Source organism: Neolamprologus multifasciatus, chromosome 6 (assembly GCF_963576455.1).
Source record: "Neolamprologus multifasciatus chromosome 6, fNeoMul1.2, whole genome shotgun sequence".
NCBI lineage: Eukaryota > Metazoa > Chordata > Actinopteri > Cichliformes > Cichlidae > Neolamprologus > Neolamprologus multifasciatus.
The window spans coordinates 14,587,487-15,137,477 of NC_140444.1; the positions used below are offsets into that span (position 1 = coordinate 14,587,487).

The following is a 549,991-nucleotide window of genomic DNA, read 5'->3' on the forward strand; positions in this document are numbered from 1 at the left end:
ACCATACTAAATGTAAAATGCAGTTTTTAAATGCTGATTTGATTTTTTTTAAGACAAAGTTTATCCTTTGTGGAAAAAGTTAATTAATATTGTAACTGTGATTAACCACATCTCTTTGTGGCTGAGTTCAGTTTCACTGGCCATTCCCAGGCCGGATTACTGCCAGGCCTGTTTAATCACAAAATAAAAATCTGTCTGACAAAGTGAAGCAGGCTAAAATATCTCAAAAATGAACAGATCATGTCATGATCCACAGAAATATCTATTGTCTATCATTCTGAAAAGGGTCACAAAGACATTTTTAAGGCTTTGGGACACCAGTAAACCAAAGTGAGAGCCATTATCCACAAATGGAGACAACTTGGAACAGTGGTGAATGTTCACAGGAGATCAACGACTGATCCAGGAGGTCAGAACCCAGAACAACGTCTAAGGAACTCTGTTCCTTGTCTTGGTTAAGGTCAGAGTTCATGATTCAACAGTAAAAATGAGACTGGGCAAAAACAGCATCCATGGGAGATCCAAGGAGAAAACCACTGCTGACCAAAAAGAACACCAAGACTCGTCTCGCATTTGGCAAGAGAGAAAAATAAGAACATCTTGACAATCTTGATGATCCTCAAGACTTTTCAGAAAATATTCAGTGGACTGATGAGACAAAGGATGAACTTTTGAGTGTTGTTACACGTGTTATAAATTAACACAGTATTTCATTTTAAAAAAACAAAGACCAACAGTCAAACATGGTGGTGGTAATGTAATGGTCTGGGGTTGCTTTGCTGCTTCAGGATGACTTACTGTAACTGATGGAAACATCAATTCTCTCTACCAGAAAGACCTGAAGGAGGACTCTCCATCAGCTCATGCCCTGAAGTTCAAGCTCAGTCAGGTTATGTGCCAGAACAATGATCCGAAACACACCAGTAAGTCAACCTCTGAATGTCTTTTTTATACTTATGGACAATTTTAATTATATTAAAAATACATAGAAACAGTAATCAACAGAAAATCCTTCTGTAAAAGGATACACATGTGTATCCTCCGTTATCGCTCTTCTAGCGAAGCCGCCGCTCCGCTCCGCCCTGCAGATGTATTTTTAGGAGCTAAGACACGTCTAACAACATGGTATACTGAGATTGATTTCCAGGTCACACACAGGAGGAGGCACAAATTAGTGAAACAGGACAACCGACGTAAATACGAAACACAACCATCAGTCTTTATAACCTCTCCGATGTCAGCGTGCTGGGTCGTTGACTCAGCATTTTGAGTGTATTTTGTATTTTTGATCCCTTTTTGCTATTTTGGGGAAATGTTTAACTTACAGTGTTTACAGTTTGCATAGAGTTTAGACCTGGTTAGGTTGTAAGTTTAATTAGAATTATGATCCATGTTTTCTTGTTGATGTGTATGTATATGTTCGTTAAGTTATGTCTGTGTCTCCCTCCGTGTCTCCACTCGCTTTTCTGTTCCCATGTTTCATGCCATGTCTCCCCAGCCCTTCATCTCCCTCTCATTCTTTATCCCTTGCTTGCTCTCTCACTCCCTTCCTCCCCTCCGTGTCCCTTGCTCCCCGAGTTCCAGTCATGTCTTGTGTTTCATCTCCCTCTGTTTCCATGTTCTCCTGTTCTTTCCCGGTCCCAGTGTCAAGTCTGTGTGTCTTAGTCTGCGCGGTTCCTGTTTTATTTTGATGATCTCTTATCTCGTGTTCAGTTTTGCTTCTTCTTGTGTCATTAGGCCTATTCATCCCAGCTGCGTTCCTCGTGTGTTTCCACTTCCCTCGTCACCCTCATGTGCATTTATTGTGTGAGTTTCCCTGTGTTCATCATCAGGTTATCTGCGCACCTCTCCTTGTGTGTCCAGGTTTCATAGTTTCTTAGGTTCTTAGTAATTTTCCCAGTTTATGTTACAAGTTTGGGTTACATTCTGTTTTTTTTTCGTTATTTTGTGTCTCTGTGTAAAACCTAAATAAAAGGCTCACAAATTTAAGTTTGTTTCCACACCTCGTTTTGTCTGCGTTTGGGTCCTCACCTCAAACTCCAAGAGTCTGCAGCAGCAGGCTGTAACATCCCGTTTCAAAATCAGCTAAAACATTAACACTTAAAACAGTGCAGAACGACTCTGAACAGGTCTGATTGTTTAAATGCTCGGTGTCCTTAACATGCACGACTATCATCAGCATCTCTTGATTCCTCTCCTGCTTTTGCAGCAGCGTCTGAGTTTGGAGCGAGCAGGAAAAACAGGTTTGAGTCTCCATGTGTACCTTTCTTCCAGCTTCTCTCTCAGGCAATTATGAACCATGGCTCTTTCCCCTTCATTAGATTAACTCCCATGGTCTACCAGAGTGTTCAGGAAGACCATAGTCATTACCCAAGCTACTCCACGCTACTGGCAGCACAAAAGCCCCGCTTTCACCTAGTAATTTGAGTCAGACAGACTCATCAGGGCAGGAGACAACAGTGAGATATGGAAGTACTACTGCCACTATCTGCAGATATCTATGTCCTGCACCGCCTTGATTACACAGGAGGATTTAGAGTGCACACTTGGCAGAGGCGACGTTCCTGGGGACATATTAGGCTCATTAGTTCCCCGGGCTTCTGCCAGTGGAGTACTTCAGCCGGAGGGATTTGTTGTACACAGTTGTCAGAGTGACAAACAGGGATATTCACAATAATAGAGTTCTTAATAGAGTAGATGCATAACAGTCGGCCATATTCCCGCCACAGAGGCTGTTTTGGTCCCTTTTCGAAAATAACTTAGCGGTCTGTCGCTCCCACTGGAACGTATCATTAAACGCACACTGGTATCTCTGGTGCAGCGCACAACCTTAATATCAATAAGGATCCAATCACTTATGTAATCAGGCAGGAAATAACAAGATCTCATTTGTTGGCAAGGGAAATGATGCAGCCCATAAAAAGATGAAAAACAGTATTAAATGCTAAGATCCTGTGCATAGGGGGCCCATTGTCACGCTATATGATTTAGTCGTAATTCGACATGTTTGTGAATCCACGTGCAGAGCAAAAGGCTCAATTATAGAAACGAATAAGCCAGGGAGCTTTAATTTTTTTGTGCTACTGGGAGTGTGGGTGTGGATTTCCCTTCAAATAAAGATGCAGCAGGCCATGCGTGTACATCACAGAAAACACTTGTTTATTTCTGGTCTGGCAGCTCGGTAATGACAGAAAGTTTTTCAGTCATTCCAGAGACCGTCAGGTTTTCATCGCTTATGAGTTGAGTAATGATACAACTGGGTGTGAAATTGCTTTCCTCCCTGTAATGTCAAACAACTACTTAAGGAGAGATTATTGCACAAGGGATTTTAGCAAGCCAAAAAAACCCCTCCAACAAAGCTGCCAATCACATCAGGTTTGGTGCTCGTGGCACAGAGCGTACACTTCTGTGGGCTCTTTGTCGCTGGAATAAAGGAAAACCGGCAACAAGAGGTGCTCAAAGTCTGTCTACTCCAAGTGACTGTTTGGGGCAAAAATATGGGATTCGTTTTGCTGTCAGAAAGTTGAAAAGCATCTAAAGTTGACTTTACGGATCAGCTTGTTGACTGGAGCGAGACCTGCTGTGGCTTAAAGGAGATGGAGGACCCACTGGGCTGTTTCCACATTTCGACTGAGGACATTTCTCCAGAAGAGAATTCTGAGGAAAAAAAGAAGAAACTTTAGTTTGATGCTTCACTGCCAACATTAGGGTATACATTTGAAAAAACAAAACAAAACACATCTAAAAATACACAGTCGTTACTTCTGCTGAGGAGACTGTTTGACTGGTTCAGTTTGTTAGCAGGTTACTCAAAGTTTTGAAAAATTTATCAGAGCTGAAGGTTTGTCCAACTTCAGAGTGATAAAGTCAACCGGAATCTGGATCCAAATATTGGCTGTGATTCAGGAGGTAGAGCAGGTCATCTTGGTGATTTAATCCATGAGTCTACATGCCAAAGTACCCTTGGGCAAGAACCCTGAGTTTCTCGTCATTTATTGGAGTGTAAATGTTAAACATACCCTACATCCGGTAAGGTAGAACAGCGCTACATAAGATCAAGTTCTATTATCACTGATCCATCCTTTTTCTCACAAGATATATGGTAATATTAGGGGTTTGGGATACATTCAGCAGTTCATCAGCTGCTAACATCCATACCAAAGGCCAACTTGGAATAAAGTAGCTAACCTAAGAAACACATCCTTGGACATGTATTTGGAGTCTCCATCTATCTGACCAGGAGGTTCAAAACAAGTAGTGATGGGATTTCCGGCTCTTTTTAGAGAACCGTCTCTTTTGGCTCAAGACACTAAAAAGAGCCGGCTCTTTTCGGCTCTGAACCGGCTCTTCAGGTTGTTTTGTTGCTTTTTTTGGGAAAAAAACCCCCACGGCTCGCGATAAGGAGCCAGCTCGCGTCGTTCACGTCAAAGATCCGGCTCCAAGAGCCATTTCATTCGCGGCCGACACATCACTAAAAGCAAGAACCATCTTGCTGTGACATTCTGACCCCTTTCACAAAGACATGTGAAACTGAATTTGTAATGTTGGGAGATGTTGTCTTGAAGTTTTCAAGAAAATATCACAAGTAAATCCAGATCTAAATATCCAATTCGATTCACAGATTCAGTCCATTTACGGTGTAATGCAGCGGTCCCCAACCTTTTTTGCGCCACGGACCGGTTTATGCCCGACATTATTTTCACGGACCGGCCTTTAAGGTGTTGCGGATAAATACAACAAAATAAAACTAGTACCGGTACCAAAAAAAAGAAGATTTATTCATAACTCACGTGAAAAGACCAAGGAAAACCGAGTTAACGATAAAACGATAACAAAATAACGCTAAAAACCGCTAAAAACCCTGAAAACCATACATTTCACACCTGAGCCTCAACTCTCGCGGCCCGGTACCGGTCCGAGGCCTGGGGGTTGGGGACCGCTGGTGTACTAAAGGACATTTTCAGGCTTGGTTTCGCTCAGACTGCTTCTCTTATGCATCCGTGACCGCGACTGGCACTGCAGCCTCGATGGATGTGCTGTGGGAATACAAATAGGCTCTGCAGTTGGAATAGATTGGTCATTAAATGGCCTCTAACCTGCGTGATGCCTGAATGCACACTCGATGCAAATAATCCACACACTGTAGTGAGAGGCAGCAATCAGAATATAACTGATGTAAACTGCCTCCTGCTGCAGGGCAGTTTCTCCTGACCCAATTCCACCTACATTTTCTGGAGTTTATTACCATCCATTCACAATTATATCCACACCTACCAACAGTTTAGAAACACCAGTTTAGCTAACAAACAAACACAAAACTTCACACGGAGAGGTTTGAACCAAAAGTGAGAAAAGCATGCAAGAAAGGAAAACTTCAGATGATGCCCTAAATTAAAATTTTTTAGGAGTTTAACAGCTTACCATTTTGATTTAGATTTATTATATATTAATATCTATTAACGTTTATTAAAACAGACTTGGGTCAACTTACCAGCTGTCTTTCCATGGACCTGAGCACAGCTTCCACATCTAAAACCCAGTTCTGTGTGGAGGTGGGTGCGGGTTGTCAAAGGGGACACAGGGAAAGCAACAAAATGAAGTATTTCATCATTTAAAGAAAGATGTTGCAAACGAAATTGGTTCATGTGCCTTTTGATCACAGCAGACACAGATCTGAGCATACAGAGAGGTTTCACATTTTGGTTGATAAAATATTAAAAGAGGCTCCGGGAGGCAGCCAACCTTACTGCACCTCTAATGCACACAGGTGGTCTGCTTCAGTTTAGATGGAAAGGGCAGCCTTCAGTGTAACCAATTTAAACAACATACCTCACTTTACAGGACATATTTTCTGTTTGAAGATGCTCTACATTTGTCTCAAGGTCATGTTAAGTGTGTAAGGAGGTCCAGCATGAGCACAGTTTTTCAGCAAATACAAATGTTTTCTGGTTTTTGTCTCTTTTGTCATTGATTTGGAGTAAACCTTTACAACAAGGGACTCAGTTACTCAGTTGTTATTTTTTTTAAGTAATTGTTGTTTTAGTTAGTCATCAGGAAGAAAGTCTGATTTATGCATCATTACTATTCTTTTATACAGTCAGTGTTGGGGAGTAACGGAATACATGTACCGCCGTTACGTATTTAAAATACAAAATATGAGTAACTGTATTCCGTTACAGTTACCGTTTAAAAAGGTGGTATTTAGAATACAGTTACTGTGTTGAAATAAATGGATTACACGGCGGTACTTTCCTGTTTCATATTGTGGCGGGTCAGGACTGTTCGGGTTCTGTTGTTCCAGGCGGCAGCGTTACGGTTGCCATGGTTACAGGGTGACGCTCTCTCTCCGCGTGTTTCCTGGGTGAGAGAGTTGTTGTTGTGCTAAGCTAATAGGCAGAATGCTACCGGTATAGCTCTAAAGAATGTAGCATCATAGGCAGTGTAGTCCGTGCTGCAGGGAGAATGGACTGCCATACCCGTTATGTGTCTGTGAGCGAGGGAGGGAGAAAAAGGAAAAGCACGAGCTGTCATCGAGCAAAAACGGGAGCTGGAAGCATGTAAATATAATAATAACCACTGCAGCCAAGAAGAGAGCCTGACGAGCCCAGCTGTAAGTACGCTATTAAGACTCGACTGTACACCGTGTTCGTGTTTTCCTCCAAAAACAATAAGTTCCGTTGGAGCAGCCTTTCAACGCCTCTCTCTATCTCTCGCTAGCAAAGTTGACCCAGACAACAAAGTAAAGCTAGTTTTCAGCTACGAGCCCGACACAGAACCCACCGTATTAGCCAGAGGTCCCTTTACTACGGTTCGGAGTCGCGGACCTTCAGTAACAGTAATAAATCACAGCAATAGTACATTCATGTAGTTGTAAACAGCATGATAATATATTAAGTAATCCAAAGTATTCAGAATACGTTACTCTCATTGAGTAACGTAACGGAATACGTTACAGAATACATTTCGGGGCATGTATTCTGTAATCTGTAATGGAATACATTTTAAAAGTAACCTTCCCAACACTGTATACAGTATATATAACACCAGACTGGACCCAGTTTTGTTTCCTTCAGAGGGGTGTTAGTGTTAATTCTTTGTAACACAGAGTCAACAAGATGCTGGAAATATTCAGAGTTTTTGGTCCATGTTGACGTGACAACATCACACAATCATTGCAGATTTGTTGGCTGCACATCCATGATGTGAAACTCCTGTTTCACCACATCCCAAAGGTGCTGTGCTGAACTCAGATCTGGTGGCCGTGGAGACAATTGGAGTGCAGTCAGCTCATTGTGATGTTCAAGAAACCAGTTTGAGAGGATTTGAGCTTCGTGATTTGATACGTTGTCCTGCTGGAAGCAGCCATGAGTAGATGGTACACTGTACACAGTACACTGTGGTCATAAAGAGATGGACCTGGTCATCAACAACACTCAGATAGGATTACTTATGTAAGATAACTTATGTCCAGTTGGTGCAAAGAGGCCCAAAGTGTGCCACAAAACATTACACCACCAGCCTAAACTTTTGACACAGGGCAGGATGGATCCCTGCTTTCATGCTGTTGAAGGCAAATTCCGACCCCACGATTTGAGTGTTGCAGCAGAAATCGAGTCTCATTAGACCAGCCAACATTTTAACAGTGTTCCAGTTTTAGTGAGGCTGTGCAAGTTCACAGATGCTCTTCTGCAAACTGTGATTCTAATGAGTTACTGTTGTCTTTAGCTCTAAGCAGTCTGGTTATTCTCCTTTGACTTCTGGCATCAAAGTATTTTCACCCTGAGAATTGAAAAGTTTCTAATTTCAGATCAATCTCTGCAAACTCCAGACAAGGATATGTGCAAAAAACCCAGCAGAAATACTCAGACCGGACATGACCAGTGACTTTTATAAATAAAAAGGATAAATTAGAGTCTGTAATACCAATGTGTCAGCACTGCAGCTGTACTCAATTCATTGTAGTAGTTTAGTGAATGAGTCGCCCATGGCAACTTTGGGAAAAATGGTGCTTTTATAATTGACACAGCCTCCCGGGTGGAAGGGGTTAAGGTATTTAATTTCCACTTAAATTAAAAGTTCATACACAGCTGGAGACAGATCTGTGCCGATGGGCTGATTTGTCCTCGTCTCTCTTAATATTTGCTGTGAGCACAGCATGGTGCAGTTCTGCTTCATGGTCACTGTGAGGTAATTTACTTGTGTTCACAGCTTCATTAACCAAACTAATTAATACTTTAATTGGTACATATGACATTTTTTAATATCAGCTCAGTCAAAAAACACAAAAAATGTAGGTGGGGTTTAAGAACTTGCCTGATTGTTAACCAGAATTATAAGATCTTTAAGTTATGACAGAGCCAGATTTTTCAAGATTTAAAATAAAATTAAAATTGTAGATTTAACAGGTAGTAAATGAAGAGAAGCCTCTATAGAAGAAATATGCTCTTTCTTTCCAGTCCTTGTCAGTACTCTTGTCAAGGCATTTTGGATCTGCTGAAAGCTTTTTAAGGAACTTTTAGAACAACATGACAAAAATTAATTACAATAATCCGGGAAGTAATAAATGCATGAACTAGCATTTTAGCATTAGTCTGAGACAGGATGTTTCCCATTTTAACAGTACAGAGCAGATGAATGAAGGCAGTTCTCCGTATTTGTTTAATGTGCACATTGAGGGACATATCCTGATCACAAATGACTACGAGATTCCTCACCGGAGGCCATGGTAATGTCATATAACATAAGCATCTGGTTATAAACAAGTTTCTATAAACTGCGTACCTAAATTTTAACTAAATTTAGAAATTAGAAGTCATTCAGGCCTTTATTTCTTTAAGACATTCCTCTAGGTTAACTAGTTGATTTTTGTCATTGGGCTTAATAGATAGATAACACTGGGTAAAATCTGCATAGCAATAAAAATTTATACAGTGTTTTCTAATAATATTGCCTAAGGAAAGCATGTATAATGTAAAAAGTATCGGTAATGTAAAAAATATTAGTAAAACTAACCTGTCTCGTGATGGTTTGTAATAGACAGCTTAGTCAGTTCAATCTGACAAACACTAACAAGCTCAGTGCATTAGTACTTGTGATGATGAGCCTTAAATTCATTAACTGCTGTGTCCTTGAAAGAAGCAGCACGAGAAAAGTCATATGCAAATTATTCATATAATTTGCAGACATAATAAAGGAGCAGTGACATTGATCTTCTGATCGATAATCAGTGTGTTATTGAATTGACCAAAATAGATAGCATGCCGTCTAAATTACTTAGTATTGACTGTGCTGGCAGTAGTCAGCAATGTGCAGATGCTCTCAGTTTGTTCTGTACCTAGAAAACAAGCCTACATGTTCAGAACGGCTTGTGGAAAAACAGTCTTACTCTGTGGCTTTGTCTCTTCTCTATGCTCCACTCTCTCAGATCCCTCCAGTGCCCTGGCAACAATGCATCGGCTGCCCTGCTGTCTCCTCTCTTATCCATGATGTCGCCTCCACGCAGTGTGCTGGATCACAGCACTGACCACAACCAGCTCCTCAAAGGGCCAACACAGTTTTCACAAAGTGTAACACGAGTCTGGAAACTGATCCCTGTTAACACAGAGCCAAACTGTCGGTGGTAGTCATTGTTTTTGGACGTTATAAGGTCGCAGTATAGACAGTGCTGCCTTGTTACAGTCCCATTATCAGTCCAACAAAAGCTGAGAGAATGCACATCTTTTAATGATAGATTGCCTTTCAGTGCAGCGTTTTCTAAATAATGGAAGCTGCTTCAGCTGGCTTTGGGCTGTGATCATTAGAGGAGGCTGGGGTGCATATGAGGGTTTTGCAGAATAATGCAGGTCTCACCTTTCCAGCATGCTCCTATTGAGTCTGAACATTCAAACTATTCATGCTGGAAGCTATGGACAAATAAAACACATTTAAACAAACAGGGGTTTGGCCTTCACTGAATATAGGAGCTGGATGTTCCTCAAAATATTGTTGACGGGAATATGAATATGAACTGGTGGCTGAAATAAAGACTTGGTTCTCAACCAGGTTGAGAGGCTAACACAGAGGGAAAGGCAACCATTCTCAGATATAACCAATTTAGAATCACCATTCAAGCCTTAACTCACTAATTAGATGTCTGCCCAGGAACAATATCAAAAGTAGTAAAAACTACATGAGCAAACTAAGACTACTGGTGCAGGTGAATCGGAGAGAAAAACAAAACAAAACAGGAAAACAGCACTTTCTGAAAAGAAATTGTGCTTCTTACATCAAAAAGATGTTTTACAAAAGGGTTCACCGATAAATGCCACAACAGAAGCTTTTATCTGTAATTATTTAATGGAAATGATCTGTGGCACCAAAATCCATTAATGCTTACCTGAGTTGGATGTCCATTAAGTGAGTGTCACTTGTCAGTGTCTTTGCTCTCCACCGATGGTGACTCCTTCTCCCGCGAGCCTTTTGGAAAGCTGTGAAGGAGGAGGGAGTGGAGGACAGGGGGGTCAGAGAGAGGATACGGCAATGAAAAAAAGTACTTGTGAAGGTGATAAGTGATGAGATAATGGAGGTATAAGATCAGCATTCTGGGAAGAAGAAAAAAAAAAGTTCTGTTGCTGGTCAGCTTGCACTTGTTTGTTTTCTTATAATGAGAAGGATCTTTTATGATGCGAACCTAAATGGGAAGTGAAATGTTCCCGCTTTGATGTAATTTTCTCTGCACAATAAGTTTCTGGAACAACAACCATTATTTTGCTGCAGTTTTTTAAAGACGCGTTGTTAACTGAAGGAATTGCTCAGAGACCACGCAGAAAACACGCTCAACACCCTAATGATGACTGTTCAATCCCTACGAGGACAAAATCAGTGCATTACACTTGGAAAACAGTTATTAGGGTCTTCATAGAAAATTTTCACGACTAACTTTGGATTGTTTTAGAAAACATAGATTGACTTTTTTTTCTTTTCTCACACAGCGGGAAACAGGCTGCTTCAGATGTGCTCGCACCACCAAAACATTGTATATGGTTTGGGTGATGATGTTGCTGGATTGACCGGGTAAGGAGCAGCAGGAGCAGGAGCTATTGATATGAACGGCACAGAGAATATATTATGCTGATATAACATAACCCATCATAATATGGCTTATATGCCATACAAAGGATGTTTTACAGGCTAACCAGTATCAAATTCTCACATATCAGGTCTACAGTGCCAAAAAACCCCAACCCCAGATGAAAATGGTCCCCAAAAAGCCTAATATGGTTAAATACAACAATGAATTATACTGCAAAACTATACTTCTTAGGGTTAGAGTAAGATGGCTTTACACTTTGGCAGACCTCAAATTCCAACATGAACTTCTATGAGAAACAATCTCAGGCTGAGGCTCACAACCCTTTGATTCAATCTTCTTTGCAGATCATTGGGTAGAAACAGCTGATCAAAGTGAACATATTATGCTTTTGTTTATTTTCTGTGACATAATAGTAACTATGGTGGATGAAAGTACAAATATTCTCTGTGAGCTAAAAGCTCTGGCTTCAGATTGCTCTAAATAAAATGTTTTTGACCAACTGAATATCACAGTAAATGTGCATTAGACATGGCGGTCCACTGTTTCTGTCAGGGCTCTGTGTGCGGGCAGGCGGAGACAAAGATCCAAACACAGGATTCGGAGACTGAATTGCAACTGAAAAACCTCAGCTTTATTGCTAGCGATGAACAAAACATGAACTGAACAATGACACTGAGCACAGAAACACACAGGCAACTCTGAAGGTACGACGAGACACTGACACAAAGAAACACAGGGCTTAAATACACTGAGGAAGTCATCAAGGAATTGGGAAAAAGGAGAGAGACACAGCTGGGAGAGATTAGGGCTAACGAGCCAGGGGGAGCAAAGCTAGACACGCTGACATGAGACAAACCTTCACAATAAAACAGGAAACAAGAAACGGAGAGGCAGACTTGACACTGAACTAAACCTATACTAAACACGAGACAACCTAAGAACTAATACCTCACCATGATTGATTGATTTATAATAATAATAATAATAATAATAATCAACAAAGCATCAGAGAATCAGAAAATAATCCATAATGCAAAAATAAACCAAAACATAAGAAACTCAAAATGCTGGGTCAAAATGACCCAGAACCGTGACAGTTTCCATTTCAAGCTTTGCTTCTCCAAGACATGAAACGGACATGAATGCAGAAGTTGCATTACCAGCAGGGGCAGATAATATATTTAAAGGCACAAAAATGTATGAAGTACATTCCAGGGTCCATAATCGCTGGAAACTATTAAGGTCTAAAAACAAGTAACTGTATTTGTAATGTTTTTTTAAACACTTTCCTGGGATTTTTGCTTGAAATAAAGTATCTCTCTCTCTGCTGTTACAGCAACTTCTGCATGTGTGTCTATTTCATGTTTTGGAGAGGCAAAGCGTAAAATGCGAACATGCTTTGCCATGATATTGGGTCATTCTGACAGCAGTTTTCCACTCTTGTGTTTGTATGATGTCAGCAAGAGTGGAGTATACTTAAGTTTGTTAAAAAGCTTCTGCTTGCATGGTGCAGCCAATCAGAAGAAAGTTGGCTTATGATAAGGGAGCAGGGGAATAACAGCCTGTTTAAGACACTTGATGAACTAAGGAAGTGTACCACCTTGAAACAAGATATAGATCATTTTGAACTGCAACTATTGCAAATGTTTTCTAGTAAAGAAGAACAAAAAATATACTGTTGAAAATTAGCATAATGGGTTCAATTAAAAGTTTGTGAAAATGTATAAATCAAACAAAGACTCTACAAAAGGGAGTTTGGTACTGGCATGATGTGAAATGTGCATAAACTCTGGATATAGGTATGTTTGTGTGAAAATGGATCGATACACGTCTCAGTGGCAGTATGTTTAATATTGTGTCATAGGATTTTTTTTAGCTTGTGTGAATTTGTTTCATATAATTAACAATTCATTTAAAAATCAGCTCTCAAAACTTGGAAAACCTTCTCCATTAACCCACATTCAATTTAACCTCACAGGAAATAGAGTACGGTGTAATTGGGGTGTCTGTTCTGCATTTATTTAACGCCAGAACAAAAGGATGCGTATTATTGGACGTGCTAGCATTACTGAGAAAACTGACAATTTAAATCCGAGGCAATTACTGAGCAAAATAGTGCTCCTGAGAAAAAGGCCTAAATCCATCACAGGATATATTAACAGGCTCATATTATACTCCTATTCAGATATCATACTTGAGATAATATCTGCGTTATTATGAGAGTGTATTTAGAACTCTGACTGGTGTTAATAGTCAGGAGGCCACATTTCAGATCAGTTTTAATATATGTAGCACCAGTCCTCAACAAAAGGGAGCTCAAGGTACTTTTAAAAAAATGTATCTTATAGAGAGATACCCAGCAATCCCATATGAGCAAGCACATGACAGCAGTGGGGAGAAAAAACTCATTTCTAACAGGAAGAGATGTTAAGCAGAACCAGGCTCAGGAAGTGCGAAGCAATCTGACGTGACTGAGGGTGATGGGAAGCACAGTAGTAACCCTCTTAAACTAGAACACAGTGATTAAAGCGGGCCTGAACAACCCCAAATGACATTCAGGTACTTCCAGTTAACAGAACTTGAATCTGATTGGCATGCCTGGTAATGTTAAATGAGGTGATTTTTCATGTGCTACAGCCTGGCATTGATTATAGTGGTGACATGGAGATGCTGTCTCAATAAGAAGAGAATAATGACATCCCACTCAACACGTCCTTCTTCCTTCCTATTACTGTGATGTGTTCATGGTGCAAATGTCAATAAAGTTGTGGTTGGAGGTAGCTAGCCTATGATAGCGGAGTTAGCAGAAACAGATTTTTATTTATTTTCCAATTTTCATTGGCAGTAATTTCAAATGCTTGAACCAAGATCTCCAAATACGCAAATTCTGCTCAGTAAAATTAGATAAACTTGAAAGTCTAGATAAATATAGATACAGACGAATAAATATATGGATCTAGATACATTAATATAGAGTTTAAAAAAAAACTGAATCTATACATAATGTGTTACTGAATTATGGATGAATTAAAGAACATCAAACATTTAAAGCCAACTATGAGGGAGAGGAGACAAAAAGATAAATATGTAATAACTGGGAAGGAAATCTGCCACATCATAACAAAGTGTTTATTTTGGCATTTACAGAACACTGTTCTTTGAAAGATTATCTTTGCAATTGTAGTCTTTTGGTTAGTAGTCTTTTAGCAGCTCTCACCATAATTTTGGTATTTCCAGTCAGCTTTTACTTCTTTCTAGCTAAAAATAGCATCCAGTTCTCAGAAATTCCCTTCAGTGAAAGAAGCCACTATGAAGCTGACTAATGGTGAAAGTCAACAACATTTCACAGTAATCATTGCTGGTTTTCCAGCACACAGTCACCTCTGAACAAGTCCTAAATTGAACTGTTGTTCACACTAAATAATTGCTATGTTCATCTGTAAGTGATGAACATCATTATGAGGTAAAGATACAGAGACAGACCAAGCCCAGGGGCTGCACATTTGAAGGCAAGAAGAACTCATGTTGCTGTCCGTGCTTTCTCATACTCTGGCAGTAGGCATAAATCTTCAAGGTGTCGCACCACATTATACATAACAGTGTGGACAAATCAGTATGTGCCAACCTGAGAATGAGCACATCTGAAGCAATGAATCCTAAAAAAAAGACCCCTTCTCATCAAGGGCAGATGATGAAAGCAAAATATATTCCATTGCTTTTTAAAAAGTTACCTGATTCTCAAAGATTCTGAGACATGGGATCACATAGAAGTCGCATGATGCTTATGATTGTATTGTTGAGCAAGGTCAGAGAGTAAAGACATTTTGTGCTTTTTTCCCCCCATTAGATCACTACTTAGAAGGGGTGGTTTCCTAGAGAGTGCTGAAAATAAACCAGAAGTCAGGATTTCTATTAGATTAAACCAAGAAGCATGTTAGTGACAGCAAATGCGCACTTACAGTCATTAAAACCGCATCACAAATATGTGTGTGTATGTGGTATAAACAGGTCCACTTAAATTCAGTGATATTAAGCTCCACAAGTAGAAAAAAAAATTGTTAAATTGAAAAAAATTAAATTAAATGAATCCTAAAACACAGAGTTTGATTGCCAAAATACTTCTTCAGTCACCTGTTGCACCTTCAAGAATTAATTTTTCAGTATTCAAACCAAAGTCAAATCTCCAGTGCAGGTAAACGTGAGTTTAAGATGTAACGGATTTATTATACCAAAATTAACGTACTTGTACTGCATGACTGCTGCTCCAAACAAAGACAAAAACCATCAACTCAGATGAACAAAAAATTTATAACTTACGTCTTACTTCGGCTGAAGAAATGCTGGCGCAGTACAAAAGCCAAAGTAGAGAGAAACATGATGGTGGTGCACATGATCCCAAGAGTCCACCACCACCACCGCCACCCTGCATTCACAGAGAAAGCAGGCTCAAAATATTCCACCCATTCTGTAAACCTTAAGCACAGCTGAGAAAACCATTTCCCAGTTACCAGGTGTTTGTCTCTCCCCTTGCCTGGATCAGGAACACAGGAGGATTAGTCAATCCCAGATTAGAAAAGATGATATGCTGCAGAATTGAAGAACAGCCCTGCACTGCACATATAAGCTACAGTGTATGTGCGCACTTGTTGTGCATGATTCATGTTTCTGCACTGCTTGATTTTCCATGAAATGCAACTGGATTTTTTTTTTTTTCAGTTATTCTTCAACTTTTCTGCAGCATGTAATATCAGCTGCTGTAACATCTATTATCCAACAACCCGCCCTGCCCGGCCAGCCTGCCTGCCTAAGTTTTCCCCAGTCACCTCATTATCAGCTGCCTGCACACCTGCCTCTCATTTCCCCAATTATCTCCTGGTTCATCTTCAGGACCGACAATGCACTTCAGCCTCATTTGTTATCATTAAAGCCACTTTCAGTTTCTCTGTCTGGATTTCTTCATCCAAACTGTGCAATTAAACCAAGTGGAAACCCCCAGGGCTGAAAGAAATTAAACCAGGGCCAAACTGAAGTTCCTTAAATGGCCACTTGAGGCTGACTCAAAACATGAGTCAATCTCCATAAACTCCTATTTTAACCCTTTCACACATAGTGGTCACTACAGTGGACAGCTATTTAAAGGCTGTTTTTTTGTATTTGTGTCAGTGTTGATGGTATACCTGCACATAAACCACTATATTGGACACTGATGTGTCACTCCATACACAGCAGTTGTCCATCTAAGTGGATATGTTAAAAAAAAAAAAAAAAAAAAAAACACTTTAATGAGAGATCATTTGGAAGAAGTGAATGTGATTTATAGAGACAGAAAAATTTTGAAAACAAATAATGATATACTTGGATTTTAGACTCCAATAAACCATCATGGAGGCACAGAATCCCAGCGGTGATCAGATTTAGGACAGAACCCCTGGAGACGTGGTGGTGATGAAGATGAAGAGCAAGACTTGGATAAAGCTCAGACTTGGGTGAGGTGGAGATGGGGAGGAAATGGGTTGCATGAATGAGAAAGAGAGAATGACAGAGAGCACGGATTTAAACCACAAGGCTGAAGGCTGATTGGCTCAAAGATGACTGAGAGAGAAGATGAATTCACAAGATTGGAGTAATGACATTACTGAAATTGACCAACGTTTCTCCTGCCTGCCTGATCTTTTTTTTTTTTTTTATAACTGTAATGACAATAACCACCCGAACATGGTATTACCAAATTTCTGTGGACAATTTCTCACTTCACAGAGATAGCAAGATAGATGGTGAGCGAGAGATGGGTTTAACATGCACAGTGTCAGCACCTTTACAGAAATCACTTTGTGCATTTGTTATTTTAGTCAATATTTGACTTATTTACTGACAAAATGGAGGCTTCTTAAGTTTTCCAGCTTGGTCTTTTTTTCCTTACATCAGTTATAATAAACTGATGGTAACAAAACTGGAGGCATCGTATTCGATTTGGTTTCATTCCATCCTGTACAATAGTATAACATCTTCAACAGAGGTCTGTGTATTTTATATGACAATTATCTGCAGTTCTGAACATCAGTAAATTTAATCCACTTTACAATTTGTATCCCATTCAGGTTGTATAATGACTGTTGTCAAGTGGAACAAAATAACCTGGCAACATAAGTCAAGAATGGTCAAAGACAAGACTGTTTGAAACATCTTAAAGGTCTCAACTGTCTGTGTCACTAGACTGTAGTTATATTTCTCCCAGACAGCAGGACAGGGATATTCTTAACCACTGATGACATTCCCCACCACCTGAATCTGTGACTCTGCTGTCGTGAAACCTCTGGTGCATGGACGCCAGACTGATGGAAGTTCACACAAGTGGCTGTGAGGAATGTCAAGTTACAGCGATGTGGCTGTGCATCTCATCTCCAGCTCTGAGACATGCTCGTGCCTCCTAATTGGAAAATTCTTCAGGGGTCCTCTTGTGCTTTATGTCGATGGAGAGCTGCACAGACTCACCAGTGCCTCAAAATCAGAGGATTTAAGTGTCACAGAGCTGTAATTTGTGTTGACCTGTATATGCTTGGCCTGCCTTTTTTGAGTGTTACATTTTTGTTGGGGCAAAGTTAAGAGGATTTTATGCATTTAGGACCAATGTCTAAATTACAGGAGGTGCATGAAGGAAAAGAAGGGCTCTTTAAATTTAAAAGTGATCGTCATCTGGATAAAGCAAGAACAGTGACACGAAGCAAAGGTCTACCAGGCCCGCTGCTGAAATGCAGGGGAAAAGCATTTCTGTTTTTGTGCACCAACCAACAGAATATTTTACCCTGTAATGAGAGAGATGAGTTTACCTTTTGGGCTCTCTGCTTAAAATAGCTTTCTATTCTTTTACAAAAGGAAGCTGTTTTGAGTTGTAGTTGTACTTGTGTTTGTGTATTGTGAAGTAAATACCCAAATGCAGGACAAAAAAAGAAAAAGGGCCTAAACAGGAAGCCAAGCCTTTAGGGAGATGTGCACACAGACACCACAACAAAGAGCAAAAGCGAAGGACTGGACTATTTATACATATGGGGTAATCAGGGAAGTGGAAACAGCTGGAGGAATGAGACACAAGTGTGGGTAATCAAGACAATTACAAAGGAACGCAAAATTCAAAGCTAGGCACAAAAGAGAACTATCTACCAAAGTAAAACAGGAAACAACCCAAAAGATGACAACTAAGTGTACAAGACAAATGAACAAAATGATACTGAACTGTATATGACGGGAAACAATGAGAAAGCTGAAACACAGGCACCAAACTCCATAGACATAGCAAAACTACAATAAAACCAAACAGAAATACTAATTAAGGCTAATAAATAACTAAGGCTAATTCAACACTACCAAGAACTGAATGTCAGATCAGGACAGTAAAGCAACAAAACTACTTAGTAAGATTTACTACTTTGAATTTTCTAAAATGTTAACCCCGCCTTAGCCATGAGCAGAATGGTACAGATGTTTGCTATCAAGACAACACAGCTCTGTCATGTTTTACCTTTTGGACTCCTGCAGTAGGAATAAAATCCCTGATATATATTTGTTTTAGGGGCCTGTATACCATACTATAGTTGATCAAACATCTGATCAGTTTGAATACAGGTGAACTCACAGAATATGCATTATCCTGACATTACAAGCAGTCTCCAAACACCAGACATAACAATGGACAAAACGCTTATGTGAAATTTAGTGGGTGAATACTTATTACTATGTAAACACTAGGGGTGCAACAATACTCGTATCGATATTGGACCGTTCGATACAGTGCTTTCGGTTCGGTATGCATATGTATCGAACAATACAAAAATTTTTAAATTTATTTTATCAACTTTTCTTCTGACAATGCTGTCTGTGTTGAGCGCTCAGTGGATCTACGTTCGACTACTCCGCCTAGGCTGCACTGTCGAGTACAGATCCACTGAGCGCAGCGCAAGCTAGCAAGACAGAAGCTAAGCTCGTTGCAACATGACAACTGCCTCAACCTACTCAAAATTGAACCTCCCCCACTCTCATTCAGATCTGGCGTTTGGAACTATTTTGGTCTTCATGTGACGTATGACCCTGAAGGTAAGCGCCTCATGGACAAAAGTAAAACTGTATGTCGGACGTGCCACACTCAATTGGTGGGAACTAGTGCGTTAGCGCAGTTAGCTCGTTAATGTGTTGACGCTGTCCAGACCCACGCACGGGACGATCCGCAGTAACTCGTTAGCGGAGATTTGCCGCGTTATGGCGTTAATGTCATTTTAACTAGATTAACACTGACAGCACTAGTGGGAACACAACGAATATGACTGCACATTTATGCCGACATCATCCTAGTGCAAAGACAATTGGAAGCAGACAAAAACAACAAGCACGCATGCTACAAACTTTACCCGAGTCATTTAGACAGCCTAAAGGCTAGCACAAGATTCTCCTTATGGGGACCTGATATATTTAATATGCTGCTGAGAATATAGCCCAGAAGAAGCGTATAGTATAGCTTTTATTTTGGAAAGAGCCATTTCTCTGTAATAAACTCTCTTTTCCAAAGATGAGTGATTTCTCGATCAGATAGATTTATTATTTTATCCCTTTGTTGTTTCAGCAACATTAAATTTAAAAACTGTACGTTTGAGTTAAGATATATATTTATAATTTTAATAAATGACAAATTAAAAAGGCATGAACATTTTTTTGTATCAAAAAAATATCGAACCGTGACACCAAAGTACCGAACCGAACCCTGAATTTTGTATATTGTTGCACCCCTAGTAAACACTTTTCCAGATTATCCTAGAAAGTTAATTCAGTCTTTTATGTTTTTTGCCCCGATCTCATCAGAATATCCTCAGAAAGCCTGGGATCCCTTTTTCCAGTTAGTAATACCAAGATCACCTCACCCAGGAAGCATCTTTGACAGATGAATGAATGAATCGTCACATTTGGCTCATTTTTATGCATAGGAACAGCAGCTTTGCTCTGACCATAGCATGCTAATCATATCAGAATAAATTGTTTCTGGTCACATAATGAATCTATGTCCACTGCTTTCTCTCCTTTAAGTTCTTGCTTTCCACCACCTCCAAAAACCTGGAGGTTGTCTGGCTCTTAAGCTGTCGAATACTGCTCTTTGTTCACTAATCACTAGCTTTGTAATTCTGTGCCGAACAGCTGTGGGTTTATCAGAGCCTGTTCAGCTGTTGAAGATGCTGATAAGGACAACAACAGTGAAGCTGCTCCAAAAAAAGACATTATTAACAGAAACCATTAACACTGAGGGGCAAATGTAGAATCAGATAAAAGTTCTCTTTGGTTTTCATTAAAATAAGGTTACAACACAAATATCAATTGGTGCACTTCGAAAATAACAAAAGGCAAAAAGATGAAACTCACTAATCAGCTTCATTACAGCTGAACTGCATGCAGCGAGCCTAAGCAGAGCGCATACTGGTGCAACCTTCCTCGCCGATAAAGCAGCTTGAGATACACAGAGGGGATTTCTTAACGAGCTCCACTCATTTGTGTCAGTTTGTGTTCTGAACACCTGATGAATTCTAATAAGTCAACGCCTCCTGACAGAGACGGATGAGCACGAGCGTATCGGTGTGAAATCCTGATTTAATCATGGAACAGAAGAAGGAGCTGAGATCAGGGTATCAGCCGAGATATAAATCCCTGGCATTATATTTTTGGCTTTTGTGTGTTTTCCGCGTGGTGTCAAAGTGGAGTTTGTCCAGGTGTGTTTGCCCCCGGGATGTGATAAGCCCACATTACTGGCGCTCTCTGAAAATGACAATATGTGGCAGTGAAAAAAATGTGTAGCCATGGTGACAAGTCAGTGTCCTGTCGACCATGGTTGAGCACAACGGATGCACTCGTGGGAGACTGACTATTTTCTGATTCTCATGATTTTGTTTACCTTTTTCACCTGTTCCTATTACACTCAAGCCAGGCAGCAAGAGAGTAACGTTGATTTTTCTGAATATTATATCTATTCCTATGAGGCTGCAAGCACATTTTCAGTTCAAACACTGTACAGAAACCTAGAAGTATAACCTGAGCAGATCCTTTTATAAAACTAATTTTCTCTGTGTTTAAAGAGCAGCTATAAGAAGTCTTCGTCAACACTTTATAATCAAATGTATGGCTTGAATAAATTATCTATGGATTTGAAAAATGAAAATCTTCCTCCCTGCATGAACCTCCCATTGGAGCCTTATAGAGTCGAGAGAGCCGCGCCTGAGGCGTCAAGCAGGGAGCAGGCAACCATTAATCATTGATTAGGAGCATTTACATCTAATTCCATTTAATCATCTCTGGTTCACAAAACAGTGAGATTGCCAAGCAGAGTCTCTATGCCAACTTGCAGACAGAATATTTAGAAGATTTTAGGAAGCTTCTGATAGCTATATTTAACAGCTTTTATCTTTAATCTTAGAGTGATCATGCAGTTATCTACAACAACATTTTGATTTATTGTTAAAAAAAAGGCTTTGTGCTTCCGATAATATAGGCAAATATTATAGGCAGGTAACAAAAAAGCAGTTGAGGGTGGAGGTAAAAATATCCAGGTTAAAAATAAAATTACAACAAACAGTGCACGTTGCCACATTTACATTTAGAGCCAAATTAATGTGTAAGCAGCTTTTTCCAACTGCCTTTCTAAGTGTATACAAACAAAAAAAAACATTTTTTTTTCCATGCAATAGTCTTTATTTATTCTTGCATTCTTGTTTATTTCAGCTGCTTCTAAGTGTGGTTGTATTTCAGTAGGGATGCATCCATAGATCTTCACACATTTCTCATTTAGCCATGTGTGACAATTTCATCAATTGTGACATGTACACTGTGTCACTTCATGCCATGTTTTACCTCGTGTGAAACTGAAGAACAATTTTAACCAAAGAAAGACAAAGACTGCATTTCCCACCATAATCTGACACTTCATTGTTTTGTGGTAGTTTCCACCATATCCACCAAAGTCTGCAAAACTTCTTTCTCTGTTGGGCCCAGCATTCGCCAGGCCTCCATGCATTGGGTGAAAGTCAGACTTTCATAATCACAGTGCGGGACATTGTCTCAACATGTGGGACAAAGGGAGAGAGGAATTAAAATAGTCCCACATAAAGAGGGACATCTGGACAAGCTGCGTGTGGTGGAGGGAAACACCTTTGGTTCATCTGACTTTGCTGTTTCATTAAAACAATTTTAAATTTAAAAACACTCGCTAATGTGTACTTATGCACTATATACACAAAACAAAAGGTCATAAAGTAATCCACTTAAACCATGTCACAGTTACAATCATATAAATGTGCAGGAATGTTTATGAGACCTAAAAAAAAATTTCACTCTGAAAGTTGAACTTCTATCATCATGTTTGCTGTTGTTTAATAGTTTAAGACTCTTCAAATTTCACACTATAACGTTTTAGAGACGTGGCTGCATTCATCACTCACAACAAAACAGCCTGAAGATGAATGCTAGCCGGATGTAATTAATCACTACAGGAGTCTGTCATGGTGGTCCTCAAACAGTAGAAACTATTTCACACATTCACACATATCAAAATCTAAAATAATCACCACAACAACAGTAAGAACAACACACCTAAAGTCACAATAATGAACCACTGCACTAATGCAAGACCTCATTCTGCTGCTACTAAGCAACTAGAAATATCTGACTGTATCATTTGTATTACACATACATGTTCTTTCTGCATATTTGGTTGATGTTCTGTTAAAATGAAACTACTACCATAACATTAGAGACTGTTCATTTCTTTGCAAGTGCTTTTCAAAGCAAAAACAAAACAAAACACCCAGTCCTGTGCCTCCCCACTGACGAGATATTTTGCCTGTAAATGATTCATGTTAAACCATAAAAGGTATAATACTGGACCAAATTCTGTACAGCAGTACATCAGTGTAAGTGTATGTGCTGCACTATGTTATCTGGATCACGTTCAACCTTTGGCTGAGGAAAAAAAAAACTTAATAACATCTATGCTGCCGGGTTTCTGCTGCTGTACTCGTCTCATAATGAAGTGGAACACATCGCACCAGCTCGCCGATCTGCGCTCCACATGTGGCCGAGAATTGATTTCGCGTTTCATTCATAGATCACCGAACGGCCTCGGCACAGAATTACATTTTTGATCGGCTGATATGTTATGAACCAGCCAAACCTCCTACTGAGAAGCAGCATTCGTCCCGTGAGCTCCACATTTATGAAACTCTAACACATTTCAATCGGGGCTTGAAATTTTTGCTCTCTTTAGTTATATATTTATTTAAATCTCTGCCTTTCCTTTAATGTCTTACTGAGCTGTTTTACATTTAGTTGTTTCTTCTTCTCCTTAAGAACTTCCAGTCGTATCCTAACAAGACTTTTGTTGGAGGGTATGCTCAAATCATGAAGTTAGAGCCCCAGAGACCCCCACATGTGTGGGCTCCCTCCACAGCTTGTTTTTATGATATGGCTCCAGTGAATGATTTAAAGTAGGGGTGTCAAACATAGTGCCCGGGGGCCACAAAGACACAGTGCAACTCCTGGCCTCCTCTACACTTCTCCAGTCACTCTCTCAAAGCTTCATCAGGTCAGACTAATCACAAATAAATAGGATCTATTAGAAACTATACAGGAGCTTGGATCTTAGGAGGTGACCAGTTTTTCAAAACAAGCTTTTTGTGATTACTTCACACTTAGTTAAAGAGAATGATCCAGATGCTGGTAAAACACAGAACTGTGTTTAAAAATCCACGTTTGACTCAAGCAGTGAGTCAAACGCTCGAACCGTCTCATTACCGTCAGATGATCTTCACTTCTGCTGGAAGTTTGTTGGGTCTTCCAGCGGCCAGAATGAAGACAAGGAAAATTTTCTCTTTCAGACAGGAAAAAAAACCTTTAACGTATATGAACAGTGTAGGGGAGTAACGGAATACATGTACCGCAGTTACGTATTTAAAATACAAAATATGAGTAACTGTATTCCGTTACAGTTACCGTTTAAAAAGGTGGTATTTAGAATACAGTTACTTTGTTGAAATAAATGGATTACACAGCGGTATTTTCCTGTTTCATATTGTCACGGGTCAGGATTTTTTGGGTTTTGTTTGATAGCTATGTTCTGTTGTTCCAGGCGGCAGCGTTACGGTTGCCATGGTTACAGGGTGACGTGCTCTCTCTGTGACCGTGTGTTTCCTGGGTGACAGAGCGCCTTTTTGTTGTTGTGCTAAGCTAATAGGCAGAATGCTACAGGCATAGCCCTAACAGTGTTGCCAACTTAGCGACTTTGTCGCTATATTTAGCGAGTTTTCAGACCCCCTAGCGACTTTTTTTCTAAAAAAAAAGTCGCTAAAAAAGACGTGAAAGACATTACAAAAAACAATAATTGTTAAAAGAAATTTAATTTGTAGTTCTAAATAAATTCTAAATGCATTTAGGACGTTTTTTGCTCACTTTATGTCTCGTCCACGATGTTATTTCTCTCTCCAGCAGCATAGGTTACAATTACATTAGCATGACCAATTATGCAAATTAGGTGATGATGTCATTTAGCGACTTCTAGCGACTTTTAGGACAACCAATAGCGATTTTCCTTACTGAGGAGTTGGCAACACTGAGCCCTAAAGAATGTAGCGTCATAGGCAGTGTAGTCCGTGCTGCAGGGAGAATGGACTGCCATACCCGTTATGTGTCTATGAGCGCGAGGAGGGAGGAAAAGGAAAAGTACAAGTTGTCATCGAGCAGAAACGGGAGCTGGAAGCATGTAAATATAATAATAACCACTGCAGCCAAGAAGAGTGCCTGACGAGCCCAGTTGTAAGTATGCCATTAAGACTAGACTGTACACCGTGTTCGTGTTTTCCTCCGAAACCATAAGTTCAGTTGGAGCAGCCTTTCAACGCCTCTCTCTGTCTCTCGCTAGCAAACTTGACGTAGACAACAAAGTAAAGCTACATCGGAACCGACGTATTAGCCAGAGGTCCCTTTACTATGGTTCGGAGCCGCGGACCTTCAGTAATAGTAATAAATCACATTCAAGTAGTTGTAAACAGCATGATAATATATTAAGTAATCCAAAGTATTCAGAATATGTTACTCTCATTGAGTAACGTAACGGAATACGTTACAAAATACATTTTGGGGCATGTATTCTGTAATCTGTAGGGGAATACATTTTAAAAGTAACCTTCCCAACACTGTATATGAAGCACTCATGTACTGCACTGTACTGCACACAGGTGATGTAACCTGGATGTAATGTTGTGTCGCGCAGACGCAGGGAACAATCAATTACCTGAACAGGCATGATTATGTAACATGCAGGAAACTGATAATTTCACCATTTCAGTTTCACTTCGACCTGGCACATCTTGAACCTCTTGGTTGTTTGTAGTTAAAAACAGGTAAAACCAGAGGCTTGGTTCCCATTTTGATCCAAATCATCAGTGTGTACACAGTAATCTTTAAAAAACACAAAGACAGACAAATTTACAAGTAGAGTTTATTGATGGTCATGATTGATTTTCACCAGGTCTGCGAAGGTACAAGTCTGTGCAAACATGCTCAAAAACACTACAAAGCCACTGAATTCGCTCCCAGCAACAGTGTACAGTTACATATGCATATACAGTACTGAAATACACAGAACCTTCCTCAGAGATATATTTAGAAAAATATAAAGTCCTAACTTTCCAACTCATAGACAGGAACATTTCACAACAAAAACGCACAAGTCCACATGTGCTGTGATGCCCTTATTAGCTGAAAGGGAATGAACATGAACATATGATATGGATTGAATGAGCCAAAAAATTTACATTTTTAGATTAAAATAAGTGAATTATGTTGCAATAGATGCGGCAGTAGTAAACTTTGCATGTGAGAACATGCCCAACCGTGTGCGTGTGGAAAGCAATGCAGCGATGTGTTTAACTAGGATGTGTCTACACATAATGCTGTGTGTTTATATTGTGGTGAGGTTCGTGCTGCACACAGATGGCGAGGTGCAGAGAGCCTGCAGCTTTGAAAAGGACCGCAGTGCATTTTTAAACCAGATCATTCAAGACCAGCAGCAGGTTTACTGCCTCCAAAGCGATTTGAGCCCAAGTGGAAACAGTTTTCTTGACATTTGTTTGACTCCTGCGTGTATTTTTATCCACCTGTCTGAGTCATTGCTGTGAGAGATTAGCTCGCGGCTCAGCTTGGAAGGGGAGCTTTCAGTAAACATTTGCAGGAGTCGAGAGTCGTTAAAGCAGCAATTAGTGTTTTCATTTCATTATCAAAAGATCACAAAGTGACATTTTCTTATCGCGGGCTAATCAGTGAAACTGAGCCGCTACGTGAATGTAATACCTTGGGATGTAAACTAGGTATTTGTGAGATAAGGAAGTTTGTTCTCCGCTTCTGTGTGCATGTGGGACATTTCAAAGGAGATCCTTGGAGATATTTACCATACCCCCCCGTGAAGACCGCTTCGTCTGTTTAAATAAATCGTTATCAAAAAGAGTTTCTGTTCAAAAACAGAGCAAAAGAAAAATTAAATTGCTTTTTTATCAACTTCTGGTGTGCGAATGTTGGGAGATGACCACATAAGGACTTTCTTTATCACACCTTTTTTTTTTTAAATCAACAGCAGCTACAACCACTTTTACAGTTTATTAAAGTTTTTGCTATAATTAAACTCTTTTTTTTTAAATCATCAACTGAAAATCTGCAATAATTAGAGGATTAACCCTGCAACACCAGGTGCGTCATATTTGACACTTTCTGAGACATCTACATCCGTTTGATTTTTGTTAACCCTAACCCCATTAAATCCTTTTCTTATGTGCAAAATGATATAAAATAAAACTCGTATGAAAACTCATATGTAATTATTTTTCTTACTTTGTCAGACGGTTCAAACAAACAATTTGAAATTTCTGGCTATTTTTGTGGTTCAGGCTTACAGGGTTAACTGTTTGGTACAAACACAAGTAGACAAATTTAAAAACCTTATCAGTCTTTGAATTTGAGCCAATACTAAAACTAATTTCCTCGACGCATCGAGGCCCACTCGAGAGACAATTTTTCTCAAATTGTTCAGAAACAAATATAATTTATCAAGTAAAAGCAAGAGTTGAATCCAAATTATGAAGCAATTCTTGGCCTTGTTTCACTGTCAGTGAAGCACAAGGTGGTTGATGTAGCAGCTCATAAGGTACACAATCCATCGCCATTCACAGATTACTGTCACGTCATCACAGTCTGGGCCGTTTAGTCTCACTTCTGAATTTTGGACATTTTTAATGCAATGTTTCGTTTTGTGGTTCCCTTATGTGTTCATTTCTGTTTCCCAGCTTTTGTTAATAGCTGCTCTTGGTCTGCTTCAAGTGTCGTCTCATTTGTTTACCGTTTTATTCTGAAGTCTAGCTTTCTTACATCAGTTTTGCTTCCTGCCTGTGCTTTTCTCCTGATTGTTTGCACCGCTGTTTGCCTCTCCTGATTGGCCTCCTGTGTGTATAAATTGCCCGATCTTCCTTCTCTTAGAGCTCAAAGTGGTTGTTAATACTCCCTTGTATTCTGCTTTCACATGTGCCTGGAGTTTCTTTTGTTTGTCTCTTTGAAGGATTTTGTACTCCTTTGTCCTCAACCTGAATAAAGGTTAGTTTTGAATCCTACACTGATTCAGCTCTGTCTGGGAGAGGGGCATCTGCTAGTATATATTATTATTATTATTATTATTCATTTAACTTCTTTAACAAAAGAATTTCAACCAATATGACCTCGCCCTCCGCTACCACGCCCCCTCTCCTCATCGTGACCACGCCCTCCATCATGACCAAGTAGTATGCAACATGTGTGCAAAAGCAATATTTGAAGTCATCACATCCTTTGATATTTCACAAAGTTATTATTATTTATTTTGTAGCGCATGCAACAATGTTTTATCCTTTTATGTCAATGATTTTGCTAAATGGACTGAATCGAATGCTGTTCAGTACATCAGGTGCGAGTGAGTTGTAAGTATGCTTAAAGTTTGTAAAGTGAAAGCGATAAAGGGCCCATAAAAGAACACATTTAACATTAACCTTGAGCATCTTTTGGGTGAAGTGATAAGTGTGCAAGCTTCACTAAAATCAGACCAGTACTGTAGGCCTACGACACCTGAGCTTCACCAAGGTGTCAGTCTTTCAGTCAGATGAGCTAAAAACAAGCACTGCGTGTTTTCTTCACTTGGGCTCTTTGGTAAAAATTCAATCACACATCAGGGGGCTGTTTTTCTAAAGGATATCATGACAGAATAATATTTAAACCCACTGGTGCAAGACAAAAACAAAACACTTAGTACTTTATAGAACGCTTTTACCAAAAACACTGGGACGCTGTATAACATATAAACAAAACAGAATGCAAGAATGTGCAAATCTCAAACCCATATTTTATTTATAGAAATGATCAAGCAGAGACATTTTAGAATTTCAGGAAAAACCTCTCATTTTTAGTTCGATGGCAGCAACACGTCTTAAAAAAAGTTGAAACAGAGTCACTAACATGCAAAAAAAAACCATCTACAAATGGAATAACCCAGAATAATGCTGTTCAACATAAACAGACATGATTCTGTCATGGAAATCACTGCACGGGCTTCCAGAAAACATCGTCTGAACACAGATCACAATGACAGCCACTAAAAGTTCTCTCTAGCCAAGAAGAAGCCACATGTGAACACAATCCAGACACAGTGCCTCCTTCTCTGAGCCAAAGCTCTTTTAAAATGGACTGAGTCAAAGTAGAAACTGTTCTCTACTCAAATCATTCAAGATGTGAACTGACCCGCCTGCAGTCCCGACCTTTCAACAAAATGAAAAACACAACAAAAGAAGACCCGGAACCTTTAAGCAGCTAAAATCCTCTATCAGACAAAATGGCACAGAAGTCCAGCAGCTGTTCTCCTCTGTTCCCAGATGTTTACAGACTGTTGTTAAAACAAAAAGGATGCTACAGAGCGGTTATCACTGACTTGTCCCAACTTTTGAGATGTTTTGCTGCCATCAATTCAAAATGAGTTTCTTAAAAATTGTACATTTTCTCATTTTAATGGTTTGATTTGTTTTGTATGTTCTATTATAAATAAAATAAGAGTTAATGAAATTTCAACTTATTGCATTTCTGTATTTATTTACATTTTTCACAGCATCCCAGTTTTTTTCCTTTGATTGTGTTGTGTGTTTGTAATCGAGAATCTGAATCTGCTTTCAGTCAATGAAAGACGTGTATGCACGTCTATAGCGCTGTTGTGAATGACCGTGGTGGGTTTAATGCCATCTGTCCACTCGTAATTGTTTTCCTTCTCAGTGACGCGCTCCGAGCAGAGGCAATGGGAAGTTACAGTAGATGAATGGCCAAACGAGGAGGAGAGGAGACTCATTACCTCCTCATTAATGCCAGATGCTGATGCCGACGGGGGTCAGATGGGAGTAACAAGACGTCACTGCAGCAGACGCAAACTGCAGATTGGATCAAGTGTCCACCCTAAACAGATTTGCTGTGTGTGTTTGAGAAGATGGGGACTGCCAGCAGGAGCACATGAACTTCAAAGAAGGTGAGGTCAGGTAAGGTAACGAGAAGGCAGCACAGGCCACATTCTGTAATACTTGGATTTTTTTTTTTGCTTTTGACTGGTTAGAGATCTAAAGAAACCGACTGATGGCACTTCTGAAACAGATGTGTTTTCCACAGACCTCCAGTGTGGGTTTCTAAAGCCCTTAATGGAGACTTCAAAGCAGCATGACTCTCTGATCGGGTTTTAAAGATGTAAACTAAGCGACCGTCCTGTAAATATTCACATGAGAGATGTCTTATGGCATGCCTGTGCGTGAAAGTGTAAGCGTGCACCTGCTGATATTTTCCATCTCACTTTCACATTGTTAGTGTGTGTGCAATGAGATGAAATGAGGGGGAAAAAAGCAAAGCCAGCCCTGTTTTACGCATCCACAGGTCGTGTCCTTGAGTTGTAAACGAAGGTAGAAGAGTGTGCACATTTAGTCACTGTACACTTATACAAACAACACCTCAGTAAAGTTAAACAAGACATTAAATAGAGAGAAAAGGGGCCGCACGTCCCCTGAACATGAGGATATACTGAAGCAGGACACAAAGAGGATCTATTAACAGTCAGCAGCTCCATGGTCCCGTAGCCGGGGCTTCAACAACTAACTGCCCCCTCTAATAGCTAAAAGTCATTCTGTGTCTAAGCATTTCTTCCATCTTTCAAAGTATTGTGAAGTGTATTCATGTGCGTTGCCTTGAAACTGCAGGTTTCCACAGAAATGAACTCTGTTAAGTATAATCCGCATTTATTTTCAGAAATAAATGTCTTTTCTTGCTCCAGATGGATAAAATACATGTTCGTAAGAGCGGGCCTGTCAAGCTTTGTGTTTCTGGATGTGGTGGGGTGGGATTTTTTTTTTTTTTTTACAGTATTCTGATAAAACACATTAGACCTTTTGCTGCGTTTGGGTAGAATTTGACACATTTTAAATTACAGTTTTTATGGATGTCTATTTTTCATTCAAACAAGGCTTCAAAGTAGCTGTGCAGTCACACAATCCCATTTTATTTATCTTTGAGAGAGTTCATCCTAAAGCTAACCCCTGTAACAAGTTCCAAGAGGTTCCTATTATGTACCATAAACGTCTGGGGGACAAAGACTGAACATACCAAGCAAACATTCTCAACGATCCTGGACCTACTTTTCTACCAAGAGATCCACGTTCAACAACCGATTAGATCATTAGAACAAGCATATGTATTTAAAACCCATTCAAACATAGGTGATATAATCAAATATAATACAATTAAATTTCACCTTTTACTGTTTAATATGAAAAAAATGTAAGAATAAGCTAAAATTCTCTCATTCGTTGTTGTTGTACTCTAAACTGTTTTAAGCTGCAGTGATTTTGAAAAGATAAATGTCTGAAATTGTTTATTTATTTATTTTAAAAACAATCATCAGTAGTTTGCATAAATGGAGAAGAACTATGAATGTCCATTAACAGTTTTGTAGTAAATCAATTAGCTGTCAGTCAATTATCTTTGTTTTAAAAGGAACAAGGACACATGCATTTAATTTGTCCATTTAGCTGGATCTCTATTTTACATGGAAACAACGTCCCCATCGGCCCATCTCTAGTTATTGTTAGCTGACAAAAGGTGATCTTTTTCAGTCATTTTTGTCTGGGAAAAAAATGCTGTGTTTGCCGGGTATTAAAGACTCCATAAGATACCTTCATACAAGGAAAAATAAAAAATAAAGATAACATAATAATAATAAAGGTCAAATAAAATATGACCATCAAGTGGACCAGTGTAGCAAAAGCCATAATGATCTGCTTGGGAAAATAATTCTGATTGCTACAGTGCCGGCCGGGTAGGACATCCAAAAAAGAAGTCTTCCACATTTTTCACACGTATCCTTTCGTCTTTTACGGTATTTGCAGGCTGCTGTTGCACTTCATATTTACAACTCTAGAAATATATTAACTTGCACAGCTAATGTCGATTAGCAAATTCTGCTTTTATCCTCATCTGCCTCTAATTAAAGTGCATCTGCCACTGTTACAATTTTTGAACCCTTTGCAAGAATGCAAAGCTTGACAGGCTTACAAACAGAAGGATTGGTCAACTTTTAACTGATTCTAGAAGTTCATTAACACTTTTGGAGCAGTCTTATCTCAGCAGGTGTATAAAAAGGAAGATTTTATGCTACACAGAAAGTGACTGGTTGTGTGCCTCTGGCAGCAACAGCAGTGTGTGCGGATGTCGAACTGATAGTTAGCCTTAGCAGTGATAACACAGCAGAGTGCCACTGATGTAAGTGGAAATCTAACAGCAGTTAAATAAAATGATGTTTGGCTACATTACTTGGTGTCCAACTGATCTGATCTCCGAGACGTGCAAAGCTTAGCACCAAAATGCATCCAAAAGAAGTTGAATAAAGAAACAAAATTGCACGGATTACCATGTTAATCTGATCCATGTCTGTGAAACCATCGTCGCAAAATCTCCATCAACATTTTAAACACATTATTTTGCCTCTCTTTAAACTTCATTGAGTCCACTGAAAACTTCTTTACCACCTCTTCTTCCCGACTCTTCACACTGCCGAGCTGGAGACCTGGAGCCAGCCCACCTCTGTGTAGGCCCCCGTCACATGCCAGTACACCGCCCCCATCAGTTTGGTCCACACCATCTGCACCTCTGCCGTGAAGAATTCTGGGAAATCTTCAGAAAACACCTCCAGCATCACACTGCTCAGGATCTGAGAGGAAGGGGTGACAAACAAATTTCATTAAGCGAGCCACAGAGAGATGGAGAGCGAGGGGAAATGTGGCTATTGAGATAATAAGGGTGGGGGTGCGAGTAATGCAGAAAAATTGTGTTCTGTGGGTAAAGCGGGAACAGAGTGATGGAGAAATAGGAATTCATTTCAGCGTTACAGAGAAGTGGGCGAGACAGGTGAGAATTGAAAATGATAACTGTAAAACATGAAAGCAGTGGGTGGGCAGGCGAAACAAAGGGACAGAAATGACAAAGTTGAGAGAAAGAGCAGCAGAGGTGGCTAAAGCAAAAGCACAGACAGAGAAAGCTCAGTGTAAGTGTGGCAGCCCGCCATAAAGTCAGCTGACCTGGGCAGAACTGGGGCAATAAAACCAAACGGCTGATGCTGATTTAACAAAAGCTTCTCAACACGAGGTTATGAGGGGGGAGGTTCTATTAAAGCTTTGAGTCATATTTGACATGTTATGTGACACCAAACAAAAGGATTTCTATCGGCTGTGCAGCTGCATGAATGTGATATGGATGAAAGTTACTGTGCTGGCAAAATCGAAACTATAGCCGTCTTTGTGTGGTTTTACCTGGAGACATCAAGTAATTTGTTACAGATTTCAGTTTTGAACATTTTCATCTATTCGCATTTCTGTACGATGCAACAAAGAGGGGATATCCCGAACATGGTCACCTCAGACACATAGCTCCGGCTGTGAGCACAGAAACCCCGCCTACCATCTATTCAAGCCTTCTGTTTGCAAGGAGCTACAACAGCTCGTTTTAGAACAGAGGCTGAAGCGAGGCTTAGCTTCTCATAAAACGTGGACTAAAATAGTGTGTTTAAGGTGTGTTATGAACAGGTAAAAATATGTTATGTAAAAGCTGTTCCAGTAGAGTCCAAGACTACATCCTATATGGAGCTGAACACACGACGTCTCCATAGGAGGAAGCACAAAACATTCTGGGAACGTGCTGAAGAGGTTGAAGCTTTTAGGACATAACTGTATCTTTGTTTGTTTTGTTTTGGGTTTTTTTTGGTTGGTTGGTTGGTTGGTGGTGGTGGTGGTGGTGGTGGGGGGGTTATTGCTAAACTGTCAAAGCATATGAGGCTTTGTTTTCTTCTAAACAGTCTTCAATGGCAGTAGAGGATATCCACTTTGTCTCTCTCTTTTAAAAAAATCCTTTACATGAACACATGGCCTTCAGTTTACTTGGGTGAGAGAACATATTGTACAGAGTAAAAGACCTAATCTTCCCATTCGTAAGACCACTGATTAGAAATGATCTAATCAACTTGAAGGTGAGGCTAACTGTCACTCAAATGTGCCGACAGTTGGAGTTAAGAATTATCAAATAACCCAACGTGCAAGTCTTTGGACTGTGGGAGGCACAGGGAGAGCATCAAGCTCCACACTGGGGTGTCTCCAGCTGGTTAGTGGACTCAAACACAGGACCGTCTTGCTGTGAGGCAACAGTGTTAACTGCGGCACCACTATGCCACAAACCCTTTATCTTATTAAACTAAATGAATAAAGGTAGTTGATGATGATCTGGTAGGATTTCTGGTAGCGTTTGGACATTCAGGAAGCAACTTGGTGCTTCCTTGAGTCACTGCGGTTTTGTTTTATATTTATCAAACATAAATGTTGCAGTATACAGTCCTCAGAGGTGATTATCAGGTCATTGTGTTTGTTTGGTACCTAATTCGCTTGGACAAACATCTGGATGTTCTCCTTCAGTCGTTGTTGCTTGTTTCTTGTTCCCATATCTCCCCACTGTTCCTTGTACAGAGTTTCTTAGTTTTTTCTCACTTATATGTGCAGCACCTTCAGTTTTACCACCTGGCTGTCAGTTTCAGTTGTGTCTCAGCCATTAAGTCAACCTTAAAAAACACACACACACACACACACACACACACACACACACACACACACACACACACACACACACAAAAAAAAACAAAACCCTTTAGGCCATAATGTGACACATTATGAAAAAAAAACAGGAAGTATGAAATGTATGACTGGCCTAAAAAAAAAGTCAGGCCTTGAACACGTGAGGTTGAAAATTCAAGGAATATACAGTGGGACTAATTTTTTTAATGACCTATTCACAGAGTGATCAATGCAGGTCCAAATGGTGGTAGTTTTCTCTCGTTACTGTTGCGTTTATGAACCAACACAACATTCAGAAGACTTGAAGAGAAATAATCTACTTCCCCCGTCAGATGGAGCAGGAGGAACACTGAATGTAACACAAGTGTCATGTAAAAACATGAGCTGTATACAAAAATGAGTTTAAGACATTTTTAATTGGTTCTGATTCTGTCTACGCTTCTCTAAAAGCAAACTTTTCAATGTGCTCCAGGTCTGTGGAAAACTGTATTTACTTGTGAAGCACCTTACACATAAGGTTTTACAGAAACCTATAAGCAAAGTAAAGACTGATGTTGTTGCTGTTTTTTTTGTTTGTTTGTTTGTTTTTTAATTGTGCATAAAACTTTTTTTAATTTAAAAAGGTAGCAAGAGAGAAGGGGAATGTTCACATGATGCTAGTGTGGATAGTGGAAATATTGGAGAAAGGATGTTGAATATTGAGCTGCTAGTCAGGAGGAAAAGATTCAGAGAAGATTCATAGATGTAGTGAAGGAAGAAATGCAGAGAGTTGGTGTGACAGAGGAGGATATTTGGGATGGTGTGAGAGAGAGATCAACTCCTGTGGCATGTAGTTGTTTCTTAAGTGGCTTATTTTACTGTTGTGGGTTTTTCTATATAATGTATTTGTTGCATTTTTTTTTGTTCCAGTGGTTGATATGTTATGGGACCAAAAAGCTGCCACCTGGCATTTCTCTCACTTGTAAAGGAGATTTGATCTTAATAGGACTTATTGGTGTCACAGCTCTCCGCATACATATATATATATATATATATATATATATATATATATATATATATATATATATATATATGTGTGTGTGTGTGTGTGTGTGTGTGTGTTTTCAGGAATTTGGACTGTTCGTCCACATATAAATCACTGAAAACTAATTTTCTGAAAAACTCCAGGGTGTAGATTTTCAAAAGAATTGTTCCCCTGCTAAATAAAGGACTGAATCTTATATCAGACGAGAATAGGACATCCCTCTCCCAAAAGTCCAGCAGTTGGTCTTCTCAGTTGCCAGATGTTTATGGACTATTTTTAAAAGATTAGGGAATGCTCAATATTCCACGATTCTTTGTTGTCTTAGTGTTTAGATGTTTCATGTATTTCCCCCTTAATTGCCTCAGTTTAATAGTGGGAGTTTAATTCTTCCCAAAGTGCTCTATCGTCTTCTGTCAAGTCTCCTGTAGTAAATCCCTGTATGCATTTTCCCACTTCCTGTTTTATGTTGTGAATTAGTGTTCCTTGTGCTTTGCTTCCAGCGTGCTTCCCTTGTCTCGTCTTGTGTCTCGTCTGTGATCTAGTTCACCTGTTTCATTTTCCTCATCTCTCTCCACTTCCTCAATCCAGGCACTGTTGGATCCTTCTCCATGTGTTTTCAAGCTTTTGTTTCTTTTGAATTATTTCAACCAGCTTGCTTTAAGATCAGTCTTCCTTCGTCTGTGTTCCTGCGTCTGTGTTAGGGTTAGGATTAGTAATGTAAACATCATGATCAGAATGTCTTGCAGGCAGAGAGTGGACCCAGAGTCCAGGACTCAACAGATGGAAGCAAACTTAAAATCACAGCTTTATCTATGCTAGCAAAAGCAGCACAGAGTTGAAAAGGAACAAGCTTGAGGCTAAACAGATGGACAGAGGCACACACACCATGAGAGAAAAGAAGGAGACACAGATAATATGTACACAAGAGGAGATTAGGGCAGAGTGGAGACACCTGGGAGCACAGCTGAACAGAATGTGGCAAAACAAAGCAAAAAGAGGAAGCACATGAGCAAGGGACTATCAAAATAAAACAGGAAGTAACACATGCTGAGACCAGGACTAAGACGTACAAGCTTGGCAGAACAAACAATGGAACGGGACACAAGAAGAGACCGAAAGGGTAACAAAATATGGAGATACAATTGATGACAAGACACAGAGATGAGACTAGGATAGAATGAACAGGAAAGGCAACTAACTGCTTCTTTCACAAATTTCCCAGGTGGTGTTAGGGCAGCTTTGGATTTCATTATTATAAGATGGTTTGGATTGAGAGGTTCAGTTGCCTTTGGGTAACTGATACCATCAACAGTCAAGAGGTGACTATTTACAATAGACTTGGCATTGACTTGAGTTCAAAGAGAGCCATCATCCTCCTGCACACTGAGCAGTACTGACGTTCAGCATGTTATGAATGGTCCTAATGTGGCGTTCCCAGACGCCACCTGCATGACTTGCAGAAGGAGCATTGAAAATGAACCCATCCCACTATCTGTCTACCAGGAAAGCTTCCAGTGCCTGTATGTCACATTGCTTGAGAGCTTCTCTGAATTCATTTTTAGCTCCTTCGAAGTTTGTGCCCTGGTTACAGTGAGTTGGCAAACAGCTCCTCTCAGGCTAATGAAGCATCTAAGTGCATTTATCGATGCATCTGTTGATAAGTCTTCTTCAATCTTCAATGATTATGGGAGTATCTCAGGTTCCAGTAAAATTTGTTGTGACCGAATGTCTGCTGCTCAAAGACCACTCGAGGCGTGGTCAGCTGGGACTGAGCTAAATTGAGCACATGGAAGCATGTAGCATAACTATAGAAAGAGAGAGAATTTACAGACATCTAAAAATGTAACTAATGTTGTACCAAAGACTTTTATGCAGCTTATTCTTGTTAAGCGCAAGACAAGCTGATCTATACAGGTTACACGTCTGAATGTCTCTGTCATTCACGCTACTGCGCACAGAGCTCCAACAACTCCAGTAACGGCAATTTTATGGAACAGACCAGCGGTTTATTACATAAAGTAATAAAACAAGAAGCAAGAACTAGAAATATAAATAACTACAAGGCTCTAGGAAATACTAAATTCAAGGCAAATATAGAGCTAGAACATAAATATTCCTTAAATCCAAAAGAACAAATCATAAATCCAAAAATAAAACTCAACACAGGGTTAAAGATCTGGGACTAAATTAATGAATTCATTATTATTGGTTTTTATGCCCATGCATGTTTTTACATTATACAGAACAATGATTACAAGATAAACTTGAAAACTTGATGCTCCATAAAATTCTTCCATAATTTGTTTGTATGTGTCTAAGTAAAGGTTGAAGCCTTCAGCTTCACAAAAGCTTGAAGTATTTCTATTAAAAACACACACAAAGCAAAACACTGCAGCTACATTTGAGAAATAAAACAGAAAAACAAGTAAAACAGGAATTCTGTCCTGAGTAAAGTGGCAAAAGTGAAATATCCCCCATGATATTAGACTGGTAATGAGAAAATTATTTGGGCTGCTTTGATAATTGAAGGGGCTGCTGAAGCAAGAAAATACCTTTATTAAACTGCTAGTTATTCAGGATAGACAACCCCTGACAATAATCTTCCCTGCTTTGTTTCATGGCTGCACTGATGAAGTGCAGCCTTGCAGACAACATGTTTAAAAGTGTTTAAAACAAAGTCTGAAAAAAAAAGCCCAAAAAAACGGGTCATTTTCTAAAGTTACCTTAAAGTAAACGGGTTCCACTTTGTGTTTGATAGCATGGGCTTTTCCCACCAGGGCCAGCACCGACGACACCTTCTCAGGGTCGTGGAGGTTTTCCACCACACTGTTGATGGCATTCATCACCCTGCAGGCATGCTGCCGGAGTTGGCTGCTCCGTGCCATCTCCTCAGGATCCTCCAGGTGCTGAAACTGGCTAAAATACTGTTTGGCCGATGGGAAGTTGACAAAAAACCTAAAGAGGTGAATAAAATTCATCATTAAAATATGAAAGCAAAATAGCTTCTTTTTTTTTTTTTTTTAACATCCAGGTTGATGTGTGTTAATGAATACGTCAGTGTTTTTACATTTTGGACCAATACTGTCCACAGAGGATGAAGTCTGCTGATCAATTCCTGATTTTTACTTGGGAACCACAAACAGAGTAAAACTGCTGATAATAATATATGCAGCACCCCTTTCTAAAACTACCATTTCTAAAGTAGCAAAAGTCAGTTATTGTTTAAAGTTTTTGTTATTTTTCTACACAGACTTAAAAAATCAGATGAGAGAAAGATTCAGAATAAAATACGGCTTATCGTCCCGAACCCCTCATTCATCAAAAGCTTGTACTCAAACATATGACTGTAAGTTAAAATTAATAGTTGAGATTGAACTGTATTTCCATTTCTATCAAAATTCAGGAGCTCCATAGTTCAATTTGATTTTAATTGGTCGCCTTAAGGTGGTTTATATTGTAAGGTAAAATATTAGAAAGAAACACACAGGCCCCTATAAATAAGCACTCGGTGATGGTAGGAAGAAAAAACTCGATTTGAACAGGAAGAAATGTCCTGCAAAACCAGGCTCAGGGAGGCATTTGTGGAAAGGGAAAGAGTAAAGAGCAAAAAGAGGCATGAGTTCATTAAGATATGACGTGGTAGGATTATTTGAGATGTGAGGAAAAACATGTTTGTAAGCAAAATTCAATTCTGACTTTAACAGGGAGCAAAAAAAGAAAAGCTAATATGGGAAACATATGGTTCCCCTTCCCAGTTCCAGTTAGTATTTTCGCTGCAGTGTTCTGGATCTCCTGAAGGTGTTAATAACAAGACAATGATGGTGTGAGTCAAATGGAACAAAAGTCCGCTCCTGTATTGATGAAGTAAACGGCTGCCAACATGCCAACCACACGTGGAGAGAAAATGTGATTTTAAAGTCTTTGAAACAGAGAAACAAGAAAAAAAAAAACTTTTACAAAGTGGAATGAAGTAATCAGTGATCTTCTCTGCTCACCGACAGTAAGTGTATTAACAGCATTTCTTTGAAATGGAAAATATATACTGCACTTCCAGAGGATTTTCACAGAGAATGAGGAAAAGAAGATTTAAAACCCCAAAACCATATATTACAAGGAACAAAAGAATTAGGAAAACAGGAGCAACAAAACATCTTCATGCTGTTGTTTACGTTTGAATATCTGTTACAGCTAAAACATCTAGCAAGGCTTTATTGGCACAAATCCCATTAGACAACGGCAATAACAGCAGCGGCAATATATCATAATGAGAAGCACACATGCGTCTTAGCATTTGAAGGATGTGTCGACTTTGGCTTTATCCAAATTTACACATGAAATGAATGACCCAAAGCCATTTAGCCACTAAAACTATCATCCCAATGATACCCCAAAGCTTTTAAACTCTCTAAATGCCATAAATTTTAATCAACCAGTCTCTCTCTCCCTTTCTCTCTTTTTGACGTTTTTGACAAAAAGTGCAGTTCCTTTCTGTAAAGTGTTTAATTCGCCTTGGCACCATCCGTGCGGCAGGAAGTTCCCAGCAGAAACCTTTACATTACAGAAGCACTGATGAGACACTGCAGTCAAGACTGATCAGGCTCTTTGAGTGTAATTGGATGCAGGTGGGCTGAAGAGTGCCGTTTAATTTTCAAGCGCTGTGTATCAGTGTAGCACGCTGAAAGACACCTACAGAGGTTGTAATATTAGAGATACATATTAAAGCATGTGTGTTGTTTAGCTTCAGCAATGTCCCAGTTATGTATGTATGCTGAGATTTAACTGAAAGGTAAAAGATAATTGTTTGCCTTCTCAAATAAATATTATCAAGTAAAGCTTTAACTGGTGGCATGGCCGGTTTGAATGAACTATATGCGATTGATGTGTTTTTTGGCATGTTAGGCCGATTGGGAACCAACCAAGCAATCCTCTGGATGATTCCACAACTGGTTCGAGAGTAACTGCTCAAGGTTTTTGGTTTCCCTTTAGTAAAATCTTTGGCAAACAGTGCCCTGCAACAAAAACCTCATTGTGATTGCTTTGGTTGCCACAGTTGCATGGAAGATGCTGACTTGTCTGCAAGCACTCAACTACCCCCAAACAGCAACGATGCTTGACACAAACAAGATCCAGTTGCCTTCTAGGTAAAAGCTGTTTTACCACTAAAAGAACAACTTTTACTTTGAAGGTGAACCGTCTGTTTCCTGTTTGTGCTGCATTTGTCACAGTTTCTCAACAGTCATAGTAGCACTGTATGCTACTTGGTAACCACTGAAATTGGTCACAATGGGATCACAGGCCAATCACTGGACCAATGTAAACAGGGCTTAGCGGTTCATTTTAGAATGAATGCCACAACCACGCGCAGCAGACTGGGAACTACTTATTTTCTAAAATTAAAAAAATAATTTTAAAATTTTAAAAAATCCTAAAAGTGAAGCAAACTCAGAAGTTGCAAAAACTGAATTCCTCTTAAGGCCACTGATTCCAAAGCAAGTGAATCCTCAGACTGCCATGGTCTAATGTCTACGTTTACAGCATTAAACAACATTTACAGCCTGGTGGAAAAACTGATTTGGTCTTTGATATTTTCCCTCTTCATACGAACTCTGAGATGAATGGCTCTCTTCATTAAGTTGGACCTCTTTGCTGTGTTTGTGCCTTTTTTATTCATATCACAGAGGTAAAAATACAAAATATTAAAGATTGAAAAATGCAGACACAGTGTGTTAGATCAATTTTTATGATGTCTATGAAAATGACAAACTTTCCATCAGAATTATGATGAAAATAAATTGTGATTTATTTTTAATATGAATTCTTCTAAGGCTCAAAGGTGCGTTCCCTTTGATCGTAAGCAGGTAGCTTCCTGCTTGGCTTCTTGTCAGTGTAATGCAGTTTTCTGTTGTCTAAAAAAGAATATGGCTCACTGTGCTTGTTTGCTTGTCCTCCAATGTTTAATTCTAATATTGAATTTATAGCACTAATTTGCGAGAATTTGTCTTGATCTCGATCCGATGCAGATCTCCTTCTTTAAATGGGACTACACAACATTTTTATTATTATTCCACCCTCTTAACAAAAACAAAAAATAAACAAAAAGAAAGAACTCATGCTGAACTAAATTAAAGCTTCCAATCCTGACTTCACCATCCACTGGGTGATGTCACGTTGACCATCTTTTGTGTACAGTTATTTACAGCTATGTTACGTCTGAAAAATGTTTAGTTTTATCACTCAATATATTGGCTATTTGCAGGAGGGAATAATTTGAACATACAGCAATATGATTCAACTGATTGGTAACAACTGACTTAAAATTTCAGCCTCAAAAAGATGAGCATCTTGGACCACTTTGAGCATTATGGAGCCACATTTTGTTGTAGCATGATGTTAAAGTAACATTTTAACCAAGCGATCTCAATAAGGCATCTGTAAGAAACTGCTGTATCTTAAAGCCTTTAAAGTCCATTTATTTAAAACATAAATGAAACACTTTAAACATTATACCATGTTATTAAATGGAGATATTTAGAGATGCATATTTTTTAGCACTGCTGTAGAAGATACGTTTGCCTTGACCTCCTTCCTTGTTGAATTCATGTGAGTTGTTTGTGAAGCAGTACATAATGACTTTTAATGTGAGAGTCCACAGAAAACATTTAAAGTACCTATAATTTGGTCACAACACACCAAAAAATATTTTGAGGAACATCCAGCTCGTACATTCAATGTTGGCGAAGCCCCATTTGTTGAAATCACAAATGTGTTTTATTTGTCCACAGCTTCCAGCATGAATGGTGTGAATGATCGGACTCAATAGGAGCGTGTTGGAAAGGTGAGACCTGCATTATTCTGCCAAACCTTCACATTGCACCCTGACATCCTCTAATGTTCACGCACAATGCCAGCTGAAACATTTTCCATTATTCAGAAATCCTGCGTTAAATGTGAGGACGGAGATAATTTCTGATCTGATGTTTTCGCTTTAAAATTCAATTCAATTCAATTCAATTTTATTTATATAGCGCCAAATCACAACAAATGTCGCCTCAAGGCGCTTCATAGATACAGAGAAAAGCCCAACAATCATATGACCCCCTATGAGCAAGCACTTTGGCGACAGTGGGAAGGAAAAACTCCCTTTTAACAGGAAGAAACCTCCGGCAGAACCAGGCTCAGGGAGGGGCGGCCATCTGCTGCGACCGGTTGGGGTGAGAGAAGGAAGACAGGATAAAGACATGCTGTGGAAGAGAGACAGAGATTAATAACAGATACGATTCAATACAGAGAGGTCTGTTAATACATAGTGAGTGAGAAAGGTGACTGGAAAGGAAAAACTCAATGCATCATGGGAATCCCCCGGCAGCCTACATCTATTGCAGCATAACTAAGGGAGGATTCAGGGTCACCTGGTCCAGCCCTAACTATATGCTTTAGCAAAAAGGAAGGTTTTAAGCCTAATCTTAAAAGTAGAGATAGTGTCTGTCTCCTGAATCCAAACTGGAAGCTGGTTCCACAGAAGAGGGGCCTGAAAACTGAAGGCTCTCCCTCCCATTCTACTTTTAAATACTCTAGGAACAACAAGTAGGCCTGCAGAGCGAGAGCGAAGTGCTCTAATAGGGTGATATGGTACTACAAGGTCATTAAGATAAGATGGGGCCTGATTATTTAAGACCTTGTATGTGAGGAGCAGGATTTTGAATTCAATTCTGGATTTAACAGGAAGCCAATGAAGGGAAGCCAAAACAGGAGAAATATGCTCTCTCTTTCTAGTCCCTGTCAGTACTCTTGCTGCAGCATTTTGGATTAACTGAAGGCTTTTCAGTGAGTTTTTTGGACATCCTGATAATAATGAATTGCAGTAGTCTAGCCTGGAAGTAATAAATGCATGAACTAGTTTTTCAGCGTCACTCTGAGACAGGATATTTCTAATTTTAGAGATGTTGCGCAAATGGAAGAACGCAGTCTTACATATTTGTTTAATATGTGCGTTGAAGGACATATCCTGGTCAAAAATGACTCCAAGGTTCCTCACAGTGTTACTGGAGGCCAAGGTAATGCCATCCAGAGTAAGAATCTGGTTAGATACCATATTTCTAAGCTTTTCAGCGCCGAGTACAATGACCTCAGTTTTATCTGAGTTAAGAAGCAGAAAGTTAGTGGCCATCCAAGTCTTTATGTCTTTAAGACATTCCTGCAGTTTAACTAATTGGTGTGTGTTATCTGGCTTCATGGACAGATAGAGCTGGGTGTCATCTGCATAGCAGTGAAAATGTATGCTATGTCTTCTAATGATGCTGCCTAGGGGAAGCATGTATAATGTAAACAGAATTGGTCCTAGCACCGAACCCTGTGGAACTCCATAATTAACCTCAGTGTGTGAAGAGGACTCTCCATTTACATGCACAAATTGGAGTCTATTAGATAGATATGATACAAACCACTGCAGTGCAATACCTGTAATATCTACAGCATGTTCTAATCGCTCTAATAGAATATTATGGTCAACAGTATCGAATGCTGCACTAAGGTCAAGAAGGACAAGCACAGAGATGAGTCCACTGTCAGAGGCCATAAGAAGATCATTTGTAACCTTCAATAAAGCTGTTTCTGTGCTGTGATGAACTCTGAAACCTGACTGAAACTCTTCAAATAAACCATTCCTCTGCAGATGATCTGTTAGCTGTTTGACAACTACTCTTTCAAGGATTTTTGATATGAAAGGAAGGTTGGAGATTGGCCTATAATTAGCTAAGACTGCTGGGTCTAGAGATGGCTTTTTGAGTAAAGGTTTAACTGCAGCCACCTTGAAGGCCTGTGGTACATAGCCGATTATTAGAGATAGGTTGATCATATATAAGATCAAAGAATTAATCAATGGCAGGACTTCTTTGAGCAGTTTTGTAGGAATGGGGTCTAAAAGACACGTTGATGGTTTGGAGGAAGTAATTATTGAAGTTAATTCAGAAAGATCGATTGGAAAAAAAGAGTCTAACTTAACATCAATGGAACTAAGAGTAGCTGTAGATAATATTACATCTGTGGGATGATTATTGGTAATTTTTTCTCTAATGATAAAAATTTTATTTGTGAAGAAGTTCATGAAGTCATCACTAGTTAACGTTAAAGGGATGGTTGGCTCAAAAGAGCTCTGACTTTTTGTCAGCCTGGCTACAGTGCTGAAGAGAAACCTGGGGTTGTTCTTATTTTCTTCAATCAGTGATGAGTAGTAAGCTGTTCTGGCTTTGCGGAGGGCTTTCTTATAAAGCAACAAACTATTTTTCCAGGCTAAATGATGATCCTCTAAATTTGTGACACGCCATTTCCTCTCCAGATTACGAGTCATCTGCTTTAGGGTACGTGTTTGAGAATTATACCACGGGGTCAGGTACTTCTGATTAGAGACCTTAGTTTTCACTGGAGCTACAGTATCCAGAGTCGTACATAGTGAGGAGGTGAAATTATTAACAAGATAATCGACCTCTGTTGGGGTAGCGTTCAGATAGCTGCTCTGCTCTGTGTTGGTACAGGGCATTGACGATGATAACAGTGGCTGGATTATATTCTTAAACTTAGTTACAGCGCTTTCAGAAAGACATCTACTTTGATAAAGTCCACTCTCCACTGCTGCGTAATCAATTATTGTAAAAGTAAATGTTATCAAGAAATGATCAGACAGGAGAGGGTTTTCAGGAAACACTGTTAAATGTTCAGTTTCTATGCCATATGTTAAAACAAGATCTAGAGTGTGATTAAAGTGGTGGGTGGGTTCTTTTACATTTTGAGAGAAACCAATTGAGTCTAACAACAGATTAAATGCCATGTTGAGGCTGTCATTTTTAGCATCTACATGGATGTTAAAATCACCCACAATAATTATTTTATCTGAGCTCAGAACTAAATTAGATATAAAGTCTGAGAAATCAGACAGAAACTCTGTGTAAGGCCCAGGTGGACGATAGATGATAACAAGTAAGACTGGTTTCTGAGTTTCACAGCTGGGGTGGACAATGTTAAGCATCAGGCTTTCAAATGAATTAAAAGTCTGTCTTGGTCTTTCATTAATTAATAGACTGGTGTGAAAAATTGCTGCCACACCGCCCCCTCGACCTGTGCTTCGAGATTTCTGGTAGTTAGAATGACTCGGGGGTGTTGATTCATTTAAACTAACATAATCATCCTGCTGCAACCAGGTTTCTGTAAGGCAGAGTAAATCAATTTGTTGATCAATTATTACGTCATGTACTAACAGAGACTTGGAGGAGAGAGACCTAATATTTAATAATCCACATTTCACTGTTTTACTCTTTGGTTCAGATGTGGATACTGTATTGTTCTTTCTTTGTGATTGTTTAAGTTGTTTGTTGCTGGTTTTTAGTTTGTTTTTTGTCTTTTTGGAAGCAGACACAGTCTCTATGGAGATGGGTTTTTGGGGGGGTAGCAGGAGGAGAGAAGCTGCAGAGAGGCGTGTAAGACTGCAACTCTGCTTCCTGGTCCCAACTCTGGATAGTCATGTTTTGAGGGGTTTAATAAATTTGTCGATATTTCTAGAAATGAGAGCTGCTCCATCCAAAGTGGGATGGATGCCATCTCTCCTAACAAGACCAGGTTTCCTCCAGAAGGTTTGCCAATTATCTATGAAGCCCACATCGTTTCTGGGACACCACTCAGACAGCCAGCAATTTAAGGAGAACATGCGGCTAAACATGTCACTCCTGGTCTGATTGGGGAGGGGACCAGAGAAAACTACAGAGTCCCTAAAACAGACAAGACAGTTTTATTTTTAATGTCATCCCTATTCCTGTTAAAACTCTAAATCTATTTTTTTCACCTGTACTTTAATTTCACTTGCTGACTCCAAATCTGAAAACAGTTTTTGTCTAGTACGTCCCTTTTTTTTAGTTATGATGTCCCAAGTAGTAGACAATTACAATGACTGGACATAAAGAGCAATGGCGTTCAGAAGTTAAAAAATAAGTTTGATCTCCAGACAAGTGAAGCCAAAATATTAAAGAAGCCCTTTTTGCTGATCCTGTGAACTGATGCTTGACTGAATCAGCAGCACAGGGAGCATTAGTGCAGGTTGTCCAAAATTTTCCTGGCAGTCACAGAGCACACAGTTATGCTGAGCTTTAGCATGCTGAAGACATATCAGCTAATGAGTGCCAGAATTTCACTTTTTACATTCTGCACTCAGCTTTTTTTCCACCAGATCTGTCAGATTCATGTCAGCGATGAGCATGGGAAAAGAACAAGATATAAAAGGGATGGAAAAATTATATGTAATCCAAGCATGATGGGTGACTACTGTTGAGTCTTACAAAGAGAGACAGATGCAAAGTGCTAGTGCCTCAAACATTTTTAAGCATGCTGTTTTATTTTGAGCTAAATTAAAAGAAATGCACTTCAACGAGTTTCTGGCATCGTTTTGTGGTTTGTTTTCAGAATTCCAGGCATTTTAACAATATTCAAAAATGTTAAAACTCCACGAATATGTACCTAAAACAAAACATAATATATATGCATATGTAACATTATAAAACCCTAGCTTTAGACTTAATGTTAGAAATGTCATAGATTTGCGCGTAGACTCATTGCACTCTTTGTTCGGTAGTGCTAGATTTTTCCTTCAGAAGTCGCTTAATTTTTCATGGCAAGGTTTCAACAAGATGCTCTAAACATGCCTTAAAGATTTTGGTCTATGATGACATCATAGCATCACACTGTTGCTTCAGATTTGTTGGCTGCACGTCCGTGATGTGGATTTCTCGTTCTAACATATCCAAAGACCAAAGCTGCTCTGTGGGATTCAGAGCTGGTGACTGTGGAGGCCGTTGGAGTACAATTAACTCATTTTCATGTTGTCATATTGCAAAGTGGGAAGCAGATTTATCAGTCAGCTTAGACCAAAACGTCTGGTCTCAGATTTGCTTAAAAACCTTTAAATTGATTAAAAATCCCAGTCTGCAATTAATACAATACAAAATACTACATAGAGTGCACTATACAGGTCATCAAATGTTCAAGATGGGCTTTACATCCGCCAACAACTGCTCACACTGTCAAGGCAATACACCAGACAATTACATCCACGCTCTTTTGTTCTGTCCACCAGTGCAGAAGTTTTGGCACAAGATATGTGAAGACTTATCAAAGTGTCTGAAATATAAAATTCCAACCCCCCCTTTAGTATGCTTGTTGGGAAATTTGGATGATGTCACTACAGAAACTAATACGGTCCACATGGTTTTTACTGCCCTATGCATCGCCAAGAAAACGGTCCTCATGAACTGGAAAAATAAAAATAATCTTAATTCTAGCCAATATAGAAACTATCTAATAGATCACATTAGTCTCGATATAGCCTCTGCCACCACATTAGATCAATCCCTCTGGGCTCCTGTAATCGGCTCCATCACCTAGCGGGGGTAGGGGGTCGTGGTTTGGTCCCGCCTTGGCTATTGTGGTTGATGTGGAGGTTGGGACGGGCTTAGGGCACCTGGAGGACCCCTAGAGACGTTATCCCTGGAGGGCTTAACCCGGGAATTGTGTTCATAACCTGGTTAGTGGCTCTGGTCGCTCTTAGAGGTTGTTCTCCTCGTGGCTGCGTGCAGCGGGGCTGGAGGATGGTCTGTGCTGGCGGACGTAGGTTACTGGCCTGGTGGCCTGGCTGCCCCTGAGTGGATCCGGGGCAGGCGTGGGGGTTTGGGGTTCGGGGGTGCTTCGCCTCCGTACTGGGGCTCTGGCTGGGCCTTGGGGGCTTCGGTCCTCGTCGTTGTGTCGCCGAGGTTGTGGGCGGGTGGGTGCACAGGGGCTCAGCCCTGGCGCAGGGGGCCTCTTGTGCATCGGCCTAACCGGGGGGCTCTTCAACTGGCAGGGAGGTTGTTCCATCCTTGCAGGAGTCCACTCTGCAGGTGGGGGAGAGACATAGGAGAGGTGGAGAATAAACTTAACCTGGGTGTCTGTTGTCTTGTGTAGTCTGGGAGATGATTGAATGTTGGGGTGGGTACAGTTTCCTCTGCGGTGGGGTAGGGTGGGCTGCCCCGGGTCCTGTGGGGCTTGGCGGTGCTGCTGCCGTAGGCCCCGGTCTGGATGGGCCTGGGCTCCCTTGCCCTGGTGGATACCAGAGGACGGGGGTGCCTACTGGGGTCAGCGGGGGAGCTGGCCCTAGGGAGGGGCATCCTCCCCTCCCTTCTTTTCCTCCCCATCCCCGGCTACCTCCCTCTTCCCGCTCCACCACACCCACCCACACAGGTAGGGCCTTGGAGTGCGGGTGTGTCACCAGGGTGCAGGGGAGACATTCCCCCCCTCTGTCCTCTTCTGGCCACCTGTGCCTCAATTTTATCTCACAACTTAGACATCCACATTACTTACACTCTCATAACACACACATATATATATAGGGCCTTGAAGGTGGGCACGTTAACGGCGTCCAGTAGACGGTCTGTGTATTCAAACCTACCTCTGGCGCCGGTGCCCACCTCTCAATTTTAAATCCATGTAGACATTGAGGGTTCTCGGGAGGGGCCGTGCTAACACCTGCTGCTCTCTGGCAGCAGCACCATGCTCTCCCTTGTTTTAAATGCACTTTAGAGCAACACGCAGCAACACTACACTTGAGCGGGAGGAAGGAGGTATGGGGTCTTAACACACCCCCATTCTCTGCTAGCCATTGGGGCGGGGGGGCTGTTAAGAGATGCTGGCTGTCCGATTGGCCTCCCTGCTGCTGCGGAGCCTGGGGCGGTCTGCTTGCCTCCACCCCAGAGGGAAGGGTAACATCTCTTGGGTCTGGGTGCCGTTTCCCCCTCTGGGGGCGAGGATACCTGGACCCGGGGTATAGAGTATGTTTGAGGAGTGTGATTGTGTGTACATGTCCATTTACGTTTATTCCTACGTTGGGTGAGTGCTGAGTGTTTGTATATGTGTGCATGAGGGTGGGAATGCATGTCTGTGTCTGTGTGTGCCTGTTTGTCTGTGTCTATATGTCAGGTCAGGTCTTAGACTCTACCTCTCTGGGAACTCCCAGGCCCTCCAAGTGTGGAGGCCTATCTCCGCTCACCACACTCCCTGCCGGTGACTGATGTCCTCAGGGGTCGGTGCATTGTTGGTTCTTGGTGTCCGGGGCTGGGCGCTCAGGTATGTACCAGCTCACTCCCGGTGGCTACTTGGCGGGGCCTGGCGCCTGTTGCTCGGTCAGGCCTCTTCCGGGGCGCGGAGGGCCCTCGGGCCTCCGGCCTCTGTGCCTGCGGCTCGGTTCACTCTGGCACAGCTGGCAGCTGGCGGAGCCGGCGGGCACGCCGGTGCAGCCCCCTCTAGCTTCTGCCCGGTGGCTACTGGGTGACCCCTCGTCTGGGGATCCTCAGCCCTTCCCATGAAGGTGGCACGGATGCCCCTCCGGTGGTCCTCCTTGGGCTCTTGCACTCTGGGGCCTCTGGATGTCTGGGGCCTGGATCTCCTCCATGCCTGCTTCATGCCCTGGGGGACAGGGCTATGGCTCTCTACATCCTCTTGCAGACCATTACATGGGGAAACCATTTGAATACAAGCGCGCCGATCCACACAGGTGTGCACACGGGTGTTCACTGTTCGTAGACTTAAATCACACCTTTCTTGGCTGCTACTTCAAAGTACATTGTGCGCTGTCTGGCCTGCGTGCTGCACAACAACATTCAATATTTAGTATTTACTGCTGTTTACACTTAGCTAGATTAATGCGATGGTGTTGTTTAGTATGTTGCTTTGTTTTGTTTTTTTTGCTTGTTTTCTATTCTTTTTCTCTCAACAGGTGATCCCGGAGATATTTTTCCCCCCCCTTTCTCACTGTCCCTCTCCCCTTCTGTTTTTCTTAACTTCCTCTTTCTTTCTCCCTTTCCTTTCCCTCACTCATGTCTGTCCCGTCTGTAACAACTGAAAATAAAATAAAATAAATAATAAAAACAAAGGTCGATCAAATGGACCAATACGGCAATGCCATGATGATCCATTTGGCAAAATAAATCCATTGGGTATCCTTGTTGGTCTTCAGACAACAATTCTGATGGCTAAAGAACCAAATGGGACAGGCAAAAAAAAAAAAAAACAACCAAAACTCATTTTCATGTTCAACATACTTGTTGAGAGAATTTGAAGTCTGTGGAGAGCATTATCCTGCTCGATTCAATTCAATTTTATTGATATAGTGCGAAATCACAATAGCTGTCTCATGGCGCTTGATAATGTAAGGTAAACACCCTACAATAATACAATGAAACCCCAACAAGCAGATGATCCCCTATGAGCAAGCACTTTGGTGACATTGGGAAGGAAAAAGTTTTCTCTTTTTTTTTTCTTTTCTGTTTTTTTGTAAACAGAAGGAAACTTCTGGCAGAACTAGGCTCAGGGTCCAAAGTGTGCTGAGAAAAGATCCCTCACAGCATTACCACCCTCAGCTTGAACATTTGTTTGGCTAATTAGATATTTACATTAACAGGCAGGTGAAGAGGAGTGCCCAATGAAGTGCCTGGTGAATGCATTTGATTACACACAAAGGTTCTAGTTAAATTATGTCCTCATAATCATCAGTTTTACTCGTGACCGTAAATACAGAGGTTCATAGCACTGGACATTTCAGTCCCGTCCAAAAGTGGCAAACCAACCAACCAACAGATGAATCTGACAGGGAAGCAGAACGTTGTTCTCAAACAGAGAAGGAAGCAAGTATTTTCAAAGCTTTGCCTCAAAGCTCTACTACAGAACAAAATTATTTATCTCTGATGTCCCTGTAGTGGGTTTGAGTTCTGACCAGTACCTAAAATCAGAGTTATTTTAGGTGAAGTAAATTCCATTCTTCAACCACCATGGTAGACTTAAGTATGGAGATAAACAAAGAGAAACTAAAACATCTTGTGGGATTCTAGTCACAAAGATTTGTTTTGACAAAGGGTTTGACAGTTTTCATCGCAGCAGCCTGTGGCCTCGCAGCAGCTCGGTGTGCGTGTGTGAGAGCGTTTCCACAAGCCTGGCTGCAGGAGGATGGCACAGATTAAGTACTGCTGGTTTTCACAGACAATGCAAAGCGTAGCTGTTAACACAACACTTTTGAAATTTACATACAATGAGTGCAGTGACTGAAACAGATGGATTTAAATGCGCATGCACACACACTTCTGCTCTGGCCCAGTTTAATTCTTCTCATTGCTTGAGCTAACTAAATTCCTCGTACCGTTATTTCCCCCGCTGAGTTTTGCCCTCAGCAGCTCTGCGACAATGCATCCACATCCCCCAGATCCTGTGTCATGCTAGCCTTACAAACACTTGTGTCGCATGCAGAGCCTCTAGCTTGGCTCTACCAGCTGTCACGATACGTAAACAGTCTTTATAATTCAGACGCTCTCTGCTCTGCTTAGACAAACATGAAAGTTAACTGTAGCACTTAGAGAAAACAAGACTTCTCTCTGATGTTTTCTCTGTAGAAAAAAATTGTTTCTGTGCCAATCCTCTTGTGTTGGAATGATAAATGTTCAATTCTCTGTAGCCAAGCCATGGTTGTATAGTACATTACAAGAAACATGGCAGGAATACAAGGGGAACATCACTTTGCACAGAAAAAACCTTGTTCTGATCTGAAATCTCAGCGAGCAAAAGGCTCTGTCACAGTTTCAAAAACAGACTCTAAAGATTTGAATGATTCAACTGTTTCTTTTTCTTTCTTTTTTTTTAATTTCAGGCACATTTGTTTTGGCCTAAGCATTATTCAGCCCTGTATCTCAGGAATTTTGTTTTTATTGAATGATTCACAAGACACAGGGGGAAAAGTGTGACTGTTATGTAACAAGATGGAGGATAGTTAAATATATTAAACCGGCTGAACCATATCACTATTTAATAAAAGTCTACAGCAGTCCTTTAATTCACTTTATATGTATATAATAGCTGTAAATCTTTCAGTGTGACGAGAAAAATGATCAGTTGTCAGCACACACATATTTTTATGGTTGAAGTGTCTGCTTTACCCTCCCCAGGCCTGGCTATCATGACCCTGAGTCTGACTTTCTTTAACTTTTGAGGGGTTTAATAATTTTATTTATTGATCTTCATTTCTTCTTGAGCATTTTTGGAACCTTTAGTTTATCATATAATTTAGTCTCAACTTTACAGTTTTTATTTGTTTACTTAGTGTCTTCTGTCTCACCCCCCGGTGTCAATTTCTCTTTAACTTTATTCTTGAGTCTATTTTTCCCTGCGTATGTAATCTCACTTTCTCTTCTGTTTTGGCAGTTACTTGCCTCTGTTGTCTTGTGTTTGGCTTTACTTCACCTCCTGTCTTGATTGTTTGCACCTGTGTCTTGTTTTCCCCAGCAGTGTCCACTTTCATTGATTTTCCCTTCTTGCTGTATCTTTCCCTGAGTCTCTAAATCCACATTTATTGGTAACATGAACAAAATTCTGTTCCACATACAAATTTTGATGACCGTTAAGTTGAACATGACACATGAAACAAATGCAAACAGAGAACGTGACATCACATTTTCATCCAAAGAATTCGGATTTATAATAAACCTTTTTAGAAAACAGATCTCAATAATCACAGTAAGTGTGACAATGTGCATGCAAAGTTTTTTTCAGATTACCCCACCTGTTAAGGCAGGGATACATTACATAGGTATACATACATATGCCACAATAATTACAATACACATTTTCTGTAATTGCAGAGCATGAAATAAATAAATAAATTCTGAAGCCAGTATACAACCTGTCTATTAATGTTCTTACTTAGGACATGACAGTAAATACATACATACACACACACACACACACACACACACACATATACATATATATATATATATAGTGAAGAAATCTGTCTTGCTTCAATTGAACCTTTCATATTTAACTGGTTGTAACATTATCTTAAACAACTGGAAGAGTTTGTTTTGTTTTTCTATCATTGTACAAATGCACAAGGCATAATAAATCTTTCCTATTCTGTCACCCTCCTGAACACGGCCATTGCATTACATTTAAAATGAAGTATCTCAAAGTTTTTGCACCCAGCATAATTAAAGAGGCTTGAGGGACTTTACAGAGAGGTGTACAAACGGAGGAGAACGCGATGGACCACAGTGACTATCTGATAAGTTTCAGTGCATGTTTAGCACTTTGGAGAGCTCTGAACACATTCCTGCACCTGTCTCTGCATTTAAATGAAGTCATCAAAGATAAGCAGCACCATTAGCGACGGTTGTTAATCGCACTTTGATTACACTGGAAGGGTTCGTCTAATTCTTTGAAGCACTGCGAACAACCTTGAGCCTCACTGCTGGAATTTCAAGGACATCTTTTTTTCACAAGACAAACTCTTCAACAACACGCCGCCGGCTTAATTACCGACTAATTAAAGGAACCCATGTAGTCCAGATTTTAGAAGCTCTACAGTCAGATAGCTGCAGGAAGTAAAAAAAAAAAAAAGTAAATGACTAATTAACTAAGTTATTATTATTTATCTGTAATATCCACAACTCCTGAACGGACTGCCATGAAACCTTATAAAGACATTAATGAGCTTCAATCTGGGACAGGAGTTAACCAAATTATTTGTGGGGTACCCCCTTTTTTAAAATATTGATTATATACTTTAGCCCACACTTTAACTATATATGTAGTTAAAGTATTTTGCTCAAATGTGTCAGACATGTTTTGTATGTCACTGAAAATTACTTGAAATTCCCCAAAAGTTCTTTAAAACAAAGAAGCTTTTTGTTCAAACACAAAATATGTTACGTTAAAATTTAATTAATTCATGCAGCAAAACTTTGAGGTGTGGCTAATTATGTATTAACACAGAAAAAGGAACGACATGCTAATTGTTTAAAGAAAAAACTTGCTAGTGATTCTGTTTGAAACAAGAGCCGTGCACGTATTGGATCACTCACTCATACTTTCCTAACGTTTCTTACAGTGTGGAACTGTCTTGCCTCGACCTTTAAAACAATTAATTTAATTATTTTATCACAAAAACACAGATTACTAGTAATCATTCCGGCTGAGGGGTGCGCTATGAAGATTAATGAGATACTGAGCTGTGTTGAGCTTGAAGAGTTTTCTGTGCCATGTCTACATAACCATGGTAACTTATGCCGACCGTGTGACCTAGGGCCCAGGTTGGAAGTGCCACGTTTTCACTGATTCTTTTATTTCCAGTGTGTTTTAAGTGCGATACATATTCTCTACTATATTTGTTACATGTTCAGCCAATCCTCAGTAACACCAACTGTACAATCGGCGAAAATGTATGAATGTCTTCTGCTTACTCCTAATGGTGCTAAAAGTCTCTCTTACACTGCTGGAGCTGAAGCTCAGAAAAAAAATCTATTTTGAAAATCCATCAGTGGCATTTGTAAGGAATTTATTGCCAACAATATTCCAAACTAAAGTCTTATCCCCGTCTCCTTTCCTAGGCTACAGGAAACTTACGAATCCGAACATGCGGAGTAACACTGGATGTTTTAATGTGCAGCTATGATGTTAGGAATAAATAGCACTGAGTAGTAAAACATAACAGGAGATTGTAGTTATTTTTCTACTCGGCTTGTGATGGTTATGAATTCACAAGTTTAATGATCTTCTCTCTCGTTTTATTTGCAGCCCCAGTGTTGCATTAGTTTCTTTATCACTAGTTCCTCTGATAATGCCTCTGATTTGAGTAGATGGTGCTCAGTTGATTAATTTGTGCAGAAGAGAAGTCAAGGGATGCATCAAGCACCTCCTTTTCCTTTTTATGTGAGTGACACAGAGCCTGAAGCAGAAAGACTGGGTTAAGAAAGAAAGTTGATAACCAATAATATGACACCTACCATCCCTGACTGGGGTTTTAGTGAAGAAAGCCTGGCTCTGTAGTACACCTTTCAGATACACTGTTTAACCGCCACTTGATAAAATATATATATTCTCCTCCACCAAGGAGGTTGTTTTTGGTAGTATTTGTATGTGTGTCATCATTATGTTATGTAAATGCAGCAATGGAAAACGTTTTCAATGAATTCTGACAAAACTTTGCAGGAGTGTAGAGTGAGGTCATGTTAACAATCCATTAAACCAGAATCTATTATTATTACAAGTACGGTGTATATTGACAACATATAGAACGTACCATATAAAGATTTCACATTACTTTAAACTCTTCTTCAAGATCATAAGGTCAAACTCTCATAAAATGCCTTTTATCTTGACAGCTATGCTTTAAATATGCCTTTGTTTGTATTGGCAACATTTTGGAAATGATACTGGTGTACAGTGATTTTAAATACTGCATTATAGCAGTATTATATCTAAACATAATGTCAAATTTGACCTCTGATCTCATGTTTACATTTCATATCTGTTTTTCGTTCAAGTTGACCCCAAAACACCTTATATATATATATACATGCCATTTCTGCTCCTTGTATCCTTCTTTCGATCACCACCCACAGCTCGTGACCATAGGTGAGGGTAGGGACATAGATCAACCGGTAAATTGGGAGCTTTGCTTTTACACTCAACTCTCTCTTCATCATCATGGACCGTCTGTCAATCGTCTGTCGATCTCCCGCTCCCGTCTCCTGTCACTCGTGAACAAGACCCTGAGATACTTAAACACCTCCATTTGGGGCAGGAACTCATCCCTGCTCTGGAGTGGGCACTCCACCCTTTTCCAGCTGAGGACCAGGGCCTCAGATTTGGAGGTGCTGATTGTCATTCCCACCGCTTCACATTCGGCTGCGAACCATTCCAGTCCGAGCTGGAGGCCATCACCTGATGAAGCCAACAGAACTACATCATCTGCAAAAGCAGCAATGAGATTCTGAGACAATCCAAGTGAAAGCCTTCCACCACCTGGCTACACCTAGTAATTCTGTCCATTAAATGAATGATGAATGACTGATGACAATTATGAACAGTATCGTGACAAAGGGCAGCCATTACCCACCAGAAACGAGTCTGACTTATTGCCAGCAATGCAGACCAAGGATGAAGAGCTGGTCCAGTGCTCCATGACCAGGACAAAAACCGCATTGTTCTGAGGTTCAACTAACAGACGGACTCTCTTTTCCAGTACCCTGGTATAGACTTTCCCAAGGAGGCTGAAGAGTGTGATCCCCCTATAGTTGGAACACACCCTCTGGTCCCCCTTTCTTAAAGATGGGAACCACCACTTTGATCTGCCAAATCAAAGGTACCACCCCTGATCTCCATGCAATGTTGTAGAGGCATGTCAACCAAGACAGTCCTACAACATCTACAGCCTTCAGGAACTCAGAGTGAACCTCATCCACCCCAGGGGCCCTGCCACCAAGAAGTTGTTTAACTGCCTCAGTGACCTCACCCCCGCAGATTGACGAGTTGATTAAGGAGGTCCTCGAAGTACTCCTTCCACCTTCGGCAATGGAGGTGCTGAACATGGTCCATTCTGACTTAATGTCCCTAGTCTCCCTCAGAATGCCATTGAAGCTCTGTCGGAGGTGTGAGTTAAGGATCTTGTGAACTAGGGCCTCTGCTAGGCGTTCCCAGCACACCCTCACAATATGTTTAGGTGCACCACGTCTGTCCAGCATCCTCCCCTGCCACCTGATCCAACTCACTACCAGGTGGTGATCAGTTGACAGCTCAGCCCCTCTCTTCGCCCAAGTGTCCAGAACATATGGCCGCAGGTCTGATGACACAATTACAAAATCGATCATTGACCTACAGCCTAGGGTGTCCTGGCATCACGTACACTTATTGAAACCCCTATGTTCAAACATGGTGTTCATTATGGACAAACTGTGGTTTGCACAGAAGTCCAGTAACAAAACACAGCTCGGGTTCACATCCAGGAGGCCGTTCCTCCCAATCACATACATCCAGGTCTCACTGCCGTTGCCCACATTTGTTGAGTGTTGAAGTCTCCCAGTAGGACAACATGAGTCCCCAGGTGGTGCACCCTCAAGCAGCCCGCCCAGGGACTCCAAGAAGGCCAGGTACTCTGAACTGTCATTTGGTGCATAAGCACAGACGACAGTCAGGACTCGTTCCCCAACCCGAAGGCGTAGAGAACAAACCCTTTCATCCACCAGTAGAAACCGCAACTTACAGGCAACAAGCTGAGGGATACTAGGATACCCACCCCAGCACACCGCCTCTATTAATGTTATTTACAAATCAGTAGCTATTATCTATCACCTACTCTAATATAATGTTTGTGTAATCAAAGTAAACATCTGTCATGCTACCCTTATGTGATTTTTACTGCACTACGAACTTTCTTTAAGTAATTTTAAAAGAACAAAGAAAACAAATTAAATATATACAAAACACAATACTATTCCCTTAAAAGTAAATAATATTCAAAGCGAGCTGCTTTGGCAGAGGTGTGCTTCTGGTGTGCTTTTTGTTTTTTGTTTTTTTTTTTTATTTACACAAATAATGTTTATATCTAAACAAAAGTTATTTCCAGACTGTGACTAAAAGTTATTTCTCAAATCCAGGAGATCAAATTACAAAGAGGTAATTTCACAGTGCAAAAAGGTTTTAAAAAGCAAAAGAGGGGTTTTAGAAGATTTATGGCTTTATTGCTGGTCTTTTTGTTTTCCAAAAGAATATTAATATTTTAAAGTGTGATTTTGGGTGTCATGGTTATTTCTTTTTCTTTTTCCTTTTTTTCAGGGGGGGGGGGGGTAGATGACCTTTAATTATAGAAATTAAGGCCAGATATATACAAGACCTACTTGTAAGCCTGTTGAGTCAGATACACAGTCTGTGGACTTTATACTTTTTACTGCTTGCACAGTCTGCGTAATGTGTAAATAAATAAACTAAACCAAGAAAATGATAGCAAGGCTGAGCTTTTTCCTTTTCTCTTCATTAGTTATTGTAGTTAAAAACTACAACCACTTCCTAAAATACAGCAGAGCAATCACCTACAAATTTAGTATACATACAAAAAAATTTGTGCAGTTAATCAAATGATACCATCTTCTTCTTAAGAATGAAAATGTCATTGATTCCTCCCATCAGCACCATACCTACAACAATGCTAGGCGAGTCAACGCACTCTGAGTCTAATTGTGTTCACAAAGCTGCCATATGCACTGCTCTGACAATGCCTGGGGCGCTCTCACTTTTTGGTGCAATTGCATTTGTACGCACTGGTGAGATCAGCTGAGGCTTTTGTCGCTGTCTGTTCACTCAATGCAGCCGGGCAGATGGATCGACATGAAAACATTAAGTCTGTGTTCTCGTGGCAGATGTTGTGCACTGCTCACAACAAGACGATTTCAACCGCCCCAAGTGTTTGACCCAAGCCGCAGACTGCATGCCAGCTATTGACGATTTCACTCTTTTCTGTCAGGGAAGTTTGAAACTTGAAAGTGTCTCTCATCTTATGGACTGCTAATAAGACCACTCCCTTGGAAGAAGAAAGGAGTTCCTAGTGTTAAACTAAACTCAAAGAAAAGGGACATGAGAGATCTACTAGTCACTGAAGCTTCATCAGCAATAGTCTCAGTGGAAGAGTGGATATCAAGATACAAAGAACAAGGAGAAACAAGAAGAAAAAGGTGAGCTACATTACACAATACATGGACTAAAAAAACAGTAACAGGTCTTATGAAGGAATCCAAATTTAAGTCAGGAGCAAGGTACAACACTAAGAGTTTGCAGCAATCTGTGAAAAACTGTGGAGGCTCTGTCGGGGGTTGGGGAGCTTGTTAAAATGGATCCAATCATGAACCCCGTAAGTGCCATTAAATTTTTATCCACCATATAATACCATCTGGAAAGCATTGACTGACAATCCGGTCGTTAAGTTTGACGTCACTAGCCGTGTCTGGGCCTAAACTCAGCTGCAGGTCCATATATCAAACGATCACTATGGCATTACTGAGAGTTGAAAAACTGTCTAAAGTCTTTCATCTTTAATAAAATGATCAGCATTCTGCTCTACCAGGTGTAACAATTGAGGTTACCATCCAGGCATCCATGAAAACGGAATTTATGACATTTAACGGACTTAGAAGTTAGCGGGAAGTTAGCTCGCTAGCTTCTATCTAAATACAATATAGCATGTCCTGACTGCGGGGTTTTGGAAACAAATGAAAACGTACAGCTCTGTTATCACTTCCAACATAAATGAAGACAGAAAACTAAACAGCAGTAACGTTTGTAGGGTTACTGAAGTTTGGCTAGCTGGTATATAATGATGTGCTACGTGACCGCTAGCGACACAGCTATGTTAGCATAATATAAACAAGCTAACTTTTTTTCCACTCGATAAAAGTTAACGTGAGTGTTCTCTGTGGTCAGGAACATGGCAGGATGCTGTAAAAGGACCAAACTTCAGCCAGGAGAACAACTGAGTTAATCCATCCACAATACAAGGTTAGTCATTCATATACTGCTGCATGGGCTGGGCTGTAGTTACATCCTTAAAAACTGAGCTTAAATAAATGATTAGCGGTAATAAAAGCCGAGGGAGGTCAACAGTGATCACTGACTGTTTTAGGAGCTTTTTGAGATTAAATAGAAGAAAGTACAAAACATTAAACATGTTAACAACACAAAAGCCATATTAAACGCAGACTACTTTAGGCCCGGAAGTAGGATTCATCACGTCATCACTTAACGACCGGATGGCTTCATTTTTCAACATGACACTCTACCAATGCAGTAAATGCATACCTGGATAGAAAAAAGACAGACAATGGAGCACCATCAGTCATGGACTGGCCTCCCCAGAGGCCAGACTTCAACATTATTGAAGCAGTGTCGGATCATCTTGACAGAGAACGGAACAAAAGGACATCCAACATGCAAAGAAGAGCTTTGAATGTCCTTCATGAAGCCTGGAGAACTGTTACTGAAGACTACTTAAAGAAATTACAATAAAACTGAATAACAGTTACGGCTGTGTTGTCAAATGTAGATGGTCATACCAAAATGACTTTGAAGCTCATTAAAACTGTACAAACTCCGGTTTTGTCTCTTATACTGTATTTCTATGGATGTTTGTACAGTAAATTTAACTTCACATGTTCCTGTTAAAGTATGAAAAGAAATGAAAGGTAGCTCAAGAGTCACAGTACTGTATATCTGTGCAGGTCTGCTTTTTGTTTCTTCTCTTAGGTTGTTTTCACTTCTTGATTACTTTCATCTGTGTCTTGCTCTCCTGTGTCTCATCATTAACTATAGAGTTTATCCATTCCTGTCCCCTGTCTCTGTTTCTTTGTGTGTGTTAGCTTGTCATGTTACATTACTTATGTAATGTGTTTATGCTGTGTTTTTTTTCCTGTGGATATTTTTGGACAATATGTGGCTATTTTTGATTCTACTTCAGTCTGATTAATTAGACTGAATCTGTATCCTGCATTCGGGGTCCTCTCTACTCATTACTGTAAGTTTACATGTTAATTAGTCCTCAGGTCATTCTGTAGGTTTGTGTGGATGTGAGAGTGAAAATTTCATCTCTATGGAAGAAAAATAGAAAAATATTTGCATAAAATAATTTTTGATAAAAACTGTTTTTACATGCAAGTTGAGTATATTCTGATCCTGTTTATATGGCAGTAAATTAACACTTTATGTGGGCTCTGCTGTTTCTAAGCTACAAGAAACGCTAAATTGTCAGTATATTAAAAAAAAAAGAAAAGAATTTGTGGACAGGTGATGTGCCTGGCAGCTTTGACTTAACGGATTTAATGGTCATTATGGTTTAGCTGAGATTTCAAAGGAATACCCATGTCACCTTTTAGAGGGGGAAAAAGTAATAAGAAATGAAAGGAGCGACGTCGAGGAGAAGAGCTCTGCAGAAGCACGGAACGAGGCATTCAAGCGCCAAAGCCTGTTGCTGTCATCCACAGATAAGAGCACACGAAACACACACACACACACACAAGATGCTCTCTGCCCCATCTGCTCCCCCTCGGGGGATTATCGTCACCTCCAACCGAAAATCAGTTTGTCGCAGTCACATCAGTCTCCTTGGCTACGACTCGCTGTCCATTTTAACAAGCCCTTAAGGTCTCAGTGACACTGAGACCGTTTAGCTGAGGATTTAAATAAATTAAGCCTCTCTTCTTTGATATATATATATTTTTTATTTTATTTTTTTAAATGGAAAAAGGGGAAGCGCCGTTAGATCCTGTTGGTCTGCAGCTCTGTAGAGTGAAGCATGACAGAAGATTGTTCGATCCTGGAAAAATGTTTAATTTTCACATGACTTAAAAAGACAGCAGCAGTGAAAGAGAGAAATGTGAAATAAAATATAAACAAGGTGAGTACAGGTAAAATTTAAGGTGCCCTTTTCACAGTTTTCACTTTACTTGTGAGAAGATGTGGTGTATGGAGCCGTCTCAGCATCTTAATGAGTGAGGAACTTGATGTTCCCTCCTTTCCTGCACTTGTCACAGTTCAGTTATTGTTGAGAGGCTGAAGGATTTGGTGCAGAACATGGTGTGGGTGTGCCTGTTGTGGTGAAATAAATCTGTTTGTGCCGTCACTTTGGGAGCTGCCTTCCTTCTGGGGAAAACCAAGTTCTTATGGCATAGCTCATTACATTTGGAGAGCAAACTGCAGGCTCATAGTTAGAGTTAAGCGTCTGGGAAAGATGAATACATGTGTGCTTCTGTTACTGTCTAATACAAAAAACAACATGAAAGCATTAACACAAAGTATTAATTCAGTACTTTGTGTTAACTGAGACACAATAGAGATTAAACAGAAGTTTTTGTGCATCATATCAAAGAGACCTGAAAAACACTCTGCATATCAGAGCGATACGTGGTGCGATGCCTGGTGCGTCACCACGTGCGCTGCAGGCTGAATAATGCTTCAAGCTAAATATCGAAGAGATGCTACAACAGGCTGCTGCAGATCATCGAAATGATGACATTGGTATCTGCTACCATACAGACGCGAGCCTATTTAGTCCGTTGTGATGGCAGGCCAACACAGGGATGGCAAGGTTTACCCCTTCCGGTCTGCTTCCAAGTTTGTTGTGCCTGGAAAAATTCCAGAAGGATTTATCCAGGAGTCATACTACTCACAAGCCTGAGAATGAAACAGCAGCTCTGGATACACTGTCTTTACACTTATATGAATTTGAGTGTAATCCCATTCTCAATACGTAGGGTTTAATTTTAACCCATGCTTGGCAGCTATAACAGCTTCACCTGTTCTGGGAAGGTTTTCTACAAGGTTTAGGAGTGTTTATGGGAATTTGGCTCATTTGTGAGGTCAGACACTGATGTTGGAGAACATCACAACAACAACAAGAAGGTCTGGCTCACGGTCTACTTCATTTCAGAGTTGTGCTAACCCAGATTTGTCCATCGGATTGGCAGGTGGAAAAGTGTTATTCATCACTCCTGAGAGTGTAGTTCTGATGTGCTTTACACTGATGTATCCGACGCTTTTTCGTGATGTAATGCTGGGATGCAGCTGCTCGGACATGAAAACCCATTCTATGAAGTTCTCTACACACTTTTCTTAAGCTATTCTGAAGGCATCATGACTGACCTCACTCTGTGATTTTTACGTGGCCTACCACTTTGTGGATGAGTTGCTGTCATTCCCAATCATTTCCACTTGGTTATAATGGCACTAACAGTTGACTATGGAATCTTTAGTACCGAGGAGATATTCCAACTGGACTTGTTGCACGCGCTAGTTCACTGGTCCCATCAACAGGCTCTCAAAATACTTGATCACACTTGCTTCACGCTAACCCACAAAGAGCAGTGCACCATACCTTACACCTTACACCATACTTGAGAGTGTTAGCCACCTAACACTGAGGGTTACATTCCAGGGACGCCAATGGAGCCAAAACAGAGTGAATCTCATCCCTACCCGTCCTTTTTCACTGCAGATCTTTTTGTCTACTTCACCAGCTTCTGTCAGGAGATGAGGTGAGGCCACCCCTACGTCTTCAAACTGCCTTCGAGACTGAGGACGTGCTCATCCGGTTCAGGAGCTCCTCAAAGAGCTCTTTCCACAATATTCCAGTAAGGCTCAGCAGTTCTCGTCTCTGACCAAAAACTGGCCTGAGGCTGAGCCAAGTCTGCTTTTCTTATTTCCTGCTCCTGATTCACCAGACAGTTTGCTAGGAGCCATCTGAAAGTCCTTCTCACTGAACTCTTCCCAGGCTTGAGATTTTGGTTCTGCCACAGCAGACGCGACAGCCCTTCTGACCTTTTTTTGGTACCCAACGGCCCTTTAATAGTTATCTATTCCAGCTGACCATTAGGTGTTGATCAGCTGACAGCTCTGTTCCTCTCTTCAAGAGTGAAGAGTGTCTTGGCAAATGCATCAACAACACAGATCAGTGACCTTTTGGTTAAGGTTCTCCTGGATCAAGTAAATTAATGCGTGACATTAATTTGTGTCTTTTCTTTCCCTTCCAGTCGACACTGTTCAGATTTCTCCAGTCTCTGGATAGGACACCTTCCAGGATCCCACCCAGAGACTGCAACAAGTACGGGTATTCTGAACTGCTGTTTGGTGGATAAGCACAGATGTGATCCTCTAGCTTGGCCAGGAGCTTGTTAGTGTTGTTTCTGGTCCAAAAGGTACATCCAGCCTTTATACACAGTCAGTATTCAAACCCGTGAGAAGAGCAAAGAAAAAATTGATTAAAACTTCAGATTATTAATGGAAAGCTTTTTGGTGGAAATATTTTTAGCTTATGTAATATCCTGCTGCTTGCAGTAATCGGATGATTTAGGATTGTTTCCAGCACCTCACGATAAAAAATGTTGGTAATTCTTAAAATCTGTACCCACTAACAGCCAGTACTGTAACCTCTAGTTTACTGAGACCAGAATTATTGACCTTTACTCATTATATATGCATGAATAATGTTAAATCTCTGTTTGATATTTCCTTTTTTAGGTGAATTTTATGGTGCAAAGCTATTAAAGATTTGCCCAGATGTTTCCACCTTTTGAAAAATATCTTTACTTTGTGTGTTTTTCATTGTGATTACAAAATAAAAGAATGACAAGAGCAGAAAGCAAATGAGATCTTAGCAAGAGCATCTAAATTGTACCATGTGTTCTTTTTTTTGGTCATGTCTCAGATGATTTGACAGTTAATTAGAAGAACAACAATCAGACAAACTTGCTAGCCTGCTGTGCACCCCGCTTTAGTCTCTGATCAGCTAACCTAGCGGAGCAGAGCATCTCGGGGCTTTACTCGTTTCTCTGTAAATCTGAGTGAGCCATGTTGAAGAAGACTGAAGTGGCGAACAGCTGGATTATACAAACAATGGGGAGAGGAGGGCTCATTAAACCGCAAGTCATTTATACTTGTGGTTTTGGTTATTTAAGATGATCCAACTTTCTGCCTTTCACTGCTGCCTGCATGTGTGAGATTAAATTAAGGTCTAATGTCTCGTCACATTGCACCATGTTGTGATTTTAATTAAAAGTCCTCCTATTAAATATAAAAAATGTCCTGATTGCTGTTAAACTGCAGATCATCAAATACAGCAGCAGTTGGGCTATAACAAAACAATTTATGATGCTATTTTGTGAAATGTCATATTTTGCTTTAAAATGAGGCTCCGAGGCGAGGGTGTCTCATTTGGTTAAACGTCTGTTGCCTCGACTCCTCTCTTCTCGTGTCCCTCCCTCACCTCCTGGTCACCTCACCTCCTCCTGACATGTCTGGCGGGAGGGGCTAAGAAAGGGGAGGAGAGGAGCTGAGGATATGTGGTGTGGGAGAACTGAGAAAGGAAAGCCACTTTCAGGGCTGTGAGAGTGAAATCAAAATATTTAATACATCTGATAAACCATAATCACGGTTAATGATTATGGTTTGTTAAATTAAACTATAACTCAGTGTGGGAAATTGTTTTAACTGAAACATACATAAGCTAGTTGTTTTTTTTTTAAATTGAAATAATATCGTGCATAAAAAAAATATACAGGAAAACATTTTTAGTTTGTCAGGCTGGTGTTGTTATGAGTTCCAGGGATGATTAGGGTTTTTCCAGTTTTCATTATTTTTGCACTATAGTTTTGCATTGTGTATTCATGATATTTGATTTTGTTGTTGCTTTCTGTTATTTCTTAGTGTTTACCTGTCTTGGTCTTTCCTTTAACAGATTCAAGTTCGTGTTAGGGTATTTCATGCCTTCAATTCGGTGCTCCTGCTCCCAGGGGCGTAATTTCGGGGGGGCTAGGGTGGTTATGCCCCCCCCCCCAAATAATCAGACCCAACCAATATAACCCCCCCCCCAATAAAATTATGAATTATCTTGCATAAATAGGCTGTTAATTTTCTATACTCATTTCAGTTATTACCAGCAAAATAGTTGCATGTTTAATCATCTGGGAATTTACTCAGATTTATTTATTCATTTAGACAGAGATCTTGACGCCCCCAATGTTCAGCACAGAGTTACGCCAATGCCTGCTCCGAACATCTTTAAGTTTGTTCTGGATTTATGTTCAGGCTTCTTAGCCTTGTGTTTTTGGTGTCACGGTTACATTCTTGTTATCTGTGCCTTTAGTTCCCTGACTGATTTAATTGATGACAGGCTGTTCCCATGCTGTCCCTCCCATCTTATCTGTGTTTTTTTTATCCTCTCTCTCTGAGTCAAGTTCATATGTCTTAGTCCTGTTGTAGTGTTAGCCATTTCCTGTCTTATTTTGATAGTATCTCAAAATTTCTGCATCCCCTTCTCATTATCTGTAATTGGTTTTCGCTGTCCGCCTACCAGTGTCCTAGTCGCTGGTTATCTTGTGTGTATTTATTGGCTCAATCTTCCCTGGTCCTTTGTCATGTTCTCCCTCATGGCTGTTTTATACCTAGAAGAGTCTTAGTTGTGCATTAACAGCTCCTGGCCTGTTTAGTTTTGTATTTAGTATGAGTTCAGCAATAAAGCTTTTTTAAAGTATTCCTCGTCTTCTGCGTCCTGCATTTTGGGTCCAACTCTTGCCTGCCAAACAGCTGGTCCCTAATACCTGGTTAGATTTGTAAGCGCACTCAGTTTGAGTTGCAAATGTTTACTGAAACTGTGAGTCCTAACCCTCTGTGTTACGGCTAAAAGCTGAAATGAACATCGAAATAATAAAAGTTCAATGTTTAAATATGATTGCAGACTATAAGCAGTGGACTGACTGTTAAATGGTGATTAGCTGGGCAAGTGCACCTACACGGATGCACGTAACACAGTACTTAATAACCGAGATAAGCAATATTATTACTGACTTATTTTTATCTTACACAGAGTAAAGAAGCGGTGGGGTATCAAGTGTGACTGTGCAGCAAATGTTTTCTATCAGTGGTCATCAACAGAGCGGGATGTTGCTCAGGGGAGCAGGAAGATTTGCATGTTCGAGCTCAAGCAGCAGCAAAACTGAGCAGTGTTACATCAAAATACATGAATCAACCTTTGGATCTTTAAGCGTGGAGACTTTCTAAGTTTACTCGCATTGACGGAAAACACACCTTATGAGAACAGACACCCCCACGTCCTCACAGTTCTTGTAGACGTGCCCCCACGTGTCCTGGACGATCTCCCTCTCGGTGTCGGACAGCGGCTCTGCGCGCTCCGGACGGTCCTCGCACTCCACCTCTCCTCTCTGCACTCCCAGCAGCTGCGGAGGTGGCGAGGGTGGCGGCGGAGACTCCCGGCGCGACATCCTCCTGCGGCGCAGCAGCCCGGAGGCTCCCAGCAGCGCCCGGGGGAGGTAGGGAGCAAGGGAGGGGGGGAGGGAGACGGAGAGCTGAGACCCCACGGCGGGAGCTTGGAGGAGAGACGGGATGAGAAGAGAAGTAGAGAAGAAGAGGAGGAGAGCGGGAGGAGAGAGGAGGCAGACGGCACTCAGAGCCAAGAAAAGGAAAGGGAAAATGAAGCTCCGCTGCCACCCACCGAGCTCTCTCACTCCAAACTCTCACTCGCTTGTACTCCCTCTAACTAAAAACTTCTTTCTCACACTGTTCTGCTCTCTCTCCCCTCCTCCTCCTTCCCCTTTTTCCCTCCCTCTCTCTCCCTCTCCCGGTGAGGGAGATGCTTGTCGGTGATGCTGATGTTGTTTTCCCGTCACTTCTCCTTTGCTTCTCTCTGATCCACTCGCTCTGGGTGGAGGAGATGAGGCGTGCTGAGGCTGTGTTGTGAGGACCTGATGGAATGAGAGCAGGGTGGGGAGACGACAGGAGAAAGAAACAGAGGGGTGGAGAGACCAGGAGAAAGGAGGGGGATAAAAGAGGAGGCGAGAGAGAGTGGAGCACATATCTTAGTGCATATGTGGACACATGCAAAGAGTGAGGACTCATTTATATCTACATCAAAACATGTAAATATGTGATTATTAGTGCAACGTTAGCGCAGCAGAGAAACCTTTGCTCTGCATGAGTCTGTGTGAGACTAACAGGATCCCAGTGTCTCAGCATCTCTCAATGATTTAAAGCCAACAACTTTATTCTTTTTTCACTCTTTGCGCGGTGCTGTCTTTTAGAGAATAAACAGTGCTAATGAATGAACACAATCTCCTCAGCAACAAACAGAAAAGCCACTTTATTAGATACAACTTGCTAGTACTGGGGTGGACCCCTTTTGCCTTGAGAGCCACTGCTTCATGGCTGAAGCTGCTTCATTCATCAAAGTGCTGGAAGCATTCCTCAGACATTTTTGGTCCGTGTTCACGTGATAGCGTCATAGATTTATCAGCTGCATGGTGTGAATCTTAAAACAATGTTCAGGTAGGCTGTGGTATTTTAATAATGCTGAACTGTCACCTAGTGTTGTCTTCTGCTGCTGCATCTTACCTGATTCGATGTGTTGTGTCTTTAGAGATGCTCCTCCCGTGACTTGATTGTAAAGAGTGGTTATTTCCTGAGTTACTTTTACCTCTGGATCTGCTCAAAGCAAATCTATCCATGCTCCTCTGACCTCTGATGTCAACAAGGTGCTTTTACCAGCTCACTGGATATTTTTTCTTTGTCTGAAAGTTCTTTGTAATCCCTAGAGATGGTTGTGCAGGAAAATCCCAGCAGATCTGTGAAGTACCAAGACTAGGCCATCTGACACAAACACACACATCGTGTTCAAAGTCACTCAAATCCCCTTTCTTCACCATTCGACTGCTTCAGGTTAAATGCATTGAGTTGATGCCATATGACTGACTGATTACACATTTGTGTAATCAACACCTATTCAATGAGTAGTTGAATAGGTGTACCAGTGCAAGTTTTTCACTTGGGAGCTGGTGGAAAAACCAAAACCAGAGAAAAAGAGAGCGATGTTGGGAATTCTCAATTGTTGCTAAATGTCTGATGCTTGTATATAAAACTGTTCACTGATGCTCTGTCATTTTAATGCCTGGTAATTCATCCACTTGGGGCCTTTTTAACCTGGAGCTGGTAGAAAAAATATGAGCAAAAGACATTTCCATTCTGAAACCAGTTAATTAATAACAGTCTTAAAAACCCAGACAGCCTGGCGTTCATATCACATCACACCTAAATAACCAGTCTGTCAGCATGCAGGGTGGGGTTAACTTGCCAGATCTGACAGGTTTCTAGTCATTATAGATTTATCTTTTACATTTTTAACATGGAGCTGTGCTAAAAGCACCATGAGCGTGCAGGGTTGTGCAGTGAGCATGTGCAATCCTGCACAGCTTCCTTGTATAAAGCTTGATTTTGCCCATGTGAGAATAAGACAAATAACAGTGCTGTGTCTTTTTCCTGCCCACTCTATGCAGAAAGCTCCCCTGACCTAAACCAAGTGATGTCTTTCCAATGAGGATGCATTTGAAGCGACTTCAAAAAATGTCAGTCTGATTCTCCCAACATTATCTAGAGGTCATGTGTGAAAATGGCATTAGAGCAGTTTTACGAGCTCCAGCAAAGAGGCAGGAATTAATTTGCATACCTAGAGATCCAAGCATGGAAAGAAGCTAGCAGCGTGAAAGGCGTTACATCAAGGCCATTTAAGACTTTAATGGATTATAGTCATAGTCAAAAATAGTTCTATAAATGTATTTTGATAAACTGAGCTTAGCTTTTAAGGGTTCATTGGTGCCAAGTCAGGAAGTTTAAGCTGACCTTGCTAACACAGTTTTTCATAGTTTTCTTTTAGAAAACTATGTTGAACAATCTCAGTAAAATTAAACTGTGAATCTGATAGCCATGAACGTAAAACAATAAAATATTCTGTAGAGTCACTGCTGTCGATCCAAGATTAATAAAGGAACAGAGCCCTTTCACATTTAATCTGTTTTTCCAGAAATAATAACATATCCTCGTTTACTTCAAGCTTTGAAATCAATCTTTGTTCTATTTTCCTCAAAGTGGATTAGGAAAAACTGCACATTCAAGTTCCCTCAACAATCAGAAAATGTTACTTGAAAATAAAAGCAAGGTTATTAAACAGATCCAGAGAGGTGGATGATGATGTGCTTTCTACTTATGTGACCACAAATTGCTCACATCATCTAAATATGTAAGATTTAAAACAAAAAAAGACAGAGAGAGAGAGAGATCTGACACTTCTTCTCACCCTAAAATATCAAAAAGCTGCTGCCTCCACTTTTAGCCTGCCAGGTTTAATTTACCATGCTTTCATCACTGGAGATAATTACACTTACCACTGCTTTCTATACTGTAAAGCTGGTTGACCATCCCTATCTGAAAAATCTAATAACCACCAGTACTCATACAATGGGATAGAAAATTGCCATCTTATATCTCATCTTTGCTACTGCTGGGACTGCGACACATATTTAAACCGTTTCACTGACTGGTTTAATGTATCAGGAGCCCTGAACCAGAACCGATGTAGGAAAGCCTATCTTTGCAGTTTGAGCAGCAGTCTCATGGATCATATCCCCTCTCTGTACCTCAACAAGCCAACAGCAACCTCCACCTGCCTGCAATTCCTTTACAAGTTTGTTTAGTGGAATATGTCTGCTCTTATTGCTTTTGTAAATGATGGCAATTTAATTCAATTCTGTTTTACAGCACCAAATCACAACAAACAATCAAAACACTTTTCATAGTAAGGTAACAAAAGAAATCCCACAATCACATGACTTAACAATAGTGGGAAAGAAAAACTCAATTTTCACAGGAAGAACTCCCAGAAGAGCCTAGTTCTGCTAGAATGTTCACCTAACAACTTGTCACCTCACATAAAAACAAAACAAAAAATCACATTTTAGAAAAATTCAAAAATTCCCATTTTTATACCCAAATTTGAGTATAAAAGATTACATTTAAATATTTCTGGATAACAACAATAATTATATTTTATATGATTATTTGCCATTTAAAAATATCATTTTAATTAAAGAGCTTGCACCTGCTGGTGGATTAACCAGTACAAGGACGTAAAAAATGATTTTGGTTGTTTCCAATACTGTTAATTTAGGGCATAAATCTTAGATTGGGTGGTTAGTTAAGCATTGGAAATAATGATAATAATGAATATGGTCAAAACTGAGTCCTGTTTCAGAGCTTTGTCTTGAGCATTTTGGCTGCATCACAGGTCACTCGGCCTTAGAGAACTCCTTTCTCTATATTTATGAATTAAATTTAAAGCAATGACAGATATGTTGTAGCCAATAGAACTTGAAACTTGCAGCTGAGGCTATAATATCATCAGGAAAGTGTTTTAATGAGGTTATATGTGAAGATACCCAGGTACTGTTTTCCTATAGACTTCAATATATCTGACCTTTTAAAAAAAAAAAAAAAAAAAAAAAAAAAAAACACCAGAAGAGTCGCCCCCTGCTGGCTTTTAAGAAGACTGCAGATTAAAGGTGCTGCACATTCAGTCTATGTCTATCATATTTATACAATCACCATGGCAGCCTGTGGCTACATAATGACAGGATATGATGTGATAGGAGTTTCCTGTATGTTAATTTTGTTATCATAGTTATTTTCTTATTATTATTATAACACTGTGAACATTGTATCCTCAAGTAGCCAGTTAACAGTTTTATCTTTAAACTGTCAGAACTTAGTGATAGATTTAATTCGGTTCTATTTAAGCAGAGGCAACTCACTCATAAAGCGCCACATTTTAAAGCAAACGGCTCATAATATTCCCCAGAGCCCAGGGTGAGAGATGAATTCAGATTCTGATGTTTTACACATCAAACAATCATATTTACCATTTCTACAAGAGCAAATGTCTGAAGTTTTGCTTGTAAAATTAGTGAAACTGTGACAATACTGTTTTTTAATTAAAAACAGCTACTGTTTAAAGATCTCCAGACTGACGTAAATGATCGTCTATTTTCTTATATAACCATTTTGTATTTTGCTTGCTCACGTATTGAAAATAGCAGGGGCTATTGTCAGAGGGCACCAGCATAGAAATGAGTCATAATGTAAAGATGGCATTGAGACAAAGAAAACAGTACATGCTTTAAAACTTAAGGAGAAGGTTCTGCTTATACACAAACTCTCTCTGGACATTGCAGTAGACAGTTGAGCAGGTCCGGAGGAAGCCGAGAACAACATGGCCCTAGAAAGGAAAGAGACCAGACCAGAATGTCATTAAAGTTAATGCAGGCTCCTGCATAATCACCATTTCTTTCTCAGTCCTTCAAATAATATTCGAGCTACTCTGAGTGCAGCTCCATCGTTTTCTAAGATGTGTGCCACCTGCATTTTATCGTACAGCCTTCACTAAGGGCTGTCGGTACAGTCAGGTCTTTTAAGAGGGCCTTCCAGATCATGACCTCAGCGTCCTGGAAGGTGGTTGTTTTCAGGAGAAGCTTTGTGTTTGTGAGTGGTAAGAACTGCTGCAAAAATGGGACTGAATAAAATAAAGAGACTCGACTATAAAAATATTTCAGACTCATTTGCGTGTGCTTTTTTTTTTAACTATTTAAAAAACTGTTTTGATCCGGTGAAGAAAATTTGATTTTCAGAACTCGGTGATAGAGAAAATTGCTTATTAAGATGTAGATTTTTGCAATGAGCAAGCGCCAGGAGAGCACATCAATCTATATTTGTGCAGAAGACTGAAGACTGTGCCCGAGGAGGAGGTCAAACATTTATCTCAATCCAATCTGCCATGGTGGTATTGAAAACGCCACATTTGGCATTCCTTATTTAAAAAAGAAAAAACTACTAAACTGCTGTCTAGACAAAAGCAGCAGAGGGGTGGTGGAGGACGATGCTGCTGACAGGTCTATTATGCCACAGAGGCGACTGGAGAAGCCGACAATCGAGAGATGGAGCTGTCACAGCATTTTTCAAAATGGCAGATTTCACTGCAACACCAAAGGGTGTCACTCTGTCACTCGTCAATGCACGATGCAATAACTGCCTCAGACGTCTTGCATCTGTCACAGCTATGCTGGTGCTCACTATGTAGCATGAAATATTGAAAAAGAAGAAAACTGCTATGTGTACTGTGTTGTGAGTGCCAAAGCTGTGTGCGTTGCACGACTGGGACATTTATGAAGGAGGACAAATGGATAGAAAACACAATCAGAAGCCTGACAAACTCCCCTGAGCATAAAAATCACCATGAAGTGTAGTTTTGACAATACATAAAGTATATAATCATGTATTTGTTAAGCACTACACGACTTAAAGAGTATGTGAGTAACAAAGGCTTTAGCTTCTGACTTCAACTGGACCCATGAAGCTCAAAGTCAGCAAAGTTTTAGTTTATGCAGCTGCTGCCCTCTACTGTCTGCTGCACCCATAGTAACATGAGGCAAGTGTACCAAAGACTTTGAAAGAGAAAATGAGCTGAAACCTTTGACTTCTTTCCAAAAGACTGGAGGTCCACAGTGAGCTGGTCTGGTCTCTCTTTATTTTAAAAGTCCCTTGATGAAGTTGGAAAAAAAATCAACAACACTACAAAATTTACAATATTATATATTTTTTTAAATTGCAGATAGATAGTACTTACAAACACTGTAAAAATAAAACTCAAATTTAAAGAGTAGACTATATCATTTTGATCCACTGTCAAATAACTTTAGTATTTTTTAATTTATTTATTTTTTACAGTAAGACGGTATAAATGTTAATAACTTCAGTAAATACCTAAAGATTTTATTTATTTTTCATTCATTTTATTTATTAGTATTGAGATTATTGTTGAGAAGTATAATTACATTTATGATATGACCTTAAAAATGGTTATAAAAAAATATTAATAAAAGCATGAAATTTTACTCTGAATCCTCATGTAGCTAACATGTTAGCAAGATGCTACATGAATAAGATACAACTTTTACTGCTTTACTTGTATGTCAGTGCATAGCTGAGTTAGATATTAGGCTGTTTTGGGCATTTCTAGTTGGTGTTCTGGTAGATAGTTTGTGTTTACTGCTGTGCTACGGAAAATAATCTGGTTTGGCGCTGTTTTATTTATTTATTTGATGCTAGGTTTAGCCTTAATAATGTTTAATCAGGAAGCACCAGCTGAGGCGTGATTAGCTTTGAATACCTCACTAAATTACCTGCTCTACTTGGCTGACTCAAACTCTTCATATATCACTACAAACTCTTAATTCTGTCATTTCCAGACCCGGTCTGGGAAACTTTGGGACATTTTGTAAAGTAATTTTTATCAGCATCTCTGATGAATTTCTCAGGGTAATCACCGACTTTCTGACTCCATCTTGTGGTCAGTTGGCGTTAATATAGAATGAATAAACCAGGCTCTTCACCAGCTGAAAGTACTGAACAGATGCAGAGAGGCGCAGTTCCTACAAGACAAACATGCACAATCGTATAGGTCGTTTTTCTATTTTACCACTTAGTAATTTATTATAACAAACTTTAAGAATCTGTCTGTGGAGCAAAGAGATTACAGAAGAAGTGAAGAGGCACATACAATTTATTTACACTTAAGTATTTTTTTTTTTAAAACTAAATACCTTGATTTTGTTTCACTGATTTATTCAAATATTTGTATGTGAAGTAAGTGTTTACTAAGACAATGTGGACTTTTATTTTAATTTACTCTTGCTTTTCTTAACAGAGGTACTCAGTTACTTGTGGTTGTTACGTTTTTCTTTTCTTTTTTCTTCTTTTTTTTAAATACTGGAAGTGTCCACAGTCAGCCCACCAACTTAAAGTTAAAATCTGCACTCTTTCAGGATTGTACCTGTGGCAAAACATCAGTTAATTCCACCTTTAGTTATTTCTATTATTAATTAATATAATATTAATTAAAGTATTACTCTTATTTATTTAAAAAAAAATTTAGTTTAGTTTTTTTTTAACTTCTCCAGATACAAAAGGAACAACAGATATATTTTTAAACCATTTGGTTCGACAGATGTTCATGAAGGAATAGTACAGGTGTATTTGGGATAATACTGGAGAATATACCTGAGGGAAAAGCAAAATTGAAAACAATTTCTACTAATAAAATCCTCAAGAATTAGCTAAATTCTGTGCGGGTGTTGATGCTGTTAGTGCTGTGAATAACATTGCCATATTAATTTTGCACACATACATTCAAGGAGTTCATAGTCAGATTGTTCTGATTAGTTGTTTTGACTGAGGCATTTCCCGAATCTTTCTAATGTATAAAGTGTATATATATAAGAATTTTGTTTGATATACCTAAAGGAGGTCTGATCGACTGTACTTTAATAAATATACCAGCAGTAACTTGGACAGCGGGCGGGAGTTCTGTTTAACTGTTTTTATGAGATTTTTCTGTGTGGGCTCATGTGTATTTGTCAGGATGGAGCTGAGCCTAAAAATAAAACATTGAGGTGGATGCCAACAGTGTAAGTTTATCCTGCTGCTAGACTACAGGAAACAGCAGGAGGAGAAATGAAAAGCAAAGTGTGAATTATGAATTTCAGCTTGTATTAGGAACATAACTCCTGTGGTGGTACGTAAAAAAAACAAACAGAATAGAAACATAGCTACAAGTTTAGAAAAAAAGAAAAAGGCTATCCCACAAGGCCTGTCCATATAGGTAAGTACATTTATTTATATTGATTATTTCAAGATACAAATCATTGGGTGCTTCACAAATAAAATCATAGCACTTTAACAATTTTTTAGGGGTTTTTGGGTTTTGTTTTGTTTTGTTAGCTTTCTCCCCTCATTATTGTGTTATCTTATTTTCATCTATAGATTACGGTTTATTCATTATTGTGCATTTTTATTTACATTGACTATATTTTATATTACATTTTATAGCTAGCCTTACTTTATATTATTTTACTTACATATTTTACTTCATTTTTTGTTCATTTTCCCATTGTTTTTCATTTATGTACCCTTACTGATGACATTTTTTCTTATTTTATGTTGCTTATTAAAAATAACTGGTTTTGCTTCATTCTTTTTCTGTCTTACTATCTGCTTGTCAGTCACCTGCAAAGCTGAAAGATGGTACAGAAAGTCTGATTGATTGAAAGTTTGATTTCCATGTAAACAGCAGCTCCAGTGGCTCTACACGAGAATCTGACTGAGGCCAGTTCAGAACTGGTTAAAACCAGCAGGTAGACACATGGACATCAAATAATATATGACTGGGATTTATGTGATTGTTATGACCGATCACATGAATCACATGTGGGCAGTATACAGCTGGCTATACATGCAACTTTCTGTGCTATATAGATATCTATAAAATGTCATGGTCATTTAATGGGCTTAATGTGTAATATGAAAAGCAAAATATTGTGTATAGCTACATTTCAATGTAGGTGAAAGTGTGCACAAAGCATGAACTCTATGAAAAGCTGAAGCAACAAAAACTATGCAGATAATGTCATAGATCAACTGTGTGGACGTCAAATTTAGTTCACAAATAAAGAAAACAGAGACACACTGCTATGAACTGCAACATGACAAAAGGCAATGGGATAATGAGGCTATGAATGCACTAACTACAGTAAGTGGACACACATACGGAAAAAACATGGGTTAAAAAAAAATCAGGAAGACAGAACCAGACACAAGACACAGGAGATACGTATTACCAAAAAAAACCAAACAAGTAACTTGAATACAAATACACCTGCACACAGCAACTTTAAGCTATGGGAAATGTGGGCGAAGACTGGGAAACGTGAACAAGAAGCTCAAAGAAATTCATGCATCAGAAAAGCACCAAGTATTCACAAACTCTTTCTTAGTAATAAACAAAACCATAGGTGGTTACCATAATGACTGCAAATAAAACTAATAAGCAAATAATTCATGCAAGATACACTTAATTTTAAAAGTTACCCTACGTTAGAGCCAGAATAGAGCCAGTAAAAGTTAATGAATAAAATTATGAGCCAGTAAAAGTTTGAAGTAAAAAACTAAACATTGTTGTTCTTATTTCCCTCCTAATAGTAAAAACGTTAATTATATAAATCGGGAAATATCAATTTTCTGTCTTTTGCTAGTCATCAAAAAAAGAAAAGAGCAGCGACATGAAGACAGGACAAAAAAGCATCTATGTACATAAGGTGGTCAAGCGACGAATGATACACCCTGTAGTAGTAGTAGTTTTTGTTTTCCTCTGACATCGTCCAAGCAATGGCACTATCTTTTTAATGCAACAGGGGGCGCAGTAAACACAGCGAATTGTTCCACCACTCTGAACAGATAAGACAGAGCTCACAGAATAAATCTAGCTATAGTAGAATAACAAGCTTACTCGATTTGACTTGGTTATCAGTTTAAGTGTTTGATTATTTAACAAACAACAATAAAACATGCCATAAAAAGAAACAAGAATGACACACATGTAGGCAGAAGGTTCTGTAGATACTGGCAAGCTAAACGTTATGATATTACTAAAATTTAATGCAAACAGGATTTTAAAAGGGCAAAGTAAAACACAGGAGGAAAAAAAACACATATCCAAGAAAGATTTTCATAATTTCTGCATAATAAACACTAACATGGTTTATTCTGTGTATGTAGTAGCACAATTGTATAATAGCATCTGAATAAACAAAAGAAAATACCATTATACAATAATAAAAATTTTATTTAATCAAAACCTAATATTGTTGCTTAAAACACTGCAACACTGATATAAAAAAAAAGTAAATGAATATATATATATATATATATATATATATATATATATATATATATATATATATATATGAATACACATAGGAATTGCTTTGTCACAGCGATAGAGTGTAAACAGATTAAAGGTGTTGTAGCTCGGTAAAAACCAAATACATAGTGTATTTAATAAAGATTTTTTTGTCTTTAATAATTTGATATGGTTCTACTACGTCCCACCGGAGCAGCATCCAACGGTCTGCAGGTGTTCATTTATTGGCCACAGACAAATGGCATTTGGGCGGCAGTTGTCGACTAACTAAGCTAAAGTTTCGGCATGGGGAATTGTTTTTTCACCAATCGCATAGAGGCATCAGACTTTGAAAGCCAATCATATTCCTAGTAGGCGTTGCCTTAGTGCGGCGGCGGCGGTCGTGCTGTGCATCTTCTCGGGCCCGGTAGAGTTCGGTTGAGCGGGTGCTGGATGGTGGGGGAGTACCACTGATGAGAGAGAGCGGGCCGGAGAAGGGACTGTTTAGCACGTTTCGGGGGACTATTGCTATCATCTGCTGGACACTGATAAACACTCGGGTCGGGTTTCTTCGTCTATTGCGGGAGGTAAGCAGAGCAGAGAAGCCGGGGACGGGAGTTTTAGTGGGGATGTGGTGGTTAGCAACAGTAACCGTTAGCTAGCGGATTATTGTGGCATGACTTTCTAATGATGGAGGACCATCAGCTTGGCTAATGCTAGCCGCTGTCCCGGCGCCCCGGACCCAACATACTGTTTTTGCTCACATATAGATGAATGTGTTGAAAATTTTCCGTTTTCAAGTTTAATCTTCAAGGGTTTAGTCTGAAACAGCGTGGTCATTGTCCGCCTGCTTTATCCCCACCCAGACGTCTTTGAGCCACCCACACCCATGATGGGATTGTGCCTCAGGAAGCTGCACAGTTCATCCCTAAAACTCCCATTTGCGCAGACTATTTAGGAATCTCTCTTGCCTCATCGTCTTAAAGTTATAAGAGCAGCGGTTCAAACCCATTCAATTGTGTACAGTTGGCTAAACAGAGCAATGAGTCCTTGTAGGTATCTTTTTTTCCCCAGTGGGTGGGAGGTGAAGCACAGCACGCCAACTTTGAGCTAATGTTAGCGAGCTAATTTAGCCAATGCAGCTGTTTGGCTTGGCCCGGTACATTTTTGCTGCCCTTTACGAGGGGGTTTCACGGCTACTTGCAATTTCACAGCCCTTTATCTTACCGGACATGATGAGGACAGAATATTGCCAAGCTGAATGAGAGTGACTGAGGGGATGGAGCAACAAGGCAGCCGCACTGATCCCGCTCCATCCCGTGACCTGACCCAGATTTGGCTGCAACAGCGCCTGATTTAAGCATGGGACTAGATTGTTGTGTAAATATCTTTAGAAATACATAATTTCCTCGGGGATTAATAAAGCATTCTAATTTAGCTGAGGTTGAACTAGATTAATAAAATGCATCCAGACTTCTCTCCGCGTCAGCTGTTGAAAGCATCCAGTGCCAAGGTTTACAGTTATCCCGCTCGCTTTCATTTCTATCTTGATGTTATTTTGTGCCCACAAGATAATTGGGCGCACTTCTGAAAGATTTTTTTAAATTATAAAAATATAATGAAGTTGAGTTAAAAATGTAAAAGATATAAGATCATTATAGACTGTTGCAGGCATGTTTATGTGTTGAACTGCAGCTGATGATTATTGTAATTATCTAATTGTCAGGTGATTGTTGAGTGTATAAAATTATAGTTTTTTTTGCAATGATATCTGCCCGATATTGATATGGACTGATATTTACCTTGCTGACTGATATCAGTGGGTAGTAGTTTACTGGCACAGCCTACATGGTCAAAAAATGTGAAAAGAGCAAAAAATATTTTTATGTCAAGCTACTTTTATTCATATAAAACATTTAAATTAAAAACAACAGGATCTGACCCAAAGTCCTGTCCAGTTGTGTCAGATGTATTAAGATTTCAAATCTCTAAAAACAAATCACAACACCCACATTAACGACATTGTTAAAATATAATGAGTAATAATAAAAATGTTATAGGTTAATGTAATGTTAAGTAAAAAATTCTTTCTTTTTTTTTTAAATGTAAATAGTTGAGTCTCTAGAGCTATACTGGACAGGTCCTTATGTGGGATAGCAGACTGTTTTAGAGGCTGAAGGTAACAACGGAGAAAGCCTGGTCATCTTTGGTGTTTCAGTGAGAGATGCCCTCAGTGACCTTGAGGCAAAATGTGGAGTTAATAGATCAATAATATGTTTTGGAGCTGACCCAAAGAGAGGTTTACAAAATAAACATTTAGGGGCAGATTTACTGACTTGCAGCAGCACAAACTGGGTAGAGTTGGTATCTAGAAAGAGAGTGCAGTGACAAGATTGTGTGTCAGGTATGACTCAAAATGTTGCATATGCATTTCTGCGACTTCGTTTCTCGAGGCAGAAAATATAGGGAGGAGAATATTTAAATAAAATGCTCAAACTGATTTACAACATGCAGCAAATAGCTAATTGTGCCAGTATTTAATGCCAAAAAGCATGTTTTTGAATTTGAAATTGAAATGAACTGAAAAACTAAGCATAACTATTAGCGCTATTTGGGGATTACACTCACTTGATATTTTGCACCGTTTAATATATTTAACCCTTAAAATCAGTTTTATGTTTCACAGTTAGGCAGTGAAATGTAGCTAAAACAGTCTGGGTATTTTTGTTTTTGTTGACTTAAACGTTGATTTCCTAACTTGGTAAATAAGATTAAACAAATGCTTTCATAAATAATCGAAATTAAAAAAACAACATGGAAGAAAATATCAATAATCATGATAACATTTTAAATTGTGATTTAATAAACAAATATTCAATATAAATATAAATATTCATTAAATTTAAAAAAAGACAAAACGAATTACTTTTTTCTCAGTTACCAAATCAGTTAACAGGCAAATTTTTTTGCTCTGATTATATGGTAAAGGTATTAAATTATTTCATTTACTTAATTTTTTTATCAGACAGAATAGTCAGGGTTTCTCCTTTGCTTTTGAAGCGCCGCAGATGGTGATGTTACTCTACATGTGGGCTGGTTATGCTCAGGTAGGAGGCTTGACACTCACACACAATCTGTCTGAGCCTCCTGCAAATGATTCGGAAAGCCCTAAATTCATGTGAAGTAACTTAAACAAATTAAATGGCAGAATACAGATAATTCCGCATTATAGGTTCGTATAGTTTACAATTCTCTCATTAGAGTAAGTATTAGACGCTCCCTATCATGTTTTAACTGTATCTTTTTATAGGTGTAGATGAATCACCCCTCTATATGTAAATTGCTCTGCACTAGTATTTAAAATCCATTTTGTTTTCTTTATTGTCGACAAACTGTACAAATCTAAGTGTTTTCTGATAGGTTATACATAATAATAATAAGGTTGGCAATCATAATTCACAGCAAACCTATGACAGACAAGAAGCAACATAGACATTAACAGATAATGTGTTTTTTATATTTTAATTCTCTGATTGTTTAAACTGATTGATCAGTGTTTCCAGTAGAGGTCAATCATTTTAGCTTTTCCCGAACCAGTACACACGTAGTGATCAAGGAGACCGATATCTTGATATAAAAATTCATAATAAAACTAACCTTTGCCTAAGTTTTTAAATTTTGGATATTAAAAAATTGTTATATCGGTAAATCTGTCATTCAATGGTTATTGAATATGCTTATTCATTTCTAATTATTTATAAATATCTTAATATGTGCATGCTAATATAGTCTTTTCTACTGTCCATGAACTTTCGTATGCTTAATTTATCACAGGTTTTTTTGGTTTTTTTTGGGGGGGGGGGTTTTGGTGGGGGGGGGAGTTTTTTGACATATGACATATAGTTTGCATATGTTTTGTTGTTATTCTACTACTATTTGGTGATCAAGTGCTTGTGTGCATTTCCTTTTTTTCCCTTTTTTTTAACAATACATGCCTCTGTTAGGGGCTATAAATTAGTCTGTATTGCTAAGTCTGGCACTTGACAGACCTGAGTGTTTGTATTACATCATGTGCACTGCCCCACCTTATATAAAAGATAGCATCACATTGTCACATGTTTTTTTATATCTGCTCCTCTTGCGTTCTTATTCCTTGTTCCCATTCTGTCGCTTTTATTGCTCACTAAAAAAAAACATCTTAAAATATAACCTGTTAGGGTTTTTCAGCAACCTTTTACGTGTAGTGTTATTTGGCTTTTAGGCTTTCTTGTTGGTGTAGTCTTATGGCCTGTTTATTCCCGCTGTTTTCAAGCAATTGTGGCGTCACTGTTGACGTGGAGCACACTTTGGTGTAGTTTCATCGTGTGGTGCACCTGTAGATTTTTGTGACCGGCCATGTACACCCAGTGTACGAGTACACTACTGTCATTTCACTGTAGGAGCTCAGAAATCTCTAGTTTATTGAGTGGGAGGTGCTGCAACAGCTTGAAAAGATACAAATTGCCTTGCTTCCTGTTTCTACCACTTGTGTTCCTATATTAGCACTAATGGTATAGGATAACAGGTATCAACTTGGAGAATACTGTAGCACAGGGGTGTCCAGGCCTCGAGGGCCGGTGTCCTGCAGGTTTTAGATCTCACCCTGGGTCAACACACCTGAATCAAATGATTATTTCATTACCAGCCTCTGGAGAACTTTAAGACATGTTGAGGAGGCCATTTAGCCATTTTAATCAGCTGTGTTGGTTCAAGGACACATCTAAAACCTGCAGGACACCAGCCCTCGAGGCCTGGAATTCGACACCTGTGCTGTAGCACGTCAGACAATGGTTATGGGGCTGTGATCACATCACGGTTGGCATGTGCAACAACCAATGCAGTGACTATAAACAGAGCTTTAGTCACTGTGATCCGCTTTCCTTATTAGAGCTCATGGATTGAGCTTGTTGTCCAGTTTTTGTAAGACGGGTGTGTCTGCTACAGACCTGCAAGTCAGTTAACACAGCCTGACAACAAGCCTGTTAACAGTAGCTTTGCTCAGACTTTACTGTTTGCCACAAATTATTGTGGTATTTGAGCTAATTGATGTAACTGCACAATCATCCATATTGTCCTGACTGAAGTGTTGATTGCAAGATTGTGTGGTTGTAGCTTTAGCAGGGAGGATTGATATGTTTACTGGGTCTTCTACTAGCTTATCTTTGAACCAAAAGTATTCCAGCTAAGCTGTAGATATGATATACTGTGTGTACTCATTACTGATTGACCTTTACTCATGACTTAACCAGTCAGGTAGTTATCTAGCCAAGTCCTTTCTCTAGCACACCAGATTTGATAGCTGTCATCAAACCACATTGGCGTTCCCTATCCTGTCCAACTTTGCCCATAACCTATTCAGTAAATCAAAATTGACAACAAAATAATGTTGTCATTTTATGAAACAATAATGTAAGTTAATGTTAAAAATGTAACTAACTGCTTGTTTATAGAGTATTTAGCTTCACATTGGCACAACCAATCATAACCACAAACCAAAACTGTAAAATGTATTACCCCAGTAAAAGCTATTGTTACAAATCAGAAACAATGACATAAATTATTAAGAACACGGCTTTGTTTTGAAGAAGCTGATAGCTGTTGTTTTCAAAAGGATTCCAGTCATTACCATCTGAGCTTGCTAAGAGCCAACATTTAGCAGCCATTACAAAAGCTGCATCATCCGAGAAACATTTAACCACCGCCAGCACTCAACTATCTGAGTTACATCTTGATGGAATCATGTCATAACTGAAATTGTTAAAATTGAATGTTGATGTGACGTTATATCAACCATCTCACAGAGATGCTAGAGTTTTAGTCATGCTAAGTTAGTGTAAACTGGCTTTACTCACATACAGCTGAATTGTAAATGTTTATGACTCATATCACAAGTGAAGACCCATCATTATGCACAGCAATCCATAACACCACTGACTCTAAACCTAATAAATGCTCTCATAGCCTCATTATAGAAACTGCTAGAAATGGAAACTATTTGCCTTACTGCCTTACTTGTTTTGTTAAATTTAATTGCTAAAGTAATAGATTACTCTGTGAGTTTTATGTCATCCATAGTTATAACTCTTCTGCTAACAGGGAGTCAGCATTTATGCTGCATTTTAGTTTTATGGGAAAATCTAATATTTGGCTTAAAAAGTAGCTTTTCCTACTAAATTAAATTATCTGCCTGAAAAATGGCCTTGGTGTTTGAACTTCTCACACATCTTTAAGTAAGGGTACTACTCACAATTGAGTGGTAAAATTGGTTACATTTTGATGAACTTCGTGCTTTGCTTGCTCTCTACAGGTGGCCTAGAGTGCTCTGCTTCTGGTTTCCAGCAGCAATGACACAGAGGAGTGGACAGGAGGACCCGGAGCGGTACCTCTTTGTGGACCGCGCTGTGGTATACAACCCGGCAGCACAGGCCGACTGGACTGCCAAAAGGTTGGTATGGATTCCATCAGAACGCAACGGCTTCGAGGCTGCAAGTATTCAACAGGAGCGTGGAGATGAGGTGGTGGTGGAGCTAGCAGAAAACGGGAAGAAGGCGGTGATCAACAAGGATGACATCCAGAAAATGAACCCGCCCAAGTTCACCAAGGTGGAGGATATGGCTGAACTGACCTGCTTGAACGAGGCATCCGTGCTTCACAACCTCAAAGACCGCTACTACTCCGGCCTTATTTATGTAAGTATTTGTACGTTATAAAGAAGTACAACAATTCATAAGAAATGTCTTTTTCAGCAGTTCAGTTGTCATCATTTGACATGACATGATTTACTTTACTGTGACTTGTCAGTATAGGTTTGGTTAGGTTGGTTAATGTGATTGATGCATGTAAGTAAGAGAATAACTATAGTCAATTATTTTTTGTGATTATGATCAGGTGCTTCCCACTTAGCAAAGAGTCATATCTATTCTGTGTCACTGACATGTGAATCTCAGGTGATAGTTTTGCTAGCCAAAACCACTGGCGTTTAACAGTGAGAGAGAGGGTCAACTGGAATACCTAGTTCCATTCATTTTACAGGGCTTTAAACAGAAATGGTGGATTCCTGGTAAAAACTTTCATGGAGAAACATCACTATTCCCCCCCTCCCCCGAAAAAAAAGCTTGGTATACAATAACTTTGCTAATTTAATGTCTTAGAAGTTGTTTTACTGGGTCCATTATATAGTAAAAACAAAGATTATTAAACATGTATTTCATTTTAACCAAAACAAAGATAAACTATACTTCCTCTATTTCACACTTGATTTTCTTAATTCAAGAGTCTAAAAAACACATTTCCTTCAATGAGCAAGCCTTCGTGTCCTATATTATCTGCTGATTTCCCCTGTGATTATTACCCACTTAATGATACGCATTCCTGGAATAGCACAAATGCAGAGGTTGTGGGCCACCTGAGACCCAGGAAGGAGGTACAGTTCGGCTGCCATGTTCACACTTGAATGCATGGTTAGAAATTAGAGGTATTGTACTTAGAGCAGAATGTGAGGCTTGTGCAATTGTTTTTTTTCTTTTTTCTTTTAGTTCATAATATTTTATATTTTAGCTTGAAATGATTTGGTTGAAAATTATTTCAGATTGTTTGCCTTGTTTTGAAAAGTGTAAGCGTAACTGAAACTGCTTTCGGCTCAGCAATTTGTCCCGTGTATTTTTTGGGCTCTGATATGTTGCAGGAGTGACATCACATGGTCATGATCACTTTCTTTCTCTAAATCTGATGTGCTCTGCTACTGAAATTTGGCACCCATTAATTGAATATAAATCTGGAATTGGCAAAGCCAATTTATTTGGTCACTAGCCCCAAGAGTACAGAGGTCTACCTAGCCCTGCTAAGTAAAAAATCAATCAATCAATAGTTAACTGAATTGGATATTTTTTTCTTCAGCTATTTTGATGTATTTTAGCAGAATATTTAACTACTAAGTGTAAATATTTTAAACATTACTATAGACACTAAAAACCAAAGTACAGAAGTGGCACTTTGTTCTGACAACATGATGGCATAATAATAAACTATAGTTTATTGAAATAAAATATGTTACTGTAATTAAGTAACTTGTTGGCAATAAATGGCCTTGACATTAGTGTATGCTGGGAAGGATTTAGGATTGTGAGTTTTGCCATGTGTTTGGACAACATCAGACCTTATGAGAAAAATCAAAGGACATTTTCTAATGCAGATCATATGTAATCTCTTTGTAGATCACTGAAAAAAAATGAGTAATCTGTTCCAGATTTTCACTCTGTATGTGCTGTAAAAACAACTCAGTGTAAAGTGTGACCTAAAAGGGTAAAGTGTAAAAAAAAAAAAAAAAAAAAAAAGCAGAAAACTCCAAATGCTCTTCTAAAAAATGTGTTTGTATATTTTAAAGAAGGCTTATGAGATTCAAAGAAATTACCCAGGCCTCATGTCTTTGCTCAGGGATGATCATTGCTGAGTCACACTGTATCCAAACTGCCTTAACAGAGCTCTTTCTGTTTACTGATAAGCAACATCTGTGCGTTCAAATAACTGAATTTTTTTCTCTTTTACTGTGAGAAAAGTGACTTTTAATTAACAGCCGAGGTGCGTAAGCTTTTTGCTGTTATTGCTTGTTCTGGAGGCCCATAGAAATGCCTTTCTGTTAATCTCTGTGGTACAATTTGTGTTGCTAAGTTATCATTAATTTTTGATTTTTCTACAAGACCAGTGTTCTCCAGTGTGAAATTAATAAACAAAGGGTTTGAAGAAATTTGAGTTGGATGCATGGGGCATTGTGTTTGTCAGCTGCTTTAGCATTCCTGACTCTGCATGTTTTCCCGTCCTGCTTTTGAGGATTGTATGACCTTTTAAGTCAGGCCAGCATAGCATAGCGCTGACATAAACCTCTTTGCAGAATGTAAATGAGATAATTCTGTGTCAAACATGCTGCCATGGGGCAATGTGGAAAGAGCTCAAGAGTGTGTGGACTGAAGGAAGCTTGCACGCTGGAGATGGCATGCTAACATCACATACGTGTTTCAGTTACTCAAATTCTGATAAACGACCTGCTCTGCCACCTGAACCACAGCCACTGCTCACCCTAACAGATTCATATTCACATCACTACAGAAGTGTAAATTAATGGTAGCTTTGCCTGGATTCCCATTTTAGCCAGTTGTTTGGGTTTTCTCCGTTAGTCGACCCAGTGCCTTCCATAGGTCTGCATGTGGATGTTTAATTAGATATTTGTGGTTGTTGCCTCTTACCTCCTTAAGACTTATTGTCTTCTGTGTCACAAGGTGACTTCAGCTATTATTCCTCACATTTTTATTTTGGGGGGGGGGGGGGGGGGTTTCTCAGCTATCACTGTTGCTTGAATGTAAGTTAGCCCACATATTCCTATATTTTTTAATCAAGCTGCTGAATGAGATTAGGAGCACCTAAAGATTTAGAGCACACTTAAATCTTCTATCCAGACACGAATGGTTATAATTAAAACATGCAAATGCATTTGCTATTTTTTGTGTGAAGTCAGCAAAGACTAGAGTCCAGTTTGCCCCGCTATGTCAGAGTGGAAAGCTGAGACGCCAGAAATCTTCTCCCTTTTTCCCACCAAGTCAGATCCTGTTGCTAAGCACTGCATAGTTCACAGAAATTCATCTGGATGTTTCTGAAGAGCCAGAAAGCCCTTCAGACTGTGTTAAAGCTTTCTCTGTTTCTCTCAGGGTACTGGGCACAGTTTATGAACACTACAATCTGAGATGCATTAGTTATGGTTACCCGATTCTATACAGGGTTGTTTAAGTGATTGAATTTTATTTTCATTTGTACTTTTAGCTTCTTTTAGCCCTTCCATAAAAGCCCAGATCCACTCTTAGCTAAACTGTGGTGGATTTGGTTTATTTTGATAGTTTATTTATTCATTGAAGTGTTAATTAAAGTTAAAGACAATCCACTTAATTAAAAAAACAAGTGTCTTCTTTTTATATTTTTAATAAATCCAGATTTTTTTCAAGTTTGAATTTTTTAAAACAAGTATTGATCAAAATATGACTTTTGTCACAGGAGTGCTTTGGTATCTTTCCTATAGGGAGATTTACTTAGTCAAAAGTCATTTGATACTGAAATGAACCACAGCGCTCTGGTGTGGTGTTATGGCTGATGCTTGCTGGCTCGTATCGTGCTTTGCCTGGTTGTGTAGGCAGCCAACCCTTTTGCCCCTGAGCCCCACTAATCTTGCATATACCCCCTGAGGTCCACCATGAAGGACAGCCAGCTGAGTCATCCCTCTCCCCACTGCCTGTGGACCACGCTGGTCAGGATCACTGATCTGTCTGCTTGGCGCTGTGCCCACTATAGGGGGTCTGCGAAGTGGATATAATGACTGTTTCCCTCAAATACATCCTGTAAGCTCAAGTTACCTTTTATAGTTGATGGCATTTAGCAAAGTATATAAGTGTTAGGTGGAGGATTGTCAGTGCCAATACTGTATAGTAATGTTGGTGTTCAAATACTGCTAATGTTGCCAGAGAAACAAATCTCTCGTTGGCCAGATTGTAGCAGAGCTGTGTCTACAGCATCTGTGCACATAGAGTGGGTGGGGAGGACGGGTTGTTGGCCATCTGGTGATGTTACTCCACCCTCCAGTCACATGGGCTTCAGTGATACTGTGTGTAAGTCTCAGGAGTGTATGCATTTCTGGGCAGGTTTTAGTTTTAACTCTGTTTTAGCAACTTTAGCAACTCCATTACCAGCAGTGTTTGAATTTAGTGTGCTAAGTTGTGCGAGGATCTTAGGTTCAGTGGCTATTTGGGCAATATGGATCAGATCTTAAATCATCATAATCTTTGGTATTCATATGCATGACTTTGGTTTATGAGCATTTCCAGTGTACTGTACAAAATAATACTTTAAAGAAGTACACTTGTTTTAACTGATAATAGGTTGTTGAATCAGACCAGGGCTGATTCATTATGGCAAAAATCCTAATCAGAGTCATTCTGGCCAGTGTTGACATCATTATTATCCAACATGATCACTTACAGGCTTACTGTAAATTTATTGAATTTCAAAAACAAGAAGTGGATCTCGATTAACTTGAACTCCAAATAACTTCAGAAAAAAAATTAAGTAAATGTGAACACTGTCGGTTTTGCATTTACATGAATGTGTGGTGTGAAACTCCGGCCGAGGGAAAGGCTTTCTCTCTCTCACTGACTTGCATGTACAGTCCAGTCTGCACCCAAAACATGCTTTCCTTTCATCAGCGTTGTTCCACTTCAACAACTGGGTTAGCGGGGCCACAGGCTGCTGCAGACAACATCATTTAAAGAGTGTGGCTTCTCAGCCCAGCCAAGCGCATACATTAGAAAGGTAAAAGAGACTCAAAGTACAGAGAAAAAGGAGTAAAAGCTTAAAAAGGGTTGTGAGGAGGAGAGAAGAGAATAAAGTGTCAGGCAGGAACAAAGCCGTATTGTTACTATCTTTGCATCTTAATTTTAGGCTTGATCAGGACTGATAGATAATTAATCTGCTTTCATGTGCTCTTCACTCTGTACCCCACACAGTTTTTAGTTAATGTTCTAGCAGCAGACATGTCAGGGATTAACCCTGCCCTGGCCTGTCTGCATTTTTTAGCTAAAAGGCAGATATTCTGTTGTGGATTAAAATCACCTCCCGCTGCCGCTGCTTTTGTTGTTAGTTAAAGGATTTCTGGGTAAACCTGCCACCAGTTTAATGCAGAGAAAAACATTATTTCTGCATATTAGAAAGAAAACTGAGAATTCTCCAGTTGTATACAGTTTTTAATATATGCACCACAGTGGGACTTTCAGGACATTTTGTATGTTTGTTCTTAAGTAAAATTGATTTTTAGAGGATTTGTAGTATTCACAAATTGTCTGATAGGAAACATTGGACTAAATCAGACTTGTATGTTCCCATTTACAAAAAAACCTGCCTGTTAATACAGGGAAAGTTATTTAAAGAATCACATCTTTCTCTGAATAAATTGTGTGTTTTTATCTTTCTGCAAAATAAAAATTCACCATATTGAGCAATGTAGGATTATGTTAGCAAGCATTATGGCTTGATAACCTACTGCTGGTTACATTTCTATTGTAATAAAAAGAATTCCATGCAAGATAGAATTTCAGTTCTATATCTCTATATAGACCCTACAATAATTCAAAGAAAACAGAGAAAATAAACATATCTGAATTCATTCCATGCATCTTGAGAGTACTGTACTGCTACTGTACAGTACTAATGGAAGTATTGCACATTACAAGAAATAGAAAAAATAGAAGTCTGTTGATCTCTATGTTAAACTGTTAATTCGAACCCTTAGCTCAAAATTAAGCTAACTTTGGTTATGCTCATCATCACAAACAAGAAAAGCACATCGCCTCATGAACAGGTGGAGCTCATGAGCGTAAAAGGAATGAATTATGAATATGCTGTTCAGACAAACAGATTTTGCTGCTCAGACTAAAGAACCAAGTTATTCATTAAAAATACGTAGCTTCATTAAGGTTAGGCATTAAAGTCTACTAGGCTAGATTCAGAAAAAGATCATGGTTTGGGTTAAAATGCAACTATTTCAATTTAAAGGTCTGTTTTCTTAGTTGGCATAGTGACGTGTTCCTGCTTAAGTGATGCGGACGACACATGTACTGCAGACACAAAATATACTTCTTGTTGAAGCACTTTACTTACAAATTTGTCCTTACATCCAAATCCTTGCCCATTTACTGCCCACTGTAATCAATACATTTAAGGTAATATAATATATTAATCATGTCATAAATGTTGCATTAGGGCTGCTGAGGAATTAACACTGGACCATGTTTTCTTTTCTTTGTAGACGTACTCTGGTCTCTTCTGCGTGGTCATAAATCCCTACAAAAACCTGCCCATCTACTCCGAAAACATCATTGAGATGTACAGGGGCAAAAAGAGGCACGAAATGCCCCCTCACATATACGCCATCTCAGAGTCTGCATACAGATGCATGCTCCAAGGTAAGTCTTCTTATCTACAATCCACAACCCTTACAGAAAATACCACTTTACTGCACTTTAAAATGTCATTGAATGTCAGAGTGTTACTTCTAAGGATGTCTGTATGGTTGGAGCTTTTTTTTTTCTTTTTTTGTTAGTGCATTGAAAGGTCACATCTCCTCACAATATGTTCAGTGTCAAATTAGAGATGGGATTATCAGTATTATCACTTGCAATTTTTAAACTTTTACCATCCTTCACAAACACAGGAGCTTACTATAGCCACAAAATGGCAATTAAGTTTGTATTATGTGAAATAAAATCACAACAAACACTAAGCAAAAAGCTTGAGGTTATGTCTTGAGACAAGACAATAACACTACTAGAAAGGTTTCTCCATAAACACATCTATCAGATTTTATTTTTGTCCTTGACATAGTTGACAGTTTAAATCGTAGGATCTTGTGAGTGAAGGCTGTCCAGGCTCTACGTTGTCTTAGAAGATCCTTGTAGCTGGAAAGCGTCCAGGCTCTATGAGCAGTGACTGACTAGGATCAGACCAGCGAGAACAGAGAGGGTGACCCCATTGTGCTCGACAATAGATCCTTTGTGTGATTGCGAGGGCTGACCGGTGGGGGTGGTGACAGACTGGACAGTCCCGTCGGTCCTTTTAGGCTTTGCTGTGTCTCCATGTTGGTACACAGAAAGCGTCAACAAGCAGCTCTGCCCTCTTTGAATAAAAAACATGGGAACATCATCATGCTGATGTGATTAGTGACAAAGACATTTTTTCTTTAAACCCCAGATGTTTTTATGTTTTATGGGGGGGGGGTTAAATGACATAAAGGCTATGGGATATTTTCAGTCACTTCTGCAACAATCTGTCATTGAGCCCAGCGAGTTTCTTGTGATTGAAGCCTTTTCTTCACACCCTCTGTTTCCTAAAAACTGTGTTTCTGCTTGAGTGGGCGTGGACGCATGGCGGTATTTCCCCCTAGATTGACTGCTTTTGGAGGGGAGGGTGCAGTGGGGGGGAGTAAAGGGGTGTTTATTTCACTGTGGGCTTGCATCTTGGGGGGGTTACAGCTAGGGCTGGGCTATATCATACCGTTCACTGTAATACCGGTGTAATTTTGGGCAACGATAGGAAAATGAAGTATCGCGATAGAATATGGGTAAAACGCACATGCGCAGTGCCTTTGTTTACATACGCACATGCCGGCGACGCAGAATGAGAAGAGCGAAAGTGGATCGTTAAATGAAACGGATGAACCAGAATTAGTTTGTAAAAATGCTGCAACTTCAGTGGTGTGGAACTGGTTTAGCTTTCGTCCGTCAGACACACAACAAAGCGCTATTTTTGGTAGCGCATGCTAGCGGGCCGTTGTTATTACCGTGTTGTTTGGAAATTACTGCACACTTCAAATCAATCCTTTGATTTTTCTGAAAATTGACTGTGCCCCTTATAATCCCGTGTGCCTTATGTATCAATTCTGGTTGTGTTTACTGACCTGGAAACGATTTTATGTGGTACACGGCGCCTCGCGGAGTGATACGTACTGTGCTTCAACATAATATTACCGTATTTTGTGTGTATAACCTCTTTTTAAGTTTTGTGGATATTATACATGGTTATGCTGAGGATATGTCGGCCAATTTCCACTGGAAATGCCTTTTGGTTAAACTGTCAGCAAGGAATTTGCATTTGCACTGTTAAATTTTTATATAACTTTAATGCACATAAAAAACAGCTGCTTGTTTAAGTGAAAATACATTGATGGGTTTTTTGCACTAATAAAGTTGTGGAGTTGTAAAGCATTTTGTCTAGTGTCAATTATATCGTTATCGCAAATTTTCAAATGTATATCGTGATAAATTTTTTTGGTCATATCGCCCTGCTGTAGTTACAGCTTTACAAACATTATCAGCACAAGAGCCGCTAGTACAGATATTTTGGGCTGACTTTGAGACGGTTGCGGTTGACTCAAGATATTTCCACATTTGTTTTCAGACAGTTTAACATTTGTTGGTTTTTGTTGTATTTAGAGAGCGAGCAGAAAAACTAGTGTGATAGTGAACTGTAGTAAAAACTGTCAATGAAGTGAAACAGGTGCACATAAATTAGATAATTAATATGAAATATATTTATTCATTGATTTGTAGAAGGAGAGGGCCCAGTAACACCCTAGGGCAGTGGTTGGGGATGGGTTACAAGACAAGTCAATTAGTAAAGCTTTGATTCTGTCATATTTTTGTGGGTTAAATGAGGCAGTTGCCCCGCTAGCATTCTTGCCTGCCTTTACTGTCTGTGTCTAAAGCTCACAGATGGGGCCTGCAATTTTTAATGCTAGTCCAACCCATTTGTGTTCATATCAGAATAAACAGTTGTGATTGAAAAGGAGGTTTGTAGGTTAAAGATTAGTGAAAGCCAGCTGCTGTTCAACCTTGGCCCTGAGCATTTCGGCAGCCTGGTTAATAAAAGAGAATTTCCAGCTGTATACACTAGATTAGGATGGGTGTTTTTCTTCTTTCTCTCTTCTCCAAGCTGGCAGGAAACTGTAAAGTGGTTTATATTATCAGATTTCCTGGTAGGAGCAGGCAATATGCATGAAATTCCCAACAGGGTGTTTATAATTTTTAAAATCTGAATATAGACATATTGTGAAAAAAATATTGCTGAAAGTCTTCCTTTTTTTTCTTTTTTTTCTTTTTTTTAGAAAAAAAATATTTAATTCATCAAATAACAGGAATGTCTGTTTTGGTTCTTTTATGGCTATGATGCAAAAATCATAATCCAATATTGCTGACATTGAGTACAGAGATCAGATGAGGACATTTAAAGCTTTTTCTCTTGAATTGAATCCCCAGTGGTTAATTAAGTCTGGGCACAATGAGGGAAAAATATCTTGCCATAATATATAGTGTTCTCATGTCAGTTGATATCAATATATATAACATAACATGACATGAATCAAGTGACATGCCAGGATCAGTGATCAGTTTTGGCTTAAATATTTTTCTGGTAAATGTGAATGTAAGTTGAATTTGAGAAGTGTACTATAGATTTCTGTATAACATATAACACATATACTTAATGATGATTTGTTAACTGTAAAAACACGTTTTAGACATTAAGTCTGGCTTTAAAAGTAGATATAAGTAATGAAACTATTCTGTGAAAGGGAACCAGTTTCTGCACTTAGCTGTAATTTGTTTGAATAAAAATGTCAGGTGCTGTGGTCGGTCTAGATGCCACCAGTGGGCAAAAATATCTTTAGAAATACAATCAGAAGAAGAGCTGACAATGTTTCAAATGACTGAAGCTATTTTATGCAGATATGAAAACAGCTGTGTCAAGAAACATATATTAGCAAATTGGTATTAGATGTCACTTCCAGCCTCTGTTATGTCAAATTGATTTATTAAAATTTCACTGATTTACACCCAACCTTTCACTTTTAATAATTATGCTTTGCAGTGGCAGAACAAGAGACAGGTGAGAAATCATTTGTTGGGTGTATTTTATGACCTTTGGAGCAGAGCTTAGTGCCATATTAATGACCCACGGTTGTCTGAAGCCTGTCATTGCTCAAATGGGAGTTTAAATGAAGTGTTATCTAACAAAGTCGGTGCGTGCAAGCTGACCTCTGAAACTCACTGCACATCTGTCATTGATTACAGGTCCAGATATTTTACATAACTGTCCTCTTTTTCACTCTTGATGTTGACTCACTGATGTTCGAGAAGCTAATTTTATTATTTATTTATGTATAAATGTGTTGTGAGGAAATCATTGAGAAAAAAAACACATTAAAGAAAGAAAAAGCTGTCTTCAATTTCGACAGTCTCCATGCAACAACACCACTTTAAGTGTCCCAGGTGGGGTTATGAAACAGGAGGTCTTTGTTTCAGTGGAAATGAAGAAAGACCCCGTTCTTCAGTCCCTCCCTGGTGTTTAATCAGGGCATTAGGTCAGCTCTAGCTAGATCCATCTTGGCTTATTGGCTTATTTTTCCCAAAGCGCAGCTCTTTGTTACTCTTGAACACAGGTCAGTTTTATAAATCAATCATCATCAAAGTCCTTATTATAAACCACAATGTCAAAAATGTGTGATAAAACCAGCTCAGTAAAGTTTATAGTGCTGCAACATACAGTCTAAATGAATGTAGTTCCACCTGACATTGATCAGATCTGTAGTTGTAATAGCTTTGGTGACTTTGTGACCTGAGGCTTGATGCTTGATTCTTTCAACCTTAAACTCCTTTCTGTACATATCAGTCCATTTAAAGAAAGTGGGAAGTATTTGCTCATTATTTTTAATCAGTGGTCCAAAACATCTACTAAAGATGCTCTTTTTAAAATCACAAAAATTGCACTTTTATCTCACAAACAAATGTGTTTGTGAGCACTGAAACATCTAAGTCAGGTTTTATCCTAAAGGGTATTTTCACAACTGCATCTATAACTATCACTGCTGTTCCGTCGATGGTTGCTCTAAATGTTCGTGTTCACCCTTTTCAGCAGAAACTAGAAAATCACTTATTGCACTTTGCTAGCTTATTGCTCTTTTGTTGCATAGTTGTAGGTCCACTGTACAATATCATTTTGGCATTGTCAGCAATGTGAGTTACCTAATTGTCCACTATTATTATGAATCTAGTATAATGAGTTAAAAGAGAACTGATTTGTGCTGGCTTTTTTTCCTCCTTTTTTCCATCCTTTAGTATGTCTTATTTTCCCTTTTACTCTCACTGATTTCTTGCTGTTTTCTTTGCTTTCTTTTTATTTCTCTTTGGCTGCCACTCTAGCTGTCTCCACTGATTTATTTTGCACCTGATGTGCAGACTACCTGAATGATTTCCATTACTTTAATTTGTATGAATAATTTGAATAAAAATCTAAATCTTCTTGTCAGTTTTTCCCAAACACAGTAAATCTTCCTTTCGGATTTCATTACAAACTTCCCTTTTCAGAAATGCTCCACGAAACCAGACTCTCAAAGACTCAGTCGATTTGTTTCCATGCGTAAGTCCTTGGCTGAATCATCAGCCCCAGTTCTGCCCACAACAGAGTCCTTTGCCATAATAGCCCTAAAATGGTTTGAAATGATTGATTGCTTGGATGTTTTGGGTTTAAAAAAAATTACTGTCAGATACCTCTGTGCTAAGGGATACCCTGGTGCCTTTCACCAGTAGTAAATGGTTACCTCATATTTACAGGGTGTACTCATGATGATGGACAACATTTGGTGCAGGGCACTGAAAGCAGGGCTCAAACTTTTTAACGGTCTGTAAAAGTCCCTTTGGCGCCTCGTCATAATTATAACTGCTCAGAGGCATTGAACTAATAAACAATGAAAAGCCCCTTCTGTGTTATGAAATAGCTTCCCATGCCAAACGCTGCAGTGTTCTTCAGAATCAGCAATAATTCAGATGTCTATTCTGTAGTTATAGCTCAGATTCATCGCAACACATGGCGCCATCCAAGTCAGTATCATCCAAAAAGCAGATCCTATAGTTTCCACACGGGATGCAACCCAACTACCTGAGTTTAACTGGAAAAGTAAATATGTAATAGTGAATATATAGTCGTCATATTGTTTTGGAAAGGTTTTTCTGTCTGGTACTGATTATTACAGACCTAAACCACTGCATTAGATGATGACAGAAACACTGCATTTTAAGGAGCTGGGTTAATTTGGAGCAGTGGTAGAAAAAAAGGTTAGAGAGTAGAGGTGGGAATCACCATACATCCCACGATACGATATTATCACAATACTTAACGCACGATACGATATTATTGCAATTTTTAAAAATATTTTGCATTATTCAGATTCTGTACATAAAGGTAAACTTTATCAATATTCATTTTATCTAATATCAAAGTCTCACACTCAGTCTCTCATTTCAGTCAGTTTTATTGTTGACAAACTGAACGGTTTGTATTACAGTCTAGTCCAACTTAACTGAATGCAACCATCTGGTACAATTATAGCTATTCTGAACTATGCAATTTATGAAAACTATGCAGCCCATTCAGCAACTGAAGAATTTGAAAGTAAATTAAAACAAAATATAATTTTACATTAAATAAAAAAGTTTTAAACTTAATTAAAATAAAACATGTCTTAAATTAAAATAAGTAAACTGTCATGTTTATTGCTGCCAAAAAAAAAGTTAAACACATTTGGACAGTGAAGGAATGTCAGGATTCTTGCTCAGAAAAAGGATCAACATGCTCTGAAGTCAGAGCATGTTCCAGTCCACAAAAACTTTTTTTGTAACAAAATATCGATTTCTGCTGTCCCTGTATCAATACATTATTAGAAAACAAAATATCATGATACTACACAGTATCGATTTTTTTCCCCCACCCCTATTAGAGAGGCAGAAATGTGCCTAAAAGGATGGCTGCTTTATCCATTTTCATCCTGCTGGTCTGTGCATTTAGCAGAAGCAGTTGGATGGAGGTGTTGTAAGGTCAGACCACATATGTTATTATTACAGGTGTTACTCTTCCTGCGGTTTCAATTCTTCATAGACTGCAATTTTTCAAAGTTAGGAATTCACTGGCTGTTAAGTTCCAATACAGTCTTTCATTTTCGATAGGTAATATTTGACTTCTCTTCTGGTCCGTGTCGGTTTGAGCCAGTTGTGAGTGGCATTTTCCTGACGCTTCTGATGGTCTTGAGGTCTGTCGTCTGGTCGTCATGGGCAATGGACAGAACCTTTTAATTGTTCTAATAACCATTTGAGGTACAACCCGGTACTAGAGAGCAGTGTAGTTCATAGAACTCAGATTTTTAAGGTCATTTTAATGCCTACTATGGAGAAAGCTCTCAGCATAGGAGAACATTTGAATGATGTAGATGGACTGTGATTGGTCCACAGATAAGTGTTGTTGATTGCCCCAGCAGTATTCTTTTTTTTTTTTTTTTTTTTTTTAACAAGTGTAAACAACGGTTAAATAGCCATGTAACCTAATATACCTAAACCTAAAATAATGAAAAGTGATCTGACAGTGAGGTTCAGGCTTTGTTTTGCTTAAATGCAGCGAGGAAATACAGTGAGATATTGACTTCAGCCAGTCCTGTGTAACTCACAGTTATAGTGGAGTTGGAGTCTAAAGAGTTCAGCCTAAAAGATGGACCGAACAAACTGTGATGTCACCCACTGGTTAGTGAAGCCTTGAGATGAGGGTTTGTGCCATCGACATCTTGGTGTTTTATAAATGGATGTGATGAATGAAGAGCAGAGGTGACTGAAACCACATGCTGATTGGCTAACAACTTTTTAATCATAAGTCACAACCTATCTTCTGTAGCGCTTCACTGTGATGACAACCTGTAATTCGGTAACTCAAATGTATAATTAATGTGTTTAAACCTCAGTTTTCAATATCAATATTCACTTATACTGGTACATGACAGTATATATACATGTATATATATACCAATAAGGTACATGATAGTCAGCTAATTTACTGAAATTTGTTTTTACTGGTAGATAATGTCTACTTATCTACTCTGTGAACCTAATATATTATAACATTATAGCTTTCTTTTTCTTCACAGACAGTATAGAGACATTAAGCATTCACTTCCTTCTGCTAATGAGACAGCTTTTTAGGTTTGCCTTTATTACCTTGACCATTCAGCTAATGCGTTTCCCTCCTTATACCACTGTGATTTATTCCCACTGTGACACTTCAGGAATGGCTTGATTCCGTTTGCAACCCTGGTCTCTGAAGTGAGTTTATTGCCACTCCTAAATACAGGCATTAGTCCTCAGTGATGGTCGCTAGCCCAGGCCCAGCATGCCACAGCATCACAATGAGCTCACTGTCGGGAGCTAAGATCACCTCCCGTTCTTCCCCTCTCTCACTACAGAGTGAAACGCCACATGCAGAGTTTCTGTTTTTGTGTCAATGCTACAAGACATCGCCAGATTTTTCACTGTCAACAGTTTGTAACAGAATCAATGCCGACCTTTTCAGGCGTCTAATTGTATCATCGTCAGTGTAGTTTATTGTGCTTACGTAATATCTTAAAATCTTTGGATTGAAAACACTCTGGCTTTTCTTTTTTTGTAATCTGATCAATTTCCCCTTCAGAATATCTAAATCAAGCATTCAGAATTATTTTCAAACTGCTTTACTTAAGCTAATAATATTATATGTCCTGCGGGAAATCTCCACTGCCTTTCATCAGCATGGAGTCATGTGAAGCTGGCAAGGGCATCAGTAATCATGCGAAACCCACAAAACAGTTCTTATGACCAATAAGTAATGTCACTGAAATAACAGCCGCTGGTAGGGGAGGTCTTATCTGATCAGACACAAGTCCTGTGGAGCCTTTTGATGTGGAGAAGTAGCAACTCTAATCTGACTCCCTACTAGATGATTGAACTTATTTTGTCACCAAGGAAGAGCCTAGACACCCTTTGGAAGAAGCTAATTTCTTCTATATGTATCCATCGTCTTATTGTTTGGTCACTACTCAGGACAAGTGTGAGAGTAGGGTTCGACCAGTAAATTGAGCTTTCATGCTCAACACTCTTTTTTACCACAACATGCTGATACAATGTCTGCATGACTGCAGATGCAGCACAAATCCATCTGTCAACCTCATGCTCCACTCTTCCTTCACTTGTAAACAGGATCCAGAGATACTTAGGTTCCTCCACTAGCTGCTATAGGGCAAGAAGCAAGGAACACAATGGACAGGTCAGTAGTATGTTGTCAGGCTAAAACACCTCTGATTAACCTAACCCCACTAATTGTATGTTCTTTGGACTGTGGGAAGAAGCCAGAGTACCTGGAGAGAACCCAGGCAGCTGCGAATTCCACACTGAAAATCCGCTGCCAGATGATGGATTTGAACCCAAAGCCTTCTTGCTGTAAGGCAACAGTGCTAACCGCCATGTCACTGTCACTTATAAAATTAGATTGCTTACATTTTTGATGTATTTCAGCTCTCCATATGTCTCTGGCAGTAATCAGCAGTTCACAGTTTGTGAAGGTTTGCAGATCACAGCCCAGCTGTTAACTCAATGAATGTAAGCAGGCAGCCTCACGGTGGATCATATCTTTCCTCTGTGTCTGCAGCCAGTCTGATAAAGGAGACACCCCTGCTTTCTGGGGGTGTTCTCTTTGTGTCTAGGTCAGATAGGGATGTGAATGTAAAGAGAGATGTGTGATAAAGGTAGGCGCTAACAAGGGATTGTGTTTGCATGTGTTGATCCATGTATCATTGCAGTTAACATGAACACATGAGAGATCCAAAAGGATCAGTGTAGCTTTAGTCCATGTGCACATGGCCTGTTATCCTTGTTGGAGTCTATTACTGCAGGAAGTTTCTGGTCAAAGCCAGGAAACCCAGGTTGTCCTTGATGAGCCATCCAGCTGTGTCCTCGGTCAGATAACCTTCCACCATTGTACCCCAAAGGAACGCAGTCAGCACTTTAGGAAACCTTCACCTCTGGCACAACAGTCCAGCCCAGGACACAACATGGACAAAATGAGTCGGGATATTAACTTTCATGGATAGTGTAAATTAGAGTTCTAGAAGTCTTAAGCCAAAGAAAAGCATCTACAGTTCCATAATTGTATCCCTGGATTTGGGTATACTTTTCACTTTTTTATAATTAACTCCCCAGCCCTGAAAGGCTGATGAGGTGTTATCGTCAGCTCACCAAGCGGGCAAGCAGCGTGGACACCCAGTTTGTGAATACGATAGGTCAAGAACGAAGCGAGTTTAAAATTGATACCAAAGGTGCATCTACTAAAAATCTTTTACAAGTTTGAGTGTCGGTGGCTTTGACTTTAAGGTCAGACGTCGAGTTTTCTGAACATTTTTTGAATGGCAAACCTTGAACAAAATGATGTAGGAGTTTCAAAATAATAATAATATTTTTCTGAAAATCTTGTAAATGCGATAACTTGAGAACAAGGCAACGTAGGATTTTGAAATTGATACCATAGATGTATCTACTAGGAGACTAGGGTTAACACTGGTTACCACCATTATTTATTTATGTTAATATTCTCGAAAGTTATGTACAAAATATGCAATAAAGAGCAGAGAGCCATCATATGAACCATGTGTTAATAAATTAGGCCATCATAGTGGACTGTTAAGTAAAAAATGTGCTCATTGTTGTTGCCCTCGTGTATATATGAGAGCAACACATCTCGGTCTTTTGCTATCACAAAGCATTTGTTTCCACTCACAAGGGGAGTGTGGGTGGGAGGACTGTAACATATGACTGCTGTCCTGTACACGGATGTCCACTAAAAGTCATTAAGAGGCAAAGAATTAAAGTGAACAGTCTATCTTTAAAATTTCTAAATGCTTTGTTGGAGCATGGATAGTACATTTAAAAAATGTCAAAAAGTAACATGAATCAGTGTTTTCATCTAGTTTCACAGACAGTGTTGCTAAAATAACAAATTTAGAGAGTGGGATCTATGGTGTAAATTATTCTTAGTGCATGTAGTTTCCATTTTAAAGTCATTACTGCTGATGTTCTTTGTGGTAGGGTGTGGTTTTGGTTGATTGCACAATTTCTACTTGCGTGAGCGGTCTTGCTGGCCTATGTACACAATGGACAAGCTGTAGACACTTGTCTGTGACTAGATCGATATCCACAGCCATCTCTAAAGTATGCATAAAGATTTCCAGATGGCACGTCAAATTTCTTCAACAGTTGGAAAAGAAGGACAAAGGAAAAAACTTATAATTTGTCTTTTGCTTTTTCAGGGGTGTAAATTGTTTCTCTTAGCAGCAACTCCTGTCCTTATGAAAGTGCTACAAAAAGAACAAAAGGTTATAATTGACGTCACATTTCTCTTTTGCAGTGTTGGATTTTTCCAAACATTGGTTTTAGTATTCAGTGTATTTATGTACGAGAAATTATACTTTAATATTGTGTTTTCCTGCAATGTGCTTAGAGCAGTCACATTATGCTGCTGAATTATTTCAGAGAAAATCTTTCTTTGGATAAGCCAGGGTCAGCTCATTCAGTTAGCTGTGGTTTAACTAAAAAAAGATTAGTCTTTCCCTGAGTTATTGATGGCTTTCTTCACCCAGCTCAATCTCCTAATGGATCAGCTGCCAATCATCAGTCAGTCTTAAGTCCTTCATTTAACAAACGTGCAGACTTTGCACTTCAGTCACAGAATTAACTACCTCAGAGATTGGACCCTTTAATGAACAAGTTATTGCTTATCAAGAGATACAAGAACGTACCTTAGTGAGAATGAAAGAAGATAGAACAGTCTTCTTCAAACTTTCAAACCAGTCAGCTGATAATGTTTTTTCTGCGCATGTTTAATAAGGTGAGATGTAGTTTGTAGCCTTATAGTTTTCGTACCATGTTGTGATTACATCATTAAAACTTCTGGATTATTCTCTTGTTACATAACTTGGATTAGTCTTATTTTGTTGGGATAAGCATTCCAAGCAAAAATATTCAAAGAGTGCTCCGAAAGCCCAAATGACTGGATAGTTATGTTAGAGTTATGATGTGTAATGGATCATCTGCTTGCCTCAGGGAACTAAACCAGAATCTCGAAATCAAATTTTTAATAGTAAATTAAAATTAGAAATAGTGTTTGTCAAATTAAATTTGTTCCAATATAATACATCTGTTTGCCAAGGTTAATAAATAATCTTTATCCTGCTATTTTCTTCATTTTTGCATAACAACCTTTGGTGATTGTGATGTCAGTGACGCAGATTTTCTGGGTTTTAGTTTAAGTTATGCAGAAACAACACACCATGTCTGAGTCTAGTGACTCAAATCTAAGCCTTGGACTTTAAGCTAATCAGACAACAGTGTAACTGGAGAGGAGACTGTTTCCCTAAGGAGGCACTGATGGGAGGACAAAGTAGTATTTTCCCATGACATCATTATCATCATTAATTTTTCCTCTATTGCCTGAAGCTGTCTCACTCATGCGACGCTATAAACTCGCACAACCCCGAAGGTGTCATTTTATTTTACTGCCACACGACCAAAATTGCAGTCTGACCTCAGCACCATGCAAATGAATGCAAGCACATTAATTGAGGCTTAGGTTTGGACTTTTCAGGTTTTCTTAATGTGATTCAAATCCAGCTGCAAGTTTAGCCACGAAGCACATTCATCTGCAAAATGTCAGTGATCTTATTGGTGTAGATTAGAAATGAGCTGCATCGGTTTGACTTTGTGTAATGGGGCTTTATGCAGTCAGTCCCAACAGGCCCTGCTTTTTGTGGTCACTTTGCTCATAAATAGCACCTTAATTGAGATTTGAGTACAAATATGACAAGTAGTTTTTCTAACCATATACACTATTTCATTATAATATGGTTTGTCTGAACGTCTTTATTACCTGTGGTTACTGGGACACAGTTGAAAAGGAGACATTTAAACTCAGTGAGGGTTGCCGGGTTGAAATCAGAAAAAATGTCAGTTTCAGCTCTTGTGTTAGACTTGTGATTTTTATGATTTTCAGCTGGCACAGTTTTATAAAATAACGCAGTTACAAGTTTGCTGTTGGGTTCACCTGGTAGGTAGTCTGCTTCCAACTCCCTAAAGTTTCACATTTATCTATTTTTATTGTTTAAATGTGGTGAACAGACAGTTTGCAAGGACTTTGAATTTTGGAAACTCATGTCTGTCCCAGAGTAAAATATATTATATATTTAATGATAATAATAATAAATACTATGCAATAATAAATGATTGCATAATATTTTACCTAGCATTCATTTATGTGTCACTTCCCCCTTTTTCCCCCTTTGTCTCCACAGATCGAGAGGACCAGTCGATTCTCTGCACGTGAGTAAACAGACCATTTAAGACCATTTGGCTGGTCTTATTTCAACATAACAGAGCTACTGTTTTTAAAATCATCTGACGTACACCGGCACGACACATTCTTCTGCAAGGCAGACTGAACCACCTGGACCGAATTAATGTCTCCTTTCCATTAGGAGACATGGAAACCGTCTTGCAGTGTATTTCTCTGTTGCTTCTTTTGCCTGAATTAAATGAAACGGACAATAATGCATTTACTTGCAATTACATGAGTTGAAAAGGGCAGTAAAAGTGAGTGAGTTGCTTCAGGGTCTGGACACTTTTTACGTTTCTCACAAGAAGCAATAGTCTGCTCAGTGTCACTGAGAAGCTTGCTTTAAAAGAAGTGTGGGTCTGAGAAATGCCTGACATTTCTGCCTCACAATCCTCTGGCGTCATTTCACTGACAAGTGCCTGCTGATGACAGGAATGAAGCCAAAGAAAATGCCAGAGAAGGTATCAAGATATAAGCCATGCAACAAGGGTTTACAAAACTGAATTGAACTAAAAGAACTGTAATTTACAAAGGCTCTCTGCAACCTTAATTACAATACAGTATCACCTCGCATGGTTTGGTGTCATAATTGTTCATTCAGCTGCTGCACAACTTACTATTTTCTACATTTTGCTTTAGTGAAGAGAGCAATTCTATAAAAGATAAGCCAAGTCTGAAGTTGCCACCCTGTCAATCACTTCATTTTTTATGTACAATAATTTTACTTTTGCTCTTTACTTTATAAGATAAAGAATCAAAAGTGATGCAGGGAATAACTGTGTGATCCACAGACTATAAACGGGCAACAGTGTGGAGAAAAAAGCTTCCTCTTAACAGAGGGAAGCATCTGGCTGTACTGGGATTTTGGAGGGCAACCGTCTGCTGCCAAAGAATAACCTGAAACAACGATATAGTCTGTGTTATATCAGCACATTCCTGAAAATAATCATCCATCTAACTGACTCCCCTCAATGAAGTCAAAGACAGTTGATCTACCTCAAGTTTTAATGAAAGGCATTTTGTATATTTGTGCAATTCAACAATGATTTTTATTTTTTGGAGTTTGCTTGGAGACAGACATTAAAATGTGCCACAAATTGTAGACAGTGGTAAAGGTTTTGACACTTGTATGCATAATAAAAAACATGAAAATCTCATAAGCTACGGTTAGGTCAGCAGTGGGGGGGTTTTATTGTGGAGGAGCTGAGAAATATCACACCCAGCGGTCCAAGGCCAACAACAAGCACACTGATGCAATCTCCCCACGATTACTGTCTGTTCACAGTACCTAACAAGACCCACTGCTCTCTCCCAGCCACATCACGCTCGCCAAGTCTGAAAGGAAAACTATAGTTTTGTGCATACTTGGTTTTTGCAGATTTGCACTTACTGTAAAACCTCTGGTATGCTCTAAATCTAAACTGCTCCCCAAAGTTTTTGCAGCAGCTTTTTTTCTTTCTTTTTTCCTCCTCGTTCCATGGTAGCTGTGTGATAGAGCAGTGAAAGGCCTGCCAGCAACCACAGCTGCTGAAGTGGACTGATGCTTAAAAATATAGTTTAAAGATAAACAGGAGTACTTATGTAGCAGTGTTTAGTTTAGTCCGAGATTATATTTGTGCTGCTGTAGTGAAAAAGAGTTCTTGTCTAACCTATTAACCACGAACACTCAGCTGTGCACAAAACGGTGTAAAGTGCACAATTTTTATTTTTGTAGCGCTTATCAAAGGTTTTACAAACACACAATATCCAGACAAAACTAATTAAAACAATTAAAAAAAAGAATAGAAACCAAAATTTCAAACTGTTAGCATAAATTATAAAAGTATTGAGCAATCATCTGTTTTCTGCTTCTTATCTGGATTGTGAGAGCAGGAGAGATGCCCAGTCCTCCTTCCCCCAGCCACCTCCTCCAGTTCCTCTGGTGTGTCTCTCCTCCCAGTTAGACATGCCTGACACACCTCACCTAGGAGGCACCCAGAAGGCATCTTAATCAAATACTTGAACCACCTCAAATGGCTCCTTTTGATGTGGAGCACTCTTATCTGCTCCCAACTGACCGAGTTCCTCACCCGAACTCTAAGAGAGAGCCCAGACAGGAAGCTCATTTCTTATTCTTTTGGTGATTACTTAGAGCTCCTGGGTATAGATAAGGCCGTGCACATAGATTAACCAGTAAAATGGCATCTTCGCATTAACACTCAACACACTTGCTGCTCCAATCATGTGCAAAAAGCAGATAATGTTATGAAAACACAAAAAGAATCTGTAGCAGCTCTAGCGGAGTCCAGCACCCAACCCAACAAGTCAGATATATCGCTGGTAATGTGAACCAAGCTCTCGCTATGATTGTAGAAGGGACCGAATTGTTTGAGGGCCTGAAACATGATACCGAAGCGCGCCACACAGACACCCTAAGGAATGTGGTCAAATGCCTTGTCCAGATCCACTGACCCTTAAATACAACAATATTAACAATTCCCATGTCAATTTAAATTTCAGTGAGTTCATGGAGAGTTCATGGTAGACTAAGTATTAACCCTCTGAGGTCTAAATCTTCAGTGACCCTGATAAGTGCCCCTAACGCTAACCCTATGCAAGTAAAATATGTATTTTAAGTTATTTAAAAAGAAAGAAAGCATGTGGCCTTGACCCGATTTTAGGTACCAAAAGATCTATAAGAAAGCCTACAATGTAAAAGTACATCTAACAGTTATTTAAAAGAAGAAACAGACAAAGCAAGCCAGAGTTCAGCTGTCTTGCTTTGTTAGCTGAGTCCTCACACAGCAAACATTTGGTTGCCTTTTGTCTTTTATAATCATCAAATGACCGCACCGTGAAAGTTTTAGTTTTTCTGGTTCCTCTTTTATTTGTATCGTCTTGTTGCTTTGCTTTGCAGAGGTGAGTCGGGAGCCGGTAAGACAGAAAACACAAAAAAGGTCATTCAGTACCTGGCACATGTTGCCTCCTCGCACAAAGGAAGAAAAGATCACAACATTTCCGTGAGTATTAACAAGTCTCACCAGTTTTGTAATTCTTCTCATGCTTCTTTTTAGTCCTTAATTAAATGAAAACCTGATGTAATACCAGTTTAAATCAGGGGTATCAAACTCATCTCAAAAATTATACTCTTTTTTTATTGGTCAAATGACAAACTGAGTTCACATTTTTACACCCAAATTTGAGCCGGCACACTAGACCTCTCTGAGAGTTTGCACATACAGGTGGATTAACATAACAGATGACTTGTTGTTACCAGTAGTGTTAATTTAGAGAAGCTGTGGCATAAACCTTACATCAGTAATTTGTTAATCACTGAAGATTATAGAAGAAAAATTTCACATGTAGTTTTGCAACTTTTTTTGGTTCAAGCAACTTATTTAGATCCAGAAATGCTTTTAGGTTTTGACACGTTTTCTCTCCTGGAATCGCAGCAAAAGTCCTTTAGTGCAGTTTTCATATAAAGCCATCTAGTGTGCCGAATGGAACACATTGGTGCATGTTTGAAACCCCTTTTTTAGATTCTGCTCATAAAGTGGATTTTGATTATTATTATTTTTTTAATTAACCTACAAGGGGGAGGGAGGGTTCATTCCACTGCTATCCTACTAATAGAGTGCTAGAAAAATGCTGTGATTGAGGTAAAGATGTTTTTTAAAAAGTGGGATTGTTGTTGAGGTGCTTGTGATTGTAAAGCTTTTGTGCACACAGTCTAACAGTTTACATTTGTTTATCTGTAACAAACAGCCAGAATCACCTAAACCAGTGAAACTACAGGCAAGTTTTTATGCTTTCTTACACTCCATGTTCACATGCATGCCACACTAACCTTTAAGACAGTATTCACTTATCTAAAGCGTGAGCTAATAAAATATCTGAGTTCATCAAATGGTGTCAGCGATTTTTACTTTTCACACTTATGTAAGCTGCCTGGTGTTAACACTGAAGATATCTTATTTAGCAGATATTTTGTCTCTCTCTGTCAGGCACAAAATGCAGTTGTAAGTAAACTTTAAAAGTGGCATGATTATTCAGACTTCTTTAAATGTGTTTGTTTTTTTGTGCTTTGTTTTACTGTGATTGACACTGGTTGAAACATTGTCACGTGTATGTGGTGTTTATTTGTTGTTGTAGCCAAATAATAAGCCTTGAATGTCATCTTGTCATATTTAAACATTGTATTTCAGTTGTATTCATATGTTTACATAGTTAAAAAATATATGTCTGTGTCTGCTTTTTTAAGAAAGAGCTGGAGACCATAAGAGCTTTTGATTAGCACATTTACCAAAATTACTTGATTCTCTGACCTGGTCATCATGACCCAGACAGCCTGCAGATTGTTCATGTCCTCGTGTCTTTTGTGACTTTGTTCCAAAATGCCAGACGTTCAGGTCACAGCTGCGTCATTCCATGTAAAATTAACCAGGAAAAATGTTCTCATCTGAGCTGCTCAGAATCAGCTGATTTACTTAATTATTGTGTACTGTGTGTGTGTGTATTGTGTACTTATCCCAGCACTTTTTAGCTCTCCTAACTTTATGGGTAAAGGAGATGACGTTTTCAGGGCTAATAAAAGAACAAAAAACATAGTTAAGGTAAATTAAACTGAACCCACATCAATTTTACCACCACAACAAGTGGGACAGTCGAAAGCTTAAGTGTTTTTGTTTTGTTCAGCACGATTTCATCTATAGCCAAATCTGCACCAGTTTAACATCTTTGACATGGAGCGACAGAAACGAGCTCTGGTTCTTTTATTTGTTTTCTTATATTCAGTGTAGAGAAGATCATTAAGTGCATTTTGGGTAAATTTTCAGAATAAGTTATAAACAGGTTATATCTTATAAACACGAGCCTCCTTTTTTATCTACATTTTGATACCAAGTTTGTCTTCTTCTTCCTTCGTTGTCAAAGCGATTTTCTAATATAGTCAAATTTAACATTCGCAATTTTGGAACCTTCAGTGCGTTTTTTAAAAATCTTTTAAATATGACTCACTGGATTCATATAAATATCATATACTAAATATAATACTTGGCTAAAACTCAGACACTACTCCTAGGATAAAGGTACATTTTTGAATGTCTTCTTGCTATCATAATACAGTAATCAGCTGGTTCTGAGGGGGTCAGATGGTCATAAATTTACTGAAATTAAATCTTTTGAACATCAGCAGTACTCTGGGTCTTGAGGGCCAGGATAAGCTATCATGATCTGTGCTGCAGCTTTCATCCATAGACTGCAGTAGGTTGTGCATAGATGTGCCTATAACATTAATAAAATGTGTTATTTTTTTAAAATAAATATCATTAATATAACTACTGAATTTCCCCATATCCTACAGAGTGGACCCCTGTTTTATGTGAGTAGTATGTAGTTTCTCACCTATTTTACCTCACTTACAAAATAAAAGGGGTGCTTTTCCCACTCTGTTTCCACTGGCTAGATAAACCCACTACTAACTAAATATTCCCTGAGGCTGTGCAGTAGATTCTTTCCATTAAACCTTCACTGAGCTGCTATATTTGGTTACTTTTAACCTTCGCATTGCATGAGCTCAACTGTTTGTTCTTACTAATTTAGCAGCTTCTGTTTATTGTAACACACATGTAACATTTACAGTGCTGACACTGTGAGGACATTTGAAGTGGTTCACTGGCTTTCAAGTCATCTCGTCTTATCACTGAACTAGCGGCTAGCACAGAACCTCTTCTGACCTCTTTTCAGCCTAAGAATCTGGTCCAAATACATTCCCCACATGTACGGTGTTCTCGTTGTTGGTGAGAACAGGAACTTGCAATATTTGTCTGGCCCTGTGACCTCCAAAGCAGATGCTGAGCTGTGGAAACGTAGCCACAACTGGCCTCTGCCCCAGAAGATTTACTGGGACAGTTGCGACTGATCCTTTCTGAGTCCACTAAATCTCCGAAGTACTGAGCCAAAGCACACACAGTGAACTTTTTTATTTTTAAAAAATATCTCTTATTTTTTGAGTGCTGGCTGATAATGGGTGACTCATTTTATCAAAATTATGCAGTAAATGGTCATTTAAAGTGGAGGAGCCAGCTCCATTGGCTGTCAGATATCACATGTGCTCACTTTACAACAAGAATGTGGGTCAGCTCATAATGCTGCTGCTGGACCCCCACTGATGTTTGTAATCTGCTCTTTGTTTGTGTGTGCAGACCACACAGATGTAAAGGCTGCCAGTGAACAATTTTAACTACCAAGTTGCACCACACGCTTGTGTTTATATAGAAACAAAGGCTTTCGGTTTGAACCCTGTGCCGTCTGTGGGCTGCAACGCCGCTGATGGACAGAGACCAGGTTTATCCAGTTCAGCCCTGCTTCATTCCAGCTGCTCAAAAACTCAATTAAAAGCAGCACATTTAACTCTCGGGCCAAAGATCACATTACATGTCTCACATTCTGAGCTGTGCTGATTCCTCAATTCTGTTCAGTGGAAAATGGCCTCAGACACACTCAAACCTTCAGCGCACGCAGCTATTTCTGTCGTAATGGGAAAATATTCCTCTGAGCCACAAGAAGAGAAATAACGTTGCAGAAGAAACTGTCTTTGGCTCCTTTAGACACGACAAAGCCAACAATATGGTTTGGATGGAAACACAGTGGAAACACCTGTCTAAACATCTGCATAAGTCACTTATTTATTTATTCAGCTTCCTGAAGTGTCCAGCTTGACAAAAAAGAAAAGAGAAGCAAACCGTGTCTGCTGTGCGTTGTGGACACATTCTTCCTGATTTGATAAAATGGCTTTCTGGCTTTCGTCAAAGCAAAAAGATAAAACGTCACTTTCGAAAACTACAGACACATCAGTCATCTTCAGTTCCATTATTTGCAGTTCAAACTTACTTTTTATCTGCCTAAGGCTGTGCAAAAAGTCCAAAAGCCTGAGTGTGACCTCATAACAAAGTGGTTAGGCTGCATACCACATGTCAGCAAAGACTCTGTTGTTTGTTTTAAACTATTAAAGGTTTTAAATGCGACAAAATAAAAGGACTTTAAAGGTGGAAGTATTTGAAAGTAGCTTCATTAAGACTGGATTATTTAAACCATTGTTTAATCTATAAAATATCACAGCTGATGTTTAAACTGGTGCTTTGATCCAGAGCTTCAAAAATGTGCATTTATAGAGTAATAAACCAAAAAAACTGTTTAATTAGAACTTTTTAACCAATATCAAAGAATATTTAATCTGAAACATTAGAGCTGGTTTATTGACTGAGAACTGGTATGAAAGCTGTTTTTGCCATAAAATTACTAAATGGATAAAGTGATTTAGACTTTCTGTCACGTATGATTTTATGTTTTCATGTGGTGGTCGCATTGTGTCTTTGTGATAAAAAGGGATGAAATGTGACCTAAATTCACCTGCAGTTTGAAACTTTTGGAAACTTGTATGGCTCCGTGTCACCGGGCTCATTTAGTGCTGTGGACAACAAAATAAATACAATTAAACAACCTTTTAATTCAAAATGATAACAGTTTTTTACTTGATTCACTTTAATTTTCTTTCCTTTCTTTTATTTTTAACCCACCACTACATTACTTTTATTTTTTTTAAAGTCTAAGAGGCAAAAAAATTACCAGACACACGAATAATCATCTGTAGACATGTTTCTTTTGTCCAACCGTGACACTTGTCATCTTTTCTGTGGCTTTTGTTTGTTCAGTTTAACTCTATGGCGGTAACGTGACGTTTTTCTGTATAAACCAAGTCTTCGGACATCCTCTGCCTTTGTCTGCATGTCTATGTTTGACTTTTCATCGTCAGTGGAAAACTTCTCATAAGTTTATAAGTTTTGTGTGTTGACCTTGATGTGGTGACAAAAGATTCCTTTTTCTATGATAGGGTGAACTGGAACGGCAGCTTTTACAAGCCAATCCCATCCTTGAATCTTTTGGGAATGCAAAGACTGTGAAAAATGACAACTCATCACGTTTTGTAAGTACAGAAAAATGATCAGCTAAACTGAATTTTTTTCGCCTCAGGACAACTTTTACTGATCCTGCGTTGGCACCTAGATGAGTTTTAGCAAATAGGTTTATGTCTTGTAACGGTAATTTATCTGGATACTGTTGCCTGCTAATCATTTAGGAGACCTTTGTTATACCGGACCTGCTGGGACTTAAGGCAGCTCTTATTCAGTTATAGAGACAAAAAGGATCAGTTGTCTCATGTGTTTCTATAGCAAATTATTTTCTCAAATTGTTTTTTTTCCTATAATTAAAATGTAATTATATATTATTAGAGAAATATCTGTGACGGCCTGCATTGCTTTCTACTGGATAAAATGCAATAATCAGCCTCTCAGTGTAAGCATTACTCATGCTTTTGAAGGATTCACGCTGAGTCCTGGTACATTATTCTGCTACCATCAGTGCAGATTCTCACAGCCTCACTGTGTGTTATAAAAGAGCCATTATGTAATCGATTGAATGCCGCTCGTGTTGTTTTGTGCACTTCCTGAAAGTTATCTTGTGTTAATCTCGACAGGGGAAATTCATCCGGATCAACTTTGATGTCACTGGATACATCGTTGGGGCCAACATTGAAACCTGTATCCTGTTTTAAAACAGAAGTATTCATGTAATAGGGAATTTTAAATTCAGTTTTTTTGGAAGTAAGAATACTTTTGTTCTGTGATCTCAGTCTGGACCATAGAAAAAGAACTGTATAAAATGTTTAACTTTTCCATTAGTTTAGTGTGTGTTTATTTATCTCAGCGACTCCTTTTGTCAACCTTGGACACCAGATAATCCCAAAGCCTGATATGTGGCATACTGACCCACCAAACAGATCTGGTTTTCTTGACTTTCTGTGCCAGACTTACTGGAAAAATCCAGAGCTATTCGTCAAGCCAAAGATGAGCGTACCTTCCACGTTTTTTATCAGCTGCTGGCTGGAGCCGGGGAGCACCTCAAATGTGAGCAGTCCGAGTTTCAATAACTCTAAACCGTGCCTTGTTTTTGGATTGTATTTTTATGTAACGCAACCATAGTTTATGCTATTTTACAGTACATACAGCATTAAAATTAGACACCTTATTACGCCTTATTGTTCCAAATGTTATCAGTAGCTCTGTCGTGGCCTAATTTTGTGTGAAGTCCATGTGAATCATTTTGGGGGTAAAATTTGTTTTGTTTTCCTGTCTTGTGACTACAGCGGACCTGCTTTTGGAAGGATTCAACAACTACCGCTTCCTGTCCAATGGTAACATCCCAATCCCAGGCCAGCAGGACAAAGACAACTTCCATGAGACCATGGAGGCCATGCACATCATGAGCTTTGGCCATGAGGAGATTCTGGGTATATTATTAGTAATCCAATAAAATAAACATGCAATAAAACTAGTTAGTTTGCCTTTGCTTGATTGGTAAAGCGATAGTTTAGTTCATGGTTTAAGTTACAGTGAAACAGCAGTTCTCTTCAGTTCTGCGACGTGAGGGTTCAGCAAATTAAAACAGTTAAAACCTGGTTACTGCAGATTAAGCTGCACATGATTTTCCCCTCTCTTAGAAATAATCAGGAAAGAAAACATATTTTGGCCTAGAACCACTGGAAATGTTCATGTTTGCTAACATAATAAACATGTGGCTCCTTCTGTGGTATTGTACTTTTAGCTAATAGAAAAACCTTTAATTGGATTAAATGACGTATTCCTTCACATCAAATAATAACTGACTTTAAGGTTAGTATTAATGTAATAATTCTATATAAAAAAGACAAATAAGAGGTATTTTTATGTTAAAAAATATTCATGCTGTATATTATAGCAGATACTGTATTTAACTCAAATTTGGACAGCACAATAAATTGATGAAAGTAAGTTGCCTGGTATAACAGTGAAGTGTTGGGTGTAGCGGTGCTAAGTGTTCAACCTGTATTCCACTGTTTAGGAATAACAGTCATTTTTCTGCTGTTTGGGTGTTATTCATTACTAGTTTTGTAGGTTATCTGAGTCTTCTTGCCCTTTTTTTTTGTTAACTTTCTAAATATAGTTAATGAAGTAAAATGATGTCATACTCAAGTAATTTTGTTTTCTCTGGATTCTGATATTTGTAGCCATGTTGAAAGTGGTGTCCTCAGTCCTTCAGTTTGGCAACATCGTCTTTAAGAAGGAGAGGAACAGTGACCAAGCTTCTATGCCTGATAATACCGGTAAGTATCCCAGAATTGTATACACACACACACACACACACACACGTCTGCTCTATAACCTCAGGGGTCAGGTCACCCTCCTCCTCCTGCTGCTTTTCCTCTTCTCATATATATTTCAGCTCTTCTCCTTCACTGTGCACCTCCCTTGCGCTGTGTGCCTCGTCCACAGCTCAGAGGGGCCTGTGATTTATGTCTGTTCGCTCCCTGCGCCTTGTCAGCTTGCCATTAAACCACATCATTGAGAGGATTTACTCCTGAAGGAAATGGGGCACAGCCTCCCAGTTCCTCCACATGTGGCACTGCATATTTGGCACTTAACAGAGCGATACGGGGGGAGAGGATGAGTCCGATGCCAACGATCCAGCTCAGTTAGATATTTCCAAATTCAACAGCAGAAATCAGGACTAGAACGGATTCTGCTTTTTCTACTTTTCCACAAGCTCCAGCCACATAAAATATAACACTGTTCCAGAAACATTTCTCATGAAAACTGTATATATTAATATTAGTCATTAAAAGAAAACAGCAAAGCTCACCTATGTTTTTTTCACAGATTATATATTCTGTTTATATATCAGTTAGATGATCTAATACTCAGACAGTGCTGCTAAAGTTGTTTTGGGGAAAAACCGTGTCTCATTCGAGTAACTTTTGAAAACCAAACTTTTTTTCCTCTACGCATTTAATAATTTCTGCTTCATGTTTGATTTCTATTAGGTACGAGCCACAGTTACACAAATTAAAATACTGTGGGAAATATAGGTTGTGTATGAAAGCTTTGCGTTGGGAATTGTGGCTGCCGACTTCATGAGAAAGAGAGCGGGGAGCATATTTGGGTGAATGGATGAATGAAGTACTCTGTTATGAACTAATGCTCTCAAGCTTGGTGAGCAAGTTGCATCCACTCAGGGGGTGCCTGCTAATTAGTAAGTAGCAGTAAAATAACATAAAAAAGCAGTGCTACAGTGTCACATACTATTATAGATAGCTGCACAGCTAGCCAGATTACTTTTCATCTAATTAGAGAAAAAGGCTGTAAAAGTCACTGACACCACAAACACGGCGCACAGGTTCAGCTGGTGACAACTTAGCAGAGTCACTCACATTAGTCATGATCCTAATGACCTGAAACTTTTAGCCTTTAATACAGTTTCACCAGGTTATCTATAAAAACAATATCATTCATTAGCAACAGAGAACAAAACTGCAGTTTCCTGAATCACCCATTTGAGCGTTGCCTTAGCAAGTCCATCCACACAGATCAGATATCCTGTCAGTGAAAATGCTCGAATTTACAGCAGAAAGAAACACGTTTAGATGGCAAACAGTCTGAGTTGCACCTTTCTACTAAGTGTGTTTTCTACCATGATTCTGATTCACCCAATCACACGTTCATAAAGTGCTTTTTATCAATAGCCAAGCACTTTACTTAACATTCACACAGTTAAACTCCACTGAACTTCTGATTGGCAGATGACCCACTTTTAAGACCTGAGTCACAGCAGAGAAGCTAAAGCCTGATACTATAAATGGTTCCTACACATTGAGTAATTTCTGCTTTCTGTTTTATATCGTGAACTGTAGGTGCATGCAGGTTGAAATCCACTGTAGGACTGATTTTCTTCTGATGTAAATGAAGTTGTTTTGCTCTCCAGCTGCTCAGAAGCTCTGCCATCTGCTGGGGATGAATGTAATGGAGTTTACCAGAGCCATCCTGACTCCCAGGATCAAAGTGGGGAGAGACTACGTCCAGAAAGCTCAGACTAAAGAGCAGGTCAGTTTGCTTTGTTTTGGGTTTTTTTCTATTGACTAATGTAATGTGTTTCCTCTTTTGTTCTTGAACTCTTTGGTAACAGATTAACAGCTGTATATTGATTGTTTAACTAAAAAATGCATTTGTGCTTTTTCTGCTAGATAGCTGGATAATACAGCTGTCTTGTTAGATGAGTTAAGGACATCCAGAGCTCATGCGGTTAAAATTCTGCTTCAGGTCGTGTGTGCAAAGTGTTAGATGAACTGTACCTGGGCCTTTTCCAAATCACTGTTACAACAGCTTCCACAGTCTGTGTGGGTCCTCGTCCTAACCCCTTGTAAAGCATAATTTCAGGCTGCTTCTGCATACTAAAAGTTGTAAAACTTGTAACTTATGTTCCTTATGCGCAACCCCAGGGCTCTCTCGCTGTGAGGCATTGGTGCAAGCACTAAGCCAGGGAAGTCAAAATAACGAAAGCTTATAGTCAAAACCGTTTTTAAAAAAATTAAAGCATAAAGAATGTTATTTTGAACTTTTCTACATTCATTTGTTAAATGAAGCTTTGGATTTAAAGTGCAGTAGTCCTGCAGACAGATCCAGCTGTCATCCGAGCATTTCGGATAAAAAGTCTCAGAAAGAAAACGTGAGTGCAACTAGAAGTGTATTTGTAGAATTCATTTAGTTTCAGCCCTCACACACGTATGTCTTTTTTGTTGTTGTTGTTGTTCCCGTGCCACATTCAGCTCTTTTCTCTGTTCATTGTTTTGTCACGGTCTTCTTTACTCACGCTTTCTCTCTGCAGGCGGACTTTGCTGTTGAGGCCCTGGCTAAAGCTACGTATGAGCGTCTGTTCCGCTGGCTTGTCCATCGCATTAATAAAGCCCTGGACCGAACCAAACGGCAGGGTGCCTCCTTCATCGGTATCCTGGACATTGCTGGTTTTGAGATCTTCCAGGTCTGAATTGAAATCTTTTAGTTCTTTAATGACAAAGTTTATCTATTTATTTTTATTTGCCGCGTGGTTAGTGGTTGTCAGTTTGTGTCATTGGTAATTATTTCCAGTGATGATGATGTTCTTGTTTGTGTCAATCTTCTTGTCGTTCAGCTGAACTCGTTTGAGCAGCTCTGCATCAACTACACCAACGAGAAGCTGCAGCAGCTCTTCAACCACACCATGTTCATCCTGGAGCAGGAGGAGTACCAGAGGGAGGGCATCGAGTGGAGCTTCATCGACTTCGGCCTCGACCTGCAGCCCTGCATCGACCTCATCGAGAGACCGGTCGGTTCCATTATTAGCTTTTGTCAATTAGATTCATTCTCCTTAGAACTGAAGTTGGAGAATGTTTTAACTTGAATCTTTCTTTACTTATTTAGCAACTAAATTATAATAGTTAATATTTCCTTTTAGTCATGCACTGCTTTATTCTATTTAACAAATGTCCTTTTTATTCCTGTTAATGCCTAATAAAGAAATAAAGCTTGAAGTCTAAGTCAGAAGAATAGTAGTTTTTTTTCTGGACAAAAAATATATATATATTTTGGGGGGTTGCTTTCAGGATTAAGGAGTTTTTTTTTCTGCCACAAACCACAAATTTCAAAACATAACAAAAGCCAAAAATCACATCTTCTGACAGCGTGTGTGTGTGGGGGGGGGGTGGAATAATAATTCACGTAGTTGTCCTGGTGTGATATCATGAAGATATCATGAAGAATATCACACCAGGAAAAAAATGGCTCAGAGTTCAAGCAGTGCGAGACACGTGTTTCTGTTAAAGGCAAATATGCCGGAGAAACTATTTTGAAAACGAAATGAGATCCGTTGTCTTTGTGTGTCGATGCTATATTCCTGTCCAGCCTCTCTGCAGTCTTAACGTCCTGTCCTGTGTTATGACTCCGCCAGGCGAACCCTCCAGGCGTGTTGGCTCTGCTGGATGAGGAGTGCTGGTTCCCTAAAGCCACAGACAAGACATTTGTAGACAAGCTGATCCAGGAGCAGGGCACGCACACCAAGTTTCAGAAGCCCCGGCAGCTCAAAGATAAGGCCGACTTCTGCATCATCCACTACGCCGGCAGGGTATGCTTGTGTTTTTTGTGGGGTTTTTGTGTTTTTTTATCTCTATAAAAAGCCAGTTCCTGTTGCTGCCTCCCTGACTGTTCAGGATGTTTGATGCTGGTTTTTAGGCCATGATAAGCGAGCTCTTTTAAAAAGAATCCCTCAGTTCAGACACACAGGTGAAAGTAATCAGAGTCACAGTCACAGCTGCTACAGCTGATATCGTCACACTTATGCTTCAGTTTACCATAATCCTCTTTTCTGAATCCCTCTTTCATCCCTGAAAAGTCGCTGACTGTCAGAGGTCACATAAAATGCTGACACATACTTCTCCTGTGGGGGGATTTCAGGGAAACACTGAAACAGCTTGATTTATATTTCATCGTGAGGGAGTGGGTTTGGATAGTCCGTGGTGTTACGCAACAGAGCGCAGCATTTGTCTCATAGGGAGACCCACAGAGTAGCACATCTGCTTATCATTGTGTGGACTGTGTTGTTTCACGCCTCAATATTTCAAAAACTGAAAGATTCCAGCTGTAGGAACATCTGCCGTGGAGAAAAATCTGCAGCACGACGAAGCCAAACACTGCAAATGTTGTTAACACAGGTGTGCACAGAGAAAAATGATCTCATTCAGAGCAGTGTGGAAATGTTTCTTGATTTTTACACTTCTACAATCAGAAAAGATGAAAAGACTTGTATGTGTTTGGTTTTTAGGGAACATGTGATTCAAGCAGTGACAGATGATGCATAAACTATGAAATGGAGAATTTTTTCCTAACATCAGACATGATGTTAGGTTGTGTTGCTCTTTATTGAACGGCATCTTTGTTAGCTTCAATTCTTTCCACCAAAATCCTCCAAACTACACAGATGGGAAATTAACATTTTTATAGTTTTTGCTTTCAAACATGAAATATTCTGACTTACAGGTCTTTAAAAGTGAATGGATCCTAAATAAATGGGGAGTTTATTATACAAATAATGACCAGCAAACATTTTCATGTTGAATTACCATCTTGACATCTAGTCTGGGTTGTAATATATCTCCGAAATAAAAGTTGTGCCGACCTTGGAGACATAACGAAACAATATTGTTGCTTGTTGAGCGTCACTTGGATGTTCAAGTTGGATTTTCCAGCTACGAAAAAGCTCGTGTTGGAAGAAAAACCTCTGTACTGAAGAATAGTAGTAGTTGTCTTTTATCGACTACAACAATACAACATAAAATATTCTCAAGAGAAGAGTAAGAAAGTTAAAGAAAAAGTACCATGAAAGGTAAACTTGAACTGTTCACCTCTTGCTCTGGAGTCCGATTCTCATCCAACTGCGCTAAATGATCCTGATACAGAGTTTATAAAGCTGCAGGAGGTAGAGAGGCCTGTCCCATGAAGTCCGTGCTTCTCCAGTCTAAATGTTTGGGCAAGATACTATCACTGCGTGCATGAAAGCACCTACATAGCTCTTTAAGTTGGTAAAATAAAGCACTGTGAATGTGGCGTGTAAGTTTTTAGAATAAAAAACACCTTATAGGTCATAGTGACAGTTAAATTCACCATGAAGTTCACAATGATTGAGACAGAATTTACACATAGATATACGTTAATGGGCTTCCAAATGTTAAAAATGTAATAGATTACATTTTGGTTAACCATATCATTTATGTATACCTGTCAGTGATGATCATTCAGAAATGATCAAATCTTTTCTGTTCGAAAGATACAAATAAATAAGATAAAGTTAACAAAATAAACTTTATTTATCCCAAAGGTGGGGAATTAGTGTCTGAGCAGCCAAATATTTTAAACTTTGAAATAAAGTCGTTTTTCTTCATTATAAATTTGTTTATTTTTGGGTGGCTTTTTGTTATTTTTTAATTATAATATAAAAAAGAAATGAAGCAGAATGTCAATAAAGCAAGACAAACGGACAGTATCAGAAAGATGGAACGATACTGTGCGAATGAGCGCACTTACATAAACAATAGAAAAAACTTAATTGAGTAACACCTAACAAATAACTGCAGGTATTGTGATACAATAGAGGAAAGATTTCCTGGATCTGTGACTCTGCACAGACACTCGATCAGTCCACGCTCACCTGTCTCATCCTTAATCAGCTCACTGAGCTCGTCCATATTGTGCAAACACCGGCCGTTCCCCGTGATAACCAGCTGTGAAACTCTGTCACTTCCACCGTGGTTTCATTGGCATCAATATGTTTTGTAAAACAAAACAGCCATTTCACATCAGGATAAAGCTAGGAACATGAGAACATGAGAGCTTTTGCAACAGGTCACCACTCATCATATGGCCTGGAAAAAGTGATATTTTTATTTTATTTTTTTTCTTTCTGTTTTTAATATGAATTAATGTTAAAAACCCAAAATGTCTTATAGATAATAGTGCGTTTATCTGAGCTATACCTCTATTTGCTCTTACAGGTGGACTACAAAGCAGATGAGTGGCTAATGAAGAACATGGACCCTCTGAATGACAACGTGGCGACACTTCTCCATCAGTCAACTGACAAGTTTGTGGCTGAACTGTGGAAGGATGGTAACGTACCAGCTACTTATCTCTGAACGCTTAAGTCAGCTGTAACAACTACAACCAAATGGTTCTATTAATACTTCCTGTAGTTCATTATGTTTGTACCTGTTTGCTTTTCTACATCTACATGTCTGTCATGGAAGCCTACTAACAGCAGCAGCTGTCTGCCTCGTTTACTCTTTTCTAAGAGCGCCCCATCCTTGTCTCTCTCTCTCTGTGTTGTAGAGATTCAGACCATTCAAAGGGCCTCATTCTATGACAGTGTCACTAGTCTGGATGAGCCGGCAGGTGAATGACTGGGTCGTGCTGGGCCAGAATCATAGTTGAAAGTGACCTGTTGGTACATTTCCGCCCAGATCTGGCTCTGTGCTTCATGCTTCAGCCAATGCTGTCCGTCATAGCTGCAGTGGCTCCCATCTGCTTCCAGGCTGCATGGCTCCCTTGTCTCAGCCAAAAGCAGTAGTGTCCAGTTCCTAAATAAGCTAGAGTAGAATATAGTCATTGTCTCTCTTTAGTCGACCCAGTGTGCTTTAATTTGTTTCGGTGTGTTAGTGGGCTGATCTTTGTATGTCCAGCTGCCCTGAAGCAAGCAACAGGAATCTAGTGCAGCTGTGTCTGAGTCTGATTGCTGTTTATTCTTCCCTTTGTCCCCCATCAGTGATGTGAAACATCCACGAGCAAATGAAGGATTTAAAACTCTACTGAAGAATATTTAATAACATTATTTTCCCGCCTTCCTCCTGTCCCTAGACACAGTGGCAGAGAATTAAAACCAGATGTGGAATTTTGCTTTGGCTCTGAGCTCACATATCACTGTGGAGGGTCCAGAAAGCAGGTCGTGTATCACCTCGGTTAAACTCAGGAGTCTGTGATTGTAATTATGATTTAACTGCGGGGGCATTAATAAATAGTGATGGGGGGAAAATATCAATCACAGCATATTGTATCCCTCCCTCTTCGAGTGTGATTATTAAAACTTACAGGCACTCTAAACTTCCCCCTCCAGCCTGACTTATTTACTGAATAAACTGAAATGAGACATTACTGAATAATATTACTGAATAATAATGATAGACAAAGGTATCTGTATAGAATAAGTAATACTTGCTTTTTGTTACTTTTCCAGTTTTTAAGATATAATTTATTATAAATGTGTTTCTTCTTGTTACATTTTGTAATGAAGTATGGTGAGCTACTTATGACACACCCCTTTTTATAAGTGACATATGGGTCAGTCCACTTGCTCCCACCCTCTGATAGGCTTTTCCAGTACTGTACCAAACAAATCAGCTGACTCTAAGGAGGTCACCTGTTATATGAGATGACCCAAAGTCTGTGTTTAGTCAGGTTTAGTTTAGTCAAGACTTACAGGTTTTAGGTTTTGTCAGTGAAGCTTGTGTAAAGTTGTCTGTTGGAATTACTGTTGATCACATCCTGAGGTCCATCGTAACAGGCAGAGGCAGGGATGTCTCACTGCTAACCTGAGTCTGAGTCTGTTTAACAGATGGTTTCAGGTTTAGTTCAAAGCAGTATTTCCTGTTATACTGGAGGTTTTTTAAGCACAGCAGGCCGTTAAATGATAATATACAAGAGGATACTGATGATAAAGGGTTTAGTTTGTTTTTGTTTGTTTGTTTCTTGAGGTCATTCAAAAGCAGAATGTGATGGTCAAAATACATCATGTTCGAGTTGTGGGTCTTAAATGAAGTTCAGACTCACAATAACGTCTCATAAAGTTACCTCAGCTGCTCAAACCCACAAGCAAGTAGATCTCACAAGTACAGGTCGTCCCGCTGCCGTGGCCCTAACCTCCGAAAAGTTATTGTTTTTTCTTCAAACCTTGATTTTTTTCCACAATCAAAAGTGCTTCATCTTAAGAAAAAGTCACTCAAAAGTGCTGATGTTGATACTTAGGTATGTTCCTTCACAAGAGCAACTCACACTGTAGTTTATTTTAAGAACGCATACACCATCCTGCTCTCAGAAATACCTAATAGAGCACCAAATCCACCACAAAATACACAGAAAACTGAAAACTATATTAATCCAGCTGTTTTGGATCTAGCTGTTCCCTCTGTTTCCCACACATATATTTTACTGAGGCAGGCCACTCTAATATATTTTCCCATCCGACTATAAAAAGAGACAAATTTTAGCATTTTTTTGTTTCTATTTCTTCATCACCTAAGAAAATAACACCATCCATGATCAGTTTACTGACTAACAACCCCCTTGCTCTTAGTTAGAAGGTTAAGTCACTGCTAACCAGCTACCCATGGCGTTTCCCATCTCGTGTTTCCCATAACGACTCGCTTGTTGGCAAAGTTGTTGTTGTTTATGTTGTTGTTGGTGTCTTCAAAATCATTTTGGCAAGAGGATCTCTTAAAGAGGCAGCTGATTATTACTGTTCAGTTATTTATTAATGTAACAGGTGTAGTTCTCTCTTATTTTGCTATCATGGTCATGGTTAACCCTGAGTTAACACTGAGTGATGCTTTTTAAAATAAGTTATCAAAAAGTATATGCACTGTTTGCTGTCTTATAGTTACAAAACTTTCTTATTATAACTTTAATGTTATTATCTTAGCAGTATGAAAGTGCAGGGGTTTTTTTTTTATCAAAGGCACTGAAATATTGAAAAGCATGAATTTAGCCTCCATCGAACACCCACAGAAAGGTTCCTCTCACCATGGAGTCGTGTGTATACAGTGTTTAAACTGAGAAACAGTTTGGCTAAATGTTTCATCTCCACCTGCAGAAAGAAGCGATACAAGACTCTTGACTGCTGCTTTGGTAGACTGCCTTCATTTGATAGTTTTCATTCATCTGCACTCAGTCATGTAGCCACATTATGCCACCGTGCTGCTACCACTTGTTCCTGCGGTGACCATCTCAGAAATACACAGACTCACAATAATATGTCCCCGTCACCCCTCCAGTCGACCGCATCGTGGGCCTGGACCAGGTGGCAGGAATGAACGAGACGGCGTTTGGTGCCACCTACAAAACGAAAAAGGGCATGTTTCGTACAGTGGGACAGCTCTACAAAGAGTCACTCACTAAGCTTATGGCCACACTGAGGAACACCAACCCCAACTTTGTCCGCTGCATCATCCCCAACCACGAAAAAAGAGTAAATACTTTTACTATCTAACTTAACTAAAGTCTGGGACTCATTTAAAAAAATAAAATGTGGTAAAGTTTCTGTTTCTGTATTTAAGAGTGTATCATTTCCTCCTTCAGGCTGGTAAACTTGAGCCTCACCTGGTTCTGGACCAGCTCAGGTGTAACGGAGTCTTGGAGGGGATTCGTATCTGCAGACAGGGCTTCCCCAACCGCATCGTCTTCCAGGAGTTTAGACAGCGGTGAGAAACATCACCACTTTTTTTAACTCCCAAAAGGTTGATTCTGTTCAACTGGACGTAGCGTTTTCATTTGGAGAAACGTTTCATCACTCATCCAAGTGACTTCTTCAGCCTCAGCTAACTGCAGGTTTTCCCCAGTCTGCACAATGACTGAAACTAGTCCACTGAATGAACAATGGGCTGTGAGGTCAGCATTATTATGCAAATTGTCATGACCATTGATCAACAACCACTGATCAACAACCATTGATCAATCAACCAATGGCCCTGAGAACCATTCACAGAGAGATGGGGAACGGCTGCAATCACAGCACAAAAAACGCTACACCCAGATGAACAGAATCAACCTTTTGTGATTTACTTACCTGGATAATTGAGCATCCAAGTAAACAAAATTTTAACTCTTTCTTTTTTCTTTTCAAGAAGAAAACTCACTTATTCACACTTTGTTCTCTTTGCACACAGATATGAAATCCTTACACCCAACGCTATCCCCAAGGGTTTCATGGATGGGAAACAAGCCTGTGAGAGAATGGTAATGCTATCTTTCCTGATCCTGTGATGGTTGTTGGATATATACACCACTGCTGATAGGAGAACACTTCTGACACATCCAAAAACAAAGTGAAACAGACTTCAAGGCTCAGTCCACACTGATTCAAGGAAACTTTACATTTAACTCATAAACAGAAGCAAAAACATTTACAGGTTTGAATATGCCCAGGACGAGCACTGACTGGACAGTCAACCTGGAGGGGCTGTTATGGGGTGTCAAAATGTTAATTTGTCTTTTTAAATGTTTTCTAAACTTGACTAGACAAGAGTTCTCATTAATACAACAGCTTTAAGTCTTAAACAAAAGAAATCAAGCCACATACCTTAAACCAAGAGTGAAAATTCCCTCCACACCACATATGAATAGAGTTCTTGGGTCCAGAACGATTTCTGGATCTGAAAATTTGTAACATTTTCTTGGAAGTCATCGAACTACCAGTTTTCATTTTACCCCTCAGCCATAAAAGGCTGAAACTAAAAGTTAAAAGTTTGTAACTTTTTCTTTGATCCTGCTAAAAAAAAAAAAAAGAGTCTGAACAAATCTATTAATCTCTGTGGTAGAGGTTGTTTAAGCCCATGCAGTTTATTCATCTTCAACTTATTGTGTTCCTTTTATAGATCCAAGCCCTGGAGCTGGACCCCAACCTGTTCCGGATTGGTCAAAGTAAGATCTTCTTCAGAACTGGTGTTCTGGCTCATCTGGAGGAGGAGCGAGACCTGAAGATCACTGACATAATCATCTACTTCCAGTCCGTGTGCCGTGGATACTTAGCCCGCAAGTGAGTCTTAATATCGCTGTATGTGCTGCTACATATGGGTTATTCCCATATAATAGTTTACATCCTACAGTCTACAATACTCGGTAGTTTGCACCCCCCTTCCTTTCCTGTACTCTCTGGCTGACCTCCTTGTAGTATTGCTAGTAAGTCACCTGTCACATGCTTAATCAATCAGAGCCTCTAGCGGCTTCTTGTACCCCAGTGTATTAGTTTTTACGACTCCCTGGAGAGCCTATATTTTTGAGTTTCTGTGGTGAGAACAAGTGTAAAGGTTTGATACCCAGAATGCACTTTGGGATAGAGATCCAGCTGCTCAAACCAGCCCCCATGGTGGTCTGAGGCAACTGGTTCAGCAAGTGTAAATGTATCTGTGGTGTTTGTTTGCATGTTTATCTTAATGCTTCAAAATATTCTGTCATGTTTTATTAAGCCCGGGGTATTCAACATATTAAGAAAATCAAATAGAAGTGATGTGCAGGTCATCATTTTTATTGCTGCGCAAAAGAAGGAGCGTCACTATTATTATTCTGTTATTATTCATGTCTAAAATACAATGATGAAATGCGCAGCTGGAAAATGAGACCATTTTAATTAGGTAACTCTTGGTAATAGATCTGGAAAGCTTTTCCGCTTTAAGGAGCGTTACAGCGAGTAAATGCTCCGAAATAAGGAAGGGAGAATGGGAGCTCACCGGGAATGGAAGAACTGTGAAAAAATCAAAAACTTCAAAGATCGGAAGATACAACATGAGAGGCACACACAGTGGCTGCAGTGGACACTGTTCACTGTTCTTAACATTTCGCTCTTCTCCGCGGCTGGCTGACGGCCCAACAACAGCACAAACACGAGTAGCCCACAGGCCAGTTGTAACACATACTTTGTAGACTCCCTCTCTGCAGATGGGACATCCCCGAAGTGCCAGTGGAGAGCAAACATACCACCATTGCTGAAACATAACATTCTGCTTTAGGCTGCAGGAGGCTCCAAAAACGCACCATGCACTGCTCAGCACAAAGTTGCACTCTTAACCACATACCTGTACTTACAGTCTTGTTTTTTTAACCGGAAAGGTGGTGATATGTCAGTGCACCCTAACATACAAATTATTATTTTAAAAAAGTGGTCAATTGATGTCGCTGGCTACAGTGCAACAAAAGCAAAAAAGCTCAGATATTGATCTCTCATTTTGTTCTCTTAGAGCCTTCGCTAAGAAGCAGCAGCAGCTGAGTGCCCTGAAGGTCCTGCAGAGGAACTGTGCTGCTTATTTGAAGCTGCGACACTGGCAGTGGTGGAGACTCTTCACCAAGGTGAGAACCACGACACCAACCTCTGACAGCAAAAGATGGCTCTTATATCACTCGTATCACCCCTCCAACTCTGCTAAAGCCCTAAGGCCCTACTTTTTCACAAATCAGTGTTCAGATTTCTCTGGCAGAATTTCTTAATCCAAACAGTCTGTCAGTCTGTTTGATATAACTCGTCTTGGTCCTAATCATGTTAATCCATTAATTACATTAGAGGGAATAATTACATATGGCAGGAAAGTGCTGATAATAAGAAAAATGCTACTTGCTATAGTAAAACTACTGGCTTTCTACCATTAACCGGCCAGTATGACCGTGAAAAACATTTTTGTGTCTAATTTTGTTCCTCTCTCACTCAGGTGAAGCCGCTGCTGCAGGTCACCAGGCAGGAGGAGGAGCTGCAAGCCAAAGACGAGGAGCTGGTAAAAGTGAAGGAGAGGCAACTTAAAGTGGAAAATGAGCTGGTGGAGATGGAGAGGAAACACCAGCAGGTAAACATATCTCAACTTATAAGTAAATCTTTCTCCTGAATTATAATTTATTAAAATCTATTGATAACGGCTTCAGGGAAATTGCACGTTCATAGTTTTTGGAAGGACTTGTAGCCGTGAAGGTGGTACACATTTTCTGAACTGTTTCTTCTCTCCAGCTCCTCGAGGAGAAGAATATTTTAGCAGAGCAGCTCCACGCGGAGACGGAGCTGTTTGCTGAGGCTGAAGAGATGAGAGTTCGTCTCCTCTCCAGGAAGCAAGAGCTGGAGGAGATCCTTCACGACCTGGAGTCCAGGGTGGAGGAGGAGGAGGAGAGGAACCAGAGCCTGCAGAATGAGAAGAAGAAGATGCAGTCGCACATCCAGGTTTACGTCATCTCCTCTTTATACAGTTTGAAACACAACCTTCTCTCATTTTTCTATTTGATGCTTCAACATCCAGCTAAGCGTTTACACTGTAACAATGGTCGATGCTCATTAAGTTTCAAATACTGAAGTCGGCATACCCATCATCTGTTTGTGAAAGATGATTTTTTTTTTTTTTTTGAATATTAAATGATCCTAAAGACACTTTCCCTTGTTTTATTTTTTAACCTTTGATTATTTTAAATGAGATATCTCTTATGTTTGTGTTGTTCAGTTTGTATATTGGATGAAACCCAGAGAAGCCGATGAAGCAGATTAACTCTAAAGTGACTTGAAGCATTAAAAATGAGGATGTTTTTTTCCTATTTTCCTTCGAGATCACTTGGTCATAAATATTTAATCTGTACAGATATGGTTGTGATTTTGGGCTTTAAAGAAATGAGTGTGTTAAACTTCCATCTGTATGGAAACGGCAGATTTTGCCATCTTCATGTTACAAATGTTTGTGTGCCGTGTTCTTCCTACAGGACCTGGAGGAGCAGCTGGATGAAGAGGAAGCGGCAAGACAAAAACTGCAGCTGGACAAAGTGACCGCTGAGTCAAAGATCAAGAAAATGGAGGAAGACATTTTGCTGCTGGAGGACCAAAACTCCAAGTTTCTCAAGGTGAGGCAATTTTATCTGAAAATGAAGGTTCAAACAAAACCCAGAAAGTAGAGGAAGCTCTTTAAGGTGGAATCATTAAAGGCTTATCGGTAAATACAGTTTTACTTCTCTGCAGTCATGTCACAGAGTTAAATACACAAACAGGCTGTAAGGAAGACGGAAGGCTTCCTTTCAAATACCATGAAGGTTGTTTGACAACATTCAAGTCAGTTATTAAAGCTGAATTAGGGATGTCTGTGCCTCAGGAGGTAGAACATGTGGTCTACTAATCAGAAGACTGGTTGCGCTGGCTGTTCTAGCCTGCATGCTAAAGCATGCTTGGCCAAGATGTTGAACCCGTTCATCAGAGTGTAAGTGTTAGATAGAAAGATGGATAGAATGCTGCTAGTGTGAATGAGTGAACAAGACATGTTGTATAAAACCTCATGTTAATTCAGTGAACATCAGAGACAGCAGTAAATTACACTGTATGCTGTTCTTTAAACATCTGAGCGAAACATTTAGAAACTGAAGTCTGTTTTTACAGACTTCTTAATAAGTGAACACGGGACCGATGCTGGACACAAACAAGTACAAACTCAGACTGAGGAAGGCCTTAAAACTGATTAGCGTCGGCTGCAGCTCTTCCTCTGCCTGACGGTGACACGTCGCCTGCTACCTTCAATAGCAGCCTGTGCAATGAAGGGTGCTGCTGTCTACCATCTGCTTTCTAATCTCATCACAAAGCTAAATAGAGGAAATGGTTAGCTGTGTGGCACAGTTAATAAATGGTGTTGGTTATAGTCCCACCAGTTAATAAGACTTTGAAGTTCATGACTGTTCTTCCTCAAAGTAAAGTGTAATGATGCAACTCAGATAAAGTAGAAGGTCCTTCAATTTTTCAGTCAGTGATTACAGTTTATTATACTAGATTCTGGTAATTGGAATGTTATTCTGCAGGTATAAATGTGTGTGGAGAGCTGTTTACTTACGTTTCAATCAATTTGGTCTGTAACCAAACTTGTAAATGTGTGCAGAGAGAGAAGTCTGTAACTCAAAGGTTTAGTTTCCAGTGTCAGGCCTCTAAATACCACCACAGGGAACCTGTATATATGATCACAGTGGTGGATGCTCATGTTAAACACGGCCAAAGTTTCAAAGAATGAGCTGAAAGATAAAACACTCAGTTTCAGATATTTGTTTCTACTTTTGGGTTTGAATTATGTCACTGAGAGAGAGCCACTACCATCTCATCATTATCTCAGCCACACAGCTCCAGGCATCACTCGCCGGCCTCTTAATCCTTTCTCTGTCTTTTTTTGAGAGGGGCAGACAATCAGAAGAAAGTTTGTTTGAAACATCGGGTTAGCTAAGAGGGCAGAATCTGAGGCCCAGTAAAAGATAAGTGAGATTAAAAATAATGATGGGAAAACAGCCTGCAAAACAGTATTAAAGTAAAACTAATGAGTTTTTCCTTCCCACTGTCGCCAAATTCTTGCTCACAGGTGGTCGCCTGATTGTTGTTTTTCCTCTGTATTATTGTAGAGGCCTTGAGGCAACTGCTGTATTATTTGATTGACTTAATTGTGGGGATTTGTTTGGAGGCTCTCAGTATTTCAGTAGTATCCATGGACTGACCCCCTGGCAATAAAGTACTGAGACCTTTTCGTGTTTATACAGCAGTTGCAGGTCTTGAGTCTTGATGTTTTTGGTTTTTTTAACCCAACAGGAGAAGAAGCTGCTGGAGGACAGGATCGCCGAGATGACCTCCCAGCTGACTGAGGAGGAGGAAAAAGCAAAGAATCTCGGCAAGGTCAAGAACAAGCAGGAGATGATGATGGTTGACCTGGAGGGTAAGAGGCTGTTACCGGCTCCGTGTGGGGTCCAAAAATAGAAAATGTCTACCAGGACACACACAAAACAGGGCTGTGTGTAAAGGGTAGACGGGGGTGTTGGAGTTTAAATAAGCCAGCAAGTTCAAAACTTAATAAAAATAGAACAGCACAGAGGTCATTTGGGACACGCAGTATGACTGTTAATGATTTAGTGTTTACAACTGTACAGCGAGTTAATTGGCAGCTAATATGATTAAATGTTTGTGTTTTCCCACTTTCTAAATAGCCTTTTCCTTGTGACAGGGGATTTCTAAAAATCACCCCACAGTTCTTCAGCTGAGACACCTGAGTTAGAAAACAAACACTGCAGTTGTCTTTTACTCGCGAGGACGGTCATAGAGCGCTCTTCCTCGCAGGAGGCACTCATGGACTCGCGCTGTATCACCGTCTGCGTTCTTTATTTATACAAGCTTGTGTCTGTGTGTGTGTGTGTGTGTACAAAGATAACAGAGTTATTCTAAGAACTCAGAGCTGAAGTCTGCATGTTCTTACAGAAAGAGGAAGCTGTTAGTTGTTTATCACACAAGAGTTCATGTCAAAAGTCACGTAGACATTTGCTTCGTGATCAATAAAAAACACATTTCATGAAGCTGATCACACTATATAAATTTTCTCCTGACATTCACTCCTGAAGATCAGAAAATGAAATGTACATGTTATCAGTAAGTAACTACTTGTCTTTCGCATTTTCAGTTACTACATCATTAGTTGCTCTTCATCTTCATCTATCAAATAGGAAAAGAACTCTTCATAATCTTCATCGGTTTGTGGTACATCTGCATATGCTGTGAGTGATAAACTTATCATCTGTGAAATTACAGCTTTTAAACAAGGAATAACACAAGTAAAGAAAAGCTAAATAAAACCAGGGAAACTCCAACGCCGATCAACAGTCTCCTTATAATCTGAAGCCATGTTTAAAGAACGTACATTATCTGGTATGTAAGTGCAGCATGTGGTGTTGAATAAGACGCACAATCCTCCTTTCTCAGCCAGGATCATGTCCAGTGCTACACGATGTTGCATATGCATATATGGCTGCTGCACAACTTGTGAGCTTACTCAGTGATGAAACAAAAAAGTTTAACTCCAAACAGAAAGTTTGTTATGATCAGTGACCACGTTTGTATTTGTGTTTGTGAAACGTGCTGATATTCCATGTGGTTGTGCTTCCCTTTAGAGCGTTTAAAGAAAGAAGAGAAAACACGTCAGGAGCTGGAGAAAGCCAAACGAAAGCTGGACGCCGAGACGACCGACCTGCAGGACCAGATTGCGGAGCTTCAGGCACAGATAGAGGAGCTGAAGATCCAGCTGGCCAAAAAGGAGGAGGAGCTACAGGCTGCTCTGGCCAGGTCAGTGGCAAACATTAAAATGAGTGTGTCACACAACCTCCACGAAACGTAAACACTGTCCCAGCACAAAACCGCCTCTTAAAAAATATTTTTAAAAAACCAATATGAAGATTTACTGAGAGGTGCAGCTCAGCAGCAGTGAGTCAGATTGTGAACAAAGCTCGCAATTTTGTTTTTTTGCCACATTAAAAAAAAAAAAAAAGCAACTTTTTGCTGAAGTATTTTTATAGCTGCTCTCTGCAAACCTACGCTTGTGTGGTAATGTGTAACTGCTAGTGCTGCTCATTTCAGGAACATAAATCCTCACGCGCAACTATACTGCACTGCTTCCCGTTTCCATGACAACAGCACTCCATCGTTAGACTGAAATAGCCATTCAATAACAGACACACGTGCAACTGTGAAATTAAAGCAGCGAACGTGCTTCAGCACTCAGGCACTCTGAGGCGTTTCCTCAAGCGACGGCGGCTCGGTCCTTTCGTCTCGGGGCAGCCGCGTCTGATTACAGGCACACTGATGTTGATTGATGCGCTGCGTGCACAAGGAGTCAAGAGCAAAAACGGGCTGCCATCATGTTTTAACAACTCTTAAAGCACATGATACCACACAAGACAAAACGGAGTTTGTTTATCACACAGGCAGATGGATATATTCTGTTAATATTACTCCAGAGTTTCTGTCTTCTCTTAAGATGGATCACGAGTCATATGGAGTGAATATTAGCTTCTCATACTTTAGATGTTGCATCTCCTCCACCTGGTACTGTTTGCATCTAACCTCCAGCTAAATATTTTCTTTATGTATTTATTTTCCACAGCGGTTAAATGTCCACATTTGCTTTTATGTTTGATTTGTTTTCCATATTTATCCTTCATAAAACTGCTAATGAGGTAAACAGCTGTGGAGGCGTTTTCCTCTGAAGGTCAGCTCTGATCACTTTAATGGGACTTCTCAGTGCTCCCCTCCGTTCAGCAGACACGGGGTTTGATGATAAACATCTGCCCGACCAATTCCACACACAGAAATCATCGGTTTAGTCACAGCCGCACATAATTAGGCTTTCATTAAAGCTGATGTGCTTCATTTTGAGTTCAGCAGCTATTCTGAGAACAATCCTGTCATCTTTGACAGATTGGAAAACGGAGCATTGCAATTATATGGGAGTCATTAGTGCTTTTAATCAAAGCGGTCTCACTGTGTTAATTATAAAACTGAATCATTTTGACTTTCGGTGTGTTTAATCAGCAGATTTGTACATTAGTGAGGAATGTCGCAGGAACGCTCCAGCCAGCACGAGGTTTACTTGGACGCACACCCAGCTGCAAACAAATCAGCAGTCCCATCACATTTTCCTCTTCTGATGAGGAACACACACACACATACTCACACACAGCTTCAGCTGTAAACAGTTTGCCACACTGCCACCATGTGTGCACAGGTGGCTATCTCAGCCTTGAAAGGACAGCAGGGACTTACCTTTCATTGAATTCACTTCATGTTTTTTTTTCCTCAATCAAACTCTGCACACAGTCATATTTGGTCATATTTGTTGCTCTCAGTGGACTTTCCAGCTCATCAGTTGGTGCAAAACAGCAAACCACTGACAAGAAAAATTATTGCTTTCACTCAGTACTTCACACATTACATTAACCAGTGGATTTTGCTGCGATGAGCTGCTGCGTCACTGTCGTTGTTTGACGTCTGCATACATGTCGGTTCATTGTAGTGTTGTGTCTGCACCAACAGGAAAAATAACATCCACCTGGACCCTCAAACTCATCCTGTGATGATAAAATTTACTGAACTCAAACCCAAAAAGGGGCCTTGCACACTTACGAGCATGAAAACATTAAATGCTAAGGATCTAAATTGCGTGAAGTGTAAAGAGCAGTGAAGGATGTTCGAGTGAGGAAGTCTGTTTTTATGTCTTCTGAATAATGTCTGAATTGAAGATACAGAAGTGATATAGAGAGAAAAAAGGAAATGTAGAAATGCAGATCATCAGTTGAAGGTTTGAGGAAATGTTTGAATTTGATTTAATTCTCTGATTAAGACCTTCTTGGAAAAACTGACATGTGTTTGTGGGTCTCCAACTAGGTGTGATGAGGAGTCTGTGCAAAAGAACAACGCTTTGAAGCAGATTCGGGAGCTGCAGGCGCAAATAGCGGAGCTTCAGGAGGATCTGGAGTCTGAGAAGATGTGTCGAAGTAAAGCTGAGAAACTCAAGAGAGACCTGAGTGAGGAGCTGGAAGCTCTGAAGACTGAGCTGGAGGACACACTAGATACCACGGCCGCCCAGCAGGAACTCAGGTGCTCATTAATGCTCATTTATCAATGATGATAAAGTGAACCTCACAGTTGTTATACGTCAGGTAGCACTATCTGTTCTATAGACTTCAGTCTGCATCCATCTTTATATGCAGTCCTGTGTTTTTAACTGTTTCCCACGTGGATGATCTCCAGGAGCAAGCGAGAGCTGGAGGTGGCAGAGCTGAAGAAGGCCATTGACGAGGAGACCAAAAACCACGAGGCTCAGATCCAGGACATGAGGCAGAGGCACGCCACAACACTCGAGGAACTGTCCGAACAGTTGGAGCAGGCCAAGAGGGTGAGCCGCTCAAACCTTTATAACCTTTAAGGTCTTCAGTTTACCTTCATACATGTCACTAAAAGCTTTTTTATTTTTATTTGATCTGTGCAGTTCAAAGCCAACCTGGAGAAGAACAAGCAGTGCCTGGAGAATGACAACAAAGAGCTGGTCTGTGAAGTGAAAGCTCTGCAGCAGGCAAAGACTGAGTCGGAGCACAAGAGGAAGAAGCTGGAGGCTCAGCTGCAGGAGTCATTGGCCAGGGCCACCGAGGTGGAGAGAGCCAAGGGAGAGCTGGCCGAGCGCTCCCACAAGCTCCAGGTAAATGCCAACTCGTTGTTGGGACTGATTTTCCTTTTTCTTTTTTAAGGGAAAGTTTTGTTTAATGTGTTTCCATTTGTTTGTCAGACGGAGCTGGACAACGTGTCTACTTTGCTGGAGGAGGCAGAGAAGAAGGGTGTTAAACTGGCTAAAGAAGTTGAAAACCTGAACAGCAAACTGCAAGACTCTGAGGTACGAAAGACCATCAGCGTCGACGTTTCTGCCTGAATGATTTCAGAGCTGCAGGAGACATGTTCAGAAATCATCATTTTACCTGATAAATCCTCTGTGGAGCAAGATTATTATGGTTAATTAAAACTAAGCAGAAATAAAACCACAAAAACATTTAAGACAAGTAAATTGTTTACATACCTGTTATCAAAAAATGACAAATACGTCCATATTACAGTTTTGAAAAGTAAAACAGATACTGAAGCTAAATAAACCTGAACTGACTTGAGAAAGAAATAAAAACTAATTTCAAAAAAACTTTAAAGTATAATAATAGTTTAATACTTTTGGGTGCTGGTGATGTGTTGTGACATTAAGCTTTCTAGTGAAGCCAATCAGCTTTTGCCTCTGTATTTCTCACACATATCCAACGAGGACAGCCTCTGCTAAAGTATCAGCGTATTAAGACTAAAACAGGTGTAACTGCTTTTCGTTTGTCTTTTGACCATCGTTTCTGATCATGGTTTTTGCGCGTAGGAGTTGCGGCAGGAGGAGACGCGGCAGAAGCTGAACCTGAGCGGCCAAATCCGCCAGCTGGAGGCGGATAAGAACAACTTGCTGGAGCAGCAGGAAGAGGATGAGGAGGCACGACGCAGCCTTGAGAAACAACTGCAGAGCGTGCAGGCTCAGGTACATATTCGCAGTAGGGCACATCTGACGCACACAAACCAGTCAGGCAGAAACACCTTCGAGGTACCGCTGAAGCCCGGCAACCGTTTCCAGCTGTTTACCTGCTGTGAGCACATGTCGCTAAGGTGCAGCACAGCGTGTAGACAGCTGTAACTCAGTGAGGCTTCACAGATAAATGAAGAGAAAATCTGAGTCACTTCAAAACATGTGGTTTGGATTAATAATTAATAAAACTATTATTAGCATCTTCAGCATCTGCAGGTATACCTCAGCTGATTATCTCTCCAGCACACACTGATGGGGCACCAAAGGTCACGTCACAAATATTTCTAAAATGTCTTTGTAGCTGTTTGAGACAAAGAAGAAGTTGGAGGAGGATGTGGGAGCAATGGAGGGTCTGGAGGAGGTGAAGAGGAAACTCCAGAAGGACATGGAGCTCACCAACCAGCGTCTGGAGGAGAAGACAATGTCTTTGGACAAGATGGAGAAGACTAAAAACCGACTGCAGCAGGAGCTGGATGACCAGATGGTGGAACTGGACCTCCAGAGACAGATCGTGTCCAATCTGGAAAAGAAGCAAAAGAAGTTTGACCAGGTACCGGAGATCAAACAGAGATGAGATATTGAAGGTCTCTTATGGTTTGTTCAGTGTAATGAAGGCTCTGTTATCTATGTTAGATGTTGGCTGAGGAGAAGACCATCTCTGCTCGTTACGCTGAGGAGCGCGATCGCGCTGAGGCCGAGGCCAGAGAGAAGGAGACCAAGGCTCTGTCGATGGCCAGAGCTCTGGAGGAGGCCTTGGAGGCCAAAGAAGAACTGGAGCGGTTTAACAAACAACTTCGTGCTGAAATGGAGGACTTGATGAGCTCCAAGGATGATGTGGGGAAGAATGTGAGTGACCTTTTGACCTCTCCGGTGACACTGCTGATTAAGATATGTTCACATGTCAGAAATACCTGAAAGTTTATTGTGCAGCTGTGTCACATTTTTGTCACTCCTCTGGCTGCTCACAGGTCCATGAGCTGGAGAAGTCCAAGCGTACGTTGGAGCAGCAGGTGGAGGAGATGAGAACACAGCTGGAGGAGCTGGAGGATGAGCTGCAGGCCACAGAAGATGCCAAACTCCGTCTGGAAGTCAACATGCAAGCCATGAAAGCTCAGTTTGACCGAGACCTGCAGGCCAGAGACGAGCAGGGCGAGGAGAAGAAAAGAGCGCTGGTCAAACAGGTACAAAGTGGCCGATGATCCTGAAGGACTGACGCCACATTTTTAATGTGCAGTGTATCTTCATTTACATCATCAGAATGACAAGTTGTTTTTTTCTTGCAGGTACGTGAGATGGAGGCGGAGCTGGAGGACGAGAGGAAGCAGAGATCTGTGGCTGTGGCAGCCAAGAAGAAGCTGGAGATGGACCTGAACGAGCTGGAGGGTCAGATCGAAGCTGCCAACAAAGGCAGGGACGAGGCCATCAAACAGCTCCGGAAACTACAGGTACGCAAATGTTTGCTTAGTGTCTGTCCTGATTTTCAATTATCTCAGTCTCTAAGCTGGTCCGTATCACGTTGCTGCTCCTGCAGGCTCAGATGAAAGACTACCAGAGGGAGCTGGAGGAGGCCCGAGCCTCCCGGGACGAGATCTTCGCGCAGTCCAAGGAGAACGAGAAGAAACTCAAGAGTCTGGAAGCTGAAATCTTGCAGCTTCAGGAGGTGAAGTTCTGACTTTCGCCTTTTGTGGTGATAATCAGAGTTATTTGTGTGTAACGTCTGAAATGCTAAATGATCTTGTGTGTGTGTCTGTGCAGGACCATGCAGCTTCAGAGAGGGCCCGTCGACATGCTGAACAGGAGAGGGATGAGCTGGCTGACGAGATCTCCAGCAGTGCTTCTGGAAAGTCAGTATGAACATGTAGTTTTTCCAAACTTCATATTAATAATTAGCCAGGTTTTATGTGCCCCTCAGGGATTAAATGGTTTGTTTTATAGTCTTACAATCGCTGTAAATCAGTAGAAATTTAATAGAAACTCTGCGTCAGGTCGTCACTGCTGGAGGAGAAGCGGAGGCTGGAGGCTCGCATCACCCAGCTGGAGGAGGAGCTTGAGGAGGAGCAGGGCAACATGGAGCTGCTCAACGACCGCTTCAGAAAGGCCAACCTGCAGGTAGGCACACTAAATAATCAGCTGTGTCACAAACTTTATCTGGATGTGATTCAGCTACTGGTTGCTAGGAAAAAATTTATATTTCCTAACTGGTTGTCAAGTGTTTCCTGGAGGTTGGTGGGTGAAGCGAGTGACACAGAGAACGATGTACCAAAAACCTCTTGATTGATGAGAAAGGATGAGACAAACTTGTGGCGTGCAAATGTTTTTTTTAAATACTAAACACAGTAAAATTAAAACACCCATCAACGTGTTTGTCTGCTCTCTCTTTTTCCCACAATCCCTCTCACCTGCCTGCCGCGCTCTCTCTCTCTCTCTCTCAGGTCGACACCCTGAATACTGAATTGGCAGCAGAGCGCAACACTGCGCAGAAGAGTGAGAACGCCCGCCAGCAGCTGGAGCGACAAAACAAGGTCTCGTAGACTTGAAGCTTATTACGGTGTTTATCTTTCTCATTTCCCTTCTGTTTACACCCTCCTGTACTACAAGCTGTTCTCTTTTTCATTCCCACACATCATCTCATGTTTTTATTTCTTTGTTTTTAAGCATTTCACTTCTCTTTAGTACATGTGAGCCCAGCCCGGGAGCTGCCACCAGTCTCCTCTGATTCCTAAACCACAGCCTAAACTCTATTCTTCCACCATCTGCCATTATCTACTAGAAATCCTGTCAAAACATCTGAATGTAGATTCATTCCTTCACATTTCTAAAGCTGTCCGTTGTGCTGGATTGGAGTCTTTGCCAGGACGATTCTGGCCCCCGGGCCTTATGTTTGACACCCCTGATCTATACTAGAGGCAGCAGATCAGGACACGGGCATTTCGTTTTTGGGGGTTCAGTAGCACAATGTGATCCCCCAGATTCAGTTTCTCTGACCCGCAGCTCTGCTGTAAGAGTGTACGTTACAGATGCACCAGTGGGATCAAGAGATACGCGAGAACATGATCCTTCAGGTGCATGAACAGGACCTCCCGATCACAACTCTAAACTAACAAACTGAATATTTGCTTTGTTGCCATGAACACAGGAACTGAAGGCCAAGCTGGCAGAGCTGGAGGGGGCTGTCAAGTCAAAGTTTAAGGCGTCCATCACTGCTCTGGAAGCCAAAATCCTGCAGCTGGAAGAGCAGCTGGAGCAGGAAGCCAAGTAATCCAGATGTTAAAGAGCAGATTTTAGATCCTTTTGAGTAGACTACGATAATTTGGTCATGTTTACCTTTTCTGCTATTAAACCTCCAGGGAGAGAGCGGCAGCCAACAAAATCGTCCGACGTACAGAGAAGAAACTGAAGGAGGTGATGATGCAGGTGGAGGACGAGCGTCGTCATGCCGACCAGTACAAGGAGCAGGTACGGACACATAGGAAATGATTAGGCTTTGCTCCGTCTGCATTCACACTGCCGGTTCTCTACAACTTCTCACCCTCCATCTGTGCGTCAGATGGAGAAGGCGAACTCTCGCATGAAGCAGCTGAAGCGTCAATTGGAGGAGGCGGAGGAGGAGGCCACTAGATCAAATGCCGCTCGCAGGAAGCTGCAGAGGGAGCTGGACGATGCCACCGAGGCCAGCGAGGGTCTCACCCGAGAGGTCACCTCACTGAAGAACCGCCTCAGGTACAAAGAGGACGGCGATTAACCGGTTTTAAAAATAACCCAGAACCTGAACTAGATACCGAAACAGGGCAGAGATAAAAAACACAGAGTGGAAACAGCCTGACCCAGTAATAATTGTGATCATTATTACTGGGTCAGGCTGTTTGCCAAAGTTTTGATCATTTAACTTATTATTCATTTTAAGAATCTGCTAAAGTCACTTCACCAATCCTCCCAGCACACCCTCATCTTGTTGACAGCTCTCATTCCTGCAATAGTCATTCCTCCAATATGGTGATGGAGCCGGGAGGCGATTGAGTAAATGGATTGGTACTTATAGATCACATTTCTACTCTATTTTAGCACTCTCTGCCACAAGTCTAATTCAACCTTCTTCCAACCATCCACACTGATGGACGCTTCAGGGGAAACTCGGGTCCAGGGTCTTGCCCGAGGATACCTCATCACACAGACTGGAGGAGCCAGGGAGGCTCCTGTCTGACTAAACTGTAGTCAGACAACTGTGTGATCTCATTTAGTTAATATTACTGCAGCTCTTTCACTTTGTTCAGGTACACAGTGCCAGTGATTCTGGTACTATTACCAGACTGGTCAGTCTTAAGGTTTTGAAGCTGTGGCTGTCATTGCAGTGTGTTTACAGTCTGCTCCATGCTCCATCATAATGAATGAAAATGCAGTTAAATGTGATGATGTGATGTAAGCTCCTGAGAACCGCATATGTCTTTCAAAATAACAGTTTTCCTGCGTTTAAGCCAATCACATCACCTCCCGGCTCTTCTTCCACCACAGTGGTATCTCGTCATCCCACAATCTATGTTTTCTGAAATGTTGGAGGTTTAAAGCTTTCTTCCGTTTGTTCTGCCCAGGCGTGGCGGTCCAGTCAGCAGCTTCTCCTCTGGCCGCTCCGGCCGGCGCAACCTCAACTTGGACGGCGCATCCGTCGACATGTCAGATGACGACGCAGACAGCCGCTCCGGCGACTTTAACGAGACGCCAAACACCAACGCCGAGTAACCGCAGCAGCGACCGCCTCTTTCCTCACCGCACCCTTTTCCCCAACTGTGTCTCCCCCACCCCCAAAGTCCACATGGACTCATCTCAAACCACTCAGAAGATCAGAGCGATGAGAGGTTTCTATTCAAGCTGGGCGGAGCATGCCTGGCAGCCCTTTTTTTCCATCCGTCACATCTGCAGGGAAAATCCACCACCCTCCTCAAGGAACGCCTCCGATCTGGAGTGCCACGGGACAAACGGACACTTCTGCCTTACTCCGTTCTCCTCTGACAAGCTGCTAGTCCTGGCTCGTCCGTCAGCATCATAACCCTTACACCTGTCCCGTCCCATCAGAAATCATCCGCTCTGCTTTTTAGGTACAAAGTGCTTTTTATACAAACAAAACTCTGCGTGTAGGCAAAGGTTGTGAGGTGTGCGCACATCACGTCCGTCATGTGACCGCAACTCATACTGAAAATGCAGGACTACAAGGAAAAGTGTCTGACTCTGGTGTTTTAAGTGTTCTGCTCACTCGTCATGCAAAAGCCATCTCTCACCTGACACGCTCCCTCCATCCAGTGTTCTGAATGACTAAAACCTAAAAGTCCACACAAACCAAGGTCACTGTGGCCTCCGGACGGCAGCGCCGGCTGCTTTTGTTGCATGAGTCTCTTTCTGACGAGGTTTCTTTTTCGGCTTTTACACTGCAGCACTTATGGGAACAACTAACATCTCGGGACATGCAATAGAAAAACACAGACTCTCAAGTGAAAGTATATTACTGTGAAAACAAACAAAAAAAGAGGTATTATATTTTCTCTGTGGCTTCATCTCAACATGTAATAAAAGAATGTCTCGCTGGGTTTTAACTGGTTATCTAAAGCTAACGACCTGTCCTGTGGATTGGCCCGAGCCGCGAATGATGCACCAATGCTGGAACATGCACAGAACTGCACAGAGAATTCAAACTTAAAGCCAACAAAGAGGAAAGAAGCTCAAACCGGAAGCACTAAAGCTGCACTCAGTACGACACTAAATGGTTGTAACCACGTGCTCCGATTAGACGTGAAGATTAAAACTAGTCACCTTATCACCACATTTACAGTGTTTGTGCTCAGCCTTGCTTTGTATTACCTTTAAATTGACTTTATGCTATGATTTGGTAAAACATATACTGTAAATAAAACTGAAAAATTCAAGATCGCAGACATCAACATTCAGCAAGCATTAGCTTTTCTCTGACCTTTAAGAAGCAAAGGTGTGATTTAACAACACTCAACTGCTGTTACTGAAACACTCACTGTCAGCTGGATGGAGAAATATTAACATTTTTAAGCCAGCACGGACAAAAAGTCTCAAGTGCCTGAGACAGATGTTCGTCTGCCTGGGCCAACCCAAAAACCTCATCTCTCTATAGCGTCACGGGTCAGTCCTGGGGTCTCCTCCAGGAGGACACGCCCAGAACACCTCAGCTGGCTTCTTTATACGTGGAGGAGGAGAGAGCTCATTACTGTCACTTCCTCCAGAGGCCGTCTGAGAATCTAATACAGGCCAAATGTGGGCAAAAGTCCCATAAAGATGGCAGCAGGAAGCTTGGTTGACATGTAACCCTGAGTATTAATGTCGCCTGTATTAAATATGTGAATGAAACAGGCATTACAGGCTGCTTTCAGCTCAAGACAAGTTCAAAAGTGTAGATGGAGTTGGAACAGAGTCTGACTCTGTAGTCTACACTCCTCTCTGTTTTGCTATGGTTAGGTTGCATTGTGGGTAATGTAGGCACCATGAGGAGTAATGGTGGTTTTAGTGCATCAGTTTTGGGTCCATTTATTTTAAAGACATCAGTCGAGTTCCCCTTAAATACTTCTTATCTGCACTGGTTTGTAATTTCAAATAAAAACAGATCTCAAAAGTTTAAAGAAAATATTTTCTTTCTTCAGCAAAATGATTAACAGAGTGTGCTGAAAAAAACCCCAGAACAGCAGTGAAACACAAATCAGCAGATACAAACTATATTTTGCGACTTTAATCCCAAATCTTCAGACCTCTGACAGATCCGATCAAGCACTTCATCGTTCATTACAGGTTGTCTGAATTCAAGAGTTTTTTTTCCTTAGTTCTGCTTTATCTCCAGCAGCCTCCACAGTGTGAAAACCACACGCCAGGGCTCCCATATCCACCACCTGTGCCCATTAATGGCAGACTCCTGTGCCCCCTCCCTCCTCAAACGTCAACACTAAACAGTATGTTTCTTTAAAAGTGCCTTAGACACTAAATAAGAACATAAGCGGGCAAAGCTTCCTCACAGAGGTAACAGGTACATCAAGAAGAAGATACTCAACACTTCATTTTGCTTTCTTTTCTTTTGTATTGTCGCCGTGCTTCGTATCATCATATCCACCGTGTACCTCTGCGTTTGTAATATCAGCCTAGCTAGAGCGTGTGGGTCAGAGTCAGTATTACAGTATTATGATTAAACTAACACGAGAAGCGGAGCCCTCTGCGGCCTCATTTCCCCACGTTACTCTCATGCTAAGCTCGTTTCTCCCCCTCAGGCGAAGGCTTAGCACATTACTGTGGGAACTGATGCGCTGCACAGGATGCAATTTGGTTGGAAGCTTTAACATTCACTAGTAGTCAACTGTTTTCTTTTATTATTATTATTATTATTATTATTATTACCACCACCCAGCTGGCTGTTGACAACCAGGCGTTCAACTGCAAATACTCTCATCATTGTTATTTCTTGTATACCTGTATTTCTAGACGGTGATTTTTTTCTGTTTTTGTAAAAGGAAAATAAAGCATATTCATTGTAACTGTTACTCTGCTCTTGTATTTTCTGTCTCCTTTTTAACAAACTGGTTATTTCTAGGCTTGTGTCATTAACCCTTTAGCGTTCCGGTCAACCAATTGGTAGAGCACATTTTCAGGCCCTATATCTAACTGAGGCTTTCACTGAAATTGACCTACCTTGTTGAGTCTTTTCTACCAATTGGTTTTTCAGCTGTAATGCCAAAGAAATTCACCAGAAGGCACTGTGAACGGAAACTGTTGGCTCTTCTAATACCTCTCCCAACCAGGAAGTCAGAAACAAAAAACCATCCAACATATTTTGAGTGTTTTTGATGAAACTAAGGTAGGAAGATATAATTGTTTGATATATGTGTTAGAGGACTTACTAAACAGATGTATGTCACTTGACAGCATTAAAAAAGTGAAATTCAATGTTTAATTTTTTTTTTTTTAAAGTGGTCAACCAAACGGTTGATTTGGCTCTTTATGGTGCTAATGCTAACATAACCTAAATGTTATTAAAATTGATTATTTGCCATAAAATCAGACCATTAGACCCATTTTGTTTATCCATTGCTATTGATAAATAACATTAAGTGTTAGCACAGCAAGATTATGCTGAAATAGTAGTAAGTCATTTTTGTAACATTCTGAGTTAATATTAGTAAATATTGTAAAAAATCAAGAATAACGTGGGAATCACAAATATCACAGCTGATTACCTTTTAACCAAATTACAGTAGCTGGTAAATTAATATTACTAAGTTTTCAAAATTATAATTTTCATGTTGAACAAGTACTATATGGACGCTAAACAATTATATGGCTAAAAATCACATGGTCCCGTGGCATGATACTCATGATAGCATCCACCTTCAACCACAGTGTGTTTGAGGTCATGGTTTCATATGAAACCACAAGGGCTGGCAGTCTCCACCAGTATATTGCCAACAAACCAGATGAGTGGGGCTTTAAATTGTTCTGCGAAGCAAGTTCATCTGGCATCATCCACGAATTGCTGCTGTATCAAGGGGGGTCTACATTCTTCAATGCTCCCCTGAGTGAAACGGAACAGAAGCTACCTCTCAGGGGCCAAAGTTGTAAGGTTCATGCTTCTTTCATGGGTCAAACGGTGGAGCAAAGAGTCCAATGCAAAGATCACCATTCCATGCCCATCACTCATCCCTGTATATAATTAGCATATGGGAGAAATTAAACTTTCTGATATGCTACTACACCTGTATAAGACAAGTTACAAGTTGAGGAGATGGCATATTCCACTTTTCGGATACATCCTTGACTTGAATACCTGGTCTACAAGAGGGACTGTGCCCTACTGGACCAGAAGCTATCTGAACGCTACCCCAACAGAGGTCGATTATCTTGTTAATAATTTCACCTCCTCACTACGTACGACTCTGGATACTGTAGCTCCAGTGAAAACTAAGGTCTCTAATCAGAAGTACCTGACCCCGTGGTATAATTCTCAAACACGTACCCTAAAGCAGATGACTCGTAATCTGGAGAGGAAATGGCGTGTCACAAATTTAGAGGATCATCATTTAGCCTGGAGAAATAGTTTGTTGCTTTATAAGAAAGCCCTCCGCAAAGCCAGAACAGCTTACTACTCATCACTGATTGAAGAAAATAAGAACAACCCCAGGTTTCTCTTCAGCACTGTAGCCAGGCTGACAAAAAGTCAGAGCTCTTTTGAGCCAACCATCCCTTTAACGTTAACTAGTGATGACTTCATGAACTTCTTCACAAATAAAATTTTTATCATTAGAGAAAAAATTACCAATAATCATCCCACAGATGTAATATTATCTACAGCTACTCTTAGTACCATTGATGTTAAGTTAGACTCTTTTTCTCCAATCGATCTTTCTGAGTTAACTTCAATAATTACTTCCTCCAAACCATCAACGTGTCTTTTAGACCCCATTCCTACAAAACTGCTCAAAGAAGTCCTGCCATTGATTAATTCTTCGATCTTATATATGATCAACCTATCTCTAATAATCGGCTATGTACCACAGGCCTTCAAGGTGGCTGCAGTTAAACCTTTACTCAAAAAGCCATCTCTAGACCCAGCAGTCTTAGCTAATTATAGGCCAATCTCCAACCTTCCTTTCATATCAAAAATCCTTGAAAGAGTAGTTGTCAAACAGCTAACAGATCATCTGCAGAGGAATGGTTTATTTGAAGAGTTTCAGTCAGGTTTCAGAGTTCATCACAGCACAGAAACAGCTTTAGTGAAGGTTACAAATGATCTTCTTATGGCCTCTGACAGTGGACTCATCTCTGTGCTTGTCCTTCTTGACCTTAGTGCAGCATTCGATACTGTTGACCATAATATCCTATTAGAGCGATTAGAACATGCTGTAGGTATTACAGGTATTGCACTGCAGTGGTTTGTATCATATCTATCTAATAGACTCCAATTTGTGCATGTAAATGGAGAGTCCTCTTCACACACTGAGGTTAATTATGGAGTTCCACAGGGTTCAGTGCTAGGACCAATTCTGTTTACATTATACATGCTTCCCCTAGGCAGCATCATTAGAAGACATAGCATACATTTTCACTGCTATGCAGATGACACCCAGCTCTATCTGTCCATGAAGCCAGATAACACACACCAATTAGTTAAACTGCAGGAATGTCTTAAAGACATAAAGACTTGGATGGCCACTAACTTTCTGCTTCTTAACTCAGATAAAACTGAGGTCATTGTACTCGGCACTGAAAAGCTTAGAAATATGGTATCTAACCAGATTCTTACTCTGGATGGCATTACCTTGGCCTCCAGTAACACTGTGAGGAACCTTGGAGTCATTTTTGACCAGGATATGTCCTTCAACGCACATATTAAACAAATATGTAAGACTGCGTTCTTCCATTTGCGCAACATCTCTAAAATTAGAAATATCCTGTCTCAGAGTGACGCTGAAAAACTAGTTCATGCATTTATTACTTCCAGGCTGGACTACTGCAATTCATTATTATCAGGATGTCCAAAAACTCACTGAAAAGCCTTCAGTTAATCCAAAATGCTGCAGCAAGAGTACTGACAGGGACTAGAAAGAGAGAGCATATTTCTCCTGTTTTGGCTTCCCTTCATTGGCTTCCTGTTAAATCCAGAATTGAATTCAAAATCCTGCTCCTCACATACAAGGTCTTAAATAATCAGGCCCCATCTTATCTTAATGACCTTGTAGTACCATATTACCCTATTAGAGCACTTCGCTCCCGCTCTGCAGGCCTACTTGTTGTTCCTAGAGTATTTAAAAGTAGAATGGGAGGGAGAGCCTTCAGTTTTCAGGCCCCTCTTCTGTGGAACCAGCTTCCAGTTTGGATTCGGGAGACAGACACTATCTCTACTTTTAAGATTAGGCTTAAAACTTTCCTTTTTGCTAAAGCATATAGTTAGGGCTGGACCAGGTGACCCTGAATCCTCCCTTAGTTATGCTGCAATAGATGTAGGCTGCCGGGGGATACCCATGATGCATTGAGTTTTCCTTTCCAGTCACCTTTCTCACTCACTATGTGTTAATAGACCTCTCTGTATTGAATCATACCTGTTATTAATCTCTGTCTCGCTTCCACAGCATGTCTTTTATCCTGTCTTCCTTCTCTCACCCCAACCGGTCGCAGCAGATGGCCGCCCCTCCCTGAGCCTGGTTCTGCCGGAGGTTTCTTCCTGTTAAAAGGGAGTTTTTCCTTCCCACTGTCGCCAAAGTGCTTGCTCATAGGGGGTCATATGATTGTTGGGCTTTTCTCTGTATCTATGAAGCGCCTTGAGGCGACATTTGTTGTGATTTGGCGCTATATAAATAAAATTGAATTGAATTGAATTGAAAACCGATGGCTCTCAAAAGGTTTCCACCTGGCTGTGTCTGAACCAACTTAGCAAGCCAGCATCTAGAGTTGGACAACCATGATTCAGCTCTCCAAGACCACAGACTAAATGCTACAGACCCCAAAGACCAAAACAGCAATGTTCACTGGCATGCTACTAGAAATAAACTGTATCCAATGCCCTGGATAGTTTTTGTTATTAATTTAATTATAATTTGGCCCTTTATTTGATTTTTTTCAACTGTATTATCTAATGCAGCGGTCCCCAACCTTTTTTGCGCCACGGACCGGTTTATGCCCGACAATATTTTCACGGACCGGCCTTTAAGGTGTCGCAGATAAATACAACAAAATAAAACTAGTACCGGTACCAAAAAAAAGAAGATTTATTCATAACACATGTGAAAAGACCCAGGAAAACCGAGTTAACGATAAAAACGGTAACAAAATAACGCTAAAAACCCTGAAAACCATACATTTCACACCTGAGCCTCAACTCTCGCGGCCCGGTACCAAACAACTCATGGACCAGTACCGGTCCGAGGCCCAGGGGTTGGGGACCGCTGATCTAATGTACCTGTATTTGCATTACATTTCATACTTTTACCATAAAGGGACATCTCAACCGTTTGGTAGAGATCAATATTTTAAAAACTACAGGGTCTATTGAAAAAAACAATTATTGATTGTGGTTATTACTCACCCAAATCAATAAGAAATGCAAACAAAAAAATTCCATTGCTTTTTTCTTGGGTTAAAAGTATTACATTGTTTGCTTGTAATTTTAGTAATGATACAAAGGCAACTCTAAAGGGTTCCTGTCTCTGTGTTTTTATATTTTTGATTTAAGCAGTTAAAACTGATTGCACTCTACTTAGAATTAGTGATAATCTGCAAGCATCATAAATACTATCAAAAACACAGGTTTTTAATATTGAACCTTATATCATCCTTATTCATCTTAATCTTGGCTTTGTCCAGCCACTCAGTTTATCCGCTTTTTATGCTTATCTCAGTTTTGATTAGCTGCCCATCACAAGCAAAAAGTTTCAACAGCAGGTGGGAGAGGTCTGATATTGGACAGAGATCACTTTTCTATGACATGACAAAATAAAATTTAACACCTTTACAGGGCTGCTCTCTGATCCGCAGGTATCAGGCGTACCTGCTGTTCCTGAAAAGTACATGAATTAAGGTGTAGAGGTACTCAATGTTGCTCTAGAACAAAGGTGTCAAACATAAGGCCCGGGGTCCAGAATTGGCCCAGCAGAGGCACCTATCCAGGTCATTGGACGGCTTTGAAATTTCCAAAGGTCAGCATGAATGTTTTTTTGGAGTTTTTCCTACTGTTAAAGGCCTCACTCGCAGCCACTAGCAATGACAGAATAGTCGTTTTTTTCACAATCAAAATTTGTTTCCTACAATGAGTCAATATTTGAAGACTAAAACTGTAATTTTACAAATTTTCTCACAATTTAATCTGAAAGAGTTGGGCCAGGTCTTTTTCTTTGCTCCAGCAGCATTTATGATGTAGAAAAACTGAGCCACTGTTGAAATGTACTTTTTCTCATATTAAGATGCTGCAAGATATTAAATGCGTAGTTATTCCTCCTTACTGTGACAGAAAGGAAAGTTTCACTGGTTCATCAAAGTTTTACAGCCCATGAAATAAAAACGGTTTGACAGAGCTGACACAGCAAAAACCTTGGAGGAAGACAGGAAGTGGGTGGGGGAAAAAAAATCTGGACACAACATTAAAACCACCTGTTTTAATTTCATAATGGACACAAAAATAATCTACAAAAAGACCAACTCAGATAACCGGATAACCACGAAATATAATTTTTACCCCCCTCATTTAAAATTAAATAAATGTCACCCAATGCTCCAGTCACATGACTTCACAACGACACGCATGGGTTTACATGTCGGGGAAATAACCTCACACATACACACACTGACCAGCAGCACCCCATCAGGAGGAGCTACACAACAATCTTTGGCGTCGTTCTCGGTGCAGCCGGTCAGCCAGACACAAGTGGAGGAGGGCAGGGAGCCGGTGGGTGGAGGAGAGACTCAGGAAGAACGGTTTCGTTAACGGAGGTATTCAGCTGAGGGGAGGTTTCACTAGCAGCGTTCAGACAGGGCGAAGCTCGTTTTAGTCTCGGGGTGTCAGCCAACTTTTCACTGTTAGCCTGCTGCCAGTTAGCCTGCTGCCAGTTAGCCTGCTGCCAGTTAGCCTGCTGCCAGTTAGCCTGCTGCCAGTTAGCCTGCTGCCAGTTAGCCTGCTGCCAGTTAGCCTGCTGCCAGTTAGCCTGCTGCCAGTTAGCCTGCTGCCAGTTAGCCTGCTGCCAGTTAGCTGGTTAGCACTGGAAGCGATTTGTGTTCAGCAGCACATCAAAACGGTTCAAAAACAGTGGTATTTGTTTGCTATTTGCATCTATTGAGCTTTTACATTTTCACTTATGTACTTTAGTTAAATTAGAGTTGTCATCCACAGCGCTTATAAAAGCTTTATCATCCATATTGCTGCATTCACATAATGGCGGCAGAGTCATTGCAGACTGATGGATTTAAGCAGGTTTAAGCTAGCAGCTCCTCAGCTACTGAAAACCAAAAGTTCATAAATCAGCTGTAGTAGTTTTAGTATTTTAATTTAGATCAAATATAAAACAATCCTAATGCTTAATCTAAATTTTAATGATGTACGCAGCTGTGTGTAATAATATTGTACATTTAGCTTTTTGAGGCTAAAGCCATTTATTTAAGTGTAGAGCATCCATGAAAGAGTTTTTATATACACATAGTTATTATTAATATTTTTTTTTAATCTGCATACAAAACTGTTAGTGACAAACAGTTATTGGGATTCCTCCAGGGGCGGGGTTGAAACACTGGTAATGATAATTAAAAATACACAACTCACCAGTTTTTACTAAACCATAAAACACATTTGATATCAAATGTACAGAAATAACAGACTTCTATTAGAGTAACAGAGTCATTGCCATAACTATACACGCACACCGAGGACAAACCCTGAGATACTGTAAAGGGGAAATGCCATTGTAGTATTTCATAAACTGTTGTCCAGCTTATTTTAATGACACCACCTGACCAATGCTACTCTGCTACATGTACTGCAGACAGTGCTGCGTGTATTGCAAATAGTGGACAAACTGTATGATGATAACATTTTAAAATATATAAATATATCTATGAGAGGCCAACACTGGTCTGTGTATTGCTTGGCTGTGTAAAAATAAACTGCAGCTAATTCAGACTGGAGTGTTTGCTCTGGAGGGGGTTGTAGTACACCAGTATTGTTGCCAGATGTGATATTTAAAAAAAAAAAAAAAAAGTGATATCATGTTAATATAACACACATTTGCTAATATTTTCAAGAATTACCACCAGTAACTGTCTGGTTAACCTTCCAGTAGCATTGCACTTTAATGTTGGTTGCTAACAGTCATAAATCAGAAAAAGAGCAATAATAACTAGCCAGCTACATGGGAAAAAAAGTGTATAATGGAGACTTTATGTACCTTTTCATTAGTATATTTATAATTTATATCATAAATCTGACATTAGCAAAAATATAAATAAATGTATTGGAGTAAATGTTGTGCCCTTGTTAAGATTGCATGTGGATGAACTGCAGTATGCAGACAGCTTTCATTTTAGCGTCTTGTTAAATCGGCTTTTCAATCAGTTGTCACTGTAAAACCGTGGTGAACAGGAGCAGCTAAAAGGTTCTTTTGTTAATTCTTCAACTATGTGTACAGGTGATTTAATGAAGGGGGAGTTCAATTAGAATTTCATGTGAAAATGCTGACTGAAGGGAAAACAAAAAGAAAACACTCTTTAGACCAGGGGTGTCAAACATAAGGCCCAGGAGCCAGAATTGGCCTGGCAAAGACTCTGCTCTGGCTCACTGGACACATTTAGAAAATGTGGAGAAGGAAGGAAATCTTTTAACAAGATTTTTAAGTTTTACAGCATTTCCTACCAATAAAGACCTCACCCACGGCCATTCATAACATCCCAAAGTAATTAAGTGATCATTTTGTTTGTTTTTTTGAGTTGTTTACAATTACAGAAATATTTCTGTAAATTTTTAAAAAAAAATCTACAGAAAGTTCTGTAAAATTACACTTTTCTTTTTTTAAACAGAAAAAATTTCTGTAAAATTACTGAAAAACTACAGATTTTTTTTCTGTTTACAGAAAGAAAAAAAAATCTTACAATTTGAGCCCAAGAGTCGCACCGAGAGATTTCTCTCTGCTATAGCAGCATTTCTTAATCACATAGAAAAACTGAGGCATATTGTTCAAATTGCCCTTCTTTTTCATATATTAAGATATCTTAGGCATTAAACGTATAGTTAAGCTTCTTTGCATTGACAGAGAGGTGAGTTTAAGTGGTCCGGCTCATTTAAGATCAAAGCAGGCTTTTTAGAAGTGTCACAGTCACTGGGGCTCTGCTTGCCCCAGGACTGGGTACTCGTTTTGTGTACCATCTTTAACATTTTCCCCACATTCTTCTGATTGTGTGCATGCATGCTGTCTTTGCGTTTGTGTATAATCGCCCCGCACCTAAAACTTGCTTTGCTTTCTGTCTGAACGCACACATTGGGGGAAAAACAAATAAGGAGTCTCAAGTGACATAAAGAGCATCTACAAACATTCAAACTCCAGAAATGCACTGACAAAGTTGAGTAGAGGTTGAAAGCCAAGCGACGACTTGCACTTTTGCATTGAGCGTTTACAGTCCTGCATAGATCTTTTTCATATATTTTTTTTTCAATACAAACTAAGGCGTCTTGTTATATTAAGTTGGTTTGAGTCAATAAGCAGATAAAGGAAATCAAAAATCTTAACATTTAAAAAAAAAAAAAAAAAAAAAAAAAAATTCAAGTAGACTACAATCTTGTTTCTCCCCCTCTCTCACAGGCAATTCCTCTGTCCGCAAGAGGAGGCCAAAACTTTTTCAATTTAAGTCTTTTTTTTTTTTCCAAGGAAAGGTCCAGTGTGATCGTTAACAGCACCAAAAACACACCGAGCAAGAGAGGGGCGTCACACTTAACGCTTGCTCGTTATTGTGAGAGGGGAATACACGTCTTTACCCAGTCATACAGAATAATCTGGAAAGAAATTAACAGTATATTGTGTTTCTTATGTACATACACACATTTAAAATCAACCACATCACAGTCTCTCTTCCTCTCTCTCACTCAGACACACACACACACCTTTGTCCCTGTGTAAATTACAAATAATTTATCAATATTAATTTAAGCTACTACTTAACAGTCATTTGTGGGAGCAGAGGTGACCGACGATAAACTTCTACAGACGATTCCCACGAAAGACAGAAAAACAAAAGTTCATTAGTCAGTCTGTTCCTCCTTCTTTTTTCCTTTTCTGTACTGCAACAACGAGTCCTGTTATTCCACATGAGCTTAAATACAAATTATATTATGTAGTGTACTACTACTCTCATCTGTACCATCACCTCGCTCACACTCATTCCACAGTGATCAAGGTCAGTCATATGTAAACATGTTGACAAAGAGGAGAAAAAAAAGGCAGAACAAAAACAAGTGTCCTCGTCATTCACGCCGTCTTGTTCTCATACCCGGTTTGTTAGAAAATACAGTTAAATTAAATCATTGCCACTCGTAGCGGAGATAAACTCTTTTATGTCCTCTTTTTGTTTGTTTTTTTTAAAGGAGGCGAGGGAGCGACCCCCCCTCCCCCCTTCATACCGCATCACGTCAGTCAATCAAGCCGAAGAGTCTGTTGGTGGTTGTGGCCAGGAGGTGAGGATGTGACGTCTGTCTGTCTCCTGTGCTGTTATTGTTCAGTGGGATTTCCTCTTCATGTCTCCACCCTGGCTTTGGTTCGCATCTGCGTGGAGAGGGCACATTTTTAAACAGCTGGACGATGAAACAGATCCAGCAACCTGTGGCACCAGTTCACTGAAGGGCACCTAAATGCACCGTTTCTCATATTCTGTCATACGTGCACTGTTAAACCGAGGGCAGTGCGTCTACAAGCAATCCCAAAAGGTTCTAAACACTCAATTTCAGATAGTTTTTCTTGGAGTCGCCCCCTGCTGGTTATTAAAAAGAATGTTGGTTTCAGGCACTTTGTTTCACTTTAGGATCGAGAAAGATGTGAACAGACAATCAGGTGGAAAACACAAAGTGAAACAAAGATTTTTGATTTATTTAAACAAAATCCAATGTGGAAATACAGAGATTGGCAGTAACAGATGATAATATTAGCCTGCTAATAATAATCAGGTTCTCTGTTACTGGCTATACACAAGCAGAACATCTGTTACAATGTTTAGTTTGTCCTTTTCCCTACAGAAAGATTATATAACACTAAAATCTCAGGAAGGACCATCCTTAGGGTCAATCTGAGGTCATTAAAATACTCGCTAGAAAGCCTGAGTTGAACTGGTGCAACAGGCTGCAGCAGAACGACGAAAAACATTGTCTTATGAAACATGAAGGGCCGAGTGTGTGGGTGGTTCTTTGACTGAAAATGTAAATTACTAAGCATCTTTAATTCTGGCAAACTGAGGTACACAGACATCTGGCAAATTCTGAAATTTTGGGTCAATATGACGTTTAAAATGAAAATCTGGCTGAAAGGTGACATCTTGACGTTATATAATTTTGTGTTGTCTTTTGAGTTTACTATAAAACTGATGGCAAAGTCCACGGGAAGTGGCGAAAGAGACAAGCTACGCAGGCCTGGTCCCTGCGATTAATTAACAGGAGTTACAGTAAATCCAAAGTGTGGATTTACTTGGAAATAATAAAGGACGACCCAGGAACAACCAACCTTAGTAGGAAAAGACCTTTCATTCATCCACCTTAAACTCAGCTTATTATTTAAAACGTGCCAGTAGCTGAATGCTTGGTTTTTCCTGCTTTTACAGAACACATGTTAAATTATTTGAATCTTTTTTTCCCCCCTAAAAATAAAAAATGACTGCTGCTGACCTGTTTAAACTTTGACCTATCAGTGTTTGACCCTTTTATCACTGCATCCATATGTGAAAGCACCAGATAAAACGCAAATTACACTTTTGATTAAAAAGGATCAAAAACTTCTAATATGAAAAAGGTTTAATTGTTCATAAGTAAACCAGTAGGTTCCAGGTTTTTTTTTTTTTTAAACAGACTTTGCTCAAAAAACGACATATCTTCGTGTTTCTACTATGCTACGATCAAACCAGAGGCATGCTGAACACCAGATACACTACAGCAAACAGAAAGTTGGAGAACTAACAAGTAACAGAGCAGCTGAGCCGACTGCGACAAGTCGGCCTGACACAGACAGATGGAGAGGAAGGATGAAGAGGAGGTGGAGGGATGCAGATTACCTGAGAAAGCAAGCTGCAAGTGAGGAGGTAGGGCAGCCTGTGACCCTGACTGGAGACTCTTATACAGATCTGAGGAGAGATGGAGGGTAGGGTGGACAAATGAGAGGAAAGACAGCAACAACCAGGGAGAACTGGGAAAAGATGACACCGTTAAAATGTGAGACCAGCAATAAAAGATAGTCGAGGATCAAAGCTGTCAGCGAGGCGAACGAGTACAAAGGGCTGAAACGACAGAGACGGGTGCAAAAAATTTTTTTAAAAAATGGTGAGAACAAAGGAGGGAGACTGGTTTGTAAAAAGAGAGGGTCATGGCAGGGGAAGCACCGCTGGTTTACAGAACAAGCGCTCACAGAAACACAGTGAACCAGTAATATTTAAGGAGTTCCATTTAGTCTCTTACGAAGCAAGGTTATTGTAGTCAACTAAAACTACATGTGAAAAACATTTTAATTAACCAAAATAAAAAATAGTTATTTCAGAATAAAAATAGAATATCCTTAGTTTTAGTTCTTGTTAGTTTGGTAAAGATGTTATTATAGCTTCATGGACGCGTTTATTGAGATTCTGGATGTCTACAAGACTGAGTCAACTGCATTCAAAGAGTTATGCATCTTTATTGTTACAACTGTACAGATATTTCTAAATCTTGCCTCTGACATCTGCTCTCCATACAGTAATAATTAAACAGACTACAATTAGCACTGAACATTTAAGTCCTATGTAACTTGCTTCTTGAGTTATTGCACTGAAATTCAAACTCATCTGATATTTTTAGCAGATGCACCTTTGGTAAGTTTTTCAAAATCGTACATCGCTTCGTTCTCAAGTTTTTGCATTCACAAACTTGGGAGTCCACCCTCCCAACGGCACACCTGGTGGTGTCACGACAATATCAGATTAGCCTTTTACGACTGAGGGGTAAAAACTAAACTGAAACAAGAAAATCTATAATCAAATCCACAAAAACTACAACAATTCTGCTATAGTAAGTAGTAAGTATTAAAATACTTTTAAAGATGTTACTAGTTAAATTCCTATATCTGTGAAAAGGTTACCAGAGTAACCCATTTTCTAGCTTAACAGAAACCGCCAGTATAAATCCTGTACCATCTTATTTTTTGTGTTTTACCACAATCCCCACTTAATATAACGTAGTTGCAAGTTGTAATAAAAGGCAAAATAACTTTCTAAAGTCTAACGTGTTATTGATATAGGATATCAAAGGCCTTTTATTTTAAAAAGCACAGTAAAGTCTGTTGGTGATAAAAGATGCAGGTCCCTTAATTAAGAGCCCACTCACCCATTAGGTCGCTCTGTGCTAACGGGTATCCTGAGTTGGAGCTGGGTGCTGTGCCCATTCCAGCCGCCCCGGAAGCTCCAGGAGGGCTGAAATTGAGCAACGACGGAAACTGGAAGGGTAGCGAGACAGGCACCAGACCTCCCAACATCCCGAAGCCCAGGGGCAAAGCAGAGGGGTTGCCCAGGAGGGAAGTGCCTGCAGTCGATACCTGCAAAGGAAACACAAAATATATACAAATATATTCAAAACTAACTCTAAGAGTTACTTCCCGTTGGTGGAAACTAACCTGTGAGAGGTGTGACGTTGTGGAGGATGTGGCCAAAGTTCCTGAAGCCACCCAACCATTTCCAGCCTTTGAGCCCTGGCTGGCCCCACCCACCACCCTCTGCCTCTGCCCGTGACTGGCTGAGACTGAAGGTGATTGGGGGGTTTTGTCCGGATGACTGCAGATTGTCGAGACCACTCCCTTGTTGTTAGAGTTGTTGTTGATGCTACTGTTGCTAGTGGTGGACTGAGGTTTCTGGGCTCCAGTGAAGCTGCAGCCGCCCTGTGTTTGTTTCACCTGCCCGCCACCTGATACATTGAAGGGGGTCCGGAAAGTTTTGGGGGTTTTGGGAGAGAACTGGTGTTGCTGCTGTTGGGTGGAGATTATTTGATGGGAAAGCGGATTTGACGGTGAGGATGATGGCGAGGGGGAGGATGAGGGTGGCGGGGTGGGGGCGGGAGGCCGAGGGGTTAGTTTGATGATGGGAGAAGAGTTGCTGCTGTGCGAGGACTTGGTGAGGGTGGCCTGCATGGGTGTGATGAAGTTGGGCTGGTGGTGGAGGTGTGTGTGGGATTTACCTTGAGCGGAGTGTGCGGTATGGGAGGTTGGCGAGGGTGAGGAGGTGGCCGGTGACGGGGGGCAAAAGGACTGCAAGCCATGGTGGGAGGTAGAGTTGGAGCGGGACTGAGGGGAAGGGGAGGAGGAAGCTGTGACGTTGCTGTTGACAGCGCTGCCATTGCTGCTGGATTTGGCGCTGCTCTTTCCCAGTGCGTGACTTGCTCCCATCGTTCCCAGTATCCCCACCGGGCTAGCAAAGCCTTTCTGATGGGGGGGCAGCAGAGGGGAAGCTGTCGGAGGAGGCCGATGCTTTGGAGGAGAAGGGGAGGGGTGCGGATGCATCTTCCCCATCACTGTGCTTGGCCGGTGATTGGGTGACGCCATGGTAACATGTCTCTGAGTCTGGGTTTGGCCCATGGCACCAGATCCTTTGATCGGGCCATAGTGACCGTCTGCAGTCCTGGAGGCTAACGCTAGGCCTGCTGCCTGCACGTGAGCAAGGGAGGAGACAGCCGGGGACGAGGAAGAGGAGGTAGAAGAGGAGGTTGGTAGCGTTGTTGTTGGCAAGTTCACAACAGATGCAGCTGTCAGCGGAGCACTCTCCACTTTAGACAGGGAATGGTGCTGCGTTGTCTGTGCTAACGAGGCAGAAAGCTGAGAGCCTGAGGGGTAGTGAGGGGCGACGGGTGGAGGAGAAGAGGTTGGTATTTGCAGCGGTGGGGGAGACAAAGGGCTGTCTGTGGGACCCTTGGATGCATTGCTGAGGAGGGCCAGAGCATGGGAGATGGAGTCCAGAGAGGGAACGGTCAGATCTTCATCCAGAGAGTCTGACAAACAGATGGGCTCCGAGGAGGAGAGGGGCTGGCGGTTGGAGGTCAGAACAGATGTGGCGGTGGGCTGAGATGGGGTGGAGGTCATGCCGAGCGATGGTTTGTGGAGCCAAAGGCCCTCCTAAAGAACAGGAGAACACAGTCAGTATCACCCAAGATCCACAAAGAAACCAGAACTTATTTCTAACCTCTTCATAAAGTACAGCTCCAACATTTTACCCACAAAACACTTTTTAAACCCTGAACGAAACTCATAGGTTCCTTCACACAACTCCTCCTTAACATTTGAGCTTTTACTGTGAAAAATGTCAGGAAGCGTTTTTTTTTTTTTAAAGCAGTTTAACAGTGGCTTTATAATTCTGTGTCATACCTGTCAGACCCTTCTGAAACCTTGCCCCATGGCCTGACTGCACCCCCTATAAATGTTACTACACCTGGCTGTATAAATCCTACAAATCACTTAGTTTTTGAGAGATACACAAATATGATAGAGCTACAGTTGTATTAATTCACGAAAGAACTTCAGCCAGTGGGCTCAAACTGAACGATTCATAAAACTGCTGTAAAATAAAAATAAAAATATACACACCCTTTTTTCTTTTTGATATTTTGCAGTAAATAGTCTGAGCTGTCACTCACCTTGGGTTTAGCCTTGGGTCCAGGCATCATTCTCTTTTTCACTCTGTGTGGAAAAATACCAGCAATTATTCACCCTCTTCAGCTGACATTTTACACTGACGCTCAGTCCCAGTAAAATTCCTGCATGCTCAGAGTTACGGGAGAAACAAAGGACACACTTACAGGTTTCCAGTGAGGTGATTGTGAACAACAAGGCTCTCCTTGAACAAGATCCTGAGAAACAGGCAATAAACAACAAGGTCAGCCAAAAATCAGGGTCACTGACATTAAGAACGACATCACCGAGAAAAACGGAAAACACATTAAAGTTGGATACAGACGGTTCCAAAGGTTCCTAATGTGGATGGATTACTATTGTTTAGGGTTTACACATATCAAATAGACTTAACTGCTCTCATGGCAGCAGCAAATTTATAGTACTTTGACAACATTTAAAACACAGTTTGCATACGTTGCACTTTTCTGCGGATAAGTGCCTCCTGCTTGTAACGAGCTGAACACACAAAAGCAGCACAGACCTGGTCTGCATCCAGCCCTTGGGCCACAGTGGTTTGACCTCATTCTCTAAGAAAGCCTTGAGGTAGTCCTCCACAGACAGAGAGCACTGGTTCTCCATCTCATAGCAGCTCAGCTTCACTCGCACTAAGCTGCACAGCAGGTTCCTGCACAAACACACACACACCCCACTCAATATTAAGGTAAAAAACAGGCTGCAGTCTCCGAGCACAAAATGACAGAAGACACTGATATGCTTCAAAGAGGCAGAGGTATTCATTTATTTTGAATTAAATGAATAAATAAATAAAAGTCTTTGTAGTACGATGGAGAAAATTAATGAGCACTTATAAGCTGTTTTATTCAGACACCATTTCTGACCAGTGGGTTTCCTCGTTATTCCTCACCATGCAGGAATAAAACTTTAACTTCGGTTTTAGTGAAATATAAGTGGGAAAAACAAAAAAAATGGAGAATGGTGAAAAGTAAAAGCTTTTTCTCCAGGATGTGAAGTGTTAATCCTGCAAGCTCTGAACGGACATAAATTGTTTACAGCCTGTATGAGCTCAGTTTACTAGATTAAACACCAGCGGTGGAGAACAAAGGGGAAGATGAAAACAAAAAGAGACGAAGAAAAAACAAATCACTCCACACAGCAGCACAAAGACGCTGAACGGCATCCGACCGGCTCTTCCAGCAGGACAGACTCGGATCATTACCTGAGCTTGTCGTCCCAGACAAACTTCTTCCGAGGTCCCACGATTCTCTTCCCAGGTTTCTCCTCATCGTCCTCCTCTGAGCCGTTCTTATCGCCCTCCTCTGACTGCTGTCTGCAATAAAACACAGAGATATAAAAGTGAACATACACGGCTTGAATAAACCATTTTTCCTCAAGAAATTAAAGTCAGCAAGATGCTTTTATGCATTTTCCATCCAAGTTTTTATATGCGTTATGCTTTGAACGTCGTACGGCAGCAGTATTCGGGTATGTATCCACAGGCAGCAATTTTAAGACTTCTTTTACATCAGTGTAAATAAATGGATGTTTCTCCCCTGCTATTATTAATAGTCTCCCACCATCTCAACTTAACTGACAAACACAGCAAGGGAAAAAAGCTGCTTTGCACTGGCTGGACTTTGAGCACCGTTAACTCTGATCTTCATACGATTTGCATAGAAGACAAATGCTGCCAGTGTGAAAACGGCATCGGGAACTCCTCCGATGACATGGGTGGATGGGAAAATGATTATCAGGAGAGTTCACATATCACTTCTTTTAAAACAGCTGTCCTCAAACTGCTTTCAGAGGACTGCTCACCTTCTGGAACAAAAAGGACTGACTTACTTTGCAACCTTAGCCATGCACTCCATGTTATATTTCGCTATCTGCTCAGGCATCACACTGCACACTGCTAGCTTCAGCTTCAAAAGTGGCGTCCGCAGACGATCGTCCTGAAAGAAAAAGCAGAAATGGATGTAATGACAAAGGGAATGAGAGGTAGAGAAAAGAAAGAAATTAGGAGGAGGGAAGAAATTAAGGTCAGAGTGAGGGGAGTGGGGAAACAGAGGCAGCAGAAGTGAATGAAGACTCAGAAATGAAAAAGTTAAGAGACACAAAAAAAAGGCGAGAAAGGGGGATAATAAAAAAATATGGTGGAGAGTTAAAGAGCAAGACAGAGGGTCGGGGTATGTAGATTCATTTTGTCAACAATCCAACATTAATGGTGCATGACAAAGAAGACCCTTGGAAGCCTGTTTTCAGCTGCAAACCTCTCTGCGCTAGTTTGCCCACGCTGAGATCCCTGCATGTTATTAACGGAAGCACCGAATACAGCTAGGGATTAACCGCTGCGTGAAAAAGGCAAACGTGACAGGGACGAACAAGGGGGTGAGTTCTGTCGATAGGTAGGAGCTCAGAAATATCTCGAAAGAGCTCAAAAGAAACAAATGGAGTTAAATTTCAGCATCTCGCTGATGTGTTGGCTGTGAAAGAAAAAGCTAAAAGCTCAGAAAGGGAGCACAAAGCTGTTGTTAAAGGATCAAACGATTTTCATTTATTACAGAAGAGTAAAAAAAAATAAAAAAGGTCAAAACCGTGTCATCTTTGACCAATCCGGTCCTTTTTTTCCTTTGCTTTATGTCTCTACACTAAACATCTAACAGTAATTTTCGATCATTGCACTCTTTATGGGTCGTCTGTTTTAGGGGCAATTTTTGACTGAAAAACTGGACACCCACCCAAATCACACACTGACCTGCAGGACGTGTTAAAGAAGGCCAGATTTGAGCCACGCTGCGTGGTGAGATTTTCAAAGCCCCTCCTGAATCTTTTAGTGGCCACAGAGTAGGGCTGGGCGATATATCGAGTTTTTAAAAAATATCGATATATTTTCATACAAGATATAAGATGTGACATTATCCTTTATATCGATATAGTCTATGTTACGTTATAATTATACTTGTGGAGCCACAAGTTTGCCTCTCTTTCGTCCACTTTTGTCTTTATGCAACATTACTCGACCTCGCCTCTCCTTCACTGAACACAACTCCCCCTCCTCCCCCAAAGCTTCACCTGCAGGCAGCGACAAGATGGACACGGCAAATCTCCGTTAGCGAGTTGTGGGGCTGGACGGCGTCAACGTGTTAGCGAGCTAACCGCGCTAACGAGCTAACCATGCTAACGACATGCAGCCCACAGGGGCTGCACGGCCTAAAATCCCTTCATTTTCTCAAAAGTTGACAGCGCGCCTTATGTATGAATTCTGGTTGTGCTTACTGACCGCGAACCGATTTTAGGTGGTACACGGCGCTCAGCAATCTGTCAAAAAATGTTTTAGTACGACTTTGGTAAGCTACGGAGATGCAGCGCTCGATGGATTGTCGGAGCATTACGGCTACCGTAGTCTGGAGCCTCGCGGAATGATACGTACTGTGCTTCAACGTAATATTACCGTATTGTGTGTGTATAAGGGCCATAAATGGCACCTGTTAAGAGACGTGGTTACAAAGAGGATTTCAAACTCAAGGCTGTCAGTCACGCAGTAGAAGTTGGGAACAGAGCAGCTGTGAAATCTGTCTTTGTTATTGTGCTCAGCGTCTGTTAGTTTACATTTTGACTGCACAATTATGAGCTTTTGTTATGCACAAAAACAACATTGTTTTCTTTTATTTATGGAGCATGATTATTTAATAAATGCTGATAATTTATTTTTGAGTAATTTCTTCATGTACATCTATGCTGTATGTAAATAAAAATGCCTGTGTGACATCTGGGACACAGCTTTGACTAAGAACTCTCTTTTTGTTCTTAACTTATGGCTTTAAAAAAATATCGAGATATATATCTTATATCGCCACCCAGCTAAAAAATATCGAGATATGAATTTTGGGTCATATCGCCCAGCCCTACCACAGAGCAATAATAAAGGCTGAAGAAGAACACCCCATCCCCCTGCACTCAATCACTTTTTAGATCAGTGTAATATGTGAGGATTCACAGCTTCCTCTCCTCCACAGTAAAGCTTTAACTCACCTGGATGTTGAGGCTGAGCTTCTTCAGGCGTTTGAGGAGCGCCTCTTTGTTGCACGGCACAAACGCCTCCATGTGGGAGTAGATTTCTGAGCGCACCTCGGGAGGCTGCTCTTGGACCTGCAGCTCAATACTGAGAGAAGGGAGAGAAAGTCCAGATTGTCAGAAAAGCGGTAAAAAGAAACAAAAGAGTCGAGACAAGAGAAAAGACAGAAGTGCCAAAGGAATGAAAGCAGGGTGATTGAAATGAGAAGCATGTCATTACTGAAGAAAATGAGAGACTGAGAGAAAACAAAACAGTTAAAGACGGCAGCAGCAGAGGTGACGAGGGAAATCTGCTTCCCAAAAAAGAAAAAGGAAAAAGGGAAATGGAGAAGAGTGTGCTGGGATTTGGCTGTACAGTGATTTAAAAGCTGTCCTACTCACTCCAGGAGAATGTTATTCATGTCCAGGGTGAAAAATTTCTTCCTGCCCTCCTGATCAAACTGCCGCGAAGCCTGTGGGAGAAAGGTTGAGTCAGCATTGAGCACTGTACCATACGCTGTAAATACATATACACCACTGCAGCGTGCAAACACTCCTCTACCTCCACAGAGCTATACATGACTCTAAATATAACAATAAACCTGTAAGCAATTATGGTTAAAGTGGAATTTGAGCTCAGCTGAAAAGTGTCGGTGTAACTTTAGCACAGACCAAACAACTAAAAGAACATGAAGAAGAGTTACACTTCCCAAAAAACAACATGATTTGGTGTAATTTTTGGCCTGTATTCCTTGTGTTTAGAAAGCGTACAATTTACTCGATCAATTAATAAAAACAAAACAAAAAAAAACAAAACTCATTCTTGCTGTGATGTTACTGCAGAAAACCTCTCTTCACTGCCCTGCTTCTTACTTTCCATTATTAGTTATGACACCAGATTCAGCTGCAGTCTACACTAATAATGCTCATAGTCTGTTACTTCTCTGCAAGCCTGTGTGGCCACCAGCAAAGGAAAAATAAAATATGTGGGTTCTTACAGCGCCGAACACCAAACCTGTCTGGGACCTGAAGTCAATAGGAACCTTACTGTATCAAAGTCACCATATTTTTTTAATTGATTCAATTCAGTTTTAATTATTAAGCACCAAATCACGACAGCAGTTGCCTCAAAGTGCTGCATATTAATAATACAGAGAAAACAGACAACAATCAGATGAGCCACAATGAGCGACAGTAGGAAGGAAAAACTCCCTTTTAACAGGAAGAAGCCTCCAGCAGCACTGGGCTCTGCGAGGGGCAACCATTGGCAAGAACTGACTTCCCTATAGCAGCTTTACACTGGGTGGCTTGCTCCTTAAGCAAACTTTCTTCTGATTGGCTGCCCCTCACAAACAGGTCTAAATAGCAGGTAAGTGAAGCTTGTGTGCCATATCAGGGAGATCTGCTCTTTCTGACATCATAAAGAGCCAAGAGCAGGAAAAAATATTGAAAACAGTGTTTGGAGCAGTGTTACAGGGATTACTTGGACATACTGATCTCATTATTTGAATCTTTGGCTATGTTTTAAGTGCTATCTGTGATAACAGTGTGTATAGAAAATTTAAAAGGAAAGCATAATAGGTCCACTTTTAAAGAAAATACTCCCAAATCAGGATTTTTCCCTTCATGTTATCTTTGAATCAACAACAAAAACAAATATATTTTACCACTATTTTTAATTTTATTTCTCCCCTCTGGCTCAGTCTGCTCTTCTCCAACTCTGAATCCATCAATCCTCTCCATTGTTTTCCTACCTCTCCTTACATGTTTACCAACATCTATAAAAAGATGGGCGGCTCTCAGATATAAGAGCAACGAGAACATAAGTATATGTTGAAGAGGTAGTGGTGAGAGACCTGCTGCTGTTTTAGTTACATAAAACCCCCTTAGGGCTCAGTGTTGAGCCACATTTCTCCAACGCTTTAGAGACTTTTCTCTCCGGACTAAACAGAAACAATAAACATCCTCTGCCACTTCCTCAGCTGAATGGCATTTGTGTTTAACTTCAGTGAAGAGGTTTCACAGGTAATTGCAGTCGCCCACTAACAGCCTACAGCTGACTCACCACCCGCAGGTCCTCGATGCGTTTAATAAGTGGAGCAGGCAGTCCATTGGGAAGCGGAGGCGGCGAAAACAGTCTGCTGGAGGACCCCGGGCCACGCCCTTGGCCACCTCCTCCTACCGCTTTATGAGTTGGCACACCGACTCCCAGGATGCCATTCTCTCTGGCCGTCGCCATGGCGTGCTGCTGGTCGGTGTCCAACAAGCTGAAGTCCAGGTCGCCCAGGAGGTCCTGTAGCTCCTTCTCGTTGGCTGAGCCCAGCAATGACATCACAGCGGGGTCCGAGGTGAGGTCTGCCAGTGAGAGGTCGTTGGCGGCTGTGTTGTCCTGCAGGTGGGTGGAGTTAGAAGATAACAGGTGGTTCGTTGTATTGCCAGAGTGGGGCTTGTTAGCCATGCTTCCTGCCAGGCCAGAGTGAGCCATGTTGGGGTTTCTTTTCCTCATCTCTTCCTTCTCGCGGGTGAAGCGGCGGAGCATGGTCGCTAGATACAGAGAGTCCTTTATCAGCTTCTTTCTCTTCTTCTTCTCCGGTCGGTGGAGGCTGAGAGCTGTGACTCTGTTGAGGGAAACGAAAACATGATGACTGCAGTGCTTCTTAAATTTTTCTTTCACTCAGAGCCCAAACAGGTCACACCTACAATTTTCAGTCAATCATTAAAAATAAAGATGGACCCAAGCTGAATTTATTGAAGTGAAATTCAGTGACGTTCATCTTTTTTCTTCTTGATGAATAATTGACCAGTTTCACTCCATTTCCCCCCGATTGTCTATGCTCCCTCTGCCGTCACTCTGTGCCCCACATCACCGTTTCACAGCCACTGGATTACATCCACATTTGTATCCAAGACATATAAAGAAGAACTCAAAGAACTATCAAAATCAGAAAACTCGATAAAATATCCATGCTGGTGTCATTTGCAGTGACAAAGGCAGCTTGCTCAGGTTTCTTAAACCTTGAATACAGCCTCATCTGGCTGATTTACATTCACAAACATATCAGGGACAAAGTTAATCAATATCACTTTAATTCAAAAGTTCAACATTCACAGAAAATACCTACAAGTTCAAAGAGACAGTCAAAAAAAACTTTCCAAAGCCCAATTCCTTATTCTCAAATCTTTCTCACCTTTACGCTGCTTTAACAAAAGGTCATGAAAATGGCACAAAAGTCATTTTAAATTAAACTTAATCGTTATATTACAGCCATTTTCTTGTCACTAGTTTTCATTAATGTAGCTTTAGGAAGATGATGCCCATGCTCTTAATCCCACCTTCTAAGCTCTGATTAGCCAACTGCTTCTCCAGCTGCTGCAAACAACCATAAAGGGGTTGCAGTAAACCCATCTGAATGCTTAAGCAAATCTGAAATGTGGGCGGCTGTTTTGAGGTCTGAAACCAGGCGAGTCCACTCCATTTTGAAAAACTCACCGGCCCACGTAGGACAAGGCACCAATAACGATCTTTTCACAGACAAACTGAGGCATCGACACGTGCTGACAAAGACAGATATGAGGCAAAAGTGTGGGGATTCAGTGGGATTAACCTGCAGTCTGCTCTTAAAGGTCTGACACACATACACTCCCATATATAACATCATCCATTTAGCAATGGCACAATGGCAATAGCTGTGGCTATTTTTAGACGTAGTTTTCAGGATGGAGGAGTGTTGGAGTATTCGGCATATACGAATGTAGATAATGGAGCATTTCCTAGAAGGTGGCTTGCTTGTCACAGCAGCTGCGAGCAAGTCTCAATAAGCACCCCTGCCTCGTGATAGACGTACGAGAGGGTCCACAGAAAAGCAGAGGGGTGTAATGTCACACAGGGTGGCGGTTTGTTAGAGGGGTAAAGAGCACACAGATGCCTCATTGCATATTTGTGGTGGCCCACAAATCACTGGGTGTCTAAAAAGGTCAGGAGAAACAGCCTGTCCATATATACAGGAAGAGACACTTCTTCAGAATAAATCACCTGATTAGGAATATTTTCTGAGAGCTGCATGCAAAGCGATGTCCTCCAATTCAAGAGTTTTGGCTTGCTCAGCTACTCATAAGCTTCTCACTGAGCTTAATAATAAAAACCACACAAGCCCTGACACAAACGGACAGGGGAGTAATATTACAAAGCCACGGTTCTCACCCCTGTTTGGGTACTTTATTCTTCTTCGTGCTCTTCTCCTCCAGAGTGTTTCCTTCTTTCTTCTTCCTCCTCTTGATCACCTGCTCGCTGTTGTCATTCAGCTTCTGAAAAAGCCACAACAACATACGCTCATTAATTCAGATAAACAGCAGACAATGACTGATAATGAATTCGGTGTGAGCAGCGCTCCGTGCGGATCAGTATGCTCTTATTGGTGTGTTGAGTGATGCTGTCAACACCGTATCTTGCTAACCCTGATGAAAAACGGGCTCTTGCTGGATGTTAGGACTGCAGCATCACATGGTCTGATAAGTAGAGTTCAGTTAACGGGATTTAGCTCAAAGTTTGCCCTGGGTCATTAAACTTGGTACAGGCAGATTTGTTTTGTATTTTGGAAATAAAAAAATAAAATTAAAAAAAACATTTAAAGCTACATGCTAACATCATCACACCAACATGCTGACGCGAACCAGGTATGTTTGTTTACCCTTTAAATTTCATGGCAAGAACAACCTGGGAACCAGACAAAGCTGACGTTTCATTTCCTCTGCCCCGCCGCCCGCCCGCCATGTTTGTTATGGTGACTGACATCTTGGTGTGCTGTAGTACATTTGTAGTACTCGTGTCTTTGTCCGTATTAATCGGCTACGGTACTGATTTTAAATCAGCCAATCAGAATGTGACTTAAGTGCAGACTTTCAGCTTCAAATGAAGGGTGTTTACAACATGTTTAAGTGTTTATTAATTAGAGGGGTTTTTTGTTTATACAAAATCCCCCATATTATTATTATTACTACACTATATTATGCTATATTATATTATAAGACAATGAGTGACAGGCAGCTTTATGGCCAGGTGAGCTCCTTTGTTATTTTATGACAAATGAACCACGTGTCATATCTGGAGTTGATTCAAAGTGCTGAATTTGCATTTTATAGCTTTTCACTTTAACAGATGTGAGTATAAGTAAGAGAGGCCATCATTAGGCGGAAAAAACAAAATAAACCTGTCAGTCTGGTTTAAAAAATAAAATAAAAATTTAAGAGCAGCCAGTCTACAATACAGTGCAAAGGATGAGTGCACTAACCAGCCCAGCAACACCAGAAGTCCTGAAAGGCCACAGAATTATTTCCATGATCAAGAAAAATAACTTCTAACCAAAGTCAAGAAAAACTTGAATCATTGCTAAGATCTACAATCAAGAGACACCTTCATGAACAGAAGATACAGGAAGACCAGTTTTGACTTTGAAAGGAAAATCTCTGCCCTGCCTGCACACTTCTGGAAAAGAAGAATTATTAAATACAAAACTGAATGCCAAACGACCCACAAACAGCAGTAAGTGAGGGGGACTGCAGGAAAGGCCTAGGAGAGCATCTCAAGAGACAAAACGGGATTTGGTGATGTCCATGGATGTTAGTTTGTTCATGTTTGAGTTTGAAAAAAATCAGAAACACTTAAAAAAAAAAAATGTCTGTTGATCCTTATAACAGTAAATGCTAAATTTGTGTTAATCCTCTTAAATCAAACTTCAGTCACATCCTGATTGTTTGGTTTAAAATCCATTGTGGTGGTGCAGAGGCAAAACCCAAAGACTGTCCAGCAGGTTGTGGACCTAATTCTATGTTGCAAGTTTCTTTCTTTGATGCTTCATGTTTTGATTTTTTTTTAATTGATTATTTGCACATTGTTCTTTTTTTGCTATCAGCCTGTCAGTCACCAGTAAAGCACTCTGAACTGCACGAAACACGCTACACACAAAAAGTTTACCAGCGGAGTGATCCAGCATACTTTGAGGTGTAAAGTTAGTCTTTCTCTTTTAGGTTTTGGTATTTATTTAACAGTTTATTGTTGCATCTGGATTTTAATGGTGAGGGTGTATTTATTGTGCTGGCTTTCTTATCTTTAAATTAAGAACCACTGAAGGTCTTAATTTATCCATTTAACTGACTCAAACACCAAAATATTGAAATATGCTCAGGTAGTCTCACCTTGTCTTCTTCTCCCTCGGATTCAGAGGCCGCTCTGAACTGCAGCGTGCCAGTGTTGATGTAAAATCCCCCCAGCTTTGTGGTGAGCGAGGCGGGCACCAGCTCGTCATACTGAGGAAAACATTAACAAAGGAAGACAAGCTGCAGTGTGAATTTACACGACTCTGGTAAAGAATAACGCCACTTGCACCGCAGCTGTCTGCAGCTTTAAAAACATTTTGAGTAACTGGTAATGTGTCACCAAGCAGCTGCTGGTCAGTGAAACTGAGGGTGTTAACTGTGAGCCAGAAATAAATAAATCAGTAAAAGAATCCCAATCCCCTCCGGGCCACAGATGAAAACAATTTTCCCATCATGGCAAATATCAAAACAAAAAGGGGGAAAAGAAATAAGTCAAACAGTGTGCAGCCAATTTGTGAGCAGAGAGGATAGCTATTTAAAAACACCAAGACAAATATCATATAATGGCAGGGAATCCATAAAAGAGCATAATTCTAGCTATTACAGCCAGACAGAGAGTGACATCCTCTGAATACTGAGTTATAAACACTGAGACGACGACAACAACAACGTATTCCTGTTTGGACACAAGGAGCACGGACGTCTTCATGAGTCATGAGGACTGTTTTAGACTGCAGTCTCAGGTTGGTTTAATAAAGGACAACTGTCTATCTTTAGAAGTGCCACTGAACATACAGTTTGGAAACATCAAGGCAGGAAATAAATATTTAACCACAGAGGGATAATGTCTACCTCCACACATCGAGACCAAACAACAGCAGTTCAGGAGCGTAACGAGGACATCAAATAAATCAGCAGATAATAAGGGAGCGAGGAGACTAGCATGCCACATTATTATAGAGACAAACATAGACACTCCACTACATGAAAGTCTCAGAAAACAGACACACGAGAGAGAAAAAAAAACCACCTCGTTAGTCATGAAGAAAGGAATACTCACAGCCTCAGAGTTGTCTATAAAGGGGTCTGTCTCATCATAGCCAAACCCAATATCGATCAGATCTTGCATTCGATCCTTCCTCTTCTTCTTCCCCACGTTCCCCTAAAACGTTTTTCATAGAATTTCATTTTCATTTACAAGCAGAACACAACAGTTTTCTTCTCTGTAATCCTCACATAACCCAAAACCGTAAAACATTAGCACAGTGAGAACTGAGGAAATATTTATAATACTTTTGTTTTTGGGACGTTTGGCGCTCTGATGAGTGCAAACAAACACACTTTGACCCCCACAGAAACAAATCCAGTCTGATGGATAAATCCCTTCACCTACTTATTTTAAAAATTAAAAAAAAAAAAAAAAAAATCAGCGGGTAATTTGTCTTTTAACTTAAAGATATATGGCACAAACAGTAATAAGCATGAATATTTCTGCACAATTTATTGCTTAAATATGAAATATCTGCGACAAAGACCCTGTAGTGCTGAAAGCTTAGAAGCAATAATTCACTCGAGGTTTGACAGTTTTTTCATTACAAATCAAGAGTCTGGAAATACCAAGCATCCCATAAAACTTTTGGAAATAAGTGTAGCTTAACTTAAAAACCATAATTTATTAAAACTAACACTAATATGTTTAAGTAACAAAAATTAGTGACCATCAGCTTATTGGCACACATATCTGTGCGTGAGCCGTTGAGCTACAGAGCAAGAAAAACATTATTAAAGTGGACTTATGCATGACAACTTATTTACACTACTGAAAGAACACTTTGCTATCCATAAGTCATAAATTTAATGTTATTACCTCAAAACTTCAACTCTGCAATTCAAAATGTCATTAATTTCTTCTAAGTTTAGAAAACCCAACTGGACATTTTAGGTAACAACCTAAAATTTTGATTTATATATGTTAAACGTTTATTTCAGTGGCTCGAACAAGCTTTGATTTTCAGAAAACTAATTTCCAGATCCATATTTTTAGTGCTAGAGTGTAGAGTAGCTTAGCATGATTCGCAGCTCAAAACAATCTTTGCTTATCCTTCCCACTTCCTTTAACCCAGTGGTTCTCAAACATATTCTGACATTCAGCAGCCAGACAGTTTGTGCTCCACACCACAATTTTTATTAATCAGTAATATAAAAAAAAATCCAAGATGATTTTTTGTTAAATTAACGGTCAGTGGGGTAGGATCAGCAAGCTCTTTGGTTTTTCTTAATAAATAAATAATAATCACAATCATTCACTTCATATTTGTCACTTGGTTACCAGCTATACAGCCCATTGTTCAAGACCCACTGCTTTAAGTCAGCTTTCTTCTGATTGGCTGTCATTGAAAATCAAAAGGTTTGAACCTCAGGTGGGTGGAGCTTCTGTCCCCACAGAGTAGTGTGGCTAAGGTGACCACATTAGTTTACAAACACATGATTTTATAAAACCTGTCCACATTAAATATCAATGTCCATGACTGTAAGAGCAGACACTGTATAATGAGGCCCTTTAAGATTATTTAGAAACCACCACTAATTTAAAGATTTACTTTTCAGCTGTGAAATGCGATCCTCATTGAAAAATCCTACTACAAACATGGAATTTTAAAAAAATAAATCAAACCACTCACATATTTATTTTCAAACTTCTTAGCCAGGGCTTCAACCTGGAGCCGCTCTCTCTCCTCATCATTGAAGGGGTCATCGGGATTGCGGGCTGAAGTCAAACTTGGAGCATTATTCTTTGCCTGGAAGAAAAATTGAACAACAAAACAGTGAACAGGAATGATCGGACCCCTGGGGCAAGGTCAAACAGTTGCAGTGACTCTGTCCAATCAGAAATTTATCAACATATTATCACAGCAGCCTTAAATAAGTGAACAGCTGCAAGTGAGTGCTGGTACAAATGCTCAAAATATTCCCAACACGGTGCTGGCAGGACTACTGTTTGGCCCCGAGTAAGAAATATTTAATTAACTTTTGGTTTATAAGCAGAAACCAGATGATCCAGATGTGCACAGATTGGCAATGTGGCGAGCTTGTCTTTGATCTCACTGCTGACATTTGCCTCACTCCCATGTTACATCCTGGTACTTCCATCAGCAATGCTCTCTCATCTATCTATCAGCCGCTGCCAGAGGGCCAAACTGCATGTGGCATTTCCAAGTGCTGTAATGGCTGTGTGACTGGGCTGTTGCTGGGCAAGCCTGAGTGGAAAGGACACAGGTAGCAAAGCAGCACAAGACCAGCTTCATCCCTCTCTACATGTGGAAGAGAGGCGGGGGAGGAGGTCTCCCAGTCCTCTGATTTAAAAAGCTAGAATCTGTGAGAGCTCAGCAGAAGTTGGACGTGTTGGATTAAAAAAGAAGAAGAAATGCTGCTCTCTTTTGTGCTGGTCAGTTTCAACCACGCTATGCCACCGAAACACAAGGTGCACCCCCCTCTCCAGCTAACTTAGCAAACACAAGTCCACACAAACACTTCCAAGAGCGATAAATTAACTCCGGCTCCACTCTCTCTCTCCCGGCCTCGTAATGCTGCTTAAACTCGGGGATCCTACCTGGAGGTTCTGGATGAGTTCCCCGTAATTAAACTCGGCGGAGGAGCGGTCGTCCGGCTCGGACAGGGGCAGGTTTAGCCTCACGGTCGCCCTCTTTTCGGCTGCAACCTTGTCCCTGTCGCCGGTTTTAACGAGGCGACCGTTGCTGGCGGCACCTCCTGCCCCGGTCGCTGCCTCGACCTCCCCGGCTCTGTCGAAGTTGAAGTCGGCCTCATCCTCCAGCCGCCGTTTCCTGGACTCCGCGGCGGCTCCAGCTGCGAAGGCCGAGAGGGTGACAAACTGCACTTTTCTCGGTTCGGCCATTTGGATGAGCTGCCTGCCTGAACCTCGCTCCGGACAGACAGCGACAGCGAGGAGAAGAGCTACTTCGCGAAACTACTCCAAATTGGTGGATTGAAGGCGGTTTCGCGGAGCTCCGACGGCTGCTCGGTGCCTACGCGGACGTTACAGCCTCCTCCGCGGCATACGGATTAAACTCCAGGGGATGCGACGCTCGGGGAAAAGTTGTTTTTTCGGCAGCTACTCGCATCCTCGATTTGCTATGGGACTGAGACATTCACAGGAGCCATCTTGGGTTTCGGGAGTAAATAAAAATCAGAAGAGAGAGGGGTCGCTGCGCCTGCGCGTACGCACTAAACGGAAGCACAGTGCCACAGCGGGGTCATCATGCCCAATCAGCGCGTGGCCCGATCCTAAACCCGCCTCTGTCACAACAGGCTATAATCACAACACCATCAGTATAATAATGACCTTTATAAAGTGTGTGAGTGAAGGACAGGCTGTGTGGGGACTCTGACCGCGTGCCGTGTGCTGTGTGCCGTGTTTGAATCCACAGCTCTCACCTGGACCTTTTCATTTAGTCTATTCAGGGGAAAAAAACGCTGAATCGTGCATTCTTGCACGCGCTCACTCTCAAACATCAAATCGTAAAAGGGAAGAAGGCGAGCCAGATGATTGGCTGCTTCAGATAACCATCCTAAACCAGCTAATTTATCCACCTGTTGATGCACACTGTAAGCAGAATCCCAATAAAACGCATGTTCACATATACCCAAAGAAAAGTATTTTCCCCCTTCCTGTCAAAGATAAGAGTAAATCCAAAATGCAGTTTTTAAATTATTTAATTTATCAAGGGGCAAGCTATCCAAACCTATCTGGCCCTGTGTGGAAAAAGTAACTCCCCCCTAGTCAAAGGCCACTCCAAAACTAAAACAATGTGGGCCATGATTCCTCCACAATGATGAGAAGCATTTATTGCCAGAAACACTAGACTGCAGTTCTTGCTGCCAAGGGTGGCACGAACAGGTATTAGGTTTAGAGCAGGGATACTTTGTTACACATGTCAGGTAGGTTTAGCTTTTAAAATCTGTTTGATGAGCTGAAACACGTAAGTGTGACAAATATGGGGGGAAAGTAGATAAAGTAGATAAACTGTTTCAGGCCTAAAGAATCCAGACAAAAAGAAAGAGTTCAATCATATACATATTTATTTTGTAGGTTTGGCTTCAGCCAAATTCCTCATAAGGAGTCACTGTGAGATGAAGTCAGAGTTTGAAAAATATTCTTTGCCTAAATAATAAAACTGTAAATAAATGAACACCTTTTAAATCAAGGCTGTGTCTTCAACCTCTTAACCCTGTAATCCTGTATGCTTTTCCTGCATGTTTTAATCTTTTCGTTAATTTTTAGCATGACTATAATATTTATAGTTTTATATTTCTCTGTCTGTGAAGCACACTGAATTGTCTTATTCAGTTCATATTCAACTTGAATTGTCTTTCACATAAACACAATCAGCCTCTGCAGGTTAAAGGTGTGGTATGGCTTATGCAAATGGAAACTTTATTTTATTTGAATGCAATCTTTCAAAGTCTCACTAAGTAAATGCAGTAAAGAGTAAAGTTTTTGTTCTTATACAGCAGTGTTTGTACTCTTCTGTAATCTCTGATAGCTGTTAAAGCTGTTAATTCCGCTGCTTTTCGGTCTGCTAGTCATCTCTGGCTTTCCACAGGGATGTCCCCGTAGATGTGCACATTAGTTTGTGATCAACACCTCTCACATCTATCTTAATAAGTTTTTTTGACTTGACTTGACATGTGGTCCCATTTGTAAACTACAGCCAATCAAAATCTATGACAAAGTCTACCTACGACAGGGGGGTTAGGGATAAAAATGCACACGGTTACTGCATAGAAACCACGTCTCAATTAGCCTGCTGCAAACCCCCCGGGTAAAAGTTTGCTCGCAGGTCCCTGTCAGCCCCTCCCCACTTTTCTCACTCTGTATTGGAGGGGGTTGGGTGGTGGTCCTGATAGATTGCTTTGCAAAATTTGCAACTGAAATGGCACCTCGCTGGTTTTCACAGAGACCAGTTCAATAGTCACTGGTTTCATTGTGTGCTCTGTTTAGAGGGAGTAGCCCTGATTTTGTCATTCTGGTCGAGATGGATCTGAAAATCATCACAGGCACAGAATAAAAGATGAGTATGTTTAACCAACTGAAAGTAGCTTAGCAACCTGACAACAGCGAGGACTCGAACCTAAAAAGTTAAAAACTTTTTGATGCGTTATATCAAGAACCTTCTTTTTTTTGTGCATTTCCTGATTTCAAAGGCCTTAGTGAGCAATCAGCAAAAGCCCCAAATCCCATATTGTGAAAGTAAAGTGGTAGAGATTAGGGTTAGGATCTGTGTTATTATCATTGAAGAAGACTATGCAGAGGCAGGTTAAGGTTTAACTAATGACATTTCCACACACTTACTGCATGTCAAAGATTTGATGTCACTCAGAAAACTGATTTTCCTTTTAAATAAAACCAGAAAAACAAAACCGTGCTTCAAATGACTGATGAACAGAATAATTAATGATTTTAATAAAAATGTCTATTCTGGTCCAATACTGTAATCTATTACACGTTTATCATGTTAACAGAAGATGTTAATGAGAAAACTGGCCAAAAAATGGGCACCACTCCTTTTCCTATTTTAACAGGAAAAGTGAGTGAAGGAGGTGATGTCAGACAGACTGGTGTGAGTCACAGAGACCTATCAGGCCCTTACTGCAGCTTCATTAATAGCACATGAAAAGCACGTATTTTACCCATTTCAATATTTTCCTTTTAAAGACAGGTCTCAGACGAAGGCCAGGGTCATAACAGCTATATAAAAGTGGAATACTGCCTGAAGTGAGTGCTCCTTTAACTGTTTATATGTGAGCCCATGCACACCATTGTGCAATGTGGAAATACCAGTGGTGCAGGTAAAGTGTACTTCAAATGGTGGACTTTTATGTAACTTAATAGGTTTTCAACAATTTAATTTTGAAAGTATTTTTCAGAGTTAATACTAAAACTGGAATCCCTCCTTCACTGGTACAGAGCACAGCTTAGCAGCTATGCTCAATAAACTCTTAGGAAATATGCAACGTTTAGAAATAGCCAGTGATGTTTATAGATGTTGACAGTATGAAGTGTTTAGTGTGTAATTTATGGTCTGAAAATGTTTACACACTGACATTTGTTTTAAAAAAGTTTAATCCGGTTAAATTATGTGTTAAATTTAAATACATGTAAACAGAACAGCACAAAGAACTAGAGTATAGTAGAAAAATACAAATCCTTCTTGATGTGGGATAAATCATCAGTGCTGCTGTCTGCATCCCGGCAGCTCTTATCATGGGCTTGGAGTCTTCAGTTCAGCACTGAAGGCTCAAGGCTGTCACGAGAGGAGGACTCTGTTGTCTTTGGCCCACTTCCTCATAATTCGGATGATGTACTCGACCTGGGGGTTTCCTGAATTTCGCAAGAGGGTCAACACCTCTTTAAGAGTCTCCCTAGGGTGCAAACAGGATATGTGAGGATACAAGATTACGTAAAGAATGCACAATCTCTCATGTTTACTTTGCTTAAACCTCACACCCATTCCTGCAGACGGCACGATGATCAAAACCAAAACCACCCCACAGGAAAGAGAGACAAACATACTTGGGCTCCTTGTTTGCCAGTATGAGCTGAAAGACGCCGACACACGCCCCTCTTTTCCCCTCCCAGTAGTTGGAGGCTGGGTCCAGCTTCTCCAGTGCATCAAAGGCCTTCGCTGCGTAGTAGAACTGACCCATCTGAAACGACAGGCTGCAGTCATGAGCATCGGCACGCAGAGCCTGTTTATTAACTTCTTTAAATTCAGGTGGACTATTTATGCTCATTCTCAGCTCCATATTCTTGTTTTTGGACTTTAGAGTAGTTTTGTGTGATTCACGGCTTTTTTATTTCATGCCTGCCCCTGGTGCTGCCCCTCAGTTAATCCACTGTCTAAAACAAGCAGTTTGTGTCTCTTTGAGGCCCCGTGTCTTCTGATTGGCTGCCCCTCACAAACAGCAAGTGGACTCCTGTGCTCACAGTCAGAGCTGTGTCCCTGAGATGACCTTATTACCGATATCTCCTCTCTTTGACAGCAAGATGTTTAGAGGTAAGAGTCTGAAGTCTGTGAACCTAAAAGTGAGTTTTTGACTCAGTGATGACCTGATTTATATGTAAACATCCAGCACTCTGACAGTTACACACAGAAAATCAAGAAAAACACAGTAAGTCTACTTTAAAAAGATATCAAAATATTTTCGGTGAAGACTGCAGCTGCACAGCCTGTGAAAAATACCACAAAATCCAGCAGGCAGAGCATAAAAGGTGCCGTTTCTCCATTTAAGGTGACATTTGGGACTTCTAAATACATCTGACATTTCTGAATTCAGGATGCAAGTATTCCTCAGAAATGTTACACAACTGAACTGAAGGACTCCTGCCTTCAGCAATAAATGAAGGCGTTTTAACAAGCGAGCTGCCACGTGTAGTCATGCAGCAGCCAGAATCAATGATTTACTCTCAGACAACAAAAACATAAAAGTACTGCTGTTGTTATGAGGCTGAGTACTTGCTGCTTTTCTTGATCTGATACCGTGACAAGTTTTTGTCTTGTCTCCATCTATGGAAAATAAATAATCAGCAAGTTACTCAATAAAGTATCAAATCATTAGCTGTGGCTCTTTGTGTAAATTCATCACAAAAGGCAAATAAATATTCAAACCAGGGCTGCGAAATAATAGTTTTCATTTCTTATCATTAATCTTTCCTTCAGTGTTTGGAAAGGAAACCACTAACTAACCACTAATTAATCAATCAATATAATTGATTAGTTTTCCCTGTCTACTTAATCTCTTATTCAGGGTTATGGTGGAGGGGCAGGAACATATCCCAGCTGACTAATTCATTTTCTCCAAAATCTTAAAATGAACCCTGTGAAGTCACAGTTATGAGCATAACCCTCCAGTTTGTTCTGAAGATGATCAAAAAAGTATTTTTGGAGCAACGTAAACACTTTTTGGTCCCCTGATTGCTGAGATTACGTGTACTGATAGGATTGGGGTCATCACTGCTGATGAGTAAGATCTCACAGGGTTAAAACAGCCACCACATACAGTACAAGAGGAAGAGGAGGGAGGAGGATGTCACCTTGTGGCAGTCATTGGCAATGAGCTGGAGCAGATGGAAGGAATCTGAGGAGGTTCCCATCTTCAGGTAGAGCTCCCAGGCAAGCTGACCCTTCTGGTTCATTATGTCTGATGAGACCGAGATCAGTGTTCAATAACCCAACGCTCACATGCAGTTTCAGCTCTTTTACATTCAAATATGGAACATTTTAAAGGCGGCGGGCAGGTTTTATTGATGTAGATTAAAGCTGAGAATGGAACAAATTTCTTCTATCAGAGGTTTCTCAGAGCTGCTGAGAGAAACTCCAGCTGAGTGATGAGAGACCTTAAATTCTTTAAAGGCCTCAGGCTGGAAATGTTTGATTCGGGCCTCAGCCTCGGTGAACGAGTAAAAAGGGGCGCTCATTTCTGTTTTCACTGTGTAAAGGTGTCTAAGAGCTTTTATGTGATCAGATGAAGATTACTGTATCCTTTTCATGTCTACCTAAAAAGGTTTCACAGATGTTTGTGCAGCTGGCAGCAGCAACTAAGAAACTGGATCATTTATGCTCCTTGTTTGGTTGTTACACACTTAGTTATAATATATGCAAAACTCCTCATCTTCATACTGAACAAACACCTTATCAGCAGAGTGAAATTAACAGATGGCGTTCTTGTGTTGGCAGCCGGCTGCAGTGAGGATTGCTCTTACAGTTTTACTGATTATTTTTGACAGAATCAGCCAAACTGGTTTAATAATAATAATAATAATTGATTGCATTTATATAGCGCTTTTCGGGGCCCTCAAAGCACTTTACAATTCCACTATTCATTCACTCTCACATTCACACACTGGTGGAGGCAAGCTACAGTTGTAGCCACAGCTGCCCTGGGGCAGACTGACAGAAGCGATATCGCACCATCGGCCCCTCTGGCCATCACCAGTAGGCGGTAGGTGAAGTGTCTTGCCCAAGGACACAACGACCGAGACTGTCTGAGCCGGGGCTCGAACCGGCAACCTTCCAATTACAAGACGAACTGCCAACTCTGGAGCCACGATCGCCCACGATAGCACCTTTTAATCCTTCTGTGTCAAAGTCTAGCTCAGAGCTGAGCTGCCCAGGACAGATTTTCTTCTGTTATGTTTTTGTTTGAATCCCTGTTGTGACAGATGCACTGTTTTTTTATTGTTTAACTGGACTTTACCATTTACCATTTTACAAATACTAAACAAGCAGAGTAGGAGTTTGCTTTCTCAGGGTTTTCTGGGATGACCGCACACATACATGCATGATAAGTCTGCATATAGTATAACAATGAGTCTATGCTGCTAACAAATCAGCAGCAAGTGTTTGATTGAAATTGGGAAATTTAATTTGGCTCTGACTGAAATCTCATTGGGGGGAGGCAACACAAATTCCCCTAAGCAGGAAAAAACCCCGACTAGTGATACTTCACTGCACTCTGCAACAACTGTGTGATGCTGTCATGTCGATATGGATGGAAATCTCTGAGGAATTTCCAGCTTCTCACTGAATCTATGCCACAAAGAATTAAACCAGGGCTGAATAATGAAAGACCCCCTAATTATTGTAGAAGCAAAGTGTACCTAATAATATGGCTTGTGACTGTAAATACACTGTATTACCGTTAGTATAACATCGACTATACATACAGCATCGTGCCAGCCAGCTGAGGTAAACATAGTCATTCTTGATCTTTTCACTCTGAATGAGCAGAAAAACCTGTGAACCAAAAATTAAAATCAGTAAAAAGAAAAAGGCCAACAATTTATTCACAGACACATATAAATGGCTGCTTAGTTAGCGTACCTCTTCTGCCTCTCTGTAGTTGCCAATCGCTGCTTTTGCCTGAGCATAGTTGAAGTTGAATGTGTCATCGTTGTAGAAGTAACCCTGAAAAAGAAAAGCACAAAAAGGACGAGTGCCTACGTGTCCAGAAATAAAACGAGTGTCAGCCTTGTGTTGGTAGTACAAATCATGGAGGAGAAAACACACACACACACACACGAATAAATGTAAAGCACCACTTGTCATCTGAAGTGGCACTTCTCACCCAGCGTGTGGGCGAGTGTCTTTTTTTTTTACCTGAATAAAAAAAATAAATAACACTGACTCTCCACTGCATGCGAGCAACACCAACCTTGACCGAGTTGAGATAAATGAGAACATCTTCAAACTGTTTCAAGAGAAAGAAGCAGGAGGCCATGCACTGTCTGCCAGGAATAGTATCTGAAAGGATAGAAAATGTAATACACCCCTGCTAACACACTTTCCTCAAATAATAAAACAGGTCAGATTTCTGTGGGGCGTACCGCACTCGCTCGCTGAGCCTCCGACCAGCTGAAAGAACTGCTGAGCAATTTTTAAGTGATCCCTCTGAAACACGAAAGCACAATCGCACATTTGTCTCACACACGGAGCCATCATTTTTGTTTGCATGTAACTCTTACAGAAATACTCACTGATCCGATTTTTTGTCCTAAAGCAGCGTTTACCACTCCTTTCAAAATGTACTCCTATTTAAAAAAAGAAGATCAGAGTGAATCATTTGATCCATTGTTTCATCGCAGCTTCAAAGTCCGTCAAAATCCATTCCAACAAGTAAGGGGAAAAAAACATAAAAGGAATACAAAAGCCAAACACGTCATGAGTTTCAGATTGTTCAGATCCAGGAGACATTAAAGTGCTTTTGAAGATAAAAAAAAATAAACTGATCAGAGGAAGGAAAAATCTCCTTGAGAGCTCTTAAGTGGGAAGAAAGAAGAAGAGTTTTTGTTAGCAGGATTTATTTAATCTGCCAGGGTTGTTTTTGTTTTATTGGGCATTTTCTTTCCTGTAACAAGACCATACAGTGACCTTAAAAATACAAGCACTGACTCTAAACTTAACATCAAACTTTAACAAATATCATATTAAAGTGAAACTGGAGAGACTTTTGGAGTCAAACACCACGACCAAACGTTTAAAAAGACAAAATTAAAACTTAACCTCACCTGAGGCGTGGTGGGGACCAAATCCTGGATGAGGTTATAAGCTTCCTCGACATCGTCTGTGAGCAGAAATGCGAGTATGTGAATGTGTCAACTCTATCAAAAATCTGGTGATTAATACAGCTTTACATGAAATTAACATCTATTATCACTGAATAGTGATGCTGCATGATAAATTTGATGCTGTGAAAGAAAGAGTGCATCACGTTATGTTTGCCCATAACTTTTAGCTCATCCAAAGGACCAATGAGCTTTTGCAAAGCCAAGGTGTACGTCACCCATTTATCCCCATTTCACAAGAATCGCTGATCCTCTCACAGTACTGTTCAAAAGGTAATTTTTAGTGTCACTTGCACACAATTGTCTCCTAATCTTCACCCAAATTAAGCTCATGGTCAGATTTGTCACTTTATGGGCATTAACTTATAAATTGCAATAGATTGTGAGTCAGAGAAGCTATTGTATCACTAATGTTTTGGTTTGTTATTAAATGAATGGCATAATAAGTTAGTATTACATAATGTGTCAATAGGACTGTGTTTCAACATACTCGTGACACATGTTGTTCATCTAGACCAGGGGTCTGCAACCTTTAACACCCAAAGAGCCACTTGGACCCGGTTTCCACGCAAAAGAAAACACTGGGAGCCGCAAATACTTTTTGAAATCTAAAATGAAGATAACACTGCATATATTGTTTTTTTACCTTTATGCTTTGTGTGAGCAACTAAAGTAAGTAAGCAAAGTTTATTTATTAAGCGCTTTTCACAGACAGGCAGTCACAAAGCGCTGTACACAAATATTAAAATAAACAATACAATCAATAGACATTATACACAATGTAAAAGATCAAATGTAAATAATGTAAAGAATATAAAATACGTAGATCAACAAAAGGCTTGTTTGAACAGAAAAGTTTTTAACTGCTTTTTAAAATAATCCACAGAGCAACTAAGGTGTGTTGCTTATGAACTCCATGAAGTGCTACGGAGAAAATTACATTTTATTTATGTAATTAACACATTTTGAACTCTTAAAAAAAATATAACAAAAGGAAAGACACCAACCTGAACTAAAATGATCCATGTAGCAAACAAAAACTGCTGTGAGCCGCCACCCTTATATCGCCTTTGGGCTTTTGGAGCCTTGACCTGACTTTTAAAAAGTAATTGGAAAAAAGCACTATGCTGCTAAAAAATAGATATTTGCAAAATTCTGCCTAAATATGTATTTTACCTGGTTAATGTGTGTGGCGGGGCGTGGTCTGCAGCGCCGCTGCAGGGGAGTCGGACGCACCTGAGCGGCACCCGCAATCACGCCTCGCCGCCTTAAAGTCTGTGCTCTCTCTGCTGTTGTGTTGTCGGGCTGTGAGCTGAAAAGCTACAGCCGGCTGTATGCGTACAGCAACCGTGTGTGAAAAGCGGTCGATAAAGAGATGCTGAAAAGCGTGTTCATGCAAACATCGTCGGGTCTGCCGTGATATGTTTACAGTAAGACTTATCGTCCCGAACTGCTGCGCACAGCATCTGCAATTCGGGGTGTTCATCTTTACGCAGGACTGTAAGCTGTCATCTGTGAGGCGTGAGCAGTGTTTGTTTTAACATAGGTCATGGTGGAGCTGCTGACATAATGTGGATCCAAAGATCCATAACTGGCCTACCTGGGGTCGAAAGTCTCAATAAATGCACGGTGTTTCGGCGGGTATACCGGCTTCCGCGAGTGTGACGCTTATTTTGAGTGGTGAAAAAATAATAAGATATAATTTTATTTTTATATTTCAAAATCACAATAATCTTCCAATTTAGAACTACAAGTTAAAAAAAAGAACTAAACACAAATAAAATACACTTCAGCTAAATACTTCTAATTTATTTTCCCAAACCACCCGGAGCCGCAGTATAAGGACAAAGCCGCAGGTTGCCGACCCCTGATCTAGACCAAGAACATTTCTGAAGCATAAATTCAGTTGTGGTTCTAGCTGCATTATAACATGGGCTGGATTGGTCGGACAGGGGTGAAGGACATTGGGTCTCGCGATCTTGTCTCTGATTTTTGTAGTTGACAATTGCCCTCTAAGTGTGAGGACATTGTTCTCAGTAAAAAAAAAGGATGGGATGCCCACTCCAGGTTGGGGAGCAGTTGCTGCCACAAGCGAAGGAGTTGAAGCATCTCAGGGTCTTGTTCACAAATGCAGAGAGGGTGGAGACTTTATCTTTCAGGAAAGACAGGTTGTTGCAGTGTCTGCAGAATAATAAGGAGTACAGGGCTATGCTGCTGATTTACTGATCGATCTGCGTTTCTACTTTCACTTGGCCATGAGCCCTGAGTAATGACCCCCACGGCTTCCATAACAGAAGAAGGACTAACAGATTCCCAGGCATGAGGCCTCATTTGTGTTGCACTTTGTACTAGTATACCCTGTCTAATCCCTTGTTTTGCCTGTATTAAAAAAACAACAACAACAACAACGTTGCAGTGATGTGGCTACACACCTTGCCTGAGATAGTAGATGACCAGGTTGAGTCTGGCTTCAGGGATCACATCAATCAGAGGAGGCAGTACCTGCAATGCACCCTCCCCACCACGAAACACCACCTGCAGTACACAGGGATTCAGAGTGTTGAAGTGTAGCAGTCACTAGTGTATGCGCGCACACACACACACACACACACACACACACACACACCTGCTCACTTACAGCTGAAGCTTGTGGAGAGCTTACCAGGTTGTGTCGGATAAGCTCCTTAGCAAACTCAAAGGAGCAGGAAGAGATGTCGATTAGGTTCTTCAACTCAGCCTAAGGGGACCAGAGCACACGCACGCACGCGCACACACGCACACACGCACACACACACACACACACACGTCAAACCTACCAGCTAAAATCATCTAAGAAATAAAAAGGGCAACCACTCCGGTGTAACAGAGCAAGTAATTAAAAAAAAACATGAGAACAAGCAACTCAGCCTCACACAAATGTTAGAAACTGTTGGACTTTTCATGCTACTGTAATAGCACATGGTGACATGTAAAATGGGTAAAGCTAAAAAAGATTAATTTAGACTTTTTATCATTACCCCTTAAACCTTCTTAATAACAACTCATTACACAGTTACATTCACAACAATAAAGATGAAGAACCACCAAAGTATCGACCAGGACATGCAGCTTGGTACCTCTGCTGCTTTGCCGTTATAAAGTCTGTAGTGGTTGCAAGCCTTGAGGTTGAGAGCAATAGTGGAGTCGGGGATACTCTGCAGGTACACGGCCAGCACCTCTTGGGAGACATCATAGTAGTCCAGCTTGTAGTAACACAGAGCCACGTACACTTTCAGAGCCAGAAAATCTCTGAAAAGACGAGATTTAAGATAAAAATTACTTTCTGGCTAATTTTTTCTTCTTTTTTATTAAACAAGTATCTTAATAAATAAAGTTCTCATGATAATCATTATTATTACTTATTTTAAGCCTTCAAACACCAAGGCATGCAGACTGTTTCTACAAACATTTGTGAAAGAATGGGATGCCACCACAACAAGTCCACTTGGAAGATTTTAAAGGTTCTGTGATCAAACTTGCCAGCCGGTTGGAGTTTGCAGGTCCTCTCTGTTGTGGGGTTCCTCCCACAGTCCACAGACATGCTTGATAGATTATATATAATCTATCATCTAGTATAATTGTAATAATCTAGTATAATTGTCTCTTTACGTGTCAGCTGTTTGGGATGTACCCAGCCTTTCACCCAGACATCACATCTATCCATCTGCACATGATCACAAAACAGCCCATCTTGCCAAGATAAAATAGAGTTCACATTACATATAGAAGTCTACACTGAGAGACAGTTATGCATTTCAAAACAACACATTTTCTCACACCTAGCAAATGACAGAAATTTGTTTTCTTGTGTCACGACTGTTGATATACATTCTCATTTTTAAATGAGATATTTTAAGTTAACTGTAAATCTGAAAAGACTAAGATTTGAAGGTCTGTGGAGTGAAGTCTGTATCAAAGGGGGTCACTGAACTATGTGGACAATATCCAACAGTAACATCTAGAAATGTTTAAATCAGTGAGATCAGACATTAAATAGACTTTACTCTGCCAGCTCCCCAGTACAAAATCCTGCACAACAGCTTTTATCCTCCACATGTAAGAAAGAGAAACCCCCCCCCCCCCAACAACAAATATTTTTTTATAAATCTCTATTTTTCAATAATATATTTTTAGTGAAGTCAGATGGAGCTAAAAAGTCATTACAGGAACCAAACAAACACAATCAAGGAAACACTTAAGACACGAGGACTGGATAATGGCAGTCCAGCTAAGCCAAATGAGGCACATCGAGTGTTTCAGAAAAGTCGATTCGTGAATCTTCTCAGCACTAGTTTAAAATCTTTGCATTTCAGTGTCAGCAGTCAAAGGAAGTAGCGGTCCTCAGAGCTGCTGGCAGCTGGCAGATCTTGTACTGTCAACACAGTGAAACAAACAAACAAGCAAAAAAACCCACCTCAGCTGCTCACATGTTCCAAAGCCATGAATACATAATAACTCTGCAAGAAAAGGCAGGAGATGTCTACTGATATCAAAGTATTTTCATTTTTGTATCTGGATGCTCCAAATACAGTACAGTAGTTGGAGAAAGAAGGCTCACCAGGTCTACTGCACCGTCAATGGCACTATCTTTGTGTCTGCACGAAGTGTCAAAGTCATAAAATCTAATACCCCTCCATTAAAAGACTCTCACCTTTTAAGGGGTTCCTGAGATGAGCTGAAGTGCAGCAGGAGTGTGAAACAAATGTCAAAGATTGAAAGGGAAGGAAAGGCACAGACCTGTTCTGCAGCAGAAGGCGTTTATAGATGTCTATGGCCTCCTGATAGTGCGAGCGCATGTAGTGGATGGATGCCAGGCTCAGCTGGTCCTCTGTCACATCCTCCAGGTTCTGGTGGAAACTCATCAGCCTCTTCTCATCGTTGAACTGAGACAATGATACGAAGACAACGGACACGAAGGGAACAGCAATCAGAGGTGTGATCGCTTCTGGCAGCTCTAAACCTTTATGTGCTGAGCAGATTGTTTTCAGACACGCATTTTTTTTTTATATCATTTCTATTGTTTTTTGGTAATTATTCCTGTGTTCTGATTGACCGGGGGTTAAAGTGGGATCTGGCAGATCTGGAGTAGTAGTGCAGTTTTAGGCAAAGAATCACTTAGAAATAACACTTGTAATTATTTATATTCTAACACTATTAATTGCTGTTTTCTTTATATAGTTCATTTCATTACACATAAACTCATAAACTGTGCTTAACATAGAAGATAAAAACGGGTCTACAATGATTTTTCTTTGTGTTCAGACTGTGATCAGCAGACATGTGCTACTCCAGCTCTCTGGGCTGGCTACTGGCTACTCCAGGGTTTAACACTCTTTGTGGATCACTTCTGTGCAGTAGAGCTAGCAACATGCTCATCATTATACTAATATCTGTATGCATGAACGTAGATGAGAACTACAGCGGGACGTAATCGGGGTGAGCGAGTGTTCTGTCGCATCAGCTGGAAGCAATGCCAAGCAGCACACGAAAATCTAACTGGCTTTATATCATCCTTAGATTAATCTACTAATGATTCCAGCTCACTTTAACTCCTGGTTATAACTGGCTTTAATGTCACTGGATTCAGATCACTGCACAGGAATCATTTCTGACACTTCATTACTGCCAGAGCCAAGCACACTTTCAGCTGTTTTTGAAGCTTCAATAGATTGCAAAGGTGTACTGACTGAGTAAAAACTGAGTAAGTGAGTGCCACTGATGACTGTGGTTGTAAAGACAAGGGAGGTCAAGAAAACATGAATCAAACTCACAAACAAATCAGATGTAGATGACAAAAACTTCAAAATCAGTGTTGCGTAAAAGAATTAACATGGTAGTCAGACAAAGCACAGAAAATACATAAAAGTGTGATAATAAAGGGATAATTTTCAAACCTTGTGAGCCAAGTGAAACAGCAGCCTGTTTTGGAGGGGGGACATAGGTGCTAGGGAGAACAAGAGACACCAAATTCAGTTAGACAGCAAACCACACGAGAACAAGGAAACCATTCATTACAACATTACCTAGCTCTGAGTGGTTATATAACAACATCAGGACACAGAACTCACACAAAGAATGGGCCGTGGCTTAAATGCGAGGTAGTTCTTCAATCACACAGGATAACTTATTAAATCTTATCAATAATCTCTGTGTACATCAAGTTTACACTCTTCAAAATAAAAGCCCTTTAAAAAAAATCCTGTAAGATTTTTTTTCAATGAAAGGCTTAAAATAAACACTAAAACACACAAATACCAAATCTTACACAAGAGGAGCATCTTTTGAGAACAAACTGGTGCGCAACACATCAAAATTAACTTGGTAAGAAACAAACAAAATAAAATACAAATCATATTCATTGTCTATTGGATCATTATTCTAAAAGACTATTCGTTATTCACAGCTTTCTGATTGGCTGCCTGATGCTGCACAACGAGGTTCTCACACCAGACATTGATTCTGCAAGGACGGTGATCTTAAAATAAAGTAAAACAGTAATCCTGAGTTTCCTTAAATGTGATGAAGCAAAGAAAAACAAACAGATCAATGATTAGTCGTTGCAGTCTTTTTTTATAAGGCAATAAACTGCATCACCAATAAATCCTCACACGCTGATAACCCTTCTTGCTGCTGCAGGACAGCCTAGCTGAAGTATATTGATTTGGACACACAGGAAGGGTTTCAACATGTTAAATGTCACTAAACATGGTCAAATTAACCTTGACTTTGTAATGTTCAATCTATATGCAATACCTTTGCTTTCAAAAGCTTGCCATCAACTGCTGAACCAAGTAAGTACACATTTTTATATTAAAGCAGTTGCTGCTCTTGGTAAACCAAACATGTCCCAGTCTGGGACTCTACTTATAACAGTTCCACAGAATACTAGTGCACTTTTGCCCTTCAGTAACATTGTACACAAATATCTGCCTACCCTTGGATGCAGCCTCCTCTGCTTCTTTATAGAGCCCCAGAAAAAACAGGGCACAGGCCAAGTAGACCCAGACCTCAGCAGGACACTCAGGTTTGTTGGTCATCGACTTGTACTCCTATCAGGAAATGGAAAGAATATAATGGATATTCAAACATTACCCTACAAAAGCGTTTTGACATGTGAATAAAGTATTTGGGGGCTGTATCAAGGAAAACACGGGGATTCACACTCATGTATAACAAAAACTACCTCCATAGCTTTCTTGTAATCCCCCAAGTGAAAGGCGCAGTACCCAATCCAGAGGTCTGCATCCTCCTCTCTCTCGCCAATATTTTTCTGAAACTAGACATGACACACAACACATGAGCAGGTGCAGCAACACCTCAGTTGCTGCAGACAGTGAAATACAGTTTCACAGTGAAACTGTATTTCTGAAACTTTAATTCCAGTGCTTGGAACAGGGATAATCTGCAGGACCCAAGAAAATAAATAAATAAATAAAAAAGTGTTTTGTTTTGTTTTTAACTTGACGTTTCACAAATCAACAGCCTAAACAGCAGCACTACTTAGCCTCTCATCATGGAGTTGTAAGAAACTAAGAATATACTGTATACTTGTTTGATCTGCTCACACAGTCGTGACAATCTAATAATACTCTAACTTATCTCCCCATAGTCAGGGTTTGTCATGGGGGGGAAATGAGCCTTTGGACAGTAGCTATACACGCAGGTGCAACTGGTCAGCATACACTCACCAACATTTTATTAGATATATCTGTTCAACTGATTCTTAATGCAAATAATCGGCCAAGTCACATGGCAGAAAACCAATGCAATGCATTTAGACATATTTAGGCAGACAGACATAGTCAACAGTTTCTGAATTTCAAACTAAGCATCTGAATGGTGAAGAAAAGTGATTTAAGTGACAATGAATGTGGAATGGTTGTTGGTGCCAGATTGGGTGCTCGGAGGATTTCAGGAATTGTTGAACCTTGAAGCAGATGTAGTGGTCTGCTGATTCTGATTCTCACGTAAGACCACACTGCACACACAGTGCAGGTCAGGATTCAGTTACTTTTGATTTAGGAATGCATAAAATCTCATAACTGTTCCATCTAGGGAAGGGTAGCCCTTGTGAAAAGCATTAAATATACTGTTGATCCCACATGTGCAAGAGTTCGAATGGGAAATAATCTAAAATGAATCTACTCACATATAAAGTCCTGAATTATCAGGCCTTTGGGAGACAATGGATAGATATGCAAATCTTTGTGTGCCCATCTTCAATTTTAAAGGCACATTGTACTTACATTTGTCAATAAACTGACACAAATCAATAGTGCTAAAAAAGAGAGCTGGAGATGCAGAGAATGACAGCTGAATGGAAGGAATTTTTTTGTGTCTATCTAAATTTAAAAAACAAAAATGCAAAAAAGTTACACTGTAGGAGGTTAAAAAGTGGAGAGCCTCATCCAAAAACACATTCTTTGTGTATCTTATTTGTTTGTTTGTTTTTTCCTGCAAAAGGGGAGTTCTTCCTCCCCACTGTTGTCAAGCGGTTGTATATAGAGGCTCTTCTAAAGGTGGGGGTTCTCCCTCTATAACTGCAGGGTCTTTACCTTACAATATGATGAGCAGTGGATACCAAAAGATGTGAGTTTTTCCTTAAGTACCTCTAACAACGTCAAGGCTCCCAGGTAGTCTCTCTGCTGCAGGTATTCCTCCAATCGGGGGAGCTTGCTTTTATTTCTTTTGTTTTTCTCACCAATGCTCGTTGATGTCTCTCCTCCCACGGCTGGTTTGACCCGAGAGAGAATCTACCGAGGAAAACAAATTTACTGTATCGAGTTATAGCACAGCTTCTAAATGGTGGGGTTAGGGTTAATCGGACCACCAAAGGAACGGTTAAGCAAGGCAAAAACAAGCAGAAATATATAATATTATAAGATATCAGAACAGCCCTGGCGTTAAGTTTCCAAAAACATCAGCTCACCATTTCGACAAGTCTCTCCTTAGCTGAGGCTTGATTATCACTAACTCAGGTAACGTTTGGTGTTAGCTATGTTATTGCGTCCGTAACCTTTTACCATTTAATGGTCACTGTTGGTTTAATTTGTCATTAAAACCTCACAACGGGGTAAACGACAACTAAATTATCTTACGGCTCTGCCGTGATTTAAAAAACAAAGAGAGAGAGAGAAGAAAATAACAAGTTTTACGCTGTGGCGTGGTGTATTTTCTACTTAGATGTCGATAGCATTAGCTAGTTTGTAGTTAACAACAACATGGTTAAAAGTTTCCGCTCGATCACTTTCAAAATAAAAATTACGATCACTAGGCTTCACAATTTAGAGACTGTTTAACATCTATTCAACGTAAACTGTTTAACGGAGGCAGATTGTTTTCTCCTCTAAATAAGCCGAATACAAAGCTTGTAATATCGGGAAAAGGAACATAATACCATTTTGTATTCAATCCGAGTTTGCTGTTAAACAGGAAGCAGCATGGTTCTTCTACGTTTAGCTTGACTCAATGGTTTGGTCTTAGTTGCTTAGTAACCGAGTAGCGAGCAATGGCTGCGCCGTTTCATCGAGTTGGATTTATTCAGTACGTTTATTAAAAATAAAAATAGAAACATAGATATGGATTCCAAAGGAAACAGAAAAAATCAACCCCTAACTTTTTTTTTACTGTCCCATATTAGTATAGTGTGTCACTTGTCCTGATTTAATATTAGTATAATTTTCTCGAGATAACTCGTGCGCGCCCCAGTGGCCTAATGGATAAGGCACTGGCCTCCTAAGCCAGGGATTGTGGGTTCGAGTCCCATCTGGGGTGGAACATTTTCTTGGTATTTCTAGGTTTATCGTTCTTTAAGATACGCTTCACTTTACACGGTCATCATTGAAGCTGAGTGCAAACATCACAATAAAGATGAGCGTCACTGAGTCATTCTCACTGCTTGATTTTTCTTTCTTTCAAAGACATAACCTTTATACAAAAGTATAAAACATTATAGTATATGTCATGAAATTAAGTTAAATGGATATCACTTTGGAGCAATGAATCTTTAGGTTAAGTATATGAAGTCCAGTTCACCGCACAACAATCAGCATTATTCTCACTTCAGCTCAGCAATGTTTATATAATGACAAATCAAAGAAATAATCCTCTGAAACCAGTTTATCTTTCAAGGTAAGGACATAACAACATTTTAGAAAGGAAGCTAACAACCCAAGAATCCCATAGTCAAACTTGCGCACAATAAGGAAACATAAAGAACATTAAAAAAATAAAGAAATTACCTTTTAACATTTAGAAACCTGCAGCAGAACAAAACTCAGGGAGGGGCAGCCATCTGTGACTGTTTGTGTGGGGATACAATAAGGATGTTAACTGTAACACACAGCAGCATTAGTCCATGTGAAGCTGGGAAATACTGAGAAAAGAAAAAGTTATATACATCATAGGACATTGACTGGCAAACTCAATGAAAAGCAATCTCCAAAGTAACAAAAACACAATTATAAATACATGGCTTGAAAGGCAAATACGTTATTTTGTTTAAATCAGTCTCTGAAGGCTACCTAGGTAGGCAGGCAGGTAGGATTTGTTTGTCCTCCACAGTAAAAACAGCAGTTCAGACACTGAAATTCACCATAAAGCAATTTTGCATGTCCATCTTGATATTTGTTTTATAGAAACATTGTGTTAATGATCCACAATCCACATCATGTTGTAGACGGATTGTACATAGATATGTTAATGATTCATGTCATTAACTGTGTCTTCTCTTTTATCAACTCGATCCAAGTGACAGAGCTCAAAAAAGACAGTCTCATTCCTCCCATGAGAAGAAGCAGGATGGAGAAGATCGTCATTGGAGCGCTCATTCTTACCAGTGCCTGCAGGTTGGCTGCGATCCAGATTGATATCTCAGAAAACACAACCTTGTTAGAGGCAGAGAAAATGTGCATCAGTAAGGGTCAGATTCCTCGTATCAGCTTAATGTGGTGAAGAAGAAAATGACCTGGGAGGGGGCCATGAGGCACTGCAGACAGAGTAAGAGTATCCTCATTGGCCTGCTCTCTGCCAGTGTGACCACTCTGGCCCAGATGACTCTGTACCAAAACACCACAGAGCGGGTGTGGATCAGTTTGCGTTACCTGGGTGATCGCTGGCTGTGGGTGAACAGCGATCCTCTGGTGTACGACGACCGGCCCCACGGAGATAAGGACTACCAGTGTCCACTGTGGAATTACTGTGGAGCTTTAAGTAAAGGGGGACAGTGGGAGAACCGGAAATGTGATAAGCGGCTCAACTTTATCTGTGCCTAAGTGTAAAAATATAAAAGGTTCCCCTATAACAACAATGGATGTAGACTATTATAGAAATGAATTATAGTTTGTTTTTTTATTAGCAGTAGATCAGCTAATCTAGAATCTGACATCCAACTATCAGACTCATTGAAAAATGTGCAGATGTCATAAAAATAAACAAATACATAAAAATGTGTACAATTTTTATGCTGAGGTAACAAAATTTTTAGAAACAGTGGGGAAAAAATATCTCAAACATATTTTCAGCAATATGACTTTTTCAATAATGATTTACCTGCTTGTATTGACATGAATCTTTGTGTGTGATATCTGTAGTCGAAGCAGTCTCTTGTCACCAATTTGCATTTGAAACCTTTCATAAATCTTAAATGGGCATCTCTTATTCAAAGATATAATCAAAGCAAATATTTGGTGCTGTGCATTTTCAAAAATATTAAATGGTCTATATATATATGCCTCATTTTATGCACTTCATTCTCCTGTCCAGCATATTGTATGACTTTGCAGACTCTTTAATGTTTTCTATTTATATTTCAACCAGTGATCCTGATCCTGAATTCAGTGTACAATAAACATCTGGCTTATTAACAACCAAATAATGGCTACCCTCCACAATGTGGAAGAGAGCGGCAATACCCTGAATGGCCGAGCTCCTCACCTTCTCTCTAAGGGAGAGGCCGTCACCCTTCGGACAACAACATGACATTAAAACTTTATTTATAAACACTGAGCTCTAATACTGCTGCTGTGGTTGGATCAGTGAAAATGCAGCAATCACAGCACACATTAAAATATTTAGCTTATAGTTTTAAATATGCAGTGAGCTCAAACTTTCTATGTTTTTACATTGAAGCATCTCTCTCACACACACACACACACACACACACACACACACACACACACACACACACACACACACACACACACACACACACACAGATGACGAGCTACAACTATGTAAAGCAGGCTCTTAGCGTATTGGCTCCTGGCTGGTTCTAGTTCTGATTGGCTCTTATTTTTTAACTTTTAGCTCCACCTCTTTTTGATCCTTTGTCTCACTCCTTCACTTTTCTGATGGCCTGCCTCTCCCAGAGAGAGAGAGAGAGCGAGAGAGAGAGAGAGAGAGAATCTGTACGTGCATTTATGTGCATTTTTGTGACGCCCACATAGAGACTCTTCTGAGAGAGCACACAGTTTGTGGTGGCGAGTCATCCCTGATGGGTGGACTCTGTGCCGTTAGTCTTTGCTGTTCACAGCAGGCAACAATGACCAGTACACGTTGTAAACACAGCAGCCTGCTACACCAATCACACCACAGATTGTACCACACCATCCACATCAAGTCTCAATAAAAATATCCTTTTAACACCTCATCAGGCAAGTTGTAATCAAATTTTTACCAAACTAACAATCAGTTGACACTGATTAAATCAAACCTGAGAACCAGAGTTATATAAATAAATTTTGTAGCTAAATCCCTCTATTTTATCTATAATTAAGAGAGAGCTACAGCCCTTTTCAGCCAGCTATAAAGACATGAATGGGGTCCTCTGATCAAATATAATTGTCGTTATTTTTAGTCTCCTATTTCATCCTAGTTTATGTTTATGGTTGCACCAGCCTGAAATTTGAGAACAGGCTGTTTTACAAAATTGTACAACCTGCATCCACAGACATGTTTTAATGCACAGATCAATCCATCTGGGTTTATTTGGGGCCACCAACAACATATAATTAAAGCTTTATAGTATCACATCTGGTCATTTCTGAGCCTGCTTTGTGTTCACTGCACATTAGAAAATGGTCTGACTGCTTATTTTTCTAACATGACTGCATAACACACATTCAGTAGACCCTTTCAGACCCCTTCAGTATATTTTCTTGCCACCGTTCTTTTAGAGGCTGTTGGCAGGTTGTGATGCACACTGAGGCTTCAGTTTTGCCACAGAAAACATGAGGGAAGCATGTAGAAAGAGAAAATGACATGTGAGCTCAAACAGAATATTTTGTTTCTCAATGTCAAATGGAAATAAATTTACTAAACAAAATTATTCTGGAAAGTTTGTGCCGACTTCCATGACACAAGTTCATCCCCGCAATTTTGCAAGCAAAATGAATCCAGTGCCTATTTCAATTTCACTATTGGCTTTGAAGCCTGACTACCTTAACCTCGTGCTTTAATGTTATGTCACCAACATGTCCTTTTAGTGTGAGATAAATCTATCAGCAGCTTGTGTTATAACTCTTGGTTAGTTTTAATATAGCCATTTATTTACCTTTATCTACCCACGTTAAGTGAACTTACCTGGGTGGTTTACTCTCCATTACAGACCACATTACATCAGCATAATCAGCTTCAGTATCACAGAGAGATAATGTGTACTTAACATGTATGAACTGTGAAGGCAACAGTAGTTTTTAGTATTTCATGTGGTCTTTGCTGATGCTCTCAAAATTCATGTGAAATATGGAGGTGTGGGGGTTGGAGTGCATTAAAGATGATGGGCGGAGTAGAAATCCAGGGTGCGGTAATCAAATTGTATTTACATGATGTCATATGCATGAGATGCAGTGACAGAAGAATGAGGGAGTCAGCAGGTGTTCCTCGATTTATTTCAAGCAATAACTGAGGAGGAAGCACAGGCTAAGGCTCATCACACCAGTCGGCTGAACCAGCATGAAGACCCTGCTTTGGAAAATGCTCTTTATTGTAAACGCCTCGCCGTACCTGACAGGGCAGAAATTTGGTAAACATGTGTACGTGCAAAACAGATTGAACTGGTATGATGCTCAACAGTACTGCAAAACCCATTACACTGATCTTTCCCCTCTAAGTACAAGTTGGGAAGTGAAGCAACTGAGAAAAGCAACCCTGGGAAAAGTTTCTGGTGAGTTCTGGATCGGTCTCTACAAAACAGGCACATACTGGAAATGGTCAGGAGGAGGATATGAAACCAGCATAGTTTGGGATGAGTCCCAACCATCTACAGATTATGATCTTTTTGTTCGTGTGTGCTGGGACGGCTGTACCACGATGACCGGATGGTTTGGTTCCTCACCATTGAGAGTACTGCCCTTTTTCTGCTTCAGCACAACAGTGATGGAGGAGAAGATGGCTTGGGAGGAAGCATTGGAGTACTGTAAAGAGACACACACTACGCTCACAAGTCTGACCTCTGAGACCGAGAACCTTTTGACCCTGAAAGAGATCCAGCAGGGCACCGTCACCAATCGGGTGTGGATCGGGCTTTGCTTCCTGGCTGGTCGCTGGCTGTGGGTGGACGGCAGCCCTCTGATATACGAGGCCTGGTCAGAAGGGGATCGTTGAGCACCAGTGTCCAGGTCGAAATTACTGTGGAGCTTTAAACAAAAACGGAGTGTGGGAGAATCTGGACTGCAAAGAGAAAGTCAGTTTCATTTGCGTGTAAATCCCAATTGCATTTGAGCTGTTAAAGCAAAGGTTTCTTTCTCAGTCCAAGTGTTATTCACATAATTTTTAGCTTTTGTGCTGAGATTTAGAGTTATCCTGTTTTTCTTTCATCCTGTGTAGCGCAGAATGACAAACGTACAACACGAATGTCTGTCAGCTTTACTTTTCTAAAAACAAATGTAGAAAAAGTGTGAGAATGTTTATTAGAATTTAACTTTGATGTAAAAATTCATTTAGAAACTTTTGCATGTGTAAAAGACTTAAAAATGGATTCTCATAGGTTTGCCAACCGTTTTGGTTTTTAATCTTTAGTGAAGTGGCATTACTTGACGTCATCTTTGTTAACGTTAGGCTGGTTCAAGAAAGGCTTCCTACATGCTGTGCTGCTGTATCAATGTTTCCCACAGAGAGCCAGAGAAGATCTGTTCTTTCTTAACCATATTCATCAATAATCAGCTGCTGATCGAGTGTGTTCCTCAGTCTGTGGAGGTACTCCAGTTCCACAGTCTTGGCCTGCAGCTGGTGACAGCGTTCATCATTTTACTCTGCAGCATTTCAGTTCAATCCAGGCTTATTTACATGGCAACAAGCCCCAACAATCAAGCGACCCCCTATGAGCAAGTACTTTGTGGCGTTAGACAGAAAAGACTCCCTCTTAGCAGGAAGAAACCTCCAGCCGAACCAGGCTCAGGGAGGGGAGGTCATCTGCCATGACTAGTTAGGAGGAGTGAGGGGAGGGGAAAAGAAAAAGCGAGCAGCCCAAAGCTTCCAGCTGTGAGTGCTGATTAGAGCGGCCATCCAGTTCACAGGGGATATTCAGAGCACAAAAAGGCTTCTGATGCAGTCCAGCTGCAGTGGATTGAAGTGCACCTGATATCGGAGGAGAGACCTGAGACAACTGATTGATGCTGAGGACCGTTTTCAGCAAGGGATTCAGCAGGAGGCTAGCAGACTGAAGACTGACTGAACTTTCAAAATAAAAGTTTGGAATGTAGTAGATAATAAATTTGTCTTTGATGGTTTTAGCGTGAGAACAGATTGCACAATACATTAGTTATAAATATGATTTTATGGCTTTGGGTGCCAAAATGAATTAAATAAAACATCAATAAATAATTAATTTAATGTCATTAGTTAATTAAATGTCTCATTAATTAACACTGAGTATTAAATATATAAACAAATTCATTTCATTTAAAATATTGAATACATTTTAAATTTTAATTGATAACACATTTAATTATTTAATGATGTCCTCCATACATTCTGTGGGAAACTGTATATGATAACATACAGATGCCTCATCATTGGTCTCACAGGCTAGCCCTAGATAATATCTATCGAATGTGTTACATCATCTAAGTCTGTATATTTATCTTGACTGTGTTTAATAGCAACATGCATGTTCTGTCAGTAGCGTGGATCACATTGTAGTCGGTATGGTTTAGAAGAGATGTTCTGGATACAAAACTGCAAATAAAATGATCAAACGTCAAACTCCTCTTCATTTATAACAACACAAAGTCAAAATCATTTTTGGAAAAAAAACAAACAAAAAACAGGAGATTTTTATTCAACTTAAAAATCAGACAGGCACAGCATCTGTCTGAGCAAACACGCGCACAGACAGAGTGTCTACCGTAACACTGAATGCAGGACAGTCACAACAATGGAGGTGAGGAGGTGTGAATTATGGCACAGCTCAAGTTAAGACAGCAAACATGGAGGCTTTTAAATGAACTCGTACTTTACTACCTTTTTCCTTTAAACAGCCCGTAGGTCTGAAGAGACGCTCAGCGCCTCGCTTTCATTAAACTGGGCTTATCTGCTGACTCACAGGAAGCCATTATTAAAAACTCCTATCAAGTAAAACACACAATTACTTCTTGGTGGCAACCATCGCCGTTCTAAGATTGCACCGAGTGGTCTTTCAGTTTGCATTTTATGTACAGACACAAAGACATTATTCTCTATTATATCACCTTTTCTTTTATATTAATAATAAATAACATCTATGCAAACACTATACAGGAATTCATTAGTGCCCCCTTTTTTTGTTAAATCAGCAACTCTGTATTAAATCACATATTTACAATTCCAGAATGAGGCTGTACAAAGACAAGATCCACAGCTCCATCACCGGTATGGACTCTTTATAAACCTTTATAAACATGTCAGCGCAATGATTAAGCAATGCTTCACTTGCAAGCTTAATATTCTGGAAATACTGTTTGATCATAGGAGGTACCTGACTTCAGCAAAACCTGAAATACTTAAATGACTTCAACTTCGCCTGGTAACCTAAATATATATATGTGTACTAAGAAAATAAATTTGTGAAAGTGCTCATTTAAATGCAGGGAGAAGGGCAACCTGCAGCGCCTTTAAAGGTGGAATTTTCTTTAAACGCAGGAATCTGTGTTTACATTCAGTGTTTCCTACAAAAATCAAATCCCTCATCATAAAATAAAGTCAAAGTTGCCTCATATATATATATATATATATATATATATATATATATATATATATATATATATATATATATATATATATATATATATATATATATATATATGAGTGTCATGCTACTCCTGTGTGCAGAAATCAAACAAAAGTACCGGGAATCAAAACCACAGTGCTACTGAGAAACTCCACAGGTTGTCTCAAAATGAAAAATCCTACAAATAATCAAACAATTTATTTATAAAATTCATTTTGAAAAAAATCCATAAAATCCTGACTTTTTTGTTGGGTTTCTCTCGTGAGATGAAATCACTGCTATTCATTGATTTAGCTACAGATGTGGCTATCATTACGCCGAGTCGAAAACGCACCATAGTATTATATAAATGTAGCTAGCAAAGTTTTAAGCAATACAGCAACAAAGGCTTTAACACAGTTATTAGCATTGGCCTCGATTTTCCCATAATGCAGCTGTGTGAATACTGATTGTCTGAGCCTGAAACAAATAAACTTCTCTGCTTCTTAAAAAAAGAGATCAGTCAGCAAGTACGAAACATTGCTCAATCTTGTCAGAACAAATATGGCAGAACCTGCAGTGCTTTGCTTCTTCATCGGATGTACGGGACACCAGCTTATTGAGTGTCTCGTTTGTTTCTACGGTATTTTAAAACATCGTCAAAGGCAACTCTGTTAGCCAGAAGAGCCACTGGCCCCGTTTTCTGATTCCTAGTAGCCATACCTCAGGACCATAAATATTAGGAGGGACGAGTTCACTTCACAGCAGGGAGTGTCACTACAGTCTGAGACGGACATAAAAGTGCTTCAGGTGTAACATCACAGTCCCAAACAGTTTCACACACCCACACCAAACACACAAACAGAGCACTCCTACTCATGTGTTTCAGGCATTTATCCACCTGCTTCCTTTGCTTATTATCTTGTTACTGCTGGCTCACTGACCCTCTATCCTCCTCAGCTCCATTTACTTCTTAGATGATAATAATAATAATAATAATAATAATAATAATAATAATAATAATAATAATACAGAATTATCCTCTTATAGCTCTTTCCCTTCTCTTGCGGCTAAAAACTTTTGCTCTTCAGGATTTGAGGCCCATTCGAGCCATCAGCTGTTCATACACAGTCCAAGCCATGGCAGCCATGAGAGTGCGTCGAAGAGACCTGGGCACTGCTCCACGAAAAAACCCAGCCATGCCGTGCTCCTGAAGGAAAGGCCAAAGCAGCAATCCTCAGTTAGATGTTATATAATAGTGAAAGTGTTGCTTCTTACGGAAAAACACAACAAGAACGTGAGTACACACCATGTAGATGCGGCGAACTGCACCTGCTGTGCTACAGTGGGAGGGTCTGACTTGAATGTGAGTCTTCACTACATCTGCAGGCTGCGTTACTACTGATGCCATGACACCCGCAATCACCCCACAGCTGAAGTTCACCAGCGGGGCGTAGGGCGCCGAGGTCACCTCTGAGAGAAGAGAACCCGAGGATGTCAGATGATTTAAATAAAAACAATCAGTCAAACCACAGAAAGAGAAAAATACGTGGAAAACATTAAAAATCACATTTTCACAAAGAGCTGCGATGATTCATTGAGTAACTCGATTATAAAGAATATTCAACACAAATTTCTTGCTGCGATGCTTTAATGTTTAAAACTCTGTAGCGCTCAGTTGTCTCCGTGTAAGCGCGAGCATTTCACCCACATTTTTATTGGCATGTAAATACAGTGAGAGGGTTTTTGACAGATGTTGGTTTTGGGTAAAATACTAAAAATATTGCAGTTTCTAAAAATGTTAAACCATAAAGCAGTGGATTGTAAAAGACCTGTGCTTTTCTCTTTTGAATATTTATTATGGCTCATTAATAAGACAAAAGTATTTATCAGTATTTAAAGTGTGAAAGGGTATTTTGAGAACGGCTGCCTTATCCCATTACTCTATTAATCGATACTCAATTATTTAAATGTTTAAATAATGTTAGGGGTGTGGCCAAGTAAATTGGGTGTGGTCAATTCACTTGGCCACACCCCTAACAGTAGCTTGCAATTACAAGGCAAGAACCCATTTTTAGACAGTAATTACAAGTTACTATTAGGAGAAATGGGATGCTCTATAACACAGGCCCTCCCATCATCTTAATAATACTGTTTAATTACAGAGTAAGAAGGGGAAATAGGATATTCTATATTAAAGCCTTCACTCCTAATAGTAACTTGCAATTACCATGTAAGAACCCCTTTTGCACATTGCAATTAAAAGCCCTCACATCCCCTCAATGATACTGTGAAACTACAACAAGAGACAGAAGTAAGGTTACACAATAATAAAACATGAACCTCTAATATTACTAGATAATTAGAATTAACAAAAGGAAAACGTTCTTTCTTACAATATACTCACAGTGTGGCGGACCACCAGGTGGCTCCACTCACACCCAAGTTGAAGGGAAGTGCTGGGGTGGAGATTTTGGCGCTTACTATATGTGATGAGAGTCAGTTAATAAAGTTGGAGTGACTGAGACACTGAGACCTCTCTGTTACTCAGTTTTTTTCTCTCTACCTACATTTTAAGCATTCGCCATAAACCATTTAATTTGTTTACATGGTAAAAGTTGGGAAACTACATCAGAGCCGTATTATGAAGCGCTACCAAGACATCAGTGCTCACAGTGAGGGTTTTCCACAACATGTTGCTTCATATGTTTTACATCAAGTGCTTTTAGCACAAAAAAATGTGTGAAATGGAAAGGAATTGTGAAAATGGGAATGCGTCAAGTTCAGGATTTTTGCTTATAATTAAATAAAAGCTCTCTTATTCACAAGGGGCCGTCACAGTGGGCATCTCCGCATATTTTGACTGGGTCGATTTTTACCCTGGCTGGTCTTCATGACACAACCACACAACCAGCGGGTGTACAAAACATAACTCTTCACATTTTTCTTAACCTCCATTTTGATCTGCTGACTCAGCGTGACTCTCACCTTGAGGCAGCGCTCTCTTGGCCTGGCTGTAAAACATGACGTAGATGCCGGAGAAAGGAGCGTCGCGGAGCAGCGTGGCAGTCAGCCCAGAAAACAGAGCCCTGATTCCCTCCGTCTCATACATACTCCTCAGAGCACCGGGCACACTCGCATAACTGTAAAAGCCACTCTGAAAAACACAGAAAAATTGAAATGAAATGTCTTTAATCATGCGGTTGATTGAGTGACAATAGATGTAAATGACTGCCTTTGTATCCACACTACGTGTCTCCACAGAAAAGTCATAATAAAATAGAGCAAAAACCTCTGACTAAAAGCAGTTCCATAACAACTTTATTTAAAAAACAGATGTGAGGAGATTAGTAGATATTTCATCTCTGACCATCTGGCGTCAGAGTCTGTTAGCTGGTAGATACCTCGAAGCGCGTCTTGATGACTGTGAATGGTAACATGCAGACTCCGGCCACAGCTCTGGCACCCGCTCCGAGCAGAACAGCCTCGCCAGCGTTGGGAGCTCGGTCCAGGAAGAAGTGCTGCTTCAGGGAGTAGAAGGTGCTGAAGTAGATACCCACCCCAGGGATGCAGCGCACAAATGACTGCAGAGGGAGAAGTAACAGTTTTTGTTGTCTTAAGGCATAATTTACATGGGTTTCTTAGAGGGGAGCATGCACTATGAGTTTGAGTGTTGGTGGGAGAATAAAATTTCAATTCAGTTTATTTATATAGCGTCAAAATACAACAACAGTCGCCCAAAAGTTCTATTTATTGTAAGTTAAAGACCATAAAATAATCAAAAGAAAACCCCAAGAATCAGATGACTCCTTATGAGCAACCACTTGGTGACAGTGGGAAGGAAAAACTCCCTTTCAAAAGGAAGAAACCTCTGGTAGAACCAGGCTCAGGGGAGGGGCAGCCATCTGCGTACAAACGTGCAACAAACAGGATTTGTTGTAAATAATGAAAACGGTGCATTCAGTTGCTCACCGGTGAAACACCTTTCCACAGACTGAAGAACTTCTCTGTCCTAATAACATTGATGAAAACGCTAAACATTCCCACCTTGGGTGCGCTGCAAGACAAAATTTTTAAATCAATACAAACAAATTAAATTGTGCAAAAAAACAACAACAACAAAACATTACACACTACTGTGCAAAAAAACTTAAGCCCCCTCTAATTTATATTTTACTTCCAAGGAGCCAGGCTTTCTGAAGGTCTTCCAAAGTTTTTTTATTTGGAAATTGGCTGCTTTTCAGTCCAGTCCTTGTACCTGACCACTTTCAGGAATTTATTTATTTTTTGGTTTGTTAAGCCACTTAACACTGACCTATGAGTCATTAGAGCATAAAATAAGACACGTAACTCAAAGGATGAACCAGTGTTGTGTCTACAAACAAACAACTTTAAAAAATTTAATTCTAAATTGTATCTTTAGGCACGGCGGTTAGCACTGTTGTCTCACAGCAAGTAGGTCATGAGTTCGACTCCATCTTTCTGTGGGGAGTTTGCATGTTCTCCCCGTGTTTGCATGGGTCCTCTTCCTCCCACAGTCCTAAGAACTGTAGTTAGTGATTCATTGGTGATTCTAAATTGCCTCCAAGCGTGAACGTGAGTGCAAATGGTTGTCTGTCTCTCTGTGTTAGCAGATTGGCGACTTTTCCTGGGTGTACCCCGCCTCTTGCCCTATAGTAACTGGTATAGGCTCCGGCCCATACCAGATAAGGATAAGCTAAGTGGATGGGTTGACCTTTAGGGACTTTTTTAAGAGCAGCCTGTCATAAAAACACATAATTTGTTCCCATTTTCTTTACTTAAATCTAGAGACCACAGTTTGACAGGCATGAAACACTATTTTTGCACCAAGAAGGCGATTGCCAAAGAGCTATTAGCTGAAAATCCGGCATGTTCAGCGTGATGTGTTCTTAGGAAAATGGATTGGCCTCCCCAGAGCCCAGACCTCAGCAGTGACCTCAACCTTAACAGAGAACAGAACAAAGGGCAGCCAACATCCAAAGGAGAGCTTTGAACGTCCTTGAAGAAGCCTGGAGAACTATCCCTGAAGACTACTGAAAGAAATGACAAGAAAATTTGCCCAGGAGAGTTCAGACTGTCCTGATGGATTAAAGCAGCTACACCAAATATTGTACAGTTCTAATGACTTGAAAGTCAAACTATTTCCATACACTGCTCCACTAGTTTTCAAATTTCAAAGCAAAACATAAATAAATGAGGGGTGGCCCAAGACTTTTGCACAGTACTATAAACACTCAAAGACATGCTGACAATAAATGGTTACAGCTGTGGTGAATCGCTATTGTGAAATCAATTACCACAGAAATTATCCTTCTGGAACTCTGTGCTAAAGAAAGGCCTCCACATGTGAAATAAATAAAAATCCACTTTTAAATGTTTACATTTGCTGTTCTCAGTGGCTGTAATTGCAACCCAGCAGCCTGACAGTATAATTACATGCTGCTGGTGTGACTATTTGCCCCATATGGGTCATACCAAGAGATTGAGGCTGGCACTGCCAGCAAATTTTGTCCTCTTATGCTTTGTATGTGTGTGTGAGTGGGTTAAAGTCAGAAAAAGAGAGGGGGAGAGAAAAAAGGATAATATCAGAGGCATGCTGATGTACACGTGTCTGAAATGTTCTCACTGTGTATCTGTGTGAATGTGTGTGCACACACCCGGGCTTGGCATTGTTCTGCAGGGTCTGCAGTCGTGTCTTCACCAGATCCAAAGGCTGGAAGAGGAGTGTAGAGCAGGTGCCACTGAGGGAGCCACACATAAAGGCTTTGAGAGCTGGGTGAGCCTGAGGACAACGACAGACATAAAAAAGGACGATGGAGACCGACAGAGAGACGAGGAAAAGGAAGGATGGGAGAAAACCAACGAGAGGACAAGCGAGGAAGTGACATGAGAAAGAAATGGCGGACCAGAAAAGAGGACAGAGACAGAAAACAGACAAGAAGGGAGATAAAGCAGAAAGAAATGTAAAGGATTAGTCACAGCGTAAAGAGGATAACGAGAAAAATATGCCGTTCAGCATCTTCTTCGCCACTGGTCACCTCTTGCTGAATGCCAGAGAAATCTGTATATATTCATTCTCAAACAACTATGCATAAAAACAGCTTGACAAAGCAAAGAAAATATATCATAAATATACATGAATTGGACTTGGGATTAAAATCTAAATATGTTTGTGTGACATTTCCACTGCAATAAAACACCCTGTAGCACAGAGCAGAGGCCAGGTTCCTACACAGTGGAGATGATGGAGATGTGTAGAGACAGTTCACTCACTCACTCACAGACACGCACACACTGTCTGTTGCATAGAATTAAAGTGAGACTCAACATTATCAGTGGGTACATGCCTTGTAGACAAAAAGGCAGGCAGAATGTGACAAGCAGACAGGGGCTAAATTTAGCTACACCTGAAGGTAAACTATTAAACAGAAATGATATCAATTGGCAAAAATAAATAAATATTCCAACAACAATAACAAACCACAAATAATCATAATCAGCCTTCTATACGTTGCCTTTACACACACACACACGAGACACTTTAAATCACACGTTAAGCACAAAGATGCTGTCCTACCTTCCCCGGGATGCCCGGGGCTCGGCTCTGAGAATCCTGTTTTTCCTGCATTTTGCCCACTTTCACCTCCCTCTATCTGTGATGCTGCTCTTACAAATAACATATTATAAAATAAACCTCCATCTCTTACAAACCTTCCCCTCGCTCACTCGCTCTCGCCAACCTACAATGGCTTTTCGCCTGCTTCCCGTCCTCCCTCCCCCATTTCAGCAGCCAAAGCAGAAGCTTAATCTAGCCCACGTTTTTCTACGGGCTTCTATCTTTATCTTTCAAACACACACACACTTGCGCGTCTGTATTTGGTGCTCGCCCCTCTGTATAGCTCAGTGCTAAAATGCATCTTTTTCAAATAGCATGAGTCATGGAGCCGTTCACGTGGACTTTACATTTAGGTCAATCATAAAGATGCTAGTTTTAGTTTTAACAGGAGAAAATATGAAGCTATACACTCACCAGTCACTTTATTAAGAATAGCTGTTCAACTACTCGTTAATGCAAATATCTAATCTAATTAATGTAAACATGGCCAAGATGACCTGCTGAAGTTCAAACAGAGCATCAGGATAGGGAAGAAATTTAATTTAAGTGACTTTCAACATGACACTGCTGTTGATGCCAAACAGGCTGGTCTGAGGATTTCAGAATATGCTGATCTTCTGGGATTTTTCCTACACAGTCATCTCCAGGGTTTATAGAGAACGGTCCAAAACAAAGGAAAACAAATCCAGTGTGTGACAGCAAAAATGCCTTCCTGGTGTCAGAGGTCAGAGAAGAACGAACACACTGCTTTGACCTTTAACTAAAGCAACAGTAACTCAGTTAACTACTCGTTACAACGCAAGTATGCAGAAGAGCATCTCTGACCAAACAACAGGTCAAACTTTGACGCAGATGGGCTAGAGCAGCAGAAGATCACAATGTTGCCAGTCCATAGATTAGGAAATAGGAAAATGAGGCTATAATTCACATGGGCGTCAATTTGCACCAATACTGGACAATAAAAGATTGAAGAAATTCAATTCGATCTTATTCTAAGAGTTTTAAGGTGCTTTACATTGTAAGGTAAAGACCCTACAATAATACTGAGAAAAATAGACAAAACCCCAACAATCAAGTCGAGACCCTATGAGCAAGCGGATGAGTCTGGTTGGATGAGTCTCAATTTCTGCTGTCAGATTTGGACAGTAGGGTTAAAAATTGGTGTAAACCACATGATAGCATGCTCTTTTTGGTGTAATGTGTGTTATATTTTGTGTGTGTGACGACTTTGGGCCTCATAGTACCAACATAATAGAGCATTCACGTTAGTTACTGCCTATCTGAGTATTGTTGCTAAAAAAATTTCATCACTTTAGGATTACAGTGTGCAAGCCTGTACCTAATGAAGTCGCCTGTGGGTCTATACTGTCATACAAGGTGTGCATTTCCCTAGAAATACTGAGAGCTACAATTGAAATGGCATTTCTATAAGTAAGCGACAGACATCACTCATGTTTTCCTACGCTAAAAATCCCAACTGTTATAGGAGGGAAACGTGTCGCATCAGGTAATTGACCATTTGTCTGCATGCTGTCAATGACAAACATGGCAGCACTCACCGCTGCCAACTCCATCTTTGAGCCGGATGCTGAGCCGGACGGGTCCAGTTTCTCCTGTGCTGCTGCCGCCGTTTTGAAACCGGTTAGGTTAGGCCACAGTGGATTCAAACTGGAGAAATCAGATGGCAGCCATGAGTCACATTTCAAAACATTGAGGTTGCCGGTATAGCGGCTAATTTAGCTGGCTAGCTAGCTGTCACCAGTGTGGTAAGGTGAAGTTAGGACATCGGCCAACATTCACAAGCCAGCTGTTCTTAAGTCATATAACTGCCTTAAAGCGACCAAAGATGTGAGCTCCAACAGGCAGATTAGTTTCAGATATTCAGAAAAAGTCACTCAAACACATCTAGCGACTAGCTAGCCTGGTAACGTAGCATGCTAGCTCCTCTTACCTGATGTTGCAGTGTTTCAGGGATCGCTGGAGGTGACAGCCACCACTGTTAGCTGAAGAAAGTCCATATTTTATATTTACTGCGATAGTCTGAAAACATTTCCTTTAACCCAACGTTACCTTTAACACTTTAATGCCGCCTGACAGGGCTAGCTCAACGACGTTAGTGTTAGCTAGCCAACTTCGTGAGTTGTGCGAAATAAAATGTAACGCTAACACATCTGAGTGTGAGTTCCAAATAAACCGGGTGTGTCTTCAGTCAGACCACGATCACTAAACCCGGGAGTGGTGAAACGCGAATCATCACATGTACCTGCTGCGGCTGTTAGTGAGCGGCCGGTAAAGTTCACCTCCAGGGCAAAGCCGACACACACAACTAGGGTATGTGTGTGCGTGTATTGTCAAACATGTTATGTATCGAGGTCAGTGTGGCAGATATCCATTTTTTTTTCTTATTGAGCTCCTTTATTTGACTTTTTCTACATAATTGAGTTTATCTGCTTACAGTGATTTATCATTTATTTATCTATTTCTGTCACATTCACTTTTATTTGGCTATAATTGTATTTTGGCCGTTTTGCTATAGCAGAACGTATCCTTTACGTATAAAAAACAGTTTGCCGTTTTTATACGTAAATGATTAAATATTCTAATTATTTAAACACAGATAATTTGAATATCTCCTCCTAGTTTTTATTTTAGAGCACAAACCAGGACATGCATGCACTGTAAAATGTAAGTTTCTGCATTTCTGACAATAGCCTCAAGATGGCGCTGCTGTTCCACAGAAGATGAACATTGCAACATCAACAAGGTTTACTTGATATTTTCTTTCATTATTATAGGTTTAGAATAATCACCACTTGCTGAGTATACCAGAGGGACAGCTCTGGTTGAGCTGTTTAGAGAAAAGGGTAGTGACGTGTTGAGGTGAGCCATGGTCGAGATATATTTGACAAAGGATTTTCAAGATTGAGCTGCCAGGCAGGAGGAAAATAGGAAGACCACAGGGAAGCTTCAAGAATGTAGGAGGCAGATGATTTCCTGTGGCGACCCCTAAAGGGAGCAGCCAAAGAAGATTTTACAAACACTTTGACAGTCTTTTAAAGGCGTCCGATTCCAATAAACACCACCAAGCAAGAGTTAATAGCAGAATAAGCAGTTTGCCATTGGCAAAGGTTTGGCAAGTTTCTCATGGGTGCAACCCACATACTCAAGTCTGCTGCTCAAACAAAGGTGACAACACTTACAGGGAAATAACCAGGATTTCCAATAGCATAGCATGTATTACCAAGAAGCATTATTACAAAATTCTAATTGATCAAACCACTTGTGCCAAGTTTAAATGAAAGTAAACTAATTTTGGCAGCCTGTGTTTTCACAAGGGGTCACCACAGCAACACAGCTCTGCATGTCTGATTTTGTGCTGATGAAGGCCACAACAGTGAAATGTGAGCATTGTTGGCCAAAATAACATCTTCCCTGAAGCTTTGCAACTGCTCCTTTGGGTACTTTGAGTACCCAACATGGAGTTGCGCAACATTTTGCCCAGAAAAATACAAAACAAAACCACAACACACACCATAACAAAGAGGGAACAATTTGGAAACCCCAAGATTTCAAGTTTTAAAATCTGCAGATTGTCCCACAGAACCTTTCAGCCATTATAAAGTGGACACATGATTACAGAAAGCAGCCCAAAGGCCGACTCTGAATCAACTACAGCTCAAAGTGAATAATCTCACAAGACACAAGATTCAGATGCATTTATTCTCCATTTATTTCATTTAAGGCATTTTATAAAATGTAGAACAGCCTTACAATATTGGCATCGGTGTCTTGCAATTTCTTGGTTAATAGAGTGGCAGGTATTTACCTAAAATAGGGCAAGTTCAGCAGGTAGAAACTAATGTGCCAATAGAAACCATTTCAGCTGCAAAGCATAGCACAAAACAGGAGACAGATCCAATACATGATGACCCAACACCAGTAAAGTATAAAGCCAGTGCGTGGGGGCTAACCACCTATATTACTGCATTCCACTTAGAAAGATCTGAACATTTCAGTCTTAAGTGTTTGAGTTGGGATTGTGCAATCTGGCTGAGGTATTAACAGAGTGAGAGGAAGGGCATACAGTACCAACTTTATACTGACACCAGCACAGTGTGAAGCACAAAAACTCCCAGAGTGTCCAAAACTAGCACAAAGTGACAATGTTTTTTTTTCTCCCCCCCATTTAAATCAACACATCGACCTCCATCTCAGATCAAATGGAAACTGGAATGTTTGTTTAAACAGTGATATGTGTTATGACATACACGTTAAGTAGAAAAATATACTAAGAAAGTTTATATATGTAAAGCTTTCATAGAAAACACTTGCTGAGATGAGTAAGATTTGGCCAAATAGAAATGCATTACACTTAAAGCAGGATGAGGGGAGGGAGGGGATGCAAGGTTACATTTATATGCATTATTTTTGTGGTCTGAATTTCCCTCCTGGCTTCTTGTCCTGCTTTTCACTCAGCTGCACGTTCAGATGATTCACTCGGGTGTCCGCTATCATCGTCGCTGTCCCCAATACGATTCAGGTTATGTCGCAGAGTGTGAGACACGTCTCCACGCCTTAAGAAAAAGAAAACAAACAAACATTAAAACACAAGTGTAGCACTTTTGGATTTTGGGCATCCTTCACTTTGTGCTTTAGTCCTGGATTGCCTCAAGCTTTAAGAAATCTCATATCCTGGACTTGGTCTGACACTCTGCATATTGCAAGTTTAAAAGTTTCAAGGTTCTTAATAGCAGCCTACAGGATTGTGGACATCAAGTTAGTGCAGCAGCCATGCCTATAATCAATGTAGATTTTGTGCTTTGAATGCACGTGGTCATTATAATGTCTGTACTCTCGGCAACATGGAATATAAAACAAATTTCCTTTTTGGAAACAAGAATTTTCATGTAAAAAAAACAAAAAAAAAAACAAAAACCACATGAGTTCCCCGACAAATGCCACTACCTAAGCTTGCTCTTCAGAGTGGACACTTCACGGTTCATCGAGTCTGCTGACTCAGCTGCATCATCCAGCTCCCTCTGCAGCTTCCTGCGGTAGGCATTGGCTCTTGTCAACTCCTCCTCTGATTCCTCTACCTGACGTTTCAGCTGACGCATTCGGATATTTGCCTTTTCAGCCTGCGGAGAATAGTCAGTGTGGGAACAAGCACATTAGCAAGGAATCAGGCTTAAATATCAGAATGTCTTAGTCCTCCAATAACTTTGAAATTACAAGTAAAGCGTGATTGGGTTAACCTGATCTTTGTACTGATCCATGTTGCGCCTCTCGTCATCTATCTGTACCAGCACCTCTTTCAGCTTCTTCTCTGTGCGTCTCGTCAGCCTGGAGGCCTGCTGACGCTCCCTGCAGTAAACGAGAGATGTGTTGCAGTAAGAAAGCCAATGCAGTATATAAAACAAATGGTACATTTCATCGCCCCTCACTTTGACTCTACGTCGAGCTGTTCTTCCAACTGGGCAATCTTGGCCTCTAGGCTGGTGATGGTGAACTTGTACTTTGACTTGATGGTTCCTTCAAGCTCCTGCAGCTTCAGTTTCAGCTCCTTGTTCTGGCGATCCAGCTGTGAGCGAGCGCCCTCCAGCTGCTGGGAGTTGCTGCGCTCTGTGCTCATGTCTGAGGTCAGCTGATCGACCTTGTCAGACACACAGGAGAGTTACCGTACTGCTGATAACCACATGCCAAATTCTGTAACCAATCCAGTGCCTTCATAGTTAAAGTTAGATGCAATTCAACAATTCAAACTCAGTTTTTCTAAACACTTTACAGATGAATAAACTTGCACAACAACCAACTTTTCACAACAACTGCAAAATTGTTGTGGAGTCTTTCATAAACTGTTCATGTTGGGTCTGAGTCTGTGGACATTGTGGAGGACTAAAAATACCTTGGAGTATACATAGACAATAAACTGGACTGGGTTAAAAACACCACTGCAATTTACAGGAAAGGCCAGCATCTTTATTTTTTGGGGCGGCTGAGGTCCTTCAACATCTGTTGGAAATGCTCCGGATCTTTTACGAGTCAGCTGTGGTCAGTGCGATCCTCTATGCTGTTGCATGCTGGGGGAGCAGGTTGAGGGTCACAGATGCCAACAGACTCAATAAAGTGACCCAAAAGGCCAGTAATATTATAGGGATGGAGCTGGACTCCCTCGGGGTGGTGTCTGAGAGGCGGATGTTGTCCAAGATAAGACAATGCTGAATACCTCCCACCCACTCTATGACGCGCTGGCTAATCACAGGAGCACGTTCAGTGAGAGACTGAGATTACAAAAAGCCCCACTGAATGACACAGGACATCATTCCTGCCTGTAGCCATCTCCCTGTAGGACTCCTCCATCTAACACACTGTAAAACACTGCAATAGTTACACCCTTTTGGCACACACTCTACAGTAAAATAGCAAATGACAAAGTTCACAGGTTCGAGTCAAATGTCATATATTCTGCCTCTGTAATATTCTTGTCAATATTCTTGATATTTATTTATAATCACCTCTGTAAATTCTTGATGTTTATAATTAAGCGATTTGTATACATTAGTGCTGTTCTTAACATACTGAATTGTTCAAATAGTTTAGTCTGCCACTGTTACCATCTTGGAGCAACTGTAACCCACATAATTTCCTTAGGGATTAATAAAGTATTCTGATTCTGATGATTAATCGTGTAGTGAAAATCTGATATTGTGTCAGACTCATGAAAGGCAACCCCTTTCATTTTTTTTTTTACCAGTTTTATGTATTCTTAAACCTACTCAACTGAAGTGTTCACTTTATTCCTGTGATAACCAATAGAAACACTTACAATTAAATATTTGCCCTACTTATAAAATAAGATGTTAACAATCAACAGGTTTCTACCTGCTGTGTGCTTCTCCTCAGGCGATCGTTGACCATTTCAGTGTTGAGCTGTTCCTCCTCGAGTTCCCCTTCGAGCTCAGCTATACGAGCCTCCAGCCTTCGCTTGTCATCATTCAGCTGAGAACTGCAAACAAATGAGGAAGAGAGAAGGTGACGCTTAATGGTGTCCCGAGACAAACATGTAGCCTGTGCAGGCAAAAGTAAGACTCAAAGTTGTTCCTGAAATCTGAGTTTCCATATTTAATTTTACCATTCGTGATCACACACACACACACACACACACACGCCAGTATTTCATTCATACATCTTTGTGTTGTTGCCGTTCAGCTCATCCTGGAGCTCATCCCTCTCGGTCTGAGCCTGTCTCTTGAGTTTTTCTGCAGCGGACAGTTCCTGGAGGAAATATTAGGCACAAGTTAAACATACTACAGAGTTACATGTAAACAGTAAGATTGAGAACATTTTCAATGTGTTGCAGAGTAATCATTTGCATTAAATGAAGACCCATTCTAGAGTTCTGACTCCAGAAAAGCAGACTGGAATACATAAAGTCATCCCTGAGGAAGCTTTGCAAGAAGCGTCTAGCTCTTAAATATCAGTTATGTTGGCTAATTTTCTCACACAGTTACGTCACTCTGTAATCGCCATTTCATCTCCATACCTCCTGGGAGTGCAGCATAGACGCCTCCAAGGACTTGAGCTTCTTCTCACTCTCTTTGGCTTCGTTGACAGCTTCATCTCTGGACAAACGAAGCTCATCCAGCTCTTTCATTATATCTTTCATTTGGGCCTGGAGTGTGGACATGAAATGTATTTAAGGTGAACCTTTAAATACAGGCTGTCAGCTCATTTTACAAAAAATTAAAAACTATGACAATGGGCGGTAATTGGTTTTATGGCATCTGTAAGTGTATAATAGTCTAATTTTGGAGTGGCAAGTCTCTGTATTACATTCTGTGTTGTGTTTATGGATGCATGCTTGCATATTTTACCTGGAGTTTTTTCAGCTGTTTGAGGGCGTCATCGCGTCCCTTGTTGGCAGCATCGATCTGGGCTTCAAGGTCGGCCAGGTCCGTCTCCAGTTTCTTCTTAGATGAGAGGGCTAGAGCGCGCTGCCTGCGCTCATCTTCCAGCTCAACCTCCATCTCTCGCACCTTCGAGGTTAAAACGGGCAAGAAAGAAATCATGGCTCAGCCAAATATTATATATCTGGAAAGTAATTATTTTGTGGCGTGTTGGGGGAGCTGCTAGAGTTCTCCCATCATGCCTTGGGACATGTGCTGCTGTTTAGATGCAGTACCATAAGTGAGTTCGGTTATGCTGTTTTGACCCTTGAAGCACAGTGTAGCACAAGCAAGTGTTTAATAAGGAGCTCCCCCTACCAGCTTGGGGGTCAAACAGTGAGCTCAATCCCTGTGTGGTGCTTTCTTGTAAAGATTCCTCTGCTTGCCACAATATGTTTGTAAATTCTCTGTGGAACCTGTTTAACAAGCTGCTTCCTCCTCTCTTCTCCCTGCTCGTCTCTGGCCTGCAGGTCTCGCTCAAACTGGGTCTTCATGGCCTGCAGGTTGACCTCCAGACGTAGCTTGGCATCTTCTGTGAGCTGCAACTCATCCTCGAGCTCCTCCAGCTGGATTTTCATCTCCTCCAGCTGCTGCTCCATGGCACGCTTGGATTTCTCCAGGTCATGAACCTGAAGGTGAGCAGTTTGCATTGATAAACAGATTTTGAGTAAAGTGTTGCTCATGACTAACTTCTGCTGAGACGCCGGCACCGTCTTACATTCTTGCCGACGTCGTCTTTGGACGAGACCAAGTCTTCCATCTCAGCTTTGAACTGTTTGTTGGTTCGGTCCAACTCGTCCTTCAGGGTCGTCATGGTCTCCAGCTCACGAGCCAGATTCAGTGCTCGTGTCTCCTTCTCTCTGGCTTCAGCCTCAGCCTTGTCGCGTTCCTCAGCGTACCGAGTAGAAATACTTTTTTCCTCTGCCAGCATCTAACAGGAGAAGAACAGCAGAAATAAATTGCTTCATTTGTGAAGCAAAAGATCCACTTTCTTCTTCAACTCAAGTGGCTGAGAAATCAGGTTACTCTACCACACCCTTAAGATTTTAAAATCGATTATGTGTGAGAGGTACATGACTTTGTCAACGTCTCTGTTCTTTACTTTCTCCGTTACTGTGTTGAGCAAACAATCCTTCATACACAACAACAATCTGACTTTATATGCATATTAAAGAAAGAAATATAACCACTAATCACATCTTACTAGAACAGTAGGAAACAGTCTGCTCTTATGGCCCTTTGATACCTGATCAAACTTCTTCTGCTTTTTCTCCAGGTTGGACACGATCTGCCTCAGATGGTCCTGGTCCACCATGAGGTCATCCAGCTCCTGCTGTAAACGGGTTTTTGTCTTGTCCAGTTTGTCATATGCTGCCGTCTTTTCCTCCAGCTGCAGTGTCATGCTCTCCAACTCCCGCTGGATTTTCTTGCGGTTCTCCTCGGCCCCCTCCAGCGACGAGGCCTCGTATTCCAGCTTCTTCTTCATGTCCGCCAACTGAGGCGGGGGAAAAAGAAACATTTGTAGACGTTCTTGACCTGTGGTAACTGAATCAAGGTTACAGCAGAGGAGAAGATCTCTATTGGCTGCTGTGTTGTATTGCATTGTGGACCGACCTGGGTCTGCAGAGTGGAAACCTGCTTCTCCACGTTCTTCTTGTTTTCCTCCCCCTCCTCCAGCATCTCCCGCAGGCTGTTCTTCTCCTCCTCCAGCTGCCTCAGGCGTGTGGAGAGGGAGAGCTTCTGACGAGTCTCCTCTTGAAGTAGCTCCTGTTCAGTGAAAGAAATAGAACAATATAATCCGAAAAGTACAATAACTTTTATTACTGGTTTGCTCAGGACTTCGACCAGTGATGTCCACCCTGAATTACTTTTATTAAAAATCTTTCTTTATACAAAAAAGTAACATGAAATGATTATTTCTGCATTTTCTGTCCTTGAATATAATATGTATAGCTAAGTTTTATAGCATATAAACTAAATAAATAAACCCTTTTCATTAGAAGTAATAACGAATTTTGGCATTTTCACCTGTGCATCCTGCAGCTGAGACTCCACTGAAGAAAGGTCCTTGCTGGATTTGATGTTCTTGCCCTCTGCTGCACTCAAAAGGCTGTTTGCATTGTCCAACTCTGACTAGATATGATGAAAGAAAGAAAAAAAAAAAAAAAAAAAGAGAAGTCCATTAAATAACAATTCATTTGCAGCTACATCCTCCTCCTGTACAAGCAGTTAAATCAACCTTCTACCCCTTAAATAAATCACCCCTTCCAGATGACTAGTCATACCTGCATCTTGGTTATCTTGTCGGCGAGCTCCTTCCGCTGGCGCTCACTTTCTCCAGATTTGACCTGCAGTTCTTGAACCTGGGTTTCGGCCTTCTTGCGACGGTGTTCCGAGTCCCCCTTACCTTGAGTCAGAGTCTTCAGCTCGATCTGCAGCTCATTCAACTCGCTCTCCAGGGCATGCTTTGTTTTCTCCACTGATGCTTTGTTCTGCAGGAGCAACAAACATTTTTATTTATTTTTTTAAAGATGAATGCTGACACCTCCATCTTCTGACCAGTTTTTAAATAACCTTTTTGGCCTGCTCCAGCTGTTCGTTGAGCTCATCGAATGCCTGACTGTGTTTTTGCCTCATATCGACCATCTGCTGCTCATGAGCCTTGGCCTCATCCTCGAGTGTCTTCTTCAGCTGGGCCACCTCACTTTCACGCTTGCTCCTGCATGGACAGAAGGAGGAAATAAATGACCAGAAGCACAAAGCTCAAACAGTTAGTTTACATTCAGTAACTGATGAAGGGCTTTCTATCTTAGTCTTGAATCTGCTAACATACAGACTTGTATTGTTCAAGTAAACATAAACAGACTTAAGGTCCAGAACTTCAAAGGAATTGGTCATCTCATTTTCCAATAAATTGTTGGGTCACATCTATGCAAGCCTGACTGTCACCTCAGCTCCTGCTGTGCTGCAGTGGTATCCAAAGTGTCCTCCAGCTCAGTCTTGAGTGCCTCCAGCTCCTCTCCGAGGTCTCGCCGTTGTTTCTCAGACTTGGTCCGTGCCTGCCTCTCCATCTCCAGGTCCTCCTGGAGCTCTGAGATCTGGGCCTCAAGCTCTCTTATCTTCTTCTGGGCCGTGTTCTTGGCTGCAGATTCTTCCTCAATCCTGGAGGTTAGGCAGAAAGAGTTAATAAAACAAAGCCAGTCTTCCTTTTGTTAGTTAGGGTTACCCTAACCCTACCCTAAATGAATTAAGTATTGGACTAACCTAGCAAGTGCAGCCAGGAGTTCCTCCTCTTTTTTGGCCAGCTGAGCTCTGAGTTCAGCAATCTGGGCCTGCAGGTCTGCAATCTGGTCATGGAGCTCAGTCGAGTCTCCCTCAAGTTTACGTCGGTTCTTCTCCAACTCCTGGCGCACCTTCTCCTCTTTTCTCAGACGTTCTGCATTAAGAAAAAAAAAAAGTAGGAAAAACTGCAATCGACTCACAGTGGATTCAAAAAAACCTCAATGATAAACACTTGCCCTCCAAATCTGTGATCATGGCTTCATGTTTATTCTTGAGTTTCTGCAAGCTTTTGGACTTCTCTTCCTCCTCAGCAAGGTTGGTGGTGAACTCTGAAACCCTCTCCTCCAGCAGTTTTTTCTCCTGAGGTAAAAATGCATAAAACATATGAACATTTAAATTGTTGTTATTCTGCTGGAATATTTCAGGGTTAAAGAAATATATATATTTTATTGTGAAATCATCAGTATGGGGATGTTAGCATGATGTACAACACCTTGTTAAGCTTGTTGTTCTGGTCATCCAGCACCATGATGTCCTCCTCCTGTTTCTTCAGCTTGGCATCTGTAGTCACTTTCTCCATCTGGAGCTTCTGCCTGGCTGCTTCCTCCTCATCCAGCTGCTGTTCGAGCTCCTGTATGAACCAATAAATACAAATAAATGATATTAATAACCTTTCCAAAAGAACATTTTGATTTCTCTTAAAGCATGTCGCCAGGACTTTACAGACCGTGATGTTCTGCTGCATCTTTTTTCTCTCATTTTGCATCTGAACGACCCTCTCCTCCTCTTCCTCCAGGCGAGACTCCATTTCGTGGAGGATTTCCTCCAGCTCCTGCTTCTTGATGGTCAGACGGGATCGCACCTCCTCAGCCTCGGCACAGAGGTCCGTCTCAGCCTGAAGCTGCTCCTGAAGAGCCGCTTTCTCTGCATTCAGCTACCAGAGGAGAACAAAGGTTAAATCTCCAAGCTTCAGAAGACTTCTCATTGTGACACATGTGTTGTTATGAATTTTTTTTTATGTTCTCGGTTTAAACTTTGCCACATTCACACAAGAGAAAATTTAACTGATCAAAAGGTTAATATGTGATTCTTACCTGTTGCTGCTTGGCCGCATATTCTTTGATCAGCTCCTCAGCCTGCTCTTGTTTCTCCTTCACCTTAATCAGCTCCTCTTCCTTTGCCAGCATCTCCTCGTCCTTCCGACTTATCTGCAGCAGAGGCTTCACCTGGAGGAGGAAAAAAAAAAAGTGGTGAAATGGTGAAAGCAAAAAGAGTGAACATACTAACACTAAAATAACAAAACCTGATTGGAGACAGTTTGGCAAGTTCAGGTAAACTCTTAAAACTAATTAATTAATTTAATTAATGTCATTTGTCACACAGGGAGTGGCCTTGAAACCAATTAATCTGGTCTGCTTACGTTTGTCCCAAGTCATATCTCTAACCCCACCCATGAAAAAAACCAAAAAAAACCCCATAAAAACAAAAAACAATATTCGTCTGTTACCTTGGTGAAAAGTCTCCACCACTGCCAGTTCCTGAGTTTGAGATAGGCGGCACAGTTTCGCTGGATAACCCTCATGGCTGTCAGCTGCTGCTGTCTCTTGGTGAACGCTCTATAATTAGAATAACAAATAAAGATTACCCTGCAGACCAGATTATGAGAACTGAGTAAGAAATCACAGCATGCTCCAATGTTGCCCATGTGCAAAGGTGCTAGCTGAAATAAAATAAAATAGCTGATGTCTCATACTTGCGGGCCACATATCCTCTGCACCAGGCCTGGAAGCTGATGATCACATCAGTGATCTTTATGTCCCTCTCCTCCTCCAGGTAGGCCAGGACTCCAGCCCTGAAGAACACTTTGCTCTGGCCGATGCGGAACAGGTTTGGGTCGAGCTCCAGGGCTTTGATCTGACATGCAGAACAGGGAAGTGTTTCAGTGAAACATAAAACAAGACTTGTGATGAGTCCTCTTCCTCTTATGATAAATTGAAAGCTTCTACAGCTGATCTATTGATTGTGTTGTTCTTACCATGAGCACACAGGCTTGCTTGCCGTCCATAAATCCCTTTGGAATAGCGGTAGGTGTGAGGATTTCATACCTGAGAGAGAAGATCACCGTTAAATCAATCAGCAGATAAAAAGACTGACACTTTCAGGGTTAAAACTAATCTGTAAAATCAAATCCATGTAATGGAACAAATAGGCTGGTTTTTTTCCCTGTCCTTTCCTGTTTGGAAAGCCCCCCCCCCCAAAAAAAAGAAAAAAAAAAGTACACAACACTTTATGTTGTGTACATGACGTGTTAAGTGTGCAGAAGTAAACGGGACACCCTGAATACTTCTGATTAAAATTGAATGTAGATCATTTATTTTCATGTTTGTGACCTACATATGTTGTGACACTGGTTCAGTTTGTTTATTTGCAAGAAAACTAAGAATAAGGATTTGTATGTAGATTTGACCAGACATGTGTTTTGCTCCAGTTTACATTTTTAGTTTTTGCACTGCAAGATAAATTAATATAACCATTTCCTAAAGGGGAGATATTTTCCCCAATTACACATTAAAAAAACAAAAAAAAAACAAAAACAAGTTGTTGCCTCAAGTTAAGGAGAAAATAATTTGGAGTTTATTTAGCATTCAGACTGCTGTTGTTCTACTTAGACACTGAGGTGGTTTAATTAGGATATCAACATTTACAGCATTTAAAGAATGAATACAATTTAAATAACAGCCCATCATTCTTGTATGAAATGCCCTCATGGGAGAGTTTTAGCAGTGGGCAAAAATGAACCTAAACCTCTTATATAAATGTATAAAAAAATTAATTAAAAAAAGATAACAAAAAAAAACAAAACAACAACAATCTGCTATTTTGTTGTTGTTCTAAAAAACCTACCTCTGTCTGAACTCCTGGAAGACGATGCGGTTGGGGAAGCCCTGTCTGCAGATCCGAATCCCCTCTAAGACTCCGTTACACCTGAGCTGGTCCAGAACCAGGTGAGCTTCCAGTTTCCCAGCCTGGAGGAAGAAACGATTGAAAAGATGGATTCATGTGTTCCATTTATTAATCCTAGAGATGCTGTCAGTTTCACGGTTCAGATAAACAGGCTCAAGTTGGCAGATGCACATGATCAGTTTTAATCACAACACGTGACTGATGTAACAGTTTATCTGCACCTGCAGTGCTGAGAAATTCATCGAGTGTGGCATCAGTTTGTTTATTCAGTACCTTCTTCTCGTGGTTTGGGATGATGCAGCGGACAAAATTGGGGTTGGTGTTTCTAAGGGTGGTCATGAGGTTAGTCAGCTGCTCCTTGTAAAGCTGACCCACGGTGCGGAACATACCCTTTCGAGTTTTGAACGCACCCTGCGCAGAGTCCGACATTCCTGCCACCTTATCCAGGCCGACGATACGATCCACTGTTAAGATGCACAGAGCACAACTGAGTTCAGCTGTGTTGATCATTGTGTGACTTGGCTCTTAATGGTGCTGACACTAGTGAAGCTAAATTTTTATGCCCCACACTCAAAGAACTGGGCCTCTTGGATACACAGATAAAGTCAGTCACATGACCTACCATCTTTCCACAAGTCAGAGGTAAACTTGTCTGTAGACTGGTTGAGCAAAGTGGCCACACACTCATTCAGAGGATCCATGTTCTTCATCAGCCATGCGTTTGCCTTGTAGTCCACCTGCAGGAGACGGATGTAAAACACAGGATGATCAGCAAACTCGGCCTTATTTTTAAGTTTGTGCTTCAAATGCCCCATTTTATATAGAAAGAATTATGAACCTGATGCTTTGCTGCAATGAATAAATCATGCACCTGGTAAATGTGTTTTTGTATTCTGTGACCCTGAACTGGATAAGCGGTTCAGAAAATACACTGATGGATGAATGCTGTGTGGGCTGTCATTTTGCTGCCATCTAGTGGCACGTAGAAAGTACATTACTCAAGTTGTGACCTTAATATTTTTCAGTTTTATTTATAAATCCCCAAGTTACAGTTGTTAAAAGGTGCTTCGTGTTGCAACGGAAAAAAGCCAAATAACCAGATAATCTATGAGAAAACACTCGGCGACGGTGGGAAGGAAAAACTCCCTTTCAAAAACATCACAAAGTGACCGTCATCTGACTCAAATACAGCGTTCGAGTATCTGAAAATTACACTCATCATTTAAGAATAGCAATAGTGCAAAGTAGTAAGGAGCCGGAAATACATGTATTATAAGTTTACTTTGTCCATCACTCCCAAAGTAGTTTGTATACTTGTGAGATAATACAGCAACAGGGATTTCAAGGCTTATTTACAGGTTCAGGAACAGAATTTACAAGATTTCAGTAACTACTACTAAAAATGTTGTTGTGTATCATTTATTTATTAAAATAAATACTAATTAAGACTAAAATAAAAAAATTATTTCACATCTGACCTTTCCAGCATAGTGAATGATGCAGAAATCTGCATCATCCTTGAGTTTTTTGGGTTTCTGGAACTTGGGGTGTGAGCCCTGCTCCTGAGACACCTTCTCCACAAACGACTTGTCAGTGGCTTTGGGGAACCAGCACTCTTCATCCAGCAGGGCCAGGATACCAGGAGGACCGGCCTGTAACACACGCACACTTCAGAGGAATCCACTTAATCATGAAGTTTGGTTTCCATGCCACAATTATTGCACAACTGTTTGCTGTGAAGAACGTTAGCGCAAGTTTCTGCAGAACACACGTAATTAATCAGAGGTGTCGCTCCAGGTTAAGACCGTTACTGCCGGAGGAGAAATGACAACTATAAGCTAACATACAGGTTTTTCAATGAGGTCGATGCAGGGCTGCAGGTCGAGGCCGAAGTCGATGAAGCTCCACTCAATGCCCTCCCTCTGGTACTCCTCCTGCTCCAGGATGAACATGGTGTGGTTGAAGAGCTGCTGCAGCTTCTCATTGGTGTAGTTGATGCAGAGCTGCTCAAACGAGTTCAGCTGCAGGAAAAAAAAAAACAAACAAAAACAAAACAAGGACAGAGTCGTTTCAGTAAATGGAAAATAAAACATTTTTCCCTTGTAGAAATAAACTGATTATTTTTTAAATAATTTACATTTATAATATTTATGCTGAAAAATCATGAGGTTACACAGTTTGAATTGCTAAACTTGGTGTAGTATAGAAGTATATACACAAGTTAAATCTTTCGGCTGCTCCCTTTAAGGCTCACCACTACAGATCCTCTCCTACTCCCAACCCTCTGCATGTCCCTCCCTACATCCATGAAACTTTTGTGTGGTCCTCCTTTTCTCCTACCTGGCAGCTCCATCTTTAACATCCTTTTGTCCAGTATATTCACCATCCCTCATCTCTCCGTGTCCAAACCACTCAGCCTGGGCTCTCCCTCTCTGACGAACTCATTTGTAATCTTGACCGTTCTGCTCACCCCCGATGAAAATCTGAGCATCTTCATCTTGTAAACCTTCCCTTTCACTCTCACTGCTATCCTGTTACAGATGTTGATTGTCCCTTGCTTCGGCTGGTGGATCCCTGGTATTTAAACTCATCTGCTTGTATTATTTTGATTGAACTCTTCCCCCCTCCTCTCTCTGCAGGATGCAAAATCAAACAGACAATATTTAAGTCTAAATGTACCTCAAAGATCTCAAATCCAGCAATATCCAAGATACCAATGAAAGAGGCTCCCTGCCTCTTGGTCTTATCCAAGGCCTTATTGATTCTCATGACCAGCCAGCGGAACATCCTCTCGTAGGAGGCTTTGGCCAGAGCCTCGACTGCAAACTCGGCCTGCTCCTGAGTCTGGGCCTTCTGCACATAGTCCCTACCAACCTGGAGAAAGGAACAGGACACATGTCGATGAAATGTGTTCCTAAAATGACATGACACCACAACGATCACAGATTTTCAGACCTTGATTCTTGGAGACAAGATGGCTCGTGTGAAGTCGGTCACATTGATGCCGAGTAGGTGGCACACTTTCTGAGCAGCTGGGGGTGAAACACGGGTATCATATTGGAGCATGCAAAGGTTGATGCGTGAATGAAATGGCATGCAGCTGAAGGCACGCATAGAGGACAAGACGATGGTGGTGTGTGTAAATGCGTATACCGGTGTCATTGGGCAAGGAGGCCTGGTCAGAGTTGCGCTCCTTTTTGAAAGTCATGTTCCCCAACTGCAGCACGGCAGACACCACCTTCAACAGGCCTGACCAAGAAACAAGAGTCAGTGTCTGCATGTCTGGTCACCTCGCAAATTAAAAACACCCAAAAGATATTCGGACTTATCTGGCATATCTGATAAGTCTGGACTTAAGGCATAACTAGAACGCAATTTTTAACCCTGCGCTGTAACCTTACACATAACCTGACGTCCACCTCCCGAGACCCAGCCCGCAACAACTGAATGGTGTAGGAGGTCATGGTGTAAGGTTGTTCAGACTAAAATTAACCTTGAGTTGTATAAGTAGTATGTCTACTCTATACACGACCTGACCCAACTTCCCAAAGCTTTTCTAGCCTTTCCCAAGTTTGTGCAACAGCATCATGGTGATGTCACACCAAATCACATGCATTAAAGTCTTTTCTTGAACTTGTCACCCATCTTATTTAAAGAACATAAAATAGCATTTCATTGGAATTTAAAATAAATTAATGCCTAAAAATGTGAGATTTGAGAAACAAAACAAAAAAAACCCACAACACCACCACGAGGTAAGACGTGTGTGGAAAACCTTAAAAAGCATTATTAAAATCAATTAGTCACAAAATTAACTTGCAGACTAACCGATAGTTAAAACAAAATTATAAGTACCAGTTATTTCCTCATCTGGGATGCTCATGATGTTAAAGGCCTCCATGGTTTCGGCGTACAGGTCTTTGTCCTGCTGCCCGGGAATGGTCACGTGTCCGTTGGACAGGAAACGGTACTTGCTGTAATCCTCCAAACACAACTCCGCTGGATAATAACGAGAAGGAGAGAGAGATTTATTCACCAAGTACTCTTCATTTTATTTCTGTAAAGCTGAAGATTTGGGCCTTGCATTGGCTCAACCGCAAACAGAGCTCTGCAGTTGCAGTGGCTATAACGACGGAGTGAAGAAAAAGTGAAGCTCCATCATAGCGGCCCAAGTCGGCCATTTCTGATGCATTACTATGAGTTCTTCATAGATCGCAGTGATTAAAAATGTAAAGCACATGCAGCTGGCAGGGCTGGCACAGTTACTTGGCTCTGTGCAGCCTCTCATTACATTCATGCTGTGAGAAAAGAGTTTCAGTGCTCACAGCGCAGCTTCTCCCCGGCTCCCGTCAGCATGTAGTAGAAGATGTGGAAGCTCCTCTCGTCTTTAGCTTGTCTCACAGCTCGAGACTTCTCCAAAAGATCTGACAATTCAATCAAGGACAAAACAGCAAAAGGAAGAGCAGCAGCACAGCGTCATCTATAAGAAAAACCAGTTCATGGTAAAGTGATTAATTTGATCTGTTTGGCACCTTTGAAGCCCTCAGATTTTATTCATCACTTTATCTGAACTTCAGTCCTTTTCTTACAGGAAGGCCAAATGTCCAGACTACTTTTAATGATGCATAAATCAAAACTTAACAGGTGCAAGGTTTGGCAAAGAGCAGAGACGCCTCCAGAATTTTTACATTTGTGAGGGTGGCCAGTGCCCCTCTTGGCTCACCGTCAATGGCGCCCCTGGGAAAGAGGTGTAAGAGTTCAAGAGATCATTAGCTCTTTTTTCTGATTAGGCCAGAAGAAATCAAGTTTCAAAAGGATACAAGTTTCAATGTTGGCTCCAACGATGTAACCATTGACATCAAAGTTGATCCTGATGAATTTTCCCTGAAAAAGATTTAATTTAAATTATTTTTTAATCCACCACAAAGAGATATTAAGTCAATTTTCACCAAACTCTTATAGACTTTGTCTGAAAATAATCAACACATTTGGACCAAACAGCAGGAACTTCTACTCAGGCAGCATTTTCACCAGTGTGAGATCCAAGGTGGACCATTTCCTGGTAGTTGTATAAACATGTAGATAACCTTTTGTAGCTCAGATTCTTTCAAATTTGATATTTCTATTGCAAGTACTATTTAAGAAATACAACTACAAAAAACAAAGAAAACTACACTATTGGAATTTTTTTTTTTTTAATTATTTGTTTTGGTTATGTATGTTTATTTGGGGATTTGGTGTTTTGGAGGGAATAATTTTATCGGACAGAAATAAGTGTCTTTACTGCACATGTGACAATAAAATGTAAAAAACAAAAACAAAACCTGATGTGCACCACATTTAATAAAAAAAACCCAAAAAAACCAATAAAAACAAACAAAACAAAACGTGACTCTTGAATGTCAATGTGATTCTTCCAAAATATGTCCTGAGTTTGACTGAAAAGTTTAAAAACCCTGGTTGTTTCTACTGGATTTCCCGGTTCTCGGTCATCCGGGTTGCAGTAGTTCAAGTGCTTGAAAGGAACGACATGTTCACACGTTACACTGTTTCAAAGGAGAGAATGAGGCCATCTACGTCCACTGTGAATGAGCGTCACTGAACAGCAGCGCTCAGATCTACGACGGAGTCTTGAAATCTCTTCCCCACTCACACCTTGGCTCATGTGACCCTTAATGACTCGCATGATTACAGGGTGGGTGGGTCGGCAACTCTCAGGACTTGGTATCTAACTTGCATTAAATATCTGTGACTCTCCATCAGTTTTTAAAAACTGAAAAGACCTCCTGGATCAGAGGAGAAACATCTTCAAGAACTACAGAGAGAAGTCCGGATGCCTTCATTTCAAGCACTTAGACTTCATAATTACCGTTTGCATAATTTAAAAAGAAAATTAAAAAAAAGAAAAAAAAAAAAGACTCAAAGTCTGCAGGTGTATAAGCAGACAGGTGGGGCTTTTGCATTCATCCTAAGTTCAAGTGTTGTTGCTTCATACATGCTAGGCAGAAAAAGTTGGTAGCTTCTGCTGTTTTAACCCTTTTCAAAGCTTGTTTTGAAAATTTAAAGAAAATGGAAAAAGAGCAGCTCTTACAAATCTTGAGGAGTTGTCATTCTTTACAGTCTTTGCGTTGCCAAAGGCCTCCAGGATCGGGTTTGCTTGCAGCAGCTGCTTCTCCAGTTCCCCCTGACAGAGAGAAGTCAGAGCCACAACAGAGTTGGATTCAGTGGTTTAATGTGACACTCAGATGGACGCTGGTTAAGCAAGTGCAAGTTTAGACCACTTTTCCCTGCAGCTCTGTGACTAGCGAGCGGAAAAACAAATGTGTGCAGCGACTTATTTACTTTATCAAAAACAATTGTGTCTGCAAATTAAAACAACAGCCTCAGGAAAAGTCATTATTACACACTACTGCACATTCCCACTGCACAGCAAGCCTGCTCAAGCACAAAATTCCTGTAAGATTTTCTGTCCATGCATGCACAAACAAGGGATCACAAGCAGCACACATGCAAGTTAGTCAAAAACCCCAAAAGGAAATGCAGGTAGAATCCAACAATCTGTATACAGTCACACAACAATGACAAAAATCGCAGCGACTGAGAAAACAGAGAGCGAGTTTTAAAAAAAAACAAAAAACTGCTGGTGGGTGGAGTGGGAAATGTTTCACAGACAAACACTATTGTGCAGTTCAGCCTCAGATAAAATTACTGCTCAGCTGCTCTGTTGTCTCGTTTCCCTTCATTTCCTCAAAACACAGATTCTTTAATGTGAATGAAATTTTTATTTTTGCAGTGTAGCCGTCTTTATTATTAGGCAAAAACTGAACCCAAATAACGAGAATCAGTGAGAAAGTGCAGCACTTGGAAGGAGCGGGGGGAAAAAAAAAGAAAAAAAAAGTTATTGGCCTTAGGCTTTTTAAATTTGCTTTAAGTTTTTGGAACAAATTGCTGAGTTGTTGATCATAAACATCTGGTTAATTAAAAATGTAATCAATAAAACTCAAATTTGTAAAATAATATTCAGTTGAAACCATCAGAGTGGCCTCGATTGGAAGTTACTAATCTTAATCTTATCATTTTACACCCTGTACACAGCCAACTGTGTGCACTGTTATATAATAAATACAAAATATGGAAAGTGCTGTTTTTAATGGGAAGTTTTGTGCATTCCTGCTTGGTAAAATTGTGTTGTTATACAGCTGAAACTAAGATGAAATAACATGTTTTGTGGGTTTGCAGTTTCCACATGCTTTAAGTCTTTTTCCAAAGCTAACTGCTTGATCTTAATGAAAATACAAGTGGTCTTTCCTCAGCCAGAAAGCACAATTCCCCAAGCTGCTCCTTTGAAGCCATTATAATGGTTAGTTTTGTGTAATCTTGAATGCATTTTCTTCAATGTGAAGAAAAAAAAAATGGTTAGTAGAGAAAACTTAAGTGGACATTTATGAGGTCATAAATGAACTCACATGTGACAACACAGCAGAGCCCTGGAGAAAAAGTAGAAGAAAAAAAAAAAGAAAGTTGAACATATTTGATGCCATCTTCAGTGCAAGTATTACATGACTGCAGAGGAAACCTGCTGTCACCTGGTGACTCAAGAAATGATTAATAAAGCAGCTCATGTCCGGTCCTGCTGAATAACCTACATTTAACATGAGTAGTACATGAACACACACGTGCACAAACACATCTGCGTTCTGCTTCAGCTGGAACCGCCGCAGAGGTGAGGCGGGCACGTCGAGGCCTGAAATAGGAATGCAGTCGCACACAGCTTCCTTGAGTAAATCTACTGATACTTGATGTCAGGAGAGGGGAGGGAGGACCAGGTAATTCAACGTTTGTGCAAAAGGAAGCGACGATGATTTACTAACCTGGTCTTTTTTCGACTTGAAGGATGAGGCGACATGAGCAAGATACTGAATGACTTTCTTGGTGTTTTCCGTTTTTCCTGCTCCTGACTCCCCACTGCAGCAGAGAGATTTACACACATGCATTATGATTCATTTGCAATTGATAACTGAAGTAAAAGCAACAACAAGACAGAAAAATATCAATTTGCAGAAATTTAAGTAAATACTGATGCAGTTTGAGGTTAAAGTGATATATGATGCAATTCTATGGATTTATATCAGCATAACCTTAAGGCATAAGACATTTATTTAATAAAAACTAAGCCAAAATGCAGAAGCAGTGTGTGAAAAACTAAAGTACACCTTTGCTGCTTCTACAGGAATTAAGATTGTAAGTAGCAGCCAGGTGCCGCTATTTAAATGCACTTTATTGACTGATCATCAGCGAGTATTGAGTGCCTCTGTAAAAGCAGAAGTTTCGCCAGTTTGCAGGTCTGACGCATTCAGATGCGAGTTATTGTGATGATGACGAGGAAAGACATCAGCAGCGATTTTAGAGAATCAGATGCTGCTGCCTGTCAGCGTGGGGTTACACGGTCATTTCCAAACAAAGCACTCAAAACTGACAATCTTCCCAGGAGAGCCACTCCAAAGTCAGACCATGCACCACTTGAAATATTAAAGTTCACAACAGTATAGTTAGAAAAAGATTGAACAAATACGGCTGTTTGGAAGATCTGCCAGGAGAAAATAACATCTGTTGCAAAGTTATATCTGAACATAGCAGTGTTCTTTGGACAGACGAGACAAGAGTGGAGAAAGTCTTGTCAGCATCACATTGATGAAGACTCAAATATGACATACCACTACACACCTCACCAAACCCAGTGTGGTGGTGTTTGCTTCAGACTTTAAGACAGCTGTGAATAAACTAATGCCCACAAACCCCAGTGAATGTGGGGTGGACTTTTCCACGCTCTGCTTCTGCGTGTTGGCTGTAACGTGTCATGTGCTTTGTTTTATTTCATGAAGTATTGACAGGTGCACCATCGCCACCTTCAACTGAGGTAATGACAGTGTTTTTATGGCCTTTGGGAGTCTAGAACAATCAAATAATTTAGTCAAGTGTCTAACAGAAGACCTCCTTAAGCTTTACTACAGTGTTAGCATGAAGGAGGACACTTCTAAAAACTGAGACATCAAATTTTTTTAATTAAAAAAACAAAAAAAGCTTAAAGTTTTGCTCTGAAAATGAAACTTCTAGACTAAATATTAGGCACTGTATATAACGCATGATGTCAAACTTTCCGCTACAAGGAAGAAGGAGAAAAAAAAAAAAAAAAAGTAGCCCAAACAAAAGGGGGGGGGGATGATGCAATGATTGCAATTTGTATTTTGCAAAAACAAAACAAAACAAAAAAAAGAACAAAAAAAGAAAAAGACTTGCGTGCAGAGGATGGACTGATCTTCACGATCTGTAAAAGAGAAAGATGAGACTCCAGATCAGAAACTAAGGTGAAGTGTGTGACATTTTAAACATTATTTTTTTCCTTAAGTGTGCCAGTAAATTTCTAATTACATCCTTGTACGGTACATCATTGACCTGATGGGGTATGGACGTGTTTAAAACTAATTTTACAGCTGCCTTACCCTGCATCATGCTCCTGTAGGCCGTGTCTGTGATGGCGTAGATGTGAGGGGGCATCTCGTGCCTCTTCTTGCCCTTGTACATGTTCACGATATCCTCGCTGTAGATGGGCAGGTGTTTGTACGGGTTGATCACAACGCAGAAAAGGCCGGAGTACGTCTGCGCGAGAGACAACACGAGACCAATCAGTCGACGAGGAGCAGCAGCAACATCGATTTCAGGAAGATCGGTGACATTAAAATGCAACAAAAACAGATCCCTGCCCACTCACATAGATGAGTCCGGAGTAGTATCTCTCCTTGAGGTTGTGCAGCACAGAGGCCTCGTTCAGGCAGGTGAGCTCCGCCATGTCCTCCACCTTGTTGAATTTGGGTGGGTTCATCTTCTGAATATCATCCTTGTTGAATTTCACCTGAGATTAACAGAAGCAGAGTCAGGCTTCCTGAACAAGGCTGGGACAGTAAAAAGTACACACTGCAACGCAGGCTTGTTGATTCTTCAGTTTCACCTTCTTGCCAGAGTCCGTCAGCTCCACCACGCACTCGTCTCCCTTCTCCTCTTTGATGGAGCCGGCCTCAAAACCCATCTTCTCACTGGGGACCCACACCAGCTTCTTGGTGGCCCAGTCGGCCTGAGCCAGAGGGTCGGTCACCGCACCGCGGTCCCCATACAGGAACTTGTCTGCATCCGTCATGGTAGCTTTTAAAAAAACAAAACAAACAGAACAAGAGCGTTTTAACAAATATCAAAACACTGTGACAGTCTGATCTTTCACATCTTACAGACAAGAGCACTGAAATTATTGGGGCAAAAAATAAATTTAAATTTAAAAATAAACTTTCTGTGAGAATTAAAAATACCTCCTTACAGGGGGGTACGCACATTACAGCAGCCGTTTCTGTGAGATTAAGGGCTAGAGATATGATGCGCTAGATTATTTTGACAGAATTTCTTGCAGGTACAGCGAACAAACTCTTGAGTCTCGAATCACAAGCTCCCAGAGACGCTGCAGAGTTTACCAACCTCAAAACCACAGTCGAGGCAAAAATACAATTTAAAACACAGATAACTCATGAGTCCAAGTCATCTACACAGGCTGTACAAAAAAAAACCCATTTATTGTTGCGCAAGATTTAAGACCATCCAAGTGACGGTGCACGTTTGATTCATTGAAAGATTTCTACATAAAGGCAGGCTTACGACACTGAACGCAGTGTGTTCACAGTGGCAGCTTTGTTGCACGTCATCCTTCCTGTTGTCTCTTTTGTGTTGTAAATGAATTAAAGACAAATGAAATAACTCTGAGTAAATAAAAATATTCAGATTCATGATTCAGATCAGACCACCAATACTGAGGACTGTGCTACCTCATCTTATGTGTGCGTTTGTGTTCTTTTTGAAGATGATGAGAACTGAACTGCACCACAGGTTTGGACATCTGCTCTGCAGCTGTTCCCTGCAGTGTCATTATGACCATGTAGCCTCTTTTCCTGCAACCACCTTTAACTTTAAACCAGAGCTGGGACAGCCAATCAATCCAGATACTAATGTCAGGATCACATTATTGACCCGAGGCTCATCGCAGTCAGACAAAATGATTAATCTCTTTTCAGCTGTGCTCTGCTGTACGACTGCTTTTATTTTTCTACCTGTCCATCTTTTGTTCCCCATCAGGCCCGCATTCCTTCCTCACCAACTCATTACACAGAATTCCACAAATTCCCAACTCCTGCTCATCATCCGTGACCCTCTGTTCCAGCACAGGTGATAAATGTGCAGCTATGCTGCTCTGTGTAGAGCCTATATGTAAAAAGCCTGACGGAGGTCTGTGGAGGGACGCTTTTGCACTCAGAGTGGTAGAAAGGAATGTCGGAGCAAGTCTGGACAGGTGGAGAAATGTGATTATTCCCCAGCCACACCCTGGAGAAGTACTCGGGGCTGCAGAAAGAAAAAGAAATGCTCTGAAAGACTTTAAAAACCTAAATAAATAATCAACTGGATGTGACCTTGCCAAGAAATTTTGCACATGGTGAATGCAAATTAAAGTTATTGACAGCCAGTTTTTTCCCCCCATTAAAAGAGTTTGTTCAGATTAACACTGATTTATAATCTTTTACTTACAGCTTAGAGCTTTGAGTCGTGCCCACTAAACAACCGTTTCATTTTCTGTCAAGAAAAAGGCCTGTCTATCACTGAAGCGTGCAACAACTCCACTTCGTTTGTTGCACAAAAATAAGAGCGACAAACCAGCACTGATAAAAGGAGACGATAAGTTTCTCATAGATCAAACTATTTGGAACTGGTTCTCACCCCTGATGTTCAAAGCCTTTAGATGACTTAAGCTAGTGGAACATTTCCCCTTCCTGAAGTCATATTAGAAAAATCAAACATTAGAAAACCAATGTTTCAGCTGCATAACGCAGGGCGGAAACTACTGAACTCTAAGCAAAGAGGTCGGGAAAGAACTCAAAACATCACACTCAGTGTAGATACTGTAGGTAGAAGATAAAGTTTTCCACACATCAACACCATCCTTCACCGATTAAGGATATAAATGCAGGTCGGTTTTATCGAATGATCCTGAAATGATAAGTTGGCCTGTAAGATTGTTCATCATGAGCGCAGCCTGCACACCCTCGATGCTGAGACTCATTCAGGGGAGCCGACGTCTCTTGGATCAGAGGGTGGATGATGGAAAAAACCAGCAGAGCGGTGTGTGTGTTTGTTTCTGTGCAGAGATAAAGGCACAGATAGAGTGTGCGAGTGCGCTTAGAGTGAGGGATAAAAGGGATCAGTGGAGAAGGTGTCATCTGTGTCTCTCCTAAGTTCATTATGTGCTCAAAGTCTTGAAGATAAGTGGGGGAGGAAGAGGAACACACTGACATTTCCTCTGCTTTAATTCAGGACTGAAATCCTGCAGAGCGTCGTCTGCGTGAAGCTAAGCTAGGACGGCTAAAGTCTTTTACTCTAAACTTTTTAGATTCACATGTATGTGGCTTTTTTGATGAAGCCACCAACAGGCCAACTTCCTCAGGAAGTTGCACACAGTGCCTTTGCACATTTTGACACGGTGGAACAAAATAACAAAATGAGCTACTTCAGTATTCTCTGTTCCTTTTATAATTAAAATCCAAACATTAGCTATCGAAAGCCGTGTCCTGGTGAACCTCCGCTGAGGTCGGGATGAAGCTTGACCACATCTGGAAACAGCTCCACCCTCAAACACAGCACACGCTCTCCTATTGTCTGCAAGGGCCCGTTTAATCCACCTCTCTTGTGTTCTTCATCACGTTTTCAGCATCTCCTCCACTCGCCTGCTCTCTTTTGTTCTTGGCCGCAAGTCAATCCCGGCTTTATCCGGGCTTCTGTGGCTCTTACCTAACACAGAACATGAGTCCTGTCGTCTGCAGCCTGGCTTGTGATACGAGGCCGGTGGGGTGACAGACTGAGGAGATGTTGTTGAGAATTGTTTAAAATGTGACTGCAGTCACAAGATGTTTGATATGTGAAACGATCGTGGCTGGAAGATGTAGATGGACGAGTGAAAAACAGGTTAAAACAGAAAAGTCAACTTTAAGCCGAAGATGTTTTGCATTTCACTTTGTGTAACAGGCAGAGAGCTGACTGACACTGAGGGTGACATGGCGTTTTTTTCTGCAGGACCTTGGCTGATTTTGTGGTCACAGTGAAATTTAATTACAAAAGAGGAAGAATTGATTATGATCAGCAACCGGTTTTTGCAAGATATGCCCTTCATACAATTTTTTTAAAAAAGTAAAAAAAAAAGGGATCTTTTAAAATAAATAAATAATTAATGTATGTGCTGCTGCACTACTCTTTGTCCTCTTTGGTGTCTGCTCTCCAATTTTCTGGCCTGCGACAGACATAGCAGCTGGGTGTGTGCAGTTTGTTACATGAAGGAAGTCAAACAACTCACCTTGTGCAACAATGACAAAAACTGCATTAAACTCGGTAAATAAGGCAAACATGAGCTCTTGGTACCTCAAATTACTTCAAATTTTGTTTGTGCCATATTGTCATCGTCATCACTTCATGCAGCCTTCCACTCAGTTCATACAGGCCACCAAAATAAAACTTTTAAAGTTTAAATTGTTGTAGAAATAATTCAGCAGTCAATGAGACGATAATGGAGCACGCGCTTCACCTGACGAGAGAACCTGCCCAGGTGTGAGCCATTACATATCTTATCTCTTAATTTCTTACTTTGAAGTCTTCGCTACAGCTAAAGCATTTTTATCTCTCTACCTGCAGGAAACGAGGGGACACACCTGATTTTCAGCTACAGGCACTGCAGGTGTGATGAGTCGCCTTCCTGCGTTCGTGTTTGCAGCAGTCCTCCTCCACCACCTCCTTCTCGACACCTTCACAAAACAAGCAGCTGCTCAGGAGGGGCCACAAAAACACCACCTCTCCGCTCCTCTTCGTCGCGTCTTCGGCCGGCTGTCCGCTCCGTCAAGCGCTCCTGCTGCTCAGGCTTGGATCAGCGAGGACGCGTCGACTCCACCTGGGATCGGCCCAGTTTTATTTTTCGCAGGTAAGCCAACGGCCCCGCCCCCTGCTCGCGCGGTGAAGTGTTCAAGTGCTCCACGTAAAAACGCGGACTTGCGAGTCGCTCTGAATCAAAAAGGAAGAGGTTTGTTATTTTACAACCCGGATGAAATTTTTTTTATAAAACAAACAAAAAGTGCATAGATCAGAGTTTACCATGCCAATTTTGATGCGGCGAATGTTGATAATGAAACAGAAAATGGAAAATACAGTTTGACAGACCATACTCACTAACATCCTCCACTTATTATGAAAAGCTATGTCTAATGAAAAAATGACTAATTTAAAATTATGACTCACTTAAGTTCCTTGTCAGTTTTTTTCCTGACATGATATGATTGTCTATCAATAATGAATGCACAGCTTAAATAAATACCTGTTGTCTTCCACAGCAGTACTGGAAAAACAACCAAAGGCTTTCAGGGACTAACCCTCATTGAACATGTGGAAGTGCTCAAATGTTTAAAAAGGATCAACAACTGTAAGTTAGACTCTGAGGAGGAATGTCGAAATGTTCACTGGTGCAAGATCACTGCTCCCTATAGAGCGGGGGGATGCAGAGTCTGGGTCTGTACCTGCAACAGGACTAGATGTGTGGCACCTCTCATGTGTCATTAATGACTGCCGCATGTAAACTAACATGTAAGTTTGGTGCACAAAGTGTGTTCCTGTTTTTATCATTTAATTTTTTAAGAGGAAGCTGATTGGCCCCACTATCACTGCAGACGTGTCAGCCACAGTGGGCCTTTGCACCGTGTTTCTGACAGGGTGTTTTTTATCTGTAACAACAAATTACATTCTAAGGAAAACTGAAGTAATAGAAACAAGAGCTGTTTTCACAAACATCCGAGCACATCCTAAACAAGGCCAAACGTTTACCTGTACCTTGTCTCCCGTTCACCAATGAGGTTCTGGTTTAATTTCCTACCTTATAAGGTCAGAGATTTCCAGAAAGAGAGAAGGCGCAGCGCTCAGGGGCGGAAGGAGGCGGGGTGTATTGTTGCGAGGTCTCGCTGTGGTGTAACTTTCGTTTCGAGCCCTGTCTTTACCCCCAAGCCCCAATCCCGCTGCTGTTAAAGACCTGACACACATCAAAGATGAGCAAAAATGTAGGAGCAGCAGGTCGCAGCATGAACGAAACAGACAGGCTGTGTGTAATCATATCTTTGTGGGGACCAAAAGTTGGAAGTTTACTTTACTTGTGGGGACAAGTTAAAGGCATTTTTGAGACTCAAAATGTGGTTTTAGGGAAATGGTTAAATTGGGTTAAATTTAGGGTTATTGTTAGGGAAACCATTATGTCAATTAGATGTTCCCACAAGATATGAATACCTGACTGGTGTGTGTGTGTGTGTGTGTGTGTGTCTTTAACTGGTTTAACCTGTAGGCAATAAAATTAAGCATACACACTTAAAGTTAGGATTACTGTGAATAGATTTGTCCCACCTGGTGGATGAAAGTAATCCTTAAATGTTTTACACATAACCCTTCACTGTAAATGCCTTCATTAAAATACCTCTGAAAAAAACCTCTTTAAGATTCCCACATCTAAGTAAACTACATCTGACTCAGCACACAACATATTACAGAGAACTGTGAAATTCATTATTAACAATTTATTTTTCTGTTTCTTGTTTTTAGACTTTTAGACTTTGATCTGGTAACAAATCTGAAATCTTTGTGAACAAGAAACAATGTCAATAAATTCATTTTTACTGTGAAAAAGTCCCGAGCCATCCTTCATATCTTCATATTTTGCTTCCAAACAGACACATTTTCTTGTAATCTTCTGCAGGTTCTCCTGGCTTTCTGAAGATCATCCAACTTTTTCTTTGGACATTGCTTCCTTTTTCACTTGTTTTTAGTCCAGTCATTTATTAGGACCCCCTAACACTGATCTGTGAATCCTTCAAGCATAAAATGTCACCTAACCCAAGGGATGAACCAGTGCTGTATCTGCACATAACAGAAAACTAAACAAAAAAATTAAATTGTGTCTTTAGGCTTTTTGTTGCTATAGCACCCTGCTGCAAAAACACACAGTTCGTTCAAATTTCTTTGGCTGAATTTACAGAAAATCTTAACAGAGTCTGAGAAAATGATGAAATAGTATTTTTGGACAACTAGGTCAATCCCAAACAGCTGTTAACCCAAAATTTGGCACATCTTGGCACAGTGTAAAGTGTGTCCTTAAAATTGCAGAAACTGGACAAATGGACAACAAAAGAAGTGAAGGGTCTAAAAACAATCTACAGCAAATGATCAGCATCTCAAAGTCTTGTTGTTAAGAGATATGGGGAAAGAAACAACAAAGAGCTGACACAGGACCTGTGAGTTGCCTCCGCTCCTTCAGCTGATCATCTACTCTTCAATGGAGCCTCATCGGAAATGGTCTCAGTGGAAGAAAAATGGGGAGCAAAGGTTGAGGTGTGCCTAATTACACAAGACCTGGACTGAAAATCAGGCCTGATGGAGAGATGAATCTAATTATGAACCCAGAAAAGTACTGTGAGATTTTAATCCACCTTCCAATACCATCTGGAAAGCATCTGATTGGCAATGGCTTCATTCTTCAGCATCACATTGATCCCAAACGCACACTCAGTGCAATAAAAAAACACAGGCACACAATGGAGCACTATCAGTCATGGATTGGCCTCCTCCAGAGCCTGGACCTCAACATCATTGAGGCAGTGTGGCAATCACATTGACAGAAAACAGAACAAAAGGCAGCCAACATCCAAAGAAGATCTCTGAATGTCCTTCAAGAAGCCTGGAGAACGTTTCCTGAAGACTACTTAAAGAAGTTACAAAGAATAGAAAGTTACCTACGAGAGTTCAGGCTAATTAGAGTTGTACACACTCTATTTTGTCTTACATCCTTTATTTCCATGTATGTCTTTACACGTTTCACTAACTTTCCCTCACATTTTTCTACCAACGGATAAAGAAAAGAAGAGCGCCTCAAGCCACACGGTGCTGTGATTAATTACAAGTCATAAAACAATATCTTTAGAAAGATTCTGTTTTATGTTGCGACAGAGATGTCTTGACTTTGAGGGTTTCTGTGTCCTTTCTTCTCTATAAAAATACAGAATATTCATGTTCACGAGGCTTCAACCTCCACTTCATAAAGTTCAATGCTGACTGCTACCACTAATGATTTTTCTTTCACATAATTATCACACATCATCATGTGAAACTTGGGGAAACTTTCCACCTCCAGCACATTTTAACCCTTTTGCACAAGCCTGCAGAGTTTCCAGAGCTGTCGGCTCACTCAGTCGTTATGCTGGTGGTTTATTTTTGCTTCCTTGGGGCACAGTGTGTAGTTACATCACAATGCAGCTTCTTCTACTTCTGAAATCAAGACAAAGAACGTATTGGTCACGCAGCAGTGACTGATAGGTGATCTTACTCTGTTTATTCCTGCGTAGTACTCGGCATGATCTGCTCAGTGTGAGCTTTTAATCATATGAGCAGAAGCAGAGTCATGCCAAGTCCTGTTCTGTCTTGTCATGCATGCCATTGTGGTAAATTTCCTTGTGAGGGGAATGTGCAGACGCCACAGGAAGAAGAAGAGGATAAGTGTGTCTGCCTTCACTTTTACCTTCACTTTAGATAGATGGAGTCATGAATTAGAAACGTTTTTTTTGGGGGGGGAAGCAGAGTTCAACATTACTACACTAACCAAAAAAAATCACTTAAACAGAATCTGTCTGACAAAGTGAAGTAGGCTAAAATAATCTCAATGCAACACACCACGCTCTAATGTAAAGAAACACCTAAGTGACAAAGTTCACTGACATCTAAAAACGGAGAGAACTTGGAACTACACTGAACCTTCACAGGAGTGATCAGCCTTTTAAAATTACTCCAAGAGCTCATACATGACTCTTGAATGGCTCAAAGTCCAAACTTAAATAAAATCGAGATGCTTTGGCATGACCTTAAAAAGGCCATCCATGCTTAAAAAAACCCTCCAGAGGTGGAATTAAAACAATTCTGCGATTAAAAGTTGGCCGAAATTCCTCCACAGTGAGACACTCATTACCAGGCACTGCAAATACTTGGTAGCAGTTCTTGCTGCCTGTTGTCTGTGGTCTATTTCTTTCTGTGCATGATTGCTACAGTTTTCTTAATTAAATTTTAACACACTTTTCTTTCTTGTGCTACATTTTCTTACAGAAGTAAATCCGCTCTGTGTGGAACTAATAAAGTCTTATCTTCTGTTTGAGATGTGGCAGAACAGCAGATTCACATCACAGATGTGCAGCCAATAAATCTGCGGACACTGCGATGCTATCATCCCAGTGGACCAAAGTCTCAGAGGAATGTTTCCGGCGCTTCGTTAAATCTATGACACGAAGAGTTAAGGCAGGTAGGAAGGTTAGATGGTTCAGTCCTAGCAAGGTGTACGTAAACTCAGAACAATGAAAATTGAAATGAAAATTATTATTTCCCCAAATGCTAATTTGATGGCTTTCTGCAGGCCAGTCGTTAACGTTCACTTTAGTGTTCTGGAGGTAGTAATGGCCCAGAAACACGTTTTCTGTTCACTGGTTGAGGATTTCTTTGCAAAATCGTGAGGAGACTCCCAGTTCCAGATTTACTTAAACATCCCCGCAACATAATACTCCCACCATCGTATTTCACTGTGGAGACGGTGTCCTTGGTGTACTTCAGTCTGGGTTGAAGGTGTCTCTTCTGCAGAAGTGGAGTTATTTTCTTGGTCTGCAACCTCGCGGTCCATTCTTGTGCAGAGCTCTGGTGACTGTCTTCTTTGAGACTACAAGTTCTGACTTGGCAGTTCTTCTGGGGTATTTAGGGACATCTCTTACTAGTTTACCTTCCGGAGTCTTTGAGATGTTTCACTTCCTACCCATGTTCTGACACTTGAAAACGCTGTGAGCATCAATAATTATTTGTCCTCAAATCTGAACGGATTTCGTGTTTTTGGTATGATGCTTTCTCGGGCGGAAGCTCAAACCCTTGCTGATGTTTTTGAGCTTTGTATAAATCAGAAAATAATTTTGTCTTTGCTGGTATTTTACACTCAACCAAACCCTACACTCTGACTACCTTGCATTGTGGGAATTGTAGGATGCAAGAGCTGTCCGTGACTCTCACACAGGTGAGGATATTTCGAAGAAGAGAAAAATACCACAAGACAAACTTTTTTTTTTTTATGAGTTTTTATTTATTTATTTGATTTTTATGTCTTTTATTATGTTTTTTTTTTTTTACTCCAAAGAGATCCTGAGGTATTCACAATATAATGGCATTTATTTTATTTGAAATGACACTGGGGAGGGGGATGAAATACAGCTAAAAACAAAAAGATAAAACAAAACAAACAAACCAACAAAAACCAAAAAAGAAAAAAAAAAAAGACAAAGGAAATGGGCAGTAAAGCTGTGTTGACTGATACAACGGTCAAGACAATAAATTGGTGTGTGTGTGTGTGTACATAAATGAAGCCTTTGAAGTCAGTCCTCTTACCCCCCTCACCACGCTCACAAGCAAAATCATGCAGTCTACACTGACAATTCAGAAGGAACAGGCAAAAAAAACCCTGTCAAAGCAGGCATGTCCCAACCTCGCTGTCATAACAACAAGCCAATCAGTCCACTACTAAAGTAGCTATCACCAGCTATACATTTTTTAAAGAAAGTCAGCGCTGAGGGTGGCATCCACTGATTAAAACCATCCAAATTCAAACAACTTAACTGTGAATAATTAGCGAAGCACTTGACTCAAACACACCATGCAGTTGCTCCAAACCACGAGGAGTCTGATGGGGTCTTCTGAGAGGGTAAACAGCAAACAAAATCATCTGGGAGTCACATTAAAACCAGAAAGAGTGATTTTTACTGTGCTGCATGTTTCTTCTTCTTCTAAAATAAACTTTTAATCTACCGAGCAGACTGTACATTAGTGTGGTGATCGAGCACGACATTTAGCTTTCTGTACACGACGGTAAAAATGCCAATAGAGAGTCTACTCCTCTGCCTTGTATCCTGTTTGCCCTCCACAAAAACAATAAAAATAAACATTACATATTAAAAAAAACCATAAAAAACAAAGACAAATAACATACAAATGACTAATAAATAAATACCAGTGAGAAAAATACACTGTTGAATCATCTTCTTGCTCTGTCTCACAGATTTATATGATTGAAAATAACCGCTGTGACTCTTAGAAAATAAGGAAAACACCCAATATTCTCCTCCTGTCTGCACAACAATCTGCAACACAAAACAAAAATAAAACCATCACAAGTGCAACATCAGTCACAACAGTCTCAGCAATTAAAAAAGAAAAAGAAAGCTCTGGTGTTTTACCATCAGCTCACTACTAGAGCAAACCAGAAAGAATAATAAAAAATAAAATAAAAGAAGGGACAAAAACCCCCAAACCAAAACAAAAAACAAACAAAAAAAACAGCACACAATTTATGACCCGAACTGGGGTAACAAGAAATAAACTGATCATGATATCTGATCAAAAAGAAAACAATATATAATAACAATCAAAATAATAAAAAAAAAAAAAAAAAATACTATCAGACTTTGAGTTCAGAGGTCATCTTTTATGTGGCAGTTTGACAAAGGTGGAGAGACCAACTACAGCGTAACGGGAAAAACCAACTGCTCCACCTCGCCTACAAAAAGAAACCTTTAGAAAGACGGACCGCCCCGCTCTCGATCACCCACTTATTTCCTTGTTCAATTTGGTGTCATCTTTGCCCTGAATAATAATAATATTAACAACAATAATAAAAACAGTAATAATAGTAATTGTGATGATAATAAAAAAATAAAATAAAATAAAAGCTAATAATAATAATAATCACCATCAATAAAAGACTTTTGGTAGACTTAACCATCACGCACACTCTCCACGCGGCTAACTGAAAAGAGAAACTGTGCACGCGAACGAGGCGAAAACAGGACAAACACTGTCTGCTAATAAAGATCCAGCTCCTCCTCCTCCTCAACACATAGTGACGGGTCTGAAGTGAAAAAGCATGTTGGGGGAAAAAAAACAAACAAACAAATTCTCTTAATTACACAAAAATTCAACTTTTTTGTTGCAAAAGCAAAAATACAGAGTACACGTGTAAAAATCATAAATAAGAATAAAGTTTTGTGCATCCCCGTCCCAACCGACCATTGTCTTGGAAGAAAACAAAGAAACAATAAAAACAAAACAATGGCAGTTACAGCGGTGACAATAACATGCAATCGATATACTTTACAGCATTGATCTGTTACCTCCCCCCTCCCCAAAAACAAACCAACAACAAAAGACAAAAACAAACTACAAACCCCAGTCTGACACCCCCCCCCCCCCCAAATACATTCCTTAAATATTTGTCAGCTCATTCAAAACATCTCTCTTGCTTTCTCGCTGAAGCCGGTGATATTAATCACACGGGGAAGGAGGGTGGGAGGGTGGTGGAGCTCGAGAAGGGGGGGGAAAAAAATTTAAAATTAAAAATGCATCGATACCAACTCTGTATGTACACGAAGCATCTCCCCCCATCACCTCACCAGATGAAAACAAATTTTAAAAACAAACAAATCTGAAGCAAGCTGACATGGTTTGAATGACTGCATAGTGAAAATGATATTTGGTTTACTTACAGATGGGGTTACAACACGCACACGCGCACACACAGACTCCCTCACAAGCTAATATACACATAAAGCCACTATCGGCAGTAGCCAGCATTGCTGTGTAGAATGGGATAACTTTATACATTTGGGGTGTGTGTGTGTGTGTCTAGTTTAGTAATCAGATGTTTAATTCCCCCCCCGACTCTCACACAAACACACACATACAAGCAATTACATGTGACAGGATTTATAGGTGGTGTGTGGCACCGTCAGCCAACCAAGTGAAAATGCACACCAACGGCACGGTCGGCAAGTGTGTGCGCGTGTTTGTGAAATACATGTCAGCTTAATAACAGAGAACCTCGACAGCGGGAGACTGGGTCCAGCTTTATCACAAGTTAGCCGAGGCACACGCATGCACGCACAGTTTGAACACTGAGCGCTGAATAGGAAGTGCGGCGTGTACTGCCGAGCTTGTATTTGAAACTGCACCGATGAGAAGAGCTCAGGCTGCTGTGATGGCAGAGCACCAGAACCAGGGCTGTATATAATAGTTTTGAAAGGGGGGGGGGGGGGGGCGGGTTTCACCCATTGTATGGAAGTGTGCACCACTTTAAATCTGTTCCAGCTCACATCCGGTGTCCGTATGAAAACCAGAGAACGGCTGAACTAACGGAGTCAGGCCAACTCCACCTCACATCTGCTCAGAGGCCTGGGTCAGTGAGTCAGGATCAAGCCGGGTTTTTCTGCATCACAAAGCTGGCCCAACTTTAACTGGGACTAATTAACATGATCGGGTCACACCGGAGTCATCATTCAGAAACATTTAACAACTTGGAGCGAGCTTACCAAACCAGCAACCTAATCAATCAGCATCTACAGATAAAAACTAAAGAAAGACTCTAATTGGGTCTGAATTATCAATAAGTGTATTTTAAAGACGCAGCATCATCTGTACACAATACATTAAAAGGTCCGTGTGTGAGAATATTGGTTATAAATCAAACATTAATTTCAGTTTGTGTTGATGAGTCTTCTTAAATTATCAGGATTAGTTTAGCCGAGTAAGGAAATATGTGCTTCCAATTCCCATTATGCTTTATTTTCTGCATTACACAGATACTGTAACACTGGATAATCACTTTCCTACATATCTGTCAGCTCGGAACATATTTCCTTATATGGTTATAAGGAGGTGGGGCTTAGAAGCTGAATCTATGCTGGGGCTGAATCGTGCAAAGCTACTCTAGTTGATTCTCTTACTAAAAATATGGAGTTAGAAATGAGCACAATATGTCACTTTTAACATTTTACATTAACGGTATACCTCTTAACCTTTAACACCTTTTTTGCGGCTTCAATAACTTGACTGAAGAGGACACACTCAGATCGGTAAGCCCAGAGCTAACAGAGCCAGTTGTGTAGCAGCGGTCTGACACCGCTTATCCAGAACGGCTAACATTCAGGTGCTCAGTGATGCCAAGAGTCAGGTGAGCTCAGTTCCTGACCCAGGCCCGCGGTGAGTTTGAGCCAGCTGGTCATGTATTATTGCACCAGTCTCCCTCTGTACTGTATATGACACATACATGGGACATACTCCCCCCCCACACACACACACACATACACACACATCCTCTCCCACTAGCTAGAGAGATTTCATATATAATCATAGCTAAGAGTAATCAATTATAATGTCAATAACAAGACTCATAATGATAACAGCAACGCTCTTTCGTCTTTTTGTTAAGTTGTGGTCACCTTTGGTGTGAACTATCAAGGTTGTCAAGCTTGCAGGCGACCTGCAGACAGATGGAGGAGTGGATGGACAGAGTGTTGGATGGATGTGGCAAAAAGCATCTGGACAGACAGACAGACCCGCCCAACCCCCAAATCATATCTACACTGTACAGAGTAGTAGTGTGTAGTGTGGCATCAGGATATGACAATTAACTGCTTTCAATACACACAAGAGGTACATTTGAGGTGAGGCGTGAGTTAGTACTTGCGTGAAGCCAACCTTTCTGCACTTCCTTCTCTAATCTATCCAAGCTTCTCTCACTTGCTTTTGCTCTCTTCAGACTTGCTTTTTTTGGTAACACGTGTATCGACATTGCATTATTTCACTTATTTGGCTTAAAAGAACAAGAATAAAATATTCGTCCTTTGGGGAAAAGAAGTGACAGCAGCGTCTAACGCAATAAAAAAAAAAAACAGTAGCAGCAGCAGCAGCAATGCAAATAAATAACAGTCCGAACAGAACAGTAAACGTCACAAACGCAACAAGCTAAATCGCTAAAATCAGAATTGGTAGGTTGGCGTAACACCATGAAAGCTCTTTACAAAACCCCCCCAAAACAAACAAAAAGCTAGCCTCAGAGCTCAGCACTCCTGTGTGAAACTGCTTCCTCTCTTACACTTACTTCCTGTCACTCAGCTTGTCTCCGACTTTCCTTGAACTTGCCACCACGCTTTCTTTATCCTCCTCGTCACCTCACGTTGGCCCACCCCACACTCATTTCTACCATCTTGACAACATTCCCGGACCCCTCTCCGTCTCTATGACTTCGCGTTTCCCCCTCTCCGTCATCGCCTCTCCTCTGTTCTGTCTAGCAGTGATTTGGTGTTTGTGGGATGTAGTCTGAACATCATGCTTTGGCTGTGGTCCCGCAAGAAGGGAGATATTAGCGCTCTGCTCAGTCGGCCTATGTAGACTTGCACTGACGTTTACACAGTATATGTACATCCTTTAAGCTGGGTTCTCAAACTGTAACTCACGTGCCAGTGGTCAGCCTGTTTTCTTTTGTAGAAATAAACGGAGTGAAAAGAAAAAAAAAAAAAAAGCAGCTTTGAATGGGGATTTTTTTACCTAATCAATTAAAGTAATTCTGCAAAAGGTAACGACTCCTCTTTTTTACACCTCCTAGTCATCTTTTACATCTTGACTGTAACAATTTGCTGCCTTTCTTGGTCTCAGTATATAATAATGAAACCAAATCAGTCCAGTAATCCACTGCGCAGCTGAAGAATAAAAGGAGAATTGGGGGAAAAGAAATTACTCAGATAAATCAGCAGAAATTAATGGCAAATCATTGATATTTATCCAAAAGCTCGGTAAAAACAGGATAACGATCCAATATAAACAAAATGGAATTACAGGCCCCAGCCTGACAGTTTTAGCTTCCTAAAAAACACACCAGCACTGCTCAGACTCTCCTCCGTGGATTCTTAATATCTGAAGGTTTGCAGGAGCAAATCTAAATCTCTCGGCCTCCGCCAACAACCCACGCGCAGCCTTTGGTCTAAGAACACTGTGGAGCACTACGGAGGCAGAGAGGTGGACAAAAAGGAAGAGGTAGACGAACAGAGAGTGAAGTAAAGAAATGCTCCACAGGTCATAAGATCTACACCTTTTAAATTCTCTGTACAAAACCCCCAAAAACGCTCCCATTTTTTAAAATCACCCAGCTGCTCTCTCTCTTGTAACATTTATTAAATCTTTCAACCTTCCAGAAGAAGTTCAAGCTACATCCACACTAATACGTTTCATTTTAAAACAGCGTTTTTCATTAAAAATCTCCGTCTACACTAAACGCGCCTGTAACACTATATAACGCTGATATTTCGCATACAACGTGAACAAGTGTGCCAGTGTAAACAGGAAGCAGAGGGCCGGTAGCTTCAGGAAAATACTCCAGAGCAACAAAGCCAACAGCAAGAAGCTTTTCCGCTTGGACGAATGAGGCGAGACGGCTTCTGAATGTAACACAAGAGACTGTCGCAGTTTCCAAGCTTCTCCCTGTACTGTTCACATTCATGCACAGGGTCTACTACAACCCAGCTTGATTGGAAGTGGGCTCTCCATTACAAACCACACTCTTTGTGTCTTTCCAAACTTTGTGCATGTTTGGAGTTTTAAAATTGGCTCATAATTAGTTACATTTCTGCTTTTGTTGAAAGTACAAATAAAAGAATGACACGTGGCAGCTTTTTGTAGTGTTTTAAATGCCTAAATAAACTGAACTCTGATTAGTTCCTGATTAGTATTGCAAGTTCCAGCTTATGTCTGACCAATCAGAAGGTACCTCATCATACCCTGCTGCCTAATTTACAGACCCGTTAACAGCCAAATGTGCGTGTGTGAACCTGGGCTATAGACTGGAGGTCGTTGCAAAGCCAATATGGTGACATTACGGAGCACGATCCACTACAGCAGGAGTTTTCAAAGTAAAACTGGGTCAGCTGCATTTTCAAAAGTCACGCTTGCTGTGTGGATGTTCATCGCACATGTAGTAAAAACTACACCTTTTAAAACAAAAACGTCAGTGTGGATGTACTCGCGGCACGCATCGATCACCAAAAAAAACCCGTCTTCAAAACAATACACGACTTATTTTCTATAAAGCTAAAATGCAACGCTAATTTTTTTGTGAGTGTTTTTCATTGTTTCTCCCCAACACAAAAAAATTATGCTATTTAAAAAAACAAAAACAACAAAAGCCTTTCAAATTAAAAGCACAGCCAACAGATTAATCTGTTCTCATTTGTGTGTTAGAGCTGTAGTGTGAAGGTGAATTAACAAGGAAATACAACCTCACTATTAAAAGCCGGTGAGTGAGTCGTTATAGTTATCCATACATAGAAATGCTCACACTGACATATACACACGCACACAGACACACACACACACACACTACATATAGATACAGCCTGAGAATGTGTGATGGTAGAAACACCTGAAGAATCATAATTGCACCAGACTTTGTTCTTTCCTCTAAATCGTTTATGTACAAGAGCGGCTTGTTTTTGCTGAAGTAGCAGATGCTTTGTTCCAGTGTGTAGTGACTACTCTGTTTATGAATCCAATGGCTTGGATCAATGTCGGCGACAGACAGATGTGTGTGTGTAAAACTACTGAAAAGAGGAGAAAATGTAAAAGCATATACAAGCTACACACAAAGTTTGTATGTGAGTGTCTGGCTGCAACACACACTGTGTTGTGATGATAGCGTGGTGAGCGCTAACAGTGTCTAAACCTACTACTACCCACTACAGCGTGCATCGCCCCCCCCCCCCCCCCCCCCCCCACCCCGTGTCTGTCTGTCCAGATTCAGCACCCTAATAACCAGAACCACCTGCGTCAGCCATCCATCCCTCTGTCGCTCCATCGCACTGAGTCTTCGTGCCTCCCTCCTCTGTGGGATCTTCAGGTCTCTTCTTCCCCAGGGGACAGATGGACAGACGGGATTGGGTGTAGCGCTTGGCGTAGCTGCGGGCGTCTAGACTAGAATAGACTGAGTCTGGGCTTGGCAAAGCTAAAGCTAGGCTAGTCTAGCGTACGGCTAAGCTGACGCCAGGCTGGTCGAGGCTAGGCTACCTACTGAAGAGCGAGTGGAGTTGATGCTGATGGCTGTAACACTGGCTGCTGCGAGGCGACTCGGTACGATCCATCACCACCTGAAACCAACCAGCCACGTCTACGTCGAGCACCTCGTAACGCCGGATGAAACTATGCTCCTGAAATGGAGGAGAAAAGCATAAATATTGCATTTACACAGTTTACACAGTTGTGCTGTGAGTAATTTAAAAGATCTGGGTAGACCATTAAAAAAAAATAAAAAAAATGGCGACTCACCAGCAGCTGATGGTATTTTGGCCTTTTTCTGTGATCCTTTGTGAGGCTATAGAGAGATAAATGCATTTTACGCAAATTCTTTATGAACTTAGCATCAATATTATTTCTATTGCACATTTTGTTACAGGAAAATTAGGCATGTGTTTTACAGAAGTACACAAGAGATCAGAAAGACTGAAATACAAGACAAATAACAACAAAACACCCATTTAAATATACACAAACTGCACCACAGATGATCACATTTGTGCACACAGATGAATTATAAGCCTGAGAGAACAGAAACGTTTACTCTTAATGTGGACACAGCTGTCCAGTCATCACCCTGATCACATGATGGCTCTAGAGTGGACTGCTATCAGTGAGCACCAGCTTTACAGTGGAATTTTCACTCACCAGTCTTTGACAAAGGACTGGAAGTCGAGGGAGAAACCCATGCCGAGAGGCAGTAGAGGAGGGTCCTCCTGCAGCACTTTGGTCAGAACCTCAAAGTCTGTCTTGCAGTTCTTGTAGGGAAACTGTCCTGTAGCCAACTCCACCTGGAAGAACCACAAGAAACCTGTTAATGCCCTCAAGTGATCTACAAATACAAACAAAAACATTTCTGTCACTTTGTACTTTGGTTTTTGAGCCCAAGAGTGAACTTTTAGATTACAGTTTGTGTCAACTAATACGCAACGCTAACCGTTCCTATCTGGTTATAACAAACTATATTCAATTAAAAAAAACAAAAAAAAACAAAAAACAAAACAAAACAACAAAAAAAACCCACGATAAGTAATAAGACAGAGAATCTATAAATTTTAAACATCACAGGTCAAATTTATGCACTCGTGTTGCGTTGCATGTTTTTTTTCATGTTAGCAGAACAATAATTTGCCGCTCATAGAAACGTATTTGCTAATCTAAACGGTTGGACATGAACAATTCTAGTTTTCGCACACACACAAAATGTTGACCTACTTAACTCCCAGTATTCGCAGCCACTAGAAACCGATGCAGTTATGACCACACTTGTTAAAAATGTTAGTCGATTTGCGACATGCCGTTATTACCACATCTTATCGCAGCATCACCTCATGCATCACAGCTGCACATTCAAACAGCTGTTTTAATGTGAATGGATCTGCCATTTGGTTCTTATTTTGCAACTGTCTTTCAGTGTCATCGATGTAAATATTACGACCAAGGGCACCACTGACAGTCACTGCAACACCTTAGACTGAAATGACAGACTTACCAGAGAGATGCCGAGGCTCCACACGTCTGCCCGGATGTCATAGTCAGGTTTGGTGGGATCTGGAGGGTCTATTCTTTCAGGCTGCAAGAACGAGAAAAAAAAAGAAATGAAAAGAACAGGCAACACTAAGGTTAGCTGTCCCGAGAGTGTGCATTGTGTGGAGTGGGATTTCTGCAAGCACAGCCTCAAACACTCTCAAAGTTTGAACACATTCAAGTCTTGTGCTTTATCTTACACCATCGTGACAGTCGCCACTAAACCTGCTCTGTGGTTCCCTCACTTAGTTTGTAGTCAGTTCGTCTATACTTGATTTATTAAAATCTTCTACTCTCACCAAGTTATCCTGCATAGCATTGTCCACAACAAAGCAGGAATAACAGGTTATCAGGGTTGAATTCTAAGACACCCAAAAATCAAAGTAAACTAATGAGACTACCCCCTTCGGGGATCTCTTCCCAGATCTGGTTCAGGTCATCACTCAGCTCCTGGACAGCCTGAGGTGAAGCCTGGTGGCATCAGACTCAAATGTAACATAACTAATTAACTGAAACTAATTAACAACCATCTCGGCTACTTAACTGACCAGATCAATATCACAGAAGCTTAACCGACTTGATGCTAAAGTGTGTCTTAAAGTTTTTAAGCAGTGTACACACATCCCCTTAACAGCTAGACTGTGTGTATGTGTGTTTTCACTTACTGCCATGTAGGCAGCACAGCCGGCGCTGCGGGTCTTGGCCTTGGAGTCGACGAGGCGTCCGCTGATGCCGAAGTCGCACAGTTTAATCTGACCTTTAGCATCTAACAGGATGTTAGAGGGTTTGACGTCCCGGTGGATAACGCCGTGTTTCTCTTTCAGGTACAGCAACGCTTTCACTATCTACAGAGGACACACATACACACACAGACTGTAAGAACAAAAACAAACATAGGAGCAGAGTGGTTTGTGTGTGTTCCTGCCACTTACTGCCACTGTCATCTTTCCGAGGATTCGCTCTGGGATGGGACCCTGGATTCTCTTCTTTAGCTTCTCAGCACAAGTTCCCATCAGCTCCATGGCGATGAATACATCCGTCTGCACACATACACACACACACAGTTAGTAGCTAAGGTCTGGGAGCTTGAGAGTTCACTAAAATAAGAGAGTCAAAAACACCCTGGGTGCAGATATATAAAATAAACCTGGGGCTGCACTGTTACAGTACTATCATTTTATTGCTGTGATTACAAACAGTTAAGTATTTTGGGAACACCCACGTTGGTCACTATGGCGCCGTAGCACTGGATGATGTAAGGGCAGTCATGACTCTTCAGCACCACGTCCAGGTCCATCAAGATCCGCTTGTTCTCGTCTTTGTTTCCCGTGCGACGCATTTGCTGGTGACACACAGACAACGTAAATGAACACAGGCACTACGCCTAGTGTAGGCTTTAATAAAACAAAGGCTCCTCTGGTGCTTTGACTGACTGCCTAATTATTAAACATCCCAGAAGGGCTACAATTAAATGATCTCATTAATAGCGGGTTTGTTATAAGGGGCTGTAACTGCTCCTCTGTTGGTAAACTATTCACAATTAAAGCACAAAGGAAAATGAAAACAGTGAAACTACACTGAGCAGAGCCTTGAGTGCCTTCAATCTCTGGCTCTCTGTTTGGATTTAGTCCCAGTATTTTGATTATGGTACCTGAAGTTAGAGAATGTGTGTTCCCATCATCTACTATGAGCAGACAAACACGTTTGGACTACAGTTAGTCCAAAAAATACTCACATTAAGAAGCGCAGTTTTATTCAAATTGCAAAAACCAAGATTAAAAAATTAAATATAGGCGTTCATACAAAAAAGGACAAAGTAACTGAGCTGGGATCCACATTTCAGCCGGCCAGCCATCCAAGAAAGGGAAATACAAATAAACGTGTCCATGTGAGTGTTCACAGCATCTAAGCTAAGCCGCCATAACGCTGTGGTTTCAATCTAGTCCAAAAACTTCTGAGAAGCGGGGGTATCTGCTCTGCAGCAGAACTATGTACGATTGTGTTTAGCGTGCAGATATTTTCCACGGTTTACAAGCACAAACACGACTGCAGCTGAGGAGTCACCACAGCGGGAAGCGCCACATGTTTGACTTGGCTGATTTTTACGCCAGATGTGTCCTCCTGGGGGTCGAAGCAGGGATCTTTCACGAATCACTACTTTTCCTGCCTCTGTCATTAGCATTTTAGAAATGTCACCATTATAAATTTCACACAGTATGATAATGTCATCAAAAATCTATTTTTATCCGCAGTTGCAAACACTTTAAAGTAATTTCCTGTGCCTTTAACTTTCATACAATGGGGAACAAAACAAATGAGTACAACTACATTATGAAGTGATGTGATGAACCAGGTGTGTCCATCCACCTATCCTCATCCGGGGCTGGGTCCCAGCTTCACTCTTATGCTGAGCTCTTCACCCAAACCCCTTCATGAGCCACCAGAAATACTGTAAAAACCTTGATGTTGAAGCGAAAGTCACCAGGATTCAAACTTGTCTGAGATTTTACACATACATACATAATGGTAAGAATTTCAAAATCCTACATCGCCTCCTTCTCCATTTATTGCATTATCATCAAGTCTTGCAAAGACAAATGCAATATTTGTTTGTATAGTGTTTAATTTTGATCAGTTTTGAATTTTTTTGGTTTGTTTTTTCTTTTTTGCCCATTTAAAACAAACAAACAAAACAACTATCTTACTTTGACCGCAATGACATGGCCCGTCTTCTTGAATCGCACTTTGAAGACTTGTCCACAAGTCCCGCTGCCGATCTCCCCCTCGCTGAACAGGTCTGTTACCTCTGCTGGATACCGCTGAAACAACATTTCAGACTCCGTGTTTCAAGTATTTTAGTGATTCAAATGTTAAAACAATACAAATACAAACTCTTTAACAACCTGAAGACTTTCTGCATCATGCAGCAACAGTGAACTGCTCTGTGATACTTGAGAACAAACGCTTGGATCTGTGGATCAGCCAAGGCTAAAGAATAGCAGCACACAGCGAGAAGATGCGTAATTGCCTTGCTTTGTTAAAAATAAGTCACTGTTGACTGTGCTGCAGTGAGTGACAGCTCACTGAGTGCATTATGTAGCAGAGCCTTTGGGCTAATGAGAAGAAGAACAAACAATCTGGAGAGCAGTAATGAGTCATATAATTTTCTCAAGCATCTTCAAACTCCGACTGGCACTCGGTATGAAACTAGACCTGAAGGCTGGAAGAGGGAGAAAAAACACACAAACTAAACAAGGCCAGACATTATTCAGCAAACAGCAGATATGCCAAGGTTGTTGCTGGTGCGCATGATGCTCTGTTTGTTGTCTGTGCAAGGCCCAAGAACATGCTGGACGTGGCGCCGATTTAACACAGTTCTCTGTGCTTACTGGAACAGACAGAACAGACACTAAAATACACTCAGACAATTTATTAGGTGGACCTCTTCAACTGCTCCTTCATGACATTTCTAATCAGCCAATCACACGGCAGCACTTAGGAATGTAAACATGCTCAAGACAACCAGCTGAAGTTCAAACTGAGCATCAGAATGGAGAATTGGGTGGATTTTGAACATGGCATGGTTTTGGATGCCAGACAGGCCCTGTGACATTACAGACCACTTTAAATCATCTCAAACTGGTTTCTTTCAGTGTACTCAAACGACCTCCAGAGTCACAAGGTCTCAATAGAGGACCTCTGGGATATTGTGGAGATTTACATCACAGACCTGCAGCTGACAAATCTGCAGCAAATGTGTGACGCTGTCACGTCAACATGGACCAAAATCTTGAAGGTTTCCAGCACCTTGTTGACTAAGAGCACGTCTTTGGACCTGGGAGGAAGCCGGAGAACCCGGAGAGAGCGTGCGTACAAAAACACACCATGTAACCTGTAAGTATACCGCACCACAACTAACAAATACGTCTGGCTTAATTTCTGTATATTGTTAGCCAGTTAGCCAGCTATACCACCCTGAAATAATAGGTTTGGGCTTGGTTCCTATTGAAAGTGGGAATACCAGGTGCTGGAAGCTGTCGTAGAGCAAATTATCTACTACTTGGAAGGTTTGCAGTTTGATCCCTGCCTATTCCAGTCTGCATGACAAAGTATTTTTGGTAAACACGTTGGGAGTAAGTGTGTGTACTCAGATGTAGAAAAATGTGCTTATGTGAATGAGACACACTGATTAAAGCCCTATGAGCACTCAAGTAGAGTACTTGAGTGCTATATAAAAACCAGTCCATTTACTATTTATTATTTTCCTACTTTCTCTGTAGTACAACTAACCAGGCCCGTTAACAGGATATAAATCTTTGGGGGGGTAACAGAGGTCACAATTATAGTTTGATTCACGCCTGAGTGCCAGACGCTATTTTTAAAAACATTTTTTTTATTGTTTTGGAAGAAGATTGAGCGTTGAGGTTTGGTTGCACAGACAGAGTTTGCTAAAAAGCGTCAGCTCACAGAGACACAAAGCAAAAGCCACACCACGTCTGCGTCCTTAGTTTCACTTCTGTAACTACGTGTCTCACCTGCCCGTCGATCTTCAAATAACCCGTCTGTTTCATGATCTCCTGCAATTTCTGGTCAATCTCTGCACTGCAGGGGGACAAAAAGGAAAATAAATCAGTGTCAGGAAATGCAACAGGAAGTGCGTACAACCTACGCTGCCAGATGAGAGACCTGACTCATAAATGGAGTGGATTACTGAGCGTCTCTTTCACCCACACTCTGCATGTAGATCCATAACACACAACATCATGACCTGTCACAGAGTGTGCATCTACTCTCTGTGTTCCTTCTTTGTCTTACAAATTAATGTGAGAACTGGGATACTCCAAGAAAGGTTACTGATTTTTTAATCAAAACCATTACCATTCATTATAGGACCACGAGGACACAGTAAAACCTGTAAATGCTTTTTTCCTTGTAATCAGAACAGCACGTTTAAAATGTGAACGCACTTCTCTAGGCTCTTCTGTAGGCCATACGGAGGCGTGGGCAGGGTTAGCATGTGTCGTGGGCGGCTGGGGTACGGGTGGTGCTGAGGCGAGCTCTCTGAAGATGACGAACGGCTGCCTCCATCGTTAGCCAGGGGCAGCTGGAGCGCTGGGGTAGAGGGGATATGAAAAATTAGACCCTGAAAGGAGAAGATGGATGATGATGGTACTGTTGCTTAAAGGGATGGTTGCTACTTAAAGCTGCTGACCACCAGTAAAGAAGGCAATAATGTGGCGTTTTTAATCTCATCCCCTAAATCTGGTATTCTGACTGTTCTCTGCACAATAAAAGAAAGATATGATGCTTGCTGAGGTCAAAGAGTTTGCTCATTACATCGCTATGACCTAGATCCTGCACATCATTTAGCCATTACTGGAACTTGTTTTTTTTTTTTTCTTTCCCCTCCTCCTTGAGTGTTACAGCTTTGTTTTGGTTCCGCTGATGTCCTGACCCAACGTTAAAACAAACAGGATGGTTATCTCAGAGCACTATTCTCAGACAGAGAGAAACTGAACAGATTTAATGCACAGTTTGGGAGTCACAGTTTGTTTTTAAGGGGAAAACTACAAGTTCATTACAACACGGGTTTCATTTTTACCGCTTCAGGCTGCGATTTTGAATATGAAAGTATTTTACTCATTACAGCGGCCGCTGAGATCTTAGAACGAAGCGATCTAGCGGGAAACAGCACAAGCACAAACCCCTGCCCCAAAAGAGGTTGTTAATTAGCCTGCGCTGCAAAGGAAAACCTGAACCAGGGGGTCAACCGTGTAATGAGGAAGCACATATTTAATGTGTCCTTAGATTGCCAGCAATTTCAGATTTTATCAAGTACTGACTTATCTTAATTAGTGGTGCAACGGATCACGGTTGATCCATAATCCGAACCGATCCCACTCCACGGTTCGGCATGCACATCCGAAGATGTGAAAAAGAAGAAAAAAAAAAGTATGTGTATGGTGGCGTGGTGGGTCTGTCAAGTGATAGTTATGGCCAGTGCTAGTGGTCCAAGTGGAGGAGCAGAGGAGTTTGCTGTATTTAAGCAGCCCTTTGCTGCCCAGTCCGACCGGGCTAAAGCTATTACAAAAGCTATTAGGGTGTTTGGCTGCAGACGGGAGGCCGTATTCCTTTGTGCAAAACAAGGGGTTTAAACTATGATGAACGTGCTTGAGCCACACTATGATATCCTGTTGCGTGTATGTATGAGCATGTATGAGCAGGAAAAGTTTAAAGTTCTGGCTGAACTGTCCCAGGCATCTTCTGTTGCCCTAACTACTCCAAATGGGTGGAGCTCCAGGGCAACGGAAAGCTACGTGACCGTGACAGCTCATTATATCACAGCGGAGTGCGATAGAAGCGGTATGTATTATTGTAGGGTCTACCTTACAATATAAAGCGCCTTGAGGTAACTGTTGCTGTGATTTGGCGCTTTATAAATAAAATTGAATTGAATTGAGTGGTAGATACTACTATACTATACTGCCTTATATTGTACCATAATTTTTTTTAATAATTGCGTGGAATGAGACTAGAGTTGAATGTTTTTAAACAGGCAAAAAATACTTCAATAAGTAAATAATTAAATGTTCAATTTTTGTCTTTTTTCGCGGATCCAAAAATTGATCCGATCCGTGACTTAAAACCGCGATCCGATCCGAACCGTGAGATTTCTGATCCGTTGCACCACTAATCTTAACAATAAAACCAACTGCAGGAAAGAAAACCTAAAACATGACCAAAAATAAATAAAATAAGGCGACAGACTGTAGTATCAAATATAAGGACTATTATTTAAATAAAGCCAGGCAGCACTATTTAACTTTTCCTGGCTTGAAGGGGGACTAAAACACATGAATGATTAGTGAGAGCAAATACAAATGAGAAGCCACATTTCATCTTATTTTTCTTTTGATAAATTTAAAAAACTGCAGACGATTTTACAATATTTTGGTTAAACTGTTAAAGCGCTGTAGGTGTGGTTTGGCTGCAAAGGAAATCAAAACAGTGAATACCAGATGCTTCTAGCCCTTTATAAAGATGGGTCCAAATCATGCATTCAAGACATGTTAAAACACCACCAGCCGTGTAATATCAGGTTCATATGCAAAACAAGCACAAACTCATCCTTCAATAATAGACGTGTTAAAGAATTTCAGGAAGAAACAATCTGCAGTAGTATTAGTACCGGTCATGCACCAAATTCTCAGACAGAAAGTCAGCAGCTGCACTGACCACCCTGAACGTAAATATTATTACAGACAGGTTAACAGCAATCTCCCATCGTCTTAAAGGTTTGCAACCAGTATGCAACGTATCTCAAGGACCATGCAGTGTTGTTGTTAATACGATTTGGATCTTTTTTGTAGAGAGCCAGTGGGCGTTTGGATCCGTGAGTCACCTGTATGAATGAAGCCTGTAAGGGGAGAACCAGTTAGTGAAGGAGAGGAGGGGGTTAGTGTAACAAGAAAGGAGAATTCAGGCGGTCTTTGGCACAAATTGCATCTCCACAGTTCGACTGGCTCCAGATGGACGGATGGGAGGATTGATGAGCAGACAGAGCGAGGGAAGGGAGAGACGCACAAACACAGATACTCGCAGGCACTGCTACACCGCCTCCTGCTCACACAGTGCCGCTGCAAAAGGAAGGGGAGGGTGCCAGAAGATGAGAAAACACACAACATCAAACGATCCGATGTGAGAGAGACAGAAGAGATTCGGCCAAAACTGCATAGCACAGACTGAGGCTGGAAGTCAGACAGACAGTCACTCTTGGACAGGAAGTCAAGTCTTCAGTCGACACACAAAGAAAACAGAGAGAGAGGGAGAGGGAGGCCGGAGTGCTCGCAGCACTCCTGCAGGCGGACCAGTGGGGATGCTGGATTAGAGACTGTGTCAAACAAAACACAACCCCCCCAAAAAACAAAAACAAAAACAAAAAAAAACATCGTGCCGTGCAAAAAAAGCCACATGCACCGTGATTCTCTGCCTCCAGCGAAACACAGGTTAATCATCCGACACATGTCCACACACACACAGTGAACATTAACACATACCAACACTTCCCTGCCACTGACACGCATTCACACAGAGGGAGGAGCAGAGATGGAAAGATGGAGGGATGATGTGAGTGTAGAGGAGGTGTAAATGACTGCCGGGATAAAATAACAGCGCTGGATTCATAAACGTGGATTAAACTGATTCCGCTGTAGAATGACCACACGAAGCAGGGACGCACCGATCCAGCTTTTCCAATTTATCTGCGCTAGCTCACTGTAAGAATCACAGGCTACTGTGCATAGCTCTCATTTACAGTTGTCCTTTCCTTCTCTCAGTCCAAGCGCACCTCCTTTTATCGCTCCTCACAAACCCGTGTTGGATGTCAGGATACAAGTGAAGTGAAATGACTGTATGGAGTTGATCCCTGGTTTGAACTCACGTCAGGAAGAGTAATCACAGTAAAAGTCTACCAAATCAAATATGTGGAGCCACCCACCATCCCTTGTGAATAAGAGAGCTGCTGAAAGTTGCTTCAACAGAGATGACAGAAAACACGATTCTTTGTATGAAGTCCAGGAAAAGCTTCCACACAAGTGTGAGACTTAACAATGACAACAATGGTTAGAGAAAAAAAAAGCATTGTCTTGTTGGATCACAGTATTATCACCATTATCCAATATTTAGATTGTATGATCGGTGCATCCTTATTGAGTAGGAAATAAAACTGGATGCTTATATGCTGGCCTGCTGATGGTAATCCATATCTTTCACATAAGTTACTTTTATGGAGTTATTCAAAGTCTATTCTAGTCTGCCTAGACAAAACAACACTAGCTATCATTTGTAAATACAGTATCATATTTCTCACCATAGCCCTATCCATTCAACCTCTAAATTAAACTGGATGTTAAGAGAAACGTGGAGAAAGTCGTGGTATCGAGGTGTTTTTTAGGCTTTACTTGCAGGACCAGAACGAAGAAAACTATTGAGAATGTGAGGAGCAGCCAAAGTTATTCTTGTCTTATAGGTCTAAAGAAGTGTGAAATATTAAAAACAAAAAACAAGAAAGAGAGAAGATGAAGGAGGAGGGAGTGGATGATGCAATGGAGGACAAAGGTGTTGGTAAGGTGGGGGGGTGCAGTGGCAGAGAGAGCGATGGACTGAATGATACCTGCACGCTGGGAAGGGGCTGGAGCAGGACTGAGCTGGATCACGATGACTAGACGGAGGAAAGAAAATACACACACACGCACATTACTGCAGTGTTCTACTGAGACAATCGCACATCTTTGCACACACACAAATCATAAAAATCCCTCCAAAACAAACAAACAAAAAAACCTCACCCCACCACACACACACACGTCACTCGCTCATTTCTTCACAACATATCTTGAGTGGTTTAAACTTAAATTGAACTTTTTCTTATTGTCTATCAATCTCATGAAGACTAAAATCAATTACATTGCACATTAATGAATCATAGTGTTTCTCATATTTTCTGTGGCACTCTTTTCCCAGGATTTAAAATAAGGCCACGTATTGAAGGTTCAAGAAAAAGTGGGTCAGTAGCTTACTGTGTCACTTCATATGAAACCAGTCAAATCCGAAAAAAAGTTCCATCCGGCCTCCTCATAATCAGCTGTTTTTGTCCTTATACAGTAATTTTAGTGCATTTACTGAAGCCATGCAAAATTTGACCGTCATTCAGTAAATACTCTGAGGTACGGGCCCTTAAGTACACATTGGTGGGTGATTTTACCGTTTTTGCCTAAACCGGAAAACCGCAGTATTTAAACACTGGAGGAATCATATTTCGATATTTTGTCCAGATATTAGACTGGTGCATCCTAATTCTGTAGAAAAGAACATTTTATCTCCAGTCAATACAGAGTGGGGATAACACTTATCTTGTTGTAGTTTTTAAACAGTTATTGTTGTTATTCAGTCAATTTTTATGTGACCATTGCCTGCATTTGTGACGCTATCAAGAAAATAAGGTGGATCAAAAAGCACAGAGGGCCTGTTGTGTTGGAAAAGTGTCATGATGGGCTAAGTTTTGCATGGTTTCATTAGACATTAATGACGCCAAAGTTAAAACAAGTTATTCTAATGGAGTCAATCTGGGAGGCAATCAGACTTTTCATGTAATAACACAAGGTGGAAAAAAAGCCAATTTTGCACCTTTTTTGGCAATAAATGAAGCTTTAATCTCGCAGAAATGACCTTTATCACCAGGATTTGAATCCACGGGAGCACATTTTTAGCAGGTTGTAGACTTCAAATGAGATTTCAACAATAAGAAAAAACTTCGGATTTAACCCATTCACTCTCTTTGTGACAACATAATCAACTTCATAACAAACAATTCAAATAACAGGAGGAAAAAGGTTTGTGGTCTCGAACCTAATGAACGGACAACAAGATCTGCAGAAAAAAATGATAAGGGGTTCAGATTGCTAACACTTTGAAAGTCTGCTGGTAAGAATGTAAAGATAATGAAGAGCTTTGGTGTGTAAACCACAGCAGAGGCAGGCTGCAGACCTCCCTGCTGCTTGACTTTTCGCCTGAAAGGGCCCCAACATCACTGCTAACACCAGCTCCTGTGACACCGAGTTTGTGTCCACTAACACCCGTGGAGCGCTTCATTCAATATATGTGCGACAAATCTCAATTTTCACAAGATTTGTTACGTCGCACCAGTGTTTGCCACAGCAGCCAAGCCGTAACCTACGTTAAGTTATCGCATCCAGAGCTAGCGTTATTTAGCCTGCTCAAATTAGCATGTTTCGTCAAGATCAAAATGGCAACTAAAACAAAGTCTATGGCAAAAATCACGATCAAATGTACCGCTTGCAGGTTTTAAGAGTGTATAGATGCTCTGCGGCTGACTGGCAGGACCACAGCTTTTCATGCGCAAACTGAAACTGCATTACATTTTCTGACGCTGGGCCCCGCCACAGACTATCAGAGAGTCTGCTAGCCTGCTAGCTTAGCATGCTTGACAGGACAATCAAAACAGATTCAGGGACACGTCTACCGGCAAGATGTTTCGTAACATCGCTTCGGTTTGTATACTTTTCCTTTACGTTACTCACTACAGAAAATGTCCCACTTATTTAATTATTAATTTGGCAATAAAATAAGCGGGCCAGCCTGAGTCTGTGTTTGTTTATGTAGCTAGCCTGTTAGCATGAAGGTAGCAGCAGCATAACAGCCCCGACTCCTTCATTCCGCTCCTCTCCTCTCCCCCCGCTCTCCGGCCCCGCAGCTCCGATCTTTCCCCCTGCTATTCTGGCCGTTACCGACACCCCGGTCCTCCCCAGTGGACACTCACTCGGCCTCGGTCGTGACCGCTGTGGACTCATGTCGATGTTGAGGTCGATTCTCCGGCGAGCTTCTTCATTCTCCTGCTTTAGTTTCTCTTCGATTCGCGACAGCCTCTGTTCCAGCGACGACATCTTGAAAAATTGAGCACCATGTAGTTCCCAGCAGAGCTCTCGACTCCCCTCTCTGGCAGGCAGGCCGGCAGCACACTGACTGACTGACTGACTGACACACACATATACACACAACACACGCGCGCGCGCACACAAACGCTGCAGCAACACATGTGTCCTAAAGACCCACTGCCACACTCATTCTTTTTCCCCCATAGATTTTTGGTGCCCACCTAAAGAAAATCATAATTTATACCCTAATACTGCTAAAAACAAATATTCTTGGTAGCAATTACCAGTTAATTACCCATTTTCAGGCTTGGAAAAAAAAAATCAGTTACTGGGCAGCAAGCAGAAATCAGAGTTTGTCTGCATTTTAGGACGTGCACAAAATGCACGTTTAGGTGTTAATTTCAGTATAATTTGTAGCAGCAAGACTGAAAGGGAAGGTTTAAAACTGGTAGTGAGACTAGACCGGGTTCCAGTCGAATGCTGCTGAACAGGTAGATTACACTAGGATTTTATAGTATGTACAACATCCTTATTGTTACAGCAGTTGTTTTCAGTACTTCCACCCCTCTATGCAAGAAATGAACATCAATCCAATCTAATATAAAGTGTTCAGAGTATCTTAGATATAAAAATCACACAATAAGGTTCCACACATGTTAAAATAACTCTATCTGGTAAATTTCCCTGCAGGTAGTGGACATTTACTGAGATAATTTGAAGTGAAATTTATTTATTATTACTAGAATTTACTGTTTACATGGTGCTGAGAGTACATGAGGATAAGATGCAGATCAGCACTTATCATCGCGGATCCAGGCACTCGTGTTTCCACGAAAGGCCGACCATTAAGGACCAGTTCTGATGTTTTTCCATTGGTGATGCTTTCTTCTTTAGCAGCCGGTCAAAAGTCAGGGAGACTCCAGGAGTTGGTGCAAATACAGTGAATCCAGTTAAAGTGATTTGCTCACTAGTCTTGTTTGAAGTCCTGTGATATGGTTAAAACTGCCACGAGGAGTCTTTTTTCTTCTAAAATTTTGACTCGCATATTAAAACAGATGCTCATCACAGAGCAGAAATGCTTAGCTTGCTACTTGATTAATTAAAAGGTAGAAAAATAGGCAGTCACATTTTTGACGCATTTTTCTCTGATGTAATTTCACGAGAAGAAGAAATGACATAATTTGACTTTGTCCATCAGGAGAATAAACTACTTATCCTCTAATTTCATTTTAGTCCTGCTCTGGCAGGTTTGAATGAATGTACTGAAAAATGTTGATACAGAATCTGTAATAATGGGCTGTGTACGCTCACCAGCCATTTTATTGGGTACACCTTGCTAATACCTAGGGATGGGTACCGGTGTCCGGTGCCATGATGGCACCGGTTCTGACATAAACGGTAGTAACCAGACCGAAAAGCAGCGCACATTTCGGTGCTTCATTTCGGTGCTTTTTTTTCCTGAGCTGTGACACACTTTGAATTCTAGCCAATCATTTTACGTTTCCGAGGATAGTAGGCGGGCCCAGGTACGTACGTACTTTTAGAGCAGAGCTACAGATTAAAAATGCCCAAGGCGAAGCAGTCAGAAGTCTGGCTGTACTTCACAGCAAAATATGCAAACTCAGCAGCCTGCAACAAGTGCTTTAAGGTGATACTGTGATACTGTCAAAGGAGGTAACACCTCAAATCCGATGAAACACCTGGCGACGCATAGCGTTTTTTTTTTTTTAAAGCAGAAAAATGCGCCGTATTTGATAGCTTGCTGCGAGACCTCACACCGAGCGCATCTCCTGCGGGTGTGGTGGTGACGGATGATGATGGCAGCAGCAGCCGTTCTTCTCTGCGTGAGTAGCTTCATGATGTTCGTGTGTAATTTACGTTCAGTAGGCTAACCACGTTATTACATTAATGCATGTAAGGTGAACTAGCAAACATCATCATAGCTACATGCGGCTGTCTTCTTGTTTGATGGCAGATACTCCCTTCACCCTGGCCAAAAAGGCTAAAATGACTAAAGAAAAAGTGGAAAACAGTTAAACATGAGGTTTTTGGACAAAGTTTGTTTTTGTTTAAGCACTGCTTCCAGCCAAGAGTGATGCCATATATGCCCTATAGCTGCAGAAAAGGCTAACATTGTTATCTTTTTACAAAAAAACAGCTGAACATGAGAGGTTTTTGGACCAATTTTGTGTTCTCCATTCTTTAAGCACCGGTTTGAGCACCGTTTAAGCACCGGCACCGTTTCAAAAGTACCAGTTTGGCACCGGTATCGGATAAAACCTAAACGATACCCATCCCTACTAATACCATTTGAGAACGGTCTTAAAATATAATCCACAGCATTACACCAGCAGCAGCCTGAACCACTGATAACAGTCAGGATGGATCCATGCTTACATGCTCTTTATGCTGACTTCAGCTCGTATAGCCATAGCGGTCTTCTGCTGCTGTAGCCCATCTGCTTTAATGTTCAACACGTTGCACGTTTAGAGATGCTCTTCTACATACTTTGTATTTAGCAAGTGGTTCTTTTTTTCCTGACCTCACTCCTCTTACATCAATAAGACATTTTCACCCAGAAAACCGCAAAATCACTGGATATTTCCTCTTTTTTGGACTATTCTCTAAATTGCAGTGACGTATGTGCACGTTCTGCCTCTAGAGGTCTAGAGGTGCGTAAGTGCACGTAGTTGCTGCCATGTGATTGGCTGATTAGATGTTTGAGTTAATGAGCAGTAAAACAGGCGTATCTAATAAAGTGGCCGGTGAGTATTTATTCAATCACTGCAGCAGGTGAGTAGCCCATTTGCATCCTGCTCCATTCATTCACAAATACTAAATTAAACGTGCATCCATCTATACATTACTGTGTTATTTTTATTTAAATGAATTTGAGATGCCCCTTTCCCCCGTCCCATGATGACAATAAACACACATTCACTCACGGTTTTCTTTATAAAATGTGTCATCTCATACTCACATGGTTCTGTACTGTCGTACACAAGACAGGTAAAATCCACACCACCGCACATACATCTTAACAACAAACCACTGCTCTTGTGTGTTACACAGGTTTTCACTGTTGGCTCATGGTTTTCCTACAGATATCATCAAAGGTATTACCAGAGGTCTACGCCAGCTCTCGCCTCTAATTGGAGCTCTCGCCTCTCTAATTGGCTCTACTGTGGAAAAGCAGCTCATGTTTGTTTTGCTTATGGCGCCCCGCAGAGTTTCCACAAGTACTTAGACATCAACAAGTTTTGGAAACAGCCACAGCGACCGCAGCAGCCAGAGCGTAACCTGTCAGGGCTTAAGCGCCGAAAACAGACACTAAAACAACTTTTACAGCCAGTGAGGTTAAAGATTTAATCGCCTCGGAGGGAAATCACTTACTTCATGTTCACAAAACTCTGGTAGCACTCAGGTGACTGGATGAACGTGTCTCCAAACCCATAAAGTACTTGTACATCACAGTTTAGTGTTCAGATTTTTGCTTTTGGAATAATAAATGTTTTTTTTCCACAAAGCTTTTATGCTGATGGGTGTGTGTGTGTGTGTGTGTGTGTGTCTGTGTGCTACATATTTATATCAAATTCTTCCTAAAACCCAAACATTCAACTAAAAAGGACGAGACAACGGTTCTTGTAAAATCCGAGCAGCCCAAGTTTAAAAAGTAGTTGGTGGACATCCAAAGGAAGGTCCACTGCAGTGAAGCAGGACAGTGGTTCTTTACCCATTAGTTAACTAATAATACACCTAAAAGCAGTCAAAAGACTGATGGGTATCAGCTCTGAGTGTCTTTTTTTTCTCTTCCAAAAACATAGAGGAGTTTCTGCAGCACACTGTATCCCTCCTCCCCCTGCTGCTGTACACAAAGGGCCACAAAGTAAAACAAAATGCTTTTCTTCTGTGGAACAAATACAAGTATAAATGTAAGGCATTGGTATGAGAGGCCACTGAGCAACCCCCTAAACAGTCAAAAGTACAAAAATACAGCAAGCTCCTCCTCTCACAGCTGCACTGGCGACTGCCGAGACGTCTAAGACGACGGGAAGAGACTTTTAAAAGTCTGCAAGATACAAAACCCACTGCAGTTTCGTACAATGACTGGAAAGGGGGGCCTTTGTTTGTGATAAAACATTATAACCCCAACTAATATCTGTCCAGGCTTTCATTTGCTCAGTCCATGATCTTTAAAACTCTGCAGACACACAAAACACAGTCTCTTCGTCTTCAGTTTCATTCATTCACAGTGTAACAAGAAGCGACAGACGAGCGCGGACAGTCAGCTTGAGACATATCTCTGTGCTCTGGCTGAAACTGTCGCGAAGTCGTCGAAATCCAACGTTCCTCGAGATCTGTTGGCTTCGGGTCCACTAGCAGAGGTCAGAGACGTAGTCAAAGTCCCGGAAACTGTCCTGGTCTTTGCGGGAGAGCGCACGGGGCTCACGTGGAGGCGTGAGCGTCGGAGGTTCGGTGGTGAACTCCTCGTCAAAGTTACTGACGTCTTCTTTGCCGCCGATGGACGGGACGAAGGGAGGGGGCAACTTCTTCTGCAGCAGCGCCTCCCAGTCCATGCTCTGGAGGGAGAGATGGACAAGAATAAGAGCAAGAAGAGCAATTAAAGCTGCAATTCAAAAGACTTCGAAACAACCACCATAACCGTCTGGCTGTAAACACCCGAGAAAAACTTCTTCCACCTCTCAGTGTTTGCTAATGAATCTCCATCTTGCGTTCTCACCCCCAACAAGTTGCCCTGGTACCTTTAAGTCTACTTACTCTGAAAAATGGCTGCTTCTTCACCTCCTCTGCATCCTTCTCACCAGATCCCAATCTTCTCTCTGGGTTCCTCCTTAACAGCTGCACACAGACACACGAGAATAAGAAATGACGAGTGGCTATAACAGTGAAGCATCAACTGTCTGACTGTGAGTAAGTGAGGATGTCGGACTGATTCAGTGTCTCACGTGTAAGTGCAGCATTTGTCACATACAGTTTGTGTGTATGAGCGAGCGAACGTGTGTGTGTTTGCTTTACCCTCCTCATGATGCCAATAGCCTCAGTGGAGAGGAAGCGTGGGTAGCGGACTTCATCATTCACAATGCTGTCAAACACCTCCTCTTCATCATCCCCTGGGAAAGGAGACTACAAAAAAATACACCGGTCACACAAAAGCACACTTCACTGAATCCACTTTTGATATTCTGTCATTTAAAACAAAATCAGCATTTAACTACAGCGAACACGAGTAATTAATCGGCACCAGATCAAACTAACACGTGGCTATAATAACTCCATGACCAGTGACAGAGTTTTGACTAAGCGTATGCTAGCTCTTACCTCTCCCACCAGCATTTCATAGATGAGGACCCCCAGGCCCCACCAGTCTACGGCTCTGGTGTAAGACGTGTCTGTCAGGACCTCAGGGGCTAAAAACTCTGGAGTCCCACAGAAGGTGCTGGTCCGGTCCCCAAAACCCATTCCTGCAGAAAAAAACGAAAAAATGATCTCCGAAAGCTAAAAGAGAAACAAAACCACTTCTTAATTTACCTGAACTTCAGATGATGAAAACCTGCCACTCTGTACTGTTTAATCACTCATATTCCTACATCTGTTTAAATTTCAGAATCGGGTGGAGCTATTATGTCAATTTCCAACTGTTTTACTGGAGACATTTTCCATGATTCACAGTTCAAAATGAGGGTTATTTATCTTACACAGAGGCTTTTTTTGCAGCCCATCAGCCTATCCTCTGCCTCAGCCTCAACTTTCTCGTGATTGGGGATGTGGAGATACCTGCTGTGGTGACCCCTTGTAACAAAGGCTTGGGCAACAGCAGCTTTTTCATATGCTGACCTTATTATTTGATATTGAGGCCATGTTTAATATAGGCACCCTTCATTGTAACCACACAAACAGATGTTGGATAATATGGAGAAGCTAATATGTCACCTATGGTGTTTCTGAGCTCAAGGCAGGGTTCGGTTGACCTGCTTTTCAGGCTCCCTGACAGAATAAAAACATCACACTGTTTTCCGGTTGTAAGTAAATTTGTATCCCGAAGCAAAGGCAAAGACAAATAAAAGACCGTCTGTCAGTAATACACAGATCCACCTTCTTTACAGAGTCCAAAGTCAGCGATCTTCACATAACCATCTGTGTCTAGCAGCAGGTTGTCGAGCTTGAGATCTCTGAAAGGGAGAAAACATGCAGGTGAGAATCAGTATCTTTGTACAGCTTTTAGATACAAACTCTCTCTGTGAACTGACTGTAATCCCAGCAGACTGTACTAAACTGAGCCTGTACAATAATGTTCACAGCAAACGTCAGCCTCATGGTGCGACACTCAGTACCCCGGGGATGAATCCTACAGCTTCTGGATGCCCTGAATGATCCAGCATGTGGTACCTCATATTTTTTCAGCTTCGGGTTTTGTGTTATTCCTTGTGTGCGGCTTTATTTTGAAAGTGTTTCAGCCTTTGTGTGTCTCTGGGGTTTTTGGTTTCCTGCTCATTGTCAGTCACACCAAGTGTATAAACACTCTTTCCTTTGTCAGACTGTCTGTTTACCTTGCTCTGGTTTCTTTTGGATTATTTAACTTTTGGGATTTTCCTGCTCCATAATGAGGCAAAGTGTGTAAAGTTTCATAAAATAAACCTCCCACTGTTGAAGCTCCTATTTGCTGTATCTGGGTCTACTAACTGAACTGCAAAACTTAGACTGACATTTCAACCTATGCTGGCAGAAATGCTTAGAAATTAAGAGCTCAATTTAACATTGATCTTTGACATTTCTATTAGTCTGATGCTTCCTGAGGTGAAAGAAAGCTCCGTTTTACATCAGTTAAGAGGTTTGCGTGGGCTCGACTCACCTGTACACAATCTTATGGTCGTGGAGGAACTGAAGTCCGAGAACCACACAGGCTGCGTAAAACCTGAAGCCAAAAGCAGAGAAAATCAACCTCCAGTTGATAAAATGGGAACTTCATAATAATAACAGACATGCTGCTTTCAGACCACTAGCCACTGTAACCAAATCTGCTGTCTGAGGCCTGACAAACAGCTGCTCCCCAGCTGTTGAACTCCTCGGTATGGGGACAGCAGTAATAGTGCTGAGGGTTTTCTGGCATTATGTCCTTAAAAGAACCTGCACACCCACTGTAAACCCCATACAGATGGCTTCACTTATTTCAGCGGATCTTTTTAGACTGTGTGGGTGTGCTTATGCTGTGGCGTCTCCCTCATTTCCCTTCACTGATGAGAGTTTGGTGACCTCATGATAATCCCAGGATAAATTCAACTTGTGCAGAAATCTAACAAATAAACAAACATAATTTAAACAGATTTCCGGGGGATGGAAGGCCTTTAAAACATTCAGTCTAATACAGCACATCTCTAAAAGGTTTTCACATCTGTCCTAATGCTCAGCAGCCCACATGTACAAATCAGAGAATAGAACAGAATGATCCTTTAATTGTCCCACAAGGGAAAATTGGTTGTAACAGCAGCAAAAACAACGCACATATACAAACAGAACAGGACACAGAACAGAAACGCACACAAACATATTTACATTATGGACAATAGTTACAAAAACAGAGTACTGCACAGTTATTAAGAGTAAAGTACAGATAAAAATGGCAAAGCCAGGTTGTAGTGTGCAAACAGAGCAGGGTACTGGAAGATGTTTAAGTAATTAACAATATTTAGAAAAGGTACAGATTGGGTATTGTACCTGTAAATCATGTTAGTATGTCTTATGTAAGTATGTGTGAGTTACTTTGAATTTAAAGATCGCAGACGGCTATTTCACACTAAATATGACCCTTTAATATTTGTACATGTATATGTTTTTCACCTCTCTTTCATTATTTTCTCCTTTTCATAATTTATTTTCATTACAACTGCCCTCTCTCCTCCCTTACTTCCTCCTCACCTGAAGTCTCATGTCCAGAACTTAAATCAGGGCTCTAACACATGAAGACGTGCACAAAGATGCTTTTTGCTCTCAACTTTGTCACAGTTAGTTATTGTCAACAGATTACATATATCCGACCCTTCTATCTATTGGCTAAACAACAACAACAGTTGGCATAAGCTAACGTTATTCCGGCTAATGTTAGGCTCAAATGTCTAAAAAAAAATATCACACTTTCTCTTTGATAAACAGTTCGACTACATTCTCATATTGTATCAGAGTTTCAGAGTTGGACAAAGTTAGATCTACTTCAAAGAAAATGTCACTAATACTGGCTAACAGTGGCAAAAGCAGCTGTTAATGTCAAAAAAGTTCAGGATATCCTCAACAACTCAGCTCAGTATCGCTTCACCGTCTCATCAACGTATCAATCGGACTCTTTCCACAAAATTTTACAGCCTCCTCCAGAGTAAATACATGTGCACACATATTGAAAGCTGAGGTAAACAGTGGACTGACAGCCTACACTCACTACAGATGAACAGCGCCCTGATTTGTTTGCCCTATAGCTGCTACCATAGCTAGGATCACACACTGGAATTGGGAATAGAATTCAGTTGGTCACAATCTGGAATCTACTGACATCTAGTGGTGACATTTTACTAACTTTGCCTTTAAAATTTAGCAACGCATTTTTCTTGGACAGTACATCCTTGTAAGGTGCAGTGAAGGAACATTAATTGCACAAAAAAGCCCTCAGAAGCTTGGTTTGTTTGTCTTTGACCACATGGCCTTTCACATCCTAGATTTGGCTCAACTGTGGAACCAATCCTCACATACAAGTCAGGCTGTGGATTTGGTCCACCATCACTAAAAATCGCTTTCATAACAGAAGTTTTGAAAAGCTGAAGTGGGGAAAAAACACTGGTGTATTTAACAGTATTGACTCCCACTCTGAGCTGAAGGTCGAGATATTGTGCTTGACGGATTCTCGTTAATGTAACTGATGTTTTAAGAAGGGATCTGTTTACAATCTCTGTGTTTTAATGTAAATATGGGCGATTACTACATAAAATGAGTGTTTATAACTGATCCCTGAGGTTGACTAAATTCATCAGGACTAATCTCTGGGAAAACCTAAAATTTGTGTGGAAATACTTCAAGGATAATCCCTTTATTACGTACACGGCCCGTGGCTCTGTGAAGACGTCTGTGTGGATGTGCATCATCAGGTCGCCTCCTGCTGTGTACTCCATAACAAAACACACATGCTCTGGTGTCTGGAAGCACGCAAACAGGTTGATCAGGAAGGGATGGTGCGACATGTTGACGATCTCAAAGATGCGCTTCTCGCACATCAGACTAGGGGAGGAAGGAGAGAAGGAAAGAGTGGAAGAAGAGGCAAGAGGAGGAGAGAAAAAAAAAAGATTAGAGGGCCATTTAAACATAATTAGATAGTGTTTATTTTAGCCTATGAGAAAACCCACACTCAGCCCACAGATGAACTGTAATCACAGTGATTCAAGACACAAATTAAATCCTGTGAGTAAATCTACTCCTGGAGCGCTTAATCTCTGGGCTAAAAACAACAACCACACATCACACAAGCACAGGGCTGAGGAATAAACATCAGCACACACCTATCCACCTCATCCCGAGCAACGATATCTCCTTTTTTCAAGGCTTTGATGGCATACATTGTGCCGGTCTTCTTGTACTCGGACAATAACACCTGTAGACACACAGACACACTCTGATTAACTCTAACACATATAAAGCATTGTTTTTGTTTTTTATTTAAATCCTCTTTTATTAGAGCTTTTTAAACTTCTCAGTGGATCCACGTGTGATATGGTTTCTTTTTTCCCCTGCAGTCACCAATACTTAAAATGTGGCCTTCATGTGCACCTAACAGCATAAGGAACACAAGCTTTCTTTTTTACAAACTGTCTTTTATTTTTTTTGCCTGATTGTAGTTGTGACAGTCACATTGTGAGAATCCACAAACAGAGAAGCTGTTAATCTGTGACTTTTTTGCTGTTGTGACCTTCAGTATATTTGAGGGAATAATAACAAAAAGACTCTTGCTCTTCGTGTTGTTATTAATTGGTTCGGTTGTTCCAGGTTTTTTTTTTCTGGATTAGAAAGAAATCGTACCTTCCCAAAGTGTCCACGACCCAAAACAGCAATGAGCCTGAAGTCCCGGAGGGACAGCGGACCTTTCTTCTGCTTGCTGGAGAAACCAACAGGCACGGTGAGGAAGAACATTTAAACTAGACACCAAAAAGTAACAACTGCTGATATTACAGGACACACATATAAGGACTGTGTACGTGTGGATAATGCAAGCTGAATAATACATTAATACATACATGTAATAATGGGGAGCAGACATTTTAAGCTGCAACAGGAGGAAAAGCAGAGGATTTATCAAAAACATCAATGGTTCTGTTTTATTCGGGTGTCTGAAGATTTTTGACAGCTAATAACGCAGCAGCTGCTCTCCTGAAAACGCCCAGCTGGGAGCGCTTGAGAGAGCTTGAAAGGCTTTGGAGGCACGCTGTGCCTCCAGGTGAGTGTTTGGTTGCTATGATACAGAAAGTACACAGATGTAATCTGCTGCAGGTACCTGTCTCTCTGTCTGACTGCTGCTTTTACTCACACACGCACAGGAAACCAAATATTATAAGTATTATTTTAATGTTAATACGCACACTTGCACGTGTGCACGCTTGGACAGCAGCACTTAAAACTTGTGACAGAGGTTTGCTGTAGCGTTTCTCCCACCCCTCCTCCACTGTGCTTAGACAGCTGGGTAAAAAGTGACAGTGGTGCATGCAGCTGGTTACATTTGTAACTCTCTTAAAACCAGAAAAAAGATAGATGTGTAGCGATGAGCACAGAAAAAATGCTCAGCCTGTCGCCATGTTGATGTCGCTTTGAGCACATCAGGGAAAGAAACAGAACACATGTAGTGGGTTTCCTCCATCCATAAGCTTCAGGCCTTTATGCTTGGAGGGTTGTAGGGAGGCTGAGGCGAACACCAGCAGATTTTAGGTAAGAGTCAGGGTCATTCATTCACACTTGCATTCAAATATCGAGCAATTCATAATTAACTTGTACATAAAAAGGCCTGTATGGTCTAAAGGCTCAAGCCCAGAAACATTCTGGCTTGGACGTGAGATTTAACCAGAAAGTCGAAGATGCAGCTGCTCATCCGGCTCGTGATCTTTCACAATTCACAAGTAACTGTGATGTAGAAAGTCAGCTAGAAAATTTAGGTGTCATTGGTTGGGTGTTTTAGACAAAGTAATCTGAATTCAAATCCACTGAAAGATCAAAACAGCTCAAACGACCTCTGTACGTTTCCTAACCAGAGGAGGCCCTGTGATAAACGCAGGATACGCTGGAGAGATTGTCTCTTGGCTGGCCTGGGAGGCCGGGGAGAGAGAGGTCTGGGCTTCTCTGCTCTCACAACCGAGCCCCAGATAAACGGCATAAAACAGATGATGGCTGGTTCGATTTCCACCTGTGCTTTTCCTACTGCCACATTTCAAAATGTTTTCTCTGATAAACTTCATCCTCATTATCATACATCATCATTTATCATTAAGATCCAAACAAATCCATTTTAGAAAACAAAGAAGTAAAAGTGTTTCGGTGAGTGTGCGTGCGTGTACCTGCTAACTGAATGGGTTCGGACAGGGGACTCAGGGGTGAGGTCTCGGGGGGAGAGGGGATCGATGACTAGATGTTGGTCCTATCGGAGGACATGCGAGGGAAGAGACAAAAAAGGAACAGACGTGCAGAGACAAAGATTATAAAACGACATGAAATGGAAGACAGGAGACGCAGTCTGGAGCTGATGGTTACTGACCCTGCGCTGGATTTTAAATCTTTAAACCCCACAAATACCAGGTCGACCACAGTCCTTTACATCCAGGTGTGGCTGTGCTGCTAACAGGAAGGATACCGTAACAGAGCAGAGAGTGGGTCGATTTTACGTCTCTGTTCACATCAGAAGGAGAGCTGATGTAAAGCAGTAATATTTGCAGTATTTACTCATACCATAAACTCTTCCTCTTTCAGTCATTTTCTTGTAAATCAGATTCATATGTCACATGACCATTATTTAAATGTTAAATGCCTAAAATTATATTAACTTAATAACTAAATCTCCTGTCATTAAAATGATTTGCAGGCTTATGTGACTTTATAATGATGAAGCCAAATCTAACATAATTATTTTTTCTTTCACAATCAGTGTTCAAAAAAGGAGTGTTTGCGTTCCTGTAAGCTACCTGGGAGTTAGACAAGGTTAAGGCACTATAACACACCCCAAGCCCTGAGAAGAACAATGTGCCTACAATGTAAGATGGGGAAATATTTGTTTTTATTTATTTGTAAATTTTTCTGTGATACTTGCCTCCTTTCATCGAAACTTACCCAGGATGTATACATTTTTAAAAATTACTTAAACTGCATTACTTAAAACTACTTAAATTTACTTGCAGTTTCATTATTTATTTGTTTCCTGTGAATTTGTTACCGCTTTATTCTAGTTCAACAAATCACAACAACAGTAAAGACCCTACAATAATACAGAGACGCCCCAACAATCAGACGAACCACTATGACCAAGCACTTTGGCAACAGTGGGAAGGAAAAACTCCCTTTTAACAGGAAGAGATTTGCAGTCATAATTGTGTTTGTTCATATTCTTTTAAAGTATTTGATGCTGTTACACCTTTCTTTCCCTGCCAATTCGAAATTTTTGTTTCTTTTTTAGTTAGGAAAGCCCCATCACACACCTCCCCTAACTCCCGGGTTTCCTCTCGCTCCATTGGTCTCACTGGAGTGTTAATGTCCATGTCTCTCTTGTAATCGCCTCTTATTGGAGAGTCGCTGTCCAGACTCAACTTTTCCACTGAGATCTCCCTGAAAGACCAACAAATACATACACACACAAATAGACCAACGTGTAACACAGACAAACAGACAGAACAACACAGAAGGGTAGTTAGACACGGGGCTGGGAAGGCACCGTTTGCTTTATTCTTTGTCTGGAAACAAAAGGAAAAAAGGTTCAAGGAAAGCTGCTACGTTTGATAGCAAAGTCTGATTGACGGTTATCAAACGTCACTGCCGATGAAACGACCGAAGCGTGTGCACCTGCGCGTACATATCTCAATGCGTCTCACCCAGAGTTGAGTGTGAGGCTTTGTGCGTTGGGACTGTAGGTTCCTGAGTTGTTGACGGTGGGGATGGCGTTTCGAAGCAGCCTCACCCACGTTCCGATATCCACGTTCATCTGACGAGCCCGGAGGAACGCCTTGCCTGAAAAATGCACAAACACACACATCTAGTCAGAGTCAGAAATGAATCAAACATAACATTCAGCCACTAAAACTATTTTTTTTCTGTTCAGGAATGCTGATATTTAGCATCTTAATAAAAAATGTTAAAATTAAAAATGGAAATTTCATAGATGAGAACAGAAATAATATTTCAGCATTAAAAACATAATTTTAATTTAAGAGTTTGCACATACTGGCAGGTTAACAATTACAGAATCATAAAAAAATATTTTTTATAAGACAAAAAAAATGCCAGACCTTCCAGAATTTGGCTCAAGTTTTTATATTCTGTTTGCTTTCCTATAGAGGTAAAAAAATAATAGTCACCACTAGAGGGTGCTGTGGTCTAAATAAAAAAAGCAGGGAACTGATGGCATAAGCAGCTGTATGCTTTACTGCAGGTAGTGTCCATCTTCCTGTCATGATAAAACTTTTAAAGTTTTACTGTTTCTCCATATAAAACTGCCCTCAGGCTGCTGAGTAGAAAATGGAAGAGAAATAGAAAATGTGTAATGTTTCTTCACTGCTCTGTCTGCTCCCCACCTTGTTGCTTAGAAAAGACTTTCTTCTGCCTCCGCAGGCGCGGGACTCTCTCAATAACCGGGTTAAAGAAGGTCACCTGGAAAACACACGAAACAAAACATGAAAAGAAACGATCCAAAAAAACCCACCCATATTTTATTTTTACGCTCAGAAACAGAAATTTAAAAAAAATTAACGCCGACCAATAGATTCCTTTGAGATATGGAAAAAAAGGACTAAGACCTTACAAAAAGCTGTTTGCAAGTGTGACGTATCAAAGCAACGCTTTCCAGCACAGGTGCATGTGGCAGCTCACGGGTGGGCGCGCACATCTGAGTGTGTGTTTCAGTGCGAGTGAGTCGCCATTCATTTCGCTGTTTCTTTTTTGCAGGTGTGTGGTATGTGTGTACCTCAGCCAGCAGCAGGCCCTGAGGCTCCAGCTCCAGCTGAACTCTGTGCTTCTGGTTGTCCAGGAACTCCTCCAGCTTCAGGTACTTAAGAGCGCACAGCGAGCGGTAGTCCTTCCAGTAAACTGCGATCTCCATCTCCCTCGACTGAAGCGCAGGCACCCAGCGGTATCAACAGAGAGAAAAGTTGCCTTAAATAAACTCTTTGGTGCCTGCGTGCAACTTTGTAGGAGGGAGATTGAATACTGACCCTTTCAAGCTCCACAGTGAACGTCTGGTCCCAGGCCTGCTCTCCCACAGTCTTCCAAGCAGTCTGACCCACCACTGTGTTATCCAGCTTCAGCACCGCACTCACCTCAGCTAAACACACACACAAACCAATGATTTCCTTCATTAATGAATCCAAAAATGCACAAAATAATAAAAAAAAATTAACGCCGACCAATAGATTCCTTTGAGATATGGAAAAAAAGGACTAAGACCTTACAAAAAGCTGTTTGCAAACTGCCTTTAAAGCATCTGTCATGACCGGACACATAATATCTAACCTGATAAGCCTAAAGTGACCCACGACAAAGTCAAGGGGGGGAAAAAAGCCAATATAGCCACAAAGAAGACATAAAATGCAGTGAAAGCTGAAATGAAAGCCTTAAATGCACCACGTGCACACTCCTACAGTCACTCACAGGAGAGCTCCTCTGTCTTGCTTGGCGTCTTCCCGCTGACAGAGCCACTGCGTCCGTAGAGCCCCTTGCTGCCCCTCATGAAGGACCGCGTGTCTCCGGGGCTGTAGCAGGGCAGCATGAGAGGTGTCCCTTTATTGCGCCCTGGGACCACCTCTAGTAACCCAACACAGCCTAGCAGCTGCACTTGTAATGTACCTGAAGACAGAGGAAAACAACGTAGGCACAACCTGAATGCATACCTCACTTCTGTACCTTCTTCTTCATATTGTAGGATTCTCCTGAGCCTGTATGACATACCAGTGAGAGGCGATGGCTTGCTGAGGGTAGTATATTGGTTTTGAAGGTAGGGGGCGCCGTGGCGGGAGCTGAAGGCAGGAGAGGAGGCCAAGACCAGCTCCTCTTTGATGATGCTGGCCTTTGGATGGTCCTCTGGCAGCTCTGCCAGGCGCTGGTCAAGAGAATCTCTCAGCAGGTCCAAACGCTGGGAAGCCTCGCTCAGACGAGACTGTGCCTGCAGAGCATCGAAACAGACGATATCTACCTTTTAAACTCTCAGACAGACATAAAAAGACAAGAAGAAGTCCTATGCTACTTCTCAGTGCGCACATATCACAGTAGCACACCTTAATTTAATCACATTTTTTGTGACCTGCTGCTTTTAAGTGCATGCAGAAAGACAATGTTAGGCTTGAGCGAGTTTTTATGTTCATTTATAGAGTAAGTAAAGGCGTGCGAGTGAGGATTCAAAAGGCAGAACTCTCACGGCATGTGGTGAGAAAACAAGTGGTTCATTGTCACTGTGGGGGTAAAATGCAGCACGTTACGCGGCAGCTGCTGTTGTGAGGCTCTCTCTCAAATATTTTTATGAACAGATTGCAGAGTTCAGCAGCTGAAACTGTTCTGCGAGGGATCTGACATCACGGGACACTCCTTTGCTCTTAGTTTCCTCGACGTATATCGAGAAACCATATCAGAGCCAGACAACTCAAGATGCCATAATGTTGGTGAACAAGCAAACAAAAAAAACTGTGTCCATGATAAGAGATCAAATTTTTGTGAAGGATCTAAGGCAAAGCCAAAGATAGCTGAAGTCTCAGAGGTAAGAGATAGCAGAAAACAAAAGGAGCAGATCTGAAGAAGATCTACAGGTGTGTGTCAGCATGATGTCATCGGTACAGCTGCCGTCTCACATGTGTCTGTGTGCGCTTTGAAGTGTGTGAAAGCGAAACATCAGCAGGATCCGCTCTAACCTCAGACAGAGCTTTCTTGTCCTGAACCTTGCTGGCCCCCAGGAGCCTGAGGACGTTTTTGGCCCCCTCAGCAACAGCATGCTCCACCCTGTAGTGATGTCTCAGCTCTTCGATACGCAGCTCCATCCCGCACACGTCTTGGTTACCTGCGTGATGGAAAGGGGCAAACAACATTACTGCACAGCAGACAAGATGGCAATCTCCTACGCAGTCTCTGTGCTGCGCACGTGGCAGCTACGTCAAGGCTTTCCTGTTTTGCCAATGGTGTGTTACAGGGAACTCCCCTGGGCATACTAAGTTAGGTTAATGCCTTAATGCTTGTCATGCATTACACAAGAGGTGAACAAAGAAAACATTAGCGAGGCCTAGAGGGAGGTAAGCAGCCTCTGACTGTTCCCCAGCAAGCAGTGCTTAGCATAATTCCAGCCTCTCCTTCCAAATAGCCCCATATCCCTGCTCTAAAAGCAAACAGAGCAACCAAACAAAATAAGTCTCTCACCTATTTACATTTTTAAAACAGCTAGCAAGACTAAAGCAAAAACACTGCTCTAAATTTGTAGCTTCATCTCTGCTTTTCTCATAAATGTACATTAGTGGGAAACAGAAAGTCTTATAATGAGATGCAGTGCTTTCAACTCAAAAGCTAAAAGCATGCTCAAGCTCCCTCACTTAAAGGAACAGATATGAGAATTAGCATAAGAGCAGCACCCTACAGCACAAATTAGAGCAAAGTGCTTAGCTTAATGGCACCAATACAGCCTTCAAATGATGGGCAACAAACTGAGAGCACTCAGATATGGGAAGAGCCGGAAGAAGGTGTGTGAGCGTGATAAGGAAAAGGACAATTGGACAAATGGCATTCAAAGACGATGTGTTTGACTTTCAAACACCGGATTGGTTTAGAAGAAAGACAGAAGATCAGGATGGATGGTTTTTACAATTCTGAGCTGCTCAAATAACTGCAGGAGACAGAAGAGAAAGCAAGGACAGGAGGGAGGTAGGGGTGGAGAATGAAGTGGGTGCTTTTATCTCCTAATAAGGTGTTCTGCCTGGAGCCCAGACCTCTGCTAGATGACCCCTCCACCGGGTGTGGTGCCTGGAGACTGTCTGTGTACACCATACACACAGCCCTGTGATATGGTGTGTGCGTGTGTGTGCGGTTTAAAGAAGAGGGACAGAATCAAAGCCAGAGAATATACAGCCGTGGTTGCTGTTAGAGACAATCAAATAGAGAAGAAATACAAAGGGAGAGGTGTATGGTGGTTGATCAATTTAGTCTGATAAACACAAACATTCGCTCAGGCTGAAATTGTAGTTTAAGAAAAAGCCAAATCTGGCTGTGCAGCATTATTCTAAACTCTGCTGGAGAACCATTAGCTGCTGCTAGTATAACACACCCCTTTGTGCTCAGTATCAGAGCATGAAAATCCAATTAGAGATGCACAGACTGTTGGATTCTGGGTCAATACCAACACAGATGTTTACAATAACACTTTACGATCACAGCCAATGGAGACAGTGTACTGTTTTTTTACATTTTGCCTGCTTTGTTGTTAATTATTCCTCCTTTTATTCCAGTGAAGACAAGAAACTAACATTTTAAAAAGATTTAACTGGTGTAAAACTGATATGACAACAGATTTCAGCCACTGATATTTAAATGCTATTTTGTCAGCCAACACACATACACTCACCTACTGCTTCCCCAAACCATTACACCACCACCAGCAGCCTCAACCAATGATTCAAGGCAAGATGGATCCATGCTTTCATGTTGCTTACATCAAATTCTGACCCTACCAAGTGAATGTACAGCAAAAATAGAATCATGAGACCAAGCAATGATTTCCCATGTGCTACTGTCCAGTTTTAGTGAGACTGTGTGAACTGTAGCCTCAGTTTCCTGTTCTTAGCTGACAGGAGTGGCACCCAGTGTAGTCTTCTGCTGCTGTAGCCCATCTGCTTCAAGGTTAGCATTCAGAAATGCTCTTCTGCATACCTTGATTGTTTCTGTTATTTTACTACTAGCTCAAAGCAATCTGAATATTCCTCAAAACAAGACATTTTCACCCAGAGAACTGCTGCTTTTCAGACCACTCTCTGTAAACCCAGCTTTCTTCTCCCATTCAGATGCTCAGTTTGAGCTTCAGCAGCTCATCTTGACCACAACTTGATGTCTAAATGCATTAATCTGCTGCCATGTTATTGGCTCATTAGATGAGCTAAACGGATGTACCTAATGAAGTGGAATATGAGTGTACGTATTAGTAAACGATGTTCGTATATGCTGATACTTTTATGCTGCCAAAGCTGTGGCTTGGTTGCATTGCTTTTCATCCTTTTAATTTTCACTTTTAAAACAATTTCAGAGGGATAACATTTTAAATACGCTGCTGCTCACTGTGGTCATTAGCCTCTATATGAATATTTATATCACGTCAGAGCAGTGGAAAGAACTCCAGATCATTAAAAACCCTTTAGGTTTTCCACATGGAGGACACAGATGGATAAAGTATGCCCTTAAAAGGCCCTTAAATAATCCTTCCAAATGGACATCATCTTCATTCCCTTAAAAGACACCCTGTCTTTTAACAGCCATCGGCGCTCGTCTGACAAGAGCAGAAAGGAATAGATAGCCCCAAAGGGAATATACCGTCTTTAAATCTGTTTTTTACTTCCACCCCCTCCCATCGCTCTCCCTCTGCTCTCCTGGTACATTTTAGCAGATTATTCACCTCCCGTGACCGGCATCAGTCGGCCTGTTTTCCCAGCAGAGGGGTCTTAATGGTCCACAGCACTCAGTGCCCTATAGCGGCATGTTCACCTGCCCTGGCATTAATCGCCCTGCCACAACAATATGAATGTCCAACAGTAAAGGGAGAAAGCACACAGGTCAAAAAAAAGAAGCTTGTTTGACTGTATCTACAACTGCATGGCTAAAAGCACTTCGGTATGTGTGTTTATATCCATGCAACTGCTGCACACCTGATGTGTTTCGTTAACATGAAAATAAAGAGACTTTTAATCTGCCCACCACATTTTTTGTAGGCTTTTTTGTGTGCATCTTTGTGTGAATGGAATTGATTGTGCTAATATACCAGGTGGGCTATTTCACAGGCTTCTCTGTCCCTTATTTGGCCACCACACCGAAATAAACAGACACACACACGCACAGCTTTCAGCGTGTCAACTCAAACTATCCTCTTCATCTTCTTCTCCCAGGCAGAGAGATGAAAACCGAGTCGGCTCTTCATTGATCTGTTTATGCTCTCTCATGTCTGCTGTCTGGAGCGGCTGCTCAGGACAAAACGTATTACATGCAGAGAAGAAGAAAAAAGAGACTGCAAATGCCACAAAGGGATAGTGAGATTGAACACACCTGACTAAAAGCACCTTGTCACTGCCAGCTGACCACAAGATTTAATATGCGATCGTTTAGTTCACACATTATGTAAGTACGAGCCAACTTAACACTCTTTCTGGCTTTATATGCAACAGAGCAGGTTGGATTTAATTTCTGTCTGACAGGAGTTTTGAAAATAAACATTTAATTGTGATTGTTGGCTAACTGCAGCCTTGAGCAAGCTGAGTATCCACTAGTGATGGGTCGTTCGCGAACGAAATGGCTCTTAGAGCCGATTCTTTGAAGTGAACTACGCGAGCCGGCTCCTTATTGGGAGCCGTGAGGGTTTTTTTTTTTCTTTCTCTCACCCTCTCTCTCGCCCTTTTTTCCGCTAAACTCCACATGCGCGGCCTGTACTTTGCGCTGGGCAGAGGGGGGAGGGGCGTTAGTTACACGCAGTAGCACAGGAACAGAGCCAGAGAGAAAGAGAGCGAGGGACAACAACGTCACATTAGAAAGGTATAGTAATCATCCGCTATTTTCAGTTGCAGATGATAAAGGATTCAGAAATCATGCAGGCCCATATGACAGAGAATGTGCATCTTCTTTTTGTTTTAATATTTTAATTTATATTTAATTGTGTTGTGGTTTGCAGTGTTTTGTGTTGTTTCACGTTAAATTTGTTTAAAAGGAAAAAGATGAAAATTTAAATAGTTAAAAGTTTAAAATGTAAATAGTTGTTTTTTGTATTATATGATTTATTTATTACATTTTATGTGGAGTGAATAAATAAAGTATATTTATGGTGGACCTTAGAGACAAAGCACGTACAAACTCCAAAACGCGTAAAAACTCAGAAGCACGTACAAACTCCAAAACATGTAAAAACTCAGAAGCACGTACAAACTCCAAAACACGTAAAAACTCAGAAGCACGTACAAACTCCAAAACACGTAAAAACTCCAAAACACGTACAAAAGACAACAGAAGTGCTCCAGGATGCTCGGGCGCAGTGTTGAGCTTTTGTTACCTAGTGGCTACACAAGCCAGGAAGTATCAACAACCGGATTTGGTGTGTGGTAGTAACAGGTAAATGAACTTTTTTTAAAAATTATTAGAATAAATATGAGTGCTTGTCTATAAATACACAAACAATACACACATGTTTTCAATTGTGTAATTTAAGTGATCTGGGTAGCTCTGTTTTGGAAGTTCAGTAAACGCTAGAAATATGTTTTGGAGTTTGTATGTGCTTTTTGGAGTTTGTATATGCTTTAGAGTTTGTACGTGCTTTGTCTCTAGGGGCCATATATAAACATATATAAATAAAACCACTTTTTTTACATTAGTAATTCCTTTTCTGCATAATTTTATATTATTGTTAATGATTAAATAATTAAAGCAATAAAACAACCTGAAGAGCCGGTTCGGAGCCGAAAGAGCCGGCTCTTTTTAGTGAGCCGAGCCGAAAGAGCCGGATCTCTAAAAAGAGCCGGAAATCCCATCACTAGTATCTACACTGATTTACTGCCAACAGACCAGTTTACTGTGATTTGGATCAGCAATGGGTGCACTGATGCTTTATGGCCCTGACTGTGTAATTGTAACCTCTGTTGGCTCTCTACTTTATAGACATATATAAAATGTGCCTCGGGAAATGAAAAGACCATGGTCAAAAAGCACAGGTACTACAAAAGAAGAGCAATCAATGCGATTAAATTTGTCTATATCCCTTTAAACTCACCCTGTGTGTCGTCATTATGCTCCGTGGCCTGAACAGCTTTCCGAATTTGCATGCGGATGATGTCGATCTTGGTCTTACTGTCCTGAAGCATCTGCTGCGCCGTCTGCAGCATCTTCTTATCCTGGGGAACCAAACAGTAAGCAAGCCACATCACAAGAAAGAAAAAGTAGACAATTATAACTGTCATTAAGACTATACACCAGTTAGTGAACATCACAACAAGGTTTTCCTGCATTTACTTGCCATCAGATTAAACATTATAAATCAATAAATCTAAAGCTAAAGATATATGTGTATGTGAAAAAATATAAAAAAATATTATAAGATCCTGATTATAAGATTATAAGATCTCACCATATATATAAAATACAAGGTTAAAGGAATGATGTTTGTCACTTTACAACAACAAAAGCAAATATATAACTAATTCTACTAACGAATCAACAGGGTGCCATATCCCTGCACAGGTATTTAAATGTAGCAGTAAGACAAGTGGAGATGGAACAGAAAGGCTAAAAGACAACAAAACAAAGGCAATGTATATAGTAATAAAGGGTGGACGTGTGTGTATTTATCAGGTATTTATGAGTCAGCAGATGGCAAGGTTACTAATATGAAAGTGTGCACACAGTCTGCCACTTGGGAGAGGGGAATCTTTGTCTTGGACATTTTAACCCTTGCAGTCAGTGCTGTACACTTTCTCCTGTTCAGCTGTGCTTGAGACAGTGTGTATGTGTGTAGGCTGTTCCGTACCTTGGTGGATCCATTGGAGTAAACAGGGATCATATTTTCAACTCCCTGTTTGACTTTGAGCTCAATGTTGAGCTGTCTCTCCAAGGCTGCGATGCGTTCCTTGTGGGCTGACGTACGACTCTCAGCCCCCGGAGACTGAGGACACTCATCTGTGGCAACAAGTAAAGGTTGGAAAGTATAAAATAAGGAACAAGATGAGGGTTCACATGGTGTGCTCTAAAGTCAAAATACCCTTTAGGGAATTACATGAGTCCTCTAATAACATTGCACTGTATTTCTGTGTGGAGAGTGCAGGAAACTGATCCAGTGACTTAAGATCGGAGATCAACCACAGCCATAAGGGAAGAAGCAAGCTGTAGCAAACAATGTCAAGCAAGATGATATAATATAAATAATAATATAAAAATTTCTATGCAGGCGCTGTGGAGAGCATCCTCACACAGAACATCACATCCTGGTATGGAAACAGTTGTGTCAAGGATAAAAAGGCTATTCAGAGAGTGATCCGTATGGCAGAACGCTGCTGCAGGACTGCTCTCCCTTCCCTACAGGACATTTACGTCAGGAGATGCTGGACTAGAGCAACTGAGATTTTGAAGGACCCGTCCCATCCCAGCAACGAACTGTTCCAGCTTCTGAAATCAGGCAGAAGGTTCCGCACCATCCGAACAAGAACAGAGAGGCTCAAGAAGAGTTTTTATCCTCAGGCCATTCGTGTGTTGAATGCAAATTTTCTAATAAGTTGTAAAGTAGGAGGAAAAGAAATACTACATGACTACAGATGCTTAGGACTGAGCTCATACTAAAAATGGCTTCCCTTGTTCACGTTATACAAAGTTAGATCACTATGTTTTGAGTCTGTGCTCCACCACATTTTACATCAAGCAATCAGGATGTGATTGAAGTGTACGCTGAGCTTTAATTTAAGACAAATTTAGCATGAACTGTTTAGGAATTACAGCACTTTATATACACAGACTTCTATTCAAAGAGGCTCAAAGGCAATTGGACAAACTAACAACATTTTAAATATAAGGATTTAAAAAAATCCTTTGCAGTTTACGACTGTCTATAATCCACATCATGAAATGCTGTGTTTGCTCTCTTGAGATGCACACACAGCATTTATTGCAGCCACCCTCAGTTGCTGCTTGTCTGTGGGTCTGTCTGCAGTCAGTTTTGTATTTCAAATCAAATCACTTGATTTGATTAATAACTGAAAAGCATGCGCTGTTTGGCTGAGAGTGCTTGATCAATTTTGTAGCATTTGGCTGAATCTGAGCAGAGACTATAGCCCTTCCTTCCAAGTCAAGTGCTCTTGACTTGGTTGGTTTGTTTGTGTTTTTTATTAACCATGGAAATAATTCTGTCATCACCCACTTTAACTGTCTTCTGTGGTCTTCCAGGCCATTTTTGGTGTTCCTGAGCTGACCAGTACATTCTTTCTATGTAAGAATGAATGACACTGCAGATATGGTGACTCCCAAAGTTTTTGCTGTCTCTGATTGGTTTATTTTGTAGATTTCCAATGAACTTGTTGGTTAATTACTTTTGGTCCTCTGAAACTGTGTATAAAAATGGCTGTAATTCCTCAAAGATTTAAAGCTTGAATTAAAGCTGAAAGTTTGCATTTAAACCACACCTTGATTGCATGATTAAAAATCTACTATGGTGGTCCTAGCTGCACAAGACTGACACAGCTTTTGGATATGAAAAGTAAAGTTAACGAGTATATGTTCTCAATTTGAGCAGGCTGTGTGTTAGGGTGGACGAGCGTTTTGATTAACAAGTCACTACAGTACAAACATGTAGTATCTCTGCCACGAACACACTCGTACTTAGTATGCTGGTCATTACACCAACTTATGCACTGAATTAATTACTGAAGATTAATGACTAAAGATAACGGAGCGACAGTTTCTCGCATACACACCTCGATTCTCTTCTCCTCCCTTCACCACAATATGAGCGTCCAGTTCCTGCAGCTGAGCATGCAGGTTCTCCAACTTGCGGTTTGAAGAGCGCAGCTGACTGTCCACCTGAAGACATAAAACCATTGCTGTTATGGAAACCATATTATCTACATAAAATCATCAGTGTACACGCCCACCAGTGAATAACATGCCGGACAACGTGTGGACCACTAACAAGACATGCAAGAACACAATGACAAGCAAGAGAAGATGTCAATCTTTGAACCAATTCAAAGACATTAAATGAAGCTTTCCTTTATTTTCCCTATAATAAACATGCTGTGCAGTGCTCTAAACACTGTGATTCAGACTGTTTTTTTCTACTCTTGGCTGTGTATGACATCAAAAAGAGGGGATATCCCTAATATGGTCATCTCAGGCAGAACACTCAAAACTTGTTTACAAAGGGCACTCAGTGAAGTGAAAGTGGACCTAATGGCTTGTTTCAGACAGAGAATGAAGTCGATCCACTTAAGCTCTCAGTAATTTTCTTGAAACAACATCTGAGCCTGAAAGTAATCAAAGAATTTATTATTTTGTTATGTTGACCTTCTGCATTAATCTTTGTTTTTTTAAGTAGTTAGTTCACACACAATGCCATTATACAAACAGGCTCTGCATGCTCGTCAAAGGAAACAAAAGAAAAGCCATAAATAGTTCTCCATTAATGCCGCTGGGTAATTTGCTGACAAGTGAAAACTATTAACCTGAAGGTGACATATTTCTATGCTTGCTCAGTAATAAAACAGGTGTAATTGCATGAGAGTGAGCTACAGTTCTTTCCCTTTGAATAGTCATGACTTTTTTATGGCTTTACACAAACACAGCCTGAAACTTTAAGAATCTTCCATCTATAAAACTGCTCCAGTATAATGATAGCACAACGGTTTGATGCATACTCTGAGAGCAGCAGTGTCTAGGCAATTCATTTTAATATTAAAGTAGCTGATGTACGTTTCAAAAAGGTGCCGTTGTGACAGATTTTGCATCAGAGGAAAAATGCAGGTTACAAAGTAAATGACAAAGTACTCCTTCATGCTCCTTGAAAAAAAATCTCCTGAAAACAAATCCACAAGTAGTAAAGGTACGCCATGTGAGTAGAGTGACCTGTCTGTGGTTTATTTGATCCCTATACCCACATAGTAGACAGGTCTGGCCCGGATCTGGTGTCAAGCTGGCACTGATGGCTGACTTCTGGCATGGTAAGTGGTATGTCACAGGGCTCGCAAAATTTCAAAATCCCTGGTAGCCCTTCGGGCAGGGACTCCTCAGTTTTTGGTAGCCCAAAATAAATTTAAGTAGCCCGGATAAAAAAGAGAGCAATTTTTTGATTGATGTTTTGTTTCCTGTTTTGTTTCCGTCACAATATTATACATTAAAGTATAATATTGTAATGGAAACAAAACGTTAATCAAAAAATTGTTGAAAAACAAATTACAACTAGGGATGGGTACCGGTGTCCGGTGCCATGATGGCACCGGTTCTGACATAAACGGTAGTAACCAGACCGAAAAGCAGCGCACATTTCGGTGCTTCATTTCGGTGCTTTTTTTTCCTGAGCTGTGACACACTTTGAATTCTAGCCAATCATTTTACGTTTCCGAGGATAGTAGGCGGGCCCAGGTACGTACGTACTTTTAGAGCAGAGCTACAGATTAAAAATGCCCAAGGCGAAGCAGTCAAAAGTCTGGCTGTACTTCACAGCAAAATATGCAAACTCAGCAGCCTGCAACAAGTGCTTTAAGGTGATACTGTGATACTGTCAAAGGAGGTAACACCTCAAATCCGATGAAACACCTGGCGACGCATAGCGTTTTTTTTTTAAAGCAGAAAAATGCGCCGTATTTGATAGCTTGCTGCGAGACCTCACACCGAGCGCATCTCCTGCGGGTGTGGTGGTGACGGATGATGATGGCAGCAGCAGCCGTTCTTCTCTGCGTGAGTAGCTTCATGATGTTCGTGTGTAATTTACGTTCAGTAGGCTAACCACGTTATTACATTAATGCATGTAAGGTGAACTAGCAAACATCATCATAGCTACATGCGGCTGTCTTCTTGTTTGATGGCAGATACTCCCTTCACCCTGGCCAAAAAGGCTAAAATGACTAAAGAAAAAGTGGAAAACAGTTAAACATGAGGTTTTTGGACAAAGTTTGTTTTTGTTTAAGCACTGCTTCCAGCCAAGAGTGATGCCATATATGCCCTATAGCTGCAGAAAAGGCTAACATTGTTATCTTTTTACAAAAAAACAGCTGAACATGAGAGGTTTTTGGACCAATTTTGTGTTCTCCATTCTTTAAGCACCGGTTTGAGCACCGTTTAAGCACCGGCACCGTTTCAAAAGTACCAGTTTGGCACCGGTATCGGATAAAACCTAAACGATACCCATCCCTAATTACAACATTGTCTAAAAATTACAATCATCAACTCAAATACTTGGTTCTAATTGAACAGAAATTTCTATGAACTTGTAAGATCTGTGTAGAACATGAATCAGTCTGTGTCAGATCCTGAATTTGAAATTTCCACTGAAGTCACGAGTAAGAGGCAAGTGGAACCAAGATCGAGGCCATTTGCTTTTTGAAGTTTGCAAAGACTGCTAAATTGTGCCAGTGGTAGTTCACTCTTTGCAACATAGTACGCTGTTTTAAACTGATTTTCAGGTTTATTTTTAGTATGTTATTTGCAATTGGTGTTTGTTCTGGGAAAGATATTGCAGACTGAGCAATAATGCATTTCTTGCATTTCTCATGGGTTCTAATGGGGGGCCTTTCTTAAAATGACTGGTCCCAGTAACAAAGGCGCTTGTCGACTCAGAAATCGAGGAAAAACCAACAACACACCCGGCAGAACATTATGTTATTTACATGGGTGCACATAAGTGGTCCGCATGTGCGCATTCGCTGTCAAAATAAAAGACGCGCACCAGATAAGAAGTTGCAGCGCGCGTTTGCGTCCATATAAAAGGCAGTGTTTTTGTCCGCTAGAGTCGGATTTTCACGGCACATTCTGCACCACATCTCTGTGCGTTCATCATTTGTTTGAAGCCAGCTCACCTCCTGCAACCACTTTTCCGAGAATACGCGCTTCTTTTGTGGTTCGGACTCCTGACATTTCTTTGGAGGTGGAGGAACACCAAAGTAATTGCTTAAAGGAGCTTCTTCGACATCTTTAAGAGTTCTAAACAAATGTCTGTCCTCCTCCAGAAAATCTTATGTACGCAAACACGCGTTGCAACTTCTTATCTTGTGCGCTCTTTTTATTTTGACAGCGAATGCGCACCTGCGGACAACTTCTGTGCAGCCCTGGTTATTTAGCTCGTCATATTGCAGCCACGGAAATTCTTTTGTCCATAAAACCATAAATCTGCACTTTCTTTTTGCCTTATAGTCTGATTTGTCATAACTTTTCCGTTTTGTGGTAAGCTTTTCTTTGGCTGTCACTTCTTCACCCTGACCTGTCTTATTTGGCTCAGCAGAACTAAAATATATATCCTGCTGCTTTTACACACGCACTCACATAACGCTCAGCGATTCTCTGCGCGATCAACCTCTCACATGTTTAAGCTTGCTGCGGGAGATTTCACTTGTCATGTTTGCATAGTAAGCTAACGACTGATAAGACGATGTCAGAGGAATTGGTGCGCAAATTATCGTCACTCACCAATCAGTGCTGTCGCTCTCTATACACAGTTCGTGCGATTGCAAAGTGAAAGCAAAAAACAAGCGCAAATTCAAACGCGATTTCAATATGTCACATATTGACAGTGGCTCACCGATGCCAATTACATATAATTACACAGCTACATTTCAGAAAGAATGCAAAAGCATTGACATATATTTTTACTTCCTATGATAGCCCGACGGGCAGGGCAGAGATATATTTTGGTAGCCCGACTGGAAAAATGGCTAGCCCCGGGATGTCGGGCCAGCGATTTTGCGAGCCCTGTGTCATCCAGATATGGGCCAGGCCTGGCGTAGGTGGCACTGTGTATGTGATGGCATGCTACATCTGACCCGATTGTGATTTGGTATATGTGGCCCAGGCTCATAGAAAACAGGTCTGGCCTGGATCTGGCATCAAGCTGGCACTTCTGACTGACTGGTGTCATGGCAGGGTGTATGTCAACCAGATGTGGGCCAGGTGTGGCAATGATGGCACTGTTTATGTGACGGCATGCCATATCTGGCCCCATTATGGTTTGGTTTATTTGGCTCAGGCTCATAGAAAACAGGTCTGGCCACATATGGGCCAGCACAGGACCACCAGTGTGTCTGCAACTGGCCTTGTGCTGGCCCATGTGTGGGCCACCTCTGGCAAACCTGATCTGGGCCACCAAATGGCCGTCATTCTTTGCGGTATGTGGGCCATGTGTGGCCACATTGTGTGGGCCACATCCGGCCATACCAATTTTGCTATGTGGGTATAAGCTGGGATAGGCTGCAACTCACCCACCACCCTAAAGTGAATAAGTAGAAGCTGGATAAATGGATGGACGGAACTCATTGTCAAGTTCAAGACACCAATTTGAGGTTTGTGACATGGCGTATTATCCTGCAGGAAGCACCCAGTAAGAGATGCATACAATGTTGACATAAAATGATGGACATGGTCAGGATCAATACTCTGGCTTTGGCATTTATGTGCTCAGGAGGGTCAACAAAATATCCCCACACCATTACGTCACCACCACTACCACTCTGCTTTCATGTTGGTTACGCCACATTTTGACTCCACCGTCCAACTTTATATTTTCTGTTCTTAGCTGACAGGAGTGGTCTTCTACTGCAATACGCCATGTGCATCAAGGTTTGACTTATTTTATGTTCCGTGATGCTCTTCTGCATACCATGGTTGTAATGAGTGTTTATTTAAGTTCCTGTTGCCTTCCTGTCAGCTCAAAGGAGTGTAGTCAGTCCTAAACAGGATATTTTCACCCAGAGAAATGCTATAGTGATATTTTCTCTTTTTTTCTGTGATTGTGTGGGAAAATCCCAGTAGACAACATTTTCTGTACTTTTTCTTACTCAGACCAGCCACGTTCAAAAATCACCATTTTTCCACTCCTTGCTCAGTTTGAACTTTAGCAAGTCATCGCGATCACGTCTACATGGCTACATGAATTAAGTTGCTGCCACGTGATATGCTGATTATATATTTGCATTAAAAAGCAGTTGAACAAGTATAACTGATAAAGTGGGCAGTGAGTCGTGCCACAGGCAAAGTCTGACACTCTGGGAAGTGACCTGTTTTCTGCAGTTGTTTAGAAATTCCTGTTTACATGTGTCATGAGCAAGAGCACACAGCAGGAGATAGTCCACTTCAAATGTGTTTTCACTGGAAATGTTCAGGCTGTTTAGGCGAGTGTGCTGTCTACAATGCAGTAACACCAGTGTTCAGTGCTTTGCTATGTAAAAACAGCATATGTGCCTGTGTGAAAGATTGAGGACACTTCACAGTGTGGAGATAGGTGCCCAGAAATCTCCACACTTTGGAAAGTCCCAGTCTACTGAAAAAACAAACAAACAGCATAGCAACTTAGCATGCTAACAAAATCTGTTCAGCTCCGGTAAACTCATGCACTCCTGATTCACCGGCCTCATTTCCAAAACACTGTAATTGAACCAGTTTCCTGTTATTACTGTGGTAAAACTGAGTAACTAAATAGGGCTACTCTGATAACCTTATTTTTTTCCTACCTTGCCAAGCTATAGACGTTTTTCCTTTCTTATTAACAAAAAAAAATTCACTGCAAAGTCTTTAATGTCATTTATTTCATCAGTTCCCATTAACAAGCATGATACCTGGAGCTTTTTGGATTTAAATAAAACCCTACCTGCTGTGCATTCCTCTTGTCAGTCGTCGCCCTGCGCAAGTTCTCGGCTCCCTCCTTGATCTTCAGCTCCTTGCGAATTTCCCTACGGATCCTTTCCCGCTGCTCATCCAGAAGCTGCTGAACACTGGAGTCCGAGAAGTCCGAGTTTTGGTCCAGACCAAGCTGCTCCAGAACCGACAGCCCGCCTGGGTCACTCTGGACAAGAGGAGAGACGGAGCGAGGAGGAGATGATTAGACAAAATCAACAATCAAATCACTCCGCCTTAGCCTGGTTAGATGGGGTGTTGAGAGTGAGAAAGACAGAAGAGGAAGAGATGGTAAGCAAGATAAGGCAGTAATGGGAGGAAAGAGAGCAAGACATGATAGTGATTGGTGTGAGGGATTGGTGGGGGTAGAGAGGAAAAGGGCAAACAAGAAAGCTACAAAAGGAAGCAGGAGGATGGGAAAAAGATGCAGGAGGAGCGTCGAGGAATGGCAAAAATCTTCTTCAGTTGCTGTTTACAATACTTTCAAACAAACTCTGCAACGTTTAACCTGTTTACAAGCAGCGCTTTGAAACTACTGATGTTCAGGAATACCATTAGAGATGCTATTTTCAGGAAATTTGTCTGCCAAATGGAACTCAGACTATACACAAGGATCAAAGTGAATTACAGATCTGTCCCATGACCCAGACTGGCCATTGTATTCATTCAGAGCTTTCTCACGAGCCAGTCCCTCTCTTCTGTGTGAGAAATCCAACGATTGTCTAAAAGTACATGAAAAACAACAGCACAACAACACATAGGTACTAGAACGTGAAGGGACTCCACTCACACCACAACTTTTTCTTCTGTACTAGGAGGCTATTTACTTTTTGTCTGGTCTCGAGCAGACCTACAGCTTACTATAAAATAAGTCATCAGGAACCCGGCAGCAGAGAAAGACTCCGGGTTACTCGAAATCACAGTCACTCAGCCACTATTACAGGAACTCACAAATCAAACAAACAAGCCAACACTTCACCTCCGAGCTGTCCTCATCCTCCTCGTCACCATGCCAACACATAATTCCCTCGGATTTTGATGTCCCAAATAATCTACAGAGGAGCAAAAACCTTGCGGTACGCTTCTGAGCTCCGCCAAACTGTTAATGCCACACAGAGTGCGACAAGGGCTAAGGGGAGAAAAACGATAAAAAGAGATAAAGAGAAGGAGAGTTAAGTGAGGGAGGAGGGGGAACGCCTCCAAAAGAGGATATCCGTCCCAACACCAAGCTGCTCAGGCCTTTCCTGTTTCCTCTGCGATTTTGCTGCTGTCAGTGGCGAGTGAGACACAGAAGAGGGTCGCAGCTCAGCACATAAAGAATGCATTCTCCCTGTTAAAGCTTTAGTCAATTATTATTGTATCTGTGGCACAAAGCCATTAAGTTCACTGCTTAATCGGATCTGGCTAGAAGTGAATTTGTGACAGCTATGTTTTTTTTAATCACTCTTAATTTGATGGTTGATATGATCTTAAGGGCGGAAACAGGGGGAAGGATGCGTTTTCTAAGTATGGGATCAGAGCCAGAGAGTAAGGTTTGGACGCATTACTGCTGCCTGCTTGACCTCCCATTTCCTTTGGGCTCGACATCTACAAACCCCAGTGGTGATTCCCCTTCGCTTATAGAAAGCCTTCTTAAAATATGATAACATCGCTATAGAAGCCACAGTGGGTGGACTCCAACATTATTAGAACTATGGCTGACTCATAATCAGCCTTATTTAGAAGAAATTGATGCATTTTCCTGTAGGTCTGATCACATGACAAGCAAAATGTCTATTACGCTGAAACTCTAATAAACAGAACAAGTTAGTAAATGATTTTATGACCGCATTAGAAAGGAGAAAGGGATTTTCCTTTGGTTATTGGCGAAAACTTCCAAAGGGCAGGAAAAACCTTGATGATCCTTTAAACTATAAGACAAAGAGTGAGTAGTCTGTGTCATGTTGTACAATATCAGTTTTGAGATACAGGATTATCTGACAAATAGCTGTGATTTGTAGCCCGGTGGTCTCAGAAGAAACAAAAACATGCAGAGTTTTGATCGTCCCCCCGTGCTGTTGTTGAGTTTTGAGGCTTGGCCACAGTGCTGTGAGTCCTGTTATTCTATGACTCGTTTCCTGCTGCATGATGATTGGCTGATAGCTTACCCACTACAACCACATTTAAGAGAATGTAATTATGAAAATTACAACCTTGAAACAGACGATTTTTGGTATACAAAACACTCCATTACTCATCGGTGGATGTGTGTCAGTATAATTCAGATCATATACACTCATCATGGGAATGAATGTCATGGTAATTTGGAGATTTTAATGATTTCTTTGAACTGCTCTTTTTCCCAGGGTGGAATGATTGTACAGCATACATCTTTAATGACATTGACAACTAAGAAAAGAATTGGGTGCACAGGTTTGAAATGTAAGTCCAAGAAACTCAGTAAAGATCTAAGAAGGAGAATTGTAGATTTACACAAGTTGAGAAAGTAACTTGGAGCCCTTTCTAAACAATTGCAGATTCCAAGATCATCAGTTCAAACAAGTGTATGTAAGTGCAAGTTACTTTGCCACTTTGCCAAGATCCGGAAGAAGCCACAATCTGTAAGGATGTTCAGGAACCACTTAGGAGCCCCCAAAGCCCAAGCCTGCCATGAACTTAAAACTGCTGGAACACCAACGTTACTGTGCACAGTGAAATCAGTTTTTCATCACCATGGACTGAGAGGGTGTTTTGTGGTCAAGGATGCAACAAGAATTGAGCTATTTGGCCAAAATGACAAGAGCTATATTTGAAGTAGAGGTGACACTTTCAAACCTAATAACACTGTCCCAACCATCAAGCATGGCTGTGGTAGCATCATACTCAGAGGCCGCTTTGCTGCCAGCGAATCTAGGGGCACATCACACAAAGTGAATGGGATAAGAATGAAGAAGAACTTCACCTCAAATCAACATCTAGGTAGTTGAAACTTGGACATAGCTGGGTGTCCCAACACCACAATGGTCCCAAACACATCAAAACTGGTTTTGAATAGATAAAGCAGGCTAACATTAAGCGTCTGGAACGGCGTTCCCAAAGCTGTTGAAACCAACAGGGTGGAGGTCGGATGAGTTTGAATGAACTCTACTGATTCTGCCAAGAAAAGTGGTCAAATATTCAGCTAGAATTATGCCACAAACAAATGAGATCATGGTACTACTTGCTAAGGGTCATTTAACCAAATATAAGTGAAGGTATACGAATGTATTTGAGCCTGAATATATAGTTTTGACCCTGTGTGGATTAGAGAAAATGCAAGATAAATTCAAACTTGTGCACCCAATTAGTGATGGGTCGTTCGCGAACGAAATGGCTCTTAGAGCCAACTCTTTGAAGTGAACGACGCGAGCCGACTCCTTATCGCGAGCCGTCACGTGGGTTTTTTTCTTTGGTTTTTTTCGCTTCACTCCGCACGCGAGCCTTGTGCTTTACGCTGGGCAGAGGGGGGAGGGACCGTAGTTACTCAGTAGCACAGGAACAGAGCCAGAGGGAGAGAGAGAGAAAGAGAGCCAGGGACAACAACGTCACATTAGAAAGGTATAGTAATCATCCACAACTATTTTCGGTTGCAGATGATAAAGGATTCAGAAAGTTTATTCATGCGGGCCCATATGACAGAGAATATGCATGTTCTTTTTGTTTTCATATTTTAATTTATATTTAATTGTGTTGTGGTTTGCAGTGTTTTGTGTTGTTTCATTTTAAATTTGTTTAAAAGGAAAAAGCTGAAAATTTAAATAGTTAAAAGTTGAAATGTGAATAGTTGGTTTTTGTATTATATGATTTATTTATTACATTTTATGTGGAGTGAATAAATAAAAGTATATTTACGGTGGCCCCTAGAGACAAAGCACATACAAACTTCAAATCACGTACAAACTCCGAAGCACGTAAAAACTCCGAAGCACGTAAAAACTCCGAAGCACGTAAAAACTCCAAAGCACGTAAAAACTCAAAAGCACGTAAAAACTCAAAACACGTACAAAAGACAACAGAAGTGCTCCAGGATGCTAGGCGCAGTGTTGAGCTTTTGTTACCTAGTGGCTACACAAGCCAGCAAGTACCAACGACCGGATTTGGTGTGTGGTAGTAACAGGTAAATGAACTTTTTTTTTTAATTATTTGAATATACATGAGTGCCTGTGTATAAATACACAAACAATACACACATGCTTTCAATTGTGTAATTTAAGTGATCTAGTAGCTCTGCTTTGGAAGTTCAGTTCATGCTAGAAATGTGTTTTGGAGTTTGTACGTGTTTTGTCTCTAGGGGCCACCGCATATATTTATATATAAACATATATAAATAAACCCACTTTGTTTTACGTTAGTAATTCCTTTTGTGCATAATTTTATATTATTGTTAATAATAAATTAATTAAAGCAACAAAACAACCTGAAGAGCCGGTTCGGAGCCGAAAGAGCCGGCTCTTTTTAGTGAGTTGAACCGAAAGAGCCGGATCTCTAAAAAGAGCCGGAAATCCCATCACTACACCCAATACTTATATTTTAGTTAAGTTATTAAAGATCTACGTTGTACAATCATTCAGCACCTGAAAAAGAACAGTTCAAAGAAAAGCACAAAATTATCATGACATTCATATTTAAACCTGTGATCAAAACTGCATAAGACCAAGGAGTAGAACTGCAATCCAAACTAAGTGGAGATATTACTACAGCAGCTCTTTAAAACTTAAAATCTTTCCTGTTTAATAAATCATTTGCATCCAGCTTACAACAGAGTGAGTGAAAAACAGGATGCAAGTATACAAGAAAGGCAAGAGTATGATGTTAGCATGCTGACATCACTTTGCCACAGCAAAAATGAATGCAGCTCATTAGGTGCCCTTCTGTAAGCAGTCACTGATAGCAATCACAACAACCAAAGTCATGAGGTCAGCAGTGACGGGCCTTTCATGATGACTAACGATGAAGTGTTTTAACTGGATTCTATGATTTCTATTTAGGGAAGTGTGTAAAAAAGGTTTTTTTTGTCATATTGGGAGAACCTGAGTGCAGACGGGACTAATTATCTGGGATTTTGCAATTTGTCTGTGTGTCCACATAAAGCTGACTCATCTCTGTCTAAATTTGTACATATAATTGCTTCCTTTAATCGGAAAAGAGGGACTTTGACTGCATTTGTCAGTAAGCTTTAGTCTGTTATGATTCATTTTTTATAAAAATAAGTTCAAACTGAAGAAAAATACACTGTTAGGATATTCTGTGCTGGCATTTCATTGCTTGACATGAACTGTGGATTATTAAAATGTACAGCAATGTCATTTTCTTCTTTGTCATGCCTGAGGACCACATGAAACATTACCAAGGGCTAATAAAGACTAGCAGGCCACACTATGATAATCCCGAGTGTTTGTGAAGTGGTTGGATAAATCTATACAATCTAAAAAAAATAACTGCATAACACCTCAAGCACAATAAAAGTTAAAGCAGTCACATCTGTGAGTTCTATGCAATATCATTAAAAACAGCAAGTAAAAAGGGTCTCTGTGGCTCCTAAAGGCTGTAAACCAAAATAAAGACATTTATAACTTTACCACTGATCACGCAGCGCTGCACTTAGTATCACCAAAGACCATCTTTGAAAGGAAATGTTGACTTTTTAAAGCAGAGACTCTTGTCTTTATGAGCAAATATGAGCCTTCTGGGTGGCGGCTGTTATTCTAAGGCTGTGACCCTCTTAATCCAGAATGACTGATGAAGACGAGGAGAAAGCTCATTGATGCAAAGACGTCACTTTAACACGACATAATCCTCCACGTCTACATTTGCGTCTCCACCTCCTTGTATACATATATACACGTAATCCAGACCTGCAGCTGTAAAAACAACAAAAAACCAGACTAAACGTTTGCTTTATTTCCAGCAGACGATCTGTTGTTGCTAAAAAAAGGCTGAAGTGTTTGAGTAATCGTGGATTGCTGTGTTTGTGCTGCTCCTCACTATCAAGTGATTATCAGTGAGATGGTGAAGTGATTGTGTAACTGAGCCAGAGGGAGGTTGTTTAAGTTCTCCTACTTTGCATATACTCTCCTCTTATCCACAATTTTGGGCAGAGATGCCAATAAAATGGAGTCATGTTACAAATAAAGCTTGATTCACTGCACTGCTTTTGATGTGTACCTCCTTAAAAATGTGGCTACATAACAAGGCAGCAGAGACAAGTGTTGGACTGCAAGACATCTGGTGGCTGCTTTGGTTTTCTTGAACAAGTTTCTGATCCGAGCAGAGATCGTTCAGTGACGAAGAGAATTTTAAGAATGTTGAACGACTCCGCTATCTTCTCATTTTCAGTAACACAAAACTAGGAGAGCAGCAACCTTTAGTTTCCTCTCACTGTGCGCTTAGTTTTAAGGCACACTGTTTAAATACAATTGTCATTATGTTAAAGTAGAAGCTCTAAAGCTCAAATTTCCTCTTTTTGATGTAAACTGTATCTGGTCTATAAGTTTGGTTGTAGTTTCTCCAAAGGTTACATTAGACTGTATCTTAGCTCAATGCTTTTGTGACGCGCTGAATTCTTTAATGTTGTGTAACTATGGCCATACTTTTTCTGTCTTTTCTTTTACATTAAAGGGACTCATAGCAATAACTATTTTTTTGGACTGTATATTGTCACAAAAACAGCAATAAATTCTATTGTTTTGCCATCTTAAGATAATTTGCACTGCCAATATGAAATTAAATTTAAAAAATTTATTTATGGTATTGTGTTATCTTCATTTCACTTGGGTCTCTATTTCTGTGTGTGTTTAAGAAGGTGATGTTTGGATGGTAGCGTCCACAGGAGTTGTTTTGGACCTGCTTCGCGGCTCCAGACTCCGCAAAGGAAGTTAACGGAGAGAAGCGACTAGGCTGGGGTGATGTGATGTTGTCAGTAAAAACTTGAGCTGCTAAATTTTGAACCGTTTTGAGGCAAACGGCTGACTTTTGTCCGTACCAGGGAGGAGACAGAGTTGCAATACTAACAGAAAATAAATGTATGGATGACTTTTTCCAGATGTGAACAGTAAAGTACCGGTTTTATTCTCAAATTGGTTCTTATTTTTAAGAAAAAAATATTCAGTCTTAAAACAATCAACCCTCAGTCCAGCAGGCGTCAGGATGTGCCACTTGTTACCTTCCAGCACAACATCTGCTAAAGACATGTCAGCAGCATTCAGATGTCTGAATAATGTGATCTGACACACATATGTAGGCAGCACAAAGAGGAAGCACCAAGTGAGTCATAATGGTCACGGTGAAACTGACGGTGTTCTCACCCGACACCTTTTCAAGAGCTCAGAAGTCAAAGTAAAGAAGCCGATACAGTCCAAAAAACAACGTCACTTTCCATCTGTTGACCCCCGTGTAGCAGTGCAAAGATGGCGACAGCTAAGGGACATGAATGACTCACCTCGTGCAGCTTGTTAGTGAACTAGCCCAGGGAGGAACATTCAGCTGCAGTGTCCAGGGAAGCAATGACGGGCTAATTCAATAGATAACGGCACCAAGCGAGGTTAATTCAATCAGACTGTGTGAGCAGCACAGAGGAGCCTAGGGCTGGACGGAGATGGACAAGGCAGGATCGGGTAGAGTGCAGGGTTTTTTTTTGGTGTGTGCACGTACTCCACTGTGAGTACAATAGCTGGAGTTTTCCAACTGAGTGATAACAACCACTCAGTTCAGAGATAGTGTCCACACAGAGGTCAGGAAAGACATGGCTGTGAGAGTCTTTCTATTCTATTCTTATGCAGACTTTAGGTGTCTGTTAATATTCTGGACAAATGGTAACCCTGCAACATGGAAATTTTGAAGCTTCAAAGAAGTCTTCGCTGTGTTAAGTTGTCATGAGGAAGAGCCTTGCCCATTTTCTCCAACACGCATATTTTCTCCAGTGTGATACAATGGCTGGAGTTTTCCAAGTGAGTGATAATGACCACTCAGTTCAGAGAGAGTGTCCACACAGAGGTCAGGGAAAAGCGGTGCCAGGCAAAAACAGATATTCACTTTGAATGCACAGACACAGACACTCAAAACAAGCAAAAAACAAACAAACACCAAACCCCACCACGTCAGGTTCCAGTGAAACATGACCACATGTCTCCTGGGGAGCAAGGCCACACAGCTCAGCCCAGTTCAGGCTGACAACGTGATGTTATTGTAGAGGGTGGGATCGGTGGGATAGCGCACCCTTTTCGGAGTGGCCTGGCAAACATGATGAGAAGTGAGAATGCCATTTTTAAAAAAAGAAAAAAATGACTGGACGCCTGTTCTGTCGTGATAGAGGAAGGACAGATGGGCTAATAATAGAGGAGGAAGAAGAGAGAAGAGGAAGAAGAACGATACGCTTCAGGAAGCATTTCATAAAGAAATAAAAAAAATCTAAGTATGAGATAGCACCAGTGGTTCAGTCTCTACACTCAACAAGGAAATGCATAACTATTTTAATCAACAGATGATGACTATTTATAAGGGCCACGAGCAGCATTTCACGAGTCATGTATGTTAACTTATTACTCTTAGCTTTGTTAAAGGGAAAACCCACGTGGCAACCTTTAGGACTGAAAACTGAACCCTGTGTAGTTCCTCTAATGCCACACGAGGCGGACTCCTGCTGAAGTTCCCGACTTTACTTTACTTTACAGTTTATTTATTCCCCCCCCCTCCTTTTGTGACAACTGCAAAGGAAGAGAACCAGCCCTTTAAACGGTCTCAAAGCTCACAGTCATGTATTATTAGTGCCTTGGCTGCTTATACTGACAGGCAGGTGCCCACTGGTGGCTGTAGCTGTCTGCTAGGCCTCACCTCCACTAATATGACAATAAACCCGTGCAGTTCCATTGCAATAACGTGATAAATAATGGATTGAGTATTGTTGCGTAAACTCCTTCTATTCATGTGCTCTCATTGTCTATGCCTGTGTTAATGCACCAATACTGTGTTTCAATTCATCTTTCTGAATGAACATAACGTAGACTATAACTGCATGAGAGGCTAAGGTGCAAGTGTAAAAAATGATGATGATCAAAAGCTAAAAACAAGAAGCTACATCCATGTAAATATTGTATACACAGTCTAAGAGGAAGAATGGCCTCAGTCTTTCTCTTAGTTTATGTGGTACTTGTTTAGCATTAGCAACATTTGGATCTCTGTGCACATGGGAGCCACAAGTGAAGTTAGAATGAATGTGTGTATGGATAAGTCTTGGAAAAAAATCTTAGTAATTAGTCATTTTGCTCTTAGCAGCAAATTTATTTACTTCTGTTAGTCTTGAGCCTAGCTATGGTTTCCTAAAAACATACATGGCGTAACAGAATGTGATACACAAATCTAAGAGTAGTTACTGAGGAGCAAAGCAGATATTGCCTGATGGTTTATTAAGACCAGACTGGTATTGAGTGAGCAGCTCAGTGACAGGTTCACCATTATCTTGTTAAAGGGAGTTCTTTATTCCCACCGTTGCCGAGTGCTATTTTTTTCACTGAGACATTGTTGCACCAGGATCTCATACAACGGGTGACTGTTATTCTTTTACACCACAAAGTTTTAACTGTAAGAAGCAGATGTTGAGGAGTCTGTGCAAACGTCCTAGGCAATTCAGCCAAATAAAAGGAAGCTGAAATAAATCCAAATAAATGCATCTTCAAAGCACGCAGCCACCTCTTCTTTCCTTTACTGTTCAGTTGGGAAAGTGTAGGGATTAACCATTTAGGTAAAGATGTGGTGATCAAAACTTAAAGAACCAAAACAGAAAGAAATATAAGCCTAATCATAGTCCTTGTTTCTGCTGACATGCACTTTCATTTATGCAAACGTTTTTCACTAACAGCTAAAACCAAGAACGCAGTGGTGAGCAACAGAAGCAAAAAGGAATTCCTCATGTGATCAATAACCACGATAATGTTTGGGAACTGCACATGCTGCATGGCTAGAGAGGGGAAGGCAGAAGTCATATCTGTAAGTGTTTACTGTTTCCTCCACATCAGTCACAAAACAGATGGTGCACCTTCACGGTGTGTGGTTAGTAACCCTGCATCACTGCACTCTCTGTTTTGGAGGGATTTATAACCCAGCAGTTAATGTGGCCAACCCTTGACGTAAAGATTTAAAAGGAGTGAAAGTGAGTAAGGAGAGGGTGTAGAGAGTGGATTGTATTTGTGCCTAAGACTAGCAGCTCTGTGATGTTTATATTTATTTACATTTTTAATATTATCCTATTAATCTATGCTAATTAAAGTCATGATAATGCAAATGCCATTAGCAGGATCCATGTTTTGTGAACAATGACTGAACAAAACAGCACACATATCTATCATCTGAACCAAACTGCTGGAACTGAAGCAGCAAAGTAAAATTGCTGCTACCATGACTAACAGTCCATGTACTCCAGGACGAGGGTGATGAAGATATCATGTTTCTGTAACACACACACATACACACAAACAACAATGGCAGAACCATGATTCAGCACGGGGTTCCTCTAATGGATTTACAGTAACTTGTATGTCATTTCCTGCAGACCTCTTCCACATGCATATGGGTCATTTCGAACTATTGTACTAAAAAGATGAAACTCAGGATCTCAGGAAACACCATTTCCTATTCTTGTCATGCTGACGGACTGCAAGGCACAGAGGCAAGGAGAGGGAGTGGGACTAATAAGCAGAGAATGGTATGATGCCCAGAAACGGAGAGCACACAAGAAGAAAGATGGAAATAAAAAAACAAAACAGCTGAAGGGAAACGGTGGTTTGCATAGCCAGTTTTGACCTTAGATCAAAAGTCATTAACATGTAAATTTTAGTAAGAAGTGCATCAACGATATTTAAATGGCTCGCTCAGGTCAAAGAAAATACAGACTGGTGAGAGTAGCAGCCAAAATGTGGAGTCACGCTAAAGAAAAAGAGAGAGAAGTGGTTAGCGATGGGCCAAGAGGGGCAGAGAGACAGACGGAGCAAACAAAGAGAGAGTGGCGAGGGGACAGGAAGAGAGAGAGGAGAGAGAGACCGCCGAGGCGGCTGAGAGAGCCACGGGGTTGACGCGGGCAGGACGGGGGGCAGAGAACGACAATGAATCAGCAACCGCACACTGCAACTACAATGTGCAAGAACTGGGCCAGTCAAGTATTCACCACAGTAGCTCATAGACAGCAAAGCAAAGTGGCTGCTGGCTCAGGTCTTTATATATCTGGAGCAATGGCAAGGTTGTTTTTTTGCTCCATCTTTCTAGCGTTTATATTACAGTATTAATAAATGCCTCTGACACAAAAACCACCAATAAAGGGCTAACTGGAAATGATAAAAGTGATATTTCCATTTACAACAATGGAAAAATGCCCATTATAGCATTCCAAAGACCTAGCATGACTTTTAAATAACTTTTTTATGTTTGGACTCCAAACCCGAAAGATTCCTCCTCCTTGCATGTTTGCAAGCTGGAACCACTAAATGTTTTTTATGCTACAGAACTGATTGAAATGATTACCATAGAGGTTTTTTGTTTCAGCTCCATTAGATATACATCTTATTTAGGAGGAGGAGCTTAAATAAAATAGGACTAAAAAAAATGCTATAGGAGAACATAATGACTATAATTGGGACGGCGTGGCCTGACCCACAACTTATAAATGCACATGTAAAAGCATAATCATGAGAATGAGGGCAAAGACGGGAAGTCCCGGTTGTTATATTCACAACTTCCAGGCCTTCCAGTACAATCCCCCCTTTCATCTTCATCATCTCCAACCTTTCTGGCCAAGTTTTCAGGCTCTAATTTGTTTTGTGCCACATCGTTTAGTGTCATCGCCTCCACCTTAAAAAGGAAATTCATACTAAAAAAATCAATGATCTTTAAAGCAAAAAACACTTATTTCAATTTAAGAATCTCACTTTGTTGTCTTGTGTCAGCTCAAATGGCAAGCCATCACTGAATCTGAAGGCCATTGTTCTCACGTCCTACTGCCCACTTCAATTTTGCACTGGTGGAGGAAACTGAACTGTCAGCTGCAGCCAGTTTTCCCCAAAATGACTGCAAACTCGTTCACCTTACAGCTAACTTGTAAAGTCTTATAACAAATAAAATAAAAAAAACTTGACTACATCAGCGCTAGAACCATGTTGAGAGCCATTAGCCACAAATGGAGAAAACCTGGAACAGTGGTGAACCATCCCAGGAGGGGCCAGACCACGGAAATGACTCCATCGACAAGTGATGCAGGACGTCACAAAAGAACCAGGAACAACATCTAAAGAACTCCAGGCCTCACTCGTCTCAGTTAAGGTCAGAGTTCATGATTCACCAATAAGAATAATAATAATAAGAAAAAAAATGGCATCCATGGAAGATCCAATGAGAAAACCACTGCTGACTAAAAAGGACACAAGGGATCATTGCAAATTTTGCCAAAAAATAGGGGGAAAAAAAATCTTAATAATTCCCAAGTGTTTTAGTCCTGTTACATGTGGTATAAAACTAACACAGCATTTCATAAAAAGAACCCGAGAACAGTCAAACACAGTGATGGTAATGTGATCCTCTGGGGCTTCTTTGCTGCTTCAGGACGACTTATTGTAATTGATGGAACAATCAATTTCAGTCTCTATCAGAAAAGGTTTGACCATCAGTTTATGACCCTGAAGCTCAAGCTCACTCGGGCTATGAAGCAGAACAATTATCCAAAACATACCAGCAGCTCCAAAAACAAAAAGAGAGAAGGTGAGAAGGTTTTGGAGTGGGTTAGTCAAAGTCCAGATCATTTGGCATGACCTTAAACAGACTGTTCAAGCTTGAAAACCTTACAATGAGGCTAAATTTGAACAATTCTGCAAAGAAGAATGGACCAAAATTCCTGCATAGCATTTTGAAAGAAGCATTGCCAGTTACGGCAAACACCTGATTGCAGATCTTGTGACCAAAGATGGCACAACCAGTTATTACGTTTAGGGAGGGCAATTACTTTTTCATTTAGGGCCAGGTAGGTTTGGATAGCTTTTTCAGCTTAATAAATGAAAACAACATTATCTTTGACATGTGTAAGACTGAAATCCAGAAAGGGGCAACATTTTTTCCAGAGCATTGTTTGTGGAGAATCTTCAGCTGGGATACTTCGCTCAAGCAACTGAGAAAAGTGTCAGCCATTGTATTTAAACCATGATCTGATTCCTACAGTAATTAGTAAACCCATCTAAAATAATACACTCATGGCCTCTTTCCATTAGAGACGGATTATTCTGTATCTCTCTTTAAGAAAACTCTTGATGACAGAAAATAAAGCCTCAACAACGAGATAACCATTCAGAGCAGACTTACTATGAACTATAACATCATGAGATTATTGCGCATCCTCCTGTAGACTCTGCATCAACCATGTTTCAATCAAAAATGCTTGTTAATGTGTTGGACAAATACTACTCTACCTACAATCCTAAATTAAAAGAGTAACGTCTCCAATTGGCCCCAGAGAGATTTTAACTTGTATCTCTTGTGTCTATGGGCATGAAGACACATTATGTGTTTCTAGAACAACTGTGTCCAGAAACACATGAAACAGAAGATTTATCAAGACACACAAGTTAAAATGAGGCTGACCTTTTCTAAAATGTGCTCTGTCCAAACCTGAAATTTGTTGGCTTACACTCAAAACAACAGGTGCTAATGTTTTCATATACACTCAATGCTGGACATGCAAAGTCAAGTCTTACTGCCTTACCCATATCCAGGTATCCATTTTCCTTCCATCCACCTCTTTATCTGCAATGTTTACTTGGTTTTACTTTCTTCAGCTGCTAACTCAAAACCTCTGCTGGAACAAACAGACTCAGAGCAGACAGAGCTGACCAGTTTCAGAGTAAAAGGAAACCTTCTTCAGGTATTTGCAGTAGTGAAACGTACAGGTCAAACAGTGGCTCCCAGTTTCAAATCTTTCCTTATGTCTTTTCCTCATTTCCCTGACACGTCAGTAAGCTGCTTTGTTATGCAAACTTTTGGGTGGAGTCCTGGATTCTCACCTGGATTACTGCTGATATCCTACAGCAGACACAAACAAAGCCACTACACAGATACATTACATGTTACGTGTCCAACAGCAGGTGCAAAACATCCAAGAAAAAAAAAGGATTTGGACCCCCCCCCCCCCCCCCCCTTTAGACCCCCATTCTTTTGCTTTCATTTCTAACTTTCACACATGCAAAAACTGATCATCTTGTACAAAGTAAACACAAAATTATTTTGTTTTCAGTTGAACGTTCAAGAGAGCCCCACAACGGCAGTGAGTAATCAGATTAAATAAACACCTTGCACAATATGCACAGCACACTGTTACTAGTTATTAATGACCTTATATTGGTTATTATTGACATGACACTGGTTATTATTGAACTTATACAGGTTATTGATGAAGTGTGAGATATATACTTCAAGGGAAATTCTAAATGGTAAATGACCTGTATTTGTATAGCGCTTTACTTAGTCCGTAAGAACCCCAAAGTGCTTTACACTACATTCGGTCATCCACCCATTCACACACACATTCACACACTGGTGATGGCAAGCTACATTGTAGCCAAAGCTGCCCTGGGGCGCACTGACAGAGGCGAGGCTGCCGGACACTGGCGCCACTGGGCCCTCTGACCACCACCAGTAGGCAAGGACACAACGACTGAGACTGTCGGAGCCGGGGCTCGAACCGGTAACCTTCCGATTACAAGACGAAATGCTCTTGAGCCACGATCGCCCCATTAAAAGTGAAACTAACTTAACATCGATCCATCAGAGACTCAACTGTGATTTCCTGATGGAAAAGCTAAAACTTTGAAGAAAGCTGACATCCTTACAACAAACATAACTTCTTTACTTGTGATTATTGTGATTCAAATGCAGATAGCAGTTATAAAACAATAACACTGATCCTTTGATCTGATCATGTATCACGTCAAAGAATAGTCGATAGTTGAAAATGATTAGAATTACTAGGATCTTCTTTGAGTTGGTGATGGAAAATACATTTATTTTTCTTTTGATGACTCAAAAATGGATGTATCCTTCGAGACACTGTTTCTCGTCATTTTCTAATAATTTACAGACAAACTGAAAGAAGTGCAGCCCAACGAAAACCAGATCTTTGCAGCAAGAGAAGCAACAGGTAAAAATGAATGTTAATGAAAAATGGCTGAAAGCCACGGAGCCACAAACGTTTAGAGACAAAAGTTAAAGATGAATCAATCATAAAAAGACTTCAGTAAACAGAGCTGGACGTTTACATGACAAATATCGCCAGGTGGGAATGTAAACACAGACTTTTTCCCTCCTTGAACTTGCTTCCATAATCACAAAACCATTCCAGGAACTGAGAAGGAGAGATAAGGAGGTGAAGGCAAGAAAGAAGCAGCTATTCAGACGGTTAGTCTTTAGAGGACAGGGGCTGCATTAATCCCCTTCATCAGCTGGGGCGGCTGGGAGACCCTCAGCACAGCAGGTCTCCTGTCAATCACCTTCTGCTCCAGAGGTGCTTATTGAGCAGACCACACCTGTCAATCACTGTCCAATCCCCGCCGAGTCGGTGAAGAAGGTCGGCAGCTGTCTAGCGACAATACATAAGGAGAATAGCTGACCTTACAACATGCCAACATGACTGACTGAGCACAGAGGGGCTTTACCTGAAATGTTCAGCTTCTCATAAAACCAGATTGTGCTCATAGACCTGTCTGTGTGCAAGAAAGAGGAGTAGGAGAAAGAAAGGCCAATTTTAAAAGTTATACATAGTACATGTGAACTCTTTTACAGAAACTATGTAAGCACCAGAAAACCCATGGAGCGAGGAAAATCGCTCTCTCAGTCAGAGAAATACCGCTACCTGAGTGGGCGTGCAGAGTTTTTAAATTACAACAAGCAAAAGAACAGAAGGTAATTCACATGAGAGTGAGAGTGAATGTCAACTACAGCGTTTAAATAAAAAGCTCCCTGATGGCGTCTTCAGGCCAAATGAAAAGTGAAGTTGACATGAACGGAGCTAAATCCATACAAATATTTCAACTTTGGTGAAAAATGTATGCGTCCAAAGTCTAAGATTGTTGAGATTCTCCTACATGTTTATTCTAGTTATTTTTGTAATAATTACAATGGAGAACACGGTTAGTGCTGCCGACGGTGGGCAGCTCTGTTTGACTTCACTTTTCCATAGAGACAAAACAAAACATGGAAGGGGTTTGGGGAAAAGTTAGTGAAATCACAGAACTTCCTGGAAAGTTCTAAAAAAAAAATCTAATGTTACTTAAATCCAATCGGTTGTACTTTGGAAGGAAGTACAGTCATTGGAAACATAGAGTCATGTGACAATTTAACCTTTACTTAACTAGGAAGTCATCTGAGGTTTAAGATCTCTTTTTTAAGTGACAGGCACACATGTGCATAAGCACACATTAGAATAACACAACTTTAAAAACAAAACACATAAAACAAAATAAAGTCAAAATTATACAAACGAAGTACGAAGGACATATGAGGGCAAGTAACAGCCAGGTGCTGCTAATCAAATGCAACTGATTAACTGATCATCAGCAAGTGTGATCAGCTCTGATGGTGGTGGTCTGTGTTAACCCAATCTCACATTCATCCAAGTAGTGAACATCCCAGTTCATTATTATTAGAAAAAGACTGAAAAAGTTAGTTCCAGAAGGATAAAGCTGTTTCTCTCTAAAAAGAATATGGCAGCACAGCTTAGGGTTGCGATATTGCATGTGAACAAATCAAAAGACAGAAGAAACCAAAATAGTCGCTGAGCCGATCATGAACTCCTCTCTGTACCAAAGTATTCTAGACTTAAATGTGAGGTCATCTGTCTGTCAGCTGAAGCTTCCCTAAAATTGGGTCGCACAACAAATCTACAACAGACTGGCTGAAAAAGAAAAGAATGAAGATGCTACAATGACCCAAGTCTAGACCTCAACTCAACTGACTGCAAACCACAATAAACACAAACAAGATTGTAAGAGTGGGAAAAAAAATCCCCCCCAGTGATGTGAGAGACTCATAAAGTCATACATAAAACAATTACTTCAAGTTATTGACGCTAAATGTGGTTCCAGGAGCTACTGAATCATGGGATGTACTTACTTAGTAGGACTGTAGGGTGGACAAACAGACCAACCTTCCACTTTCAGTTGTACAAATATTAACTGTGACGCCATCAGTGGACAAAAAGGTAAACAGTACACCCATGTGTAGGTTTAATAAGACGATGAATTTAAAGCTCATGTCAGACTGACCTGTATCATGTCTGAGCTCGACTCTGTAGTTACGATTGTGGGACAAAGTAAAAAGCAGACAAAAGCGTATTTACATATTTATAAACCAAGAACTGAAACTACCAAGTCCTCCCAGCCGTGCATCACCCAGTGCAACAGCACTCAACAGATAGCAAGATCAAATCTTGTGGACTTCTTAATGTACTTTTTCAGTTTCGGTGGTTGAGAAACAGAAGAAAAAATGTAACGCAGATGCTGCTGATAACACTAAACATTCGTCACAGAGTAATAAAGTGGTAGCACATATCTGAAAGTGTGTGTGTGTGTGTCTGTGTGTGAATGCAGCTCTAGTAGAGATGTCTGGGTAATTGCTTTGACAGGTCTGGGGTATTGTCTGAGATGAGCTTCAAGGAAAAACAGCACTGCAGAGCTGCACAAACTAAACTGATATCACTGCACTTCGTGTGTCTTTCAGCGTGTGTGCGTGTGTGTTTGCGTGTGTGTGTGCGTTAATTCTGAAGTGAAGGGACTGAAATGGGTCTGCAGGCCTGACTTGCTATGTAGCACTGATGTGTTGCCAGTTTAGTTTTGTCACGCATAAAAAACAGCAGAGAAGAAGCATTCCTGGATGTGTTGACTACACGGGGATTTGAGGGCAAAGGTTACATGCAAACTTCCACCTGAAGTCAAAACAATGTATGCTTCACTTTGCTTATGAGCACCACGCCAAAGGAAATGTGTCCAGCAGACTGCGAGTGTGTATGTGTGAGTCAAAGAAAACATCTGGAGGCATTTCTGAGATGCCTGAGTGATGACAACAGCCAACCTGGCAGGAAAGAAGGGGAGGAGAGAGGAAAGGATGAAAGGAAAGGTAGCGGACGAGTCGAGAAGCAGCAGAGCGATAAAGCTACCATGCTATAACTTGTTTAACTTCAGTTCCTCTGAACCTAATCAGTCTTCATTTGTCATTTTTTTTATGTCAGATCGCAGCACAAGGACCACACAGAAAATCTTTTAAATTAGAGGTGCAATTTGCAATTTAACAGCACAGAGATTGATTTAGTTATAGGGGTATTCTATTAATATTTAAAGACAAATTCTTACTTCACTGGTTTTTAGATAGCACCTCTTTACAGAGCAGTCAAAACACTTCTACATTCTTCCAGTTTAACTGAGTTGATTTACTTAAAAAACAGTGAAGTGAACTAACTAACCATCCATGCATCCATCTCCCCACCCACACCTTCCAGGTTCTCCTGAGGCATTCCCAGGCCAGATGGGATGCACAGTCTCTCCAGCAGATTCTGGGTCTAACCCCGGGCGTGCACTGAAAACCTCCAAAGGGAGGTGCCTGTGACACGTCCTAACCAGATGCCCAAACCACTTCAACTGGCTCGTTCCTACATGCAGGAGCAGCGGTTCTCTGGGTGTCCGTGCTCCATCTCTAATGCTACAGTAAAGCCCAGCAACTCTACAGAGGAAACTCACTTTGGCTGTTTGTATTCGCAGCCTTACTGTTTTGGACATTCCAGTCATTCCAGAGTGGCTGTAAACTGCTCCAGTTCCATTCATTTCCAAATACAATATTTTTTTATTCACATAAGTGGTGTTGACAGAATATTAGCAGAAGCTAATCTTCTCTAGAGTTCAGACAAAATGACGAATAAACAAAGCTTTATTCAGGCTTTATTTAAGCCTTTTTAAATGCAGGACTATTCTTCTAGTTTGTGGTTTGGACTGCTGCTTCACAGCTAAAAGGTCATGCATGTATTGAAGATTAGGCTTAAAACTTTCCTTACAGGGTGTAAGGCTGTCCTGTGTGGTGTTTGTATGTTCTCCTTGTGCTTGTGCTGTAATCTATAGTGATAGTAAGGAGGAGGTGGAAGAGAGGCTGGAGATGGAGAGGTGGTGGTGTACTACTGTTTGAAGATAAAAAAAAAAACACAGGAGGCCAAGCTGAAGATGTTACGATTTTTACTAGGAATGGCAGAATGGACAAGATTAGACATGACTAAATAATTGGGACAGCTCAGACTGAGATGGTTTGGACACTGAACAGAGGAGGGACAAAGGATGTTGACTACTGAGATGCCAGGCAGGGGGAAAAGAAGAAGACCACACAGGAGGCTCATGGATGTAGTGAAGGAGGTCATGAAGAGGGTTAGTGTGACAAAGGAGGATGCTAGAGATGGGGTGAGATGGAGGCAGATGCTCTGCTGTGACAAACCCTAAAGGGAGCAGCCAGTCCTTTTTGGTTGATACTTACAACACGGCAAAAAATTTAATTTCATTCATTTTGTTCCAATCTCCCTTGGTGACACTTCTTTTCATCTAATTTTCTGAAAGCAGAGGGAAGGATGAGACTGGAGGGGAAAAAGAAAAAAAAAGACAGAGACCACCCTTCCCCACGAGACAGACAAAGGCCAAAAAAGCCTCCAAGCAGAGAGAGAGAGTGAGACAGACTGAAGGAGGTGGACAGCAAGAGAGTAAGAGACAGAAGGAAAGGGAGGAGAGGGGAAGAGAGATGGTCAGCCAAAAAGTGATAAAGAAGCAGGTGGAGGAGCAAGGGAGGATGGTTGGCCCTCAGAGCCAGAGGCGAATGATAGATAAAAGAGCATGTGAGAGCATGCTGGGAGGCCAGACTGGCTGCCAAATACACAGACATCAGACACATGAGGCGAAGGAGGAGGATGAGAGCCGGTGTTCATGGGTGGAGAAGAGTTCATTGAGAGCACTTTGGGCAGAGTACAGCAGTCTGATATATAGAGTGCAGGGCTGAACATTAAATCATCCTCCCAAAGATCAAAAACAAACAGTTAGGGAGGCACTGTATTTTTTTTTTTTTTTAAATATTCTACATGTTTTAAACCATTTCTGAAATCTAAATAATCTCCCTGGTGTATTTCAAGTGAGGGTCTTTTTAAAGAAACATTTCTTATTTGGGCCTCCAGGCATCCTGCAGTCCAAAGGCAAATAACACTGTATGTGATGGGAAGCAGGAGGGAGCGTCATAGCCAGAGATGGAAACAGCGAGGGAGGGAAGACTTGCTGGGAGTAAAGACAAGAACAAGAGGGAGACCGGGGTTCACAGCTCTGTCAAACAACAGTATGCAGCCAGCATTTAAATTTCGCTAGATGTGAAGCTTGAGGTCAGTGTTGCACACTGAAATAAAACCACTGAAGGAGTTAATACATGAATAAATCATAAAACTGCAACTCCAGTGTCAGGCTAGCTTGTGAGACTTGTGTTGTGTGTGTGTATTTAAATGGAAGACGAAAATGGCAGATTGTGAACAAAAGTGTTAAAGAAGTTGAAATTGGCCGTTTGTTGCTGAAGAGAGAGGAACACGAAACACTTTTAAAAAGAGTAACTCTGATTTGAAAGAAGCTAGCCCCGTGACAGACTGGTGACCTGCCCACTGTGTACCCCACCTCTCGTCGTGTGGTAGCTGGGATAGGCTCCGTCGCCCCCTCAACCCTAAATTGGATAAGCAGAAGTAAATTGATGGATGGAAAAAGAAACTAAATGTATCTCATTGACTGTTTTCTTTTACCCGCCAGGCAAGATGCAGTTACAATGAAAGACTGTCCAGACCTTTGGATGTAAAATGTGAGAACTTAATAACTTAATTTTTATCCTGAAATTTCTTCAGAGTCATTGAATTAATTCTTGATTGATGGACAAAAAGAGGTTACAGTGAACTTAACTTTGAACACCAATACCCATTCACTCCTGCTACAAGTCCAGGTGACTGTACATTATAAGGTGGTAAAAGGTACGGTATTAAAGATGATGGCAGAGTCTTTACTGTCAAATGTACTGAAAGTTACATTAAACAAATTTAACCTCCTAGGACCTGGCATCCACATATATGGACATCACATTTTGGGTTGTCTAGACCCAAATACTACATTTTGCTCTACAAGGGCCTGATATCCACTTACGAGGACATTATACTGCCACTGTTCTATCAAAATTTTAAACGAATATCCTCATATGTGGCTCTCATTTTTCTTAGAAACAAAAATCAGGTTAAAAAAAAACCCCTGGTAATTCTTTGTTTTTACATTCAGCGGGTGCAAAGAGAAATTAAAAACACATGCCATGGAAGAGTTTGGGTCTTTGACATTTTTATTATTAAGTTGTGAGCAGTCCAATGGTACAGACGTAGAGGCGAAGCCTTCAAAGGGGGGGATTTTGTATCTATTGCTTCCTGTGGGGACAGTTCGTTCCTTTTAGTGTCACATGCTGCCTTTTCTATAATGTAACAGCTTCCTGAGTCTGGAGCAGAGTTTTTAAAGGTTGGCATTTTTCATTAGTTTTCATTTTTGTTTTGTTTCCAGTTTCCCAGAATGAGTTACAGTTTTACTTTAGTTTTTAATTAGTTTCAGTCTTAGTTTGAGTTTAATTTATGTTAATGTGGTTGGTATTTGTCTTTGACAAGATTTAAGAATTTCAGAACAGGTATTTCCAAACCACTCAAATGAAATGCCCCCAAGGACATAAAGTTTGGTATTCATTATTGTGACTGCAGAGTGTTGTTCAGTTACAAAGAGTCTGCTAATTTCAAGTTCGATTCGATTCAGTATACATTTTATATAGCACCAAATCACAAAAACAGTCGCCTCAAGACGCTTTATATTGTCAGGTAAAACCACAAAATAATATAGTGAAAACTCCAACAATCAGATGACCCTTCTATGAACAAGCATCTGGCGACAATGGGAAGGAAAAACTCCCTTTTAACCGTAAGAAACCTTCAGCAGAACTAGACTCAGGGAGGGGCGGCCATCTGCTGTGGCCAGTTGGGGGTGTGGAGAGGACAACAGGACAAAGACATGCTGTGGAACAGAACCAGAGATTAATAATAAATAATGATTAAATGCAGAGTGGTGTATAAACACATAGGGAGTGAAAAAAGTGAGCGAAGAAGAAACACTCATCATGGGAAGTCCCCAGGAGCCCAGACTGATTGCAGCATAACTAAGGGAGGATTCAGGAGCAACGTGCTCTAATGGGATGATATGGTACAATGAGGTCTTTAAGATTTTGCCTAATTATCCAAGACTTTGTATGTTCGGAGAAGGATTTTAAATTGGAAGGCTGGATTGAACAGGGAGCCAATAAAGAGAAGCTAATATAGGACAAATAAGCTGTCTCTTTACCACATTAGTTCATGATGTTAGCACCCCAATCTTCCGTTATTAGCACAGTTATTATGCAGCTCTGAAGTGAGTATAGAACATCTGGACCAACAGAAAAGTTATTTTCATTAAAAAACAAACATGCTGATCTCCTTTGTCTTTTATTCAATCTGTTGGTTTTCACCAGTTTATACGATCAATATCATTAAACAATTTGTCACAGTGCCTGTGTTGTGGTCCAGTGAACTGTTCCAATAAAATCTAACCAGCGGCAGTCATAGATGTCAGACAAACTAGCTCGAGAGTAAATATTCATTTTTCTGTTGTTTAGAAAACATGTCAGGTTTGCTCTTTAAGCACAGCATGACTAAGAGTTGACCACGAGCAAGCCACACCTGCACGTTACAATATGTGTGATTTCCACAGTGTGCGCGCGTGTGTGAAAAAGCCACGTGAACTGACTGTGTGAGCAATGTGGGTAGAAAGTACGTCACATTTGTGTTTTAAAGCACCCGAGGGAGACTGAGGGTGCTTGGCTGGTGAAAAGAGAAAAACAGAGTCGAAATGCATGTTAACATGCCCCAAGAGCACCCTGGGGATTCATTGTGAGTGTGTCTGTGTGCGCATGTGTGCGTGTCACAACAGTTACGGTTATGACAGTTGGGCTCAGGTGTGGCAGCAGGAGCAGAGACCAGTGCAGCAGGTCTCTGGGTTTATGTTTAAACAGCCTGCAGAGACAAGTTCAGCTCACCAACAGCGGTTGTGTGGTCACAGTTGGAGAGACATAACTCATGAAGATAGTTGCTTTGAGAAAATACATACACATTTGTGGTAAATCAAACTAATATCCCTAATTTTCAGCTACATATATCAAGAATAACTGAAAATGTGACAAATGTGAATCTAAAAACATCTCTACTCTCAGGTAACTGAATACCCGCAGATGGCAGGAGAAATACGCTGCGACTGAACAAATGAACTCTTCTGTTTATTTAGTTTTTAAAAATCTGTCAACTTTAGCAGGCAATTTAATCAAACATCTGCCACGCAGGTTGTGGTTGTGCAAGAGCATTTTAGGGGTTCATATGAAGATTATCCCCTTACATCATTTCAGTTTAATCTGTAAAACAAATCTCATTTTTAATATTGTTGAAAGCAGCCAGCTTTGCTCAGCCTTACAGACTTTCAGACAACAACTTCTCCTGCATCTAAATAAAATAAAAAGAGGCAACTTTTGAAATACGTTGATATTATCGAGGCAGCAGATCAATTCTGTGGAAGGTGGGTGAGTTACTATACCTCGTAAAAGTAGAAGACTTTGTGTAACTGAATCTAAAGCAGAGAAAGGTCAAGGTTCATGTTTTGGTGGGTTTGTGTCAGGTTATATAAAGTATTTGGGGGGGATAATGATTGTGTAACCACTGTTTAATCAAGTGTGAAGGCTAAAAGCATCTCAGTCCCATCTCTAATTACATAGCCAAATATAATTCTAGAGACTACGCTTAGTTAATTGTCCTCTAAGAGGCCACTCTCATTAAAGCATCCAGAAAAAGTGGTGACGTGTAAACAGACTTGGGAGGAGAGTGCTCGGTCCCTCATTAAGTGCAACACTGAATAACGTATGCCTAAGCCTCAAATTCTCTGCATCCAACATTTTTACATGGGTACAAAACAGTGTGCAGAGGTTAGAATGTACTTTTTTAAAACAGATTTTCTTCTTCCTACACACCTGTCGTTCATTCAGGTGTGCAGAGATCTTGAACCACTTACTTTGATGTAAGTTCATTTAAAAGGAAGCGTCAGTGCTGTATTAGCCTTATTAACTGATGAAAGTTTTCCTGATCGATTCTTTATAAATAAAAGTTTAAATACTCACCAAAATACAGATTTTCTGAAGCTATAATAAACAGAAAAGTAGATAAAGCTTACAGGTTGCTTGAGAGGGTGGATTTAAGAGAAGTTTTTTGTTTTTCTGTTTTTTTTAAAATAACATCACTGTTTGTTTCCAAAAGTTGATTCTGTTCATCTGGACGTAGCGTTTTGTGGGAGAAACGTTTCGTCACTCATCCAAGTGACTTCTTCAGTCTCAGCCGACTGCAAGTTTCCCCAAATCTTATAAACAGTACATTTGCATAATGACTGAAACCAGCCCACTGAAGGAACAATGGGCTGCGAGGTCAGTTTCTTAATCTTAATTATGCAAATTCTCATGACCATTGATCAACAACCACTGACCAAAACCCACTGATCAATGGTCATGAGAACCATTCAGAGAGTTGGGGAATGGCTGCAATCACAGCATTGTAAGATGGCGAAAGATGTACCCTTAGTCCCCCTCCTCGATTCAGATATGGTCTTTCCGTAAATGGCCTCCTTGACTCCTCGCTCAAACCAGCGTTCCTCCCTGTCCAGGATGTGTACATCCCCATCCAGTGTCCACTGGCCTGTAGCTGTAAATAGACTGCAGAGTCCTGGCCTGAGGAGGTAGCTCTTCTGTGTTGTGCCATCCGCTTCACCAGAGGTTGTTTGGTCTCCCCGATGTATAAATCCTGGCAATCCTCCTGACACATACAGGATCACTACAGGTTTTCGCTTAGGCAGCGTTCACTGTTTGTTGGATATCACGAAAACTTTGCCATAATCCTGGATGATCCTGCTTTTTGGCATCTTAGAAACACAACTGTGGCCAAGCAAGAGCTAGAGAAGCTTATTCATGCCTTTATTTCATGCATTGCTCTTGTTCTTTTAGACTGTTTAGTTTAGTTTAGAATGCTGCGACTCAAATTTTAACAAAAACAGGAAGACAGAGGATATCAGCTCCCTGTACCGGCCTCCAGTAAAATACGGAATTCAAAGTATTGCTCACTGTTTATATTAGTAATTAAATGGCTTGGGTCCTACGTAGGACTTGTTTAACGAAGCTAAACAGGGTCATTTATCTGCACATAACTGGAACCAAGTACCCACTGAGGTCAGATCATCTCCAACCTCAGCCATTTTTAAAAAAGAGGATAAAATAAGGATTATTCACCGCTGCTTTGAATTAATCAGGTAGCTGTATCATGATTGTTAATATTATTTCTGTCTATTATTTTTTTAGTTTGGAGTTGATCCTGTAAAGTACATTAAGGGATTGTAGTGTTTGAAAGGTAAACTTGCCTTGCCTAAACAAGTCGTTGAGTCTTTCAGCAGCGTATTTCACTTCATTGTCCTCAAAATAATGATTATAAAAGGCTATCTGTGTATTGCTGTATTGAAGGACCTGTGACACAGTAGATATATACATGTTCAGACTGAAAGTCCTGCACACCAACCACCTCCTTTTTCCCCTTTTAATTTCTCTCTTTAGTAAGGCACACTCATCATATCCTCTCCCATAATAAGGGCACTGATGCAAATACCTTTTGCATCTTGATTTGATTTAATTCAAAGTGATTTAACTGCAGCTCCACCCAGTTATCCAACCATCCATTGAACTGAGGCCCCGAGCTGGTGAAACTCCCAGTAGGCCAAATGTTATCAGTGCAACTTGATCTCCAGCCCTTTGTAATGAGAGGGATTGTTTGTGGGGAGACTTTAATAACTCCCGCAGCCTATTTATATCTTGTAAGTCTCACACACTGTGTACGACTCACTATAAAAGCACACAGGCACACCCACGACATGTGCCACAAACTTTGATAAAGACTGTCTCGTAACTGTCTGCCAACAGTCCCATTAAGGCAAAGAAAAAAAAAAACCTTTAAGTACGTTTTCATACAGTGGGTTATCTATTAACTCTAGATGTGACAGCAAACAAGTTTGCACACTGAGATAATGCAGCGAACCAACAACAGTCTGGTGATATGTTCACAGACCGAGAGTGTGTATGACACCAACAGGATGGTGTTATAACGTAGCAAGAATTATTTTAGTAAATTACCCATGTCTACATATGTTTAGTCTACTTGGCTTTAAGCTGATTAAGGGCAACAAGATGTCTTGAAACTAAAAGCTTTCCTTCTAATTATCCCTAGCGGAGGACAGCTCTTTAGAGCCAACAAGCCACACGGGTAAACATGGGGGAAGAAAGCTGGAGGAGCAGCTGGTACACAGCAAGGAGAAGGAGGAGGGATGAGACAGCAGGAGGAGTAAATGATAACACAAGACGAACGTGGCGCTCGCTTTACTTTCGCAAATGTTGCTGATCCAGTACCATTTGTGATGAACGTTTGTTCATGCGGCGCTGCAGAGGTTGGAACATGTTTCCTTAGAAATGTGGAGACTGAGGGGACCTACGTAGCTCTTAAATAAATATGTTTTAAGGAAGTTTGACGAGCAAAATTGTCTAGTTGGTCCCGTTTAAGCGAGTTAAACCATCATAACCAGCTCTCTCAGTAGCAACTGACTCCAAGATTAGCATCGGATTATTCAGCCAATGAAGGGAATTGTTTGACAGACATCTGTATACATTTTTTATACAGATATTTGGTGTAGTATAAACACAACTGTCAGAAAAATTACTTAAAAAAATCAGTTTTCCTTATAATGTCATTAAGAGTCAAACACAAAGCAAAAACATAAGACGAGTCACTTGTAGCGATGAGCGTGCTTCACGGTGCATAAAAGATTTGAGTTTAAGCTGACTGGGCCACAAATCTACTATCTTTGTTTGCTCGTAGGGATGTTTTTGTGCTAAGGGGGCTTTTCAGTGAGAACACTCCAAAAGCTCTCTACACTAGCTTCTTAGCCTCAAAGATTACTTATCAGTTAACCACTGGCTGGTGAACACATACAGACAGATACTGTCTTCCTCAGGAGTCAGAGAAGAAAAGCAGAGCTAAAAGAGTGAATACTGGATTTACACTTGCCCCTAAATGGGTTTAGTTATGTTTCTAAAATTAATGTAGAGCTGAATACACAGTATTGTGCAAAAGTCTTGAGTCACCCTTTATTTCTTTATATTTTTCTTCCAAGGAGCCAGACATTCTTGGAATTTTTAACTGGTCTTGAGCAACAATTCTCCAGGTTTTCTGAAAATCTTTTCTTTGGACATCGACTGCTTTTTCACAGATTTCCAGTCCAGCCCTTTTATTCCTCAGAGGAATGTGTTTTGGTTTCTTATTCCACCTAAGCTGACCTATCAATCATTCAAGAATAAAAAGGCACCCAATTCAAAAAAATGTAAACTAGGTCCAAATAAATGTTTATAGATTAACTGTATCTGAAAGTCATGTCCTTGAGAAACAGCAACAGCAACGACCTGACACAGGACCAGAGATCTGATCCTTCAGCTGATCATCCTTCCACCGCAATAATGAAAGGGTGGCTGTCAAAATGCCTTTCTTGAGGAAGAGAGAAAGAACTGAGGGATGCCAAATTACACAAGAACTTCAGTCTTAATGAGAGCCATCTGTAGAACAAAGAGGAGGCTCTGTCATGGTTAAGACTGCATTTCAGCCAGTGGTGCTGGAGATCTTATCAAAGTTGATGGAATTATGAACACAGAAATCTACCATCAGATTTTGCAATACCATCTGTAAAGCATCTGATTGGTAACAGCTTCATTTTTCAGCATGACAATGATCCCAAACACACTGCCAATCCAGTAAATACTATCAGTAGGGATGGGAATTGATAAGATTTTCATGATTCCATTTTCGATTCTGTTTAACAATTCGATTCTTTATCGATTCTTGTTTTAAAAAAAAAGGAGAGCACAGGTCGATTAGCTTAGAACTTTGTTTTATATCTTCTCTTTGAACAAGACAGAAATTTAGGAGAAACATGGCCTTACAAACCCAACAGTGAGATCTTAAGAGATCCACAGCCTATGGCTCTTCGATGGGGTGTCATGGGGTCCCCAGAAAAAAACCCATTGTAAATGTAAAATATTAACAAAATAAATATTCTTCTGTAGCAATAACAAAGTATAACATAAATTATTCTGTAGCAATTACACAAGAATATCCAGTAATGTCCCTGCCTACAGTTAAACACATTCACTTACGGAAAATCGGGGGCCTCTACTGTGGCAAGCCGTTTACCACAAACTTAGTAACTTTGCAAAAAAGGCAAACAATTCCAATTAATTGAAACAGTGGGAACCGATTCTTAACAAGAACCAGTTTTCGATTCCCATCCCTAACTATCAGTCATGGATTGGCCTCCCCAGAGCCCGAACTTCAATATTATTGAAGTAATGTGGGGTCATCTTGACAGATAACAGAATAAAAGAAGAGCTTTGGATGTCCTTCAAGAAACCTGGAGAACTATTTCTAAAGGCTACTAAGAGAAATTACAAGGAAGCTGGGCCAAGAGAGTTCAGGCTGTGCTTAAGAATAAAGGTGGCAACACCAAATATTGACTTTCAAGCTCATTAGTATTGTATAAACTCAGTTTTTTTTGCCTTACATAATGTAATTTCATCACGATCATTAGTACTGTACAGTAAGGGGGGGGGGGGGGGGGGGGGAAACCCATCATTCTGCCAATGCTGGCCGCTAAATTAGATGTCTGGCTGTCAATTCAGTCCGGCGCTACAGATTGCGACACCGATCATACGTTGCATTATGCTGAAACAAGTAAATCTTATCTACCATATGAAGGTTTCAGGCTCTCCTGCAGGCACAATAGATGACACAGCAATCTGCCACCATCAGTCTCACCTTCTGACATTTCTGCTGTTCATTTCCTCACAACACGTTCACCATCTTGCCGTCACTTTTTGTCATTTTAATGACCAATCATTACACACTCACACACACCAAAAAAGTAGAGACCATAACACCCACAAAATTAAAAGAAAATTCTTGAACCCACAGTCTGACTTCTGGAAACTCCAGCATCAGCCTGTCATCTATTTCTACAGCGTCACCACATCCCCACAGACAGTCCCCCCACAGCCTTTCTTTTGTCCTAAACCACACATTTATGTCAAATCACGGCAGATCTGCAGTGTTGGAGACACAAAGCAATCAAGTACACACAGAAAATACAAAAATAGTTTCTGGTAACAGTATTTCCACTTTAGTGCTATATAGCATTTCTGTATTTGCTGGTGTTTTCTTCTCTTCTTGGCAACGTCTCTAAAAGCTGTACATCCTTCTATGCAAAATCTGTGATGGTATTTTCTTACTTTGCTTGCTTTTTTGTCCATTTTATAGTATTTTCTTGACCCGCGGTGTACTGAACTCTCAGCACCACTTTACAAATGTGTCCAGTCGACCAGATTTCAACCTGGCAGTGAGGCTGGCTTAAACAGGAAAAAAATGATCAGCATATAAGAGCAATTTTGTGACTACTTGCTCAATAAACCCACATTTGTGCCAGAAACTCTGTTTAAAAAGGTCAGATAAAATAATAACTCGACAAGCCATCTTTTTGTTTAATAGGAAGCAAATCCCCCGGCTGCCCCATGAGGCTAACTCATATGGCACACAGCGAAGCCCAGCTTATTCCATTAACTGATGGTGTATTGCTTTGTTCATGGACTGTTTACCAGCTGCCCCCCCCCCCCCCCCCCCCCCCCGTGAGGAAAATCACCAGGATTAAATTTCATATTGTGTACAGAAGGATGAAAGCATCGCTTACTTAAGGATGGCAGCGTGAGAGACAATCAGGGTTTGTGCAGGCCTGCACTTTGTTCATCAACATTTGTGCCTAATGCTTACTATACAACACATAAAACACTCCATTTCCTGATTATTTCTCCTCAGAACCAATCAAAACTCTGAAACTGCATCAGCTTAAATCTCCAAATATCTTGTCCTATTAGGGGAAGAGCGCATTTCCCTGAAACACTCTCCCTCCGGCAACACCAGAGATTAGTACATAATGCTCTCTGTTGATTTATTTTTACTAAAAACAAAGGTCTCTGACCTTTAGACGCAAGCTCAGCATTGGGTTTTAAATGCACCACAGTTTAAGGCAGACTAAATTATTTGGTTTATTTGCTATTCGAGTTCTTTCAGAAGGATTGTAACCTACACTTTAAAGCACAACCCTTAGGCTAACATCACAGCAGCCATGCATTCAGTTGTCCATCCCAATTCCCTGATTGTTTCAGCAAAGACTGAGTTTGTTCTAAATATATAAAGTGTCCTCTGGTAGGTTCAGAGACAGTTAACGTAACTGAGTGGCTGTTTAAACTGCACGGCAGGACTGACCGATGAGGCTGGGATCGATGTATGTGTCCCGAGGGGCCGTGGGCACTGCCATAATGAGGAAGGGGTCAGGGGTCGAGGTATGTTGAGTGCAAGGTTGCTGGTGTTGACAAGCCAGGCCGGGACCCAAATGAGCACGAAAGTGAGGAACTACTGCCATCGTATAATGAAACTTCAAAGACTCGACATTAAAAAAAAAAAAAGAGGATGCAGATGCAGATGTGAGGGCAGAACTTCGGCATCTGTGCCCTGGCCTCATGCGATGAAAAACAGCCACAGGCAGTGAAATGTCTGTTTCATTTATGTTTTAACTGAGTGACCCGCCCTGAGCCACTCACTCCTGATCACTCTGGCCCTCCCAGTTCTCACCCAGAAAGCTGGCGGAGGTTAACTGGCCAGGGGTGATAGGTGATGTCACAACAGTGTGTGAGCTCAGCCTCGCTGGCCTGTGTGCGAGCGTCTGGGGAGAAGGAGGGGTCCATGTGAAGCTGGAATGCAGGGGTACATCGCTATGAGGTCATGGGAATTATGGGATGTTTGCACAGAGGGAAGGCAAGATGTGAAACGAAGATAAAGAAACAGGGAGGGGAAAAGAATCCACGGACAGGAACGCCAGTTTACAATAGCTGCTGCGGCTCATCACATCTATCAAGCACACAGGCAGGCTCTCAGTTTAAGAAAAACAAACACCTCCACCCCTCCACCCAAAAAACTATTAACTACACTTCATATGTATCGGACTTTAATACCTTGCCTGAGGGTGGGCTGGTTGGTTAGTGAGGGTGTGGTCACTAACACGCTCCAACAAGGATGAGGAAAATGAACTCATAGTGAACTGAATGTGATCTGGGCTGCTACTGTCAGACAATACAACCTATTGTACCGCTGCGGCCGTAGAGCCTCATCATCAGCACATCGCCCCGTGGCCCCTCCTCTTCCCTCCACTGTTGTGCCCTTGCAAAACTTTGCCCCCATCTGAAATGCTCCTATCAGGGCACCAACGATCCAAGCAATGAGCCAGTGCTATTAAAGCTCTTATTTTGTTTTCCCATCAGTACCAAACATGTAATTTACTGTAAGAAAACGCCCCATTTTTAGACGCTGTTAAAAGACTGACTTGCCTGCTAATGAGATGTTTATTGTCTCTTATGTGGCTCCTTTACACTCATGTCAACAGATCAGCAAATTTGAGAAGTGAGAGGGACAAAATTATTTAATGCATGACAAAACTGAGAAGATCCCTGACAGGCTGCTATAATAGGGAGAGCAGTAACAGAGCAACTGTAATAGTTGACAACAATCACACCCCTTATCTTAGAGACCCAATAACACAATGTCACACCAATAGAGCATTTTACTCTCTATTGGTGTGACATTGTGAGCTTACCTGTGGTTCCTAGAATATTTAAAAGTAGAATGGGAGACAGAGCCTTCAGATCTCAGGCCCCTCTTCAGTGGAACCAGCTCCCAGCTTGGATTCGGGAGACGGACGTTATCTCTACTTTTCAGATTAACCTTAAAACTTTCCTTTCTGGTAAAGCACATGGTTAGTGCTGAATCAGGTGATCCTAAATCCTCCCTTAGTTTTGCTGCGTTGACAGGTATGCACAGTCTAATGTTAAAATGCCAAACTGGTACAAAACAGCTGTTTTTTAACTCTATGTGTAGCTTCTACCCTTAATAACATCTCTGCTGTTCCTGAAATTATCCACCTGGATACTGGAGTTAGGGGCGTCACCACATTTTTGACAGATGTTCCAACTCAAACCACCACATGACACTAAGAAGTCAGTGCCTCAGTTCTGATGACAGTTTTTATTAGTCTGGCTCTCCAAAACCAATGTCTCACACCATGGTGGCTACATCCATGTTTTATGCTGCCTATGATTGAAACATGGATTATGTGTGGTAGAGGAATAGCGTTGGTGGGCTTTTAAAACCTAATTTTAATCATCGTCAAACTGGTTTGAATTGCTAACGCTTCTGATAACACTCATTTTACCTTTGACTTCTCAGTAGAAACAACTAGTGTTAATGGTTTTATAGATGCTATGAAATTCCAAGAAGGTCAGATGAGATTAGGCAGACATGCAGTAGAGCTGGTAGGAGGTTCTGATCATGTGTTACAAGCCTAAAAACAGAAACATTCATGCGAGTGAATACATCACATGATAGGGAGTACATGACCCCATTAGTCCACATTGTTTTATTAAACTGAGAGGCCTGCTATGAACATGAATGTGGATATTAGCTTCCTCTCAGAGTCTCCGGTTTCTCAACAGTTCCTTGATGCGTTACTGTGGATTCTGTCTGCCTACATGGCCACGGGGCTGTGCTGAGAAAAGTCTATTTTGTGTGCATAACTGTCTCCTTACGTCATCGTGAGGCTTATGGGAAGCTCTCCGATGCATTCCCTGGAGTGTCTGACTCTGTGTGTGTCTTTAAATATTAGGCCTGAATGTGTGCTCATGTAAATTGTGTTAAAAAAAAAAATTTTAAAAAAAGGAAGAAGAAGTTTGTCATTAGTGAACAAATACAGGATTTTCAAAATTTTCCACGCAACAGATCCATCCACATACAAGAAGTGACACATCTCCCCTGGACTCCACTATTGTCCGCCTTCTAACCTTCACAGGGAAGTGTGACGCAGTTGGATTCAGGCTTCTATTGGGGCTGTTTCACATGGTTTTCCTGTGGGGGCAAACAAGCGGCACACCAGGGGAAGGTTGTAGAGCTTCACTGCCTGCCTCTGATGTACAAAAATGGGAACTTAAGAGGGGAACTCCAGGAACTTTACACATCAAGACGTGTTTGCAGGACTTGTGGAGGAGTTCTGCGTATCTGAACAAATAAATCCTTAGAGAGGTGATAAGATAGACTGAAGTAACTTAACTTGAGTTGCGTTGGTTAAAGATGAAGATTGAAAATGGAAACCCCATAAAATAAAAAAGAAACAGACTGATTTATGCATCAACTAGGAAGCCTGGAGACCTCTCATGTCCTGACTACACAAAGGTGTTTTACTAGGACAAAAGCTACAAACTTTAAGGTAATGTACCTCAGTAGCCATTAGAAATAAGGCTTAAATATTAAATGTGTCTGTTTGAAAAAAAACAAGTGAAGAAGTTAAAAAATAATAAAGAAGAGAGTTAAAGGCAAAAATAAACATCAATGAAATCAAAAGAAGAAAATAAGACCTTTGCCATGACTTGATACAGTTCTTATGTCTACTGACTACTACATAGATTTAGTCATACGAACAGCTTCCCTTAATACACTGGAAGCAGGAAAAAAACTGAAGTATTTCTTTGTGTCATACAATTAGTGCTGAAGAAGTTGGACAAGTGCTGAAACCCTGCATCAGCACATATAAGGTAAATTTAGAGATGAATGCCCCGCAGACCACTTCCAGCTGATGCACCCGCTCCATGAAAACATGAGGAAGTTCCACCAGCACATCATCATCAGGTCCTGTGGACAAAAGGGGGTTTCCAATTCTGCGGAAGCAGTTGCCACTTAAAGTAGCCTCTCCCTTTTCAACTTTACTGAAAAAGATCAAAGACCCAAGTCCATGTCTAGATCTCCTTCTGTTTTCCTTCTTTTACTGATCATCCTTCTCCATAGACTCCAAATCTCCTGAGACCATGATAAAAACAAAACATGTACACAGCAGACCAGAGAAATATCAAACTGCTCTTAGTGCTGCTGTTTGCCTCCTGATTATTGGAGTCTTGGGATATTCTTAGAAAGAAAAACATAACCACATCTTTTGTGGGAGGCAGAAAATACATCTGGCTTTAAGTTGTAAGCGCTCTCATTAGGTGGTTGATTCAAATTTACAAATTCCAATCAATGGGACATCTCGCACATTGGTCAGCAGAGCAGGGGAACCAAAATTAGACCTATCTGTTTGGCATAGATTTTTTCTGTACTATGCCAAACAGACTGGGCAGATAGTTGTTTACCCAGTGAGGACGTCTGACACAGAGTGCGTGTATTGGCACTTTAACGTCAAGGACAACGAGGCTAGAATTGGTTAAAGAGGCAGAAAGCTTTTAAAAGCAGTCACATAATATTGTGTAGTCAAGCAGCATAATTAACTGGGGCTCATTTTCCTAAAGACACATGCTGGTGCTCATAGCTTCCTGACACAAATTAAAGGGGGAAATCTAATAAAGTCGCTGTCTTTGTAGCTAACAGTCATTCCTAGACTAGTCTCTCAATGAATTAGACTTGATATACCAACGCAAACATTTTAAAGTTATTTTCCTAAATGTTTTGTATCCAAATCACCTTTTTCCTTGGAAAATGCTTTATTCTTCAAACCATCTTTTACTCTGTTTTTTGTTTGTTTCCCTTCTGGCTTTGAGTAGTTTTAAATAGGGGTGGGTTTTTATAATCGATTTATCGATTAAAATCGATTCTGGCTTGGATAACGTAAAATCGATTCATTAAAATCCTGAATCGATTTTTTAATATAAATTTATTTTGCCCGAAATGCCAGAATCTCAGGTGAAATCTCACAAAACTTCAACAACCACCAAACAGCTAAAACAATAAATGAGAGCAGGAACACGGATTCTGCACAAAGACTTAAACACACAGTGCAGCCCGCGGATCAGAATCAGATGTCGAATTTCTCACAGTCGGGGCTGAAAGCCGACAGCCCGCTGATTCTGATCTGTCGGCGGGTGCGCTTTGTGTTCACGCCCTTTATGCGCTGATTGTAAAGCTGTTAGTTTGATGTCTCTCCAAACAATATTGACCGAACCAGCAGCAAAAGAAGATCCAAACTACACTTCACATAAACATCGTCATGTATTCACTCTTACTTTTACTGTTTTGCTTCTACCATGATGCACAGCTCTCTCTCTCTCTCTCCCCCTCTCTCTCTCTGTATGGTTTTCTGCATTTTTCGCTTGCTTGTTACGCACAAGTCTACCTTTGTTTACAGCGCTATCGCCGACTTTTTTTTTCTTTCCGTTTTATATACTTCCGAAAAGAAAACCTAATTTCTGCCGTACAATACTGAACAAATTTAAACTTTTTAAAATTATGCAAAATGCAAAATGCTTAGCCATGTCTCTAATAAAACCGCTGTAACTTCAGAGGTAACGTTCATGTGTTGATTAATGGTTTTCTTTCGTTTTTGATGTACTGCAGAATATTTTTATAAAATCCCAGGCCAGGAAAAATCACCTTCATGTGTTTCTGTGTTTTATCTTCAGCTACTTTGACACAAAGGCATCTGCTGTGACGCTCACACCTTTGATAAAGTCTTGCGTGTGTCAGCTTCCTTTTTATAGATACAAAAATATGTAAATGTACTAATCTGAATTATAATATTTCTGACTGTCAAAATTTCCCATATTCAAATCGAAGTGAATCGAATCGAATCGAATTAAATCGAATCGTGGATCGAATCGATTCTGGACCTTGTGAATCGGATTTGAATCGATTCTAGAAATCAGTGACGATACCCAGCCCTAGTTTTAAAGCAGTACTATTGTTAGAAGCCTTAAAAGTGACATGATCGTAATACAAAGAAGCAATTCTCTTGTACTTACTAAACTTATAGAATTTTTTTAGCTTTTCTTTTTGAAAGGAAATTGCAGAAACAGTTTTATATGCTGTAATAAAACACTGAAGCAACACATTCATTAATTCATTTAATGGGATATGACATTACAATCACAAGACAAATCTCTTGACCATAGATCTGTGATAAAGATACGTGTAGCAACTTACACACTTTAGCAACTTTACTTACTGTTTAATTAAATCAATTTAGTATCCATACCCCTTTCCATCAATTTATCATGCTGCTTTTTTAAATTTCCCATCTCACAAACACAAGCTGCTCTGACTGAATGGTATCTTTACCCGACCAGAACTCTCGGGCTGCGGCACCCAGCCGCTATCCAAGCCACATAGCATCAAATCCCTACGTCCATATAGTGAACCCCTCCTCTGGACTGGCTGTATGATGGGACCACAGGAACTCTGTATTTGGCAGACTAACAGTCTCTTGTTTTATTCCTCTTTATAGGGGTTTCTGAATTGGAAAGTAGCCTTTGGGGATTTAATCAGAATAGCTACATGAATGTTTCTTAGATGATGTGTCTCAGGCTTCTCCTACTGTGGGCAGACTCAGTAAGGACACAATGGAGAGAGTATGTCTCTCAGCTCACTTGGAAATACTTTAGTATGTCAACAGGAAGGAGGCGAGAAAGTGGCTCTTGGCATCTATTAATTGGATGGTTGGTGGTTCCATCTCTGGCAAGATCCTAAGCTCAAGTTCCTCTTCCATTCATCCATCAGAGCGTGAATGTTACACAGAAAGCACTTAACAATATAAAAAGTGCTTGTAAGAATGGGTGAATGACATTTGTTGTGTGAAGTGCTTTGAGTAATAAAGCAGAAAAGAGCTATAGGAGAACCAGTCCATTTCCCATTTACCTCCTGTAAATGTAAATGTGGATAATCACCTTTGTGTGATTGCTTAGCCTGATGATCCATGTTAGTGTAAGTGAAGCTAGTTAAGAGAAAAAGCTGTCTTGGGTTTATTGAACTTACCTCATAGTACAGGCCCCATGAGCAACAACCTAGCTACCGGAGGAGAACTACAAGCTTTGTCACCAGGTAACCCTCAAAATCCAGTGAGAGCACGAGTTCTCATGTGTGCCTGCATCCATGAATGCGTTTGCAGATCAACACACCTTATTTGGTTATAATGTACTGGAGGGAAGTGGCAGCATGGGTGAAATGACAGAACGTGGGCAAACAACATTTGAATTTAGTCAACACTTTATGGCAACAGGAACTCATAGACTTGCACACTGGTTATAAATTTCATATTTCATTATTATTGCAAGCAGCCCGCTTAAAACCTATCGACTCTGTTCTGTAGCTATCACCTCTATTATCTTCTTCATCTTCTGTATTTTCACTTGCATATGTTCCAAACCTCTAATTACCGAGTAAACCAATGCCAATTTTTCAGCCGAATAACGGTATTAACGTTCCTAAATTACAAAAAGGAATTCAAAGTAGTAGACAACCTGTACACCGACGTCACCTGCATGACGACACGGACACACCCATTTCTCAGCTGCATGCAGCTCCAGGCTTGTACATCAGCTGACACACAGATCTAAATGTCAACAGCTTCTCAAATCCAGTGTGTATGAATCTCATAAAGCTTATCTGCCCCCTTCATCTTCTTCAGTTTCAGCCTAGATGACTCAAAGCAACGATCAATTAACTCATTACCTAAATGCCACTTCAGGAAATCATGTTTCTCTTTTAACTCAGCACACACCTATTCCCTGTAAATGCAAACTAAGCACTCCTTCCTGTTTTGCTAAAGCATTCACATTCAAGTGATGCCTGAAGGCAGCTGGAAATTGTGAGTGTTGTTTTACAGCAAACACCAGTATTGTGCCTGCATGCACCTGCCTTTCCTCTATACACACAACACTATGAAAGCAACAAAGCTTTGGAGCAAACAAGCTTCACCAGGTCACAGCACACACAGCCAAACACAGCAGGGTGCAGGAGATCTCTGCACAACCTCTTTGCAGGACCAGACAGTGGACCCATCATATATTATTAACAAGAAGCAAACTATCCATTTCCACTTATACTGACAGGTTGTTGGTTCTTACAGTGTGGTACGGGGGCCACTAATGGCCTTCAGAACCAAGCCACCACCAATAATCAATTAAGATAATAGCAATCACCAACTACTATTTTTTCAATAAACAATTGATTGGGAGACTCGAATGTCAGAATGAGCTCATGTTTCTGAGCTTTGGAAAAGCAATCTTAGGCTCTAAGATCCTATGGAAATTTGTGCCAAATTTTAACAAAACAGGGGTCAGTTAAATCCACTATTCTCGTTACATTTGTAGGGGAAAACTTTCTATAAAAACAATACTGCTTAACTTAAAAGTTAAAACAGCTATTTTGGCGTTATACAACTTGTGTCAACAGAAATGTCTGGATTTCAAAGGATGAGTATCTGTGAGCCAGTTTTGGCTTTATTCAGACCACGTTTGCAGGCTTCAGGACATCCAACTTGATAAAACTTACTTGAATGGAGTCGTTCGCCATGGCTGTCCCTGTTGCTGCCTTCAGTCCGTGCAGATTCACGGACCACTTGTGCACATGTGGGGATTCGGCCCACAGATGAACGCGATGTCTCCTTTCTTAAGGCAATAAAATAAGAAAAGATACTCGTATAGGCCTGCAAGTCTTATCTCAACTTCACTGTGTAATGACACAAAGGCAAACAGTCAGGAGGTAATCCGCATTGTAGGTCCGCCTGTGGCCGCGCCTGAACTGATCCACCCTGTGTTGTTTAACCAGCGTTAGCCCCCACTCCACTCCACGAACAATCAAAACGGCTCCGCCGTGTGTGCGCGTTTTAACAAGAGACACAAGTCATTCAGATAACTGCAAACTACTGAGCTCCGCAGTCATTCATCACCATCCTCTTCTGTGAGTATCTGCCATTCAACAGCTAAAAATCCAGCAGCACGTCCCTGCTGAACGGTCACATCCACAGCCGACATGAAACCAGAGGAGATCCCCCGTCTTCCCTCTCCCCAGCTCCCGGTTACATCCGTGAACACGCCTCACAGCCTCCTCTCTCTTATCACATGCCTTACAAGAAGAAAAAACCCGCCTGTCAGTCCTTCACACAGCCGCAAACCCGGGACAGCGGGAAGCTAACCTGGGCGTTACACATCCCGCTCTGGGCTCAAGTCAAAAAACGCCACAAAAGAGCTCCTTCTTTGTTTTGCCGCTCGGGATGGACAGCCTCATCCGCCGTGAGACATCCAGGCAGCGGTTAACTGACGGCAAAGCGGCAGCACGCAACACTTGTACTCGAGACCCCGGCCGCGCGCTCCCGACGCCCTTCCAAATCGACCGGGCTACTCATTGGTCCAGAGCGGGGCAGCGGGGGCGCGCAGGATAGGTCATGTGACATGCTGCAGCGCTGCTTGTTACCTTGTAATGAACCAACTGTTGAATTTGTAAAGCACGCAGAGCCTTTACCTGCTTCATGGTGATTCTATTTAGTAAATACACACACATACATAAACAGAATAGATCTACATCAGTATGTACAACAGCCTGTCTCACCGAAAAATGAAGAATAACAACCGCAGTACAACTTCAGCCTGAATATTGTTTTATAAATAATATTAAATGGAAACTAACACTCCTGTCGGCTAAAGACTGATGCTAAAAGTTGCACAGACTCACCCCCAATTATCTGGACATCAGAAAATTTGGATGATATTTGCTGGTCTGACGAGTCTCATTTTCTGCTCCAACACCCAAATGGTTAGCGTAAAACATCATGAAACTGTGGATCCATCCTGCCCCTTATCAACAGCTCAGCCTGGTAGTGGTGGTGTAATTTTGTGGTGGATATTTTCTTGGCACACTTTGGGCCCCTTTGTACCGAAAGAGCATCATTTAAACACCCCAGCTTACTCCAGTATTGCTGCTGACCACTTCCAGCCCTTTATGACCAAAACTACAGGTCTCAAGTGTCTGAAGACAAGTAATTTGCCATTGGAACAACACATAATACAGATTATAACACACCATTAGCCATCCCACTTTCACATTTACAGCTATGGAGGCCCACCTGTTTAACAGGCTGATACTCTCTCATTGAGCAGAAATGTTAATAATAATGTAATACAAACCCTGCGTGTGGGAGAGAGAAGCTCATGACAGGGTCAGTTGATGTTAGGGTGGTGTGAGTGGGTGTCTGTGTTAGATTTAACAAAGATAAACTGATGCACATTTGCATATCTCATTTGCATCATGAAAATCTTTCAGCGGGGGCAGAAGACAAGAGCAGGGACAGAGGACTCACATACCATATCCTAAATATATGTTAAATGTGTAGGCTCACAACGATAAACTTAATACAGCTGAGTCACCTACGGTCATCAAAGAGCATGACTCGAGCAGTGAAAGGCAGCAATGACTCATGATAAGGCACACAGATGTCTGTAATAAACTGTTAAAAGTTCCACACAGATGTTTTAGTCCAGTTGTTCTGAGGGGTGGAGTTATTTAGGTTATGAAAAACTTTTCTTATCTCGGTGATATCTGCTAACAGAGCACGGCATGATGGTTATTCTCTCTCTGTATGAAGGAGGGACTGAAAACAAAAATAGGTGTATTTGCACAAGCTTTGAAATGCAAGCACTAGTTTTCAGAATCAGAATCAGAATACTTTATTGATCCCTGGGGGAAATTATTTCTTTGTTACAGTGCTCCATTATAAACCAACATTAACAAGACAGACAATACGCTAACTAAGAATAGTACAATATATACATACAGTGGGGCAAAAAAGTATTTAGTCAGCCACCGATTGTGCAAGTTCCCCCACTTAAAATGATGACAGAGGTCAGTAATTTGCACCAGAGGTACACTTCAACTGTGAGAGACAGAATGTAAAAAAAAAAAAATCCATGAATTCACATGGTAGGATTTGTAAAGAATTTATTCGTAAATCAGGGTGGAAAATAAGTATTTGGTCAATAACAAAAATACAACTCAATACTTTGTAACATAACCTTTGTTGGCAATAACAGAGGTCAAACGTTTACTATAGGTCTTTACCAGGTTTGCACACACAGTAGCTGGTATTTTGGCCCATTCCTCCATGCAGATCTTCTCAAGAGCAGTGATGTTTTGGGGCTGTCGCCGAGCAACACGGACTTTCAACTCCCGCCACAGATTTTCTATGGGGTTGAGGTCTGGAGACTGGCTAGGCCACTCCAGGACTTTCAAATGCTTCTTACGGAGCCACTCCTTTGTTGCCCGGGCGGTGTGTTTTGGATCATTGTCATGTTGGAAGACCCAGCCTCGTTTCATCTTCAAAGTTCTCACTGATGGAAGGAGGTTTTGGCTCAAAATCTCACGATACTTGGCCCCATTCATTCTGTCCTTAACACGGATCAGTCGTCCTGTCCCCTTGGCAGAAAAACAGCCCCATAGCATGATGTTTCCACCCCCATGCTTCACAGTAGGTATGGTGTTCTTGGGATGCAACTCAGTATTCTTCTTCCTCCAAACACGACGAGTTGAGTTTATACCAAAAAGTTCTACTTTGGTTTCATCTGACCACATGACATTCTCCCAATCCTCTGCTGTATCATCCATGTGCTCTCTGGCAAACTTCAGACGGGCCTGGACATGCACTGGCTTCAGCAGCGGAACACGTCTGGCACTGCGGGATTTGATTCCCTGCCGTTGTAGTGTGTTACTGATGGTGACCTTTGTTACTTTGGTCCCAGCTCTCTGCAGGTCATTCACCAGGTCCCCCCGTGTGGTTCTGGGATCTTTGCTCACCGTTCTCATGATCATTTTGACCCCACGGGATGAGATCTTGCGTGGAGCCCCAGATCGAGGGAGATTATCAGTGGTCTTGTATGTCTTCCATTTTCTGATGATTGCTCCCACAGTTGATTTTTTCACACCAAGCTGCTTGCCTATTGTAGATTCACTCTTCCCAGTCTGGTGCAGGTCTACAATTCTTTTCCTGGTGTCCTTCGAAAGCTCTTTGGTCTTGGCCATGGCGGAGTTTGGAGTCTGACTGGTTGAGGCTGTGGACAGGTGTCTTTTATACAGATGATGAGGTCAAACAGGTGCCATTCATACAGGTAACGAGTGGGGGACAGAAAAGCTTCTTACAGAAGACGTTACAGGTCTGTGAGAGCCAGGGATTTTCCTTGTTTGAGGTGACCAAATACTTATTTTCCACCCTGATTTACGAATAAATTCTTTACAAATCCTACCATGTGAATTCATGGATTTTTTTTTTCACATTCTGTCTCTCACAGTTGAAGTGTACCTCTGGTGCAAATTACTGACCTCTGTCATCATTTTAAGTGGGGGAACTTGCACAATCGGTGGCTGACTAAATACTTTTTTGCCCCACTGTATATATATATATATACAAAGTCACTCATTAATAAATAGCTGGAAAAGAAACATGTGTAGTTGTAGCAGTAACCAGTGTGTTAAGTGGATGCATTGTACAGGGAGATGGCCACAGGCAGGAAAGATTTCCTGTGTCGTTCAGTGGTGCTTTTCGGTAATCTCAGTCTCTCACTGAACGTGAGAACTGAACATTGTCTTTATCTTGGACAGCATCCTCCTCTCCGACACCACCTTGAGGGAGTCCAGCTCCATCCCCACAACATTACTGGCCTTGCGGATTAGTTTATTGAGTCTGTTGGCATCTGCTACCCTCAGCCTGCTCCTCCAGCATGCAACAGCATAGAGGATCGCACTGGCCACAACAGATTCATAGAAAATCCTGAGCATTTTCTGGCAGATGTTGAAGGACCTCAGTCGCCTCAAAAAATAGAGACGACTCTGGCCCTTCCTGTAAAGTGCTGTGGTGTTTTTAGCCCAGTCCAGTTTATTGTCAATGTGTTTTATATTGGTATTTGTCATATTGGCTGATATCTGCCTATAAACAAATGTTTAAAGAGGACCTATTAAAATTTAGTGTTTTCAATTTGTTTTTATTATTATTATTATTTAGGTTTCAGTTTAGTTTAGTTTCAGTCATTTTCCAGAGCTGCATTGAAAGTTTCACTTTAGTTTTCAACTGTAGAAACTGTTCATTTTCAGTTTGATTTGTATTAGTTTCAGTGTTAGTTTAAGATTTGCCCTAATTTCACAATAACAATAATTCAAATATGTGGCATAAAATCAATAATAATCAGCTATCATTTGCTCCAGCGCATCTGTTTTAGCGTCTTTGTGCTGCAGAAGAAAAAGAAAAAAATCGGTTTCTTTCTGCCACAGGGAAAATAATAAATTAAAAAATAAAATAAAAGCCTACTAGAGTTAAACCAAGTCTCAGGAACTTCAGTCAAAATTTTCAGTTATGAATTAAGTATCTCGAAATTTTGAGTTAATTCGGAATTAGCTGAAATTTCAAGATATCTTGAAATTTCAATTTATTAGGTGGAAATTTTGACTCACACACCCATTTATGTGTTTTTGTTCTGTTGCTTTTCAGTGTAAAATAAAAAATTCAATTAAAAAAAACTTAAAAACAAAAAATAAAATAAAAAAAATAAAGAAAAATAAAGAAAACGCACAATTGCAGGCAGTGTAAAATCGTGAAGCTTATAACTTTACGTGATTTTTTTTATTTACTTTTTTGTTGCTAGGCAGGGACCTTTGACCTTGGACAAGAGGCTGACGCGCAAAAGAAGGGTAACGGCTAACAGCTAAGCTAGCGAAGCGAAGTTGTTAATGGTAAAGCCGGCTCCCAGTAAACGTGCTAGTGAGCTGGGGCAACAGCTTAACATTTAATAATCCTTTTCGTTAATTCTAATAAAAACAGTATTTTGCTGCCAAATTTCACTTTCTTTTCGTGTTTGCGTCCCATAGCTAGCTAGATCGCTGTGTTATCGTGAATTAGCAAGACGTTAGTAAAGAGTTCACTCGTGATGCCTGTGGCAAAGCCAGAAATGCTTCTCTAATGTAATTTGATTTTCAGCAGCTGTTCAGTTAACGTCCACTTGCCTGTAGCGGGAAGCATGTCGGTCACTGAAGTCTCAGCATCAGGGCAACACCTGGATCTGGATCTACAGGATTCAAACGGCAAGGACCGTCTGCAAATCGGCACATATACAGGTTAGATGGTAGAAGACACTGTAGTACATGTCAGTGCAAAAGAAAATTGGCCGTTAGGAGGAGGATGAAGAGTGGAAAGGTGGCTGGTCCGGATCACATACCTGTGGAGGTATGAAGATGTTTAAAAGAGAGGGCACCGTTTAACACAGTTTTGGAGAGTTAGAGGAAGAAACGGGGAAGAAGTGGTACTTATTTTCAAGAACAAAGGTGTAAGAGCTGTACTAACAACAGGGGGATAAAGCCGATGAGACAAGCTGATGAGACATACTATGAAGCTGTGGGAAAGAACCGTTTAAGCTAGTTTAAGGAGAGAGGTGACGATCACTGATCGCCATTATGGTTTAATGATGACAAAGAGCACTACTAAGAATTTGCTGTCGGTGCCTTGATAGAGGATTACAAGGATGGCCAGCAGGACATGTATGAAGACAGGTGTGTGGTAGGAATAACAGATGGATTAATGAGAATAGAGAGGAGGTGGAGGTATGCTCTGGAGAGAAGAGGAATATACATGTGTGTGAATGAGAGTCTGAGGTGTAACAGTGAAGATACAAGAAGGACAGTAAGTAAAGGTAGATGAATTGAAATACCTGGGTTCAACCATCCAATTTAATGGATAGTGCACAAGAAAGGTGAAGCAGACAGTGATTGGAGGATGGAGTGGGTCGAGATGACTGTTTGGAGAAGCAGAAAGAGTGATAAAGTTGCATTATGGTAGTGAGACCTGCTATGATGTATGGTTTGGAGACGCCAGCATTGGCAAAATGATAGGAGGCAGAGTGAGCAGGAGAGATTAGAAATGAGTGCATTAGCTCAGTTTGAGTAGTTTGGACATAAAGTTAGAGTCAGCTAACCGATACATGAATTTGTAGGAACATCACGGTTGCATATTTGTTTTAGTGTAATCGCACCACAAAAGTGATGTAGAGACTGGAGCACAGGAGGCTGTATAAAGAGGTTTTTTTTTACCATAATCTGTGCAGCTGTTTTCTATTATTTTTTAATTTATGTGGGTATAGCACATGTGCACCATTCATTTTATGGTTTAGTAAAATTCTTTCAAATGTTTAGTAATAAATGTAAAGTGAAAAATGGTTTTGATTACAGACGTGCATGGTTTTTCTCCTTAAAAAAATAAAAAGTAGAAAATGAATGAATAATGAATCGGAAAAAACAAAAACATAATACTAATTTAAGAAAAGAAAACCAATTTTAAAAAAACAACATAAAATGTAAATAAACATCTAACAACCCTTTTAATTTACTGTTACTTTTATAATTTTTCTTTCTTTTCTTTCATAAGTTCATAAACATTTGAAGCAACAAACCAATCAAAATGAAATCGTTCCAGTCTGATCCAAAACCCTGTAAATTGATGTGGTTTAAACCTACAGGAGAACATCAGCCTCTCCATCATGTACAGTATGGAGATGTTTTTGGTAATGGCTTTCTTGTTTGCAGTCAGCATTACTCTAAAAATATCTCTGTCTCCAAAGTTTCTAATTCTTGTATTTCTTTTTCAGAAAATATTAAACTCTAATGAAAGAGCGCTCATCACCATGCTGTTCTCTGTGTTTATGCACATGATTAGGTGTTTCAGAGGCTGAGAAGCAACTATCGTTCTTAGCTGACGTTGCTGTGGCGCCATCCTGTGGTAAATATGAGTGCTGCAGCTGCCCAGACTTGAGCCAGGTTGAGAAAAGCATCTGGCTGCAGCTCCAGTTCTTCTTGAGCAAAACAGATTGCGTACTTGACTGCCTCATCCAGGGGTAGGTTTCTGCTTTGTTGCACTCATTTTGGTAATTTCTCTGTATCATGAAGGTTTTTTGTGTCCTGGCAGGCAGAAGTGTGTAAGCAGGGACACTGTAGTTACTGCTGTGCAAAATTTCCTGCACACCTGTCAGCCTTTCTTTAACCACCTGGAACACCTAACCAGAAGCATCGTGTCCCAGAGCAACCCTCTGCCAGCTGAGAGTTGCACAAGGGTAAATTTTCACAGTTTTATAGCATTTTTTTCCTCATGCATACAAAAAGTTTGGAAAGTTACCGTGCTCAGATTGCAAGCTAAAAGGAATTTCAAACACCATAAACATTGCTGAAGTTGTAGTTTTTTTTTTACCCCACCCCCCACACTCTTGATGATAAACACCTTCATTCAGAAAAAACATTTTTTGTTTACTTGTTAATTAAATAGATTTGACAATCTCAAATAAAGAAAATCATGTAGGCAGCAAACACTTTTCACACCACTGTAGTTGACTTTGATTGGAAGCAACAGGTTCATCTGTTGAGTAGTTAAATTATGTATTTGACAGAAAGCTTATTGCACTTCATATAAGAAATGAATCCTATGTTGTTGTGGTCAGTCGCTTCAGAACAGTTTGTGCATCAGCTGTTGGAACAAACTGCCCGAGCGGGAGGTGTATCGGTGCCGTGTGTGTCTACAACTTGAAAATTTTGTGGTTTATATTTACTCTAAACTGTGTGCGTGTGTGTGTGCGTGCAGCTGTTGGACTTCTCTCAGCAGCTGTGTGACAAGTTGGAGCAGATGCTGCTGAGGTGTTCCAGCTACAATCTTCTCAGTTTGGATGAGAAGGAGCCCCAAAGGTGCACGCTTATGCAAACTAATACTTGCTTTTGTTTACGTGTGTTTGTACTATGAAGCAGGATTTAGGCTTATCGAGTTACAGTTGTGGGTGGAAGTTTACATCCACTCATTATGGGAATGAATGTCGTGCTTTTAAAATTTTGAACAGTTCCTTTTCAAGAATTGGGTGCACAAGTTTGAATTTATTTTGGATTTTCTCTAAATTAAAAAAATATACATTAACTCACTCAAGCCCTGTAATAAGTGGAGATGGAGATTCTATAATGAACTCTAACTTGACAAGGCCAAGCCTGACTAACACACATTAACCTTGGTGATCGTGATTGACTAAAACTGGTAGTTTCTCTTTGCTGCATAAAAAGGATTTGTTGGACAGCACTCATTGGATTTAGAACAATGAGAAAGTCCGAGGAACTCTGAAGATCTAAGGAGGAGAACTGTAGATTTATAGAAGTCAGGAAGGTCTTCTTTTGGAGCTATTTCTAACTGCATACCCAAACGGTCACCCTCAGATGGGATCAGTTAGGATGCTCAGGAACCATCCAGGAGCCAGCAAAGCTCAAGCCTGCCATGAACTGGAAACTGCTGGAGCCAATATCCAGCCAGAATTATTCCATGAGCATATTAGCGGGAATGTATGTATACTTTGACTGTGTGGATTAGATTATCCAAAATAAATTCAAACTTGTGCACCCAATTGTCACTGAAGATGTATACTGTGCAATTATTCCACCCTGGAAAAAGAACAGTTCAATTATATAATAAAAAAAGCCAAAGATTACCATGACATTCATGCCACTGATGTATTTATTTAACCTTTTGAAACTAATTGTTACATCATTACAAGTTATCAATATGACTAACTTATGATTCTCCAAATCCTCATCCTCCTCTTGTTTCTGCTCATGTCCACATTTTATATCTAGTACTGTTTACCTGTCACACATAAACCTGTAATCATTTTAAACTTCATGTGGTCACATTTCTTCCCTGTCCTACAGATTACTTCACATTTTCTTTGCACCTGCGTGCAGAACCTACCGTTTAGAATCAGCATTTTGTGATTCTTTTTTTAATACTCCCATCATTTTCTTCTTCTTTGCACAACCCCAACACTGTGACTGTTGCTATAAACCTTTCACTCTGAACATCGTCTTTTGTGTTTTTGTTCCCAGCGTGTCTCAGTTCTGCATCGGCCAGAGTCAGCTCGGCCACCTGAGGCTGACCGTTTTCCGTTACTGTGTACCCACGCCGTACCTCTCCCAGGTCAACACGGGGCTGTACAAACGCATGCGTTGGAACGTGGAGAAACTCCACAACAATGAAGAGAAAGAGGCAGAAACTGATTAGTGAGTCTGGATGTTGAAGCATCTCCATGTTCTGTATCTTGCTCACTTTAAGTCATTAAAACTTCTCACCTTTCATGTGTCATTCCTGGGTTTCAAGCTACTTCCTGTGCTATGAGGATTTCAGGCCACACAGAGAGGCTGATGATAGCTGCGGTCATGATGATCTGAAGGGGATCTGGTCCATTGGTCGCTGGGTGCAGGTGGACCCGGATCCCAACTCAGATAATATAAATGACTGGTAGGCTGCTATTTATGAAAACTCTGAGCTGTGTCCCCGATGAGGATTTTCTGACTTATCTGTGTTCATGTTTCAGGATCTTGTGTGAGGTTCCTCTGGCTGACTACCACAGACTCTTGTTTCTGGGTGAGGACGAGCCGTCTAGCTGCAAGGCTACAGACTCCCTGATGAAGTTGCTTTTGACCCTGGAGACAGATTAGCAACGAGCATCGTTTTGGTGCCTTATACAGGACCTAAGAAACTGTTCAAGGTTTAAAGCACGTTGAATGCAGCGTGTTGCCGATTCATCTGCATCCAGCTTTGACGTTTGAACATCTAGTTTCAGTTTGGACGTCAGAGCAAGAATTAAGTATTTGTGTGTTTCCGTGTTGTTTGCGATACGTGACCACTTTACTGGTTGGTCACAGCGACTGCATTCAGGCATGCTACTTTTACGTTCACCGCTTCATTCAGACACTCCTGCAGCAGTGATTGAGAGCTGTGTCCTGCCCCACCCAGACGGGCTGAGAGTGGACATGCTTTAACGTTACTGCAAACAATAAAGAGGCTGTTCTCTGCTCATCTGATTAACCCATATCGACATCTAGAGTCTTGTACTACTGTGACTCGGCATAAACAAATCCTACTACATTTACTGCAGTCATATTAGCATCACAGCTGTTGATGGCAATTGACCAGGAAGCACCTTTAGATCTGAAGCTGAGCTGTTCAGATGACATCTGGAAACCAATCCTTAACTTTAAAAAGAAAAGGACAGCGTCTTAAACACATCTGTGGGAACTCTGGGAAAGCGGTGCATGTCTGAAGGGGCTGTAAATAGGTCGTGTCTCTGTTAGTGCACATATCATCACATTTTAAAGTAGACAAAGCCTGTTGCGCACAAACCCTAGAATGTCCAGCTGTTAGAAGGTTCAGTGTCTTTTAGTTTGCATCTGAACATCAGAAGAGAAACAGTTCTACTTTTGTTAGCTGTAAAAAAACACAGGTGCCTGAAAACCTGAGGAGGGGAAGTTGTTCAACAATACTGTGAAGTTTGCATGTGTGGTTTCTATGTTGTAAAAGATTTCTGAAGAGTTCATGTCTGATGTTTTCAACATTCCCACAGTTGTACAATTTGTAACCGCTCATGTTGAGAAAAGGCAAAGTGTTATTAAAAAAAACATTTTATTTACATGAAACATTGCATTGTAATAATTACACAATCACAGATTTGTCTACAGAAATGAACAAAGACGTTACACTTCAGAACAAGCTGCCACGGTCTGGGCCTCGAGCGAGACGGCCCGATTCGGTTCATTTCACCCGGTTCATGAAGACATTAAAGGAGCACACACACAGGCTTCATTTTCAATAAATTACAAAGCAAATGAGAGACCGATGGACTCTGAGCCTAAGTAAATAACGAAATGTGTTCAGTTTGACCTTGTAACCATTCAGCTCATTAGTTCTGTTGGTTGAACATGAAGAAAGGCAATTTACTTAGAATAAAATCTACCATTTACACTCAACATCTTTCATTCTCTATTCAATAAAAATCTAAATATAACTCTTAAAACTGCTACTATAACTCTAAAACTCTGAAGTACAAAAGTAAAGTGGAGTATCCCTTCATTACAGTGATCAGTCTTTAATTATATACCCGCAAATACTTGAAAACACACCAAGGACATAAAAAATACTGAGCGCCACGTGTTCCCCGCCTGGAGCTGCAGGAATGCAAACTTCAGAATACGCTCGAACATGTGGCGGACTCTCTGCTGGAGCCAATCGTGGGAAAGGGCAAAAGTACCGAACATCGAGTCTCAGTCTGCGGTTTAATATTCGGGTCCCTGCTTTGAATTCCGTTATCAAACACAATTCGGTCTTTATGCCACTGATCCACAGCGGAAAGGCCAAGGCAGCGAGCCAAGAACTGACTCAACAGGATGTGGATGGAGGGGGACGAGTGCCAGATTTATGAACCCTCCATTTAGATTCACAACTAGAAGCAGAATCCTATTAAACACAAACGGACATCAACATATGGCACTTTTAAACATCTCCTCGCACCTCACAGCAGTGTCGGTTAAACCCAGAGCTCAGTGGTTGCGTTGAATCTGCATCTGACAGCTGGCCTTGAATCATAAAGTCTGTCACTGAAGCAACGCAAGTATGAGAACCTAAGGAAGACTATTTAAATGTAACGTTGGGCTACAGATCCTGCAAAAGCATTTAAACACTAACCAGTTCTGTCCATTCTAAACAATGATAATAATGATAAGAACACAAGCTTACTAAAACCTGATTCCAGTGTTTCAAAAGGGTTGCACAGACCTTTGGTGAGAAACTGCGACCTGAGCAGCTCAGACTGACATCATTTCCTTCATCTTTTCCTAATCTAACGACTTCTTTGACCTCAATCTGGAATAACTTACATTAAAATAGGACAACAGGGACATCTAGGCCTCAAGAATAACTAGATTTGAACGGGTAAAAATTTAAAACACTATAAGGAATTGAATTAAGTGCAATCTGAGTGTGTTCCCACTTTTACATAAAGTGATGATGATGATGCATGTAAACGCAAACAAATTAACAGGTATGGCTTTGATTTTTAAAAAAACAAAACAAAAAACACCCACACAACAAAAATTGCGGGTTCAAGTGAGGAACAGTTTGCCTTACCGGGATCAGCAGATGCTGTTTGCCACTGTGTGTGCGCGTGAGTACAGAGATTCAGCAACAGTGTCCAGTTCCACCCTGTCAGTCAATAGATGTGGTGCATGATGGGAGACTGTTAGTGATCGGATGGTTTCAGGTGTGTGATGTTCTAGTGTGTAACGTTGGTGTTTAGAGTTGTGCGAGAGGTAAGTGAGGTGCTGAGTTTCAGCGTGCGGCGTCAGGTTGTGCTCATCTGCTTGAGTTTCATCGGCAGAGATGAAGCTCGGGTTCTTCGCCTGCAGAGTGAGAGGCTTTCAGCGGAGGCTCTCAGGCGGTGTCACAGCTCAGGTCCTGTTCTTCAGTCTCGCCTGATTTTACATGCACGCTAAAGCAGACCTAAAAATCGGGTTTGAATATCATTGAAGCAAGCCCGACTGATTTAGAATTTTAAGACTGTTTGGCAATTCAAAAATTTGACATTGGTTGATTTGTTGGTTTGTTTTCTTTAAAATTGTCCTTGCTGTCCTTTCAGCTCGGGCTCTAATCTGATCCCTTTTCTCATTCAGAATAGTAAAAATAAACGAGCATAGAAATACGACCAAACATACGGCAACTGACGCTATGGATACATTTCTCTTTATAGTGTTGGCAATGAACATTTTTCCTACTTGCAGAGAAGAATTTTAAATATTTACCTAAAGATGTTTTACCTTTTCAGTCCATTTAGTTTAATTTACCATCTTAAATACTGCCTGAGAGTCTTACTCCATTAACTTTTTTGCATTAATTAACAGCAACGTGTTTGGAGAACCAGCCAATAATTCAACTGTAGCACCACCAAACATTGGTAACAGTTTTGTTTGTGCTTGTTTTCACAGTACAGGAAGAAAAACCATCATCTCTGAAATTAACTCGGGACAGTGGTTCCAAACTTTCTTGGACTTACAATCTCTTAAAAATAACATTGGTCACTTTTTGCCACAGCTCTGAATTTTAGCTGCTTTCAAAGCCCCCAGTAAGTAGACATACTCAGTAGTTTGGAAGAAAAACAAGATTCAAAGAAAGTCTAAAAAAATAAAGAGTGCGTGGAACAAAGTCATTCGCCACCCTGGTTGGGAACCACTGATCTACAGCACCACATGATCATGGGTCTGGGCAGAGTAATACAATTTGCCTTTGTGATCCCTTCATGTACTCTGAAAATTGTAAGTGACTTTAGAAGTGTGATCTCATTTATGTTCCTTATGAGATTATGTAATATTGATGATGCCCAGCCCAAAATGTTTACCTCAATCCATACGGCTCTTCTCCAGGAGTGAATATCGGGAGTTTATACAGTAGACTGTTCGTCACCCTGTGGTGTGTGCATAAACTGGCAGGACTTGTGTCACGTTCCCTGTATGAATGTGTGACTGGTCCTTCAGTGGTGAGTTTCCAGCTCTACCACCGTCCACTCCCCCTGTGGCGAACTGCCCGTGGCCTCGGGGGAGAAACTACTCACGGAGGTGACCGTGGCAGAGGGAGGAGCGAGTGAAGGCAGCAGACTGGGCCACATGCTGCTCTCCAGGGGGCTTAGTGTGCCTCCTGCACCTCCTGGCAACAACAGCAGCGAGGAGCAACTATCTCCATTCAGTAGCAGGGTCTGATTAATCAGCTGTTGGACTATGTCCACTTTCTTCCCCCAGTCCAGGTCCAACGGTGGAGGCCGCTCTGGAGAAGGGGAGGAACTTTCTCCATCCTGGGAAGGATGGAGAACGTCCTTTTGCTTAGGTTCCTTGTGTTTAGTGGGTTTTAGCTCGTTTATTTCTTCCTCACCATCCACTTCCTCTTCATCACTGTTCTCCAGGGCTTCGTAGATGGTGCAGAGGGCAGAGGAGGGGGACAGCAACACCGTCTGACCTTTGTTAGACTGCTGTAGCTCCTGCTGCCACTGCATGATTTGCTGCCTTTGCTTCAGCTCCTCTTGTTGCTGCTGCAGCTGCAGCTCCAGGTCTCTCCTCTGTCTAAGCTCCTCCTCCTCTTTCTTGGCTGCCTCTGCTTGCTCCTTTATCCGCCTTTCCTCCTCCTCTTTATTGCGCTTTATTTCTTCTTCAGCTTCCTCTTTCTTCCTTTTCTGCTCCTCTTCCTGCCTCCTCCTCCTCTCCTGCTCCGCCTCCTCAAGTGGTTTGCTCTGTTGTTCCCTACGTTGTTCCAGCTCCTGCAGCTGTCTCTGATGTTGCTCCAGCCTGCGGAGCTGAGGGCTCAGCGCCTGCTGCTCGAGGCTCCTGGGAGGGAGGTCGGCACAGGTCAGCCTCGGTGGGGTAACGCCGGCGCTGTGAGGTTTGATAATGTCATAGTAGGCTCTGGTGTATGCTGCGTGATCGCGGCGGTGAGGGTGCGGTAGTGCAGTGAAGCCTGTGAGAGAGGAAGTGGGAAGGAAGATTCAAGTAGCATGACATACAACAGAAGGTAACAGGCAGCAGGACAGTGACAGCGGTGCAGTGTGAGTACAAGCAGAAAGGGTGTAGAGGGAAAGGGCAGCCTTTAAAGGCTCGTACTAGATAAAGAAATGGTGAAAGCGCTGTAAAGCCAAGGCCAAACGTTTGCCGGTGGCCTACAGCACCAAAGTGACCAGCAGTTATCTGTAATTTTGCAAGTGACAGTGTGGCATTGTCAGAGGGGTTTAAATAATTAAAACAATAATGAAAAAAATAAATCTCAACACACCAAAACAAATCAAAATAAAACTGTTTCCTAAGGTGAGGTGACTCAGGGCAGTGACTGGGCCGAGGGTGGGAAATTTGTGCAGAGAGCAAAAGGTTTTTGTTTCGCGTTTTTCTTTTTTTTTTTGTAAATATGCAAAAAAGCAGCCAAACTTCCTGTATATGCAATCACTATCAAATACAGTGAGACATGAACCAAAGAAAAGCCTACTGCAAGCTCTTGACAGTCATCACCCGTGAACAGAGTTTATAGTTAGACAACCAGTGATGCATGCAAAAGCTCTCCATGCATTTTCAGACATCCAGCATCACAAGAGAAACCAAAAATCATAGCTTGGCTTTAGAAGAACTCAAATGGAAAAAGAAAAAAAGGTAGATATTGTTCTAGAGCCAAGCTATCGAGCTGTCCCCAAACACACCAATCCAAAGTAATGAGATGAAATCAACCCAGTGTGCAACACTGACATGCATAAGCTCTGTTAACATTAACACAGTGCAGCGAGAATGCTTAAAAGGGTAGTAGAAAAGAGCTGAAATAGCGACACACCCTCAGTGAACTGGAGGGAAATTGCAGTAGTAGAAGAAGAATGAGCAGAGCTGGTTCCATCGATGCCCGACGATGAGGCTTCAAACTTCTTGGCTGCTTGAGATGTGTTCGAGGGTCTGATTTAGCGAATGATCAGTTCACTCATTCAGCTTGTGATATTTAGACCATTTGATGAGTCTCACTGCTTACCAAGTCCGATTTTCAAGATAAAAGTATAACTCAAGTATGTTTCTCTGCAAGTGTATGACAGTTATTAAAAGGAGATAAGTTTAATAGCAGTAATGTGAGGACTTATTATAGATACAAATCCATATATGATCACTAAAAAGCATTTACACGCCGTTCCCAAATGCCCACTTCAATAAAACTGTAGAGTAGGAGGATAAATCACAGTAAAAATCTAATCTTTATTTAAAGTTTTAAGGTTCATTACTCCAAAAAGATGGATGAACAAAAGAAAAAAGGACAGGGTACAATTTAAAGTGCAAGAAGATTAAGCCTGTGTAATGTAGGAGAGCAAACTCAAACATGAACATACAAATAGAATCTCATGATTAGCCATTAGCCTCTTAGTTCAGTAAAATGCAACAGGATAAATACACATGGAAACATCATTCCACATTTCTTTTGTTATGTTTCCCTCGTTAAGAGCTGTAAACAGACAAGTCACATCCATGCCAGTTCAGGGCAGCCACAAAATTCTGTGTTGAACAGAAACCAAAACCCAGGCACGCTCATACATTACATGTAAATAGACATAGCTATTGCACATACAGGAATTGAAGCCATATGCTCTAAATGGAAATTTAATATCAGGTTGAAGTGCCATGGTTGTCCTGTTTTTGCTCTCCGTTTCTTTTTTCCTTTTTTGGGAGTTTAACAAAGATTGCAGATCAAACAACAAGAAATCTAACTGATATTAAGGGGAGACTAGTCTACAGGGCCAAAAGGAGGACAGGGTCATGATTTGGGCTGTTAGGGAGATGATGAACTATACGTTACCTGCAAAAGAGTCCTCAGTTTTATCACACACAGCAGAATAGTATGGAGGCTGGGCATCATCCAGGTTTTCCTCTGGTTGCTGTAAACGGTGAGTGGATGAACGATCTGGCGCTTCATCTGACCCCGGCGCTTCCTCTCTGACATGCTGAGCAGACTCACCTTCCTGCTTCCCACACTCTATGTACTGCTGCTCTGCGAGACACGGCTGTGGGATCAAACAGGACTCCTTGGCTTCCTCGGGCAGCTCCTCCAAGGAGAAAATACCAGGGCTTTTGATACAGTTCTCCCCTGTGGACTGAGCGTTGGAGTTTGAAGTTGTGGTGATTGTGTCAAAGCCATAGGATGCCAGTGAAGTAGCCGAGGGTGGAGTGGTGTCTTCCCCTGCACGGCCCTCTGTCTCCGTCTCAGCCTCCTCTCCCTCTTCCACAGTGGACAGGCAGCGCTGGGCTGAAGGCTGGCTGTCAAAGGTTATGTTGGAGACTAGTGGCGTCTCCAAGGAATCATCCAGCTGAGCTTCTCCTTCCATGTCACTGGCCTCATCTTCTGTTACTGAGGATGAGGACGGGTTGGAGGTTGGGGCAGTTGCAGGGCCTCCCAAAACTTCATCAGCAGGGAGGGTCTCTGGCTCAGTTTCCTCCTCATCTCCTCCCTCCAGATCAGGCTGTGGAGAAAGCACTGGGGTTTGTGAACTTTGTGGCTGGAGCTTTACGTCTCGGTTATAGTCCCCCAGTTCCTCAGGTGTGCTGGTCTCACTGCTAACGGTGCTTGACAGAGACATTCCAGGTGCAGAGAGGGGGGGTGGGTGCGCAGTCTCCATTGGAGCTGTATTGGTCTGATCAAAGTACATTTGGCCCTCAAGATTTTGTGGCTCCTCTTTGATAGACAAATGATGGGGAACTTCTAAGCTTTCATGAACAAAAGGGGCAGATCCCATTTCCAGCCAGGCATGAGCAGAGGTCTGAGTTGGGGTCTCAGAATCTGCTCGCAAAGGGTCTGCTAAAGGGCTTGCTGCAGCTGCTCCCACCAGCTCAGGCTCAAGAACCCGCTGTTGCTGTTGAGGTTGATGTTCTGCCCAGGGATCTGCAAAAGGGTTTAGCTGGTCCCACTGAGCAGCTGGTGCAGCAGGAAGCAGAGGCGGCGGAGGTGGTGGTTGGGCCACCCTGTTCAAGTTGTCCAGCCTTTCATCCTCAGCAAAGTCATCCTCATCTGCATTCCCGTAGCTTTCTAACCCACTTTCAGTCACCCCCTCACTCGCCATCTCCACATCATCGTCTTCCTCCTCTTCTACATCATTGTCATGCCTGGGTCTTGGCGGTTCATCTGCCCGCTCGGAGCCTACATCCATGTCAATCACTCGATCGTTCTCGTCCTCATCATCATCTTCGTCTTCATCAAAATCATTAACTGGTATGTCAGGAACCTTCTCAAAGTCAGGAGAACCTGCTGAGGCTCCTTCCATGTCAATGGCTCCTTTGAGACTACCATCTCCCAGATCATCAGTGCTTTCTGTGCCCTCCAGGACACCAGGGGCGCTCAGTTCAGATGCACCCTGCTGACTGCCGCTCACCTCCTCAGAGTCCAGCTCAGAGAGCAAGGCACCACCGGCTCTCCAAGCAGACCCCCCGACTAGTCCAGCTGACCCAGGACGGGACTCCTCTGTGGGCTGTGTGGTTCCACTCATTTCAGACACAGAAACCAGCTGGCTTCCCTCCCTCTCCTCTTCATCTTCTTCCTCATTTAGATTGGCTGGAGGGACTATCTGAGGGACAGCATTTGCTGCTGCTGGAAGGACTGCAGATGCAGAGGAGGCCTGGTCTGTTAACAAGTCAACATTCGCTTCTGACAAGTATGGAGTTGAGGCCTCAGGTGATAGTGAAGGCATGACTGAGGAAGGGGTTGGCTCCTGTGCTGTTGTTGTTGTTGTTGTTAAGGGAGCACTGCCTTCAACTTCTTTTTTGAGCAGAGACTTCTCTGGTAAGGTTGTCTCAGAGCGCGGTGGAGGAGAGTGAGCCACTTCTTGGCTTTGAGGGGCCTCTTGAGGTGCCATCTCTGCAGTGGTCTCCTGAGGCAAAACTGGGGCAGCCACCTCCTTTGGTGCAGCAAAGGATGACTCTTGTGGTAAGGCTGCTTTGGCCTCTGCTTGTGTTTCAGTTAGCACAGCTGCTGCTGCAGTACCAGCTGCAACTGCAGCTGCAGTAGCGGCTACTGCAGCAGCTGCGTTACTCTCTGACGCTTCAACAGATGTGGTAGTGTTTGAAACGTCTTTCTTCTTGGTGGCAGAGAATGGTGGGACAGTCTGAGTGGGTTTGGGTCCACGTTTTGTTTTAGAGGGCGTGCCGTTTGCCGCTTTGTTGGCTGGAGAGGAAGGTGGCGTTTGGCCAAAGGGTGGTCTGCTAGTGGCAGGTAATCGTTGAGAAGCGATGGGTTTCTTTGTGAGGGCATGTTTTGCAGGCTGTGTTGGTTTGAACTGTGATGCCTTTGAGTCCACTGGCTTCGTCGTGGATGATTTAGATGTAGTGCTCACCTTTACGGTGGCCACAGGTTTAAAGGGTTCGGGTTTTTTGGTAGTAGCAGCTGCTGCTGTTGTGGGTTTCTTGGCTGCTGTAGTAAGTGGTGGTCGAGTGACATCTGGTGAGAAGATAAATAAAAATTAATAAAACAAATTCATACACTCCTACTGGTTGATCATCATGCAGCTGACGTATGAGTAGTCAAATGCAGGTAGCGGACCATTTTAATTTGAGTACAAAGTGCTAAAGTAGAAACAAATACAAGGCATTTCTATTCCAAAGATTCACACAAAAATCTGACCATTATCTATGTCTTCGATATATAGACTCAAATTGGACTTTGCTTCAGAAGAGTGTCTTGTAAGAACGAGGTCTTCTCACCTTTCTTAGCAGCAGCTGCTGCTGCTGGTTTAGGCTGTGCTGATGTGGTCCTGCCAGTAGATGGGGCTGTATTAACTCTGGAAACAGTTTTGGCAGTTGTAGTGGTGGAGAGCTTGGTTGTAGCTGCAGGAGGCCTGGATGTGGCGGATGTAGGTCTAGAAGTTGAGAGACCTGGAGAAGGCCTGCAGGCAGAGAAAAACAATGAAGGGTGAAAAAAGACAAAACAAAACAAAAAAACCCTAAACACACAGCTTTATTGTGTGGTTCATTCATTTTGTTAACAAAAGTCCAAGCATGAAATCAAAGACTCCACCTCTGTATGCATTTACGAGCATAAATAAATGATCAACTAATATAAGCCACAAAGGTAATTTCAACAATGGGAATCCATTAACATCACCTTTCATCTACAGCCATGTAATAATGCCTTCTTCACCCCCCCCCCCCCCCAAAAAAAAACAAACAAACAAACAAACAAGAAACCCCAACCAACTGAAGATTAAAGCACAATGAGAAGAGAAATGGGAACTAATAGCCATAAAAGGCCCAAAGAATATTTTACAGTCTCTTCTTCACCAAGGTCCTGATTTGCTACTCAGTCTGGAGTTCTCATGAGACACTGCAGTGATCTACTAAGTCACACCAACTGCAACTACAAAAACTCAATCTACTATTGCCACACACCTCACCTTTTACTGCTTCCCTAGTAAGTCCTTCACAGTATATCTGCCTCAGCACGTCGTTTACACTATGCCTACAACAGAGTCTCATTATATGACATTATAGACACTTTTATACATGAGCTTCTGACAGCTTCAAGTCTCAATTATTTCCAGTTTTTCTTCCTCACATGTGACACGCAGCAAGAAATATTTTGCTTCAGATGGATACGCACTACTGGAAATACTAATGAGAAAGGACGCTGTGTGGACAGTGTGGAGAAAGAAGTACATGCCGCCTATTCAGTAGCTATGAATGCACCAGACTATAAGCAGGAGCACACTGAAGCAATCAACAGCCTTTGTGCATCTGACATTAGGCAGTCTTTAGCCTGCAAGCTCCAAGACAAAGACTGTAAAAGATTTAAGCTTTTAAACATGCTTAATTTTAGTAGGCGGCGAAGGTAATTTCGCTGACTAATAATTTGTCATAGGTGTTGTCAATTTTATTTATATTTTTTATTTTTAATTAAATAGAGTCGACAACCTGGGCTGTCGTACACTACTTTTTTAACTGACCTACAAGTAAAGAGAGTTGGTTAAATGAGCAAGTTGCAGCTGCAGGCAGGTCCAGCACTCTGAACAATGCAAAATCTCAGCCTGTAAAACAAATTCACATGCAAACCATTTTTCTAACAAAGACGGACTAGTTTTTCCTTCAGGAACTACGAGGACTCTTCACAAGCACAAAAATCTTCCTTGCGTCTTCCTCTTTTTGACCTGGCCTGCTGATTTGGTAGCTGATACAGACATGAACAGGAGAATGCACAATAACGTTGATGCCTTTCAGTTGGGTTGCATGCTTCTCCCACATTACAATAGCCATTACAATGGCCATCTGTTTTCCTAGAGATCAGACAGCCACTGTACAGACATAGCTAAGGGATGTTGTAATTGGCTGCTATCAGATAGATGATTTGGATCGTAATGTAAAGGGCAGCCCAAACAGCAAATTGTGCCATACAGTGAGATAATATCAGCCCAGACTTAAGGTTTGGTACTGATAAAAAGCAGGAAAAACAAACAAAGAAAAAAGAAGAAGAAAAAAAAAAGGCAGTGGGCACAGATCTAAGATTTCAGTTTATTTTAAAAAAAAAAAAAAAAAACAACAAAACACAACACTCCACTAGGAAAAAAATTACTGAAGCCGTTTCCTATCCAATACTGCATGCAAGCAAAATATAACCTGACAGCACCACCCAATTATAAGAGGAAGCAAGGTGGACAAAATTGAGTTAATGACTTTATCTACAGGGGGAGCGAGCGAGAGAGAAAAGACGGTAAAGTGATGGGCATAGAGGGTAGCAGGAGTTCACAGACATAACCTCAAACAACCCTGCTCTGCCTTCCACTGTTTTATAGCAAGTCACAACTCATCAGAGAACCAGCGCAAAGAGGAAAAGACAGTCCCCATTAATGCCTTCACACATGGTCTATGGGTGGTGGCTGGTGGTTCTGTTGTTGATGTAATAGTACCGATTACATTTCCTGCCAACAGAGGCCTGAAATCAATACAAACCACGGTCCAAAGAGATGAGAAGCTCCGAACAGCCATCCATGTGATGTTAATGTCCTAACATGAGGTCATCAGAAAGCCAAAGGTCGACAAAGGAGGGGAGTCACTGATAACTAATGGGCTTTCCGTGCCATGCAGTCATATTAATATTTAGAGCAGATGCCGTAATACGCCCATGCCATTAATGCACTGAGCATCTGCAACATCTGTTTTGCCAAAACTGGAAGTGTAAACATGAGCTTGAGGGGCTTTTGGAAGCCACACCTACTCTATCTACAATCTTTCCTACATCTAGTAAGTCAGTGTTGTTTTTTGTTGCACTTTGCTTTATTGAATTCGACACATTTATATAATACACCAGAATATTCAACAAAATAAAAAGAATACCCATTATACTTTAATCAAATCAGTTTATCCTTAAAAAAAAGACATTTTTATTTTACTGATCTACTGGACACATTGTAGTTTAATTATACAATCTTTTGTCTTTGCCCCCCCCCACTCCCTTTCCACTCACATCACTTCAAATGGTGTAGAGTGAGATGGATAGCTCCTGCAGTACCTTGTTTGGTTTGTAGCCTGTCCCAAACTAGCTGATTTACTCCTTCCACAGAGGCACACACATTCCTAAGGCTTGTGTGGGCTTTGTTATCTCCTTGACAATAAAGAGTCAAGGCATGAATCAACTCAGTGCAGATCTGGAGCCTAGCGGTAGCTGTGTAGCCAGTTTTTGGCTCTAATGCTCTAGGCACCCAGTGTCAGTGTGACAGATGCCATGGGTCTTTCCTGTTGGAGTAATCCTGCTCCCTGCCAACACTGTTGGTGAGAAATGACTGTTTCATCCCTAAAGGGATAGTGCAAAAAAAAATTTGAATGCATTTTCGATTGCAATTTTGCTTTTAGCATCCCAAGTCTACAGATCCAGGAGAACTGCCCACCAGCAATTCTGTCCATTTCCCATGGTGACCCTTTGAATATTAATCATCTTATAAACTGTTCAGCAACATGACATGGGCTGCATTTTATTGTGCATGCAGGTAAATGATAAATTAGTTTGCATTTTAGATGGATGTGGAGGTTTTAAGGAGGACTTAAGGAGTTCCTGGCCAAATTCCCAGCACTGTGCATGTACAGAAGGCAGGGGGAAAAGGGATGAAGAGGCAGAGAAGAGAGAAGGGAAGAGGGGGTGGGGTGGACAAGAACGGATTGCTCAGTCAGTGCAAGGACACCACAACCCATCATCGGAGGAGAGTGGACCAAAGCAAATGTCAGATCTGACAACATTTGGCTTCTACTCCAGTTATTAATCTTAATCTGCTTCAGAGGACTGGAGGATGTCTCTGTCCCAGTGATGTTGTGTCTGTTACATGGTGTAGCTAAGAAACCCTGAAATAAATAAAACATTCCTGACTTCACTGTTCATGAGTGTTCACAGACCCAGCACTGCTGATCAATCAGATTTTATTCCCACTGTTCCCAGGCACCGATTCCATTTTTTAAAAGCTCATAAGTCTAACACAATCATCAAATCCTATGTACCCTTCATTCACTTTCTCCATTGGTAAAATTATTTTTTAAATGATTTATTACTTTAAGTCACTTCTCCTGTTGGGAGAGAACAAGGTTCATCTCAGGCAGTGTGTGCTGCTACTCAAGTCCACATGAAATATTTACATGTACGAAATTGTCAATATGGCTTCCTCCTGCAGGATAGTTTGGCTAACAATAACTACTGTTTTCACAGCAGTATAATAATACAGAACACACAGCAGAGCTGAAATTAAAGCAACAGGAGATCCCATTTGTGCAGGTCTTCCCCCACCACCATTATAGCCTGTTGTATGCATTTCTATACAAGGTTGGAGCAATAAAGAAGAATACTGCTGAATAGTGTAAACCAGAAATCATCTTTAAAGAAAAAAATAAAATGATACAATGATTTGGGGAAAATGCTTTATACATTAATAAATAGTAGGACGATTTCTAAACGCAGCCAGTTTCTCAGTCAGGAGCCATTTAAAGTTTAAACAATCATAATACTGTACGGTCACAGGGTAAACAGATTTCAGTGAATTTAAATAACTATTATTCTGACCAGAACCGGCAGCAGGAACTCATGTGCCGCTACACAAAATATGGACTACAGTTTACATGCACAGCTTAAGAAAAACAAATTTGTGTCTGGGTGAAGAATTCACTTGAAAGGAGGCTGATTATTGCTCACACATACTCTTCGTGCATGCATGTGTAGAATCCAGTTGTGTGGATAACACTGCATCTAGGACTGGGTGATATATCGAGTTTAAAAAAAAAAAAAAAAAAAAAAAAAAATCGATATATTTTCATACGAGATATGACAATATAGTTTATATCGATATAGTATAAGTTACGTTATAATTATACTTGTGGAGCCGCTCTTTCGTCCACTTTTGTCTCTGTGCAACGTTACTCGGCCTCGCCTCTCCTTCACTGAACACAACTCCCCCTCCTCCCCCATCGCTTCACCTGCAGGCAACGACAAGATGGACACGGCAAATCTCCGTTAACGAGTTACCGCCGTCCGGCCCGTCAACGTGTTAGCGAGCTAACCGCACTAACGACATGCACGGCCTAAAATCCTTTCATTTTCTCAAAAATCGACAGTGCGCCTTATGTATGAATTCTGGTTGTGCTTACTGACCGCGAACCGATTTTATGTGGTACACGGCGCTCAGCAATCTGTCAAATGTTTTAGTTCGACTTTGGTAAGCTACAGAGCTGCACTGCTTGATGGATTGTCGGAGCATTACGTCTACCGTAGTCCGGAGCCTCGCGGAGTAATACTTATGTGCGTCAACGTAATATTACCGTACTGTGTGTGTATAAGGACCATAAATGGCACCTGTTAAGAGACACGGTTACAAAGCAGATTTCAAACTCCAGGCTGTCAGTCACGCAGTAGAACTTGGGAACAGAGCAGCTGCAAAATCTGTCTATGTTATTATGCTCAGCGTCTGTTAGTTTACATTTTGACTGCACAATTGTGAGCTTTTTGTTATGCACAAAAACAACAGTTTTCTTTTATTTATGGAGCATTATTATTTAATAAATGCTGATAATTTATTTTCCAGTAATTTCTTCATGTACATCTATGCTGTATGTTAATAAAAGCGCCTGTGTGAAATCTTGGACTGTTGTCCAAGCCATTGACTCCTTGCAGAAAGCCTTTTCTGCTGTCCAGCACTCATTACTTCAGCTTAAACTTGTTCTCAACGCGGACAAAACAAAGCTCATGTTGTTTTCTAAATCAAGGAGACGAGCCCAAACAATCCCATCAGTAACCACTCTTGAAGGTAATAAAATAGAGTTGGTTCACACCTATAAATATCTGGGAATCTTAATTGATGACTCGCTTACCTTGAAACCACATGTAGAGAATCTTGTGAAAAACCTGAAGTTAAAACTGAGATTTTATTTTCAAAATAAGTTGTGTTTCTCTTTTAATACAAAGAAGCGGCTTGTTGCTGCAACATTCTTGCCTGTGCTGGATTATGGTGATATTCTATATATGAATGCTTCTGCTCAATGTCTTCGAATGGTTGATTCTGTGTATCATGCTTCTCTGAGGTTCATCACTAACCGTAAATTTCAGACTCACCACTGTGAGTTATACTCTCAGGTAGGATGGCCTGCTTTGGTAAGTCGGAGGAACTCTCATTTATACAGTTTTATATATAAGGCGATACTTGGGTTGCTGCCTTCTTATCTATGTTCCCTGCTTGTAATGAAACATGCTGGTTTCAAAAACCCACCTGCTGCCGTTCTCCTGAAAGCAGAGTGCCTGATGCCAAGTCCCAGGAAACAATCACATAAGGATGATGCAGCAGTGTAATCAGACTCTGACACTTGAAATGCCTCATCTAATTAATTCAGAGGATCTGCTTCTTCATGTACACACCCTTCCACACTTGTATAGAGTAACAGAAAATAGTTCCAGCTATCTGGACAGACCACCTGGTGCCGCTTTGGATTTTTTTTCCTTTTATAAAATGATCTTGGCCACTGGTTGGGGAAAAAAGAGAAGAGGATGAATAGCTGATTAACCAAAAACTACATCATCTTCTCTCTGGTCTGGGAGTTTGCACCATTTCTCCTTTTTATATCATTGTAAAACAAATATCACTGAGTTTTTAGACCTGTGATCTTAGATGGATTCAGCCACTGCATCTTTTGGAATAGTAATGCAAGGAGGAATCCGCTGCTTAAAAACACAGACAACATAGAGTATTAATAACTTAAATATTCAATATCAGCAGCTAAAGCTTAATGAACTTCTGAGAATAAGGGAAACTGAAAATATGATTTAACAAAAAAAAAAAATCCCATCTCTGAGCAAGTAATAAAATGATTTAGCATTATTCCTTTCCATCCTCAAGCCTAGTACAAATTTTTGCACCAGTTTCACAAATGGTACTGAAACTAGTGAGAGTTTATAAACAGGTATCTACAGCATGATAGTTACTTTCAGCCAAATAAGAACATAATGGGTCTTTGTTGCTTAAAGGAATGACAATGCAGCACATTATTCCTTTATTCAATAAGAGGGCATTAAGAGGAAAGGCAAGGGGAGATCAAATCTAATCAAGCCTCTCCATACAGAACATCACATCCTGTAGAAAGATGCTGGACTGGTCTATTATGTCCAATTCTTTGTGAAGTATAACAAAAGAACTCTTCATTTGTGGATGTCTCACAAAATCAAAAACTTTGCAATGACTCGTTTCTCATGCTTGGGCTTTCAGGTAGCAATCGTTCTACACAGTACATAATAAATGCATAACAAAAGCTTACTAGTGGAAGTGACAGCAGTGACTGGGTCAACTGCTAAATTCTACAACACACAAAAGGATCATTCGTGCTTTGTTTAGTCCAACTAGAGCGCTCTATCCAAACCACCAACCCAGTATGAGAGGGGATTATGATCCAAGTCAACAGCTCTCTGCCCTGGGGAGGTGGGTCTGGTTTCTGCCAGGGGGGGTCTGCTCATGACAAAGCAGCAGTTCTTCAGTATCACTGGTTCTGTTAAGGCCCTCTGTTTCAGGTTATTTCTGCTAACATGACTCACACACTTGAAGTGAAATTTGACTCAATAATGGCCCAAAGACCACAATGAGCATCGTTCTTCACTGCTCCTTTTCAGGGCATTGAGATAAAGTCATCCTCTCATCCAGTTTGTAAGGGGATTACAAAACTCATGTCAGGGGGACATCAGAGAAAAGGAAGACATGTATGAAAGAAACAGACGAGGATGGAGGAAGTAAGAGAGGAGTATCTGTTAGCACACCACTGATAAAATAAAGGGGCTTTCCAACCACATCATTTTCACAGACTGTGCTACTAGACTTGTAAACTACTGGAACCTGTTCCCAGTTTATGACAGATAGCCATACCTTGTGGTTTTTGATGCAGCAGCACCAGCAGCTTTAGCTGTGGTCAATGCACTGGTTTTTGGAGCAGTAGAAGGGGCTCTGCTGGCAACAGCTAAAATGAGAAGGAAAAAAAACAAACAGAAAAGACAATGAGACGACACAGAAATCAGAACAAGACAGTTTATTCATCATACCTTATTTAGAGGACTGTGTTGAACCTTAAGCTGTCACAGCTCCTTAAGACTCACCTGTAGTTTTGGGTTTAGCTCCATTAACAGTCTCCGTTGCAAGTTTCTTCTTAGGTGTGCCATTCACTGATGGTTTGGTACCATTTGTTACTGTGGCAGCAGCAACAGAGGTAGTCCTGGCAGGTCCAGCAGACCTCTTGTCAGGCACTCTAGTTTGGTTCTTGGCTGTTGTGGAAACTGCTGTTGTACCCAGTGGTCTTTTGGGTACAGCTCCTGCTAACGAAGAGGTTTTTACTGTAGATGTTGCTGCAGTCTTCTTGCCTGGAGCAGCAGAAACACCGGAGGCAGATCTGACATCATTCGCAGTGCGATTTGAGGCAGTACCAGGCCGTGAGCTGGAAGCCCCAGCAGAGGCCAAAAGCTTCATTTGAGGCCCACCAGCTTTTGGTTTAACTTTGGCCTGCGCAGGCACTGATTTGCCATTGGCCTTTGGAGCAGCTGTTAATGCAGTATCATTTGCTACATCATCTGCCTGTGATGGGGCTTGTTCAGTTATGTTTTCTTGTAATGAGGAAGGCTCTGTTACAGTAGCAGCTTCACCTTCACTGGGCTCTGTGGTTTCCATGCTAACCCCATCCGGTTTCATACCCTACTTCAGAAACGTGTGGATGCTGCTGGAGTCGATGCCGATATCTACGTCTACGGGCTCACACCTGTCCTGAATGGTCAGTTCCTCTTATCCTTAACAAGGACGTCCTGCTGAAAAAGAATACAAAAATGTGGGTTAACCTCCAAGCTCAGTTTTGACTACACTAAATGTACTTCAACTTAAAGCTGAATTAAACTATGCTGCAATATCATGGATTCACATGATAAACATGTCCCTGTCAGCCAAAGGAAACAGCAGTTATGGTAAGGGGCCTCAGTGGAATTTGGGAGAGTTTAAGAAACACAGGAAGCGAGCAGCCTGAGATGCCAGCAAATATTCTCACTAAAAATCACCCTCCACTAGAGTGACTACATCAACTAATGTGGCACAACCATGACAATAATGGCCAACAATCTACTTAAACTAAAGGCAATTACCATTAAAATACCACAATAAAGAGAAAGTGAATTGCTTTAACTGTACATTTTAGGGAGGAAAAAACAAAAAACAAAAAAAAAACAAACAAAAAAAAAAAAAACTCCAAACACACCACTGCTCCAAATTGCTTCCAGCAGCTTAAAAGTCAGTAGTGGAAAAAAATAAAAATCTGTGGTTTGGAGAGCTGAAAACCAGGAAAGGGTTTCCTAGTTGTGAGGCCACAGGCGATGAGACGGTGGGAAACGAGCATCAAATAACCCATTTGTTGCCGATAGTTTTGTGTTGAACAGATGCAATGTAATACAAATATCATCCTATGATTGTTTAACAGATTTAGTGCAATGGCAAAAATGGAGACAGAAATTGTGGAAAATCAGAACTTGACATTAGTTAAAGAAGCTGTGGTGAAGAACTGGCGAAAACAAAGCACGAGGGGCAATCTGGAGATTGCGTGCCAGTCGAGTTGCAGATCTTTAGCTTATTAAGCATCAAATTTAATTTATATTGCTATGACGGGACAAAGCTGTTCCCAGATGCTTAATGGATTTATCCCCTCCCTCAATCATCCCTTTTACCCATAGGCCCGTGTCTTTGCCCTTTTGACCACAGAGCCCTCTACCAACCCCCTCCTAAACACTCATCTCCTGGTTTTCTATAGCTCCCCACCCACCCCCTTCTCTACTTCCCCCACATTTAGATCTAGAACCAGTCAATTGCTATACAGATGGATGATCTAGCAAGCAGAAGTCCTGCATGGTACAGCAAACAAACTGGGCAAATGGATAAAGATGGACAGGACCCCCCCCCCCCCCCCCCAGCAAATATCTTCTAGAAAATGGTCAAGTAGTTAAATTAGGTAAACCAAGAGCGCAAAGCTGCTTTTCCACTATAGAAACTTAATGATCTGCATTTTATGGCAAATGCACTCTCCTCTACTCTAAATATTTGTCCTAAACCCCTACAGATAAGCAAAAACATCTGACATAAACTAACAGTTCCAAAGAGCAAGAGTTTCCACAGACATCAGATTACTCAGTGCATTTATAAAGCCACACTGTGTACAACAGCAGGCACTACAGTAACTTTTTTTCCCCTGTCATTTTTTCAGAGATCCCAGGCTTTTTTCTCCCACAGCAAGAAGGTTAAATATTTACTTTTCAATATCAAGTCTTAACAATAACTACCGATTCATGCCTCTAAATGCAAATTCATCACGGACTATTGGTTGGAAATTCTGGAAGAACTTGTTTGACTAGTCTGTTTAGAGTTTTTGGTGTCTTTAAACCAAACTAAACCCCCCACCACAACCCCCAAAGCTGCCGATAAAAGCTACAGAGTCCCTTTCTTTGTTACTTTTAAATAACTGACCCAACCCATTTGCTTTGCAAACTTCAGATTTTAACGGTTGTTTCAATCTACTCCATGTTTCCTCCTCTGATTCTCGTTTTCCTTCTCAGCTGTATAAACAGTACATTTGTTTCAGTCATTATGCAGATGTACTGTTTATAAGATTGTGGAAACCTGCAGTCAGCTGAGACTGAAGGAGTCACCTGGATGAGTGACGAAACGTTTCTCCCACAAAACGCTACGTCCAGATGAACAGAATCCCTTTTGGGCAAGTAAAAGGCATCATCTGTGACCAGCTGACTCTTTGTGACATAGCACAGACGGGAAGCGAAAAGATATACAAACTCCCAGCCGCACGGTCGTGCAGAGATAAGCGATGTCTTACAGCGAGGTTGCTCTGCAGAGCAACTTTTGGCCAATTCTGCTCTTTAAATTCATTATTTTATTTTTATTTTTATTTAGAAATGCCGATTTTGTGTTCGAAATTCAGTTCACTGAAGAGCCATAATCCTCATGAGTGCAGCGTACCCTTTTCTAGTCAACATCACTCAATATGCCTGACATCTAGTACATTTTGCAGATTTTGTGATGAAAGCAAATGCCTGAAGGCTAACAGACTGCAGCAGTGCATTTGGCCAAAAACAGGAGAGGAGAGTTATTTAATGTAGTCATTACTTTATTAGAGTGTTAGAGGGAGTGTGTCTAGACAGAGCAAGAACTCTGTAGTCCTTGTGACATTTACATTGTACTGCAATAGAAATATGTGTCATTACATTTTATTTCGGACTTCTGTCTTCAAGCAGTTTAATTGCATCTGTCGTAACCCATCTCTCAGTCTCGCCCTCTGCGCATCCAGACGTTAGAAGTGGTGCATGACAAAATGGGTCACTTTTAATACTGTGTTAATACAAGCACAGGGGGATTTAGCTGTGTTTAGAGCACGACAGAGGTTTGGGATGCATTGTGCAGACTGCTGGAGGTGATCTGTTGATAGAGATGCTGTCAACTGCAGATTTACACCAGACTGCTAATGATGAGGTAAATATGAAACATCAGAGACATAAATACACATGACAGACTGTATGCTTAGAAACTGTAGATAAATGGAAAAAAGCCAGTGAAGTAAAACAGGAAAATATTTCAGCTATTCAATGCACAGTTGTCCCCTACGCATTTCGTTGGAACTCATTCTATGTGTCACACAGCCGTGAGGATTGTGTCAATACATCTAATATTGTGCATTCTGGACTGCTAGCTTAAAAAGCAGTGCATCAGAAACTGGGCTATAAGACCTAGAACTGTACCCCACAGTTAAATCAAATTATTTAAGAAAAAAGATAAATCCATAATGCAAATGTGTTAGTGCTACATGAAACTGACCACATCAGTTTATTAATGTTTATGATCCATGTCGATGCTGCATCGTCTTCAAAGTGAAGAATAAAAGAAAGTTAAGGCCTAAAAGCTGCAGCAGTATCTAGTGCACATCCGCCCCATCCACATTCCAGCTCTGACTTCCTCAAGACTCCTTGGGGCTACGCAACGACAGCTGGCTGCGTGCATGTCCGTTTGTGTGCATGAGACGAGTAGCAGTGCAAGGGTCAAATGGAGAGTGATGAATGCGTGGGCTGTGTGTACATGCACAAAGATGCAGTGTATGAACGAGCAGAGGATGCAGGTTCAAAGTGTGAGTGACATGAAAATATCCGTCGCCATTAATGAGACAGCCAGAAAAAAGTGAAAACCAGAATTTGCCGGCCTGCCTACATTCCTGCAATTCCACAGGCACACTTGATTCATCGCTGCATTCTTACTACAGCCACACCTTCAGAGATTGTTTTTCAAGCAAACGGAAGCTGCCGTAGTGAATTTGACCATTGTTTCAGGCCTGGGAGTGTTCAGCACTAGAACGAAGTAGGGCCAAGTATACAAATGGGTTGACTGATCATTAACTTTCCTCAGGGTTGAGTTTGAGCAAGATGCATGTACGACACAGGAAAAAAAAAAAAACACAGGCGGTATTCAGTTCAAGTGAGAGCCCAAATGAGTGTGTAAAAGGGCAAACAGGAAGAGGGTGTTTGATTTCTGCACTCAAATTACAAAAAACACAAATCAAGACATTTAATGGTGTTTGGGAAAGGCAGGGGTTTTCCTAACCTTGAGCTCAGGCTTCATCCTCATTAAAAGAAAAAAAAACCAAAATGAAGAAACCTACTCGCATTCACTCAATCCTACTGTACTCACCACTTCATAAACCTTTAGGATTTACAGGACGAGCCTTCAAACAAGAATCTAAAAGCAAATTCATGTTAAGTAGGTAGGAAAACTGAGTCCAAGTAAACGGGGGCTGTGTGTGTAAATCCATGCTTCTCTTGACCATACAAGGTAGTAGTGGTGTTTCTGCTTCATCACCAAGTCAGTGTTTAGTTCACAGAGAATGAAAAGGAAACCAATTGGCTCTTGGAAAACAAACGTCTTAACAGTTCAGTCTCTGTGCATTAAGCCACTCTCCCCATTCAGAACCACTGGATGCTGCACAATTACAAACCACTGGTGAGTCAATATACCTCCACTTAGGGGTGGGCAATATAAACAATATACGATAGAAACGATATAAATTTGGCCAACGATAGAGATTTTGACTATACCGCTCTACCGTGATAACGCATGTTGATGATGTCATCAAGCTGCGCCTGTTTTGGTCAAAAGCATCGCAGCGGTTACAACCATTATCATCTGCAAATTATGCCGGACGACAGTCATAGCAAAGAGATGAAGCACTTTTGAAATATGGGGAAAGCCAAAAACTGCACTTCCTCCACTTCCGTGACATTGATTCATTAATGTTGAATTCTCTCGCAGCTGTTTTATTCCCATGTTGTTGCAGTATATTAATAACTAGGTAGCAGAGCTATACGTTTTAGTTAGTTTCAAAAATCTCTCAGTCAGAACTAGGTATGTCAGGTTTAGATGGAAACTAGCGAGCTAACTTCCTGTTAACTTGTAACTTCGTTGAATTTAATAAATCTGTTTTCATCGATGCCTGGATGTTAAACTTAATTGTTACACCTGGTAAAGCAGCAACGCTGATGATTTTATTAAAGATGAAAGAATTTAGACCGTTTTTAACTCTCAGTGTTCGTTTGACTTTGGGACCTGAAGCGGACAGAGTTTTGGACCCAGATTACTCCGCGAAGCTCCTTACTACGGCAGCTGTAATGCTCTGACAATCCATCAAGCAGTCCGGCTTACCAAAGTTTTTAAGTGTGCCTTATAGTGTGGAAAATACATTATACAGAAGAAATAATATATCGCGACATATATCGTTACTGCACATGCTTCAAATTATACCGCAATATGGATTTCAGGCCATATCGCCCAGCCCTACCTCCACTTATAATTTCCTGTCAAAATTTCTACATATCCAAGAAGGAAATTACTGCGACTTTCAGTAACAGGTATTGATTGGGTCTAAAGTGACTAATAATGACCCAATCTGCATTTCAATAAGCAGGAAATGAGCTGTTTGGTAGTAGCTCTAGTTTTTAAGTTTCTAGTCTAGTTCATTGGACCAAATTATGAGTTAGAAGACCATGGCTTCGTGCAGCTCAAGGAGTCCATATAAAGAGCAAAACAGAGATGTCATTTGCCACAATTGTCTCTTGAAACCACAGACTTTCTTAATATATGTGCTTTGTAAATGATAACCAACCATTAGAATATTAACTGTTGGCCTAGATCCAAAAGCCACTGATCCACAGGCTAAGTCAGCAGACTGCCCAGTGGGTGTGTGCAGCCAGACCTGGTCAGGCTGTCTGGCTGAATGCACTTGCAAAGAGTAATTCACTATCTGGGCTTGATGGCATAGATAATGGAAAATACATCCTGCTCCATGTTTTGTGAACAACCCTTCACTTGATCAAATTGATCCAAGATAATTAAATATTAAAAAAAGATGACAGCTCGTACCAAGTTATAAATAATCAGTAAACAGGAAGTCAGTGAAGGATGGGGCAGCTTGTCAGCTACTATCGGGGGCAGTGAAATACAGCGATTGGATTATTGACTTTATGTAGCTTTCCAGCAGTTACAAAGAGCCAGTGAGAAACTGTAGAAATTCCTTGCATCCGTCATAAATTAACTGTTAAGGCCAAAAATTTGCTATCGAAGACATTACCTCAAAGTGGATCTTTTGGGTGTGACCATTCGTGCATATTTTAAAATAAAGGGTCTGTTATCTTATTTAACAGAATTCTATACATTTTCTGCTCATTTCCGCACTTCTGATAAACAAAACCTGTTACTTCACTAATCTTCCAAAACAGCTCAACACAATTCATTATCTCCTTGAGACATTTTTTCTGAGCTGTCATAATTTTTTGTAACCCACATGACCTGTTCTACCACAAAAGGTAAGCCACAGGGGGGAAAAAAGTTACACTACATCCTCTCAAGTCTATCAATACAGATTCATAAAATGAAAACCAAAAACATTACATTTTGCATTATGGTTCCAATATGCTGATTTTAGAACATCATTGAAATTCTCTTGATGCATGTAAGGCAGCACCACCTACACATGCTCCTCACTCTTTGAAGAAAACCCATCAAGACAACAAATGGCACTCAAGAACCTCGTTATCCGTTAACAAAGAACCACATTAACCTTGAGTGATCTTGCAGCTTCACTGGTTTCTTTTCATCTGTCCAAATAACTGAACCATGTGCTGGTGTTGACAAGCCCTACATCACAGCACCCAAGACTGCATTTGTACTGATGAATGTTTATCCAGACCGTGCCAAGAAGTTGTCTATCAGTCTTCACCAAAACACTTGTCCAGAAACAAGTGTTTGGAGTACTTCAGCAAAACATTCTGCACAGATTCAAAAAAAAAAAAAGAAAAGAAAAGAAAAAAAGTGCTGATTGACAATAATCAATGTTCCTGGCAAAGAGAAAAAGAAAAAACACTTTCATCACAAGAGTTGGACTAAATGTTAAGCATGCAGCTTAATCAATTCCATACAGGAGACTAACAGGTGCTAAGTGCCTGTAAGCTTCTCAACACTGTCATTAGGAGCAGGTGGTTAAGTGAAGCTACAAGTTAAATGGACTTAGCCAGCTAGCCCTTAAGGGAGTGGCAATAAAACAAGATGGACTCCCAGCTATTGGCAGTGATGTGGTCTAAAGGACTGCAGAGAAGTGGGCTGCAATCTGTTCCAAACCTGGGAGGGTTTTCAAAAGCAAAAGCCAGGCTTTCCTGCTGGTATAAGGACAACCTGACAATGGAACAAATAATAACAGCAATGAGGTAAAAATCTAAGTAGTGAGGAAAGTAATGGAAATATTTCTGTGCAATCGCATCTGATCTTCTTACATGTTCGTGTGCATAAATGAGTTTTACATCATAGCGCTATGAGGCGGGAAGGGGGGAGCATTCACACCCCATTGTGTGTACCCCCACTCAGGCTTGGTGCTAAGGAGAATGGGGGGTGGGTGCTCAGAGGATTAACTGGAACAGCGGGACAGAGGAGCAGCTGGCACTGAAACTTCACCTGTAAGACTAGGGACACTTGTGTGAAGCTACCCCATTCTTATATACTGAACACACAGTGAAGCATTCAAATCTGCCATTGGTCAACCCTTACCGCACCAACTGGTTACTTACATTAGCACCAGAGTTTTTTCTAACGACTATAAACGCAAACAAAATTAGTCTGCAAACAGCCTGCTACATTTAAAGAGAGATTATTTCTGACCCATTATTCAAAATGTATTCAAGTTTAAGTAAATTAAACACATTTTTAATCACACTCCTAGTAACTTTTCAAACACAATCACTCAAATTAAGTTTTTATTGCTGGTTGGAGCTGCCCTTGCCCACGAGTTAAATATTACCTTTCAAAATAGCATAGTCTCTAATCTATTACCCCACTCAAAGCAGGGGTGCCGTAGTAATCAAACTGAGAAAAGTGTGAGGCGTGAGTTTAAAATTGGAAATGAGGGGGGTCCGGGAGGAATTCAGTAGTGATGTCCAATACTACAGATTTCGATATCGAGCCGATACCAAGTAAATACAGGGCCAGTATTGCCATCATCAATACCAATTGACTATGTGCACGTTAGCATATGCTACTTCTGGTGCGGAAACTCCTGTGGGGAGCTTTGTTTCCGGTGTCCTATTCGCGCCTGGTTTACGGTCCACAACAAGTTAAGCAAATGAATGAATGAATCAAGCGGCGATTTACATTTCTATAGATGTCTTGGGCATTTATCCAATATATCTGTAAATGATGTTCATCGACTTCGATATTTTTCCCCCGCGCCTCAGAGCAAAAGAGAAAAGGGAGTCAAATGTTATATTTCTCAGCCGTCCCTCGTTTATCGCGGGTGTTATGTTCTAAAAATAACCAGCGATAGGTGAAATCAAGTAGCCAATTTTATTTTTTGACGGTGCAAAATGTTTTGTGGACATCGTAACATACAGTACTGCACTTCAGAGTCACACTGCTAGCGATCAATGCGGCGATTCCATACTGTACAGGAGAGACGTCACGGAGGAGATCGTCTGCAGCGATCAGGATGCAGGACACAATGTGATGTAAAAAAAAAAAAAAAAAAAAAAAAAAAAAAAAAATCTGCAAAACAGCGAGGTGAAAGGTGGACGATGTGTCTTCTGCATGCAGTAATGCAGTTCTGCTTGTGCTGAGTGATGTAAACAACTGATCGATCTAAACTCTTTAAAACATCAAAGTTGATCATTAGATTTTTTATGACAACAGTGGTTGTCTGCTCTTTGTAACTTAACGCGATCTTTCCGTTTTCGAGTTTTGGACATGATTTTGGAGTATATCTTCGCAGTAGCGATTGACCGCAAAGTAAAGCTACCGGAAATGTACAACCCCACATCCGGTCTCAAACCAGGAAGTTAGCATTTTCTCGTGCACAGGGTCAATACTACCTTGAGAGCAGTGTGTCATGACATTTGCAAATTCTGAATTAGTTTTGAAGACCACTAAATTGACAATAATTAGTTAACACAAAAAACCCTACACCTTTCAGGATTGTTTTTGTTTTTTAAGGGGGTGCGGGCTGGAATCTAAATGTGCCCGTCTTTAAAGGACTTTATGTAAACTTCTGTTTAAATGTTCTATAGGTGATAAATAAAATATGTGACAGTCAACAAAAAAGGTTCATGTTTGAGATACATTTTTTCATTTTTAATAACTAACTAAACAAACAAATAACACATTTTTAATAAATTAATAACACCATTCAGTAGGCTATATACTGAACTTAGAGGAAGGAAACAAAGTATCGATCCTTTCACACTAGTATCATCCACTACCAATTCCAGTGTTGGTATTGATACTGTCAACATTTGGATCAATCTACCCATCTATAGAATTTAGCCCCATAAGAAACACATAGATAAAAGACAAATGCAGTTAAATGTAGTCCAAGGGAGATTGAAGAAATATGCCATTATGTTACAGGCCTGTGACATTTTCCACAACTTCAACTCAAAACAAGAGCCAATTAAGAGTTTCGATCGGAAATCGAGAATGGCTGGGCTGTAGAGAAACCAGAGATGACAACACTTTTGGCATATTAAATCAACTCAGTGGCTACTCCCTGTCCACCAGCCAACTGGTTATAGACAGGCAGATAGTCAATATAACACTGAAGAGCCTGCAGCCAGATCAGTTACGATCTCTGTGACCGGGCCGGGTAAGGTGAGGACAGATGGACACCGATCCCACACCTCGCCTACATCCTTCTGATAGCCACACCCCTGAACTGTCACACACATAACTAAATACACATTGGCAGACTTTCATGCACATGAAAGAGGCAAAGGATAATAAAAGATATACACAGCCAATCCAAAACAAACACACATTTTATTGTTGTGAACTTTCCTTCTTCTCTGGCAGTTATCTAGTTATCAATAGTTCTCAGTTTTCCTGTATGTAAAAAAATAAAATAAAATAAACAACTGTGGTACCCAACAAAGATGTTTAACCCTTTCTTAGGGAAATCACCAGGATAAATGAGACTAGCCAAAAAACACAATATGAATATAATATTATTTAGAAGTGCAGGATTAATTCAAACAAAAATAAATTTGTTTTTCATTGAAATGGTCACACATTTTACACAGTAAAATGGTAGACTTAAGGTAATACAGACCAACTGTGCTTACATACACAGTCACCTCCTAAAGGCTGATTCAGAGCCAGGAAACTCAATTCGTGCTTTAGTGGACATGAAGGCTGCACGTGTCAAAGAGGGGACAAGCTCTGAGGCATCATATTACTCATACAATACAAAAACGAATCTAGTTAAAACCGTTGGCATTTAGCCACACACAAACACAGGACTCATTGTTTACAGTTCTCTCATTACCCGTTCTTTGTAATGCTACAACAAACAAACCCAAATAAACTCTAATAACAGCCTATAAATGTATTTTTAAAACATCTTTAAAAAACATTTTTGCTGTATTCTACAACCACAAAATATCTGGTTTTAGGAAGGCATTCAAGGCTACCATAGTGAGCTAACAGACATATTCTAAAGTGCTGAAGTACCATTTCAATAATTACAGTGCATTGAGACTGGCTTCACAGTTCCAGACAGAGTACCTTTAAAAAAAATTAAAAAAAGAAAATGCAGCGCCAGCATCCACTACTCTATGCTAATGGGCAGCAAAGTACCAGCCTCCAAACCACAGTGATGAGCATTACATCCTTACCATCCCACAGCTACAGAGAAAAACACAGGCAACAAGGGTGAAGGATGAAATAAAGTTTAACCCTTAACGTCTTCCTAAACAGATGTAGTGGAGCAGGGTTCAAGCACACTGCTGGTAGCCTCACAACCCTGCACTCACAATTAATCCAGCTTTTTGACATTCCTGTAGACACTGATGGAAACCAAAGCTGTGGTACCACTTTTTAGCGAACTTCAGCAACTAGCATAGTGCTACAGAAGAGGAGTCCGCATAAATCAACATGATAGAATTTACCATTTACTTTCAAATATCACGACTATAGCTTTCAACCAAACAAATGACACTTCATAGAAAGGTATTGAAATTATCTATTTCATAACATGTAAAATGAAGGCTAATAATGTGTTACTTAAAAGGCTATCTGGGAATGCCGAACCGGCTATGGATCAGCAAACTCTGCAGTGTTGTGGTAAAACTGACAATAGTTAACTAATGTGACCTAGTGCAGAGGGGGAGAGTGTTACTGTAGGTGTGTGACCATCAGTTTAAAGATCATGCTCTTTTGTGCCAGTTAACATGTAACTCAATAGACTGTACAAGACAGCCAATCACAAGCCGGCTCACAAAGAAAACAAATCTATGAGAGCTTAAGAGCACAAATTCTGTGGTTGCTGAGGACTTTTTTTGTCCCACAGTGCAAATAATGAGATCTTGCCTGCAAAAATCCCACTTCATCCCCTGGCTGCAAGTATTTTATTTTCAAAATTCCCATGAGTGGACTCTGAGCCACTCTAACATTATGCAAATCTGCTGGTGTCCAATCTACTATCCAATCTATAAAATACAATTTAAATAGAAAACAAAACCGTAAAAGTGAGTTTCTTCCCAGTGAATTTATTATAAACGAATAAACCGCATGTAAAAGCTGATAACTCAGCAAAGCTCCCTTAAATATGAGCACTTCTGGCTCCATTTTTATTTAATAAAAATAAATAAAAATTACCACAATGCTTGACTAGAAAATGAGATGCTGTATCCGAACCCATTTGGTTTCTCTCAGTATATTTGTCTTTTTGCAGCCATTTTTCATCCATTTTGCTGCCTTTTGTTTGCAAATTTGATTGCATATCAAAGTCCCATAGTGTGAGCACTGAGCATCATTCTAATTACCTCACAACCACTCACGTTTGGTTTGTTGATATGGAGGTGGTTAACATCTAGCTATTGGGAATTTTTCATTCTGATCAGAATTTTTAAAAAGATCATCATATGAACTTTCCACCAGATCAGACATCAGTATAGTATGACAAAAGTGTGGATTGAATTTCCATGAGTGTGGGACTGAGACTGACTCTGGTTACAAGATGTAACCAGCTCACTTCCAGGAAAATGCAAATACTCCATGCTGTGCAAGGGTTATGCGCTTTTCATTCATCTGCTCTGATTTTTGACATGAAATAAGGTGACTGATGGACATGAGCTCTAATTTCTTTTAAAAATTAAAATGATTAATACAAGTTTGCCAGTAGGTCTTTTTTTTTGGACTACCTACAGCATCTTTTCAGAAGTTTCTTCCTGTTAAAAGGGACTTTTTTCTTCCCACAGTCGCCAAGTGCTTGCTCATAGTGGGCCATTGGATTGTTGGGGTTTCTTTCTAAAATTCTAGTGCATTTACCTTCCAATATAAATGTCTTTAAGTGTCTGCTGTAGTGATTTAGCACTACATGAATAAACCTGAGTTGAACTGAATACGATTTGAACCCCTGACATCATATCCACTCAGAGCTGATGCACACATGATGAGCCAATGCAAAGCTGAATAAATAGCCAAAAAAAATCAGGAATAATCCTATAGAATATCACTGCAGTTATCAAACTGAAAGTGAAACTTGAGACATAAAATTGCCACTTTTATTTACCCATCACCTCAAATAACAATCCCAGCACTGACAGTCTGTTAGTGTTGTAACAGTTATGTTAATACTGTTGCTGGTCCTTTACCTTTTTCCTGTCATAGAAAAGTCATAATAGGCAACATATTTGGAGTGTAGAGAATTGAATGTTAAAAAAACTAAGCGCTGCAGCCACTGTTAGTGCTTTTGTTTTTTTTAGTTTTTTAATCTTTTCGCATTTTTCCAACCAGACACAAACACGACCAAGAATCCACCTGAAGGCACCTCGTAGCTGGCAAGGTTTGACAAGGAGGTATCTGAAGCATTCCACGCAAAACAAAAGGACATGTTTGTTAATCAGTTACAGACTTGCTCCCTAGTGCACCGTACCCATTTACACAAGCCAGTCACACTAGATTTCTCAAACGCAGCCACCTGCATTTTTCGCACAGACCGTCACGCCTGAAATAAAACAACAACTGCAGTCTCCCCATTAGGCACCACTGCCCAGGCTCAGTCATAAAACAAGTCTTAAAGTTTACAAGCCAAGCATACCAGGGCTGAAGGATGTGCAGAGAACTTGAACTTGCAGCAAATGCTTAAATCAATTCCTCCGATTCAACGTAGTAGTTTGGGGTTTTTTTTTAAGTTCTTGTACTAATAATGTAAAAATGTTTCATTTGCTACTGATAGTTTGGATTTTAAAAAGAAGTTCATAATACTTGCACATTCCTGTTTATAAATCCCCCTTTATCCAGCCATTGAAGTTTAAGGTTACAGAAGGCACTGAAATGAAAAAACTATTTCAAGCCCTTCTTCTCGGTTGCTTTGACCTTTGGGAAGAGGAAGAGGAAACGGGGGTGCGGGCAGGGGAAGTGGCTGTACAGTATGAAGGGGAAAAAAATCCCAATCAAACACAGCTGTGTCCAAGTTCACAGGCTGGCAAAATATGCGAGCCTTTTACTTAACTTTAAAGCTACACTCCATCATATGCTGCTAAAACAGTAGATATCTGATGCATCTTCATATGCTCGACATCTGTGACCAGGAAGTGCACAAATACACCAGCCAAGTCACTCAAATTCAGTTAAACGGTGACTGCATTTCTCCATTCGTTTCCGATGAGCGTTTTAAATGGGGCAGAAGTGCAGATTTTGCCAGATTCATCCTCTGAAGTAGGACACAGCAGCAGTAAACCTGTGATGACCGCCTAAGAGCTTAGCCAGACAGTCAGAATAAACAGAGAAGGGTGGGTGTCATGTGGCTGTGTCATCCACACCCTGTGTCACACCCAAGTGATGAAATGGGTTTGGGAGTAAGAAACACACACCCAAATGCAAGGGCCTGCATGTAAATAACATTTCTGAAGCCAGGGACAGTCACTGGTCCTGATTCCAAAAACCCTGCCACACCACACCCAGTCAAGCCCCAAAACACAGTGATTATGTAATGCAGACTCACAGCCAAAACCTGGAGGATAAACAGCATTGCTCTATCATTGAGATCTGCAGACGGTGCCTCTGATAGTCTGCCTTACTTAGGTGAGTGAGATCACCCCATGTGCAGAGATGCAACTATGAAAACAGGCCTTGATGGTAATCTTGGAAAGAAACTACTAAGCTGGCAGTGCCAAGAAAACAAAAGGTGCACGGTGCTTAGAATGACTGGGGAACTTGAATTCGCATGAATGGCAAAGTAAGATTCTCAGATCAACGCCTAAAGATACACCATATGAGGAAAAGAAAACACAAAATGCCCACATATCCAACTTTGCAAGCCTGGTTCCAATTTTACCTCCCCAATAGTCTGGTTTAGAGTTTCTGGGTGATTTAAACGCCTCAAAAGGCAGCTTTAATAACACCGATTAGCAGAGGGCCCCGTCGTTCTGCCTCGCAGAACAATAGCGTGTGTACGCCGGGGAGGCTGGCGTGAAGCTGCTCAGTAAACTGAATCTGATGCCAACGGAGACCCTGTCAAACCGAGAACCTGGAGCACCGTACATCGGGATAAATTTCACCCCGAGACAGAACGGCACACCGGAACCACCGCCCAGCTCCGTGCTAACGTTTCACATCCATCATCCCATCAAGCTACACACCGACCACTCCACACCACAAAGAGGGCGTCTGGCTTCAAAACAAACGCTGCTTTCTTCATTTAAGAGATGCTAAAATAAAACAAAGAGGGTGAGCCCTTCTAGGCAGAACTGTATTTTTTTAATTTAGCAGAAAACTGTGCAAAGATGTAGCCTAACTCGAATGATGTCGCTCGCGGCAGAAACGTTACAGCGTAGTAAATTGTCCGTTACCTTTCAGCCGTCGTTAAGACTCCCGAGGAAACAAACAGTCGGCCCCTTTCGGCCCAGAAGACGACGCGAAACGCACTAAATATGCAGGCGAAGCCGTAAATTTTACTGAACTAACAATAGAGCCGCGCGTTCAGCGGCGGGCGTCCCTACTCGTTTCCTTCCCTCCACGTTTGAGCAGCGGCAGGAGGCGACGGGCTGCTCCCCTTAATGAAGGACGGACCCGAAGGGGAGGAGTGGCAGAGGAGTCCGGCTGCAGACTGAAGGCGAAGCGTGGCGGTCATAAAAGAAAACGCAGATTAAATCCCACCGCCGGCCCAATCAAAGGCGCGAGCCCCGGCGGTTATGCAAAGCAGGAGTGACGTGGTAGTCAAACCGTGTCCCTGTGTGAGCGCGTGACTTTAAAATTGGAAATCAAGGTGGTCCGGGAGGAATTCAGTAATGCTGTGCGATACTACAAATTTTGGTATCGATCTGATATCAAGTAAATACAGGGCCAGTATTGCCAATATATAGCAGTGTGTCATGACATATGACAGGAGTCATAATCAACTGGCAAGTTGTGAGCACGTTTTAAAGACCACTAAATTCATAATACTTAGTTAACACAACCCCCCCCCCACACACACACACACACGCACACAGATGTGTGTGTCCTGCAGACACACACATCTTTTAAAACACAAGCACATGCTCTGACCAAGCTGAGATAACCTTGTCCTTTTTCCAATTTCACCCTCCCTAAGCCAGGATAACAAGATGGAGTATCTCCAGTTTGTAGATACGACCTAATCCTGCTGCTGCACAGAGTTGGAGTAAACAACAGGAACCATATCAGATTAAACTCCTCTTATAGGCCTTATGCACAGCATGCCTCTACCTTGTTTTATCATCTTTTCCCACAACTGTGGATAGAGAAAATCTTTTACCCCTTGACATCACAGTACCTGCTTTTATTAGATTTTTACTCATGAAGCTCCTCTGTGAAATATTAATCTTTTACTTTACTTTTTCCTATTCTCTTGTTGATTTTGCTTACATTTTTGTGTAATTTTCACCCTATTATTGCACGAGATAGGTGAAGAACAGAGTGCAGGCAGGTTGGATCGGGTGGAAATTAGTGTCAGGAGTGCTTCTGGCTGAAGAATAGCAGCAAGAGTGAAAGGGAAGGTTTACAAGATGATATCGAGACCTGCTATGAAGTACGGTTTGAAGATGGTAGTCCTGACACAAAGACGGGAGTAATTGGAAGTGAGCAGGATGGACAGGATTAGAAATGAGTAGATCAGAGGGATAGCCCAGGTCGAGCGCTTTGGACATGTACAGAAGAGGGAAAGCGGATATACTGGAGAAAGGATGTTGAACATGGAGCTGGAAAGCAGGAGGAAAAGACAAAAACCTCAGGGAAGATTCATGGATTTAGGGGAGGAGGACATCGATGTGACAGAGAAGGATGTGGGATAGGGTGAGAAGGAAGGAGATGAGCCGCTGTTGTTACTATGGGAGCAGCTTAAAGAAGGAGAAGAAGAATACGAGTTGTTTTTGTCCTTTTAAATTCAAGCTGCAGTTCATTAGGAGCCAGCGGTGATTTATTCAACCAGGAGTTTTCCAAGAATCTCTGCTTCTCCGCGGGGACAACGCCACTGAAACTCTCTGCCTCAGATTCCTTCACCCACATGTTTGCGATCTGTACTTAAAACCAAAATTCCTGACAAAGAACTGCAAGAGCTGCACAGCAGGTTTGGATAGTTATATCCAAAGAAAGTGAATAAGAGATTGAAATTGTTCATTATCTGTGCTCACACTTTGGTACAGTGTCCACCGCCCTATGGTACGAGCCCACAATAGGTTTTAGACGCATGCTTTTATTTTCTTATCACAATGAGACTTTGAGCTGCAGCTGCAGGCTCAGTGAAACACTGAAAAGACAGAAGGACACAAAGAAGAGCAAAATGGGTTTGGACAGCTGACATCAGCTGTTGTTTTCTCTTATGAGCACGGAGAAAGAATGAGGTTATTTAAAAGGAGAGGCCGTGGGTAAAGAGAGAAATCTGAGTGAAGGGGAAGAATGAAGGTTTAGCAAAAAAATCATCAGCCTTGGACTCGCTGGTGTACACGTTCTCACTACACTTCGATGAAGACTGAGAAACAGAGAGAGAGAGTGTGTGTGAATCATGTGTCTCTCCATCCCTGCTCCTTTCAGGACTCTGGCAGTTGTTTCATCAGCTGCCTGTCATCCTTTCCAGTCGGGAAGGGGCCCTGCGCCAGAGCGAGGGGGGAAAACCCAAAGCTCCTCCAAAAGTTTAACTAATTCTTATTTTAACTCTTTGCCTCCTCTGAAAGCCTACTAGAAATAACCCTTGAAGCTCTTTTCTAAACTGAGTGCTTTCTGTCATAATTTCTGCCTCATTATGACACAAAACGACTGGGTATGCATCAGAAGTTAGGAAGGGTGATCTCTCTCTGTGCAGCTACCCTTAGAAACTATTTTAATGGTCATCAAACCAAATCTTTACTGATCTGTACTGAGGTGTCAAAACTTGCCACAGGAGAGGTCATTCAATGTTGTGTTTATGGAGGAAAGCGTTAAGGAGATTTATTCACTTCCTGTTTTTTTTTACGCAAACTGAAACCTAAAAACCAAAATCCCAGTCGCATGAAGCTGCCTCTGCTGGGTGTGAATCCAGCAGAAACGATTTTTAGTCTCCATCTTTTAGTTGCATAAACTGAAAACTAATGGAATCCATCATTATTTCACAGGACTGAAAAAAGCTGTAATCCCCACACATCCTGCTCATCCATTTCAGATTGATCATAATGTTGTTACACAAGGGTGTGGCTCAGCGGTTAAAAAAAAAAATCCTTAACAGAATTAGGATAGACTGAGAATTTGAAAGGCTTTTATGCACACACTATCTTGTTTTTAAATCTGCTTCTTTGCTGTGGTCTTCACTCACCCATCTGCCCAAACACCTCACAGTAAGGACAGCTGCACACACAAAACAAAGCCCCCCCACACACAGAGACACACGCTGACACACCAAACGGAACTCAGGCGCTGATACAGATTGAGTGACACGGCGCGTAAGATGAGGGGGAAGGAGACGGTCCTCGCCGCTGCCGCTGCTCCTGCTGCAGGCCTGCGTCTTTGATCTGGGATGCTTTGTTAATTTAAAAGCCTGTGAAGTTCAAACGGCGAGTCACAAATGAACAAGCGGCATCAAACTGGGATCAACAAAAGGACCACACCTGACAATAGCATACTGCTACAACTGAGACCATTAGAAGCTTTTGGAAAGACGATTTTCCCTCTGGGCTTTCACTGAACATCAAAGGTGCTGAGTGAAGTAGTCCTACACATTCACACACATCAAGTGGAAAAAAATAATGACAGCCTCTAATCCAACAAGATGGATGGGCCATGTTTATGAGAGACATTACACTGTGGACCTTTCCTTCTGCCTTACACACTCCAACATGAGGCACCATCAGAGCGGTTGGCTACATAATGCATGATGATATTAGGTTAAGTGGGTGGAAGGCAAAGATGGGCTGCATGAGCTGCTGCCAAAGCTTGCTTAGGACGCTCAGCAACCAGGAAATGAGCTCATGTGTTCTCTAACAGAAGATTTGCAATCTACCCTCTCTGGAAGATCAGCACCCCAGCAACTCAGCAGAAACATACAAGGCATTTACAACATCATCATGATGTGTTTTAAAGCCCCCCACGTGTGTGCTTTTCATATGAAAGTGAGAAAAACAAGAGAGAGAGCAAGGCTGGAAATACACTCTTGAACATGCACGAATCAAGTCCCTGCAATGAGATATTGATCTATATTTTCTTGAAAGAGCTCTTACAACCTTCAAATTTTTTATAATTTACATCTATTTTTTTAAGAATTACCCATCTTTTCATCTTCTTACACTTTGAATTCAGGGTCACAGTAAGGGTGGAGCCTATCCCCATATGATAGGCTGTAATAGGGTGAGTGCCAGTGTACCCCCTGGACAGATCATTAAAACCCAATTTTACTCCTTGGCTTATGACATAGTCTGAACCTGATTTTATTGTTTTAATCGAATGTGCTGATTTTATTGTTTTAAATGTAATTCTAATGATCATTTTATACTATTTTATTATTGTTTTTGCTATTTGTGCCAATTTTATTATTTTAAATGTCATTTTAATTATCATCTTATTTTTTTAAAAATATTTTTTCATTATTTTATATTATTTATATATATATTTTTAACTTGTTCAATGTATCATTTCTGGCATGTCAAGTGTACAGCACTTTGTGCTGGGGGCTGATCTGAAAGTGCTATATAAATAAATTGCTTGCTAGCAGTCTATCACAGGGCTAACACACAGACATGAAACCATTGATTAGTTACTCGAAAGCTAATTTAAAGTCACCAATCAACCTAAAACACGTGTCTTTAGAACCTGGACAGAACATGCAAACTCCACATAGGACGTTTGCAGCCAGCTGGTGGATTTTAACCCCAGACTTTGTTTCTGTGAGGCAATGCAGTCTATTTTTGAAGACAGAACCATTAAGTTCCAGATTTGGATCAGTAAATTGTTCATGCAAATCCATCAATAATTTTGGATAGCGGAGAAAACCACTGGGACTTCGCCATTCAGGAAGTTGGACCGAAGAGCCAGAACCATTATCAGTGACCGTTCCCACCAGCTTCTGCAATAGCTTTCCCCCAGGGTCATCAGACTTCTGAAATCAAAACAAAGATACGCCACAACTCCACAGGTCATTTTTATTAATGCACTTTGTAGTATTTTTGCTGCTATACATTTAAATATAGTTTTTTTTGTTTGTTTTTTAAAATCCTGTGTCGTACCAGTTGGAATGTTAATTTATCCCTTGTACACTTGGTGTCTATTTAATGACAATAAATTTGAAATCTAAGTGTAGCTTTTGAGTAAGCCTGGTAAAAATGACACACACACACACACACACACACACACACGGCTGCGTGAATCACCATCCCGACACATGAACTACTTCCTCCCTCTGCTGATGGTTAGGTGGAACAGCAGGAAACAGCTCGTTGACTTAGATCAGACCAGGAAACTTTAATCAGTAGTTTGACAAGTATGACAAGTCACACTACGTGTTGTCCCTCACAAGTACAGTTCAAGTGCAGGTAATTCATAAAAAACAAACACAACAACACAAAACAAGATAAAAAAAAAACTCCAGGGAAACACAAGATACAACATTTAAAGTTATGTATAATTTAGACATGTTGTCCATCTGTATATTTAGCTTACAATTTACTCTGCTGGTGTTTCAGGCAGAAAATGATAAGGCTGAAAAAACATCTTATACTTCATTTACCTACTCCTCCCTGACCCATAGCTCCTCTCTCTAAATGGTATTTGGAGTCCAGACTGAAAAACTCCTCAAACTATTGTGCGTTTTTTTGCGATAAAAAGACAAACAAACATACATTATTCAAGTTTCTACTAAAGATCAAGTCAGCAGGCAGCAGTTAGAGACATCATTATGAAGACAACAAACAACAAAAAAAGCAGAGCAAGCCATTAAAACAGGACAATCTGTTGTTTTCCTTCTTGTCATCTCTCCCAAACCAGACGCCGCTTTACTTAGAACTACTTATTGTGCTTAAAATAAGTCAGATCCAGTTTGCTAATGGTCATCAACGCAGTCTACAAACAGGGGTGCAGCACTTTTGGCTTTGATACACCGAGTTTCTTTTTAATACTTCAGCTTCATTAAAAAAAAATGTGGGTCTGAAGAAGAAACTGCAGCCAAGGTCAGGCAAAAGCTAAGTGCTTTGTTAGTGAACGATTGCGTCCCATTACCCTGATCATTACTGAAAGAAAACAAAGCAATAAAAATGAAATAAACTGGGATCTACATTTGAAGGCAACATGATGCAGCAGAGCCGCCGCTAATGACACTGGTCGAAACTTTATAATAAATGTGCATCTCACAAAGAAAATGAATCAATTCCACGCCGTACGCCCATCTGCGGTCCCGTTTTCTGTGATATGTTTTGGAACTCTGTAAAAACAATCACATGGGGGATTTTTTGTCCTGTTCTGTTTAAATGTCATGTCATGATTCTCCAGCTAGCAAATTAGCTTTGGCTATAAAGAGGCATTTAAGAGATATTAGATTATTTAAATTTTTAAAATGAGTTCTGTACTATAAAATGTTGCCGAATATGATATAAATATCTAATTTTAAGAGTCTCCTCCTCAGGAGCCAACCGATTTGAAATACTTCAAAAGTAAAACAAACAAACAAAAAACAAAACATAGAAAGCACCAAAAGAGTTCCTAGTCTGGGTGAGTATAAAATATACCAGATATATTAAAAATACTGAATAATGTTTCAAAAAACACACTAGAACCAAGAGAAATGTCTGTGCAATAGCCTTCTTCAATGCTGCTGTTTATACAGAGGCTCTTCATCAGCCAACAGCTGCTTCTTCATAAAGCTACAGGTCCAAGAAGACGGCTGCTGTTCCACGTTTCCTCTGCAGAGCGCAGTCCCAGCCAATCGCAACTCCCACTTTGGAACAGTCGTTTGGTTTGACCCAGATACACGGAGACGCTGGGTGTTGGGTGGATGCAGTGTGCCCTACTGGTCAGCAGGGGAGGCTAGTGAGGTTTCAAAGATTGGTGAGGTTGATTTCAGTTCACCAGCAGGACATCTTCATATGTGGTTGTTCTGAGGGGAAAATAAGGTTTGATGATATACTACAGTTAGTATGTTTAACATTATTATTTCTATAATTACAGTTTCTTAATGGTAATATTTACTGAATCTGGTTGTCGGGGTTTTCTCTGTATTATTTTAGTGTCTTTATCTTACCAATTAAAGCACCTTGAGGTGACTGTTGAGTAAATTTGGTGCTATATGAACAAAATTGATTTGAATATGTGTTTGGAAAGACTAAGTCATGAGAACAGGATACCAGGAGAACTAGATGTAAATAGTACAAAGGATGTATAAATGTGAGGAAAGAGAAAATGACCTGATTTCCTTCCAGTGTGCTTGGTCAGAGCCTGATAATTAACACCAGTATAAATGGTAGAGATATATCGTCTTTCTCTCTCTCTTGATATTTTTGTGCTGTCAGCTTAGATTAGTGGGTCAGACTTCACAGTTTTTGTGGTTGTTTAATAAAGCCCGCTGTCACATTTATCTGCTTTGGTCTTTAGAAATGTAGCATTATGTTAATTTAATTTAAAAAAAAAAGAAGAAAATATTGATCTGTTTATATGCTTTGACCCATCTCTTTGAATATGATGTACATGTTTAAGCTTTCAGGGGATTCACAGGAGACTCACTCACCTGTCACAGCAGCAGAAGAAGGAGCAAGGTGAAGTCTCCAAACCTCTGAACTTCCCAGAATTCGGTGCATCTGTGCACTCTGCTATGAAGGCGTGCAGATCTGTTATGTGGATTGGTTCTTGGGTTTGATGCTGTGGAAATCAACAAAAAAAGACACTACTGTTACTTTTCGGCTCTTTATTTGTAGTCCACAGTAAATACAGAAGCAACAGTTTGGATGCTACGGTGAGTTCTTTGTAATGCAGACTGAGTGATTCTACACATTGTAAATAAACTGATCCTTTTTATATGCAGCAATTTCCTACCTTGATGGTCTCGTACGCTCCTGTGATGAGAGCGATGAACAGAGACAGCACCATGTAGATGAAGAGGGAGATGAAGGTGTACAGGTAAACCTGGCTAAACAGCCACACTAGAGGACTGGTCTCCTGCATCTCTGCGAACGTCACGAACATGTCGTCGCCGTTAATGAGGGAGAACAGACACTCGGACACCATGGACAGAGAGCGGAACTGTAAAAAAAAAAAAAAAAAAAAAAGTATTTTACTTATCAAAGCCTTAAGTTTTAGCAAGATATTTTCCAAAGTTTAGAGAAAAAGTCAAATTTCTGAAAACAATTTCAAAGTCAGAATACACTGTAGTTCATGTTTCTGTTCCACTGACTTACTCGGTGGACGGAGAAATGTCCAAAAGGAAGAAGGAAGTCCAAAACTGTTTAATTATCTTCTCTGTTACACAACTTAAATATTATTGCAGAATAGCATTTGTGTGGCCTACTAAAAAAAAAATTAAAATAGGCACGTTTTGTGTGTTCACATTTATCTGGTATCTGATAAATACCAGGTATCTGGCACCAAGATGTTAGCAGCAGATCCTTTAAGTTTTGAGGCGGAGCTTCCATGGATCAGACTTATTTTTCCAGCAAATCCCACAGATGCTGGATTGGATTGAGATAGGGGGAATTTAGAGGCCAAGCCAGCACCTCAAACTCATTCCTGAACCCTGTTTGCTTTGTGGCACCACCCAAGGTTTCCCAGCAGAACATTGCCCAAAGCATCACACTGCCTCCGTCAGTTTGCCTTATTCTCATAGTGAGAAAAGGCAAACACCTGGCACATTTAAATCATGGTGCAGGTGTTCTCTAGGTAAGTGACGCACACACGCCTGGCCATCAACTAGATGTGAAAAAAAAGATGTAATTCACGAGACCAAGACACCTTCTTTCATTACTCTGTGGTCCAGTTTGCCCATTTTTCCTGCTTCTACTGCATCAACATTCACTTGGTCCCCAGTATATCCCACCCACTATCAGTTATTCACTTCACCTGTGAGTGGTCATAATGTTATGCCTGGTTGGTGCAAGTGAACTAAAACTTAAGTTCTTAAACTTAAAAATCCAAGGAGTGGAAACAAGTTTTTGACATTGAGTTTTTCCCACATTTAATTCACCTTGACATGGTATGGTCCCAGGACGATCCAGCCACAGAAGCAGTAGCCCAGATAGATGACAGCCACACAGCAGCAGAACCGAATAACATTGGGGAAAGCTGCTCGAAGTGTCACGATAAGGATCTGCAGCAGGGAGGTGCAGAAACACAACACAGATCAAATTACAGTGTGTGAGAGGCCAGAGACACCAAATTAAATGGCCTTCTACATTACATCAACCCACAGGAGGAACTTCTCACTTTCTCACATGTTATTAAATCAGCAGCATGTAACAATGTTATCAGAAGCTGTGCACCAGCACATCTGCGACTTACATTGTACTTCTGGAAGAATGTGAGGTAGCGAATGACTCCCACCCACACTAAGAGAGTGGAGGTTCCCAAAAGGATGGCACAGAGGTCATAGGAGGATATATTCTGTTGGGAAAAACCCAAAGGAATCGGCTTTTAAAAAAAGCTAAGACTACATGTACATGTTAATGTGTGTCAATGCTAAAAAAAAAACCCCCAAAACTAAAGCTGATATTAGACCTTTGTCTCGATGCCGATTTTGATGAAACTGCCAGTGATTGTAAAGATGTCACTGATGATGAGGAGGATATACCAGCCGTTAATAAACTCAAGCCGGTCTCCCCAGCACACTTTACGATCTAGCGTCGTCTTAAAGAACTGCACAAACTCCTGCAGAGCAAAGAGAAAGAGAGATTAGCCAAGTTTACACACATCAGTAGAATACAATATCGTCACTGATTTCTAGAATCGATTTGATTCCGATTCGCAAGGTCCCAAATTGATTCGAGCCACAATTTCGATTCGATTTATAGTATATATAAATTCAGTGTATGAACCTGATGCTGCTGAAGTGAAGCAGAGCAAAGTTACAGAGGTTTTGAACAGCAGAAATGAGGCTTTCTTGTCGGAAGTCATGAAAAAAAACAAAAAAAACAAAAACTAAACAGCGGCCGACAGTGCTGTACACAATGGTAGACTGTTGGGTAATAAGGAAGTGAAAAGTGCAGAAAATTGAGCTTTTTAGATGGGAAACTGCTCTCAAATTAAACAGAGAGAGGGAGAGAGAGCTCTGCAAGAAGTATCATTTTATCGTGGTGGAAGCAAAACAGCAAAAGTAAGAGGGCATTCATGATGATGTTTATGTGAAGCAAAATGTGAAGCTTAGTTTGGATCTTCTTTTGCTGCTGGTTCAGTCAATTTGGATGGAGAGCGATGAAACCTGCAGCTTCAGAATCTAGCGCAAAAAAAGACATAAACACAAAGCGCGGACCTGACAAATCGGAATCGGTGAGCTGCCGGCTTTCAGCTGCGATGTCCGTGTATGTGGCACCGGGTGAGAAAGCCAACATCTCACGGATTCTGATGCGTCGGGTCCGCGCTTTGTGTTCACATCTTTTTGCGGAATCTGTTTACCTGCTCTCGTTTGCTATTTTAGCTGTTTGTGAGGTTTAACCTGAGATTCTGACGTTTCTGGCAAAATATATTAATATTTAAAAATCGATTCAGGATTTTAATGAATCAAGATCCGCCCCTGCACAGTTACAGCCGTCAGGTACGTAGAAAAAGATCCTGGTGTAGAAAGTAATATTAAATAAATTCTAACAACAGCTTATCAAACTTAAACGTGCTGCTGTTGTTCAGCCGCTGGTTTCCTCTTTCTGGCGCGAAGTGGGCAATAGACATTTTTTTATTTCTCTCCGATATCCGATCCAGTAATTTACGTCAGTATCGGACCAATACTGATACGTAATATCGGATCGGTCCATCTCTAGAAGTTACTACTCTGAGTCTGACATTTCCTTAGAACCTGATGTTCCTCTAATGTGAGTGGCCCCAGGTGATGGTAAAGTTGTATTGGAGATTTTCTTTACCCATTGCAGCATGATGCCTCGTATTATGGAGCGTCCGCACAGCACCAGCGACAGCATGCAGATCAGAACCACAATAATATCAAATGCCAAACGTGCGTACGTCTGAACTGGAGGTTAAAGAGGAGAAAAAAAAGAGATGTGAGCAGTTTATCTCCTCTTCATGGCTGCAGTCTAAGCCTACTGCTACGCACTTCTGTATAAATAACTTCACTCATTGTAAATTCCTGTTGGCTCATTATTGTGAACTAGAAACAACTTTGTGATATTTTGTAACACCTTTGCTTACATGTTTCTAGTTTCATCACTGGTGTCATATTTTGCTTGCTGCACTACTGCTACAGTAGTCCCATGACCACTAACAGATGCTTCTTCTTTTCTGTTCTCTCACCTTGTCCAGAGATGCTCGGGTCTTTGCACTCCTTTATTGACGCCTGGTTATCTAGCCGGATCTTCACCTTGCCACTGTGAGCCTTGTTGTCCAGAACTATCTGTAAAAGAAAGAAGAAGGTTTTAAATGATGCACACAGCTCGGCCTGCAAGCACAGCAGCTGTTCAAACCTGTTTGCGAGCGGCAGTCAACTGGAACTAAAGAGTAAACTTACACAGCTGGTTTCATAAATGGACTGCGCTGAGGCTGGTTTGTTTGTTTTCACTTTAACTCTTTCCCCCATATTCGACAACCTCCCCCTGTAGCTTCGATACCCTAAGTTATATCAGTAAAGACTTGGTTTGACAACCATTAGAATAGTTTCTGGGTTCTTCCAACAGTAGATGTATGGGGAAAGACCACCCTCACTAAATTCTAATGCACAGCCAGTAATGTTTTTCTATAAGCAGGCTTGACATATGATAGCTCAAGCATGTGTTGAGTCTGAAAGTCTTTAACTCACTGTTATATGAAAGGTGTAGCAGTCTGGGATCTCGTTGTTGATGATAGTCTGGATATTTATCGCCTTCAGCTGGAACTCTATGGTAACATTAATCAACCTGTTTAAAAAGAAAAACAAAACAAACAAATAAACATCTAATTTCTAACAATGAAACCAAGGTGACTAAAAGAATGATCAGAGGCACACATGCAGGACAAGAAACACAACATGATTCATATCATATCTCTGTGGGTTTGAGTCACTGTCCTTGTATACATGCTTGTGTTTGTTTGTTTGTCTATGTGTGCTGCAGAGGTATGTGATCATTAGATACCACGCAGATAATCTTGTCAACAAAGAGGAAACGAAGCCATGTGAAAAATGAAGCCGTACTTGTGGAACTTGAGTGTAAAGTTCTTGTAGTTGCTTGTGAGCGGACCCTGGGGGATCGTCATGGGGTTCACACCAACACACTCTAAAGATTACAAACAAAAAAGAGAGAGAAATATCATGCTGAGAAACTACTGTCAAACTTGAATTTGCTTTCTTATTTTATATACAGGAAGCACAACATCATTTTTCAACTGCTAATCTTTTTTCTTAACGTTGATAAACTTTGAATGAAACAGACACTGGCATGAGGAAGTAAGAAACTCTTAGGCTGTGCAACAACTTCTGTAATAGGAACTATCGTTATGACACATGTTTGATGCAATACGTCAAGAAAAGCTGGTGACTGGTAGTCCCTTTAATGCCTTCAATTTTAATCATTTATAGAAAGGTCATTTCGGATTTAACTGTATTGCTCTACAGCTTCCCCTGCTGATAAAGACCTCCTGTACACTGCACCAACCTACTTAAGTACTAAACAATTAAATGATAGAAAAGTTCCTGTGTTTTTAAAAAAAATGATCTCCTATAGATTTCTGTTTTTATAGTGGGCCAACAAAGAATATTTTCTGTAAATCAACAAAAAAAATTTACTTTCTGTAATACAGGTGCTGCTCCTCTGAGTCAGACTTTTCCTTTTAAAGTGACAGAACACATTGTGATGCCCACCTCAGGCAACAATGGCAACTCTGGACTTTTGGCAAATAACCACACTCTGCTTAACCTCTAATATGTGTGAAATCCTGCCCCTAACCACTTTCCATGGAAGGTTTTTTTTTTTAATCTGGTCTCTCTCTCTCTGTAGTAATCTCGTCATTTTTCTTGCATTGTTGTAAAGTGGGAGATCAGATTTCATTTCTTTGAGTGTGTTTGACAAAATTCTCAGCTGAACTACTTGGTACACAAAGGCAAAAATGCTTTTGGTCCACAATAAATTACATGCCAAATAAAGTAAAACCTCATATTTTGCAAAAACTCTTCATATGCAACCCCCCACCAGTAAATGTGAACTGTCATTTTACAGAACCAACATCTTGTCACATGGAGATATAAATTTCACACATTAGCGGTCTGCAGAGGCGAGGACTCTGCAGACTGTACAGACTGTTCTTTTGTATAGTGTAGTTCACGCTGCCTACCTTTGATGACACGGGGGTCTATGCTGAACGTGTCGTTGGCGGGGTCGATGTGTCCCTTCTTGTAGTACTGCTGGCAGAGAAAGAGGGCGCTGCCATTCTCGACACGGTCATAGACATATGCATAGCGTCCCACTGTGGTCTCTGGCAAGACCAGATACTGGGAAAAAGGATGAGATTAGACTAATTAAGGATTATCACTAGGTTTTATGAAGTGAAGAGAATACAAGCTTCCATAGAAACAGGCCACACATGTCTTAGCTTTCAGCTAATATCAGTACGATCAATACAAGAATGAAAGTCAAACACTTAACTTCAAGGGAATGGCGTTGCTGTTTGGAGACAAATAAAACTGTCAGATTTTATGTTGTCAGCTTTCTACAGCTCACCAACTAAACTGTGCACATGCTGTATGTGTAGGCTCTGCCCTTTGTCTTCTAGTTATCAACCAAATAATGTAATGTCTTCACTCACCAACACCTTTTAACCTCGTTCATACTATAGATTTATTTGACTGTGACACTGAAATAACGTGAAAGCACAGGCAGAGAAACAGGAAGTGAGCTGTATGTCAGACCCACTGTGTGCAGATCTAATCAGTGTTGCTGACATCCTTGACAGTGACTTATTTTGTAAACCATGGTAATTAAACTTCATGAGGCTTACTTTCATATTTATACAGTCAAATTTGGGTATATAAGACTGAATGTGTGGAACAGCTGAGAAGTGAATAGCACTGATGATCTATTGCAATGCAAAGTTTGGCTGGAGAATCTCAGATTCTGGTATTTAAACGGAGGACACTGTGACATGGACCACACACCCAAACATTCGTGCAGATCAGTTTCTAACTTCACTCAGTGTTTATCTATGGGAATAAAGAGAGTACAGTAGCAAACCATACTCACGCTACAATGATTCCCATAGTGATCGCACCAAGTCAGAAAAAGAACCAGAGATTATAATTTAGCCCATGTTTGGGGAGAATGATGGAGACTTAAATAATATAAAGCAGAAGGTTTTCATGCTGTGGCTAATCAGGAAATTCTGTTTAAAAAATTGTTTAATAAAGATAAACGGTTACAAATTTCAGTTAAAAAAAAAAAGAAAAAAAGATGATCACCTGCTCCACAGCGTAGAAGATGTGGTCGTAGACGTCCTGCTGTGTGTAAACGGCAAAGGAGTCATCTGAGGACTCATCGTAGTCCTTGAGGAAGATGTGCTTGAAGGTCATAGTGTTCTCCTCCTTAAAGGTCACCACCACCTGGTTACTGAGGCCAAACAGCACCAACTGCAGCAAAAACAGGCACGGGGTATAGAGAATGATGTGAGGACGATAAGAAGCTGTGACAAAGAAAAAACCCTTATGTGGTGCATTACTGTTACAGCTTTAACCCCTAAACAGATAATGTTTCATATTTGATATTCAATTTGTGTGAATGTTGAAACTTCTACATCATCAGCGTGATTCCCATTAAAATGTACGTAACCAGAAATGTATCCAAATCAAGAGCCCCCCCAAAAAGAAATCAGCATTAAAGTATAATATATGATGTACCTGAGTGGTGACAAAAAAGATTTTGGCTAGCTGCAGGATCAGTTTAAAAGGATAGCGCCCCTTGGCATGATATTTATCACAAGGGCTCATAAAGAAGTATTTTAGCTTCCTGCGAATCGCCTCCTCTTCCTCTCCAGCGTGGACCCAGTGACATCCTGCTGCTGTGGCAAACTGGTGGTGGTTACAGTTGTTGTCGTGACTGTTAATTTGATAGTCATCCTCGCCACTGCTGTCTGTGGAGCCGTAGCGAGTCACCGGAGAGGGAAGTCTTTCCCGCTCTGATAGGGGGGGAAAAAAAAAAGATTTTAATTTTTCTAAAATATATCTTTTTAAAAACGCTCTTTAAATTGGCATACAAGTTTACAATGAGACCCTGGTTGTTGACAAAAAAATATTGTCCAATGTATCAGTAATTTACCAATAAACTGACCTGGTCTACTCATGCAACGTTAGTTGATAATGGTGTAGAATATATGCAAGACTAGAACTGAAATACAACATCTGAAGCAGACTTTGGTCCAATAGAACATGCTGTGAAATCTTTCAGGTCTGGTTTTCATTATTCACATAACACAGCATTTTATCTGAGGACTGGTATTCGTCAATGTTAACAAAGGTAAACCCACATGTGCAGTGTTTTTCTCTAACTACTGGAAACTCTAACTCCTGAACTTACTTTAGTTCACTCACTCTTCCCGCAGTTGTTTTTTTATTCATTTTTGAAAACGCAGCTTGTTGCTCTCAGTCAGTAACACTTTGATCATCGCAAAAATCTTTGCATTTTATTGACTTTAATATAATCTATATCAGATGCTTATTTATAATGATAACATGCCTTGGTGTGGTGAAATAAAAAGATGAACTTAACTGCTAAACTTGAATCACAATAAGCTGAAAAGTACAAGGCAAAGATAAATTGTGGCAATGAAGTAATTATGCAAAACACAGAAATTCCTTTTTGTGCAATCAAGCAGTTGGGCTGCTTTCCTTGCAACACGTGGTTGCAAGGAAAGCAGCCGTCATGTGAATTGAGCAGAATTTCACATATCTACGTTTTTTTTCAGCTGAGACCAGTCATTTACGGGCTGACTGTGCATCCAAGCATGATTGGTAAATGACCGGTAAAAGGAAATGAGGAAATGAATGCATTTTTCTGTTATTTCTGACTATTGAATAAAATGTCCATGCTTGAGTAAATGAAACTTCACTTAACAGCATTTTACAGTTACGATGTTGGTGACTGAAAAGAACCTCTAGGCCTAAAAGTCCTCTCTTCAGGAATAACACTGCAATCATTTCCTGGAATACTTGATTTAATCTTCCCCAGACTACTTCTAGAAACAGATTCCTGAACACACCACGGTTTTCTTGAAACCCATCATAGTCCTCATTGTGTCTAATACTTTCTCTTTATCTCAGCTCTCATTATCTCAGTGAGGTCAGCTCTGCATCACATGATAGCTGACCTGTCCAACTCCAAGTCTATTCAGACTCACGTGAAAGAAGAAATGCTGCTCTCAATTAACCAACACGCTTTTAGTCTCTAACGTAGTTTTTTTTAAATGACGCCGATTCTTCCACTCTGTTTAGGTTTATTGAGTAGTATTACTTTCCACTTTTTCCTTCTTGAGAAAAAAAATAGAAAAGTTTGTGAGAAAGTCTGAAAGTCTATATTCCTGAAGAGTCTGCTCTCCCAAAAGAGTCAAAAGAGACTGTTGCAGATATCAAGTATCTGGTTTCTGCGATTGGTAAGAGATGATAAATCTGGCCCGACTTTGTTAGCCACGGCTAAGAACAGAGAAGTAAGGGCACACTGATTTTGAACTCGGCCCGATGATAAGGTGCTTTTGATACCAAATGCAAAACACACTGCGGTGTGATGTTTACGTATTCATGGGTTTTTGCAGTTGAAATTACACAAACATGATGTCAGGTTTAGTTTTTTCCTTCTATGACACTGGTTTAGGGATGGGTATCGAAAACCGGTTCTTGTTGAGAACCGGTTCCCAGTGTTTCAATTCCTTGGAATTGTTTGCCATTTTTGCAAACGATTCCCTTATCGATTCCAGTCGCCCCGAATGACGTCACCACGTTGCGGAGCGTCATTTACCTGGCAGGAAACACGGCGCCTAAGCGGCTCAAACGCTCAAAAGTTTGGTTTTGCTTTACGAGAACGGATGACAACAGGGCAACTTGCAATACTTGCAAAGTAGATATTTCATTTAAGGGAGGAAACACTACAAATATACAAAAGCATTTGCTCACAAAACACACGATGACCTTAAATGAATGTCGTGTTTTTAATTCCGCTCCGGACTCGTGAATCTCAACCCCAGCAGCGGTAACGTTTGTACGTCCTCTCCCATTAATGCGGCAGGTAAATAATCAACTAACAGTGCATATTATGTTAGCGCGATCTGCCTTATTACAAAACCTGCCATTACTGTGCATTTAGATGACCATGATGAGAGAGACAGACAGAGTCTGGCTCAGATGCTGGCAGTTCTCACTGCAGTCTACCGTTAGCGTCTCCTTTCAGGCTAGGATAGACGAATGTCACCGAGCAGTGACAAAGTTTGTGGTCAAAGGTTTGCACCCATTTGCCACAGCAGATGATTTTCGGTAAGTGAATGTGTTTAATTGTAGGCAGGGACATTACTGGATATTCTTGTGTAATTGCTACAGAATAATTGATGTTATACTTTGTTATTGCTACAGAAGAATATTTATTTTATTATTTTACATTTACAATTTTTTTTCCCTGGGGACGCTGTGACACCCCATTGAAGAGCCGTAGGCTGTGGATCTCTTAAGATCTCACTGTTGGGTTTGTAAGACCATGTTACTCCTAAATTTCTATCTTGTTCAAAGAGAAGATATAAAACAAAGTTCTAAGCTATTAGACCTTAGTGTTCTCCTTTTTTAAAAAGAATCGATAAGAGAATCGGTAAAGAATCGAATCGTTAAACAGAATCGAAAATGGAATCGGAATCGTGAAAATCTTATCAATACCCATCCCTACACTGGTTATATCAGATAAGTTACATAAAGAGACGTTATGACGCTCATGAAATCCTTAACGTAAGTTTGATGGAGAGTTCTGGAACATCACAGATAGCAGCTGTTTCGCAAGTATATATCAATGACAGACAGATACAGTTGTGTCAGGTTTTTCAGTCCTGTTGCTACAGGTGTCTAAAATCAAGCATCTACGCATGCAGTCTGCCTTTACAAACATTTGTGAAAGAAGGGGTGGTTCTAAAGAGCTCACTGAATTCAAGTGTGGTACTATAAAAGGATGCCACCACTGTAAGTCAGTTCATGGACTTTCTTCCCACCTACATATTCCACAATTAACAGAAAGTGGTATTACTGCAAAGTGGAAGCACTGAGGAACTACAGCACCTCAGCCATGAAGTGGCAAACCACATGAAGTTACAGAGTGGGGTCACTGTGTGCAGAGGTGCATAGTGCATAAATGTCACCAGCACACTCCTGACTCTGGCATTAACATCAGCAGAAAAACTGCGCCAGGAGCTTCATGGAATGGGTTTCCATGACCTAGCACTTCTTGTATCTAATATCAAATTTAGAGAAATGCACTTTAAAAGAAAACCTTTTCTCTGATGAACTGAGTGAAATGTGTGTTAATATGCACGTGTGCAAATTAACAAAACCCCTGACTCTGTCGGCACTTTGAACTGAGCCAGATGCTTTAAAAAAAAAAAAAAAAGATAAAACTTCATCTGTTCACAGTAATCAGCAGCTTTTACATACTGCAGACAAACACACACAAGATAATTATACAATAAATATCAAATATAAAATGATACAAAGAACGTGTCCATATTAAGTGCCAAATGCATATGCACATATCAAAAATTTTGTTTTGCGAATGTCCATACAGATCAATTGTATTTTATTCTTTTAAATGTTTGAAATAAATCAATCCTATCCATTCATCCACAAGACAATATATCATGTTTTAACACTGCCTTTATTAAAAAAAAAAAAACAAAAAAAAAAGCCCCACTCACACACTGTGACCCAATCACAGCTAATACTTGTCACATGTTTTTTGGTTCGCTTACCCTGCTTATTATAAAGAAAGGAACAAAGAACAGGGTCATTCAGTTTGTTCGCTCTATACTGAGGAAACAACACGGTGGCAATAAACCTAAAACTCTTTACGTAATCTGTTTACTGACCTTTAATCGACAGTTATGAGTTATTTCTCAAAAATGATCACTTGCAAGATCACATACACGGCTGAATTAGGGAGGCAAAACCTGTTAATCATACACGACGTGTCAGCAGAGCAAACTACCAGCTTAGCAGTGTCTCTTGCAAATGGGAAGTAAAACAGGAGACGTAAACCCTGTTGTGTCCAGTATTAGTCAGCATTACCTGTAAGAAGAAAGTTCAGCGAAATAACTTTACACAGCAAAGTTTGGAGCTGGAATAACGCCAGATTTGTCGTGCAATATTCCTTCACTTTGTTTATAAGATTACCGTTCCTGAAAGGAAAGGCCTCTTTTTGCAAGTAATTACCCGTGACACAAAAGTAAACAAACAAGACACCTCAAAAGGAGAGAAGGGCTGTTAGTCTTACTTCTACTGACATGGATGCAGGCGGAAGGTTTTGACAGGTCATTGATGAATGGCTTCTTGGACTGTTAAAGGAGCAGTCTGCATGCTTTTGTTTCAAGTGACAAGCATCTGAGATGTATTTAAATCAATGTTATAGTTTAAATGTCACAGTTTTGCTTTTTTATATCTAAGTTTGAGTAAAATGCATTGCTTAATTTAGGAAATCCACAGTAAAAGGAGATTTTATGGTATCTGCATGTGGTAAACTGCAGTAAACCAAAAGCCATATTTGTAGGGGTCACTTCCTGCGGTAACCAACACCTGCAGTTAACCTGTGAGAATTTCTAGCTGTAAAGTTAAATAAATAACACGCCAATGAACATTTGGCGTTAGCACAGTATGATGGAAACAGTTTTTCAATTATCTCAGCTAGAAAGGAGGCCGGGCTTTGGTTGCGTGCCTCGGTGAGAGGAATGTGAGGCATCCAAAAGAATCCAACAACTTAACATTTTACGCAGACAACTGGGGCAACATTCATTTATATCTACGATCGTAGGAGTGTATTGATTGACATGGCAGATAGCAATCAGACAAACAAAAGTGGGCGCAGGCCAATGACTAAGCCATCCCATTTGACACTTAAGAGACAGGATCTGAGATGCTGCAGAAATCTATAGAAATATCTGGCTCTTCTGGTTCACCGTCGCCTGTGGCACTCGCGGAAACACTGATAAAGTTTCCTTTCTATCAATCAAAAACTGGAAATCTCTCATATCAGTGTTTAGATCTAGTCTAGTTGTCCAAAGTAAAAGGCCACACACAGGCTAAGAATCAAACTCTTCCACTTATTAAAAAAAAATAAAAATAAAAACTTAAAGGAAAATTCTTAAATGAAAACAGAAAGACTGGCAGCTGTGTTCAGGGTTCTTTTGCACATAGGAAGTGATCCATGAGTGAACTCAAATTGGTCTTTGTTCTGCAGCAAGATTTTTTTCAGGTTTATCTTCTTTGGAAGCGAAAAAGCCCTGATAATGGTTTTATATGCTGATTTTTTTTTATATATAGCTATCTCTTAAAGTTCTGTTGCAAATATGTGAGAAACTAGAAGGTAAAGAAATACAAGTAAAAACTCAACATCCATCCATTTTTCCTGTTTACAGGAAGTCATAAGGGTGGATTGGTGGACAACCCCACGCTCTCACACCCACAATTACAGACACATTTAGGATCACAACCTAATATGCATTCCTTTGTCCAGAACCCACACACACAGGAAAAGCATGCAAATGACACACAAAAAAGGCTCCAGCAAGTCAGCAGGTTCGAATCCAGAACATTCTTGCTGTGAGAGGACTATGGTGGTACTGCACCACGGTGCTGCCACTAAAAACAAGTTTAATGTCATTTTACTGCTTAGAAAAACTCAGTTTATCATAGTTCTAGAAATATTGTACACGAAGTCACGAAGATGTCTGCGACTTTCATTATCTATTAAACTTGTTTCAGTGCTTCAGGCATCACTACGACACCAGGTTAGCAAGCAACAACCTGAAACTACAGTCTGTGCACATGAGTAACTTGAAACAATCCTTAATTTTAAGTTATTGCTCATGGTAGATGGCCTGTATTTGTATAGAAATACAAGGACCCCCAAAGCGCTTTACACATCCAGTCATCCACCCATTCACACACACATTCACACACTGGCGATGGCAAGCTACATTGTAGCCACAGCCACCCTGGGGCGCACTGACAAAGGCGAGGCTGCCGAACACTGGCGCCACCAGGCCCTCTGACCACCACCAGTAGGTAACAGGTGAAGTGTCTTGCCCAAGGACACAACGACCGAGACTGTCCGAGGCGGGGCCACGAACCGGCAACCTTCCAATTACAAGGCGAACGCCACGATCGCCTCATACTCGTTGAGGTTCGTTGAGGTTTGTTGCTTACTGTAAGTTTTCAATACTGTCAGAAAGTCTCAAAAGGTTACTTCAGTTAAGTCAAATTTCTTCTCTTGAGGTCAAAAACAGACTTTCACTATCAGTTAGAAAATTCTCATCAGCATGTCTCACTGGAGCTGTACTTCATTTTATACACATTAATAAACCATCAGAAAGCAGATGTTCAACCATCCATGTAAGAAGCTTATCAGACAGAGGCAGCGTGACTATGCATGAAAGACTTCGGATGCTGATTTCATAGGTTTGCTAAAAAGGGTGGTGGTCTTCATGGTTGTAGTGCAGGATTTGATCTGGGTTTGGGGAGACAGTCTTCATTACCAAAGTAATACTTTTCCTTCACTGGCTCCCTTATTTTAATAATTTTATACACTGCTGCACATTTTAATCTATAAAAACATTGCATCATTTATCAGCAGATTCATATTGGCTGCAAAATAGTCAGTAAATCAAGTTTTAAAACAAATGAAATTAAATGCTGTACTCCTTTAGACACTTTTGCAGACCACACACAGCTTTCAAAAAGTAAAGTTTCAAAAGTACAAGAATTTGGTAGTACACACTACGACTGTCACCTTCTTATTCTGTTACTTCCAGTACTGATCCCCACACCCTTCCTATAATGTGAAGACAGTTATTGGAAGAAAGGTTTGCTTCACAGGTTAGCTTGAGACTATGATTAGAGGGACCACTATCACTGGCATTGTTATGTTGAAAACTGCATATGGATGATATTTTATTGGAGGATTTCACAATAACTACTAATTAGTGCCAAGGCATCTAATTCTATTCTAATCTAGTAATTACAGTCTGGAATGCATGCAATTAAAGGTAAGCTCATTAAAAACGAAAACAATGACATAACTAAAAACCATCTTTCATTTTGATGGGCCTGTCAAAGAGTTTCAAGATTAACCAATAATCCCACCGTTCATACATCTTAGAGAAAGGACAACATTATAGGATGGATCCACACAAGCTAAACATATGACAAAATACAAAGATATTAAATGCACAGTGTTGCAAAATTAATAAAAACAGCAGATCTTTCTCTTTGTGTCATAATGCGTTTTGATTTGCATTTATTGGTTTTTAATGCTCTGCGTTAAAACAGCGCCCCGAACAACTTCTGTGTTAATCTTTTAGAGTTAAACATGCAGTATATCATATGATCAGACATGTCCGAGTTGCATGTCTGATGGAGGAGCAAAAGAAGGAAAATCCCACTTTGTCAACAAGGATTCAAATATGTAGTCATGGAGCAAAAAAAGAACTGATGTTAGAGGAATATTTGGACACAAAAACCACTGGATGACACCGAGTGCTGTACTTAGCAGCCCAGAAGATGACAGAGCAGAAAAACAGTTTCGTCTGAGGTTGCAATGTTACTCAGGTTTAAACTCACTACCTGTTAGCTTTTAAACACAAAAAATCAGTTTGAAGCTAATTTAGGCATCGCAAAGAGCCAGCAGGGGAGTGTACTAGAAACCAAAGTAAACAAAACCACAGTCGTTACGGATAAGATAAATTAAGTAGTTAAATGTTAGCTCTGCATTACCAGAGGAGTCCTTCCGTCCTGTCGTAGCCATGTAGTTATCTGTTAAAATACATAAATAGGTGAAGAAAACGGTTAAACCTATAGCCAAGCGGGTGCTTTCTCGGGAGCTGTAACTGTTGATCACTGACGAGGTTAAAAACTAAAAGCGTTTCCGCTCTGTGCAGAGCACGTGACCTATATCACGTGACTCTTGCAGAAACCCTCTCGCGCTGACATTTTTTAACAGTTTATATAGTTTTCTATTTTCTAATTCGTTTTTATTTCTACTTCGCTTGACTATTTGTTTTCAGCTTAGTTTATTTCCGTTTCCAGAGTTTTCTTGTTTCAGGTTAATTCTTATTGTTTGATTATTTGTTTAAGTTTATTTCTTTTTCTCAAGCGCCCTCTGGCATGGCCAATCACGGAAGCTCAACAAGGAACACGTGGGTCCAGGACAGCCCAATCACTTCAGGGACATGGGGTCTGACCCGCTTATAATAACGTGACCAACCGTCCCCCCTTCCCAGTACATGTGCACTTTTCATGTTCTGTCCGGGGCGTCCAGGGGGATTTTCGAGATTGATGAAAATGTCCGGGTTTTCCTACAGAGGACCCATATGTGTGACGTCATCCCCGAGGTGCTGCTTTGTGTTGTTTTGCCCTCAGACGGGACAGACAGGGCGCAACAGCGCGCCTGGTGATGTTTCAAAGATGACAAAGCGCAACTGCAGCTTTTCAGACGAACTGCAAAAGAAATTTCCTTCATACCGTCCCGGTACTGATAATTTTTCTTATACAGATGAGGCCTTATTTCTGTTCCATTATTTAATTCCAGAGGTTTTTAAGTTCTTTTTTGCCCTTGTTGACTTGTAAAAGCCTATATTACATTTTTATTTCACCATTCATTAACCGCATAGAGAAGGCATCGTTTAAATATGTTAAAATTTTCTTTAAGCAAACAGTACTATTAAAGTTCTTCATGACTGGGCCAAGTGTTCTCTTTTTTGGAAATCAAAATATGGTCACCCTATTTTGATTTCCAAAAAAATCAAAATAGGGCCCCACTTTACAACATTTGGAAGATATTTTTGGATCTACTGAGGAGTGGGGATGGGGGGGGGGGGGGGGGGTGAGTGAATAAGACAACTAGATAATGATTAATGTCTGACTTGCTGTTGGGAATATACTGTGTAACCTATATTATGATTTTTTTTTTTAAATTGTATTTATTTATATGGTTTGCTATCTTAATTTATTTAACTATGCATTTATTTGGAATCTTTTAGGATTAACACTTCAATTATCGTTATTACTATTAATATTATTATTATTATTATTAGTGTTGTTATTATTATTATTTTAATGACTGCCATACGTTCATTTTATGTTGGTGTTGATACTGTTGAAAAAACAAATAAACATACGTTTAAAAAATAAAAAATAAAAAATAGGGCCCCACACCACCCCTTGAAGATCATAAAAGCTTTGTGCAGAACTTTGTGCACTAATTAATTAGACTAAATAATTATTTACTTTAGCTCAAGTTATTACGTTTGCTAAAAAGTTGGGATGCTGTGTAAGACATAAATAAACCTAAAATACAATGGTTTGTTCATTATTTTGAACATTTCGCTACTGTAGGGGTCTTTGCAAGCATACAGGGCTCTGAGAGGGTGCAAGATGACAACTGTGGAATTCTATTGGAAACATTTGTTCGTCAAAGTTGGCTTCAGGAACATCCATCACTGTAATTATATATTTTCGTTGAGGAAATATATTGTTTTACTTTTATTAATATTAAATTATAATTATTAGTACTTTTAATGTTAGTTTTAGTCTTTCTTAAATTATCACAGTATGGCATATATCAGAGAAAATATTTAGGAAAATCAGTATGCTTTAACTTTTAAAAGCTGTTATTTTAAAATGTTCTTTGTGCACATCCAGTTTTGCTTTTTAGTTTAACTTTGATTAACCATAGCAACTTTGGTATCTAATGTTTTTTTTTAATATCTTAACTATTGAAAATCTACATCTACATCCTCAATAAAAAATTTATACCCTTTCCGGACGGATTTAATTGCAATGAACCACAGAACAGCACCAACGATGAATAGATGAACCAGCATTGCAAATAATGGACCATCAATGATGACATGGGCCGTAAAATCCACCAAGGCAGGAAGAAGTGCCTCAGCGAGCTGAGAAAGGGGCCTCGCATTGACACATACTTTTTAAGAAGTCAGTCATATCAGTCGATGGAAGTCCAGAGGAAGGAGAACATTTGTGTACAGATGTAAGCCAGCCACAATCAACACCATGTTCCAGCCCAGAGCTCATCCAGAAACAACCAACAGAATCTTCCAACACTGAGTCTAGCCAACCACTACCAGCAAGGGAAAGGAAGATGGAAGGTAGGAAAGATCAGATTTTGTGGCCCAGAGCCAATGAGTAACCAGTTAAAGTCCAGGAGACTGTGGGAAATTGACAGATTAGTGAAAGAGATAAGACAACTGAGGAAACAGTGGAGGAGGGCCTTTGAGACAGAAAGGAAGGGACTTACTGCCCTGCAGGAGGAAATGAAGCAACAACTTAGTAAGCTGCGAAGAGCAGAGCACCTCAGACAACAACGTAAGAAGAAAGAATGGACAAGAACCCTTTTCTACAGCAACCCATACAACTTTGTTAAGGGCCTTTTTGTTGAAGAGAAGAGCGGGTGCCTCAAAATGCCCATTAAAGACCTGGAAGATCATCCGAGAAAAACTTACTCTGAGCATCCAAGGCACGAGCCAGTTACCATTCCGAGTGATATGCTGCCTATCCAGGCACCTGGACACCAAATGGTCATAAGACCACCTACATGGAGTGAAGTGGAGAAGGTAGTGAGGCAGGCAGGAGCAGCATCGCCTCCAGGACCTAATGGCATCTCATATAGGCTCTATAAAAACACCCCCATGAGTCCTCAAATACCTGTGGAAGCATGCCAGTGTCATCTGGCACCAGATTCAAACTGCCAAGAAAGAACAAAGAGACCTTGACGTGGTCTTTTTAGACCTTGCCAACGCCTTTGGGTCAGTTCCGCACGAGATCTTGTGGATGACCTTCAACTATTTCAGCGTACCAAACCACATCACAGGACTGGTCAAGACCTACTTTCAGGATTTACAGTTTTGTGTGACAGCTGAGAACACCACCACAGCCTGGCAGCACCTGGGAATTGGGGTTATGGCAGGCTACACGATTTCCCCTCTGGCATATATTATGGCAATGGAGTTGGTCATGCGGGCATCTTGGTGGGTAGTGGGAGGCGAGAGACTCAAGAGTGGCCTTCGTCTTCCTCCCATTAGAGCCTACATGGATGACATGACCATCATTACAACAACAAAACCATGTACTAGGCGATTGCTACAGAAGCTCCAGGAAAACATCAAATGGACAAGAATGGAGTTTAAGCCAAGTAAATCTCGCAGCATCTCCATCATAAAAGGAAAACTGACAGCCGAGCGATTCTATGTCAGTGGAGAACCAATTCCAACAGTCTTAGAGAAGCCTATAAAGAGCCTGGGACAGTGGTATAATACAGACCACAATGATTTGTGGCAACTAGAACACCTAAGGCAGAACATGGCTAATGTCCTCAAGCGGATTAAAAACACTGCACTCCCAGGGAAACTGAAGCTTTAGTGCTTCCAGTTTGGGTTATTACCCAGACTACTGTGGCTGTTGACTATGTACGAGGTCTCACTCAATCATGCCAATCGACTAGAGAGGCTAGTGAGCTCCTACGTTAAGAAGTGGGCTTATAAGTAAAAGGAAAATAGAGATGGGACTATTTCCATAAGGTCTTAGGGGCGGCTTTCAAGGCAACAGTCCTGAGTTTAGCAGTATTTCTTAAATGGAAAACAAGAGTGGTTCAAAGAGTTGATGTGAAAAACACTGGTCAAAAAAAAAAAAAAAAAAAAAAAGAGCATGATGAAAAAGATTCCATTAATAAGCTTTTATGATTGACAAAAGGAACTCCAATCCCTGTCTGATTTATGCAGTAGCACTCTCGTTAGCGATAATTAGACAAAGCCTTGTCCGCAAAAAAAGTGAAGATGTGAAAATTAACTGAATGCAGTACAAATTTAATTTGTTTTAATAAGGATTACTGGCTAAAAAAGGGCCACCCTCGGCACCTGACTCTACCATTTACTACCTGCCGTGCAGTGGAATTTTTTTTTATCCCGTTCTAACTTTCAGTTGTACTTTTGTCATGCTGGCATGTTTCCGATCATCAAATTTTAAAAAAAATTTAATATAACAAATATAACCCAATTAAATAAGTTTTTTTTTTAAATTATTACATTTTGTGACGAATATGCAAAAAAGAAATGAGGAAATGGGTCAATACTTTTTTCACAGCACAACATTTACTTTCATATTTGTGAGTTTAAGAAACAAGAGCAGTGCTTTTATTTTCTTTCTGAGACAAATGACTCACTGCCCCTCCCTGGTTTACCAATATTGAATTTTCTAGTTTCTGGTGAAACCACCACAGTTTCTTTTATAAATACCAAAAAGTAAAAAAAAAAAAAAAAAAAAAAAAAAGACAGAAAAAAAACATCCATTCCCAAACATTTTCTTATACATTTACTTATATTTTATAATAACAAAATGCATGTACAAACATTATTTAGCATAAACACATGCTAACCGCAAAGCCGCTGCCTCACCTCTTGAATAGGTCGAGGTAGCAGCGTTGCGGTGACCCTGCAGTACAAACATGTGGACACCTGTGCTGCCATCAGGCCTGCCAACACAGATTCAGTCACTAACTTTAGCTAATATGAGGAAATGGGACATTTTCTATCAGCTGTTTGGTTTGGGAGTTGCTGATGTCAGTCTACATTGTGCGGTAAAACAAAACCACTTTTTTAAGAGCACTAGAGCAACAAAGGTTTTAAATAAAGAGCTTGTAGTGTTTCTGAACTCCTCGCAAATCTCAACCTCCACTGAAAGGCTGTAAAGTCATGTTCTTCACAGCTTTGTTAATCCTGCTTATCTAACATAAAGAACTGGTTTTATAGTTGAACGTGAATTTTAATACCACGTGAGTCCTGAGAATCCATAATGACGACAAGTCTCCAGCCATTTATCCAACTCCCTCCTATCTTCCTTCCAGTCCTTTGTCTCTGGCGACGACAGCCTCATCGAACTTGATCATGAGCGTGGTGCCCTTGTGCCAGTGGACGGTGACCTTGGCGGGGAAGCCGCTGTGGGTGAGAATGGCCTCTATGATCCCTCCCGTGAAGGCCGCGCAGTTTAAGGTGCTGTTCTCCTTGGGAACAGAGATGTAGGTGTTGACGAGGGGCTCCTTCTCTATGATGTAGTAAGTCTTGTCATCGTCGTTGGCTTGCTCAAGCTTGTCTGCCTCCTTACCAAAGAGTGCTCTCCACACAGATACCTGAGAAGGACAAAGAAAATGACAGAGGATGACAGGGGATGCACAAAACATGTGCAATCCAAAAATTTACTTTATTTGCTTTGGGAGAAAGTGTGCAAAGTGACAGGCAATGACTTTTTTCTGCAGCTAAAGGTAGAGGCATAACAAAGATAACACAACTGAGATAAAAATTTAAAAGAAAATGGCAAAATTAGTCATTTAAATAGTGCCAAGATCTATTTTACCTTTGTTTATGCAAAAACTAATGTAATTTCCATGTGTCTGTTACGCAACATGGGACAGACAGTGATGAACAGTTTTAATCTTTCAGAGCTCTAACATGCAGTCATCTCATCAGCAATTAAAATTCAGCACTGAGCCTGAACTAAGCAGATTAATGAATATATTTACATATGAACTCAAATGATCACCTGGTGTAACATTATGATATCCCTCATCTCAGACTGGAGTTTTAGGTTTTGCTGAATCAGCAAACACAAAGACAGCCTGGCTTTGTCAAACATGGTAAATGGCCTGTATTTGTATAGCGCTTTACTAGTCCCTATGGACCCCAAAGTGCTTTACACTACATTCAGTCATTCGCCCATTCACACACATGCTTCCTACTAAACCCCTCTAGAATCTGTAAATCAGGGCTAAAGCCATCATGGCTTGCTTGAGCTCTCCCTTTACATGAGTCACTTCTTACAAATGACTTTTCCTACTGTAGGTTTTTTATGACCACAGCACTGCTGATTATGGATGGGTACCGGTTCTGACACGAGCGGTAGTAACCAGACCGAAAAGCAGCGCACATTTCAGTGCTTTATTTTGGTGCTTTTTTTTTTCCTGAGATGTCATACACTTTGGATTCTAGCCAATCATTTTACCTTTCCAAGGATAGTAGGCGGGCCCAGGTACGTACGTTCTTTTAGAGCAGAGCTACAGATTAAAAATGCCCAAGGCGAAGTGGTCAAAAGTCTGGCTGTACTTCACAGCAAAAGATGCAAACTCAGCAGCCTGCAACAAGTGCTTTAAGGTGATACTGTGCAAAGGAGGTAACGCCTTGAATCTGACGACGAACCTGGCGACGCATAGCGGTTTTTTTAAAAGCTGAGAAATGCACCATATTTGATAGCTTGCTGCGAGACCTCACATCGAGTACATCTACTGTGGGAAGTGGTGCCTCGGACCCGGAGTTAGCAACATCCCCCAAGAACCCGAAGAGGAGAGTCCTGGCCCCTAGCCCTGCCAGTGTAGCAGAAATGATGATGGATGATGATGGCAGCAGCAGCCGTTCTTCTTTGGGCGAGTAGCTTAATGTTGTTCGAGTGTAATTTACGTTGAGTAGGCTAACCACGTTATTAAATTAATGCATGTAAGTTGAACTAGCAAACATCATCATAGCTACATTCGGCTGTCTTCTTGTTTGATGGCAGATACTCCTTTCACCCTGGCCAAAAAGGCTAAAATGACCAAAGAAAAAGTGGAAAACAGCTAAACATGAGAGGTTTTTGGACAAAGTTTGTGTTTTTTCCATTGAATAAGCACTTCTTCCAGCCAAGAATGATACCATATATGCCCTATAGCTGCAGAAAAGGCTAACATTGTTATCTTTTTACAACACCCCCCCCCCCCCCCCCCCAACACACACACACACAGCTAAACATGAGAGGGTTTTGGACAAAGTTTGTGTTCTTGATTCTTTAAGCACAGGTTTGAGCACCGGCACCGTTTCAAAAGTACCGGTTTGGCACTGGAATCGGATAAAACCTAAATGATACCCATCCCTACTGCTGATGTTCTGCATTCACAGCAAGTATTATGTGGAGCTGTATTTACACTAGTATATGCTTGACTTTAATATTCATCATTGCAAAGTTATAATTAGTTAGTGAGGAAGGTCTTTGTGAGCGGTCTGAATGAAAACCTGACAGACACACACACACACACACACACACACACACACACACACACACACACACACACAGTATACCTTGATGAACAGCAGTATGTTTAGCACTTTGGTCTCCCTCTTGCCGTTTTTCTCCCTGAGCACCAGCACGTCCAGTAGGCTGCCTCCCACTCGCTGCCCCAGCTCCGCTAGGCGAGCCTGCAGCTCGGACACCGAGTACACACGGCTCTGGCAGTACTGCACCACCTCTGAGAAGAGCAGGGTAAATGCGCTCACGCTCACCTCGGTTTTCGGCCGGCTCAAAGGCCTCTCGAGAATAGCTGACTTGCCTCTGGTGAAGCGAGCCTCCATTATGATTTAACGGACAGCTGTAAGAGGAAACACCGAGGAAATTATTACTATTATTATTGTTAGTGAGGCTGCAACTAACTACAGGCTAACTGCTCATGCTAACTAAGGTGCTACAGGCACGCGAGAAACACAAAGATGACATTTACGAAATTATTCAGTTACTAAAATTAGTATCTCTCAACTCAGCTTTATCAACACTCACCCGATCACTTCCTACACCTGAGTTGTTAAGGTTTGAGTACTTCCTGTTTATTAAAAACGTAACTTGTCACATGATCTCACCGATCGATTCACAGCTACGGAGTCCACGAAGTCCCACAAGGAATTTATTTATTGCTTTTTGGCGGGGTAGCTAGCTAATTTGACTGCAAAGTGTATATATATATAAAAAATATATATATAAAGTGTACATATATGTGCTTTGGTAGCACATATGTGTGTGTGTGTGGGTCTGTGTGTGTGTAGGACTTGTAGTCAATAACCTAAATGTTCAGTTGTTCCACGAAAAAGCAGTTTATTCATTATTTGCATTATTCCAATATTTACCCGGTTTTCCATCTGTGCATTATGTTCTATCAAAAGTTAAGTTAGAAAGTTAATTCAAGATTTTGGTTTAACAAACCTAAATGTACATGATTGTATAAATAACCATACAATACAAACCAAATCAGCTTGTGTTGTTTTTTGCCGCCAAGTCCACGTCTACTTGTTTGTTCATGTGACTAAGCTGTTTCCCGGCACATAGCAGACGTACATATTACAGGGGACAGTAAACATTAACCATAACTGACTTTATCCCTCGCGTCTATTGTTTTTGACGCTGCATGAAGTAAAAAAAAAAGTGAAACATAAATAATATAATAATGATAATAATAAAAGAAATTTGTGATGAAAACTGAAATAAATTGAAGAGAAATTTTGCTCTTTGATGTGCTGTAGGTTAAATCAATATTTGGGGTCATCTGTGTACAGAGAGTACTCTTCCCTTTGAGACAGAGCACTGCTGTCATGCACGTACACCTACATAAATACACCTAGACAAGTGAGGGAGCGCCACACATTTTGGATCATTGCAGAGATTCTTTCATATTTCACTGTTTAGGTTTATTTGTTTTGCAAGAATAAAAATAAAACAATAAAACGATTTAAGAAGCACTAACCGGGAGATGCAGAATGGCTTTCTGTGGACTCGCATTTTTTCTTCTGACTTTATTTTACCTTGTTACTGTCTACAGCAGGCCGACAGGTAAGCGCAGTTATTTAAAACATGCAAACATTCGGTTATCTTGCATTAGAATTTCCATTACAGGCCACAGTGTACCGGCTTGGCATGTTGATAAGGAATATTTTCTCTTTGGGCAAACTGATGTGTTTTGACTCACTTGTTCCTTGTTATCTGTAATCGGGAATTTTCTCTCTTTCCTTTCTTTCTCAAACTAAAAAAAAGCTTTCCCTCTTTCTTTAAGTATTGGGTTATTAACTGATCAATTAGAAAGGCTATTCAACTGTTCCCAAAATATAGGTCTTAAAAGAGTAAGACAAAGACATATACTGTATTTGGTAGCACAAACTCAGTATACTATGGAAGTGTGTCTAATGCCTGATCTTAAATGTACATTGCTTCAGCTGTATGTTTGAGCTCCTCCACTGATTCAATCAGTGTTGGTATAGTTCTTTCCCATCTGTATAGTATGTGAGGAAGTCATGCTAATTATAGGGCAACAACCTCTTGTCGTGCTATCAGTTTCCACCTTCTTTAATCCCCAGTTCATAACTTAGCTGATGTGAAATCTATATCACCTCAGACGGACTCTAATGCCTGTAAGTTGCATAAGCCGTTAAGACAGATAAATGAATGGTTTGCTAAACTGGCTTTACACTAATATTGAGCAAGGTCCACTGTTTCATTCTGAAGTAACTGAACATTTCATTCACTGAGGGATTAATGCACTTTTCTCGGTTTGTGTCGTTGTCAGGCGTCCACCTGCGTAACATGGAAGGCTTTATTCAAGCCGTGCAGCAGGTTGAACACTCCAACCCTGGTCTGCCCCCGCTGGCTCTGGTCAGGGCCTTGCGGAGGACTGCAGGCCATGATGACGTGATGACCATCCATTTCTTGGGCGCTTCCAATAATCTCAGCGATGCTGACCTCCTGGAGACGGCCATTCTCAACGCCTCATCTTTCAGCTTTTTTGACAAGGCCATCCACCACATTGTGACGAACCATGGAGAAGAACGAGGGGTGGTTCTCACAAGAGATGGAACTACGGTGGCGCTTGTACCCTTATTACTAGGAATTGAATCAGGACTGAAAGCCAAGATGGAAGAGGTGGCAGCAGCTGGGATCTTCCCTCTCACCTTAGGCAGGACACTGGGCTTATCATTTCTCAGCCTCCAGGACTTCCCACCATCTCACCGTTTGGGGCCTGACGGGTGCTGGGACAACGTGGAGCACCCCAGGGTGTTCAAACTGTCTCAGCCTGCCACTCTAGCCACCAATGCCATGATCAATGGGGGCATGGATGGCCTTATACTGGGCACAGACCTCAGCAATTTAACTGCATCTGAACAGCCACAGGCCCTCAGTGAGATTCTGAGAGGATACTACAATTTTACTCTGAGTGAGGGGCAGGGCATGGATGCTGTGAGCAGTCAGATTAGCCCAAGGAGGAGGGAGCTCTCTAGATCCATCCTAGAGTCTGTTGATCTTCACAACCAGGTGATGGAGACACTAGCATTGGTCTGGAAACTGGAGAAGACAGAATGGATTTCTATGGACACTGGGGTGGGAAAGGCGGTGAAAGATGGATTGGAGACATTTGTCAAGAAGTACTGGGGTGAGCTATGAATGAAGACATTTAATCATTCTTTTTTTTGCAAGAGTCTAGTGAACCTGGATGTTTTCATCAAACTTTGCAGTTAAAAATAATCAGAATTAAATTTTTGTTTATGAGACAAATATTTTTGATGAGGATCTAAAGAGGATAACGTCACAGTAGGTTAAACAGTAATGTCACCATGAACTCGTAAAAACCTTGTAAATTCAAACAAACACAAAATATTTTTTACTTAACTATCTTTAACTTCAGTTAACATTTGTGTATTTTGGCTGCTGGCCAGTCGGAAAAAAAAACAAAACTCAATTTGAAGTGAAAGCCAGCACTGAAATAGTGCAAGGATTTTACCAACATTATTATGAAACTCATTATGAAGTTTTTAACTGCAATTGCATGTTGTGATCACTATGCCCGTGGAGATTGGATTAAATCCACTGTTAAATAGTTAGGCCTCATGGAGGAAGAGGTATTTCTTTTATAGTATTTTTTTAGTTTTCAGTCATCTTGGTCCTGTGATCCATTGATACTTTATACTTTAGTTTAAAGGCTCAACTTTAAAATGAATAAAAAGACACAAACCATTCAATTTTTTAGTCATGGAAGCTCAAGTTCATTCTGGAAATGTTAACATTTAACATTTCAGTCCATTTACAAAACAGACGGAAAGAAGTATGTTTCAGTTTTTCCACATTCAGTCAAATGTTATTACAAAGGAATTCGTCCATGCTTGGCTTAGCTGCCTTGCTTTTGGTGTGGGAAATGTAATTTCTGTAAGTTTGCAAATTATTCAGACTTTTGGCTCTGATAAAATTAAGTGTGTGGACAACAACTTCATGAGATTATTCTAAAGGACTTACTGCACAGTCCTTCCTGGTGCAAACATTATGCCATCCTCCTTCTAAGCAAATTTCACTTTGCAAAACTGTCCAATGTTCCACATTTGTCAGAACAGTTCTGGCAGGCCTCTGCTATATTCATTATCTCTAAACTGTAATCAGTTTTTCAAACATCACTCCCACGTTTCGGATGTTTCAAAGGTCAAAGCTCCATTTCCAAAAAACTGCAACAACCACAAGCAGTCATCTGGTAAAAGCATTGACAGACTTTAGACCTTAAAGAAAGATGTTTTGTGCACTACACTGGGCTTAAACAGTTGGAAAAACAACCTTGTTTAAGTAATAAGCTGATTGATGCTGGACACACTGAGTCATTATTTCTGAGCTGTCACAAAGACCTTTTTCAGACACTAGCCCATATGTTCTGTTGCAGCCTATCAAGGTCTGGAGTGTTATTACTTTCCTAATCCTCACCTTGTCTCCTCCTACCCACAGACTGCCCTCAAATCATCCCTCGCTGTCAGTGGGGGGCAAAGCCCCACCGAGGTACACCTATCCCGCTCTCTCTTCCCCTCCAGTATCTGTACATTCATCATACTTATGAGCCATCATCACCCTGTTTATCCTTCCCAAGCTGTTCTCGTGACATGAGGTCCATGCAGCGTTTCCACCAGGAGGACCGTGGGTGGGCTGACATCGGATACAGGTAACAAAACTTTAAAGGAATCATTGGAAATCTAGGGAAATGTATTTTTACACGTTGTTGCAGTGTTTGTTAGTTGAACAGATGTATACAACTGTCACTGCCTCAAAATATGGATCTGCTGTAGACAGGTGCTGCCTACTCTTTAGTGACCTTTGAAACTAATCACTACAGTTTGTCTTTCCTGTACAAAATGTCATATTCTGTCAAAAATAATTCTTCAAATTGAACAAATTCTTGTTTTTATACTTTTATTTTTGTAAATTGTAAGATTTACAGGTGGTTGAAGTGGTAGGAAATGAACATGGGAGTGATGATTCGAAGAAAAAAAAAAAAACAACAGAAAATTCCTAAAATGCCAAAACATTCATTTAAGTAGCCATATTTCATATCTATGTTATTAGCGGGAGCATTTTCAGGAATGCTGTTAAAACACTGTATTGCTGAAAATTCATCACATATGCTGGAATAAATTCTCAGCATTTTGCTCTATTTGTCTGCAGACTAGTAACCATCCACCTCATTCATTGATCACCTCCTCTCATATTTTTGCACTTTCAGCTTTGTGGTCGGGTCTGACGGCTACGTTTATGAGGGTAGGGGTTGGCATCATCTCGGCACTCACACCAGGGGACACAATGCCATTGGGTATGGCGTGTCAATCATCGGTAACTACACTGCCACCCTGCCATCTCGCTATGCCACGGACCTGTTACGTCATCGACTTGTCCAATGTGCTATACACGGAGGAGGACTGGTTTCCAATTTCACCATCCATGGCCACAGACAGGTGGTGAACTACACCGCCTGCCCTGGAGACGCCTTCTTTTCAGAAATAAGAACCTGGGAGCATTTCAGCGAATAAGAGGACATCCGCAGCCAGCGTTCTGTCATCAAAGGTTCATCGCTACTTTTGGAAATGTCTTATACTCTGGCTCATTCTTATTAATGTAGAGGTCACATTTAAAATTTGCATAGTTCAGTGCAGAAAGAAATGAATTCTGCTCAAATAGCTGCAACAGAGGGTTTGACATTGAAACTTAAAGTTCATTCAGATTTTAGTGTTTATAAATTAACTTAAACCTCGGCTAAGTTTAGATCCAGCATATGTCAGTATGTTTATCCACCTAATTATCAAATGAATGTTATTTATCAGTCCTGTGCACTCAAAAGCAACAGTCCAAGAGAATAAGATTTCTTTCTTTTAGGAAAAACCAATAAGGAACAAACACTTGTTACAGAGGATGATGATAAAATACACCTTTGCTACATATTAGTGCTATGAGTACATGTCTGATCATGTTATTGTTAACTGCCTGAAAGTTAAAAATGTCTGCACAAAACAAAATTTTCCATTCTGTTTGAATTTTGCAGGAAGCGGACACACTAAAGAGAGACGAACAAAGAGACGGTCTAATAGTGTTTAATGTGAATGTCAGTTTTGTTCTATTGTAACGCAGATACTAAAGCAGTCGCGCCAGAATGTAATACAAAAGAGGATGGTTCTAGAATACAAGGAGGGAGCAAGCCAGTCAGAAACCCAAGGCACAGAGATGGTGGGAGGTCTGATCAGAAACAGTTCCTTTCCAGGCCAGGAAGCAGAAATAATAATAATAATAATAATAATAATAAAAAAAACACCTCTTAAAAATGTATGTAATAAAATATTGTCAGTATACTAAAATCCTAATGGAGACCAAATAAAACAATTCTAAACCCCTTAAAACTATAATTTTCTACATTCACAAGAATCCCCTGATGTAATTATGCCACATGTTCATTATGGGTCCACCAGCAGGCCAGGAATTCCTTCTCCAGAGCGGAGTCCATGCCAGCCTCATCTCAGGCAGACGAGGAAGAGCCTCCCATCCTCCTCTTGTCCCTTCACCGGGCCCATCACATCCCAGCTCGCGTTCTGCACCAGGGTCCGTCATGCGATGCCACCACGGCTCCCCTCGCGTCAGTGCCCTGTAAATAAACAAATAGGGGCCAGAACAATGGTCCCGGAAGCTGCCCCGACTTATAGCCATGGCGACCCTCTCCCAACACGACTGCACCGATGAACGACAGTGTAGACACTACTCACAAATGCAGGCAGAGGTATACCTCTGCCCTGCTGCCAATCACACATGTTGTCTCCTACTGTTGCCGTTCCTTGCTGTCAGGACTGGGTCGCCACGTCACACTGATTAGGCGTCGCACCCCCACAATCAGGCAGCGGGTCCCTCTTTTCACCTGGCCTTCACACATTCCTCCTCATATCTGGGGCCTCTCTCCTCATAGTGCTCCGCTAGCCTGCTTTTAATCGGTCTTTAAACAGCTGATAGGCCACCTCTGGACACACCCATGCCTCAGCAGGTGATCCCTATCAACTAATATATCCCATGATCTGCCAGTCCACAGTGGATTAAAACCATGTCAAATAAAACACTAAAAACCATGCAATAGAAACAGAATAAAATCAAGTAAAAATTACACTCATAAATAAACACTGAAAATCAGAATAAAATCAATATACAAGATAAACACAAATTTCCACTGTGTGACACTATTACAGCTGTAACGGTCAGGATGTGCTGTGTGGCAGGCAGGATAGGACCCAAGTGCAGGACCCAAAAGAAGGAAGATTACCTGAAAGTGCATCTTAGTTTTCTGTGGGAAACACAGAAAACAAAAAAATGAAGTACAGTGACTAGAACTGACAAACCAGGGACTTGGAACTAAAAAAAACAAGAAACCAAAAATCTAGGTGCTACAGAGACTGGGAAGACAGGAAAAACACAGCAAAATGATGCTACAACACAACACAGAGCAAGGAAAACACAGGGCTTAAATACACACTAGAGTACTCAGAGAATGGGGGACAGGAGGGTAACACAGCTGGGAGAAATCAGACTTAACAAGACAAGGGAAGCAAAACCAGAAACACTGACATGAGACACAGACTTTCAAAGTAAAACAGGAAGCACACGACAGGCACAGAGACAAACTGGACAGAACAGAGGGAGCTCAAAATACAAAAAACCAAAACACTGGTATTAATAAACCAAGATGAAACCAAAGATTAATCATAATAATAATGAAACAAACCAAAACACTGGGTCACTGACCCAGGACAGTGACCGTAACACTCGTGGGTGTCTTTTTTTCTTTTTTGATTCAGAATGACTACTTAATGGCCCAAAAAAGTAGATTTGTGCTGCATGTTTAACATTTTTAATGAATGCTATTTCATTAAGAGGTCATAGACTTCAGTCAAAATGTGATTGGTAAATTAATTTCTGTATTTATTGAAATTACGTTAATGAAATAGATGTCTGTTGTGTGTTTCTTTGAAAAAAAAAAGAAAGAAAAGAAAACACAGGTGTAAAAATCTATGCAACTTGATTTCAACAGGTCACTCACTTTTGCTGGGACCAACAGAATCCCATGAGCATGTTTTCTCATGCTTCTGCACTTTAAACTGACCCATTTCTCCTGATGCTGACATTAAATAACCTGATCTGACAGATTGTTTACTGTGTAAAGTCCATCATATGAACGCTGCAAAAAGCTTTCCAGAGGAAAACACTAGCTATGGCTTCACAGTGCAGATGTTGAGACAGTGAACCCAGAGAGACATCAGCACCAGCAGCTCGCCAGTCTGTGTGACAGGAAAATGCTTTTGATAAAGATTATGCAACAAAACAGTCTCATGAGCCACACCTAGGCCTGATTACTGCAAGACCTGTTCAATGAAAAAATCATGGAAATAGAAGCTGTCTGACTATGTAAAGTAGGATCTGAAAGAGCAACACATCATTCCGCAATCTAGAGAAACTCAAACCAGATGAGAAACAAAGTTGTAACCAGTCTGGAAAGAGTTACAAAGTTATTTATAGGTCATCGGGACTCCAGCAAACCACAGTGAGAGCTTTTATCCACAAATGGAAAAACCTTACAGCAGAGATGAGTCATTAGTTATTATTAATCTCTGCCTGTCTTCAACAGCGTGCCTTTTGTCCCGTCTTCCTCTCCTCACCCCCAGCTAGTCGTGGCAGATGGCTGCCCTTCCCTGAAGCTGGTTCTGCCAGAGGTTTCTTCCTATTAAAAGGGAGTTTCTACTTCCTACTGTCGCCAAGTGTTTGTTTAAAGGGGGCCATGTCATTGTTGGGATCTTGGAGTGACTGTTTTTGTGATTTGGTGCTATATAAATAAAATATAAAATTTCATTAAATTAATATCTGTTTAATATTAACATTTGTTTGATTAGTGGAAATGCCTCTCGCCCTAAGACAGCTGGGATAGGCTCCAGCTTCCATCCATGACCCTGACAAGGATAAGTGGAAGAGAATGAACGGATGGATGGATGGATAGTGAAAATGTGTAAACAAAATTTAGGACATCAAGAATGGGCCAAATATTTTCCACTGGACTGTATGTGGTGTCAAATTCAAAGACAGACTTGGAGTCCTAGTGTGACTCATTGAACCATTAAGAATTTATCAAGTAGTATCAGCAGCCCTGAAACACGTCAGCTGTTGTTTAAACATGTTTCTGTTTCATTCGTTCATGGTTACTCTGTAGAAGACATCAGCACCATCTACAGGCTTAAGCCAATTAGTGCATCTGAGAAAACCATAAAACATAGGTGTCAAACTCTGGCCCGCTGGCCAAATTTGGCCCGCAGCCTAATTACATTTGGCCCGCGAAGCCATACCAAATTATTATTAGAGCTGGCCTACTGGTATTATACAGCTAATATATATTGTTTAGTATTAAGCTTTGCTTGTTCCATATTCAGTTTTTCAGCAAAACATGTTTGAATCCATAAGAAGAGATTCATTCTTAAATCTGGAGGAATAAATATATTTCAATAAATATTAATGTTAGCCCGCGACCTTGTTCCAGTTTTGAATTTTGGCCCACTGTGTATTTGAGTTTGACACCCCTGCCATAAAACAACAAATTATGTACAGTATTAAAAAAAATAACTAAACAGAATTATGTGTATAGATTGGATTAATCCGGGGCGTTGTTCAGGGGCTTTTACAGATTATTGGATATGTTCAGTTAAGTGTTTTTTGTTTGGAGCACTTCTTATCATCATTTTACATTCATCCCATTTAATTCTGAGACACTGAAAACATCTCTGTCCTGTCGCAAGGACCTTGGTGGATTTTATAGCCAGTATCTGCTTTCCTTACTGGTGCAGTAGTTTTACTGGAACTTGCACATGGAGCACACTTCTGTATTTCTGTCTGCAGAAGGGAAAGCAGCAGCACATAAACACGACGCAAATGAGGGTGTTGGCAGAGCTCATTATGCTGTATCACTAATTAAGAGTTGTGCAACAGTAATAAAAGGTTTTTAATTGCAGTGGTGTTAAGGTGGCATCTGGGTTGTGATCATTTATTTGATACAGAAGCTGCTCCACTGCTATTAGAGTGAGAGGTGTAATTAAATCCTGTAGTTTTGCCAGTCTGTGTCAAAGTTGTGTTTCTGTGTGTTGTAGAGGAGAAAACCAAAGTCCATCCACACATAGACCTTGGACTTCTGTGCTCACATGGGCAGACAGCGTTCTCTGTTTGGGGACTGGGAGTTTCTGAATAAGTAAGAGTTTTAATACTGAACTTCCTTCACCAGCCAAACAAACAAATATTACTAACTCCCCAAAAAACAAAACCCACAAATATTAGTATACCTCAAACTACTTATACTAGGAAAAAAACGGAACAAAACAAATTATAAAAACAAACTAAACAAAAAATACCACATGTATCAAATATGCTAAGTAACCCTGAGGTGTAATGATTACATTTACATAAGATAAATCTAGCTTTAAATAAATGTGCACATAATATCACACATAAATGAATTACAGGTAAGAGTACAGCCAAAGCTGCAGTAATACATTTGATTGGTGCAGCTAGCACAGTGTATTTCCTTGCAAAAACCAGAGGGTGGCGCTGCACAGCCAGAGATCATATTAGTGAGTTTTATATCGCTAACCCTTCTCTTTGAGCTCTGGGAGTGCATGAAAGCTGAAGTTTGGGATGTTTAGGAATCATTTTGTTTTGAGTGAGTCATCTAGCACTTTATAATAATGTCACACTATTAAGCATTCGTAAGGTATTAATAAGCAGTTAATTGAGCATTTATAAAGTTTTATAAGCTTTTTGTGAGTGTGTTGATAAAGGTTTCATTAATAGTTATTTCATATTGTAATTCATGGTCAATTCAGGCAGTTACAAGTGAATTAAGTGAGCTCATGTCAAATGAGGACTATTTATGCTTTATAAAGCATTTATTAACAAAAATAAAAGTAGCTTGAGACTCCAGCAGGTCTCAGATATCTTTATAACAGAAAAAGATTATTTGGCTAGCTGACAATATGGATAAGATGACTCCTTTTAGATTTCAGAAATGCATTAGAACTACACACTCTGTTAGTCATATTTACTTTTATAGGAATATTTTTGTATTTTGTTTAGATTCATTTTCCTTCTTCTTTATAAATTTGCTCTGAGATGTCAGATAGTCAAGATGGCGCCTGTGTGTGTGGCTCACCTTCAGCTGTTACCTGTTTATTTTATTTTATTTATTTATTTATTTTTTTGTTTGTAGTTCAGTAAAAGCAAGTGAAAAGTGCAGGCTTTTGCTATTTGACCCGTTTAAATTCATTTTAATATCCCAGACAGGATTAAGGTAGAGTTTCATATATATATATATATATATATATATATATATATATATATATATATATATATATATATATATATATATATATTATAATTTATGTGGCTATAATACATGTGTAATATTCATTTCACCCGTTTAGTAATAGAAATCAATTGAAAAACATATTTAACACAACTTTATCTGGTTAAAAAAAGTAATAACAAAGTCAAAATAACATAACGCGATAGTTAAAATCCTCATAGATCAGCGATCGGACGCAAATTCACTGTGTAATTGTGTAACTTTATTAGCAGCGTCCTCCTGAAATACGCCAACAACATTGAGAGTAACATCCTCCACTCTGCCCCTTAATGCTCTCTGGTCGCTATGGTAAATGTGTAAATATTTCTTTCAAAATAAGACACACAACTACAACTCGGGAAAAGACCCAGGGAAACCGAGTTAACGATAAAACCCCTGAACACCTTAAATTTCACACCCGAGCCTCAACTCTCGTGGCCCGGGGGCTGGGGACCGCTGTCATAGAGCATTCCCCATTTTTTCAATACAAACAATGGCAGTAAGAGCCAGTTTTAATAACCTAAAAATGGCTCATTTTGACCTTTGAATCAATCTATTGACCTTCAACGAAAGGTCAAAGGTCAAATGTAGTATATTTTAAATTTTACACAGTACTTTCTATATGATAATAGACATGACACTTGTAAGAATCATTTCTAAGTTGTAGTTTTTTTGTGTTATTTTTCAGCCAATAAATCATGAAGTTGACTTTTAAGACTTTGGTGGCTTTAAGACAAATTTGAACAAATTGATAACATGACCTCAATCTGCACCCTGACAAAGCTGAATCAGAATTCAATCAAAACTTTTTCCACTATTGTGTGTAGAAACAGAAGGATGCACATGCAATTGCTACCAAAAACATAACCTCCTTGGTGGAGATAACTATGACAGAAACATGACATTCTAAAAGGATTTGCCACAATCTTGCATACCTGAAAATAAGCCAAAATCACTCAAACTAGTGTCCACTTTGTGCCCGTGTGTGTGTGTGTGTGTGTAAACAGAGGTGCATCTCCAGGCTCCACTGAGCTACACAGCGCTCTCTTTTGGCCTCGGTGCTTTTAATTAACCGGAAAATCTCAAAAAATCTCAAAAATGAAATGAAAACATTTGTAAACACATGCTGATCATTGTGGCAATATTGCTAATAGTGTTTTTGCAAGCATTCGTTTTGAAATACAAGGAACTGACCAGGAGTTAAACCATGTTTCAGAAGCACCGTAAAAGTTCAAAGGGTCGTCGTCCATCACTTCCTGTTTCTTGCACAATTTAACACCGAGGGTGTTTTGACCGCATGTTAGGACCAGTGGGAGGCTTGCAGAGACGTTATTTACTGCCCTATTTCTAAAACATACTAATGTAAATTTTGAAATATCTTTGCATGCCATGCATAACCAAATGGTAAAGATCTCTTCTTAAGTATGAACAACATCATATTAGTACTTACTTTATACAGTTCGGTCCATAATTTGCTGGACAAAAACAGATTTTGTAGTTTTGCCTCTGTATACAACCCCACTGAAATTCAGATTAGTATGTGACTGAAGTGCAGGCTGTCAGCGTTGATTCAAAGAGTTGAACAAAAATGATGATTCATGACTTTAGATAAAGTTGCCTGTATTTTTTGTTTTCGGTTTCAATAAAAACAAAATTACCACAACAGTCGGATACGTGTGGTGTGAAGAAATCTTCTGAACACAATTGAGTAAAATTTAATTAAATGAATTATTTTACCATTTGAACAGATGCCAGAGTTTACTTCCCCAAACAGGCTGAAATGTTGATTCACTCTGACTCATGTGGGATCAATTGTACAAGAGGAAAAACTTGATAACTTGGCTTCAGTTAAAACAAATGTGTAACCTTTGCAGTTATGCAATCCCACATGGGGGGAGGGGGGAGGGGGGCACTGCTGACCTTTGTATATTGAGTGTGCCATGTTTAAGGTGGATAACTCATGTTACCCTGAATCCAGTGCAGAGTATCTTTTAGGTTTTTATCTTCATTTCATTTAGAATTTTTTTGCTTTTGCTTTTGGTTCAGTTTCGTTTCAGTTCGTTTCCTGATCGGATTTTTCTGGTTTCAGTTTAGTTTTTATTGTTTCAATGTGTTTATCTTTGGTTTTTATTAGCTCAGTGTTAGTCTCCACAGTCTCAATAGACACACAAGTTTTAATAAAATTATACCAAACTAACAATTATTACAACTAAGGATATTTCCTCTCTCTTTTTTTATTTTATTTTAGCTGTATTTAATTATAGGTTTCCAAAGGTATTGAAGTAAAGCCTAGTTTTTATTTTTAAGTTAATCGAAATGTTTTTTTGCACATCTAGTTTTAATTTGGTTTTAGTTAACTGTTAAAACCTTGATCAAGTACAACAAAGAAAATTAAAACTATTGCTCTGCTACTCACCTCTAAGTTTAAAAGCCTTAGTTTAGATAAGTTAAAGCTCCAACCACACTCGTAGTATCAAACATTACTGCTTGACGGACAAACTGAGATCAGTAAAATTCTTTGTACTACTTTAACTTATTCAGACTTTATCCTCTTTTCCATGTAGTAGGCGGTGTTTATCAGACCCTGTCTTTGGACGATACACCTTACTTTAGCAAATGTTTAAACGAATAAACTCAAAACAATTCCCTATCAATATTTCTTTCTTCTTCAATTTTTTTTAATTATTACAAAGTTAAGAGTACAAGTACACAACATTATACTATATTAAGAGCTCAGCTTTTGTTGCACACAGCACTGCTTTTATTAATATTTGAACAATAACTCTGAATATCAACCAGGAATAATTAATCAGTGGGAGTCTCATACTTGTTGTCCCGTTAATACAAAAACACTGGAAAACACACCACATGTCCACAAGAATTAAAGTCTAAACACAGCTTAACTGAAATAATAATAATGATCACTAATATAATAATAGTGACTCTGACTTTTGATAAGCTATAAAGAAGATGCATTAACAGTGCTGTGATTTTTTCCTGTACAACTATATTCTTCAGTATGTGGAAAGGAACAAAACAAAAAACAAATAGCTTGATATCACTAAGTACACCTGAAAAATAAGCATCAGTTAAATCAAATGCACTGACTGAGGATGTATTTTGCATTTACAATTTAAATTATTAAAGTATTGTTGTAACCAGTACCGTTTTTTGTACTTTCCTTCACATAAATAAAGTCATTTCACTACACTGCTGAGACTCAACACACCCTACCACAATGCCTGTGGTATATAATACACCTTCAACACTGTACACAGCTTTGCATGAAATATTAAACGCTGTCTTGGGAACAACACAGTCAAAGATTTAGATCCCAGTTCCTGTTCCTCTTCATTGAGAAGGTTAAAGTCTCGAGTGGGGCAGAATCAGCGGTAGGCGCAGTGTTGCTCCTGGTGCTGCCGCAGGTCCACTTTATGCTGGAAGCTGTAATGGCATCGTGGGCAGCGGTAGGGCCTGTCATCCCTGTGCTTTCGGCTGTGGGTGATGAGGTTGGAGCTCTGGCTGAATGCTTTGCCACATATCTGACACACGTGGGGCTTCTCGCCTGGCAGACAAACAGAGAGAATTGAACGCTGTTATTGCTTGCTTTCAGAATCCAGATATGACACAAAAACTAACCAATCAGGTTTAGAATCTAAGGTTAAAAAATTTATCTGTTATGTTTTCCTTTCTTTCTTGGATAATAATGAGCTTAGTGTGCTCTATAATAATCCCTGTGGGCAAAGAGCTCAGATTTTTTTTTTGTCTTCGATCTGTTTGACATCAAACAGAGAGGATATCGTCATCTAAGATGAACACTTTTGAGCACAGTAAGCCCCACCCACCATCTGAGGGGCAGCCAATCACAAGAAAGCTGGCTAAAATGGTGCTAAAACTGCTTGTTTCAGACAGTGGATACACTAAAGGGTGGCAACAAAGTCCAGGAATATATATATGTGATATAAGCTTTATTATAAAAAAAAAAAATCAACGCTACTTTAGTAGAGCCTGAGAATAAAAAGACATATAAAGGAATTACATATGTACTAACTCTGTGTAGTGGATCTGAAGGTCATTAATAACGTAAAACGTTGTACTTTTACGTGTGCTGGAAACATCATCAGGAAGTAGTCTGAGCCTTTTTACAGTCTGACTTTTATGCCAATTTTAATGAGCCAGATTTCATATTAGGCAAACTGACTAACTTAATACTAATATACACACGTATGTTAGTAGTGCTCATTTTAGCAGGAAACACCAGACTGTTTTACTGAGAGCAGGAGTGCACCAACTCACCGGTGTGGATGAAGGTGTGTTTCTTCATGTCAGACTTCTGGTGGAAGCGTTTGCCGCAGTACTGGCAGGGATAGGGCCGGGTGTCTGAATGAATGAGCAGGTGAGTGGAGAGGGTGGAGGAGCGCTTGAACACTTTTCCACACACCGTACAGCTGAATGTCCGCTCCTGAAAACAGCAGACAGTCATGGATCTGACAAAGCTCTATCCCAATAAATGGTTGATGTTACATCCAAAGATGTAACAGAATAATGCATTTAAAGGCAAAGTGATGCTGACCTTCCCCCTGCAAGGTGCCTGCTCATCACCAGCCCTGCCGGACTTGATGTGTGCCACTGACATACGGGCTCTGCCTCTGTGACTCTTACATATGTGAGTTTTCAGACTTGACAGACATGAAAATATCTGCAAAGACAAGTTGCAACAATTTAACATATCAATGAGGAATTTTTAAGTTATGGCTCATTAGAGGTTAGACTTTTCAAACAATCAAAGGAAGCTAAGGAGCACTGATGTATTCATTAGTTAATATTGTGTTTCTTCAGTCTATAAACTTTTACATGACTGAAATTGTTGAGCATAGTTCATGGTTCATGGGTCTCTTGGAGGACATTCGGAGGATTTTTATGAATATATGGAACTGCTGCAGGTAGGTTACTCGTCAAAAAAATTGCATCACCTTCAGAATCACTGAAAAAAGGCATTTCTAAAACGAAACGTAATAAATAAATAACTGTATTGTGCATTTTAATATTTTATTTGTTGTAAAAATGACTAAAATAAACACAATCTACAATATATGTCTTGCGGCCCTATGCTGCACCAGGAGTCTAAGGGAAAAAAGATTGATTGATGATATATGTCTTTTTAGTCTTTGTCTTCTGGTGGATGTTTGTTGATCTGTCTTGAGTAAAGATAGCTTTATAGATATATAATAATATTATTATTACACAATAACCTTAATAATAATATAATATAATAATATAACAACAACAACAACAACAATAATAATAATAATGTACTAATACCCAGTACATAATAAAAAACTAAAATGCAATAAAATCCAAAGAAACAGTACTTCTGTAAAAAATCATAGAAAATAAATCTAAAAATAAAAAGTCAAAATGAAATAAAAACAGGAACTTCATAAAAAATTGTTGTAACCTTTCCACAGAGTAGGCACTCCTGCCTCGGAGCGCTGATTTTAGAGCAGCTGCTGCTCCTGGTCTCTCTCAGGATCTGATGGTGCTCCAACTCTCTCAGTCCGGACAGTTTGTCTGGATATCCAGACCTCACCTGAAGACTCGACAATACTTCTGGTTTGGGAGGCTGAGAAACAACTTTCTCCACTTGGCTAAAAATATTTACGTTGACGGGACTGCAGGCCTCAGCAGAACTGTGGTCTGAAAAGAAAAGCAGACAGACAGTTTTTGAAAAATATGAAAAATATGTTGTTTTTTTTTCTTTAATTAACACGGAAAAAAAAGTTGGGTCCTTGTTCTTTTATTGGACCAAACAGAGCTGCTGCTGATCACATTTAAAAGTGTAAAGTTTAGGAGAGCTAAAACAAACAAAAGACATTGTCACCCACCGTATGATTGAGGACTGAATGGGTGACGGCTCCCATTTTCATTACAGAACTTGAAGTCCTGCTGTAATAACACAGTGGCGATTGCATTATCATCGTTTGTCTTCGGTTTGGTGTACTCCAGGGATGCGTCCCAGGCTCCCGCCCTTTTTTCCAGTTCACTGAACATTACTGCTGTGGCTCCAGGGCTGGGGCTTCTTGCCATGTGACGAAGGTGGTGCAGCCCACCGCGCTTCACCAGGAAAGAACGAGGCATTGCTCCGGGGTCTATCGCTCCTGCTGTAATCCTGTTTTTAAGGTACCTAGAAAATGAAAATAAAGTTAATTCAAATGCAATATATGTAAACAGCCTGTTGTAAAAGATGTAAGAAATAAAGCAACTAAAATATGCTTTTTATGCACACAATTTACACAAAAGACATAAAACAACGTGAATGACCAACAGGTTACACATTGTGTCTATAATACCCAAAAGAGGGCAGTAGAACTGTACTTTCTATATAGTTTCCTGCTTGAAAGTCAAATACATATACAGAGTTAGACTGTTCAGCAGAAACTGTTTTTCTGATAAGTAAATCAGAAAAAACAACCCAAAATGTGTATTTATTGATTAATGTAACAATTATTGATGAGGCTGCTTCTCACCCTTTTATGTTCTGTAAATGTAAATAATTTTAAACATTAAAGTTACATTAAATGCATATTTGGGGTGCAATACTTATACGACATGCACAGATACACCTGAGGGTGTGGATGTGGATAAACTGAGACAAGCTTTAGGAACAACTACGAGGCACAAATGCACAAAATGAAACTAACACAGACTGAGCATGAAGCCAGCGCGCAGCGAGTTCTTTATAAATTCAAATTTCTTAAAATTTCCTCAGAACAAATAAAATTCCTGTGAGCTCATTGGTGATGTTTGGAAGTGAGACATTTTAAAGTGAAGTCATCCTGCTTTTTAGCCTGTGTTTATCTGTAAATACCAATCTGGAATCTGGAATCTTGAGTTGCACTCTGTGTGCCTATAAGGGTGCATCTGTGGTTTAGCTTTCCTCTCACTGGGCTGCTGACGATTTATCTGAAACTTATTTAGCAGAAACGTGAGCCAGGACCAGAGTGCACACGTCTGGGAGAAACACAATTTTCTCCTTCAGTTTAGCAAAGAAAGCTCAGCTCGCTGTCAGCCACTGAAAAACTCAGCTGATATTGTTTTGTTGCTGTGATTATTTTGCTATGAAATGCTAAAAATCCTGCCACCCCCAAATAAAAACAAAACAAAACAAAACAAAACAAAAAACCTCCACTATTAACAAGTGTGTCTAGTTTTTCCATCACAGATGACAGTGAGGATCTCTGCTTCCTGAAGAAAAACAAGTTAAACTCCTCACACCTTTTTTTTTGTTTCATTAGTTAACACTGAAGGCTAGAAATAGTATTATTTTTTATTGACATCATCATCTTTTCTCCAAATGTGGTTTCAGACATTCAGAGTCATATCAGAGCTGTGAAAATGTCACTTAACAGCACCACAAATCATGACTCAGTGCACAAATGTGCGTGCTGTGCAGAAATTGAGGTATCACACCACGAATAAAAAAACAAACAAAAAACGCTGCAGCTTTAAAATCGTTTTTTTCCAATGAAGCAAAAATATGGTTTAACTGATGGGACTTGCACAAATAAAGCAGCAGTGAGCGGACGGCTGAAGGCTCTGTTCAAGGTGCAAATCAATGCAAAGCATTTGGAGCGATCGTCTTTATCCTAATCTCTGTTCCAGTATGACGAACCCTCCATCCAGAGAGACGCCACTGATTCAAAGCATGATGAGCATAAAAATGTCACACTGGATCTCAAAGCAGCTGAAGAGCCCTTGCAGAGCTTGGACTGACATCTGAGACAGCACCACCACCATCAACATATGAAGAATACCAAATATCTATTATATAATGGGTAAATGAGTTAAAGGATGGATGATAAATATCTCCAGAAGAGTGATTTACCGAACAAATACCAGGATGCACAGGCTCTTATCTGGTGGCCAAACACCTCACTGAGAGTCTTTGTTCTGGTTTTTCTTCAAACCTGTCACCTGTCTGTAGTACCAGGAGCTGTAGATGAATTCTTAAAATGAAAGAAGCTTCCCAGATAGTCAAGCCCAAGTTACCCATTTAAGCTTGTTTACAGTGATGAAAGAAGCACTCAGATCTCTTACTTAGGTAAAGGTAGCAGTAAGAAGAACAATAAAAAAAGTAAATATCCTGTATTAAAAGTAGTAAAATGCAAAAACGTACTTAAAAATAACTTGTTCTATAGAAAAACGGCCCCACGTCCTGACTTATTTTAAATAAAAGTGCTGCTGAGCTTTATAAAAGTTATTTTATTGCAACCAAGGTAGGGCTATTTTTATTTTAACAGCATATTATGCATTTAGGTAGTTTCCTAACTGGGTTCCCAATCTGGGGCATGAGGGCCCCTCCTAAATGTTGCATGATAAATCTGTGTAGATCATTATACGGGACAGGAAAAAAACAAAAATAAACTTCTGGCAAGTTTGCAATAAATTTTGAGCTTTCAATTATGTTTTCTGTGCAAAATATGGAATGAATTTAACGTGTTTGCGCCTCGAATAGAGAAACGTGACAACTCTGTGAAAACGTCTGCAGCGCTTTGGTGTTTTTCATATTTTTTTTTTTCATATATACAATCTTATTCTTTAAAAAAAACCCAGCATCAGACAAAAACAATGGGGTAGTAAATTATTTCAGTCTGAACTTCAGTAATGCATAGAAATAAACTAGGTGCAAATCCTCAAGTACGGGTAACAGAAATCTGTTTAGTAAATGTAATTTCACTGCTTTAATGATATTTAGTTACTGAAAGTAGTTATTACGGACAAAGTAAACTGATTTAAATTTCTGGAAATCAGATAAGATCAGGTCTGCGCTGCTGACTTGCTGATGATTTGTTTCGCTCAGTGTAGATTTATGGATGAAGGAGAACTAACTCTTTGCCTTTGATTTAACATCGAGTGAGCTTACAGAGCTTTCAGAGGAGGCCTGATGTTGACATATATGTGCGGTGACTTAAAAGTTTAGTCATTCACCTCAAATTTTCTTTATTAGATGAGAGATTAACAAAAATACCGCTACACATTGCAGTAAAACAGCTGCTGCAGTGCATTTTTAGACAAAGAAATGACGTGTTCAGACAGGTGTGGACCGCTGACCATGTTAATGTTTTGTGAAGTGTCTAACAAAATTTAGATCTGACATATATGTCGACATGCTGCAGCCACTTTCGGTATGAATGGGCAGCTAGATGAAGGAAGAAAGCGGTTTGTTTCTACATCTTTGCACCAGAAAATCTGGCCTGACATAGAAAAAGCTTTGCCTGCCACCAGCTTAACTCTGCCCCGACTAAGATCCTTTCTTTTAAGGATGATAAAATGACAAGAAGGTACTTCTAGATGAAACTTTTCCGCATTTTTTGAGACTGCTGCATAAAACAAAACATGGCCTCTTAAAGTAAGTCATAATCTGAATCAGTCAGGTAACGCTTGCAGTAATCCACCTCATTTCTTTTCTATATATTATTTTAAAATCTAACTTAACCTGAGTTGGAATGAGATAAAAAAAAGTCTACAAAAAAAAGAGAAAAGAAATAAAAGTGTAAATACTCACCAAAGTTCTCCTCCCAGCACTTCTGAGCTTCATACACACTTTGCATAAAATAATACGGGAACCCCTGAAATGGAGTTAAAACGGTCACATGTGCGATCAGTCTGCCGCCGAGGTGGACTGTGAGACGCTGCTGACATCTGAAGGTCGCTCTAATGCGAGCACAAGAGGATGAGGAAGTATTTTAGATTTGACACTCCAACCACACAGCTTCCTCAGACAAAACACACACAAACACTCGCAGCAGCAGCAGCAGCAGCAGCGCAAAATCAGTCCAGTTTTACTTTAAAAAAATGTGCAGATACATGACACGTTGCACAAAAACACACCGGCATAAATCAGAGAGGAAGTGGATGGACTGTGCTGAAAGTTCTTAGGAAAGTTTTGACACTCTTGTGTTGACACAGTGTTGTTACCAAACACACCAGTGAGGTGAAACTTATAAAGAAGCTCGGCTGATGCAACGGCAGATTCCTTTCCATAGAATTTAATGAAATCATTAAGCTAAAACATCAGTGACAAATAAACACAAGAGGGACAAGTGTGAATATCTTTCTGTGGAATGTTTTGAGAAATACTTTCAGAAACAAATGAACTATTACCGCCTACGTTTCACTAAAGCAGACCTCGGAGTGACTCTCCTGGTTAGAACTGTCGCCTCACAGCAAGGAGGACCTGGATTTGAAATTAGTGACCGAGGCTTTAACGTGTGAAACCAGCATGTTCTCCTTGTGCCTGTGTGGGTACTCTGGTTTCCTTTGACAGTGGCCGCAGGTGTGAATATCCAGGGTGCACCCCACCTCTCGGCCCATCACAGCTGGAACAGGCCGCTGTGCCCCTGTGACCTGGATAAATGGATGCGTGCTCTACAAATTTAACCGTTTCCATGTCGTGTAACAGGAAGCAGTTTTGACCAAATATTTTTAAACACAGATCAACAGTTGGCGCATTTCCTTTGGATACTAAGACTATTTTTTTTTAATTAGCACAAAATCACAATAACAGTTTCCTCAGTGCGCTTAATATTTTAAGACCCTGCAATAATACAGAGAAACACAAGCACTTGGCAACAGTGAGAAGGACAAACTCCTTTTATACTGGAAGTAACCTCCAGTATAAAGGGAGGGGGCGGTCATCTGCTGCAACCGTGGGGGTGATGGGAGGGAGACAGGACAAAAGGCACGCTGTTGAAGAGAGGCAGAGATTTATAATAACTAATGGCTCATCTTTGCTGCAAGTTTTTTTTTTCCCACGTTGGTAGAGCAGGTCACCTATTGATCTGAAAGTTAGTGGTTCGATCCCTGGTTCCTCCAGTCTGCATGTCGTGAGTGTGAATGTGTATGAATGTAGTTAGGAAGCACTCAGTGCAGAGAAAGTGTGTGGTTGGGTGAATGTGGCATGTTGTATAGAGCACTTTGAGTAATCTGGGAGAGTTGAAAAATGTTATATAAGAATCAGTCCATTCACTGTCTGAACAGAGTTTTGTCATGTTACTTTTGCACTATTATGCACTTGTTGTTTTTACATGGCTTAATTAAGGTACACATTAGGCTGACATCTGGGGCCAGAGCTGAAACTGTTCTGGGCCAGCAGTGTGTCTGCAACCAGCCCATGGATGCACACAACTTACCCATGGCCCACCGGCAAAGAATGACGGCCCTTTGGTGACTCAGATCAGGTTTGCCAGAGGTGATCCACATATGGGCCAGCACAGGACCACCAGTGTGTCTGCAACTGGCCTTGTGCTGGCCCATGTGTGGGCCACCTCTGGCAAACCAGATCTGGGCTACCAAAGGGCTGTTATTCTTTGCGGTATGTGGGCCATGTGTAAGCACATTGTATGGGCCAGATTCAGGCCATACGCATTTTGCTATGTGGGTAGTCCAGCCTATAAATAATAAATGAATTACCTAGTTTTCAGCGTCCCTCTGAGGCAGGATGGAAAAAAGGCAAATCAGACACACATTAATCCCTGTAAATACTTTGGCAAAATTTGACATGTTGCTCTACATTATCTCAAAACCTCATACCACACATTACTCATAAATGCTCAGTTTATGACCAAACCATGCTCCCCTGAACTGGGCTGCATCACCCTTTTGTAATAATCTTACTACGTTTGCGTGTGAAATCCTTTCTTAAGTCTTACTAACAACAACCTGGTGATTCATAGTTCATACCGAGTAGGCTGTTAAACTCATACGTCAGCGTGCAACCCTGAATTTTAATCCATATGTAAAAAGCTCGTCTGTGTTTACAGTCTTGTTATTATAAATAAAGATTTCACTGGATTTTTGCACGAACAGATCGAGAAGTTTCAGAGTTAGTAATACTGATGTAGGCCAGAATGAGTCAAAACTATTCTGTTATGCTAATTTGACCAGTGAAGACTGTTACAGAGTGTGATTTTATCATATTATCATTTCCTGTTTATTTTCCATACTATGACTTTCACAAGGTATTTAAACTCGTCCTGCTCTGTGCATGTTCACCTTTCCACCTGCCTCCCTCTCACTCAGTCTGCCATGTTTTTAGTCTTTAAACTAAACATGTCTTTAGTAGAAAAGAGAGTACATGGTCGCAGTTAACGTGTTTTAACCTCACGCAACAATCAGTTTGTTATGCAACACTTTAAATGCAGCACGGTGACAATGCATCTCTCGTTAGCGACTAGGACAAGTTTAAAAGAGAAATCAGGCGGTTGCAAAGGTGCAATGTCAAATTTTATTTTGTATCATTTGTAGGATACAGAACACAGAAATGTATTTTTCCCCATCATACTGGAATTTTATATAATTTTTACTGTCATTTAATATATTTGACAACATCAGCTGAACTGCAAGAGAGAGAGAGAAAGAGAGAGGGCGGATGATGAATGATGTGGCTGTGGATCTCAAACAGTCGCCACATACAGTACATAAATCTGAGAAACTCTAGGCCAGACTGACACCATCTGACAAGAGAAAAATCTTCTCCTCTTATTTCTTTTTCTGCTTCGAATCAGGGAAAACATGTGGCAGATGTTCCAGTTTTAAGATGATGAATCTGGAGTAACACAGTGTGACGTAAAGCAACAAAGTGTGTAAATCTCTCTACTTTTATGGCACATCGTGACATTTTATCGCCATCATCATGTGTATCGCTGTTAACGGGACGAGCCAAAGTACGGATGGGAAATCTAAAAAACCAACATGAAGGATGAAGGCTAGTACCGTATTCAAAACTGATTTACAAACATATCAAAATGCTTCATCACAGTAGGTAAGAGCTGAATTCAGACAGAAGTGAGAACAGAAGCACCGTTACTGAACAGCTGTTTACAGATGTGTTGAGGGACCCTAATTTACTGATCCATATTTTTAGTTAATTATGGAAAGTTCCTGAATTCAAGCTTTCTTCAATTAGTTGATGTGTTTTCTTCTTGGGGTTCTTTTGGACTGGAATACAAACTGTACTCAAATCTCAAAGGTTTTAATAGTGGTAGGTTAGGTGTAAGTTTAGTTTGAATTATGTTTAATGCATTAATGAAGAAGAAAGTAAATAGACAGATTTTCTTCAAGATATGGTGCAAACATGACACAAAATGTCCAGAAAATCATCAATAAAAAGGGAAATTAATGATAATTTTCAGCCAATATTTTTAGGAGCTAATTATATTATTACACTGCTCCTGAATGTGCAGTAAGATAATGTATTAAAAGACTGCAGTTTAAACCTCAAACCATGAAAAGCAGTCATAAAAATGAGGGTATTCTGCGCATTTATTTGAGAAAATTATAGCCTCTGTGTGATTCTTGATAAATCTAATTATTCATGGTTGCTCGCATTTTAAGCCTCTAATAGATCGAGTTTCTTTTACCATTTACAGCACGGCCTTTTATGTCTTCCATAATGGAAAAAAAAGGGCTAATTGCATTACATAAATGCAGTGAAATCAAAGCATCCTTATAGAGGGGGCCCGATATATCCAAAAATCGTGATTATGACCTTCTGCATGAAATTTATTCTGACATGATGCAAAATATCATGTCATGTAACTCACTTGCCTTCTGCAGGCCACACACAAGGGTCCAACTCTCATACTAAACAGAGCAGATGCAAATTTGTAAAACTGAAACGCTTGTACAACGGTCATTTTGGTTTGACAATATCTTAGCAGTGATTCCAGGGTAGAGATTTCAGTTGTCACAACCATCAGTGACCACTAAAAAGCTGTTACTTGCAACAGTATGGTGGGCAAACTGACATCCTCTTTAGTTCTTTGAAGGCCATTACTGGTAGATCCAACTTCTTAATTTCTGAGAGGATGGCAATAACGCTCTGCTCTTTTTAGATTTGCATTACATAAAATATGCTTTGTTATGAAGAAGAAAGCCTCTAAAGGATTTAGAGACAGTTGGTCCATAGAGTGAAGAAACACAAGACAAAGACTATCTTTAAGGTCCCTCTGAAGAAATGCACATGTTGAAAAATGATCCCACCACGACTCCACACCAGCTCTCACGGCTCAGCACCACAAAGCTGGGCGTGTCTTTCTCTGTAGTGCAAAAAGCAAAGATCACTGCTCTGTAGATATAACACCCTGTTTGATAAACTATACACACTCCAGTACAGCTTTAAATATCATCTATATGTTCCTGTCACACAGTATATTTCATATGTTTCCATTCATTTTACAGCCATTTTTTAAAATAGAATATATTGTTTGATATGTTGAACGTTTTTCTACCCATGCTCTCTCCTGTCGTGAAGATACTGACGAACTTTGCAGAGGAAACGACCCTCTGCAGTCATTGGCCCACACTTTTAGCTGTCAGAAAGCGATAAGAGCCAGATTACTTGGGTTTATCTACTTTGTTTCCTGGAATCATTTGATCACTCTCATTTCTGTCTTGAATATGAAGGCTAAGTAATGGAAACTGGTTAGCACAGCATAAGCTCAGGGCTGTCCAAATATAAAGAAGTCTGACTTTCAGTACTCTCAAGAGTTTATTAGCAGCTGCAGCCTTAGCTACTTGGTTTAGTATGCCGAGTTGCTGATAACTAGCCCATAATAGCAAATATAACGTGTCCATCAAACGCTACGCAGTCTTACTTGAATCCATACAAAAGCTCAAGTGTAAAAACAAAGCTGTGCATGAAATCAGCCAACCCCGTCCAAGCTGTAGCTTTACACAGATATCAGAGTGGTCTCATCTCGGTCTCAGTCTGACAGGGAATAAAAGCATTTGCCAATATGTTGAAGTACTCCCAACAGAGTCTGGTGTTAAAAGCTGAAAAGCTTCTGGGAGAAAGTTAAACCATTCAGTTTTTTAGACATTACTCCAAGTAGTAATCTACATCGATATAGAGTTAATCTTGAGGTTGGATGGTAACCTCACAAGACTGACAAAAATAAAATAAAATAACAGAACAAAAAAATAAAATAATGGAGGAAATAAGTCAAATCATAGCAGCACATTTTCTGTCTCTGAAGCACTCGGCGTGTGTCACAGTGAGCCCGTGACAGATGACTCTAGTTGGCACAAAGGACGTTGTAGAAAGTTTGGCCTCTTTCAGTATGTCTACACTCCTACAAGTTTCATATAGATATATAAAAAAAATTTCAACAATATCAAAATAAATTACAACACATAAAAAAAACAAACAAAAAGATTTGGCAACACTGAGTTTCTGCCTTTTTGTGGGTTGCTGTGAACGTGAACGGTTGTGCGTGTAACTCACTTGCCTTCTGCAGGCCACACACAGGCAGCACAAGTACTCAGTATGCTAAGGGTTCATTTAGGAATGCCTTTACGTGATATGCCTGTAGAGTTTGATACAGATGTGTGCGTATTCCTGCTCCGGACCACTTCTTCGTATAATCATCACCACTTAAATTTCTTTTTCCTTTTTGTCTTTCTTTTTTTTTTCCTTTTTAAAACACAGAGATGAACAGATGGCGGCTAGAAGTTTCTTTTAAAGGCAGTGAAGATGGATGAGGGCGAAAAGGGAGGATAAGGATGTATTTAACTCTGAACTAATCAGGGAGAAGAGTTGTATAGGGGTGGCCAGAGTATACAGTGCGTCATATGTCTTACTCAGCTTAGAGGGAGGAAGGATTTTCCTTCTGTGTCTTTCACTCGTGGCCACAGTCACAGATTCAGGTCCAGTGGTAGATTTTGAGCAGCGAGCGGTACATTTTGTTCGTATGTGATTTGTTCATGTTTTTGATGGATGTGTATTTTGACAGTCTGTGGCACAGTTACACGTGGGGATGAGGAGGGAGGCTGTACGTAAGCTCTTTGCCAGGGAGCGACAGTGTGGGAAAGAGGTGTTGGAGACAGTAACGAGGAGCAGAGACAACAGGTAGTGATGATCAGCAGAGGTCCAATCAATGCCACTATGTCTGCATCAAGTAAAAGATAAAGACTGGAGAGGCCGAGGAGGAGGACTTGACTGGATACTACAATCCCAGTTCCAGCGTCTCTTCAGATCATAGGGGATCTCAGCACCCTCCCGAGGTCTCAGTTATCCAGTGCCTCGGCGCACACAATGCTGCCATAAAGCTGCTGTGGGTCCGGATGCGTCTGCACCCGCTCTTCTGCCTCGCTGTCCGTGCTGCCCTCGCTGTCGAGGCGTGGAGATGGGTGACATTGGCCAGAAAGACTGGGGTAGAGGGCGGTGGCCGGCAGTGGGCTGGGAAGGAGGTCCTCATCTGAGCTGAGGAAGTCCCCCTCAGCGGAGGCGGGGCTGGCCAGGCAGAGATCCTGGTAGTTGGTACTTCCCCCTCCACCGGTGACCCTGGAGCTGGGGGTCGCCTTCTGTCCTCGCAGCTGCCTGATCTGAGAACAGAGAAGGAAGTTTTTAGTCAAAGGTAAGCTGGCTGTGGTTCAGATGTATTTCCCCCCCCTCAGCTAATCTGGATAAAATCACCAGCCAGTACAGGTTGTTAGAACATCTTGTAAAAACACTGTTCTTCTCCTGATTGCACTGAAATATAGACCGTATGTTCATGCTGAACTGGCTCACATAAATATATATAGAGCAGCATTATTAAAACAGGACAAAGCATTTTATTTGGTGCTGATTATTTTTAACAGTAGAAAAAGACATTTATGACCAGTTTGGTGGACCCTGATTACTGATCCAGATTTTTTTTAGTTCCTGAATTCAAGCTTCCACGTTTTCTTTTTGGGGTTAGACGTGACACATTTAGTGGCAGCAGCATGGCACATTAACTATAGCACCTCTGGGTTTTATTCCAGGAAGCGCATTTAACAAACTTTAACTTCAAATTTAATCAACGTTCTGGGATTTTCTGACCTAGAAACAGAGGGTGTTACCATGGTTACTGACTCAGAGTTTAAGTTAATTTTGAGAACTCGGTTATCTCAGTTTCCTTAAGCGCAGGGTTAACAAACTCACAGCTGTTTCTTAAAACCTGATTACTTGAATTGGGTCCTTCATACTTTATTACGTCAACAAGAAGGGTCAAAATGTTTTTGAGGAAAGAAAATCTAAAAAAGGAAAAAATTTTTCAATACCCCAAAAAAACATTTTAAGCAGAGCCAGGGAAAAATTACCACCATTTATTAATTATGGTGGCAATTTTCATTTACTCCAGCATAAAAGACTTTTTACTTACTCGATAGCCAGAAAAAAAGCAAAACGCCTTCAGTTTGGATGAAACAATAAAGTTTATGTGCAAAGTCCATCTCCTAAAAGCCGATCCCTTCCCAGATAATTCCCTGAAGTGAAATAATTTACAGTATTTACATTTCAGAGGGAAAAAAAACTCTCTCCCATCTACCTGCAAACTTCTTTTTATAGAAATTTCATCAGTACGTTTGTGCAATAAACAGTATTATCTTAAACGTTCTCCTCCTAAATACCTGTTGACAAAAGGTTAAGAATTTTGCAAGTAACAGGACAAATGAGTGTATGTTACTGAACACTATTGTAGCATGAGGCCTAATGGTTTTTAATGCTTTTAAATACGTTTGACACGTCTTTGCAAAGCCACTAAATGTCAGGTGATTGGAATTTTTTTTAACAGGTTGTTGGGTGTTAACAAAAAACAAAAACAAAAAAACCCCAAAACCCTGTGAAACCCACTGATGCATTTTTTTCTTACCAGTAAAAGATGTGCAAATAGGACTGTGGGATCTTTACAGCTAAATCTGAGCGTGCACCTGTCATTAGGGTGAAGGTGGTGGTACGATTTGATTTTTATTCAAGTTGACAAGAAAAGTAGCTTTGTGGAAACGTACAAGCATAAAAGGATGCGTTTGCATGTTACTACTCCGCGGCTGATGTCCAACTAGCAGAGTGCAGAGTTCTTCTTGTGAGCAGCAGCGATACCACCACTTTTCACATGCATGCCTTTTGCATGTTAGCCTTGTATGTACCACAGTGACTCATGACAAATCTCAGAGGTTTTTGTTTTCCCCCAATCATAAACTCAAGCTAGCTGCAGGGCGGGGAGGTGGGGGGAGGGGGAAACCGGTGGTTAACCAGTGGAAATATTTTGACTGTGTCTGAGCTCTTCACGCTACAGCAGAGAAACATAAGAAGGCACCGGGCTTCGTAGGTTATATTCTCTCCAGTCTCTCTCAATATGAACAGGAACATCAAAATTGGCAGATAATCAAGTCTCCAAATGCTATGGAAAAGTATTTGCTTTCACAAAAAAAAATCAATGTCCACCTGAATCAAAATAAATGTGCGCAAGTAAAAATGTAAAATTAATTCAGCTGCATTCTATAAAATGGCTCATTATGTGTCAGCAACGCCAATATGACTCAATTGTACGATGATCGCTTTCAGCTCTATACTGAGATTTTTCTAAATGGTTCATTGCTTCCTCATCTGTACTCACGCAAGTTTCGGTCTCATTTATGAAAACCACGGCTTTGATCAAAAGTGGTGGGGTGACAAGAAGAAAAGAGGAGAGGAGCGCTAAAGGGCAGGGCCGTCTCATCACGCCCCCTCACTCTGAAGTTTAAACATACTCCCTCCTCCTAGTCACGCACAGACACTCTCTGAATGAACAAACCCAAAGTGTATGCTGACTGATAACTTTCTGTCTCCAATCAGGGCTGGAGATTATCCTCATGAACCCAAGATAACACTAAATGTTGTCAAATTACATAATAAAAATCAGCAGAGCTCGAGCTGTGGGCTCAGCCTATAACAGACCAAAAACAAGTTATTGAGCAGGGCTTGTTTATTCTTTTCGACCCCCCGTTTTCAGAATTAAAGTCCAATGTGAACTAAACAATGAGAACACAGCTGTTAAGAAGAAAAGTGATCTCTTGTTACAAGAAAGACATTGAAACAACTGAGCGTGTGTTGGGGTGGAAGTGGTATCTGTTCTGAGGCTGTACATAAATGACAAGATTCATCTGTGGTGGTTACCAAAAGCTGCAGAGCATCTTATACACACACACAATGCATCTGTGTGTCACACGCCATTTTGAAAAGCCAGTAAAAGTGAAAGAAATTGTTCATTTATACCCCTAATAAATGATCACACATTTATACGTATCAATAGCTAATGAAAAAATGTCTTAAATGGCCCGTTTAAAAGGGCAGAAATGCTTTCGCAGGTTTCAACACAGTATCGAACCGCGGCCAAGATTCAAACCGGTCTGAATCACAGCTTAGTAGCTGAAATCCAGGATGGTGTCATATCCTTTCAAAGCTACCTAACTGACCAAGTGACTGAGTCTACAGTAAGTGACGTGTTAATGAAATAATGAATGGATGTATTTAATGAATTCTTGGTAAATATCCAGAGACTTTTTAGAATGCTGACAAAAATAAATAAGTAATTTTAGTAATCTGAGTGCTTGTAATTTAGCTGCTTTTGTTCCTAAAATGTGGAAGAGACATCAGTTTGGATTATTCCTTTAGAAATGTTTTTAATTATTGGCAATACTCTGTCTTTGTCTTCTTCTTTTCCCCCAGCCGCCCCTTTTAGGGTTCACCACAGGGGATCATCTACCTCCATCTCACCCTAGCATCACACCAACCGCCTGGCATGTCCTCCTTAACTACATCCATGAAGCTCCTCTGAGGACTTCCTGCCTGACTTTCCTGCTGCCTAGCAACACCATATCTACCATCCTTTGTCTAATATATCTGGAATTCCTTTGTCAACATCGTAGCAAGCAACATAATATTGTGGTCCACAGAGAATCCTGCCTGACCCCATTGGTTAGCTTGTCCATCACCATTGAAAACAAGAATCTCAAAGCCACTCGATGATCTATTGTCACCCTCACCTTAAACCCATTTGGCACTCTTACTGCACACCTCATCACCCTCACTACTTCTCTGCCTCTCTTGACTTCCTCATGCAGTGTCACAGTTCCTCTTTTGGCCTTCTACCACATTCTTCCTCTAGATCAGGGGTCTCAAACTTAAATGAACTGTGGGCCACTGCTGTCACTGCCATCTCATTGGAGGGAACTTTAGTGTTCAAGTAGTACAAAAATAACCAAACAAACACCCACAAATATTTCTAAAAATATAGTGTTTTGTTTTTTAAAATTTAAAATATTGTATAACAAGAAAAACTACCAAAAAAAAAAAAAAAAAAATCCCCCTCACTCTTAACTAACTACAACCTTTCATTGAAGTACCAAATAAACAAATTGGTACTCTCCTTCTGGTCAGACACGCGGCAGCACTTCTGCTATAATTTTGTTCGTATTTAACAAAATAAAAATGCAGACATAAGTTTAAACATTAGTTTTTGACAGCTAGTTAAAATTGTTTTCTTTACAAAAAACTCTCACACTGAACTAACACAGCCAATCCCTCAACATGTTTGTACTCGCTGCTCATATTGACTTCATGTTAAATAATCTTTGGCTTTTTAAAGAACTTATTTTAACATCGCACTCAATAACAAACAAATCCTCCCTAACAAAAAAGTAGCTTCAAGGGTCAAACTGCATGATATTTCTTCACGTCAGTATACGGACCAAGAGTTCGAGACCCCTGCTCTAGATCCACAGACCCTGAGCGAAGCTCCTCCTGATCTTCTCTGACCTACTCCATCAACACTTGAAGCAAACATCACATCAAAAGCCATACTGCTGATGCCTGATGATCACCTCTCTTCTTAACCTAGCTTCAGCAACTGGGTCCAACACCTTCATGGTGTGGCTCTTCAACTCTATCTCCATAGTTACTACAGTTCTGCACAACACCCTTGGCATGAAAACCAGTTTGAGTACACTTCCTCCCCGTTCCTCAGGCATCCTCTCACTCTCCATGATTGTGTTCAGTATGGTTAAAAAGTCCACCGGCCAGGTTTCCAGTCTGTCTCTGCTTCTTTCTATTTAATGGTGTCTTGAAAACTTATCTGGACTGGATGTCCTGTTTTTATCCATGATAAAAAAGCAAAAAATATTTTTGATAAAAATCAGAAAACCAGAGAAAAACAATCATTTTCTGTATGACTATCTGTTTTTGTGGAAGATTCTGGCCACTCCTCATTACTTAGTTCACTGAGGTGTGTGGGCATTTGTTTATGCACATCTCTAATGAGATCATGCCACAACATTTCAAAAGGCTTGAGCTCTGGACTTTGACCTCACTGAAACACTTTGATTCTTTTCTTTTCAGCCTTCCTGTTGTAGATTTGATAGATGTTCCGTGCTTCGGATCACCGACCCCTCGGATGACCAAATTTGGGTGGAAACTTTAGTGGAAACATGGACAAATGGGCTCACATTTGACTCTAGAATACTTTGGTATACAGGGATGTTCACATGTGACTCAGTGATTGCAAAGTTCCCACATCCTGTGGCTGCAAAACAAACGCAAATTGCCCCTCCACCATTATCACGTTTGACAGCCTGTATGAGGTGTTTGTGCTGATATGCATATGATATGTGCTGATATTAGGTTTTGACCTAACGTGGTGCTGTGCATTATGACAAAACACCACCACTTTGGTCTTGGCTGTCCTAATGTCATTGTTCCAGGAGTCTTGTTTGTTCTGAAGCAACATTTTAAACCTAAGCCATGTTGGCATGTTCCTTTTAGAGAGAAGAGGGTTTCTCCTGGTAGTCCTTCCAAACAAGCCATACTCGTTCAGTCTTTTTCTAACTGTACTGTCATGACTGTTGACATTTAACATAATCACTGAGGCCTGTAGAGTAAGAGATGTATCTCAGGTTTCTTGTAATTTGTCTGAACATTGCACGGTCGGACCTTGAAGTGAATTTGTTGGGATGTCCACTCCAGGGAAGACTGGCCACTCTCATAAATGCTTTCCACTTGTAAATAATATTTCTCACTGTAGAATGACTGACAGCTTTTTTGGAAATGGATGTAACCCACCCCAGACTGATGGGCAGGAACAATTGCTTCTCTAAGTCTTTCCTCTTTTGCATTCACACCTGAATGCCCCAGACCTGCAAACTGCCAAAATGTCTGCTTTTAAAGAGGTGTTCACTCTTGCTGATGATCCTACGTACAGTAATGGTGCACTTTGTTTTCATGGATCTTTATCAGGTAACCACTTCTAACATCTGCTTCCATGAACTGACATTTACATCAGTGGGATTAAAATATCACTAAATGTTTTTACCTGTCGTAACTTGTTTCTTTTTTTCTTCCCAGTATAGCAAAGCATGAAATGGTTCAAACTACTCATTATTCTGATGAATATTCAATTAATTAATCATTTGGAGTGAAAATAACAAAAAGAATCAGGCAGCTTTGAAAAATGTTTCTATTGTTTCATGTTTCCATGGTGAATACTGCATTGGTATGTAGTTTTAACAGCTACAGGTTTGCTGTGTTTTAGTATAAAACCCTACAAATAGGGTATTTTTTTGTTTGCACCCAGCATTTCAGACAAGTGGCTGACTTGAATATGTGAGCCTGCTCGTTTGTGACTATGTGGAGAAGGTTGCCTCACCTCGTTCTTGAGCTCGGCGATCTGGTCCCGGAGCTGGTTGATGTACTGTCTGGAGTCAGAGTGGTTCAGCTGGCCCTGGATCAGCCCTTCCTCCTTCTAAAAATCAAATTTCAGACACACAAGGTTAAAACTGAATTCACTTTGATTAATACATTGATCACTTAACTGGCTAAGACCACAGATCCAAATGTTTATACAAGGATGCACTCAGACAGACACTGAAGTACACGAGCACACACACCTGAATCTCCAGTTCAGCGATCTTCTGCCTGAGTTCAGCCATCGCAGCCATACTGTCAGCTTCCCTCAGTCGCACTGCCATCACCTCCTCTTTACTCTACATGCATCACAGGGAGGAAGGAAGCACATTGACAGGAAGAAAAAAAAAAGTTAAACAATATTTTCTGGGTAATAAGTGAGCATTTATAATGACAATCTTTTAATGGATTTCAATTAGAGATAGTAACAATAAATTGTCTCTACATCCTGCTGTGTCATTCATCTTTCATTCTAGACTTCCTCTATTACATCTGTTGATCTTTTTCAGGATGTGAACCCCAGAATTTATGCTCAGACCATTTTTCAACATTTCTCATGTATCTTTTTATCTTCTCTGTTCTTTTTTTTTTGTCTTCAGTCAAAAGGTTTCTTTTTCTATTACAGATTTTAGTTTCCTATTAATAATTCTTAATAATAAGAAAATGCTGCTCTCCACATCACTCTGCTCTTTTCTGTTAAATCTGCTCTTCTGCCTCTCTTTCCACCTTTCACTATCCAGACCTTGCAGTCTGATTCGGCCTGCTTCCTCTTCATCTCGTTGAGCTGGGCCTGCAGAGCTTTGTTCTGATTGGCCACCATCTGGAGTCGGTCCTGCAGGGCAGAGCGTTCCTGCTCGTTGCGTCCGATCAGTTTGCTGTGGATCTGGTTCTAAAACAAGAGGTTAAATGGAAGATGGTGAGAGTAGAGCTCTTATATTTATGAAAGTCTGAAAAAGAAGCACAATTTTCTAAAACCGAAGACTGCAAAACACACAAAAAACAACAACAACAACAACAACAAAACCCAATGAATGAAAACAAAAACATCTCACAAGTGGCACTATGGTCTAACAATTAACTTAACAAACATCAAATCTGTTCTGATTCAGTTATACTTTGTTTCATTTTCATTATGTGCATGTCAGGCACAATGCACATTCATAATTGAAAAAGCAAAACAAAATGTAATATCCCAGCACCACAGGGCTGACTTCCTTAGTTCAGCAAGTTATATTCATTCTTATAAATGTGTAAAATAAACAAACATGACAACTTTTATGCTTCGCAATCTTGCATACATCAGAGAAGGACTCACAAGCCCACTGCTGCAGTGTGGCAGTTCAATGTATTTATACAGCACCTACCTGACTCTCCAGCTGCAGGGCTTTAAGTTTAACCTCTCGGAGCTCCGCCTGGGCTTGAGCCTCCCTCAGCCTAACCGTCATCAGTTTGTCCTGCAGCTCATTCATGGCGTTCTTCTTCGGCGATTCCTTCCAGTGCCCGCCCCCACCACCAGTGCTGCTGCTACGGGACATATGATGCTGCGAAAGAGCAGACAGGTGTAACTGGCTGCTGGTACATTATGCGCACTCATGCACTCCACCAAACAGATGAGAGATCTGTTCCCATTTTACCTGCCAGCGCTGGTTCAGCTCAGTGACAGCCTCCTGCATCTCCCTGAATGAGCGCAGCGTCTCCAGCTCCCTCAGCTTCATTTGCTTCACTTCTTCCTGCAGGGTCGCCAAGTTGTTCTCATCTGGCAGGCAACTGCTCCTCTAGATAGTAAACATTTCACGGTTATAAGTTAGCAAATTCACACACGCAGCCTAATGCATATATGAGGACGCACATGGGAAAGGTTTTATGAGGAAGGGAATCCTTATTAGATTTCAGTGAAACACAATATACCTTGGTGATTAATACAGAATGTACCACAGTACCCACAGTATTATTGTTATCATTATCGTTATTGTTAATAATAATAATAATTATAATTAACAGTAACTTTACTTTTGTAACACTTGAATAGAAACCACACATTAAAGAATTGTATGCATCTTAATATATAATATATAACACATACAAACAGTGGTGTGAACCACAGCTGAAATAGGCCCTGATCAGATGATAAGAGAAGCTGACTGCTAGAGTAAGGTCTCAGCAGATCTGCTATATCTAAACACGAGCCTGGTCACGGTAGGTAATCTAATTTTAAAATTCTAAATCTTACAGGACTAAAAGAAAGAAATGATAGAGCTGATGTGTGAGCAGTGGTGAGAACTTCTGGCTGAAATGAAGATGGACCAGAGGAGACTGAGGGGTGCACATTCATGGGAGATAAAATAATCTAGACATGGGAAAGCATAGGAGTTTAGTTTCAAATTATTGACTTACAGGAAATGTTGTTTTTCCTAGATAAGAAAAAAAAGCTTTAGTTCGCCAAGCGTTCAAATGCTGGTCAAAAACAGAATCGAGTTTTTTAGCAGATAATTTGAAATTGGTGATGAGGGGGCCGATGTAGCGACTGACCTGCTTTGTGACGCTGCTGAATGAAAACCTCAGTTTTGATCAGATATTACATTTGCTAAATGTGACCATGCCTAATCAGCGGCATCTGTACCCTGACGACCAGGAGTCGACAGACTTATTAAATGTAGTATGAGAGGGACAGGAATAGTTTAATACAACTATCTGATATATGAAATTTTGTTCAGACATCAGACAGTTGTGAGATTGTTTCACTCCTAACCAAAGTGGTGCAACAAGCCACTAACAAAAACATTAGCATGTTTACCTCCTGACTACAAACCAGCAGGTTCGTCAATCTTTGAGACGCTGTATAAGCAAACAAAGGTTTGTCCAGTTTTGAGTTAATTTTCAGTAAAATCTTCATCGGGAAGCAGCAGAGTGTTTGTGTTCCAACACCTCATCAAGTGAAAATGAAAGCTTGTGAAATGGAACGTGTCTGTCATTTGTTTGAGTGTTTGGATTAAACGTTAGACAGGTTGGTTAACGGTCAGACAGACTTTACCACATTCACAGAATCACACGCCTTCTGTCTGCTTGCTGTTCACACTCTATTCTCTTTCACACAGTTTCAAAAAAAAAAAAAAAAAAAAAAAAAAAGGCATGTTTGTGAGCTCACCTTTTCCAGATCGAGCACCTTGTCTTGCATTTCCTTCAGAGCTCCAAGCAGTTCGGCCTCGCGGAGCCTCGACTGCTCCAGCTCGGTCTGCAGATTGCTCACAAACTGCTCTGTGTACTGAAACAAACATCCTAGTGTTAAAGATATAATGTAGGTCAACTTTTATTTACTTTAGTTGTAGTTGAGCAGCCTTTTCTACCTGGTATTTGTATACCGATATTTATTTATTGATGAGAATATTAGGTTTTTGAACAGAGCTTGGCTTTCATTTCACTCTCATTTGCAGACCAGTTTAACAGTTCAGCTAAGATTACCACAATCTTGCAAGGGGTGAAAACTCAAGGTAGTGTTATGTATCTCTCTTTCGGTTTCTTTTACATTTAGTTTCCTGAAAAAGGAAGAAACGGGAGACAAGGAATTCCACAGAGAGATGGAAACATGACCTATCAATGAGCTATTTGTGGGGGAATAAATGGACGCGATTCCCAGCAGCAGTGTTAGACTTACACTTTTCTAAAAAAATAAACCAAAAGCATCCATTCTCAACTGCAAGTAGTGAGCGAGTAAAATCCAAATATGTTACCTACGCCTAGAAATGTCTGTGTACAACCTTCAAAACAGCCAACAACCTAAATTTAGCTGCCATGAAGGTGCACTTGTGTCCCGCTGTCTGTGATGTCAGCATGCTACTGTACACTAACGTGTCACCACATCAAGGGGAAACTGCAAAGCTATGAATATGAAAGCAGCAAAGAAAAAAAAAAAGAGAGAGCTGAGTGGAAAAATACTTTCCAATGAGGCAAATTACAAACGCTTGAAATTGGGCAAGTACATAGCGTGACTGCAAGATTCGTGATTTGTCATTTTTGGCTTCTCAGTCTTGGTTATCAAAGAAGATTGAGAGTGTCTGGAGGTGTGTGAACCCTGGTGGGTGATGGGTACCAGCAATCTGAGCTGGAATAGACGCACATGTAACAATGACATCATTTAGAGAAAAATCAGTGACGGGAGTTTTTCTTTTAAAGCAAAGCAAATTATCATTTTAGTGAACCATCTGCTCCCTTCACATCGTGCAGTTGCTCTTCACACCACCTTCCCACAGGTAGGTGTGAGTTGAATCTATAAATATTAAGAGCAAAGCTTTGGTTAACAGCACTGGCAAAGACCACAAAACTTTTTTTTTTGAGTAAGTCAGTAAAGCGGTTGCGGAACATACAGAAACTGACATGCATACATTTACTCATGCATGTGGAAAAGCAAACGTGGGTGTTCTCTGTTAAACCCAATGTGGCGTTAAATACTAAATACTATACTAAACATCATATTTACTAGAAATTCACAGTAGAGAAGGAGAGTCTCTCGTACATATAAAAATGTTTGGAAAGTCAGTTTTCATATTTTTCCTTGAACAATATTATATGTAAAAATAAATAAATAATATTAAAATATGATATTTATACTGTTTTGGGAGGCAAATACAGTTTATACATGAATTACATGTTAAATTACACCCAACTCTAATTTGTATAATAATTCCAATATCGTGTGCCTCTGAACTGCACAGACTCACAGAACTTGAATGAATTAAAAACAAAAATCAGTCATCCTATAATGTAGGATCACTTCTTTTAACTTTACAGTAATGTGCACCAAATACAGTCTGATTAGCTTTTCCTTGAGTGTTTAACTGAAACCACGTTTTAATAATCTATGCTACATTAACAAAACAAGTTTCAACATTTAATCATAGTCACACTATTACTTCCAATCAGGCTGTGTATCACACGTACAGCAACTCAAAACAACAAACAGCTGCTCTGTAAAATGTACACGTGCAACCTTTACGGCCGTCATCAGTGTTACGTGCGACCTCAGCCTGTTGGTCCAGTTTTTTATTGTCACCCTGATTAACCTGCGCCCTCTTTCTTTGCAGATTTATTGTTAGTGTTCATTGGCTGTTGATGGCTTGCTGCACGAATATAAACCCGGAGAAAGTAGAGCAGGAGGGTCGGCCATTGGCGTCTTGGATCCCCCCAGATCTCCATCAGCACAAGCTTTAACAATCTGTTGCTTTCATAGCTTTGTTTATTCTGTACAGGTTGAGTCGGGAGCTCCTGGAACTACTGTTTTCAGTTTGGTTTCGGTTCTTCTAGTTTTCCAGGACTAGTTTGAGAGAGACGCCTGTATTCGATGGCCCATTGTGTGATTGGTTCATGGTCTTCTTCCTCTTTGTTTTATCTGGGGCTCACATCTCTTTTTGTTCTGTCCTTTGGGAGTAACTATATTTCCATTACTAAAAGCTTGTTGAATGGCAGCCGTAACAGTCAGACTGGCTTCACTGGCGTCCAACAGTATTTTTTAGACAGTGATAGGTTCCACATTATTTGGCTCTCCTCCAGAGCTAGACTAACTAGATTTCACCTCATAAACCTCACCTCCATGGTGTGAAAACTGTAGAAGTCTCTGTGCCTCATCTGTATGTAAACATCTTGCTAAAACAGAACTTGAACGGTTTCATTTTTGGGCGCTGAGCTTTGCAACTTTGCGGGGTTAGCTCACAGGTTAATCACCGATTTTCTTTGAAGGTTTGTGAGAAAATACAAATGTGTGACTCACTACTTTGTTATCAAAGCAGCATAAAGAAAAATATCGGAAACAAACCAACGCTAGTCGGACTAGTCTGACCATATTTGAGAGGCGCAGTCGGCCCCAATTGTTTTTTTGTTTTTTTTATCCGTTTTCCACAAGCTTGTATAAAATATAGCATTAGTACATCATTCCCACCATGGGATAACTTAAACGAGCCATGAGTCAGTCTGACAGTCTGTTCATACCAAGCTGCAACGTTTGAGTTTGAAAACTGAAAACATCGCCGCAAAGACTGACTGACGGGTACCAATCCAGCTTCAGCTAATCACTTCCTGCTAATTCACGGAGCTTAACCGCCCCACTGTGATAGTACTGGAACAATTGTATATTTGTAATTATACATATATTTTACTTATATTTTATTTAACTTGCGTGAGCTAGCTGACAAGTTTACGCACCACTCTCTCATCCAAATTAGGGATGTGTGCGACTAGTCGACTAGATGACTAATATAGTTAAGTGGAATGATTCATTGTTGAAGAAGTTGATTAAGTGTTTGCCTTTGTTATTAGTTTTTGGCATTAAACGGTTCTCAAATTTACTTAATATCAGAGTGTTTTTTAGTTTTAGACTAGTTGGTTAGTCTGATTTTTTACCCCATGTTTAATTGACTAAGAAATCAGTCACCAGGAAGATTCCTAATCCAAATTTTGCCACAATTGGCCAACATGGCGCCAGCTAGAAGGGCAACTTTGGCGCTTCACAAATGATGCTATAGTGGCTTTGTCCTTTTTTCATATACAGTCTATGATTGGCTCATACTAACAATCATGCTAGAGTGTGTGTGTGTCTTTGACAACAAAGTGAACTTTGATATAATCGGTTAGTTGACAATCTTTTAGTTAAGTTGTAAATCTTTTGATATACTGACATTGAAATCTGATCAAATTGTGTTGCATTCTAGCGAAATCACTTGAATGTTTGCAACATTTGTGCCCCTGAGTCCAAATAATCTGACAAACAGTAAAAACATTATCAGGAAATACACAGCTTACAGAGCCTATCTGTAAGTTAAATATAGGACAACATAAAGACTGTAGGCAGGAGGGAAACAGTTCATCTTGCTATCATGGTTCATTTATTAATTCATTCTTTTACCCTCTGTTGTTGTAGCTCTCGGATGGTGTCCTGTGCTTTCTCAAGGCTCTCGCTAGCTGTGGTGCACTGCTGCCTCACCACCGCCAGCTCTCGCTTGATCACATAGTTCTCCTCTGCTTCCTGCGCCCTAGTCACCTGACCCTGGAATAGCGCGACCAAAATAGGATGACATTTAAAATTGTCAGTGGAGTGCAATTTTCAAATTCAGACTATGCAGGGGGAAAAGGGAAAACAACCATATAATGGTTATAGAGAACTTTGCTTCATGTCATACTGAGAGTCAACATTTTAGTAAGGAGATTTATTTGCTTTCTTGTAAATCAGCTAGCTGAGGATATCACTCACACTCTTACATCTGTCCTTTAAAGCTAAAGCTAACAACCAACTAGCTCCGTTTAGCATGATGAATTGAAACACAGACAGAAAGCTAACCTGGCTGTATCTGAAAGCAATAAAAAACTTAAAACTCAGTCTCAGTCTCTGTCTCTGTTGTTTAACTTGCTTAACAATTATTAGATCTCAAGCATGACCATGAAGAAAACAAGTTTCTGGTGTATCTTTTTCTACAATTTTGTACAAATTAAATCAAACACATTCAATATCAAATCACGTATCTATACCTTCTAGAGCGTTTAGCAAGAAAGCAAATAAATGTACATTTCATTCAAATTTTCCTTAATTGTAGGTATTCAAATAAAAATTAATGATAATAATAGCTGAACTTCAACATGCCTCATGCAGGGATTGTACAACGTCATCAGTCTCCATCATGGATAAATACTACATGCATTCAGGCATTAAAGGATTGTCTTGTGGGCTAGAGACAAATATACGATGTAAACAAAAAGCTTTCATGCACTTTTGGCAGGATGCTGTTACAGGAGAGGGAGAGAAGCAATGCAGGACGGTAGAGGAGCAGAGTGTGAGTAGGACAAAGGACAGCAAGGTCAGTGGGAAAGTGGTTTACAGTACTCTACCTGTATCAGTCTGTCTGCAAGAGCAGCACTCTCCTACAGCGCAACGAAGGAGAGGAACAAGAGGATGAAAATAAAGAGATGAAGAGAGTGAAAAGCAGTGGGTCACCAGGAAGGATAAAACACAAGAAAAACCAGGATGAATTCCAAGAGGAGGGACGTAAGAAAAAGTTGAGAAACCAAACACAGACATGTTTGTGAGGGAATAAAGAGGCAGCAGTGAGATCACTCAGAAAACTATTTCACAGAAGAGGAAAATATGAACAAAAGCAGCGTGCTGAAACAGCACAAAAGGCGGGCACACGCAGGTGCACACACACACTCTCTCACATACACATACTCTCTCTCTTTCACACACACACACACACACACAGGAAAGAAAACCAATAACAGTATATTCGTAAGTTGTAAATTTCAACCCCGAACCACACAGAATTTAACTAGAATCAAAATGTGAAGCGTGTTAGCTCAGGCTCATCCAATTTCTCTATTTCAGTGAAGTTCTCATATTTATTAGCATTTAGATAAACTGAAGTCACATCTGCCTATCTCACCTTCTCCAAGGTTTCGATCCTCTGCTTCAGCAGCCTGTTTTCTGTGCGTAACCTCTGAACACAGAGAGAGGAAAGACAAGTGGAAAATGTTTGCTTCACTTCACTTTTCAAATATTTTATTGCAGTACAAACAAACAAGATATAAGCACCTTAATTTCAATTTGCTCCTCCATTTCTTTGTTCTTGATGGTGGTGTATTCTTTCTCAAGTCTGAGGAGAAAGATACAACAGTAAGAAAACATAATGTTACCTCAATCTTCCTTGTTTTTAACTATAATGTTTAAAAGCCAAAGATCTGAGGTGTACAGCGCAGAAAAACAACTTTCAGAAGTTACCTAAACAGCACAAACGCACAACAACAACCATGCACACGCTTAAGTGTAGAAACCTCAGCATTAGTAAGACACAAACAAAACTCTCACTGGTCTACATAAAGGCTCTCCAGCTTTAAGTCTGACCATTTGTTAGCCGACTAACGAGCGTTCTTACTTCTTCATCCTCTTGGGGTTGTATTTGACCTGGTAGGCCCTGAGGATCAGCTTGTCTGGGCAGCTGTCAAACTGGTGGGGGATCACCTTCTGGAAATGCTGGCAGACCCCAAGGGAGAAACGCACATGACAAAGATGGTCATTCATATTTAATGAAGATGCAGAGACTCGCTTTTTTTTTTAATGACTGAAGAAAAAACAGCCACAGATTTACAAAAGGCCTTGAGGCAAGCCAGGAGCTCCTGCTTAAAAAAAACAAAAACAAAAAAAGAAACTAAGATATTTTAATATACTTTGATTCAATGACATGACAGTCTCATATGGCATGCGTAAAAATGTATATGCACTTCTAGGAATTGGAAGCATATACAGTATTCAAATTAATTCAAGTTTGCAGTGCAAGTCAAAAAACTGGGAAATGTACAGGCTGGCAGGTACAAACTTAATGTTTTTTCCTCAGGTTTTGTGATGAAGATAAAGATAAGAAATGATCAAAGATAAGAAATTAAGATCCAGATCAAATTCACCTATCTAAAAGGTTTTAATTAGTGAGCAACAAAAAATTACACGTTTTCTACTGAATTGCTGTTAATCCAGATTGTGGACGCTGCCTGACGGGCACAATATTTAAACACAAACATAGTGAAAAATTCAGCAGCAAGTCAGTGTTCCATTTCATAGAAGACAATCAGATAAAATCACGTTGAATGGAAGTAAATGAGAGCAGCTTATTTTTATCAAATTAGATCATAACTTTAGATTTGTAGCTCAGGAAGCTTGCGTGCAAAAAGGAAAGTGGGACGTTCAGCCTTTGACTCATGGCTCAATCTGTGCACGAAACAATTTCTGCAGAAGGCACCGCAAAGCTACAGCTGCGTACCTGTGACATGCCCTCCATGTCCAGCTGAATGAGGTCAGTCTGGTTGTACTGCAGGATTGCCAGGCCTACACGGAAGATAATCTCTAGGCCCTGCAGAGAGGTCAGATATTGTATAAATTTGTGTGTGTGTGTGTGTATATGTATATATATGTATATATATAGCTGAAAAACACAATTAGTAAGGTGGAACATATCCACAGTTATAACCAATCTTTCGATATTTTGTATGCTTTGTATATTTCTTACCTCATACATGAAAATATCAAAGATGCGTGTGGCGACAGGAAGAGGGAGAAAGGTGAGAAAAAGCGTGAGGAACCAGGATGAGGCATACATGGAAGTGTGGAAACTCTGGGACCGGAAATGGACATTCAGCTCTGGAAGCTGCTCCTGAAATCACAAAAGTTAACAAAAAACAAAAACAGGAAAGAAAGTTAACATCTCAAAAAACTAAAATAGACCCAAGAGAACATACCTGAAAAGGAAGTGATGTGCTGGAGATTAAAAAAACAAAAAAGAAAAGAAAGATCTGCTGCCCCTTTGTGGAGAGCGTTCACACTGCAACATTTATCGTTTTTTAGATGCACACTCCTGCTTCCTTTTTACCTGTAGCAGATATTCAAACTGGTAGATGCAGAGACCGAGCTCTGCCATGCTGGGCTTGAAGAGCTCCCTCAGGCGATACTCCTGCATCAGACGAACAAAAACACAAAAGGCCTCCTCCTCTGGCATCTGGGAGAAGGCGAGAAGATTGTTAGAAATCAAACTGTGCTGGACTGTGTATTATACACCATCTCTATTTCACAGAAATCTCAAAAAACAAATTAACTGCACTTTCATTTTTCAAAGACCTGCTACATAAATAACTGTGGCTATAATAAAGAGATTGTTTACAGATAAAATGTGCTGAGCCTTGAGGCAAAATATTCTCTTATGGTTCAGTTTCCTGCAGCACACCGTTTGACAATTACCTGCATTAGTAGCAATCCAACAATGAATGCGCTGCCCTGGCAGTAGCCCACCTCTCGATCCACCAGAGAGTACGCCTGAAAAAAGGAAAAAAAGGATGCGCGCACACACACACACACACACACACACACTAGATTTCAGTTACTATGTTCTGTATGTTTAGAAAAATACATCTTTATTTGTGACAGGACAATCAGACCTAGCGACAGGACCAACAAGTCACCAGAGGTCCCTTCATTTCCTGAGCAGCTCAGCTATAAGGGAGCTCGACTGATTTGCAGACAGGAAACGAGCTCGTCTCCATGACAGTAAACATATTTCCACATTTTTGTGTGTCTCTGCAATTTGTTTTTCTCCCCAGGAACAAAAATCACATTACGAAGGTAAAACTCAGTCTGATCAAAAAGACACAGCCAATCAAATCCTTCCATTTGTTGCAGAAAGATTAAAGGTTTAAAAATGGCTTTTAGCTTTGCATGTTAGGGTTTCATTAAAACTACACAGCACTTCCTGTCATTCTGAAATAAAGTCGGAATTTAAAAAAAATATTAATACAATAGCTAAATACAATAATTTCACACCACTGTCAAATCAACATATCCATATTAGTCGTTCTCGTCCAGACATTTATTTGTAGATGTGTCATTTAAGAAAGCACGTGAAGGAAATTCCAGAAAGTTGACTGTTCATCTGGCTGTTGTGCTACAGTGACACTACAGAGTGATTGAAGACTGCGGCTCAAACAAAATCAGCGCTTAGTGCTTGTAACCATTTTTGGTTTGGTCCTATTTTTTCTCCAGTGTGACCAATACACATATTTCAAACTCACAGTGTAAATAAGTCAGTTTTTACAGATGATAAACCATGTTTCAAAAATACAAAAAAGCCCTTCCCCCTGATAAATTCAGACCTTGAGGTGATCAAACGCTGAAGTTCTCACCTTCATGACATTGAAGAGGACCTCCTGTCCGAGGCTGTCCTGGCCTTTGAAGAACTCGTGCTCAGGGTAGGTGCGGGCGATATCTCTGCGGATTAGCTTCTCGCAGGGGGAGGACATCTTCAGCAGTTCAGAGTACTGGTTCTTCACCGGCATGTCTGTGGCGTTGCCCAGAAGCTGCCACACGATGGCCCGGAAATGATGAGGAATGCCCTTTCTGATCAACTCCTGGAAGATACAGAGTGAAACAAGTGATATTAAAATGGAGTACAGGGCAGTCGTGGCTCAAAGAGTTGGCAGTTTGTCTTGTAACCGGAAGGTTGCCGGTTTGAGCCCCGGCTCGGACAGTCTTGGTCGTTGTGTCCTTGGGCAAGACACTTCACCTACCGCCTACTGGTGATGGCCAGTGATGATCGCTTCTGTCAGCCTGCCCCAGGGCAGCTGTGGCTACAACTGTAGCTTGCCTCCACCAGTGTTTGAATGTGAGAGTGAATGAATAGTGGAATTGTAAAGCGCTTTGAGGGCCCCGAAAAGCGCTATATAAATGCAATCCATTATTATTATTATTAATACCCAGCCGCTTTATATACTGAAAGATGTCATTTTACAGATATTAAAGCACCTCAGAAGAAAAAACATCAACGCAAACTCAATTATGAAACGCTAACAGATTTATATTTACAAGGACAATCACACTCAGTTGTAAATTATGATGGATTGCTATTTTCTATTTTCAGCATTTATAGCCTGCTTGGTTTGTGTGAGCTCCCAGGTTCCCCTGACTCATTTTTATTGTGTCCTCTCTCGTCCGTCTTGTCTTCCCTGGGGGTTTAGTCTTTTTGTGATGGAGGACACAGAGAGACAAAGAGAGGGATGGGAGGCAGAGGGCAGATAGAGGGGATTATTGGTATTTTACTGTATTAAAAACAAACAAACAAAAAAAGACAGCTTCATACCAATAGTGTTTTTGTTTGTGCTGAATTTGAGGGTAACACTGCGAGACATTTTTAAGCACACTTGCAGACAGCTAGAAAAAGGACACCCACTGTGACTTCACGAATAGAAATAACCCAGTCATAGTCTGTGAGCAAAGCTATAAATGACCAACCAGCCACTTAAAAAAAAAAGAAAAAAAAAAGCAAAAACAGAATATGAGTCCGACATTAGGAAACAAATTGGAAAATCGACTTGTGACATGTGACCCGCCAACTATAAAAATAAAATGAGGAGGCTCATAATTTCCTTACTGGTGTTCTTATTTCGAATCGCACTCAGTGACTCATTCTCAGGGAAAAAAACAAAAACACATGTGCTTTCCAAATACTTCATTCTCCACTTCAAGTGCCAGACTCTCCCCTCACCTTCAGGAGTTTGTCCTTCTTGCGTCTCCACTCCTCCCATTCGTTGACGATGCGGCCCCATAAGATCCACGTGTCTTCCTCCAGGTGCGACAGGTTTGAGGAGGCCGAGGAGCTGGAGACCAGCGAGGAGCCACTGTTGCGTCGCGAGCCACTCATTGACCGCATGGACTTGGAATCAGCCTCCAGCAACCTGCGTGAAGACACAGATTATGAGAACAGGAAGCTGAATTTATGACTGATCACACAGGAGAGCTTATTTATGTTACACACTGGAGAGTTAAGCTAAGATAAGCGAGAGTCAGAATGTGACATTGCAAAAAATGCTAAATTTAGAGAGGCACCAGCAGCTGCAAGGCATGTTCCCCTTGGTTTATTTATTCATTTATTTAAGTGGGAAGGGGGTTTAATGGTTATATGCTAAGCTAAAGCTAAAATGCTCCTGAACTATAAGTTTGAATTTGGAAGAACTCGAACTCAAATATAGGCTGGGGCAAGTGATTTCCTTTAAGTCCTTGTGGAGTCTGCATTTTGCTGCCCTGGTGTACAGCAGAGGTGATGTGATTAAGAAGGGCAGCTCTTTACTCCAAGGTTCAGTCCACTTTGACCTCAAATGTCTGTTTCTTTTAAGTCACTTTACACCTCCGTCCAGCACTCTCACCATTCTGCTGGGACTGGCTGTGAAGCTGAAAATGTGCTACTGTTCTTCTTCTCGAAATGATTTCTTGGGATTTCAGCTTGATGGCAGTAAATACAGCCTAATGAAAACACTCCTTCTGCAGTGGTGGATTATTTAAGGTAACACATTTATAAATACAAATTCCAATGCAAAGGCTAGTGCTCCTGGTTGTGTGGGATTAAACATTACCTAACACAGATTAAACCTCAACCTTGAATAAAAAACAACAACAATTATTTTCTCTGAAGCCAAGAAAATAAATGTTCAAATTTATCCCGGGAAAAATAGATCCTGAAACACAGAGCTTCCTGAAGTAACACACAACATAGAAATTGCAAAATATCTTATTTTAATCATTTTTGATTATAAAATTTTATTCTCTAAAGAAAATTAACTAAGTTGGTCTTGAGTGAACCCCATGGTGGTTCATGTGACCCTCCTGCTATCGTGACTATTAACAGAGGCTACACAATTCAGCTGTATTAATCAGAAAACCACAAAAGTCTTATATTTGCTATAAATCCTATTTTCCATCATGCCTGACTCCATTACACTTGGATGTCAAAAATGGTTATTTCAATGCGAATTTCTATCTAGATGTACCTTTTTGTCTGTTTCCTGACGTGAATATATAGTTGCATGCGAGCATTTAGGCAGAGTGTTTCCCTTCTGTTCCATATGTGAACTTTAACAATCCTAGAAAGAAGCCGTAACACCATGAAGGGTGTTGCTGCAGGGTACCTCTCATCACAATTGAGTTCCACGAACACAAACTTGACAACACAATCTTTGATATCGCACATCATTCTCGTAATTGTTTAGCATTTAATGAAATACCTTGGTTCTATTTGTGGTACACAGTTTAACCTTAGTATGCCGTGGAGTCCGTTTAGCTGCTGACGTCCTGGAATGCCCAGGAATCCAGGACTATTTCCTTGGACTCTTGACTTTAGTTCTAATTAATTTATGTTAATATAAAGTAACCATTACAGTTACTATAACTATAACTCTTGGGTTTGTTTCCTTCTAATGAATTCATTTGTTAGAGTGTATGATCCTCTTGTGTCTCTCATTTGATCGGATGAGGCAGTATTTTTATCTCTCCTTTGTCTCTTGTTTGTTGGGTCAGTCTTTGGTTTGTTTAGGCTGATTTTGGGTCTGTTTTGTTTGAGCAGTTAGTTGTAATATTAACACAGGCAGTGTTGGGGAGTAATGGAATACGTATATAAAATACAAAAGATGAGTAACTGTATTCCGTTACAGTTACCATTTTAAAAGGTGGTATTCCGAATACGGTTACTTTGTTTAAAAAAATAAAATAAAATAAAAATTATTTATTAAATTTATTATTTAATATGAAGGCAATAAGCAGAGTGTTACAGGCATAGCCCTAAAGAATGTAGCCTCATGGGCAGTGTAGCCCAGTTGTAAGTAAGCTATTAAGACTCGACTGTACACTGTGTTTGTGTTTTTCTCCGAAACAATAAGTTCCGTTGGAGCAGCCTTTCAACGCCTCTCTCTGCCTCTTGCTAGCAAAGTTGACCCAGACAACAAAGTAAAGCTAGTTTTCAGCTACCAGCCCGACACAGAACCCGACGTATTAGCCAGAGGTCCCTTTACTATGGGACCTGTTTTATATACGTGCTGAATAGTTGTGATCGCCGCAAAAAGTGCAGCCTTACCTAATGTCCACCCTACTGTTATTCATTTTATATTAAGATTTAAAAATCTAGTTGGTGTTGGTATGGCGAGTAGCCTTCAGTAATAGTAATAAATCACACAGCAATAGTACATTCATGTAGTTGTAAAAAGCATGATAATATATTAAGTAATTTAAAGTATTCAGAATATGTTACTCTCATTGAGTTTCAGGTGAGATGAGGCAGATATTGACAATGTAATAGTGAGTAAATCTGCAGAGAAAAAAAATGCTTATTTTGGGCCAAAGTTGCCAATCTTTTTAAGTGTTTTTTATTAGATTTGCCTGGTGACTCTAACAGCAGTTCATCCTCGCTGTTGTCCTTGTGCTCAGTGGTGTGTGCCAAATGTGAAGTCATAACTGCTGGCATGCAATACGCTTTAGTGTCTTTTCAGCTTCATCTCCCTGTGAACAGGCGAATCTCTTCAGGCATTTCCGTGTTAAATCAAGGCAGAAGTAGATTTTTTGGGGAAGATTTTCTGCAAAAAGAGACTACCCCATTCTGATAACAATGCTGTGTTGCTATAACACTTTGCACATGCAACAATCAGTGCATCAAACATAAACAGGGTTCTTAAACATGCAGTTTTCATTTCCGTGTGAAAACTGCAATTAAACTTGCAGCTCTCACGCAGATGTTTTTTTTTTTTTAAATTTAGTCTGATATGGTGCTACAAAGTTTGTTACAAAGACTTTGATTTGACTGGCTTCCTATACAAGAAAAAAAAAGTCAAATAGTTAACAAACCCTGGGCCACATTGAAGCTAAAAAACTGCTGTGTTTTCAGTTTAAAAGCTTAACACAACAATGAAAACTACTGATCTTACCTGTTCTGCTCCTCCAGTTTGGCTAGCAGCTCCAATTCATCAGGACTCAAGTTCTCGGAGTCTGCTGGGGAGGCTGCAGGTGCTGACAGCACTGCATCGTGGGAAGAGGAGTCTGGGCTGAGCACAGGGCTGCCATTCGATGAGGGATCTGGATCCATGCCAGGTGGGGAGGAAGGGCACTCCAGCTGAGGGGGAGCCCCACCAGAACCCTCTCTTTCCGGGCTGCCGCTGGGGATAGACATGATGCTGAGGTTGGCGTGAGGTGGGTAAAGCAGTGCAGGTGTGCTCAAAAAAACGTCTCCCAGTCTCACTGTATGTCTCCCTCCTTAGTGAGCCTGGCTGTTGCCTGATTGGCCACCAGGCAAGCCTATATGATCAGAGGTCCTCAAACCTGCCAAGAATCAAAAGAAATGTATGTGAGCAAAGGCTAAATAAATAAAAAACAAACATAGTTTAGTTCATGTCATTGTTATTAACTTGATAAGTTGATACACAGGTGCCATACTATATTGCCGGATAATACCAGTATAATGATGCGATATGAAAGTATCATATCATGATATCAAACGATATCAAGCGTTTATGCTCCTTAGTGCACACAATGACAAAAATAACCCAGGCATTACTAACAAGGAGAGCCGAGTGTGACTGATGACAATTTAGTAAAAAAGGAGCAGGGAGTTACTACAACAACCTCCAAGAAAGCTCAACGCTTTACAAAATATGCAACAAAACTGTTCCTGCTAAAGGTGGAAACAACAAACTTGTTTCATCACATGAGGCAAAAAACACACCATCAAAAACATCTAGCCTATGAAGGCGGACATGCTAGCTATATGCTAGCTGGTTATGTATGGGCTTTAAGCAGCTTTTAACAAGCTTAACTCAAGATCAAACACTCCAGATACAACATATTTTTCAACTTTCACACTATTGCGCCGACTCCTCAGGAGTTACATGATTAAGTTACTTTTCTGTTAAAGTATTTCGCAGTTATGCAAATTTGATTTAAAGTTTACAAAGAAAACAGTACGAAGGCTAATTTTGTTCTTAATTTAATGTGTCACTGCTATTGCACTGTACTGCTGCTGGTGCCTTGTAGCAACAGATTCTCCCTTTGAATCAGGTAGTCTGTCAACATGGCATTAACTCACTGGAAAAGAAGGATGGAAACTGTCCTTTATTTTTATTCACACTAATAAATACCACTGTCCGTAAACTGGAAGCACCAAAAAGTGCTTCCAATAATGTTTTCCCCCATTACTTATTATCATAATTTCCTTGAAATATAGTGATATAATTTGGAGGCTATGTCACCCTCACCTAATAATCTATTTCTATCTATTCTAAAGCTACAGGTAAAAATACTGTGGTTACATTGAAAAGAGTTAACACAACATTAAACAAAGCTTTGATCCTCTTCAGTCAGTTTCATTTAGTAAAACAGAAAACTGTTTGCGGGCCAGATGGCAACCTATTACTGGGTTGATTTGGCCCCTGGGGTGTAAATTTTGTTTCACTGCTCTATGAAGGATAAAGAAGGTGAAGCTGACAGTCTGATGTAGAACAATGAGTTATAGTAATAATCAAGTTTCTGAGTCAGAACTCAATAAGTATGAAGCTAATTTTCTCTTTATCCTGCTTCCACTTTGTAACAAGTGTTATTTAGAGACTTTATTGTCTGGTGCTGCATGGCTCCAATATTTATCTTATCCTCCAATATGTTTCTGACAAGACTATCAAAGCAGATTTTATAGTTTTCTGCAGGTAAAAATATCAATCAATCAAATCTTTATTTGACCATATAAATAATAACTGTTTTTTCTATATTTATTAACATATACATATTACATGTTTATGGCAGTGGCTCTTAGACTCTTATCACTCTATGAACTCTGTGATCAGAGAGGTGGTTTTGCCATGCCTAGCTGAGTGGAACCAGTGATGCTGATATGTCGACACAGATTTCAGTGCTCTAATGTGGTTTACACAGACATAATCACAACTTTTGTTTTTTTTGTTTTTTCCTCCATTAGAGGGAAGAATCGACCTGTCAGCATATAAAAAGAAAAAAAAAAATCACAATAAAAAGTTACTGCAAATTACTTGTTACACTGTTATTCGGTTAAGATCACACTGCACAGCTTTCAGAAGGGCTAAGACATTGTCACACATTCATCTACATTCAGAAACAGTGCCACAAAATGACTGCAAGCAGCTGAGGAATTTATTAAAACCAAACTATTAAACAAATCGAATGAATTACAGAGTAAATTCAGAGAGATAATCTCAGATTTCACAGAGTTTATGAGCAGCTGACACCGCTGGTTTGGAACAGAAGGCTGAGGGCAGTTTTTAATTGAATTCCTCATAAGATAAACTGAGGTGTGATTTCCCAGGAGGAAAAAAAGGCTTTATCATTCAGCAGATTGTTGATGCAATCATGCTTTTTGAGCTGTAGTTGAATTTCTTTTATAAAGGATTAAAAAGAAGAAGAAGAAGAAGCTACATGTGCATTTGTGCGCTTGATACTTTCAGTGATAAGGACCTTACAAAGCACAAGCTTGGCATAAACGTAATATTTTACTAGCTAATGTTAGCCTGGGTAATTTAAAAAAAAAAAAATAGATACAGCAATTGAATGATATAACGCATGGTGCTGTGTTGAAACAAAGACACCAGATATCGATATCATATGGTTTCAAATAAAAAGTAACTCGTCAGCAGTAGAATAATAAAACCAATTACTTTTTTACTTCACCAGATGGTGCCGTTGAGGTTAATGTTTTTTCTAGCGAGGTAACGTCAGTCACACAGTAGGAAGTTGGTAAACCCAAGATGGAAGCTGGGATCAGGGAAAGTAAAAAATAAAAAAATCTGAAAAGTATCATCCACATTTGAATTAGATGCATGGACATTTTTTTTTTTTTTTAAACATGAAGCATATGGATGTGACATGTGGGATTTGTAAGGAATATTATATGAAAGTAAAGTACTTGGGGAGTAGTGCAAACATAAGATCTCATCTCACATACAGAGGATGTTAGCCAAGTATGGCAAAGCTAACGTTCATTCAACTGAACTGAAAAAAACCTAAGCTAAACTAAACTAAACTAAAACTCAACACGCTTAGCTCAACAAAGCTTCCAATTTGGAATAAGCTAAAAAAGTAACACAATCTCATCACCTACGTTATGTGCAGACCTACTCGATGCTATGTAAAACAAGGACTTTTGTTTACTTGCTCAAAACAAGTAACAAAAGCGACTGCTGAATGCCATTTTAAGCTCAAAATATCTTTAACAGTACAATAGTCGACAACTATGAAATTAAGCTAGATGACTGTAATACAAACAGTTTAGCTGGCCAGGTGAATGTAACATTTATGACAGCTTGTAATAGCAGTGTTGGTCAGTGTGCCTGCTTTACAGTCCCATTTTGAAGCAATAAATCAAAATGCTTTTTATCACAATAACAATGATTCCCACTTCTCTTAGACAGCACATTTTGACCTTGGATTTCCCACATTTTCATCCTAATATGTCTGAAGATATCTGGCTATGGATGGCCAGTGTAAAAATCTTTACCAATACCAAAGAAAACAAGCAAAGCAAATACTCACTCAACACATATACAAATACAAACTATTCTACGTGTGTAAAGATCCCACTTTCACTCAAATGCTACACATTTGTAGAGCACGTGTGTGGTAGAATTATATTTATTTTTGCATGACTTTAAGATTACATTTTAGTTGCCGTTTTGTTTGACTATCTGACAACCCAAATTCTCTGTAAATTTTTTAGAATCAGGACATGAGTACTTGTAGCTTTTTCCTGTGGTTAAGTTTCTTTTCACAGAGAAAACTCCAAAACAAAATGAGTCACTACAAACCAGGTGTGTCCATTTACAGGCCAAATGTGTCTCAGCAAAAGCAACAAAAATAAATGCATGAAAAGGTGCTGTGTTCTGGACAATTTTGGACTAGTGAGCCCTTGGTTCATTTTAGGGCTAGTTACTACATTCTGCATGTTCTTGTTACTCTATCACATCTCCGATGCATACTGGCTATGAGAAGGTGTTTGCATAAACTCGCAGCGTGCCACTGGGTTCAGTGTCTGGAGTTTGTTTGGACCTGGACTGACACCACTGACTCCAAATGTTCTCACTGCGATTGTTTTGGTCTGCACCCAAATTTGATTACTTTGTTTGCATCTGCACAAATGAACCGTACCAAGTGGGGAAATGAACCTCCATTTAAAGAGCACCAAAAAACTAATTAGTCTGGGTTAGGAGAAGATGACGCTCATTCACAACATTAACTCTGCTGCACTTTGCATTTTGATAGGATGTCAGATGAGTTTTGTCCTTACAACAAGCTAAAACAACAACAACAACAACAACAACAACAGGTATGCATCTTACAGTTTGCAGGTCTTTAAGTTGAAAATAAACTGTTTTGCATTGTGGACTAACAGAGACATTACATATTGTGGTGTGGGACTGGGCTGCAGAAATGAAGGGACTGACGCAGTGTGTCTGTGCAGAACAACAGCAGTAGTGCTGCTCTGTAAAGTGGCTAAAAATGGTTACAGTTGACTCCTCTAGATCTCCCAAGCTTGCTTTATAGATGTGTGTGACACACACACACACACACACACACACACACACACACACACACACACACACAGCTGGTCAGCTAATAATCTGTATAATCCGTCTATTCATAGTCAGTTTAATCCCAACCAACAACAGCGGTGTAGTGAATTCATTAAAACTATCATAACTAACTGACTCAGATCAAACTGTCTTCACATTGAAAAACTCCAAAACAGTGCAATAAAGAAATTCAGCTCTGTCACAGGGCATTAAAATTAAAGAGAAACATTCATTGGCCTGAAAAACATGAAGTACATGAAGCTGACATACACAGCAAGGAAAGCAGAAATACAGCCTGCAGGAGGGGAGAGTAAAGCAGAGGAGCATAACTGTCTGAACAGTGCATGGGGGAGAAACAAGGCCCACATTCATGCATCTTAACCAGCCCAATCAAAAGAGCCATTAACAAGCCTATGAAACCAATCACATTTGTAAAAGGGCTTCTTCAAAAAAAAAACAAAAAAAAAAACCCAATCTGAAAGACAATCACTTTGATTTAACAGGATTTGCTGCAACAATCAAAAGATGATGTCAATCTGCCTTTTCTTCTGAAACTCATTTGACAGACTGGTGTAGCACCTAATGAAACTGCCTTGTCAATCAAGCCTCAACCCCAGCAGCAAGACTGAAGTGAGCTCGGTTATTGACATAATGTATAACTCTACAAGATACCTGCAGCATTTTAGCCTCTGGCTCTCGCTTCCCAACAAGCAGCAGGTGAATACAGAAGGCTCATGTTCACTATCCTGGCCAAGCTTTGATGTTTTGCACCAAAGACACAAAAGTATATCATAGAACATTTAAATTATATATGTCTCAATGCCGACTCTTTATGGACAGCAAACTCAGTGCCTGCTGCTATTATTACAGCGATACGGACAAATATCCACGCCAGATTTTCCTTCGGCCAGACCTGCTGGTCTTAAATTATTGCTGACCAAACACTACAACTCAAGCTTAGACTAATACATAAAGACTTAATAAAGAGGTCTTTAGATTAATTGAATACTGGGTTAATGTACTGCATTAAAAATATTCTACATGCCATTACAGCATCTTCTAAAGGGACTGCCTTTTAGGAATAACAGAGAAGACGTTTTGAGTGGTTTTCAGTACTACAAAGCACTATTTAGCCGTGTCATTGTGGTCAACCCACACTGTAAAAGGTGTGAGTCATGCAGGACTTAAAAGTCCCCCTGCCCCATTCTGTCTCTCTCTCTCGCACATGCACACACACACACACACACACACAAAGACACGGTGACATTGTGAAGGTCTCTGGCAAAGCAAAACAAGCCATATTTTCAGGCTGTTGTTCTGTATATGACTGCAGGCCTGCAGTAATGTCATTGTGGGCATGGAACTGCAGAGAACTGAGAGAGGTGGGTAATAAGTGGTGGTGATGGTATTTCACTTATATTTGCTTTTCTGAGCATGCGTGTGCACCAAATGAAAGGTTACTTTTTAGTTGTGCCGTGGCATTTCTCCACACTCTTTGTAACCTACGTTTATAAAATTCTACCTCAATAATGATTTGTTGATAAATATGTGAACGACTGTGTGATGCACATGTTTAGTTTCTCCACCACCGCGCCACTGTGCACAATTATGGCATTGTGCATAGTCTATGCTTGAATGCATCCTCTCCGAGCTCTCACTGTCCACACAAACAGACAGGGCCATTATCTCCCCCTCTGACTGTCCTCTGCACACAAACACACACCACCCCCCGTGATTTAACATGAATTTGCATTTATAATGTTATATGCATTTATTGCATGGGAACCTTACTTTACGATGTTTACGATTAACAAAACATTAGTGCTAAAAAAAAAAAAAAAAAAAGGAAAAAAAAAAAGGTCTTCACAGTTCCCATCTGGGCTCGACTTTGACACTGATCCACCCTGAGGCAGTTATAATAGGGAGGGTGACAAAAACAAAATGCTCTCTTTTGATCTCTTCGGGAGATCAAGTAATAAACAGATGGATCCGCAGTTTCCTTAGAGGAATTACATTATACATACACTTGGAGGTGTAAGAAAAACACAAAAACACAAAGCTAAAAAAACAAATAAAAAAATCAAGATTTACAAAAACAAAATAAAAACAAACAAACACAAAAATTAGCAAGTTGTCACAGTCTTCCTGCTGTGACAACAAGCATGACCCTTGTTAATCTGTAGCTGCTAACCTCCTCGCTGTCCCAACATGATCTCATGCTTAGCTTCTGACACGTGGACTCTTCTCTAGCACGCTATTCAACTAGTGTACCCGTTATCCTTGTGACTGCTGCTGGTCTCCACACTGCTCAAAACATCCCATTGTAAGAAGGGGATGTTCTTGTTTTTTATTTTTATTTTAACATTCTATGGAGCATACTTCTGTGCAATGTCTGAAAAGTAAGACATGCTGTTACTTTAAACTCTGTCTCTGGGTGATCATTTAACTCATGAATATAACTGAAGTCACAGCTCAGACACTATTTTTAACTTCTGTGTACACTGATTTTTAATCAAATGACGTCAAGGTCATAAAATCCAGCTTCCCTCCTGCTTCCAGGCAAAGCTTTGTCTAGTTGTTAATTACCACTGAATCTGTGAAGCCAAAAAAGGTGCTCAAAACAGCCCAATATACTTTCTAACCCTGTCTTCCATCTGCTAGAGATATTCAACAGTGAATCTGAGTCTATATTCACCAGCTACCTGACACTCATGCAGACATAATCCATCGTCATTAGTAGTATTGTAATGACAATCTGCGCTCCAAACAGCTCTCATGTATCGACTGCATAGTATATATCAATGAGTGTTTATGTGCATATTGTGCAGCAGAGGTTTTCCAGATTTGTCAAGTTTGAACATGCTATGGTATTAGGTATAAATGAGGAGGAGACACATTTGGGGAAAATTAACTGACAAAGCCAATGAATATTGTTTTGAGACTTCACAAAGTCTACTGACCCTGCTCACTTCCTATGACTGATGGTTTCCTGCTCTAAATGTAATTAGTACCCTTTCTAGACAATTTGGTTCCCCTGAGTGCTATTGTGACAGGAAATTGTCTAGAAATGGCCATCCACACAACTCACTGTTGACTTCAAGTCACAGCTGACTCTTTTGTGCCTCTGAATGATCAGATTTGAACAAGTCAGATTAATCAATATTTTGGGGAAAAAAAAAAGTAAAACATCCATAATGTCAAAAGTGAACTACAAGATGGTAAGGCCGAGAATAACTGAATGGTTAACTCTATTTCTTCTCCATACAGGTAAACACAAAAAGCTATGTACTAAACAGTGACAATCAGGCAACGATTGCTCAACTAATGACTTCTTTCAAAGGCTTTCACAATAAAATAATCCTCTCTGACACTAATGTTGGGAAGCAGGAGAAAGCTGTCCATTAGCCTAAAGAAGATCTGAAAAGGTGTGAAATCAACAATAAATGAAGCTTCTAGCTGTTTCAGACTACAGGAGTGAAGCTGAACTCCAGCCCGCAAAGATTCACAGGATCACAGACGTGTAGCTCAGTACAACCATCCCTGCTGTGAGGCTGGGGTGGAAGGAAACGCATGTTTTCACGGCTTGGCACGGCGTGTCTAAAGCCAGTTGGTGGTTAAGCTTTTTCAGTCGCTGACTGATTTTTGCTTTCCTGTTGCATTCATTACATTATTTAAAGATTTCATACTTTCCCAGCGGTGCTGTCAGAAGCACTAATCAGTTGTCGAGCTGTTTAATCACCCATTCTGATTACAAACATCTGCTGTTTGCTGCTGGAAATTTGTATTCGTTTGATCTTTTTTTTTTTTTTTGTTAAATGATCTTATTTTCTCAAATTTAATTTTAACTGCCTGAAGCCTCTCAGGAAAATGGAAATATAATAAAGCTCAGGGGGAGCATAGGACTGCTCAGCTCCCCTAATAAAGATTGAAAAGGGCCATTCTGCATAATGAAGATTTTTACTGTAGGAACTTAAAATATATATTTGATTTGAAAACAGATTCACTAAAGGATACTAAGGTAGAATTACAACTTTTACTTATGTAAAGGGACTAAATATTTGTTTATCGAGTTTGCAAAATAGTTATCCAACACAAGATTTTAACTTAAACACAGCATGATAGGTAGATAGCTGATAGGTAGACCATTTAAGGCTTTAAATACAAACGGTGCCACTTTATACTGGATTCTGTAATGTACAGGCAGCCAGTGCATGACTATCAATACTGGAGTAATATGATCTCTCTCTTTTTGTTGTCCCAGTCAGTAATCTGACTGCAGCATTTTGCACTAATTGTAGAAGAGCAAATATACAGTATACAGTGAATTACAGTAGTCCAGTCTAGATTTAAGAAAATCATGTAGAAACCTTTTCTGAGTGTTTCAAACAGATTTTAGTCTGGAGATTGTTCTGAGCTGGAACAAACTTCTCTTGACCACAGCACAAGATTTTAACCTGTGTTTTAGTAAACAGAATTAAGGACCCAGGGTGCTCTAGACAGAGGTTGCAGTTTTTCCAGGACTCATGATGGCAGCATAGGTGTAGTAATGTCAGCAGGGTAGAAACCATCCTAACGTTTCAGTCTGTGTGCTGTAAATTATAGTGTTAACACTTTATATAAAGAGTTTGCCACCACCATAGAAGTGATTTAAAACTACTTTTTAATAAAGGGGTTTATATTGATTACATGGGCTAATCGGTTGGGGTTTTCCCCCTTTATTTGTTTATATATTTATTTATTACAGGGTTTTTTTTACTCTCTGATATGATGACATCGCTACTTTCTCCACTGATTTATCTACACTGTATTTATTGATCGTCTTGTTCTTGGTCCCAGTGGTGCCACTGAAACTCCTGGAAACACCCTTGACCAAGATGCTCCAGTAGCATGATGATCTGAGCAGATGAAGACATTTCACTGCCATCTAATATGTAAAACCTTTTAAACACAGTGTTTACTATGCAGAAAACTGAGAGCACATCAAGTCATAGTCAAATTCCACAAATATTGTAAAAAACAATCAACAGCAAGAGCCCCATGTGATGACATGGATTTCATAATATGTCAGTATCTCACTTTTTTAATCATACTCTCATAGGTTCATACTATGGTAAATCATTCCCTCATGTTAATTTTAAATGACAGCAAAACATTAACTGTTCAGTTGCAAGGCATCAACCTTTTGTACAGAAAAACCCCATGTTTTAAAAAAAGAAATAAATACTGGTAATCAAAGGCATGAACATAACAATAACATATTCTTTTGGTATTCTTTTTGTCAAAGAAGCTACATCAAATTACTATTCAAACAGGTGAATGAATGAATATAGTTTCATGTACACAAGCCTTGATAAATATGGCCCTACGGTATATAAGTCAAATTTACATTTTGGTATAAATTGTGCAGCAGTATGAAAATGAGATCACGATTCGGTCTGTGTGAAACCTGCAGGGTAACACAAATCTAGTTACAAATCTGCAGAGAACAATAAACCAGACAGAGGAGGGCTGAGGAGGAGCTGCAGTCATAGTGAGCTTGAAGCACAGCAGTCAGGTCATCAAGCAGCTCCCTGTTTCCATGTGTCAGCAAAAGAGATGAAGTGCAGTGCCATGCAAATGGACAGGCAACCATAAACACAGACAACCAGCAAACCAGGCAGGAACCCCAAGCATCAGTCCAAACAGAGTATTTTAAAGGAACACTATTCTGTTATTATTACTATACCATAAATCTCCACTTTAATCACATTTTGCATGGATTGCATCTGGGAATGCTGTGATCTGATATTTGGATCACATACCAGTCCAATCCTTACTTGTAAAGCTGGATTGGATATAGGTGATGATGAGCTACATGTTGTTTACTACACTACACAGCAGCAACAGAGCATAGTTAGCTAACAGCAAAGGAAGGCAGTTTGGAGGCCCTTCACATTGGCTACAACAACAGCTTTTCTTTATATGTTTGCCGTAGTTTCAATTTAACTGCAACTGTGGTCAATGTGAGCAGGTATGACTAAAAGACACTGACGACAAAGAAAAGTCACTGTCATTTGTATCTTAGAGGCAGTGCGTGTTTGGAAGCTTTTACCACATTTACAGGAATGTAAGATGTTGTAACCAGCCGTGTTAACAGTTCTTCACTTCATCTGTCTCTGTCAGCTCCAACCCGCATGCAATGTGTGTGTGTGTGTGTGTGTGTGTGTAACAGTAAATTAAGGTGCACTCAGAACAAAGAAGGACCACAAAAACTAACATAAATAAGGGTAGTATGGAGTAGCACATGACTCAGAGCCCAGAAATCAACATTACTGAAGCAGTGAGGGATCATCAAAACAAAAGGCAGCCAACATCAAAAGAAGAGCGTATGAGGGTTCAGGCATTGTTGATGAATAAAGGTGGCCATATCAAATATCAACTTTCAAGTTCGTTAGAATTATCCAAACATCCATCCATCCATCCATTCGCTTCCGCTTATCCTTTTCAGGGTCGCGGGGGGCGCTGGAGCCTATCCCAGCTGTCATAGGGCGAGAGGCAGGGTACACCCTGGACAGGTCGCCAGTCTGTCACAGGGCCAACACACAGGGACAGACAACCATTCGCGCTCACATTCACACCTAGTGACAATTTGGATTATCCAATTAACCTATGCCCACAAGCTGCATGTCTTTGGACGGTGGGAGGAAGCCGGAGTACCCGGAGGGAACCCACGCAAACACGGGGAGAACATGCAAACTCCACACAGAAAGACCCCGGCCTGATGTTGGAATTGATCTCAGGACCTTCTTGCTGTGCGGCATTATTATCCAAACATATACTGCATTTTCATTTAGGTTTCTATTATTCACCACAGCCACTTCCCAATTTACCCAGCAAAATATAAAGAGATAAGGAGTGACACAAGACTTTTGCACAGCACCGCATACTAACCTAATGAGCGAACAAAACATCTACAGTGTGAGGAAAAGCTGCATTTAAAGTAGTAAAACACTGAGTAAAACATCATTGTCCTGTACATGAAAAAATTAAGTCCATCTGAAGAGAAACTGCGCATATATGATAATAATGATTCCCCATTGAATCAATGAATAGAACTATTAACAAAAAAATATCACAATGTCACTATTTTATTATTAATCTATGCTGCTGTTGCTGCATTAAGACACTATAGTAGATCAAATGTTTTGCTTTAGAGTAAGATTTCAAAGAAGAGACATCTTTACTGAGACCAGTCATTAAAGACCAGTCTTGTTTCAGGCGTGAGGAAATTTTTTTTTTTTTTTTTTAAAAATCAATCTTTCCATCTTGTGAAGACACACACATGGGGCTCCTGTGTATTACTGATAGTCCTCTCCTACAACCACACACAGTGGCAGACAACAATAACCCTGGACAGCAGCATGTACAGAATCTGTACTGACAAAGCTGTGAGGTGATAGCCCTTCTCTTGTTCTTGCTACACACATTAAATAAATGCACACATGTAAGGTGTACGCACATCTCTGAGATTGTTCATCTTTAAGACACTGCCCGGAGCCTTTTTGCTCACCACAGTCTTACACAGATAATGAGGAAGCAGTGTCAGTTACAGAGCGCAAAGGAAAAGATTGGCTGGGAAGAACTAGGGTGTGTTTGCATGTCACAGAGTACCAGTCACTTGTTTCTATTTCTTTGCTGGATCAGATAAAGATGAAGTTTCAGGCCTTTGCGCTTAAAAAACAAGGTCACCAGGATGTGAGAATCTGATACCCGTTTCCTTGACAGCAAAATGTGTGAGAAGGCTTTTGCACAGTGAGTGGATTACACAGGTAAGAATAAACTTTATCTCACTGAATCTCACATCAACACATGACAAGCCCATTATTCACCCATTACTCGGTGCAAGCCCTCATTCATGGAGCACTGAACTTGTCAACAGAGCAATTTAATAAAATCCTCAGGCTGTCTGCCCTCTTAAAAAAGATAAGAAAGAGTACTTGGGGGAAGAAGGGTGGAGAATTGTTTAATTTCTTGACTAGTCAGGCGTGTGATGTATTTAACCCACCCTTTCTCTATTTTTGTTATTACAGTTGGGTTTTTAAAATTATACAGCATGTCTGCCCTCGTGAGTCAGTAGTGAGTCATTTAACTCGCCTGTAGTAAGAGCAGTAAAGCCAGTCAAGCACATTACAAAGGATTTACTTGTTAACCCCACTCTGATTAGATAAATACAGCAAGAACAGCCGGATTCATGGTCAAAACACCACAGAAAAACATTCACCTATGATGAGTAGTTAGAGGGCATGCATGAGCAGTACAGTAAACATCTGGAGGGAGATATTTGTAGCAGTCCCTCTGCTATCGATAATCCCATCTTGCAAACTCATACTCCAAGATCCTGTAATCTACTGGCCTGGTTTGTTTGGACATGACAGCTCATTATCCTGGCCTACTGCTGTTGCTTAAGGATGCCTGAACTACAGGGGCCTGCATGCTCTGCAGTCGGCTCATGGCTCGGCTGGATCAACATCTGTGGCCAAAATGACACATCATCCTCTCGCTTTGCGGCACCAAATGTCCCGGCTTCCTACGGCAACATGATTGTGTAACGACACGAAACGAGGACGGGACATTGAGGAAAAGACGATATAAACATGGCACACCAGGAGCGTGCTAAGCATTAGCAAGAAATATGGTTTATGTGCTAATGAATGGGCCGCGTCTCCGCTGGCATGTTGTACAGTGGATTTTTTTTTCACTGATACAAATGGAGCAGACCCTGGAAGCAGCAGCTGCTACTGATGTCGGCCCGTTCAGTTATCATAGCATTTAATAAACCAATAATCTCGCGAGCCCTTCAACTGACTGCTCGTGAAAACGCTAATGTTTAATTTAAATATAAAACCGTCAAATAAACAAATACGATTCGTTAACGCTTACCTGCACTCCTTTTCCATAATCGGAGCGGTGTGTTTAGCGGCGCTCCCAAGCCGGTCTGTCGTAAACGTCAAACGTGTGTTACCGGCTAATTAAAATCTTAATGAACCACCGAGGACAAATACGCCGTCCAGCACAGTGCCATCCTCCTGCCGCCGTTCGACCGGGGAGGAAGCGCCGCGTATCTCGCTCGCTGGTCGCGAGGCAGCGCACGCGGTGAGAGGGGACGTGCGCGTGCGAACCGAGTTTAGAGGAGAAAAATATTTCTGGAGGCGTCCACTGAAATAACCATGACAGCCGTGTGATGTAGTCAACGGCTCAGCAGGGATGTGGTATAAACGGATGCATCAATCATTGCAAGTAAATCACACAGAATGGCTGGCGTTCTTAGGCTTCAGGTTGAGCTCGAGGTAAGGCGAACCAATCAAACTGCGGAACGAGGCGCGAGCGACACGCCACGAGCCAATGGCAGGGCCGAATTACGGGATTCCAGTGGAAGGACAACGTATACAACCAATCACCGAGGAGCTTTATTCTGTCAGAAGGCGGGCTCCGCAGGTGTCACAGAGCGGTGTCAGTTAAACGGATTTATCGGTATTTGGCAACGATATTATTCATTATCTGACAATAAAATAAAATAAAAAATCATGTAATTGTTTCAGCTAATTTGTGGTAATACTTTTGATTATCTTATAACCGACAGAAGCAGCTACCTGTTACTGGATAGTGAGAGTGCATAATAATAATAAAAATAATAATAATAAGTATAATGTAAAGTGTCAAAACTAATTGTGCTGGAGGTTATAAGTGCTGAGGAATCACTCATATGTAAGTAGCATTTAAACTAACCTATTAGTTATTGTATTGACTAGTCTACTTTGTATTTGAGAAGTTAATGATTTGTATGGAGACGTTATTCTGTTAAATAACAACTAGAGAAACATCTAGTTGTTTCTCTAGAAACAACACCTTAACTTTCCTGAGTTTAATCTTATGTGAACTAATCAATCAAGATGTGATTTAATCAAGATCTGATTAGAGAATGTAAACTCAGTAAAGAAAGGGGGTGATCAAAGTGCAGTTGCTTCAAGATGAGGTTAGTAATACAGCATTTAAAGCTGGAAAAAAGGAGCCAAGATTAGATCTTCCGGGCCAGATCTTTGGCCGAGACTTGCCAGTTTTGAATCACAATAGCCCCATTGAGAATTCTGCTACAGCTTTGCTACCAATGTTGCCAATAAAAACACACGCACATTTCACATAGTGTATGAAGTAAAAATAATTATATAACATGGTGTAAGATTCTGCACATTGCCTCTGCTATGGAAAGGCAGACCTGGTTCCAGGGAAACACTGAACAAACACACAATACGTAATCAAAATAATCCCAGTTTTCTTTTCTTTATTTTTGTTAGTTTCTGTTATTTTTACCTTCCAAGAGACACCCGGTTTTTAATAGACTAACAAAAGTGTCACTTTATAGTCAAACTATGATTAATTGGACTGTACAAATATAAAGTGATAAAAATTTAGATTCAAATATTGTCTCAGTGTCCTCTATTCCCCCCAAATTCACATTCACTTTTTAGAGACATCTTGAATTTCAGTTATATATGGAAATGTGACCTAACATATTGAGACATGCCACAATACAACAAATGATGATGGTGTTTTAATAAAAGGATATCTTTTAATTGACTTTTATTTTCTTACTCTCTAAAGGCAGGGCTTGAAGGGTGACTGACTTACTGTGCACAGTATTGATAATGTGCATCATCTGGACAATTACTTTATTGCCATCAAGTGGACAAATTGGATACTACACTTTTCCATACCCAAAGCAGCAAATACAGCTTAACTGATACCTACTGTTTGTTGTTGTTGTTGTTGTTGTTGTTTTATTATTATTTTTTTTAATCGAATTATTGGCATTTATGGATGTTGGTGTACAAAATTTCGGAGACATCGTGCATTTCTTCATATTTTGTTTTCAAGGAGCCATGCTTAATATGGTTTCTTAAAGTGGTCTTGGACAGTGGTATACCAGCTCCAGCTCAAGACTAAGAAATTTAGAAAATCATGGATTGATGGAATACATATTTTTATTCTTTCGTTCAAATCATACAAAGGACGTCAGGACAGAGACACAACAGTGAATGCCTATAGCCATTTGTAAAACACGGTGAAGGCTCTGCGGTTTAGGACTGCATTTCAATCAGTGCTGATGGAGATATTCTCTCTTCTACGGAATTATGACTGCAGAAAAGTTTAATCAGTCAAATCTACCATGCATAACCACCTGTGAAGCAACTGATTTGGCATGGTAGTGGTTTTACAAAATACAGACTTTAAATCTTGTTAGAATTGTACAAGGTTTTTTTTATTTTTTATTTTTTACTTATATACTGTATCTCCATGTATGTTTACGTGTTTCAATCCATGCACCTCTTTTCAATTTTCCTAACAAAATATAAAGAAGGGGGCCTGAAGACATTTTCAGAGTAATGTATGTATAATCATTTTCTTTATAATTTTACTAAAACAAGCATCGATACCGGTACCGGCAGACAATCACTTTTTGCCACAACACCGGCCCTCTGCTGATGCATTCAGGTGTTCTTCCAAATACCGTAATAATGAAAAAAAGTATAGGTATAAAAGTCAAGACCATGATTTTTGGCTTAAGAACATAGACCGTACGTAAGCTCATGCGTGAGAGTTAAGGTGGCGGAGAACCGGAAAATTCAGCCATCGAAGTGTTTTATTTAAATATTAATGTTGAAAATGGAATCAGAAAGCTAAACATTATCCAGATTGTACCTGAACGCAGCATATGTGTGTGCTCGTTAGAAGCTCCTAGCTAGCTCGTTAGTTTCACGCAGATCGATAATCCGCGGAGTGTAAAATTTCATAGCAAGGTGACGTTGATGTTTCTTCATATTTTTTCTGCATTACATTCTGAAATGCGTAGACGTGTTTGAAAACTAAGAAATGCTTTGAACGCTTTGCACCCGTCTTAAATTTGTTGATTTGAAGGTTGCTTCGGTAGCTAGCATGCTATGCAAATTCATGTTAGCTTCGCTCCGATTCAGTTTTGATTTGATATAGACAGCTTAGCTTTAGGTGCAATAGATAATTTTGTTTCTGAATAGTCACCCATTTTAAATACCGTGTAATTAACAATATTAGAGTAACATAAATGGAAATGTTTGCCGACCCTAGCTTGCTAACTAGCCGGTATGAATGAAGGGGAAGGACTCCATTGTTTATACCGGGTCACACGCTGACCTGCTATCATTTTACTTGTTTTAGTTATCCTTTGTATTACACTAGACATTAAACAGTGAGCAGACAGAGGTCCATTCTGACTATCCCCAGCCTTAAATTCGCTGATTAGATTTGACTTAATTGAGCATTTTTATTCTTATTTTTTTAATTATTCTATCAGCCTAGCACGTCAACAATTCGTTATTAACACTCTGTTCATCTGTTAATTTATGTACACTGTTATTTATATAGGTACGTGTCTAATGATGATTAATTTATTGGTTAATAATTGTAAAAGGTATAAAGATATACTTTTGATTTATTTATTCATACTTTTAAAACCTCCTGGCTTTCTCATAAACTATTAATCCACATATTAAAGAGGGTTCTTAGATATAATCTCTACTATAACAAATGTCCTTGCTTTACATTCTTTTATACAGATGTCAGAGAATAATCTTGATAATGAACTTCTGGATTATGAAGAGGATGAGGAGCCTCAGGGAGTCCCAGAGAGTGGGACCCCAGCAAATAAAAAGGAGGTGAAGGGGTCATATGTATCCATCCACAGCTCGGGATTCAGAGACTTTCTCCTCAAACCAGAGCTGCTCCGTGCCATCGTTGACTGTGGTTTTGAGCATCCCTCAGAAGGTGGATAGCAGGGTTATTTAAAGTTCAAATAAACTCCTGGACATGATCCTGATCATAGAACTACAGCCACACATAATAAATTATTTCTTATGATGTTGTAACTGCACGCTTAGTATGTATATAAAGCAAAATGTATAATTGCCAATTGGTTTTACTTTCAGTTCAACATGAATGCATCCCTCAAGCTATCCTGGGCATGGATATCCTGTGTCAGGCCAAGTCTGGTATGGGAAAGACAGCAGTGTTTGTGCTAGCCACCTTGCAGCAGATAGAACCTGTGGATGGTCAGGTGAGTTTGTCATTACACAGTTTTACAAGTTCTCTAATTCTGCGTTGTTATGAGACGTTACATAGTTGGCTAAGAAATTAAAGAAAAGATGTGAATCCTTAACCCCTGCAGCAAAAATAACAGGTAGCTCTGTTATGCTCTGGGAGCACAGTTCAGGAAGAAGAAAGGCCTCTTTCAGATCAATATGATTTTTTTTTTTTGATTGATCACATTTATTTTCAAACACATTTCTACAATAGTAGAAGTGAACTCCCAAGACAAGCCTATAGATTGTGTTGTTGGTTAACATTTCGGTGTGTGATTATCTACTGTAATTTGCATGTGTTACACACCCAGTGTTTTTGACTACAAACAATACAGACATTATGTTAAGCATTAGCAAACTTTATTCTGGAATTACTCAGGCTTTGATGAAATCAGATAATCAGAAAAGGTCTCTGTCTGAATGAGAACCAGAAGCGTTTGAGTTCATGTCCGATGTCTTTAGCTTCTAGTCCAGCACGGTACCTTTAAGATCTTTTTAAGTATTTTCTAATTTGCTATTTCACATTATAAAGTAGTCATGATTTGGGGGATTTATAAAGGAAGTTTGTGATATTGTAATGGCATTATACACAAATGAGATAAACAACAATGTACATGCTATATAAAGATGAAAGCGATGATAAAACCTCTGTGTTGTTTCCTTGCAGGTGTCTGTCCTCGTGATGTGCCACACACGAGAGTTGGCCTTCCAGATCAGCAAAGAGTACGAGCGCTTCTCCAAGTACATGCCCACTGTCAAGGTGTCAGTGTTCTTTGGTGGCATGGCTATCAAGAAGGATGAGGAAGTCCTGAAAAAGAACTGCCCTCACATTGTTGTAGGAACTCCAGGACGTACACTGGCCCTCATTCGTAACAAGACCCTCAGTGTGAAGAACATCAAACACTTTGTGCTTGATGAGTGTGATAAGATGCTGGAGCAGTTGGGTAAGTGAGAGGAACCAAGCTGTTTATAGTCGACTCTTGGTGAAGGCTTTTGACCAGTATGTAGGAATGGCGATAGAGTGTGTCAAGTAAATATTGTTGAGATAAATTCTGATGGTGATTACATACATTTTGCTTATTAAAGGTCATCATTAAAAATTACACCATATATAGATATATATATATATATATAATTTTGGATGTATCATTTATTTCCTTGCAAAAGACATGAGACGTGATGTCCAGGAAATCTTCCGACTGACGCCTCATGAGAAGCAAGTTATGATGTTCAGTGCAACTCTGAGCAAGGAGATCCGCCCCGTGTGCCGCAAGTTCATGCAGGATGTGAGTTTACATGTGGCCATACACGTTATATCTGTGCAGCTTCATGTATGGCAAAAACATCAATGTCTCTCGCAACATTATGTTCCTTAGTGTGCACTACAGCAAAGCAAGCCTACACTTAAAAATTTCCAGGGAAAACACTATCTAGGCTACTTTTGTCCTAACATTTTACTTATGCTAAGTCATTGGTTACAGTGCTGTATCACTACTATTGCACTATAATGTTGCCACTGGCATTTTGTTTGAAAATGGCAGCAGCAAATTAGTAAATGTGTCATCAGTGAGAGCAGCTTATTGAAAAAGAAGGATGGGAAAAAACCTCCATTTCCTTAAACTTACAAATGTTGCTGCCTATAGAGTGCTAGCAGCAATAAAATGATGTTCAGTGGTTTTTTTTTCTCAGCGTCAGAAATATAATTGAAAATAGTCGAGTTTCCTTTTATTTTTGCCAATTTGTTGCTGCCTTTGTCATATTTGCTCACAAAGCAGGCAAATTGAACCTCTCAGCAGTTTAGAATTGTCCTTTTCCAGGTAATCTGTAGATCTGTCTGAGAGACTAATGCTGGTCATTCTGTCCTTTGCTGTGTAGCCGATGGAAGTGTTTGTGGATGATGAGACCAAGTTGACACTTCATGGTCTACAGCAGTATTACTGCAAGTTGAAGGACAGCGAGAAGAACCGAAAGCTGTTCGACCTGCTTGATGTGCTCGAGTTCAACCAGGTATCAGTGGTAATATTTTTGAGAGGAGTTGGAATCTGTTATGTCCATTTTATTTGTTTTAAATCCTTGCTAATTGTTAACAATTGCAGCTTTGTTTTTTTTTTATCCTTTTTTAATTTTTTAATTTATTTTATAAAATAACTTTTGTGTCTTGTCCTCTCTTAAACCCTCCCATGTCTGCCTTTTCCAGTACAAATCTGAAAATATGCAAGACTCAGCAGTTTCTTTTATATTCCTCGCAGGTGGTGATCTTTGTGAAGTCTGTAGCTCGCTGTGTTGCTCTGTCCCAGCTACTGGTGGAGCAGAACTTCCCTGCTATAGCCATCCATAGGGGCATGGCGCAGGAAGAGAGGTTGGTGCTGCGTCACTTTTGAAAGAAGACAGTGTTTTTTTTTGTTTTTTTTAAGTTTGTCATATTTTTTTGTCATGTGAGACTGTCCTCATTGTGTACTTTTTTTTTCCAGGCTCAAATGCTTGTAGACAGTGTCAGTACCTGTAAAAGACAGGCTAAAACTAGACCCAACTGACTATTAACTCTTAGTTTTGGATATAATCTTATTCAGTTCTGCAGTTCATGATGCTGTTGCTTCTCTACTCCTGCCAGGTTATCCCGATATCAGCAGTTCAAAGACTTCCAGCGGCGGATTTTGGTGGCAACCAACCTGTTTGGCCGTGGCATGGACATTGAACGAGTTAACATTGTCTTCAATTATGACATGCCAGAGGATTCTGACACATACCTTCACAGAGTGAGTAATATTTAATTTGAGACATTGGTATATTTTCATTTCCAAACCTCCCATTTCTGGTCTTTAAAGCTGAGGCCATGTGTAGCAGTAAATTTCTTGTGTATCGTTCAGGTGGCCCGTGCTGGCAGGTTTGGGACTAAAGGCCTGGCTGTCACCTTTGTGTCAGACGAGAGTGATGCCAAGACCCTGAATGAGGTTCAAGACCGCTTCGAGGTCAATGTAGCAGAGCTACCAGAAGAAATCGATATTTCTTCCTACAGTAAGTATCTTGTTGCTTGCAGGCGTCATGAACCTGGCTTAAAGACGCCCATTTAATAACTATATATAATATTAACTAAGTATTTTGGTGTCACACTGTATACCTCTTTATGACTAGTTTCACCTAGTGACAGCCAGCAACCACTAGCCAAGTGTTCAGGGAATGCACATTTTTTCCTAGTGTTGGGAGGTTTCCAGGAGGTCCCTGACTGGTCTGTAGGCCTTAGCTGCAACAGGTATTTGTTTACTAAGAACTTCAGAATCAGAGTCAGAAAGACTTTATTTATCCCCAAGGGGCAATTAAGATACAACAGAGCAGCATGATGTTGAAGATAAGGACAGCATAAACAGGCAAGAGTGAGATAATAAATACACAGAATATACAGTTTTAAAATTACACAGTTTTAAAATTAAAGTGACTTAAAGGTGAATAAATAACTGTAAGTGACTACAAGTGAATAAAGTCTCGGCAGTATAAAAAGTTTAGGGTAGTAGAGCAGGGCGATATGACCAAAAATATTTATCACGATATACATTTGAAAATTTGCGATAAGGATATAAGTGACGATATAATTGACACTAGACAAAATACTTTACAACTCCACAACTTTATTAGTGCAAAAAAAACATCAATGTATTTTCACTTAAACAAGCAGCTGTTTTTTATGAACTTATATAAAAATTCAACAGTGCAAATGCAAATTCCTCGCTGACAGTTTAACCAAAGGGCATTTCCAGTGGAAATTGGCCGACATATCCTCAGCATAACCATGTATAATATCCATAAAACTTAAAAGAGGTTATACACACACAACACGGTAATATTATGTTGAAGCACAGTACGTATCACTCCGCAAGGCGCCTGCCTACGATAGCCGTAATGCTCCGACAATCTATCAAGCGGTGCGGGTTCGTAGCTTAGCAAAGTCATACTAAAACATTTGACAGATTTTCGAGCGCCGTGTACCACATAAAATCGTTTCCAGGTCAGTAAACACAACCAGAATTCATACATAAGGCACACGGGATTATAAGGGGCACTGTCGATTTTCAGAAAAATCAAAGGATTGATTTGAAGTGTGCCGTATTTTCCAAAAAACACGGTAATAACGACGGCCCGCTAGCATGCGCTACCAAAAATAGTGCTTTGTTATGTATCTGAAGGACGAAAGCTAAACCGGTTCCACACCACTGAAGTTGCAGCATTTTTACAAACTCGTTTCATTCAACGATCCACTTTCGCTCTTCTTATTCTCCGTCGCCGCCATGCTTTTCCCGCCATGTGCGTATGAAAACAAAGGCACTGCGCATGTGCATTTTACCCATATTCTATCGCGATATTTCAGTTTCTTATCCTTGCCAAACATTATACCAGTATTACAGTGAACGGTATGATATGGCCCAGCCTTATAGAGTAGTTTATGTTTCTGGTGTGGGAAATGCTCTTATCGGCTGGAGTTAAAGGCTTTGGGGACAAAGGTGGCTCTCCTCCTCTGAGTCCTGCAGGAAATGCAGCGGAGGCGTCGCCCAGAGGGGAGCCATTGAAATGTGGGGTGAAGAATGTGAGAGGGGTCATTGATGAATTTGGCTGCCTGTCTAAGGGCCGGCTGGCTTGAAAACCTGTGCAAGAGTTCTGACAGGCAGGCCAATGATTTTAGAGCACACTGATGCAGTGTGCTGCAGTCTGTTCCTGTTCTGAAGGCTGAGGGAGTCGAACCAGCAGGTCATGGAGAAGGTCATGATGCTTTCCAGGAAGGCATAGTAAAAAGTCATCATGATGGGTGTGCTGACTCCAAAGGAGTTGAGTTCCCTATGAGGTATAGCCGTTGGTGGCACCTCCTGAGGAGCTGTTACACCACTCTACATCACTTCTTCTTTATCACTAGGAGAACCTTTTCGTAGTGTCACACTTTTGATTACAGGAAGTGGTGATTAACATTGTTTACTATGTATTTTGTTGTCTTGACTGCTAAAATTGTGAATGCATTTTGAGATTTTAGCTCTTCTTTAAAACTAAGCTAAGAAGTAGCCATGCATTTGCAAATGAAAGCCTGTAATTATGTACAGATAACAGGCCATGTTCACATACTACATCACTGCTGTGTAGAAATACTCAAGTGTGATAGCTACTGTATAAAGTTATTATAGAAATTTTCTCTACCTCATGTTAACCTCATGTCTCTTTGCAGTTGAACAGTCCAGATGAATGAAGCGCCCTTCCAGTGAAGATCATGTGATCCCTGTTGTTACTGTGTTTTGGTGGAAAAAAAGAAACCTTCAACATTTATTTTAATGTTTCCATCCAACCATTTGTGAAGGCACGTTCATAGTGATAAAACGTGTTTTGTCATCTCGCTGCAGAGTGTTTGTTTTAGTGTGTTCCTTGTTTAAAAAAAAAAAAGAAGCAAAAATCTGTGGATATATTGTTTTGGTTAAAGAAATAAACTTTTATACCTTATTCGACGGTGATGAACTTCACTTTGTGTGCTTTAAACATTTAACGCATGTCAGATGTTACATAGACATTACATATAAAACTACAACAGGAGTGACTCAGACATAGCTTGGCATCTGCAGACATTGATACCCACAAGCAGAGGGTGCTATCACACAGTTTGAGGAGGTATCCACTGTTGATAAACAGCTGGTGATGTTGCACTGTGGAGAAAGTTAATTTGAAACTGTCGAAGTTGAATTCAAATAAAACGTCACATGAAGCTTGAGCACAGGAGCCAGTTTTATCACATAGATCGACCAACAAAAAACTGGTGGCAGCTACACTGTACAGTGTCTTAATCTATAATAGACATGATAGACTGCAACATGATTGTATGCAGTCTTGGATCAAAATCAAGAAATGTGTTTTGAAGAATACACTGTGATCCAACACAAAACATTTATTTGGCTAATAAATTTATCTAAGTTGTATTAAATGCTAAACCAAGGCAATTGCCTCTGATTCAGTTCTTCCTGAATTCTTATCAGTTAAAGATAATGTCTCTTATCTAACAAATTCACTCATGTGCTTTACATGGCATCATGCCATATAGAGAGATATAGCTATAACACCATGGTGATTTTCTGTTTTGAATAAAACAAGTCATCCACATTTTACATAACATCCTCTAGGTTTCTACATAAAACTGCAAAAGTTAATTCAGCTGGTTGTCAGCAAGTCGTCACAGTGCACTGGGAGAGGGAGATGTGAAGTATTTACAGTATGTTGAGCTAAAGATTAATAAATGGGTGACAAATTATAATCTTTGGCCCCTACAATGAAATAAACTGGCGACAAAGGGTCAAATTAAAAACTTGTGATCACCTTTAACCCGTTGACAATATCCAGGGCATGAATGATATAACATGGCTTTACAGTCACTAAATCTCAATATTGTAATCGGAGGCTTGGGACCAATATGACAGGGCTCTCTGTCACCATTACCAAATGAGGGAAATGATTAGAAAGATCCCTCCAACAGACCATTAGAGACTTCAAGGCACAGTGAAGCTGTGCTGGCAGCACATAGTGGCTCAACACCTTTTTCCTCCCCTTTCATTTGTCACCCGTCTGTAGGTAAGGCAGTCATGTTAGATTCTTGTGCACTGCTCACAAAGTTTCAGTGCTAAATAAATAAAGTGCTTTGTTGCTTTTGTAGCATTTGTCCTCTCAGGCTGATTGGAGAGTCTCAAATCCTGAAGCAGGACTTAGGAAATGCAGGAAGTTCAGAGTATTTCTGGGCTCTAATTTAAGTCCCACATCAGTTTGAACAGGAGCACAGGGTCACAGATATTATAATATGGGTTGTCTTTAAGATGAATAATACCAAGGCAGTCCTTCCTGCCTATGGTCTCTGCAGTGAGGCGGGGGGCCCGAGGCCTTCACTCACTTGGAGCCAGGTGAGGAAAAAAATGGCTCCTCGTCTTCAAGCGGCTTCCTTCTTTAAGAAAACAAACCTCGTCACATTAAAGTCAAATAGGAAAAAAAACCTCTCAATTCAATTCTAGTCTGTGAACTTGTGAGTGTCTCCGTACATCCAGTGCTGAGGAGGGAGGGCCACTTCATTAAGGTGGCCGCAATCACTGCTGCATTTACATGACTGGATCAACATGGACAGCCTCTGAAACCGCTCACCATCCGGGCACGCAAAGGTCACAGGCACGGTGCGGGTGCGGCGTGGCGAGCAGCACCGTCCATCCGTACACACGCCGCAGTAGTTGGGCCTGTAGAGGCGAATGCTCACACATTCCCCATAGGACAGGTGGATTGGCTCTGCGACTTTCTCAGTTGGGGAGCAGGTTTTCCCTTTCTGTGATCGAGTTATGAAAGCAGAGAGATAAGAGTTATAACCTGGGTCATAATGATTATTATTAGTTGGAATCAAGATAAATTAATAAATAAATAATCTAACAAGCTCTGATTTATACCCCCATCTGTGCCTTACAGAGTGGCAGCTTAAAGCAGCTTTATACTCATAGTCTGTTTCACATTAAGAGGACTAGACTTCCAAAGCAGGGAATCAGAGAGGGATTATTTTTAGATAAATGTGATTATATTTAAGGTTAAATATTTATTCAACATTTGAGTGTCCTCTGCTGTTAAATACACCAACACCTATGACAGCTCTTGGCAGCAGAGCTTTTAACTCAGTGGAGCAGAGTAAAAGAGTTCTTACCGTGTCCAACGTGTAGGATTAATATAGACACACAACTTCCCTGGGCTTGAGTACACAGACAGAGCCTAGCTATGGACAGTTGCTTGGCAGGAATGCTGAGGGTGGGGGACTATATTTAAAAAGGCGCCGGGCTGCCACCAAAACACTGCTGAGTAAATCAGCACTGCCCAGTTCCCAGTGGATGTGGAGCTTCCCGAAAGTACCGCTAAGATAATCTCTGTTCTTAAGCTCTGGATAAAGATGGCTTTAGCACTAAGAGCATGTTTACTCAGTGCCAGAACATCTAATTTTTCATTCAAGCAAAATTAAAGGTACTGTTTTTGCACGAGGAGTCAAACGCAGATACAGGTTAAATAATAAGCGTTATCACAATTCAGCAAAGTACTGCGTGAGAGATAAGTTGCTATTACAAGTTATCTCGGCAGTGATACGGCTGTTTGAACTATGGTCCCTGTCTGCGTCTGTCTCATTCCTTCGTTCAGATCACGCTCAGTCCATCTCACCTTAGCTGGGACCGCCAGGCTGTGACACGGCCGTATGGTGCAGATTCTGGTCTGTCTCTCCATCTTGCACTGAGGGTTCTTGTTGGTGAGACGTGAAGAAACACCCATCCCACAGCTGCGAGAGCACGGGGACCAGTCGGTGGTCTGTACTGCACACTTGTTCTCCTTCAGCGGGATCCACACTGAGGAATGTATGTGGGTTACGGAGGGTGGGTGAAAGGCAGGGAGAAAAATGACACCAATTAGAGCAGAGATTCTTGATCTGGAGGTCAGGTACCTCGTCAATGTCTATGAGATAAACTGCCATGAAATTTGGTTCAGACGTTCATCCCCACTTTTGGATCAGCTTTGGTGATTAGTGGCTTTTCATTCTCTTTCCATTCATCCCCAACCGGTCGTGGCAGATGGGGGTGTTTTATCTTCCCAGTGTCACAAAGTGCTTGCTCATAGGGAGTTGTGCGATTGTTGGGCTTTCTATCTAATATAGTAGGGTCGTAACCTTACAATATAAAGTACCTCAAGGCAGCTGTTTTTGTGAAATGGTGCTATATAAGTAAACCTGAACTGAATTAAATTGAATCTAGCACTACTATTGAGTGATAGTTTATCTGCTGGTCAGGTTTATTTACCCAATTGCCTTTTCTTCATTGTTAACAGCAAGATAGAAGGTCACCAAGAATATAAATACAGATAAGTAACTGATAGCAAATCAGAGCAAAGCAGATGATAAATTTGGGATCTCCTGCAGTGTTGCTCTTGTGAAAGGCAAATGTGAGCACATCTGTGTCTGAGGCTAACATTGTGATTGTGAAAAACTCTGTTCTCATATTCTCAGAGTACAGTAAAAGTACTGCCATTATGTAACAACTTTACCTTGTGATGCAAGGTGCTGGTCTGCCACCGGGGATAACATGACCACTGTCTGGCCTGAAGATATTTCAGCATGAGGACCGAAAGAGCCCTTTCTACCACCTCATTTACACAGCCTAGAACAATTGAACTACCTATATAGAGAATCTTTAATATTATACAACCAATGTAAATAAGCAGTACTTAAACTTACTAAAATATGAACTACACTGCAAGAAACAGTTTGCATACCAGGCAAGTGTTTGTAGCCACGCTCACTGTGCCAGCTGCTGGGTTTGACGTCTGTAAGCTGGTTGGCTAGGACCAGGTCATTTTCAGGGTGGCGCGGCACAGGATGGAGCCGAGGTCTGTGCGGGTGTTGTTGTGGAGGATGCACCTGCGCAGAGAGATACGCAAGATTAGATGGTTGCAGTTCATCTTTGCCATGACCGTGTCCGACTTTTGTGTGCTTTTCCCCACAGTGGGTGTAACCCCTGATTTTCAAGGGGTTAGGTGTTTTAAAGCACTTAATAACAGTACCTGCTCTCAGCAAGCGAACCAGATACTGTTAATCAGAAAGGTTTCGGCATCCTTGCACCAGAGGCTTTACTACGGTGGCTTGTATTAGTTTGCCACAGCAACTCCAAATTATAGTAAACAAAATAAGAAAATATAATGTTTGATAACTGATTTTTTAAAAGTTTTTGGCCAAATTGTTTAATTCAATACACAATTAGCAAGTCCATCCACAGTGATTTTTTACCTCCAGTATCATCAAACTTTTCACAAATTCCTGACAAACTCAATGTAACAAACCTGATGCTTAGGTGGAAGGCGCCATGTGCCCTTATTGCAGTCGACAGTGAAGCAGCACTGCCCAGGTATCCTAACCAAGCGTGGGTAGGGGCAGGATGGTGAAGCTGGTGGCAGCTTGTTGCTACAGAGAGGCGCGCAGCCAACAGCGCCATCAATGCAGGTGCACTGGTGTTTACATCCAGCACGGAAACTTTCGCCATTCTGGTAGATCCTTCCATTGTACTCACATGTGCGCCCCTCCGATTTTGCTGAAAACACACATATTACTCGCTGCTTCTGACTTCATCAACACCAACAGTGACACAGGACACTAAAAAAATCCCACAGGACAAATGAGATCAAAAAGTGAGTGGATACAAAGAAGTGGGAAGTGTCAGACCCCCCGTCTCGTAGGCATGGAAGAACCAGCTATTCATAGTTTGTGGGGCAGCACCGGCATGGTGCAGAAGGAAAGAGTATTTTTATCCCTGAAACCCCCTGTTGCTGTCATAAAACATCTACTACTCATTAAAATGTCTCCTGCTGTGCAAGGTTCCATGTTTCTAAATCACAAACCTAAGAAAGCTTATGACCTTTGTCGCACCTTTTCGGCTTTTCTTTTACACTCAGTATATAAACTACATTTTCTTGCATTTTAATACTTCAGATGTAGCTGAAGCTCCTCTGAGATTTCTTCCCTCCCAGCATTCATTGTTTTCTCACCTCGGCATATGCCCCAGGCCATGGTCACGTCATTGCCATAATTACACTCCAGCCCTTTGTGGTGGTCGCAAGGCCTCGCAGGGCTGCAATCTTGGTTAAGCTGTGCAGCACACACCTTGCAGCATCCACACCTGTCTGAGACGGAGCTCACGCCCGGAGGGCAGACCGGGGGCTCTGCGGGGCACTCACACAACGCTGGGCAGCGAGCAGTCACCTGAAAGATGCACATATTCAGACAAAGCTCAGAACACGACTTGTATGTGTGTGTGTGTAGCATTTTCCATTATTACTGTTATTATTATCATCAAAATAAAACAGTCAAAAATAAAAACAATAAACCCGGCTTGCATCTATAACCCAATTGTAAAGAAGTCTCCTGGTACTTGGAACGGAAAATTCCCACAATTGTGTGGATGAGCTCTGGCACATGTATGTTTGAATTTCTATTATCTTGTAGACACCCCAGGGTTTGTGACAGATCATCATTATTATTATAATTTTTTTTTGTTGGTCATTCATCCAGATATGAAGCATTGTAGTAAATCTATACAGTAAGTCAAGTTACTGCTGGTCAGCCTTCTCTGAGTGTCTAGACAACTCAGGGTTTGTACTCAGCCCCCTGCTGGCTCGTGATTTGAGTCATGGCTCAGTACTAGAGCCAACTTGTTCCAGTCTTTTAGGAATCAGCATGCTACTATGCTCTAAAAAAATAAGACATGAGTAGACAAGCTGATTACCGGAAAGGCAAACTTCATCAGAAAAAAATATTCATCATTATATAAGTGGAGGTGCAGTGCCACTGTTAAACTCACTTGTTTTCTTTTCTTTTCTCTCATTCTCTCTCTCTCTCTTTTTAATTACTTTAAACAAATAAAGTACAGTAAAATCTGCTGCTGGCTCATGAGGATTAATTTGTTTCCATGAAGGAGTGTTTGTTGTTCAGACTCGGTAGCTCAAAGTTTAAGGGCACTTTTACTGTCACAAGTACTTTTAATCTTTAAGTAGACTCACATACTTAATCTTACCTGTGTGATGACGGCTGTTGTCAGTAGAGTCAGATAGATGAGAAATGTCATGATTATCCTTAAAAGTTAAAAAACAAACAAAAAAAAAACCCTACAAGTAATTTTAAAACAACAATTTCAAGCAGAAATCGAAGGAAATATTATTGAGCTTCATTAATTTCACATGAAGATTCTAGTTTCTTTTTCTCATTAGCTCGGACTTCTATCCTTTTTTTTTTTCTAAAGGGCTGAAGAGCTAAACTCTAATTTATAACCGATGGACTACGTAAGACCCCGCCTCTCTCCGTACTACTAACCAATCAGCGTGCAGGTAACAGCCCAGATCCTTTCTTTTCCCAATGGGCGTGACGTTACCGAGCGGATAGTTTGCTGATTGGTGGGCGGGTTTTGAAATGAATGGAGCCATTGATAAAAATCTCAGGGGCGCTCTGTTTGCTTTATGAGTTAAAAATGAAATTGTAACAGCTCCTTTCAAGTCACACTTAGCACATTCCTGCTACCACTGAGTAAACACACTCAGCTGAGCCAGACAGCCATGCAACATTAATAAGACCTCCACCTTTGGGGAAATAAGGGAGCAGGAGGAATTCCTTCTTTTTTTGTTCTAAGCCAGGGCAGAAAATTAAAGTGGAGTGCATTAAACAAACATTAACATAATATGAGGGGCAGAGTGAAAATACTCGACTTTGTCTGTGTCCATCATGTTCTAAGAATAAGTGTTTCCAAAGTTTTTAAGTGTAGATTTTGATTGTTTTGCTTTCGCTGTGAATTCAGGTGGACTGCCTGTTTCTATTATTTCTAACCACATGGTGCTGACACGGGAATGATGATGATATGATTGCTTGGAAAGAATGGTGAAGCTGAGGTTAAAAGTAAGATTTTTTTTTAAGGGTAACACATGTTGATCGGTCTCCTCTTTCGCTGCCATCTTTTTTTTCTTTCTTTAACCACAGGTTTCCAGCCACGCCTGTCCTAAAACAGAGACCTCTTTAGAAGAAAGTAACGTGATAGGTAGGTGTTTTGAAAGTTAGGATCCTGCTATGAATGTCAAGTTATTGTAAAGTTCTAGTTCTTAGGCTCATTTAATTTTAGGCTTTAAAGAGGATTCAATTTTTAAAAAATTTGTGTTACCATCACTACTCACTCAAAATATTTTTTACCTCCAGCTAAAGGGATGAAAGCTTTGTGCTTTAATTTTCAAAAATAATAACAAAACAAAACGAAAAAAATATTATTATATAATTTTTAAACTAATTTCTTTGCCTTTTTCCCCCTAAAATATATTTTTTATGTATCAATTTAAGCTGCATTTCTCAGTGCATTTGTACATATAGGTGTCATGGTACTGAGTGTATGACCCAGTGTTTCCAAGCTTCTGGACATTATGCTGTTTATTTTCGGATATTCAATGTGATTCTTCCTCGTAGTTATTTTTACGTCATGTATTAAGTATGTTTCTGTTAGCCTTTAGTTCTTTGTGACTTGTGAGTTTTTTCCCTTAGTGTCTTCTTCTCTGTCTTGTCTTCACGTTTGTTTTTCTCTTGTCTCCGTGTTTGGAGTTTACTTTCTGTCTTCCCAGTCAGTCATGTCTCCATGTCTGTTTCTCCCTGTGTCCCTGTGTCAAGCCTGTGTGGCTTAGTCCTCATCTCCGTGTTTATTGTACTCCCTGCTTTATTTGGACAGTCTCCTGTCCTGCGTACATTATTTTCAGTTCTGCTCCCCCTGTCCTGTTAGTCTGTATTAGCTCTCCTGTGTGGATTTTAGTTTCCCCTCTCCCTCTGCTTGTTGTCTGGTTATTCCTATTTGCAGTGTTTCCCTTGTTTATCCCAAGTTCCCTAGTTTCGGTTTCCTCCTGGGTTGGGTTTGTATTTTGTATGTTTGAATTTTCAAGTATCTTATTGCAGCAAATAAAGTTGTCTCCTTTCGTTTATTCCCCTGTGTCTGAGTCTTGCGTCTGGGTCCTGCCTTGCCTGCCGTACAGTTGTACACAACAGTAATCACAATCTATGAAAATGAGAACTGACAATCTCACTGCACACTGCACTGCACATAATATATTTGTATACGAAATAACCCACTTCCTTCTGAAATGTTCCTGTGGAAACTGAGCACTGCTGTAGGTGCCCACCCTTCTACTTAATCCCACGGTGTGCTCCTACCATGTGACATATATTAGATGTTGTTTACAATCACTTGACAAGCAATGCTCTTCAGTTTGGGAGCACAGCTGCACATCTCATGGCTATTTGGTGGTTCCCAACTAAAGTTTTAATCCAGTTGCTACAGCATGAACAGTCAAAACAATGAAGATATGCATGTTTCCTGTTCCTTCCCATCATGAGTCTTCCTGGTGACTCATTTTGCGACCAAAATTTTGTGACTCATTGATGATTTCACAGCTGATTTCAGTCCTGACAAAGCCATGTGGCAAACCACTCTTAAATCAGTAATGGGAATATCTCTAAGATCAGCTTTATGACTTTGGTTTGGTTTCTTGAAACCAGCTTTGTGGTTCAGATAGATATTCTAACAACAGTTTAACTCTGTAGATAGATAGATGGATACATTATTGATCCCACGAGAGAAATTCTTGTGTAACAGCAACATAAATAAGAAAAATAGAACAATCTAAAATATATAAACAACATAGTTAAAGTAAAAGTGCCACAGGTGCATCCTGAGATTTTTTTTAATTGAACACAACATTGATAAAAACAACAAATACCAAATAGGTCAAGATACAGAAAATGTAAAAGGCTGAGATTGTTGAACAGAGTAATGCAAATTGAATGAATAAATAATGTTTACACTACAAACCTGAGAAAGAGCTACAAGAATGTATAATACAGAAATATGTGTGTGGGATCTCAAGCCTAACAGGTGTGTACACCTGTCACAGCAAGAAGAGGTATTGTACAATTTCACAGAGGATGGTAGGAATGATTTCCTGAAGCGCTCTTTATGGCAGCAGGATTGAAGGAGCTCTGCTGCCTCACTAGTGCTGAGTGGAGTCGGTTAGATGGATTGTCCATGATGGCAAGCAGTTTGTTCATTGACCTCCTGACCCTCACTGACTCAAACAACTCCAGATTCTGGCCAGTGGTGATTGCAGCCTTGTGAATCAGTTTGCTGATCCTGATTTACAGTATATGTTATTTTATTTATATTATTAAATTAACTCAGGATTATATACTTTTTTTCAGAATAACAATGAAAATCTTGTGTCGTGTATGGAGCACAGGCATTAAAACACACCTCATCTGGGTAGACGGTGTTTTGGGAGTAATCCTGGGACATTTGGATTCAACACTGAACCCTCTGGAGATGTTGTTGGCCTATCAGCGAAACGAAGGAGGGCACCCACTTGACAACCCAGAAAACTGCCACCACTCAGTTGACCAGTTCATAGAGCCCAAGCTGCAGATCTTATGGGTGCACCTTAGGGATATAAAACCAAGTCAACAAACTGAATCTTGAAAATGAATAATCATCTTGAACAGTTTCCTCACTTGTGATTTTAAACTGTTAACACACTGTAGAGAGCTGGAGTGTTAAAAAGAAGGATGCTGGTGGACACTGGACAGAACTGGACTAGTGTTTCCATTGAGTACACCAGTCAAAATTTCCTGACTGGAGTCATGGCTCCTGCTTTATAAAAGGAAACCACGTCCGGAAACTGTCAGTCATAGCTCTAATGGTATGACGAGAGAGACAAAGTCACGGCCCATCTATTTTAATCCTCTGGTGGTCATGGTACAGGGAGAGGTCTGAAAGTCCTGTGACTACTTCTTTTCTCAGCGTCTCCACTGATGCCTAATAAGAGAGAATCAGAAGCATGAACACTTCACTTTGACGAGGGTAGAAAGCTAATGCTGAAGGAGATCAGACTGTTTTTAAACAGGAAAACACTTTATGCAGGAAACTGTTTGTGAGAAGTTTTATTAGGATTTGTAGTAGTTCTATAGTTTTATTTGATTTCTGCTTGTTTATGTATTTGTGTCTTAGTGACCCTGAAAAAATGCGGTTCATTGGAAGGATTTTAGCCTTCGAAATATCTTTACTTCAGAGAATTATAATGTTCATTTAACTCAGAACACTTTAATGTGGGAGATATAAATAACCTTTCTCCAAGCTGAGATTAAAATAGAGTTTAAGTGACTACTGGGAAAAATTTCCTTCTAATTTAATGAGGAAGTGGACTACAGTTTCACCATAATGACATTCTTTAAATACAGTTATGTAACATAAGCCCAGGGGGCTCTCAAGCGAAAGACTGAGCACCTAGAAAAGGGCACTATATAAATTTGAGGTGGTGTATGAAGATTACCAGAAGACAAAAGAATGGAAAATAATTTGCGGTGCACAAATTTGTTGTCTTAGTTTAGACCATTTTCAAAATCTAATGTTGCACATGGGCCTCAATGTTGTATCCATTTGGTGGGACTGTTGATATAGATTAAAGGCCTGCCCAGAGTTTGATAAGAATTAAATAAAATGTTCTGAGAAGGCAATGAAAACCAACTACTGTAGTTAAAATAAGGTACATTCCCCTTGCATGAAATATGAAACAATTAAGTAAAGCAGATCTACCCCAAAATGGACTGTACTTTTTTACTGTTCTCCACAGAGCAAAAATACGAATAACACAATATCAGAGAATAAACATACTTAAGTGTAAAATTAAAGAACTCACAATGAAGAATTGTTACTTTCACAAACAGAATATTGCATTTTTTTATTATTAGATTACTACAGAAATGTTAACTTTGTGGTGGCTGCCCTATGTGTGGATGTCTGTGTCTACAGTTTGTTTGCTTTTTTCAAGCAATAAAAGCTTTATTTGCCACATGCAGGTTGCCTTGCAGTGAAATGGGACCCCCTCCGACCTTACACACACAACACAGACATTACATGGGCATACAAGTCGGAGATCGGTAGCGTTACAGAAAAACACTGAAATATACACTACAGTGAGAAAGTACAAGAGGAAAAAAAGAGACCTCTACTATGCTGTGCTTCCATGGTAGGATAGCACTTAGTATGTATGCCAAGATCTTTCAATAAAAGTGGACATAAAAGGCACAAAAGTGTCGAGCCATCCCTCAATTCTTTATATTTCACTTCCAAGGAGCAGAAGTGGTCTTGAGCTATAGTTCTCCGGGATTTATAAAGATATTTCAAAGTTTTTTAGTCCATCCCTTGTACCTGAATGCTTAATACTTATCTATGAATCATTTCAACATAAAAAATGCACCTAACTCCTAAAATAGTATTGTTGCACAAAGAGCCTGATTCCTAAAGAGCTATTATTTGCAAACTTGGCATTTCTTGGGATAGTGTGTCCTTAAAAGATTTGAGGAAACTGGACAAGTGGGGGACAAAATAAGACCTAAAAGCAGGCCTAAAAACTCAATTTGAACTTTTTGGTTGAAATTATTGTCAGTACATATGGAAGAGGTCAAAAGAGTCGGCTGTGTCATGCTTTGTGGCTGCATTCCAGTCAGTGGTGTTGGGGACCCAGAAAAGTACCATCAAATTTTTATCCATCATGCAATACCATCTGAAAACATTGGATTGGCATCAGCTTCATTTCTCAACATGGTGATCCCAACACTAATGATCCCAAACACACTGGTCCCAGATATGCAGCAAAACCTGGATAGAAAAACACAGTGGGACATTGTCTGTGAAGGTTCTCAGTCATCCAGGTCATCGTAGTCAAAGGAGCTTGCAAAGAAAAGCGTCTGGACTTCTTTAAGTTACTTGAAGACGTTTCACCTCTCATCCGAGAGGCTTCTTCAGTTCTAAGGTCAAATGGTGGAGAGTCCCAGATATAACCCTAGTGGGAGTGTCCCCCCACAGAGGGACAAAAGGACCCCCTGATGATCCTCTAATCGCCTGAGCCAAGGTGTGGAACTGGGTGTGGGTCCCAATCAGCCAGAGTTTCGGGTGATTTCATTGTGAAACCTGGCCCCACCTTATCATGCGAATTCCTGAGGTCAGATGGCCCAGGGTGTGAGTGGGCCTTAAGGCGTCTGGGAAGGGATCTCAAAACTGGATTATAGATGGCAGAGAGTTGGTGTCGTAAACCACCGCCTCTGTTCAAAGATGGTCGCTCACAGTGGACATAGATGGCTTCTTTCACTCCTCTTTCAAACCATCTGTCCTCCTGGGTACTCTTCCTACTCTTCCTTTTTCAAAGGAAGAGTACCCAGCCACTGGTACAGATATGTAGACGACACCTGGGTCAAAATCAAGACACAAGAAGTGGAATCCTTCACTGCGCACATCAACGCTGTGGATAAAAACATCAAGTTCACCAGGGAAGACACGAAGGATGACTGTTTGCCTTTCCTGGACTGCGCTGTGCACATTGAAGAGAACGGCAACCTCAACATCGAAGTTTACCGGAAGCCCACACACACGGACCAGTACCTCCTGTTTGACTCCCCTCACCCTCTGGAACACAAACTTGGAGTAATTAGGACCCTACACCACCGTGCAGAACATGTTCCCTCTAAGCCTGAAGGGAAAAAGAAGGAACACACACATGTAAAGGAAGCACTCAAAACGTGCGGCTATCCTAAATGGGCGTTTTTAAAGTCAGCAAAGAGGCACAGAAAAGAAGATCAGACACCAGCGAGGGAGGATAAGAAGGACAGGCGCAACAACATTGTCATCCCCTATGTAGCCGGTGTATCAGAGAAACTCAGGAGGGTTTTCTCCAAGCATGACATCCCGGTGTACTTCAGACCCAGCAACACACTCAGACAAAAACTGGTTCACCCGAAAGACAAAACGCCAAAACACAGACTTAACAATGTGGTGTATGCCGTACAGTGCAGCGAGGAATGCCCAGACCTCTACATTGGAGAGACCAAACAGCCACTTCACAAGCGCATGGCACAACACAGAAGAGCGACCTCCACAGGACAAGATTCAGCTGTCCATCTGCATCTTAAGGATAAAGGACACTCTTTCGAGGATGCCAATGTTCACATTTTGGACAGAGAGGACAGATGGTTTGAAAGAGGAGTGAAAGAAGCCATCTATGTCCACTGTGAGCGACCATCTTTGAACAGAGGCGGTGGTTTACGACACCAACTCTCTGCCATCTATAATCCAGTTTTGAGATCCCTTCCCAGATGCCTTAAGGCCCACTCACACCCTGGGCCATCTGACCTCAGGAATTTGCATGATAAGGTGGGGCCAGGTTTCACAATGAAATCACCCAAAACTCTGGCTGATTGGGACCCACACCCAGTTCCACACCTTGGCTCAGGCGATTAGAGGATCATCAGGGGGTCCTTTTGTCCCTCTGTGGGGGGACACTCCCACTAGGGTTATATCTGGGACTCTCCACCATTTGACCTTAGAACTGAAGAAGCCTCTCGGATGAGAGGTGAAACGTCTTCAAGTAACTTAAAGAAGTCCAGACGCTTTTCTTTGCAAGCTCCTTTGACAGTGGGACATTATTAGTCATAGACTGACCTCCTCAAAGCCCCAAACAACATTACTGAAGCGGAGAAGGGAACAAAAGGCAGTCAACATCCAAAGAAGAGCTTTGAATGTCATTCGAGAAGCCTGGAGAACTATTCCTGAAGACTACTCAAAGAACTTACAGGAAAGATTGCCAAGAAAGTTCAGGCTGTGTTGACTAATAAAGGTGGCCTTAACAAATATTGCCTTTCAACTGCTCGTTAAAATTATAAAAACTCAATTTTTGCCTTAATCATTGTAGAGAGCGGAAGCGAATGGATGGATTCGCCCTATGACAGCTGGGATAGGCTCCAGCGCCCCCCGCGACCCTGAAAAGGATAAGCGGAAGCGAATGGATGGCATTGTAGAGATCACTACTACCATTTTCATAGCAAAAATAAAAAAAAGTCCCAAAGTTCCTCAAGACTTTGGGACAGAGCAGAGAGTTCAAAAATAGTATGTTGTTGTTGTTATTAATTAAAAAAAATATCTTAAGTGGTGGAAAATAGAAATTCTCAAGCAAAGTATAATCCAAAATGTTACGTTACCACTCAGTGACTAACTTTATGTAACCGATTCCCCTGAGGGAAAAACAATAATGAAATGTATAGAACATGCAGTATAGTGCACTCACTAAAAAAAGTGATGTCAGCTGCTGAATGATCCTATACTGTTATATATTTTTTTCTCTCATGTGGCTGAGCGGTATTTTTAATGGCAGCACAATACATAAAATATATAATATGAGTGACAGCTTTATGAGAAAAGGCTGATGTGGGAAAATAAGGAAACATCCAAAGGAAAGAACAGTGAATAAAACTATGTACAAGGGTGGCAGGAGAAGTGTGTTTATGTGTGTTCGGTGAAGTGAAGGGTTGTGGTGACAGGTGTTTCGAAGTAAGAAAATTTGTTTTTTCAAGAGGAGGAGTGAGCAAGTTCCCCGCTGACTAGTCTGCTCTGCCATGACGGGGTACATGGCAGTCTGGTGGTATGGTATTTCGCACACAAACAGACAGCTGGGATTACTGCCCATACCACCTTTAAGGTCACACGAACCAAATTACACGATACAGAGATCACAGACTTTTATAAACACATATGGACATATGTAAGGAAGCGCATGATAGAAAAGGTAATTTAAAGGTAATTATACAGATGGGAGAATGAAGCCGAGGATTAAAGAAAACACAGGAAGAGAAAGTGCAAGTGGAAATGACAGGGTCGTTACACTGTTTTCTCAAAACAGCGGAAGAATAAAGGGTTTTTTTTGTTTTTTTTTTAAAAACCCAATAAACAAAACAAGACTCATGCACTGATTATCTTTGACAGACACAGAGGCTGTGCGTGAGAACTCAGGTGATACAGTGTGGATACACCACACCTCTCATATGATATTATAATGTGCAATGGAATATGTGCTAAATCTGACACTGACAGATGGTTCTGATGTTAATGAAGCGTGAAGTTTGAAACATTGTAAAGTTACATAATAAAGCAAGACTCTGGTTTTTGAGAAGAAGAGACGGTGCCTGACCGAGTGAGTCCATGAACTGCTTGAATACTTGAAGCAACTTCTCCCTCTTGTGGAAGTTTTTAAAAAAAAAAAAAAACATACACACAGAACATTGAAATCAAAGATTTGCAAAACATTTAAATGGTGATAAAAAAAAAAAAGCTGACTTGGACAGTCCTTTAATTCTTCCTGAACTGAGACAAACACAGGGCTGCTTCTTAATGCATTAATGTCTATGAGGCTTTTGCAGATAATGCACAACAGAGACCGTTTTCTTTCCCAATGCTCCACAAGATGGAGCCAAACGCTACAATATGAGCAAAAGTATCTTTTGCCATTTAAGATTTGATTGTGTTCCATTGAATAGGCAGATACACAAAAGAGCTCCATGAATCCTCATGGTGATAGCTCAACACTACTCGGCTTGCTGCTTTCAAAGTCCAAAAGGAGGGTTTTGACCAGTCGTGGGCAGGAATGTGCAAACCATGTAGGCAATCATGGGTTACAGATCACATCCATATCAAGCGATTTTTATTGGAAAATTTTTCCTGCTGCACGACTAATGAATGTTTTGTTACTTTCATCTCCTTTCTCCTTTGCCTGCTCACCCTCCCTGATCTTTAATTAAACTCTTATCAACAGACTGTGAGTAGGTGGTGGAGCTGATGAGGGATCTTCTCGCCCTCACTCTCGCTCCTTATCTTCTCTGTTTATATCACTCGTTCCCCCTCCCCATTCTTGGTTTTTCAATTCATTTCCTTTCACTAAACCTCACTGACTCCCTTTCCCTTATGCCTCCCTCTCCTATCTTTCTCCAGACTGTGACAGCAGAGCACAGCGGCTTTGAACCCGCTTTTATTCAGAGCACGCTCTTGTCTCCCATCACCCATGGTCTCCTGATTAGTCTGCCCCCTCCTTCTTAGCAGTCACTAAGGCTCACAGCAGCTAACTGACAGGCAAGGAAAAAGCTTTTCCCAGGTAGAGTAGCAGCACTGCCTCAAGACTTGTAAGCCTAAATATCCCAGTCATCTGGGAGGTGGGGATTACCCTTTGCCCGGCTGCTAGATCCTTCATTTCCCATATGGGAGTGTTGGGTTTGAAAGGCACAAATATGGGGGCTTGTTCTTCATAAGCTGCTGTAAGGGTGGACACATAGGATTTAGCCCTTGATATTTAATACCCACTTACATGAAATTTAGAAAATTACATTGGAAAACAGATCACTTGGTGCTGTTTCGAGAAAAAAATGACAGAAAATGCTGCTCAGGCTGGTACACTGTAACCAATAGATGTTGTGTAAAGATTTTTAGTGGATTTAAGCCACATGCTTTTTAACTGTGGTTCAGTCACACTCATTACAGCAGAGATAAAGAATGTAAACGTAAGCTGGCGGGAATGAGTCATCTTCCCAAGAAATACTGGTTAGAGCATTTCATTTCAGCACCCTATGCTACTGTCTGGTTATTAATATCTTTCTCAGTAATTTGCTTCTGGGTTTTTTTTGTTTAATATAACACGATAAGGCTCCTCCTTCACTGAGCCACTCCATCACTCTGACCACTGGTGGCCATGGCTCAGGTGGTGAGCAGGTTGCCCATTAACTGTAAACTTGCTGGTGTCCTTGAACAAGACACTAATCTTAGTGTTTCTCCAAACAGCAGATGAACACCTGGATGAGAAATCTGCCATCACTGATGGGTGTGTGTGCTTGTGAAATTCTACTAGGTGCACTGTAGTATTGAGGTTTTGCAGACATTTGACAGCTAACCATGTGACCTTAATTAATCAAGTCACGGCGACACTGTAAGGTCAATTGGATAAGCCCCAGTCACATAGGTCTAGAGACCAGTCTCTGCCCATGTGGCAACAACTGATTGTGAGGGAGAACTTGTGCATGCCAAAGTCAGCAAAAACCTCTTTGTGATTGCTTTGGTTGCTACCAGATTGTTGGGGTTGCCTATAATTTTCATTCAGACAAGTAGTGAAAAAGAGACCAATTACCTTCGAGTAAAAGTTGGAACATGTTGGAGGACTGTAGCTAGTGTTTGCAGACACTGATGACCACTGACTGTCTCACTGACAAAGTAATCTTAAGGAGATTTTTGTTACAGCACCATATTTGCCAATAATTTTACCTGGCGACAGTCAAACTTCCAAGAACCAATCACAAACCAGTTAGGCAATATATATTTTCAGCTTACAAGAAGCGGTTGCAACACATCCAGTATGGCAGACATCTCTCAAGCAATGTGTGGATGACATCAGGCGAGACCTCTATATATGTTTTAACATTTTCCTTTGGATCAGCTTTGGTAATCCATGGCTTTTTATTGATTTCATGGTAGATGGCTTCCCGTACCTGAATCTGGTTCTGCTGAAGGTTTCTTCCTGTAAATAGGAAGTTTTTCTTTCTCACTGTCACCAAGTGATTGCTCATAGGGGGTCATTATACGATATGAGCATAACATGGTGATGTTAGCAAGATTAGCGACTGTCTTTAAATTCAGTTTCTCAGCTTCAGTTTCTCTGTTAACAATTTTTTTTCTCTATTTCACAGTGTCAACAACCATGCACACTTTCAGTAAACTATCAAAATAATTCTGCTTAGTATCAAGATTCCAAGATGGTGTAAAACTGCATGCATGTTGTGACGGTAAAGTTCACTTCTTGTCTTTTACTCCAGAACCCCCTCCTCCTACTCCATCTGTCCCCAGCCATGCATCCCATTCTGAACTGCTACTCGCTATTCTCCTTCCCACCTATTCCCCACAAGCACAGATCCTTTTCTCTCCATCTGCACTGAAATGCACCTCAAGCTGACAACAAATGCAACCTTTCTTCAGCAGAGACAGACAGACTAACACAGATATGTCAGTCTGCAGCATTTGCAGATAACCAACATCTCTCTCTCTGTCCTCTCACTCCACCCTGCATTCCCCACTCTCTCTTTCTCCACTTGTTCCGACCCCACTGGAATGCACTTCTTATGAAGATAAATGACTCCTCTCAGCTTCCTTACCCTCCTCCCATCTGCTTCCTATGCAGCTACGGTGGGGAATTCCCGTGGAATTTTCTCATTCCCCTGAGTGTCTTGCCTGACAGGTTCACAGCATCATTTTTTTGTTCTCAGTGAAGACAACAAAGGACCATACAAGCTTTGCTGGAGAAGCTAGAGACATTAGATTGCAGTGATATCATTTGAGAAGTTAAACTATAGTTCATCACATTTATATTATAAGGGAAATGAAGTCAAACTCTATAACTCTGATATGGTTCAGATGGCAGATAGAAAACCAATCCGGTGTGAAACAGATTCAGCGTGTGACTCTTGGCACTATTTTTGGAAATGCACCTAGAGTAGTCATTAGGGTCAGAAAATGACGGGAAAATTGAACCCACTCTCGTGACTATATTAAGCTAACACAATGAATAGCTTTGCTAAAAGACTGGAAACAGAGAAGCAGCTCACACAGATCAGCTGTAAAGCAGCAGCACCCTGGCAACTTATTTTTCTAGCCAAGACATGATTAGACCATGAATGTTTTTACAGGTTTTGTTTTGTCGCAACAAATACTCTATAGCATATTAAATAATCATCTTCATCCTGAACCAGTTTGATAACCGCTGGTGCTGTAAACCACAGAAGTGCTCCTGATCTTTTGATGTGATTGAAAAAGCAAATAACATTAATGAACTCTTCAGAAATTCAATGTTTAATTGCACAGAACGTATATGCTAAACAAATCCTGCAGTATAAATATGATAATATCCACATCCAAATCCTTTCTTTAGATGAAATACAAAGTTCTGTACTACTGGGTCTGATGATACATGTATGTAGTAGACTTTCCGTCTTTTGCCTCTATTAAGCACTTCGCCCTTACTCTAATTCAAGACCAGAACAGAAAGCGTTCAGCTTTTCATAGGCTAGAAGGAAATCTTAGTAGAACTTATGGGCCAATGAGGAACATTTTGAGAGAATAAGTCAAGATTTACCACAAACCAAAACCAAAAAAGGGCATAAAAGGAATGGAAAAAAAAAAGTAATAGATAATAAAAGTAGAATGTAAAAATGCATGGTATATACAGTAGACTGACAAACACTTCGTTAAAGGAAAAAGCCAGAACTCTGGGACAAAGAAAGTGGAAATAGACATTAGTTTTGACAAAGTGCTCACAGCATTGATCAGTTATTAGACAACTGTAGTGGTCAAAATCCATTGTTGGAATGTCTACATTCATATGATTCATACAGGACCAAAGCATTTTAACCACACGCAGTGAAGGGAATTGTCCTATGGATCACAGATCCAGAGAGCCAGAAATGTGTGTGTTTGTGCTGTCAATAATCAGAATCTAGTTCTCCTCTCTACCCATAGAATATTTTAACTTGGAACCAGAGACCATGTTTAAACAGAGACAGGGTTTCATCTTTTCCTGCAGTGCAATCACATAATGTAAATTTAAATGTAAACGACACCTGTCATCAATGGCATTGTTGGTGGTTGTTGTTAACCTGGGCCCTGGACATTCTGGTATGGGCATCAGGCATCTTGATTTTCATTTGTCAACATTTCTTCTGTTAAAAAAACTCAAACAATAAAACAGCCTGTCTCTGCTGTGCATGCACTGAGCTCTACCAAATGACATTCTTGGTTGGAGAAACTTAGTCACATTGTCTAAAATCCTTGCTGTGTTTGGAAACTGAGTTGAGTGAAACTGATACTAAAATCAAGGGATGAGACAAAAATGATGCCAAAACGACGTTACTTCCATTTCCTTCTTTCCACGCAGGAGCAGGAAGCCATGAATAAATCAAAGAATCAGCAAACTCTGTACAAGTCATGAGTGCTTCGGTGCGTGTGAGGGGAAATGTATAAGGCAGAGCGGGAATGTTTAATTTAAAATGAAGACAAAGAATAGGCCATAAAAAACAGTGTATTCCACTCACCCTGGCACCTTGAGCTACGTCGAGAAGCAGCAACCCTGAAGACAAAACATTTATCAAGGACATAGTGCAGCCTTCTTTTTTAGCACACTAAAAAAGTCATAACTTCAGAACCTCCTGTTTTGTTTTGTTTTTTTCTTAGAATGAGTCAATATCTCAGCGATGGGTTGTGTTAGAGTCAAAGTCATATTATGTGATCAGTCGTGAAAGGACGGCTTTTCAGTATCATACAAACAGCACATGGAAGAATGGACGCATGAGTGGGATTACCAGTAGCATGACCAAAAATAGACCTCGTCTTTGTCTCTGTGTTCTTGTTTGTTAATAATAAGTAAACACAAGTAAAAACAAGCAGATTCAAACTGTTTATTATTGCTCTGATTGCTAGCAATTTAATACCTATACAAAGACACGATATGAGAGTTTCTAGATGATGATGAGCTTCTGACATCTTCTATTTCCCACAGATGAGCAAATGATATCACTGCTACTCAAGACTATCAATTAAATGAGATTCTACTTGTATTTATTTTAATTGTAAGTGACCATGTACAGTATTAAACCCAAGTTTTACCATTTGGTGTACCAAAGTAGCCCAAGGTTGTTCCATCTGTAGTGTTGAATTTTCACGGACAGAAACACACACACACACACACACACACACACACACACACACACACACACACACACACACACACACACACACACACACACACACACAGAGTTATAAGTGCCACCAGTATTATAAGTAAAAAACCTGCAGATGAAAGAGGAATTTGATGGATTTAGTGGGAATGTAGGCTATAGGCACACTGAGCTCTGCATTCTTTCCTTTTTTTAAAAAACCTGAAATTAAACCATGGTAGAAATGAGGGCATTTGCGAATGGATTTGATTTCCTTTGATGTGAAAAGGTGATGCTTAAAAGTAGTTCATAAAGTGATGATTTGCTCGGAGAAAAGTGTTTGATGAAACGTTTGTGGCGTTTTTTTGCCCAAAAAAGGAAAAAAATACATTTTTGGGACAATATTTGCGTGTGTGTGTCCTTGTGTGTATATATATATATATATATATATATATATATATATATATATATATATATTGTTTATAATGGAGCACTGTAACAAAAAAATATTTTCCCCCAGGGATCAATAAAGTATTCTGATTCTGATCTGATTCTGATATATGCTTTATATGCTTTCGGTGAGTATCGTTCACCAATACGTGTGTTGAAATGCCCTTACCCTACACAAAAACAAATACCTTACAATTACCCCACAAATCACACACATAATTTTGCTGTACATGTACAATGACAATAAAGGGCTATTCTATTCTGTTATTAGTAATAGTAGTTATAGTAACAGTAATAGTATTCAATTCAAAGATGTGGGTTTAAATTTTGTAAGACAGCTAGGCCTTCATTGATTGAAATTTGTAAAGGAGAGAATGAACAAATTCAGGGTACTCACGCTTTATGCACATATTTGTTTATACTTACTGTTTTTATTGAGAACCTATATGTATGTGATCAACAGCAAGAGAGTTTACTGAAATAGAATTGTAAAATAGAATTTTAGAGACTAAAAAGACTAGAAAGTATAGTTTATCTAGTAAAAAAACACAAACAGAACCAGTCCTGCAGTGCCTGTTGCTAGTGTTAAGGCCTGCACAGTTAGATTGAAAAAAGAGGATAAAGCTACTATGAAGAAGCGCTTCTTTTTCACTATAAAACATAGATCTACAGGAGGTGGACCAGAGGTTGATGCACACAAAACTGAGGTATTAGCTGGGCGATGACACAGAAGGAAAAGAGCAATGTGAAAAAGGATTTTCAGCCTCAGCAGCTGTCGGTCAGAAGGCAAGTGTTCTATTTGATGCTACACATATCGGAAATTAACAGTGATTTAGCTACAAAAGCAGCTAACCTAGCTTTCATTTTTTTTCATTGCTTTTCGAAGCAAACACTGCCAAAAACCCCTTGATTAAATTCATCTTACTATGTAAATGTAAGACCTATATATTTTCATTTATGAGGTGTGAAGATTTTTTATTGTAGCCTCTAAAACAAATTTCCTTGCAAACAGATTAAGTCTAATCTGATCTAATTTCAAAACAAAAGCAAAAGAACAACAACGACAACAAAAAATCTGCCTCCCTTTGTACATCTACACTCTTTCCCTTTATTTGCTTCAAGACACATTTATACCCTTCCTGTAGCTTAGCTAAACACAATCTCACCAATATTTGCAAGTACAAGTGCAACCACTGTCTGATAAAGGCCTATCTCAAGGGCACCTGTCATCATGATGTAGCCTCGAGATATGTATCTAAATTATAATTTTCAAGAACAGACTTAAGGCATGTTGTCAATTCAAACTAGACTGGTCTGGAAGCAGTACTCTTAACATGTTTTTATCCTAGAGCATCAAATACTGCTGCTCTGTGTTATCTGGTGTTAATCCAGAGATTCAGCAGTAAGTTGTCTGAATGATAACAGACATTTTTGAAATTATTTTAGGTATCACCCAGAGACGGTATTAAGAGGTTAATGAACACTGGGCTTGGTTGTTAAGTCAGTAAACTGAAGCACACTAGACTCCTTCTCTCTCAGAGGGGCTTAGGCGTTTGCTTTGAGGTTTAAAACTTATTGAAGGAAATATTTAATTTCCAAGGGCAATACTCAAAGTCACGTAGGGACATCTTTCTTTTTCTTGAGAAATTACATAAGCTATTTTAACAAATATGTTTACTATTAAGGTATCGAACCAATAAAACATTTCATTTAAAAAAAAAGAAGTGACTTTTTTTTTTTACTAATGCTAAAAATATTTAGCTATATTTAGCTATTTAGCGCGGTTAATTTGTTGCTGTACTATTCACAGTGGGACAAAGTGGCAGCTTCTCACATACTTTTATTTTAGCAAAGGATTTGGACAGATTTCTGCTGCTGTTCCTGTGTGTTGTCCTGGAGGGCATGGGTCAACAACATATTTTGTCATTTAATTTGGATGACTTGCTGCACTGAGCTGGGAGGCTTTGGTTGACAGCTGGACTTGATCTTTGAGGTCTGCTGCCATATCTGGAGTCAGCTGGAGAACCCAATGATTGGCAGACTACAGGTAGCGAAGTAGGTGTGTTTCCAGTATTGCTGAGGTTGTGTCAGTATTTTTTTTTCTGCTGACGTTGGACTCTTGTAATCTCATCAAGTGTCAGAGCTGCCTGGATTGTTTGCTATATAACCCCTCCTCTCATGTGACTATAGGTTTCTTTTATATGCTCCACATACTAAAATAACTTAATTACACAGTCAAGCTTGATTAAGGCACACATATCAGCAAATATCACACTCTGTTGTTGCTGTACTGAAGGTTATCTTGCACATTAAACTATGCCACACTTGAGGAGTTTTTGCTACTGTTTGATAACACATGTGCATGCTAACAGCACATTTTCACAAATGAATGATGCATGTGTGACAGGAAAATATTTCTAAAAATAATTTCAGTTTATTCGCTATAATAAACATGGCATCCAACTTAAGAGGTAGTGGTTTTAAACTGTGGTACCTCATATCTTGTGTATGAGCAACTGATCCCTAAATAATTAGATTTTCATAGAATTAAGTATTGACAATAAGTCATGTTTTATGACTGTTTTAATCACAATTTCACGAGTTCATTTTCCATTTTCGTTATGTTGAGGTTGACTTAATATTTTATCAATAAATACACAAACACATCACAGTTTAGTTAATTTTTAAAGATTATATTCATAGTCTCACAGTGTTTATATTATATACAGTTTTTATGATGTGAGAGTGTAAACAGACAAGTAAAATCAGGTAGGGCTGGGCGATAAATTGAGTTTTTTAAAAAAAGAAAAAATCGATATATTTTTATATGAGATATAAGATTTGACAATATCGATATAGTCTATGTTACGTTATAATTATAGTTGTGGAGCCACAAGTTTGCAGCTTTTTTGTCCACTTTTGTCTCTATGAAACGTTACTTGACCTCGCCTCTCTCCTTCACTGAACACAACTCCCCCTCCTCCCCCATCGCTTCACCTGCAGGCAGCGACAAGATGGACGAGTTACCGCGGATCGCCCCGTGCGTGGGGCTGGACGGCGTCAATGTGTTAACGAGCTAACCACGCTAACAAGCTAACCACGCTAACGCCATGCAGCCCAGAGGGGCTGCACAGCCTAAAATCCTTTCATTCTCTTAAAAGTGTACAGTACGCCTTTTGTATGAATTCTGGTTGTGCTTGATGACCGCGAACCGATTTTATGTGGTACACGGTGCTCAGCAATCTGTCAAAAAATGTTTTACTACGACTTTGGTAAGCTACGGAGCTGCACCGCTTGATGGATTGTCGGAGCATTACGGCTACCGTAGTCCGGAACCTCGCGTAGTAATACGTACTGTGCTTCAACGTAATATTACCATATAGAGATTGAAAATGTGACGTCATTCAAGGGTAAAACCGCAAAGAATTCTGGGAACTCGTGGCAAGAGGTACTGGCGCACGCAGGCTTTCAATTGAAATCAGTTACACAGCGATAAAAAGAAACACAAAAAACTGTCAAGAAGCTGTTGTATTATTAACTGCAATAGCCGGTCGCATGACAGCCACGGGAAGCCAACGGGTAAAGAGATCGTTTTTTTATCGGATTACGTCGTTGAAGAGAAATTGTTCAGCCATGTTTCCGAAGTAAAAAGAGGCGATGGATGGCCTGGATTACAGCCATTCAAAGACCAAATATAACGTCCCAGAACACTCCAGCTCACAGGTTAGTCTACTCCAAGCATTTCCACAAAGGTCAGTCTTCTGTTGTAGTTAATACATCATTTTTTATAACATAATTGGTGATATAGGTTACAAGCAAGTCTGGCGCTGAACAGAAATTGTGGCGCTATGCTCATTTGTTTATTGTGCATAAATAGTGAATTGTCCTGACACAATATTGTGATTCGCTTCTGTTATTACCATGGTACATTGACAAAAACATATACTTTTATTCACAGGATAAAACAGGTTTTTTTGTATCACTAATTGCCCAGTACGATTACAGCATACAGTATTATTGTCACTGCTACATTTCTGTAATGAGAACCAGAAATTATTTCCACTACTAATTAATTACCGTTTAGCTTAAAGGTCCTATTAATAAACGGTTAACGAATGTGTATTTATGATGACGATTTGTGAGACTGGTAAACTTATGATACGTACGATGGTCTTTCGTTCTACACGGTGCATTTCAAGGTCCTGTACCCATCGGTCGGTAAACTGTACCTGGGCTTGTTGCAGTGACCTGAAGTTACTAAACTTCATGAGTGTATGCACTCACACCAAGAACCGTATAATTATAAATATGAGCGTGGTGAAAGTTGGGCAGCATGCTAACGTATTTTGTCCACTCTGTGCTCGTAAGGGTATAAACCTTTCAATTCAATTCAATTCAATTCAATTTTATTTATATAGCGCCAAATCACAACAAATATCGCCTCAAGGCGCTTCATAGATACAGAGAAAAGCCCAACAATCATATGACCCCCTATGAACAAGCACTTTGGCGACAGTGGGAAGGAAAAACTCCCTTTTAACAGGAAGAAACCTCCGGCAGAACCAGGCTCAGGGAGGGGCGGCCATCTGCTGCGACCGGTTGGGGTGAGAGAAGGAAGACAGGATAAAAGACATGCTGTGGAAGAGAGACAGAGATTAATAACAGATACGATTCAATACAGAGAGGTCTGTTAACACATAGTGAGTGAGAAAGGTGACTGGAAAGGAAAAACTCAATGCATCATGGGAATCCCCCGGCAGCCTACATCTATTGCAGCATAACTAAGGGAGGATTCAGGGTCACCTGGTCCAGCCCTAACTATATGCTTTAGCAAAAAGGAAAGTTTTAAGCCTAATCTTAAAAGTAGAGATAGTGTCTGTCTCCCGAATCCAAACTGGAAGCTGGTTCCACAGAAGAGGGGCCTGAAAACTGAAGGCTCTCCCTCCCATTCTACTTTTAAATACTCTAGGAACAACAAGTAGGCCTGCAGAGCGGGAGCGAAGTGCTCTAATAGGGTGATATGGTACTACAAGGTCATTAAGATAAGATGGGGCCTGATTATTTAAGACCTTGTATGTGAGGAGCAGGATTTTGAATTCAATTCTGGATTTAACAGGAAGCCAATGAAGGGAAGCCAAAACAGGAGAAATATGCTCTCTCTTTCTAGTCCCTGTCAGTACTCTTGCTGCAGCATTTTGGATTAACTGAAGGCTTTTCAGTGAGTCTTTTGGACATCCTGATAATAATGAATTGCAGTAGTCCAGCCTGGAAGTAATAAATGCATGAACTAGTTTTTCAGCGTCACTCTGAGACAGGATATTTCTAATTTTAGAGATGTTGCGCAAATGGAAGAACGCAGTCTTACATATTTGTTTAATATGTGCGTTGAAGGACATATCCTGGTCAAAAATGACTCCAAGGTTCCTCACAGTGTTACTGGAGGCCAAGGTAATGCCATCCAGAGTAAGAATCTGGTTAGATACCATATTTCTAAGCTTTTCAGCGCCGAGTACAATGACCTCAGTTTTATCTGAGTTAAGAAGCAGAAAGTTAGTGGCCATCCAACTCTTTATGTCTTTAAGACATTCCTGCAGTTTAACTAATTGGTGTGTGTTATCTGGCTTCATGGACAGATAGAGCTGGGTGTCATCTGCATAGCAGTGAAAATGTATGCTATGTCTTCTAATGATGCTGCCTAGGGGAAGCATGTATAATGTAAACAGAATTGGTCCTAGCACTGAACCCTGTGGAACTCCATAATTAACCTCAGTGTGTGAAGAGGACTCTCCATTTACATGCACAAATTGGAGTCTATTAGATAGATATGATACAAACCACTGCAGTGCAATACCTGTAATACCTACAGCATGTTCTAATCGCTCTAATAGGATATTATGGTCAACAGTATCGAATGCTGCACTAAGGTCAAGAAGGACAAGCACAGAGATGAGTCCACTGTCAGAGGCCATAAGAAGATCATTTGTAACCTTCACTAAAGCTGTTTCTGTGCTGTGATGAACTCTGAAACCTGACTGAAACTCTTCAAATAAACCATTCCTCTGCAGATGATCTGTTAGCTGTTTGACAACTACTCTTTCAAGGATTTTTGATATGAAAGGAAGGTTGGAGATTGGCCTATAATTAGCTAAGACTGCTGGGTCTAGAGATGGCTTTTTGAGTAAAGGTTTAACTGCAGCCACCTTGAAGGCCTGTGGTACATAGCCAATTATTAGAGATAGGTTGATCATATATAAGATCGAAGAATTAATCAATGGCAGGACTTCTTTGAGCAGTTTTGTAGGAATGGGGTCTAAAAGACACGTTGATGGTTTGGAGGAAGTAATTATTGAAGTTAACTCAGAAAGATCGATTGGAAAAAAAGAGTCTAACTTAACATCAATGGAACTAAGAGTAGCTGTAGATAATATTACATCTGTGGGATGATTATTGGTAATTTTTTCTCTAATGATAAAAATTTTATTTGTGAAGAAGTTCATGAAGTCATCACTAGTTAACGTTAAAGGGATGGTTGGCTCAAAAGAGCTCTGACTTTTTGTCAGCCTGGCTACAGTGCTGAAGAGAAACCTGGGGTTGTTCTTATTTTCTTCAATCAGTGATGAGTAGTAAGCTGTTCTGGCTTTGCGGAGGGCTTTCTTATAAAGCAACAAACTATTTCTCCAGTCTAAATGATGATCCTCTAAATTTGTGACACGCCATTTCCTCTCCAGATTACGAGTCATCTGCTTTAGGGTACGTGTTTGAGAATTATACCACGGGGTCAGGTACTTCTAATTAGAGACCTTAGTTTTCACTGGAGCTACAGTATCCAGAGTCGTACGTAGTGAGGAGGTGAAATTATTAACAAGATAATCGACCTCTGTTGGGGTAGCGTTCAGATAGCTGCTCTGCTCTGTGTTGGTACAGGGCATTGACGATGATAACAGTGGCTGGATTATATTCTTAAACTTAGTTACAGCGCTTTCAGAAAGACATCTACTTTGATAAAGTCCACTCTCCACTGCTGTGTAATCAATTATTGTAAATGTAAATGTTATCAAGAAATGATCAGACAGGAGAGGGTTTTCAGGAAACACTGTTAAATGTTCAGTTTCTATGCCATATGTTAAAACAAGATCTAGAGTGTGATTAAAGTGGTGGGTGGGTTCTTTTACATTTTGAGAGAAACCAATTGAGTCTAACAACAGATTAAATGCCATATTGAGGCTGTCATTTTTAGCATCAACATGGATGTTAAAATCACCCACAATAATTATTTTATCTGAGCTCAGAACTAAATTAGATATAAAGTCTGAGAAATCAGACAGAAACTCTGTGTAAGGCCCAGGTGGACGATAGATGATAACAAGTAAGACTGGTTTCTGAGTTTCACAGCTGGGGTGGACAATGCTAAGCATCAGGCTTTCAAATGAATTAACAGTCTGTCTTGGTCTTTCATTAATTAATAGACTGGTGTGAAAAATTGCTGCCACACCGCCCCCTCGACCTGTGCTTTGAGATTTCTGGTAGTTAGAATGACTCGGGGGTGTTGATTCATTTAAACTAACATAATCATCCTGCTGCAACCAGGTTTCTGTAAGGCAGAGTAAATCAATTTGTTGATCAATTATTAAGTCATGTACTAACAGAGACTTGGAGGAGAGAGACCTAATATTTAATAATCCACATTTCACTGTTTTACTCTTTGGTTCAGATGTGGATACTGTATTGTTCTTTCTTTGTAAATGTTTAAGTTGTTTGTTGCTGGTTTTTAGTTTGTTTTTTGTCTTTTTGGAAGCAGACACAGTCTCTATGGAGATGGGTTTTTGGGGGGGTAGCAGGAGGAGAGAAGCTGCAGAGAGGCGTGTAAGACTGCAACTCTGCTTCCTGGTCCCAACTCTGGATAGTCATATTTTGAGGGGTTTAATAAATTTGTCGATATTTCTAGAAATGAGAGCTGCTCCATCCAAAGTGGGATGGATGCCATCTCTCCTAACAAGACCAGGTTTCCTCCAGAAGGTTTGCCAATTATCTATGAAGCCCACATCGTTTCTGGGACACCACTCAGACAGCCAGCAATTTAAGGAGAACATGCGGCTAAACATGTCACTCCTGGTCTGATTGGGGAGGGGACCAGAGAAAACTACAGAGTCCGACATTGTTTTGGCAAAGTTGCACACCGATTCAATATTGATTTTAGTGACCTCCGATTGGCGTAACCGGGTGTCATTACTGCCGACGTGAATTATGATTTTATTGAATTTACGTTTACCCTTAGCCAGCAGTTTTAAATTTCCTTCAATGTCGCCTGCTCTGGCCCCTGGAAGACAATTGACTATGGTTGCCGGTGTCTCTAGCTTCACATGTCTGAGAACAGAATCACCAATTACCAGAGTTTGACCCCCAGCGGGTGTGTCACCGAGTGGGGAAAAACGGTTAGACACATGAACGGGTTGGTGGTGTACCTGGGGCTTCTGTTTAGGACTACGCTTCCTCCTCACCGTTACCCAGCCGTCTTTCCCCAGCTGCTTGGGATCTGCCGGGGAACAGCTAGCGGGGCCTACGCTATCTTCGGCTGCACCAGCTACAGGGGCCTGGCTAGCTAAGGGTGAGAGCAGGGTGCAAAGCCGAGTCTCCAGTTCAGTAATCCTGGCCTCCAGAGCTGCAAATATGCTACATTTGTTACAGATATCATTACTGCTAAAGGAGGCCGAGGAGTAACTAAACATCTGACACAATGAGCAAGAAAGTGCAGAAGGGACAGGTGAAGTAGCCATGGTGCTAACGGGTCGGCTACGAGCTAAGCTAGCGAAACAGTACAGAGACAGTGAGTGAATACTTTGGCTATAAATTAGGTAGTGAGTACACAGAAAGTGTGCTTCGGATGAAGCACGTGAAGATTATACTATGAAAAAAGAATGTATTTAAAAGTTGTTAATTAAACTGCTAAGCAAATAAGCTACTCAGAAACACCACTGTGTTTGAGCAGGAACAGGAAGCGATACTATACCACAGAGCGAGCGAACACCAAGTGACAGTGCCACCGGCGCTGTCACTTGGTGTATAAGTATTAAGTACATACTTAATACAAAATAACAGAGAAAGGGTCTTTTGTAGTAATTTTAAAAAGATTCACCCCAAGTACATGTGTATTTACAGAACAGATCCACTGTGTTTCTCAGTGGAATTCAAGTAAAAACAATGATTTCAAAAATGTAAAAATCTCAGATAATCCAACATTAAAAGCAAGCAAGCAACACTCCTTTGATTTTTTTCCTCGTATCTTTTCTTTGACTTTTCATCAAGTCTGTCTTTGTACAGACCGGCATTGTTATCCTTCGTTTTGTACATAACTTTTTTGGGGGGCAAAGAAAAAGCAAGAAGGTATTGGAACCATTGACTGTAGAAAACATGGACGACGCGACCCCGCCTCCTACTATTGTCCAAAAATGAAGCCAAAATACCCCGCTTGTGGAGGCTGCCATCTTGCAAATTTGGAGCCAGAGTCTGCGCAGTAGTGACTTGAGGTGGAGCGACTGTGTAACGCTCCCGCCCACACACCCGCTGGACGTGACCGCAAACATGCCCCCCTACACTTTTTACTTAGCCCGGCTGCTCGAGTTTTTTTGCTGGTTTACCGCGACTGATGACTCGTTTATTTAAGGTAAATACAACCATGTCACTGTTATAAAAAAGACACACAGCTTATCATCTTATAGTTCTAAAATCGCTCTGTTGTTAATTCGTTAGCTAGATTAGCCGCTAGCATATGCACTGTGTTAGAGGCTTGTTGCTAGCTAGTTAGCGATGCTACACACCTGCTACTCTAATAGCCTGTGTTATTGAAGGATTCAGCACTTCTTGTGTTTTTTTTAATCCATTTTTAGACAGCGACGAGATCAGCTGCACACTCTACAGAGGCCCACAGTTACTGTTAATATCAAAAATATAATGCTGTCCTTTGAGATTTTAACATAAGACTGAGTGTAATGGATCTAAAACTGTTTAAATCTCTACAGCCTGGTAACATGGAGACTTTAAAAACATCAGCAGAACGTTTCAGTAGTGTAGTCTAATTTGTTCTTTTCATTTAATAATAGAGTCCATATTATATCAACAGCTACATTCACCCTGGAGAGAAACTAGTGAGGGAGACCATCAGGACCAAGCTGGGTTTCCTGGGTCCAGAGGTTTGGAGAAACTTCTTCCCTTTCTTTCATCACAGCTGTCCTGTGCCATAAGTTCTGTTAACCTGCTGTAAGAGGCATCATTTAAGAAACAACAGGAAGACTGAAGCTCATGGCATTGATCAAGCAGGACTCATGATCTTCACCAGCAGCTCCCTCACAGGGAAATCTTCAGCACTCCTCCGTAGGCCCGCCCCAGGAGATGGATAAACCTAGCATTTCGTCAACACTGTGATGAGACCTTTGGTTTGTGTAATGTAATAAATAATCAGATACTCCCCAGAGGTTCCGGACTTTTACATAAAGATATTATAACAGTCCTGTAGAAAGTTATATATTTAAAAATATGTGATCCTCTCTGGTTACTCTGGTATGAATAACTCTGAATCACTTCATGGTAAATAACACACTATCTGCAAAAAACTGTGAAAGAATTCCAGATTACAAGTTTGTAGTTCAACATACAAGTGACGACCTTTGACCTTCATCAGGTTTTATTTAATTGTGTTAGAGAAAATCTCATATGCTCTTCGTGCAGCTGAGTACATCAAGTGTTTAAAACGGAAGCTGTGCAGGTCTGAGATCAGCAGCGTTGTGAAACACCAAACTGAGGTCCTGTTAATGCTGATATATAGTGACACAGTTACATGAGTGATTAATCCTTTATCAATAAAACAGCTGCAGCTTTCACTACAGCACGTGTGGTACTTTAACCTTTGTACTGTTTCCATTAGTTCATTTTGCAGTTAACATGTGAACATGTTGGATGATTTGTCTGCTGTCACTGGGTAGTGCTGAGGACTGAATCTGAGGGCAGCTCCTGTAATCACAAAGACAACAGAACCATCAAACTCAGATATAAATTTTATCCCTCAATATTGAAATAAAGCTGATTCTTCTGTCCTCACACACTCAGGATCTGAAGTTCTTCTCTTACATTTTTTTCAGTATTACAGTACACTAATCCATAGTTCCTGATTAATGATGAGTTACTGAAGTACAAGCTTTAAAAAAAAATGGTTACTGTCTTTACAGATGTGGCAAGAGACTGAAAACATGCTGTTGTTTGCACATATTTAATATTCAGCTCTGCACAGGAGCTGAAGGAGGGTGCAGCCTGTTGCTTTTACAGTATAATACTTGTAATAAAAGTACAGTAACAGTAATTAGTGACTGAGCAGCCCGGGGCGTTTCTCTTGATTTCTTTAGTAAATTCATTCACCTGCACAGATTAGCTAAACGAACCCTGACAGCCGAGTGCTCATCTTAGCTAGCTAGGTCTCAGGAGCTAGCTAAGGACGGTAGTTAAGGATTAGCTTACAAACACGTTTAACATACCGAAAAAGTGCAGCGGGGCCTCGGGTAGTCCAGTTTACTGAAGAACACCTCAGGCTGTCAGGTTAAAACACTCGGTCGTGTTTTCGTAGCGTAAACGCTGGTCCTCCTCTCAGAGCCTAGGCTCTATCTGCTATTCGCGAACAGAGATACGCAAGTTTCTCCGTGACTGCAGCTGTCAGTCAAAGCTCTTATGATGACGTTTCACCCCAATTTAACATCACCGCGGTAGGAATTAGAATCAAACTTATGGGAAAGGAGACCCCTTGAACATCAATCAGCGTGATGAGAACTATTGAAAACAAAAGAAAGAATCTTTGGAAAAAAATTATCTAAGGAGAATAAATTTATTTTAGTCTGACCCCAGTCCCATCCGCTAACATGGAGGAGGCGGGGTTTATGACCTATACTGCAGCCAGACACCAGGGGGCGATAGAGACGTTTTGGCTTCATTTTTGGGGAGCTGTCGCGTCGTCCATGTTTTCTACAGTCAATGATTGGAACCGGAGAATGAACGTTTTGCGGTGCTGCAAATGCTTGCATTTGATGCGGTACTTGGATTTTTTGCCACGAGTTACCGGCATGCAATGCGCGAAAGTCACGTGGTCTGTCAATCTCTATTGTGTATAAGGACCATAAATGGCACCTGTACATCTATGCTGTATGTTAATAGAAGCGCCTGTGTGACATCTGGGACACAGCTTTGACTAAGAACTCTCTTTTTGTTCTTACTTTATGGCTTTAAAAAAAGATCGAGATATATATCTTATATCGCCATCCAGCTAAAAAATATCGAGATATGAATTTTGGGTCATATCGCCCAGCCCTAAAATCAGGTCAGATACAAATCAACTGTTTGAGGCTCATTATGTAAAGTATGCTGAATTACATTATTTTTAAGGAGGTGATTAGCTTACACAAAGTGTAGTTAAAGGTAAAAAAAAATAAAAAATCATTTGCAGGACAAAACTATTATGAATGATCAGGTTTAATGGAATCAAACTCAGACCAGGAGATATATATACACTCAAGGTGCTGCCAGACGTACCTGGGCATGCATGCAGGCTTGAAAAAATGTACTTTCTTTTCAGAGATCAATGAAGACAAGAAAATCCAGCCAACACACACCGAGAAGGAACAAGGAAAGATGATAAGTGACTGGGATAATATCAGCTTTCTATTCTAAGGTAGAGATCCTGCAATATTAGAAAGAAACCTCAATAATCACACAACCCCATATGAGCGGGCAATTGGCAAAGGAAAAACTCACTTTTAACTGTGAACATTACTATTCTTGAAAGAGTGTAGATGTACAACTGAGTCTTGCTGAAATGTCTCTCCTATGTTGTGCACCTAAGGAGTGCTTCGTTGACCTCTCCTATGTAAAGGTCTGAACAATCCTCACTGCAACACACAACATCATTACCCATTACCAACGGGTGTTGCTGGGTCTAAAGGGGACCATGATCTTATTGTTGGACAATGTTATGTCTGTTGTTCCGGAGCCTCCCTGGTTAATGTCCGAGGTTCAGTTGAATTCACTCCATCTTTATCTTCACGTTCACTGACTGTAAAAAATAGGTAATTAATCTTGTAAGTACATTATTTGAACTGCAAGTCACAAAAAAAATGCAGTTTCACCACAGAAATGTTAGAGAAATGGTGCTAAAACACCACCTGGTGGTCAGGAGAGCTGCACAGTTGGTTGAAATTTCTGTTCAATAAGTTGCATAAATAACCTCTAATGCTATCCCTTGTTGATATGAAAAATGATGGTCCTTCCAGCTGAATGTTATGCACATCTAAAACTCAATACCAGTTCACTCTTTTGTCTTCTGTTGTTGACTAGCTCACGTTTTTGTCCACGTTCCTGTTTTTTTAACCGATAAGCACCGACAAGCTGAATATTGTTTCATTACTGTTTGTTTATGCATTGTTTGACATGTATCATTAAATAATGTAGTGTAAAATTATGTAATGAGGGCAGGATATGAATTACAAATGGGATCGACTAATAAGTTATTTGAAAAAAACAATCCTATATTCCTACCCATGGGTCAAGGCAACTCTTTTATCTTTAGTTTGCACCAGGTCAGTATCAAATTTCATTACATATAAATATTGTATATTCAATTACACTGTATCAAATTAACGCAGCAGCTGACTAGAACACAGCAAAGTCAGTACTTTAAGTGAATAGTAATGTAAATGTAGCAAATTAGTGCCCTGCAGTGTGATTAAAAACAAAAGGAAATGATTTTATTGCTCAAGTGGAGCTTGAGGTTAGAGAAGATTCAGTTCTTAAGCCTTTGCAAAGTTACATTTACTTTCTATTTTGCTTTCTGTGTCCACTTCAACAATAGAATGACAAATCGATACAAAGTGTTGAGACATGATCTTTGATCTGAGCTTTTTCTACGGTGAAGAGGGTCAACACATTTTTACTTCTGACAAAGCTTGGCTGCAGTTTTTGACAGTTTCACACAGAGTAAACCTTCCTAACAAACACTTGGTATATATCTGTAAGTCTTGAGCCATCCCTCATTTTTTTTTTTTAATTTTGCTAGGACAATGTAGGTGCAGTATACAACACAGTCCCACTGCAAGCCTGAATTGGACAAGTAGAAGAAAATTGATAAGTAGGTGAATCTATTTTATATTAAACAATACTGTGAGAGTGGTTGGTCATGTCCCAGAGATACACTGAATTATTTTTGCAATATATACTGTATTATGCTTCTGCCACCACTGAGCAAGAAATCTTAATAACGCGTGCACCATTTTCTCATATAACTGGATCAATTAGGTCCTCTCTGTGTGCTGCATTTACAGGAAAATTATGGCTTGTCAAATTAAAGGCATAAACACTTTGGCTCATTTAACATTAATACTTTCAGTATTCAGGTAGAACTATTTAAATATTGGTTGTAAATTTCACATGCATCATACTATAATTATGCTAAAAACCTACTCGCCTAATTTATTTAAACATTCTTTACACTACCCCTGACTTCATGGCACTAGTTTTAAGCGTCTGCTAACATCAGTGCTATAAATATGCTTCACGGGAAGAAACCCTTCCTTAAGTCTCCATAATCCAGGCCAATTAATATAACCAGTAAATTACACATGTAAGTAGTAAAGAGGCTCATGGTCAGCGCAAGATTTACAACTGAGCCAAGGCTTTCAAAAACAAATTTTGGCTCATTGATTATAAATAATGACCCACTCAGGAATCTCAAAAACCAGCAGAGGTGAAAAAAATGTAAAGGAAGAAATGCTGCACTCCAAAATGTGATCATCAATAATCGACAAACTGTATGAATAATGGTGATTTGACAGATATAAGAAGTGAATATTCAGGGGAAAAGCATAAGGTAAGCTCTAGGTTATTGAAATATAAACTGACATCAATGCTGTTTTAAGATGCATTGTCAGAGTACTGCAAAATACTATAAAATAATTACTATGAATGGAACATAAATTATTTATAAAGCATGACTCATAGAGACAGCAGAAGGTTCTGAGGCAGCAGCTCCTTTTAGTCCGATAAACAGTTGCAGGAACCCACAATGAAATTACTTAAATTTAGCATTTTGGGCATAAATATTTTTAATGCATAATTAAATTATGATTATGACAGCAGATATTTTGATTTGTGTATTATTCAGTCATGACTAGGGATGATCCTAGCAACTAACATCCTACTAGACTAACTGTAGAAAAAAATTTGACTGACTAGTCTAAAACTAAGAAACACTGAGGTATTACGTTAAATTAAGTTAAAGAGAGCCATTTAATGGAAAATCCCAAAAACGAATAAAAAAAGGCATTTGAAACTTTGCCTTAAATGTCCGGCACCATGCATCAAACATTATCAATGTTCCAGACAGACAAGGAAGAAGAAAAACACTTAAAGCAAGCCAATGTTGAACATGATATGAAAACATGTTACAACAAAAAATGTTAACTTATCATTAAAATACAGCAAATTAAAAACGAATAAACTGCGACATAAAATTGCCACACTTTTATTAACAGATTTATGGCGTTTCTCAATAACGATTCGCCATCTGGTGGCAGATGACGACATAGTCCGGCTTCCATTCATGTCACACTACAGAAACAGCCCTAGTAAAAATCACCAATGATCTTCTGCTTGCAGCTGATTCTGGACTTATATCCATCCTCATTCTCCTTGACCTTACAGCAGCTTTTGATACTATCTCCCACTGCATCCTCCTTCACAGATTAGCATCTATTGGCATCGATGGTACAGTACTCACCTGGTTTACTTCTTATCTCTCTGGCCGCTCACAGTTTGTTCACATACTCCCTCACAGATCAGTATCTATTCCAGTTAATTCCGGTGTACCCCAAGGCTCTGTCCTGGGTCCTTTACTTTTTATCATCTATCTCCTACCCCTAGGTAATATTTTTAGGAAGCATAACATCCAGTTTCACTGCTACGCAGATGACACCCAGCTCTACCTATCCTCCAAACCCACAGCTACTCTCCCACCCACATCCATTTCTGACTGTTTAAGTGAAATCAAGGTCTGGTTTACTCACAACTTTCTTAAACTTAATGGCAATAAAACAGAATTCATTTTAATAGGCACCATATCAAAACTGACTACAGTTCCAACCAGTCTTTCGTTATCCATTGATAACTCTGTTGTCACACCCTCCCCTCAGGTTAAGAGTCTTGGTGTCATCCTCGATAGCACTCTGTCCTTCACAGCACATATAAATAATATCACTCGGTCTTCCTACTTTCATCTTCGTAATATTAACAGTCTTCGTCCCTCACTCACACCACACAGTACCGCCATACTTGTCAATGCTCTTATCACATCTCGTCTGGATTACTGTAATTCTCTTCTCTATGGTCTACCTCATAAATCCCTCCATAAATTGCAGTTAGTTCAAAATACAGCTGCTCGTATTATTTCCAGAACTAGATCCACTGAACATATAACACCTGTTCTTAAACAGCTCCATTGGCTCCCAATTCACCTCCGTGTCAATTTCAAGATCCTGCTTCTCACTTTCAAAGCGCTTCATAACTTTGCTCCTCCATATCTATCCGTTCTTCTTCATACATACTCACACCTTCGTACACTCCGCTCTCCTTCAGCTTCCCTTCTGTCTGTTCCACCTGCTCGCCTGACTACCATGGGACTCAGAGCCTGTAGTTGTTCTGCCCCGAGACTTTGGAATGCACTTCCACTTGCTCTCCGGACCACACACTGTCTCTCTCACCACTTTTAAATCACGTCTCAAAACTCATCTATTTAGAATTGCATACACCTGATCTGTCTTTACCTTGCTCAGTTTTTATATTTGTTTTTATACTTTTATGACTGTTTATGTCTAAATTTTATCTACCATGTTTGCTATATATACATTTTTCTTATGTTTTTTATGGTTTTGTTTACATGTTACTGTAAGGTGACCATGAGGGTCTGAAAGGCGCCTATAAATAAAATGTATTATTATTATTATTATTATTATTATTATTATTATTATTATTATTATTACATTTAGGACACAACAGTTTACCAGCATTAGGTAACAATTCAAATTGTAACAATTGATATCAGACTTAATAGTCGTTTAATCTGACTAGTGATGACAGTGACGAATAGTCGGCTAGTAGACTAGTCATGCACATCTATAGTCATGACATAAAGGGCCATAGTGGCTGTTAGCATGCTAATTTCACTGAATATCTCTGCAGCAAAATATGAAGATGTCTTTGCTGTAACATCATTGCTGTTAAATCCTCACATTCTGCTGACAATTTCAGTTAATTTAGAGTGTTTCAAATTATTTTTAAACTCGCACCTTTAACGGAACCCAGCCGTCATTAATTCCATCCGCGCTCTCCCAAATGTGACAAGTCGAAATGTTTATCATTGCAAAGGTGAGCGTTGACGCTTTTTTTAAAAAAAACAACAACAACATATACCCATGATTTATGAAAATAGATCCCCAGCGGTCAAATGAAATGAAAGCATGTTGTGCAAATGAGACGCTCTGAGCTCATGGATCTTTAATGGATCTGAAGCTTGACTCATAAGCACATTTCTTTCTCTGCTTTGCTCTCAGAGACTGCGGAGCACCATAACAATGACTTAATTATGCTAATAAGTTTTGGTAGATGAAATGATAATTGCACTGTCTTCTCATAGGACTGTGTTTTGCTTGAAGTGAAAAGGTCGTTAGAAAAAACACACCCAGTAAAATGGATTGACTGTGAATTAAATAATCACACTTTACCTCCTGTTTGTGTTCTTCCCCCTGCCTTGAGAGGACCAAGTGAGGCACAGCCAAGATAATCACTTGTGAGGCAGGTATGTGTGTAGGTGCATTATGTATATTTATGAGTGTGCTAATTTTTGAGTGTGCGTGTTTGTGTTAAAAGAGTGAGGGGCGTGACTGTTCTCTGGCCCCTGGGCCAAATGCATCAGTCGGAATAGAGATAAGAAGCTCCACATGCTGGACCTTTGTGATGCTGGTTAACCTCAGCCTGCTTATACAGTGCACAGCATCTCTCTCACCTATACACATAAATACAAATACACAAACACCCTCTACAGTAGCCATCTGATAGCTGACTGAATAACCTTCAAAAGCAAAAGTCTATATGCAAGCACAGAAGAACTTATTAGTGATGGGATTTCCGGCTCTTTTTAGAGATCCGGCTCTTTCGGTTCGGCTCACTAAAAAGAGCCGGCTCTTTCGGCTCCGAACCGGCTCTTCAGGTTGTTTTGTTGCTTTAATTAATTTATTATTAACAATAATATAAAATTATGCACAAAAGGAATTACTAACGTAAAACAAAGTGGGTTTATTTATATATGTTTATAATAAATATATGCGGTGGCCCCTAGAGACAAAGCACTACAAACTCCAAAACACATTTCTAGCATGAACTGAACTTCCAAAGCAGAGCTACTAGATCACTTAAATTACACAATTGAAAGCATGTGTGTATTGTTTGTGTATTTATACACAGGCACTCATATATATTCAAATAATTTAAAACAAATGTTCATTTACCTGTTATTACCACACACCAAATCCGGTCGTTGGTACTTGCTGGCTTGTGTAGCCACTAGGTAACAAAAGCTCAACACTATCCTGGAGCACTTCTGTTGTCTTTTGTACGTGTTTTGAATTTTTACGTGCTTTTGAGTTTTTACGTGATTTGGAGTTTTTACGTGTTTTTACGTGCTTCGGAGTTTGTACGTGATTTGAAGTTTGTATGTGCTTTGTCTGTAGGGGCCACCGTAAATATACTTTTATTTATTCACTCCACATAAAATGTAATAAATAAATCATATAATACAAAAACCAACTATTCACATTTCAACTTTTAACTATTTAAATTTTCAGCTTTTTCCTTTTAAACAAATTTAAAATGAAACAACACAAAACACAGCAAACCACAACACAATTAAATATAAATTAAAATATGAAAACAAAAAGAAGATGCATATTCTCTGTCATATGGGCCTGCATGAATAAACTTTCTACATCCTTTATCATCTGCAACCGAAAATAGTTGTGGATGATTACTTTACCTTTCTAATGTGACGTTGTTGTCCCTGGCTCTCTTTCTCTCTCTCTCCCTCCCGCTCTGTTCCTGTGCTACTGAGTAACTACCGCCCCTCCCCCCTCTGCCCAACGTAAAGCACAAGGCTCGCGTGCGGAGTGAAGCGAAAAAAAGTGCGAGAGAGAGAGAGAGAGAGAGAGAAAAAACCCACGTGACGGCTCGCGATAAGGAGCCGGCTCCCGTCGTTCACTTCAAAGAGCCGGCTCTAAGAGCCATTTCGTTCGCGAACGACCCATCACTAGAACTTATAGGGATTCAGACTATGGATACTCCTCCGAATAATTCACATTATTAGGAAACTGATACTTATGAAACACACTGAAATGAGTCATGGCAGAAGGAGAAAGAGTAGGATGGCTTTGAGCTGTAACTCAAACAAAAAAAACGACTGATTACTCCCAAGTTTGCAGAACAGCTTTACTAAATGCACAACGAGTTGAACCTTGAAGCAGGGAGGCCACATGGGGTGCCTTTCCTTTCAGGAAACTGAGGCACAGACCACCAAACTTACATAACACAAGACAAAAACTTTGCCTGTGTCATGATGGCTTCTTCCAGCAGGATAACTCACAATCTTACAAACCTCAGATCATCTCAAAGGGATTTCTTGAACATCTTACAGCATTTACTGCACTCAGATGTCCTCCACAGTCATTAAATCTGATTGCAGTAGAGCATCTTTGTGATGTGATAAAATGGGAGAGTTGCATCATAGAAATATGCAGCAACTGTATGCTTTCATGTTAATAAGAATCAAAATCTCAGAGGACACCAACACCTTCCTACAGCTGGATGAATCTCTACCATGAATGATTAAGACAGATCTGAAGGCAAAAGTTGCCCCAACCTGTTGCTACCAAGATGTGCCTAACAGAATGGCTGTTGAGAGTAAAAACTTGAGTTTTGCAAAAGATACGAATAGAAGTTTATATGTTTATATGGTTGTTCTCATAGCAGTACAATTTATAAACAATGCACAAAGACAAAATGATATAATCTATGCCACAAAGACCATTTCTCTCTGTGGAAGCTTACGTTGTTAGACATTGAATCAAGGTGACCCTGCTACTTTTGATGAGGTCAGAGTGTGTGTAATTGGTCAACTGGCATTTCTTTCCAAAAGGCTCCCTGGAGGTCAGAAAAGCCGCATGTCATTAAGCACCAACAACACACCCACTCATACACACAGACGCTCAGGGCCAAACCTTTATAAACAGCCCTGATGAGCATCATTAGTCCCAATCAAAGCAAGTGATTAGCCTCAGTCTGAAGCCACAGATGAGACAAAGGGAGAGTTTAAAGGATAACATCTACGTGAATACTACTAATGGGCACAACAACATACCAAGAAGGGCAAACAGAAAACATTGGAAAGCCTTTGTTTGATACAATGTGGACCCTCTGACGCCTTTCCAACTGGCAGCCAGGCTTGAAGCTGAAGCCAACATGAAAGAAGCGAATGCCAGCAAATAGATGCTGGCACCAAAAACTCCTTGGCACCAATGGGCTCCTCTTTAGTTTAGAGAAAACTAGGTCAGTACTTTTTCATCAAGTTATTTCAGTGTCAATCAGAAAATTTGGGCTCTCTTATGTGTGTGCTTGTGGTCATTTTGAAAATGATTGCTTGCTAAATTTGATTCTGAGTTGACTCGGTCATGGCCCCACATCTGACATTTAGGATTTTGATCGGGAGCTTATAACTCTATGTGATGTGGATTATTCAAAAAGCAAAACAAAACAAACAAAAAAAACAACAACAACAAAAAAAACCCCCCAGCACAGATATATTCAAATTTTCATAGTAGATGGCTAAATGTTTGACAAATGACAAATGTCAGATTTAGGACATGTCTAATGTACTGTACAAATATATGAGAAGTCATTATTTACTGTGGCTCACATTCATGTATACATGAAACAGGTAGTTAGCTTATATATGATGCTATTTCTCAATGACACAGAACATGTTATAGGCAGCAGTTACCTTGAGGTAATCTGTTCAGTCAGAGAGAAATTATTAATGATGACTTGATTAACGTGCATGTAAGCAGAGATGGGAACTAATGAAGTAAAGATACTTCCTTACTGTACTTAAGTAGAATTTTTAGGTATCTATACTTTACTTGAGTATTTATTTTTATTTGTTTATTTATTTTGACAACTTTTTACTTTAACTCTTTACATTATAAACACAAATATCTGTACTTCTTACCCTTTCAAAACGGGCTCGTTACTTTTGGTCTAGTGGTAACATTTATACCGTTTATGCTCAGGAGTGGGTGGAGTGGAGCTGTCCCCATGTTGTGTTCGCAGTATTTCAGAATCTAGCTAACGCTACAGAAGAGGAGGAAGCATTAGGAATTTACGTTTGTGTGGCGGGGTGTGGCCTGCGGCATCCGCAATCACGCCCCGCCGAATTAAATATTGTACTTGGTCCTGTGGTTGGTGTTGTTGTTGGGGTGATGTTGAGCGGGCAGCGGGAGAGCTGCAGCTCTACGTGTATTGTGAACAGCAACCGTCCAGTAATAAAGAATGGTTAAAATGCCACTGGGTCTGCTGTGGTCGTTTACAGTTTGTTTAAGTGGAAGGTAATTTCAGACGCACAAACTGTTTGTGTCTACAGTTTGTCGCTAGCTAAAGAGCCAGGTGCTGTTTTTCATAGCCAAACGCTAACTTCACTCAGAAATGGAGAAATTAAGAAAGACAGGAAGGGAGATGAAGAAGAGACGTTAAATTGTAATGTAAGGACTGCTTACATGTGATGTCATCATTTTAATCACATATGTCATTTATCTATGATGTGTTTTGATAAATTATTTTAATTTTGGGAAATGTCCTGAAAAAACAAACAAAGCTATACTAACTTTGTGTTATTCAAATGTTGCATGAAAATACTGGGTAGTTTTGTGCAGGATAAAGAGGTTAGCTTGCATTAATGTGGTGAATTCACACTAAAGCTCTGGTTCACAGTGGCTGTGGTGCTTATGGTCAGAGTTAGGTTACATCAGGTGCAGCAGAGGTGAATTTGCATTTAAGCTGAGGATGCTTAGATTCCAATTTTATAGCAACTGTATACTGTCTAATGTTAAGGTAGTATAAACAGTATAGTGCCAGTGTAGGGGATGGACATCAGCCATGATAACTTGTGATATCTTGTTAAATTCAGTTGTGTAAATCTACAAAGTGCACCGGGCCAGCTGATCACAGTCTACACAAATAAAATCTACTGAAGCTCACATTAGAAATTATTGTGAGTTGTGATTATTTTCTCTCTGCTGAGCCACTACAGAGATTTTAGGGTTTTCCGACCTGCTGAATCCCACTGTAAACCTTAACTGTACTCATTTTACTGTTTAGGTGTGGAGGCAAAGTCACCCACTACAATGCAGGCAATAGAAAAAAGGATTTTTTCAAAATTATGCTTCACTGCTTGTGTCCTATATAACAGATTCAAGTACATTCATTTGAATTAGAATTTAAATTTTAATAATTGTTGTATTCTTACGTATTAATATTTTATTATTACATTAATATAGCACAAGGTTCAGTTACCTCTGTACAAAGATTGCTAGTAGAAATGTCCTTTGAGGAGCTACTTTTACTGTCTTGCTTTGAGTACATTTCAGAGCCTATACTTCTTCACTTTTACTTAAATAAAAAAGTTGCTTCAGTACTTCAACTTTTACAGGAGTATTTATTTTTTTAACCCTGGTATCTGTACTTCTACTTAAAGAAAGGAAGTCTGTACTTTTGCCACCTCTGCCTGTAAGTTCAGCTGGGGACTAAAATGTGATCGCATACATTATATACAGTGGGGCAAAAAAGTATTTAGTCAGCCACCGATTGTGCAAGTTCCCCCACTTAAAATGATGACAGAGGTCAGTAATTTGCACCAGAGGTACACTTCAACTGTGAGAGACAGAATGTGAAAAAAAATCCATGAATTCACATGGTAGGATTTGTAAAGAATTTATTCGTAAATCAGGGTGGAAAATAAGTATTTGGTCACCTCAAACAAGGAAAATCCCTGGCTCTCACAGACCTGTAACGTCTTCTGTAAGAAGCTTTTCTGTCCCCCACTCGTTACCTGTATGAATGGCACCTGTTTGACCTCATCATCTGTATAAAAGACACCTGTCCACAGCCTCAACCAGTCAGACTCCAAACTCCGCCATGGCCAAGACCAAAGAGCTTTCGAAGGACACCAGGAAAAGAATTGTAGACCTGCACCAGACTGGGAAGAGTGAATCTACAATAGGCAAGCAGCTTGGTGTGAAAAAATCAACTGTGGGAGCAATCATCAGAAAATGGAAGACATACAAGACCACTGATAATCTCCCTCGATCTGGGGCTCCACGCAAGATCTCATCCCGTGGGGTCAAAATGATCATGAGAACGGTGAGCAAAGATCCCAGAACCACACGGGGGGACCTGGTGAATGACCTGCAGAGAGCTGGGACCAAAGTAACAAAGGTCACCATCAGTAACACACTACAACGGCAGGGAATCAAATCCCGCAGTGCCAGACGTGTTCCACTGCTGAAGCCAGTGCATGTCCAGGCCCGTCTGAAGTTTGCCAGAGAGCACATGGATGATACAGCAGAGGATTGGGAGAATGTCATGTGGTCAGATGAAACCAAAGTAGAACTTTTTGGTATAAACTCAACTCGTCGTGTTTGGAGGAAGAAGAATACTAAGTTGCATCCCAAGAACACCATACCTACTGTGAAGCATGGGGGTGGAAACATCATGCTATGGGGCTGTTTTTCTGCCAAGGGGACAGGACGACTGATCCGTGTTAAGGACAGAATGAATAGGGCCAAGTATCGTGAGATTTTGAGCCAAAACCTCCTTCCATCAGTGAGAACTTTGAAGATGAAACGAGGCTGGGTCTTCCAACATGACAATGATCCAAAACACACTGCCCGGGCAACAAAGGAGTGGCTCCGTAAGAAGCATTTGAAAGTCCTGGAGTGGCCTAGCCAGTCTCCAGACCTCAACCCCATAGAAAATCTGTGGCGGGAGTTGAAAGTCCGTGTTGCTCGGCGACAGCCCCAAAACATCACTGCTCTTGAGAAGATCTGCATGGAGGAATGGGCCAAAATACCAGCTACTGTGTGTGCAAACCTGGTAAAGACCTATAGTAAACGTTTGACCTGTTATTGCCAACAAAGGTTATGTTACAAAGTATTGAGTTGTATTTTTGTTATTGACCAAATACTTATTTTCCACCCTGATTTACGAATAAATTCTTTACAAATCCTACCATGTGAATTCATGGATTTTTTTTTCACATTCTGTCTCTCACAGTTGAAGTGTACCTCTGGTGCAAATTACTGACCTCTGTCATCATTTTAAGTGGGGGAACTTGCACAATCGGTGGCTGACTAAATACTTTTTTGCCCCACTGTATGTGATGAATACCGGGTTCATTTCAGTACTTCCCCAGGGTCATTTGTAATGATTAATTACACTTCGAGGGATTGAGGGTAATTACCTTTGAAAATATTCATTTGCAAGGTCACAGGGTATTGGTTATGAACTAAAAAAACATTAAGGGTAATAGTCCTTCACCCATTGGAAATAGATCAAGCTTCATTTGTGTACATAAGCTAGATAGATAATTGGGGGGGGCAGGTGACATACAGACGCTTTGACACCGAAAAGCTGAAAAATAAGAAAGAAATACTTTTGAACTAAAGTGACTCGAGAGAAGATTAAATGTGAGAGAAGATTTGAGTGATCTTAAAACATTTGCATTGTCACACACTCTGTCACTCGGGCTCTTTTAATCTTCTAGTGATCGTGAGCTTCAGATTTTCCACACTGTGTAGTAACATCAGAGAAAATTTCCAGCTTCGTTTCAGCTGAAGTTAAACTGTGGCTTTTGATATCTTGAAGCTTATGGGTGAACAGAAATAAAATCCTCCAGAAGGCTGTGACATGATCTGTTCATTAGAAACGCTTTGAAGATAGATGCAAATACAACGCGGGATGTGCATTGTGACACCCTTCCTGCGGTCTTGGAGGCACTTCTACCTTGGCTATGGTAGCATGGGGCCATAAAAGCGATTTCTTTTTAAATAAGTGTTGTGTACACACATAGTGGATACAGAACTTAGTTTCCCACAAAGTTATAATGTGTGAAAAGTACATGAAAACAACGCAAAAGGAGATATGATTATTTTTTGACAGGGAAATGTGAATTTTGAATTTGATTCCCGAAATGGGCTTCAAAAGTTTAGTCATTGCGCTGCATCACCTCTTCTTTTCATACAAGCTGTAAGTGTTTGGGAACTGAGCTGAGCAGCTGCTGTACTTTAGAAAAATAAAATGTTTTCCCATTATTCTGTGACAGGACTTGAGCAGCTTTACCGTTTGGGGGCTTGTATGGTTTTGTTTCATAATGCTGGTTTGGACTGCAGGAAGGCCAAAGCATCAGGACTCTTTTGCTAAAGAGCCAAGCTGTTGTAATAGCTGTAAGCCATCAATGTCTTCCTAAAATAAATCGCTGGTCACATCTTCGATTTTTGGGCAATCACAAACAATCTTTTCGGTCATTTGATTTGGAGAGATCAATGGTTGCCAGCTACCTATCATCAAGTCTGCTCTTACTGTACGGCAAAGACTGCTTCCCTTCTTTGTTTTTCAATTTTTCACATAGAAAGATATTGGACCTTTGCTTTTTGTACAAGGAATCCAGTTTCTCTTCTCTGGATGTTCTCACTAGGATGTAAACACTGGAAAAAATGTAAGATTTCCCACATTTGGCGATAAACACTGTTTGCAGGGCTTTGCTGTGACAATCTTTATTATAGCAGCTGGGGGCTGGACTTTTCGTTTGGACTCTGCAATAGTTTTTCTTCAAACTGTGAATGCTGTGGATAATGGTCTCCCTCAACATCCTCAGCTTGAAAACCTTGAGAATAGATTTCTGTTGTGGTAAATAAACGACAGCATGCCTGACTTTATCCAGATCCATCCTCAGATGTTTGTTTTCCTCACAAAGACTGAAAGAAATCATACTTGTAGATTTTTTTGTTTTATTTTGCCTGCTCTTGTACAAAGCAAATGTACATGATTGGGGTATTTGAACAACAACCTATACCCTTCAGCCTCGAGGGTACTTTTGTTTTCTCCAAAATACTGTGAGTTTACAGAAAGGCAGCACATCGATATTTAGCTTTCAGCAAGAGTTCGGACTAAACAATCGCAGTGATCATTTATTCCCGGCAGATAAAAATTCACAATAAATCTACAGCGAGGGAGTGTGACATTGAAATTTTCTTTAAAAAGCTTGAAGATTGGGTAGGCAAATGTTTTGGCATTACTGAACACATAGTTCATAATTACCATTTAATTAATTAGAATTTAACTAGTGTCCCAAACCTAGTGTAGGCTCTGTTTTCGAGCCTTAGAGCCCTTGACAACAGTGGGTGAAAGTTAAGTCACATCAGCACTGATTTATGTTCATACATGTACTTGTTTAGTGGGAAGCCTTTACAGTCAGACAAGTAGAGCTAGGTTAAATGAATCCTGCAGCTTTCATTCCCTCTCCTGCTACTATAGCTGGTAACTGTAATAGCAAACATGTCAAATCAGCAGGACAACAGGTTCCTAGCAGAGCCATGCCTCGCAGTTCTGAGATCATCTGCTCTAGACCAAAATGTTGGAAAGACATACTGACTGAATACTGTGCACAGGAAATCTTAAATATTGACCACACACACATACAAGCCTAGCCTCTCTTTTCTCCAGTCTTTTCCTCTTTTTTCTTATCCCTTCTGAACTGCTATATTCCGTATTTTGTCCTGCTCTGATAGCCCTGATTCTGTTAATCACTTCACAGTTCAGTCTCTCTCTCTCTCTCTCTCTCTCTCTCTCTCTCTCTCTCACACACACACACACACCTACACACACACACACCTACACACACACACACACACACACACACACACACACACACACACACACAGGCCTGGGAAGGGTAGTAATGAAGCTGGCTAAATGTTTTCGGCAGAGCTCTCCATCATGTCACCAAGGCGACCTTGGCTGGAGCGGGCAGGTCAGCCCGATGGAGACTGACTCAGATTAAACATAAGGGGGAGGGATCAGTGTGTATACTTGTGTTGTACAGACACAGGAAGTGCGAGGAGCACACGAAGTGAGATGGGCACAGACGATGTGTGTGCGCTTATGAAAATAAGAGATGAAGTGTCACTGTCCCAGTTTGTGTGTTTACTTTTTGTGTGTGTTTTAAAGGCAGCGGGGAACTAGAGATAGGAAGGAGCATTAGTGATGGAGTAAACCACAAATGTAAAAAGCACACAGAGGGAGAACAGAGGAAAGTAAATAAAGAGGAAGTTAGAGAAATTGAAACACTGTGGGGTGATGGAAAAATAAATTCAATAAGATGACAATAATGACAAGACCAGGGGAAGTGATATAAAGCCTTGGGGAGTGCTCACAGTGTGTATCTGAGAGAGAGGACTGACAATAGATGGAACAAATTTACATAAGATGTACAGTTGGCTCCATTCTGTTCCTTCTCTTCACAAATGAAAAAACCATTGAGGATATGTTTGACAATAAGGCCGCTGAAAGACGAGTAGGCTAAAGAAAAAAAGTCAGACTGTGCACGGTTGCCTCTCACATTCAGACTGTGAAGGTTTTTGCATTGTGATTTTGGTCATATTCAAGCTTTGTAGATGTTTGACTTGAAAAAGTGTGTTACACCAGTGTTAAATCTCTCTTTTATCGCTTTTTCCTACACCACAGAAGACAGGGGGCTTTATAGTAGGTGCATTTTTCATCCACCCCTGCTTTACTGTAGTTTTATAGGTAATATTTATTGTGTTGTTTGTTTGAGTTGCTTTAATGGGGAACAAGACTCTGGCCTTTGACATCTCCTTCATAGCGTCTGTGCTCATATTTATGAGTGCTTTAGTCCTAATGTGAAGCAATAAACTTCGCTTTTAGTTTCTACCCACAAAAATAACATTAAAAAAACACACACATTTATGTAAGTAACAAATTGTGAAATAGTATTTAGAATTTCAAATCTGTTATTTTTATATTTTTCTGTGGCCGATATTCTGCTCTTCTCTCCATGCCTGCTCTTTATCTTCGCAAAACATTAGGAAGTGTTATGATTTTGTGGCTTTTGCATATATCTGCCTAATTTTATCGTCTGCACACTGTTGTCAGAGCCATTACCCAGTGAAAAACTTTCTGCTTCACTTTGCAGAGGGCTTAACATTCACCTCGCACCAAACGGCAATAAAGCCTGTTTACCAGCCTCAGTGTCAGCTGCAAGCCTAAATAAATTTCCCCTGATAGCTTCTGTCTCCCCTTAAACCAGTATATGTCCTTCACTTTAAAGTTTTGCTCATTTCTCCTCCTTTGTGCTTATGTTTGGGTGCAGCGTGTTTTAGCTTCTATTTGGAGTGTATCTGTGTATATAAGTGCGGTTGGACTGTAGGCGTGAACTGCAGTCTAGATTGGGGAAAGGCTATTAAAGGGAATTGTGGTGGAGAGGGCAGGTGGAATCTATCATGGGCAGGTTATACTGAGCTTTCAATGGAAAGACTGGGACCTTTCATAGTGGGATATACTGTAATAGCTTTGTCCTCGAAGGGGTGACCATGAGAGAGTAGATGTGTTTATAGGCCTCTGGATTTGTGTGTGTGTGTGTGTGTGTGTGTACCATTATTGCAAACATAAAATATGAACCTTTAATTAAAACAAGACACACAAGGAGTGCCAGTTATAAAGAAGAGTACTCAAACTGCTGTTTTTTTTTTAAGTTGGGCAACTAAGTATTATTAGAACATAAGCATTTTGTAGAGGATGTCTTTCAGTACTTAAATCACGTTTAAAAATGCATTAATTTCATTATGTTAAAATATATTTATACCCCTTTGGCGCCAGCTGCAAGGCCGGAGCTGAACAAAACACCCTGATAACCACTGTGTCTGTTCCTTCCCATTCCATGCAAGGCCACCTGGGTTGGCTGGAAGACTGTTTACTAGGACACTGTCTCAGCTGAACTATGGACACGCACACACATACATATACTGATACTGATAAGCACTCACTGACGCATCACCCTCCCTACCCCGGATCCAACGCCACCTCCAACGCTTACCTCCCCTCTGATGTGGACATCGGGTCAGTTGGAGGCGCAGTCGAAGATTGCAGCGGTCCCAGATCAGATGTACACACTGAAACTCTTTCCCATGTTGCTGTCTGTGTTTATTGTGCTATGGTGTGTTGATATCTGTGCATTCCTGTATTATCCTTCTGTGTTACACATTTCGATGTTTTTTTTTCCTCGCTACCAAGCCTGACCTGTCTCCCCAATGTGATGTTTGTGTATTGTATGTACGGTCGGCAAGGTCTGTCATCTCGGTTGTGGGCAAAAGACCTGCAACTGACAAATAAAGGGTATCTCATCATCTCTCATCTCATATTTATTTCATGTATAATGCTCATTCCCAGCTCTGTAATGTTGTTCTTAGGCTATACTAATAATAGTTCACTTATATTACTGTAAGAAAAACAGCCCCAGACCATGATGATCCCATCTGCATGCTTAGTACCTTACTGCAGTCTGGGAATTCTTCCTCTGGCTCTCTCTGCGCAAACTTTCCACAAAGATCAATGTGGAATTGTCTGAAAAAATGTCTCAGAAGCAGCTGTTCTCGATGTTTTTTCTGCATGTTCTTTTGCAAATTTAATCCTGTGTTTTCTTATTCTTTGTGCTTTTGAATGGTTTCGACTGGTTCACGCTTCCTAGGTTCCTCGAACTTATCTCACAAGGTCTGTGAGCTAGTTTATATCTGGAAATTTTTAAGGATCTTTGAAGCAGTCCTTCTAGAGCCTTCTTTTTCCTGAGCTCATTTCACTTGTCTTTCCATTTTTTAAACTGCTTTTAACTAACACATTTTGAGACGGTGTACAGTGGTCCTTCGTTTATTGCAGGAGTTGCATTCCAAAAATAACCTGCCATAGGTGAAATCCGCGAAGTAGCCAGCTTTATTTTTTACAATTATTATAGATGTTTTAAGGCTGTAAAACCCCTCACTACACACTTTACACTTTTCTCAGACAGGCACAAACATTTTCACACTTCGTCTCTTGTTTAAACACTCACAAAGTTCAAACCTTCGTAGAAAAATAAGTCCAGTATTATAGAATGAAACCAAAAGCACCCGCGGTTGCCTTTGACGGTACAAAACGTTTCATCGACATTGTTCTGTTTGTTGGGGAGAAAACTTACAAACATACAGTGCAGCATTTCAAAGTCACACTGATAGCGATCGACAATTTATGTAAATTTGACAAGCTGAATGCATTCTGTACTGCACAGGAGACATGGCACAAGATTGATTGACAATGGTCTACAGCCAATCAGGACGCAGAACATGCAGAAAAAAAACATGCAAAATTGCACACAAAAAAATCCACGAAACAGTGAGGCCGTGAAAGGTGCACCGGGATCTAAGACATCATCATACCACATCCAAAACATCAAATCAAATCTTCACACAAATACCCTAAAGACAGAACCTAATTAAACATATGAGACATATAGTCACATATTTAATGATAACACTTATTTAATGTTATATATCTATGAAGGGTGAAAGTATGTGAGCAGTAGCTTCCAGTGAACCCCACCTAGGGCCATAACTGCCAATAACTGTCACAGGCTGTGCAATGAAAATGAGAAGCGGAGTCAAATAGGAACCCCTAAAACAGACTGTTTCACAGTTTAGCAGAGCTTATTTACAAAGGAATCTGGCACAGGTAAGGAACTGGTATGAAGGAAGCTCTAGGAGATCGATCTTGTCACTGGGAGCAGCTTTTCTGGCAGAGGAAAAGAGTGGTTGTTGTGGATCCTGAATAGAGATTCCTTAGAGACAATCCAGTATGTGAGGGAGAATATGAGAAGGGTAGCTTACTTTACTGCCAGCTGATTTGCCACCAGTTTAGACTGTTGGAGGGTTGACAGTCAGGAATGGTTGCAAGGTGAGTATTCTGGAAGAAGGTGACCAGTTTTTCCCTTCCTCGGCACATCCTAATATGACACGATACCGTTGGCCTATCTGATCCCTTTTGTCTGTGAATGGTACCTCTGAAAACATTGTCTACAATTGTAGCCAATAGAGGTAACAAACTTTCAAAAAATGCACTTCTTAAAATCATACTTGCTGCACTGAATCAAAAGACAATTGCATAATCAATAGCAGAGCTGACAGCAACTGCAAATAAACAGGGGCGAGTGCTATAAAACAAAACTTAAAAAAACAAACAAAACAAAAACTGGATTTCTTTAATGTTTTATTTTTATGTAATACTTAGGATGAGCCTATGGTCTCTCTATAAAAAGTGCTAAAACAAAACTGACACAGAAACACATAAAAACAAAACCATAAATATGTGAGCACATGTATACATAGTGAAGAAGTAAACATTAGATTTTTTACTAGAATGATCAATTTATCCTCCTTCCTTCTGAACCTCCCCCCCAAAAACTCTGTCTTTGCTCTGCTGTCTGAAGAGGAGATGTAAAAGTAAGAGAGAAAAATCATAGCACCGCTGTGCATAATAGCTCATGTCACCATTCCAGAATTGCAGAATAGTCTTGCCTTAACACCCTGACTTTAGAATAGATTTGGCCTATTTATGTATAAACTGATCCAAGGAGGGACACTGTTCTTGGAGTGTTATAAGTTCAGCCCGTCTAGGAGACTGTGGAGTAGAGTGCCAGAGTTTAACCAGAATCTGACTGTCTTGGCTTTGTTCATCGCTACAATGAACAATAAGGGAAAGATCCCACGGAGCTTTTCAGGTAGTTGTAAAAAACCCCAAAAAAACCTTGTGTCTCATGGGAAAGTGAGCTTGATGCTCATGAGTTGGTAGCAAGAGGAAAGGCCTTGGTCTTTACCCAACTCTTCATTTATTATTTAACATATTTTAAATAATCCATGCTGTTGATTCATTAAAATTCTCTGAGGAATACTGAATGATTTCCCCCCCCAAGGTCCTTAGTTGCAGTGTATTATTTTGGTTACCTAATATTTCTCTGATACATTTGGAAATTGTTCCCAAGGCTGATAATTAAGCATTTATCTCACTCAATTTTACCTCACCTACCCACCTCCATCTGTCTCTGGATCAAGGACTTCCTGACAAATAGACCACAGTCTGTCAGACTCGGCCCCCACCTGTCCAGCACCATCACACTCAGTACCGGGTCTCCACAAGGATGTGTTCTGAGTCCCCTCTTGTTTACGCTCTACACATCCGACTGCTCCCCTACCCATCTCTCAAACACCATCATAAAGTTCGCGGATGACACCACAGTGGTTGGACTCATCTCAAGGGGGGATGAGTCGGACTACAGAGATGAGGTTAACAGACTGACTGAGTGGTGTTCAGTTAATAACCTCCAACTGAACACCACGAAAACTAAAGAACTTATTTTGGACTTCAGGAAGGGCAGAGCAGACCCGGCCCCACTCTACATTCACGGGAACTGTGTGGAGAGGGTACACTCCATGAGGTTTCTGGGCGTGCAGATCTCTGTTGATCTCTCCTGGACTGCAAATACCACGGCGTTGGTAAAAAAGGCCCAGCAGCGTCTCCATTTTTTGAGAGTGCTCAGGAGGAACAACCTGGAGGAGAGGCTGCTGGTGACATTCTATAGAGCCACCATAGAGAGCATCCTAACGTACGGCATAACAACGTGGTATGCAGGGTGCTCAGTTGCAGACAGGAAAGGACTGCAGAGGGTCATCAACACAGCCCAGAAGATCACTGGCTGCCCTCTGCCCAGCCTGGAGGCCATTGCGAACTCCCGATACCTCAGCAGAGCTGGCAATATCATTAAGGACTACTCTCACCCCAGTAATCAACTGTTTGAACTATTACCGTCAGGCCGACGGTACAGGTCACATAAAACCAGGACAAACAGATTCAGGGATAGCTTCTTTCCCAGAGCTATCACCGTAGTAAATAAGCACAAAACAATTAAACCTGCTTAACCATACTTGCCATTGTCACTATACTATGCTGCTATTCATACTATCATTATATTATGCTGCTATCCTGTCTATATTGTACTTATTTATTGTCTGAGCACTACAGTTGTTTTATTGTACTTTTTATATTTTGCTTTTTGCACCAAGGGAGTGGCACTCCAATTTCGTTGTACTTTGTACAATGACAATAAAGGCTATTCTATTCTATTCTATTCTATTCTATTCTATTCTATTCTATCAATCAGTTACATGCTGACTGTCACCTGCTTGCTATGAGAATATGCCATGAAGTTTTTTTGTTTTTGTTTTTTTTTTGGTGTGCCTGCATACGATTTCATGACAGTGATTTATGCAGCACCCTTCAGCTTTTGTCACTTCTACACATTTGCAGCTCTCTGTGTCCTCGCTGCTGGCTGAGTTACTAGGACAGATCAGAGTAATGGAAGAAAGAATGGATCAAGACACTGATCAAGTCCCCCACTGACTTGACTTGACAAAAAAAACCACTACTTAACTGTGTAAAATGCCACTACTCTGGTGCTTATGGGAAAGAAGTTTGAGTTATTTGGGCATCTACTCTTAAAATTAAATAACATAAAAAAAAAACAGTCTGCATGTATGCATTAAAAAAAAAAAATATATATATACCATTTTAAAACTCTGCTTTTAATCAATAATGTGGCTTCTACAGCTTAAAGTTGAAAATCTGTTTGTTTGTATATAGTCTCTGTAGTTGAATACGTGTTTCTCATAACTCAACATTTTAAGACATAAAGTTCTAGTTTATTCAAAACTTTTTTTAAACTCTTAGTTGCTTTTTATACTTATCAGGACATTATGACCAACTAGGTTCGTGGATTTTTCTATTCTGAGTTTGATTAAAATTATTTCAAGTGTGTATTGCTTTAAGGTGTTTGGGGGAATTCTTTACTTTTCTAGATCAGACATAACAGTAAGAGAAAGTTAATGGCAAATAGAGAGACACTGTAAAGCAGTAATCAGTTAAATCAGTTAAATAGATTTTAATCTATTTAAATTAGCCAAAAGCAGATCTAAAATGCATCTTGAATTTTCTTTATTAAAAAAGTATCCACACTATGAGTCTAAATACGAGGGAGAACAACCAACAAATCCTGGTCTGAGAGGCTCACAGTGATAAGTTAACGAATCTCTCTCAGGTAGGCAGGTGTCTAGTGCAAATGGAGAATTAAATTACAAAAAACAAGTAATTTAATTCTCCATTTGATGAAAAGTCTTATAATGATCTCTACACAGTTTTTCTTATCACGTGTAAGCCAGCCAATCATTAGCAGATATTCAGCAGCCTCGCCTTCACGGTCTGGCAAAAATATATGGCTCATTCAGCATGCTGCAATTCCTCCCACTAGTGTGTGGGATCATTTCCATCATAATCATCTGTGCACATGGCCCAGTCTATCTGTGCTTGTGGTGCACGTCTCTATTACAGAACTGGACCTGACTAGCTCACAACTGACACAACAGTTGTCTTCTGGAGTTGCACACCATTCAGTATTGCATATACAGTTACACTGTATATGTGAGTGTAAGCCTACTTGACTTTAACAATGAAAAAGTGTGTATGTGCAGCATTAGGTTTTATTTGTGTGTAGGACTCTGAAGTAATTTTTAAAGCAGACAGGAGTGTAAGTGCGTGCATGTGTAATTACTGAAGGCTGGACAGTGTATTGGGATATGTTACTGACTTCACCAGCTACAGAGACCCATGCAGCTTCAAGCTGAACATCAGAGGCAGTTGCTGTGGTGATCTGTCACCATGGGGACAGGTTTCGACTCTGGGGGTGCTGCAAACAAAATGAATCTGTACCTGTACTTCCACCCTGCTCTGTCCCCTTCTGATTCTCTCTCTCTCTCTTTCTCTGAAGTTCTGTAATGAAATGAATCTCTTTCGTCAGGATGTGGGTCAGCCTGCCTCCAGTCCTCCTCACCCCACTCTCATCCCTCTCTACATTCTGGCTGAGATGGACTGTTCCATCACTGTCACAGGGTGCCCAGATTGGGTGCCAAAGCCACTAATAAAGACAAGAAACACATTTCGCTGGCTTATAAATACTTTTTCTCAGTCTGGCCTTTGTAGATGGATGTGTGTTTAAGGTGTGTGCCTTGGGAGGGGCTTGTGCAAAGTCCAATAAAGATAATATTAAATGTAATTACTGATTTAAAACTAGAGAATAAGTCTAGCGAAGAGTCTAACTGTGCACTCACATGCTCTATGGATAGGTGGAGAAGACAGTCTTGCAACTGCAATGCAAAGATAAAAAGAATACTAGTTGAATTTTATTGTTTCGTTATCTGGATTATTGATAATGAACAACTTTTTAAACAATCAAGTCCCTCTAGATCAGTGATGTCAAACATGATCTTAAGTGGGCTGTGTAATATGTGAATTTACAGACATTTATTTGCACGTCTTCTGCAAGTCTTCTTTCAAAATATTCAACAACATCAAGTTGTTGTCTGGTCTTTGGATACCATGGCTTTCTCATTTTTATAGTAACATAATTCCAGAAGTCTTGGCTTATCCTTAGAAGAAATAACTTTTCAAAAGAACTAAAAGTGAAACAAGAAATAGGAGACTGTGACTGCTGTTAAACTTCACTATATGGCCAAAAGCATTGGCCATCCATCCATTTATTTTGGCCACATATTTGGGTCCAGGTTGCAAGGGGAGCAGTCCAAGCAGCCCAAGCCACCACCTCCAGTTCTGCCAGAAGGACATCAAGGTATTCCCAAGCCAGCTGAATTATATAATTTTTCCATGTGCTGGGTCCACCCTAGGGAACATACCCAAAACACTAACCTCAGAAGCGTCTAGGGGGCATCCTAGTGAGACGCCTAAACCACCTCACCTGGCTTTCTTTCTTAGTGACTCCACTCAGTGTCTCTCCTGAGTAATTGAGTTTCTCATTGTATTTCTGAGCTATCTCATTTCCACCACTTGTATCACATTCACTCAGTCCCAGAGCTTTGAAGCTAGGCATGTCAACCTGTAAGTAAACAACTTTTCTTTCACACTCAGCTCTCTCTTCAACACATCAGACTTACACGATGCCTGCATCACTGCAGCAACCAGTCTTTCATTCTCCTCCTTTACTTTCCCTTCAATTGTGAACAACACTCCAAGATAATTAAACTCCTTAACTTGGGGCAGCAATTACTCCCTGGACACCCTTTTCCAACTGAGAACCACCTCAGACTTTGAGGTGCTCACTTGCCTCCCGGCCACTTTATAATAAGTTGCAAACTTCGAGTGCGAGTTGGAAGCCATTGCTCAATTAAGCCAACAATAATACATGATTCACTAAAAGTAGAGACACGATAGTAATTCCACCAAACCTGATAACCTGTACCTGAAGTAACAATAGCAGGACACCCTGAGAAGGCAGTCAGATTAATTCTTTAAGTCCACAAAGCACATGTAGACTGGTTGGGTAAATTCCCACACACCCTCAAATATGCTCATGAGGATTAAGATCTATCCAGAGAGTCACAACCAGGATAAAAGCACTATCAATTCTCCTGAATCCAAAATTAAATTCATGGGCAGAGTCTGCTAGCCAATGACCTGCACAAATCTTCCAAGGGAGGCTGTTGGAAATCATCTCCAGTTCCCCTTCTTGTAAAGGAGAAAAGCCAATCAAGAGTCACAGTCCCTGACTTCCATGTAGAAACGCAGAGGTGTATCAGCCATGACAGCCCCACAACATCCAGACCATTGAGAAACTCAGAGAAAATCTCTTGGCTAATATTTGAATTTGAGTGTTTTTAGTTCCATTAAATCAAATGCATATCCATTGAGTCTGCCTTTGCAAACTCTGAATGCGTGATTTAAATAGCTCACTGAATTTGGGTGTGGTCACAAACAAGTCAGTTTGTGAAATTTCTTCCCTAACATATATTCCATGATTTACTGTCAGTGGTATTATTGCAAAATATAAGCATTTAGGAACCACATGAACTCAGCCACAAAGTGTCAGACCATGTAAAGTTACACAGTTTGCTCACCAAATGCTGAAGTACAAGCTTGTAGAAGTCATCAACGCTCTGCTCAGTTCCAAACCTCGTCTGGCATTAACATCAGCACAAATGCTGTATGCTGGGAGATTTGTGGCACAGATTTCCACAGCTGAGCAGCTCATGTAGGCGCACAAAATAACATCTACACTTAATCAATACTCAAAAGCTACCAGGTCCCAAATTAGTAACCTTGTTCGGACATTAGTAGAGGAGCACTTTCTCTCAACTCCTAACATGATTTTGTGTGACAGTAGCTGGCTAGTTACAGTTGTCATCTTTATTCTTTTTTTGTTCCATTTTATGGACGTTACTACCTCATATATTCTGGAGTGTTAAACAGATAATGCAGTATTTGTGACCAATGTAACATTTTAAGGTTACCAACCTATTGCAAGATCCATAACTTAACCTAACTGCTGCATCTGGTGTTTGCATTATGCAGGAGACAATCATCAAACCTCATCAAGACTTTCAGACCAGCCAGTCTTCATCATCAGTTCTGCTGTAGGAGTAGCAAGGACAATGCCAACAATAGGTTAAAGCAATGAGAGTGTTTATTTAATTCATGCACACACTCAAACTAAATTTTAATATGTATAATGAAATAATTCATTCACATTTTAGAGATGATGCCTCGACTATAACTTAATTTTAAATGTGTTTTTATCAAACTAATACACATAACTGTAGCACTCTATTTTCTAAATTATAGTTTTTTCTACAGCACTTTATTTGAAATTGCAAAATTGCCAAGTAGGAGTCATAATCCAAAGTAAGCGATTCTAGTAAATGTTGCCATTGAACATCCTATCATCAGACTCTGGCTCAGATCTCTCCTCAGCCGCTTAATTGTAGGTCAACAAGGTTTTGACTGTACAAATTACAAGTCAACCCCTATTTACTTGATTAGTTTTTTCTGAAATGGGCAGAGAGCCACTTGGCCCCTGGGTCTTGTTGCCACAATCCAGGTCATTACAGGAAATGAAGTTTGGCAGATGAAGTCACTCTTAAGCAAGCAGAGTTTAATCAGCAAAAGGAGATCACAAATTATTGTCCTGTTTATCTACCAGAGCAGTCACAGACACTCGAATGACACTTTTGACTGATTGGACATTTTTGGGCTAATGGCCCAAAAAATGGTACACATTTCAATATTGTTTATAACTGGAAATTCAATGTAATTATCATGCACTATATATGCATGTGCACATGCTTTGTATATATTCCTCAGTTGGTAAAATAAATACAGGTTTTGTTCTTTTTTGACTACAACAGTACGACTATTTGTAAAATGTTTAAAAGCCAAAAATTTATAAATATAACTATACAGAACTGTCTGACCCAGCAGGATCACAGTCAGACCCTAAGCCTAAAGGCTGAAATTGGCATGCAAAGTGTACACATGTTTTTGTTAGCACTTTTAAAACACACTCAAAATCCAGTGTTCTCAGAAATTCAGCAAAATTATATATTTTCTCACTTTGTCACTTTTTTTCTGCAATAATAGATGACAGCAAACACAACAGGAGAGAAAAGGTTTCCATTCAGAAGGTCTGTTCACTCTGAAACAGCCCTGAGATGAGTTTGAATTGACCGAAAAATGTGGAAACCTTTTTGAAAACCAACATTTTCATCCAACATTATGCCAGCCCTTTAGCTTGGGTAGTGGTTCTTGTTGACAGATTGCTGATTAAGTCATTTATAGCATCTTTGGTTCCCTTTGTGAGAGGCTTCATTTTGAAAACTTCTCATGAAAACAAGTGTTTCCGATACTATCCCTATGAGAGGGAATCTGGAGCATTTGCGACAGGAAATATTTGTGTGACTGCAGGGATTCATGTGCCTGAATGCATCAAAGACGAGCGAGATACAATATACATTTTCGTGTTGGCTTTCATGCATAATTTTCACATCAGTACAAAAAATAAACTGAGCCAGAGTCAGACAGGCAGAAGGCAGCAAAAAGGGGCAAGAATAAATAAATTATAACAGCGCACAGAAAGCTGTCATTTGATTACACCAATATTTTTATGGGGAAAATAAAATGGCAAAATGCAAAACGCATCATATGAACAGGGTGCCCGTATTTGATTAGGCTATATTTGTATATATGAAATCCCTGCTTTATGCTACACTTTATGCTACACTAGGTAAAAGAGTGGTTGGAGACTGCGGTATGATCAGAATTAACAGTGTGCAATGAGTCTTGTTGCCTTTGAAATGGTTGTTTTGTACACAGCGATCTGCTCTGTGATCAATCACAATCAATTTAAAGCAAATTTGATTTGTCAAGGTGGTGATAGAACAGCAAAAGGAATGAGCCAGTGTACAATCAGCCTGCTATAAGTTTGTGACTGAATGGTTTCAAGATGGCAATTATATTCAGTCTGTTTATAATAATAGGGCGATTAACTGTGATAAATCAGTGAAAATTGCAATTCCTTTGCCAGTTACATATACAGACATTCATATAAAACAAAAATTTACAGTCCCTGGTTATATTTCTAAGTCAAAGCTGCCAAGTACCAGTGTCATTTTGCTGTCAAACCACCATCCTGCAGCAATTTGTGGATTTCTGTTTCAAGTCCATGAGGTTCTTATTGGGCTCTGGATGTCAGTAGAATCAGCTGGCAGCCAGTTGAGTCGAGTCTCCTGTTGCAAAAAGATGTGCAAGTCTCAGTGGCAAAGTGTCACTTTACACCATGTGGTATTCCCAGAGAGTGTTCCTATTAAACTGCTGAACAGATCAGATTGAGATTAGGTCCTGCCACCCTGACTACGCCCAAGCAACTTGGCCTGTATAGTGGTCATAGTGGGTTTAAATCTCACCTGGGGCCTTTCTGTGTGAAGTTCGCATGTTCACCCCATGTTTGAATAGTCTAGCTTCCTCCCCGCAGTCCACAGAAACGCACGAGCCTATTCCAGTTGATGATTCTACAGTAACCTTATCGTTCCCTGTGTGTAAGCCCTGCGACAGATTCGACCTGTCGCCCCCCACACACACAAAACCCTGAAATGGACAACCAAGCCTGATCAGAAGGTCTGAGCATTTTTGCTTAAATGTTTAAAATGCACATTAGTTATATAAAAAGATGAAACATTATTAGGTTTTAATTAAGACGTTTAATATAAATGCAGCTACCATAATATCTTATTTGAAAATGATCGGTCTGATCCTTAAGTTGAATCTGCCCACTGAAGCAACATTCAAATGACACCCAGGTAGCCATTATTCACCTGTTATAAACAGTATCTGGCTGCCTCTCAAATTTCCAGGACAACCTTGTTTACAAAGTAACACTGTGATAATGGGAGAAGAGCATCAGAACTAAGTGCACAGGTCAGACTGTTGTCAAAGATGGGCTTTCTCAGCATTAAATGACGACTAAAGGTAGATTCCAGTTGCATCCAAAGCACAGTTAAATAGAGCTAGTGATTAAGATACACGATAAAACAAAATCGTTTGATTTTATAGCTCTGAAAAAAAAACCCTAACTCATCACAGAGGTAGAATTCCCTAAAAAAAAAAAAAGGAAATATTGTGACTGTCAAAATAAAGCTGTGTCTCGGAGGCAGGTCAGCGGTCTCAGAACCACTTTTCAAGCAGCAAAGCAAGGCCAAACACCTAAGGTAGGCTGGGACATACTTGCGTTTTATACTTGATAAATGGAAAAAAATCCGTTTTGTGTATCCAAATGATTTAAAAAAAAGATGCTGCAGTGGATCAGAACTCGCAGTGAAGGATAATAGTGTGGATATCCAAATTAGGCAATGTTTCACTCCTTTTGAGTAGGACACTACAGCGAACAAACTCCTGACCAAGAAGAAGAAGCACTCTTTCTTCAGTTACCTGCATCAGCCACTGATTTGCATTTTTTTCTTTGCAAGAATTCATTCTGCAGCAGGTTAATGATACATCTCAAAGCTTTGCAGGAACCACTTGAAGACCAATTAGCCAAGAAGCCCTTTGAAACTTAACAAACCACAACATGTTTTTTTTTTAATTTTTTAATTTTTATTTAATAAGGAACGTAAGATAAAACAACCTATGAGAACACAAATAAACCGAAATAAACAAGTAATTGAAAATAAACAAACGGGTGTACCATCTAGTCATATATACATATATACACATATATATACATACATATACATACCTACATGCATACATATACTTGCATACATACAGACACATATATACACATAGCAGTTCAAAAATATAGCATACAGAATTACAGAGATTCAGACCAAATCGGGTCTCCTTGACGAAATGTTTCCATTTATCCCAAATCTCAATGAATATGTCATATTGAAATCTGTTAAAGAAGGTAATTCTTTCCATTTTAAACAACCCATAAACAGTCTCATGCCAGTCATTTAGTGATGGAATTTTCACACTTAGCCATTTCTTAGTAATAGTCTTTCGGGCAGCCAGACACAATATACCATATAACAGCTTGGACATTTTATCTACATTCACTGAATATAAATATCCAGACAGAAGTTCATCCCAATTAAAGGGGAGTTGCATGTTAAAAATGGTCTGTAGCTCAGAGTGAATCAATACCCAAAAAGGGTTGATCAATGGGCAAGACCAAAACAAGTGGAAGTGTTTTATTCCTTGTGCCCCACAGTTTCTCCGACAGCTAGAGTGATTAGAATAGTGTTTACTTTGTGCAGGTGTAATAAAAAACCTACAGAGACTCTTCCAACCAAAACATCTCCATATATTAGAACTAGAAATTTTCCACTGAAAGGCACACTGCTGATACCAGATATCATAACAAACCACAACATGGGCTTATTTTGCAAACTTGAGGAGTCCCTGACAGATTGAGAAAAGGGGGGCATTCCAGATACCGAATAATAAATAATTTCTTTTTAATTATTCATATCATGTCATTTTATTCATGGAAATATGCTCTCAGTATACAAATGAACAAACCCCAGCATTAACAAATCAATCATATATGCTCTTTTTTGTAATGGGACCAAACAGTTCTTTGAGATATTTAAATGCATGCTATATTTTTTAGCTTTGGTCTACATGTGGCATTAAATTACTCTATATTGCATTGTACCGTTTCGATCATTTTGATTTGTCAGATTTATAAAAAGAAGTAGACAGACTCATCAAAATGACAGCCTCAAACTATGCCACAGCACCACGTCAACAAAAACAACAGATGCAGAGCTTTCAACAAAACCAAACATTTGAAAGCTTTTTATGCTGCGCTGCTGCATTTCAGTCCATTACATCAGGCGGGTTTCTGTTATTTATCTCTGTTCAATCAGTTTGTAAGCATGGTAACGGTGTAATCACCATGTAATGTTCCTAATCATCCTCCTAAAATGCCTTGCTTTACTATGTGCTAAAAGCACACTTGTTATGTCCCTTCACACCTGTTTGCACATTCTATACCTCTGGCCTTGTGATTAATGATATTACAAGGTGCAGAGTAAACGAGAAAGGGAAGCTAGCCACCTCGGCATAGAGTGTGAAGTCTATTTTTACCACAGTGGCCCGTTCCCAGTGGTTACCAAGACAACAAGTCCGCCATTGTCTAATCAGATTTATATGTACTGACCGAGAACAAAAACAAGCATGGCAAGAAAGAAAAAAACTTTTCATGAATCTCAGTGTCATGACCGTTACATGAACACCATCCCTGCACTCAATGAGCACCGTAAGTGGCTGTGCTAGGTAGTGGGAATGCATTTATGCACTCAGGAACACTCAGTTCAGCTGGCACATGCTACAGTATCACACATGAAATAAAAATAGCTACTCAGACCTCAGAAGACATCTCTACATTTATGAAAAATTGGAGAAAACTCATAACTTTGCAAGGCATAGCTTGATATTTCAATAAATACACATTCAGTATAACTGAAACTGCTTCATGTGTCTTTATGACTGAAGTATGAAGCACTGGGAAAAGTGTAAAAAAACATGCATACCAACATTTAGATAATTCACTGATTAACATTTCTTTTTTGTGCAATCTGTACTGAAGCTGTTGTGTGAGATTCAGTGACTTCTTGGAGTCACTGTGTTTACCAGCAGCACCGCTGCACAGAAGTGCTTCTCTTTCTGAAGTGTTAAAACAGTGTATTTTGGAAGTCTGGATAAGCCAAACTATATGTTTTCCTCCAGCTGTTCTAAGCTAAGATAATCACCTCTTGGCTTCAACATCCCACTTAATACAGAGACATGAATTCTTATTTTATTTGACTCACAGGCTGAAATTGAATACATGCATTTCCCAAAATGTCAGGCTCATCCGTAAATGTCAAAAATGTTGGAGATGCATCAACAGCAGAACACTTGCTCCTGGCTAACTACTTCAGAAGTACATTAAGCACACACACACACACACACACACACACGGTTACAAATAGAATATTTTTCATATATTTAATGAAGACTATTTCCTCCCAGGAAAGAAACGGCTGGAGGCAAAGGGAAACAGACAGTAAGTACAGCAGGGGAGGGAGGGAGAGAGAGAGAGAGAGAGAGAGAGAGAGAGAGAGAGAGAGAGAGAGAGAGAGAGAGAGAGAGAGAGAGAGAGAGAGAGAGAGACTTTCATCAGTTTATGAGCTACAATGTGGGTGGTGATATTGACTGGTGTTTCATTACTTTTGAATGGGCTATTGATCAACCTGTTATGAAGTTTTGTGTATTTCTGTAAGACACCCTGTACACACATAGACATCACCAAGTCCACAAACATGTGGTGTTGACAACAGGGTGGCTGTCAATGCAGTGATTGATTGGTGGGCATTTTGTCTTTCTCCATCCATCACTCAGACATGTAGAGATGCCCACACGCAAACGCACAATAAAACCGCAGTACCAAATTACTCCCGCCCCAACACTCTGTCTTTCTCTCCCAAGTACACCTACACGCGCACACACACACACGCACGCACACACACACACACACACACACACACACACACACACACACACACACACACACACACACACGCACGACTGCACCAACATACAAAACCTTCAGTGTCTCTCATCTGCAGCCTCCCGTCACAATGGTATCTCTGCTCATTATGTCCCTTTGTGTCCCTGCCCTCCAGCCAAGAGCCACAGGGGCAGAGCTCCTATTGTTCCAGAGCCTGCCTATCAAGACGCAGTGCAGGCTTTTCAAGATGAATATTACCATAACACTAAACCTGTTGGCATCTCAGGCACAAAATAAAGGAAATACCAAAGGTGAGCTGAGCAAAGACCACAATACAGCTCCACATAATGGCGTCTTGACATTTCCAGAGTGACAGCTAATAGCTTTCTTTATCAGTGTGTGTGTGTATATCCATGTGGGCATACAGAAAAGCATGAGGACACGTTTATGGTTAAACAGCTGTTTTATACAGGCTTGTCATTTTTGAATTTACATGAAGCCTGCTGCTTCTGCAATGGAAGAGACGAGACCCGACCAGTGACTTCCCAGCCGTAGCTTATAGGAGGAACATCGAGGACTGACTGTTTTGTCAGGCTTGGTATTTCTCCACGTGCTGAGGCAATATGGGGCTCTCTAATAAGTGTTACATGCTCCATTTTTGAGGATGAACCATTTTTTTTGGTCACTACAAAATCAAAAACGCAAGATGATTTTTTTTTTGAGGGTTTCGTTTTTCTGCTGTAACACTGTGACCTACATTTATGTGTAACTAAAAAGCACTGTTAAGAAAAGCGATAAGATATACTTTTAGATTAGATGCACTTTATTTAACCCAGATTTGGGAAAGTCTTTGAAATAGCTGTAGTACTGGCTAACAAATGCAGTGTGAAACATTATCTAACTGTGCAGAGGACATTATGATCAGAACCTTAGAAGCTGTTAATGCTAATAGGCTCTGTTCGACTCTTTGGTTTAGGTGCTATATTTGGGTGTGGAAATGTGAAGAGGAGGGATATACTGGATTTACCTGGCAAAATATATTGAATGTGGATCTACCAGGCAGGAGGAAAAGAGGAAGACCACAGAGAAGATTCATGGATGTAGAGAAGGAGGACATGCAGAGGGCTGGTGTGACAGAAGAGGATACGAGGGATAGGGTGGGATGAAGGCAGATGTTCTGCTGTGGTGACCCCTAAAGGGAGCAGGAGGAGAAGAAGAAGAAGAAGAAGAAAAAGATCATGTGCCCAAAAGAGTGCGGTATGAGGTCCCACAGTCTAAAGCTGTACTACAATATATTTGTTAGGTTCACTGGTGATGCTGCACTGGCTGCAGGTACAGATTTGAGTATGAATGGTTTGTGTCTCCCTGAATTAGCTCAGTGATAGACTGGTGACCTTTCCGGGATGTATCCCACATCTTGCCAAATGTCAGGGGAAAGACTCCAGCCCTTCCACAACCATGAATTGGATAAGTGATTACAAAAATATTTAGATTAAAATTCAAGCCATTGAAAAAAAATGGCTATATTGCCCAAAGGGTTCCCATGATATTTTTTGTTTAGTTCCTTGAGTTTAAGCCAAAGACTGTACTTCAGGTACATTATGTCAGTTTCATATCAAATGAATTGTGGTGGAGCACAGAGGCAATATTCTGAAAACTGCCACCGTCCAACTTTTTCTTCACCAAATGTATGCCTGTCTGCATAGATGCCAGTAAGTGTTTTAAAATATTCATCAGCCTATTCCCCTCAATGCAAATTTCATCCACAGCACCAGATTATACACAGAAGCTTTAGCCAACTCTTAATTTGCAGAAGCTAACACACACACACACACACACACACACACACACACACACACACACACACACACACACGCACACACCACAGCAGTGGTCACCCTGAAAATTCAAAGTCCCTTTTAGCTTTCAGCTTTGGATAAGGGTGTTTGATTGTGCTTCGCTCAGTCTCTGGCTTGACTCGCTCACTCTCGGTGTCTGACTCCCATCTGTACGTCTGTCTTCACGGTGCCACTTCATTGTTAATCGGCCCCACTTACTCAGAGTGCTCGTGAAAAGTCTGCTGGCTGTTAGTATTCAGCTCTAGCCATGGCTTTGCCCATAAAGACTGGATAAAGGGACCTTTGCAGACCTGGCCTAAAAGATGGTATTTCTGTGATGAGGTACGCAGACGGAAAGTGTGTACAGACACATGGAAACAATACAAATGAACCACAATAGATAACTGCTCTGCTATCCACTACAAGCACATGTGTTTTGGGTAAATCCTTTGATTTGATATCAGCTAAAACATCTAAGTCTCGATTTATCCTTAACAGTGTATTTTCTATTTTCCAGGACATGCATTACTTGTACTATGCTAATTTTACTTCCTAGAGTTATTTTTACTTTACAACAAAAGTTGCTGCAGAATTTTTGATCTCCATTTTTTCCACACTACATAAGCTTTTGTGATCATCCCTGACCTTGAATCATATGCACAGGAAATGCAGTGTGGACATATGCAAAAACATATGGAAGCAGAGATGCATAAAAGTAAACTGATGTACACAGATGCACAAGAACCCGGGCATGGATACAGATGGACATCCACAAAGTTTCTCCCTGTGTGTCAGCACGTGCACAAACTGTGTGCACAGAGGCTCAGAAGTACAAAGGCACTCACAAGGGCATAGCATAACAATCCTCTTAAGTCTCCCCCTGTTGCCCTGAGCTTTGATCAGTATCCTCCACACTCGGCGACCGCCACACACAGACAGTCTGCGAGCGTCTCTCTCTCTCTCTCTCTCTCCAGGCAAAATGATTGCACTGGAGGTCACACTCTCAAAATTTAAGACGCTGCGGGTGGATGATAGTAAAATTATGCACTCTTGCTTGTTGGTCAAAGTCACCAGATACATACATTTCCATATTCATGCCAGTTATTTCCAGTTAAAAAGGTCATCTTCTCAGCAGCTATTTGCATAGCAGAGGGGTGCACAGGGAGGTGAGCCACAGATGAGTCACAGGAACCATGCCAGGGATGCTTCAGATGTGTTAAACTTTCACTGTTTTCAAATGCAAGCTGCCAGTTTTGTGACATATTTAATTAGCAAATTGTCAAAACAGATGGTACCTTAAAAATTCATATTACAATTGTGCCTATGATAGCTTTAATAATTATATTATTTTATATGCTAAAGTGTTTCCATGCATTTTTTGTTTTCAGATAAAAAACAAAGAAACAAACCTCAAATGGTATATACATTAAATATTACAGTGTGAAGAGTGCTTGCTTTTTGTTAAGTGTCTCCAGTACAAAACACTATGTGGGGATATTATCCCTTACAGTGCTAAATTGCTTTGAAGTGCTACTGATTGATCAACATTTATCACATTTCTGTTATAAGATAATTAAAGCCTGGTATTAGCTTATTTATTAAAACTTATTTGTCAAATATTTGAGGACAGTGGTACTTTGATTCTATTGTGGTATCTATATATTTGGAAAAAAGTATTCTGATTTGGTTGGGCATCTGTTTGTTTGTTTGACTGTTTTATGTATTGAATAACAAATACTCATAATCATTACCCACTAAAAAAAAAGTCGAAGGGAGATAAACAGAGAAACACTGGACTGAATTAAAGAAGCTTCCCACGTTGACCTTAGCTCACATTTTTCAAACAAGGACTGCAAAACCCATCTCCTGCCCACTTACATAGAAGAAATCAAGCATAACAGGAAAAAATTCTGTTATGCTTTTTGTTTTCACACATAGTACGATTTAAGTTGGCTTATTTAGTCTCTTCTAAGCCCCAACACTTTAACTTCTTCTTGGCTAATCTGAATGACTTTAGTGATTAAATCGGAATAAAGGACATGTTAATCATTATAATCCTCTATCAAGATACAGTGCTGTTTGATCAATAATTACATTAATTACCCTAATTAGCACTAGAAAACACTGTAAGTTCAAATTCAACTAATTACAAGTATTTACTGACAAAAAGTAGCACAGCTTAATTCGAACGATTCCTTTGAGAGCTCGTAAATTTACATGTTGAATATTCTTTCCCATGCTATAGCCACACTACAGAAAACAGTGGGTGGAGATCACTGCACAGTCAGAATTATTGCAACTGTGCAACTTGCAGTCTTGTTGACTTTGAAATTATTGCTTCGAGGACAGGGACTGATTTCAAGACAACTTTGGTGCATCCAAATTGGCAATTTAGTCAGACTGCTATCAATTTGCCAGTAGTGTGCAATTTGAATTGGCTAAAGTTGGTAATAACATGTGATGTGTTTGTCATAAAGGTGCAATTAACTGTGATAAATTGGCCAAAACCACAACTCCATTGCCATCGGCTTACACAAAAATTCACAGGAAACGGAGATTAGAAAGTCATTAATCTGGTTATATTCCTATTTAAATTCAAGGTTGTCAAGTGGTCATATCATTTTTCAGTTAAATCAACATTCTGCAGCAACTACATCACTATTTGTGTGGGAATTTCTGAATTTCTCTTTGGAATCTGACATTCTTGTTGGACTCTGAATGTCAGCAGAATCATTTGGCACAAAGCTGAGTCCAGTCTCCTCTTTCAGAATCCAACAAGAAGACACGAGTCAGAGACATGAGACGCGTCTCGGTGGCACAGACCAGCTGAGATCAACTGCAACATGTTGACAGTTTGTCTGTGTAAATGCATACATTATTTGCAGACCATTGCAAATGTCACTTAAATTGACTGCAGTCAGTATGAGTACGGATTGCAATTGTTTTGAGACAGGTTTTCTTTCATCAGGCGACTTGTGCTTTCAAAAAAGTAAAATAGAGTCATTGAACTGGACCACTCAGCTGTGTAGTGTTGTTGCTGACTATTTATATCGAGCGTTTAATGCAGTTTTCTATCAGGTAATTTGACTTGTTGTGCAACTAAATAAGGACAAGAAGTTATTGGTTCAATTTTAGTGAATTAAATGGAATATGCAGATGGGTTAAATTAGGATATAACAATACAGAATAGTAACTTACACATTACACTGTACATTTAGAGTAATTAAATCTGATAGTCAGCTTTATATATTTATTATTGTTTGTTGCACCCTGGTATTTTGTCCTGCACACTGCATCCAGTACATGCTCAGTAATAAGACAGTAATGTTTGTAATAAGACAGTAATCCCATGGTGTGGATTACACCAACACCAGATTCTTTTCTCATCCCTGTGGTACTTCAACCTCCAGCACAACAGAAGGGGAGTGAGCATATATGGAAATGCAAAGTTCAAAGCAGCTCAACAAATTTCAACGCGAAGTTATTGTTTATTTGTTTTATTTTTTAAATGTTTGCAACTCAAATGTGTTTGCAAGCTAATTGCAGTTACTGCATTTTCCAGGTTAAAAAAAAAGTTTTGGTGCAACACTAAAAATGGAAAAATGCGTAAGAGCAGACGGGAGAAAAAGATGATCGATCATTTTCAACGGTAAAAACTGCTCAGGAAGTGCAAACTGGTAATGTATTAAATCATGCTAGATTTGTAAGAATCAGATTATATGTGTGAAACAAACTGAAGTACACTAATTTTGTCTTATTTAAAGGCTGACTGAAAATAGTGCACTGTGTTGTGGAATATTGTGTAAAATGAACTGGTTAGTTTCCAGTATGTTTTTGAAGTTTACTGCAATGCTCTATACTGGACTCATCCATAGCAGCCTGTAGTGTTCATGGTCAGTGTTAGGTTAAAGGTTAAAGTAGCAGGCAATTTAAATGTAAGCTGTTGATGCCATTTAGATTTACTCAAACTTTATAATGTCGAGGACTTGGATAGGAGCTGTCATAGCTTAAGTAAAATCTGCTTATCTTTTAAATTCAGTGGGCTGGATCCACAAAGACAGCTGAATATCAGAGCAACAGAAGCACAGGTGATCTGATCACAGAGTATACACAAAGAAAAATCTACTGGGATCAGGTTACAAATTATTGTGTGACTTATTTCTAAGTGATTTAATAGTTGGCTCAGTTTCCAAATCACACTTTAAGTCCTGTATATGGCCACTGTGAACCCATATCTTACATGAATGCGTCTTGCACCGACCAGCAACTATAACTTAGTAATCCACATACTCACATTTTTGTCCAAATATGGTCACATATGATTCCCAGAAATCCAAGAGTCAGGCTGGAGGGTTTCTAATGATAACAAGTATTCTCATCCAGTCTTACATTTGCAGTATTACTTGTGCTGCCTTGACTAAGATGTTACACAGCCAGCCCTGAAAACTACTTACTGCATGAGGTTCTCACAGCCAGGTTTGAAATGTACACCCTATTTCATCACTATAGTCATTATCCAAACTGAATACTCAGCCTGCCAGCCAAAACTCCAGTCTGCGCTCAATTAGCCGGGCACTGCCAGCCCGTCCAGATGGCCTCGGCCTGGCTCAGCCACCATGTGGCCAGCTTGGACTCACTGAGACGGAAGGGATCATTTCACCATTCCTCTCTGCATCCATGCATGGCAAACACAAACACACACATGCAAATACGCTTCAAAAACAGACATATGAGAACACAATGTGATGAAGACAAATGGCAACAGGGTCATTTTTGTTTAGAATGACAAATAAGAGTACTTACTAACCATAAACCTGCCTACAGTTTATATTGTGTTACATATCCCTGTATGAAAAAGCTCATTGTATATATTATTTTTTATATATCTCAAACTGTGATTTAGACATTTTCTCACAGCTATATTTTTAAAGCTGTGTTTATTTTTGATATGATGATTTACATTTATAAATTAAATAAAAACTAGGATTCAAAATTGAGTTTTTGTGTAAAGGTTTGAAAAGCTCAACATCATCAGTTAGCTGTAATATAGCTAAACTTTTTCATAGTTTGGAGATGGACTTAGATGTGTTTGCTGTGACTTGCATCCAAGAAGCTATTCCTCCTGGTGTATGTGGTGCTGCAGAAACACAGCAGCAGGTGCTTGAGACTGATCAGTAAAAATTTCAAATATTTGGATTCAGCAAAAGGCAGAAGGACTGGAGAGAGCTACAAAGATGAATGTCTGAAGGCTACAGCAAACAGGTTGCTTGCAGTTTTTGGCTGCATTTCACTAAACTAAGTTGGGGATTTAGACTGAATCAGTAATCTCCTCAATGCTGAGAAGTACAGGTAGATTCCTATCCATCATGCACTACCTTTGGGGAGACATCTGGCTCGCCTCAAATTAATTTTGACTGTCACAGGAAACATATAACCATAGTCATAAAGAATTATCTTCAGTCACAAGAAGAATAATGAGCCCTGTAACAGATGGTATGCTCCTCACAGAGCCCTGATCTTAGCGTCAGCCTGGGATTGCACAGACAAGAAGTGATACAGCATAAATCCAAATAAAAACTGTTCTCCAAGACTGGAACCATCTAATCACCAAGTGCTTTGAAAACTCTACTAGTGGATTTATTTGCAGTTTTATAGAAAACAGCATATAAAAATATTTAAAGGGCTGTTTTTTTGGATTTTGTACAATGTTAGCTGATAAATATAATCTTTATTTTAGCATCCTTGTTAACTAAAACCTATTCAGAGCTTATTATTTTACAGATTTAATGTATTCACTTTTAGAAAATTAGAATAGGGTGACATAGGGACAAAGAACAGAGCTGGTGAACAGTCATGAAACCTGCAGCTATGCTTTTCTTTCTTTAGTACACGGAGCAATTACTCAGGCATTGTTAGGATGGCCCGTGGCGGCTGGATTAAAATAAGAGGCTCAAGGCAGAGATGAGGACCAACCAGGTGTTTTTTCATCAACATTAAACAAATGCAAAACATAACACAAAAGGAAGCAATGTAGCCCAGTGGTAGGAGATACTTCCAGCAAAAGCCTCTAATGTTACCTGGCAGCCTTTTATGGACTGCTGCAAACTGACCCTCAAGCCGTGCCATTACCTGGGGTACATGCTAAGCTTAACTAATAAACTAAATACACAGCTTATCTGATCATATTTATCAACATCCAATCAATACTATAGAAATAATGAAAACTATTAAATTAAATATTTACCCACTTGGCCTACAGTAACACTAATATGGGTATCTAATCCCCTCTTCAATTACTTGGTGCTGCCTGGAACCTTTCAACTGGACTCAGGAAGCCTGGGGACTCTTTTGGCTGGGACACCCTTGGAAGTAAAAACTCAGGTAACAATCAATATTCACTTTTGGTATAGATTAGTTCTCCCACCCAATAGGGTACACATCAGGTAGATATTCAATATTTTCCCCATCAGATTAACCAGACTTGCCATGCTAATCAAAATTTCTGTTCCTAGGCAGACCAGTACGAACGAGTAGTCTACCAACAAGGAAGACCTACAAACCAAATAATAAATAAAGCATTTCAAACTTGTTTGTGTGATGAATGAAGACACCATTTTCCAGTCCGAGTGCCATACAATGAGATTTCCTAAGGCCAAATTAAAGTGGACAAACACAATTACAAAACTATCACACAGGTCTTGAATATAACTGTAGAGATAATTCCTTCTACTTGTACCTCATGGTCCAGCAGTAAAACATGTGAACTGGTTCAAAATGCTAGGCACTGAATGGGACCATAAGGAGATTCTTATATGTGCTGTGTGTGCATGTGTGCGAGTGTCTTAATGGCCACAAATCTAATTAGGATTCATGCAGTTAATGGGTTGAGGCCTGATAGTTGCTGATTGCCTGGGTCTAATGTTATTCTCAGGGGGAACATCTGCACTCATGTCTACACATGCTTCACTTTTTTTGTCACATCTCCATTCTTGTTTCATTTTTTTTCCTCTCACACTTTTGTTTTCCTGTGTTTAGTTTTTCTTTACTCTCCAAACCACCAAAACATTCACTCTTCTTTCCCTACAAACTCACATGCGAATAACAGTTGAAGTAAGGTCATTTTTAAAGTTACAACGCTTTGTCTACATTATTCCTGCAATGAATGAACTGAAAGAGGGGGCGATACATAAATTTGCCCAGATAATTATCTCTAACTCTAAAATGTCCTTACCTTTATTATAATCATGTATAAGGTTACAGAACCTTATAATACTTTGTATTAAAGATAGTATAAGGACAACTCACTAGTAAATGCTTGTTATTCCTCAGGCACAGATTAGTGCAAAGGCCTGTGGATGGCAGCCTGTCATTGGAGGTCTGAGAGTCCTTCAGTGTGTTGAGTTGACCAGCCTTGACAGAATGGCCTGAATATCAGTCCACCTCTGTTCATAAAGCCTGGTGGGCTACATGCACTTAAGTCTACTCATGCAACGCCATTGCCAAGCAAAGCCCCCGCCCCCACAAAATGCTAAAGCTTTCCAATTGGCCGCCAGAATTTGATATTAAAGATCTGAATTTGCTTATGAATAAATTAAAAATTTTATAAAAACTGGGTTTAGGGAGAGTTAATATCATGCACATGAGTGACAAGTGACCTCTGAGAAGTGCAAAAGCTCAGAGGTGATGGAAACTTGTGACCAAGATAACTGTGGATAAGGGAGGATTTAATGGATTACCAGAGTAAATAATGCAGCAGGGAAGTTGCAGTGAGGAAGACAAATAACTTGTTAGCAGAAAGCAGAGAAGGGGTTGTAACATCAACATGAAAGTATTCAAGGACAATCTGAAACAGTGGAGGGAAATCAATGTCGGAATCACTATAAAATATATTTAGGATACTTAAAGGTGTAGTGTGTAATAGATTATCAGTAGACATCAGTAGATTGCAGCCAACTTAAATGCATAAACCTAGCTATGGTGGCCTCTGTAGGACAAATAACTAGACTGCCATTCATGCCATTCATCTGTGGTAAGTGTAGTCTGCTGTTTAGGCAACCCGTGTGTCCACTTAGATGAGGCTGTAAAACTTTGTGAAAGGAGTCCAATATAAGTCGATGAATCAGTGAAGCTAACTTGTTTGCGATGACTGTGATACTGGCGGAGCGGCAATGTACACTGTACTCAAGAAGCCACATTCACAGCATTCTTGTTTTTTATTAAATAAGCTCAAAAAATGACTCACTGTACCTTCAACTTCAAATGATTTGGACTAAGAAACTAGAGCAACACATCAATGGAAGTGGGAAATCTAGATTAAAAACTCAAGTTTCTCACACACACACACACACACACACACACACACACACACACACACTTCTGTTTCTTTCCTCATGACCCTGTCTGCTGTGCCAATGTGTTGCTGTTCTAATTAAAGGATAATTTCCATTGGGGCAAGGCAACTGAGTTCATAACACCATCTGAGTGACAACAGAACTCGGATGGTGTTGTAACACCATCAGTATGCGATGCAAAATGGCAGTGCTGTCCCCAGCAGAAACAAACATCAAAATTTATTTTAGAAATAATAAAATTCCCGATTGGGGTTTAGACATTTAATATATTTGTATGTCTGGCCTTTAAAGTTTGTATATATTTTTTGGAGTTTCACATGTTTTTGCATATCTTCATTCTCATTAACATGTTTGTTCTCTAGCAGATTTAACACATCAGTAAATGTTAAGGAAAGAAAAGATGCTGCTACATATTGCAGAAGGGGTGGGGGGTGATTCCAGAAACGACAGCACAAAAAAGTTTCGCTAACAAGGTGAAGCACATAGAGAACTTGAAACATGCGGGCCTGTCATCAAAATGAGTTGATAACAAACTGGCAGTGAATGTCAGCGTGAGGCTTAAATCACTCTGGCTTGATTGCCTGCAATTGGCTCCATGTGTGGAGGAGCTGGAGGAGGTTGCCCTGCCCAGGGGTGGATCCCAGGTAGGTTCAGGAGCCTCATGGAAATTCCAGCCACCCACCGCAGACCATGACATGGTCAAGAAAATAGAAAATACCAGTTCTCTGGGTTACAGTGCCCTTTTGGTGCCAGAGGTTAGAAAGGAATGCTCAGCCTGCTTTGGCTTAATAGGAAGGCAAAAGTAACAAAAAACAAACTACAAACCCCCCCAAAACAAAACACACCCATTATGCAGAAGGGTATCTCAGAAAGCATGACACATTGAACCTTGAACCTGGGGTAAAGCAGCAGAACAAGAGTGCCACTCCTATCAGATAAGAACAGGAAACTGCGGCTACAGTTCACACAAGCTCACTAAAACTGGCCAATAGAATATTTGAAAAACATTACCTGGTCTGATGAGTCTCAATTTCTCCTGCGATATTCAGATGATAGGGTCAAAAGCAGCATGAAAGCATAGCTTCATCCTCCCTTATATCAGGCTGCAGGTGGTGTAATGATGTGGAGAATATTTTCTTGGTATGAGCACCACAGCCCACCTGAGCATTGCTTCTGACTATGTCCATCCCTTTATGACTACAGTTACCCATCTTCTGATGGCTGTTTCCAACAGGACAATGTCCATGTCACAAAGCCCCCCCCCAAAAAAAGCTGATGTCCAATGCTCCTTTTGTTGCATTTGACATTAGCAGGAGCTCACTCACACACACACACACACACACACACACACACACACACACACACACACACACACACACACACACACACACACACACACACACACACACACACACACACACACACACAGCTGTAGTACAGTCCAGGGTTAAATGCTTTGCTTGAGGACACTTTGACATCTGGGCAGGAGGAGTTGAGGGTGAACCACCAGGGCTGCAATTAACTGATGACCTGCTGTATCTGCTCCTCTCGCAGCTGTATAATAATATCTTTAAAGATGCAGGGGAAAACACCATTAAACAGCACATTTACTCTGTCACTCGTTTTTAAGCGAGTACTTGGGCCAGTTTATTGCCTTTAACAAAAACGGTGACTATGTTAGCAAAAAAGCAAATACTGGGAGTGAGGCTTTTGGAGTGCAGTAAGCAACAACAACAACAAAAAATTGGTCCCACCACAAGAAGATGATGAATGACCCAAAGCACAAAGAGTGCCATGATGGGAAAAACTGGTGCACTGATGTATTATAAAGTCCCTCTCAGTACTTTGGAACAGTATGTTGGGACATCAACATGAGTGAACACTTTATTCCCAAGTAGCCCCAAACATGTCTGTTCTACTCACATCGTAAAAAATGTACACTGGAGCAACATGACATATACTTTATATTCTCACAGACTGATCAGTCTGCTTTAGATGTGATGGCCTGCTAACAAGGTAACACGTACCGCGCTGCTTGTTATACGCTTCACAGCTTGCTCTACAGAACAGACCAACCGTGCTCGCTCTCAGTCTGTCCATTATCTCTTTGTCCCATCTGTGTCACTAGCTGTCTTTCCACCAGCCCCTTTCTAAATGAATCCCTCTAAGACCCCTATTGTTGTTGATATGGCTGCGCCACAGTTTATGGTGTGGGACTGTAGTCATTTATAGCACTCCGGCTGCGCGTCACCAAAACTGGGACATGTTTCAGAGAGATTAAGCTGGTGGGGAGAAAAGGAAAACGTAAAGGAGAATAGCTAGAGAAGAAGAGTGCCACCAAGGATCCTAGCAGTCTACCTGCCGCTGACAAGATTTATTTTGTGAAGGAATGATAATAAAATTACAATACAGGGAGAAAAAGACTCTGCGGCACAATTTGACAACCCCTTACTGAAAACAGGGAAATTGTACCAAGAGACAGAACAGCTGTAAATAAAACTTAGATCAAACACTGAACACGGCTACGATATTTTTTGTGACGAACAGTCACAGAGTCACAGCTTTGTCATTTTTTTTAAATTGTGAAAGGTATCTGTAGAATTTTGTTTCTTGGAAAACTTTGAAAGTGTACAGTTTTCTTTTTCTCT

At 40.4% G+C, this 549,991-nt stretch overlaps 17 protein-coding genes, 3 long non-coding RNA genes and 1 other non-coding gene across 40 annotated transcripts; 6 read left to right on the plus strand and 15 right to left on the minus strand.

The window, feature by feature from the left end:
- Nucleotides 1-206: 206 nt before the first annotated feature.
- Nucleotides 207-16,079, minus strand: LOC146516656 (uncharacterized). 2 transcript variants are annotated; one of them, XR_014874546.1, is made up of 5 exons: nucleotides 15,389-16,079; nucleotides 10,376-10,466; nucleotides 9,386-9,591; nucleotides 5,492-5,542; nucleotides 207-3,657 (listed from the first exon to the last, which is right to left on the minus strand). It is a non-coding gene; the product is annotated as an uncharacterized LOC146516656 (long non-coding RNA). The 2 variants fall into 2 exon arrangements; XR_014874545.1 differs by lacking the exon at nucleotides 9,386-9,591 and having other exon boundaries at nucleotides 15,389-15,800.
- A 9,492-nt stretch (nucleotides 16,080-25,571) lies between these two features.
- cygb2 (cytoglobin 2) lies at nucleotides 25,572-67,609 on the minus strand. The gene is made up of 3 exons (XM_085162727.1): nucleotides 66,776-67,609; nucleotides 38,047-38,278; nucleotides 25,572-32,393 (listed from the first exon to the last, which is right to left on the minus strand). The coding sequence occupies exons 1-3, from the start codon at nucleotides 66,967-66,969 to the stop codon at nucleotides 32,229-32,231; spliced, it is 591 nt and encodes a 196-aa protein (XP_085018853.1). The 5' UTR covers nucleotides 66,970-67,609; the 3' UTR covers nucleotides 25,572-32,228.
- Nucleotides 67,610-77,713: 10,104 nt separating this feature from the next.
- Nucleotides 77,714-140,198, plus strand: LOC146516658 (myosin-10-like). Of its 8 annotated transcripts, none has more exons than XM_085161494.1 (46): nucleotides 77,714-77,905; nucleotides 83,665-84,046; nucleotides 90,196-90,352; nucleotides 103,129-103,156; nucleotides 106,066-106,168; nucleotides 106,914-106,943; nucleotides 107,153-107,167; nucleotides 108,511-108,528; nucleotides 111,040-111,132; nucleotides 111,685-111,748; nucleotides 112,016-112,114; nucleotides 112,354-112,497; nucleotides 113,254-113,349; nucleotides 115,005-115,123; nucleotides 115,905-116,057; nucleotides 116,208-116,381; nucleotides 117,003-117,176; nucleotides 119,599-119,713; nucleotides 119,933-119,995; nucleotides 122,647-122,840; nucleotides 122,951-123,072; nucleotides 123,538-123,607; nucleotides 124,246-124,406; nucleotides 125,605-125,713; nucleotides 126,070-126,201; nucleotides 126,360-126,566; nucleotides 127,094-127,231; nucleotides 128,940-129,063; nucleotides 130,286-130,457; nucleotides 132,555-132,767; nucleotides 132,921-133,065; nucleotides 133,159-133,365; nucleotides 133,453-133,557; nucleotides 134,074-134,226; nucleotides 134,573-134,821; nucleotides 134,905-135,117; nucleotides 135,240-135,452; nucleotides 135,555-135,716; nucleotides 135,803-135,931; nucleotides 136,027-136,115; nucleotides 136,257-136,380; nucleotides 136,704-136,793; nucleotides 137,408-137,526; nucleotides 137,619-137,727; nucleotides 137,819-137,991; nucleotides 138,858-140,198. In XM_085161494.1, the coding sequence occupies exons 2-46, from the start codon at nucleotides 83,702-83,704 to the stop codon at nucleotides 139,003-139,005; spliced, it is 6,060 nt and encodes a 2,019-aa protein (XP_085017620.1). In that variant the 5' UTR covers nucleotides 77,714-77,905; nucleotides 83,665-83,701; the 3' UTR covers nucleotides 139,006-140,198. The 8 variants fall into 8 exon arrangements, with proteins under 8 accessions (XP_085017620.1, XP_085017621.1, XP_085017625.1 ...); XM_085161495.1 differs by having other exon boundaries at nucleotides 77,714-77,878; XM_085161499.1 differs by lacking the exon at nucleotides 119,933-119,995.
- Nucleotides 90,359-99,084, plus strand: LOC146516659 (uncharacterized). Its single transcript, XR_014874350.1, has 2 exons — nucleotides 90,359-97,760; nucleotides 97,792-99,084. It is a non-coding gene; the product is annotated as an uncharacterized LOC146516659 (long non-coding RNA).
- An 11,155-nt stretch (nucleotides 140,199-151,353) lies between the features above and the next one.
- LOC146516660 (ubinuclein-2-like) lies at nucleotides 151,354-173,789 on the minus strand. Of its 2 annotated transcripts, XM_085161506.1 has the most exons (17): nucleotides 170,389-173,789; nucleotides 169,460-169,576; nucleotides 167,839-167,940; nucleotides 166,878-166,988; nucleotides 164,887-164,990; nucleotides 162,751-163,303; nucleotides 161,088-161,158; nucleotides 160,665-160,794; nucleotides 158,478-158,584; nucleotides 157,852-157,962; nucleotides 157,156-157,299; nucleotides 156,800-156,850; nucleotides 156,638-156,680; nucleotides 154,632-156,119; nucleotides 154,346-154,553; nucleotides 153,046-153,114; nucleotides 151,354-151,553 (listed from the first exon to the last, which is right to left on the minus strand). In XM_085161506.1, the coding sequence occupies exons 1-17, from the start codon at nucleotides 170,689-170,691 to the stop codon at nucleotides 151,507-151,509; spliced, it is 3,759 nt and encodes a 1,252-aa protein (XP_085017632.1). In that variant the 5' UTR covers nucleotides 170,692-173,789; the 3' UTR covers nucleotides 151,354-151,506. The 2 variants fall into 2 exon arrangements, with proteins under 2 accessions (XP_085017632.1, XP_085017633.1); XM_085161507.1 differs by lacking the exon at nucleotides 153,046-153,114.
- Nucleotides 173,790-173,901: 112 nt separating this feature from the next.
- Nucleotides 173,902-188,459, minus strand: ift56 (intraflagellar transport 56). Of its 3 annotated transcripts, none has more exons than XM_085161512.1 (18): nucleotides 188,357-188,459; nucleotides 187,569-187,712; nucleotides 186,143-186,235; nucleotides 185,894-186,008; nucleotides 184,854-184,903; nucleotides 183,697-183,842; nucleotides 182,037-182,208; nucleotides 181,583-181,657; nucleotides 181,353-181,455; nucleotides 178,864-178,919; nucleotides 178,333-178,386; nucleotides 178,183-178,246; nucleotides 178,011-178,099; nucleotides 177,680-177,763; nucleotides 177,523-177,592; nucleotides 175,891-175,997; nucleotides 174,370-174,503; nucleotides 173,902-174,218 (listed from the first exon to the last, which is right to left on the minus strand). In XM_085161512.1, exons 1-18 carry the CDS (start codon nucleotides 188,357-188,359, stop codon nucleotides 174,104-174,106), a joined length of 1,674 nt encoding a protein of 557 aa, XP_085017638.1. In that variant the 5' UTR covers nucleotides 188,360-188,459; the 3' UTR covers nucleotides 173,902-174,103. The 3 variants fall into 3 exon arrangements, 2 of the variants coding, with proteins under 2 accessions (XP_085017638.1, XP_085017637.1); XM_085161511.1 differs by lacking the exon at nucleotides 188,357-188,459 and adding an exon at nucleotides 187,889-188,324; XR_014874349.1 differs by lacking the exons at nucleotides 175,891-175,997; nucleotides 188,357-188,459 and adding an exon at nucleotides 187,889-188,327 and having other exon boundaries at nucleotides 174,100-174,218.
- Nucleotides 188,460-188,660: 201 nt separating this feature from the next.
- On the plus strand, nucleotides 188,661-188,733 carry trnar-ccu (transfer RNA arginine (anticodon CCU)). Its single transcript has one exon. It is a non-coding gene; the product is annotated as a tRNA-Arg (tRNA).
- Nucleotides 188,734-195,215: 6,482 nt separating this feature from the next.
- LOC146516663 (mitochondrial glycine transporter B-like) lies at nucleotides 195,216-205,114 on the minus strand. 2 transcript variants are annotated; one of them, XM_085161519.1, is made up of 9 exons: nucleotides 205,045-205,114; nucleotides 204,733-204,784; nucleotides 204,341-204,449; nucleotides 201,823-201,947; nucleotides 200,117-200,201; nucleotides 199,549-199,728; nucleotides 199,133-199,301; nucleotides 197,454-197,617; nucleotides 195,216-197,354 (listed from the first exon to the last, which is right to left on the minus strand). In XM_085161519.1, the coding sequence occupies exons 3-9, from the start codon at nucleotides 204,353-204,355 to the stop codon at nucleotides 197,232-197,234; spliced, it is 861 nt and encodes a 286-aa protein (XP_085017645.1). In that variant the 5' UTR covers nucleotides 204,356-204,449; nucleotides 204,733-204,784; nucleotides 205,045-205,114; the 3' UTR covers nucleotides 195,216-197,231. The 2 variants fall into 2 exon arrangements, with proteins under 2 accessions (XP_085017645.1, XP_085017644.1); XM_085161518.1 differs by lacking the exons at nucleotides 204,341-204,449; nucleotides 204,733-204,784; nucleotides 205,045-205,114 and adding an exon at nucleotides 202,743-204,334.
- A 1,373-nt stretch (nucleotides 205,115-206,487) lies between these two features.
- On the minus strand, nucleotides 206,488-231,042 carry LOC146516664 (myosin-9-like). 2 transcript variants are annotated; one of them, XM_085161502.1, is made up of 43 exons: nucleotides 230,761-231,042; nucleotides 226,980-227,170; nucleotides 226,743-226,883; nucleotides 226,474-226,630; nucleotides 226,271-226,298; nucleotides 224,845-224,938; nucleotides 224,440-224,460; nucleotides 223,065-223,157; nucleotides 221,794-221,857; nucleotides 221,299-221,397; nucleotides 220,829-220,972; nucleotides 220,127-220,222; nucleotides 219,929-220,005; nucleotides 219,653-219,847; nucleotides 218,821-218,994; nucleotides 218,452-218,625; nucleotides 217,596-217,710; nucleotides 217,247-217,437; nucleotides 216,914-217,035; nucleotides 216,045-216,114; nucleotides 215,763-215,923; nucleotides 215,517-215,625; nucleotides 215,104-215,235; nucleotides 214,737-214,943; nucleotides 214,503-214,640; nucleotides 214,246-214,369; nucleotides 213,992-214,163; nucleotides 213,677-213,889; nucleotides 213,302-213,446; nucleotides 213,013-213,219; nucleotides 212,756-212,860; nucleotides 212,342-212,494; nucleotides 211,974-212,222; nucleotides 211,446-211,658; nucleotides 211,144-211,356; nucleotides 210,656-210,817; nucleotides 210,325-210,453; nucleotides 209,968-210,056; nucleotides 209,664-209,787; nucleotides 208,226-208,434; nucleotides 208,037-208,145; nucleotides 207,747-207,919; nucleotides 206,488-207,355 (listed from the first exon to the last, which is right to left on the minus strand). In XM_085161502.1, the coding sequence occupies exons 2-43, from the start codon at nucleotides 227,163-227,165 to the stop codon at nucleotides 207,250-207,252; spliced, it is 5,883 nt and encodes a 1,960-aa protein (XP_085017628.1). In that variant the 5' UTR covers nucleotides 227,166-227,170; nucleotides 230,761-231,042; the 3' UTR covers nucleotides 206,488-207,249. The 2 variants fall into 2 exon arrangements, with proteins under 2 accessions (XP_085017628.1, XP_085017629.1); XM_085161503.1 differs by lacking the exon at nucleotides 224,440-224,460.
- A 5,174-nt stretch (nucleotides 231,043-236,216) lies between these two features.
- map2k7 (mitogen-activated protein kinase kinase 7) lies at nucleotides 236,217-257,128 on the minus strand. 2 transcript variants are annotated; one of them, XM_085161515.1, is made up of 12 exons: nucleotides 256,911-257,127; nucleotides 254,745-254,792; nucleotides 250,540-250,684; nucleotides 250,108-250,174; nucleotides 248,278-248,391; nucleotides 246,795-246,914; nucleotides 246,505-246,612; nucleotides 246,238-246,417; nucleotides 245,538-245,618; nucleotides 244,694-244,836; nucleotides 244,298-244,343; nucleotides 236,217-244,179 (listed from the first exon to the last, which is right to left on the minus strand). In XM_085161515.1, the coding sequence occupies exons 1-12, from the start codon at nucleotides 257,032-257,034 to the stop codon at nucleotides 244,036-244,038; spliced, it is 1,320 nt and encodes a 439-aa protein (XP_085017641.1). In that variant the 5' UTR covers nucleotides 257,035-257,127; the 3' UTR covers nucleotides 236,217-244,035. The 2 variants fall into 2 exon arrangements, with proteins under 2 accessions (XP_085017641.1, XP_085017640.1); XM_085161514.1 differs by lacking the exon at nucleotides 254,745-254,792 and having other exon boundaries at nucleotides 256,911-257,128.
- A 2,833-nt stretch (nucleotides 257,129-259,961) lies between these two features.
- Nucleotides 259,962-325,642, minus strand: pkn1a (protein kinase N1a). 3 transcript variants are annotated; one of them, XM_085161508.1, is made up of 24 exons: nucleotides 288,789-288,899; nucleotides 287,819-288,749; nucleotides 286,814-287,008; nucleotides 280,938-281,043; nucleotides 279,005-279,153; nucleotides 278,252-278,372; nucleotides 273,165-273,310; nucleotides 272,212-272,425; nucleotides 271,915-272,109; nucleotides 271,479-271,588; nucleotides 271,232-271,375; nucleotides 270,843-270,918; nucleotides 270,144-270,279; nucleotides 269,754-269,880; nucleotides 268,623-268,702; nucleotides 267,100-267,175; nucleotides 266,583-266,674; nucleotides 266,128-266,304; nucleotides 263,897-263,959; nucleotides 263,140-263,216; nucleotides 262,366-262,508; nucleotides 262,063-262,170; nucleotides 261,805-261,885; nucleotides 259,962-261,605 (listed from the first exon to the last, which is right to left on the minus strand). In XM_085161508.1, exons 2-24 carry the CDS (start codon nucleotides 287,858-287,860, stop codon nucleotides 261,402-261,404), a joined length of 2,862 nt encoding a protein of 953 aa, XP_085017634.1. In that variant the 5' UTR covers nucleotides 287,861-288,749; nucleotides 288,789-288,899; the 3' UTR covers nucleotides 259,962-261,401. The 3 variants fall into 3 exon arrangements, with proteins under 3 accessions (XP_085017634.1, XP_085017635.1, XP_085017636.1); XM_085161509.1 differs by lacking the exons at nucleotides 287,819-288,749; nucleotides 288,789-288,899 and adding an exon at nucleotides 325,505-325,642; XM_085161510.1 differs by lacking the exons at nucleotides 268,623-268,702; nucleotides 269,754-269,880.
- On the minus strand, nucleotides 314,953-368,638 carry prr36a (proline rich 36a). 2 transcript variants are annotated; one of them, XM_085161505.1, is made up of 7 exons: nucleotides 368,283-368,638; nucleotides 352,974-353,669; nucleotides 352,747-352,837; nucleotides 345,083-345,264; nucleotides 342,192-344,819; nucleotides 322,891-340,334; nucleotides 314,953-321,773 (listed from the first exon to the last, which is right to left on the minus strand). In XM_085161505.1, exons 2-6 carry the CDS (start codon nucleotides 353,557-353,559, stop codon nucleotides 339,361-339,363), a joined length of 4,461 nt encoding a protein of 1,486 aa, XP_085017631.1. In that variant the 5' UTR covers nucleotides 353,560-353,669; nucleotides 368,283-368,638; the 3' UTR covers nucleotides 314,953-321,773; nucleotides 322,891-339,360. The 2 variants fall into 2 exon arrangements, with proteins under 2 accessions (XP_085017631.1, XP_085017630.1); XM_085161504.1 differs by having other exon boundaries at nucleotides 352,974-353,672.
- Nucleotides 330,998-338,443, plus strand: c6h19orf67 (chromosome 6 C19orf67 homolog). 2 transcript variants are annotated; one of them, XM_085161517.1, is made up of 7 exons: nucleotides 330,998-331,105; nucleotides 332,697-332,874; nucleotides 332,946-333,090; nucleotides 333,612-333,712; nucleotides 334,889-335,062; nucleotides 335,160-335,300; nucleotides 335,377-338,443. In XM_085161517.1, the coding sequence occupies exons 1-7, from the start codon at nucleotides 331,009-331,011 to the stop codon at nucleotides 335,498-335,500; spliced, it is 960 nt and encodes a 319-aa protein (XP_085017643.1). In that variant the 5' UTR covers nucleotides 330,998-331,008; the 3' UTR covers nucleotides 335,501-338,443. The 2 variants fall into 2 exon arrangements, with proteins under 2 accessions (XP_085017643.1, XP_085017642.1); XM_085161516.1 differs by lacking the exon at nucleotides 330,998-331,105 and adding an exon at nucleotides 332,466-332,544.
- A 4,716-nt stretch (nucleotides 368,639-373,354) lies between the features above and the next one.
- mcoln1a (mucolipin TRP cation channel 1a) lies at nucleotides 373,355-391,204 on the minus strand. The gene is made up of 14 exons (XM_085161520.1): nucleotides 391,019-391,204; nucleotides 382,913-383,190; nucleotides 382,478-382,645; nucleotides 381,358-381,514; nucleotides 380,222-380,303; nucleotides 379,850-379,946; nucleotides 379,348-379,447; nucleotides 378,960-379,066; nucleotides 377,608-377,757; nucleotides 377,392-377,493; nucleotides 377,078-377,200; nucleotides 375,934-376,140; nucleotides 375,629-375,759; nucleotides 373,355-375,001 (listed from the first exon to the last, which is right to left on the minus strand). The coding sequence occupies exons 1-14, from the start codon at nucleotides 391,047-391,049 to the stop codon at nucleotides 374,965-374,967; spliced, it is 1,770 nt and encodes a 589-aa protein (XP_085017646.1). The 5' UTR covers nucleotides 391,050-391,204; the 3' UTR covers nucleotides 373,355-374,964.
- Nucleotides 391,205-394,926: 3,722 nt separating this feature from the next.
- trappc5 (trafficking protein particle complex subunit 5) lies at nucleotides 394,927-398,994 on the minus strand. Its single transcript, XM_085163463.1, has 3 exons — nucleotides 398,891-398,994; nucleotides 398,419-398,705; nucleotides 394,927-396,443 (listed from the first exon to the last, which is right to left on the minus strand). The coding sequence occupies exons 2-3, from the start codon at nucleotides 398,686-398,688 to the stop codon at nucleotides 396,147-396,149; spliced, it is 567 nt and encodes a 188-aa protein (XP_085019589.1). The 5' UTR covers nucleotides 398,689-398,705; nucleotides 398,891-398,994; the 3' UTR covers nucleotides 394,927-396,146.
- Nucleotides 398,995-399,706: 712 nt separating this feature from the next.
- On the plus strand, nucleotides 399,707-404,675 carry LOC146516671 (N-acetylmuramoyl-L-alanine amidase-like). Its single transcript, XM_085163462.1, has 4 exons — nucleotides 399,707-399,934; nucleotides 400,665-401,525; nucleotides 402,857-403,067; nucleotides 403,626-404,675. The coding sequence occupies exons 1-4, from the start codon at nucleotides 399,862-399,864 to the stop codon at nucleotides 403,927-403,929; spliced, it is 1,449 nt and encodes a 482-aa protein (XP_085019588.1). The 5' UTR covers nucleotides 399,707-399,861; the 3' UTR covers nucleotides 403,930-404,675.
- LOC146516672 (uncharacterized) lies at nucleotides 404,406-407,667 on the minus strand. Its single transcript, XR_014874638.1, has 2 exons — nucleotides 405,696-407,667; nucleotides 404,406-405,359 (listed from the first exon to the last, which is right to left on the minus strand). It is a non-coding gene; the product is annotated as an uncharacterized LOC146516672 (long non-coding RNA).
- A 4,628-nt stretch (nucleotides 407,668-412,295) lies between these two features.
- On the minus strand, nucleotides 412,296-421,972 carry LOC146516673 (uncharacterized). The gene is made up of 6 exons (XM_085163099.1): nucleotides 419,371-421,972; nucleotides 415,691-415,989; nucleotides 415,264-415,502; nucleotides 414,379-414,504; nucleotides 414,102-414,267; nucleotides 412,296-413,370 (listed from the first exon to the last, which is right to left on the minus strand). The coding sequence occupies exons 2-6, from the start codon at nucleotides 415,941-415,943 to the stop codon at nucleotides 413,192-413,194; spliced, it is 963 nt and encodes a 320-aa protein (XP_085019225.1). The 5' UTR covers nucleotides 415,944-415,989; nucleotides 419,371-421,972; the 3' UTR covers nucleotides 412,296-413,191.
- Nucleotides 421,973-422,072: 100 nt separating this feature from the next.
- Nucleotides 422,073-462,573, minus strand: evi5l (ecotropic viral integration site 5 like). 2 transcript variants are annotated; one of them, XM_085163097.1, is made up of 20 exons: nucleotides 462,163-462,573; nucleotides 448,585-448,975; nucleotides 445,383-445,572; nucleotides 444,025-444,249; nucleotides 443,087-443,161; nucleotides 442,722-442,847; nucleotides 442,362-442,505; nucleotides 442,116-442,205; nucleotides 441,237-441,334; nucleotides 440,897-440,957; nucleotides 440,748-440,801; nucleotides 440,197-440,229; nucleotides 439,220-439,360; nucleotides 435,473-435,589; nucleotides 433,962-434,102; nucleotides 433,692-433,868; nucleotides 433,070-433,216; nucleotides 432,531-432,626; nucleotides 432,290-432,385; nucleotides 422,073-426,191 (listed from the first exon to the last, which is right to left on the minus strand). In XM_085163097.1, the coding sequence occupies exons 2-20, from the start codon at nucleotides 448,824-448,826 to the stop codon at nucleotides 425,874-425,876; spliced, it is 2,571 nt and encodes an 856-aa protein (XP_085019223.1). In that variant the 5' UTR covers nucleotides 448,827-448,975; nucleotides 462,163-462,573; the 3' UTR covers nucleotides 422,073-425,873. The 2 variants fall into 2 exon arrangements, with proteins under 2 accessions (XP_085019223.1, XP_085019224.1); XM_085163098.1 differs by lacking the exon at nucleotides 440,197-440,229.
- Nucleotides 462,574-464,954: 2,381 nt separating this feature from the next.
- Nucleotides 464,955-471,863, plus strand: LOC146516675 (ATP-dependent RNA helicase DDX39A-like). Its single transcript, XM_085163235.1, has 10 exons — nucleotides 464,955-465,077; nucleotides 465,870-466,077; nucleotides 466,239-466,366; nucleotides 467,059-467,335; nucleotides 467,559-467,677; nucleotides 468,267-468,398; nucleotides 468,641-468,750; nucleotides 469,003-469,147; nucleotides 469,259-469,406; nucleotides 471,595-471,863. The coding sequence occupies exons 2-10, from the start codon at nucleotides 465,870-465,872 to the stop codon at nucleotides 471,609-471,611; spliced, it is 1,284 nt and encodes a 427-aa protein (XP_085019361.1). The 5' UTR covers nucleotides 464,955-465,077; the 3' UTR covers nucleotides 471,612-471,863.
- Nucleotides 471,864-472,129: 266 nt separating this feature from the next.
- On the minus strand, nucleotides 472,130-478,203 carry LOC146516676 (CCN family member 1-like). The gene is made up of 6 exons (XM_085163236.1): nucleotides 477,974-478,203; nucleotides 476,949-477,162; nucleotides 476,247-476,494; nucleotides 475,683-475,827; nucleotides 474,582-474,763; nucleotides 472,130-473,712 (listed from the first exon to the last, which is right to left on the minus strand). The coding sequence occupies exons 1-6, from the start codon at nucleotides 478,022-478,024 to the stop codon at nucleotides 473,407-473,409; spliced, it is 1,146 nt and encodes a 381-aa protein (XP_085019362.1). The 5' UTR covers nucleotides 478,025-478,203; the 3' UTR covers nucleotides 472,130-473,406.
- Nucleotides 478,204-549,991: the final 71,788 nt, after the last annotated feature.

Excerpts from the sequence above, each read along its gene's own strand:
- cygb2 (XM_085162727.1), bottom strand. The coding sequence starts at position 66,969 with ATGTCGCGCCGGGAGTCTCCGCCGCCACCCTCGCCACCTCCGCAGCTG. Across the intron at positions 38,279-66,775 it reads GGGGTGTCTGTTCTCATAAG|GTTTTTTGTCAACTTCCCAT; the intron begins GTGTGTTTTCCG and ends TCACCTCTTTAG. Across the intron at positions 32,394-38,046 it reads TGGAACCCGTTTACTTTAAG|ATCCTGAGCAGTGTGATGCT; the intron begins GTAACTTTAGAA and ends CCTTCCTCTCAG.
- LOC146516658 (XM_085161494.1), top strand. The coding sequence starts at position 83,702 with ATGACACAGAGGAGTGGACAGGAGGACCCGGAGCGGTACCTCTTTGTG. Across the intron at positions 132,768-132,920 it reads GCCGCCCAGCAGGAACTCAG|GAGCAAGCGAGAGCTGGAGG; the intron begins GTGCTCATTAAT and ends GATGATCTCCAG. Across the intron at positions 136,381-136,703 it reads TCAGAAAGGCCAACCTGCAG|GTCGACACCCTGAATACTGA; the intron begins GTAGGCACACTA and ends TCTCTCTCTCAG.
- LOC146516660 (XM_085161506.1), bottom strand. The coding sequence starts at position 170,691 with ATGGCCGAACCGAGAAAAGTGCAGTTTGTCACCCTCTCGGCCTTCGCA. Across the intron at positions 166,989-167,838 it reads TTATAGACAACTCTGAGGCT|TATGACGAGCTGGTGCCCGC; the intron begins GTGAGTATTCCT and ends TGTTTTCCTCAG. Across the intron at positions 156,681-156,799 it reads AATCACCTCACTGGAAACCT|AGTGAAAAAGAGAATGATGC; the intron begins GTAAGTGTGTCC and ends TTTTCCACACAG.
- ift56 (XM_085161512.1), bottom strand. Across the intron at positions 184,904-185,893 it reads AGAGGAGGCTGCATCCAAGG|CACCTATGTCCCCCCTCCAA; the intron begins GTAGGCAGATAT and ends TGTTCTCCCTAG. Across the intron at positions 178,247-178,332 it reads TAGGACAAAAAATCGGATCA|AGGGATCACTTAAAAATTGC; the intron begins GTGAGTATTTCT and ends TTCGTGTTTCAG.
- LOC146516663 (XM_085161518.1), bottom strand. The coding sequence starts at position 202,793 with ATGCAGGAAAAACAGGATTCTCAGAGCCGAGCCCCGGGCATCCCGGGG. Across the intron at positions 199,729-200,116 it reads TGTGGAAAGGTGTTTCACCG|TCATTTGTGCGCTGCATCCC; the intron begins GTGAGCAACTGA and ends CTCCCTCTGCAG. Across the intron at positions 197,618-199,132 it reads CAAGAGAGCGCTGCCTCAAG|AGGTGACCTCGGCGCCCTAC; the intron begins GTGAGAGTCACG and ends CTCTTCTCTCAG.
- LOC146516664 (XM_085161502.1), bottom strand. The coding sequence starts at position 227,165 with ATGACGGATGCAGACAAGTTCCTGTATGGGGACCGCGGTGCGGTGACC. Across the intron at positions 221,398-221,793 it reads TGGAGCCAACATTGAAACTT|ATCTTTTGGAGAAGTCTCGA; the intron begins GTATCCTTTTGA and ends TTGAATTGTCAG. Across the intron at positions 213,447-213,676 it reads GCAGCACAGCAGGAGCTGAG|GAGCAAGCGTGAAAGTGAGG; the intron begins GTGACAGTCAGG and ends CTGTCCATGCAG.
- map2k7 (XM_085161515.1), bottom strand. The coding sequence starts at position 257,034 with ATGTCGTCGCTGGAACAGAGGCTGTCGCGAATCGAAGAGAAACTAAAG. Across the intron at positions 246,418-246,504 it reads TCGGAAAGATGACAGTGGCA|ATAGTGAAAGCGTTGCTGTA; the intron begins GTAAGTGGCAGG and ends TGTCCTCTGTAG. Across the intron at positions 244,344-244,693 it reads CAGTCCTTTGTCAAAGACTG|CCTCACAAAGGATCACAGAA; the intron begins GTGAGTGAAAAT and ends ATCTCTCTATAG.
- pkn1a (XM_085161508.1), bottom strand. The coding sequence starts at position 287,860 with ATGTGTTGGCATGGTGACGAGGAGGATGAGGACAGCTCGGAG. Across the intron at positions 263,960-266,127 it reads TTCACAGAGCCACGGGCCGT|GTTTTACGCAGCCTGTGTGG; the intron begins GTACGTAATAAA and ends TTTTGGCTTCAG. Across the intron at positions 261,886-262,062 it reads CTATTGGCATCATGAGGAGG|CTGTTAAGGAGGAACCCAGA; the intron begins GTAAAGCAAACA and ends GTCTGTGTGCAG.
- c6h19orf67 (XM_085161517.1), top strand. The coding sequence starts at position 331,009 with ATGTCGGTCACTGAAGTCTCAGCATCAGGGCAACACCTGGATCTGGAT. Across the intron at positions 333,091-333,611 it reads CAGCTGAGAGTTGCACAAGG|CTGTTGGACTTCTCTCAGCA; the intron begins GTAAATTTTCAC and ends GTGTGCGTGCAG. Across the intron at positions 333,713-334,888 it reads GATGAGAAGGAGCCCCAAAG|CGTGTCTCAGTTCTGCATCG; the intron begins GTGCACGCTTAT and ends TTTTGTTCCCAG.
- prr36a (XM_085161505.1), bottom strand. The coding sequence starts at position 353,559 with ATGAAACCGGATGGGGTTAGCATGGAAACCACAGAGCCCAGTGAAGGT. Across the intron at positions 345,265-352,746 it reads GCTGCATCAAAAACCACAAG|GCCTTCTCCAGGTCTCTCAA; the intron begins GTATGGCTATCT and ends CTCTGCCTGCAG. Across the intron at positions 340,335-342,191 it reads AACTGAGGACTCTTTTGCAG|GCTTCACTGCACTACCGCAC; the intron begins GTAACGTATAGT and ends CCTCTCTCACAG.
- mcoln1a (XM_085161520.1), bottom strand. The coding sequence starts at position 391,049 with ATGGCTACGACAGGACGGAAGGACTCCTCTG. Across the intron at positions 381,515-382,477 it reads TCTTCTACGCTGTGGAGCAG|TATCTGGTCTTGCCAGAGAC; the intron begins GTGATCATCTTT and ends CCTTTTTCCCAG. Across the intron at positions 379,067-379,347 it reads CCCGAGCATCTCTGGACAAG|TTCAGACGTACGCACGTTTG; the intron begins GTGAGAGAACAG and ends TTTAACCTCCAG.
- trappc5 (XM_085163463.1), bottom strand. The coding sequence starts at position 398,688 with ATGGAGGCTCGCTTCACCAGAGGCAAGTCAGCTATTCTCGAGAGGCCT. Across the intron at positions 396,444-398,418 it reads ACATACTGCTGTTCATCAAG|GTATCTGTGTGGAGAGCACT; the intron begins GTATACTGTGTG and ends TGTCCTTCTCAG.
- LOC146516671 (XM_085163462.1), top strand. The coding sequence starts at position 399,862 with ATGGCTTTCTGTGGACTCGCATTTTTTCTTCTGACTTTATTTTACCTT. Across the intron at positions 399,935-400,664 it reads TGTCTACAGCAGGCCGACAG|GCGTCCACCTGCGTAACATG; the intron begins GTAAGCGCAGTT and ends TGTCGTTGTCAG. Across the intron at positions 401,526-402,856 it reads ATTTGTCAAGAAGTACTGGG|ACTGCCCTCAAATCATCCCT; the intron begins GTGAGCTATGAA and ends TCCTACCCACAG.
- LOC146516673 (XM_085163099.1), bottom strand. The coding sequence starts at position 415,943 with ATGCCTCGTTCTTTCCTGGTGAAGCGCGGTGGGCTGCACCACCTTCGT. Across the intron at positions 414,505-415,263 it reads AGTGCCTACTCTGTGGAAAG|ATATTTTCATGTCTGTCAAG; the intron begins GTTACAACAATT and ends TTGTCTTTGCAG. Across the intron at positions 414,268-414,378 it reads AGGCACCTTGCAGGGGGAAG|GAGCGGACATTCAGCTGTAC; the intron begins GTCAGCATCACT and ends TGCTGTTTTCAG.
- evi5l (XM_085163097.1), bottom strand. The coding sequence starts at position 448,826 with ATGTCTATCCCCAGCGGCAGCCCGGAAAGAGAGGGTTCTGGTGGGGCT. Across the intron at positions 442,506-442,721 it reads AGTTTGAATATCTGCTACAG|GAGCAGCTTCCAGAGCTGAA; the intron begins GTAAAAAGGAAG and ends TTGTGATTTCAG. Across the intron at positions 441,335-442,115 it reads ACATGGAGGGCATGTCACAG|CATTTCCAGAAGGTGATCCC; the intron begins GTACGCAGCTGT and ends GGGGTCTGCCAG.
- LOC146516675 (XM_085163235.1), top strand. The coding sequence starts at position 465,870 with ATGTCAGAGAATAATCTTGATAATGAACTTCTGGATTATGAAGAGGAT. Across the intron at positions 468,399-468,640 it reads ATGTGCTCGAGTTCAACCAG|GTGGTGATCTTTGTGAAGTC; the intron begins GTATCAGTGGTA and ends TATTCCTCGCAG. Across the intron at positions 469,148-469,258 it reads CTGACACATACCTTCACAGA|GTGGCCCGTGCTGGCAGGTT; the intron begins GTGAGTAATATT and ends TGTATCGTTCAG.
- LOC146516676 (XM_085163236.1), bottom strand. The coding sequence starts at position 478,024 with ATGACATTTCTCATCTATCTGACTCTACTGACAACAGCCGTCATCACA. Across the intron at positions 476,495-476,948 it reads GGCCTGGGGCATATGCCGAG|CAAAATCGGAGGGGCGCACA; the intron begins GTGAGAAAACAA and ends GTGTGTTTTCAG. Across the intron at positions 473,713-474,581 it reads GCCTGGCGGTCCCAGCTAAG|AAAGGGAAAACCTGCTCCCC; the intron begins GTGAGATGGACT and ends ACTCGATCACAG.